General features: G+C 36.7%; 1 protein-coding gene and 1 pseudogene across 10 annotated transcripts; one reads left to right on the top strand and one right to left on the bottom strand.

The window, feature by feature from the left end:
* Positions 1-213505: 213505 nt before the first annotated feature.
* On the bottom strand, positions 213506-550284 carry CNTNAP4 (contactin associated protein family member 4). Of its 10 annotated transcripts, none has more exons than XR_010114325.1 (25): positions 506454-506936; positions 467517-467627; positions 428426-428619; positions 356603-356750; positions 335956-336159; positions 335220-335404; positions 334312-334455; positions 331395-331656; positions 322069-322218; positions 316649-316820; positions 308170-308276; positions 304559-304678; positions 291874-292071; positions 286060-286216; positions 282568-282695; positions 261747-261917; positions 260488-260706; positions 244712-244951; positions 242151-242375; positions 240592-240725; positions 239722-239809; positions 227032-227250; positions 226629-226700; positions 216609-216792; positions 213506-214615 (listed from the first exon to the last, which is right to left on the bottom strand). XR_010114325.1 is itself a non-coding variant. In XM_063612412.1 (25 exons), the coding sequence occupies exons 1-25, from the start codon at positions 506536-506538 to the stop codon at positions 221526-221528; spliced, it is 3840 nt and encodes a 1279-aa protein (XP_063468482.1). In that variant the 5' UTR covers positions 506539-506937; the 3' UTR covers positions 219447-221525. The 10 variants fall into 10 exon arrangements, 9 of the variants coding, with proteins under 9 accessions (XP_063468482.1, XP_055155597.1, XP_063468481.1 ...); XM_063612412.1 differs by lacking the exons at positions 213506-214615; positions 216609-216792 and adding an exon at positions 219447-221719 and having other exon boundaries at positions 227032-227127; positions 227215-227250; positions 506454-506937; XM_055299622.2 differs by lacking the exons at positions 213506-214615; positions 216609-216792; positions 506454-506936 and adding exons at positions 219447-221719; positions 550230-550284.
* Positions 550158-550725, top strand: LOC129493426 (large ribosomal subunit protein eL18-like; annotated as a pseudogene).
* The last annotated feature ends 25991 nt before the right edge of the window (positions 550726-576716 follow it).

Below are 576716 nucleotides of genomic sequence, written 5' to 3'. Positions count from 1 at the left end.
TTCTTATGTATAATGCATATTTCCATGTTTGAAGACCTGAACATTTTTTAGTTTAAACTTAGCATATACTGCCTAAAATTTGGCCTGAGAATTGTTTCCAAAATCTACAATTAACATTTAAAATAAATGTTCTGCAGAACACATGTTGGAAATAACTAGTATAGAGAAGTACACATTCTAATTAAGTCTAGTATCAACAGCCTAACTTGGAAATGTGTAACACACATAGCCCTGGGGTGGTTATTTAAAAATTAAAAATTGCTCACTCATTTTAATGACACCAAAGTCTTTCAATTTTTGTTAGTTACTTCACTCACCTTATGTTTTTATTTTTGCATTTTAAAAATTAGATCTTATAACAGCACGGGTGAAACATTTATTTTTATCTTGGTTCTAAGTCATGAAATTCGTGGTCTACATGACCAACGTGAGTTGTCACACTTTCTTTGAAACCAGTACTATCTGTCCATACTGCTGCTGTTCAGTTCTTTGAACACACTAAGTTCTTCCATGCCTCAAGGCTTGTCTCAGGCTGTTTCCTCCGTTGAAAATGCATTTCCGTCTCTCCTGTATGCAGAACTACCTTTGTATCATCCGTTCAGTCATCATTTAGATGTCACGTCAAATGACATTTGAACATCTAGGACATCACATAGTATTAACTTTAGGGAAGTTCTCTGACATTCAGTGGGGATTTTCATACTGGAGAGGAAAATCTATCCAAAATGTTCCAAGTCTGGATACGTAACCTGTGTCCAATGCATACCCTGTCTATATCCCACTACTACAATGAGCATAGTTTCTTCAGGTCGTCTCAGAGACACGGGTCACAGTGAAGGGAAATTTTATCAGGGGATTCTAATGTGGTCATCTACAGTCCTGTGACTAGGTGTAATGCTCAGACTGAGAAAGTGATCAGTAGAATAATGCTAAAACTGTGGTATCTTTGTATTCAATGTCTACATTGTTATTCCTTCAATCTGTTAGGCTAGAAATGCATGTTGTTCATATTGTTTTTATTTTTTCCCATTTCACACTACAACAACCAGCCTACACTTAAATTTATTGTAAGCTATGTACCTCTTTTACCTATCCTATGCCTACAGTGGTAACCGCCCCCTTCGTATGTTTTCTTTTTCTCATTGAGAATTGAGTTAATTCCACTGCTTTTATTTTATGGAAAGCAACAATGCTGGAGAAGAACAGGTAAGAAAGGGAAAAAGCCAAATTTTTGATAGAGAAATAAAAAGATAATATTTTTGTGATTGAATGAGTTTATTCATTCACCAAACACTTATTAGTAGCTATCTCTGTTGAATGAAGATAGGCTGGGATTTATGCTAGGAACTTTTCGTTCCAAATGTGAATATTTAGCTTTGCTACTCTTTGGTAGAGAACTGTAGTCCCTTTATAAATCAGGTGACTGATTTACCAACCAGTCCCACCTCTTGACCTCTCCACCTGTTTTTCAAGACTCTCAATCAGTAGCTACTACATGGACCATATAATTTTAGACATAAAGATTATAGAGAGTAATACTCTGAATTATGTGATATTTTAAACATTTATTTGTTGACCTTGACATTTTTATGAATATATTTAAAATTAGGTCCTCCTTCTCTTCAACTTCATTTTAAATTTGATTCTAAATAAGTATTGATAGAAAACTAAAGTGTGAGTAAAAATATAAAATGAGGCATGAAAATACAGAAGTATAGAAATACGCTTATTGAAGTAAAAAATATTTAAAAGTTAACTTGAAAATCCATTTTAAAAAGTCCTTAAAATTGCTTGAATCAGTTAAAGTCTTATTCACAGTAATCAAAAAAAATGGCATTTTTATACAATACCAAAGTTATAGTCATAAAAGAGGCAAGTACTTCTCAACATATTAGAAATTGTCCCTTTCAAGTTAGCTGTCTATGCACAACAATTATGTGGTAATCAAATTCACTAGAGATTTTTCTGACTTCATCTCTTCCAATAAACATGGTAAGTCTATTATGTAGAATGTGAAAGACGAACTACAATCAGAAAAAGGAAAGTAAACAAGCATTTTGTGCCATAAAAAATAATTTAGTTTTAAATCAGAATCATTCTGATGAAATCTGGCCTAAAACAGTCAGCCTAGCTGATGTTACAATTCTAGGAGCTTCTGAGAGCAAGAAAAAAAAAAAAAAAGGAAGCCAACTCTTTGGTTATTTGAAGAAGCAACATGTGTTCTAAAATCTTTTACACAGAATGCCAATATTAGGTAAAATAAGTCATATATCATGGATAAACTGATATATTTCAGCAGACTTTTTTTGTGTTAGAAATATTCAAATACACTTTTACAATGAAGAATTGGTAAAGTTTTGATTTTACACAAAATTTATATTAGCTTCTTAAAATACTGAAATATTTTTAACATGGTCTGCTGATAATGAACCTAAATGGAGGCATATTTCCTACCAATAAAATACAATTATTTTCAGAGAGAATAGAAAATCGTATACTTTTCATTTCAATTTAAATGCAATAATTATTTCTTTGATTTTTATACTGCTCTAACAACCAATTATGAGTCAATATGTGGTCACTGTGTTTATTCTTTCATCCACCCATTTTCTCCTAATTCTTTCTGAATAAGTGAAAAAATCATACTATGATTTGGTCTATGTCATACATTATTTTTATAAATAAATTCTCATCACTATATACAACTATGAGGAGGATTAACTACCAACTGTTTACATTTCAGAAAGATGGAGGATGTTTTGCAAATCTTGACATTGTCTTTCAATTTCTCTTCTCTCTTTCTTTCTTTCTCTCTCTCTCTTTCTTTCTTTTCTTTCCTTCTTTCTCTTTTCTTTCTCTCTCTCTCTGTTTTTTTTTTTTTGAGACGGAGTCTCACTCTGCCGCCCAAGCTGGAATGCAGTGGCATGATCTCAGCTCACTGCAACCTCTGCCTCCAGGGTTCAAGCAATTCTCATGCCTCAGCCTCCTGAGTAATGGAGATTACAGGAGTGTGCCACCATGGCCTGCTAATTTTTGTATTTTTAGTAGAGATGGGGTTTCACCATATTGGCCAGGCTGGTCTCAAACTCCTGGCCTCAAGTGATCTGCCCACCTTGGCCTCCTAAAGTACTGGGATTACAAGTGTGAGCCACTGTGCCAGGCCATCAGTTTCTTTACCTAAGACATGTTCAAGCGGATATGAATCTAAAGCGACAATAGTTCTCCAGGAACAGAAAGAAGGGAAATTGCCTTTATTTGGCCAATTGGGGAAGGGGTACAGAAATGGAGAACTGATTGTTATTGGATAAATTTTATCTTTTTTAGATGGCAAGAAACAGATACAATCAGCTCAATAGTTCGGATGAATTGTTAGGAATCAGTGCAAGCCACCCTGGAATCTATACACCCCAAAAGCCACATGGTCATCCTGGCGTTGTGGCCTCCTATCTAGTTGAGTGGGGCCCCCCCAGTAATTTATGTCCAAACCAAGGCTTCGTTTTTACCTTTGCATGCAACTTGTACATTTGTTCCATACCACATAGTTCTATTTCTATTCTACTTATTTTGAATAATTAGTTCCCTCACATATACAGTGTTTGATCCACAATTTTTTTTTTTTTTTTGAGATGGAGTTTTGCTCTTGTTGCCCAGTCTGGAGTGCAATGGTGTGATCTCGGCTCACGGCAACCTCCACCTCCCAGGTTCAAGCAATTCTCCTGCCTCAGCCTCCCCAGTAGCTAGGATTGCAGGCATGTGCAACCACACCCGGCTAATTTTGTATTTTTAGTAGACACAGGGTTTCTCCATGTTGATCGGGCTAGTCTTGAACTCCCGACCTCAGGTGATCTGCCCACCTTGGCCTCCCAAAGAGCTGGGATTACAGGAGTGACCCACCTCAACCAGCCAATGTTAAGTTATTTAAATGCAATGGTGAGCTTTTTTTAAATAACTAAAATCTGTAATTAGCTTATTTTATGGCTTAAACTCTTTTATTGCCATATTCTCTCTTTGTTTTCAATTTTCTTGACTAATGATCACTGTTCTTTGTCTGACACATATATCTGAAGTAGAGCTGGGAAAAGAAAAAATATGAGTGAATTGTGATTGGAACATAATTTTAGGAAGGTAGGATTGAGATGTGGTATTGAGATTTCCTCAGCTGGAAAAGGGGGACAATTTTGGGATGATGTAGGGAGTAAACAAAACATTATGTACCAAGTATGCGTGTGTGTGTGTGTGTGTGTGGCCATGCCAGAAAGGTAAGATTTTACTTGACGCATATTAAATGCTCTTTCACACATAATATTTCCTCTCTATGTGAAGACTTAAATTTTACCTTCACCTACCTGAGTAAAAGATCCTCAACATGTATCTAAAATTTTAAAAGGAGTTAGATATAAAATAATTTTAAGGAGTCTACAAAGACTTATAAAGACTTTAATATCTTTGTGGTGACAACAGAAGCATCCAACTTTCATCAGGGGAGTCAGACATAAAAGAATTTTAAGGAGTCTTCAAAGACATAAAGACTGTGCTATCTTTGTGGTGAGAGCAAAAGGATCCAAACCTCATCAAGACCACTCCTGCCCTCCAGTTCTGCAACTGCACCTGTTGCCTCCAAACCTTCCTATTGTTTCTTGTCTTAGGCCCTGAAAGTTATTTCACCCTAATGCAGTGTCTGAAAGGGAAATGGATAGAGAGAGTGGCTATTTACAGTGACCATTCTTCTTAAAGGCAGGGGGCCCTGCTTTCTTTCACAAAGTGATCATAAAAGTTCTGGGCATGTCTACACCAGTTTGTAACACAGTTTGGCTGTGGTATTTGGGAACGCAAAATGACAGCCCTTAAGACACTGAATAATTTGAAATCCTAAGGGGCAATTCAGAGGTGAGAGGAAGTAAGGGAAGACACGTGAATTGCTAGTAGCCACCCAGATGACTTTAGTTCTTAAAGGCTGAGGAACTAAATAGGGGTGACACAGGGAAAAATCCCTCGTGATAGTTATTGAAGAGTATTTTAAGAATGTAGGTGTCTCAGAAAGACAAACATGCATGTTCTCACCTGTGGGATCTAAAATCAAAACAATTAAACTTAGGGACATAGAGAGGAGAAGGATGGTTGCCAGAACCTGGGAGGAGTAGTGGAGGGTTTCGGGGGAGGTGGAGATGGTTAATGGGTACAAAAAACTAGTTAGAAAGAATGAATAAGACCTACGATTTGATAGCACAACGAGGTCACTGTAGTCAATAAGAATTGTACACTTTAAAATAACTAAGAGCGTAATTGAATTGTGTGTCACACAAAGGATAAATGTTTGAAGGGATGGATACCCTATTCTCCATGATGTGATTATCATGCATGCATGCCTGTATCAAAACATCTCATGTACCCCATAAATATATATACCTACTGTGTACCCATAAATTTTTTAAAAAAAAATTTAAAAAAACCCAAAAGAACAAAAACAAATAAAAAGAATGTAGGCGCCTGATGTTCAATTTGATGTGACATTTGTTGTTCCTATATGCACCCCATTGTCTCTCCGAAATCCTAATTCTTCAAGTGGATGACTGAATACATAACTGCTGTAAGCTAGGCTTTGTTGTGTTTCAGTGATTATGTAGAAGTTGAGGAATTTTTCTGAGTTGATACCATGCGGACCAGAAACCAGTACACCCGCGCCCAAGAGATGATCTGAACCTATAAAGGATGACTGGAGAGGCTGGCCAAGACACTTACTGCTACTCAGGAAGTAGCACATATTTTGGAAAGCATTTTGAACATATGAAAACATAGGGTTTTGTATTTTAAGCCAGTTTTTCTGGCAGGAATGAATCAGCTGACATTTAGATTATAGAGGAAGTGGTTAACAGAAGAGTGGTTTACATGATAAACTGGAGCCATCAAAATTAAAATGAGACTGTCTGTGGTAACTAGCAGCCTGGATTTTAGAACAGAAGGGAGTTGAGTAGAAGCCAGTGCTAGGGGATTGGCAGCCAAGAAGCAGGGAGGAACTCAGTCACCTGCCAGGAGATGACTGGAGGTTGGGGGGAGAGGAAGGGGGTTGACAGGGAAAGATGGGGCTGCTCCATGAGCTGTGTGCCTTGTCACTCACTTCTTGTCTGCTGTCATTTTTAGTGCTTTGCAAGATACCTCGCTCTCCTGCCCACACCTGCTATTGTCATGTTCCCCTCCAGTCCCAAAGCTTGCACAGCTTGACCATCCTTGAAGGTAAAAGATAGTTGAAAGGACAATGAAGTATGCAGCGGGCAACGGAACCAACCTCATGGCATAAGGTCAAGGTCAACCGTGACCCTTGAAAAAAACTCTCTACTTGACCAAACATTAGTTATATTTCTCTGTGCACCCTTTTCGAGAAGCCCTTGACCTTGATCTTCAGTGTCTGTTTTGTTCTTTCTGGACTTACAGGGCCTAGACTTAGCAAGAACCCTGTTAAGTCAGTTTAGCAATAATCTGCCTTCCCCTTGATCAGTGTTGATATTTGATCACTGCTGACATCTAACCAAGTCCTTCATCTCTCAGCTTTCATATGTAGGTCCTTGGACTGTCTTAGCAAGAATCTCCCTGTTCTTGCTGTTTCTTCTTAGTAATCCACTGACTCCCTCCCACTTCTCATTGGCTATAAATCTCCACTTGTTCTTGTTGTATTTGGAGTTAAACATAATCTCTCTTCCCTATTGCAATACCTCTTTTGCAATGACCTTAAATAAAGTCTTTCCTACCATTTTAACAAATGTCAGAATAATTATTCCTTAGCGCCCTACATAAGAGAGCCCTGCAACCAGGTGTGGTGGCTCACACCTGTAATCCCAACACTTGTGGGAGGCTGAGGTAGGAAGAGACTCTATCTCTAGAAAACAAATTTTAAGAATTAGCCAGGTGTGTTAGCATGTGCCTGTGGTCCCAGCTACTAGGGAGGCTGAGGTGAGAGAGTTGCTTGGACCCAAGGGGTAGAGGTGGCAGTCAACTATAATTGTGCCACTGCACTACAGCCTGGGCGACAGAGTGAGACCCTGGATCAAAACAGAGAGAGAAACAGCCTTTTTCTTGCACCAGAGCAGCCCCTGCTCTCTAGGGAGAATAGGAGCTGTTTTTCATCTCTCTTAGATAGGAGGCAAATAAGCAAGAATTGTAGAACATTCCAAGTGGCTCCTGGACCTGTGGACTGATGAAGTCTGTGGTCACACCTCCTCCTGCTAGGACTGTGTTCTATAGGTTGGTGCAAAAGTAATTGCGGTTTTTACCACTAAGCGTAATGGCAAAAACCGCAATTACTTTTGCACCAACCTAATAATTGTTGGACATACAGTAATATGTGCCAGTTCTAGAATTTTCTCCTCTGCTCCTGGCATTGAAAGGCCCGTCCACAACCTGTCTCTCGTTCAAGGAACTGGCATCATAAGTGGTTTGGAGCATGTCCCAGGCCCTGGGATCCACCCAGAGGTCCTTTGAGCACCAGACAGCATCAATGAAGGGTGCAGAGGTTGCTGGCTGGGGAAGCTGGGTCTTCTTGTGCTGCTCCATCCCCTTTTCAAGCCATGCCTCCATCCTGGGCAATACACCTGGTGTCCCTACTCCAGCAATGCTGTGGAGTTCACAAGATTCAAAGGCCTGTTATCAGACATGGTCATCTCTGTTACGAAAGGCAGAGGGGAGAAGCCTGGGTCCAGGACCCAGGCAGCCCTAAAGGACTGTATTGTTTACCATATGCAGTGGACGGAAAAGGGAAGGAGAGTATAAAGAGTTAAAAGTGCAGTTTCTGAAGTGTGTGGATCCTCACTGGGGTTCAGTGAGGAAGCTTCGAGGCATAAACTGGTGAGAGAGTCCACAGGGCAGTGGATGCCACCTGGTTGCAGAGCCTTCTTCCTAGTGAAGAAGTCAGGAAGAAAAAAAAACAAAAACAACTCTCAGGGCACAGTCAGGCAACCTCCAACCTCCGCACCTTTCCAGAGCTATCCTCTGAACCAGAGATCCAGCCTCCACCCAGCTGACACCTGTTCACTCTCCTGGGCTGCACCCTCCTCCCAGACTCTGGTCTCTTCACCCAGTCCCACATCACTCTGAACACTAGGGAAACTGCTTTGAGCAGTGAAATGAGGCCTCTGGAGAGAGCAGGGCCTTGGGATGAGAGGGATGGCCCAGCCTAGGGAGGCACAGCCCTCAGAGCGCGAGTGACAGCAAAGCAGGCTCCGTGATGCACATGACCCGCCCGCCTGCTGTGTGGAACTGGCAGTGAGCCCCTTTCCAAGTGCACAGACAGTTAAAATATGCAGCACTTTGAAAGTCACCGTATTTCTTACAACTTTCAGAGTAGTTAAACATATTGTTACAAATGGAATCCTGCCTCTCCATAATGAATGAGCTTTCGCCAACCTGGCTTCTTGGAAACAGCCATCCTGTCTGTTTAATGTCCAGCATAAAGTCTTCTCACCACAGTTAGTTGAAATAGCTCATAAGAGTAAAGTTATCGTTGTAATTATTCCTGCTGTGAATTGTGGTGCCCACTTAGAAATACAATTTTACTTTGCAGCATTTTCTGAATTGCCAGATCTCAGTCTGTTCCTAGGCACACACCCCTGAGCTATGGGACAGAAGCGTGAGCCTGGTCCTCACCCAACTCCTGGAAATATTTGTCTCCTCCTTTTCTCAGAACACCTACTTCTTGGGAATGAGGAGTCCACCACTGTTGCATTTCACTCTTGCCCAGTAAGTATCTTTGCCTATAGTATCGTGTTGGTACAAAAGTTAATTGCAGTTTTCACAATTTAAAAAAAAAATGCAATTAGAAGTTTTTAATGGCAAAAACCGCAATTACTTTTGCACCAACCTAATGGATACTTGAATATCACTCATTGTAAAAATTGAAAAATAAATGGGTGGAATTGATTATACTCTTAAGAAGAGAACTGTAAATGTCCTTTGGATAAACTTTTAAATAATTCAAATTTGGAAAGAAACCTTCAATAGTGTTTTCATGTGTAACTCACTCATGACAGATTTCTTTATCTGCTGATTAATGTATTCAAGGCTGATCAATCCAAAGGCTAAAATGTCACAGAGTTCTTCAGTTTTTACTCTTTGGTTAATCATATTCATCACATATGAATTTTTTAAAAAATAATATATTTTCAGGACAATTTTTGATACACAGGAAAACTGAAGATAGTACAGAGGGTCTCTATATAGCCTATACTCAATTTCCGTGAATATTAACACAATGTATTACTATGGTACATTTTTTACAGCCAGTGCACCAGTATTGATACATTTTCATTAAGTAAAATCCACACTTTTTAACATTCCCTTAGTTATTACCTAATGTCCTTTTTCTGTTCCAGGAAACTGTCTGTCTGCTTAGGCTACTCTTGGCTGTGATGGTTTCTCGAAGTTTCCTTTTTTTTTTTTTTTTTGATGACACTGACAACGGTTTTTAGGGGTACTCGTCAAGTATTTTGTAGAATGTTCCTCAGCTGGGTTTTATCTAGTGTTTTTCCTATGATTAGACAGGGGTTATATGTTTTGGAGAGGAAAACCATACAGAAGATGCCACTGTCATCACATCATATCAAGGGTGCATCCTATCAATATGGTTATCACTGTTGAGGTTGACCGGGATCAGCTGGCTAAGAAAGTGGTTGACAGGTTTCATCACTTAAAGTGACTCTTCCCCTATCTCCTTTCCATACCGTACTTAGTAGGAAGCCATTATGCACAGGCCACACATTTAAGTTGTTGAGCTATTTATTCTCCACCTCCTGTGGCATGGCATATCTACATACATTATTTGTAATTCTTCTGCACAGAATTTTTGTCTCTTCTCATCTGTTTATTTATTCAAATATGTATTTATATTAGTATGGTATCATGGATGTTTATATTCTGGGTGATTATACAATATTACTTCATTTTTCGTGTTGCTCAAATTGTTCCAGCTTTGGCGATTACAAGCTCTTTCAGGGTAGTTGGTTTCTACATTCACTTGACATACCCCCAACTCTCTCTCTCTCTCTGCGTGTGTGTGTGTGTGTGTGTGTGTGTGTGTGTGTGTGTGTGTGTGTATGTGTGTTTGAGCACTTTATTACTTTCTGGCACTACAAGATGTTACTAGCCTGTCTTATAAATTTGTTTACTCCAAGGCTAGAATCAGGCATTTCTCCAAGGAGCGTTGGTTTCTTTAAGGAAGAATGATATTAGGAAACCAATATCTGTGTGCTTGTGGCTACTAAGTGTTTCTTCTGGATGCTCTGAGCTGACAGGATAAGGAAATAGATAAGTGTACACTAATTCATGTATATACACATATCTATACACATTTCTATATGTAACCATCCATATCTATAAAAAGCTAAGCCTGAGTTCACACCGATGTATCCAATGCTAACCCATTATTACCACATGGATCTTTCTGGCTTCTTCCTTGCTTTTCTATAAACTCCCATTCCAATAATGAGAAACCTGAATTTCACTATTTGCCATCTATTAATTGTTCAATTCCAGTAAACATGGATGTCAGTATCAGAATTCTTCACCTGTGTCCTCATGAGAAACAACTTTATTAAGTAGAGTAAAATTCTTATGCAGAGTTTCTTTTGCATTCAATTTTACAGACTTCTTTCATATCCAAGGTTGCTTACATTGGCAATATTTTCCCACACTCTCTTTGGTGAGATTGTCCTATCATAATATTTGTAATAGACTTAGGTTGTTTTGTTACATTTGAATTCAATCTTAGGATTCTCCTGATGTCCTAAATTATTTATGTACATTAAAGTTCACATTTTGTAGTATAAGGGGTTGAATAGCTTTTGATAAATGCATAGTGTCATTAATTAAAAATTACAGTATTATACAGAAGTGTCACCACATTAAATTTTTCTGTGCTTTACCTATTCAACCTGAGCCGTACGGTATGTAGCCTTTTCAGACCGCCTTCTTTCACTTAGTAATATGCATTTGAAATTCATTGATATTTTTCGTGACTTCATACAGCTCTTTTTTATTGCTGAATAACTTTCTAATATATGGATATATCACAGTTTACCTACTCACTCGGTGAAGAACAGCTTGTTGCTTTCAATTTTGGGAGGTTATAAATAAAGCTGCTACAAACAGTTGTGTGCAGGTTTTGTGTGGGCCTAAGTTCTTAAATCTGTTTTGTAAATACCTATGAGTGTGATCGCTGGATCACATGGTAAGACTACGTTTAGCTTTGTAAGAAGCTGCCCAAACTGTCTCCCAAAATGACTGTGTACTTCGTATTCCCACTAGCAATGAACGAGAGTGCCTGTTCTTCCTTCTTGCCAAAAATTGGTATTGTCAGCGTGTTTTTGTGGGGTTTTTTTGTTCTTTTTGGACTTTAGCCATTTTAATATGTGTGTGATATTAGAACATTTTCTTTTAATTTGCAATTCCCCAAGGGCAAATGATATTGATAATATTTTCTTATGTTTATTTGCCATCTGTGTATCTATTTGGTGAGGTGTCTGTTCAGATCTTTTGCCCACTTATTAACTGGGTTATTTCCTTATTTTTGAGTTTTATTTTTTAGCTTATTTGGATATTTTGGATACAAGCCTTTATTACACATGCATTTTCGAAACGTGTTCTCTCAGTCTGTAGCTTTTCTTTAATTTTTTAAACAATGCTCTTTTGCAGAGTAGAAATTTTTAGTTTTAACAACACATAACTTACCAATATTTTCCTTCATGGTTTTTTTTTTTGGTATTACATCTAAAACTCATCACCAAACACAAGGTCACCTAAATTTTCCATGTTTTCTTTTAGAATTTTCATAGTTTTGCATTTTCCATTTAGGCCCATGATCCATTTTGAGTTAGTTTTTGTGAAAAGTGTAAAGTCTAAGTCTAAGTTCAATTTATTTTAGGATACACACAACCACTTGCTTCAGCAGTATCTGTTGAAAGAATATCCTTTCTCCATAAAATCTCCTTTGGTCTTTTGTTAATGAGTAATTGTTATATGTGTGGGGGTCTTTTCTGGCTTCTGTTCTCTTCCACTGGTCTATGTGTCTCTTCATTGTCACTATGACATTGCCTTGATTACTGTGGCTTTATGTACATCTCAAAGTCAAGTATTGTGAGTACTCCAAGTTTGTTTGTCTTCAGTATTTTGTTGGCTATTCATGGTCTTTTGCCTTTCCATATAAACTTTAGAAAGAGTTTGTTCATGTCTACAAAATATCTTGCCGGGATTTTCATTGGCATTGCATTGAGTCTCTGAATCTAGTAGAGAGCAATTGGCTTCTAACAAATCCTAAACCTTCTAAACCATGAACATAGACTATCCATTTATTTTTATTTGCTATATTTCATCAGAGTTTTGTGATTTGTATAGAGATCCTGTACATATTTTGTAATATTTATGACTAACCATTTTATTTTTTGGTGCTACTGTAAGTTGTATTCTTTTTTCTAATTTCAACTTCGAAGCATTTATTTCTGGTCTATACGTGTATTCGTCTATTTTTTTGCATTTGCATTGTCACAAAGAAGTACCTGAGTCTGGGTAATTTATGAATAAAAGAGGTATAATTGTGTCATGGATCAGCAGGCTGTGTAGGAAGCATGGTGCCAGTATCTGCTTGGCTTCTGGTGAAGCCTCAGGAAGCTTTTACTCATGGCAGAAGATAAAGCAGGAGCAGTCATATCACATAGTAAGAAACGGAACAAGAAAGACAGGGGAGATGCCACATTCTTTTTAAAGAACCAGTTCTCTTGTGAACTACCAGAGTGAAAATTGACTCATTACTATGGGGATGTCACCAAGCCATTAATGAGGGAACCACTTCCATGATTCAATACCTCCCTCTAGGGCCAATCTCAAACATTGGACATCACATTTTCACATAAGATTTGGAGGGGACATACATCTAAAATGTATCAATAAGGACACAATTAATATTATATATTATCACTGTATCCTGCTACCTTGCTATAACTGCTTATTAGTTCTAGGAGTTTTCTAGTTTACGTGTAACATTGATAATCTAGCCAAGTGCGGTGGCTTGATGCCTGTAATCCCAGCACTTTGGGAGGCTGAGGCGGGTGGATCACCTGAGGTCAGCAGTCTGAGACCAGCCTGGTGAACATGTTGAAACCCCATCTCTACTAAAAATACAAAAATTAGCCGGGTGTGGTGATGGGCGCCTGTAATCCCAGCTACTCAGGAGATGGAGGCTGCAGTGAGCCAAGATCGTGCCATTGCACTCCAGCCTAGGAGACAACAGTGAAACTCCATGTCAAAAACAAACAAATAAAAAAACACAGTATTTTATGAAAAAAAGAAAACTGTATTTTTTTCTTCCCAGTCATACATTTTATTTCCTTTTCTTGTATTACTAAACTAGCTGGAATTTCTAGTACAATATTGAACAAGAGTGGAGAGAGAGGATATACTTGCTCTCATTCACAGGAAAAAAAGCACGGATTTTTGTCATGATTAAGTATGATGTTAGCTGTAGGGTGTCTTTTCTTAATGGATTCTTTTCATTAAATTGAGAAAGTTTTCTCTGTCAGTCCATTTTGCATTGCAGTAAAGGAATACCTGAGGCTGGATAATTTATAAAGAAGAAAGGTTTATTTTGCTCATGGTTCTCTAGACTGTATAAAAAGCATACTGCTGGCATTTTCTTCTGATGAAGGTCTCAGGAAGCTTCTACTCTGTTTGGGAAGCTCTGCCCCTTTGGCCTTGCAGGATGCAATCCTTGTTCTGAGGAGTTGGAGTTGAGTGCCTGTGGCTTTTCCAGGCTCAGTATGCAGCTACTGGTAAATCTATCATTCCAGGATCTAGAACATGGTAGCCCCCTTCCCACAGCTCACTAGGCAGTGCCCTGATGGGGCACTCTGTGGGATCTTCAACCCCACATTTCCTGTCAGCATTGCCCTAATAGAGTAGAGTAGGGTTCTGCATGGGCATCCAGGCTTTCCCATGTATCTTCTGAAATCTAGGTGGTAGCCGTCAAACTTCCTTCACTCCTGCATTCTGTGTGCCTACAGGCTTAACACTGTGGAAACCACTAAAGTTTATGGCTTGCACTCTCTGAAGCATGGACCAAGCTGTATGATGCTCTTTGAGTCCTAGCTGAAGCTGGAGTGGCAGGGATGTGGGGAGCACTGTCTCAAGGCTGAACAGGGAGGTGGTGCCCCAGGCCTAGCCTATAAAACTGTTATTTCCTTTTAGGCCTCTGGGACTGTGGTGGGAGGGGCTACCTTGAATATTTCTGAAATAATAATGGGCCTTTTTTCCATTGTCTTGGATGGCCCCTGGCTCCCTTTTAGTCTTGCAAATGTCTCTAGCAAGTGGTTTCTCCACAGGCCTCTTGAATTCCTCTCCTGAAAATGTTTTTTACTTCTGTAGCACATGGATAGATTGCAAATTTTCCAAATTTGTATGCTCTGCTTTCCTTTTAATTATAAATTCCAACTATGTCATTCCTTTGCTCCTGTATCTCATTGTACGCTATTAGAAGCAGTCATACCACTTCTTGTTTTTATACTTAGAAATTTCTTCTGCCAGACACCCTAGGTTGTTTTTAAGTTCAGCCTTCCACAAAGCCCTAGGACATGGACACAATGCAACCTAGTTGTTTGCTAGGGCATAATAAGGGTGACCTTTGTTCCAGTTTCTAATAAATTTCTCATTTTCATATAAGACCTCCTCAGCCTGGCCTTCAACATCCATATTTCTATCAGCATTTGTATCACAAACACTTAACAATCTTTTAAGAAGTTCTGAACTTTCCTACATCTTCCTGTCTTCTGAGCCCTCCAAACTCTTTCAACCTCTTCCATTATCCAATTTCAAAACTGCTTCCACATTTGAGATAATAGCAATGCCCCACCCTTCAGTACCAATTTTTGGTTTTAGTCCATTTTGTGTTGCTATAAAGAGATATCCAAGACTGGGTAACTTATTAAAAAAAAAAGGTTTATTAGGCTCATGGTTCTGCAGGGTTTATGTACAGAAAGCATAGTGCTGGCATTTGCTTCTGGTGAGAACCTTAGAAAACTCAGAAGGTAAAGGGGAAGCTGACATATCACATGGTGAGGGAGAGCAATCCAGAGGAGGAAGAGGTATCAGACTCTTTTAAACAAGCAAATCTCACTTAAACTATCAAAGCAAGAATGTACTCATTACCATGGGGATGGCATCAAACCATTTATGACCTGTCTGCGTCTGTGATCTAAACACTTCCCACTAGGCCCTACCTTGAACATTGGAGATCACATTTTGACATGAGATTCGGAGGGGGGCAAATATCCAAACCATATCATTGCCTTTGCTTCTATTTTACTGAGAATTTTTATTATGAACATATGTTAGGTTTTTTCCAATGGTTTTTTCTTTCTGCATCAATTGATATCAAATAATTTTTCTTTTTTATCCACTTGATGCTATCAGTTACAATGGTTGGATTTTGACTATCAGAAAGTCTTGCTTACCCAAAATAAATCTCACTTGGTTGTGGTGTATAATTATTTTTTATATATTGTTGGATTAGAGTTGCTCATATTTTGCTGAGGATTGTTGCTGTATATTCATGAGGCATACTGATTTGTAGTTTTCCTTTCTTAGAATATTTCTATTTTTTTAATTAAGGTAATGTTGGGTTTATAGAATAAATTAGAAAGTGATGTCTCACTCCTAGTGTGAGAAATAGATCCTTCTGTTTCCTTAAGGAATAGAAAATAGATGCTTCTATTTTCTAAAGAAAATCTTAAAGAATTGGCTTCATTTCTTCCTTAAATGTTTGGAAGAATTCACAATGAAACCATCTGAACCTGGTGCTTTCATTTTTTAATGTATAACTAATTATTGATTCAAGTTCTTTAAGAAATATAGGCCTACTCAGATAATCTTATTTAGTAAATTTTAATAGTTGTTTTCAAGGGATTGGTTTACTTTATCTAAATTATGGCATTTGTGCCATAGAATTCTTCATAGTATTTTTATCCTTTTACTATCCATAAGTTCAGTAATGATCATTTCTCTTTCATGTGTGATGTTGGTAATTCTTGCTTCCTTCCTTCCTTCCTTCCTTCCTTCCTTCCTTCCTTCCTGTTATCATCTCTCCCTCCTTTCCTCCCTCCTTCCCTTTCCAGCTGTTGGCCTCTCTTTCTTTTGCTTGCATTTTTTTCTTTTGATTAGCCTGCCTAGAGGTTTATAAATTTCACTGATACTTTTTAGGGACCATATATACAATCTGGTCCCTATATATATAAAAGCTAGTCCATACATACATATATGTATATATGGCTTGTTTTAGGGTTAAATAGCTTTCCCTGGTGTTCTATGAGAAAATTTGTACTCCTGATTTTAGATCTCTTTCTTTTCTGACATGTGTGTTTAATGCTATGCATTTACCATAGCATAATGCTATGCTTTCGATGCACCACAAATAGTCATAGTTATATTTTTACCATCACTAAATGTTCAAAATAGTTTTAATGTCATTTGAGATTTCTTTGACTCATGAGTTATGTACAGTCATGTTGCTTAACATCCAAATATTTGGAGAATTTATAATTTGATTTTTTCCTTGTTTATACTTATTGTGTTCTAGAATATATAGGATTTCTAAATTTTTAAATTGGTTATTGTGTGTTTTATTATCTAGAATGTAGTCAATGTTGGTGAATGTTTGATGTGGCTGCTATATGAATGTGAATTCTGCTGTTTTGGAATAGTTTATAAATGCCAATTACATCAAAGTGATTGATAGTGCCATCGGGTTAACTATATCCTTAATGACTTTCTGCCTTCTTGATCTATCAATTACTGAAAGAGAGGCATTAAAGTCTCCAACTATTTGTTGGATTTGTCTATTTTTCCTTACAGTTCCCTAAGTTTTTGCTTCATATATTTTGATACTCTGTTGCTAGGTGCGCAATCATGTCTTCTTGGAAAATCAACTCATTTATTCTTGTGTAATATGTCTTTTTGTTCCTCATATTTTTCCTTGTACTGAAGTCTGCTTGGTCTGAAATTAACATAGCTCCTCCACTATTACTCTCCACTATTACTATTAACAACAGAAAAACAATACTAAATATTAAATATTAAAACATAAGAAAATCTTTCAAATTAAATTTATTAGAATCCTACAGCTATGCAGATCTTTTCTTTCCAAAAACATTAATTTAAAAATGACTGTATCTCTAGAATAACTAAAATAACTCTGAAAAAGAAAAATAAGGACTCATATGACCTGATTTTAAGACCTACTATACAGTTAAAATTAACAAAATTGTGTGGCATTAATGGAAAAACAGACATATAGATTATTGGAACAGAATAGAAAACCAAGAAATAGCGCCATACAGTGGGCAACTGGTTTTTGATAAAGAGGCAAAGACAATTTAATGGTGAAGGGTATTTTCAGAAAATTGTGCAGAAATGACTGGGCATCCATATACAATAAAAATGAAATCTAGTCACATGCCTTACACCTTTTGCAAAAATTACTTGGAAAAGGATTATAGATCTAAACGTAAAACATTAACTATAAAACTCCTAGTATAAAATACAGGAGAAAAGTTGGATGACTTGTGTTCGGTGATGAATTTTTAGATACTTTACCAAAATCACAATCTATGAAAGAATAGTGACAAGTTGGACTTTACCAAAATCTTTTTTTTTTTTGAGATGGAGTCGCTCTGTCACCCCAGCTGGAGTGCAGTGGCACGATCTCGGCTCATTGCAAGCTCTGCCTCCCAGTTTCACGCCATTCTCCTGCCTCAGCCTCCCGAGTAGCTGGGACTACAGGTGCCCGCCACCACACCTGGCTAATTTTTTGTTTTTGTGTTTTTAGTAGAGATGGGGTTTCACCGTGTTAGCCAAGATGGTTTCGCTCTCCTGAGCAGATGATCCACCCGCCTCCGCCTCCCAAAGTGCTGGGATTACAGGCATGAGCCACCGTGCCTAGCCCAAAATCTTTTAAGCCTCTAAAAACATTCTTCAGAAAATGAAAATACAAGCCACAGACTGGGAACAAATTTGTGACAGTCATACCTAATAAAATATCTATATCTGATATACGAAAAATTCTTAACCCTCAACACTAAGAAACAACCTAGTTATAACATGGGCAAAAGATCAGAAGAGACACTTTACCAAAGAATATGTGGATGGAAAATAAATACATTTAAAAAAATCCTCAATCTCACATGTCAATAGGGTATTGCAAATTAAAGCCACAGTGTAGTACAACTACCCACTTTTTATAATGACTAATATCCGAAAACATTGACAAATGCTGGCATGAATGCAGAAAAAGCAGTTCCTTCATATACTGATGGTAGGAATGCAAAATGATATAGCATCTTGAGAGTTTGGCTCTTTCTTATGAAGTTAAACATAGATTTATCATCTGAGATAGGAGTCATGCTCCTAGGTATTAACTCAACTAACTGAAAAACTTACTTTCACACAAAAATCTCCCTGGGATTGTATGTAGCAACTTTGTCCATAATTGCCAAAAACTGAAAGTAACTTGGATATCTATCAATAAGTGAATAGTAAATGAATTGTAGTATCAATAGATGAATAGTAAATGAATTGTAGTATCAATAGGTAAATAGTAAATGAATTGCAGCATATCCATACAGTGGAATATTATTTAGCAATGAAAATGAATGAGCTATTAATTCATGCAAAACCATAGATGAATTTCAAATGCATTTTGCTAAGTGAAAGAAGCTAGAATTAAAAGGCTGCAAATTGTATGACTACATTTGTATGACATTCTGGAAAAGGAAAACCTATCAGACAGAAAACTGACCAAGGGTTCTCAGAGGTTTGCATAGGGGACAGTGATTGACTAGAGAAAGCACAAAAGAATTTTTACAGTGGTAGAACTAAACTTTATGACTTTGTAGAGGTGGATACATGATGCTATGTATTTGTCAAGTCCATAAACTGCAAATCATAAAGAGTGACCTTTAATGTAGGCAAACAAAAATAAATCAATCAGGAGATTTGGAACCCCAGAATGGAACGCAGACTGTGGCAAATGACTCTCCTAGTAATAAAAATGTATGAAATAATCTCAGTGAAACTGATGTAAAGAAAATTATGATCTAACATAGAAAAACATAATTTTGAAAAAGAATGTTTTGACTAGAAATTATAAGGCTAAAGACCAAAGGAACTATATACATAAACACTGTATTCCAGCTGGTAAATTTGTTTCCCATAAGGTTGTACTTTAATTTTGAAAATGTTTACATGTACTGGGTTTGGACAAATATGCAAATAGGTAGTGGATGGTAGGGGAGAGGTTTTTCTGCTAGAGAGTGAAATTATAGATTAATAGGTATGAAAAGCTAGACTGAACACCATGATATGGAATAAGAGTCAGAGATATCAATATGGACTTATTTTATTAGGTTGGTGTAAAAGTAATTGCAGTTTTTGCCCTTACTTTCCATGGCTAAAACCATGATTATTTTTGTACCAACCTAGCAGCTTACCATATATGTAGATGAATACTTACCAAAATAATTATAAATATGTGTATGTGCATGGGTTAGTATCCATATATGCCACCAGCCTTCTGTGATGGCCTACAAGCAAAGACTCAAAGTACCAATGAGCATAGCAAGTCCTCCAATATTGGCTTCAAAATACGATTTCCATTACAAGGAAATCAAGTTGCTTAGAGAAATAACTGATTTTAGAGATGGTGCAGAGGAAATACAAGACGAATCTGGAGGATCTTGTAGTAACAGGAAATGAGGGAGTGTTAGAAAAACAAAAACATGGGGGTATGTCAAGCGGATACAGGAGCCAATGTGAAATTGAAATAAAGCCAGAACCAAAATAACTTCAGAAACAAAATAACATTTTATTGGACTGTAACCCCAAGTATAAGTATGCATGGGTCATACTCATACCAATGAATAGTTGAATGGATGAATAAATGTGCAAGAAGAAACTTCCTTACTGAAATATTCTAACTATATATGTAGATAATGCCCCCCCCTTTTTTTTCAGGGAAACTTATCCTTCCCACCCCTAAATCTAATGAATGTAGATTTAGTTCCTTCCTTTCTGCCAAAGAATCCAATAGGGAAAGATAAATGGAATAATTTTAAAGTGGAGAAACCTGCCAAGCCCTACCTTTATCAAATGATGAAGGTTAGTGTCATAGTGAGGTCGTATTGTTAATATGTACTCCCTGATGTGAGGTGATGAGAAATGCACTTTATATCTGTGCTTGTTTTCCCCCAAACCCATGAACTCAATCTAACCATGAGAAAAACTTCAGATGATCCCAGACGGGGAACATTCTACAGGATACCTGATAGTACGCCTAAAGTCCATGAAGGCTGTGAGAAACAGAGAAAGGCTAAGAAACTGCCACAGATCAGAGGACACTGTGAGCTATGATGACTAAATATAATGTGATATCCTAGATTGGATCCTGGAATAGAAAATGGGCAGTAATGGAAAAACTGATGGAATCCGAATGAAGTCAAGACTTCAGTTAATAGTAATGTTCCAATGTCAGCCTCTTAGTTTTGACAAATGTACCATGGCAACATAAGGTGTTAATAACAACGAGGGAAACTGGTAGTATATGAGAATTGTCTATACTATCTTTGCCACTGTTCTGTGCATCTAATAGTATTCCAGTAAAAGAAGTTTATTTTTTAAAAAAGAAATTGGTGTTTCAAAATTTAAAATAAATAGTCTCTTAAGGAGGATATATATTCAGCCAGTGATAATCAAACAAATGTGGACTAACTGGAATGACTATATTTCTATTAATGAACAGTGTAAATCAAAAGTAGAGAAATATTTCTGACCTTCAAACCTGAGGAAACCATAAAAAGATTCAAGATCTCATTATTTTTATGTGAACCAAGATATCAAGCAGAATTTCTTTTATTTAGAGCAGATGGTACTCCATATTTCTTTCCTGAAATTCTAGATTTTGTGAGCAAGGCTGTTTTTGAATTTAACTGAAAGAAAAAAAGAACACAAAAGCTTAAAATGTATTAAGCTTGTTAAATATTGGTGGTTTCCCCAATCATACTGGATAAAATATGAGTTATTTTTGCCATGATTGGTGGCTTACTCTTGAAGACATTAAAGCTTAAAATAAACACAGTCCAAGAAAGCTACAGAATGTGTTTCCAATTTAGAATTACTCATAGAGAGAATACAGCAAGAGTAACAATCACACAATGTCTAATCTCCCACTTTATACTTAGTTCATATTGATATGTTGTATTATGTCTCTAAATATTTAAAAATGTGTATTACATCAATGTAGATGCACAGAAAACATGATACAGTGTACTAAACTATATAAAAGTATGATTTCTATTATAAGAAAAATGCAATTAATTTCTTTGTATTTTTAGCATCTAATAAGTAATAGCTCTGAATGACAGAATACCTAATTTTGATGTTATCAATACTATGTAGTAAAATCTGTGATGAAAATAGACAATCATATCAATTTCTTAAATTTTATAATAATAATCATATTCCATTTGGAAAATAAGAACTTGCATTTTAATTTTCTTTCTCATAACAATTTTCTAGTATTTGGCATGAATTGCATCTCATTAACAGAAGCCTAAAATTGAAAACAGAACAGCTGGAGTATTGAATCAAGAAGCCTCAGTAACAAAAATCAAAGCCTTGTATTTAATTACTTAATATAGTCTGCTAATTATTACAGAAACCACTTGGTTTAGAACAGTATGAATTATATTCTATTTTATCTTATATGCACATAGTATAAAAAAATCTAGAGGAGGATGTGATGCATATTCATTTTTTCCCTTTTTAAATACTTAAACTCCTTTCCAATTCAGTTAAGAGAATGAAGCATAAACCACAGTTCAGGATCAGGATGAGTTTGGCAACAGAGAAAGCGACATTATTCTGCCCTCTTGTAGAACTAATCTACTTCTATTAAAGGGTAAATTTGACATTCTTCGGACTACCACTAAAACTGTCAGAAAATCCTTGAAAACAGCATTTAAAAAAATCAATAGTGCCCCTTCACATCTCTTAAACTGGTCAATTTTGATTGGCCAGTTCCCTGAAATTCTTTGGAATTCACTTGAGTATAGATGGCCTAAGCCAGTCATTATGAAAGTCATTAAAGAGATACCAAATTTAGAGATCAAGATATTGTAGGAACACATTAAAATATGTCTCAGGTGCTGCTTATGAGGGATAGCATGATTTCTTCAATGTAGTCATCTTTCAAATCAGTGCCAATTAATATAATATAATGAAATATAAATGTTTGGCTTAAAAATAGAATGTAGATTTGCAAATGTGTTTCTTTTATAGGATGATATAAAACAAATGGAGAAAACGATCTGTGATTTCTAGTGAAAGATGGTATGTACACATAGGTCTCTCCTGGGTCAGCAGCTCTACTAAGGGCTGCCTCTCTGACGTTGCATGTTTCTAGTCTCAAGACATAGGACTTAGAAGGATCCTGGTGGGGATCTTCGTCTTTGTCTCTCGTATTTGTCAGATAATGGTATCACCCCCTACCCCCACAAATAACATGACTGAATGGTAAGTTTTCTGTTTTGTTTGCACTGGGATGATATCTGTGCCATTTATATTCCAAGTTAAACTGATTCTAATTAATTTCCTCTTAGGGTATGGAGGAGGGCATCATTCCAGTGTCTTGGTCATTCACTTTCTATTGTGAACAGTGATCTATATAGGCAACACCTGATAGAATAAGATAGGGGAATTTTATCCCCAAATATCCCATTTACATATTCTATAACCTTGAGCAAATTCCACTAAGCCAGACTTTTCCATTTGCTAGATGTGGTTGATGATGGAATGTTACTTTGTAAGCCTAAAGAAGGTTTGCATAAGAGATACAAGAGAACTAGTGACGGTAATCTCCTTGCAAGTCTAAAGAGCATAAAGATGCTGAAAGTAGCGTGAGAGAATAGCAGCTGTCCTTGAGAACCCACATAGCAATGATGTTTTCAGCCTGATCCAGGAAGCCGCCATTACTGTATTCCCCTGTTATCCTTTATGTCTTGGTTTGTGGGAGGGTAATATTTTCAACACTCATTGCTGTGAAAAATGATTTTTTTTTTTTTTTACACACAGAGTTGTGTTTTCAAATAGGAAACAAGAAGCAGAAGCAGAAATTCTTTAGAAAACATTTTTTATTCCTAAGCAAGTGTATACACACGTTTGTATAAGACACAAATAATAAATGGAGGAATAAATAGTATATGCTAGATATGTATGTAGTCTAGAAACACACCATTTCAAATTGTTCTAGTTGCCCTTAAAATGTCATTATTCTCCTAGTTGTAGAGACTTATTTGCTATTATGTGCTCTGTATACTATTGCAATCATGTTAAAGGAAGACCAAATGTCACGTGTGTGCAGACTGTGTCTCAACAATGAACTTGGCTTTATTCTGTAAGGTGGCCTATGGGAGAGGCTTGGTAGCCCATAGCTTAAATCTTGCAGTGGAGTTGGGGCTGGGGGACTCTGGTTCTGGAAGGCAAGTTCTGAAATGTTTCTCCTCGTGTAAGACCCTCAAGATAGTGTGTCCGGAATTGGTGGGTTCTTGGTCTCACTGACTTCAAGAATGAAGCCGCGGACCCTCGCGGTGAGTGTTACAGCTCTTAAGGTGACATGTCTGGAGTTGTTCGTTCCTTCTGATGTTCGGATGTGTTCAGAGTTTCTTCCTTCTGGTGGGTTCGTGGTCTTGCTGGCCCAGGAGTGAAGCTGCAGACCTTCGCGGTGAGTGTTACAGCTCTTAAGGCGGTGCGTCTGGAGTTGTTCATTCCTCCCGGCGGGCTCGTTCCTCCCGGTGGGCTTCGCGGTGAGTGTTACAGCTCATAAAAGCAGCATGGACCCAAAGAGTGAGCAGTAGCAAGATTTATTGCAAAGAGTGAAAGAACAAAGCTTCCACAGTGTGGAAGGGGACCCGAGCGGGTTGCCACTGCTGGCTCGGGCAGCCTGCTTTTATTCTCTTATCTGGCCCCACCCACATCCTGCTGATTGGTAGAGCCAAGTGGTCTGTTTTGACAGGGAGCTGATTGGTGCGTTTACCATCCCTGAGCTAGACATAAAGGTTCTCCACGTCCCCATCAGATCAGTTAGATACAGAGTATTGACATAAAGGTTCTCCAAGGCCCCACCAGAGCAGCTAGATACAGAGTGTCGACTGCTGCACTCACAAACCTCGAGCTAGACACAGGATGCTGATTGGTGTGTTTACAAACCTTGAGCTAGATGCAGAGTGCCGATTGGTGTATTTATAATCCCTGAGCTAGACATAAAGGTTCTCCACATCTCCACCAGACGCAGGGGCCCAGCTGGCTTCACCCAGTGGATCCTGCACCGGGGCTGCAGGTGGAGCTGCCTGCCACTCCCGCACCGTGTGCTCGCACCCCTCAGTCCTTGGGTGGTCGATGGGACTGGGCACCATGGAGCAGGGGGCGGCGCTCATTGGGGAGGCTTGGGCTGCACAGGAGCCCACGGAGGGGGTGGGAGGCTCAGGCATGGCGGGCTGCAGGTCCCGAGCCCTTCCCCCCGGGAAGGCAGCTAAGGCCCAGTGAGAAATCGAGTGCAGCGCCGGTGGGCTGGCACTGCTAGGGGACCCAGTACACCCTCCGCAGCCGCTGGCCCAGGTGCTAAGTCCCTCATTGCCCGGGGCGGCAGGGCCGGCCGGCTGCTCCGAGTGCAGGGCCTGCCAAGCCCATGCCCACCCGGAACTCCAGCTGGCCCACAAGCGCCCCCCGCAGCCCCGGTTCCCGCTTGTGCCTCTCCTGCCTCTCCCTCCACACCTCCCTGCAAGCTGAGGGAGCCAGCTCCCGCCTTGGCCAGCCCAGAAAGGGGTTCCCACAGTGCAGCCGTGGGCTGAAGGGCTCCTCAAGTGCCGCCAAAGTGGGAGCCCAGGCAGAGGAGGCGCCGAGAGCAAGCCAGGGCTGTGAGGACTGCCAGCATGCTGTCACCTCTCAATAGCTTGCCCAGAGAGGGATATGCATACACTATGGCATAATTTCACACACTCAGGCATCACAGGGAAAGCTGGGGTCTAGGCGACACTGATCCTAGCCAGCATCCCTTCATTAAATTACCTGTGCATGTGAGATAGGGATAGCAGCGTTGTGCTCTGACCACGCCATGGGGGTTGAATGCTTAAATAAGGGCTCACTGTTGCAGAACATCAGGAACCCTGATGCAGTAGCCTGGATGGATAAGTGAGTAGCTTCCTGTTTGGCAGAATCATCAGTCAAAACTTCTTAGGCATGGAAGCGTGTGAGGCTGCTGTGCTCTGATGGTCTGAGGCTTTGCATCCCTAATTCCACAAAGATTCCTTCAGATCCGAGGAGAGCAGGGCCTGAGAGCCATGACCAACTTCTCTATCCACATGCCTTGGGAGGGTCGTCTATCTCTCACCCTTGGATGCTCCTTCACTTAGCGGTTAGGGAACCCTCCTGCCTCTTCCCCTTCTGCAGTTCACTGGCCACTCCGGACATCTAGGAGGCACTGTCTCCAGGTGACCTCACCTACCACCATCTCAGCAATACTTGGCTGCCTAGATGGAAGAATTTGCACTCCTGCTGCATGGACTTCCTCAGAACAAACTTTCCCTCCTCTTAGGAAGGAAATTTTTTTCATTTGTGATTACTATGAACAAGAACAGTATCACGACAAGGTGCAGGCATCTGCCAGAAATTTCTTGAGTTGCTTTGCAAAGTGATGCTGAAAACAATTTCTAGTGCCCCAACATCTGATTAGCCAATAGATTTTAGGGGATATGTTTTACTTGACTGATTAATAAGAGGCTTTATAAGACAAATAGCTCACTCAGGTGGAATGAGCAGGAAACTGACACAAGCTCAGAATGCCTGGATAGTCAATTGACTTAAGTGTTCAGGGATCTTCTGAAATAAACACTTAAATGATTTAAATAGAGTTGGCTAGTCATTTTTGTGTCTGTTCATGGAGTCTCAGGCCTGCAAGACACATGCAAATCTAAACTGTAGCCCAAACTGCAAGAAATATCACTGAATCAAGAACGTAGCTATCTTATGGGTTATCTCTACTGATAACTCTTTTTTTAAACAACTGTCTTTTTTTTCTATGAGCTTGCTTCAGGGAGCAATATTTGTTTATTTGTTTTAATAAATAAGGTTATTAGCAGCAGTCTAATTGTCAAAAACTGGAAACAATCCAAAATTTGTATCAAGAGTAGAAAGAATAAATAAATAATGGTATGCTTACATAACATATGCTATTCAGCAGTGAGAATAAACAAGCTATAAATAAATGCAAAATGTGGATGAATTTCTCAGACATAATATTGAACAAAAGAAGCCAGATACAAAAGAACATATACTCTATAATCCAATTGTTTTGAGCTGAGAAAAAATGAGATTTCTAATTTATGTTGCAAAAAAACCAGCATCAGTAGTTGGAAACTGGAAGGGAACATGAGAGGAGATTCTGAAATGAAGACAGTTTATTTCCTAATCTAGGTTGAATATCATCAAATTGCATACTTAAAAATTGTTTTCTGAATATGTGCTACAATTCAACAAAAAATTATTATCAACAACAAATGAAAAGCAAGCCTGCTCAGTGCAAAAGTCCAATCCTAACACCCAAATCAACCCCAGCTTTTTCTCCCTTCCCCTGTGCACAAGCCAGCAAACCCATCATTCACTGGTGATTATGAGACTGTTTGTGGTTCATGCAATTTCACGTCATAAACAGCACAACCGCGGAGACAAGAGTTTCATTCCTTTAGCTATGTCATGGGTACTTTATCTCTTTTCATGTCTCATAATTTTTCAACCTACTGGATATTTTGAATAGTACAATGTGGCAATTCTAAAATTCAGTCTTTCCTGTCTAGATGATTTGTAGTGATTGTTTGTAGACATTGTTTTGCGATTTGTTTAGTGACTTTCCTTTACAGTTTGTATTCTTCATCATGTGTGACCACTGAAGTCTCTATTGAGTTGGCTTACTGGTAAGTAAATGATTTCACAGTTTTCTTAAATGCCAAGAACTACTAAGTACCCCAGCCTTTGCTGAGGGGCTCTGTATGCCTTATAAGTTAAGAAATGTTTCAACACTCAGGCAAACACTTTATAACTCTGCTTTAGTCTTTACTTCCTGCTTGCATAGAACCTCAAAGTCATCCAGAGGTGGCTACGTGGTGCCTTCTCAAGCCTCCTCTAGCATACTCACAATCCTAGGCACATGTGTGGCATTCTTGATTCCCAGCAATATGGCAAGGCTTTCCAAAGCCACTTATGTACGTAACTGTTATCACTATCTCAGTCACTTGAAATCTTAAAAAAAATTGCTGCTAGGTTTTGTTTGTTTGTTTGCTTTTGACAAACGTTCTCATGTAAAACGCTGTTCAAACTAAATGAGCCCAGTCAGGTCAAATGAAGAAGAGCCCTGTTAGTGGGGGTTTCTGCAGAACTACTAGGCAGGTCAAACAATGACAGTTCTCTGAGAATGGTGCTTGAGGGCAGTTCTAAACTTATTGTGCCCCCTTTGGTGTCTGCTATGCTGCTGCTTCTCACTGCAATTGCAGGACTGTTGGTTTTCAAGGTTACCGTGGAATCTGGGAGAGGAGGATGGGAATAGGGAAAGTTAAAATGTGACAAAGCTGACTGTTCTTGCTGAGATTCAGCTGTTTTTTCTCGAATAAATATTCCCCGTGTTAGCCTTTTTGGTAAATTTCCAGAGTTCTGAAGAACTTGGTGTTTGTCAATTACGGCCAGTGTTCTTATTGTTTCACTGATGAGGATGTTTGAATGTTCTTACGCCACTGTGCCTGCTGATGTCACCTCAGGTCATATACCGGTATTATTTAAAGCATGATTGCAGCCTTTTTCTTTACTTTTCTTCCTGTTATTTGATGTTCAACCAGAGGTTATAATTACCCACACGATTCCACTTTGTTGAATAAAGTGACAGATGGCTTTGTTTGTTTAAAACAAAAAAAGCTAAAAAAAAATCCATAGTGTTTTGCCTTTAACAGTAGCACACAATAATCTCCAGCTGTTCAACACTGTCACATTTGATGAAAAGATCTATTAACAATAGAGTATAATTTGTCTTCTGTATTTTTTAAATGGACACAGTGTCTCAATTTGTGCAGGTTTTCTCTTTTTTGTAATAAGTGTTCACACAAGGCTTTTGATAAATAAATCTAACTGGTCTATTCTTGCTTTCTTTTTTTTTCCCAAGTGCTAGTGCAAAAATGAACTACATTTCGCAATTAGTTCCATGATTCTCATGGCATTTCTATTATTTCAGGAATGCCTCTTGTCACTGTTACGCTAAAGGGGAAACATCTTTCCCTGAGAATTGAATGACTGCGATTAATCTTTTAGCATCTCAAAATAATGCTGAATGTTCCCTCCAGTCTTTACTTCAAAACATTGATCCAATCTGTGCATGTTTACTTATTTATGTGTAAATCAAATGAACCTAGCTCCTTCTGGTCTGTGAAATCTTCAAGATTTTTGAGTGCTGTCATCATATGCATCCAGTTTTAGAACCCAATTGATGTGAATTATTTCTGTCTTTTTGTAAATAGTTTACCAATAAAACATTATTTAAATCTGTTAGTCATGAAATAGGCTATTTAGAATCTCCTAAGGGTGTAGCTTTTAAAAAATATGCTTCACAAAAGATCTGAAAAATACCTCTTTGATCCATTACATGTTCTCTTTGTTAGTCTATAAATATTACTGGGTATATTATTTTGAAAAAAAGCAGTGGCTTATATACTGACACTTCATCACATCTTCACACACACACATCTATATTTCTTTGTATAGAATGAATAATAAATATAGAGTAAAATATTTACTGGACTGACATCAATGAATTGATAGAGTAGGCAGTTCCAAGTTTCTGTTCCTCAAGAGAAACATTGAAAAACATGCACAACCTCTCAGAAAAACAAAACAAAACAAAACACCTTATAAGAACTCTGGAAAACAGTAAAACATTTGCAACACAGAGATGATTGCTCAATCAGGAAAAAGATAACTTAAAGATGACAGAAAAATTTTCTGCCATTTTTTACTTGCCCTTGCCTCAACATCTCCCCAGCCTGGTGACAGTATAAAAGAAGGCAGGCAGCATTCTCAGTGTGGGGTGATGGTCCCTGCTTCTGGACAGAACAGAGCAGATCCTATTTGCAAATTGTTACTTATGTCTCTTCTAACCTGTCTGGGGATGAAACAAGGTTCCCACCTCTGTCTTTCTGAGCTTGAAACCCACTGAGGTTGGAAAAGTGAAGGGAGTTGCTTGAAAACACTGTAAGGCAAACAAACAACCTACAGATACACGGGACAAAACATTATGGTGAGACAGAACATAAAGTATCTAAAAGTCCACTAGGAAATGCTACGGAGTGGTATTTTGAAAAGCATTCAAAATCACTTATATATATGGGATAATTTAGAAAGGCATACACACACCAGGGAAAGACACATGCTCAGAAAAGCCTTTCGAAGACATAAAATATTCCCCTCAGGCTGAGCCCTAGGCTTAGGGCAAGACTGGCTATGCTGTGAAAGAAAGCCCAGCACAGATCCAAACAGCAGAATGAGGTTTTTTTCTTGGTTTGGTTTTTAACTCCTGGAATTCAAAGAAATCCCTATCAAAATACTTCTTGAATATGAGCTAAAGGGACGGTCAATGCAAAACTAGCTTGAAAAAGGCACTAAGTAAATGTACTACTACAACCTTCAACAATTAAAAAAAGTAAATCCTGAAGTGGAGAATCTGATTTAGAAAACTACCACATTATAATATTCAAATGTGTCCAATTTCAAAAATTAATATCACAAGTTATGCAAAGAAATAGAAAAGTATGGCCCATTCAAAGCAACAAAATAAATGGACAAAAACCATACCTGAGTAAGCACAGGCATTGGAATAACTAGAAAAGACTCTAAAATAACTGTCCTAAATAGGCTCAAAGAGGTAAAGAAAAATAGGCGCAAATAAAGAAAATCAGAAAAATGAGAAAGGAACAAAACAAAAATGCCAATAAAGGATAGAAATTACTAAAAGGAACTATACACAATCTGGAAATGAAAAGTTAAAAACGGAAATAGAAAAATTCATTTGAGAGGGGCTCAGCAGTAGATTTGAATAGGCGGAAGAAAGAATCAGCAAACATGCAGACAGGGAAATTGAAATTATCCAGTCTGAAAAGCAGAAAGAAAAATGAATTAAGTAAACAGAGACTAAGGGACCCATGGAACACCATCCAGTGGACCAACATATACATTATAAGAGTCTCAGAAAGAGAAAATAGACAAAAGAATGTTTGCATAAGTCATAGACATGTACTTCCAAAATTTGGTGAAATACATGAATTTACACATTCAAGAAGAACAACAAGTTCCATTTAGAGCAAACTTAAAGAGCTTCACCTCAAGACACATGACAATCAAACAGCCAAAACACAAAGGGAAAATCTTGAAAGAAGTAAACAAAAATCAACTCATTATGTATAAATGATTCTCAATATGATTAATAATTGATTACTTATCCAAAACTATGGAGGGCAGAAAATGATTGAGTGACATATTTAAAGTACTGAAAGGACAAAGAAAGTCAACAAATAATTCTACACCTGGTAAAACTGTTCTTCAAAAATGATGACAAAATTAAGACATTTTCACATAAACAAAAGTTGAGACAATTTATTACCACTAGAACTATTCTGTAAGAAATACCAAAGTCTGTTTTATCTGATGTAAGAATAGCAACTCTTGCTCTTTTTTGTTTTCCACTTGCATGGTAGATTTTTCTTCATCCCTTTACTTTGAGCCTGTAGGTGTTATTACATGTGAGATTTGTCTCTTGAAGACAGCATACAGTTAGACCTCATTTTTTTTTTTTAATCCAGCTTGCCACTCTATACCTCTTCAATGGGGTACTTTGGATAATTTACATTTAGGGTTAGCATTAACATGTGGGATTTTAATCATATTGTTAGCTGAATGTTTTGTAGACTTTATCATATAGTGGCTTTATAGTGTCTGTGGACCGTGTGCTCACGTGTGTTTTTGTGGTAGCAATTGTCATTCTGTTATTTCCATGTTTAGCACTGCTTTAAGAACATTTTGTCAAGCTGGTCTAGTTGTAACAAATTCCCTTAGCATTTGCTAGCCTGAGAAGAATTTTAATTTCTCCTTTACATATGAAGCTTATTTGGTAGAATATAAAATTTTTGGTTGAAAATTCTTTCTTAATAAAGCTGAAAATAGGCCCCAGTCTCTTCTGGCTTGTAAGGTTTCTGCTGAAATGTCTGCTGCTAGCTTGATGGGGATTCCTTCGTATATTACCTGACCCTTCTCCCTAGCTGTCTTTAACATTTTTCCTTCTGCATTGATCTTGGCAAATCTGATGACTATGTACCTTGGGGATGACCATCTTGGATATTATCTCACAGGAGTTCTCTGTATTTCTTGAATTTGCATGTCAACCTCTATAGTGAAATTGGGGAAATTTTCTTGGACTATGTCCTCAAATATGTTTTCCAAGTTGCTTGCTTTCTCTCCTCTCTCAGGAAAGAAAATGAGTCACAGATTTGGTCTCTTTACATAATCCCATATTTCTTGGAGGTTTTGTTCATTTTTAAAAATTCTTCTTTATTTTTGTCTAAGTGGATTCAAAGAACCAGTCTTCAAGCTCTGAGATTCTTTCCTCAGCTTGGTCTATTTTGCTGTTAATGCTTCTGACTAAATTATAAAATTATTGTAGTAGACTTTACAATTCCAAAAGTTCAGTTTGGTTCTTTCTTAAAATGGCTAGTTGTCTTTCAGCTCTTGTATTGTTTTATTGGATTTCTTGAATTCCTTGGATTGGGTTTCATCTTTCTCCTGAAACTCAATGAACTTTTTTGCCATTCACAATCAGAATTCTGTGTTTGTCATTTTGGTCATTTCACTTACAACCATTGCTGGAGAGCTAGTGGGCTCATACGGAGGTAAAGGGGCCCTCTGGCTTTTTGAGTTGCCAGAATTCTTACTCTTGTTCTTTTTCATTTGTGTAGGCTGAAGTTTCTTTAATCTTTGAAGTTCCTATTCTCTTGATGGTGCTTTTAGCTTTTATTCTCTGTAATGCCCTTGAGGGTTTGACTGTGGTGTAAACTGGGTTTAGTTGATTGGCTTTATTTCTGGATGTTTTCAGAGGGCTAAGACTGAGCTCAGTACTCCTGGGCTGCATGCTCGAACTCTGAGGGGCTGGTACCAGGACATGGTTTTCTTCTCTGGCCCCTCAAGGTCAAACACTATCTGCACTGAGGGAACCAAGGTTCTGCGGACAATAGCACTGTCAGGGGCCACGGGCAAATGAATTCTGGTAAAGCAGGGGGTGGGCCACAAGTGAAAGTGCTCCAAAGGAATGTCAGGGGTCCACAGGTGAATCTCTCTGGCAGGTGGGCAGGGGACATACATGCAAAAGTAAAATCCTTCAGGTGAAAATATAAAGATACTAAATGGTAGTTTTAAGCCATGTAAAGAAATAAAGATCTCCAGTAAAGATAACTATATGGGCAAATATAAAAACCAGTATTATTTATTATATATGTGCAACTCTATATTTTCTACTGTATTTAAAAGACAAATGCATAAAAGTCTATAGATTTACACTATTTAACATACAATGTATAAAAATGCAATTTTTGACAACAATATAAATGGGGAATAGCTATACAGGAGCAGAGTTTTTTATATGCTATAGAAGAGAAGGTACTATAAATTCAAACTAGATTTTTTATTAATTTAAATTATAATTATAATATCCATTATAATCACACACACACACACACACACACACACACACACATTATATACACCAAAAAATGAGAATAGACTCAAAGCAGCTCACATGAAATACTGAATTAAACACATGACAGGGAAGGTAAGAAGGCACAAAAAGGAAAGAAATGGATAAATATACAACAAACAAATAGCAAAAGAGCAGATGTTCTTTCTATCAGCAATTGCTTTAAGTATATATGAACTATACTCTTCAATTAAAATACAGGCATTAGAGAAATGCATAAAATTATCCAACTATATGTTCTCCATTAGAGACTCACCCAAGATCTAAAATGTACAGATAGATTGAAAATGAAAGGATGAAAAAAATATTTAAGACAATCAACCTAAAAGAGATCTGGGGAGGCTACACTAATATCAAGGAAAAAATGACTTTAAATTGATACTGTTCCAAAGACAAAGCAGAACATTTTATCATATCACTGATAAAATGATAAATGTATTGAGAAAATGTAACAATTATAGTCATATATGTGCCAAAAAGCAGAACATCAAAACACATGACAACTCTATTAATGAAGAAAAGGCATTAGACAAAAACCAACACTCTGTTATGATAAAAACACTAAGAAAACTAGAAATATAAGAGAACTTCCTTACCATGATAAAAAGAATTTATCAACCTCATAGCTAATACATACAATGCTGAAAACCTGAAAGTTTTCCTTTAAAGTATAAACAAGACAGGATGCCCATTTTTGCCACTTCTATTCAGCATTGTACTGGAAGTTCTATCTATAGCAATTAGATAAAAAGAAGAAATAAAAGTCACTCAAATTGGAAGTAAAGAAGAAAAGCTGTCTATATTCAGAGATAGCATGATCCCGTGCATACAAAAAACCTTTAAAATTCCACAAGAGAGCGACTAGAGCTAATAAATGATTTCAGCAAAATTGCAGGGTATAAGGTCAATGCACAGAAATCATTTGTGTTTCTATACAAAACGCAATAAAAAATTTGAAAAAGAAATTAAATCAATTTCATACCATCCAAAACAATAAAATACTTAGAAATATGTTTAATCAAGGATGTGAAAAACTTGTAAACTGCAAACTAAAAAAAAAAATTTGAAAGAAGCCAAAGATGAAATGTATGGAAAGGTGTCTTATGTTCATGGGCCTGGAGGATGTAATATTGTTAAGATGTCAATACTACCCAAAGAAATCTACAGATTTGAAACAATCTCTATCAAAATTCTGACACCATTTTTTTTCCAGAATGTAAAATCTGATTGTCACACTCACGTGGAATTTTAAGGGGTCCTGCATAGCCGAATAATCTTAACATAGAAGAACAAAGATGGAGAACTCACACTCTACAATTTTAAAACTTTCTACAGAGCTACAGTGTGGTACTGTCATAAGGACAGACAAATAGAGTGACTGAACACAATTTAGACTCCAGCAATGAATTCCATGTATTTATGGTAAACTGATTTTCAATAAGGGAGCCAACTCCACTCAATGAAGAAATAATAACTTCTCAATAGATAATCCTGTAACTCTTGGATTTCCAAATGCAAAATATAAACTTTTATCTCAACCTCACACCATTTACAAAACTTAAATCAAAATAGACTAACAATCTAAATATAAGAGCTAAAACCACAAAACTCTTCGAAGAAAACATAGGGGTAAATTTTGTATGATCTTGGATTTGGTGATAGATTCTCATACATTACACCGAAAGTATGAGTAACAAAATAAATAAAATAGACAAATTATAATTCATCAGTGTTAAAAGCTTTCATATAAAAAACAATTATCAAGAAAGTGAAAAGAAAGCGTACACATAGGATAAATTATTTACAAGCCATATATCTGACAAAAGTTCAACCTATTTATAATATATAAAGAACTCGTACAACTCTACAATAAAAAGACAAACATACAAATTTAAACACAAAGGACTTGAATAGATATTTCTAAAGAAAATATAAAAATGGCCTATAAGCACATGAATATGATCAGAAATCATTACTCATTATGGAAATGCAAATCAAAGCCACAATGAGATTTCACTTTACACTCACTAGATTGGCTGTAATAATAATAACTGAAAATATTTGTTGGCAAAAATATGGAGAAAGTAGAATACTTTTACATTCCTCGTAGGAATGTAAAATAGTTGAGCCACTGTGACAGTCCCTCAAAAAGTTAAACATAGAGTTACCATATAACCCAGATAATCTACTTCTAGGTATATGCCCTAAATAACTCTAAACAGGGATTCAGATACTTGTACCTGAATGTTTACTGCAGCATTATTCATGATAGCCAAAAGGTGGAATCAACCCAAGTATCCACCAACAAGATGAATGGATAAACAAGATGGAGCATATGCATACAATGGAATATTATTCAGCCATAAAAGGAAATGAAGTTCTGTTGTATGCTACGACCTTGAAAACATTATTTAACTGAAATAAGCCAGACACCAAAGGTCATATATTGTATGATTCCACTCTTATTCAAGATCCAGAATATACAAATTCATAAAAACAAAAAGTAGATTAGAGGTTACCTGGGGTTAGGGAAGGAAGGAATGGAGAATGTTGCTTAATGGAAACAGAGTTTCTTTTGGGCTGATGAAAAATTTGAGAAATAGATAATGGCAATGGCTGTCCACCACTGTGAATATAACTAATGCTACTAAATTGCATACTTAAAAATAGTGAAAATGGCAAGTTTTATGTTGTATGTATTTAACCACAATTTTAAAAATTTAAGAACACCAACGGTCCTTCTGAACCAGTTTCATCTCTTAGAAAAATTGATACTTTTCCCATCCTGGTATTCTTAGATACCCCAATTCCTGCTCAATTGTGACTAAAAGGTTTACTGTTGGTGAAATTTTTTTTAAAGGGACACTCTTCTAGTTCCCTATCAGTGGCATAATACACATTTGATTCTAGCTTAAACAATCATTTGAAACAAATGAAGTACCAAAAATAAATCCTGCAATTAAAACTGGTAACTTCTACTTGTCAAGTTTTGAATCACGAAATTGTAACCACATTTGAACACAACTCTCTAGGATTATTTAATGGACCTTTCATCCGTCAAAAATGTTAAAAGACACTGAAAATTTCCCAAGGCAGTTTCCATATTATGAGCAGCACTCTACCAATCTACCATCATCTCTCATCGGCAAGAGCCTCTCTCCTGGTCTCTTTTCTTCTGCTTTTGACAGTGTTTCATCCTATTCTCTGAAGAGCAGCTGGAGTTATATTTTAAAACACAAGCCCCTGCTGGTCATGTGGTGGTATGCCTGTAATCCCAGAACTTTGGGAGGCCGAGGCAGGAAGACTGCTTGAGCTTGGAGTTCAAGACCAGCCTGGGCAACACAGTGAGACCTTGTCGATACAAAAAAAATTTAAAAACTTAGCCAGGCATTGCGGCATGTGCCTATTGTCCCAGCTACTCCAGAGGCTGAGGCAGGAGGATTTCTTGGGCTCAAGAGGTCGAGGCTGCAGTGAGAACTGATCATGCCACTGCACTCCAGTCTGGGCAACAGAGTGAGACCTTGTCTCAAAAAATATATATAAAAAACTAAAATAAAATTAAACCCACAAATCCAATAATCTCATTACCAATTTTCAAACCTTGCAGAGGTTCCCCATTTTAATTTGAATAAAAGGTCAAATTCTTACCAGCAGGAGCTTGAGGCCCTTCATTAGACAAAGGTCTGTGGCTCTTCACAATTTATCAGAAACATAGCAGACTCTGCTCAGCTATGCAGACCACCACTTGCTTGCATTAACCCCTACCCTCCTGGGAAGGCCCTCTGGAGGCTGGACATTGATGAAGCTAGGCCTGTGAGAAAGGATACCTTCCCTGCAAAAGTGGCCCAGTCACCTCCCCTGACTCAGAAGATACCACTGACCACATACTTCATGAGTTTCAGGAAATCTTCGACTACAAAGTAAAAAGTAACAGTTATCATTAGAGGAGATACGTAACAGACAGTTCTAGAAAAGAGAATTTTTAGTTTTCTCAAGAATGTAATATATATTTCTGACTGCATATGCACAAATACTTTTAAATGCAAACCTTCCAGAACATGGTTGGGTACCCCAGGTTATCTGTCTCAGTATCAGCATTCTCTAGCTGCTTTTGGGCAGGTGGGGGTTGGTGGGGTATGAAGTTGGAAGATTGCTGGATCCATTCAAGGTTGTTTATGCTGTAAATTTCTATGAGATTTCTGTGAGGCAATCTTTGATAATTTCTAGAACCTTAAAATTGTTTATTTCCTTTATTTCCTTTGACCCTAGAGTTGCTTTGCTAGGAGTTCACTTTTTTAATTAATTAGAGATGCAGAAGAAAATGTATTTATCAGAGTACACAAAGAAGCGTTATTTATAGAAATTGGTGAATAGAAATCTCATTTTCTAAATTCAAGTGCACAGGTAATTCCAACTTTATTTTTTTCTGAAATTGAACTTTATTTCTTTTTTGAGCTTCTATTCTTCCAGGCATTGCAAAGTTGATTTGATTTAATCTCATCTCCCCCTAACTCCCACTCCTGTAACTTCCCTAAGCGACTTATCTGAGTTTTAAGCACCACAATGTTGAAAAGAGAAGTTATGTATAAGGGATCACTGCTAGCTATTCCTGCCAGCATCTTCTGAGATGCCCATATTCCATGCCAGTCTATAGTTATTCGTCTAGAGCAGTGTCATTTTCTTAAGTCCCCAAAGGATCATTTCAGTGTGTCCACCTCCCTATCTTTGCCCTCTAGGGCAAAATGGAAATTATTTTTGTATATATCGTGCTGAGCTGTTAGAAAATCTATAAAGCCCTATAACGTACTGACAGTATACACACAACTCAACCCCCATACCATCAAAGAGACTTGATTATTTTTTACCAGGTCCTAACTGGATTCTCGAAGCCAAAATTTCTTGTTTTTTAGTGGGGGGATGGTTCTAATTTTGAGACAGTAAACATAGAAAATTCTGGTGCCTGACTGAATAGGAGCAGAAGGACCACTGGCAGTGGGTCGCTGGCCCCAGTTTTGATTGGCAGATTGAGAGATCATTCCATCTCTTCATTTAGTGGCATGCTGTTGGTAATGTGAAATTGACCATGGTGGAATTATGTACACCAGAGAAACTAACAAATGCTACAAAAGACGACTTTTTTGTTTCCTTTTGGCCACAGGAACTAAAAAGTAAGGGAAAAATATATAGTTGTTAAAAAAGCAAAGTGTTAAACCACAATAAAGGTAAAATAATGTAAAATTGAAATTTCTAGTAACTATGAAAGAATTAAATAATGTGTTTTGTTCATATAGTGAATATTGTACAGCCTTAAAAATCTCATCTTTAAAAATTATTTAACAATGTGAGAAAATATTTATGATATGTTAAACAAAAATAGCACAATGTTCACATGTATAAAATGCATATATATGCGTAGAAAAAAATCATTGAAACACATCTACGAAAGTGTTAAAACATTGCATTATCATGGGAGGTGGGTATATGCATATATTTTTCCCTTGTTATAAAGGGAAAAGTTTCTATGATGGAAACTATAATCTTCAGAGTAGAGACACAAATATCTCTAAGAATAAATATAAGGGCTATAAAGACTTCAAGTAAAATAAGGATTGGACAGAATTCCTTGGCTAAAACATTTAGAAAGTAATTGAAGAAGTTAGCCAGAACATTTCCAGTGAAGCTGGAAGGGGAAGGGGTCTGTTTACTACGGATTAAAATTTTAAACGAGACACTAACTATGTTAGTTAATTTAAGCCATATAGTAAATAGCTTGGCTATAAAATGAAGGAAAAAGATAAAGCAGTAGCTAAAGAGAGACATTAGCTCAGAATAAGGATCTATATTTAATGGGACATACTAGAATATACACACAGGCTGTGTGGGAGTGAGTAGAAAGGCAAACATTTTAATTGTAGGTTAAAAGACCCAATTTTCTCTGTGAAGAAGCAGGAGAAACTATCCATAGAGAAAAGTTACTGCTGGTAGAGTAGATTTTTGTGAGGGGAAAAATAAAGAACTGAAATAGCTGCTACAATGAGCAGCACAGGTGATGGCCAATGGGCATAGCAATATTGCTGAGCTGCATTGGAGCCCAGGTGCCACTGGGTTCCTAGAAAGTGTGATGACACCAATCTGCTCAAATGCATGATTTAATCTAACAGTTTGCAGGAGTCAGAATGTAGAACGAAAAAGATGGATAGCTCGATTGGTTTTGAATTGAGAGATTGGGAGTTTGGTCAGAAAAATGAGACAAAAATTATAGTTCCTGTGCAACTTCAATGACATGGAGGCTGAGGGCGTTGGAGTGAGAATTATTACTCTATATAAAGAAGTCAAGGTGTACCAACCAGATCAGATAATGTATGGTCTGATGAATGTGGGTCATTGGGTAATCTTAGGTCTCTTACTTGCTAATGGATTGAGTTTATCATTATTTGGTTGGTAGGGTTCTATTGCAAACATTACATAACTGGGGAATATTTTTCAGACTTGCTTTCTTGTACTTATCTTTCTTTAATTTCATATGATTTTTTGGATAGTCAGAGACATGACAAAATTTAGTCACACACAGAAAAAATGAGTGGTTGTTGAATACAGAGAATAAAGTATCTCTGATGTGCTGGTGAGTTTGCCTGTGACCTGTGCAAATAACAGGGCTCCCAGAAAGAAAGCAGACCCCAAGACTCTGCATTTTGACAGTTCCCAGAAGTGTGATCTTTCTGTTATTATCTCTTCACAATTATTGGGTTTTGTGTGAACTATGAGCAAACATATGTGTGAAGACTGAAAGTTAATATTTTTCTCTATGATTAGAGAAAACAAGATAGTATCTTAAAAATATGTAAATATATATTTTCTCATTAGTATGATATAATAATTCACATAAATTGCCATCTCATGCTTTCCAATTACATTAGAAATCAGACATGACTTTTTTTCCCTATAATCAAGAAAATTACTTTTAATCATTGCTACCACAGCATTTCTGAGGCTGTCTGGCTCCTAATCACATCATCAGTCTAATCACATAATAATCCTAAGCAGCTACATAGTAGGCTATAATGAGCTAGAAGGTCAGCAACTGTAAAACAGGTCCCAGATATACTACAGGATAAATTATGACCTCAAAGTATGAGAGCATCTCCTATAGTATTTTATAGATAATGATTAGTGTTAGACAGCAATTCTTCTGTGTGTATTTATGGACTCCTTTGCAACTCTATTCAGTAGTATAACTAATAATACACCCCATGGGTTTTAAAAATTAGCTACGTCCTGTGAATACAATTAATAAATGCTGTACAAGCAAGTGGAGGATAAGGAAAATATCGCATAAACTTTACCATATTTAAATCATTATTTGTTCCAAATTTCCACAAATAGCTAGCATGTGTCTTGGAAAGTACCCCTAAAAGTAAGTACTTCTTAATTGAATAATGATGGTGATATTTATTGAACTCAGGCTGTACCTTGCTTGCACTGTTCTAAGTACTGCTTATCTGTTGTCTCATTTAATCCTTTTCTTAGCCCTACCAGAGAAGTATTATTGTTGTCACTATTTTAAAGGAAAGTAAACTTAAAGAAAGAGAGGTCAACTCTCATGCTAGAGAGTAAACTCTCTGCCACCACCTCAACACCACTTCCCTATGCAAGATTTTATATATCATTATTTGTTACAATAAGGTAACAAATTAAAATTAATTTATTGTAAGTTCTACAATAAATTAATTATTTTAAGTTATACAATAACGTACTATACAATGACTTACAATAAGGTCAAATTGTCACATTGCATGATTTCTAAGAATAATCAGAGTTTTTATTGGTGAATTCAATGAGATTTATTATTTTTGCTTTTCCGCATTGTGTTATTACACTGAGCTTCTTTACTATCCAGAGGCATACTGTTTCACACACTGCACTGATACAGGCTGCAAACATCTTTTGGTTAAACTTTTTAATGACTGTGAATCAACATCATCAATTGAGTGGTAACTGGAGCCGGATACATCTCTTAGTACAGAACAAGAGTCTATACCAAAACTTGTCTGTGTTAAATATTAAAACAATGACCATTCATACATTCTAACATTGACCATAAAAATAGTGTGGTATTATGTTTGGTTCTGATTTTATTTAGTTGGATCCATCTTATCTTTGATGTTTCACTAAATTTTAAGGGACATCAATGTAGTACAGTGCACATGTTATTTTCTAAGCATCACTGAACACTGTCATTGGATTTTTAAAAACATATTTGTAAGAAAGTGTGTGTTTTGATTTATTTTTATTAAACCTCTGCATGCCATACCTAAATTACTCTCCTGAGGAGCACATGTCAAATTTACACTTTAAAGCAGTTTTGCAAGTACAAATTAAATGTCATCTCACACAGACTAAAGTCATTTCTATGAACATTCTCCACAGGGGACAATAAAGTTTATATAAAACGGAGCAAAGTAACTGATTAGACCTCAGAAATTAGGACTGGCTCATTATTGGGAAACATCAAATGGTTTCTCTATCAAATATTGTGAACTAAACCTGAATCCTTTCCTGATCCAATCCAATTTGTCTTCTCCCATCACAGGTCACCAGTAGAAGACTCTTACCAGAATTCCCTAATACAGCTGGTCTCTGTGGTTTATTCCAAGAGGAAAGAAACGTCTAAAAAGGAAACTTGGCCATGCTTGGTGGCTCATGTCAGTAATCACAGCACTGTGGGAGGCCAAGGCAGGCTGATCACAAGGTCAAGAAATCGAGACCATCCTGATCAACATGATGAAACCCCGTCTCTACTAAAAATACAAAAATTAGCTGGGCATGGTGGCACACACCTGTAGTCCCAGCTACTCTGGAGGCCGAGGCAGGAGAATCGTTTGAACGTGGGAGGCAGAGGTTGCAACGAGCCGAGATTGCGCCACTACACTCCAGCCTGGCAAGAGAGTGAGACTCCATCTCAAAAAAATAAATAAATAAATAAATAAAAATAATAATAATAAAAAGGAAACTCTTCTCCTAAGAACATTTCAACAGGGTCATGACCTTTGTTTGTGTCCTCATCTGCTCTGCAAGTTCTGCTTGACAAAAAGCAAAGTCATCCTTCAACTCCCTGTAATTAGTAGTTTATCAGTCCAAAGACTTACTCTTAGTTGTGGTTTTCCTTAATACAAATGACTTTAACTGATTTTCCACCGGGCTGTAGTTTTAACATCTCTTCTGCCTCTCAACCCATGCTTCCTGAGCTAATGGTTCCCAACAAAAGTCCTCTCTTCTCCCACTCGGTTGTGTCATTCTGCCTCCTGAATACATCACTAACTTGGTATCCAACTGGCCTGAATTCAGATTCCAGATCTGTCACTACAGCATGTATCATTTGGGGCAAAATACTTAAATTCCATAAACCACAATATCCACATCCAACTGTAGTGCTTACTTCAGAAGGACAATGTTGAGAATTAGAATAGATATTGTGAGTGAAAGTTATTTGTTGACACATTATAAAGACATGTGATTGGAGAGGCTGTAAGATAATTCCAAACTTGAGAAGACAGAGGTGCAAAGTTGTGGAGAAATGTTACATTGAAACAAAATGAAAACAACTAACAGAATAAAAGTGAAAAACAATGGGGTATACCATAGTCTGTCACTCATAATCGTATTCTTAGAGTGTTATTGTTTGCTTTCACCTACAGGATGACAATTAAAAATAATAACATTAAACTATATGAGCTTTAGGAAACTAAAATTGATATGTATCTCACCTCCAAGTCAGTGAGAATTTATTTTTAAGAGCGGTCTGTGATTAACAGAAATAAAATTATAGGCACACCTCAAGCAAAAGCATTAAAAATGTAACAGCCATAATTCTCATGATAATAAATGGAGCCTTGCATGTATGGGCAATAAATGGGCAATAAATACTACCTACTTGTTAAAAAATTACTCTTTGTCAGATATTCTTCGAAATGTTTTACATGCATCACCTTATTTAATCATTACACTAACTTTATGATGTTAGTAATGCCATTAGTACAATTTTACTGGTGACAAAACTTAAGCTCAGTAAATATGCATAACTTGTCCAAAGTTGCAAGGCAAGTAATGAGCAAAGTCAGGATTCAAACCTCACTTTCTAAATTGCAAAATGTGACTCATCAGTCACTAGCAGAGCTCCCTCCCTCTGCCCCTTCTGGCCAGTGCTGTGCGAGAGCTGACTCCAGTGGCTTACAAGATGCAACTGTCAAATTGTCAGGAATTTTATGAGGTGATTGTTAAACACAGTCTAAAATCAGCCACAGCGGGAATATTTACATGGCAGAAATTGGCAAATGTTATAAATCAGAGCCCCACTCCCTGTCACCAGAGCCAGTTGATAAACACGAACCAGCATCCAACTGAATGAAGGTTTTTTGCTTCCCAAAATACATTAGCATCCTTTGTAGGATTACCTTAAGCCTACTAGTGTCTTGGCAAGTATGTTTTCGTTAATCACTCTTCAGCCAATTCTTAATGTGTCACTTTTTTTCCTGCTTAAGACACATTTAACCAATATTTGGACTAAAAGCAGCTTATTTTAGATTTCAATACTTAAGTCATACTTTAAAAAATTGAGTGATGAATGACATTTTTGAGTCATGTGAATCTATAATATGAATCATTAATATATTAATGCCTGCCTTCTGCCTCTGGCTTTCTTTAAAGGAGATTTCCTAGAGGATACTACTTTTTTTAGAAGTTGAGTTACTACCTTCCAGTGAGTCATTTCTAATAGCTTTATCTTAATTGAAAAATTTGGAGTGTCCACTGGGCTTGATAACCATTCTCTGTAATAACCTAGAATGCTGTTAATTTCTAAGTCTGTTCATTGTCAGCTCATCTCCCATTTATACATCTGCACGTTTATCACCTCTAGCATGAGTGAGAAGTCATCGTCATTGTTGATGGGTAGTTTATTAAGGCTGCAAGTGTTTTTTTTTTTAATACTGTTCTGTCATCAATTTCCACTAGCTAAATTTACATATTGTTCAATTTTCTCTATCCAACTTACACAGTGAACAGTATCCAGCTTTTAAATGCATACTTTATGGCCCACAGTATATTAACATGAATTAATCAACCACTGAGAGACAAAAAAGAGACAGACATAAATAAATTAAATTATAAATTTATAATTAATAGATTGATATTCTATTCCATTAAAATTAATCTTTGTATCTGAAGAAAAGTACAGAACAACTTTAGGACATGCTGTCATAAGCAAATGGCAAGAGTAATAGAATCAATTTTTAGTGACCTAACTGCCTTTCCTCTCATTCTCCCCATCCCTTTCTTGAGATGAACTGGCTTTGGGTATCATGTGCAATTGAAATTCCTCCTTGGTAACTGCAGGAAAATGAATTTTTACAGTAAATTTTCATAGAGCTTTTAGCCACAAATATAGGAACAATCTAGGATGAGAGGCTTGTGAGAAGAGGCATAGCAAGGTTTTGTTTTCAAATAAGTTTCAGGAGAACAGTAAATAAATACTTTGCACAAATACTATGTCCCAAGGCTAAAATTAGTCTATCCTAGTATTTAAACTACTGTTGAATGAAGTTCTGAAAAACAAACCTCATTCACGGAAAGCAAACCTGAACCACTACTTTTCAAGAGCATTACTCTCAGAACTTACCTAAAAAGGCTCAAAACAACGTGTTAATTAAACCCCTGTTTAATTTCTTGCAATTTCAATTTTGAGGAAAATGGCTAGAATATTGTTTAGCTTTGCCTTTTTATTCCCATTCTAAATATGCTGATCTTACTCTTAGGGGCAAAAAAGAAATCATCGTAATTTTAATTGATACCAATGCTATCCGCACACATGTCCTTCTAGCTGTTATTGAAAGCTAGAAGCTAATTTTAAATGCTTTTTAAATTCCCTCAGAAGCAAAAGAGAAAATTAAAAGAAGCAAACCATAAAACATAAATAGAGATAACACCTAGTAATGTAGTCAGGTTTCAATTAGGCAAGTTGTTTATTTTGATTTATGCCATCTTAATGTTTGATAATCTCTATAGAAATAGGCCATTTTTAATGATGAAAATTTAATATAAAGTTTATCCTTGGGATTTTTGTTCCAAATAGAAGTGATGACTTTCATTGACTGAAAATATTTATACCTTATTTACAGAAAGAGATGTAATGCTTGACTATTCTAATATTCTAAAGAAAAATACTTCATTGCAATATGAATAGTTATTTTTATGCCATATGAATAGCAAATGCATTAACTTTTCTCTCATGTACAAGAAATGTATGATCCCCTAGATAGTTTTACTTACCCAAAACCATGTACCCAAAACCAATTCAAAGTGACCTCTGCTTTTTCTCTAAGTTTATCTTAAATTTAGAATTGCAAGTAGAATGATAATTTTATCTAGGGATTAGACTCATCAGATACATATGATGATGTATAAATTGTTTAATTAGTCTCATATAAATCACATGAATGATTTGTCTTAATATTTATTAAGATACATACATAATTGTAACTTTATATAATATATGTTATACAAATTAATTATACTGAAAATACAATTTTTTAACTCGTGTATCAAAATATTTAGTATAACAAACTACTCCTATAATTATGGTATTTTAAAATTATTAATATCGATTTGGTTCAGAAACAGGTACTAAAAACTTACAGTATAATTACATATAAGAATTAGCAATTTTTTCAGTCACTTTACTTAGTCTTAACATTGCAACATTCATGATTTTTAAACACGTCAGAGAAAGTCTTGCCAGGCTGAAAAAATATATCGCAAACTGACCATTTCTTGTTTAAGGACACTAACTTTTCATTCCTCACCAATTCATGTCCTCTAGTTCATGAAGATCCCTAGACTTACCATTTTTGTACCTTTCCATAATGTCTAGCCTCTGCCTGAAATAAACGAATTCATTGTTTTATAAATCATGTCCATTTTCCCATTCTAGAAATGTTAAATTAATTTCCTAATTAATTTACACCTTGATCCAAAGTGACAAGAATCCTCTTCTGGCCACGTCTATGTCTTTGCGAGAACTTCACGGACTATTCATATTTCATGTTGGTGAGCCTTTCTATCTCTTCCATTGTATTGACGAGCCCCTGAAGTATATAAAACAAGGCTAGCTATTGTGTAAGGGACCTTCAGCTGTAAGCTGTCCTTAATATTCCAGTTGGTATTTAACAATTACTCTGTCAAAGTTCTACTGAGAAAAAAATTAGTATTTTTATATCTAACATCCAAAGTCATTTAGCTTTACTATCATATCATGATGATATCTAGAGTGTTGTTACTAAATAGAATTTCCAGTGAATATTAAGATAAAGACACTGAAATGTATTTATTCAAATATCTATTCAGCACATACTATATACGCGGTACTGTGCTTTGGGAGTATTGGTGATTTTTTAACCTCACGGTAGCATGTAGCATGTATCATTAAAAAGCAAGATAGATTACAAAAAAAAAACAGCAAATAAATATATCACATAAGAGACTAGACATTGATAAATACTATACGAATAATGAGAACAGCAAAGCAGAGTCAAGTGTTTAAAAAATATGATGTGGGATTCTTGGAGGCGGTGTTAAAATTTTAAATCTTGTGGACATACTAGGATGTACTGCAAACTTGATTCTTTCTGGCAAAAGGAATTCATATCAGATGAAACAGCCAGGTCCAAGAGCCTCAAGTGAGAACATGTTTGGAGTGCCCAAAGAATGGTAGTGACGCAAGTTGTGGCTGGACCAGAGAGAGAAGGTGGGGGAGTCAAGATGAGGTGGGAGATGGTGTTGGGGGTACCCTGAGAGCTTCATGAGCCATGCAAGACCCTGAATGAAATGCGCAGACACAAGAGAGTGTGAAGAGCTAGTTTGTATATTTGCAGAACCACTCTGGTGGTCGCGCTGAGAAGAAAGTGACGGGAGCAAGACAAAAGTCAAAGGCTGGATGTTAGGAGTCTACGACAGTGACTCAGGCAAAGAGAAGGCTACTCAGACACTGCGGGCAGCAGGGAACGCTGGTTTCTGAGAGTGGCTGGTTTCTGGGGTATTATGACACATTGCTGACAGATTATGCAGACAAATTGAATGTAGAGTATGACAGAGAAACAGGCATCAAGGACAACCACAAGGATTTTGACCTGAGCTATTGGAAGGATGGAATTGCCTTAAATCAGGAAAAATTTAAAAAAGGATGTAAATTGTTGCACTGCAGTAACAGGTAGTGAGGAAGTAATAAAAGACACCTTTGCGTTGGACTGTTTCCTTGAAAATTTTAAATATGAAATATAAGTGACCTGCATTTATAAAGATTCGTTTAAATGTCTTCATTGTTAAAACATATAATAGAAAATAATATGTGAAAAAATGAAGACATTCAAAAGCAGCAACTCCTAAAATTTCCACCCTCTGAAAACAATGATATAGTATGTATTTTAAGGTTTCCAAAATATTTTGCAGAAATCTTATTAAATTTCAAATGCCATCAATAAAGCTGTTATTTTACCCCTTCAATAATTAAACAATGCGAGTATTTTCACATGATTACTTGACTCAGGAGCTTGCAAAATCAGTGAGTTGGATACTACATAGAAAGGTGTTCACTATAAATGAGTATAGTTTATTAAAACAACTCCAAGAAGACCATGTCTACCTAAAAATTATTGGCTGTGATTTTTTTTGACTAAAACTTGCTCATTAAAACTCCTGAAATGTAAAATTCTAATCTAGAAATAATTTAATTTAGAAATGACAAAACAGTCAAAGAAATATAAATGAACACACCTACTCTGAAAGTCAGTCAATAAGAGCTCTCACATGTCCTAATTTACTTCCAAGGGTATGTGATATAATTCAGAGAAGTTCAAAGGTTTTATGTAAATCTGCTTTGAGCAACAGTTTAAATGTATATCAAAATTTTAAAGCAAATTAAAAAGCCTTGTTTACAAAATTAATGCAGATCCACATGAAGTGACTTCTAACCATGGGCAATGGGGTATCTCAGAAATTAAAAATTCCCAAGCGTTGTTATAAAATTTCATGTTTTATTGTGTGAACATCAATCTTGCATATAATTACACCAATAAAAATATCTAAGTTAGAGTAATATACATTTATACAAAGAAATTTACAGATGCAATATATGTATGTGTACTAGCTTCTGTGTATGGGTGTGTACACATACACATATTGAACTAGCTAGTAAAAGCCCTCTATTCTTAGAATCACTAATATATTTTTCTAAATATATATAATCTTTAGACATCTCAAGTCTAGTTTTCTGTTCTAAATGCCTTAAACATTTTAAAGCAGTTTCTACGAAAAAACTTTGCATATCATTACATTTTTATGTGAAGTGATTTCTATGTGAAGTCTTTTATACCATAAATCTACTCTTTCCAAACCTACTTATAGTTGTCTCCCTGTTGAATCTGCTGGATCATTCCCAATCCTGATCATTAGCAGGATTTTTAATTTTACATACATCATTATATAATAGAGATTGTGAACACTTTGATACCAAGTGGTATAAAATCATTTTTTGATCTTCTTAGAGAATCTGTTTTGTGTACTATCACATATTTTCATTATGGTATTCTCTTTAACATTTATTTTTCTGGACTCTGCATAAATATGTGTGTATGTATATGGATATGTGTGTATATGTATATTATTTTACTTTGTCATTGTTTTGTGTAAGCTCTTTGCAAATCAAGAAAATAAATCTTTATATGTGTTGCAAATTTTTCCTGTTTATTATTTATCATTTAACTTACATTTTTTAGTCTGTAATTTATATATATTTGTTCTCTGTACACACACACACACATATATACATATATACATATACACGTGTGTGTGTACAGAGGATAAAAGGTATATGTAGATTTAGATTATTAAAAATATTTTGTATGCATTTATTGATTTTCTTCTGTGGCTTTTAATACATTCCTTATGGTTTTAGAATTTCAAATAAGTCTAAATTTATAAACCAACTATGTCATAATAAAGGGTTTTGAAAAACAGTTTGAAATATTTCACTGTGAAATTTTTACTGAAGGTATTGAAGGAGAGAACAAAAGCACCAGGTCCAAAATGATACTAATTTTTAAAAGATAAATGTTCATTTTTGTTTTATATCACAGAGTGTGTTGCATGAAGAATTAAATCCAAATCTTAACATGGCAGTTACGTATTTTTAAACTAAAGGGAAATAAAACTAGTGAAAGGCTTGCTGGCACAAGAATAAAGGTCAAAATAAGTTTCTTCAGCGTGGGAAAGTAGGACCCTGATGCTGGTCTCAGAAGTTCATCTGCCAATTACATAGTATTTGGTAAGTCATTTAACCTCCAGTCTTCCCATTAATAAAACAAGAAACTTAGGACTGTCATACTGATTTCCAACCAATGTTTTGGAAGACTCCCAAGAACTTCGAAAAATACTGGAGAGAATCCATAAGGACAAACATACAAACAAAACCCTTTGTATTCAACCATACCTACCACTGGAACCTCATTTTAACCCTTTGATAAATGAGAAAGAAAACCAAACTTAAAAACAAGTGTTAGCTCTCCCCTTTTCACCCAATGTATGCCAGCTGCAAGTAAATATACTGTGTAATGCGCTTATGAGTATGCATGTACAAACCGACAGATATAATTTTTCCATAATCATCTAAAGACTATACTAAAAGGGTTTAAAATTGCACTCCTGTGTGATAGAAAAGGCCTTTGATATGCCGGTGTGGTGCCTTATGCCTGTAATCCCAGCACTTTGGGAGGCTGAGTCGGGCGGATCACCTGAGGTCAGGAGTTCAAGACTGGCCTGGCCAACATGGCGAAACCCTGTCTCTACAAAAATACAAAAATTAGCCAGGCATGGTGGCGGGTGCCTGTAATCCCACCTACTTGGGAGGCTGAAGCAGGAGAATCGCTTGAACCCGGGAGGTGGAGGTTGCAGTGAGCTGAGATTACACCATTGCACTCCAGCTGGGGTGACAGAGCAAAACTCCATCTCAAAAAAAGAAAAGAAAAGGCATTTGATATTGCCGTAATTTCTTACATAAAGGAACAAATTGGCTTTGCTAAATTCACTGACTTTTAACTCCATCTCCAAGTTTCTATCCTTTCAAGGCTGTCTTGATGAAGATGTGGGAGGGAATTAAGTGTATTCAAGTTGGATTAATGAAACGTCGATTTGAATAGAGTGCTATTTCACAATATTGAGTATTTCCTTTCTTTCCCTTCCCTTTTAAAAAATTCTTTTTCCTTACTCCTTGTGCTTAATACATGATTATTTTACAGAGAGTGCTCATATAGAGTGTTTCAGAATCACACATGTAGCCATTTTATATTGGTTGCAATATTTTGAAATTATGGTTTCATTATCTCTTGGACTGTTATTTTCAGAGAGGAAAAAATATATGTATCAACACCATCATAAGCTTTGGAGGCTTTGAAACACTATTGAGATTGAAGTGCTATGCTTGCAAAAAAAAATTGATTCTAACAAACAGCGTGCTTTGAATTTTCCTTTCTACTGAGTTTTTATTTTTTATTCTCACATGGTGTTCTGAAGCAGTTACAATGAATCATGGTGCTGAATTCGGCTTTGCAAATAAGTTAAAAGAAATTCTCAGGCACTTCACTTCATCTAGAAATATCACCCAAGGAAAAAAAAATAAACCTTTGGTAGCTACTGTTTCACAAAGAGTGAAAAGAATTGAATCAGTATTACTGTTTTCATTTGACAAGCACAAAAATTGTACCATCTCTGAGAGAGGAACTATTTGTAAATTTCTTTGAGCGTAGTTACCTTTGTATTCATTATTTACTGAGACCCAAAATGTTCCTCAGTAATATTGTATTAAATACCACTGTGCTTGAACATACGCTATGTGCTTTGAGACAATGATCATGTTGGTTAAATATTTGCCATGGGAAATGGAGTGGCCTGATGGATTGATTTTCAAAGTTAGTAGAAACTGATACATAAAGTCAGGACCTACTATCACCTTTGGATGAGATGAAATGTGTTGATCCTGTAAATATTCTCCAGTCAATTTTACAGATCACATGAACAGCACCCCAAATGATGATTTCCAATGTCTCCATCCATAGGTGGTGGTTTACAAATCGTTGCCTACATGCTGTTTCAAATTCTAAATGTTATGAATCAACTTATAACTAAGAAAAGTTTTCAATAGGTGGTCTCCCTCTGACAGCGTGTTCTACATTAATTGTGAAAAATACCAAGTTGGCTTCTCCAGACACTTGTATTTTCTGTGTTGTCATTATACAGCATATTTGCTTATCCACAAATTTCCTATAAGCCACTTGAACTTTGTTTTTCCAATCAAAAGGTGATGAGAAGAAAGGAGGGTAGAAGTTACCTGAGACTGTTTAGTGCCTTGGTTTCAGCTCCGGGGAAGTTTATGTGATGGTAGGTAAACCACGACCTATGGTGAGGTTCAGGGATTACTTATCCGTTACGCTAACTATATTTTTGATTACCATGGACAATAACAAACTATGTTTTATTCTATTTTGAGATAATGAAAAACCTTTTAAATGTGAGTTAGCATGGAATCTGACTACATCCTACCTACTAATTCAGATCTCTGCTGTTTAGACTTCCCAGTACATTCTTTTTCTATGTATAATTAATACATTGTGCATATTCAGTGATAATATCAATGTTAAGTCAATTTAAAGGAACTTTCTATACCTTTTGCTGAACACTTCCACTATTTTCTTTTTTTATTTATTGACAATTTATTTTATTATTTTTCCATAAGTTATTGGGGTACAGGTAGTATTTAGTTACATAGTTCTTTAGTGGTGACTTGAGAGATTTCGGTGTACCTATCACTCAAGCAGTATACACTGCACCATATTTGCAGCCTTTTATTCCTCGCCCCCTTCCCACTCTTCCCCCAAAGTCCCCAAAGCCCATTATAACATTTTTATGCCTGTGCGTTCTCAAAGCTTAGCTCCCACATATCAGTGAGAACACACGATGTTTGGTTTTCCATTCCTGAGTTACTTCGCTCAGAATAATAGTCTTCAGTCTTACCCAGGTCCCTGCAAATGCTGTTAATTCATTCCTTTTTATGGCTGCATAGCATTCCATCATATAAAATATATGTATATATTATTATATATTATATATTATGTTATTGTATATTATTTTATTATATATTATAGTATACATATATACATATATGTACATATGCTATATATGATATATGACATATATGTATATATGATATGTGATATATGATATATGTATATGTGATATATATGTATACATTATATATTATATATGATATGTGTATATATGATATATTATATATGATATATGTATATATGATATATATGTATATATGACATATATAATTATATATATTCACAATTGCAAAATCATGGAACCAACCTAAATGCCCATCAATCGAGTGGCTAAAGAAACAGTTGTTTTATGTATATATATAATATATACATATATCATATATAATATGTACATATATTATATATCATATATACATATATCATATATCATATATCATAGATACATATATATCATATATAAATATATAATATATCATATATAATATATAATATATATCATATATACATATATACATATATCATATATACATATATCATATATACATATATCATATATCATACATCATATATTATATATATACATTATATATATACATATACACAACTGTTTCTTTAGCCACTCGTTGACTGATGGGCATTTGGGTTGGTTCCATGATTTTGCAATTGTGAATTGTGCTGCCATAAACATACATGTGAAAGTTTCTTTTTCGAATAATGACTTCTTTTTCTCTAGAACTACCATTTGATCCAGCAATCTCACTACCCAGTAAAAGTAGAATTAAAAGTAGAACTACCATTTGATCCAGCAATCCCACACTACCCAGTAGTGTGGGATTGCTGGATCAAATGGTAGTTCTACTTTTAGTTTAGTTTAGTTTTTGAGACAGAGTCTCTCTCTGTCTCCCAGGCTGGAGTGCAGTGGCATGATCTCAGCTCACTGCAACCTCCACCTCCTGGGTTTAAGCAATTCCCCTGTCTCAGCCTCCTGAGTAGCTGAGACTACAGGAGTCTGCCACCACGACTGGCTAATTTTCATATTTTTAGTAGAGATGGGGTTGCACCATATTGGTCAGGCTGGTCTCGAACTTCTGACCTTAGGTGATCCACCCGCCTCGGCCTCCCAAAGTGCTGGGATTACAGGCGTGAGCCACCATGTCCGGCCCTACTTTTAGCTCTTTAAGGAATCTCCACGCTGTTTTCCATAGTGGCTTTACTAGTTTACATTCCCACCAGCAGTGTAGATGTGTTCCCTGTTCACCGCATCCACACCAACATCTACTGTTTTTTGATTTTATTATTACGGCCATTCTTGCAGGTTTTGATTTACACTTCCCTGATTGTTAGTGATGTTGAGCATTTTTTCATATGTTTGTTGGCCATTTGAGAATTCATGTCCTTAGCCCACTTTTTGATGGGATTGTTTTGTTCTTACCTATTTGAATTCATTGTAGATTCTGGATATCAGTCCTTTGTCAGATGTGTAGAGTGTGAAGATTTTCTCCCACTCTGTGGGTTGTCTGTTTACTCTGCTGAGTGTTTCTTTTGCTGTGCAAAAGCTCTTTAGTTTAGTTAGGTCCCAGCTATTTATCTTTGTTTTTATTGCATTTGTTTTTGGGTTCTTGGTCATGAAATGCTTACCTAAGCCAATGTCTACAAAGGTTTTTCCAATGTTATCTTCTAGAATTTTTATAGTTTCAGGTCTTAGGTTTAAGTCCTTAATTCATCTTGAGTTGATTTTTGTATAAGGTGAGAGATGAGGATCCAGTTTTATTCTCCTACATGTGGCTAGCCAATTATCCCAGCACCATTTGTTGAAAAGGGTGTTCTTTCCCCACTTTATATTTTTGTTTGCTTTGTTGAAGGTCAGTTGGCTGTAAGTATTTGGGTTCATTTCTGGATTCTCTTTCTGTTCCATTGTGCCTATTTTTATACCAGTACCACAGTGTTTTGGTGACTATGGCCTTATTGTATAGTTTGATATTGTAGTGTGATGCCTTTAGATTTGTTCTTTTTGCTTAGTTTGCTTTGGCTATGTGGGCTCTTTTTTGGTTCCATATGAATTTTAGAATTGTTTTTTCTAATTCTGTGAAAAATAATGGCGGTATTCTGATGAAGATTGCACTGAATTTTTAGATTGCTTTTGGCAGTATGGTTATTTTCACAATATTAATTCTATCCATCCATGAGCATGGGATGTGCTTCCATTTGTTTGTGTCATCTATTATTTCTTTCAGCAGTGTTTTGTAGTTTTCCTTGTAAAGGTCTTTCGACTCCTTTGTTAGGTATATTCAAGTTTTTTGTTTTGTTTTTGCTTTGCAGCTATTCTAAAAGGGGTTGAGTTCTTAATTTGATCCTCTGCTTGGTCACTGCTGGTGTACAGAAGAGCTACTAGTGTGTATATCAATCTTGTATCCGGAAGCTTTGCTGAGTTCTTTTATCAGTTCAAGGAGTTTCTAGAGGAGTCCTTAGGGTTTTCAAGGTAAACAATCATATAGTCAGCAAACAATGACAGTTCGACTTCTCTTTATCGATTTGGATGCCGTTTCTTTCTTTCTCTTGTCTGACTGCTCTGGCTAGGACTTCCAGTACTATGTTGAAGAGGAACGGTGAGAGTGGGCATCCTTGTCTTGTTCCTCTCCTCATTCAGTAATATGTTGGCTTTGAGTTTGTCATAGATGGCTTTTATTACGTTAAGGTATGTCCCTTGTATGCCTATTTTGCTGAGAGTTTTAATCATAAAGGGATGCTGGATTTTGTCTAATGCTTTTTCTGCATCTATTGAGATGATCATGTGATTTTTGCTTTTAATTTTGTTTATGTGGTGTATCACATTTATTGACTTGTGTATGTTAAACCATCCCTGCATCCCCGGTATGAAACCTACTTGATCATGGTGGATTATCTTTTTGATATGCTGTTGGATTTGGCTGGCTAGTATTTTGTTAAGGATTTTAGCATCTATGTTCATCAAAAACATTGGTTATGTAGTTTTCTTTTTTGGTTATGTCCTTTCCTTGTTTTGATATTAGGGTGATGCTGGATTCACAGAACGAATTAAGGAGGGTTCCTTCTTTATCTGTCTTGTGGAATAGTGTCAAAAGGATTGATACCAATTCTTCTTTGAATGTCTGGTAGAATTCTGCTGTGAATCATCTGGTCCTGGACTTCTATTGTTGGTAATTTTTAAATTACCATTTCAATTTCGCTGCTTGTTACTGGTCTGTTCAGGGTATCTAATTCTTCCTGATTTAAGCTAGGAGGGTTGTATTTTTTCAGGCATTTATCCATCTCTTCTAGGTTTTCTAGCTTATATGCATACAGGTGTTAACAGTAGCCTTGAATAATCTTTTGTATTTCTGTGGTGTCAGTTGTATTATCTCCTATTTCATTTCTTAGTGAGTTTATTTGGATTTTCTCTCTTCTTTTATTGGTTAATCTTGCTAATGGTCTATCAATTTTATTTATCTTTTCAAAGAACCAGATTTTTGTTGCATTTATCTTTTGTATTTTGTTTCAGTTTCATTTAGTTCTGCTCTGATATTGGTAATTTCCTTTCTTCCGCTGAGTTTGGGTCTCGTTGGTTCTTGTTTCTCCAGTTCCTTCAGGTGTGACCTTAGATTGTCTGTTTGTGCTCTTTCAGACTTTTTGATGTAGACATTTAGAGCTATGAACTTTCCTCGTAGCACTGCCTTTGCTGTATCACAGTGGTTTTGATAGGCTGTGTCATTATTGTCATTTAGTTCAAAGAATTTTTAAATTTCCATCTTGATTTTGTTTTTGACCCAGTCCTCATTCAGGAGCAGGTTATTTAATGTCCATGTATTTGCATGGTTTTGAAGATTCCCTTTGGAGTTGGTTTCCAGTTTTATTCCACTGTGGTCTGAGACAGTGCTTGATATAATTTCAATTTTCTTAAACTTATTGAGACTTGTTGTATGGTCTATCATACGGTCTATCTTGGAGAAAGTTCCATGCACTACTGAATAGAATGTGTATTCTGCAGTTGTTGAATGAAATGTTCTGTATATATCTGTTAAGTCCATTTGTCTCAAAGTATAGTTTAAATCCAATGTTTCTTTGTTGACTTTCTGTCTTGATGACCTGCCTAGTGCTGTCAGTGGAGTATTGAAGTCCTCCACTATTATTGTGTTGCTGTCTATCTCATTTCTTAGGTCCATTAGTAATTGTTCTATAAATTTGGGAGCTCCATTGTTAGGATTGTGATACATGTTTAGGATTGTGATATTTTCCTGTTGAACAAGGCCTTTTACCATTATATAATGCCCCTCTTTGTCTTTTTTTTTTTTTTTGAGACAAAGTCTCGCTCTTGTCCCCCAGGCTGGAGTGCAATGGTGCGATCTCGGCTTACTGCAACCTCTGCCTTCCAGGTTCAAGCGATTCTCCTGCCTCAGCCTCCCGAGTAGTTGGGATTACAGGCACCTGCCACCTGCCTGGCTAATTTTTGTATTTTTAGTAAAGACGGGGTTTCACCATGTTGGCCAGGCTGGTCTCAAACTCCTGACCTCAGGTGATCCACCCACCTTGGCCTCCCAAAGTGCTGAGATTACAGGCCTGAGTCACCACGCCCAGCACCCTCTTTGTCTCTTTTAACCACTGTTGCTTTAAAGTTTGTTTTGTGTGATATAAGAATGGCTACCTCTGCTCACTTTTCTTAACTTTGAATAACCTGATGACAATGTGCACAAGCGAAGATATTTTTGCGATGAATTTGCCAGGTGTTCTTTGTGCTTCTTATATTTCGATGTCCAGGTCTCTTGCAAGGCCAGGGGAGTTTTCCTTGATTATTCCCGCAAAAATGTTTTCCAGGCTTTTAGAAGTCTCTTCTTCCTCAAGAACACAGATTATTCTTAGGTTTGGTCACTTAATATAATCCCAGAATTCTTGGAGGCTTTGTTAATATTTTCTGATTCTTTTTTCTTTGTCTTTGTTGGATTGGGTTAATTTGAAGACCTTGTCTTTGAGCTCTGAATTTCTTTCTTCTACTTGATAATTCTATTGCTGAGACTTTCCAGAGCATTTCACATTTCTAAAAGTGTGTCCAAAGTTTCCTGAATGTTTGATTGTTTTTTCTTTAAGCTATCTATTTCCTTGAATATTTCTCCCTTCACTTCTTGTGTCATCTTTTGGATTTCCTTGCACTGGGCTTCACCCTTCTCTGGTTTCTCCTTGATTAGCTTATTAACTGACCTCCTGAATTCTTTTTCAGGTAAATCAGGGATTTCTTCTTTGTTTGGATCCACTGCTGGTGAGCTAGTGCGATTTTTTCAGGGGTGATGAAGAGCCTTGTTTTGTCATATTACCAGGGTTGGTTTTCTGGTTCCTTCTCATTTGGGTAGGCTCTGTCAGAGGGAAGGTCCAGAGCTGAAGGCTGTTGTTCATATTCTTTGGTCCCATGGGGTGTTCCCTTGATGTTGTATTCTACCCCTTTTCCTATGGATGTGACTTCCTGTGAGCTGAACTGCAGAGATTGTTGTCTCACTTCTGGGTCTAGCCACCCAGCAAGTCTACCTGGCTCTGGGAAGGTACTGGGGGTTGTCTGCACAGAGTCCTGTGATGTCAACCGTCTATGGGTCTCCCACCTGTGGATACCAGTGCCTGTTCTGGTGGAGGTGGTGGAGGGCACAGTGGGCTCAGTGAGTGTCCTTAGCTTTGGTAGTTTAATGGTCTATTTTTGTGCTGGTTGGCCTCCTACTAGGAGGTGGCGCTTTACAGAAAGCATTAGCTATAGTAGTGTGGAGATGGCCTGGCAGTGTGTGGGGCCCTAGAACTCCCAAGATTATATGCCCTTTGTCTTCTGCTACCAGGGTGGATATGGAAGGACCATCAGGTGGGGGTGAGGCTAGGCATGTCTGAGCTCAGACTCTCCTTGGGCGGATCTTGCTGCGACTGCTGTAGGGGATGAGGGTGAGATTCCCAGGTCACTGGAGTTGTGTACTTAGAAGGATTATGGCTGCCTTTACTGAGTCATGCAGGTTATCAGGGAAGTGGGGGAAAGTTGGCAGTCACAGGCCTCACCTAGCTCCTACACAAACCAAGCGGCTACTCATGATCACTACCACTGTGCCCTCCACAGCAGCCCTGAGCCTGTTTCTAGGTGGATGGTCAGCTGGGCTTGAAAACTTGCCCGAGACTATGTACCTCCTAGAGTATTTGGGGGGGTCTCCTGGGTCCTGCAGGAGCAGTCCACTTCCTTCAGAGGGCCTGTGAGTCTTCCTGGGATTGCTGGTTTGTTCTTGCAGTCGATTTGGAGGTAAAATTCACAACGCAAACCTCGCATGCTGCTCTGTCCAGAGCTGCAATCTAGTCCTGCCTCCCATTTGCTATGATCCCCTCACTTCCACTCTTGTAATAAATACTCTTTTTTATTCTATTTTCATTAGGAGACCCAAATTTCAGGTAAAATAACTGCTATAGGAATTAATTTCCTTTTTACTTGGCAAAAACTCCTACTTCCTTAAATAGATATAGACAGACACAGACATAGGTATAGATAGGCATTCGTGTACATACACAATTAAGTTGAGCATTTGAGTCATTGTTTTAGTTAAAACTGTTAAGTTTCTATAGCTGAAAGTTACCTTATCTGTGGTAACTATAATTCCTCTCTCTACTGTCTAAAAAGTCAAGTCACTACAAAAATTCAGGATGTGTTTCTCTATCTCCCTTCAGGATAAATTAATGACTACAATCTGATTACAGATATACCACTTTCTTCAATCTCTTGGAAGAGGTGGGAATACTAGAGGAAACAGACAACTAAAACTAAATTGTCAAATTAAAGGAAAAATGTAGAACTCTTGACTTGCATAAATAGTATTATTTTTTGTAACAGTAAATTTGAACTCTTTTTTAAAAGCTGCTTTTTAAAAACCTGTCCTTAAACTGTATGCTTTTATATCATTAAACATTTATTTTCTTCAAGTACATCAAGAATGTCATTCATACAAGACCTTATATTATCTTTAATCATAAAACACAACTAGGTTTATTGAATATGAATAAATATTGTAGTTTGATGTATTATAAAATGTGCTCTACTTTTTTGAAAAAACTTCTTTTCAGACTAACTTTGGCTTATGAATATTATAACAGTTCTCTTCTGTTCACATTCAGTGAGCTGAGACAACTTTCAATCTAGTATTTGGAGACTTCTTCCATGAATTTGTCTTATGACAATGCATATTCAGTGGCTGAAGGTCTCAGAATAAAAAGCAATATGCAAAGCTCATGACCTTCAATGGGCACTCTGGGTTTTGTTTTTCGTTTTTAATATATCTCATGCCAAAATTTTCATGGGTTCACTTTTCAAAGAAAGGTTATTTAGACTTCATAATCAGAATATATACTGCTACTATTTTTTTCCTCACCAGAAAAGCTTTATTTTAGTATATTAAATACATAATTATCTTCCTCAATTAACAACCCATTCCAAATATTATTGCCAGTTTGTCAATGTAACCATTTGCCTTCTGAATCATTCAGTATTTTACCTAGAAAACATTAGTTCTTCTTTCAAATCACGAAATGAAAATAATGTTATTGTGTTAAATTAAACATCGGAATTTAGACGTTGTAAATCAGAAAATATTCAAATATTAGACAGTGTTTTTAAATCTAGGGTCAAACTACATATGAACTTTTATTATGCTTGGAGAAATACTTTCCGATCTCTGACTGCATTTGATAGTACTGTATATTACTGCTAAGTATAAAGTAAAAAAAAAAAAGTTGCTGATAGCTAATTAGCAAACTTTTATGGGTCAAAATATTGCTAGTATATAAAAACAAGTAAAAAATATAATAAGGATAGAGTTAGTATTAAAACACCATTAAAAAAAAGCTTTCTCTAAAAGCACCCATCCCCAGCATTTTCACTAATCATACACTATTTTTAGAGATCACCTAATTGTAATGCCATTTAGATGTTGTTTATCATTCAAGTGTAACACTGATGCCAAAATCTGATAATTATTGTATGTAAAAGAAAATGACTAATATTTATGAATATTGATAGAAAATTTCTAAAGAAAATTAGCAAAAATAGTATACGTCTCTTTAAAAATTAAAATATCATGACTGATTTGAGTTTAACCAGGATTCAAGAGCTACTCAATACCAGAAGTTTTATTGTTGTAACCTAACATATCTATACAGCCAGAAAGAAAAAAATTCATGTCCACAGGACCAGAAAATATACTGGATAAAATTCAACAGCCATCTGTGGTCTAAATAAATAAATAATGGAAACCCTCAATAAAATAGGAATTAGTGGATACTTCAAAAGTATAACTCTTACTCAATAGGAAAACAATAAACACTTGTTCACCAAAATCAGGATCAGTAAAGTGATCCCCAATATAATTACCACTATTTAACGTTGTATACTGAATGGGATTTTAGCCCAAGATACTAGCCAAGATAAGGCAATTAGTGACATAAAAATTGAAAGGGAGTAAATTATATCTACATGCAATTGATATGTTAATGTATCTGGAAACCCCAGAAGAATAAATAGAAACACTAACATAATTAATGACACAATTTACTAAAAGTAGAGTTAATAAAATTAACCTAAAATTATATATACAAACTAAACCCTTTCTATATGCAAACAAGAATAAGTTTAGAAAATATAGTGGAAGAAATGACTAAATTTACAAAAACCAAAAAACCCAATAAGATCCCTAATTGGAACCTTAACTAAAATGTTCAAAATATAGATGTGGAATATTATTGCTCACTTCCAAAAGACACAAATTAAATATAAAAAATGAAAAACATACTATGTTCTTAGAGAAGATATGAGTTAAAATGGAAATCACAACTTAAATTTACAAAGTTCTCAAATAACAGTAACAACAAAAACCTCAGGCTTTCTCTGGAAACAGATGAGATAATTAAAAAGTTTATTTGTAAACACAAGTGAGTAAGAATAGCTAGACAAAAATACTGAGAAAAACAACTTAATTTCAACAATGATGTAATAGCAGGGAAAAACATATGTCCCCACTGTAAACTATACAAATGTAAAAGAAACATAAAACATTTACAGGCATTATATCAAGCCATGAAAGACTGTAATATCTTAACAAAAAGCAACAAATAAGATGAGTTGTGTAATTATATTAAATTTCTGTTGGAAGTCATTTTCCAAGTCAGAATCCAAATGAGGCTGAGCATCCTCCCTTGGATGAAGTGATCAAGACCAGAGCTTGGGAAGGGGTAGGTTGCTGGATATTATGAGGCAGGGATCCAGGAAAGAGGGAGTAATGGAGAACAAAAGCTCCAAAAATATATAAGGTTGTTCTTGAGTCTTGCTAAGATCCAGGCCTTGCATGTATAAAGGGAAAGTCCATAATGTTGGGCGCATGGGGAACAGGAAGCAGAATAATTTTGAGAGCCCACATAGTGTGGGAAGATATTAATGTCCAACCAGTCAGATTGGAGAGAATGTGGTGACCACCAGAGATATTCAGTAAGCCTAATATAAGAGTGAACTATCTCTGGATTCATGTATAAACTAGAACTGCCCTAGCTTGGCATAAGAATAGGCCTCAGGTGGATCACATGATCCAAAAGTAACTTAAATGCCTGTCAATATTCTTCAGATAAAGATAACAAAACTCAGATAACTCAACAAGATAGCCTTCACAGTGTATGGCATCCATTAAAAATTATTAAACATAGGAAGAAGCAGGCTACTATGCTCCATATCCAAGAGAAAAATCAGCCAATATAAATAGACGCAAAAATGACAGAAACTATGACACTAGCAGATGTATATTTTAAAACGGCTATTATAACAATGTTTAGATATTTAAAGGAAAACATGAATATAAGGCTAAAAAATGAAAGATATTTTTTAAAAACTGGAACCGCTAGAGATTGCAGAAGAAAAGATCAGTGAACTTAGGACTTAACAATGAAATCTAAAGTGAATCACAGAAAGACGAAACATTGAAAACACAGACTCAGAAACTATTTTAAAAGCTCTATTTCTTCAAATATTGTCTTCCAACTGTCACAAAAATAAAGATGATTTTTTTCCAAATTTAATAAAACTATAAACTCAGAATTCTAAGAATGTCAATGAAAATCAAAGAGGACAACTATAATGAAAACCACAGCAAAACACGTAATAAATACATTGCTGAAAAATGTCAAAGAGAACATCTTAAAATTAGAAAGAAAGAATATATTTCATACAGAAAAACAAAAACATAAGAAAACAGAAGATTTTTCAATAGAAACTATTCCCTCTCAGAAAGTTAGAAAAGGAAGCACAAAAAACTAGAACCCAGTGGAAATACACAGACACACACACACACAACTATACACATGCACATACATACACCGATGGATAGATATAGAAATTATTGTAGATATGTGTGAATAGCGTTTCATATAGATATATATAATAAATATATCCTACTCTCTCTCTATATATATATATCCTACTATCATTTATTGAGATATATATAACCTACTATCATTTGTTGAGAGGGCTTAGAATCAATGACATCCCCATAGAAATGAGAGCTCCCACCTGCCAAATCTTGGCTTTTAAATACCATTCACTAATAAAAGGAACCAAGGCTCCTTAGAGAAACAGTTGATTCTAGGGCTGGAGCAGAAAATACGTAAGATGAGACTGGAACATCTTGTACTACTAAAATATAGAGATACACTCAAAAAATAAAAGAATGGGCTGTGTCAAAGGGATATAGAAGCCAACATCAAAGAGTTCCCAGTGGCCAAAGCTGCAATTATGTGAAGAACAAAATAAATAGTATAGTATTAGATTATAACCCAAAACATATCCATGAATGTAAATGGACTTAAGCAAATATTTGAATGAATAAATGAATGAATGAATAAATAAGTAAATAAATAAATAAATAAATAAATAAATAAATAAATAAATAAATTAGGACGAGGAGGCAAGTCTTTCTTTTAGAAGAATTCCAAATAATGTGCAGAGACTATTTTCTCTATTTTCGCATTTGTTTGAAATTTTCAGAATTAAATGTTAGAAATAAACACAATCTTCTTTTTTAATTCATTCTTTTATGTCCTACCAAAATATTTGCTCGCTGAGAGTTTAGAAATTTTCCGACTAAGAAAGGTAGGGCAATACCTACATGAGCACATCTGGAGAAGTTGGTCTACTTTAAAGTATTTAGAATTTTTGAGTTGTTTTATCAGCATTATGATCCTTCATTTGTTGCACGGAGGATCCAGAGAAAAATGGAATTCAAATGATTTATATTTTGATAACAATGTAACCTACAGGGAAGACTCCATCTTATGCAATGGAAAAAGTACATGGTTTGAACCCAAACAGATTTGCGTAGCTTTTCTGGGTAACATTGGTCAAGTTATTTAATCTCACCAAGGTTCAGCTTCCTCATATCTAAAACTGTGATAATTATATATGTAGCATAGGGTTCACTTTACATTTAAATTAGACAATATCACACAACAATGTCTAATACATGTTTGGCACTCACTCATAATAATAATATAGAACATTTATTGAATGGTTATTTTGTGCAAGACACAAAAGTACCATGTTTACTGAGTCATATATGTTACTTTATTAAATTATCATTCTTAACTTTTAAATTTGTATTAAAGATTTTATTGTCTCTAAAATTTTATCACACACCACGATTTGAAAAGAATTTACTTTCCCCAGGAAGATGCATAACATAAATTGTTAGAATTGAATGTCGTTAATTATAATTTTAAAAATATGCTATATTTTAGCTTTATAGCACTTAATTTCCACACCCATAATCATTAAATAGATACCTCTCTATAAGACCATTTAACACTGTATATCATTTAGTGACTTAAAAAAAACTGAGTTGTATTCTCTGTTATTTCAATACTGTGAGCACCTACAAGTCTTTTTTGAAGGAGTCATTATACTTACACAAAAGATCACTAGACTGGAATTAGGAGTTCTGGGTTATGATTCTGTTAAAATTGAAAATGTCATGATGCCTGTCAGGACTTAGATTCTTCTTCAGTAACAAGAAAAACAAATGCTGAATGATTCCACTTATTTGTGGTACCCAAAATAATCAAGTTCATAGAATCAAAGGGTAGAACGGTGGTTGCCAGGGGTTAGAGGGTGGAGGAAATTGGGAGTTACTGATCAAAGGGCATGAAGTTTCAGTTAAGCAAAATGAATAAGCTCTAGAGATCTGCTGTGCAGCACTGTGCCTCTAGTCAACAATGTGATGTGTGCTTAAAATAATGTGATGTGCACTTAAAATTTTGTTAAGAGAGTAGAATTCATGTTAAATGTTTTTACTACAATAAAATAAAATTAAAAGAAAAACAATAAAATTACAGTATAAAATCTCAGCCTGGATTCCCTGGAAACAGACTCCAAAGACAGAGAGTTCCATGCAGGAGGCAAAATTCAGGGTCTTTGTTTCCCCACTTCAGCCAGTCATTGTCCACAGGCAGTGCACTAGGTTCTGAGGAGACAGATTGAGGGGTGCTGCTGTGAACCGCCAACAATTAATATATCCAGCAGCTGAGGGATAACTGCCTGGGCCCTGAAGTGAGCATCTGATTGGAGCAATGCAGTATCCATCATAACCGGGAAACTATGGCAGTCCTTCCATTTCAGAGACTCTGAAGCATGTTATAAACAAGACCAAGTCAACATACCTCTAGAGGCATTTAGATGTTTTCCTTAGACCACAGAAAATAAACTTTTAGATTCCTGCTAAATGAAAACAGGAGTATAAGTGAGATGGTTTGTCTTCATTACAGAACTATGTATCTCTTGCAAGAGGAAACTGTCCCATAAAATCCTGGGCTGGAGGCCATCCTGAAGTATGTCTACCTTGCAGTGACTTGATTTCAGCTTTCATCCACTCCCCTAACTGGATCTGTCATTTTCAGTATGATAGCCTTAATATTTTTAGCTAAAGCCTCCTCTTTTAGCATCACAGCTGATTTATGAGGATAGACTTTTTTTTATACAGACATATTGAAGAGCTGTCAGATTGTGTTGATTAAGTATTCAGGCTTTGGAGGCACACTGCCAAAGTTGAAAACAAGGCGGTAAAGCACACCACCCAGGAGTTTGTTCAATGATTTACCAACTTTTCTGTGCTTCAGTTTAGTTTCCAAAGAATAAAACAGAATGATGATGATGTTGTTGATGATGATAGCAACAATAACAGTACCTATGTAAAATTAGTCTGTATAAGATATGTTCACTACTAGAATTCTCTAGGTAGATATTTTTTCATATATATATATATAAATATATAGGTAGACATTTATATGTATATATAGGTGCATATTTTATATATATACACACACATATATATGCATGTGTGTATTGTTTAATTATATTCTAAAATAACTTTATTTGCACATAACAACCAATAGTCACACTCAATGCGTTTTATAGCACCTCTGAACAAGAAGAGTGATCACAGAGATTCAAAAATTAAAGGTGAAGTCTCAGGCAAGTGCAGATTTCTCCTCTATCTCCTCTCTAACCACTACACAAATCAACACAGGGTAGGGGTGAAGTTCTGAGAGTGAATTTCTGAGAGCTCAAAGGAGAGCCCACAAACCAGTCTGGCAGTCTGGGGTATTCAGAGGAACGCTGAATGAAGAGGCAATTTCTGGGCTATGTTTTCTAGGTTGGAATTTAGTTTTCTAACACTAACGTAAAAAATTTCTACAAACTTACTGGCTTAAAACAGTATGAAACTATTGTCTTAGAGCTGTGGAAGTCAGAAATCTGAAATGGTGTCAATGGACTAAAATCGAGATGTCTGCCAGTTGTGTTCCTTCTGTAGACTCTAGGGAATAATGCATTTCCTTGTCTTTTCCACATTAGAGATACCTACAGTTCTTGGCTCACAGCTCCCTCCTCCATCATCAAAGCCAGCTAGGATAGGTAGATAGAGTTTTCACATCACATTGCATTATTCTGACCGACCTTCAGTCTCTATCTTTCCATTTTATTTTATTCATCTTCCCTTGTTACTACATCGGACTTACCTGAGTAGTCCAAGATAATCTCCATATTATCAAGTCAGTTCATTACCAACATTAATGTTATCTGCAACCTAAATTGGCCTTTTGTCATGAAAGGTAGCATATTCACAGGTTCTGGGGAATAATATATGGCCATATTTGGGGCGGTCTGCATTCTGCCTACCACTGAAGGCTAAATGTTAATCCAAAGAACAAAATGGAACAGAAAGTACAAAATGCAACACTGAGGATTGAAAATGTGTTTTAGTTCACAATGATACAAAACGAGGAGATACCACACACACACACAGGAAATTCTACATAACAAGGATTTACCAGGTCAGTTGCTTCAATTTTCCCAAATAAACTGGTATGACCGAAATGCTTTCCTTTTTATATCTGTGAGAGACTCAGGGTGTAATAAATTCACCTGATCCTATGATTGTTTGCAAAATAAAAGAGGGAAACTGAGGAATAATTTCATCTTTGCTCTGCGTAGATTCTGTTCACATGCTACTGGCATTCATCTGCATGCTTCACATCCTTTTTCACTGCCCATTAATTCTTACCAGAAAAAATAAATTGAGCTTTTACATTACCAATCAAGTCAATCTAAACAGGAATAAAGAGACAGAGAGAACAAGGGGGAGAAGTAGTATTGGTTATATTTATGCTTCTCTACTAATGTCACCTTAATATGGAATTATAAGGTAAAAAAGTACATAATTATGTTTTAAGTCAACCAGGACATAAGATGTGTTAATTAATAGTTCACAAATCCTCTAAGATTCCCAGTTCCAGTCCTAGTTTTTTTAATTTTTGGAATTTTTTATTTTTGTGGGCACATAACGAGTGTATATATTTATGGGGTATATGAGATTTTTTTTTTGAGATGGATATTTGTTCCTTTTGCCCAGGCTGGAGTGCAATGGCACAATCTCGGCTTACTAAAACTTCCACCTCCTGGGTTCAAGTGACTCTCCTGCCCCAGCCTGCCAAGTAGCTCGGATTACAGGTGTGTGCCATCAAGCCTGGTTAATTTTGTATTTTCAGTAGAGACAGGGTTTCACCATGTTAGCCAGGCTGGTCTCGAACTCCTGACCACAGATGATCCACCCGCAGATGGGATGTTTAGATACAGGTATGCAAAGCTCAATAATCATGTCATAGAGAATGGGGTATCTATCCCTTCAAGCATTTATCTTTCAAGGTACAAACAATCCAATTATACTATTTTAGTTAGTTTTAAATGTACAGTTAAGTCATTATTGATGATAGTGACTCTGTTGTGCTATCAAGTCATATGTCTTATGTATTCTTTCTAATAATTTTTGGTATCCATAAACATCTCCACCTCCCCCTCAACCCCTCACTTCCTTTCCTAGTCTCTGGTAACCAGCCTTCTCCTCTCTATGTCCATGAGTTCAATTGTTCTGATTTTTAGATCCCACAAATAAGTGAGAAAATGTGATGTCTGTCTTTCTGTGCCTGGCTTATTTCACTTAGCAAACTCTTTTAAGGATAATTGTGATTAACATTTGGTGTGTATCTTTTCAGATGTTTTTAGATATGCACATGCACACATTAAGAAATCAGGAGATATGTGTGTGTATAAGTTTATGTGTTTATATATACACTTAAACATGTGTTTATATAAATATATAATACATATATACTTATATATATTATTCTGCAGCATGCTATGTGTATTAGCCTTATTGTTAGCTTGATATGACATAGTTTAATTAGGACATGCTTATATCTTTATGATATTAATATACATATCCAGGAAGAAGAGATGTCTTTCCACTATTTTAGGATGTTTTATATACTTTAGTTAACTCACTAAAGAACTTAGAACTCAGAGCTTTCTACAGAAGAACCAGACTTTTTTTGTTAGACTTATTCTTAACGCGTTGTATTTTTGTTTCCTTTTTTTAAAATTAACGATCTCAAAGAAGAGTGAAGCCCCGAACTACAAGCCATGACCTACCAAATTCCTCCCTTTGGGAAGTGTTCCAATGTAACATCCTTGAGTAGGTTGTCCCCTGTTCTGCATTCTGCCTCAGTGACACCCGTCATCTACATCTGGATTCCTTATTATTGTCTTCTACATAGTTTTTTTGTTTTTGTTTTTTTTTTGAGACAGAGTCTTGCTCTGTCATGCAGGCTGGAGTGCAGTGGCGTGATCTCGGCTCACTGCAAGCTCTGCCTCCTGGGTTCATGCCATTCTCTTGCCTCAGCCTCCCAAGTAGCTGGGACTACCGGTGCCTGCCACCACGCCTGGCTAATTTTTTCTATTTTTAGTAGAGATGGGGTTTCACCGTGTTAGCCAGGATGGTCTCGATCTCCTGACCTCGTGATCCGCCCGCCTCGGCCTCCCAAAGTGCTGGGATTACAGGCGTGAGCCACCGCGCCCGGCCGTCTTCTACATAGTTTTAACAACATTGTGATTAAATTTCTCATGCTTTCAGGAAAGTCTATTGATGTTTTATGCTTGGTAATTTGTGTAATTTCTAAGTTTCTTCTCATGTACCACAAGGTCATCCTCATCAGGGACACCACAGGAATTCTGCTGGCTCAGATATTACCTACTTTTACAACCTTTGATAAATAATTAACCTCTGTGGGTTACTGTTTTTGTATCTATAAAGAGGACCAGTGGAAGACATTGGTGGTTCTGAAACCACATAGGATCCCGAACATACTGTGGGGTAGCCCTAGGGTGGAAGCTGGGGCGGCGAAAAGAGACCAAAAGAAGATTGCCTAATTCAGTTTGCTCATATTTTACAGGTGAAAATAACATTTGGTTTTGTTTGTTCTATAATAGAACATTAAACAAAACTTACTGAAAACCACTAGACTAACATCTAGTATGATTCACTCTAATTCTAAACAACTCATCAACATCTTTGAGAAGATGCTATAGAAATCTCATGTTTCATTGACTTGACACAAGGTATCTGTGGAACTTACCTAAAATTGATTCAGCCAAGTCCAAATTTCTGCTCACTTTGATTACAAAAACATGAAAAAAAAATCTATTTGCTTCTCTGCATTTCAGTAGACTCAACTACTTTTAATCTGATATTTGTATTATCACAAAGCAAATCTTTGTGAAAACATTTTAAAACGGGAACACATGTCATCATTGTAAAAATCTGTACCTGGTTTGGGAACTCCATGTTCTCTTTCCTATCAGCGATTTTCTAACCCATTCTACTTTCCCAAATAAGATTAATTTCTCCCAGTCATGGAAATCTACAGGCCCCAAACTACCACAGGTAAATTTCTATACTTACTTTATAATTACTTTTAGTTGTGTTAGACTAGGGATGGTGCAGGGAAAAAATTACAGATAGAATAATTATCAAGAGTACAAGTAGCTGGATTCTCTGACCGTGTGTGTGTGTGTGTGTGTGTGTGCGCGCGTGTGTCTGTTCCTTGCCCTGCTGAAACTGTGGTGCTTTGGGTAAATTAAGTAATCTCTACATATCACTTTTTACTGGAATCTCAAAAAAGGTTTTTATGAGAATTAAATGTTATCGTTTACATGTTATTCACTTGACACAGTGCCTACTATACAGTAAACTGCAATTGGCTGATAATATTGAATTGTGTGGTTGGTTGGTTGGTTGGCTGGTTGTTTTTGAGATGGAGTTTTGCTCTGTTGCTCAGGCTGGAGTGCAGTGGCACGATCTCACCTCACTGCAACCTCTGCCTCCCGGGTTCAAGTGATTCTCCTGACTCAGCCTCCAAAGTAGCTGAGATTACAGGCACCTGCTATGATGCCTAGCTAATTTTTGCATTTTTAGTAGAGATGGGGTTTCACCATGTTGGCCAGGCTGGTCTCAAACCCCTGACCTCAGGTGATCCACCTGCCTCAGCCTCCCAAAGTGCTGGGATCACAGACGTGAGTCACCGTGCCCGGCTGGATAATATTGAATTGTATGCTTTCTGTGTGTCATCTCAAGAAAATAAACACTTACCATACAGTTCAAAATAATATATGTATTTGTGTATATATATCTTATAAATTTTATTATTGTTATTGAAAAAGGATAACTTGGAATAACTACTTAGGTATTCTTACTTTCTATATTGTTTAATGAAATGTTAAAAATTCATGAAAGTGCATGATTGTTCTCATTGTTTAATCATGGAATATATAATCCAAACAAAGTAACAAAACACAGAAAACACCATGGAGTGGATAATACAGTATTTTTAGAACACTAGAGGAGAGGGAGCAAATACAGGCTAGTATAAGTGCGAACACTTCCCTATTCAGCAGCCATAGTAGACATTGAAAATTAATAACACTCCTCATTTCAAATATGCTAAATGTCCTATTATTCCAGCACACACTCCAGGCAGCCGCTACCATACCAACCAGAAATGCATACAGGATGAGTCTTATTTACCACCCTTGCTCTAATATAATATTATGAAGAGATGCTCAAAAATACATAAAGAATGTCAAGAAGTATATTTCCTCTAAGTAAACATAATAAAGCATAAAAGCAACAAGTAACTTGAAAAACTTCATATGACTAAAATGTCTTTACTAGAATATTTCTAAAATGAATAATCAATATAATGAAGGAATAAGGCTATAAATGAGATACTGAAATTATTTAAATTTGTGTTTCAAAAGAATAATTTTGGCAAAACAGAATAATTATGAAGCAGTGAAGACTCAGTAAAATACATATTAATGATATACAGATTTGAATGTGCATATAAATTTATAACCAGTATGGAATAAATATTTAATATTCAAACATGTAAATTCCTAAATATTACGGTTGTGTTTAATTGTTTTCAAGTTCTGTAAACAATTCTTTTAAAATACATTCTGATTTAAATAAATTCAGACAGAATTTTCTTTAAAGATGCATTTTAACAGCATATTTATCTAGCTGCTAGATGTCATACTGGAAAAGCAAGAAAACAGAGCCAGTAAACTCAAATAAAATAGATTGTACACCCATTTCCAACTACACAATCTAAGACAATTGGAGGGAAAAACATTTTTAACAACTCGCTTATACAATCCTTCTCAGCCTTGCCTTTATTTGTTAAATCTCTGTACTATTATTTTCCCTTTATCAATTTAATTTTTTTCTTATTTACAAGAAATACATACTATTTCTCATTATATAACATTACATAACAGAATATGAATATATATTTCTAGAAAATATCTAAGATTCTTTTTAAAACAGGATAGGATATAAATTAATTTGTCTTCTTTCTCTCTATTGCATGTTAAAATGAAGCTCAGAGAGCTCATCTTGCTTAGCCAAGCACTTTAACCAGACAGTCAGAAATTAGAGGTCCCTGAAGATGGGGCTTTTCGTACAGTTTGTCATTTGTTTGTTGGCTATGTCAGTCAACAGGAAACTTCAGCCAATTAACAATGCATAGAAACTTTTCATCTATAAAATAAAGCCATAAATAACACAAAATACTATGTTTTAACACATGGTATGTCATGTTATATATGTATAAGTCTATATACCTAGAAATGATATGAGAAAATTTCACAGGAAAAATACATAAATGAGTATCATATTGAAGTCCATTTTGATTAAATATAGGAAGAAACATCTTATGTCAGGCTGCTGTAAACTAAGGAAAGTCGTGTTAGCACCAGGAGTTATATCGATTAAATTTGAATAAGCACTAAGATGAATGTTACAATCCCACTTGAGAACAAGTGGAGCTTTTCCATGATAGCTTGCCCCCAGTTGTGTTCCTAGGACCATTAGTTTTGAAGTAGGTTGATGAGTGTTTCAATAGAAAGGGGTACTTTGTTCAAATACATTTGTAAACTACTTGGTTAGACAACATTATCCAAGTCCCACTGTCATATATAAGTCCAGGTGTGTTAGTGTGCAGATAGGACCAATGCATCTTCCAAAGGGAACGGAGACAGGTTTTCCCCATTCTATTTGACCATGAGACCGTTCTGTAACAGACAATCTCAAAAGAGTTGTGTTCCTTAGAAAATCTGTTCAAAATGTTGTTTTACATTATATTATACACATCTATCATTGTCATTTATTACATGTCATATGTGATGTGTACATTTACTTTCATAAGAGGGGTGCCCAAAGAACTTTGAAAGATGTGAAATATGCAATATAGAGAATAAAGTTATTGATGGATAGATAGCTACGGCTATATATTTAAAATACGGTTTTTAGACAGAATCTTTATTTTTCTCCATAGTAACAAATCCCTTGAGTCAAGACTTATAGTAAAAGTGTAATTTTGACTTCACCTCTGTACATGATAGACATTTCTTAAGGATGAATCAGATTTTAAAAAATGGTAGTAAAACATTGCAAGTTATTCCAGGGAATCCTGTGTTATCATTGTTCCCTCTACTTACAAGCTGAATATTTATAGACATGTTAAAGTTAAATCAATTAATTACTTGTACTCAGGTCTTGATTTCACACTTCAAGAAAAAGCAGAATATTATTTTCCAACATTGTTTCTTGTGGGAATGTCTATTTGAAAATTAACAATCACTTTTAAGAATACTCTGTACGTCTTTAAACATTGTATAAAATGAGCAAATTTGTGGGGAAAAATTATTAACAAACCAACTTTCAGAAACAAGAAATTTCATGAAATCATGTCCCTTGCAGCAACATGGATGAATCTGGGGGCCATAATCCTAAGTTAATTAACACAGAAACAGCAAACCAAATACCTCATGTTCTCACTTGTAAGTGGAAGCTAAACATTGGGTACTCATGGACATCAAGATGAGAGCAATAAACACTGTGGACTAGAAGCAAGTGGGAGGGAGTGGGGCATGGACTGAAAAACTACCTATTGGGCACTATACTCAGTACCTGAGTAACAAGATCTGTACCCTAAACCTCAGCAACATGTAATATACCCATGTAACAAACCTGTCAATGTACCTGCGTATCTAAAATAAATATTGAAATCACTAAAAAAAGAAAAACTGGCATTAAGCTAAATTAGTGGTGTTCTCCAAATACTAGTTATATTTTGGCTCTGAAAACAATTTAATACCATTGTTCTTATTTACTTGCATTGATCACCATTTAAATTGCATTGAAGTAGTTTTTACTCCTTCACAGAATACACTTGGTAACATTTATCTTACCAGCCAGTTGTATGCATGCTGACACATACCAGTCAGAAATTAAACACATACCCATTAGAACAGCGTATTTCTGGTAAATACATTTGCATTCTATCCCTACCATTGCATTGTGTCTTCTATAATTCACACTGTATCACAGACTGTTAACTCAAGTTGCACATAAAATTTTGAGGTACTTATTTTAGGAGTTGACTTTATTTCTGGGTACAGCTGTAAACTCATAGAATAGAAGATTCAAATGCAAGCAACTGAAGTTCTAGACTGTCCAATATATTAGCCACCAGCTGCATATAGCTATTTAAATTTAAACTAATTCAAAGGAAATAATGTTAAATATAATTTTTCAGTTGTAGTGACCACCTTACAAGGGTACAATTGTCACATGTCCCTTGTGGCTACTGTATTGAACAGTGCAGGTATAGAACATTTACATTTTCATAAAAGGTCCTGTTGGACAGCCCTATAGATCTTGCTGTCCCTAAATGAGATCCCAAGCTATATGGAAATTACATCAATAAAATTCTCCTTTTTCAAATTTAAACTTTTGTCCAAAGACATCAAATGACCTATTCAACCTCATGTCACATAAAAAACTCAATTTAAAGAAATCCAGCTCTGTGTGTAACTGTGTGAGTATATATATCGTTGTGATCCTTGCCAATCAAACTTATACAAGGTCCAGCCTCAGGCAACCACAACTGTGCTCTGCCAAGATGGATTAGATTTCTATTTTCTGGAATTCAAGACTCATATATATTTAATGTACTCTTCCTTGTTTTGTTTAAATCCTATACATTTGTTAAACTCATTTATTTGTTCTGGTAGCTTTTTATTTAGATTTTTTAGGAATTTCTACATAGACGATCATAGCACTTATGATGATAGATATTTTTATATTTCCGTTTCCAATCAGTATTCCTTTTATTTCTTTAGTCTTATTTATTTGCCTAGAATTTCTAGGACGACACTGAATAGAAGTTATAAGAGTAAGCATCTTGTCTTATTCTTGAATTTAGAGGGAAATATCAATCTTTCACCATTAAGCATGAAGTTAGCTGTAAGTTATCTATCTGTATATTTATCATCTATCTATCTCAGGTACCTGACCTTATGCAATTGTGGAAGATGACTAAGCAGTCTCTGTCTTTGTATGTGATGCTCGAGACTGAACTCAAAGGAATAGGCAGTGAAAGAGGAAAGGTGAATAGAGTTATCATGGATAAGGTGTAATCCATAAACATGAGCTGGAATCTATGAGGAAGGAAGAAACCTATGTTGGTTTTCATTTTTCTCAATCTTAATGATGTGGGTGTCTTGCAGGAGAAGCTGATGCCTTTCATTCAATATCTTTCATACAATAGCAAAGCAATAGCAATTGCAAAGCTAAACACACACCTGGCCCAAAAGTCAATGAACATGAAGGAAGAGTCAGCAGAAGGTACTGCCATTGCTGGTCTTGCTGCTGTCCTACTTAGATGATCTGAGTCAATAGAGCAACGAGTTGTATCACCTAGGAGAGTGCCTGCTCCTACCTTCCTAGCACAAGTGCAAGATGATGTCTTATTCACCCCGACCTCCAAACTTTATGCACATTATATCTCTTCTGTGCCCAACGTTACTGGAAACATAGAGGAAAGAGAATGTGGGAAAAAATTATTGGTCTCTAGTCAAGTTGACATATTACAAAGCTACCATACCTTCCATTTCTAATTTGCTCAGACATTTTATTATGTACAGGTGTTGAATTATTTCAAATGAATTTTCTGCATCTGTTGAGATCATGATATGAATCTTTATCTTTGTTCCAGTTGTATAATGAATTACATTAAAATATGTTTGGATGTTAAATCAGCTTTGCATTTATGGAGTATTCTGCACTTAGTCATTCTGTATTCCCTTTTAATATATGGATGAATTCGTTTTGTTCATAGTTTGTTAAGGACTTTTATTCACTTGCCCCTGAAAGACATTGTTCAAGAGTTTTATTTTTCTTTAATGTCTTTATCAGGCATTTCTGGCTTCATAAAATCAGATTGAAATTATTACTGCTTTCTCTACTTTCTGAAGTAGCTGGAGTAAAGAGTTGCTAGTCTTTCTTCCTTAAATGTTTCTTTCTTAAATGAATTCTCTAATAAAGCCTCCTCATCCAGAGTTTTTTTTGTATGTACAGGCTTTTAATTACAAATTTATTTTTTTTACTTGTTGGAGAGCCATTCAGGAGTTTTGTTTACTTCTGAAGACTCTTTATAGGAAGACCCTTTGAAGTGTCTACTTCTTTGCAGGAAATATAAAACAGTCTCTTAAAGTTAGTAAGTTTATCGAGGTAGCAGTCTACAAGATAAAAATTGCTTTTCCATATCATAGTAATGAACATGTAGACACCAAAATTAAAAATACAATACTATTTACATGAGCTCAAAAATCAAACATTTAAGCGCAAATCTAACAAAACATGTACAACACTTGAACGCTGAAAACGAAAACAAATGCTAATGAAAGAAATAAAAAATAAAATCAATAAACGGAGAGACATATTAAGTCCCTGGATTGGAAGATTCAATATAGTAAATATATCAATTCTCCCCTAAATGATACATAGGTTTAATCCAATTTCGATCAAGATTCTAGCAAGATACTTTTGTAGATATAGGCAAGATTATTCTAAAATGTATATATTAATTCAAAAGAATTAGAATAACAGAAACAATTTTTAAAAGTAAAACTAAGGTAGAAGGAATCAGTCTATCCACAATCAAGGATTATCACACAGCTACAGCAATCAAGATAGTGTGGTATTCGTGGGAAGGTAGATACACGGATCAGTGAGACAAAATCCAGAATCCAGAAATAGACCCACACAAAATTTCAAATGATATTTCACATAAGCACAAATGCAATTTGATAAAGGAAAGACAGCCTTTCAACAAATGGTCAACAAATGGTACTAGAACAACTGACGACCATTAGGCAAAAAAATGAACACTGACCTAAGTCTCACACATCACATGAAAAATGGATCACAGACTCAAATGTAAAATGCGAACTGTAATATTTTAGAAATAAACAGGATAAAATCTTCAGTATCTACGGCAAGGCAAAGAGTTGTCATATTTGACTCCAAAAGCCCTATTCATGAATAGAAAAAATACCTCGGACTTTATCAAAATTCAAAACTTTGCTCTAAGAAAGTCTCTGTTAAGCAGATTATGACGCAAATGACAAAGTTGGAGGAAATATTTGTAAACCATATATACAACAGAAGACTATTTTCTAAAATATATAAAGAACTCTCAAAACTCAACAGTAAAAATAAAAAAAACTCTAATTAGAAAATGAGCAAAAAAAAAAATCCCACGAAGAAACATTTAACCAAAGAGAATATACAAAGAGCAATACCTGAAAAGATGTTCGACACCAATTAAATAACAATGAGGTATCATTAAATATCTTTCATAATAACTAAAATGAAAATAGTGACAATGCTAATATATTATGGGGATTTAAAGAAAGCGGCTCACTCATTTATTGTCAGTCGGATGTAAAATGTGACAGCCACTTGGTAAAACAATTTCGAATTTTTTTCAAAAACTAAACATGGGACTACAATATAACCCAGTGAGTTTACTTCTGGGCATTTAACCCACAGAAATGAAACCTTATGTTCACACAAAAATGTGTACAGGAATATTGGTAGTAACTTTATTTGTACTAGCCCAAAACTTGAAACAGCTTACTCAAATATCCTTCAATGGGTGAATGAATGGTTAAATACATGATGATAAATCCATACCATATTATGATGCCATAATAAAAACCTAGTAAAAAGCTACGGTAATTTTGATGTAGCATATAGGCAAGACTAGACAACCGAACATTGAAACAAATCAAATGTCTATAAGCAAAAAGAGGAGGTTTTCAACAAACACCTCTGGGTTAAGTGGACCACTGTGTTGAAAATAAACAATTTATATTTACCTCTATCTTATTGTGTATCTTATACACAAAAATCAACTTCTGGTAGTTTGCAAATCAAAATATGAAAGGTAATCAAATAAAGCTTTTACAGGGATACCTGGAAGAATATTTCTATGACCACAAAGAAGTAAATATTTCTTAACTAAGTTAAAAACAATTTAAGAAAAAATGTATAAATTGGGCAATGTCTAAATTAAGAGCAATTCATATAAAGACACCATTAAGACAATGAAAAGGCAAGTCAAAGAGTGTGATAAAATATTTACTATAAACCCATCTGAGAAAACACGTGTTTAGAATTGCTGAAAAATTATTTGGGTGGCCTTGGACTGACCTGGTTCTCCCCATTTTCTCACTTGCAGATCTCAAAATTAACTGTACAGTTTTGCTGGGAATGCAATATCCTGAGATAAGAGGGAACTGGCTGGAACAACCCAGGCTTTGTTCCAGCTTCCCCCCAGAATAGGATGTTCTTTAACACTTTCGCCCACTGTGCCCTGTTTCTCCTGAGGTGTAAAACCCCGGGCAGGCTGCTTTTCAGGGTCTTTCAGCTGTGGTACAAATGGGGCATGTGCAGTGAGACTCTATCTGCCATGTGCAGCTTTCCAGAGCCTTCAGGGACTGACCTGCAATGAATCCTAGGCTTCTTCTGTTTCTTGCTCTCTGTAAATAATAATCACTTTTTATGTAACTTACGGGTGTGGGTGTTCTCTCTCACCAGCTTCCAACAAGTTGTTAACCGGTGCATAACCTGCTTCATAAGAATATATGCAGAATTCCTAAAAACGATAAAACACAAAAAATAGACAAAAGGACATGGCAGGACAGTTTTAAATGGCCAATAAACATGGAAATCTTCAACTTCATCAGTCATCAGGTAAATGCAAATTAAGATCGCAATATATTACATCTACATGTCTACCAAATTCACTTCGGTAAGGAAAAAAAGTGTTGGCCAGATTATGAAGAAACTTAAACTGCCATACACTGCTTTGAGAGGATAAACTGATGCCATCAACGACTGCTGGTGATACGGACTAATAGTGAACATAAGCAAACCTAAATTACCTATCAAGTCCACCCTTATGTATAATATCACAGAAATGTGTACATTTGTTCACCAGAAGACATGTGCTAGAATATTTGTTATCACTTTTCATAGTACTCCTAAATTATGAACTATCTAAATGCTAATGGATTTGTAAAATGTGCCATTTTATAAGTAAAATACCACAGAGCAATGAAATGAATAATCTACATTAATATAGATGAATATCATAAATGTAATGTTGAGCAAAAGAAGGCAGACACAAAACAACATATACTCTATGTTTCCAGTTATAAAAAGGACAAAAACTGACAAAATGAATCTCTGCTCTCAGAAACTAAATAGTGGTTAGTTATCATTGAGGTTTAGTGCCTGTGAGGAGTCATAGTGGGGCCTTCCAGAATGTTGGTAATGTTTTGTTTCTTGATGGATGCTGGCAATATAAATGGATTTGGTTTGTGACTATACGTCAACCTGCACCTTTATGAAGTGTGCATTTTTTTCTGTACATGATATGCATCAATAAAACATTGTGAAAAGGCAGCTTAAAATTCCATATCATGATTTTAAAAACCATTCATTGAAGGTTAAGTGAAAAATAAAGTTGTTTAAATATATGAAAATCGACACTATTTGATGTTTCTATTCAACCTTCCTTATGCTGTGTATGTGTGATTTTAGCTCCATGTGGTAGGCTCAGTACACTCTTATAATATGAAAGCTTTTTATCTCTAGATCTCTAAAAGCCCAAGATCTAATCTCAATTAGCTGCAAGACAGTCTTATACACCCAGGCTATGGTTAGAGAAACTCATTATCTTCCTAGTTATAGTCTATTTTGTCTTCTATCAAATTATAGTAGAGATTTATCTTTGATTAGATTTTTACCCAAACTCCTGCAACCACTTTTCTTTCTTTGCACCACCTTGCATCTAACATACACATGGATCCTCTGGTTTATTTCCCAAGCACAATAGACATGAGTCCATCTCTTATGAGTTTTCTAACTTTAGTGAAGTTTTTCAAATAATGGAGGGAGTTTAGAACATGGAATGGAAAAAAGCAACCTTAAAGTTATATCAGAAAATGTTTTTTCCTAAAGTGCATTGGTCACTGTTTTGTTTTGTTTTTAGAATTCTAGTAAATTTATTCCACTATTTTTTAAAATTTATTATACTTCAAGTTCTGGGATACATACGCAAAACATGCAGGTTTGTTACACAGGTATACAAGTGCCATGGTGGTTTGCTGCACCCATCAACCCATCATCTATATTGGATATTTCTCCTAATGTTATCCCTTCCTGAGCTCCCTAACCCCTGAAAGGCCCTGGTGTGTGATGTTCCCCTCCCCGTGTCCATGTGTTCTCACTGTTCAACTCCCACCTATGAGTGAGAACATGCAGTGTTTGGTTTTCTACTCTTGTATTAGTTTGCTGAGAATGATGGTTTCCGGCTTCATCCACGTCCTTGCAAAGGACATGAACTCATCCTTTTTATGGCTGCATAGTATTCCATGGCGTATATGTGCTACATTTTCTTTATCCAGTCTATCACTGATGGGCATTTGGGTTGGTTCCAAGTCTTTCCTACTGTAAACAGTGCTGCAATAAACATACATGTGCATGTGTCTTTATAGTAGAATAGTAATAAGATTACTGGGTCAAATGGTATTTCTCATTCTAGATCCTTGAGGAATCGCCACATTGTCTTCCACAATGGTTGAACTGATTTACACTCCCACCAACAATGTAAAAGTGTTTGTATTTCTCCACATCCTCTCCAGCATCTGTTGTTTCCTGACATTTTAATGACTGCCATTCTAACCGGCGTGAGATGGTATCTCATTGTGATTTTGATTTGCATGTCTCTAATTACCAGTGATGATGAGCTTTTTTTTCATTTTGTTGGCTGCATAAATGTCTTCTTTTGAGAAGTGTCTGTTCATGTACTTCGCCCACTTTTTGGTGAGTTTTTTTTTTCTTGTAAATTTGTTTAAGTTCTTTGTAGATTCTGAATATTAGTCCTTTGTCAGATGAATAGATTGCAAAAATTTTCTCCCATTCTGTAGGTTGCCTGTTCACTCTGATGATAGTTTCTTTTGCTGTGCAGAAGCTCTTTAGTTTAATTAGACCCCATTTGTCAATTTTGGCTTTTGTTGCCATTGCTTTTGGTGTGTTGGTCATGAAGTCTTTGCCCATGCCTGTGTCCTGAATGGTATTGCCTAGGTTTTCTCTTAGGGTTTTTATGGTTTTAGGTCTTATGTTTAAGTCTTTAATCCATCTTGAGTTAATTTTTGTATAAAGTGTAAGGAAGGGATCCAGTTTCAGTTTTCTGCATATGGCTAGCCCGTTTTCCTAACACCATTTATTAAATAGGGAATCCTTTCCCCACTGCTTGTTTTTGACAGGTTTGTCAAAGATTAGATGGTTGTATATGTGTGGTGTTACTTCTGAGGCTTCTAAATGCCCACAATAGAAAGTAGGAAAGATCTAAAATTGACACCCTAACATCACAATTAAAAGAACTAGAGAAGCAAGAGCAAACAAATTCAAAAGCTAGCAGAAGACAAGAAATAACTAAGATCAGAGCAGAACTGAAGGAGACAGAGACATGAAAAACCATTCAAAAAATCAATTAATCCAGGAGTCAGTTTTTTGAAAAGATCAACAAAATAGACCACTAGCCAGACTAATAAAGAAGAGAGAAGAATCAAATAGACACAATAAAAAATGATAAAGGGGATCTCCCTACCAATCCCACAGAAATACAAACTACCATCAGAGAATACTATAAAAACCTCTACACAAATAAACTAGAAAATCTAGAAGAAATGGATAAATTCCTGGACACATACACCCTCCAAAATCTAAACCGGGAAGAAGTCAAATCCCTGAATAGACCAATAACAAGTTTTGAAATTGAGGCAGTAATTAATAACCTACCAAACAAAAAAAGCCCAGGACTAGATGGATTCACCACTGAATTCTACCAGAGGTACAAAGAGGAGCTGGTACCATTCCTTCAGAAACTATTTCAAACAACAGAAAAAGAGGGAATCCTCCCGAACTCATTTTATGGGGCCAGCATCATCCTGATACCAAAACCTGGCAGAGACACAACAAAAATGAAAATTTCAAGCCATTAACCCTGATGAACATCAATGCAAAAATCCTCAATAAAATACTGGCAAACCAAATCCAGCAGCACATGAGAAAGCTTATCCACCACAATCAAGTCAGCTTCATCCCTGGGATGCAACGCTGGTTCAACATACGCAAATCAATAAACATAATCTATCACATAAACAGAACCAAGAACGAAAACCACCTGATTATCTCAATAGATGCAGAAAACGCCTTCAATAAAATTCAACACCCCTTCATGCTAAAAACTCTTAATAAACTAGGTATTGATGGAATGTATCTCAAAATAATAACAGCTATTTATGACAAACCCACAGCCAATATCATACTGAATGGACAAAAACTGGAAGCGTTCCCTTTGAAAACCGGCACAAGACAAGGATGTCCTCTCTCACCACTCTTATTCAACATGGTATTGGAAGTTCTGGCCAGGGCAATCAGACAAGAGAAAGAAATAGTATTCAAATAAGAAGAGAGGAACTGAAATTGCCTCTGTTTGCAGATAACATGATTGTATATTTAGAAAACCCCACTGTCTCAGCCCAAAAACTCCTTATGCTGATAAGCAACTTCAGCAAAGTCTCAGGATACAAAATCAACGTGCCAAAATCACAAGCATTCCTACACACCAATAATAGAGAGCCAAATCATGAGTGAACTCTCATTCACTATTGCTAAAAAGAGAATAAAATACCTAGGAATACAACTTACAAGGGATGTGTAGGACCTCTTCAATTAGCACTACAAACCACTGTTCAAGGAAATAAGAGAGGACACAAACAAATGGAAAAACATTCCATGCTCATGTATAGGAAGAATCAATTTATTGAAAATGGCCATACTGCCCAAAGTAATTTATAGATTCAATGCTATCCCCATCAAGCTACCACTGACTTTCTTTACAGAATTAGAAAACACTAAATTTCATATGGAACCAAAAAAGAGCCCATATAGCCAAGACAATCCTAAGCAAAAAGAACAAAGCTGGAGGCATCATGCTACCTGACTTCAAACTATACCACAAGGCTACAGTAACCTAAACAGCATGGTACTGGTACCAAAACAGATATATAGACCAATGGCCAATGTTTTTAAAGAGATCTTTTAAGAGAAGTTTTAGACTCACAACAAAATTAAGTGGAAGATACAGAGATTTCTCATGTGCTGTATGTCATCATACATATAAACAGTCTTACACACTGTCAAAATCCTGCACCAAAATTATACATTTGTCACAATCAAATAACCCCCACTGACATATTATTATCATCCAAAGTTTATAGCTTTCATTAGGGTTTGCTCTTCGTGATATACATTCTGTGGATTTTGGCAAATGCATAATGACATGTGTCCACCATTATAATATCATACAGAGTAATTTCACTGCCTTAAAAATCCTCTGTGCTCTGCCTATTCATCCCTTTCTCCCCCCAAGATCTGGTCTAATATTTTTTCTGTCTCCATAGTTTACCTTTTCCAGAATCTTATATAGTTGGAACCCTAAAGTACTAAGCCTTTTCAGATTGGTTTCTTTCACTTAGTAACGTGCATTTAGGATTCCTCCGTGTATTTTCATGGCTTGATAGCTCATTTCTTTTTGGTGCTGAATAATATTTCATTGTCTGGATGTACTATATTAACTACTGAAGTACATCTTGGTTGCTTTCAAGTTTTGGAAATAATAAATAAAGGGTCTATAAACGTCCATGTAAAGGTTTTGGTGTGGATATAAGTTTTTAGCTCTTAGCTCTTTTGGGTAAATACTAAAGAGCATTACTACTGGATCACATATTAAGAATATGTTTAGATTTGTAAGACACTAGCAAAATGTCTTCCAAAGTGGCTGTACCATTTTGCATTCCTATCAGCAAAGAATGAGAGTTTCTGTTGCCCAACATCCCTAACAGCATTTGATGTTATTCATGTTTTTTTTTATCTTGTCCATTCTAATTGGTGTTTCATGGTATCTTATTGTTGTTTTAATTTGCAATCCTCCAATGACTTATGATGTTGAGCATCTTTTCAAATGCTTATTTGCCATTTGTATATTTTTCCTTGGTGAGATATCTGTTCAGGTCTTTTGCCAATTTTTAATTGGGATGCTCATTTTCTTATTGTTGAGTTTTAATGAGTTCTTTGTAGATTGTTCCTTTCGCTGTGCCAAAGCATTTTAATTTAATATAATTCCACTTGTTTATTTTTTCTTTTGTTGTTTGTGCTTTGGTTTCATATCCAAAAAAATTCATTGCCAAGACCAATGTCAAGGAGTATTTACCTTATGTTTTCTTCTAGGAGTTTTACAGTTTCAGGTCTTACATTTAAATCTTTGATTCATTTCAAGTTGATTTTTGTGTATGGTGTAAGATAAGGGTCCAATTTCATTCTTTTGCAGGTTGACATACAGTTTTGTAAACACCATTTATTGAAGAGACTATTCTTCCCCCAACTGTATGCTTGGTGTCCTTGCTGAAGATGTTAGTTGACTGTATATGTGTGCATTTATTTCTGGGCTCTCTATTCTGTTTAATTGTGTCTGTCTATGTGTCTCTTTTTATGCCTGTACCATACTGCACAGGAAAGGAAAAAGTCAACAAAATGAAATGGCAACCTGCAGAATGGAAAATTTATTTGCAAACCATATATCTCATACAGGGTTAATATCCAAAATACATAAGGAACACATACAATTTAACACTAAAAATACAAATATCCCAATTTAAAAATGGGCAAAGTACCTAAACAGACACTTCTCAAATAAACAAAATTAATATGGCCAACAGGTATATGAAAAGGTGCTCAAGACATCTAATTATCTTACAAATGTAAATTAAAACCATAATGAGCTATCGCCTGACATCTGTTAGAATGGTTATTGTCAACAAGACAAAAGATAACAAGTGTTGGCAAAGACATGGAGAAAGGGGACCTTTATATACTCTTGATAGAAATGTAAATTAGTAACGATACAGGAACCAGCATGGAATTTCTTAAAAAAATTAAAGTGGAAATACCGTAAGACCCAGCAATCCCACTTCTGGGTATATATCCAAAGAAATGGAAATCAGGATCACAAAGAGATATCTTCAGTCCAATGTTCACTGCAGCATTATTCACAATAGCCAAGTTATGAAAAATACCTAAATGTCCTTCAGTGGATGGATAAAGAAAGAAAGTGTGCCATAGGCCAGGTGTGGTGGCTCACGCCTGTAATCCCAGCACTTTGGGAGGCTGAGGCGGGTGGATCACAAGGTCAGGAGTTCAAGACCAGCCTGGTTAAAATGGTGAAACTCCATCTCACTAAAACATACAAAAATTAGCTGGATGTGGTGCCGTGTGCCTGTAGTCCGAGCTACTCAGGAGACTGAGGCAGGAGAATTGCTGGAACCTAGGAGGTGGAGGTTGCAGCGAGCTGAGATCACGCCACTGCACTCCAGCCTGGGCGACAGAGAGAGACTCCATCTCAAAAAAAAAAAAAAAAAAAAAAAAAGAAAAGAAAAGAAGATGTGCCATATACATGCAATGGAATATTATTCTGCCTTAACATACTGCCATTTGTGATAACATAGAGGGAACTAGAGGACATTATGCTAAGCTAAATGAGAAAGATACAAGGCCGGGTACAGTGGCTCACACCTATTATCCCAGCACTTCAGGAGGCTGAGGTAACTTGAGGCCAGGAGTTCAAGACCAGTCTGGCCAACGTGGTGAAACCCTGCCTCCACTAAAAATACAAAAATAAAAATTATGCAGGCATGGTGGTGCATGACTGTAGTCCCAATTACTTGGAAGGCTAGGGCACGAGAATCGTTTGAACCCAGAAGCTGGAAGCTGCGTGAACTGAGATCACACCATTGCACTCTAGCCTGGGCAATAGAGTGAGACCCTGTTTCAAAAAAAAAAAAAAAAACGATAAAGAGAAATACTGCATTAGCTTACTTATATGTGGAATCTAAAACACTCAAATTCACAGAAGCACAGAGTAGAATGATGGCTGCCAGCAGCCAAGGGAAGGGGGAAACCAAGTAATGTTGATTAAAAAATGCAAATTTCAATTATGCAGGATGAATAAGTTCTGGAGACACAATGTACAACATGGCAAGAATAGTTAGCAACACAGTATTGTATACTTCAAATTTGCTAAGAGAATTGATCGTAAATGTTCTTACCATACACACGTAACTATGGAGGTGAGGGATATGTCAATTAGTTTGATTAGAGTGATCATTTCACAATGTATACATATATCAAAACATGACACGCACACCATAAATATATGTATAATTTTTATTTCTCAATTATACCTCAATAAAGCTAGAAAAACAAAATAAAACAAAGAATAAAAAAACTGTATCCTTTCTAAAGCTGCACTCAACCTGACTCCAGATATAGGCTGCTCTGAGCTAGAGGAGCTGGCTTCTACGAAGAGGAAGGAGTGGTCTTCCTAAAGGCAGCCCAGGCCACACCCAGTGGTACCTTGACTTACAAATGGGCCACAGTGACAACTGACTTTTCAGATGCTCTTAAACGTGCAATCAGGAAGCAAATGCTCAGCAAAACACATAAAGAGTTAGACTTGGTTACAATTCCTAGGTGAGTATCCAAAGACTGATCGGAGCCACTAAAGACTGACCTGAAATGGCAAAGGCTTGAGTTTTATTTAGTTTTTTTTTTTTTCCTAAGCTCTGCTCAATTTTTCTGCCTTTGTCTTCTCTGTAACAGCTAAAATTAATGGTTAACAACATAACTCTACACTTTACTGTTTCCTTCAGAAAATGACTGAAACTCTCTAAGCCCCAGTTTTCTTATCTTTGAAGAAAACATAAGGTTGCTGTGAGGACTAAATAAATGCACATTAAGCACTATGCATGCCACAAAGAAACTGCACAATAATTTGGATGCTTTTGTTTCTGCTGTTGCGGTGGTGACAGCAGTGGATCTTAAATCTTCTCATCACTCATACATGCACACATGTGGTAACTATGTAAGAATGGTGGATGTGCTAATTAGCTTAATTGTGGTGATCATTTCATGATGCACATGTATATCAAAACATCCAGTGTTACACCTTAAACACATACAATTTTTATGTCAATGATACCTCAATAAAGCTGTTGAAGTTATTTGTACATTTGGATAACAGTCATTTATCAGGTATGTGTCTTGCAAATCCTTTCTCCCTCTCTCTGGCTTGTCTTCTCATTCTCTTTAACAGTGTCTTCTGTGGAACAGAAATTTTTAATTTTAAAGAAGCTCAGGTTTAATTCTTTCATGGATCGTATCTTGGTGTTGTGATAGATTACATTAATTGATTTCCAAATGTTGAAACAGGCTTGAATACTTGGGCTAAATCCCACTTGGTCTTGATGTAGAGTTCTTTTATACATGGTTGGATTTGATTTGCTAATATTTTGATGAGCATTTTTGAAGCTGTGCTCTTGTGTGATATTGGTCTTTAGTTTTCCTTTATTATAATTCTTTGTCTGGCTGGTATCAGGGAAGCTCTGGCCTCATAGAATGAATTAGGGAGTATTCCCTCTGCTTCTATCTTCTGAAACACATTGTAGGATTTATTTTAACTTTTATTTTAGGTTCAGGAGTAAATGTGCAAGTATGTTGTAACAAGTAAATTGCATGTTACAGGGGTTTGGTGTACAAACTATTTCATCACCCAGGTAACTAACATAGTACCAAAAACGTAGTTTTTTTATCCTCATTTTCCTCCCACCCTGTACCAACAAGTAGGCCCCAGTGTCTTTTGTTCCCTTTTGTGTTTTGATATGTACTCAATGTTTACCTTCCACTTGTAAGTGAGAACATGTGGTATTTGGTTTTCTGTTCCTGCATTAGTTCACTTAGGAAAACGGTCTCCATCTCCATGTTTCTGCAAAGGATTTGAGCTCATTCTTTTTTATGGCTGTGTAGTATTCCAAGGTGCATATGTACCATGGTTTCTTTATCCACTCTACCAGTGAGGGGCATTTAGGTTGATTACATGTCTTTGCTATTATGAACAGTGCTGTGATAAACATACATGTGCATGTCCTTACGGTAGAATGATTTGTATTTCTTTGCGTGTCCAATAGTGAGATTGCTGCGTTGATGCTAATTCTGTTTTAAGTTATTTGAGAAATTGCCAAACTGCTTCCCACACTGGCTGAACCAATTTAAATTCCCACCAGCAGTATATAAGCCTTCCCTTTTCTCCACAGCCTCACCAGCATCTGTTGGTTTTTCACTTTTTAATAGCAGTCATTTTGACAGGTGTGAAATGGTATCTCACTGTGGTTTTGATTTGCATTTCTCTAAAGATTAGTGGTGTTGAGCATTTTTTCATATGCTTGTTGGCCATGTGGATGTCTTCTTTTGCAAAATGCCTGTTCATGTCCTTTGCCTGCTTTTGACAGGATTGCTTTTTCCTTGTTAATTTATTTAAACTCATTATAGATTCCGGATGTTAGACTTTTGTTATATGCATAGTCGGCAAATATTTTCTCCCATTATGTAGGTTGTCTGTTTACTCTATTCATAGTTTCTCTTGCTATACAGAAGCTCTTTAGTTTAAGTCTACTTTGTCAAATTTTGTTTTTGTTGTGATTGCTTTTGGTGTCTGTCACGAAATCATTGCCAGGTCCTATGTCCAGAATGGTATTTCCCAGGTCATCTTTCAGGTCTTTTATTGCTTTAGGTTTCACATTTAAGACTTTCATACATCTTGAGTTGCTTTTGTATATGGTGTAAGGAAGGGCTCTAGTTTTAATCTTTTGCATATGGCTAGCCATTTATTTCTGCACCATTTCTTGAATAGGGAGGGCTTTCCTGATTGCTTGTTTCTGTCCATTTTTCCCCATTGCTTCAACTTTGTTGAAGATCAGATGGTTGTAGGTGTGCAGCATTGTTTCTGGGCTGGCTATTCTGTTCCACTGGTCAATGTATCTGTTTTTGTACCAGTGCCATGCTGTTTTGGTTACTGTAGTCTTGTAGTATAGTTTGAAGTCAGATAATGTGATGCCTCCAGCTTTGTTCTTCTTGCTCAGGATTGCCTTGACTATTCGGGCTCCTTTTATGTTACATATGAATTGATATAAATTATTTCTCAAGTGTTTGATAAAAATCATCATTGTACAAATTTAGGCCTGGTGCTTTCTGTTTTGGAAGTTTATTAATTATTGATTCAATTTCTTTAGTAGATAAAGGCCTATTCAGTTTCTCTACCTCTTCTTGTGTGAGTTTTGGCAGATTGTGTCTTTCAAAGAATTGATTCGTTTCATCTGGGTTATCAAATTTTTGGACATACAGTTAGTTCTTCATAGTTTCCTTTGATTATCATTTTAATGTTCCTAAGATTTGCAGTGATACCTCCTCTTTTATTTCTAGTGTTAGTAATTTGTGTCCTCTCTCTTTTTCTATTAATAAAAGCTTAACAAGACACTAATAAATTACATTAATCTAGGTGTGCACCACCACATCCAGCTATTTTTTTTCTTTTTTTTTTTTGTATATTTAGTAGAGATGGGAATTCACCATGTTGGCCAGGCTGGTCTCGAATTCCTTGGCCTACCAAAGTGTTAGGATTACAGTTGTGAGCCACCGTGCCCAGCCTTCCATCCATTTACTTCTAATTTATATGTGTCTGTTTAAGTTTCAGTGGGTTTCTGGCAGACAACATACATTTAGGTCTTGTTTTTTTATCTGCTCTGATAATCTCTATTTTTTAATTGGTGTTAAATTTAGACCATTGCTGTTTAAAGTGATTACTGATATAGTTGGATTAATATATATTTGTTACTCTCTTCTATTTTTGCCTTTGTTCTTTGTTCCCATTTTTGTCTTCTACTCTCTTACTGCTTTTTGTGGTTTTAATTGAATTTTGTATGATTTGGTTTCTGTCCTTAGCATATCAGTTATATTTCTGGTATTTTAAAAAACTTTTTTTGGTGGTTTCCCTGGAATACACACTTACAATGAATCCATCCCCACATTCAAATAAAACTATAGCGCTTCATAGACAGTGCAAGTACCTCACAATAACAAAATAATTCTTTCTTCCAGCCCTTTGTATCATTGCTGTCATTCAATTCATTTATACATAAACATATATATTTTAAAATTTCATACATCTATTATCTAATACACTGGTTAGGCATAAAATACATTTTTGCTACTGTAATTTTGAAAAACTTCTTATATATTACATCAGTTAAGAATAATAAGAATAAATGTTTTTGTTTTGCTTTCACTTATTCCTTCTCCTATGCTCTTCCTTTCTTTATGTAGATCTGAATTTTTCATCTTATATAATTTTCCTTTCTTCTGAAAAATTTCTTTTAATATTACTTACAATGCAGGTTTACTGGCAACAATTTTTTTCAATTTTTGATTTTTGGATAAAGTATTTCTCCTTCATTTTTGAAGGATAATTACACAGAGTATAAAATTTTACGTTGTTTTTCTCCCAATACTGTAAATATTTTGCTGTGCTCTCTTTTTGCTTATATTATTTCTGAGAAGTCAGATAGAATTTTTATCTTTGCTCCTCTATAGGTAAGCTATTTTTCTCTCTGATTCCTTTCACAATTTTTCTTTGCCCTTGATTTTCTGAAGTTTCAATATGATACGCCTTAGTATACATGTTTTCACATTTATTCTGTTTGGTGTTCTCTAAGCTTCCTGGGGACATGGTTTGTTAGATGACATTAATTTGGGAAAATTAACAGTCAATATTGTTTCAAATATGTCTTTCTTTTGCTCATTTTTCTCCTTCCAATATTCCCATTATGCTTAAATTGTACCTTTTGTAGTTGTCCCACACTTCTTGGATAGTCTATTCTGGGTTTTTTCAGTCTTTTTTTCCCCTCTTTTTTTTAATTTTAGGAGATTTTATTTAGATGTCTTCAAGTTCAAAGATTATTTTCTCAGCCATGTTCGGTCTACTAATGAGCCCATCAAAGGCATTCCTCCATTCCTTTATATTGCCCATCTGTTCTGGCATGCTGTGCACTTCATTTATTAGAACCTTATCCTATTAATTGTAGTTGTATTAAATTCCTGAGCTAATAATTCCAACATCTCTGTCATATCTGAATTTGGTTCTCATGCTTGTTCTGTCTGTTCAAACTGTGGTTTATACCTTTTAGTATGCCTTGTAATTTTTTTCTTGATAGCCGGATGTGATGAACTAGGTAAAAGGAACCTGATTCTTGTTACAATGGAGGTTTCCGCCTGTAAGCCTCTGCTCTAATAAGTTGTGATTCTTAGTGTTAAACAGTCTTTTTCTGACTCTGAGGCAGAAATTTGCCTTGTGACATCACCTCTCTGACAGATCTGAGATGAGCTGCTGGTTTTTCAGATCGCTCGAATTTTACTTGTTGTTAGGATGAAGTGATGACTTTCAAGCTACTTACATGCCATATTGAACACTGGAACTCCATTGACTACTTTATTTTACAGGGCATTAAAAAAATCAAAGTCCATTCATATAGAATAAAAATTACAGGACTCCCACTATAACTAGCAGAGACATGTTTTTAACAATCTGTGAGATTAAATAGGAAAACAAAAATAATTTCTTTTCTCCAAAATTCCACTTTATATTAAATTTAGAGGGCAACTTAGTTCTACATTTTCCTCACCTCTCTCATATAAGTCTTTTCTTTCATAAACAAAAATCCCATTAAGATGTTGATCCCTACAAGGGCACAGAGTTCTGTTAAGGGAAATATTACTGTTGGTATGAGGAAATCATATAGAAAGCCTTTTAAAACGCAAATTTGTCTTCTCACTCTAACCAAAAAGAAAAAAGAAGAAAATCCACGCTGGTCCTAACTACACATATCATAAAAGTCTAACTTTTGAGTAAGTTTTGTTGGGATAAATGTTGTACTTGTCTTCTTGTAAGAGTATTTCTTGACTTGTTACGTTTTTCAATTAAGAAACTATTGAATGAAGTATTTAAAATAGTAGAATTTAAGCAAATTTAAGAGTATGTAATGAAATATAGAACCTTCATTTGCATGAGTATATCGGAATGCCTTTTCTTCCTAGCCCTTGAGGATAATAGGAGATAAAACACAACTCTCAAAATGATATGTAACTCATCCATGAGGGAACCATCAAGAACACAACAAAGTTCACTTATGGAAGAACTGAGAAAGAAGGGAATTTGTCCAGCTAGTCAAGAAAGAAATGTCTAAATATGTCTAAATAAAATGGCTAAATTATGCATAAGACTGACTCTCACAAGTGCAGTAAATTATGTTATCAATATTTGCTGGTTAACCTCCAACTTTAAAGAGCCATAAACTACTTGCACATTTATCAGTTGTGGGTTGTTAGTCAAATCTGCTGTGACCACAAAGTTACACCTCCAAGAGTATTGGATGAGAGTCAAATAGAATTTTTATAAAACGCTCTGACATATATCGAAAGCAATCATTATTTTGTCTCTTTCTAGATGCAGCTCCATAGGTCACCTTGTTTTCCACCTGACTATGTTTTCTGGGTTCAGAGGAGTGAAGTGATAACTCCAATCCTCTGCACATCCTCACTGGAGGTTTATTTACAATATACAACCCAGACACACCAGGTAGAGCATACTAAAAGGTTTTCTTAAGTAAGAAATCGGTATATAGCAACCCCAGAAGGCCCTCGTTTATCTTCCAGCTAGTAAATTCTGTCAGTATGTTTAAAGGAGGTCAAAGCAGCCTGAGATGTCCCTAAGGAGGATAAAACAGAGTTGCAAGGCCCCTACTAACCCTATTCTCCCCCTAAAAATAGTGCTTCCATAAATATTGCAGCATTTATGATGGTGGTAAATGATATATTCTTTAAAAGGCAAAATCATGAATTCCATACAAATATAAAAATAACACATGCCAAAGGCATATATAACTCATTAATGAATTAAAAACCAGCAAAATGTTTGTTTGGTTCAAAGGAGAAATCAAATACACCATATATAGGAAAACAGAAAGGCTGAAACAAATTAATAAGTAAATGTTAAACTGGTCGGCATCAGTAGGACAATAGTAAGTTGCACTCCACAAGATTAAATCCATTAGCCTTTCTAGGAAAAAAATAATAATGCACAGCATTACATTTCCGACACCCTCTAGAGTTATAAAATAGCCCAAAACCAATAAATTAGAAAACCCAGAAGGATGAGCTAGACAGAAAACCCAGTAATCTTTTGTGTGGGTGTATACGCATTTTTAAATGTCACACAGTTTTTCCTGACAGTGGAAAATTTTGTCAGGCATTTACCTACAAGTGGATTGGCTGGATCAAGAATATTCAAATATTCTAATTTAACTGATATTAGCAGATATTTCCCCCAAGTGATTGTGCCAATTTACACATTCATAAACCATGTAAAGTTCTTTTTATACTTGTAAAAATTAGGAAATCCTGAGCCTCAATTTAGATCTACAAAGAGTTAATCTTTGTATCATCCCCTTTACAGTTTTCACACATCTTAAGTCTTTGGAGCTATTATCTGTGATGTAATAAAGAGTATCTCTGGTCTTTTTCTCCGGTTCCAGGCACAGAGCTTCTAAACCCTTATAACTGATTGAGTGACTGGAGTTTCTTTTTTATACAAATGAGGTGACTCATGGGAGACCTGTAAATACCATCAGGATGGGGGCTGGTCTTTGGAATGGCCTGACCTCCAGGGAGGGGATTAGGGCTAGAAGTTGAGTTCTATCACATGGCCGAAGATACAATAAGCAAGCCTCCATAACACAACCCCAGTAAAATCTCTGGACTCAAAGCTCAGTAGAGCTTTCTGATGGGTAAACACACTGATGGGCCAGGAGGGCGGCACACCCTAAATCTATGGGGAAAAAACATGGAAGGTATGTCTTTTTCACTCCCAGCCCATGTTCTGTATGCATCCTTTATAATAAAACTATAATCATAACTATAGCATTTTCTATGAGTTCCCTAAGTCATTCTAGCAAGTTACTGAACTTGAGGGGTGGTAATAGGAACCTATAAATTGGTAGTCAGTTGGTCAGAAGAATGGGTTCTCTGAGGACACCACTTGTGGCTGGTATCTGAAGTAAGAGAAGTCTTACAGAAGACTGGGCCCTTAAACCTGTGGAGTCTGATACTAAGTAGTTAGTGTCAGCCTTAAATTTCAGCACTCCCTGGTGGTGTTTTACCAGTTGAGATTGAAACAAAACACTAACAACATGAAGAGTAAATTCTACTATTAATCTGGAATTTTAATACACAGAAATATGAAGCTGGAAAGCTAAAGATAAGGAAGAGAGATATAAATTAAAACATCTGGGCTTCCATGCAAAGAAGTCAATGTAATCATGGCAAAAGCACTGGGGAGACCAAAGTCAGGAGGGGCCTCCGAGAGTCATAAAGAGGAAGACAAACATCTTTGTGCCTTTTTTTTTGTGAATTTATGGGAGATTTAAATAAGTTTAACTGTTATTCAGAAAAAAAGACACAAAAATAGCTCTCAACTGACAAGCTGAAGGAGTAATGAATTATTAAAACAAAGAGCAACCAAATTAAGCAAAAAGTGTTACATATAGTACAAGTCAGAAATGACTAAATTCGTATTAAATTCTGTTCATTAATCATTGTAGATTACTAGTCTAGAACATTCAATTTTTATCATTTTACAACATAACTATCACCAAAATTAATCTACAGATAATTAATAAAAGTAATTACTAAAAGATAAATAATATAAACAGAAACTCAAGGGCACACACACACAGAGAAAAGAAAATTAAGCAATTGTGGAATATAACATTGTTCAATGGCTCCCAAAACTTTGTAAAAATTAATGTTAAGATGTTTATTGCTAGGAATTAGAGTAAGAGAATGTATCTTATTTATAAGTGTTCTTCTAAGTCACTGAGAGAAATCTCTGAGGTAAATTAAGTTTTCAACTTAGTGTAAATTTTCTTATAAAATATTTTCTACTTTTTTACTAGCAGTCTCTTATTTTGATCTTGGTTTTAATATCAAAATCATATTCAAGTTTCTTATTAGAAAGCCTCTTAGAACCTCCTTGGGTGTTAAGCAGATGTAAATAAACAATGAATGAACAAATTTCAGAATAATGAATAATTTTTATTCATAAAAATATAAAAAGCAAAGTCTTTAAGGGCAGAAACAAATGAAGTAGGAAGAAGGCAAAAAAAATAGCTGAAAAGTTAGCAGCAATGTGTCAAATACACAAAATACGTTTTTAAGATGTGATATGGTCACTGTGTCTTGATTTTTTTCTACAAATTCAGAGCCAAAAGAATGCATCCTGCTCCGTGGCAACTTCTCCTGCCCCTTGGCAATTTCTCCTGCCTTTTTTGGACATGACAAGCATTGTCTGATCTGATCATAAGCCAGTGTCATACTGGCCAAGCAGTAAAGTCTATTTTTTTGTTCCCATTGGAAAATACTGCTATCAAATGAAGCCTTATTATATTCCTAACCATGAAATGCTTGACATATCATATCTTCTTGTAAAACATACATATAGAACTTCAAATGCCTGAAATTAAACAAAGATTTAGCAAAAACTTCGCTTTAAAAAGTACTGTTAACAAAAAATTAACATATAATCTAATGTCTTTTCTCAACTCTTTTAACTTGTTTCAGAGCCCGGAAACTGTCCTCCTGCCTCTCTATCTTCAACACGTAGAATAAAGCTTGCAATTTACCAAGTATGTTAAATTTATTTGATGAACAAGTAAATGCACTCGTTCTAATGCACTCCATCTAGCCCTTGAGTAAATCATCCTGGAAGCATAAATTCTATGAGCATGGGCCAATCATGGTGGGGCTTGACATTTTCTGTTCATCTGGACAGATTCCAGAAAGTCCTGACTAAACAGTGGGAATCTTGTTGTGTATAGTAGGGCTATATATTACCACAGAAAATGACATCCGCTAGCACGGTGATTTTCTGTTTTAAAGTAAGTCAAGGCAAATTGATCATCTAGCTGGTGGGCCACACAGTGGACATTGGCCTCTCCAATAGGATTAATTAATAGGAGTAAAAAGGAGGAGAGTAAGTAGAGCAGCAACTTGAAGTGTGATTTGCATGTCATTATTTCACAGTATGAGGAGGGTTCCAGTCTGTAATTCATAAGGGTTTACTTAAAATGTGAGGCATAAATCCAACAGAGAAAAATATATAAATATTTCATCTCGGGGGAATTAGATTAACTCAAGAAGTAAAAGGAATCTAAAGAAATTGATATTAGACATTCACCAGTAAGTATTCACATACGAAGTAGTATCTTGCAATATCAGAATGACACTTTAGCCTTCATTTCCTAGGTTTATATAATTTTGGAAAACTAGAATTCAGATAGAACTCTGTTGGACTTGGGATATTTGGCTAAAACATGTGGTTTTAATCCTTGTTCACAGAGGAAGAGTTGAGAAGTTTTGACCAATGAAATGCAGAGGAGAAAGTGCTACAGGGAAATTGATTTAACAATAACCAGATGAACTGAGAGATGTAGAACAAAGAGAGACAACTGACATTCATCACATATAGCTACTAAACTTTCCTAGATCATTCATTGTTTTACTGTAAACTTTTAAACTTCTGGAATTACACTATTTACTTCTTCTGTGTACAGTGTGGTTTAACATTGTAATTTTAATAAGCAAATTTAAGTTCATTAGCAGGCAGCTATATTGTTTCTGAACAATCAAAGAAATTTAAATATTCCATATAAATCTCATTGTTTGAAGATTGTGGCCAACTTTTAACAACTTCAATATTAAACTCAAAAAAGAGAAGCCTCTTTGTTTTACTTTTTATTTCCATAGGTTTTTGGGGAACAGGTGGTATTTGGTTGCATGAGGAAGTTCTTTAGTGGTGATTTGTGTGATTTTGGTGCACCCATCACCCAAGCAGTGTACACTGAATCCAATTTGTAGTCTTTTATCCCTCACCCGCTTCCCACCCTCTCCCCCACAAAGTCCCCAAAGTCCATTGTATCATTTTTATGCTTTTGCACAAGAGGAGCCTCTTTATATTGTAATTTGCATCAGGAAAAGCTGAACAGGGAAGAAAGAATTTTTTCAAGTCTGTTGCAATAAAGGAGAGAGGCCAGAATTCGGTCTGAGCTCAACTCCACTGAAACAAAGAGTGAGAGAAATTTTAAGTTCTGGGATGAGACAGAAAGCACAGGTTATATGTGTTTCCTAGCTGACTTTACCTACAGAAACATAAATTTTCCGCTCTCTTTGTGACAAAAGGGTAGTTTTACAACAGGAACAAGGCAGTCACCAAAGTTAGGCTCCTACCCTTCCATTGAAACCAGGAGATAGGGGTGTTATCTCCCTTGATATTTACATTCAAAGAGTTAGGTTGTAAAACTACTAAGAGGTTTTTTTTTTTTTTAGATTTGTAAGATCTCTTTATTCTTTATTATTATTATTATTATTATACTTTAAGTTTTACGGTACATGTGCACAATGTGCAGGTTTGTTACATATGTATCCATGTGCCACGTTGGTATGCTGTACCCATTAACTTGTCATTTAGCATTAGGTATATCTCCTAATGCTGTCCCTCTCCCCTCCCCCTACCCCCACCAGAGGGTTTAAAAAAAAAAAAAAATCACATCTCAAAGGCACAGAGAAAAATTTATAATTATGTTTTCCAAAGTAAATGCTGTACAGAGACCAGGGCCCTAGAGTCAGGAAGAAACCTATGTAAAGTTTAGTCAAGCGGAGGGTAATTGTAATATATTTAAGTCTCTTGGCCAATGTATTTAAGTCTCTTAAAACATACTGAAGCAATCATAAAGAAAGAAGAGTTCTTCAGAAAAACATAATCAATAGGATTCTATATCAATCTTGTTGATATATATCTATATATAGATCTACATATCAATATATGATATCAACATATATAGGTCTAGATACAGATTTATACAGATTTGGGTAAAAATAGAGGGAGAGAGAGATTTGTTTAACGGAATTGGTGCATAAAGGTGTGTGGGGTGGCAAGTCTGAAATTTGCAAGGAAGGCTGGCAGGCTGGAAACCCAGGGAAGAGTTGACATTGCAGCTGGAATCTGAAGGGAGTCTACTGGCACAACTCCCTCTTCCTCAAAGGTCCTCAGTCTTAAGACCCTCAACTAATTTGATAAGGCCCACCCACATATGGCGAGTACACTGCTTTACTCAAAATTACTGAATTTATCTAAAAAATAAATTATCTAAAAAATACCTTCCCAGCAACATCTAGACTGCTGTTTGAATAGATAGCTGCATACCATGGCCTACCCAAGTTGACACATGAAATTGACAATGATAGGCAGTGAGCCTGAGAGACAAAAGAATCCTGTAAAGGATTTTATGAAATTCCAATGATGTATTTCAGGAGAGTGACTATCTCTGAGAAACATTACTATACCACTGTTATTGAATAAACTAGTTACCTAATGGGGGAAAATCAGAAACTTGACATAAATGTTCTTATAAATTTTCATAGTTTCAGAGAAATGGAGACAATCATAACTTTTTCTTCTCTGTATAATAAAATTTGTTTTGAAACATGTGCATATCAGAAGAGAACCCTGAGGCAAACAAGATACTGCTTTTAAAAAAAGGATCCAATTTGGAAGCAGGAAACTGCTTTCCACGGCCATACAGGTAGGCAGATTCTGACCTTCTGATGATAACTGCATTATTTCTATCACTGCAGGGGACCCAGAACACGATCTCAGAAGTAAAGAGATTTGCAATTTACATTTGCACTGAGATATAGCAAAAATGAAAGGTGGAAATATAGCTTTTCTTAGAGTTAGTCTACATAGGAAAACTACAACTCACGATAAAAATTAGATGTAGTTAGCCTTAGAAATGATAACTTTAGATATTGTGTAGTGCTTAGTACTTTGAGAGAGTAGGAGATAGAATAAAATAGAAAGATGCATTCAAGCACTAAATAGAGACGTTAAGAAAGCTTGCAGGAGATGAAGTTATTATTCACCTGATGTGTTGCTATCTCTCAGATCATTTGATATACATCTGAAAATGCAAATTGCTTCTTTCTAGATACTGGCTTTTTTTCTCTCTCTCTATTCAGTAACTGAAGATACTTTCGACTGTACACCCACGGCCCCGTTTGCCAACTTCCTAAGTCCTCTATAGGTAAAGTTATTTTAATCCATTCCCACAGGTTCCTCCTTTTTTGAAGACTTCATTATTCTGTACTATTCAGCTCTAAAGAATCTACTAATATAATGGTAACCTCCAAATTGAGGAAATTAGCTAATGTAGGACACAGATTTATGGAAACATATTTTTTAGCTATTTAATCATTTCTCAAAAATCAACAATCTGCATAATAGCACTGAATAATTACCTTAGTTGTCAGAACCTAAACCATAGTTTTCTTTTTCATATTCCACTCCTTCCTATTTTTTAAGTTGTATTTAATATTAAATCTTGCTTTCACAAATTCTGCATTCCTTTTTCATTCTCTACTAAGAATACTAAATATTTAGTTTTTTGAGTTTATTATATTATTAAAATAATAACAGAGAGGCAAGATTTCCAAAGGGAGAGATTATTCAGGAATAGCACACAATTGCAATCTGGGATGTACATGCTACGGTGAACCACAGGCACATCCAAAGTGGCTGGGATACAGGGAAGCTATTAAAGACAAAAAGGAGAAATCCATGCAAGCTTCTTTGAAACAAAGACCATTCATTCTTACAAGAGTTGACATTAGCTCATTGGCAGAGACAGCCGTTGATAGGCAAGCATCCTCGTGCAAGTGGCTTATCTGGAATACTACATTTTTAAGGAGTTCCTTGCATAATTCCCGTCACAGGCATATAGGCAGAAAGCTCTTATAACTCCAAGTACAGGCATATGAGCATGAAGTTTCCTGCTTCATGATCTCCCAGCTCCATTTCTTTAGGGCTTCACATAAGTGACTCCATTTTGATATTAATAACTTTTACAAAAAATGCCTAGTTTTTCATATTGCTAAGATCTTATCAATGGTATGTCACTTCACAGACTTAATGACAGTCCCGAAAAAATAAACTATCACATAAAAATAAACTATAGGTTTAAACCTGATTTTAAAGTCATAAAACCCAGAGAATTTGTTTTGGAATGTATAGTTTACAGTGAAAATCAGGAAATTGCACATTATCATGAGTGGTAAAAGGTCAGGCATAACCAAGGCCATGAACATTCCTTTCTTTCCACAAGGTCAGACCTGTAACAACGCTATTTCAATCATAAAAGCCATGAACCACATGGAATTCCCAAAGAGGCAATTCTTAGTACTACTCATTCACTTGGTTGCCAGGGCTGCGGGCAAACAGGCTCAAGCCATTGTTCTCTAGCTTGCCTTTCTATAATCGCTTACTGCTCAGAATCATGTAGCTGGGGAGTCACAAGATTTGCAACTTCCTCAGTTGCTCCTACAGACAACATCACTATTGTTAACATCTAAGATTTGTCTTTAAGATATTTTTCAGACTTTTGCATTCTGGTGACCAATTGACTCACCCAGATTCCTAACTCATATGAAGGAACTGGCTTACCAGTTCTGTGACTCTCACCCAGAAGCTGACTCAGTGCACAAAGACAGATTAGGCAGTCCTATAATTTCATCCCCAACTAAGTAGCAGCACCCATTCCCCAGCGCCCTGCCCACCAAATTATCCTTAACAACCCTACCAACCCAGGAGCTTTCAAGGAGGCAGACTTGAGAAATGTCTCCTGTCCTTCCCCTTGACTGGCCCTATGATAATTAAACTCTTTCTTTGCTGCAATACCTGCTATTCTCAGTACATTGCCCTTTTCTGGGCAGTAGCTTTCTGAGAAGATGAACTCATTGGACTGTTATATTCCTAGGTTTGTGCTATTACCTTTATGCTTTGCAAATATCTTTATTATATATACGTAACATTATGTTCTATATATTTATACATATATGTGTATATGCATGTGATGTGTATGTGTGTATATACACGCACATATACATAATTTGTAAATACATCAATTTGTGATGGCTGATTTATACGTAGCATAAGCTATTACAAATCCCTTGAGATTACTTTCTTTAGCTGTTGTTTATGTAACTCTTGGATTGAACTGCTTTTGAAATACACATTCTCCAACTAAATTTTGTTGGGAATAAACACATTTGACAATATTACATGATATTACTTCTGCAAGATCAATCTTCTAGAAATCTTTCTTTAAATTATAATTATATAAAAGGAAAATATTCCCTTACAACAGCATTTGCCCAGGATATATTAAATGAAAGCACTATCATTAACATTATTCTAACCAGCTAGCTTTGTTAAAGAATCAGGCTTTGAGTGACTTCCTGTAAAAGAGTAAGAATATAAATTTAGTCTTCACCCCCATTTCCTGGCACAAAGGCCCCTTGGAATCTCTGCAGTGATATCTTTTTATCTGGAAGTGAGATGACTGAGGCTGCTAGATAGCCTTTGGATGACAGTTGGCTGCCAGGCGAATGTGAATAGAGGGTTGTAACTTTCACTGAAGGTTGAATTGATCATCAATGGTCAGTGATGTAATTTATCATGTCTATGCAATGAAGCCTCCATAAAAATCCAAAGGATGGGGTTGGAGAGTTTCTAGGCTGCTAAACATGACCACTGCAGGAGGGTGGCCCACCCCAACTTCAGGAGGACAGAAGCTCCTGCTCTCAGGATCCTTCTGAACCTCCCCTTGTCAACACCTCTTCAGCTGGATGTTCATTTATATATTTTCAAATATCCTTTGTAATACATTGGCAATAGTAAATAAAATGTTTCCCTGAGTTCAGTCTTTCTAGCAAATGACTGAACCCAAGACGGGGGTTACAAGAACCTCCAATTTATAGCTGGTAGGTCAGATGTACTGGAAGCCTGGACTTGCAACTGGCATCTGAAGTAAAGTCTTGTGGGACTAAAACCTTAGCCTACGGGATCTGGCACAAACTCCAGGTAAGCAGTGTCACAATTGAATTGAATTATAGGACACCAAGCTAGTGTGGGGGACTAACTGGTTAGTGCAGAAGAAATGTACAAACATACATTCAGTCACTGAAGTGTCCTGTGTTGTGTGTTGAGAATATAGCAGGTGAAAAAAGCTGGTTTGTTTTCTCCTACTATACACTCCCCCTTCCCCACCATGCGCTAGACTGCCATTGAACCTAAATGAAGACTGTTTTCTCACCAAGAAAAAATGTCATTTGTTTTAACTAATCAAACACAGAACTACCGCTGCATCCTTCCTATCCTGAGAGCTAGCTTTCAGTCCTGAATCCGAATGCCCACCATGAAATGCCTTTTTTAACAGTTGAAACCCATGACTTTCCCTCTCCTCTAACTACTCAGTGAAATTCTTCACGGGTATATTCTTAAGGGTGGCATAAAAATGAACCCAGACTTGAGAAAAAAAGTTTCTTCTTTTCTATACCAGCTTCATTTGCTTTTGTGGTATCTCCGAAATCTGTGTTTAGGATACTAATTTAAGTCCTTATTCATTTAGACCTGAAAATAAACTAATCAGAATAAAGCTGACATAAACTTAAGCCAAATGTTTTATCAAACATTAACTCCTCTGATTACAAAATTGTTATCATCTTTCTTTTATAATTTCTTAGAATAACTGTCCCATCTTTGATATTTTTATGTCACAACAAATTCAAAAACAGGATTTTTCCCTTTATTTATCTTCCTTTTACTTTTTGTGCTCATGACTATAACATCTGTACTCTTCAGACAAGGCTTGTTTTTATGTTTTGCTGTTGTTGTTTGAGCTTTTAGAAAATCCTTTGACAAAACCTTTGTTTCATCCTCCACTGCATAGTGCACATATCATGAATGTATCCAACCGAGCTTGATTACAGGAAACATAGCCTCTAGAACTTGGGAAGTACTTTCTCTTCTACCTGCCCCACAAAAAAAAAAAAAAAGAAAGAAAGAAAGACAGACAGACAGACAGACAGACAGAAAGAAAGAAAGAAAAGAAAAGAAATTGGAATAACTTTTTTATGACTTACTGTGGCCTTGCTGAGGACTGTGTGAGAATGTGGTAAACAAACCAAGGATTTAACTGAAATTTTCTTTGCTGGTAATCCAGTCTCTATCCAAATTGGTTGAACACTACAACCATCATTGTTTCCATTTCATTTACTGCCCATAAGAATGAATTCACTTGAATTCAAAGGCTACAAGCTCAGAATATTTGCAGGGTAGTTTTGCTGGGCTGTAAGACTGATCTCTCCACATTTTTTGTATTCATATTTTATTAGAGAACATTTACAGAGGAATAAAAAGAAGTAAAGAAAGTTGTTCAGAATTCCATTACAACTTATTTTCACATTTCTTGCCACTCCAACTTCACATGTTAATTTTATACCACTATCATTAATACTTTTTATATGGGTATATTAGCATAAGCATTTCTGCAATTACCATATATATTTTATAATGATATTTTGTGGATATCCAATATTATATAAACCTGATTTAGTCTTCTTAATCAATCTTTTATTGTGGGAAATTAAAATCATTCCTATTTAAATGATTAAAATTACCCTGCAGTTCAATAGTTAGGCAAATAGATTTTTCTCCATTGTCATTTTTTTTAGAACAAATACATTTTATAATATGTAGTGGCATTTCTGGGTCAAATGCTGTATGCTTTTTAAAAGACTTTTGTTAATCGTGTGTGTATGCATATATATGTATATATATATTTTTTCTTTACATAATATACAAATATTATATAAGTCATAGATACCACAGTCCTTTTTCCACAATAAATTCAGTAACTATTTTCTAAGAATTTGTATTTTCTCTTATGTAATTGCAGTATAATTATCAAAATTAGAATACATAACAATACAATAGTATTAACTATTCTATAGCCTATACTCAAATTTTACCCATTGTCTTAACAATGTCTATCATAGTAATTTTTTTAGTCACAGACCAAAACAGAATCACATTTAATTGTCACGTATATTTATTCTCCTTTAATATAAAACAATTTTCAGACCGTGTTTTGTTTTCCATGAACTCAAGACTTTTGAAGAGCACAAGCGAATTATTTTGTAAAATTTCCTTCAACTTATATTTGCCTTGTGTTTCCTCATGGCTAGATGCAGGTTATGCATTTTTACTAGGAAAACTGTATATGTGATGCTGTGCTCACTGGACAGCATTATTTTAGGAGACACAAAATGTCAGTTTGTTTCTTTACTAATGATGTGAAGTTGATCTCTTCATTAGGTATTGTATACCAGGTTTCTTCCCTATGAAGTTACTATTTTTTTGTGTGTGACCAATAAGTATTTGAAGGAGATACTTTGAAATTATGTAAATATTTTGTTCCTCATTAAAATTTTACCCACTATTATAGCAGCTATTAATGATCCTTGCCTGAATCAATCATTATATGATGGTTGCAGGAAGGTGATTTTATAAGAAATCATTAGTTCTGCATTTACTAGTTGGTCTTCTGCCACACATAACAGCTATCTCTTTTCCACCATTAATTTATTTACATCAGTACAGATTCATATTTGTGTATTTTATTCCATAATTATTCTGTAACTCTTATTATTCTGATGCTCAGATTGTCACAGATTTTGCCAGAAGGAGTCCCTTCAGGCTGACATCTGACATGCTCTCATAATATTTTAAGTACTACTGTAGTTTTGGGCACAAGACATTCCAGGCTTAGCTTCCACTTTTCCTACCCCAACACAGAAATCAGCCATTTCTCCAAGAATCTCCGATTCCTTTAATGGGTCATTGTTTATAGAAACCAAGGTCCAGGCACTAGGTATGCTCATCACAGGATGTCAATGCTTCTAGCTCTTACCAGTAGAATCCAAGAACTATAAACATGAATATAAATATCAGTAGCAAATATATTGATCTATCATCCATATATTAAAAGACACGAGTCCATACCAATTTCTCACATTTTAATTTCAACATGACTGGTTATAATGTTTTCTTTCCACTTACTAAGAATTAAACTATAATTTCTATCCATTGTTGGCATATTCTAATTAATTGATTACTTAATCTGTATTTATTTTTCATTATGCAAAATCATTACACACCCAGAAAATACCTGTTTCCAAAACTCCAGGGTACCTTCCTGTCATATTTTATTTAATAAGTTTCTTCACAACTTGTTGCAATATTTATATCTATTTCTGACCATGACAAATTCCTCTTTAATATGACAGTATTTAAAATCACACTTGTTTTTTTAATATATGCCTTTATATTTTTAATGTGTAAAAAGATTTATATGTTTTACTGGCAATTGAATCACAGATTAATAATAGGAAGTTTGCAGCATAAAGGTGAAATTATTATGAACACAAAACATAATAAAAGAAATTTGCTTTCAGAATGGTAGGGCCCAGCAGACTCTATAACAAAACAATCATTTACTGGAGGAAATTATTAAAAACCCCCTAAGGTATCTGGATATTGTCCAAAAGTTATACAGAGAATGGAGAAATATCTATTCAAGAAAAATCTACTAAGCAGTGGTAAGGACAGTGAAAACCTATGGCATTTGAGCCACAACATACTCGCTCCCCTATCCCTAAGCTCAGTGTGATAGAAGTTTTCCTCTGGGTCCTGTAGCTGGAAATACAGTCTCTTCTTTCCTCAGCTCACAAGCTAAGACTGCAGTTCAACCCTAAAGAGGTAGGTAATTAACACTTCTCATTTCCTTCAGGTCTTTGTTGCCCAAGCTCTACTCCTCACGGCTTGGTTGACAAGGCAGTCCCCCTTCTGCATAGAATAGGAGCTCTACTCCAAACACAGGAGACTAAGAATGTTTGGCACTAATTGTCCTAGCCCTGGCTTGCTCTTGAGAGAGACAGAAGTTGTGTGCTGGAGAGGAAAGCCATGAAGCCTAGATGCTGCCAACCTCCCAGCACCTGCTTTCAGAGCAAGGTGTCACACTGGAAGCAGTATTCACACATCCATTCATTCTGTATCCAAGAGGAGCTCTTTCCTGATAGGATGGAATTCACAGAAGAATATGGAATAGTCCATGCCTAAGGACACTGTCAAAACAACAGAGATTCTGGTGGAGAATGATTAAGGGAGAGTGCATAGCTCCATGATAACTTTAATAACAAATAAAAGGGCAGAGCACCTGGATGTTTAGCAGAGAGAACCAAGGAAAGAGAAAGCCAGTAAGAGCCGAGCCATCCTGGGTTCTCAATCATCCCTGGGGGATGGGATCGGGAAAGCTGTATACAGTGCTAGGATGCACCCACTTAGGAGTAATCATAACACAGGGTGATACAGACTTAAAATCATTCAACAAGTCACGTGCAGATCCAGCCACAAAGGGCAGAAGTCTCACTGTCACTACGGGATTAAGCACAAGTTCTAACCCAAACACTGGGCAAACAATGAGCAACTCTGACTCAGATGAAACTCTAAGGAAGCTGGGCTTTAAAATAAAATCACAACAATCTCTGGCAGTCTGAAATACTATGTGCATGCCCAGAGGTATATCCCTGTAGGAGGGATTGCAGGGGGAATGCCAAGCTATGAGTCCCTGGCTGAAGATGGGGGCAAGAAACTAAACTTTTTGAACCGTAATCACAGCCTCCAAGCCATGATCTCATCAAATGGTAAAGGCCAAACTCTAGTGAGCTAAGAGGGCTTAAGCACAACATTTGACCAAAATGTGGCTTATGCTGACCCAGGGTAATGTCTACACAGCACTGGACATGGTGCAGAGACATCTGTCTATCCACATACAAAGTAATGAAGTTGGGCCCTTAACTCATACCTTAAACAAAACTAACTCAAGATAAATTATGAAACAAGCACACGAGTTCTAAGTGTTAAAAACTCAGAAGAAAACATAGGAGTAAATCTTTGTGACCTTGGGTTATGGTACAGTTCCTCAGATATGACAGAAAAACCACAAGTGACAAAAGAGAGATACATAAATGACCACATCAAAATTAAAAACATGTGCTACAAATGATACCAACAAAAAAGTGAAAATATAGTCCATAGAACAGGAAAAAATATTTGCAAATTATATTTCTGATTAAAAAGTGTGTAAATACACATAAATATGCACAAAGACACACATATATGTACTTGTATATATTTAAGTCCCTTATCAGATATATGAATTGCAAATATTTTTAGCACACACATACGAAAGTGTATGAATATAAATCACACTTATAAATGAATAATAAAAAGACAACTCCAGTTTCATCCATGTCCCTACAATGGACATGAACTCATCATTTTTTATGGCTGCACAGTATTCCATGGTGTATATGTGCCACATTTTCTTAATCCAGTCTATCGTTGTTGGACATTGGGTTGGTTCCAAGTCTTTGCTATTGTGAATAGTGCTGCAATAAACATACGTGTGCATGTGTCTTTATAGCAGCATGATTTATAGTCCTTTGGGTATATACCCAGTAATGGGATGGCTGGTCAAATGGTATTTCTAGTTCTAGATCCCTGAGGAATCGCCACACTGACTTCCACAATGGTTGAACTAGTTTACAGTCCCACCAGCAGTGTAAAAGTGTTCCTATTTCTCCACATCCTCACCAGCACCTGTTGTTTCCTGACTTTTTAATGATGGCCATTCTAACTGGTGTGAGATGGTATCTCACTGTGGTTTTGATTTGCATTTCTCTGATGGCCAGTGATGATGAGCATTTTTTCATGTGTTTTTTGGCTGCATAAATGTCTTCTTTGGAGAAGTGTCTGTTCATGTCCTTCGCCCACTTTTTGACGGGGTTATTTTTTTCTTGTAAATTTGTTTGAGTTCATTGTAGATTCTGGATATTAGCCCTTTGTCACATGAGTAGGTTGCAAAAGTTTTCTCCCATTCTGTAGGTTGCCTGTTCACTCTGATGGTAGTTTCTTTTGCTGTGCAGAAGCTCTTTAATTAGATCCATTTGTAGGCACATAGATGAAACTGGAAAACATCATTCTCAGTAAACTATCTCAAGGACAAAACACCAAACACGGCATGTTCTCACTCATAGGTGGGAATTGAACAATGAGAACTCATGGACACAGGAAGGGGAACATCACACTCTGGGGACTGTTGTGGGGTGGGGGGAGGGGTGAGGGACAGCATTAAGAGATATACCTAATGCTAAATGACGAGTTAATGGGTGCAGCAAAACAACATGGCACATGGATACATATGTAACAAACCTGCACATTGTGCACATGTACCCTAAAACCTAAAGTATAATAATAAAAAATAAAAATAAAAAAATATATAAATAAATAAAATAAAATAAAAATAAAAATAAATAAATAAATAAATAAGACAACTCAATTTTAAAAGCAATAAATGATGTACCTAAATAGACGTTTCTCCAAAAGGATATACAAATCCTCAATAAGCATATTAAAATTCTCAACACTCAACATCATCAGACATTAGAGAACTGAAAATCAAAACCAGAATATGACTTCGTACTCACAGGTATGACTATAATAAAAAAGAAAGACAAAAACAATGTTGGACAGGTCATGGAGAAATTAAAATTCTCATTCATTTTTGGTAGGAATACAAAATGGTGCAGCCTCTTTGAAAAACAACTTGACAGTTCCTCAGTGCTAAACACAGGAATATCATATGCCTCAGCAGTTCAACTCCTAGGTATACATTCAAGGGAAATAAAGCATATGTCCTCGCAAAAACGTACATACAAATGTTCATGTAAGCATTACTTATAATATTTAAAAAGTTGCAACAATCCAAATATCCATAAACTGATGAGTGTGTAAATAAAATGTCACAGATCCATGCAAAGAAAATATTTGGTTATAAAATGGTATGAAGTAGTGATACATGTTACAACATGAACGAACCTTCAAAACACAAGAGAAGGAAGCCAGTCACAATAGCCTACATATTAGAAAATTCTATTTACATGAGATGTTCAAAATAGATCTACAGAGTCAGAAGGCAGATTATTGTGTGCTCAGGCTGGGGGTGGGATGGGGAAATGACTGTTAATGGCTAAATGGTTACCTAGGGGTGATTAACATGTTCTAAACTTAGATTTTGGTGATAATAATTCCCTAACTCTGTGAATATACTAATAGTCATTAAGTTGAATACTTCAAAGAGGAAAATTTTATTCTATGTTAAGATCAATAAAGAGGTTTAACATTAAAAATAATAAGAAACTATATTTTTTATATTGCTTAGCAAAATATCACAAATTTATTGGCTTAAAACAACACACATTTGATGTGATGATCTATGTGTACACTGTGGAAAAATTAAGTCGAACTCACATATCCATCACCTCACATACTTATTACTTTATGGTCATAACATTTCATAAATATATACAATTCGTACTTGTCAGTTTAAAATGCAATTAAATTTTTAATAAAATAACATAAGTTTAGTATCTCACAGTTTCCATGGGTCAAGAGTCTGGGCACAACTTAGTGGGTCCTCTGCACAGGGTCTCAGAAGATTGTAATCCAGACATAGACTGGGATGAATGACCTGTTTGGTGGCTGAATTCACTTCCCTGTGCTTGGAAGACTGAGGTCTTCCTTTTTTGGCTGTCAGCCAGGGCTGCACTACCCTCTAGAGGCTGGCCACAGTCCTTTGTAACATAGCCCTTTCACAGCATGACCACAAAATTTTGAAGGCTGCCAGGAGAATCTCTTTTAAGATTTTCCTCTGATTAAGTCTGGCCCACCCAGTGTCATCTTCCTTTTGTTTATTTTTTTTATTTATTTTTTGAGATGGAGTCTCACTCTGTCACCCACGCTGGAGTGCAGTGGCACGATCTCGGATCACTGCAATCTTTGTCTCCTAGGTTCAAATGATTCTCCTGCCTCAGCCTCCTGAGTAGCTAGGATTACAGGCATGTGCTAATTTTTCTATTTTCAGTAGAGACAGGGTTTTACCATGTTAGCCGGGCTGGTCTCAAACTCCTGACCTAAAATGATCCACCTGCCTTGGCCCCCCAAAGTGTTGGGATTACAGGCATGAGCCACTGTCCCGGCCTCATCTTCCTTTTGAATAACTCAAAATCAACTGATGTGGGGCCTTAATTACATGCGAAAAGTCCCTTTATCTTTGCCATATTCCATCGGCTAGAATCAAATCACAGGTCCTGCCTATGCTGAAGGAGTGGGAATTATATAGGTCATGAACACTACGCGGCACAAGCTCCTAAGTCTGAAGGCCCAACTACTACAGAGAATACAGAAAAACAGAAATTGAGTGTCATATCAAATGCACTATTGTTCTTGAGTATTCCTGCTATGAATTTTTGGGCAAAGAAGGTGATAAAATACACTCACCCAGGGGACTATAGGAAATTGCAATATCCAATATGAGTAACCCCTAGGCTTAGGATGTAGCAAAATGTTTAAATATGGATTTTGTTATGAAGACGATGCAAATGTCTGAAAATCAGTGTCTCCAGTGTGAAAAATTGTGGGTAACTACTGAGTGAAATCAATATGTTGCCAGAAGGAATCACAAATATAGAAGAAAAATTAGCAGAATTATTAACAACAATGAACAAAGATGGCTTGTTTAGGAGTAAGGAAACCCAATAAATTAAGCATGCAAAAAACTGTTTGAGGCTTTTTAGAAATCCACTTAATCTGAGAAAATTTGTTAAAGGGATGTGCCATATATAAGCTAAATCAGTTTTGGATCTAAAAGAAATAATTCATCAAAAAAACATGACCTGGGCAGGCATGGTGGCTCATGACTATAATCTCAACACTGGGAGGTTGAGACAGAAGAATCACTTGAGCCCAGGAGTTCAAGACCATCCTGGGCAACATACATAGTGAGACATTATCTTTATTTATTTATTTTTAAATTAGCTGGACGTGGTGCTCGCCTGTAGTCCCAGCTACCCAAGAGGCAGAGGTGGGAGGGTGCCTTGAGCCCAGGAGGATGTGGCCGCAATGAGATATAATTGCGCCATTCCACTCCAGCCTGAGTGACAAAGCAAGACTGTCTCTAAAAAAAATACATAAATAAAAAGCATGGCCTTATGAAAAGAATTTATCCAAGTATGCACTTAGTTGTGCTAATAAACACACACTCACAAACTAGAAAAATTAAAAGCTGGCTTTTTAATCCATTTAGAAGTTGGAACAATGGGTAAAAGTCATACTATTGCAATATGAGTCCGATTTCCTTCATTGAACAAAAGCCTTCTGAATTTTGTCTTTCACTAATTGATGATAAACAGCGGTTGCCTCTTACAACCCTGTGTCCCATACAGCCTCTATGCTCTTTTACTGCTATTACAGGCTATAGTTTGACCAAACATTTTCATCACAGAATAAAATGAATAACCACTCTCAGAGCCTTCAATATCAGTTTACTTTCAGTCTGACAATTAACTATTACACTGTTACATATATTCGTTTTCACTACAGCAGGCCCTTTTTCTAGGTATCATTACTTATAACAGTTAGGATAGGCCAGGTGTGGTAATAAATAACCCCAAGTCTCAGTGCTTAGAACAATAGAGTTATACTTTCCCCTAGCACAGGCAGCAGGTGGCTCTGCACTTTACAGTGACCCAGGGATACAGGCTGATGGGACAACCATCATTTAAAGCATTCACAAAGGGGAAAAGATCTCTGGAGGATCTCAAACCAGCAATTAAATGCTCTGACCAAAGAGTCACTGGTCACTTCTGCTTACAGGTCATCATAAATCACATGACTTCAGTAAACTACGAGCTTCAGGAAATGCAATCATTTTGGCGCCTTGAAAGCAAAAAGCCAGGAATATTTTGTGAACAGTATTAGTGATTATCACAAAAACAGTCACCAGGATTTCAGAAATGATGATGAAAATGGAAAACATTTTTTCTATAAAGGCAAAGCGTATTTGGCAAAAATGTATGCAGATGTCCACGGCATGAGAAAAATGCTATACAAAATATTCCGAAAATAGAGTGCAACCTAAGTGACACAATATGGGGGAACAAATATATTTCTATTTCTATTTCAATGTATTATTTCTGCTAGTCCCTCTGCTGGACAGATCACACTATAACCATACCTTACATCATTTAGCAACATTTTCTTTCAAGTGTCAAGATTAATTATAATATTTTCCTTTCATGTAACTGAAATGCCTGCTACCTCAAGTTTGCTATGCCTGCCACACAGAGAATTAGCAAATAATATACTTAAAAGGATTTTAGAGTCATTTAGCAGTATAACTCTAAACATAATTGATTTTATTAACTGAGCTGCAGACTGCAGAAGGCAAAAATCAGCAGAATTACAAGTCACTACCAGGTGGTAATGCTGGGGTTAAAAATTAGGCAGTGTAGCAGCAACATCAATGCTTCTGGTTATACACTCACTTCCTTTGTACACTACACTCAAAAGCAATGATTAATTACAAAATCTAATTTTAAAAACCACTCTCCTTTTTAATAGCAAAAGAAAAATACTGTGAGGTAACTAGAAACAAAAGTTTAAACTATTACCTACATTTTAATGAAGCATGGTATTAATATGACACAGTCAAAGAGACAAGATGAGAGAATATTGAGCCCAGACACATACTCAGGTGTGCCTGGAAACCTGGCTTGTGAAAAAGGGAGGCATTAGAAATCACTGAGAAATGATGGCTTTTTATTAAATGCTAATGGGAAAATTGAACATCCATAGGAAAAATATATCCCATGCTCACATCACATACCAAAGTCAAGCTCAAATATACTAAACATCCCAATGAGTAAAGCTTATCTAAAATGTCTAGAAAATATATAGGTAATTATTCTTGGGATATTAGGGTAAAGAAGACTTTCGTAAAGCTGCACAATCATACAAGAAATACTGCTACATCTATGCAATAAAATAAATCATAAACAGATTCAAAACACAAGACACAGGCAAGGAGTACCTTTATAGCTTATTCAGGCAGCCAGTATAAAGAAATCCTAAAAATCAATAATGCACAAAATATGTATGAGCAGTCACCTGAAAAGCAATAAACACGTGGAAAGAAAATGTTCAACCTCACTGGTAATCAGGAAAAATGCAAATTAAAGCCAGTATTTCAGTCTTACACAGGAGAAACGGTAGTATATTTTGAGGAAATTGATCCTAAGAAGGGATCAACATATTGTGTTGTTAATGGCTAATATGACAAGAGAGATAAATACATATTCTGCTTTGATATTATTTGCAGGCTCTTTTTTGGGGGCTTCCTTCACGACATCAATTTTTACTATAAATGGTTCAGGGACGGACAGCAAAGGGGATATAATCAAAGCATGCCAAAAAATAATGTGTGCTGCAGCTTAAAGGAATTTAGAGGCTTTTAGTATCACTGAGTTGACAGCCCAGTAGAAAGCACACACCTACACAAGAAATGTAGCCTGAAGTAAAGACACTCCTTGGCATATAATTTATCAGGGTGCTAATTAGATGAACAACGACAAGAAACATGCCAAGAAGATACTTTTGGGGATTATTAAAACGCAGAATGGAGAAGACAAAATGCTAAATATCCCCATTTGAAGTCAAGATGTTTAGTTATATATTGCAGCATGACCTCCCACTCCCAATGTATGGGCTTACACAATAATTTAGTGTTATTAGTCATAGTAACGAGAGTTGGCTGGGCTTAGCTAGGTAGTTTGCGCTTGAGGTCTCTTATACAGTTGCCATTAGATGGTGGCTGGAGCTCAAGACTCACTTCTCAGGTATCTCCACTGGGATGGCTGGAACAGCTATGGGGTGATCAAGAATCTTCTCTCTCCAGGCAGGCTTTCCATAAGGCTAGTGTGTATTTCTTCACAGCATGATGGTCTCATGGTTATCAGACTTCTTACATGACCCAGTTTTCCCCCGAGCAAGACTGTGGAAGACATAGGAAGCTGCCACCTTCCTATGACTTGCTTCCAAAATCCCGGAAGATCAATTCCATTGCATTCTGCTGATCAAGCCAGTCGTTAAGAGCAGCCCAGATTCAAGAGGTCTGGAAGTGGATTAGACTTCATCTCGTGACGGAAGCAGCTGTGTGGAGCTGCGGGGAAGGAGTAAAAGGTGCCTATCTTTGGGTATTATCCACCACACAAGATAATTTCAACATTTCTTCACTCCTTACAGTGTGTTACCAAAATGACTATGAAAGATGCCTTCATGTATTAACATTATATGTGAATGGATCAAGCTTGTATCCCTAGGCACCGCATGGACACAGGCCAGAACCAACTTTAGTCTTCATCATGAGTGCCGGCATGAGAAAGAGGCTGTGCTATCTCCATGTTCCTAAAGTAACATCCTATAGCAGATCTCATCACCTGGCTGTTTCTGGGAACTATTGGAAACACTGATGCCAATCAAACCAGACCTATGGACTCAGATGAATTGTGTGGAATCAGATTGATTAAATCATCTTCTAAAAAACCACATGCCTGAAGAAGCTTTATCCTTAGTATTATTCCACTCATGTAGTCCTTACTTTCCTTAAAGTCAGATAAAATTGGTTTATTTTACAGAAAAGCGATTAATAGGCCAGAATGTGTAAGTATTTCATTCTGATACTTAATATTATTTCTTTCTTTTCCACATTGTCTTACAAGTGAATAACTAAGATTTCCAGCTAATACTATGTAGTGTTAGCTTTTATCATCAATAATTAACTGAAATGATTTTCTTGATCATGGTACTATATAATTTCCTTTTTAAACTTCTCCACATACTACCACAAATTCTTCTTCAAAATCAATTTCAGAGTTTTTTGTTTGAATAAAAACTATCATCATTCGTCAGTCACTAGATGTATTTACTTTTTAAAAGTATTTTCTAAATTCTATAAGTGACCGTTCTTATAGGTATTCATAATTTCAATTCGTTAAAGTCTTTTTGCTCTCAGAACCTTTCATTTTCTCATGAAATTCAAGTATTATACTAGAAGTTTAGCCAAACAATTTAATTTTTATACATCCCCATCTTCTGGCTCCGACTTCTGTCAACGGGAAATTCTGAGTTCAAAATGACTTTTATTGCTTGATTTATTTTTTGCTATTAATCAAGGATCTCTTTTCTACATTATAAAAGGCTATGCTGTAATTCTTTCCTGATAATGGTTGCTATCTAGTTCTATCTTCTAATTCCTTCCTCTTCTGCCTAAAGCTTCATATCTCAAATACTAAAATAATATCCAAAGTGTCAAAGTGCCATTTAATACTTTGCTCTATTCCTGGCATGAATAAAACTAGAATGATCACATCAGTCTCGCCATGTGTCTATATAATTCAAGACAATTTCTCAAAGCAAACTGATGAACTAAAGAAATAATAAATCTCATTGCTCAATCTTTTACCTATAAAGTGTTAGCCAACATTTTTTTCCTAATCTTATGGTGTCCAATTATTTTCTAAAATGGTCATATAAAGTCCCATGAGCAATGAATAAGAATTCCTGTTACTTCACGTCCTCATAAATACTTAATATTGCCCAATTTAAAAAATCCTATTCTGGTATTAACTATGAGGAACAGAAATTCTCATGTATTGTAATTTACTAATTATTACCTTTATTATTTTCATTCTTTATATGTTAAAAGAAATATGTATTTTAATAAAATTTAGGGAAAAATTGATATCTAAAATATCAAGAATTTTGCACTGTTGGTTTTGCAAGTGTCCTTAAATGCTCACACCATCTTAAAGCAATGCCATTTGCATATTACTACTATATTTGGTTAATAACACTATAAGAAGTTGAATATCTAAGGATCGTTCCAAATAACTCGAATCAAGTTAAGGTATTTAGTGCGTCCATTACCTGAGTACAATACATTTTTGTTAACTCTAGTCACCCTACTCCATATATTTTGAAGGTTGCTGGAAATCATTTTTGGAAGAAACTAGGACAAATTATTCAATATTTAAATACCAGGGGAAATATATAAAATATGTTCAATGCTTTCAAAATATCCGCATTTAGGGCAAAGGACATGAACAGACACTTCTCAAAAGAAGACATACAAGTGGCCATGCCATCCATAGATCAATCAATTCATATGAAAACTATTTTGAAAGGTGCAAAGGTAATTCTGCATCACGGAAAAAAAATAATTTACCTTTGCATTACATACAAGTGCTTTTGTTTTGGTTTACTTTGGTTTCTTTCACAAAAAGTACAGTAGTTTACTTTAAAAAATTTGCATTTAGGGACTATCTTGTTCTCAAAAGTGATGGAAGTTGTCATAGAAACAACCATAACTACAACAGATACATTTATCAGAGAGAAAAATATTTACCCTGATCCGCTTTTTCCTTGTTGCAAAAGAAACAAGTCATTCCTCAGGAGTGAGTTTTCTCTTATAGGAATATGCAGAGGATACTGACCTTCTCAGTTTTCCACTCCCAGGAGTCCTTTCTTTCAGGCATCATGAGGCTTAATTTGTCAGAGACCTGCATCCTAAACTTGTTTCTGAAGACTAGATTGTTTCCTCACAAGACTTTGAATCACTTGGGGAAAATGTCAGAATGAGATTTTAGAAATTATGTGACTGAATAGAACAGGCTGTTATTTGTATTTGAGGAGGAAAAAAACACCTATGATATTTCCCAAGGCAAGTAATTATCTTCAATAATATTTATCCTTGGTGTATTCAGAGTTAACAGAAAAATCACAGGAGTAGAAGCCGAAGAGACATTTGTAAATATTTCATTTATTTTTCCCTGCCTGAAACTGTACCTGTTATTTCTCTAGCAAAATAATGCCTCTTCCTTTCCTGGTAATGTTTTATGTTGTTAACCTCTTCATAATCCTAACTCCATAATTTTGTCTTCATGATCCCTTTATAAATATCTTAACAGTTGGGTCCAATGCTTATAAAAATAGATATAAATTTTAAAAACTATATTATAATTTGCGATAAATTAATGTATTATAAGTCATATGCTATAATGCATTCATATATCTTTACTATCTATAAAAATAAATATTTTTATATTTTAAATCCTTTTATTAGTATTTTATTTTTATTTTTTAATTTCAAATTCTATTATTGATTAAAGGGTACATGTGCAGGTTTGTTACATGAGTAAATTGAGTGATGCTGAGGCTAGGGTTCCTAATGATTCTATCACACAGGCAGTAGGCACAGTGCCCAACAAGCAGCTCTTCAGTCCATGTCCCCCACCCTCCATTCCCCATCTACTGATACCCAGTGTCTGTTGTTTGCATCTTTATTTTATGTGTATGCAATGTTTAGCTCCCATTGATATGTGAGAATATGTGGTATTTGGTTTTCTGCTCTTGAGCTAGGTTACTTAGGATAATGACCTCCAGCTCCATTCATGTTGCCACAAAGGACATGATTTCATTCGTTTTTTGGCTGCACAGTATTCAGTGAGATATATGTACCAGATTTTCTTCAATCAATCCATTGATGAGGGGTAGTTAGGTTGATTCCATGCCTTTGTTATTGTGAACAGCACTGCAGTGAACATATGGGTGCATGTGTCTTTCTGACAGAGTAAGTTATTTTCCTTTGGATATATACACCTAGTAGTGGGATGGTTGGGTCGAATGGTAGTTCTGATTTAGGTTATTTGAGAAGTCTCCAACTACTTTACACAGTGGCTGAATTAGTTTGCATTACCACCAACAGTGTATAAGTGTTCTGATTTCTCCACAACCTTGCCAACATTTGTTGTTTCTTGACATTTTAATAATCGCCATTCTGACTGGCGTGAGATGGTATCTCATTGTTGTTTACATTTGCGTTTCTCTAATGATTAGTGTTGTTGAGTTTTTTTTCATATGCTTTTTGGCCACTTGTATGTCTTCTTTTGAGAAGTGTCTGTTCATGTCCTTTGACCTAAATGCGGATACTTTGAAAGTATTGAACATATTTTATATATTTCCCCTGGTATTTAAATATTGAATAATTTGTCCTAGTTTCTTCCAAAAATGATTTCCAGCAACCTTCAAAATATATGGAGTAGGGTGACTAGAGTTAACAAAAACGTACTGTACTCAGGTAATGGACACACTAAATACCTTAACTTCATCAGTACACATTATGTACATGTAACAAAATTTTACATTTACTCCATAAATTTGCATAAATTGAAAAATAATAAAAATATGTTGAGTATGATATTAACTGTATACTAAGAGTATAATGAGAATAAGAACTACTACTTATTAAAATAAAAAAACTTAAGTAGTAAAGATCAGGTAAAAATAAAACAAACATACAGAACACAACACAAAACTTGGTCCATACAAAATTACCAAAAAGGACAGCTGAATTGATTTCATTTTCTCCTTCAGTTTGTGCAGTGAAGGCAGCATATTCTCCCTCCTGCTTGGTAGTGTCCTAACAATGCTAAAATGATGCTCAGAGGCAACAAAATTATCCTTATATCTGCTCAGAAAACCTTCCCTCCCATGGGCATCATCAAACACACCCCAGGTAAAGCAATTAACTTTTTCAACAATACCTTATACTAAATCACACAGTGTTTATCTTGTTGTATGGTAATACACCTCTCAAAATTGCAGTGACAATGACGGAAAATTGTGTTTTGGAGGTAAGGTTATCCCATGGTTGTATCAGAATACTGGGTTCATGACTAATTCCTCCTCTGGATTAATAAATGGATAGAATTTAAGGTAACCAGAAAAACAGACATTAAATCATTTTAAATGTAATGTACTTTTTCACACCACTAGAATCTGGTAAGTTTCCATGAATTAAATTAAATCCACTAGTAATTATGGGAGTGCAGGTGTTCTATTTTAACATTTGTAAGTAGATTCTACCAACCAGGCATAAGCACAATTGCATTATTTGTCACGGGAAAACCCTGAAAAAGCCACAGGCCATGTAGAAAGCCTTCTTCCTGTCCATGGAAGACTAGTAGGCAAACCCTTAGGGTTACACTTACACACATACACACACACACACACACACACACACACACATTTAATCTATTTGTTGAGCACCTACTATGCTCCTGGGACATTCCTGTTTCATTTTTTTTGACATTTAATGACAAACAGAATTCCAAATGAAGTGTTTATTATTTGGCTCAGTTTGCCCTAACCTCCAAGCTATTGATTTCCATTTTTTTCATTAAATATCTTAGAGAACAGTCTCCAATGATATCCAACAGGATGACTTGACATGGTTTCATCAAAAAAGGGAGATTTGCTGGATTATCCTTACAATCTTGGTTCAAAATGATCCAATTTCTGCTAAATATAGCAGAAAATCCTCAAAATTATGTCCTTTTATTTTTTTATTAGCCTCAAGGTAAGTTTACATATATCCTGAACACATTTTGAATTGTTTTGGCAACTTCCACCAGAATACAGGAAGCAATAAAAAGTAGAGAGAAAACTAGTTTTTCCTGCTAACTAGATCACCTTCAAAAAATTCCACAAAAGTATACAGTTAATTAAAGAAAATTATTCAAACTAAAACATGATAATTTCATATTTTAATATCTTTAAAATGTAAAAGCTCAGTGAACTTCAAAGTTTAAATATAAAAATAATCTAATGTTAGAAGGTGAATTTAGTGATCTGAATGTCTTGCTATCTCTATACTTTGCAATGAGAATAGTAATTTAAATAGCATTCTTTTGCTTCTGAGGGATTTGTTTTTCAAGAGATTGCTATTGCATGATTCCTTATAAAACTGCTAAAAGCTAAAATATAGAAACATCCAGTATGCTAAAATATAGTTATATTTTTCCCAGTTATCTTTGTCTCTGGGATGTATGTGCATGTGTGTGTGTATATAAGTATTTATACGTGTATATATATATATATATATATACGTATATACATATATACATATATATGCACACACACATATATATACACACACACACACTTTTTTAAATTTCAACTTTTATTTTAGATACAGGGCATATATAGACAGTTTTTTTACATGGGCATATTGCACCCAGGTAGCGAGCACAGCACCCCATAAGTAGTTTTTCAACCCAAGCTCCCTCCCTCCCTCCCCACTCTAGCATTCCATAGTATCTGTAATTCCCATGTTTATGTCCATGTGTGCTCAGCGTTAAGCTCCCACTTATAAATGACAGCATGCAGTATTTGGTTTTCTCTTCTTGCATTAACTCACTTAGGATAATGGCCTCCAGCTCTAATTCATTTTAGGAATGTTTCTTTGCTCCCTCCCTGAATTTCTTTTCTTTTTGGGGGGTAGAGGTGCTGAACTGATACCCTCCTGCTCACAATGCAACATCTGGTATTTTTAAATTGCCAAGCCTATGGAATCTCTGCTTTTAATTATAAACCTCAAATCTTTCAAAGGAACTTAAGTTTCCTCCAGGATTCAGCCTAAATTGCACTTACACCCAAAGCCACTCCTTCCCCTCAACCTCCTGGTCTCAAGCAATCCTTCTGCCTTGGCCTCCCAAAGTTCTAGGATTACAGGTGTTAACCTACTGCATCTGGCCTATGAGACAGTGTGTATGAGTGTTACCTGGGCTCTCTCCTTTAGAATTTCTCATGAGGCTGTAATCAAGTTGTCAGCCAGGGCTGTGTTCTTGTCTGAAGTTTTGACTGGGAAAGGATCAACTGCCAAGCCCACTTATATGATCATTGGCAGGATCCAGTTCCCATGAGCTGTTGGGTTGAGGGTTCGTTTTCTAGCTGGCTGTTGTTCAGAGGCTGCCCTCAGTTCCTTCCCATGTGGACCTTCTTGATAAAACAACTTGCCCAATCAAAGCCAGCAAAGGAATACATCCACTGGACTATATCATGTAACCTAATCATGGGAGTGATAACGTTGCCATATTCTGCTGGTTTGAAACAAACTACTCAGCCAGGACCCATTCACAGGGAAGGCACAAAGGCCTGGATGTGGAGGCAGGATTGCTAGGGGCCATCTCAGAAGCTGTCCACTGCAGTATTATTATAGGAGAAAAAAATTGAAGACATCTGTGTCCACGACCAGCTTATAAAAAGCTTTGTCCATAGACAAGTGGCTGTTTTCACACAGGAAAACATCTGTTTCCACAGAGGCAGCAAGCGCAGTCTGGGCCTTATTCAAATCTGCAAGCTTTTATCTGCTTGGGCAGCATTACAGAGCTGGCTGCTGCCAGTGCAGTTTTCCTAAATTGACCTGGCTGAGGCAAGAATTAGATTTCAGAGACAATCTTTTCACATAATGGCCTTTTAGATATTATATGAAAGAGTAACCATGGGCCTGTAATTTATTCCTCCCTCCTCAGGGATCTCTGAAGAATTTTGACTCTGACCAGAATTCTTCGCAAGTATCGACTGATGGAATACACTAACATAGAAGACAAACGAGGGTACTGAAAGGGTTGGCTATGCACTGACTACTGATCTACAAATGATTTCAGCATTACGTCCTGGTCTATTTAGATTGCTCATATTAAATTATCCTGCAACTCATGGGAAGCTGAGCCGAAGCATGCAAGTTATAACCAGAGCAAGGCCACGTGTCTAGTGGAACTCCAGAACTCAGCAGCCTCCATGGCTAATGTGCCCCGTGTGCTTGACACACTCCAACACCAAAATATGTCTGGCACAGAAATGGACGCTTAGGAAGCCGTATCTATGGATTAGGAGCCTCCCAGATGCTGTGTATATTGTTTCTTCTGTCTCTTATCCATTGACAATTATGCACAAGCTTGGTGGTTCTGAAACAGTAGAAATGATAAAGGTGGAGGCAACTTTAGATTAGTTAAATAGCAATTGGGGTGATACAGCTACAGTTTTTGACAGCTTTAATTGAGATATAATTGACATATAACAAATTGCATATACTTTAAGTTTTGGAATATGTATATGTCCCTGAAATCATAAATACAATCAATACTTATTTGATACCACTGACCCAAACCATGATAGATGCTATGATTTAGGGGGATCCCTAAATTTGTGCTTTTTATGTTTCATAGTTTTAGTTAGTGGGCAAGAAGTACTCAAGAGACAGTAACCTCAGTTATTATGTATGAGATTAATTGGTAGCAGAAATGTTCATGCTTCCCGAAAGAAAGGTGAGACTAAAGAGGGAAATTAGAAAGAAGAAAACAAAGTAGTGATGCTTGACCTACTCTGCTGGAATTGCTCCACTGCTGTTGAAAAACAGGATGAAAAAGGGGAAATTGAGAGGATTATTGGTAGGGTTTTGGTGGTATAATCTTGAAGCTCAAGAGGTAAAAATCCAACTTCATTGTTGGCTATGACAGGCATACCTTAAAAAGCACCCCCAAAGTCTCCACATATAACTTAGCATGGATAAGTACAAATCCAATCATAAGGATTATGATTTGGAATGGAAAATACTTAACAGGCTGAATGTAATCCCTCAGTTAAAGCCATATTTCCTTTTTATGTAAATTAAATAAGGATTTGGGATCTGCCCACCCACCCCTCAGTGAAGGAATCCAAAGAACTAGAAAGTGATGTGGATGGAATGGCCTGAGGGCAATAACTAAAGTACATGGAATTATTAACTCTTGGCAATCAGTCTACCGAAATCCATATAGGGGCTGGGAGGACAGTCTAAGAGGCCTAAAGGTGAAACTTGGACAAAGTTGAGATGCTGTGGTAGACAATAACAACATAACAGTTAAACTCTAATTTGGAAAATACGACTGGAGATAGTATTCTCTCATTTCATCTCCCTTACCTAAGTGTATAATGGGAATGGGTGTCACATGAGAATGGAGGACTCTGCCCCTACATTATTACACTGCGTGTGTTCCATGTTCCATAGTCACCCTCCACCTGGTGTCACCTGAAATGATAAATTACAATCTTTGCAATTGCCTAAGACCTCCTCTGTAGAAAATACTAAATAATACAGAGTTCCAGGAGTAAAAGAGAAAACTAATGCTTTAATTAGCATTAATGATTCAAATAGTGATATTGATCTCCATTATTTTCCTTGATAAATGAAAATTATTTATATTTATGGTATACAATGTGGAATTTTAATGTATGTTTGAATGTAAGTTAGTATAGCCACTATAGAAAACAATGTAGAGGTTCCTCAGAAAACTCTAATTAGAAGTACCATACGGTAGTTTCAGCAATCCAACTTTTTGGTATATATCCAAAGGAAGTAAAGTCAATACTGCAAAGAGATAGCTGCACTCCCATGTTAATTGCAGTATAATTCACCATAGCCAAGACATGGAATCAACCCAAGTATCGATCAATAGATGAATAAAGAATATGTAGTATGTATACACAACGGAATACTACTCAACCTTTAAAAAATCAGTAAACCCATTAATTCTCTTTTAATAGCCCTTACACACCAAAAAGACAAAGCAGGTTATCTACACATACTGGTAGGGGACCACTGGGAGTTCATCTAGGTAGATCCACCATAGCGTTGGACGTGCTGTAGATATAATTCAGAAAAACAAAAAGCAAAACCAATACAATTGCACCAAGGGGCAATGGATCAAAGGAGACCATTCAGTATAGATCTTAGCTCATGCTTTCTTTCGTACATCTATTTCAGAAGTCAGTCAAGAACACTGCCTCCACATATTAACAGGGCTTGCAAAAAGACATTTCAGCTAAGCAGTATACTATCACAATCTAGTGTAGCTGCACTTGATCTTGATAACCAGTAGGAGTAAGTTGATAACACCAATGATATCTTAATTGCCTCCTCAGAGGAAAAAGCAAAGTATACTTTAGAGACTGTGTCACCCATGTGTCAATAAAGCATGGCAGATAAACCCCAGTACAATTCAAGACCTGCCCTGGTCCCTGGAAATTTAGAAAAGAAAATGAGCCAGATCACAAGAGGCTTTCCTCCTACCGTAAGAAATAATTTAGAATCTGATCTTGACCTTGTTACTAAACAGCCCAGAGACTGGAGAATCTGTTTATGGCATAATCACATCTTCCACTCTGGGATATTGTTAGTCCTTTCCACAAAGTCACTAGAAAGAAATCTGAGATTGAATTGTGCCCTGACAGAAACAAGCAAATAAAAGATTTATAAAGGGCTGTCAATCAGGCAGTGTCTCTTGAGCCTTATGACCCAAATGTACAAATGATTGTAGAAGTGTCAACAACTGGAACACACACAGACTAGAGCTTTTGGCAGAAATCAATATTGCTGCTCAGTGGAGACAGCAGAGATTTTGGACTTCAAAGTGTTCTGATGCAGCTGCTCAATTCAGCCCTTTAGAAACGTAATTGTGAGCTTGTTGCTGGGCATTGGCAGAAATTGCTCCTACATCAACAGACCTGGCAATCCTGAAACCAGAAACACCCATCGTGACTTAGGTGACGTCTGTGAAACATTCAAATTGAGGAAACACCCCAATGGTGCACACTGTTAAATGGAAATGGTGCTCAAGAGTACACTTTAGCTGGGGTTCCAAAGTTCACAGCATTCATGAATAGATCTATCCCTTGCATTTGGAGCCAGTAGTAACCCCGTCTCTATCTTTTCCAGCCCATCCTGACCCACAGCCCAAGGATCTCCCTGCTGTAGCTGCTGAGTTGTTTAAGCCTTTAAATTCTCCCCTGGCCATACAAAATAGCTGCTAAATGTACTGATTGGATTTCATGAAGCTGTTTCAGAAATTCAGCGGTTACCTGTCCTGCATATGGTAAACTTAGTGGGAGAAGGAAAAAGGCTGAAAGGGTATTTACATCATCCTGAAATCGACTCACTAACTCAAGTAGAGACACTAGAGGGAGCCATCTTTCAGGAGACGGGTATGGCTGATGAAGCAACCTGAGAACAGATACTGTGCATTACTAGACTCATCAAACATGAAGCTTGCCAGCACCTCTGGGAAAGAGTATCTGCCTTTACTCAGGGGACGTTTTAATAATAATGAAATCAGATATATTTAACATACATTGGTGCTACTGACAAGATGTCACTAGAAGTGTGCAGTCCAATAAGGTAGCTGCAAGCTACATATGACTATTGAGCATTTGAAGTGTGGCAAGTCCAAATGAGAACTGTCATATGCACAAAACGCATAGGGGATTTCAAAGACAGTACCAAAAAAGTGTAAAATGCCTTGTTAATAATATTATATTGATGACATGCTAAATTAATACTATTTGGATATGTTTAAATTGTACTATTAAAACTGATTAATTAAATTTTATCTACTTTTCTCCTTTTTTAGTATCCTTCCAGAAAATTTAAAATTAATATATGTGGTACACATTATATTTCTCCTGAACAGTATGCTTCTAGATTGCTTATTACAAGTTACCCTATAATTTATGGGCTTTGGCTGGCCTGAATCATGGAAGGTGAATGTGCAGCCAGAACAGATTTATCACACACACACACACACACACACACACACACACACGAGAGAGAGAGAGACAGAGAGAGACAAAGAGATTGATAATTAGGAAACTTTACAAAACCAGTTTAAAAAATTAGGAGATGAAACAAGATTTCAAAACCAAAAGTGAAAAAAGAGAAATCTGACAAATATCCTATCGTGAAAACCAGGTTAATGTTAATTGAATGCAAACCAGAAGAGCTGTATTTTCTTCACAAAGGAAAACACTGTGCAATAATATTGACAGAATCATCAAAAGGGAAGACAAAGGAAAGTAATAATATATTTTCAATGTTAAAACATAATAGAAAATTAAATAATAATAGAAAATTAAAACAAATTATTAATTGACATATCACTCTGATTTTAACTCACATATTGGTAACAAATCTCCTCTCTATATGCATTCATTCATTCTTTTGAATATACTTATGTATTCAATGTATTTATTTAATATATTTATGTATTTATTAAATATATTTATAAAATGCCTACTAGTCCAGGCACTGTTCTTGTCACTTAAGATACACAGTGAACAAATCGGACAAAACTTCTGTTTTTAAGTGTTTATTATACTTACAAAAACGACAAAAAATAAGATTTTGTATATGATGAACATATTTAAAAAAACTAAATAAAATGGGTAATTTTCTTCCCTAATAAAAAAAATCTAAATTGACAGTTGTACTAGTTTCCAAGGAGTGGTGTTACAGAGTATCACAAACTGGGTGACTTTCTACAATATAATTATATATTATATATAATATGTATTATATTGTATATAATATATAATACGTATTATATTGTATATAATATATAATACGTATTATATTGTATATAATATATAATACGTATTATATTGTATATAATATATAATACGTATTATATTGTATATAATATATAATATATAATACGTATTATATAATATATAACATGTATTATATTATATATAATATATAACATGTATTATATTATATATAATATATAACATGTATTATATTATATATAATATACAACATGTATTATATTATATATTATATATAATATGTATTATATTATATATTATATATAATATGTATTATATTATATATAATATATAATATACTATATTGTATTACTTAACATTATTTTATATATAATTATATATAATAATGTTATATAATTATATAATTGTTATATAACATAATTATATGATTATATAACATAATCATATATAATTATATAATAATTGTAGAAGTGTCAACAACTGGAACACACACAGACTACAGCTTTTGGCAGAAATCAATATGAAAAATTATATAATAATTATATATGATATATGTTATATAATTATATATTAAGTAATGCAATATATTATATTAACATTATATATTATATAACACATTATATATTATATATAAGGGATTACATTCAGCCTGTTTAATATATATAACATATAATTATATATAATTACCTAACATATAATTATAATTATCTAACATATAATACATAACATATAATTATATATAAAAAAGCCACCTAGATTATTTATTATATAATTATATAATACATAATTATACATTATATATATCAAATAGGCTGAATGTAATCCCTTATTGTATAATTATATTGTAGAATATCTATATTATATATATAATTATATAATTATATAAAATACACAGAATATAATTTTTCTGTCACTATTCTGGAGACTAGAAGTCCCAAATCAAGGTTTTCAAAGGGTCATGCTCCCTCTGCAGCCTCTAGGGCTCAAGGGATTCTTTCTTTCCTCTTCCAGCTTCTACCTGCCCCAGGTGCTTCTTGATTTATGGCAGTATATCTCCAACTTTTGCTTCCATCTTCATATGGCCTTCTTCCCTCTGTGTCTGTCTCTCTCTCTGTTCTCATGAGGATTCCAGTCACATTAGATTAAGAACCACTTTAATTCAGTATGACCCTATCTTAACTTGATCACATCTGAAAAGACCCAATTTCCAAATAAGGTCACAGTCACGGTTACTGGGGGCTAGGACTTAAACACATCTTCTTGGGGAAACACAATTCAACTCATATCCACACTCTAGTAGGAATCCCAAATAGACTAACTGTGTCAAGGGTCTTCAAGACCAGCGCCCAGTTTAATGATCATTAGAAGAATTCAAAAGACTCATGGCCAAGGTTTATTACATGGAAAGGACACGAAGCATAATCCACAAGGAAAAAAAAGATTATGGGGAGAAGTCGGTAAGAATCAGGTGCAAGATTCCTAGAGTCCTTTTCCAGTAGAGTAATGCAAGGCATGCATAATTCCTATAGCAGTAAGTTGTGACAACACGTGTGAAATATTGCCTACTGGGAGTCTTTTTAGAGACTCAGTGCCCAGGGTTTTTATTTGAGGCTGGTCTTGCCGGCACCCACTGCTTAGCATACACCAAAATTCCAGACTCCCAGAAGGAAAGTAGATGTTTAACACCATCCCATCATTTGCATAGTCTAGTCACAATGAGTCATCCTTATTATTTAAAGAAAGTTTATGTCAGTGGAGAGAACTCTTGATCACCTACATTCCCAGATGACAGTCAAGCTTGTATGCAGGCTTTTCTAAGGATAGTAGTGTCAGGTTGGCTATTTTAGCGTCACACTTTTCTGCACGGTGATAAAATAGAAAAGTCAAAAGTTATTTTTAAAAAAGTGTTCTCCCTCTCAAAAGCCACCTGGATTATTTAGTTAAATCATACAAGGATCTTATAATGTTCACATCATAACTATTCTATGAAATAGAATATGCTAGACAACAACTGGCTAATTTAAGCAAATAGCCATGATATCAAAATTAATCAACATCAAAGGTGGTCTTTTTTATTATTTGATATTATTGCTATTAAAAACTACTATTTGGGATTCCTTTTCATAAATCTCTTCCGTATTAAGTCATATTCAGAATTGTGAAATGCTTACATGTCTTATTGTATAAATTAAAGCTTTAATAACACAATAATCAAAATCACACGTTCTCTGTAGAGGCAATATCTCACCCAAGGAAGAAAAAATGGTTCTTGGAAAAAAAGAGCCTGATTATTTTTATGTATAAAACAATAGATATGCATCAATACACACACAGATAAACAGACTATGTGGTATTAAAATTCCATGGTGGGAGACAATTAGGAATAAAACGAGCTAATAAATTATCTCATATGACTTTTCATTTATTCTATTTATCTATCTTCTAGCACTGTATATCTGGAAGGACTCAAATCAAGTTGTTACTATTATATCTGACTAGTGGGATCAGGGTAAATAGAAGAAAAGACTAAATATTTACACTTTGTGCTTCCTTTTACAATGATCATTTGTATATAATAACGTAATAAACATAAAGCCATTTAATCAACTGAAAGAGTCAGCAAAATATACATCCATTTGTCTTGAAGACACATCCATTTCAGTTATACACATGGTGAAATTTAGAACTTCTTAATCAAATCAATGAATCCATTTGAGGTGAAAAAAAATCAATACGGAGTTTCCTAGTTGAAGGAAGAGATTGACTAAAGAAAAGCTAAAACCCAAAATAGAGTGCAATCAAGTGAGGTTGTATTTTGAAGAAAAGATCTGTCAAATATTGTCTGTTTCAAAAGTGTCATTGGGTCAAGCTTTACGGATGAGACCAGATTTTGTTTGATGCACACACACACACACACACACACACGGACTCAAGAAATTGGCTGCTGCAAACACGAAGTAAAGTTTGAAGACAACTGGCATAAAAGTAAAACTTTCTTGGATCATTTTTGAATTAACTTAGTGATGCAGGAGTGCCAGGAAGGAAAGAACATGGTCCCTTTAAATGATACGGAAGGTGGGGAAGGGAAGTGCTGAGTAAAGAAGGCTGGGTCCTTAGCTAAGGCTCCACCCCCAGGGACCTAGGTGAGGACATGCATTTCCTGCCCAAATGTTGCATTTCCCAAGACCACCCTGGCCTGCCACACTCCCATCCTGGGCCTATAAGAACCCGAGACCAAAGCGGGGAGAAGCGACTGGACATTGCGAGGAACACTTGGGAGAAATAAAACACAACTGGCTGGCTGGGGCAGTTGGAGGAGAGCTCAGCAGCCCGACTCCAGGGGAAAACCATCTCCCTTCTGGCTCCTCCATCTGCTGAAAGCTACTTCTACTCAGTAAAACCTTGCACTCACACTGCAAGCCCATGGATCTGATTCTTCCAGTACACCAAAGCAAGAAACTCCGGGATACAGAAATCCCTTTGTCCTTGTGATAAGAAATGGGTTCTAATTGAGCTGGTTAACACAGCCTGCCTATAGACGCAAATTAAGAGAGCACCCTGTAACATGCATCTATTGGGGCTTCAGGAGCTGTAAACATTCTCCCCTATACACTGCCGTGGGTCTGGAGCCCCACAGCCTGCCCGTCTGTATGCTACCCTGGAGTTGTGAGTAGCGGGGCACTGAAGAAGTGAGCCACACCCCCATCGCATGCCCTGCCACGGGGACAAGGGAACCTTTCCCGTTTCAGTAATATCTGTAACTGTCCATCTTTTGACTGTGAGATTACATATAAAATCTTCTGGAGTATCCCTAAACATTTTTCGAGATAACAACAAAACTCAAGGAATTATTGAAAAGAGAAGCAACTGGAGTTTTGGGGATTGACTATTTTCAAGGGATTTAAAATTTGTAACAAGATTCTCATAGCAAAGAGGTTTTGGGTCTCAATGAGAAAGTAAGACAGATAATAGAAAATGAGACTGCCCACAAAGTAAATCACTGACTGAAAACAAACCTGAGTACAAGTAAGTAATCTTCTTCTTTCAAATTCAGGGAAGGGTGTTGGAAACACTACAATTAGGAGAATTATTACAAACGATTCTCCTGCCTTGGCCTTCCGAGTAGCTGCGACTACAGGTGCGTGCCACCGCACCCAGGTAATTTATGTATTTTTTGTAGAGATGGGGTTGCGCCGTGTTGGCCTGGCTGTCCTCGAACTCCTGACCTTGGGTTATCCACCCTCTTCAGCCTCCCAAAATGCTGGGACTACAGGTGTGAGCCACCATGCCCGGCCTAGACACTCTATTTTCTTTCACTGATCTATTTTTACACTTTTTTTTTTACACCAATGCTACACCATTTTGATTAATGTAGCTATAAAACTACATTTGAAATTAGATAGTGTAAGGCCCCCTCCACTTTGTTCTTATTGTATACAGTGTTTCTGCCTCTTCTGGGTCTTTCAAATGGCCATATAAATGTTAGAATTAGCCCCCCGTGATGGGGAGGCTGCAGTGAGCCGAGACTGCACCACTGCACTCCAGACTGGGCGACAGAGCGAGACCCCATCTCCAAAAAAAAAAGAAGAAGGAGAAGGAGAAGAAGAAGAAGAGGAAGAAGACGAAGAAGAAGAAGAGGAAGAAGAGAAAGAAGAAGGAAAAGAAAGCATCTAGAAATACACCCATGGGTATAATATAAAAATTTTCAACAAAGTTGCCAAGAACATTCAATAGGGAAAAGGTTTTCTTTTCAACAAATCCAGTGAAAACAATTGGATGTCCAAACGAAAAACAGAAGAACTTTGTTTCTTATCTCATACCATACACAAAATTACATAAAAATAGATGCAGTAGGCCAGGCGCGGTGGCTTACGCTTGTAATCCCAGCACTTTGGGAGGCTGAGGCAGGCGGATCACGAGGTCAGGAGATCGAGACCACGGTGAAACCCCGTCTCTACAAAAAAACCAAAAAAAAAAAAAACCATTAGCCGGGTGCAGTGGTGGGTGCCTGTAGTCCCAGCTACTCAGAGAGGCTGAGGCAGGAGAATGGCGTGAACCCGGGAGGCGGAGCTTGCAGTGAGCCGAGATTGCGCCACTGCACTCCAGCCTGGGTGACACAGCGAGACTCCATCTCAAAAAAAAAAAAAAAAAAAAAAAAAAAAAGATGCAGTTGAAACTTTGAAACGTAAATTATAAATACAACTTCTAGAAAAAATTATATAATATCCTCGTAACATTCATGAATGCAATGATTTCTAAATAGAACAACACAAATCATTTTAAAAATCTGATATTTGAAAAGCATAAATAAGTAAATGAATCACAAAATAAAAAATTAGATTTTATCAAAATTTTGTAAGTCTAAACTTCAATAAGACAGTAAAAATTACATAATTGGGCATATCAATAGATTATAAATTACATGATAAAGTAGATTTATATATTATTAGATTTCATATCAAGAATAGATGATGCATTACATAATTTGGCATATCAAGAATAGATTAATAATCCTGACAACTATAACTCAATAACAAAGCAAACTACTCAACTTTAAAATGTGCAACATGTTTGATCAAATAATTTACAAAATAAGATTTATAAATGACCAATAAACATGAATATGATCAATATCTGTAATCATCAAGAAAATGCATAGTAGCATAATGAGATTTCTCTAAGATACCTGAAACTTAGAAGTCTGGCAATATCAAGTGTTCGGAAGCATGCAGAGCAACTGGAAATCTTCTACATGTTTTATGGGGATGCAAAATTGGAGAAATAAGATTTTTTTCAATCTGAAAAACAGATTGGCAGTTTCTTATACATATGTTTCCTGTATGTATAAATGCCTCATCAGTTTTACCTCTAGAAATCTACCCAGGAAAAAATGAAAACTTACGTCCACACAAGAATTTCTACATAATTGTCTACAGCACCTTTATGCATAATAGACCAAATCAGAAATACTCCAAAAGTTGACCAAATGGCAAATAAACAAATACTAGTATATCAAAACAATAGAACACTTTTTTACTTAGCAATAAAGAACGGACTATAGATACATGAGAACATGAACCAATCTCAAAAACAGAGCGAGACTCCATCTCAAAGAAAAAAGAAAAAAAGCCAACACTAAAAGTCATTGTCTTATAGTTCTATTTACGTGAAAGTCTAGAATAAGATAAACTGAGCGACACAGAAGACGGGTGATTTCTGCATTTCTGTTTGAGCCACCGCTGCTGACATCCAGCCAAACAGGGTCTGGAGTGGACCTCTAGTAAACTCCAACAGACCTGCAGCTGAGGGTCCTGTCTGGTAGAAGGAAAACTAACAAACAGAAAGGACATCCACACCAAAAACCCATCTGCACATCACCATCATCAAAGACCAAAAGTAGATAAAACCGCAAAGATGGGGAAAAAACAGAGCAGAAAAACTGGAAACTCTAAAAAGCAGAGCACCTCTCCTCCTCCAAAGGAAGGCAGTTCCTCACCAACAACGGAACAAAGCTGGATGGAGGATGACTTTGATGGATTGAGAGAAGAAGGCTTCAGACGATCAAACTACTCCGAGCTACGGGAGGAAATTCAAAACAATAGCAAAGAAGTTAAAAACTTTGAAAAAAAATTAGACAAATGGATAACTAGAATAACCAATGGAGAGAGGGGCTTAAAGGAGCTGATGGAGCTGAAAGCCAAGTATCGAGAACTACGCGAAGATTGCAGAAGCCTCAGTAGCCGATGCGATCAACTGGAAGAAAGGGTATCACTGATGGAAGATGAAATAAATGAAATGAAGCAAGAAGAGAAGTTTAGAGAAAAAAGAATAAAAAGAAACGAACAAAGCCTCCAAGAAATTTGGGACTATGTGAAAAGACCAAACCTACGTCTGATTGGTGTACCTGAAAATGACAAGGAGAATGGAACCAAGTTGGAAAACACTCTGCAAGATATTATCCAGGAGAACTTCCCCAATCTAGCAAGGCAGGCCAGCATTCAGATTCAGGAAATACAGAGAACGCCACAAAGATACTCCTCGAGAAGAGCAACTCCAAGACACATAATTGTCAGATTCACTAAGGTTGAAATGAAGGAAAAAATGTTAAGGGCAGCCAGAGAGAAAGGTCGGGTTACCCACAAAGGGAAGCCCATCAGACTAACAGCTGATCTCTCAGCAGAAACTCTACAAGCCAGAAGAGAGTGGGGTCCGATACTCAACATTCTTAAAGAAAAGAATTTTCAACCCAGAATTTCATATCCAGCCAAACTAAGCTTCATAAGTGAAGGAGAAATAAAATACTTTACAGACAAGCAAATGCTGAGTGATTTTGTCACCACCAGGCCTGCCCTAAAAGAGCTCCTGAAAGAAGCACTAAACATGGAAAGGAACAACCGGTACCAGCTCCTGCAAAAACATGCCAAATTGTAAAGACCATCGAGGCTAGGAAGAAACTGCAGCAACTAACGAGTAAAATAACCAACTAACATCATAATGACAGGATCAGATTCACACATAACAATATTAACTTTAAATGTAAATGGGCTAAATGCTCCAATTAAAAGACACAGACTGGCAAACTGGATAAGGAGTCAGGACCCATCAGTGTGCTGTATTCAGGAAACCCATCTCATGTGCAGAGACACACATAGACTCAAAATAAAGGGATGGAGGAAGATCTATCAAGCAAATGGAAAACAAAAAAAGGCAGGGGTTGCAATCCTAGTCTCTGATAAAATAGACTTTAAACCAACAACGATCAAAAGAGACAAAGAAGGCTATTACATAATGGTAAAGGGATCAATTCAACAAGAAGAGCTAACTATCCTAAACATATATGCACCCAACACAGGAGCACCCAGATTCATAAAGCAAGTCCTGAGTGACCTACGAAGGGACTTAAACTCCCACACAATAATAATGGGAGATTTTAACACCCCACTGTCAACATTAGACAGATCAACGAGACAGAAAGTTAACAAGGATATCCAGGAATTGAACTCACCTCTGCACAAAGTGGACCTAATAGACCTCTACAGAACTCTCCACCCCAAATCAACAGAATATACATTTTTTTTAGCACCACACCTATTCCAAAATTGACCACATAGTTGGAAGTAAAGCTCTCCTCAACAAATGTAAAAGAACAGAAATTATAACAAACTGTCTCTCAGACCACAGTGCAATCAAAGTAGAACTCAAGATTAAGAAACTCACTCAAAACCGCTCAACTACATGGAAACTGAACAACCTGCTCCTGAATGACTACTGGGTACATAATGAAATGAAGGCAGAAATAAAGATGTTCTTTGTAACCAACGAGAACAAAGACACAACATACCAGAATCTCTGGGACACATTCAAAGCAGTGTGTAGAGGGAAATTTATAGCACTAAATGCCCACAAGAGAAAGCAGGAAAGATCCAAAATTGACACCCTAACATCACAATTAAAAGAACCAGAAAAGCAAGAGCAAACACATTCAAAAGCTAGCAGAAGGCTAGAAATAACTAAAATCAGAGCAGAACTGAAAGAAATAGAGACACAAAAAACCCTTCAAAAAATTAATGAATCCAGGAGCTGGTTTTTTGAAAAGATCAACAAAATTGATAGACCGCTAGCAAGACTAATAAAGAAGAAAAGAGAGAAGAATCAAACAGATGCAATAAAAAATGAAAAACGGGATATCACCACCGATCCCACAGAAATACAATCTACCATCAGAGAATACTACAAACACCTCTATGCAAATAAACTAGAAAATCTAGAAGAAATGGATAAATTCCTCGACAAATACACCCTCCCAAGACTAAACCAGGAAGAAGTTGAATCTCTGAATAGACCAATAACAGGTTCTGAAATTGTGGCAATAATCAATAGCTTACCAACCAAAAACAGTCCAGGACCTGATGGATTCACAGCCGAATTCTACCAGAGGTACAAGGAGGAACTGGTACCATTCCTTCTGAAACTATTCCAATCGATAGAAAAAGAGGGAATCCTCCCTAACACATTTTATGAAGCCAGCATTGTCCTGATATCAAAGCCTGGCAGAGACATAAGCAAAAAAGAGAATTTCAGACCAATATCCTTGATGAACATTGATGCAAAAATCCTCAATAAAATACTGGCAAACCGAATCCAGCAGCACATCAAAAAGCTTATACACCATGATCAAGTGGGCTTCATCCCTGGGATGCAAGGCTGGTTCAACATACGCAAATTAATAAATGTAATCCAGCATATAAACAGAACCAAAGACAAAAACCACGTGATTATCTCAATGGATGCAGAAAAGGCCTTTGACAAAATTCAACAACGCTTCATGCTAAAAACTCTCAATAAATTAGGTATTGATGGGACGTATCTCAAAATAACAAGAGCTATCTATGACAAACCCACAGCCAATATCATACTGAATGGGCAAAAACTGGAAGCATTCCTTTTGTAAACTGGCACAAGACAGGGATGCCCTCTCTCACCACTCCTATTCAACATAGTGCTGGAAGTTCTGGCCAGAGCAATCAGGCAGGAGAAGGAAATAAAGGGTATTCAATTAGGAAAAGAGGAAGTCAAATTGTCCCTGTTTGCACATGACGTGATTGTATATCTAGAAAACCCCATCGTCTCAGCCAAAAATCTCCTTAGCTGATTAGCAACTTCAGCAAAGTCTCAGGATACAAAATCAATGTACAAAAATCACAAGCATTCTTGTACACCAATCATAGACAAACAGAGAGCCAAATTATGAGTGAGCTCCCATTCACAATTGCTTCAAAGAGAATAAAATACCTAGGAATCCAACTTACGAGAGATGTGAAGGACCTCTTCAAGGAGAACTACAAACCACTGCTCAATGAAATAAAAGAGGATACAAACAAACGGAAGAACATTCCATGCTCATGGGTTGGAAGAATCAATATCGTGAAAATGGCCATACTGCCCAAGGTAATTTATAGATTCAATGCCATCCCCATCAAGCTACCAATGACTTTCTTCATAGAATTGGAAAAAACTACTTTAAAGTGCATATGGAACCAAAAAAGAGCCCGCATCGCCAAGTCAATCCTAAGCCAAAAGAACAAAGCTGGAGGCATCACGCTACCTGACTTCAAACTATACTACAAGGCTACAGTAACCAAAACAGCATGGTACTGATACCACAACAGAGACATAGATCTATGGAACAGAACAGAGCCCTCAGAAATGATGCCGCATAGCTACAACTATCTGATCTTTGACAAACCTGACAAAAACAAGAAATGGGGAAAGGATTCCCTATTTAATAAATGGTGCTGGGAAAACTGGCTAGCCATATATAGAAAGCTGAAACTGGATCCCTTCCTTACACCTTATACAAAAATTAATTCAAGATGGATTAAAGACTTAAATGTTAGACCTAAAACCATTAAAATCCTACAAGAAAACCTAGGCAATACCATTCAGGACATAGGCGTGGGCAAGGACTTCATGTCTAAAACACCAAAAGCAATGGCAACAAAAGCCAAAATTGACAAATGGGATCTAATTAAACTAAAGAGCTTCTGCACAGCAAAAGAAACTACTATTAGAGTGAACAGGCAACCTACAGAATGGGAGAAAATTTTTGCAACCTACTCATCTGACAAAGGGCTAATATCCAGAATCTACAATGAACTCAAACAAATTTACAAGAAAAAAATAAACAACCCCATCAAAAAGTGGGCAAAGGACATGAACAGACACTTCTCAAAAGAAGACATTTATTCAGCCAGAAAACACATGAAAAAATGTTCATCATCACTGGCCATCAGAGAAATGCAAATCAAAACCACAGTGAGATACCACCTCACACCAGTTAGAATGGCCATCATTAAAAAATCAGGAAACAACAGGTGCTGGAGAGGATGTGGAGAAATAGGAACACTTTTACACTGTTGGTGGGACTGTAAACTAGTTCAACCATTGTGGAAGTCAGTGTAGCAATTCCTCAGGGATCTAGAACTAGAAATACCATTTGACCCAGCCATCCCATTACTGGGTATATACCCAAAGGATTATAAATCATGCTGCTATAAAGACACATGCACACGTATGTTTATTGCAGCACTATTCACAATAGCAAAGACTTGGAACCAACCCGAATGTCCCACAACGATAGACTGGATTAAGAAAATGTGGCACATATACACCATGGAATACTATGCAGCCATAAAAAATGGTGAGTTCATGTCCTTTGTAGGGACATGGATGAAACTGGAAAACATCATTCTCAGCAAACTATCGCAAGGACAAAAAGCCAAACACCGCATGTTCTCACTCATAGGTGGGAATTGAACAATGAGAACTCATGGACACAGGAAAGGGAACATCACACTCTGGGGACTGTTGTGGGGTGGGGGGAGGGGGGAGGGACAGCATTAGGAGATATACCTAATGCTAAATGACGAGTTAATGGGTGCAGCAAAACAACATGGCACATGGATACATATGTAACAAACCTGCACATTGTGCACATGTACCCTAAAACCTAAAGTATAATAATAAAAAAAAAAGATAAACTAACCTATAGTGAGAGCAAGATCAGTGCTTGCCTGGAGCCGAGGGGGGTAACTTTTAAAAGGCATAATGGAACATGTGGGGATGACAGAGATGTTCTACATTTTGATCATGATAACGGCTTCGTGGGTGTATGTATTTGTCAAAATTCATCTAACAGTATATTTAAAATTAGTGAATTTCATTTTATGTAAATCAATTGATTTGGCTTAAAAATTGCAATAGAAAGTTTAGTGAAACTGTATCTGAGGCATTGAACAGAGTAAACCATTCTTTCTTCCATCCTAGAAACTCCAGGAATAAAAGAGACCCTGCCTTTAGTGCATGAACTTGTCCACACTTTTCAGTTACTGGAAATATTTCAGAAACAGAATCTGAGAAAAACTTTGCCTCTCTGATAGTCAAACAAATGTTTTTGCACTTGGAGATTTGGAAACTTGTTGCAAATCTAATACTAGGTAGGGCAGCTTGACAAAACATAAAGAATGTGTTGCCCGGGCAAGGTGGCTCACGCCTGTAATCCCAACGTTTTGGGAGGCTGAGACAGGAGGGTTGCTTGAGCCCAGCAGTTTAAAACCAGCCTAGGCAAGAGAGTGAGACCCTATGTCTGAAAACAAACAAACAAAAAAGGTTAACATCAGTTATTTTCTTTACTCTCATTGATTAGTAGTAAGTTCATGTGCAGAAAAAAAATTAATTTGTAAACTAGGAAAAAATAATGTTATTATTTCATCCCAAGTTGTACCCAGCAGTTCCCAGGTCAAGTTAAGTGACATTCTCAGGGGAAGCCTCCTGTCTTTGCCTAAATTACACCAAGTTATTTCATGCCTCAGCTCCCTCCACATGTGTTGCTCTCAGGGCCTGAAAGTTTTTTCCCTTGTCTTTGCTTGGTTGGCTTCCACTCATTCTTCCAGACCCAATTTAAAAATTGATTTTTTCAAATCACCATTCTGTTTCAATGAATTGTTCTTTATTAGATTTAGTCATTGCACTACATTTTATGCATTCAGAACACCTACAATATTTGGATATTTGTGTATTTATAAATGAATTTTTTTGGCTTATTGTCTCTCCTTTCTCTATTCTAAGTTCTATGACCTCATTCCTTTCTAGTGCTTACAAATGCTGTTGATTATTGGAATTGTTCAGTACTTTTGAATTCCAGAGATGTGTACAGGAGGGTCAAAGTTTTCATACAATCAGAGAGAAGATCTTATTTTTTATGTGATTTTTCCTAAATAGCTTCAAAAATGTGGCTAAATCTGAATATAGGTTGCAGGGGTTTCAAAGGCATGGACTCTAATTCTGTCCTATTTAATATTTCTGGTTTCCAGAGCACCAGAAATAATAACAACAACACAGTATCAAGCAAACAAATCTAAGAAAAAGAATATTCTGTGGAGGACAATAGGAAAATGAATCATATCACAAAAAATGGTAAATAAAGGGAAAGTATCAAGCATTTATCCTGCCTCGTCTATAGGAAGTACCACTAGGTAATTAATCAAAGAGTAGCCCATAAAAAGTGTCTTCTTATAAAACATCACAGTAAATTAAAAAGAAAAAATCTGACAGAATTTAAATGCTATAATTTTTCCAAAATAACTAATTAATTAATCTAATCATTGAGCATTCTGCTGCTAATATAACAAAGAGTGAGGCAACTAGACATCACGTACCTCCTGATTAAAGAACACAATACCACCTACAGTCTTTCCAATGGAATGGAACATGAGCCTGTTGAAGCCTGAGATCCAGCACCAAGTATTTAAAGAAATAGCGAAGACAAAAAAACACGTTAAACCACACCATTAGTACGTAACAAGTCAAGTCCATATCAAGGAAAACCTTACAGGACAAATGCCCAGCACTGATGAAATTGATGAACGGATAAGTGGCAAGGTAATAAAAAGAAGTGGGGGGAAAGCCTGTCAATGAAAAGATATATCATTTATTTTAAATGGGCGAGAAAAAACTATAAAAATCACTAGCAGAAGTTCTCTACAAGAAATTCTACCGAGATTCTTTCAGGCTGAAATAAAAGGAGGCTAGAGAATAACTTGAATTCAAAGACAGAAATTAAAAGCACGGGAAAAGTAGCTTTATAGGCAAACAGAAAAGAGAATATAAATGTATTTTTTGTTATTAACTAATTTTTTCCTCATAAGGGATTTAAAAGATAACTGTATAAAAGAGTATTTATAAGACTATGTTGATGGACGTACAATATATAAAGGTGCAACTTGTGTGACAAAACAGTACACTGAAAGAGTAGGGAATGAGCTTTATGAGAGCAAAGTTCTCGTATACTATTGAAATTAGCTTGACATTATCTCAACTAGATTTTTATAAGTTAAATGTTAATTGTGATCCTCAGAGCAATCACTAAAAAAACTCAAAATCATATTGAAAGAAATGACAAATAAATTAAATGGTATGCTGTAAGTACCTAACAAAAGAAGACAGTAATTTAATGGAACTAAAAAATACATAAGAAGTACATAAAATAAACATAAATACGGGAGATGTGAGTCCTTATCTTACCAGTAATTGCATTACATAATAATGGAGTAAGCCCTTGAATTAAAAGTAGAGATTGGAAGAATGGATAAAAAACATGAGTCACCCATAACCTGTCCACAAAAGATACACTTTGTATTCAAAGACACAAACAGGTTAAAATTAAAAGGATGGAAAAAGATATACTATGCAAGCAATAGTAAGAGAACTGGTGTGGCTATACTAATATTAGACAATATAGTCTATAAGGCAAAATACTGTTATTAGATACAAAGGTGATTTTATAATAAGAGGTTAATTCAACTAGAAAATATAACTATAATAAACAATAGAGCTCAATATACATAAAGAAAAATTGCAGATTTGAAGGAGAGACATGTCAACCTTAACAGCTGTAAAAATCAACACCTCTTTAAACAATAAATAAAAAAACTAGAAAGAAATTCAAGAAGGAAATACAACATTTGAACAACACTATAAATGAACTAGAACTAACATCTATAAAATACTCCACGCAACAGAACAGACTCCAGATTAGGCCCTATAGTAGTCCTTAAAACAAAGCCCAATAAATTTAAAAATATTCAAATCATACAAAGTATGTTTTCTGGCTATAATGCAACTAAATTAGAAATCAGGAAAAATGAAATATGGAAAACTCACAAAAATGTGGAAATTAACAATACACTATTGAATAACCAATAGGTCAAGAAGAAATCCCAGGTAAATTAGAAAAGACTTGGAAATAAGTGAAGGAAAACACAACATATTAAAATACATGAAATGCACCTAAAACAATACTTATAGGCAAATGTATAGCTCTAAACCTCTCTTAAAAAATAAGACATTTTCAAACTAATAACCTAACTTTGCACCTTCTTAAGTAACTAGAGTAAGAGGAGGAAACTAAAGCCAAAGCAAACAGAAGAACGGAAAAAATAAAAATTACAGTGGTAATAAATGAAAAAGAGTAGGGAAAATAACCAAAACCAAAAGTAGGTTCTTTGAAAAGATCAAATAACCAAAACCAAAAATAAGTTCTTTGAAAAGATCAAACCAAATTGACAACCTATAAGACTGATAAAGAAACAAAGATAGAAGATGCAAGTTACTAAAATCAGAAATAAAAGAGGAGGTATTTTTACTTATATTTTACTTATCTTAGAAATTAAAAGTATTATAAAGGAATACTATAAACAATCATATACCAACAAATTAGATAACCTAAATGAAATGGTCAAATCCTCAAAATGACAGAAACAATAGACTCAAAAAAAGAAACAGGAAAAAAGTTAGAAAATTGGAACAGACCTATAACAAGAAAAAAGACTGAACTAATAGTGAAAATCTTCCTATAAGAAAAAGCACAGGACCAGATGGCTTCACTGGTGAATTCTACCAAATGTTTAAAGAAGAATCAACAACATTCTTCTACAGACTCCTCCAAACAAATAGAAGAGGAAAGAGAGAAGAGACACTTCACAACTCATTCTATGAGGCCAGTATTATCCTGAAAACAAAATCAAAGACCCCCACCCCCCAACACACACACACACGCCACACCAATTTCCCTCATGAACACCGGTGCAAAAATTCTCATCAAAATACTAGTACAGATACAGTAACATATGAAGGATTATATACAATGAAGAGTGGGATTTCTCTGAGGAATGCATGGTTGGTAAATCATATAAAAATTAACAAATACCACAGGATGAAAACCACATGACCATCCCAGTAGACAGAAAATAAACATGACAAAATTCAAACCCTTTCATAATTAAAAAGAAAAACCTATTGGCAATAGGAAGGAGCCTGACCAAGGACATCTATCAAAATCTCAATGCTAACTTCATTCTTAGTGATTAGTGACTGAAAGTTTTCCTCCTAATATCAGGAGCAAGACAAGAATGTCAGCTTTCATCCATTATATTCAACATGGTACTACAGGATCCAGTTATGGCACTTAGGCAAGAAAAAGAAACAAGATAATCATACGTGAAAGGAAGAATGAAACTACCTCTATTTGCAGATGACATGATCTTGCATAGAGAAAATCCTAAGGAATCTATTAAAAATTAGAGGCAGTAACTGAGTTATTAGAAACTCAGTTTCTAATGTTTGAAGCATACAAAATCAATACATAAAAATCAGTTGTATTTCTACAGACTAGCAATAAACAATCTGGACATGAATTTAAGAAATCAATTCCATTTTCACTAGCACAACATGAATGGTACACCTAAGAATAAATACAACCAAAAAGTATAAGATGAGTACACTAAAAACTGCAAAAATTTTTGAAAGAAATTCACAAAAATACAAATAAATGTAGACATCTCACATTTATAGATTGGAAGACAATCTTTTCAAGATGGAAATATTTCCAAAAATGATCTACAGATTCAATGGAATCACTATCAAAATCTCAGTTGCCTTTTATGCAAAATAAGGTGATCTTAAAATTTAAATGGAAATGCAAGGGACCCTGAATAGTCACAATAGTACTGAAAATGAAGAACAAAGTCAGAGGACTCACACTTTCCAATTTCAAAACTTACTACACAGCTACAATAATCAAGACTGTTTTGTACCAACAGGAGGACAGACATACAGATGCATAGAATAGAACTGAGAATCCTGAAATAAAGACATACATTTATGAACAGTTAATTTTCAATAAAGATGTCAAAACTTCAAGTAGAGAAGAATAATCTGCTCTATAAATGGGCTGGGATAATTGGATATCAACATGCAAAAAAAAAAAAAAAAAATTGTGGAACTCTACCTTATACTGAGGTAAGAGACTGGTGCGACTTGTTTTCTGGTCACAACCCTGCTGACCAAAACAGGATCTGGCCCAAACAGGATAAAGTGAAGAAATTAGCAGGAACCAGCAGATGGCGATGAAAGTGATCCCTAGTTGCCCTCATTGCTCATTGGCCTGGGATACTCTCACCAACGCCATGACAGTTTACAAGTACCATGGCAACTACCCAGAAGTTACCACCCCTTTCCTAGAAAGTTATAAATAAACTGCCCCGTCAATTTGCATTGACTCACCCATCCATGTAATTGAAAGTGAATGTAAGGGAGGATAAATACAGTTACCAAGAGCCCATAAGTTGGTGACTCTGGGCCCACTGCCTATGAGTTAAGCCTGCTCTACAAAGAACAGTACCTACTGTTCTGTAAGAGATTGCTCACCCTTGAATTCTTTCCTGTGCAAAGCCAAGAACCCTTCTGGGCTGAACACAAAAGTTGGGGCTTGCTTGTGCTGCCTCATCATCTATAAAAATTAACTCAAGTGAATCAAAAACCCAAATCCTAAATATAAGAGTAAAAACTGTAAAATTCTTAAAAACATAATTGTATATTTTGGTGACCTTGGATTAAACAATGATTTACCTACATTTGACAGCAAAAGCACAAGCAACCAAGGAAAAACAGACAAATTAAACATCATAAACTTAAAAACTTTTGTATTCTAAAGGATATTATCAAAAAAGTGAAAAGATAACACACAAAATGAGATAATTAAAAATGGGCAAAGGACTTTTTCAAGGAAATTTATATCTTCAATGAATCAGGGTTTGACAAGAGAAACTGTAGCAAAGACAAGAGTGTCATCATATCATAGCTCATGCAACTTAACATACACACTGTGGGACAACGATCAATCATTTGCTATATATATTTGTAAAGGCCATATAGATGCTCATCCAGCATGTGCTTAATTTGTTGGCTGACAACTCATTTATTCCCAGTGCAACTCATTCCATTTAAGAACATTTTAAGCCATTCTACAATGTTAAATGTATTTCAAAACATCATATGATACACAATAAATATATGTTTTATTTGTCAATTTAAAAATTAAAAAGAACATTCAAAATGGTACAAAAACAAGAAGCAAAGGCTTTCAGTATACAGTTCTTCAAAGAAGACAATATATGTGACTAATGTTTAAAAATCTTCAAAATCAATAGTCGTTAGTGAAATGCAAGTTAAAACCTCAATGACATACCACTTGACGTTCTCCTAGATGGCTGTAATTTTAAAAGGCAGAAAATAAAAAGTGTTGGCAAGGATGTAGAGAAATCAGATCCCTGATACGTTGCTTGTGAGAATGTAAAATGGTGCAATTCTCCTTTGGAAAGCAGATATTGCTTTAGAAAGTTACATATAGAATTGCCATATCACTCAGCAATTTTACTCCTAGGTATGCCCCCAAGAGAACTGAAAATATTTGTCCATGCAAAAGCTCGTACATGAATATTCCTCACAGCATTGTTCATAATTGCCAAAAAGTGAAAAATTCCATGTCTATCAACTGATGAATAAACAAAATTTGTTACATTCATAAATTAAATATTATTCAGCCATAAAAAAGAATGCACTACTGATTCATGCAAGAACGTGCCCAAACCTTGAACACCTGCTAAGTGAAAGAAGCCAACCACAAAACACTACATATTATGTGATTCAATTTATATGAAATGCCAGAATATAAAATCCCATTGAGACAGAAAGTAGATTAGTGTTTGCCAGTAGCTGGAGGAGGGGAGCAAGGAGTGGCTCTTCTAACAGTAGTTGACAGCTTTATAAATATATTAAAAATAAATTGTATACTTTAAAGGGTGATTTTATAGTATGTAAATTATATATTATATGTCAATTAAAATTTAACTAAAACCTGAACCATAATAATGATATTAACTTAATATTTTCACTTCAAACTCATAAATGTATATATTTATCCCCTAATAGTGTTTGGAAAAATATGTAAGGCCTTTCTGTGACTGTGATCCAATACCGTCTCTCTGTAATTTTCTCAAGATCCCAATAATGCATACCGCATCTTATTAGAGTCCCAGTTCCACATCATTTCAAACCGAGTGAAAAATTAGACATTTTTTGGGTCATTCTGAGGGCTAAATTTGTCCAAATATTTTTCTGGTCTTCTACAGTTATCTCCTCAACACCTAATTTTGTGAGATTTTAAATCTACTCTTTAGAGACTCCCTAAAGCTTCTAATTTCATTTTAAATTGAACCACAAACTTCCTCTAAACTCATTTAATCATACTTTGGGTATTTAATTAAAACACTTAACCACTACAAGTAGCATAGCAGCTTTGAAAGGAACAGAACCAATTCTTGACAAGCATATAATTCAGCTGATGTAAATGGAAGGGCAAAGGCAGGAAAAAGGAAGAGCATCTAAGGCACAAGTCAACAGATAGCAGAAAAAAACACTGAAAGACCAGTTTGTTCAGGACATTTGTATACAGAAGTTAGATTAAATAACTGCTATTATACTTAAACATGACAGTTAAGGTATGAATGAGTCTGAGTATGTGAAAAGGTCATTGCACACATATATTAATATGATAGCATGCACCACAGAACAGATTTTGGGAAACATATAAACAGAGAAATTTGACTAGTGTTTATCCACACATGTATAAACCTGTGCCCTTAGTAGAGGATAAAATATCCTTCAGTCTAGTTTCTAGTACTTTTACTGCAAAAACAAAAAATGGTGATCACTAAACTTCGAAGAATATAAGCATCCCCACCCACATAGAGCCCGACCTCTGTGTCTCTACTCTACTCATTATGGATTCTAATTATTGCCTTGAAACAGATTATACACCCTGGGTCTAAATAATGTCCATTTTAGCTTTGGAAATGACTTTTCTCATCTTTTAAATGGCTACAATGATTGCTGTGTTGGTAGACAGTGGGCACCAAAGATGTCCATACCCTAATTTTCTGTGAATATACTGCCTTATACCACAAAAGGAACTGTGTAGACAAGAGTAAATCTTCCTGAGATGAGAGGATTATCTTTGATTACTAAAGTAGGTACAATCTAATCACATGGGTTTCTAAAAGTAGAAGAACAAGGCAGATGAATATGTCAGATGCAAGACAAAGACTTGACCAACTCTAGGTGGCTTTAAAGATGGAGAGAGAGGCCATGAATCATAGAATGTGGGTAGCTCCTAGAAGTAAGGAAATGAAGACCTCAGTCCTACAACCACATATAACTGAATTCTGACAAAAATCTAAATGAGCAAAGAAAGACAATGTCTCCTAGGGCCTCCAGAGAAAAACACAGCCCTGGCCACACCTCAATTTTAGCCCAGTAAAACCTGTGCTAGACCTGGATCTACAGAACTGTAAAATAATAAATTTGTACTGCTTTAAGTCGCTAAAATTGTGTTAATTTTTAATAGTCACAATTAAAAAAAACTAATAAAATGAACTCATCCTCACAGAATTGTGACTAATTTTAAACTAGATGATTCATGTAAAAAGTATATACTGTTCCTGATACTAAGTTGTTAGTAGTTTTACCATTGCTCTTCTGTTATTGTTAGTCTCACAGCACTTTGAACATGAGGCATTGTTTCATAGATATATTTTTCAAAATAGATGGGATGCCCCTTGATGGCAACAGTCATGCCTAATTTATTTTGGAGCACTCATGCTAGCCATACCATTGTAGGTTTTTTAATTCTTTCGTATATGTGTGATTAAATAAACAACTGGACAGTATTGCAGGATTTTGTATTTTCAGATACTTAGAATTCTGTGCTAAATAATTACAGGAACACTTGGGAGTTGCTGCTCTACCTAACTGATGTGGAACTATGGGAAAAGGAGAAAAAATGAAAGTAAACTATCTTTTGTAATTGGTCTTATATAGGCAAGAACACAGCCAAGTGAATTAAGGAATGAAAAGCATTACAGAAGACTAAATGGGCTGCAACATTGGTAGCTTTGGCATAGCTGCTGTTAGAGACAAATTTTATGAATGACAGTATACGTAGTCTATATGCATTGCTTATGTGATGTGTATTAGGAGTTATTTTCTTCTCATTCTGCTCCATAAGACTTAGTAGAAAAGATGAACCAGCAACAGTAAGAATAGCTCTTTCATCCCTTTTATAAGTTTCTTACCAGTCAGTATTAAAATTGTCCCAAATTTAAGCCTGTTTGTGTTACCATATACACAGAATACTCATCGGGGATTATACCAAAGAATATTAGAATAGAAAGAAGCTTTAAGAATTTGAATTTAATTACAAGATACCCTGATACTTAGGCACATTTTTTTCTAAGCTTTTTTTTTCCCCTCAAAGTAGCATCTCCAGAGCTGCAAAGTACAATTTTCACTGATTTGGAAAATAATGTTGTATTTTCTGTGAGTCAATATATCTGGATAATTACTTAGTTGAAGTTTACAAACACAACTCTTGATATATTGAAAAGCAAACATGTAAGACAGGTTAAAACAAGAAAGGTATGTTTATAATATACTATTGTTTTGGTTTAGGTATAATTTTATCCTTAAATCTTTGAGCATATATAGAAAAAACACAATCTAGAGACTCACAGGATTTGTGTTCATCTTTCTGCGGCAGACAGACTCTAAGATGGCCCCACGGTTTCCATCGCATGCTTTTGCTCTTGCATAATCTTCTCGCTCTGACTGTAGGTCAGACTTGTGACTTTGTTCTAACCTGCAGAATACAGCAAAAGTGACGCGCTATATGTAATTATGACATGGAAGATCGTAACAGCTGTCCTCCTAGGAGACACTATTTCCCTTGCTGGCTTTTAAGAAACCAGGTGCCATTGGTGTTTTTCCAATATGTTTTCTTGCTTTTTGTCAGTTTCAAATAAATAGAACGTGAAAAATAAACAAGTCTGAAACTGACTTCAAGTTTCAAGAGTGATAAAGTATTGTGAAAGTTATAGAGGCACACCCCGCCGCCATTTTGTCCCCTAGTCCCTGCAAGAAATTCTGACGGCTCGCACTCCAGCGGGTCTGCGCGACGCACGCCCCTCGTGGACACTCACCCCCTGGCCGCCCTGCGCAGTTGGGTGTGACCCAGAGCCTCCCGCCAGGAAAGGAGCAGGAGCTGGGCGAGGCAGGGAGGTCTCCGAGAGGCGGGGCGGCTTCCCGGCGCACCACGTGACTCTCAGCGTGGCCGCGCCGCTCCCAGCTGCAAGCTCCTTGTCGCCAGCGCGCAGGCGCACTCCGGTTCGCGCCACTGGGCACCCAGGCGGGAGGTCTGAGCATCTTGTGAGTTAGAATATGGAGAGGGCCACATGACAACCAACTGAGGGTGGCCTCTGTTCAGCAGCTGGTAAAAAAGTCATAACCCTCAGTCCGATAACCTGCAAGAAGACTGAATTTTGCCAACAATCACATGAGCTTAAAGGAAGTTGCTTCTCCAATTGAGACTTAGATGACACTAGTACTCTGGCTAACATGTTGATTGCAGCTTTGTTAAACCCTAAACAGGACCCTAACTGAATTGTTTTTCGACTCATGACACAGAAAACATGAGATAATAAATTGTACTGTTTTAAGCAATAGCTAATATACTAGGTTTCAAAACCTTTTCTGTGCAGGTTGAAAAAAGTTTCATAATACGAGCTATTGCCTCATTTCTTATTTAAAGTATTAAATACTAAATCAACACAATAACATGAGTTGACTCATTATGATACTACATATATGAACTGACTGACAAGTGAAAGCTTCCATCTCTAGAACCTTTCAATACTGTATATAAAAATTGGTTAAATGTTTAACTTGGGTGCCCCATTAATTTGCTATAAAGCTTTTTTTAATCTCTTTTTTCTTATCTCTTATCTCTGCAATATCTACTAACCAAATTAGGCAAGTTCACATCATAAATATTTCTAAAATGCATCTACTTTCCTTAATTCCTAGTCATGAGCCCTGATTTGGGAGCTATCATATCCCACCTTTGACTGTATCAACTTCATTTTTTTTTTCTTTTTGAGACGGAGTCTCACTCTGTCGCCCAGGCTGGAGTGCAGTAGCGCGATCTTGGCTCACTGCAAGCTCCGTCTCCCAAGTTCACACCATTCTCCTGCCTCAGCCTCCCAAGTAGCTGGGACTACAGGCGCCTGCGCCTGCCACCACGCCCAACTAATTTTTTTGTATTTTTAATAGACACAGGGTTTCACTGTGTTAGCCAGAATGGTCTCGATCCCCTGACCTCGTGATCTGCCCGCCTCGGCCTCCCTAAGTTCTGGGATTACAGGAGTGAGCCACCGCGCCCAGCCTGACTGTATCAACTCCATTCTGATCTCCACACTTCATTCTCACTCTTTCCCCTCCCTTCATTTTTACCTAAAACCAGAGTGATATTTCCTATATAAACATGTAATTACATGAACCAGATTCTCTATCTGCTTTCCAGAGTCTTTGGGAAAAGGCTAAACTCTTCATTATAACTCATCTTATGCCCCAGGTTTTATTAATTTCATCTGCCTAGCTAAAAGAAACACATTTTCTTTCCCCAAGGGTAAGGATTATGCATATCTTATCACTTTATTCTCAGCATTCTGCATCTTTGATTCAAGCCTGAAACAAATTTGACAGTTAATATTTGTTGAAGTAATACATGAAGCAATAAATAACATATTTTTAAATGTATGTCATCAGAACATGAATCTCATATACATTTTGTACACTTATTTTCTGTACCTATTCATCATTAAACTTTTTTTTTTTTTTTGAGATGGAGTCTCACTCTGTTGCCCAGGTTGGAGTGCAGTGGTGCGATCTCGGCTCACTGCAAGCTCTGCCTCCCGAGTTGACGCCATTCTCCTGCCTCAGCCTCCCGAGTAGCTGGGATGACAGGCACCTGCCAGCGCGCCCAGCTAATTTTTTGTATTTTTAGTAGAGACAGGGTTTCACCATGGTCTCGATCTCCTGACCTCGTGATCCGCCTGCCTCGGCCTCCCAAAGTGCTGGGATTACAGGCGTGAGCCACTGCGCCCAGCCTAAACTTTTTATAAAACATCTGAAAAGTATCTGTAGAGGTGGTGTCAGTAAGATGGCAGGAAAGGAGTTTTCCACCCCTGAGACAGCATTGCTGAGTGCCAAGAGACACCCTACTGGTTTGCTGTTTCTCCCACAAGGGAAAGTTACAGCACAGTGAGAGAGCATCTGACTCCTTCAGCTATGTGGGGTATTGCTCAAGAGGCCCACATTTTTCTCATCTTACCCAAAATACTGAAGTAATCACCATGTCTGAGTGGTTGAGAGGGGCTGGGAGCACAGAAGTCAAACTCCAGACCCTATTAACCCCTCCACAGACTCCATCAGGAAGCCCACCCATCAGTCACTTAGCAAGCGTCACCTGTGAACTCCTTCTAACTGGCCAGCAGGCTCCTCAAAGGCTTAATGTGTCTCACTCTTTCATCCAGGACAGCTCCTCAGAAACACCCTTGTGAGTGGCAACTGCAAGCAGCTTGTACGGACAGACATCCTGACTCTGTGTGATTGGGAAAAAGTACACAAACTTGAGTATTTTAGGGTGCCACCCCCAAAACAACAGGAGGGTATCAGCACCAACTTTGAAGGTTCAAGAGAAGGCATACGGGCCGGGTGCGGTGGCTCACGCCTGTAATCCCAGCACTTTGGGAGGCCGAGGCAGGCGGATCACAAGGTCAGGAGATCGAGACCATCCTGGCTAACACGGTGAAACCCCGTCTGTACTAAAAATACAAAAAAAAATTAACTGGGTGCGGTGGCAGGCGCCTGTAGTCCCAGCTACTTGGCAGGCTGAGGCAGGAGAATGGCGTGAACCCAGAAGGTGGAGCTTGCAGTGAGCTGAGATTGAGCCACTGCACTCCAGCCTGGGCAAAAGAGCAAGACTCCATCTCAAAAAAAAAAAAAAAAAAAAAAAAGAGAGAGAGAAGACATACGGTATTAAGAATTCTCCCTCATAGAAAACAAGACGTGTAGAGCAGACACATCTATAAAAAAGATCTGAAAGAGCCTTGAAATTCCTGAGATGTTTGGTGTTCTTTCCTGTAGTCAGTCAGTAAAAACTGGAGATGACTTCTTTAAATGTGAATAAAGCAACATAAGACTCAGGGATCAAGAAAATTCAAGAAACAAGACACCACCAAAAGAACACAAAAATATTCCACTAACACTTCCAAAGAAATGGAGTTAGACAAATTGCCTGAGAATTCAAAATAATTGTTCAATGGAAGCTCAGTAAGCTACAAGAGAACACAGATAGGCAAGTCAATAAAAATGGAAAAGCAATATGTAAACAAAATTGGAAGTTCAGTAAAAAGATAGATATCATAAAAAAGACCCAAAGAAAATTCTGTAGCTGAAAAAGACAGTGAATGAAATTTAAAATGCAGTAGAAAACATTAGCAGCAGACTTGATCAAGCAAACAAAAAGAATCTGTGAACTCAAAGGCAGATCATTTTAACCTATCCAGTGAAAGGAGAAAAAAAAAGAATGAAAATGAATGAAGAAAGACTATGAAATTTATGGACACCACCATTAGAGCTAACTTTTGCCTAATGGGTGTATAATAAAGAGAAGAAAAACAGAAAGGGCTAGAAAGCTTATTTAGAAAAATAATGGCTGAAAACTTCCCAAATGTAGGTAGAGATATGAGCATCTAGGTATATGAAGCTCAAAGATTTCCAATATGCTTCAGTCCAAAGAAGACTTTACCAAGACATAGAATCAAACTCCAATAAAAGATTACTAACACACACACACAAATCAAAGATAAAGAGAGAATTTTGAAAGCACCAAGAGAAAAGAGGCTAATGATATATAAGGAAATTCCATCAGGCTATCAGTGGATTTATCAGCAGAAACCTTGCAGGCCAAGGAAAAGTAGGATGATATATGTAAAGTGCTAAAAGAAAAACAAACGGCCAACCAAAAATGGTTTACCCAGCAAAACTGTTGTTCAGAAATGAAAGGGAGATAAAGACTTCTCCAAATGAACACAAGGTGAGGAGGTTTATCATCACTAGAGCTATTGTACACAAAATGATAAAGAGTTGAAAGAAAATGACACTAACTTGTAATATAAGAACATATGAAAGTACAAAACTCACATGAAATGGTAAGTATGTTGTCTTAAAAAACAAATGTATTAAAAATAATTATAGCTATGATAACAATAAGTACATGATCTAAAAGGATATGAATTGTGATCTCAGAAGCATACTATTGGGAGGGAGTGTAGTTTTTATATATGATTAAAGTTATTAGCTTAAAATAGCTTGTTATAAATCTAAAATGTTTTATGTAAGCCTTATGGTAACTACAAAGCAAAAATCTATAGTAGATACACAAAAGATAAGGAGAAAATTAAAGGATAAGATTAAAAAGGAAGAGAGCAAGAGAGGAAGAAAAGAACAAAGAATCTACAAAGCAGCCAGGAAACAATTATCAAAATGGTAGTAATACCTATCAATAATGTAAATAGATTAAAATCTCCAATAAAAACATTGAGTGTCTGAATTGATAAAATAATAAGATCCAAGTATATGACGACCTTAAGAAGACTCACTTCCCCTATAAGGACACACATAGGCTGAAAATGAAGTAATGGGAAAAGATTTTCCAAGCAAATGGAAACCAAGAGAGCAGGAGTAGCTGTACTTATATCAGAAAACAAAATAGACTTTAAGTCAAAAAGTAGAAAAAGAGATAAAGAGGGCTGTTACATAATAATAAAGGGGTCCAGTTCTCAAGAGGATATAACGATTGTAAATATAGATGTACCAAAATAGGAGCAACTGAATAACTGAAGCAAATATTAAGAGATCTGACAGGAAAAATACAGTAATGCAACAATTGTAAAGGATTTCTATACATCACTTTTAACAATGGATGTATCATCCAGACAGAAAAATCAGTAAGAAAACATTGGACTTAAACCATACTTTACACTAAATGGAACCAACAGATATACACAGAACATAACATCCAACAGCAGCAGAATACACATTTATCTCAAGCATACATAAAATATTCTCCAGGATAAATCATAGATTAGGCCACAGAACAACTCTTAACAATTTAAGAAGACTGAAATCATAAAAAGCATCTTTCCCAAACATAATGATATAAAACTAGAAATCAATAACAAGGGAAAAATTAGAAAAAGTATAAATATGTGGAAATTAAGTAACACAATCCTCATCAATGATGGAGTCAAAAAAGAAACCAAAAGGGAAATTTAAAAATATTTTGAGATAAATAAAGTTCAACACTCAAAACTTATGAGATGCAACAAAAGTATTTCTAAGAGGGAATAGTAATAAATGCCTACATTAAAAAGGAAGAAATATCTCAAATAAATAATATTACACCTCATAGAATAGGAAAAAGAACACACTCAGCCCAAAGTTAGTAGAAGGAAGCAAATAACAAAGATCAGAGCAGAAATAAATGAAATACAGACTGAAATACACTATAAAAATATAAACAAAACTGAGGTATTGTTTAGAAACATAAATGACATGGACAAAACTTCATCAAGATTAAGAAAAAAGAAGACTCAAATACACAGAATTTGAAATGAAAGAGAATATATTACATTTGATACCACAGAAATACAAAGGATCATTAGAAATTACTAGGAATAATTATAAGCCAACAAATTGGATAACATAGAAAAATAGCTAAATTCCTAGAAACATATTCCCTACTAAACGTTAATCATAAACAGAAAATCAGAACAGACTAATAATGAGTCAGGAGATTGAATCAGTAATCAAAAGTCTGCCATCAAAGAAAATTCCAGGACTTGATGACTTCACTGGCTAATTCTACCAAACATTTAAATAAAAATTAATACCAATCTTTCTCAAACTCTTCCAAAAAATGAAAGGAATAAAACACTTCGAACATATTTTACAACACCCATATTACCCTGATACCAAAGCCAAACAAGAACACTACACGAAAAGAAAATAACAGGACAATATTTATGATTAACATAGGTGCAAAAAATCCTCAACAAAATCTTAGCAAACCAAATTCAACAGCACAGTAAAAGTATCATTATTCATAATCAAGCAGAGTTTATCCCCAAGAAGCAATGACGGTTCAACACATGCACCAATAAATGCGATACGTCACATTAACAGAATAAAATATAAAAATTATATGATTGTCTCAATAAGTGCAGGAAGAGCATTTGACAAAATTTAACATCCTTACAGGATAGAAACTGTCAACAAATTAGGTATAGAAAAATGTACCTCAACACAATAAAAGTCATAAGCTCAGAGGTAACATGATACTCAACAGTAAAAATTTGAAAGCTTTTTCTCTAAGATTAGGGACAAGGCAAGGATTCCCACTTTTGATACCTCTATTCAACAGGAAGTATAGCCAGATCAGTTAAGCAAGAAAAAGAAATAAAACACACCCAAATCAGAACGTCTTAAGTTAAATTGTTTTTGTTTGCAGATGACACATTCTTATATATAAAAATCCTAAATACTCTATCAAAAACAGAACAAATTCACTGAGTTGCAGGATACAAAAATCAAAACACAAAAATTAGTTGCATTTCTATACACTATCCCTCCAAAATTAAGAAATGTATCCCATTTACAAAAGCATCAAAAAGAATAAAATGCACAGGAGTAAATTAACCAAAGGGGTGAAAGATTTGTACACTGAAAAATGTAAACATTGATAAAACAAATTGAATAAGATAAAAATGAATGAAAAGATATCCCATGTTCATAGACCGGAAGAATCAATATTGTCAAAATGTCTATACTAATCTTTATAATCTACAAAATCAATGCAGTACTTATTAAAATTATGATAGTATTTTCCACAGAAATAGAAAAAATATGTCTTCAAATTAAAATAAAATTATGAAAGATCTCAAAGAGCTAAGATAATCTTGATTAAGAAGAACAAAGACAGAGGCAACAGACTTCTTTGTTTTAAATTATATTACAAAGGTACAGTAAAACAATATGGCACTGGCACAAAAACAGGCATATGGCACCAAGTATACACAATGGGAAACGTATAATCTCTTCAGTAAATAGTGTTGAGAAAACTGAATAGCCCCACAAAACAAAACAAAATAAAATTGAATTCTTATTTTATACCATACACAAAGATCAACACAAAATGGATAAAAGTCTTATCCATAATACCTGAAACCTTAAAACTCTTAGAAAACATAGAGAAAAAGCTCCAAGCATTGGTTTCAGCAGTGAGTCTTTGGATATGATACCAAAAGCACAAGCAATCAAGCCAAAAATAAACAAGTAGGACATCAAACTAAAAAGTAGTTCTTGAACAGCAAAGAAACAGTCAATGAAATGAAAAAGAAACCTACTGAATGGGAGAAAATATTTGTGAACCATTTATGCAATAATGAGTTAATAACAAAAATATGTAAGGAACTTATACAACTCAAGAGCAAAAAATAAACAGCCTCATTAAAAAATGGGCTAAGAATCTGAATAAACATTTTTCTAAACAGGACAGAAATTACCTATATGAAGAAATGCTCAACATCACTCATCAGTAAAATGTAAATCAAAATCACAATGAGGTATCACTTCATGCTTGTTATTATAGCTACTATCAAAAGGTCAAAAGACAACAAGTGTTGGCTAAGATGTGCAGAAAAGTGAGCCCTTTTCATTTTGGTGGTAATGAAAATTTGTGCAGCTGTTATAGAAATTAGTATAGAGGTTCCTTAAAATTTTAAATATAGAACTACCATATGATCCAGCAATCCCACTTCTTGGTATATACCCAAAGGAAATAATATCACTATCTTGAAGATGTATCTGCACTCCCATGTTCTTTACAATATTGTTTACAATAACCAAGATATGAAAACAACCTAAGAGTCTGTTAAAAGATGAATGAATAAAGAAACATGGGATGTGTTCTACAATGCCATTGTACATGTGTGTACATGTGTGTACAATGGAATATTAGTTGGTCTTAAAATAGAAAGAAATCCTGCCATTTGCAACAATAGAGTTGAGCACAGAGGACATTATGCTAAATGAAATAATCTACACACACAAACGTAAATACTACACGATCTTATGTGCAGAATCTTAAAAAGTTGAACTCATAGAAACAGGGTAGAAAAGTGGTTAGCAGGGGCTGGAGTTGGGAAAATGGTAAAATGTTGGTAAAATTGTACAAACTTTCAGTTATAAGAAGAATAAGTTCTGGAGACCTAACGTACAGCATGGTGGTATATTAATAATAATGTATTTTATAGGTAAAATTTGCTAACAGAGTTGATCTCAATTATTCCTACCTAAAAAAGTAATTATATGAGGTGATGGATATGTTCATTTGACTGTGGCAATCCTTCCTCAATGTACACATATATCACAACATCATGTTGTACACTTTAAATATATAAAATTTTTATTTATCAATTATACCTCAATAAAGCTAAAACACACAAAAATACATAAAAGGCATGTGCCTTCACACATGCTCATACCCACACACCCACATACCACATGTTTCCACATATGCACTTAGATCTCATTACCAATTGGAATGTGCCAATAGGAAGGATAAGAGAAGAGAGGAGGCAGAGTAGAGATATATCCAGGGTAATACCTACCATATAGCAACAGAATGATGGTGAATGGCTGTGAATATCTGCTCTCTGTACTCTTAGTTAGAACTAACATTTAGTTCACCAGTGCTCATAGACAATTCAAAATCACATTTTTATACATCTATAACCAAGTAAATTCAAAGCTTTAAGAGTTATTCACATAGCTATTTTCTTAACAGAAAGCCAATGTGACAGGGACAGATTGGTGAACCTGCCATCGGATGTCTCTCCAATCATGATTCTACTTGTCTTCATGGTCTGTATTGTCTTTGGAGCTTTAGCCACTGATAATTTATAGACATTGCACACAAACATGAACACACATGTCTCCTTGGCTATTTACATATTGTGAATGGCTAAACTGGACCACAGAATTTTATACAAACATTCTATTCAGACTTTTCCTCATCTTTCCACCCCTCTGAATGACACATAAAGAAATGAAATGATCAAAAGTCACTTGTTTGCATTATCGTGATAAGAATTTCTAGGAAATGTGAAAATGGAGCCCTTTTGCAGGTCATGGCTGGAATTGAGGCAGAGAGAATGTTGGCAGAGTGGTGAAACCACAGTTCTCATAGCTGTAGGTATTTACTCTAAGTCACAGGCTCTACAACAACTTATTCACTGGTGGTTCGAAGGTATTTAAAAAGCCATTTAGTGATTCTTGGCCAGGCGCAGTGGCTCACACCTGTAATCCTAGCACTTTGGGAGGCCGAGGTGGGCGGATCAGGTCAGGAGATTGAGACCATCCTGGCTAACACGGTGAAACCCCATCTCTACTAAAAACACACAAAAAATTAGCCGGGCGTGGTGGCAGGCGCCTGTAGTCCCAGCTACTTGGGAGGCTGAGGCAGGAGAATGGTGTGAACCCGCGAGGCGGAGCTTGCACTGAGTCGAGATCGTGCCACTGCACTCTGGGCTGGGCGACAAAGAGTGAGAGTCTGTCTCAAAAACGAAAAAAAAAAAAAAGCTATTTAATGATTCTCTTTGTTAGCCAAATATCAGTTTCTTAAAGGAAGAAAGTGAAAAATAGCTGAAAGTAGCGTTGCTATTTTCCCTGGTGGCACTAGGTGTGCCATCCAGTATGGTAGCCCTTAGCAGCATGCGGCTACAGTGGATATGAAATGTGGCTAGGCCGAATTGAAAGGTACAGTAAAAATACCCATTGAATTTTGAACATTTAATATAATTAAGTCATAAAATATTTCTTTAATAAAGTTATACATGTATTACATATTGAAATGATCATTTTGAATACCTTAGTTTAAATACATTATTAAGTCCATATTACCTATTTCTTTTTACTTTAAATGTGGCTACTAGAATTTTTTTGAGTCAGAGTCTTGCTCTGTTGCCCAGGCTGGAGTGCAGTGGCACGATCTCGGCTGACTGCAATTTCCACCTCCCGGATTCAAGCAATTCTCCTGCCTTGGCATCCCAAGTAGCTGGGATTACAGACATGAGCCACCACGCTTGGTTAATTTTTATATTTTTAGTAGACACAGGGGTTTTCCATGTGAGATAGGCTGGTCTCGAACTCCTGGCCTCAAGTGATCTGCCTTCCTCGGCCTCCCAAAATACTGGGGTTACAGGTGTGAGTGACCAAAGTACAGTGGTTCTAGGCCACTGCACCCGGCCAGAAATTTTTTTTTTCTTTATCATACTTTAAGTTTTAGGGTACATGTGCACAACGTGCAGGTTTTTTACATATGTATGCATGTGCCATGTTGGTGTGCTGCACCCATTAACTCACCATTTAACATCAGGTATATCTCCTAATACTATCCCTCCCCCATCCCCTCACCCCACAACAGGCCCTGGTGTGTGATGTTCCCCTTCCTGTGTCCATGAGTTCTCATTGTTAAATTCCCACCTATGAGTGAGAACATGCAGTGTTTGGTTTTTTGTCCTTGCAATAGTTTGCTGAGAATGATGGTTTCCAGCTTCATCCATGTCCCTACAAAGGACATGAACTCATCATTTTTTATGGCTGCATAGTATTCCATGGTGTATATGTGACACATTTCCTTAATCCAGTCTATTATTCTTGGCCATTTGGGTTGGTTCCAAGTCTTTGCTATTGTGAATAGTGCCGCAATAAACATATGTGTGCATGTGTCTTTACAGGAGCGTGATTTATAATCCTTTGGGTATATACCCAGTAATGGGATGGCTGGGTCAAATGGTATTTCTAATTCTAGTGTAATTACCTGTGTGGCTCATATTATAATTCAGTCAGTCAGGGCTGCTCTACGTAGTTAAATTCTTCAGTAGTGAAAAGGAACAAGTGAATTGGGACTTCTCCTTTACATCTTATTCCCATGGGCAGACAATTCATCTCCCCTACACTTGGATGAAGCCCAATCACATTAGGGAGGGCAATCTATTCTGCTGGGTCTACTAATTCAGGTGTTAATCTCAGCCAGAAGCATCCTCAAAGACATACCCACAATAATGTTTAAACAAATGTCTGGGGACTTGTACCACAGTCAAGTTGACACATGAAATCAAACATCACAGTGAGCCCTTAAATATTTCCTAATTCCCTTAAAAAGCAGTTGTGTTCCTTTAAAAATCATTTTTAGTCACTCTGTTTGCCCTGATACCCCTATTACTAGTCCTGCAAAATGCAAGTTGTAGCTAATAATTGTTAAAGTCTTTATACTGATAATTAACTTGCATGCACATAAGTTCATTTCACTCTAGTATGTCATCATTACATTATTTTATCAGTAATGCTTCTTGGTTGTAAGCAACTGAAAATACTCTGGATAACTTAAGCAGAAAACATAAGGCCTAGGAGGGAGATCTGAAAGCCTCCAAAAAATGCCTGGAAGGTTGGAGAATAGGGCTTAGTCAACTGTCAGGAACTGAAAGAGAGGACAGGCAGTAGGAAAAACAACCAAGACCACTCTTTGGATTTGAACACCTGCGTTACTGAATAATTAATGACGTTGATGTTTCCACTCCTCCTGGACTTAGGTCTCTCCCTCAAATCCTACGTGGGTGCATTCAGTTGAAGAACCCAAATCACACACATCTGTGCCTTTGCCACCACAAGAGGATTAAGCTGATTTCTTGCATGTTGAAAGGCAGGACCCTGCCCACCTGACACAATAAGGCTTGCCACTAATTTGAGAAGGGTGTTCAGATTCTGGGTAATATTTTTAGTGACAAATATCCCACAGATTCTTCCAGAAATATTACTTCTGTGGTATATAATAACAGATTAGCAGTAGGGTTTACACAGAAATTAGAAGCATATATTTTCAGTAAAATAAAAGACGCTAGTATATTAACTATAGCATAGTTTTAAATTTAAAATAAACTTCATAAAAATGAACTTTGTGATATCGCAAAAATTTCTTGTGCTTTCCAAAATTTAATTGGCCCTTCCAATGAGTCTCTAATGAGGATTGAATCCTAGTTTCAGAACCTTTCAATTTTTTCAATCTACAGACATTTATTGACCTATTAGTCTTAGTTCTTTTAGAATAAAAGATCAAAGAACAGTAGATAATTACATATGGACATTTCCATTAAAGTGCACCATGTAGGTTTTTTTTGCAACTGTTAATGGTGTATTGACACTATGAGAGTAACTCATTATATTCTTGACTTTCTATATAGCTATGTGTATAATTAGCTATTCATAGCTAAGAGTGCTTATTTAATTGACATTATCAAATTTTAAAATTCCCTTTTTATTTACCTAAAAATATACACCATTGAAGCAGTTGACGCACATGTTAAAAATCAATAGTGACAAAGGACTTATTATGAAAAGTAAAACTCCTCTAACCTATAATTTTATGTCCTCAGTGCCACCTATTTTAACCATTTTTTAGTTTTGATTATCTTGGAGATTACACATAGAAAGCTAAGTGAAATGTTCATATTGCAATCTTTACAATCTATTATCTATACAAAGGCACCATATGACAACATTTCCTGTTTGTATTTCATAGTGTATTGATCCCATATCATCACAAACAACCGTAACTGGTGGAGAAAAAAATGAAGGTAATTAGGAGGATACAGTGGAGGAATAAGATGGACTGAATCAGAGATATTCCAGTGACTATTTTCTCCTCAGAGTTGGCCTTACCCTGTCTCTCAACGAAAGGAAACAATCTGAGGTAAATTGTTGAGATGCCTGGACATGCATTATTTGAGTCTTTATTTGAGAATGGAGAGAAACACACCCTTCATCCCCAGTATGTGATGATAGGCCTTGAGCTCATGTGTGTCCTGGGGCTGTTATGCCATCCCTGTGTAACCACCGGAGCAAGAACTACTCTATTCTCAAACTTGTTACATAGTTTGTTTTCGGTCTGGTGACAGTTCGGCAGTCAGAATGCAGCTGCTGTTTGCAGTTTGGTTTATTTTCCCCTAGAAAACTCAAGCCAAGAGAAAAATGTTAAGGAAGCAGAACACTTATTTTTGGCACTTGTTCATATATTCAGCATTTTGATGTCACAAGTGAGAAGAATGTGAATGACAGTCCATACCAAGCACCATGGTCTAGATGTGAAAAATCAGATCAGGGGAAAAGTCATCTATTCTTTGAAGTGAAAACTAGAACTTCTTCAAGTCTAAATGCTTTTTTGTTATTGTTGTATGTTTTATTTGCAGTAACATGTGTGCATGCACATACACATTATTGGTAGAGATAGTCTTCTACTTAAATAAGTTTTGTATTGATATTTCAAAGCACACATAAATGAATATGACTTCCACATTTTAGGCCACCTATTTAATGTTCTAGGCAATACAGCTTGGAAGCTGGTAAGAATTCTACCCTCTGACACAAAACCTGATTTCTTGTGGTTTCTCCCACCTTAGTAAATAATATTGCCATATTTTCAGCTGCTTTGGCCAAAAACTTGGAATTATCCTGTAGTTCTTTTTGTTGAAATCCATTTTATTTGCCACAAGCCACAACCAATCCACCAATAAAACTACTCAGCTGTCCATTCAAAATATCTTTGGAATCCAACCACTTTTCAGTACTTCCATAATTAACTTCTTGATCCAACATCATCTCACTGGATTTTTGCAGTAGTCGGCTAACTATTCATTCTGTCTCTGCATTCTTCATCCCCTTATGTTTGTTTTCCATAAAGCATCCATTTTTGTATTATAAGTCAGATCATTTCATTAAAGTAAAAGTAAAACCAGAGTACTTATTTGTGGCCCATGGGTCCCATGTAATCTAGCCACCTGCTACTTTATAACATCATTTACCATCACATTTATTCATGCCACTTCATCCAGATCATGCTTCTTGAAGATACATTGATCACACTGTCACCTCTACGCATTTGCATATGCTGTTCCATCTTCCTGGAAGGCCCATTGCTCTGATATCCACATGTTATGTTTCTTCATGTTCTCAGGTCTCAATTCAAATATCACTTTGTAACCATGGCATTTTTCTAATAACTGTAAATAAAATAGTAATCTTGACTCATATCTCTGGCCCTTTCTCCCTCTTACCCTTTTTATTTTTCTTTAAGATTTGCATAACTATCTGCCCTTTCATTTATGTGTTTATTTCTCATATCTTCACCTAGCCTTCGACCTCAGAACATAAGATCTCTCCTCATAGAGATTTTATTTTTTGTTTGTTTACTATGATACTTTAGGCATTTGAATATTGGCTGGCTTGGAGTCAGCATCCAAAACTGTTTGAATCAATGGATTGACAAAAAAAAATAAATAAATGCATAAGAGATGAAAATTTAATGCTTAGAAAGCGGTATGGCTATTTAGGCTTGACAGAAACATTAATTAAATTGAAGCCAGAAGTGCAACCATCAAATTTGGCAATCTTGGGCCACTATTAACTTAAGGAGGGTAGATTTAATGGAGTCAAAGGCTTGCTATGTACTCCTCTGTAATCCCATCTCAGCCCCAGTATATTTGAGAAGAATGGTTCAGATCCAATGTCTTCCGTAAATGTGAGGCTAATACTTGAAAGTCTTCCCAGTCTATGGATAGAACAGAGGAGGGGCAGGGGCAGAAGAAATCCTTCCACCATCATGGATGGTGATTCTGAATCCTACTAGGACGTGGAGGTGAAACCACAATGAGGCACAGGAAAACAATGGCAGGATGGGCAGTGAGTGCAGATGCAACCATAGTAGCATGCCTAATGCTAGATCATCCTCATGAGTCCTGTGCAGGAAAATACTTTTAAATTTCATACATTCTCTCTTAGTTGAACTTATCATGTTCTAAAGAACATGTAGCACTAGGCCTTGGTGATAGTTACCGGTCCTGGGTCATTACTTCACCATTCAAGCTATTGCTCCTGCTTTGATTCTGGAAGATTTTTATACCTTCCTTCCTTCATTCATTCATTTAATAAATATATTATGCTTCTCCTAAAGGCCAGATGCTATTCTAAAATCTGAGTAGAAAACACAAATCGAGCATGGTTTCTGCTTTCAAACCACATACAACTGGAAGCAAAGTTCAGAAAAAAGTAACACTGACATCCATTGGACTCTCAGCCTTTACAGGAGGGAGAGAGGATTGTGTTGTAGTTTTAGTTAAGAACGAAACAAGCTGATGGTGAATAAAGCATAGCTTCAATATATTTATGTGTTAACAAGAAAATGCAAGACTCCAGATATCTACCTTTGGATTTATTTGTCACAAAACATCACCACCCTAATGTCAGAAAATAAAAAATATACTTTCTAGGTGCTTAAGTTGATTATTTTCTAGCCATATTGAATAATGTCTATATATTCAACTATAAATAGCTTTTTGAACAATTCTAGTGAGATCTTTAGTTAAGGCAGTAAGAAAGGGTTTCTTCCTTCTAGCGTATGTTTGAGTGAAGCCCTAGTTGGTCACTGTATTTTCTTTTTGAGTGGATACTACACAATTTAGAATTTCTTACTTATTCTTACAAGCTGCTTTTGTTGGTATGTCACATGAGCTTAGGGAAAAATTAGTTTGTTGCATAAAATAATGTATTTAAATTGTAGGAAGGATTTCTTAATAAATAAAGATGGTGTTTTAAATATTCATACCATTCCACAATGGAGTCAATGTTTTATAAAGGGTGTAATTTTTTGAAAAGTAAGTAAACATATGACAAAACATTGTTCTCAGCACATTAAATGTCAAAGTTCAACAGAATTTTTAAATGTGCTCCAGAGAGATAGTTACCACAAAAAAACAACCTCGATTTCTCCTTCTATTAGGCTTTATTCAGTTATTAATTTCTTTATTTATTTTACAAATTTTCTTGTAGCATCTATTGTGGGTTAGGTATTACAAAGTGCCCTAGGAACTGAATTATGTGTTTCAATAATATTTATTGAATCAACATTAGATAAGTGGGAGAACAAAACACAGTACTTCATGTCTAGGCTTTTCCAGTCCACTGAGAAGTTACCACAATGAGTTGTCTTTCATCTGAGACCTGAAGGATGAGCCACGAAACAAAGTTCATCAGTGCTCTGGCTTATGACGGATGACTGGACTCTTCCCTGAGGTAACGGGTGATGTAAAACACAGGGCAGGGTGTTTATTGCTCTCCTAGCACTGTGATTGCAAATGCTTTGCTTGTTGCTTGAGTGGTCTCTGTGCCATGTGCTATCTCAGGTGACCTGAGGGGGTCTGGGTGATTAAGAAGTTACTTGGGAAGCCTTTAAGCCACTCCTTGGGTAAGTTCAACCTCTTAGCTGAATCTGGCAGCTGGGAAGTTGGTTCTGGAGCTTCGAATGATGACTACGGGAGAGTGAGTTCTCTCTGGCTTGGGTTATTTGTCCATCTGTTCAGTATCTTGTATCTCTTTCAATTAAGTCATTCTTATCAGCATTCCAATGCACTTTATCATTTCTAACTTGAAAAACAATCCACACCCCTCCAGGTACCACTGTATACTCCACTTCCCTCTGTTGGTAACTTTTTCAAGGAGTAGTCTACACATGCTATCTTCAGTTCTTCGTCATTCATGTCTCACTCCAGTCTGGCTGCCAAACTCAGATACCCATTTTGTCACATCCAACAGGCATTTTTCAGTCCTTATCTTACCACACTCCCAACAGCATTTGATTCAGTTGTTACCCTCCTCCTCCTTATACTCTTCTGACTTTTACATCACCACCCTAACCACTGTTGCTCCTAAAACTGAAATTCTTCTGAGTCTGTCTCTCTTTCAAGGTTCTCTTTTCATATGGTCCCTAAAATATTGAATGTTTGTAAGGCTCAGTCTAGGATCTCATCTTTTAACTCTCTATTTTCCTCCTAGATGATAGCATTCATTCTCGTGGCTGTAAATACTACCTTTATATCAATAGCTTCAAACCTTACATTTCCAGCACTAATGAGCTTCAGGTCCATTTAGTCAAATGCCCAGTTAACAGATACGAAGATTTCAGGGTAGCTCAGACTTCACATGCTCAGGAGGGGAACATTGATATTATTGATATTCTGATAGTAATCTTAATAAAAATAATTTCCATCCACCCAGTTGATAAAGAAATGTCCGTCTTTACAGTTGTCCCACTCTCACCTCCCACACACTAGTAATTAGAAAAACCTTGTAGTTTATGTAAAAATATTTTCTAAACTCCCAGTTACCTCTGCCCTAAGGCCACCTTCCAAGCTGTCCCAGTCTTTTACACCTGTTCTTGACAGCTATGCTGTGACCCACTGCAGTCCCTTTTCCACACATCACACAGGTCAAAATTTAATATGTGAACCAGGTGTATCATTTAGTTACTTGAGCCCCATTATGAACATCCTCATCCATCAAGGGCTGTATCTTTTCTGTATATTCACACAAAGCAGTACTACAGAGGAATGAAGCGTGATCAATTAACGTCAGGTGCAAAAACATGGGTATATCTCAGAAATGTAATGTTGAGTGAAACAAGCCAAAAATAAAAGAGCTCTTACCTTATAATTTTATTCATATAATGCTAATGAAAGAAGTCAAACTGATCAATGCTGGTAAGTTAGCATTGGAGGCCGGCTGCAGTGGCTCACGCCTGTAATCCCAGCACTTTGGGAGGCCGAGGTGGGCATATCACAAGGTCAGGAGATCAACACCATCCTGAATAACATGGTGAAACCCCGTCTCTACTAACAAATACAAAAAATTAGCTGGGTGTGGTGGCGAGCACCTGTAGTCTCAGCTACTTGGGAGGCTGAGGCATGAGAATGGTGTGAACCCAAGAGGTGGAGCTTGCAGTGAGCCAAGATTGTGCCACTGCACTCCAGCCTGGGCCACAGAGCAAGACTCCATCTCAAAACAAAAAAAGAAAGATACACAATAACTACAAAGAATTGAACTGGTAATGTTCGGCAGCAGCTCCCTGGATATCTTCACTTTGTGAAAATTCATTGAACTGTATAGTTAAGGTTTGTGCCTTTTCCTTTATATAGGTTATGCCTCAATAGGAAGCTTACTTTAAAACTCAAAGAGTGTTTGGGTCTTTCACTTCTGTTATTGTTACTAACCGCTCTGTTTACATTAAAACTAAGAAATAGAAATGGTACCATTTTCTGCTGGGTAATTATTGTGTATTTAGAAAAATACCTAATTATATATTCAACTAACACACAAGAATGATTTCAGAAAGCTTTGGCTAATATGAAAACTGTGTGTTCCGAATAAATAATATCCTGTAGTCAGAAAAGTAAATAGCCAGGCCTATGATTAAATAATGTTAATGCAACTATGGTAAAGAAAATAAATTAAAAACATAACCAAGGTCTAGAAATACAATATTAAAAGTGCTATCCTGGTTATTACATTGATAGGAACAATAATACTATTCTGTTTCAATGGGAAAAGCAACACAGAGGAGCTCTGAGAATCTATGTTTTACAAATCAAATTCACAATATGAAAGCTGTTCTTGGAACTGTGAGGTTTCTTAGTAATCACTTAAGGTTGAAATTTGTATTTCAGGTATCTAGATATAAAAGAACTATGACACTGAATTCAGTTTTAGGACATTGGAGTTACTTGTATACAAATTTCTTATTTTGTAATTTCCTGGTCATTTTTGAGACATACAATAATATGCATTTGTGGGTCAAAGTTATCAAAGCCAGTAAACAAGACATATTCTGATCGTAAAAACATACAATAATAAATTGGTTTTGAATTTGCAAGACAATATTATTATATTAACCTTCAGAACAAATTCTATCCCTTGAAACTTCTCAATCGATCGTACAATATGAGGTGAAATATAAAATAGAAATAACCCTTAAAACGTGATGTAAATTAGAGCATCAATTATTTTTCTTCGGTTTGAGAGTTATGTTTATCTGGACTGAAGAATGAAGACTAATCTGAACTGAAACACTAAAGACTACCATTTGGAAGTATGATGTGAAAACTATTAATATGATTAAGCAGTTCAATTAAAACATAAATTATTCACTACCCTTGAAAACTCAGCTTTACTAAATCATTAAAAGTTCTATATATTAAAGATAAAATTACAAATATATGCATTATCTGGTTTATGATGGATGACTGGACTCTTCCCTGAGGTAACAGAAAATATATATTTTCTGTTTTATCATCCTTATTATTGGAATGGAAGATGTTAAAGTTATACGCTTATGTGGCTTTCCTCTTGTTTCTCTTCTGTTATTTTTCATAAACTTTTATGACAACTTTAGCAGCAAATCAGAATTTTTACTGATTCTCTACAAACCTAGGCAATCAAGCATATTCCTAAGATATATTTGCATACAATTTTTAGTAGGTAAGATGTTGTAATGTTTTAGTGTTTCCAATGGCGGGAAACTCTCCAAAGTAAATAGGAGTTTCATTACCAGTCTAAAGACAACTTCATTTTCCAATTTTCAAATGATGAAGTCCATTTTACAGCAGCTGATAAACATCAGCCTGAATGAGATCTTTTTTGTGAGCATGGGGGCTTGGGTAGAGAGCCGGGCAGATGGATGTTTCAGTCAGTCATGAGCATGGAGCACGACCCCTTCAAATTCCATTTCACGACTCACTTCATGTTCAGAGCTGAATTTGCATGAAAATCAAATTCATAAATTCAGCCACGGCTTTGATCAGAAATTTTTCGGTTGTTATCATTCTTTTTGAATTGTTGTAAAAGTCATGGCAGATGGTATGTTTCTGAAATGTCTATTGATGCTCATCTTCCTTCTCTCACCACAGCACAGTACTAGAAAATCGTTAGCACCTTCCTAGGACAAGGCCTTCTTAGAACCTGAATGATCCTTAGACATAGTACCTTCATTTCATAAATGAGGAAAGTAAAGTTACAATATGAAACAGGACCTGTTTCTCTTCCTCTCAGCCCAGTCACCTTTCAGATACGCCAGTGTGGTCTCCAAGAAAGTGAGCAGTAAAGCCTGGGAAACATTTTGAGTAATTAGAAACTTTGCTATAGAAATGATCAAGAGAAGATAAAGCAATTTACACACGCACACATACACACTCACACACACAGACACATATCTATGCAACTTATGTGTTATATATTTATATAGTGTATTTATATTTACATCTACGTATACTTTATAAAAATTATAAAAGGAAATAAATCAATTTACATACATTTGCAATTGCTTTATATTTCTTTTATGTATGATTAATGCATATTTATATATAGATTTCCCTATAAATTATATTTACAACAACAATTAGCTAAAATAACATGTTATATGAGAGCACGGAGTTTGGAAAGCAGAAACATTCGAATGCCAGATCTGCCACCTAACACCTCTGTGGCTGTATGACCTTGGACATGGTATTTAAAATTTCAGAGACTCCGTGTTTGCTGTTGCTTTTAATATATATGGGGCTGGAGTGTGGACTAGATAAGTTAATGTTTATAAATGCTTACCATTTATCATGCCTGACGCATGGCAGTTAAGATGCTTATTTTTCCAAGTTTCAAAAAAATTTCTCATGCATGCAAGCAAGTACAATAACCCATACCATTTTCCAGGAAATAGGCTGATTCCTTTTTTTATTTTTGGCATAGGATCATATTTATCATGTAAAGTTGGTATGACTGACATCATGGTTACAGATAAGGGCACAAATCCTTAGAGGGGTGAAATGGCCTACCCAACATATACTGAAAGTGACTGGTATAGCTCTTATCTACGTCACCAAACAGATGGGAAAGTAATTTCAATTTAAGCCACACAAAAAGCTCTAATTCAAGGACTGCAAGTGTGTTTGCCTCAGTAATCCATTTTCCAAAATTAACCTCGTTCTTACAATTTCCACTTTCCTGAAACATTAGAAGACTTTAAGTTTCTACTCTGATATTTATTGCTCAAATGAATATAATATAGTCATGAGATTATACAAAGACCTTCAGATCTGTTTTTGCCTGACATAACCTATAGACAGGTTCTTAAACAATGATCAGCATTGCAATAAAGAGAAATTAGATACCTGTAAGTTGGAATTTTAACCACACACTATGCTGTGATCTGAAATCTCCATAATCATTAATACATTTCTAGGCCAGGACCCAAGACTCTATTTAGCACTATAATTTAAAAAGCATCTCTTCTGCATTCAACATATAGGCAACATGCCAAGAAAGGAAACAAAAATGGTCTTGATTTGTTTGCCAGCTGGCACTTTGGGCTGAATGGCCAACTACCAAAGAAATGCCATTTGTCACATAGGAAAACAAAATGAATTCCTTGCTAAGTGTACATACTTCTTACTGTTGAAAAATTATCCTAAGAATAAACTAATTGCCTCTGTTAAACACAAGTTCATCTCACCCAGCATCCATCTAGAAACTCTGAGAGAGACAAATATAAAATTGCTGGCAGTAGGGATTTTGGATTTAATACAACTATTGATATATGGCTATTAATAACCTTTTTCTGTTGAAATTGTTTCAGTAGAGTTAGTAGCCCATTTTTACTGTAAATAATTTTCTTTTATGAATGCTGTTAATTAAATACGGAAATTATATGGCTGTCTTACATGTATGTATATAACAAAATCATGTGTGTGTGTATACATAATTTAATTGGCATCTAAAGTACATATGTATTGTAAAATTACTTAAAACCCACAATAGCCTCCTTCATGCAATTATAATAAATAATTCCTGGTCATTTTAATTAAATTATTTACAAGCATCAGAGATATTTAGAAACACATGAGGCTTGCTTTTGAAAATAGGATTTGAGATTAAACTCACGCAGGTAAACACTAAAATTTAGTCATATCCATAGGCAAAAGAAAAAATGTAAAATGTTGAGCAGTTATTTTCTGCCTACCACTAGTTAACCAGTTGTCATTTCAAGTATTTAGCACAGGTTTTTCTCTGGAAGATGTGTCAATTTGGAATTTCTTATCTCTTCCTGCTCTTCACATCATTCAACTTGAAGTTTGAAAAGGAGCACTGACAGAGAAGATTCCACACAAGTAGATATTTTAAAATGGGTAAAATCTTATGAGACAGCTTTAATAATTGTCTAGTGCATTAGGAACTATACTAGGATATGGTGCAGCAGCATCCATTACATGGAAACCTTGCATCTTAACGTTCCCAATTGCCTTCTTTAGAATGTTCACTTAACTCTTAAGGAATCACACTTGAGTTGTAAAGAGATCCAGGTCAAAAATTCCACTTCATGATCATTCTATTCGTAAATTATATGGGCCAGAGTGAGGGGAGAAGAGCAATTTGGGCAAATTTTTAATTTATAAAAAAAAAAAAATAGGCCGGGCACAGTGGCTCACACCTGTAATCCCAGCACTTTGGGATGCCGAGGCTGGCAGATCACCTGAGGTCAGGAGTTCAAGACTAGCCTGGACAACATGGTGAAACCATGTTTGTACTAAAAACACAAAAATTAGCCAGGCATGGTGGCACACGCCCGTAGTCCCATCTACTCGGGAGGCTGAGGCAGGAGAATCGCTTGAACCCAGGAGGCAGAGGTTGCGTGAGCCAAGATCGTGTCACTGCACTCCAGCCTGAGCCACAGAGTGAGAATCTATCTCAAGAAAAATAAAAAAAGATAGAATTTTGAAATTTCTAAAGAAAAATACAAACACTTGTATAGTTAGGCAAATTTTTATATTTAAATTTCTTTACGGTTGCTTATTACTTTATTATCTTTACATTGTAAGAACCTGTTTGGAAGGAGGAATCAATCAGTTGTTCATTAAACTTGTATTTTATTCAAGGAATACTTTCCTACTATTAAGCTGTGTCATTTGGGTAAGCATAATGTTAGCGGATATGTTATTAACACTGATTATAACTAAATCTGACAAGCTATGCTGACCTAGAGAAATAAAATCAGAAAACTCCCATTTGATTCATTCCAAAGGAATTGAAACCCTAATTTGAAGAAATGCTCCATTTGCATCTACATGCAGCTTTATGATTTATGACGTGAAAGTTTTCAGCTAAGATAGAAAGTTGACTCTCTAGGAGCTATTATCTGGTGGAAATGAAATTTCCTAACCTATTTAGATGAACCGGGTTGTGCATTATCTTCCACACTGGTATCTTCTCACTGCCTTCATTTCAATAACTGCTGCTGCTATTCTCTGCCTACTGAGGGGAGAAGAAGATTAAAAAATGTTATTCCATGAGAATGTAAAATATCTCATCTTTATTTTATTTAGATAAAATATCTGCTTGAAGAAGAATAATTTTATATATATAATAATTCTATTCCTGAATTATCTTTTATTTCTTGCAATATAGAAAGGTGTGAATAGCACATTTTACTGTGTTCAGTTGTATTAGTGACATTCCTATACATGATAATTCAAAGAAACAAAAAAAATAGGATTTTGAAAGCTGTGTAGTGAGGGCCAAATGTCATAAACATTTATGAATCTTCACAATAATCACTTTTCGTATTGATGAGCTTCCTCAAGTTGCTAAGTGCTAGTACTTTTGAGAATTCTCACGATTAGCAAACTACTACATTATAATTTTGTGAGTTTTTAAAATGTTTTCTGTCTTGCCACTTTGAGAGAATTTATTTGCCTGTTATATTGGGATTGCAACCAAAGGGATTAGTAAACCAGTGTGTTCAACAAGAAAACTTTGGAAATATCCTTTTAAATTACTCTTTATAATAAACATTAAAATGTATTGGTTAATTTTTTTTTATTTCTAAGTTCTTGTTAAGATTGGAAAATGAAAAATCACTTACATTGTGAAACTCTCACCTTAGCTGAAAACTCTCCCTGTCATAAATGATAAAGCTGCTGTAGATGCAAATGGAGCATTTCTTCAAATTAGGATTTCAATTCCCTTCACATTATATCACTTGCAGATGAGTGACCTTCAAAGATAGTTCTTTTCAAGAATTTCCAAATGTGACAGACAGTGCACAATCAAAGAGATGCTATGTGGACATATTCTACAAGAATGTTTCAGCCAGCTGAGGGCTTACCATCATTGAGTCTCAAGGTTAGAAGGGAACTTAAAACTCACTTAGTTCAACCATGCGCTCTGATGCTTGAAGTGTTTCTAGAGGGAAGCTCACTCTGGAGCTTGGCTACATGAATTTTAATCCCAGCTCCTGGCTTTCAGCATGAGGCCAGTTACTTAACCTGCTAGAGCTTCATTTTCCTCATGTATAAAATGGGAATGACAATAATAGGACCTGTTTAAAACATTATTATAAGGATTCAATGATTTATTACATATAAAACATTTAGAATCATGCCAGGTTGGGTGAATCACCAGAGGTCAGGAGTTCAAGACCAGCCTGGCCAACATGGTGAAATCCCATCGTACTAAAAATACAAAAAATTAGCCAGGCATGGTGGCGCATCCCTGTAATCCCAGCTACTCAGGAGGCTGAGGCAGCAGAACCGCTTGAACCTGGGAGGCTGAGGTTGTAGTGAGCCACGATCACACCACTGCACTCCAGCCTGGGCAACAAAAGCGAAACTCCAACTCAAAAAAAAAAAAAAAAAAAATCATGCCTGATACCCACCCATCCCTCCTCCTTTGCCATACTGAGTACCTAGTCTTGTTTGGGTCATCTCAAAGAAATCTATTATATTTGGTCAGCAAATATTATTGATAATGTCTTTCTACTATTCAGTCCACAGCTATCTGCCCACTGTTCTAGTTCCATCCCTTGGAATCAGGCAGAAGAAAAAGGCTTACTCTCAACATTCCTTGAGTTATCTTTCAGCATGGGCTCCAAAATTAGACAGATTGGGTAGTGACTTGGTTATTGACTGAGGCTAGTAACCTAAATCACTTAATACCACGTTTTTCCATGGGCTAGAAAGAGAGAGAGTGAGGAAGGGAGATTTAAAAGAGACAGAGAGAGGTGTTGTAATAGTGCCAACTTGTTAGAGTAGAATGTACATATGTGCTTAGAATTTAATTAATGGTAATAATGGGAATGATGATGGCAAAGAAGATACTAATTCCCATTCTAGGTTAAATGTGCCCCAATCATCTTATACTTGTCAAACTGTTTGCTCAGAGCTTTATTGCATATCCCTGACTACCACAGATTTTACATGACTGCAAAGTTACTCTCATAGCTATACTCTTCAAACAGTTTTGTTGTGCATAAGTTCTGATTCTGTAGTTCTGACAAAAAAAAAATCTTGATAATATGCTTCACCTATTTTATTGGCAAAAGATGTCTTTGAGAGTTTGAGTATCTTGTCAAGATCAATCATTTCCCCTAATATAGAAACACTGCAGTCAATTACCTGCAAATTTTGGACAGACACCTTGATATTATTTTGTTGCAATTGCTTATTAGTATAGTTCTCGTGTTATATTCCTGCACTGCACTTAATTTTCATATTGAAAATAGATATCCTCCCATTCAAACTTCCTTAAATGAAACCATATTGCTCTTCGTTTCAGGCAATATTTTTTTCATGTTTCAGGTACTGTTTTCCCCTGAATTGTTTGTGTTTTCTAAGCAATACCAAGAATGCTGATAAAACAAAAGATCGCATCATCTCTCACTAAAAGAATGGTGATGGCCTTATCACTATGTTTTTGCTTTCACCATTCATTGCTTCTAATCTACAAACAACTGCCAGTCATCTTTCTGCAGCATAAATTCGTCTTTCATTGATTAAAATCTTCTATTGCACAACATCACCTACAGAATGAGGTGCCTTTTCAAGGCATACAAAGCCCTCTATTACCGCATTAATTCTTCACCAAATTCATTTCCTTTATTTATGTTTCTTGCATTGTGTCTCTATCTCATCTAGACCACTACATAGAATTTACCAATTGATTCAGGCTGCTTTGTAGCTTCCCAATATAGTACCTGGTGTTCTGGATGCATAGAAACACTGCCTACCCTCACATTAACCACACAACTTACACACACACACACACACACACATAAACACACACACACACCATGCTTATCTTGAAAATTCTTCCTTGTTCTTTGATTACCATCTCAAATATTTTCTTTGAAATGTTTCCTAGTTTCCCGTTTTTTGGTGTCAGGATGTTAGACTAATTTGTATCATTTTTTGGAGACAGGATGTTAATTTGTATAGCTTTTTATGACTTGTATATATGAGTTTACCATAATTTAATTTAAATTGTAGAATAGACTTTAGTATTTGAATGTACTTTTTTCTATTTATTTTGCTTTTTGTACCTGTGTTTTTTAAAGTGACTAGAATTTGTTTCTCCAAATATAAATAATTATTCATTTTGGATGGTGAGATTTGGGGAAATGCCTTTTTTCTACATGTGCACTTTTCTTTTTTTTTTTTTTTTAACTTTTAAGTTCAGGGTTACATGTGCAGGTTTGTTACATAGGTAAATTTGTGTCATGGGGGTTTGTTGTATAGATTATTTCACTCAGGTATGTATTAAACGTATTACCCATTAGTTATTTTTCCTGACACTCTCCCTCTTCCTACCCTCCAAAAGGCCCCAGTGTGTATTGTTCCCCTGTATGTGTCCATGTATTCTCATCAGTTAGCTCCCACTTATAAGTGAAAATATGAGGTATTTGGTTTTCTGTACTTGGCTAGTTTGCTAAGGATAATGGCCTCCAGCTCCATCCATGTCTCTGCAAAGGATATGACCTTGTTCTTTTTATGGCTGCATAGTATTCCATGATGTATATGTACCACATTTTCTTTATCTAGCTTATCACTGATAGGCATTTAGGTTGATTCCATGTCTTTGCTATTGTGAATAGTGCTGCAATGAACATACATCTACAAGTGTCTTTACATTACATTAATTTATATTCCTTTGGGTATATATTGCTGGGTTGAGGGGTGTTTCTGTCTTTAGATCTTTGAAGAATTGCCACACAGTTTTCCACAATGGCTGAAATAATTTATGCTTCCACCAACGGTGTATGAGAGTTCCTTTTTGTCCACAACTTTGCCAGAATCTGGTATTTTTTTTTTAACTTTTTTCATTGCTTGAATTGTATGCATTTGTCATAAAAATAATAGTGGGAATCTTTTACGTGGAAAGACTTTTTTCCGATTTTTCTCACTGTTTTGAAAATAGATGTTTAAAAATCAACAGTAAGGTGCAATACAATTACTCTAATTACATATCAAATTCTAAAGACTATAAGATTGAAGTTAAGTAAGCAATTTTATGTAATTTTTAGAATCCATATAATCATTTGGCATAGATTATAGAAACCCAGATGGCACTAAAAAGAAGAGGAATTTTCCACATTTTTTTGGTGCCATTATGATCTTTCTACCATAAAATTTTGCCTCAAGAAATAAAAATATTTATTATGTAGTGAAAGAATTTATACAATATATAATTGTGAAGATATCATGGAAATTGCTGGGTAGTCAAATGTAAAAGGAAATGCTGTGTTTGCATGTCTGATAAAATAACTGGACCATACAAGTTTTGGCATTCTTTATGCTTTTACATGGGCAAAAACAATTATGGTAATCCTTTTTAGATGTTCTTACAGTAAAAAATACATTTTTTAAAATAAAATAAATGAACTGAACTATACAGGCAGAGAATGTTTGAGCGATGCTGACTGGCATTGCTGTGACTGTCTTTTAAAACACAGGAAAGAGGTAACATTTCAGCTTTTAATAGCTGGTTAACATTTGGCTCATGTGAGTTTGCAGACAAATAATATCAGCTTCATCTCATCTAACTACATCTGACTTCAGGCAAGGACAAGAGGATCAATTCTCTCTATGATGGTAGAATGCTAAATCAGCTCCTCAGAGCTGGTTTTCCAAGATATTAAACCATAAATATCATCTTGCCTGTAGATGAGCTTCCATTTCAAGCCCCTTCAGTAATGCTTTCCTGTCCTTTCTTCACTTCTTTCCTTGAAGACTAGAAAACTTCCTAAGTATCTGCTCATCCCACATACCACAGAATTTAAAAACTGGGTTTTACTTTTACATTCAATAAATAATCAGCCAAACAAAAAGACATAAGTAAAGCCAAAAACAAACAAAGCTTCAAATATTCAACTATTCATATGAAAACATTTATATGAGTCTGATTTACCTGGGTAATTCCTTCCTTTTTTTTATTTTATCATACATGTGTAAATCCAATTAAGATTTCTCTGATACCACAAGTGATAGATTAAAAGTAAAAATAAAATAGAAACCTAATAAACTTTTAGTTCTCTAAGAAATCTACTAGGAAAATTTAAGTACTTTTCTTAAATGTCTAAAACATATATATTGAGTGCCACAGGTAGTAAATCATTAGTCTCTTAGGAGTCTCAAATCATCGAGTTTAAGTTACTTCCTAACTATAAATCCTTGGGAACAATATATATTAACTCTATAACTGAGTTTTCCCACATTTAATTTGGGCATAATGGCACCTGTCTCATTGTAATGGTGAGTAGTAAATAAGATGATGAATTTTGATTTCTAAGCAAAGCACCTGAAAATAAGAGTGTGATGTAAGTGATAATAATTCTTTCCGAATATGTTATACATAAGCATTCTTTTTTAAAGTGCTGGGTTCTTTCATGTCTAAACCTGAACCCTACAGAAGGCTGAAAGCTCATTAGGGTATTGAAGCACTAATTCCTACAGCTCAGAGTTCAAGTACCTAAGTCAACCGCTTTGATTGCTGATTGAGCTGAGTCTCTACAGTAAGTTTTAGGTAACTTCCAGAATTCATAAGTTTAAATAGATTTTATGTAAGCTTAAGAAAGAGCATGATGGTATTTATATGTGGAATGTAAAAAAGCCAAACTCATAGGAATGGAGAATAGTGGCTACCAGGGGATGGGGAGGGGGTGCTGGGCGGGGGAAAATGGAGAGATGTTGGTCAAAGGGTACAAACTTTCAGTTATAAGATGAGTAAGCTCTGGAGATCTAATGTACAGCATGATGACTACGGTTAATAATGATGTATTTTATACCTGAATGATGTATCTTATACAACTCAAATGTTTTCACTACAAAAACATAAAACGGCAACCATGTGAAGGATGGATACACTCATTAGTGATTGTGGTATTGATTGTGATAATCACTAAAGTATATGTACATCAAAGCATCACATTGTGACCAGGCATAGCGGCTCACACCTGTAATCCCAGCACTTTGGGAACCCAAGGCAGGAAGATTGTTTGAGAACAGGAGTTGCAGGCCAGCGTTGGCAAAAAAGCAAGATCCAATCTCTACAAAACATAAAAAAAAAATTTAGCTGGACATAGTGGTGCGCACCTATAGTCCCAGCTACTCAGGACTCAGGAGGCTGTGGTGGGAGGATCGCTTGAGCACAGAAGGTTGAGGCTGCAGGGAGAAGCAATCATACCACTGCACTCCAACCTAGGCAACAAAGCAAGACCTTGTCTCAAAAAAATGTATACCTTAGATACATACAAATTTTAGTTCTCAATCATAGCTCAATAAAACTGAAGGGAAAAGTGAAATACTGTGATGAAAGAAAAAAACCAGCAATTTCCATGTTCCCTTTGGATGTTAAAGAGTAAACAAGAGTTGATGCCTTTAACATGGAGGAAAACCTCACGATTGTGGCACAAGATACCTGGGCCATGATTAACTCCCTCCCAAGGATTACCTCTGCTTCCAAAGGTGGCTTATGGTGGTTGCCAAGCTCAGCACCAGCTCTGTGCAATTACTTCAAACTGGCCCCTGGTTCAACAGCTCTCAGTGCCTCTAATGGCATAAATTCTCCGGGGAATCCGCTGCGCCTTCCATATTTTTCTAAAAAAGTGTTTGGCTTCTGAAAGAATTGATAACGTTCTTTTAACCTGTCCATACCACCTCTAGAGGGCAGCTAACTAGTATCTCTGTGATGGCAGGCACATTTCTATGCAGGAATGTCTTCAAAAAATGCTTCCTAGTGAGTCTGGCTGAGGCTCTTTAGCACCGTCAGGGAACCAACTTGATGCATCAGGGGAGTAAAGCACCTCGGAATCCCCGCTGTCCATTCTTCGGTGCCTTGTAGCAAAATACAGGCTCACTGATCAAGCTAAGCAGGCCCAGCCATTTACCACTGCCTTGATGATAGATGAAAGGGGTGATTTGTATTTGTCTCATCAGAGCTATGTGCTTGTTATTTCAGTATTCACTTGCAGGACCACCCTCATCACCTCTGCTGGCTTCCACACATCGGAAGGTCCTCCCAAAGATGTGTTTAGAATAGGCATTGAGGAAACTTACAACAGAAAAAAAAAAAAAAAAAAAAAAAACCTGTTAAGTGGCTAAATCAGAAAAACACATATAAATGTCAAGGCCTTGGTTTTCTGATGCTCAAAGCACCACCAAGAGGGAAGAGAAATCTCTTTAAAGTCTATCAAGGGGGAAAAAAATGTTATATGTATGAGAAATAACAGTAACATCTATAGGTTAATGAGATGGAGGCTAAGTCGCAGCTGAATTGGACCTCTATGCTTGTACTCTTTTAAAATTGGCTTAATGTTGATATAAATAATAAGAGTTGATAGTTATATGCTATGTTTTGCTATTTCCAATAAAATTTTTATGATGGAAAAACCATTATTACCTGCCTAATGTGTTAATCTATTCTCTTGATTTCTCCACACACAGAAGTAGCCTTTGCCAAATGATTAATGGTTCTTATGGTCACAATTAACTGTAATTCAAGCCATGCATGGAACTCAGAGGGAAATGAGAAATCCCTAACATGCAGGCTTAGAGCCCATAAAGAGTCCGTAACACAACATGTGCTGGGCTCACTTAGACTCCTTGCATGTGGATTAAGACCCATTCTGTGGTCACCATTACAAATACAATGCTATTGGCATTCGTTTTCTCCTTTTTGACAGGGTTTAAATGCAGCCATAAAAAATGATGAGTTCATGTCCTTTGTAGGGACATGGATGAAACTGGAAACCATCATTCTCAGTAAACTATCTCAAGGACAAAAAACCAAACACCGCATGTTCTCACTCATAGGTGGGAATTGAACAATGAGAACTCATGGACACAGGAAGGGGAACATCACACATCACACTGTGGGGTGGGGGAAGGGGGGAGGGACAGCATTAGGAGATATACCTAATGCTAAATGACCAGTTAATGGGTGCAGCAAACCAACATGACACATGGATACATAAGTAACAAACCTGCACATTGTGCACACGTACCCTAAAACCTAAAATATAATTTAAAAAAAAGCAGAGGTATTCTTGAGCCAGCTTGTACCAGCTCACATGAAAGTCAATTCTCTGAATTTTTTTTTCAATTCTTCATTCAGTGATCGTCAAGTAGTAGCTTGAAATCGACTATGGTGGGAACGTTTACACCATGGATATGAGCAAAAGTTACAGATCAGGAGTGGGTTTTTGTTTTATTCTCTCCTCCTTCTTCTCTCTTTCTCTCTTCTCTCTCTAGAGAGAGAAATCAACATAGGCCTACTTAAAAGAGTAAATTTTAAATGTACTTAAATCAGCGTTTCTCCTAGAAAGATATTTGGGGTTTAAAAGTTGCTTAAATAAATGCAACAATTATCTGAATAAAAAACTGATTTTTGTTCCTTCATTCTTTTCTCACCTTATTCGTTATCCTACACTTACAAGCTTTACTTCCTGACAATTATATTTTCTCTTATCCTGCTTTTTATATTTTCTGTTGTCTACCATTCTTGGTCCAAAAATGTTCATCCACTTTTACTGATACCTACTTTTTGCTTTTAATAACCACTCATAATTTATACATCCATTCAATGTAAGGTTCCCCTAGATGTTGGAAACAGGTTTCTCACTGACAGCCTGATGTGTAGAAAATTAACACATCGTGAATGAGGAAATTAGTAGTTTGGTGGAAGTAAGAATAAGAAAGGACTGGCAGTAGCAACAAAGTAATAATCGGTGTCATATGTTGCCTGGTCTACTCTATGCTGGATGTTAATATTTTAACTTTTTACTTTTTAATAGCAATCCTGTAAAGCACCTTGTGCGGTTGTAATAATTCCCCATTTAAATAGGTTTATGACTTTTGATAATGTCACACAGTGAATGTGTGGCAGAAGAGAAATTTGAACCCAGTTTTTATTTATGATTCCTCTCATGTTTATGATGGCTAGTGATATGATTGAGACAATGTGTTAGTGTCCAAGTTGAATATGGTTGAAGGCCATCTTAGTGAATTGTGGCATTCAAGAAGAAAGGTTAAACACACTTAGGGTGATAGACTGCTGTAAAATTGGGGAAGAAAATGTGGCACATATACACCATGGAATACTATGCAGCCATAACAAATGATGAGTTCATGTCCTTTGTAGGGACATGGATGAAACTGGAAAACATCATTCTCAGTAAACTATCTCAAGGACAAAAAACCAAACACCGCATGTTCTCACTCATAGGTGGGAATTGAATAATGAGAACCCATGGACACAGGAAGGGGAACATCACACTCCGGGGACTGTTGTGGGGTTGGGGGAGGTGGGAGGGACAGCATTAGGAGATATACCTAATGCTAAATGAAGAGTTAATGGGTGCAGGAAATCAACATGGCACATGGATACATATGTAACAAACCTGCAAATTGTGCACATGTACCCTAAAACCTAAAGTATAATAATAAAAATAAAAATAAAAATAAATAAAAAAATAAAATAAAATAAAATAAAATAAAATTGGGGAATGACAAAATATACCCTGAACTACCCAGAGGAGAGGAAAACTAAAAGAGGGCTGCAGGAACTTATATGAAAAGATATACATTCTAATCTGAGACCTGGATGATTTTTTACAGAGTTCAACATGACTTTATTGAACTTTGTAACAAAAATGATTCAATCGCCCGCCTAATTAAAAATTGAGTTTAGTGTTAAGCCCGCTGGCAGGAAAAGGATGCCCTTGAGAGTGAACAGCTAAGGTCTGCCTACTAAAATTTTGATTCCTCATAATAAATAATTTACTTGGAATTTTATTTTACATATCAGATACCTGCATCCCTCTGATTGCTGGTCAGACCCAAGAGAATGATAAACCTACGGAGCAGTTTTAGAATTGTCTGGGACAAGACCACTCTAAGCTAGGACTGAGACAAGCCTAGGTTCATTTTTTATTTCAAGTTAGAATCACATCCTCTATGAGGCTGAGACTCCCCCAAGCCTGCATCATATACTCCAGAGTATATGGACTTCTGAGTCTTACAATTTATCACACTATTGCCTGTCTCATTTAAACTGTAAGACCCGTGAAGTCAAGACAGGTATCTATCTTGCAGACAACTGCATTCCTACTATCTGGTGTCTCAATGAGTAAGTGTTGACTAATTGATTGAATGAATAAATGAGAATCCTGAGTGGCCACAGAGGTACTGTCATCCTGCACAAAACCCAATTTGTTTAGTCAGCTAGACCTCTTTATACCTCTAATTACAATACAACCTATTGTTTTGTTCTGAATGATTGAGCTTCCATCAGATTCATATGTTGGAACCTAATCCTCAATGCAATCTTATTAAGAGGTAAGGCCTTTAGATGGTGACTAAGTCCTGAGGGCTCTGCTCTCATGAAAGAGGCCCAAGGCAATCCCTTTTTCAATATCCACAAAATAAAAATACCTAGGCATAAATTTAACCAAAAAGATGAGAGGTTTCTACAAGGAAAACTAGAAAACACTGATTAAAGAAACTGAAGAGGACACTAACAAATGAAATATATATCCTATGTTCCTGGATCAGAATTAATATTGTTAAAATGACACTACCCAAAGCAATCTACAGATTCAATGCAGTCGCTATCATTTTTCACATAATTCGAAAAAATTCTAAAACTTGTATGGGAACAAAACAGAGCCCCTCCTCCCGCACCCCACCAAAAAAAGAGCAAAGCAATCCCGAGCAAAAGCAACAAAACTGGAGGTACCACATTACTTGACTTCAAAATATATTATAAGGCTATAGTAACCTAAACAGCAAGGTAATTGGTATAAAAACAGACTAATGAAACAAAATGGAGAACCCAGAAATAAAGCAATGCATTTACAGGCAACTGACCTTTGACAGAGCTGCCAAGACCATACACGTGCCAGGTCCGACCCGCAGACCCTGGCCGAAGGATGGATGAACAAATGCACTCAGACACAGGTATCCAGTGAAAGAGCGGGCTAGGGAACCAGGCGGCTCACAGACACTGAGGATGGTGCTGTAAAGAGTCAGCAGCAGCAGCCCTAACAAGCTGCCGCTGTGGGCATGTACTCATTACAGATTTAATGACAAAGGCCTTGAGTCAACTCACTTCTGGGCAATTCACATGGTCCCCACCCCACGCTCACAGATGGTTAAAGGCCAGGTTCAGAGGCCTAAGTAAACTAACTTATCTAGATCAATTCCTTTACACTTCCTTGTTATCTACTCTGAGAGAATTCAGCTGCCTTCAGCCAAACCCTCTTCTGAAGCTATGCAAATCTCTGGCCTTCTGAGAAGGTTTGCATCCTTTTCCTATAATTTCTTCTACCACCCTGACAGATCTCCTACATACATGGGTCAAGGACACCCTCTTCAATAAATGGTCCTGGGAAAACTGGATAGTCACATATGGAAGAATGAAATTGCCCCCGTATCTCTCATGTTATACAAAAATCAACTCAAAATGAAAAAAGACTTTAACATAAGACCCAAAAATATAAAACTGCGAGAAGAAAATATAGATAAAACTCTCTAGAACATTTATCTAGGCAAAGATTTTATGACTAAGACCTCGAAAGTACAGTCAACCAAAACAAAAATACACAAGTGGCAGTATATTAAACTAAAATGTTTCTGCACAGCAAAAGAAACAACAAATTAAAAAAAAACCTACTGAATAGGGAAAAATATTTGTAAACTACTCATCTGTCAGGGGACTAACATCCTGAATGAAAGTAGGGCGTAAAATAATGAATACCAGAGACTGAGGAAGATGTATGGGAAAGGGGAGGTGAAAAGAGATTAGTTAATGGGTACAAGCACACAGTTAGATAAAAGAAAAGGGTTCTAATGTTTGATAGCAGAGTAAGGTGACAATAGGTAACAACAATGTATTGCATTTTCAAACTAACTGGAAGAAAGTACTTGAAATGTACCCAACACATAGAAATGATAAACACTTAGGTTCTGATACCCTAAATACCCTGACTTACCTTTCAGGCCATAGGCATGGGCCAGGACTTCAAGTCTAAAACACCAAAAGCAATGGCAACAAAAGCCAAAATTGACAAATGGGATCTAATTAAACTAAAGAGCTTCTGCACAGCAAAAGAAACTACCATCAGAGTGAACAGGCAACCTACAGAATGGGAGAAAATTTTTGCAACCTACTCATCTGACAAAGGGCTAATATCCAGAATCTACAATGAACTCAAACAAATTTACAAGAAAAAAACAAACAACCCCATCAAAAAGTGGGCAAAGGATATGAACAGACACTTCTCAAAAGAAGACATTTATGCAGCCAAAAAACATATGAAAAAATGCTCATCACCACTGGCCATCAGAGAAATGCAAATCAAAACCACAATGACATACCATCTCACACCAGTTAGAATGGCCATCATTAATAAGTCAGGAAACGACAGGTGCTGGAGAGGATGTGGGGAAATAAGAACACTTTTACACTGTTGGTGGGACTGTAAACTAGTTCAACCATTGTGGAAGTTGGTGTGGCGATTCCTCAGGGATCTAGAACTAGAAATACCACTTGACCCAACCATCCCATTACTGGGTATATACCCAGAGGATTATAAATCATGCTGTTATAAAGACACATGCACACGTATGTTTATTGCGGCACTATTCACAATAGCAAAGACTTGGAACCAACCCAAATGTCCAACAATGATAGACTGGATTAAGAAAATGTGGTACATATACACCATGGAATACTATGCAGCCATAAAAAATGATGAGTTCATGTCCTTTGTAGGGACATGGATGAGCTGGAAACCATCATTCTCAGCAAACTATCACAAGGACAAAAAACCAAACACTGCATGTTCTCACTCATAGGTGGGAACTGAATAATGACAACACATGGACATAGGAAGGGGAACATCACACACCGGGGACTGTTGTGGGGTGGGGGGAGGCGGGAGGGATAGCATTGGGAGATATACCTAATGCTAAATGACGAGTTGATGGGTGCAGCACACTAACATGGCACATGTATACATATGTAACAAACCTGCACGTTGTGCACATGTACCCTAAAACTTAAAGTATAATAATAATAATATTCAACATTCTATGCATGAAACAAAATTTCACATGTACCCCATAAATATGTACAGATGGAGTGTATCAAAAAATACTTTAAAATTTTTTTAAAAACATTGAAAAATGAAACCCAAGGATGCTTGATCATCCTTTCCACCACATGAGGATGTGGCAAGAAGCTGCCATATATGAAAACAGAGAGCAAGCCCTTACCAGACGCAGCTTCTGGCACCTTAATCTGAACTTCGTAGCCTCCTGTACTGTAAGCAGTAAGTGTCTGGTTTTCTTACCCAGTACAAGTATTTTGTTATAGCAGTCCAAATAGATAAGACACCTACTAATGAAAAATATTTTATAAGAGGTAAGTTTAAATAACAAATAGATTGTTTTAAAAATAAGTTAATTTTATCCTGGCCATTTATAACCTATTTTCCCAGAAATAATGGTATAAATTATTGTTAGATCCTCAGTATAATTTCAGCCAGATTAAAAGCAGATCACGTGTTAGAAATGAATTTGAAATTTTAGGAAAAGAACATTCTCTATTTTTATTCTCTTCTTCCTGATCCCAAAACTGACCTCATCAATGGTTTCCTGGCCTCCAATCAAAACATTTCAGGCAGCATCATGGGGTCATATGAATCACTTCCACAGAAGGCAGCATAATTATCAGTGTATAAAAATAATCACTGGTATGTTAAAAATCCTACATAACTGCAAACTTCTACTTGTCCTCAATCAGCACATTTGAAAATAAAGGTGGGAACAGATCGTTGGATCCATGATGCATAGGAATATATGATATAGTGGCCACACAAGGTTGGAAATACAGGAAAATAATAGAACTGCAAAATGTGGCCCTAGATAATTTGAATTGGATTAAGGCCACCACAAAGAAACTTGCAAGGCAAGTAATGATAATCAATAAAACCGATATAAATAAAAATTTCTCCATTAGAAATCAAGTTTGTTGTGTAACTACACAAAAAGAGTAAGTCTTAATGAAAATACTTTCAGTAAAATATAATTAATGTAAATATTGAAATAATTTCACATTAATGTATAGAATGTCAATCACTGAAATGAGTTGCATTAATCTAAATAAATCTAGAATTATTTTTTACAAATCTGTCAACATTGATACACATTTAATTGTGTGTGTATTTGTAAGTATTGATGCAAGATTCAGGAACTAATTGATCACTTCATGCAGAGATGCATATTGACTGTATTTTATTCTTGGAAACAATAAGAACTTCATTTTCCATTTTAGTGGATGACAGTGATATTCTTAAATATTTTAATCTATAGCTGTATAAAGTAGACATACATACTTGGTTAAATAAGTACTGGGCTATCTAAAACTATTAGAGAATACTGGTGCTCTGGTGTATTACATAATTTATGGGATAGTTGGTTAAATTCGAAGTAAATAATTTTATTGAAAGATTATGGTGGGAATTGAACAATGAGAACACTTGGACACAGGAAGGGGAACATCACACACCAGGGCCTGTTGTGGGGTGGTGGAGGGGTAGCATTAGGAAATATACCTAACGTAAATGATGAGTTAATGGGTGTAGCACACCAACATGGCACATGTATACATATGTAACAAACCTGCACATTGTGCACATGTGCCCTAGAACTTACAGTATAATAAAAAAAATATATATATAAAGATTATTTAAGAGCATATGATATCTCTTCTACATTAATGGCAGTAAATTTTGATGGCACCTATTTTTAGTAGATTAACGATAGCAAGAAAGGTAACCAGTTGTTCTTGAGAAATAACTGAGATTTGTTAACAAAAGTCCTCAGTGATTCAATCTACAGATCTAGCATTTAGAAACACATTTTAAAAGTTAGTTTTGTAAATTTACTTACAGAAGTATGTCGTCTTAGCCTGTCAGAGGTCTTAGAGACATTTGGTTTTGTGACATGCTCCTTAAAACCTAATTTACTAGTGACTGTTGGTGACATTTTCAACTTACACAAATAATTTCGACATGAATCACAGTTCACAAACGCTGTATAGAACCTATCAAAAAGTTTACTAAATAGTTTAATCATAACTTATTTAGCAAGTAAGTTGAGTAAATCAATTTGCCTCAAATGACTTTAATTTTTTAATGACAGAACCAACACTTGAATTCAGATATAGACTCTTAATCATAGAACTCACTTTAAGAAAATCAATTACTTACATATTCTAACTTTATAACTTATTTTTTAATTTTCAATACATTTGGCAATAATTTACTATTGACTTACAGGTCTTATTGGTCTTAATCTTATTTCTTTCACAGCTCATCTCTATATGATGTCAGCATCAAATTCAGAATTATCGACCTTTCAAGTGCAAAATAAAAAAGATAAATCAGGCTGGCCGTGGTGATTCATGCCTGTAATCCCAGCACTTTGGTAGGCCAAGGTGGGTGGATCACCTGAGGTCAGAAGTTCAAGACCAGCCTGAACAACATGGAGAACCTCTGTCTCTAAAAATACAAAATTAGGCAGGCGTGGTGGTGCACGCTTGTAATCCCATCTACTCGGGAGGCTGAGGCAGAAAAATCACTTGAACCAGGGAGGCAGAGGTTGCGGTGAGCCAGGATTGTGCCATTGCACTCCAGCCTGGGCAACAAAAGCAAAACTCCGTCTCAAACAAACAAACCAACAAGCAAAAAAGATAAACCATCAAAAGAGTATTTAAAATATCTACTACACCACTACTATGTGCATTTTGGAGGAAACTGGCTGGTCATATTTTGCTTGTTTTAGTTTTCAAATAATTCAAAAGAAGAGAGCTTCTCAGGGTAAACCAGGTCAGTTATACCAAGTTACGGAGTTTCAGACTGTATATCATAAATGAACCTGCCCGCCTCCGTGACTCTTCCTATTTTTTCTTCCCTTATTATACAAAGCCTGTCAGAGGTCTTAGAGACATTTAGTTTTGTGACATGCTCCTTAAAACCTAATTTACTAGTATTTATTTTCACTTCATTTATTTGGTAGACTATTGTATGATCTGCTCCATGGAACCATCAAAAAAAACTATTAGGATCGGTTCCAGGTGTTGTTACTAAAATGTTTACTCTTGAATTATGGCAGAGTGTGCTCATGTCAATGAATCATGCCATATTTGGTTTTATATCTTACACACACACACACACACACACAGCAGCAGCAGTACAAAACCCTCAAAATTCACCCCTACTCGGGCATCCCTAGTTCTTGTTGATATGTATTTGCAAGGTCCTCAATCCATTTTGCTTTGTTGGCTTTTTTTTTTTTTTCCTGAAAGCAAGGCTCTTGCTTCTTTGTTGAGAACTGACCTTGGTTATTGACTTGGAGGCAATGAAGGCCAGTGCAGGCAGAGCAAGTTTTATCCTGCAAGGGACCTGCTTTTTATTTTTCAGTAAGGGCTTCACATGGTCTCCAAGCAAGCAAGAGAAGCCAATATCCTCTGGCAAGGAGGGATACTTTGAAGGGAACTTTGAAAATCAAGGGGTCCTGTGTTTAGCCAACCATATATCCCCAATTAAGTTTGAAGGACCATTCCTTGTTTTTTTTTTTTTTTTTTTGTCAGGACTCTCTTTTGACACAGGAGATCTACTGGGGTTGTACATTTAGATTTTCTGGCAACTTTGTCATCTTTATATTCAGAACCTAAGCCTGATTCTCAACACATTGTTCTTTGGGGGTACAGGAAAGTCTCCCTAAAGGCTGTAATTGAGGCCCACTGGCTTTCAAAACATGTCTTAAATTGGCAGTTGACTGTCCTGAAATTGTCATCTATTTTTGTAAGTTCCATCAGAAGCCATCCTATTCCATTATCCTAGTGTACAGCAAGACTTGCTTGGTCTCTGAGGGCACTGCTGTGAGATAGTACTTCCTTCTAAGTAAACCCAGCCACTGCATCTAGGGATCATTGCCACCCTACTCACCAGTCACAATGACCAACAATGATTACTTTCATTTGAGTGAGCTGTCTGAATCCTAAAACCCGTCTTGAGGATATGCATCTTTAAAATACTTCTATTACAAATTATCTTAGCCCAGGAACTTTAGAAAACAGAGCCTAAGGAAAGGATTTTGTGCTAAAATTTTATTTAGCTGGTACAAGCCTACAGCAGAGAAAGCGAGGGGAAAAGAAAGGGAGGTTAAGGAAGATGCTGTGCAATACGGCAGCTATTGCTTCATGCTGTTCCATAAAGTGGCACAGCCAGTCACAGGAATGCTCACTCAGCACTTGAGGATTCTACAAAAATATTCCAAGAAGGAATCTCATCCTGGAGAGGAGAAACGGGGAATTTACCCACCTGGCTCCCTCCTGTCTCCTATTTCGTGTTGGTTAATTTTCACCTGTTGTCCAGCTAATTCCCTCCAAACCACATGAAAGACACATAGAAAACCAAATTTCATACCCTGAACTGTGAGATTCATCCATTTCCAAAAGTCTATAATAGAAGAGATGAGAACCAAGAAGGAGAGAAAGATGGACATTTGGGGGAATCTGAGAAGGTAGATGAAGATTGTATACCCAAACAACTCCTGGTTTCCACTCATTCACCAATCCGCTTATGCCCTCCCTCATCAACAGGTCCCATCATAAAATGTAGGGCCTCTATTTGTCCATGAGAAAAACATCAATGCATCATAAGGACATAGTTCATGTCCATAGGCTTTCTAATTTGATTGAAGAGCATGCATATGAGAATAAGAGAATCAAGAAGGCTTTCAGTTTTAAGTAATACATAAAATATAGTATAATTACAGAGTAAAGGGGCAATGAGGATTGAGGAATTGGTTAATTGGGGAAAGCTTTCTGAAAAGTTTTCACACGTTTGGTCTACTTTTTTTAAAAGCAAAACTTTCAAACAGAACTTCTGTCTCTTGCATGTCTTGGTCCACTTTCACCATACTATATACGGCCTAACTCCCTCTCATACTATATTGACATGAACATCAAGTTCAGTCGGTTAACCCAGCAGAGTCCAGACACTGCAAAATCATCTTCACATATTCAAGCAGCTTGAGAACTGACATGGCTAGATACATCTAATTTTATTTCTTATTATTGTTTTATTCATTTATTTGAGCCATGGTCTCTCTCTGTCACCCAGGTTGGAGTACGGTGACATGAACACAGCTCACTATAGCCTCAACCTTCTGGGTTCAAGCAATCCTCCCACCTTAGTCTCCTGTGCAGCTGGGACCACAGGTGCATGCCAACATGCCTGGTTTATTTTTATTATTATTATTATTATTTTGTAGAGATGGATTCTCCTTTTGTTGCCCAATCTGATCTTGAACTCCTCGGCTCAAGCAATCCACCTGCCTCAGCCTCTCAAAGTGCTGTGATTACAAATGTGAGCCAGCCTTTATTTTTTAATATAAATAATATATCTATCCCAAACCGTTTATCCATCTCAAAAATAGTCAGAGTTGTCAATTAATGTAGCTAATTCCATAGAAAATTTTAATAAGAATAAAAACTTGAAAAAAAAAGATTGGCGATGAGGAGAAATGATCGTATCAGGGAGACCATTATCTTTACAATGTTTGTAACTGTGAATGTTTAATTCCCATTCGAATCACATATTTAATCTAGTAGCAATTGACATTGAACACAATTTATATAAATTGAATTTATATTAAATTATCATAAGGCCATTAATAGACAAATTGCTTCCCAAATGATTAAGTGCATAAAGATGAATACATTCCAAAAGTAAATGTATAATGGATAATTCAAAGATTCTTTATTACATTGCTTCTTTCAAATTTTCTTTTAAAATGGGCTTTATTAATATTGTGAGTGTAGAACATTTGAAACTTACAACAAACCATACCCAGATGAGCATGACACACTAATGGAATATATTTATTTATTATAGATACAGTTATAACAATTTTAAATCATTTTGAGTAAAAAATATAATGTATTTCAATTTTATATGACTACCACACACAGACACACACACACACACACATACACATATCACCTCTCTATAAATATTCTATAAATCAAGAATCTTGGCTGTGTTTAATTATAATAACTTGATCATAGGACATGTTTTGGGTCAATTAATTGCTTTTGTTTTCTTTTCTTTTTTTGTTTTTGAGAGGGAGTCTTGCTCTGTCATCCAGGCTGGTGTGCAGTGGCGTGATCTCGGCTCACTGCAAGCTCCGCCTCTGGGGTTCACACCATTCTCCTGCCTCAGCCTCCCAAGTAGCTGGGACTACAGGCACCCGCCACCACACCTGGATTTTTTTTTGTATTTTTGGTAGAGACAGGGTTTCACTGTGTTAGCCAGGATGGTCTCGATCTCCTGACCTCATGATCCGCCCACCTCAGCCTCCCTAAGTGCTGGGATTACAGGCGTGAGCCACCATGCCCAGCCCATTGCCTTTGTTTCCTTAAAGCCAATTAACATCAGCAGGAAAAAAAAACAAAGTAATTTAACACTATATGAGTTAAATAATATATTCTCAAAGATTAGATTTCTATATGCTTTCTACATAGTGCCTACATAATTAGGGTAAAATACTTAATCCACATAATACATGATATCGTTTAAGACTCCACTATGATATTTACACTCTTCCCTTTTTTTCAACTAGTTTTTAATCAGTTTGTGGTTCAACATTTGCCATACTTCCATGATGACTTGAATAATTTGGGACAATTTAGTTAATGGAAATTCCTTGGTAATCGCCTAAAAGAGAGATGCTTTCAAGCCTTACTGCTACTTTAATTCACATACATTTTTACTAGTGTTTTACATGTGCTGGTTAATTATTTTATCTCCATGCATTTCTTCTGTTCTCTGTAGCAAAATTTTTTAATTGTGAAGACTGATGCTTCTACATTGGTTTGATAAATATAACTTCTACATTTCTATAAAGTTTTGTTGTTGTTTTCTTAAATTAAAAAACAAAGCCTTCTGGCAAATTCATCTAGAATGTGTGTACCTACACATGTTAAGTCAACAGACCCCTTTGACAGCCTGGTGAAGTTCCATTTAACTTCACCAAACTGATCATACTATTTTAGAATAATATTGGTATATAAATATTAAAATTTTTTTAAATTATGTAATAATATATGTTTATTATATTAAATAACAAGCTCTAGTGGTAGGGTAATAACCACTGTAATATCTAGAGATGGATATTAACTAGACTTGGAAATATCTGCAACAACTATAAGGTGACATAAAAATACTAGATTTTTTTTAATGAAGATAAATCACAAGTTTATTGGCTATTTTTCCAGTTAGAATGTAAACTCCAGAAGGTGGGACCCTTGTCAACCGAGCACCAGGTTGGGAGAGTGTAGATGTAGATACTCAAATAGGAATAGCATACATCTTCTCTGATGAGGAACCCGTGAATCCTTAAAGTCTCTAGTGTGCCTTTTGAGGAAATGGCCCCTTCAGAAGGCACCTGTCTGTCTCTCCTTTGACTAGAAGGGACCTGACTTGCTGGACCAGTCTACGATATTTCTAGTTACTCTGTCTTCTTTCATACCATGAACACTTTGATATTTGCTTTCTTTCTTTTTAAAAAATATTTCTTTCTGACCAGTTGCGGTGGCTCACGACTGTAATCCCAGAACTTTGGGAGGCTGAGGCGGGCAGATCACTTGAGACCAGGAGTTCAAGACCAGCCTGGCCAACGTGGTGAAACCCAGTCTCTACTAAAAATACAAAAATTAGCCAGGCGTGGTGGTGCACGCCTGTAATCCCAACTACTTGGGAGGATGAGGCAGGAGAATCGCTTGAGCTAAGAAGGCAAGAGTTTGCAGTGAGCCGAGATTGCACCATTGCACTCCAGCCTAGGCGACACAGTGAGACTCTGACTCAAAAAATACAATAATAAATAAATAAATAAATTCCTATCTACTCATCTCTACCCACAAAGCTGACCTTAGCTTTTTCCAAAGTATTCCTAATGCTTGCTATGAACACAAGTTGAACCTCAGCTCTGCTGGTGATAATTTTGTCCATGAGAAGTTTAATTCTTCAAATTAAAACAAAGTAAGTCTTTAGGCCTCATTGTCTAGCAGACTTTGCTAACCTAAATTGTTTTTTGCTTTTAAAAAAATACCTAATTTCTATTGGTGGAAATCACAAGCACTATTAATATGACTACGGTTAGTTGCTGATAAACATAACTAAATGGAAAGTTACATTTTAGTTATTAAATCTGGATTTTAAAATAAAGTTGATACCTGATTTACAGTGAGATGAAGTAATTAATATATTTTGTTTAGCATTATAAATAGCTATTATTTCAATTAACTTATCTAAAATCCAGTTTGCTTTTCATCATTCCCATAAATATGTTGTGAGAGTTTAGTAAAACATATCCTGAAATTAAGTGTCTTTCAACATAGCTTTGAATTATAATATTGCACTGGAATTTCCAAAGAACCAAAGGCATTCAATTTCATCTCTTAACATTTTGCATGCCTATGTTCTGCAGAGGAGTTGCTACCATTAAAAAAAATCTCCAATTTTCAAGTGGTAAAGTCTGTAGGAACAGTATATGTGACACAATTCTGCTTCACGCAAATTGCAGTAAACATCATACTGAGAGAACAGGATAACCTCTGTTCATTAAACACTAATATAGATACCATGTTCCTAACACATATTAACATTTCGTGCAAACACAAAATTATAAGTGTATCTAATATTATCGTGTAAGATTTTAGTAAACGCAGTTCACACAGGCAATGTTGTCTTTTAAAATAAACATTATCTTTACAGTCTCAATTTCTTAGTTTTCCTGATGTTGGTCCCTAAGTAATTTCCTCACATCATAAAAATAATTTAATTTATATTTAGAAATCACCACCCAACCAGCTAGTATACCAGTGTTACCCAGCCTTTACATCGAGACATATTTCATTTGAACATACATCCATCAAATTAGCTCCATATGTCAACTCAAGGAGCATTAACTTTAACTTTCACATGGACAAGAGATGCTATAAGACCAATGCTGACTAGGTAGTTTCACAGCTCTTGTTTTTATGTGAAACTGAAAAGTTAATTTAAATGCATACTGGGGAAGCTTGGTTTTATTGAATACGTGGGATCTATGGAACATACTATTTTAGCATAACATCTGCTGTGTTTGGATGTGTGTACGGGTGAGCATCGTGCACACAGGCGTGCCTTAGCTCAGCAGTGATTATTGAATTCCAACGGATTACAGGCAAGAGAAAGCAGTCCCCAGGATAAATGCAAAGGAGATTTGTGAGAGGGAGGTCCAGATGCAGGATGGATACCAGAGGTTCTAACAGCCTCAAAACTTCACTTAAGCCTGGCAGTTAGCACTAGTTGCCACCTTATTTTCCTTGCTGTTTTTTAGCTTCAGCACTAGCAAGCTTTCTTCTGTTTAAAGGATGAAATCTTGAAGGTTCAGAGGATTCTTAAGATAATTTACTTCAAACCCCCATTTTTGTCAGTTAGACAGATGATATTCAGAGGAAGTTGAGTTTATTACTTAAACTTTTCTTTTTCCCTTCAGAACATAGCTGATAGTTATGCTCTAACCATGTGGTCGTGGTAAAAGAACACTGACTACTAGGTATTTGGCAATAAAAATAACTGTATCTCAAATGGGGAAAGAAAGAACTCTGGAAAACAACCTAGCATAGTAGCAAGTGGAAGAAACTGGAACAGAATAGACTTCAGAGATGAGAGGGTCATATTAGAAGGAAGACATGGCCTCAGGTTGCAGACAAGTAGGACTCTGTGGAATTTTCAAGGTGAAAAATTAAATGAAGCGTATCAGCTCCTTTGACTCTAATCCATTTTCCTCCTGCACTGACTTTCCTTTGGAATCTTGATGTTTCACCCTAAATTGTCAGTCTAGATACTCTGCATCTGTAGATTTTGGACATAAACCAAATCCTGGCAAATCACAGTATAATTGCTGTAAATGCAATTTTAAAAATAACACCATTCCATTTCTTTGAGTATTTTATGTTTTTAAACATTTTTATTTTCAAACACCTCATTTTTTATCAAACAATTTTGCAGCTTAGTCACAAATGTCCTTAAACAGAAAAACAAAAAAAGTACCCCCAGGCTCAAACTTTCTACTTCTCTCTCTCTCTCTCTGGCCTGCATTTCTGGGTGATCTTCTCATTAATAAGATCAAATATCATCTCTTGATTCATGACTTCAAATATTACATTCAGTCCAGAGCTCTTTCTGATCTCCAGATTCTTGTATCCTCAAACTCACGCTGATATCTGCAACCAGCATCTCAAACTCAGGCTTTACATGTCCAAAAGGCACAAGAGAAACCTGAATAAGAAGTCATTGCTTCTCACTCTTCTACTGTCACACAAGCAACTATTTTATTTTTTATCCTTCTAGAGATATTACCTGTATGCAATCACACACACACACACACACACACAATTGTGATAGGCAGCTTCTAAGAGGGTCCCAAATGACTCCATCTTCTGTGTGCAAAGCCCTTGGTAATCCCTTGGAAATCCACACTCTTTGGCTATCCTGCTTCACACAAATAGAAAACATCCACTCTGAGTGGATCCCACCTCTGTGATTAGCTTACCAAAGACTGCAACTTGAGTTTGGCTAGCTGATTCTCCCTATTGCTGGCCTTGATGAAGCAAAACAAAAGTCAAGTGGTAAGAAACTGAAGGCAGTCTGCAGCCAACAGACAGTGAGGACCTGGGACCCTCAGCCAAACAACCCTTGAGGAGACAAATTCCACCAAGTATGGAAGTGATCTTGGAGGCAGATCCTTCTCCAGTTAACCTTAGTTGAATCCCCAGCTCTGGCTGGCACTTAGACTTTAGGCTTGTAAGAGGCCCTGAAGCAGAAAATCTGTGCCCATATTTCCAACCCACAAAAATTGAGAGATAACATTCTTTGTTGTTTTAAACTGCTAAGTTTGGGGAAGATTTACTACGCAACAATAAATAATCCACATACATTTGTACTTTTAAAAAATTGGTATTCTATACACTCTTCTATATGCATAGAAATATACACAAAATATGTGTTAACCCTCAGTTTATGTTATCTGTAAGGCTTCCCATCAACAATAGAGAGATAAGAGGTAAGAAATTGAGAACATAGGATGGATTTTCTTAGGTATAAATCTATTTCAAGGATACGCAGATATTTATCTTTTCCTTAACTACTCATTAACAGGCAGTAGATTCAAAAATATCAATTTAAAGCAATTTTTTTATAAACACATAATTAGGCCTAAGGGCAAAACAGTTACAATTAACTTCCTAGCTAAAACTGAAATGAAGTTATGGGATTCCATCATTGATCACAACCTACTTTCAAACAGATATAGAAGGTTGTAATTATCCTGAGACTACAAGTTTCAAACAGCGCTACTGCCAATATCGGCAATTGTGGTGATAGATGGCTTCATGATTCTAAAGAGGTTGAATGCATCAATATTTCTTTTCCCTGAGTCTGCTCTATTTCTCATAAAGCTTCATACTTTACTTCTCAAGATCTTAATTTAGGCATCAACCCTACTGTCTTCAGAGATTTTCATTAACAGGTTCATTATTACAAGGTAATTATTTGCATGTAGATACATCAATAATTCTTGGTGACAATCTTTCCTTAAGCTTACCTCTTGTTTTGTTTATTTTTAAGTTCCTAAGTCATTATACAGAAGTAAATATATGTGACTTTGGTAAATCACAGTCATTTCTCCAAAATAAAAGTTAGATTGGCAGAGGAGTAATTTCTTTAAGAGAAAAGGCAACTATCCACAATACCAAAGACGTGGAGTCAATCTAGGTGCCCATCAATGGTGGACTGGATAAAGAGAATGTGGTATGTATACACTGTGGAATACTATGTAGCTATAAGATGAATAAAATCATGTCCTTTGCAGCTGCATGGATGAAGCTGGAGGCCATTATCCTAAGAAAATTAACGTAGGAACAGAAAACCAAATACTGCATGTTCTAACTTATAAGTAGGAGCTAAGCATTGAGTGCTCATGGACATAAAGATGGCAACAATACAAACTGGTGACTACTGGGGGTAGGGGACAAGGGCTGAAAAACTAAATATTGGGTACTATGTTCATTATATGAGTGAGAGGATCAATTGTACCCCAAACCTCAGCATTACATAATATATACAATAACTATCCTCCACATGTACCCTCTGAATCTAAAAAAAAGTTGAAATTATTTTAAAAAGAGAGAGAGAGAATAGGTAACTAAAACTGAGAGGTAGTGACATGCCTAAGGACCCATTTTAAGTGATGGTGCTCTAGCCGCTTTCTAGTTCTTCCTGAGTCACTGCCGTTAGGACACCACATCGTCCTTTATCCTTGTGTGTGGCCAGAGGAATGTCAGAAAATACAAGTCCAAATAATTACAGCCATCAAGGACATTTGCAAGTGGCTTGAATTTGATGAGGGGGGCTCTAAAATTCAAGTTGCTGGGCAAAAGACTTAAAAAGCTACTGAATAAAATTTCTTGGAATCTCCTTATCTTTCATTTCATTTGTGACCTGAAGGGTAGTACTGAGTTTCATTTAGGGAAAAGAAATGAACATGTTTATTTTCTTGTATTTTTACATTTCAAGTCTTGAAGACCCCCCTGTCAGACACACTCATCCTCTTAAATGTGGCTGCCACTTCTGGGTTATTGTACGTGGTTTCATCTCCCTTGTTTCCACGATAGTAACTGCTAGCACATTGAAATCCTAGTTACATATTGCATGCAGTAATTAGGAGATGCTAGCCTAGACAGTTTTTAGCTCTACCATTGTTGTCTTGGATTATACCATGAATGCCAGACCATCTGTCAGGAAAGTGCTGCCAAGAGTGGATATTTATCTGGCTTCTCTGTCAATTTAAGAGGACTTAGTAAGTTGGCCACCTGCCAGCAGCTACAGAACCAACCTTCAGAGAGATGACTGCTGAGGAAATGACTGAAATTGTACAATTTTAATCTCCCTTTTCATTTATCCAATTTTTCCACATCTGCACGTAATGAAAGGAGAACCGACTCAACCCCCTGTGTACCCCCATGCTGACTTGCGATGATTCTTTTTCTTCCTTTCCATCACTTTCTTTCTGTCAAAATCTCATCCATCCTTCAGGATCCAGCTGAAATTACAGCCACGGGTAGAATCAAAATATTACTTCTACCTTTGGCATTCTTCTTAGCTGTTGGCTTAACACATTTATTAAGCACCCATTACACATTATGCTGTTGTTGCCAGATACCTAATAGATTGTGCATAGCTCCCTAGCCAGGAATGCAAAAGTCTGCGTAACTCATTAATCTTCTAGTGAGTGTCTAAGTAATTATTGCAAAAAAAAAAAAAAAATGGAATGAAGAGGCAAATCTCCAAATTCAGGGGTGGTGGAAATGTTCATGAGAAGTATTTATTAAGTTTTCCCATGGGGTCAAACATTGAAGATATAATGACAAGTCAGCAAAGGAGATTAAAACTCAACACAGTAGACAGACAACTCCCATTCCAGTGTAACAGATATATTTACAATGAGCAATAGAGGAGTGAAACTTCCAAAAAATGATTTGAACTAAGATGCATATATATTTTTTCTTGTTTTTTGAGATGCAGTGTCACTCTGTCATCCAGGGTGGAATGCAACGGTGCGATCTTGGCTCACTGCAACCTCTGCCTCCCAGGTACAAGCAATTCTCCTGACTCAGCCTCCCGAGTAGCTGGGATTACAGGTGCATTCCACCACGCCCAGCTAATTTTTGTATTTTTAGTAGAGATGATGTTTCACCATGTTGGCCAGGCCGGTCTTGAACTCCTGGCCTCAAGTGATCCGCCCACCTCGGCCTCCCAAAGTGCTGGGATTACAGGTGTCAGCCACTGCGCCTGGCCAAAATGCATATATTTAATAACTGAATTACCTAATGTTTGGTCTCTTATAAATACAAATTAAAAAATAAAAAAATTTAAATAGGAGCTTCACAATATGTTCCTATTTTAATTTCTCCTAATGAACAGAGAATGAGTTACAGTGTGTTTGTTTTTCCATTGGAAAAATCTTTGGTTGCAAAATATGGCTATAAGTTTGGCAGATTGTTCTGGCATAAGAAAAAAGTTTTGAAGAAAAATGAAGACCAGAGATGTAAGATTTGGTTTATTATCTTAGAAGAATGGCTTTCCAAATGTCCCTGAACATAATTATTTCAAATGAAAACCTGAAGCTTCTCTCTGGAATTAGGTTATTGGCTTTGAAGAGCAAGGTAGGAGGTAGATCAATCACTAGAGGTCAGGGGTTGTGAGAAACTGTCATGGCAGTGCTGAGTCAAGTCGACTTGCAGGCCTACTGCTTAGAGGGATGCTGGTATTGTCAGTCTTGCCTGGAGTCTAGAGGGTTCTTCAGAGTATAGTGGATATGACTAACAAGAACACAGATGCCACGGGCAGGTAATGAGGAAGTCTCTTAGAACATGGGCTCTGTATTAGTCTGTTCTTGCATTGCTATAAAGAAATACCTGAGACAGGGTAATTTATGAAGACAAGAGGTGTAATTGGCTCATGGTTCTGCATACTGTACAGGAAGTATGGTGGCTACCGCTTCTGGGGAGGCCTCAGGAAACTTACAATTATGGCGAAAGTGCAAGAGGAAGCAGGCATGTCTTGCATGACAGGAACAGGAGGAAGAGAGAGGAAGGGAAGGTGTTACACACTTGTAAACAACCAGCTCTCACAAGAACTCAGTATCACGATGACAACACTAAGGGGGCATGGTGTTAAACCATGAGAAACCACCCCCATGATCCAATCAGCTCCCACCAGGACTATCCCCGCAAGATTGGGGATTACATTTCAACATGAGATTTGGGTTAGGACACAGATCCAAACCATATTACGCTCTCCTACTTGGCTGATGGTGGGCTCTCCAGAAGTTCAAAATACCAGGGCATGGGTCCTTCCTCAGGGATTCTAATTTTATTGGTCTAGAGTATAGCCTAGGCTTGGGGATTTTTAAAAGAATTCAAAAAGCTTGAAAACCACTGTTATAGAAGACAAGGTGATTCAGGAGATAATATTAGGGTAAGTTGACCCTCCTCACCTTAATTCTCAAAATAGATACAGAATATAGCACAAATCAAGAACCCCAAGATATCAAATTGCATAGAAAATTAATACACGTGAATACACAATTGGTAAAGAGGTATTCCTATGGAAGTGGTAGAGGACTTTTGAAAGAGAATGGCAAAATACCATACAGAGTGAAGGGCAAGCATGGAGCAAATGCAGAAGTCGTTCAAGACCCTGTGTCCAGGGGTTAAGGACCAGAATTGGAGGTACCAAGAAAACTACAAAGAGATGAGAAAGGGCAATTTTGAAGAGGCTTTAGTAGAACAGCACCAGGAACTCATCCCCTAATCCTCACTGGTAGTAACACAAGGTCACTGTTTTATTAGACTTGAGAATATAAATGATTTCCCTAGGTTTGCCAGCAAATATGCCCGTCTATCATCTATCACGTATGACTAATGTCATTTAGTATTTCTTAGCTACTTTTTAGCTTGTAAAGTCCTAAGTTAAATAATTATTTTATATACACTAAGCCAGATGTATTTGAATTTATATATGACCAACATTCTGAAGGTCATCAGGTGAGGGGAGAAGGGGTGTATTAGCCCATTTTCACACTGCTATAAAGAACTACCTGAGACCCGGTAATTTATGAAGAAAAGAGGTTTAATTGATTCACAGCTCCACCGGCTGAATAGGAAGCATGGCTAGGAGGCCTCAGGAAACTTATAATCATGGCACCAGGGGAAGGGGAAGCAAGCATGTCTTACCATGGCAGAGCAGCAGAGATAGATAAGGGAGAAGTGTGACACACTTTTTTTACACCAGATCTCATCGGAACTCACTTACTATCATAAGAACAGCAAGGGGAACATCCACCCCCATGATCCAATCACCTCCCACCAAGCCCCTCCTCATATTTGACATGAGATGTGGGCACGGATGCGAATCAAAATCATATCGGGGAAAAGCCCCATTCAATGACTATCACACTTGCCTACCCAGATGGGAAATGTTACACAAATGCAGGGACTTTACCACAGTTTTCGACCACAGGAACAAAGGTCACTTCATGTTAAGACACTGTTTTATTGGATTCATCCTAGAGAAATAACTCGCTTAGAAATCTGCAATAATGCCTATATAGTTTTCACATACTATAAAAGAAAGTATATTTTTGTAAAGATGCCCAGTAACAACCAACATGAACTTATGGCTACAGCTGAGGGAAGTTGGAGCTCTAACAATGAAACCTGGATTTAGTTTTAACAGAAAACGCTTAAACTTTTTTTTTTTTTTTTTACAAAAAGTAGATGTTTAAGTCTTGCAAAATAACAAGACGTTTCACCTGCTTAAATTTTAATGTGAAATTTGCTAATGAAACTCACAGTATGTATCTCTGAAGCAGAGGAAATGTACGACAAAAGCAAACAAATACAAATGTGACAGAAACTTCCCATTATGCAAAATGATGCATGTCCACTCCCACAGTTTTTGCACCCGGAGATTTCTAAAATCTAAAAATCTCAAAGACTTTTTACTCCTTCAAATATTTTAACACATTTAACTTAAATATTTTCCCTCCCAGATTCTACCTAATCAACTCTTACCTCCAAACATCTGCTTCTCTGCTGAGCAGCATCAGCTGGATTTCAGGACTGCGTGATTTCAAGAACTGGCTGTTAATTAGCGACTGTTCTCCTTTATGCAAAGTCTCACCGGAGAAAGAGTCTCACGTTAGAATAAAAACTTTAAATTAAATTTAGCAGAGTTCATTTGGGCAAAGAAGGATTCATGAATTAGGCAGTACTAAGAACCTGTAAAAGTTCACAGAGCTCCACCCAGCAAAGTAGTCAGGCAGTATTTAGAAAGTGAAGAGGGTCATTACCTACAAAATTCATTAGCTGGGGCTTGGCATTTCCTTTATATACGCATGCTGTATCAATTGGCCACCTGTGATTGGCTGAAGCTTGAGTGCTGTGATTGGCTGGCACTCAGTGATTTGTTACTTACTCTGTTAGGCTGTGGTTTGTTTACATATCAAGTTAGGTTGCCCTTCATGAGAGACAGGGAGCTTTAGATCAAATTTAATTTAACATTCACAAAACATTTATTTCTGTAAAACTCTGTATATATCCAAAAAGTAATGACATAATTCTCCGATTTTCCTTTGTGTTCTCTCCCCAACTGGTTGTTCAAAATATAGTTGCTTACGGACGTGTATGCACTCAATTTAAAATATCACTATTCAAAGTGTGGTCCACCAACCATCAGCGTCTGCATCCTTGGAAGTTTGTTAGAAATGCAGACGCTCAGGGCCAACCCCGGACGGTCTAAATCAGAAACAACTTCAACAAGATCCCCAGTGATTTGTGTGTACATTAAAATGGACAATTACGGCTATCCATAGCAACTTGCCCTTCAAATTCCTCGGGACATTTACTATTTCACATATTTAAAGCTTTTGTTTTCATATTTTAAATCATAATTTCACAAATGGCGATTTTTGGAAAAGGTTCTTAGGAAAAGCAAACAAACAAATGAGTAAATGATTTCCTAGCTGTTCTATTTCTATCTTACCATTGAGTTATCTCACACTCCCTGATAACTTTTATAATTCTTTTGCAAATTACTTCCCTTTTTACCTGTCACTATTACTTATTTCGATATCCAGATTCAGATTTAAAACATCCTTATTGGATACGTTCATCATGATAGGCCCATAACAAATTAAAAAAAAAAAAAGGTCTAAATTTTTTTTTTTTTGGTACCCGTTAACCATCCCTGCCTCCACCCCAACCCTCGTTGGCCTTCAGGATGCCTTAGTTTCCCTCTTACAAATGGTTAAAAATAATAATAAAATAATAATAATAATGACCGCAAAAGAGATTTCCATCTGATTCTGATGATTAGACTGGTTTGAAAACTTTAGACCTAAGAGCAAAATAACTATTGCTTCCCTCCTTGAAAGAGGCATCCAACGTTTTGAAATAAGATATCATTATCCCAGTCTATATCTATGTTATATCTCAATATATTTCTTTGTATTCTCAGCATTCTATTTCAAATTCTAAAGTTGGGGTCTGTCCAGGCGCCATGGTTCATGCCTATAATCCCAGCATTTTGGGAAGCCAAGGAAGGCGGATCACCTGAGGTCAGGAGTTTGAAAGCAACCTGGTCAACATGGTGAAACCCCATCTCTACCAAAAATACAAAAATTACCAGGCATGGGGGTGGTCACCTGTAGTCCCAGCTATCAGGGAGGCTGAAGCAGGAGAATCGCTTGAACCCGGGAGGCAGAGGTTGCAGTGAGCTGAGATCACACCACTGCACTCCAGCCCCGGTGACAGAGCTAGACTCCATCTAAAAAAAAACAAAAACAAACAAACAAACATTTAGGGGAAAAGGGCTACCTTCTATCAGCAGTAATATAAGTACATAGGTTTATTATTCAATTATAAGTCAGAAGTCCTATAAATTCCAACATATATTCTTGGGAATTCCAATTTTCCAAATTGCTTTTGAAGAAATAATTAGAACTTGGGTCTTAACTTATTAATTGCAGCAAAAAATAAATATTTTGCTTCTACACAACTTTGAGAGCGTGTTCATATCCCTAGGTAAAAAGCTTCGCTTGCATTCATATTATTGCTACTTTTGTTTAATTCTCAGAGACTAGGGAAACGTGATACATTTTCCAGCTCAGAAGATATTCGACTGGAATGAACATCAGGCTACTTGGCACACTAGGCATTCACTCGTGAACTTCAAAGGCGTTACATTATGCTTGAAGTGAAAGCTGAACGCTACATTATCTCTTGTATTCAAGTTTGAAAATAAATAGAAACAGGAGAGTGAGAAAATGGTGTGCAAAAAAAAATCATTTCAATCATAAAAAAATATGAACCCATGGTGTCTGTTCACATCACAAACCAGGAATGAAGGAGTTCAGTCAGTTACATTTAGAAACATTAAGTTGAAAATTGCCATTGTTTGAAAAAAAAATAGATGTTGATATTTTAGTTTTTTCTTAGACGGTGTGATAGTGCTGTGGGGTGTGTGCACATTTTGAAAACACACGGTTAAAATTTATTCCTTTTCCTGAGATCAATACGGAGATGACTTCCTTGTCAATAAATGCAACACCGAATCACATGAGGTCAAATGTATAGGTTGAGTGGTTTCTGGCTTACTGAGAATTAGAACCCGGACTCTCACCAAGTTTCCCCACAGTGATTCTGCCTCATCGCCTCCAGGAAGTCACCTGCTCCCCTAGGTCTGCTACCCCCACAGGCCGTTGCTTTTTATAAACATGCCCAGTTCCATTTCCTGCAGCTCTCCCCACTTGCCTTCCTCTGTACAAACAAGCAAAACCTAAGAAGAGCTTCCAAGCCACTGACTCCAGTTCTGCCTTCTACCAGCAGGAAGATGTTGGATGAAAAAAATAAAAATAAAAATTCCTGTTACTCACACTTAATCAGAATGTCTTGACATAGGGGCCAAGAATACACGCCTGAGATGACTTCTATTTTCATGAAATTTTGAGAACTATTGCATCTAACACAGAGAGAATGTGGATCAAAGTCACAGAAAACCCTAGCATTTGCCAGTGTCTCTATCCTGTCTTGTGAAGTGATTGATTTGAAGGCCGCTTTGGAAAAAGATAACTTGGAACTTATGCAACACTACTGTTCTCCCATATACCTTGGAAGTTACTCATAGTGTCAGAATTTATAGCATGTACTTGCCAGGAGTCTCTGATGAGAGGGCTTTGGAATATTTGTTGTTAACTAGGTAAAGCTAATTTGGAAGAGAGAGGCACTTTGAAAACTGGGCAGGACAAATGAGTCTACAAAACGATGTTTCCTTTAACAATCTCATTTGAAAAATAGTCTAACAGCTTTTATAAATGTCCAGCAAAGTAGATTTTAAAATGTCCTTTGGCCAGGTGCAGCGGCTCCTAGCAGTTTGGGAGGCTGAGGCAGGTGGATCACCTGAGGCCAGGAGTTCAAGACCAGCCTGGCCAACATGGTGAAACTCCGTCTCTGCTAAAAATACAAAAATTAGCAGGGTGTGGTGGCATGCGCCTGTAATTCCAGCTACTCGGTAGGCTGAGGCAAGAGAATCGCTTGAGTCCGGGAGGCAGAGGTTCTGGTGAGCCGAGATTGTGCCATTGCACTCCAGCCTGGGCGACAGAGGGAGACTCAGTCTCAAAAAAGAAAAAAATAAAAATGCTTTTATTATTCAGACAAATGACTATAAAAGGAAAAGCCAAACATACAGAGGACATAAAACACACATAGGCATTTATGTACACATAGGCACATACATACACGCAGTACACATACATACAAACACAGTACATAAAATACAAGAATATATATATATATGTGTGTGTATGTGTGTATTTGGGGTTTTACATAAATATTTATATAAATGTGTTTTAAAACATCCAAAGGAAAAACTTTGGTCCCTTAAAAAATGTAGGTGCACAAAACACGTTGTACCATCTGAAATACTCTAAAAATATCAGTGGTCTGCAGGTAACTGCAGCAGCAGTCCAGAAAAGTAGACAGGAGGCATGGCTGGAGAGCTCTCTTTATATTGGACACATACTGACAGGATGTAGCCAGACTGCATGAGGAAGGGGTAAAAAGCTGTGTGTCAAAACAAGGTGTTCTTAAAAACAGATTCAGAAACTTTAGAGATCTAGTGTTTTGAGAATAAGATTGTAAGTACCTTTCTGTGTCAATTAGGACACAAAAATGAGCACCATGAAAAGGATGAAGAGTCAGAAGGATACGGCAATGTAGACTCTTTTTAAGACCTAAAACAAAAGGGGAGCCACAAGTTACTTCTCTCCTCGAATGGGAAGGAGAGGATGGGAAATCTGGCTTGAACTGAGCTATGTTTAAAACTGTTGAAGCAAAGCGAGAAACGTTTCACATAGAGAAGAATAGTTACTTATTTTTGCTCCATTAGGTATTTTTCTTCTAAAAATGTACCAACATTAAACATTTGTGGCTAAATACTAGTATCTATACTTCAATTTATTTAACAAAACCCCACCTGACTTGATAAGGTGATACGCTGTGTCCATCCGAAAGCCACAACCGGAGGTTGTCACTAAGGAGGCCAAATGTAGAACAATTTGGGCAACAAAGTAAACGGGCATCGCACTGGCTTACAACTCAGGAATAAAGTAAATATGCACATTTCCTAACTAACATGCATAAATAAATTAATTCATAATTAAATGGTGGAGAGAGGCAGCTCTTCCTTATAGAAAATAAAATTTAATAAATTCAGAAAGAATGAGGAAAATCCAAAATCACTATTAGGGATATACCGCCATAATTATTGTCGTTAGCAAGATCCACTGATGGATGTTAAAACGAGGGAATGAAATTTTGAAGAGAAACAAGCTGTCAGTGTCGGCTCAAAGTAACTTTACAAAGAAATCTGTCAGATACCACATTGACCAAGAGTTCAAGGTCCATCGCACATGTAATAGGACATATTGACTTAAGCACCCCAGGATATCATATACCGAGAAGGCTACATCACCTCTGTGGTATTCCTGCCAAACAATTCACAAGCTTGATTTAATCATGAGAAAACATCAGGCAAACCAAAATTGTGTGACATCCTACAAAAGAGCTGATGAGTTATTTTAAAACCTTTAAAGTGTCAAGGTCGTGAAAGGTGAGGAAACACTAAGGAAGTGTGACAAATTGAAGGATATTAAAAAGCCACAGGGACCAAGTACACCCAAACTGGATGTCAGAACAAAACTGGAGGAATTTGCATTAGATTTGTAGGTTAGTAACTCATGTTAACTTTCTGGCTTTGATGTTGAAGTGAGATCATGTCAGCTGTTAATATTATAGAAGCTGGGTGCAGGGTAGATGTGGGCTCTCTGTAACAGTTTTGCAACTTTTTTGTAAATCTGAAATTATTTTAATAAAAATGTTTTTTAAAAGAGAGAAATGTAGCATTTTCCTGTGGACCCGTCCTTCCTTGTGCTATTTGCAAAGTAAACCAAAAACATTACTGAGGCATTTTATCTCCCTCCTGGTACACATTTGAGTTTACTCTTCTGAAAGTTGCTACCGGTATACAAATGGACACCTCTTTCCATGTAAACTGCCGGGCACATTGATGAGTCAAAGTCCAGCCCAATTACTAATAAAATGCATTCACAATATACGTAGTTATACCTTTTTTTTTTTTTTTTTTGAGACGGCATCTTGCTCTCATTCACGCTGGAGTGCAGTGGCGCGATCTCGGCTCACTGCAAGCTCCGCCTCCCAAGTTCACACCATTCTCGTGCCTCAGAGGTATTTACACTCTGTATACATTTCAATAAATAAAACTACTAATGAATATAGCATGCAAAAATGAACTGTTAATTGCCCTAAGTGTTATTGTGGGTAAATTAGTATTGCACATGGGCAACATTTTTAGCACTAATATGTATAATGTGACTAATGGAAAACACATCTCAGTACCCCAAAAATAAAATTTAATAAATTTAGGGCATTGAGTAATTGGCTTTTGTTAAGGTTTTCTTAATTAGATACTTGCTAAATAGGTGTACTAGTGATCACAAAATGAATCTATAAAGCAACCTGTAAAAATGTAGAATTTACTGTGTAATGGCCAGTGTATTCATGGTTATGACTATCAAGAGAAGCTGGGCATGTGATAGATTGGCTATATTTTGCTTAATGTTTGCTTTGAGGTATTTTATTGTTCTAAATAGGTACTAAATGTCCATTTAAAAAGAAAAACAATAGTCAGCAAGATGCATAAAAAAATAACTGAAGGGCCATCTATATTTCTACCAGTTTTAATCAAGTAAGTGAAAGCAATCACCCTCAATCCTTCTACAGGCGAAAGTCACTTATAAATGGAGTCATACTGACTCTTATGTAAGCCACAGCAGGTGGGGTGCATTCCAGGTCCTCAGAGCTAAATACATTGAAGCAAATTGCAGCATCCAGTGCAATAATAGCTCATTCTCTCTCTCATCCACCCAAGTGGATTTCAAATCAAACAATTAAAAACCAAATAGAAATGGTGACGGCCGATGTGATACGTCGGTTCTTGTCTTCTTGGTTTAAAAGAATTTAAACAAGAGACACACAGCAAAAGAACTTCAGCATAGAATAATTTATTGCAAAAGAAAAAGAATATTTTGAAAGTTAAGTACAGAATAAACAGTACGCTGAGAAAGGAAATTTGGGGTGGGCTGCTCATAAGGATGAGACAGCAGAGACTGGCACTTAGGGAGACTCCCTTTATGGTAGCCTTACATGATTATTCATAAGGAGGTGGAAAGAGGTGTTGCTAGTAAGCATGTTCTGTGTGGTATTCCGGGTGCCCATGCGCAGTAGCTGTACATGCTTGTTCATATATCATATGTCACATTAGCATCTTAAATCTCCACCCAGGGGTGTGTTTTTACTATTATAATGAGCAAAGAGTCAGTTCAAAGACAGGTGAAATCAAAATGCGTATGCTTGGCCGGGCACGGTGGTTCATGCCTGTAATCCCAGCACTTTGGGAGGTCGAGGCGGGCGAATCACCAGGTCAGGAGATTGAGGCCATCCTGGGTAACAGGGTGAAACCCTGTCTCTACTAAAAATACAAAAAAATAGCCAGACATGGTGGCGGGCACCTGTTGTTCCAGCTACTCGGGAGGCTGAGGCAGGAGAATGGCGTGAACCCTGGAGGCAGAGCTTGCAGTGAGCCGAGATCGCGCCACTGCACTCCAGCCTGGGAGACAGAGCAAGACCCCGTCTCAAAAAAACAACAGCAACAACAACGAAAAAAAAGGAATGCACATGCTGTCTAGAACGGAAAGTCCCTACTAAAGACGGCTTTGCTTGTATGAGCACAATTACAATGTGAAGGCTGAGGCTTACTGTGTTGACTGAGTGGTCACCATGGTTGCTGCCTCCCATGAGAACATGATCACTTCCTTGACTACCTATCCTTTCTTATAACTGTATTACAAAATATGATACACCCAATGACTTGTGTAAGACCGTTGCAATATTGAAAACTCCCAATTTTTTTCCAACTCAAATGCATTTATTATTGGAAATATATTAGAAAACATGATATACCCTTTGACTTATCTAAGGCCATTGTGATATTGAAAACTCCCAATTTTTTCCAATTCAAATGCACTGCCTAATTTATTATCCTCAAACTATACCCTTTTTCTTTTAATCCAAATACTTATAAAAGTGTTTGTAATTGTCAACCCACTGTGTGTGTGTGTGTCTCTATATATGTATATGTCTCATGTTTTATATATATAACATGAACATATATATAACATGTTTATATATATATTACATGAACTCAAAAGAAGAAAGTTTTGCATCAAATAATTATTGAGCAACCAGCTATCAATTCTACATGGTGGCATGATTACTGCTGAACAGGCAAAAATAAATGACTGATTATGACAGCACTCTTTCATAAAATGTGAAAAATTGGAATGGAGGCTAGCATATTTTATTAAGAGCAAATAAGAGCTACAAGACCTGGACAATATAAGAATTATAACTGCAGAACAAAGTTTCCTGTGCGTCATACTTCAGGGTGCACCAGAAGTACTTTATGTATATTTCCCATTTTAACACACAGAACACTGAAAAAACTTGCAGTCAAGGGTCAAGCTTTAATTAAATGAATAATGTTTACAACTTCATTAAGGACATTCTTTTTTTTTTTTTTTTTTTTTTTTTTTTTTTGAGACGGAGTCTCACTCTGTCGCCCAGGCTGGAGTGCAGTAGCGCCATCTCGGCTCACTGCAAGCTCCGCCTCCTGGGTTCATGCCATTCTCCTGCCTCAGCCTCCTGAGTAGCTGAGACTACAGGCGCCCGCCACAATGCCCGGCTAATCTTTTGTGTGTTTTTAGTAGAGACGGGGTTTCACCATGTTAGCCAGGATGGTCTCGATCTCCTGACCTCGTGATCTGCCCGCCTCGGCCTCCCAAAGTGCTGGGATTACAGGCGTGAGCCACCGCGCCCCGCCACATTAAGGACATTCTTAAATGAGTTTGGCTATTTTTTTTCTTTCTTTTTTGCTTGTCTGTAAGAGAGGTAAAAGAAGGTTTATCTTAATTATGATATCATATTATATATGTAAGATACTTTGATTAAAGAAACTTTATTAATATATTTGTTGATAAATAGAGTGGTGTGCCGGAGGGGTAAATCTGTTTTGTTAATAGCAGAAGTTGCATTTGCGCATAACCGGGGTGCTGCAAGTTCTGGAGGTGAAAGTAATCAATTATTCCTTATTCTTTGCAGTGGAACTTCCTTCCTTTTTTATGAGGTAGGACACCAGAAACTGACCCTTCAATTATATGTGTAAAGAAAACAACTTATTTTTCATCTTTATTTCATCAATATTTACTCAATTAACCCTGTGCTCAGTGCTGGGGACTAAATGTAAGACACAAAAAGACACATCTCCTGACCTCATGGGGTTTAGTTATGGTCGTGTTACAAAATTGTGCCTTCATCCTAAGAACAAGGAGAAAGTGCTAAAGAGAAATAGTGAGTGAGACATGACATAAAGAGAGGCTTGCAGAATAGAGAATGGCTACTATGTTGGTGTATTTGTTCGTTCTTGCACTGCTATAAAGAAATATCTGAGACTGCATAATTTATAAAGAAAAGAGATGTAAATTGCTTCACAGTTCTGCAGGCTATACAGGAAGCATAAAGGCTTCTGCCTCTGTGGAGACCTCAGGAAACTTCCAATCATCGTGGGAGGAAAAGGCGGAGCAAGGCATCGAACATGGTAGGAGCAGCAAGAGAGAAAGGTGTGTGTGTGGGGTGGGGTGGGGGGTGCTACACATTTTCAAACAACTGGATCTAATGAGAACTCAGTCACTGTGGCAAGGACAGTACCAAGAGGGATGGTGTTAAACCACTCAGGAGAAACAGCCCTGTGATCCAATCATCTCCCCCCAGGCCTCACCTCCAGCATTGGGGATTACAATTTAACATGAGATTTGGTGAGGACGCAGATGCAAATCAGTGCAGAAGTTTACAGCCCTGATATGATAGGCTAATTAGGCAGCCACTTCAGTGAACTATCCAAGAGACGACAATCTTGAATGGGGATTTTTGGAGAAAGAGATATGGGATGCATCTATAATATATTTAAGAAATAAATGGACAGATTGTGGAGATGGATCACAGAGGGAATGTGATGAACGTGGAATCCTGGCTTGTTTTTAACTTTTCGCAGCTAGGTGTACAGCATTGCTCTTCCATGAAATGTGAAATCCTGGAAGACACCAACACTGGGGAGTCGCAGAAAGATGCATTGCTGGAGTAAGCATGCAGCATGAAAAATGAGGTTGATCTTCATGACAACCCAGTGATGGGTCTACAGGATGTAAAAGACAGGGTATGTCAGAATCTTCCAGCTGGTACTCTGCAAGGATGAATATTCTATACTCTGGGGAAAAAATGCACTGTCAAACATTTTGATTTTCCTGTCAGTGTCTTGGAAGCTAGACCGTATCCTGTGTCTGAGTAGAGGTTTCCACCAAGAGTATGATTGTCACTGACACTAGGGCGGAAAGAAATCAGGTGTTGACAAGAAACTGCCCTTTCTTTCGGACTGTGGCCTTTATGCTTGGGGGTGAGAATTGTGCCACCTGGGCAAGGGGACAAAAGTACTGAGGACTAAGTAGGAGAACCCTTGGAATGACACGATTGGTGGATTCTAGGAAATTGATAATGGATTTCCAACTGAATTCACTTTTTCTGCATATATAGTTAGTCTGTTATTTCAAACCCTCCATAATTTTTATCTTAAAAGCTGTGATGTCATCATCACTGTATCTGGTGAATTAAGGGGAAGATCTGAGCTTCAGCCAGAAGCAGCTGGTCATGAAAAACAGGAGTAAGCTAAACTCTAGTTTGGTCACTAAGTAATCTAATGTGGGCCAACTGGCTGAAGTAACTTATGAGTACAAAAATGAGTTAGTTGAATCTCACACCATTCTTTTAGGATCTCTAGAAAAGCATAGGGGAGAGAAGATACGTACCTAGAAGATCTAACTTTCTGAAGTCTCAAGACAGGAGCTCAAACTATTTGTATTTGGGTTTTAAAGAAATGGATGGTATTTGAAAGCTGTGTGAATTAGGCTGAAGTTTGCCTTGGTTTCACTGAACTGCCCGGAAATCAGTAGCAGATTCTACACTTCTCCATAAACCACTCCTTCAATGGGAATGCATTCGTATAGCAATAAATCATTGCATGTGTGTAACTATCATACATTTTGGCAAATTAGTAGCAATTTTTAAAAGAATATTATTAATATCTCAAAAAATATTTCCCTTCAAATTGTGGATTTCAAGAATAAGACTAACTCTAAGTTTATACTGTGTCTTATAGCTTAACTTCTATACCTAAGCTTCAGTTTCATTATAGAAGCCAACAGAAAAAGAGAAATTGCTACAAAGACACTTTTAGGAACATTTCAACACTCTTCTCAGTTTCATACATCATGAAATTTCAACTATGGTAAAATCAAATGGGACTGTATTTCCACCTAGAAAGCTGTCAGGAAAGATGAGAGATTTTCTTTATTTTATACAAATCGTAGGTAGAAAAATGATGTGTGGACAGAAAATGTAACAGCATTCAAAAAGTATTATCAACATTATCACCAACAGTTCTTAATATAAGGATTGTGCCTAATTTGAAATTAGTTGGGTCAGTGTTTTCTTTTCCGTGTGTTTTGTTAGTTAAAATGGAGTACTCTTGCTATATGTGTTTTTTTTTTCATATAACTACAATCTCATTCCAGAAGATGCTATTCTCCAATAATTTATTTGTGCTATAAAAAGTTTGTCAGAGAACTCCAGCAAATGAGAAATTTTGTCAGAGATCTCCACCAAATGAAAAAAATTATTGCAAGAAGTGTTTCAATCCTCATAGTCATTGGTAACCATATTCTTTTAATAGGTATTTTGAAAGAACAGGTCATTTCACTGCTCAATTAAAAAATTATTTTGTTCCTGTGGAAAATATAGAGAAACATGAATCATTTATGACAGCCTATTTTGAATGAAAACATGAATTCATTCAGCAAGAACATACTTTACCTGAAAGTGTATCAAATGAACAGCTTGGAAGCAGATGTGCTGGTTCGATAGGCATAAATTCATGTCCAGTATCAGCACACGAAATAAGGAAATCATTTATCAAGAGCAAGCCCAAGTTAGTCTGGTATGACGCAAAGAATTATGACAAGAACTGGTGTTGATAGTGCCTGCCTTGATAAAATAATGTTCATAATGTAATGATGCCTCAAAAAATTATTATTATTGCTTCTAATTTTCAGAAACAAGATGAAGGCACTAAGCAACTCGAGTTGTGAGAGTTTTCAGTCTTTTCTTAGGAGAAAGAGGGAAAGGTTAGCTGGCAGCCAGGGCCATAGGAGAAATCTAAGTGTCATTCCTGTGAGATTCACTATTTGCATTTTCTTCGTATAATAAAAGTAAGTCAGATTTATAAAAAGAAATGGACTACACATGATATACCCGGCTCAGGAAATACGGGCATAGGCAGTTACTGCTCAAGAATTTTGTGCGTAGAAAAATAGACACCTGAACACCAGTTTCTTTCTGGAAAATTCAAACAAAAAGGTTCTGAAGTGAAGGATCTCAGGCCTAGTTGGATGAAGCAAATTACAGGGAATGGGGGTGTGATAAGCAGAATAATGCCCTGCAAAGCTGTCCACATCCTAGTCTGTGCGACCTGTGAATACATGCCATACATAGCAAAGGGGAACAAGGCTGCAGATGGAATACAGGACACAAATCAATTGGCATTAAATAGGGAGATTATCCTTAACGATTTGATTACCTGGATTGCGGTCTCAATGTAATTACAAGTGTTCCTAAAAGTAGAAAAAGGAGGAAAAAGAAGAGGTCTCAGTGATGCAGTTTGAGAAAGACTTGACCTGCCATTGCTGATTCTGTAAATGAAGAGGCTGGACGCAGTGGGTGATGGCCGGAATCCCAGCACTTTGGGAGGGTGAAGCAGATGGATCACCTGAGGTCAGGAGTTCGAGACCAGCATGGCCAGCATAGTGAAACCCCATCTCTACTAAAAATCCAAAAATTAGCCAGGCATGGGAACTCTGGCCACATCAAATAGTCTACACGAACAATGTGATTTATGGCAAAGAAGCTTTTGGAGAATAACTTCAGCCATGCAGGCAATCAAACATGTCTCCGTGACCATTCCCCAGTAAAAAACTCTGCGCACCAAGACTGAAGTAAGCTTCCCTGGTGGGCAATACTTCATGCATATTGCACACATTGTTGCTGGGAGAATTTGGCACTGTTCACAGGTCCACTGGGAGAGGACAACTGAAAGTTCATGCTTACAACTCTACTGGATGCTGTGTCTTTTTCCTATGGTAACTTTAATCTGTAACCTTTTGCTGTAATAAACTATACCACCAGCATAGTAGCTTTCTGTGTGTTCTGTGAATCATTCTATCAAATTATTGAAGCTGAAAGTCATCCTGAGGATCCTCAAACTCACAAATGGTATCAGAATCGAGGGTTTTCTTGGGGACTCTTGAACTCTTCAACTGTATACCTATTAAAGAGACTTAAAGAAAACCCAAAACATACACACTGACAATATTAAATGTTGAGAATGGAGACCCACACAAACTCTCATTCATTGCTGGTGTAAATGCAAACTAAAATAGCAATTTTGGCAATTTCTTATAAAGTCATTCATGCCCTTACCATGTGATACAGAAATTCCAATTCTAGGCATTTACCTAAGAAAAATAAAAATTTATGTTCACACAAAAAACAAAATGGGAATTTGATAGCACCTTTATTTATAATTGCAAAAACTGGAAACAGCCTTGTTTTCATCAACAGATAAATGAAAAATCTGTGATACTTTCATATAATAATATTATTCAGCAAAAAAAAAAAAACATGGAATGGAGTCTTTTCCTGAAGTGAAAGAAGCAAACCTCAAAAGATGGCATGCTCTATGGTCCCATTTATATGGCATTCTAGAAAATGCAAAAATATAAGTATGGACAACAGGTAAGTGATTACCAGAGTAAGGAAGTGGGGAGAGGGGCTGACCACAAAGAGAAAGCCTGAGGGAATTTTAGGGAGTGATGAAACAGTTCTATATTATGGTTGTATAGGTGCACACATAATACTGTGCACTTTTATAAGCTCAGAGGTATATATCACAAGGGTTAATTTTACAGTATTCAAATGAAGAAAAACATTTTTAAAATAATAAAAAAGGAAGAAATCACAAAGAAAGATCAATAGACTTTACAAACGTAGAAGTTCTATCATTTAAAAATAAAATTCAGTGGTGCAATGCCATAAAAATTCTGAAAGCAAATTAATTGCAAATTACAATTATGTATTTCATAAATCTGTTGATCTAATGTGAAAATAATTATATTTATGAACATAAAAGTTCTCAAAATGCTTTCCTCCTACATATTGTTTCTCTAGAAGGAACTGCAAAATTTATTTCATCAAAATGAGTGAGTCAGTCGAACATGAGAAAGGCATAAGGAGGAAGACACTGGGGATTCAACAGATACATCAGGAATGAGAGGGAGGGAATTCCCAGCATGAGAAGAAAGGAAGCCTTGAGTTGACAGCTGTGAAGCAGTCTTGAGAGAAGCAAGTACAGAATGCATGGAGACAGTGGCAGACTCACTAAAGTGCAGCAGAGAAATGTTGGGACCTGCAGTTGGAGGATAGAGGTGAAGTAACTTACAGCGGAGAAACCTTACAGACCATGTTTATCAGAGTGACCATCATCAGTTATTGGACAAATTGAAACTATGCACTGCACCCCCTGCTAGGATGCAATGAGAAAAACACAGCACCAGTTCAGTGCTATCATTGACTAATATGAATAACCTGAATGCAATCGAGAGGAAACATGAGCCAAACCCAAACTGAGGGCCTTGATACTAAGTGGTCTATAACCTTTACAAAGATATCATGGGTGTGGAAGTCAAAGAAAGTGGGATAAAGTCCTTCAGCAAAAGCAAACTAAAAATAAATGACAACTGAATGCAGTACATGATTCTAAAGAGGAGGCTTTTGTTATAAAATACGTGACTGAGACAGCTAGTGAATCTATGAGGTCTGGAGATTAGATGGTAATAATGTATCATACTTCCAAATATTCTGTAACATGTTTTTTGCCTCAAAGTTTGTTAAAGCAACAATCCTTTGTCTTTAAACATGAGTCAGTTTTCAAACCTAGAAGTCTCTCTATATAGAAGAGCCTGCAGCAACGTTTACAGGGAGTTCTGCAGGGCGAAGGACCCTGCAGTATCCCCGTGAGTGTAGATATTAGTGATTCTCCAGGGTTTTCCAAAGGGAATTGTGACCATTTACTACAATAACTGTACATTATGTGGAGAAAGGAGAATAGACAAATATTTCAAGGACAATTGGATAAAGGATCTGAGTTGACGTTGATAACTAGAGCTTTCTCCTGGTCTATCCCCATCCCTCGTAAGAGTGCAGGTATATGGGCACCAGGAAATGGAGTCCTGGCTCAGGTCGAGCCAATGGACCCAGCAGTAGTCATTTCTCTGCTCTCCAAATATATAATTAGGATGAATTTGCCTAGTGCTGATACCGCCTCCACTTTGGTTCCTCAGACAGTGAGGTGACATAAGAAGAGCAGTGACAGTAAAATAATCCAGTGGCAGAAACTATTCCCTCCCCACCTGCAATGTCCAAAATGGCAAATCTATGCTGGAGGGGTGGAGGGACAAAAATAATGCTATCCTTAAGGATCGAAAACATGCAAAGTCAGTGGCCCCCGTGGTACCTCCAGTTAATTTTCTGATCTAGCCCCCGAAGGAACCAGAGGATGTTGAGAACAACAATGGGCTGCCACAAACTTAAACAGGCAGAACTCCCAATTGCAGCTGCTGTATCAGATGTGTTTCTTTAGCTAGGACTTATTAACATGGTCTCAGGTATATACTAGGTGACTAAACAACCTGAACAATGTATCCTTTTCCAAACCTATCAGAAAAGAAATTTAGAAACAGTTTGCATTTACCTGGAATGGACAAACAGTCTTGCCCCAAGGCTACTCCCTCTCTCTGTCCTGATACAGTCTGAAGAGACATGTGTCATGTGGACAATTCTGCAGAACACACTGGTCTGCTATATTGGCTGCCCAATCAGTTCAATTATTAGACATCCAGTGGTTTAGAGAAGACATCAGAAAACTATGCCAGATCTGACCCACCACCTTTTTAGTGAATAAAGTTATATTGGAACAGAGCAATGGTCAAAATGATGCCATGTAGACTTCACTGGAAGTCACCAACGGGAACATCACATTGAAAAACTCAGGGTACTATAGCAGTGCCAGGTCACCTGGGGTAGAGAAACACAACTTTCTAAAAAGGATCCTGGCTTGCTATTTGGCCCTGCTAGAGGTGAAGTGCCTTACATCACACTGGCACAGCAAATATGGGCAGAGATGCCTCTAATGAGCTGGGTTCTGTCAGGTCCACCAAGTCATAAAGTTACCTGGGCCCAGCATGAAGCCATCATCGACTGGAAATGATGCATCTGGGGCCAAGCATGAGCAGGGGCCAGCAAGCTGCATAACCCAATAGCCCAGACCCCTGTGATCCACCACTGTCCCAATAGTACCTTTCCCTCAGCTCACACCTAGGGCTGCCTGAAGGGTATCTTACCATCAACTGCCGGAGAAGGGAAATATCTGATCTTGGCATGGATGGGTTGACTCGGAATATGGGTGCAAGGTGGACACGGAAGATGGCTCCACTACAGTGCCAATTAGGGTAGCATCACAAGATGGCAATGAAGGAAAGCCCTCCCAATGGCAGAACATTTGCATGGCGCCTGAGCTCATTCACTCTGCATGAAAGGAATAGACCAAGGTTATAATTTATATATACATATGAAGTTATATTATATGCTATATGGACTTATGGGCAGTGGGTTGGTCAGTTTGTCAGAGACCTAGAAAGAGATTGGAAGATTGGAAACAAGGAGGTCTGAAGTAGAAGCATGTGAATGGACCTATGGGAGTGGTCACAAAACATAAAATTCTTTGCCCACCATGGAAAGAATCATGGAAGAATCACTAAACAACAATTAGTAGACAGAATGACCTATGCATGGTTGCCATTAACCAACTTCAATCACTGGCCACCAAAGTGCTGGGGCAATGAGCATTATCAACAGAGTAGCCATGGAGGCAGGAGTAGGAGCTACTCATAGACAAGCAGTGAGCATTCCCGCTCATCAGGACTGATCTAGCTACTACCACTCGTGAATGTCCTAATGATCAACAACAGAGACCAGTGTTCATTCCTCAAAATAATTTCTCTCTACAAGCAGATAAATTTTGTGGCAAGTTGAGTACATCAGATCCCTCTACTCTGAAAGGGACAGAGATTCATTGTAGTAAGAATTATGACTTCCTTCAGGTTTGGGTTGTCTTTACTGCCTGCAAGCCATCAGCCACCACAACCTGTTGAGGGTCTACAGAGCCCCTCTGGTGGTGTGGTATGTGACAGAACCAGCACATCTCATGGCAGTGTGCCCACTCCCACTTATCGTTTGCTGTAATGTGGATCTTTCACCGATTCAAGATTTTCTGAGAGGGTATGTGAGGAGTAACTGCCTGTAACCAACAATACGTGAGGGAGCTGCCATTACACTCTGAGGAAGGGAGAAATGTGCTTTGCATGTTGATACTTCTGTGATCAATTTTAATGGTAATTGCAAAAGTACAGGAGATATACCCTGAGAAGGTCATAGGAGACAAGGGTTCAAACTCCTTGTAGTGTTGTCAGCTGGTGTGGATGGTAGAGGAGGAAAAAGATGAGTACAAGATACAGTTGAGAGACTACCTACAGTGGTAGAGTCTGTCGTTTATTCCATACTACTCCCTCCTGTCCAAGATATGAAGCTCACTAGAATTCTGAAGGAGGTGCTCCCAGAACCCATATGAAGCAGGCGGATCTGGTTAGCACAAGGGGGAACCTCAGAGATGCTGTACTGTGCCACTGAGACTCCTATTTCAGGACTCAGCAATTTATTATTCTCAGCTGCTGGTGATGTTTGTCCTCCCTCTTCAGGAACCACCTAAGCTGAAAAGAGCCATTTGTCCAAGTTCATGCCCACCTCATCAAGCAGTTAACACCCAATGCCTGGTCAATGCAGAATATAAATTCCCATTTCATCCACCCTAACTCTGTACATCACTAAAAGACCATGGCACCAGGGTCGGCTGATCGCTTCTTGTGACCAAACCACAGCTTTACTTCTCCATCTGCCCCATCCCACATCATCCTTTCTTCAACAGGTGTTGATCTCTACAGTAGCCCCTAACAGGTTTCTTCCAGCATAATCTCTGTCTCAAAGTTTACTTCCCAGGGAACCTAAGCTGTAGCTGCAGATTATTTATAAACATAGAGACAGTGAAAGAGACAGTTAAAAGAGTTGTAAGTGTTGGGAAGGGGATCTGGCAATGGAAAGCTATTTTTTGTAAGCTTTCTTGAGCTATTTGATTTTTTAAGTATGTGCATGTATTTTTAATAAATAAACACAATGTTAAAATAGAAAAACAGATTTTTTAAAGATTGTACTGGAAAAGTCATTCTACTTGTAGTCAGATTTATTTTCCATCCCCTTTTATTTTTATTTGCAAATCTTCAAAGCCAAGCTCCAGCTTTCTTCATCACACTGTAAGTACACTATGTTGTTCCCTTATCTTCATTTCTTATTATTTGTTGCACACACAAATGTGCTCACCCACCCACATCCCCAACACAAAGACATTCAGCTTCTGAACTTTTTCCTCCATGTTACCACTCTCTCCCATCCAGACTTTGGAAAAGCGAAAGACAACCAGGATATATTGAAGGTATCTAGTCGATTTGTCATTTAGTTGATACATGAGTTTGAAAATCAAACAATTTTCTTGAACATGCATTGATCTATAATGTGTCTAATTTATCCTTCTATCAGGAGGAAAATATTTGACGATTCCCTCAGTGACATCTAATTCCTATTGCAGATTTCATAAAGCCTATATAAAAGTGCTCCAGTGATAATAATTGTCTCTCCTGCAGTCAAGGGTCATAAACCTACCGAATATTTTTAAAAGAAAGCCAAACCTATCAACAGCAATGACTTATCAAATAAAGGTTGATGTTCATTTAGAAAAGATAATGGATAAGCTATAAAACTATAGATAATTGCGGACAAAGAAAGTATCAAGATCCTTCAGATTTTTCTACACCACTAAATAATTGTCAAAATTCCAGGTCTTGGAAGATCAATATCATGTGGAGTGAAAAAGGACATTGTAGTCACAACTTCAGCACTTACACACAGATACGTGCCCCCTTGGGAATGTCAATTGATATACCTGCATCCTGGACTTTTCATCTGCAAAACTGTTCGCATTAAATCATGTCAGTGCCGTCCAACTCTATGAGTGACTCTGTTATTCTGAAGGACAAAAACATCTACCGAAAGATAATATTGAAATGATTGACTTCTGTTTTGCATTTTAGTTCAAAAATGCATTTTATTAATAATAAAAGAAGAGATTACAAATCAGGAAATCAAAGTCATGGCATAGGATTTGTCAATGCATTTTGATGTCATAATGTTGAGTCTCTAGCAGTGCAGACCACAGGGGACTGTGAGGCTTCACCAATAAACCTCCCTAGAGTCCAGCTACCAATGAGGTTAATACCGCTACTACATAACATGAACATCTGCAAAAGATTCAGAGCTATAATGATGTTTGTGCTCAGCTTTGCATTGAATAAATAATGCCATTTCTATGTTAAATCCTTCCCTTGTCACCATAGATCTTCCAATCAAACAAAGAGTATACCATTTACCAACATAGGTCCTCAGTCCTTCGTAAACTACTGTTAATTCAGGTTCTTAAGATTTAGTCAGACATTTGCAGAAACATCAATATGGATACAGTGCTATGAGAAAAGAGACGCAGCTTTTATAAGAAGAGTTAACAAGGAAAATATAGAAAATAAGATGATAGTAATGCTAAATTTACATATTTCCAGATTCTTCTACTGTAGACAAACTAAGAAATCCAATATTTACTTGGGAGGCACTTGAAGGTGTGAGTATAGATACTAGAGTGCCTTTATTGTGTGATTGGCTTGCAGAATTCAAAGATAGTTCCTTGTATGCATGGTCTCAGGATTAATTATTGTAACAGTTCCATAAGGTTATTGATCATTCTTTGATCTCCTAGTGTATAATACACACTAATCAGAATGTACCATTCAACAAGTTGGATTGATTCTTGGTAATTTTTGAGAAATTCACCCCATTGTTTCAGACAAGAAGTGTCTGGAATGACAAATTCACAGTAGATCATTTAATATGCTATCTCTCCTTAGAGTGTACATTCTTTAATTATTGATTGTGTAGATCACTGATGGTTGCAGCTCATATTTCAAAAAGTATGTACTGGAAGTCTATGCACAGCAAAATGTACACCTGAAAGGGTATATATTTCAGAATGGGAAATGGGGCTCTATACTTCAATTTGTCTCTTTTTTTGTAATATATAAGATGATTCGTGAAGTATAATCATTGAAGATCAAGGCAAAGTTTGTGATAAACTTCAGAAAAACAGAAATGTAAACCAATAAAGAACTGATATAGGTTTGGGGAAAATAGTCTCATAAGTATATTTCATTTGAGGTATTACAGTTGTAAATTAAATAATAATTTTTTGCTGTGTTAAGAATTTTTTTACTATATCAACAGTTTAGTTGAAAACATTTTACATTCTTTGGGAAACTGGCATTACTCAGGGTCTTAAGTACTGTCACCATCAAACGATGGTAGCAAATTAATTGGAAAACTTTTTTTAAAAGGAAAGACATTACATACTAACAACCACTGCACTTTCTGAGTCTTGTTAAATACAACTTGTATGTTCAGAGCTGAAGTCCAATGACACTCAAAACCAAATGTATTCAACATTATTAAGAAGAGACAAATAGAATAATGAGCAATACAGACAAAGCAAAGACAACAAAACATTTTTCAAGACTATTGATGTATTGTATTGAATATAATACAGAGAGAGGCAAACGGGCTTTATTATGCCACTGAATATGCAAACACCGGCCAAACAGGAACTGAGAAGCATTTCCAGGTCTATGAATAACACCAGGGGAAGACAAAAGCAAACACAGCAAATGTTCTCAAATAAAGCAAGGTCATTATAGTCCAAATTTAATTTTTACCTCTAACAAAACTTATGTATTACATGGTTAAGAGACCAAGGCTACAGTTTGCGCATGTAAAAACCGTAGCCATTAAGCAGGTTAAACTTGTTTTAGATCATACCAGAACAGTTGTAAATTAATAGCAATATCTAATTTCTTGTTCCACAGAATGAATGCTATGAGAAATATATCACTGGACGAGGCTTCCTGGAGCCACCCCAAACTTGGACATGGCAAGATGGCAGTTCTGCAAGCCCATTGCCTGTACATTCAGTGTAAGAGCATTCGTTTGTCCATTGAGAGCTCCTGGCTATTAAAACAAACTCTCATAATTTTATGTTAAATCATAGCTGCCAATCAGAAGAAGTACTCTTTCTGATTTTCATTGACTGCATTTTGCATATTAAGCTCACTTTTCAGAACAGCCTCAGCACTGTCTACATTCTCTGACCTTTTTGCCTCACTTCTTTTATATAACCTTTTCTGCTGAAAAATGCGAACAGCTATGGCAGTGATGCAAAGCAAGATAAAAATCACAACAGCTATCAGACCTAGAGAGAGAAAAGAAATATAAAGTCAGAATTTCTGTCCGAATAGAAACTGTGCTGACTTCATCGCTTAATAAGTCATCATAACATTAGTTTCCACTTAAGCATCTACTACATATAAATTGGAAATATAAAAACTTCAGGTATTTCTGGCTCAAGCAGTATGTTGATTTTATTTACTCATACTCATTGTATGTTGAGTTTATTTCTGAGTTCTATCAGCCTTGTGGGTTCACCTACATTTATTCTGAATGCATATTATATCGGATTTACTTAGTGCATTTATATTTAACACAAGGTATTAACTATATGTCTCTAGGACCATGTGGCCACTTCATATTAGTTTTAATTATTTGAAATTATAGAGTAGTAGCAATATCATAAAATGATTAAAGTGTTTTGTGATTAAATATGTAAACATTTTAACAAAATTATTATTCAATTATTTGTTATACTGCTGAACAGCAGAAATGGGTTATGTAAATAAATCATTCTGACCAATAAAACATAGATATATAGATATGCTTAAATTATTTCTATATGAGGAATGTTGTTTTAACACTTCTAGTTGTAAATACAAATTCTAAGTACTGCGATTCTTAACTATGCCAATGGTTAGCAACGCTGGCGTTATATTATGTCAGTAGTCCGCAAAGTGTGATCTGTAAACCTGTAGTGGTCCCTGGGACACTTTGAGAGGACACAGTGGCTCAAAACTAATTTCATGATAATTCCAAGATGTCTTTTTCCCTCTGTTGACATTTCCATTTCCATTTTAATATGGAGCCAAATTTGGTATAAAACAAGGTTAGGTAAAATTCCCGGTACTTAGCACAAATTAAGGCAAGGACACAAAACAATAATAATAATCATTGAATTCATGAAGTAGAAAACAGTACACTGCCAGGCAATTGTAGGAAAAGGAATAAAAAGCCAAATTTATTTAAGAATCTCCTTAATGAAGCTATAAAAGCTATTCATTTAATTAAATCTTGACCGTTGACTGCAAGACTTTCTAACATTTTGTGTGTTAAAATGGGAAACAGAAATAAAGTACTTCTGGTGCACTCTGAAGTCTGATCATTGTCTCCAGGAAAAGCACGTACGTGAACCTTTGAGTTGTGAAGTGAATTAGTTGCTCTTTGCTTCATGTAACACCATTTTTATTTGAAAGAATGACTAACAGACAAACCACGGTTGTTCAGACTTGGGTATTTGGTGGACGTTTTCCTTAAAATGAATGAAGTAAATGTGTCACTTCAAGAAAAACAATTATACAGCATATGTTGTGAATGACAATATTCAAGCTTTCAAACGAAAAATTGAATTTGGAAAACTATTTTCTGCCACCAAGAGTGTGAGAGTTGCCTAATACTTAAAGAATTTTCCGGTAAGATCAGTGGAGGTACAAACTAATGTCATTTTTTAGACAAAAATAGGTACTATGAATATAGCAATGTGAATCAAATCTCATATGGTAAAACTAAGACTCCATTCTAAAGCAAATGTATACAACTGTAACACAGTGAGAGGAAGTCAAAGATTTGAAGGTTTTTATTAATCACAACAGATTCCTGTGCATATAATCTGCTAGGCCGATTCACCCTGGCCAATTATAGCATGTCCAACAGCCAAGCCAATTTTTTGGCTAGGTCAGCCTTACCTGAGAAAGGTAAAAATTCCTTGCTGATTAACATAAATATGGTAACCAAATTCTGTACAGGAAATCTGAAGAATTCATTAATAAATATGATTGCTTTTCTTATTAGTCATATTAATTAATGAATAACTTTAATCAGAATATTTGTTGTTACATATTTTGCTTCTCATTTTAGAAAAAATAAACAATTGAATTGCTATGAATATTTCTACAGGCTAGTTATAGGCCTCTGGCTTGAAGAGAAAGATTCTGAATAATTTCAATGTGAAAAATTCTGAAATATGATATAGACAGCAGACAACTGCAATAATAAAATGAATGTTACATTGGCCTAGACAGAATATCCAGACAGTCAAAATCAGGGATGACCTCTGGAAATGGTTTGTTCCATGTATGTAATTTAGCACTCAATTTGGGGAAAGTGCTACGTCAGGATTTGTTGTGCTCAAGAAAAACTTCGATCACACCTGTTATATCAAAAATATAAAAATAAAAAATAAATTAGTTATTATGAATAAAATGTGGCCAGCTTCTATGATGCTGCACCTAAAGCACTGTGTGAATCTGTTTTTATGAAGATGTGTATATACAGCTTTCTCTCTGGCTAAATCTGTCTATCTGTATCTGGGTAGCCTGGCCAGAAACCCTCTACCACATCTGGGTCACCACTTTTAAATGTATCATTAAATAAATTATCCCATCTTATACCATTCATTTTGCAAGTAAAAAAAAATCATCTAAGATGTAGAACACAGGGGGATTAGCCAATATGGAAAATCCTTGGATGGATTAATTATTATTACATAGTGGGTGCAATTTATGAGTAACTAGACAATGAACAAAGGATTCTACCACAATTCTACCAGATTACCAAATTGCGTAACACACTGGAGGACGATACATTATGATTTAGCAGATAAATTGTGTGTGACCCAGACAAGTCCTTCAGAGGGTACATGGCCATTACCAGATGCTCTGCTTCTGAAGTTCAGTCTCTGCAATGACCAAAACCAGACATCACTTGTTTCAGGGACCCTGAAAAGCCCCTGAACTACAAACCTTCCATATTGTTTCTGTCCTGTGAATTTGAGCTAAGTGAGAATTTCACAGATGAACTGTAACTTGTTTCTATTCTAGAATAACTTCAGGATGACTTATCAACGCACTTCTTGTTTAACTCCGTAAATCTTGCCAATGATGTTAGAGAAAAAGAACAATAGTCTAAAGATTAAATATTTTGTTCTAGCATTGGCTTGATGACTATACACCACTCCATATTTCTATCTATCTGTCTATCTGTATTTACCTGAATCTATCCTGGTTGAATGTCTGGAAAAAGCAATATTATAAGACTGAGACAACTTGCTTGACCAGGAATTCTAGCTTAAACTCTTGGACACGTTGTAAATACTATAGCTTTAAGTGAGTTTTTACTGTATAATGTATTTCTTTTAGACATACAATTATTAACTCCTCTTCAAATAGAATTTTTTTTTGGTTTTTTGTTTTGCATGTTTGATGATTAAATGGGAATCCTATTTTTTATAACTTTAATTTGTACATCATTAATTTGAGAAACAGAAAAGCAAATGAAATAGCATGGGGGAGTTAATATCCACACAAAGATTTGACTGGTATTATTTGCTGTCCAAATAAAATCCTAAATACTTGAAAGCAATATGTGTCTAGATGAATATAAAAAATACATCCAAATGAATTAGGTATAAAGCCACATAAATTGCCCAAATTGAAATGTTAAGTGGTTCACCTTTCTTTACACTCTGAATATGATATGGATATAGAAATAATTATCCTGTTGCATTGCCAGGGAGATACAATTTTTAAGTTTTTGTTCCAGTAATATGATTATTCATATATGATATGAATAAATAAGAAGTTGAGCACCTAGAAAAGAAATGGGAAAGAGAACTAAAAGCTAAACAAACAAAACCAACTTGAAGAAGCCATCTTGAGAAGGTAGCCTGAAAGCCACATGAGAAGTTTTCTAAATTCCATGTACAAGCTGGGTTTGTGACTGAATAGAGAAAGAACTCTAAGTCACCTGCAAATGAAATATTCATATTTCATATACAAATAATCATATTACTAGCACAAAAACTTTAAAATTGTGTCTCCCTGGCAATGCAACAGAATAATTGTTTACTTTCTACATCCATATCATATTCAGAGTGTAAACAAAGGTGAACTACTTAACATTTCAATAATCTGATTAATAACATTCTTAAGAGCATTAATCAAGAGGAAAAAAAGCTTGCTTTTTGAGTTGCTTTTGGAAAAAAAAATATCAGAGAATATGCTGTCACATTTCCAGGGCGATATACTTTAAAAGTTTTTGTGTTAATGCTGCAATTTTTTTTTTTTTTTTTTTTTTTTGAGACGGAGTCTCGCTCTGTCGCCCAGGCTGGAGTGCAGTGGCGCAATCTCGGCTCACTGCAAGCTCCGCCTCCCAGGTTCCCGCCATTCTCCTGCCTCAGCCTCTCCGAGTAGCTGGGACTACAGGCGCCCGCCACCACGCCCGGCTAATTTTTTGTATTTTTAGTAGAGAGGGGGTTTCACCGTGGTCTCGATCTCCTGACCTCGTGATCCGCCCGCCTCAGCCTCCCATAGTGCTGGGATTACAAGCGTGAGCCACCGCGCCCGGCCCAATGCTGCAATTTAAAGTTACTACTAATCACTTTTAGTTCATTAATCCAATATTTGATAAAAGTACAACTGAAAGTGTAATATTTAGTTGATAGGAGCATCTTTAAATAGTTTACTATGCAAATACCCACCTTTATTAAGCCTGGAGGCAATACAAAATATATGCTTCTAGTGTTAATCTCAGGTTTTTTCTACTTTTTGAATGAACCTTTCCAGAAGCAGTGATATGTCCAAGAAGTGAAGAAAAATGAAATTTACTCAAATATATTCACAATTCTCTAGTGGTTATATGTGGCTATATTCAAGCTTGATAATATTCATTATTACCCATGTTAGCAATTAATCTTTGAGTGCCATGCTTCAGTGAAATTGTCAATTATTTATACTGAAAATCTCCAAGGAAGAAGATAATTCAGAAAGATTCTAAAGACAATCCAGTAGAAATAGTAAATCACTCCAATGACCTCAGGATTCGCTGCCTGGCACATGGAGTATGTGCAGATTCTTCACAGTTTCTACAATGCTAAATATTCATCATCATTATTAATAAGAACAACCAAAGAAGAGCTCATTCATGCTTCTTATTACCTCCAATTACTGCAGAGTCACTTTTGATTGCATTAGCAAGGGGCTCTCTGTCATCTATTGTTCCAGAATGATCTACAGTTAAAGCACAACAAAGGGGGAAGGTGATATAGGCAAGCAGAAGAAGAAATTTTGAAAACATAAATATTTTAAACCAGAGAGAATCATGGAGGCGAATGTGGGATCTCTGTTATTTTCAATTTAAGCAATGTCAATGGCATTGACCCCCATAAATAAGAAGTTGAGCACCTAGAAAAGAAATGGGAAGGAGAACTAAAAGCTAAACAAACAAAACCAACTTGAAGAAGCCATCTTGAGAAGGTAGCCTGAAAGCCACACGAGAAGTTTTCTAAATTCCATGGACAAGCCGCGCCTGTGACTGAGTAGAGGAAGAACTCTAAGTCACCTGCAAACGAGTGTGTCCTTTCCCTTGATGTGGCATCAGTGCCAGGCTGGGTCATACAGCTGGACTCGGTCACGTGTCCCGTAACAGTGACAGGGTCTGGGTGGCTGGGGTGCAGAGCTGCCTTCAGAGGGGCCACATGGCTGAGCTGCACTGCAGAGAGGCAGCCTGTGAAGCCCTGCGCACCTGCCAGTGCAGTGTCCTGGTCCATATCACTGTGTTCTAGAAATTCAAAGAAACACCAAAATATTAGTAGTGAAAAGTGAAAATAGGCAATGATGCAGAAACTGAGGATTCTGAGTTAATGCAATAGCAATAAATATAAACTTACTAAATTCCTTTTTAATTTTATCTTTATTAAAAAGATAAAAATCCATTATTCTTTTCACTACTATTGGTAAGATTTCCAATGTTAATGAAGTCAAGTTTTTAAGCTTGGATTATTAAAAATGATATGGTAAGCTCTCTGGAAACAAAGCATAAGAATGGGTCAGGTTAAGAAGTGATGAGGGTGTCATGATATTTTTTATTTAAATATAGATTATTGCAATGCATTTACAATAGGGCTTGTGGTCAATATCAAGAGGCACATCCTGGATTTGAAAACAAGTTCAGTACAGGTTTCAAGACTTATGCCATGAAAGTAACAGAAACTAGAGAGAAAATTGAGCCTCTGGACTTCTGTTATCAGACACCCAACCGACAATTTGTTCTGGCTGAAAGCTTTGTGATACTTTATGGCCCCACCCAAACATACCAGGAGGATGATACTATCATGCAGTGGAGGCCATACCTCGAAGTTATTAGGGTCTCTCCCTAATTACTCATGTACAGCAATGAAACCCTTTCTACCCCTATGCCTTTTCTTCCTGTTTCAATGACAACCTGTCACTGGGACAGAAATATCTGTGCCCTCTAAAAACAGATAATCTCTTCCTCTTATTAATAAGAATTTAGTTAGTATGAGACTCTTGTGGAACAGAGACTGGTTTTAATGCTGGGATATTAATTACAATTTTACCTTAGGAATACATTACACATACTCCTTGCTTAGCAAGCATCAAATCTAAACAAGGGAAATTTATCATAGACTTTGAAGGCTCAAATGTCATCAAAATACAATGCATCCATCCACCCAGTGTGATACAAAAAAATAGCACAACTATTCATATGGTTTGGCTCTGTGACCCCATCCAAATCTCATCTTCAATTGTAATCCCCATAATCCCCACGTGTCAAGGGAGGGATCCTGTGGGAGGTGATTGGATCGTGGGGGCAGTTTCCCCCATGCTGTCATTGTGATAGTAAGTGAGTTCTCATGAGATCCGATACTTTTATAAGTGTTTGGAAGTTCATCCTTCGTTCTTCTCTCTCCTGCTGCCATGTGAAGAAGGCTTTTGCTTCCCCTTTCCCTTTGCTTTCTGCCATGATTCTAAGTTTCCTGAGGACTCCCAGCCATGCGGAACTGCGTTGATTAAACCTCTTTCCTTTATAAATTACCCAGTCTCAAGAAGCTCTTTAAAGCAGTGTGAGAATGGACTAATACAACTTTTCTCCCCTGCACTGTATATAGGTAGGGAAGGACAAAATGTGCACTTTAGTCTTTCTTTTGAAAATATAATAATATGGGAGTGTATATTCAGGGCAACTTGAATCTACCTTCCCAGGAAGTTAAGTTAAATTAAAAGTAAAAACAATGGAATAGATATTAAGTATATGTGAGTGTATATTATGTGCTAGCCAGTGTTCTAAAAGATTTGCATGCTACTCATAAAACTTTACATTAGACACTGGAGTATTTTATCCAAGTCACACAAATGGAAGAGTTAAGTTCAGAATTTTAACTATTCACCTGAGGTTACACAGTTGTTGGCATTACTGGACCTCTGGCCTACTGTATTCCAAATTATGAGCTTCTTTTGTTTATAAACCACTCTCTGGTTGAGATACTCTTTCCTTTAGTCTGCTTTCACCCTCTGTAGTGGCTTTTATTTATTTATTTTTTAAATCATCTTTGCTTGAGAGCTAGACTTTAACTAATCCTGGGCATCTGAGCTCTAATTATTATTTTTTTTTAACAGAGTCTCGCTCTGTCACGCAGGCTGGAGTGCTGTGGCACGATCTCAGCTCCCTGCAGCTTTTGCCTCCCAGGTTCAAGTGATTCTCCTGCCTCAGCCTCCCGAGTAGCTGGGATTGACACCTGGCTAAATTTTTTGTATTTTTAGTAGAGATGGAGTTTTGCCATGTTAGCCAGGCTAGTCTCGAACTCCTGGCCTCAAGTGATCCACCCACTTCGGCCTCCCAAAGTTGCTGAGATTATAGGCATGAACCACTGCACCTGGCCAGTTATATCTAGGTTTTTAAAGAATTTTGAGGGGCTCCATTTTCATTCATGTTTTCTGCATAATAATAAAAATCCTGATTCAATGTTTAGTATTTTGAATATCATCCTCTATAAAAAGAAAATGGAAAATTAGAGAGATTATATCACTCTCCTGTTGTGAGGGATCTGGTATTGAGCCATGTTCTGACCCACCTTGCTCTTCTTCATTACCCAAAGATAGCACTGAGGGAGCATCACTCTGCTGCTTACATACAACACCGTGAGCTCCTCAAACATAAAGCTGACTGTCAACATCCAGCATAACGTCATTACGTAGGAGGCAGTTCATCAATGTGTATGGAACCAAAGAAATCATTTAGTCCACCTTAGCAATCATTCATTTGAATATATGTAGATTTAAACATATATATATGAAAAAGACCGCATTCTTGATTTGGAGTGTTTTTTTTTTTTTCTTTTTAATGAGAAATTAAAAAGAAAATAAAAATTAAAGAGAAAAACTCTCATAGGAGCATAACTGGGAGAGTGCTTTCACATTTCTTCTACAAGGTTAAAATGTTGAATAAAATTTCCATAGGCCTTTAAAAAATCTTCCCTTTTCAGCCTCACCCCGCCAGACGAGATTTAATTCTCTGGTAATAATCTGATATGAGATATATTTTTAAAGCCTCACACTTACAAATTGAAAACATTTTACCTATTTCAAAATTATTGTACAAAAACCATTAACCACTAAAACTCAAAATGGACACATGGTCAGTTAATATTTATCTTTTTATGAGCTAAAGAAACAGAAAACAAATGCCCTGATGTTTGAGTATTTTACATGTTAGCGGGGGAAGGGAGAGAGACAATAAACATAGAAACAAAAACTAAATGAGAATTCTAAAGACTGATAATGCTATGAAGAAAACAAAGTAGACAACGTGATGGTTGTAACTGGAATAGAAAATTACCCTGATGGATTAGGTTATATTTATGTGTTTATTTTAAGGGTGACATTTTTTGCAGCCCTATTCCCTTAGTACACTATGGATATTATTCCAGCATCTTCTGGCTGTATTACTTCTTTTTCAAAATTTGTAAGATACCCTGTGATTTTTGAATTTTCATCAGATCGTCCCTAAGTGCGTATCTTATCTCGGTATTCTGCATAGAACATGATGAGCCCTTTCAATCTGCAGACGCAAAGTTTTTATTTAGCTTGGAATTTTTCATATATTCTGCACACTACTACTGTTTCACCGTCATCCTTTTTATTCTCTTAGAATGCCAGTTTTTCACATTAGGTCTCCTCTATATATTCTCTAAATTCATTTTACTTCCATCCTGATTTCTATTATTTAGGACTTATATCTCTGTGGGTCAAATACTTCATTCACTTGATCTTCCAGATGCAAATTCAAGTAGCAAAAAAGATCATTCTTTCCTTTTATATTTTTTGTTTGGGAAAAAAAATCATATTTTTTAGACCTTCAAGGTATTTTTCTTGCTTTATGAGAATATCCTTAAAATACTCTTACTAAGCCTCATTCATGTTGTTGTCTGTCTCCTTGAATAGCTTTATTTTGATAGAGAATCATTTTGGTTTAGTTTTTTTCTCCTTTTATTGATGTTGAATGGTTTTAAGTCTGGAGTTGGTTTGTTAGTTTACTTTTTAATCTGCTTGCTGGTGCCCAGCCACTGATCACCTTAGGTGGCTCACACCCAGGGCACATAGACAGTGTGGTGGTCTGGGTGGACCAGGAGCAGAGCTGCAGGCCACAGCCCTAAGAGGAAAACTCTCCTCACCCAATCTTGTGACAGAGAGGACATGGCCCAAATTTCAGGTCATCTCAGCATCTTGAGAAGCAGAGAAAATGGGCACATTAATATTTTCTAATGCTTGTCTTTCCCCATGGGGCCCAGGGGCCTCTGTAAGGCAAGCAATCCCCAAGATCCAAACAATTGAAATCCCCCCCTGAGATTCTTCTAGGCTGGCCCCCGGACTTCCTTCCAACCCAGAAGGCAGGAAGCCCCACAAGAGCCTCCTCACTGGTTCCCTCCAGGATCCCCCTGCCTGTCCGCCTGGACCAACAACTCATTTCAGAAGCGTCAGTGGGGTAGAATTCGAATCGGAAGTGGAGAGAAACTACAAGCAACTCAGTAGCCATCCTCCCAGAATTGAGTCCAGACAAAATTAGTAGCTGTATTAAGTTGCTCATAAGCAAAGCTGGCCTTAGAAATATATAGCATCAGATACCTGCTTTGACAATTGTGCTAAGAAGCCAATGGGCAAAAATATAAGTTTTTCTTGTTATCTGACTCCCAAAAAGCCAACACAGTGTAATGAGTTAGAACAGGGTAGGTGGAGGGAGAAACTGATGACAAATGTCTCCTGCTTCACAGAAATCTGGATAAAACAATCATGTTTTAGGTGTTTCTTGTCATAATAATCCTTAAGTGACTCAGATTTCTGGGTGTTTGTGCCTGTTGAAAAGTAACCCTCAATTGCATTTTTCCAACAAAAGGAGTGGCTTCTGCTTGCCTAAAGAAGAAACCTTTTAACAAAAGGCCTGCAAGAAAAATGGAGTACTGAGAAATTAGAATTTGGTGAAGTGCCCTTCTATTACAGAGAAACAACTGTTTCTTTGAAAGATATGACAATACATGTAAGAACAATTACAAGGAGTGTTTTATGAAATTTCCTGTGGCGTAAGCGAAAAAATAAAAACTCAGAAAACGAAGTACTTCATATGTCCTACCTATGAGAAGGAGTCATTTAAAAAGAAAGATCTCAATGTCTGGAATCCATTAAGAAGGCTTGCCAAGAAAAAAATAAAATGGTGCAGTGAATCAAGAGACCCAGGGCTAGAACTGAATGGTGCACTTTTACCATTTTATGCAATTCCACCGGGGACTCAACACAAAAGGAGTTAGTGGGAAAGTAAAATGGCAAAGCAGACAAAAAATACTATGTGGATAAAGAGGCAGTTTATCATAAGAGGTATTTGTTTGCCAACCAAACCTACTGTACTGAGTTATAAACTTGAAAGCCTGATTAATGCACAACTTATGTACAGGCAGCTATCTTACAGTGGCAGGTATTTCCGTTTTGCTTTCAGCATAACCTGTCTCATTTTCAGGGTAATTTTACAAGATGTTTGCAAAAATCACAGTGTACTTAGGTAAGCTAATTAAACTTTCTTTTGTACCCCTTTGGTTTTGAAGCTGGTTTTACTTAAAATATCCTTGAGATGGAAGACTGTCTCTAAAGCTCTTCTGGGGAGATTGAGTAGACATCCTCTTCTCTCAGACCACACATTTTATTTACATCTGGCCTAAATTGCCACTGCAGAAACCTGAGTGTGCTTCCTGAGCTCTGCGGACTCCAAAGAGATAAATGATCCCTATGGGTCATCGCCTCTAAATATACCAAAGCTACTACTCGGAACGAGTGAAAATAATCTCCAGGCTTATAGAAAACTCCTATAACAAAAAAATGAACAGAACTCAGAACTTAATTTTACAATGAGTTTTGGAGATAAAAGCAAATGTAGCACACCCTATTAATGATGGATGAATGTCAACAAAGTTAATTTGATGCAACCTGGTTTTTACTGCTACCATCATGAATTGTCAACACATTATTGTTAGTGTTCTTGTGCCATTATGTATTTGACACAAAAAATAACAAATAGTAATTTAAAATTTCACTCAACTTTTGAGTAGTGATTTTTTCAGTCATTTTTACTGTGTGTTAAATTACATCATTATTCAAAATGTGGGCATATTTTCCCACGAGAGGTTTTATACAACTTTAATAAGATTATGTAAATATCTTAATTGAGATCTTTCTTTTTCCCCATGTGGTGGAATTGTGATCCGGTAATAGCTTAATTAATTGGCAAAACAACTTTATATCTGTATATTTCCTTTAATTAATTACATCTTAGAGAGATTTCTTTTTCTATAATTTTCTAGTAAATATTTATCTTAAGGAAGCTGATGGACAAGTCACTCACTTTGGCATTGGAACTTATGTACATTGTGAACAAAGTACTTAAAGACATGACATCAGACTATCTGCCTTTTCACAGGGAAGACCAGAAAGAAAGGAAATGCTTTTTTTCCCTATCCTCTAGTACTCATTTCTACAAATGAGGATGAACTATAGTGACAATTTTTCACTCCAATCACCATTAGCAAGCATTACAAGCAGATAGCAAGCAAGAGGGATAATTTTTATGTAATAATATTAAATTGTACTATGATGGCATGAGAACCATCTCTAACACCCCATTACATTTAACAGACAATGCTGGTAGAACTCAAATTTCTTTGCTCTGATTCTGATTAGTCCTTTGGAATATCACCAGCCTCAGTGGTCCCCAACCTTTTTGGCACCAGGGACCAGTTTCAAGGAAGACAGTTTTTCCACAGATGGGAGTGGGGGGATGGCTTTGGGATGATTCAAGTGCATTACATTTATTGTACACTTTCTATTATGCATTGTAATGTATAATGGAATAATTATATGATTGGCCATAATGTAGAAGCAGCGGGAGCCCTGAGCTTCCCTTCCTGCAACTAGACGGTCCCATCTGGGGGTGATGGGAGATGGTGACAGGTCATCAGGCATTAGATTCTCATTATGAGCACACAACCCAGATCCCTCACGTGTGCAGTTCACAATAGGTTTCTCACTCCTATGAGAATCTAATGCTGTGGCTGATCTGACAGGAGGCAGCGCTCAGGTGGTAATACAAGCGATGGGGAGCGGCTGTAAATACAGATGAAGCTTCACTTGCTTGCCTGCCTGCCACTCACCTACTGCTGTGCAGCGCAGTACTGGTCCATGGCCCATGGCTTAGGAACCCCTGACTATACTGATCTTGCAGTGTCTCCTTGTTGTGGCTGCCTAGTGCCCTCTCTCCACTTCACACGTTCCATGTTCACACCCCAGCCAATCCCTTCCTTTCTCTTCCTTACATGGATGACTATTCTTTAATAAACTCACTCACATATTAGCATCAGGGCCTAATTGGGGCTTTATTTTTTACTTATTCCTGGTGTGGGCACTTTTTTTTTTTGAAATGGAGTCTTGCTGTGTCACCAGGCTGGAGTGCAATGGCACGATCTCAGCTCACTGCCACCATTGCCTCCCGGGTTCAAGCGACTCCCCTGCCTCAGCCTCCTGAGTAGCTGAGACTACGGTTGCATGCTACCACATCCGACTAATTTTTGTATTTTAGTACAGATGGGGTTTCACCGTGTTAGCCAGGATGATCTCAATCACCTGACGTCATGATCCACCCACCTCGGCCTCCCAAAGTCCTAGGATTACAGGCGTAAGCCACCATGCCTGGCTGGTGTGGGTATCATTTAAGGCATGTTAGTAATTAAAGAAATAAACAATCTCTTTCTCTTTTTTATTTTTGAAATTCTTGTTTTATCATTGTAAGAAGGTTTCTAGATTTGAGGCACCTGACAATATATAATTTTGGATTTGTGACTCTTGCTTTTATCATTTGGTATCTTTTTAAGTGTAAGTAGAGCTCTATGTGTTATTATGCTTGGCTGCCAAATAAAAACCTTTCCAGGTGACATCATTGTCAGAGGAATACACTTGCCCACCCCACGGGGACCACCTGCTTGTGACTATACGTGCTCCTGACAAAATCTCAACTTCCAAGTTATCATTTGTTCTACCATTAAAATCAGGTAATGTGTTTCTTTCAACATCATGAATACTTTCTGGATTTGGAACATGACACCTCTGATCTGTTTTCACGTATCATGATTATGAGAATAAGCTTCTAGGTATGGCCAGCTCAATACAATATGGCTAACCCTCTGGAATTGACTAAAGCCTTCACAAGAAGAAAGTCATGCCATGCACTGAAGACAGTCTATGACATTTTAATTATTAAAAAAATTAAAAATCAATGGACCTGATACGTTTTTTAAAAGATTGTAAGATAGATTTTGTTTTTACTTTTCTTGCTCTAACTTGCACTTTCCTTTTAAAACATGCTTTTAAAATAACCAGGCCATTATTTTGAAAGTTATTTCATGATATATTTATAAAATCACAGTTCCCTTAATTTACCTAGGTCACCTTTTGCCTCACCTCTGAGCACTGAAGCAAGTTTTACATAAAGAATTCCTGATACATTGCAGATTTCTCTTAAAGCTCTTTAGAGGAGATTGAGTAGACTTCCTTTTCCTTGCTGCCTACACACTTTATTTACATCTGGCCTAAATCTCCACTGCAGTAATTTGAGAGTACGTCTTGGCTCTGCAGCCCCAAAAAAGAGAAATGATTATTATGGACCATCATATCTAATATAGAAAAGCTATATGCTGAGAAAGAGTGAAAACAATCTCTCAGTTTTTACATAAATAAATCATAAAACGAATCTAACATATAAAAGTGTCCAGGAATAGAACTCAAGAGCTTAATTTTAGAGTAAAATTTAATATAAAAAACAAATGCAATGTAGTCTGTTGATTATGGGAGGATCTGAACTCAGCTGTTTAACTAAAACCTTGATCTTCCCACCATAGCTCTAAACTATCAATATCTTATTATTGCCAAAGTTATTAAGTACCTCTATATTTTAATTGTAACAGGTAGTTAGAAATGGTTACCATGTCATCATAGTACAGACTGATATTCTTTCTTAAAATTCACCCACCTTTCTCAATATCTGCTAGTAATGTTTTTTAACAGGGTCAGCAATTCAAAATTACCCCTAGAATCCTTTCTACATTTAAGAAAAGAGTACTGGAAAAAGTCAAGAGAGGGAAAATATTTCCTTTATATCTCTTTTTCTACTTGAAAAAGCATGGGATAGTTATATACTTAAGTCTTCTGTTGTAATTGTAGGCAAATTACAACTCCAAAAAAATGGCAATGTTTATATGCTGCTCCCTTAGAAGAAATACCCGGACATTATAAAAGCAGGAGAATTTTAATATATTTTAATTTGGAGGGTAATTTGGGACTACTTTATCTAAAGCAATATTGGGGCACATTATACTCAGGTTGATACAAATGCACATTTTATTATAATGATTATTGAAATCTCCACTGCCATAAGCTCTGTAAGGGCAGATATAATGTCTACCTTGTTGAGTGGCATTCTCCATTTACATGGTAGGTGATCACAAGGTATGTATTTAATATATGAATCAAGGAGTCACCTGGGCTTACAAAAATGCAAAACATATTTGATAAGTGCGGAAACGTGAGAATGTGCCTTAAAGACCACCAACTACAGGGAGATTAATTGACCAAGGGTCCCAACTGCTGGGCTCTGAAATCCATCCTCATGCTTGTACCAAGGCCATGTTTCCCATGGACTGCCTCCAACCAATGGCGGGTCACAGCAGGCATTCCAAGGCAGGCTCATCCCTGGCAAACAAGGGACTCCTCTGGAGGCTGACTTTAACTCAGTGGCTCCCTGAACATTTTGCTAAATCTTTCTTAGACTGAACATTGGTCTGAGACACTTCTGTGCTTCTGTCTAATTTTCCCTCTCTCTCTCTTTCCCTGTAGACAGAGTGTTATGGACATCTAACGGTCCTGTCTGCCTTAGCCAGCTCCTTCCCACTTTCTCTTACATGACTGTTCCCTTAATAAAACCCTCACATGCTTAATCCTGTCTTCACAGCTGTTGTTTGGAGGACCTGGACTAACACAGTAAGTGACTTCAAGACAGAACAATTCTCTTTGAAATATTAATAACTCTTGTTGATCTATTTCACTATAAATATACTGCATTAAAATATAAGGATATACTATATAACATTTTGCTATAAATTCATATACCACACAACATTTGACCATAAGTTATCAGTTTCCTTTGAATTACAAATGATTAGTCCCTAATCAAGATCCATATCTTAGTCATATGCCAAATAAATTATCACTTATACTTTTAGGGGAGTGAGTTGACTGAGACCATAAAGTTCATTGCTCAGTTTGGACTTTTACTTTTCAGCATATATGATAGGCATATTTGGATAATATGCAACTCTTGAGTAAAAACCTTAACATCTTTAATTCTATAGGAATCTCCCTCATTCATTTCAAAAAGGGAAATGAGTATTTATATAGTGAATGTTATTCTACTGTTTGGTTAATACAATCCTCCTTATAGGATGAAAATCAGCTTCCCAATTGTTTTGTAATATATTGAATATATTTCTACTCACAGTGGTATAATATCTTGCACAGAAAACCTACTTAATATTTCTTCTTGACATCTGTGAATGTAGTATCAGCTTATGCTTCCACTCATTAATGGCATCTACTGTACTAATGTAGAGTTCGGGGGACGAGGACTCTTCCAAATCACAGTTGCACATATTTTTAATTCTGTAAATAACAATAGTTATGTGCGAAGGTAGGCTTAAGTGAGGACAGAATAAGGAGCTGAGTCTTCTGTGAGCCTGATGTTCAGCAAAGAGGTTTTTAGACAGATTGCCTCATTGCAGAGGTTGGGGATCCACCCTATGATCCCTACATCTTTGCCTCATCCTGGGTCTCTATGGGGCTCTCATCCCTTTCCCAGCCACCTGCACGCTTACCTCCCCCAAAGCTGAGAGCCATCTGTAGGGAAGTAGATGGGTACCACAGTTAAAACAGTTGAGGCTTTGTTTTTGTTGCTCTTTGTTTGTTTAAACTTTTACAATACTCTTTGGCTTCCTATGCTATGCCATAGCTACACATGGAATAAGACCCTCTAACATTATTAAACCCTCTAACATTATTAAAAAATAATGTTCAGAAATACCTTCATCACATATCCAAAGCTAAATAGGCAGAGCTAGATAGTTACATACCCAGAGCTGAATCGTCTCCTAGACACCAATGTTCTTACCTCCACAGTGGCCTGAAATAGCTATAAATATTTCCCAATGCTAAATACGAAATAACTAAATATATTTTCTTTTGTTTTTAACAAAGGGAGAGCCTAGCCATGTTTTTCTATGCATCTGAAGTTTCAACTAAAGCTAATACTCATGTGCACAGACTTAAGAGTGCACACTGTCTTATCTGTTAATTATACATCAGGGGACAAGATTTGAATCAACTTTAAAGCTACAGAATAAAGTGGAATTGTCATTTCATGCTACATATGTTATTGGCTATATACATACTCTTAGAGCAAATGATAACCGTGTCAGTCTTAAGTAGCTGGATTAATATAATAACACTGTGAGACTCCCTTGGAATTTTTCAGTTAAGCTTCCAAACATCTAAGAAGTACTTTGCACATATTTTTTTGTGTCCACTATAGATAATGGAAGAACATTGCAATTCATGGTATTTCCCCTGTTTGTTTGGAGAATAAGAACACATAATCTTGGTGCTCATCATAGTACCTGAAAGCCTATAAATATTTATTTGCTGAACTATTAACCTTCTCAGGGGCCAATATTTTGATCATTCACCTATGGGTTTAATCAAACATTCTCAAGATTCTGAGATTAGGTACAGGCAACATAAGGAATGATTAATTGAGGTACAAATAACTGCAAAGGTCCAAAAATAAACTTCCATTTACTATCTTGGACAAAATATTTCAGATTAGTGTCAAATACCAGAGTAGGAATAAAAATTAGGCTACAAGAACCCCCCTCTCCTCAAATAAGGTGAAATTCCAATACTCTTAATGATTAATGTATAACTAAAAATGAAATATCTATTAAAATTTACTTTTCAATTTAATCCTTGTTGGCAAGTGTAAAAACATGCAAACATATTCTGATGTTAAAATGGCAACAGTGCATTTCTACTCCAGTGCTGTAATTAAAGGTAACTGATGGAAATAAATAAGAATTATAAGGCATTTAGATTGCATCTGAGCAAGCGTGGCTGCCAAGGGCAACACTGCAACAAGGCAAATAGAATCCAAGTCATAACCTGAAGCATATTAACTAACTAGAAGAAAAAGTAATTGCATTCTTCTTCCATTTTTTAAATCTAATCTTGGTTTCATCATAGAAGAAAGTTTGTATATTTGGCACCTAATTAATACATACTTTGCTATTTTTTATTTTCAATTATTTAATATTTGTGAAATGTGAGAATAATACCATATTTCATTAGACTTTTTTGAGACAGGACTGAGACCAGAGTGACCTTACCATCAAAGGAAGATGCTTGCTCATCACACAGGATGCCCCTAGTCATTCCTGCCTATGCCTCTATCTTGATTATCACTCACTTCACAATCAAAATAGGCAAGGGATTTCCTTTGCCATGATGAAGTGTGTGTGTGTAATATGACTTTTCTGATCCATGTTTATGTATCATGGTTAGCATGGTTAGGGGAAAGGTTGTTTCTTTCACTTACCTAAAATCCTGCCCAATACCAGAGATTTGACTGCACTGAATTCTGTGCCTGATGACAGGTGAACTTGTCTCCTTGTATTATCGTCAATCTACAAAATTATTACACGAGATAAAAAAGACAGGAAGCAAAGGAGGAAAAGAGAAAAAGATACATTAAGCAATTGTTAGCATGGCCCCAAACATTTAGAAAAAAACAAAATTTAAAAACTTAGCCACTTAGAAAGGTTTTTCCATATTATTTCTATACTACCCTCAGATGCCAGTGCACGCCACCTTCCATCCCCTTGTATCATTTTATTTTTCTCCACTGGATAAGGAATCCAAAATCGATGTAGCCAACAAAAAGGTACAAAAGGTTATTTTTTACCTTAACACTTTTACTTGGTATTTTTATTTGAGGTAGGCAGCTAAGAAATTTTCTTCTAGGTAGAGTACCCAAAAATTATTAGTGCTTTTCTTCAAAAACTGGCTCCATGAATAATTCCACTTTCTTTGCTGTGACTCACATCATTAACGAAAATTCTGATATTACAATCATTATTTTCTGATAGATTTATTACTGCATTTATCTAAAGTAAACTGGTTTCATTCGCGTATCAGTGGTCCTACCAGTAGCACACTATGACATCACTTTCCTTCTGAGCAGAAACAAGTTAGAAAAGATTGGCATTTTAAGTATCTGATATTAATAATATAATGAACAAGATCTTATTGCTTAAAAAAATCCTGACTACATTTGGGGTCTGTTATCTACAGAAGAAGACCACTGAAAGTGTGTCTGCTTATTGTGTTCATTATCACATTTCTGCTTGACATCCTTCATGCTGGAGAGTCATTAAAATGATCGCTTCTGCTGAATTTACTACATTACCTCTATAAAGACCACTCCTTCTTCTCTGTTAATCATTATGTGGTGAAGTTGTCCATCAGCCATGTTTTTAAAATCAAAGTTAACAACATCAGGCTCTTGATATTTATTTAGCTTGTACCTGATCTGCAAACTTCCTAGAGTGGGGAAAAATTGTGATTTTTTTAGTAAAAATTGTACTTTCAGAATGGCTTACTTAAAAATCAGTCATTTTTTGTTGCTATTTATTCATTTTGAGGGAAAAATTGGAAGATACCTTTTTATAATCTCCAAGAGTCAGTTCCCAAGTCAAATTGCAATACTGTATTTTCAAAATCAAGACCAAGTATGTTGCACATAAGCACTCTCTTTCCTGCAAATCTTTAATTTAACATCAACGAAGACTAAGCATATGCAAATCTCTGCACTTGCCTCTCACTTAAAAAATAATATTAAGTATTTCTGAAATGCCAACCTATTGCTTAATATTGCAATAATATTCTGTTCCTATAATATTTAAAAAATATATGTCACACTCTGGAAATACAACAATTAATGAAATTCTTAAAGGCAAGTAAAACTAAAGATAAGAAGTATGTCCAAATGGTCATGGCCATAGACTTTGAAATGAAATAATGGTAAGATGAATGATTTTAAGCCAAAATTTTCCATCAGAATTAGTACTACTCATTTAATTGCCTACAGAGATGTCAATTAATTTATTTCACAGGATATCTTTCAATTTGACGAAGAAAATGCCCTAATATATAAATAAGCTTCAAGCTCAAAATGCACAGTAAGAATAAATACACTTATCGAACAATCTTATTTTTATTTTGGTGTTCAATACCCTTGGGATATATTTGAATTAGTTGAAATGACATAGTCACATGTTTGTATGTTTGCTTTTCTTATCCAGAGAAGTTATTTCCAAAATTTTTACCTTTAATCTAGATATGAAAAAGAGAAAAATAGCAGTAAGTGCTTTCCTGTAGGAAACACATTTCCTAATCTACATGCCTTTAACACTGCATGGATATACCATTTTTTTCCCAGGATGATTTTTTTAACTAAAAGTACAGCTAAAAGGTCATCTTGTGGACATATTCTTATTCAAAATGCTGGTTTATTAACACTCCCGTAATGTTTCTTTGATTTGCAGGAAATACTTATGTATTTCCTGTATGTATTTCCTATGTATGTATTTCCTTATGTATTTCCTATATGTAATCATATAAAACAAGACACCTTATTTCAAAATGAACTACAAAACAAATATTGACATTCATATGGAATAGTCAAGGAGCTTCTAACAATAAAATAGTAAGTGTTTTATATAAACAAACTTATACATTGAATATGTAAAATTATCAAAATTATAAAGAGATAAAGGCAACTTAATCATTTTAAATAATGCTTTTAGATTATACTTATAGGATAGTACTAAAAATATGAATAGAAAAAACAGGCACACTCCATTTTTCTGTTTGTAGCTTGAGAAGCCAGAACACAAGAATGATCCATATTATTACAGAGCTAGTGTTCTAATTTAATTTTCTCTCTCTCATCTAAAAAGAACTCACCATTTTTGGCAATGATAACAGAAAGGTATTCTTTGTAAAAGGAGCTCACAAAAAGCAGCAAGCTTGGTGTTCGTGTTGTTCGGAAACCAAATTTGATCATTTCTCTGCTCAGCTTCATATCACCATGAAATGAAGCAGCGTGGGAGCTGGAGTTTTTACTTAAAAGATAATTTTCTTGAAAATTGTATATCACGGATGAGCCAGATCCAAAATACGCAGAAATCTCTGAAATAATATATATATTTTTTGTTAAAAATTTTACGTACAAGGATATTGTTTTAGTTACAATAATTAATATTTTAGTTTCTTTAAGTAATGAATTGCATAGATAGAAGAACCAACCCCAAACTAGAATCAAATAATAAAGTAAGTTAATACAGCTTTCATAATGATCTTTGAAATGGCTTTCTGTTAAAATGACATATAATTAATGCACTAGTATAATTTTACAGTTGAAAGTTAAATGCTTTCTTATCTGAGTTCAAACACAAACCAGGCTTGTCTTCTATCTCCTTGATCATCTACTTTTTTATTTAAATTTTAACTCCCATCTGTTATACTGCAGATAGCACAATCTTAAATGAAGTGTATCTTAAAGGAAGTCTAGGGCATCCTATCTACAAAACAGGAAGGAAGGATGTTTGAGAGACTCTCTTCTTTCCCAGGATCGAGAGGCAGAAATTTTCCTTTATGTCTAAACACTTTCTCATAGTTATTGTGTACTATAAAAAGAAAGCTAAGTCTAGTATTAACATGATACAGGGAAATAGGATCAACAAACAGAACTAAAAAACTTCTTTTAAATCGTTTTACAAAAGTGTAGTATTTTCCTTGTATGAGATTAATATCCCAAATTCTCTCCCTTCTTTCTTCCTCTCTCTCTCTCTCTCACACACACATACACACCAAATATATATATATGAGAATGAAGAAGATGGCGCAAGAGATAACTAGTTTTAAATCCCTGAATCTGCTTCTCTCCATTACTAAAAAAGGGCCAGTTATTGAATACAAGTTGTAGATGATACTTACTGGATCATACAGTAATGTTTAGGCTGCCTTGACATTTTAGAGTTTTTTATTGTTTCATTATTTTATTATCTATAACATAAATTTTATATTCAATATAATATGTGCATACAGAGTAACATTTGTGGTTGCACTTAGCAAGATGAACTGGAAATTATTTATATCCAGAAAACGAAGACATGTTATTTCAATGAAGCGGTCTTAATTATCACTTTAAACATGAAAAGTGTTCTAGAATGGTACCAGCAGTATATGATTATGATCACAAGTTGATTTGTAAATTACAGATTATTTCTGAGAAAAGCAGATGACTTGAAAAGTGCATTTGGCCAACTTTTTATTAACTCATCCCCATGCTTTCTTTGTAAGTCAGGAGTTGTTTTAATTTGGATCCAAGTTTTGTTAGCCTCCTTCAGGAAAAGGTTCAATAGCCAAGAGACACTTTAAATAAAGTAATTGAATTTAAATTGGACATCAGTCTTCTATGAGGAACTATGAAAGAGTAATAAATGTTTGTATATTCATAGAAGTCTGTCCAGAACACTTAACCCTACAATTGTTCTTTTCTTCTTCCATGAGGTATATCAGATAACGAGAAAAGCTGAAAAGTATTCTGCTATTTTATTTCATCAGCAGATATACAACACATCGTACGATAAAATGTATGATTAATGTGTAAGTGTCTATTTTTGCAATGCATCAATATTTAATGGTATATTGTTTATATTTCTAGAAAAAATATGTCTAAAAAACTCAAATAAAAAAACAATGCATTTTAAATATCCTTGCATTGTTGAATATCTTCAACAAATATAATAGTAACAGGGCCGAGCATGGGGACTCATGTCTGTAATCCCAGCACTTTGGGAGGCTCAGGTGGGCGGATCACTTGAGGTAAGGAATTTGAGACCAGCCTGGGCAACATGGTGAAACCTCATCTCTACTAAAAATACAAAAATCAGCTGGGCATAGTGGCGGGCTCCTGTAAGCCCAGCTACTCGGGAGGCTGAGGCAGGAGAATCGCTTGAACCTGGGAGGTGGAGGTTGCAGTGAGCCGAGATTGCGCCACGGCACTCCAGCCTGGGTGACAGAGTGACAGAGTGAGACTCTGTCTCAAATTTAAAAAAAAAGTAATGCTTTAAATGATTTTAAAACAAAGAACAGCCCCATGGGGCAGGTTGTTGACAGCCATATTATTTAAGAGCATCAACACTAGGTGGAAAAAAGCAGATTGAGCAACTAACACTTCGAAATACATAAAAGTGACTATTAATGGATTTATCATCAACAAACACTAGTTTTTCATAAATGAGTCAAATATTTAAGTAATGAAATATGATGGGCTCCATCTTTGAATATATGATGCTGTCTTATCACCAGGATCTTGTACCCATTCTTTACATTCAATAGATACTTTGCCAAAGAAATTCAGAAATTGAATTTTTTTTGTTTCAAATAGCCACAAAGAACTGCCAGACATTTAGTTCACATTGAATACATTTCCCTCTGACAGTCTTCCATGCCACACTTACCATTTGAGCAGAATGGCCCTGTGTATGCAGAGAAAGTGCAGTCACAAAAGAACCCAACGGGTCTTTCTCTGCACTTCCCTCCATTGCGGCATAACTTCCCATAGCTGCTGCAATGTCCCCTACAACCTGGCTGCACTTCTGGAGTCACCTGGGCTCTTTCTTCCAAATCCAGGGTCATCCCATTCAACTGTAGAGACCGAATGCAGCCCAGAAAGCCTCTCTGTCTGGTGGCCGTTCCACCTAAAAGGGAAATACTGCAAATGGAAACATGTTCCTAGGTGTTTTATTCAGGATTTAAAGACCGAACAAAACTGAGGCCTTACAGAGAATGGCAAAAAAATGGATGAGCAAATATAATTTTGGAAACACAATTCACGGTCAAATATAGACTCCAAGAAAGATACAACTTTAATTGAATTTTTTTAAAAGTTGAATATGTTACATATTTTTTTCTAAAAAATATTTATTGATCTTTAAACTGAGGAATAAAATAGAGGTCATACACTACTCTCATTTAAAATAACAGTTACATGTATCGCTCTTTTAATGCAGAAACTACTTTCTGGGAATTTGAGTAAGTATATATTGCTGGGTAAGTGTGGCTTGTCCTTCATATTTAAACCTGATCTTGATTCTGGTACAGTTTTAACTTTGTGAGAATTATGAAGGAGTCCTTGAGATCTTCTGACGGTGCATTGATATGGTCCTTTGGTTGTTATCTATTCATTGAAAAGATGGTAATTGAATGTCAAATTATTTGTTTTTGGCTGACATATTTCCCAGTGATTGTTTTTCTAAAGGTTAGTCCAATGTTGAGTGTTTTATGCTTGGAAAGATTCTTAACAAAATTGCAAAAGGGGATCAATACAGAAATAAGTGACGTAACAGTAACGTTTATTGAATACATAACCATATGTACTTATCAAGTCACCCTTGAAGAGGTCTACAATGTTGGGTTGGAATCAGACCCTATTATTCTAAGGTAGAGGTTCTCAAACTTTAAGAAATATGGGTAACACACAATCACATGGGAGAGCTTCTAATAAATAGACTCGGTAGCTTGCTCCAAGAAATACTGATTCTGTCGTCCAAAAATAGCGTTGTGAATCTCAAGAGTTAACAAGCTTGCAGGAGATTCTAATTCAGATGATCACTAGACCATCATTTTATAAGTACTACCCTGATAGAAGTGTAAGTCCTGGGTAGATTCATACATAAATTTGTGTCCAGGAAAACTCTTAGGTTAATGCTCAGAACTTGAAGCGGGAAAAGAGTACCCTAATCTAAATAACCTGGCAATTCTATTGAGAGGCAATTAGACGGTTGTGAGGCCTCTAAAAAGAAGCTCCATCTTTGGATAAATGATGCTGTCTCATCACCAGGACCTTGTATGTACTCTTTACATATAAATTCTCTTTTCCTAAAACATGTTCACTTCGTTTCTTCCAAATCATTTAGGTAGCTCCTTAACCTAGCCTTCATTCAACAGGGGCTACTTCAATTGCTACTCTATATCCAGCACAAAGAACATTGGTAGACAAATAATTTCTGTGTTATAACTATGAAATCCATCCATTCATTTGTTAAACCACATTATACATAGAAATGGGAGAAATGGGCATAGCGCTTCAAGGGTAAAGAGGGGACCCCTTTTGCCCCACAGAGATGCTTGGGTCTCTAAGACTGAGAATGAGGCCCGAATTTAATGAACGTTTCTAATAAACTATTTATCTATTTGCAAATAATGAAAGACTATGAAAATGAACTTCAAAGAATTCCTGAGAATTTTGGACTTACTGACACTAACACTATTCAGAATTCAGATTCATAGCTATATCCAAATTGCTGTATTTAAATGTCTATTCAAAATGTTTCCACTTACATACTTTGTTTCTCCTCAGTGAAGGATGCCAAGGTCTTAAGGGTGTTGGCGGTTCTATTTATAAATCTATTTATAAATCTAGAGAGTGTCAACATATTGCCATTGTCATAAGTGAGCATGGTAGGCATGGAGTTAATTTCATCACAGAGTTTTGGAATGCCTGGAAATCTTCTTGTTTAATTCCTCCTATATTTACATTTACTTCTGTCATTTTTTTTTAAGATTTTTGAAGGAGGAGAGGCACTCTGCTTTTTAGAGTTTCCAGTTTTTCTGCTCTGTTTTTGAGTTAATGTGTGCAGCACACCAACATGGCACATGTATACATATGTAACATACGTGCGTGCTGTGCACATGTACCCTAAAACTTAAAGTATAATAATAAAATTTTAAAAAAAGACCTAAGATGCCTGTAGCTCCAGCCAACACTTTGTATCCTTGTGTGAGACCAACCTTGAGCCAGAGGACCCCACTAAGCTGTGCCTCGATTCCTAACCTAAAAGAAACTGTGAAGTAATACATGTTTGTTGTTTTAAACTGGTAAGTTTTGGGGTGATTTCTTATGCAGAATAGATAATTACCATATCACACTGTCAGGGGAAATTGACCCTGATCAGCAGGAGGAAGCAGGGCTGATGTTAGACAATGGGGCCACAGAAGAATTCACGTGGAGCACAGGAGATCTACCTGGCTACCTCCTGTGTTGTATCATAACTGAATAGACAGGTGCAGCAACTTCAAACTGAAGAGGGCATGATTACCAAGGGTTCAGAACTTTAGAAATGAAGGTCTGGATCACAATTCCAGGTCAGCAACCGAGACCCTTCAAGATGCTAGATGAGGGTGGGGGAGATTGCAATAGATAACTAAAAGATACGCTTGTGAATTTTCACTCAGAAAGAGAAGTCCATGGATACTATGGGAGATCTGCTTCCCTAACGTGTGGGAAGAAAAATATCTCTGTGGGTCATGGAATGAACTGCAGTGATCAGGAAATTGATGTACTATTCTGCGTCTTACAAGAAATAAATGATACTTTCTGCCACTCTGCATCCTTGCTAGCAGTTGGTATTGTTGAATTTTTAGATTTTAGTCCATTCTAATAAGAATGTAGTGGCATCTCCTTGTTTTTTGATTTGCAATTTCCTAATAAAAATGACATTGACTATCTTTTTTTAAAAAAAAGATTTTTAATATGGGTGTCCAATTGAGTTGTTTATTCCTTTTTGTTGTTCTGTTGTACAATTAATAGACACATAATAATTGTTCATATTTATGGGGTACATAATGTTGTGATATACATAATATGTAGTGATCAGATCAGAGTAGTTAGCAACTCCATCATCTCAAACATTTATCATTTTTTAGTGTTGGGAACATTCAGTATCTTCCTAGTTATTTGAAACTACATATTATTGTACACTATAGTCATTCTACAGTGGCGTACAACACTAGAACTTTTTCCTCCTATCTAGCTGTAATAGTATATCCTTTAACAAATCTCTGTGCCCCTTCCCTGTACCCTCCTCATCTTCTAGTATCCTCTGTTCTACTTTTTACTTCGGAGATCACCCTTTCCTTAGCTTCCTTATATGAGTGATATCATGCTGTGTTTAACTTTCTGTTCCTGGTTTATTTCACTTAACATAATGCCCTTCAGTTCCACCCACGTTGCTGTGAGTGACAGGATTTTATTCTTTTTTATGCCTGAATTGTATTCCATTACATCTATACACCACTTTTTTATCGATCCATTTGTTATTGGACACCTGGGTTGATTCCACATCTTGGCTATTGTCAATAGTGTTGCAATAAACTTAGGGGTGCAGCTGTCTGTTCAATACACTGATTTTCTTTTCTTCGGATAAATGCCCATTAGTGAGATTGCTGGATCACGTGGTAGCTCTATTTGTAGTTTTTTTGAGGACCTGCCATTCTTGAAGTCTCTCTTCTGCCCTTATGCTGAGGATTTTTCTTTTTCTTCCATATCAGAGCTGCTACTTCTTTATCTTCACACCTCCCTATTCTTCCACTCTGTTGACTCAACTCAGTGAGCTTCCAGGGCCCAAAGTCTTTGGCCAGGATTCTTTTGGCATCCTTGTTGGATATTTCTTCCCTGGGTAAGGTCCAGCTCACATCTAGGTTTTCACTTTGACACAGGAACTTTCTGCAGGGGGCCACATTCTGGGAGATCTGAATTAAAGGTGTGTTCTTGGTGTATTTAATTTACTCTGTATTATCCCACATTAAATCATGGTATACAGTCTACAGTATACAGTAACATTCAATCACATTGTTATACACTTGCTGCTCTGAAACATGCACAGTCTCCCTAACTCAGGGGCTTATCTCATTCTGCCAGTAACAACGTAACTAAATAACTTGGGGTCCAACAACTGACTAAAGTCTGTTTCCAGCTGTTCTGATTTTTTCTGTGTTTGTTTAGTTTGTTTTGGATGATGGGAAACCAGGGCCATAGAGAATTTCAAAGATTGGTCCACGGGTCCATTGAGGAAATACTAGAATAAACACGTTTAGTTAGAGGCAGAGGCAGGATTCAAACCCACAGATAGCCTTCCATTCCAAGGAAGTTTCTTTGCACTTCACGCCACTATCTGGTAAAAGAAGACTTATCCATTTTCTTGTATGCATCAGATCATCTTTGGATTGAACAGCACTTCAGCTCTCCAAGCTTTATTTAGCAGCTCTTTCTGGGCACTGAAGGTATGAAACTATAGTAATAAATTTAGATGGGGAAACACAAGATACCACAAGATCATAAAAATAAATACACAGTAAAGAAGAAAGTCAGAGTGTGGGGTGAGTAACAGAAGAAAATAAATGTACATACATGTGAAATACATGCTTAGATAATATTTGTAAGAGTGAGAAGAAAATCAGTACACAACTTTAAAAACATGACATCTTAATTCTGTACTTTTGTTATTTACCTAACCAAATAGTTTTAAGCTACACTTTAAATGACCAGAAAACATAATGTCTAATTAGACACAAACTATTGTGTCATACATGTATTTAGAATTTTCCCTTTTCTATCAGGTTTCAAGTTAATAACTTTATTTTCAGATGTAACTATTCTGAAAAACGTGGCTAATGTAAACAGGATTGGGCTTGAAAACTTAATTAAAGAGTCCAGTGCCTTTTCAGGGTTAGAGTGTGTCCAATTAAAATGAGTTGCAGTTTGGTTAATTGATTCTGGATGTTTCCACTGAGCTATTACGTTTGGAACTGTCTTCCAATTAATTTTCTATCAATTTACCTGCCATGCTATATCAGATATAATGAATTTCGGGACTTCACAAACACTCAGTATCTTGTGAAACAAATGCCCAACCTTTCCATGTTTATTGAGTTTAACTGAACCTGTCCACTTATGTAATGGTATTGAGGTCTTGCAACTAAATAATTTGTCTGGATGCTGAGTAGAGATCCAGCACCAAACCCTTTCCTCATGTTTATTATTCCCAGGAAATTACCATAAGTGACAGATGTTATTGTCATGGAGTAGAAGCTGGTTCTTTCCTATGCCAATTTTCCACTACTTTTGTGGCAGAAAGACCTTTGAGATTACACTTTAAATTTTTAAAGGCAAATTATTCATGTGCAGTGCTTGAATATTATTGAGAATTAATTGGGAACAACTGCATAACTCACCCACTCACCCAGGGGCCTTACGGAAATAAAGAAATCAAGATCCTCAACCTTCTCTTTAAAATTCAAAGCTATAGAAATTTGCCTGGCACAGTACAAGGACACTCCCTGACTTTGACACTATGGCAAAGAAAAACAGGCAAAGCCCCAATCACAAATTAACTTGGGGCAGAAAAGTGACAGGACATGCAGGACCAAGTCAGGAGACTGAAGGGAAAAGTTGTCTTCTATATGTCAAGCATTGGACTGTCAACCCTGTCTGCTTCCTGGCAGAAAACTTTGCCTTGCAGAAATAGTGGTGTTGGTTAATATAGAAGGCAGGGAATCTGGAGGCCCAGCTCTAAGTTTGTCATGCAATGTTCTTCATTAAGCAAAGTCCTGGAAAGGAGGAAAGGAGGAGGACTATTCTTCCTCGTGTTCAAAGAACTATCGTGGTTCAAGGAGGCAGCTGTTGTAAGCAACAGTGTCATGGGCACAAAATTCAGTCACTTTTCCCTGAACCAAAGTCAGTGGTGAAAACGTGCCCCAGTCGTAGTAGCAGCAGAAAGAATGAGTCTATTTAGACTTCTCACACGTTGAAGCCAGAGCAACTCTCTAGTCTGACCATGCTAAAGCCTATTTTAGAAAAATCAACTGTTGTTCATTGATGAATAATCACATTTTCTTGTCCCCAAACATCCCATCTGAATTCTGACCTCAGTCAATGATTTCTAAGATTTACCTACTGGATATAGAAAAGTGCACTAGGGGCATCTTAGGCTAATCATGGAAAAGATGCCTCAAGGATGGGAGAAGTGCGTAATTAAGATAAATGATTTGATTATATTAAAGAGAAATGTGACCTTTATTGTACTGAATTCAAACCTAAGGCTGCTTGATATTCTCTTCCCATAACTACATTTTAGTGTATCAAAAACTGAAATTGAAAACATAAAAATCTGGAATATATTATAATTAATAACTTGTGTCCATTCAAAGACACTATTAACAATATGAAAGCACAATCAACTCACAGAGAGGTCGAAGATCTTGTAATAAATTTATATGAAAAGGACTCATCTGAAATATATAAAGAATTCTTATGAAGTTTTTTTAAAAAAGTAAGACAATCTCATAGAAAATGGGCAACAGATCTGAACAGCCACTTTAGAAAGGAAGCTATCCAATGGTGAATAGAGATATGGCACTATTTCCTGTGCTTAGCCTATGCATATACTGTGACCTAGAAATTTAGCTCCCAGGTGAAATCACAGAAATACACACATGTTTACACACACACACACACACACAACTGAGATTAATCACTACAGTCTCAGAGCTTCAATATGTTTAGAGTTCAACATCAACCTTTGCATGTGGTTTTTAGAAATTGTTCACTCTAAAAAGTCGATAAATATTTATAGATTCGATGCAATTCAAAGGCAAAGCAAGTTACTTCTGACTCTGTCAGGGGTCCTTACCTCTCCTCCAGGTGAGAGTCACAAAGTGCTGAAATAAAGTTAGTCCCGTTTAAAAACCTGTCAGTAAAAGAATTGAGACTGGAAACAAAAATTGCGGAGCTGGTTGAATGAAAATCAATTCAAGGCTAATTTAAGAAGCTTCTACGAAAATGCTGAGTTTACAAACCAAAATAGAAAATGACCACTGTCACATTTCAGCTTTAAAAATGACTGATTCTTTTCTCTCCATCATTTCTGTGGCTGGAGAATGTTTGTGAGTCTACGATAACAGCAGTGGCTGGATGCTAAGTCCCCAGTGTGAGCAAGCCAAGGGCACGTGTTCAATACACTGATTAGCATCAGCTCCTAAAACATTTTTAAAAGACAATAAGAGGCAGTTCTGAATAGGACTATTTAAGATAGGCATAAATCACACACACGCACAAAGGACTAAGTGAAAGAACATGAAAAGGATAGTAAAGACCCAATGACACAACTAAGAACAAAAATGGAGAAAGACAGGCTACAAACAGAAGGCGAATCCATTTTATTATAAAAAGCAATGTGATGTGATGGCTGGAATCATCTGGAGGAGAGGAGGAGATGTTCATTGCGTTGCTGCTCATTGTGTCTAATCTATCACATTACGCTGATGTTAATTCTGATCACTTAGTCATACAAGGGTTTTGTGCATTATTTTATTCTTCCTTTACTTTGCATGACATCCTACAGTTTAGATTAGTTGAAGCTAATTGTTTTAATATTTGAAACGTCAGGGATTGCTCAAAAGCCTTCTGATTTGTATTGCTTGGGTGATGTAGGCGAATGCTAGCTGCATCTCTGAAACTCCATTTATCATTTCCTTATTCCTATTTCAATTGTCATGTATAACTGCTGCCCAACTGGATCACATTTTTTAAAAGTGCTATTTATTTTTACTGATTTTTCTCAGAAATTAAAGCATTAATCTTTCCTCAGAGTTTCACTCTGAGATCTGAACATACTTTATGACTGGCCTTTAGCAGAGAGAGTGAAGAAGCAATGGAGAAAATACACTGGATTCCTTCACATGGTCTCAGTGCAACAGCCGCTTCTGAGAGATTACCAACAATGCCAATCTGCAGGCGAGGCATGGTGGCTCACACCTGTAATCCCAGCATTTTGGGAGACCAAGGTGGGTGAATCTTTCGAACCCAGGAGTTTAAGACCAGCCTGGGCAACATAGGGAGACTGCCTCTCTACAAAAAAATACAAAAAATAGCCTGGTGTGGTGGCATGTGCCTGTGGTCTCAGCTACTCTGGAGGCTGAGGCAGGAGGATCACCTGAGCCTGAGAGGCGTACGTTGCAGTGAGCCAAGATTGCACCACTGTACTCCCGTCTAGGTGACAGAGAGAGAGAGAGACCCATCTCAAATTAAAAAAAAAATGTTAATTTCAAGAAACTTAATGCTAGATGGATTTAAAGACTTACATGTTAGACCTAAAACCATAAAAACCCTAGAAGAAAACCTAGGCATTACCATTCAGGACATAGGCATGGGCAAGGACTCCATGTCTAAAACACCAAAAGCAATGGCAACAAAACCCAAAATTGACAAATGGGATCTAAGTAAACTAAAGAGCTTCTGCACAGGAAAAGAAACTACCATCAGAGTGAACAGGCAACCTACAGAATGGGAGAAAATTTTTGCAACCTACTCATCTGACAAAGGGCTAATATCCAGAATCTGCAATGAACTCAAACAAATTTACAAGAAAAAAACAACCCCATCAAAAAGTGAGCGAAGGACATGAACAGACACTTCTCAAAAGAAGACATTTATGCAGCCAAAACACACATGAAAAAATGCTCATCATCACTGACCATCAGACAAATGCAAATCAAATCCGCAATGAGATACCATCTCACACCAGTTAGAATGGCCATGATTAAAAAGTCAGGAAACAACAGGTGCTGGAGAGGATGTGGAGAAATAAGAACACTTTTACACCGCTGGTGGGACCATAAACTAGTTCAACCATTGTGGAAGTCAATGTGGCGATTCCTCAGGGATCTAGAACTAGAAATACCATTTGACCCAGCCATCCCATTACTGGGTATATACCCAAAGGACTATAAATCATGCTGCTATAAAGACACATGCACACGTATGTTTCTTGCGGCACTATTCACAATACCAAAGACTTGGAACCAACCCAAATGTCCAACAATGATAGACTGGATTAAGAAAATGTGGCACATATACACCATGGAATACTATGCAGCCATAAAAAATGATGAGCCCATGTCTTTTGTAGGGACATGGATGAAACTGGAAAACATCATTCTCAGTAAACTATCGCAAGGACAAAAAACCAAACATCGCATGTTCTCACTCATAAGTGGGAATTGAACAATGAGAACTCATGGACACAGGAAGGGGAACATCACACTCTGGGGACTGTTGTGGGGTGGGGGGAGAGGGGAGGGACAGCATTAGGAGATATACCTAATGCTAAATGATGAGTTAATGGGTGCAGCAAACCAACATGGCACATGGATACATATGTAACAAACCTGCACATTGTGCACATGTACCCTAATACCTAAAGTATAATAATAAAAAAAAATGTGGCACATATACACCATGGAATACTATGCAGCCATAAAAAATGATGAGTTCATGTCCTTTGTAGGGATATGGATGAAACTGGAAATCATCATTCTCAGTAAATTATCACAAGGACAAAAAACTAAACACCGCATGTCCTCATTCATAGGTGGGAATTGAACAATGAGAACACATGGACACAGAAAGGGGAACATCACACTCTGGGGACTGTTGTGGGGTGGGGGGAGGGCGGAGGGATAGCATTAGGAGATACACCTAATGCTAAATGACGAGTTAATGGGTGCAGCACACCAACATGGCACATGGATACATATGTAACAAACCTGCACATTGTGCACATGTACCCTAAAACTTAAAGTACAATAATTTAAAAAAAAACTTAATGCTAATAAATATCATCAACACAGACCCAGTTAGTAAGATGGAGAATATAATTTAAATCAAAATTATATAGCCAAATATCTACACATTTTATTTGCAAGTGTCAAACATAGTATCTCACATTAATATACTTCCATGTTATTGAAATTTCTAACATTTCATATTTATATTTTAAAATAACTTTGTTATTTGAAATATTCCACAATAGGGTTCTACTAAATTTGTTTACCAAGAAGAAGGTGCATTTTTAACAAAACTACTTAATGCTGGAACAATAACATCATCTATCTTAGAATGAGTAACACTAACAGTCTTTCAGTCTTGTCCTATATTATAAAAACAGTGTTTTCATGTAATTTATTCATTTTTAAGATAAATTTTATTGTGTATATTTGAGGTTTACAACATGATGTTACAGGAAACACAGAGGTAGTAAAAGGCTACTGTAATAAAGCAAATGAACAATCTATAATCTGACATAGTTACTTTTTTGTGACGAATCTATTATATTTAACAAAAATCTCAAATACCATACAATTTTATTAACTATAGTCCTCCTGTTGTATGTTTAATCTCCAAACTTGTTTAAACATTATTATTATTACCATCAGTCTCTGTATTTAAAATATTTTTATTAGAAGAATAAAGTCATGCTGAAAACTGTACTTACTTTTCGGAATCAAGTTTACCTCATTCATTTGCCCCATATCCAGATACAAAGGATAGTCGATATGCACACTGAAAATGCTGATTAGCTATAATTATCCTTAAGATGGACAGATGAACCACAAATTAAATTCTTGAACTTGCAAGTAGGGGGAATTAAATTACCCTTTAAAACTGTAACCAGAAAATCAATTATATTGGATTGAAGTAGAGATTACTAGTCACCCATGGAGGCACCAGCTCTGAGAAAAAAGCAAGACTTAACCCTAACGTATTTCAGGGTATTAATATGCGAGGGAATGGGAGAAGGTTCCTTCTACCTATGACATGTGCTGGAACAAAATCTATAAACAAAGAAGCCCAATTTACCGGTGAGAATATGATTACAGAGCAGGTGCGTCTCATCAAAGGAGAGGAAGAAGATGAAATATTTTCCCTGGCCTGTGAAGAAGGACCAGAGACTCTTTGCAGCCTGGCAAGCTTATGGCTTGTGGTATATAATTCGGATTGTGGAGCCAGGAAACAGCTTTAATCACTGCTATAAATTAAGATGAAAGGAGAAAACAAGAAAAGATAACTCCAAGTGAAATTCAAAGCTAGGCTGGTATGGTGCCTCACACCTGTAATCCCAGCACTTTGGGAGGCTGAGGCGGGTGGAACACTTGAGCCCAGGAGTTTGAGACCAGCCTAGGCAACGTATCAAAACCCTGTTTCTACAAAAAATACAAAAATTAGCCAAGCGTGGTGGCATGTACCTGTGGTACCAGCTACTTGGGAGGCTGACGTGGGAGAATCCTTCGAGCCCAGGAGATCAAGGATGCAGTTAGCAGTGAGCACACATCTGCACTCCAGTTTGAGTGACATAGTGAGACTCTGTCTCAAAAATAAATAAACAAAAACAAAAACTGGCAAATAATGTGAGAAAACCAAAGACCTACAAAGAAGCATTTCATCCCCAAGCATATTATCACAGATAAATAGTAACACACGAACATCAATGACCAATTCATTAGCAAGTTGGGTGTATCTAAATTTCAACATGTCTACTTCAGCCTGCAGCACCTTTATCTCTCAGGGGGACCACTGTGATAGCCTGCCTGCCCTCCATTTCCTCCATCCATATCCCTCTGGGTAGTAAGAGAGAGCTTGAAAAATGTAAATTATGTCATTCCTCTGATTCCTTAGATTAAAATCCAGAGTCCTCGCCATGGCCCTACAAGGTCCGATATATACCTCAATCTTGTTTCCCATCATACTTTCCCTAACTCTGATTCTTCCCAGCCACATTGTTTTTTTCCTTGTTCCTTGAGTCCCTAAAGCTTATTCTCACCACTTTGAGCCACGGCCTGGAATTCTCTTCCTTCAGATGTTCACAAGGTTTTCTCTTCTGTTTCATCTGGCCTCTGCTCAAATTAGGAGGACTCTGCTAACGTCGCTAGAGAGGACTCCAGAGAAGACTGCACTGACCACCCTACTTGAAATAGAAGTTCCCATCACAAATCACGGCCTGATTCCATGCTATTCTTTTTACTTTATGGTATTAATCACTGCCTGAAAATGTATATATGTATGTGCACGCACATGCATGCATACATGTATGGATACATACGTATGATGATATATAATTATATATAAACCATATATAAATAAACTATATATTTTATATATGTATAAACTATATACAAAAACTATAGTTACATAGTTTATATATAGTTATATATGTAATTATATATAGTTATATATAAACTATATAGTTTAGCTTAACTATAAACTAACTAGTTTAACTATATAGCTTATACTGTTTATAGATAATATATACTATGTTATATACAATATATAGCTTATATATATTTTATATAATAGGTTATATATATTAGTTTATAATATCTGTTTATATATAAATTATATAACTATAGTTTTATAGTTTATATATAGCTTAGAACTACACAAACTATAAAACTACATATAGTTATATAAAATTTTTTATCTATACAATAGTTCTTTTTTATTGGCTGTCTCTTGTCTCTTCCACTGAAATATGCAACTATGTAACTATAAACTATAAAAACTATATATATTTTTTCTCTATATTATATATATTTTTTCTATATATATATATAGATAGATAGATTTTTTTCCAGATAGATGGATAGACAGACTTTTTTAATTGCTTGTGTCTTCTCTTCCACTGAAATATACTCTCAGGAAGACACAGAACTCTTTGGTCCTAGTAGGTGTTTTATTAAATTGGCTCTAATTACTACTGATTTTTTAAATTAGTTTTTCATTCACCACACTCTAATTCAGTATAACCTTTTCAATTATAATGTGTCTTTCATTGAGTCTGCCTACAGGGAAAAAAAAATATCTCCAGCTACAATTTTTCTTCAATTCTGATTTGGGTGATAGCAATGTTGTAAATTGATAAATGAATATTTTGTCTTGCAAGCATTGTTTTATCAACTTGACTGAAGCCCTTTCCTAACAGACTAGTTCACTCTGGTGGAGGTGAAGATAAAACCAAGCCCCTCATGTGGTGTTTTGACAGCCAGAGATTTTCTCTACCCAAGACTACAAGTGGTTTTTTTTTTTCTTTTTCATGAGCCCTTCCCTTAGCATCACCACACTAAATCATGTCAGCTTGCTCACAGTTGTCTGTGAGCAGGAAGGAGGAAATTGTATAAACAGATTTGTGTTAAGAGTATATGTCACTTTTTTTCACAAATCTTTATGTTGCCTCATCTTTTTTATTGTCAGTGACTTGACTGAAATATAATCAACAGTTATTTTTTATAAAACTTTGGAATAACACCCATCCTTACATTTCAACACATATAGTGAGGTCAAAGGCCTAACCAATTGCCTCCATGAAGACAAAATCTTTCAGATCCTTATTAAAATTATATCACACGATCGATGCTAAAAGACTCAAGTCTGTTTTAAAGCAGTTTTCTGATGACATGCTAGTGCTTCATTACAACTGCCTGAAATCAAGTTAAGGCCAGGATTCCTACACGACACAACACACAGTGACTCCATCTCATGAAGCTGAAATTCATACCAAGAATGAAAGGTCATCCACAGGCAAACTGCAGCATATTTCACTGAAAAATGTGAGGACTATTTCAGCCTCTCAATTTCCAAGAATAGTAAGGCTATTTCCAAGCTACTGACAGATTTTAAATTGCCATACCTTTTGTTGTGGCCATCTCTCATTTTTGTAATTCAAGAAATAGCTTTGTCAATTTCCTGACTGAGTTCGTAGTGCATTATTAAAAGTTACGTATTTCCTCTCATACATTCTTTATTATTTTTATACCCTTAAGTAAGTCAATCAAGTGGTCACAAGATCATGATTAGATTGTCTATTATAGTGCCTTACTCATAGAAGCTATTCATTAAATACTTGAGTAAAGGAAATAATAAATTATCAAAAAAGGAATTACACAAACATATTGGAAATCCCAAAAATGTCTTCCTCAAATATGTTGCAAATATGCTTCATCTTTTCCAGTGAGAGAAGGTTAATAAGATCAGACTCTTAAGAAATAAAAGGTGTAATGGGGATCTGATCAATTTTCTTCAAAAGTGTAACTCTGGAGAATTCTTGAAAAATAACTTCTTTGTTGTTGTTATTGAGACAGGGGCTCCCTCTGTCACCCAGGATGGAGTGCAGTGGCGTGATCATAGTTCACCACAGCCTCCAATTACTGGGTTCAACCATCCCCCCACCTCAGTTTCTCGAACGCTGGGATTACAGGTGAGTGCCACCATGCCTGCCTAATATTTTTAATTTTTTACTTTTTGTAGAGATGGATCTTGCTGTGTTTCCCAGGCTGGTCTCAAACTCCTGGCCCCAAGCAATCTTCCTACCTTGGTCTCCAAAAGTGCTAGGACTACATCATGCCTGGCCTTGAAGTATAATTTCTAATAACTTATCATTTATTCTGCTTTACAGTGTTTTACGTCTTCATTTATGTTAAAATATACGAGAAGTGATCAAGTAAGAGATAATGCATGGTCCATAATTTCTACAAACTAATTAGCAAAGATTCAAAGTAAAACAAACACGTCCAGAAGGATTCCACTATCAAACCTATAAATGCCACATGAATGGATTTAGGAAATAAAGGAACAACATTCTGATATAAATATTAAGAAGGTGACCAGAAAATATCAGAAAAAAAATGGGCAAAAAGAGGGAAAATAGCAGAGGAACAGGTGAAACTGTCAAACATGAATTCTATACACAATGGGTATCTGTTTTGTTTTCCTTTCTTTTCTTTTTGCTATTGGCCTGTTTTTGATGTGGTGGTTGGTGGGGCAGGGGGCGGGGGGACCGGGGAAGTGTCCAATGTTTGGCATCGGCTGGATGATTTCCTCATCAAAGAAGGCTTCCTCAACAATTCTGAGAACAGAGATAAACATTCCTGGTATCATAATAAAACACTAATATAATAATAAGCTGAAACCCATCATGTAACCTGTAATATTAAGAAAGCAGGTAAGGCTGGGTGCAGTGGCTCACACCTGTCTTCCTAGTACTCTGGGAGGCTGAGGCAGGCAGATCACCTGAGGTCAGGAGTTCAAGACCAGCCTGGCCAACATGGCAAAATCCCATTTCTACTAAAAATACAAAAAAATTAGCCAGGCGTAGTGGTCGGCACCTGTAATCCCAGCTACTTGGGAGGCTGAGGTAGGAGAATTGCTAGAACCCTGGCGGCGGAGGTTGCAGTGAGCCGAGATCGCACCATTGCACTCCAGCCTGGGTGACAGAGCGAGATTCTGTCAAAAAAAAAAAAAAAAAAAAAAAAAGGAATGCAGGTATGCAAATAGGAATTAAACACAAATCTGAATCTCATTTATGAGATGAATTTCTGTAGGCAAGTCAACCCTGTAAGCTCAGCTATCTCATCTGTAAAATACGGCTAATACCCATTTCACAAGCTGGTTATGAGGAAGAAATGAAGCACTTGGCCCAGTTTCCACACAGTTTCTGAATCCATGGTGATTTGTTAGTGTTGCTTGTTGTTACTACCCTTGTTTTTACAGTTGGTATTATTTTATCTTGGGCCATTTCTGAACATACATCATACAATTAAATGATTGCTTAAAAAGAGAACTTACCCACAAAGAGCTGACTGTTGAGCTGTAACAGGACATGCCCATCAGCGGGGGCGGGCTGCGTCTTCGGTGTCAGCTGATCCACTTGAAGGGAGGCCTCCTTCACGTTCCTTTCAACCCTCACATGGTGCCACTGGTTGTCGTTGAAGTGGGTGGGTGACTGCACTGCGATTTCAAAAGGCCCATTCCCCACATCAAATGAAAAAGTCACTACTGTTGGAGCTGGAAATATTACACATAAAGATTGTTCTAGTGAGTTCCTATGGTGTAGTGCCGAGTCTCCAATATACTTAGGAACAGCACTACAGCATAACAATCGCTGAATAGAAAGATAATGAACATAGATGGTTTGAATGCTATTGTTTGAAACTCATGACACTGACACAGACCTAGGTCTTCCGATGTGAAATGAGACAGTTAAATACATTCACATTTTTTTTTTTTTTTTTGAGACAGAGTCTCACTGTCGCCCAGGCTGGAGTGCAGTGGCACGATCTCGGCTTACTGCAAGCTCCGCCTCCCGGGTTCACATCATTCTCTTGCCTCAGCCTCCCGAGTAGCTGGGACTACAGGTGCCCGCCACCTCGCCCAGCTAATTTTTTGTATTTTTAGCAGAGACAGGGTTTCACTGTGTTAGCCAGGATGGTCTCGATCTCCTGACCTCCTGATCCGCCCGCCTCGGCCTCCCAAAGTGCTGGGATTACAGGCGTGAGTCACTGCGCCCGGCCAAATACATTCACATTTTTGAAAAAAAAAAAATGGTATTCTAAGATAGTCCTCCTCAGAGCTAATTTCTCCTATTGATAAAAAGTAAAGCTATTTATCCAAGGCAAGGAAACTAAATAGCAACTGGCATTGTATGTAAAAATAATTGTTACAGTGACTCAAAGTTTACATAATTTTTAAGGCATGCTATACACATTTGATATTAAGATAATAGCAGCTTAGAAGTATATCAAAATGAGTGGCTGATTAAGTAATTTGTAATTAGCTAAAAAATTGCGTTTTAGTTTTAATTAACTGAAATTAAAACTGCATTTAAGTTGGTACAAGAAACTACCAGTTATTTTCCCAAATTATCACAATGTTAAGTATCAAATTATTTTCTTACAAACAGGGTAAGTTAATATTATTGAGTTTTTCAAAGGGGTGCAATGAAAAGAATCAGATGATAACGTAGACACGGGTAGTTTAAAAATCAGTTAAAAGATTTACTACTAAATGATAGAATCTCATACACTTCTCTGGAAAAGGAGACTTACAGCGAAGCTCTATCCGTATAAAATCAGTAATCCCCAAGTTCTCTAAAAATACCCCAGATGAAGCTGTTGTCTTAAAAAAGAAAGACACATCCGCGCTAAGTTCTCCATGGAAAGTAGGAAAATGAAGATATGAAGCCTCAGTATCAAAGGAAGCTGAATTCCAAAATGATCCTGTTTTGTGAAAAAAAAAAAAAGAAAAATTTCAAAAAGAAAACAAATTCATGAAATAAAACGAATGACAATTACATTTTCTATTTTTAGCATTTTTGCTATTTAAAAAGTTATTTATACAAATCTGCTCTTTTTTTCTGTCAACTATGTAGTATACAAGATATGAGCATATTATAAGAGATTTTACAGGAATTGAAATCCTGGATTTTTTCCAATAGAGAGTAAGAATGATCATTAAAGAAATGGTCTAAATGTTCTATTTTATATGGAACAAATATCCTCAGCCTCAATAGCACATCCTCCACCAAAGTGATATTATACGATCTGCCAAACATTGATAAATAGGCAATCTTTTATAACTTCAAAATTAAAACACTTACCTGCTTTAAACAAAAACCCCAGAGAAGCTCACAGCATTTTTTGTTCTAACACTTCTAACACACACACTTCACAGAGTTACGTAAACTGTTTTCTTTACTGGGCCTTGTGATTTTCTAAACTCAGACCGGCATTCTAAATAGTCTCATCTAATTACAAACCAACATACAACTTACTCTGTCCAAGCTGACATTCTCATGAAAATGCTCTTTTTATTCAAAATTATCTCTTACTTTGCCAATAAGAATGAAGTAGATGAACAGCAAATTAAAAGTGTTCTCAAAATGTTTCAAATGCTCAAAATAGGCAGAAAATGTTGAAAAGGTTGGGATACAAATTAAGAGATCTGAAAAAAATGTAGACTATAAAGTTAATTATAATTGCTGCCCAAATACCACCTATCTTTACTTTCTCGCTCCTTTTTTCATATCTACAACTTTCCTTTTGAAAAAATATTGTGAACCATATATAGCAAAAACTATGGAAAATCAAATATAAATGCAACAGCATGAGCTGACAGGAGTGAAATCCGACTGGATACATGTGGTTGATGAGGAGTAAAATCAGAGAAACGAACTCTGTATTGTCTGCTGCCAATAGCAAGTTCTCTGCACATCAAATACAAATATACATATTTAGTTTTAAGCAACTGCCTCTACACACATTCCCTACACTGGATAAAATTCTATCTAAATTACCTTCCTGGAAGAAAGATGTATTGATCCTCTGATGTTGGAAAACAGCAATTTCAAAACAACAGTTCGTTATGTTAGCAGAGAACAGATACCAAGTTCCAGAGTTAAAAATCACAAACTTGACTTTGCTTTTACGTGTTTCTTGAATTTTAATTTACTTTGTATAAATTCTAGACCAAATAATGCTTATATCTATTTTTGTTTGTTTTTCTTGTGGATCTGATTCAAAAGTCAATTCTCAGCTTGTGTGTGGACAATTTTAGAGCTGAATTTATTCAACTAATAATCTACTTTGAAGTTTTTCCTCCCAGAGTCAAATGAAACCATATATTATCAGAGTCACATCAAGCCTATTCCTTATGTTCCTTTTACAGCTATTCCTATACTAGACCTTTGGATTTCTAGGAAAAAATAAATGCAAGAAAATGTAAAATATCAAGTCAGGGATAACAACACATTTGCCTTCTTAGAAGTTCTTAGCTGATCTGTTTTCAGAAGGAATTAGATGCCTTTTTGTTTAAATGTTATATATTAACATAAAAATAAACTTCACATTATGGAATGTTATTAAATCTTATTTTGTCTGATTAGAAAGAGGAACACTCATAATTACTTAAAGGTTTAAATTAGGTAATATTATAACATTTTTTTTTTCATATTATATCATAACTAACTCAATAAAGCATCATATAGAAGGCTTCAAGGAACTGCTTGAACCAGATGAACAATTCTTTGAATTGCTGCTATCTGTACATGAATGCTTTCATAGCAATGAAACCAATTTATTACTTTAGGCATATTCAGCACTCTCATATACATAATAATGTCTATTTCATTTAGTTAGGAGACTATTTTATACATTCACAAAAGGTAGAAAATGAGGTAAGGAAGTTTTATTGGGTTAAGAAATTGCTGCTAATTCAAAACAATTATAAAGAAAGCAAAGGCCAATATTTCCATGATCAAATAATGTTAATGGCATGTGGTATCCCAGCCCTTTACACACTGTGCTAAGGGACACCCAACAGAATCTGGGCCACCTCAGAGAAAGGAAGGGCAAAGAGAGGGAGGAAACAGAGCTTAGCAGGCATGGAGCAGCAGGAGCTGCAGGCTTTTGAAGACAGCATTCTATGGATTAGCTGGTTTAAAATTCCCTAATCTCATGGAGGGAGAGAGGAGAACGATAGTAACCGGAGTCAGGAAATGGCGGAGGGGAAAGAGGAAGAGAGATTGGGCAATGAATACAAAATTCCAGTTAGATAGACGGAATAAGCTTCATGTTCAACAGCAGACTGGGGTGATTACAGTTAAGAACACTTTCGTGTGTATTTCAAAATAGCTAGGAGAAAGGACTCAAATGTTCCCAACTCCCAGAAATGATAAATGCTCGAGGTGATGGATATCCTAAGTCCCCTGACTGGATCATTACACATTCTATGCATGTAACAAAATATCACACGAGCCCCATAAATATGCATAAGTATTATGTATCTAGAAAAATTTTAAATAACAATCGTACAAAAGTAAAAATAAAATTCTCTAAACTACATCATTGTCAATTCAATACAGGGTTCTAAGATTTTTTTTTTTTTTTTTTTTATACTTTAGGGTTTTAGGGTACATGTGCACAATGTGCAGGTTTGTTACATATGTATCCATGTGCCATGTTGATTTCCTGCACCCATTAATTCGTCATTTAGCATTAGGTGTATCTCCTAATGCTGTCCCTCCCCCCTCCCCCCACCCCACAACAGTCCCCGGAGAGTGATGTTCCCCTTCCTGTGTCCATTTTAGAATAATTTTTTAGGCCAGGCACAGTGGCTCATGCCTGTAATCCCAGCACTTTGGGGGGCTGAGGTGGGCAGATCACTTGAGGTCAGGAGTTCGAGACCAGTCTGACCAACATGATGAAACCCTGTCTCTACTAAAAACACAAAAATTAGCCAGGCATTGTGGCAGACGCCTGTAACCCCACTACTTAGGAGGCTGAGACAGGAGAATCACTTGAGCCTGGGAGGCTGAGGTTGCAGTCAGCCGAGATTACGCATCTGCACTCCAGCCTGGATGACAGAATGAGACTCTACATCAAAAAATAATAAACAAATAAAATAATAATTTTCTAGAAACCCTACCTTTTATCTTACCAGAATAAAGTAAATTATATAAAAGAATAAATCCATATAGTCATTCACGTAAAAGAGGAAGATGTACTAAGTATTGAATTTCACATAGAAAGTTAAAAATGAAGTCAATTTAGGAAAATTAACTTAGTACTATGCTAGGACTATAAGTACTTTTAAAAATAATTATTTTGCTAAACATTTATAGAATTCCTTTTTGAAAAAAAACAGACTTACGGAGACAAAGTAGATTTGTGGTTTCCCAGGGTTAGGGAGATGGAGCAATTGAGGGAGAGCAGTGGCTCAGAGGGGTAAGGTTTCTTTTCAGGGTAATGACCATGTTCTAAAATTCGTGTAGTCATTGTTACACAATGTGGATATACTAAAAGCCATTGAATAGCACACTTTATATTACTGAATTGTGTAATATATGAATTTGATATCAATAAAGCTGTTTATAAAAGAACAGTATTAAAAAACACATTGTTTTTCAAGGTAATACATTTTACTTTTAAAATCAAAATGCATATAACATGCTAACACTACGTTTCTTAAAAGCAAAATAAAATGAAATATATAAATGCCAAAGCAAGGAATCATTCACTATTCAAATGAGTCTTTCTGAATGCTTAATAAAGAAATAAGCCAGAAATACGGATTTAATTAAAATGTTTATTTCCAAATGTTTGTAGATTCTTACGCAGGTGTAAGAAATAACACAGAAAGATTCCATGCACACTTTATCTAGTTTCCCCCTATAATCATACCTTACAAAACAATAGTAGGATGCCAAAACCAGGATAGTGACATTGACGCTGAGATGCAGGACATTTCTGTTGCCAAGGTATTCTTCATGCTTCCCGCACACAGCTAAACCCGCTTTCCTCCCTCCTTACCCCTTCTTTAACCTCCTGGCACAACTAATCAGTTCCTCATTCCTATAATTTTGTCATTTCAAGAATGCTCTCAAATAAAAGCATAAAATATGCAGTCTTTTGAGACTGGCTTGCTTTTAAAAGAAAATCAGAATTACTCATTTTTGTTTTTGACAGATTCTTGCTCTGTCACCTAGGCTGGAATGCAATGGTGTAATCTTGGCCACTGCAACCTCCGCCTCCCGGGTTCAAGCGATTCTCCTGCCTCAGCCTCCTGAGTAGCTGGGATTACAGGTGCGCACCACTATGCCTGGCTAATTTTTGTATTTTTAGTAGACACGGGATTTCATCATGTTGGCCACGTTGGTCTCGAACTCCTGACATCATGTGATCCACCCACCTTGGCCTCCCAAAGTGCTGGGATTATAGGCGTGAGCCACCACTTCTGGCCCAGAATTACTCTTTGAAGATTTACCCATATTATTTTTGTATCAACAGTTCATCTCTGTCTACTGCTGAGTAGTATTCCATGGTATGGATGTATTAAAATTTATTTAACCATCTACCTGCAGAAGGACACCTACATAGCTTTCAGCTATTACCAGTAAAGCTTTTGTCAACATCTGTGTCCAATTTTTTATGTGAACATAAGCTGCCAGTTCCCTGGGGAAAATGCCCAAGAGTACAATCACTGGATTGTATGAGAGTTGCAAACCACTGTGGAAGACAGTGTGGCAATTCCTCAAGGATCTAGAACCAGAAATACCATTTGACCCAGCAATGCCATTACTGGGCATATACCCAAAGAATTATAAATCATTTGCACATGTATGTTTATTGCAGCACTATTTACAATAGCAAAGACTTGGAACCCACCCAAATGCCCATCAATGATAGACAGGGTGAAGAAAATGTGACGCATCTACACCATGGAATACTATGCAGCCTTGAAAAAGAATGAGTTAATGTCCTTTGCAGGGACATGGATGAATCTGGAAACCATTAGTCTCAGCACACTAACACAGAAACAGAAAACCAAACACCACTTGTTCTCACTTGTAAGTGGGAGTTAAACAATGAGAATACATGGACACAGAGAGGGGAACATCACACACTGAGGCCTGTCGGGGGGTGGGGGGCAAGGGGAGAGAGAGCATTAAGACAAATACCTAACGGATGCGGGGCTTAAAACCTAGATGATGGGTTGATAGGTGCAGCTGACCACTGTGGCACATATACACCTATGTGACAAACCTGCACATTCTGCACATGTAGCCCAGAACTTAAAGTAAAATAGAAAATTAACAAAAAGAAACTACTAAACGGTTTTCTAGTGTGGTTTTGTCATTTGACATTCCTACCAGCAATGTATGAGTGATCCCATTTCTCAATATACTGGCCAGTATTTTGTGTTGGCACTATTTTTTTTTTAATCTTAGTCCTTTTGAAAGGCGTGAAGTGGTGTCTCATTGAGGATGTAATATACATTTGCCTAGCGGTTGATGATGCTGGGTATCATTTCATGTGCTTTCTTGCCATCTGTATACCTTCTTTGGTTGAACCTCCCTCCATGTTTTTTGCCCATTGTGTTAGTCTGCCCAGGCTGCCATAACAAAATCTCACAGGTCAGGTGGCTTAAAAATACATTTATTTCTCACAGTGCTGGAGGCTAAAAGTCCAAGATGAAGGTGCTGGCAGGATTGTTCTGTTGTGAGACCTCTCTTCCTGGCTTGCAGATGACTGCCTTCATCCTGTGACCTTACATGGTCTTTCCTCTGAGTAAGCACAGAGAGCGGGGTCTCTGGAGTCTCTTTCTTATAAGGACACTGGTCCCATTGAATTAGGGCACCACCCTCATTTACCTTAGTGATCTCCTTAAAGGCCCTGTCTTCAGATATAGTCACATTGGGGTTAGGGCTTCAACATAAATTTTGGGAAAACAATTTAGTCCATAACACCCATTTTAATTTTTTTTTAACTGTCAACTTTTGAGGATTCTTCATATATTCTAGATACTAGTCCTTTCTCAGATAGGTGGTTTGCAACTGTTTTTTGACCAGTCTGTAGCCTGACTTTTCTTCCTCTTCATGGAAGCTTTCACAAAGTAAAATTTAATTTTGATAAAGTCTCATTTATCAATTTAGCCTTTTATGGATTGTGCTTTCGATGTCAAGTCTAAAAAATCTTTAGATTTTTAGATTTCCTAGCCCTATAGGAAATTTTATATGCATATAAAATTCCAACAAGCCTTTTCTTAAAAGTAAAAATGTTTTAAATGTTGAAATGCTGATGTGAAGAATATTTTAGTAATCAATGCATCTTCTAAACACTTACAAATTATTTTAAAATAAGCTGAAAAATATAGATTTTAACAGAAATAAAATTCTAAGATTAAATTATATGTTACATTATCAGAACACAATAACCTATGTATTGGTTTCATAATTCACTGGTTCCTCTTTTTAGCACATCTATTATTGTTTTCAACTATTTATGAACCTCAACAGGAATCAATATAAGCAAAATAAAAATGAAGAAAATAAAATCTGGCTGGAGATAATTATAGCTTGTGGTTTGCAGAGCAATATAAAAGAGAACAAAGCTGTTCATAGATGTTTCCATAAACACCCCCTAACCACCCCCACACATGCACATACAATAAGATAGATGGGCAAATGGAAAGTGAAAATTCCTCTTATGAAGGCAGAGCAGAGCTTGTTTTTACAATCAAAAGATCTTACAAACTATCACTGAAGAAGATATTTCTTGTCATTAGTCTTATACTAGTTTTGCACAAAACTGTTTTGACATTAATAGCAAAGAAACAGATTTGTGTATTTAATTATTCAAAGACATACACACATATAATTTTATTTTAGAAGAAACTGGAAGAACAGAATTTTGGAGCAACATCCAATTATTTTTAGTCTAGATGTAAGAGAATATATAAAATAGTAAATGAGATGAGCGACACTTATCTAAGTTTGCCACTGTATTATCCCTCAGTCATTCCTATGAAGCTCAGAGTGACAACAAAGAGGGGTGGAGTTGGGCATCACACGAGAGAGCCTTCCAAGCATGACATCCTTATTCTATTTGAAGTAACCTATTCTGAATTAACAAATGACAATCATTTAATATAAAATGAGAACATATTATAAATTCAAGGTAAATCTCGTCAATCCAAGATTGATGTCCTCCATGAACACACATGACCATGCGATAAAATTTGAGTCCAGTTATTCATCAGAGAAGAGGACCAAATTCATTTATTCAAAAAACATGAGATAGAGTGATTCTGATTTCAGCAAAACAAAATAATTAAGCACCCAATCAGAATTTTGAGCTTCTTATTGGCCATTTACTAACAAAAATGATTCCTTTATTTACAAGGTTAAAGTCAAAAGTCACTTGATATTCAGATTATTGTCTTTTAAAAAATTATTTTAACTCGGCAATTAACGGTAAGTAGAAGGGTTCTTAATATCTTCCTGCATTTGCACACTTACAGCCTTTACAGTATAAACGTTACCGCTTTTAAGTAGGCACATCTATACATTGGTCTCTTACAGCCCATTTGTAATCTGGCATGTTGAATATTTTTCCATGTATAGAAAATACATTTAAATATTAATTAAAGTATTTTATTAGACTAAAAGAATTGAAAATAAAAACTAGTAAATTATTCATAATATACTTATTGCCTGATATCTGCATACAGAACTTAGTTACAAATCCTTATGTGGGACTGTGTATAAACATCGGGTTCTAAAGAACACTGCAGGTAAGTACACACATGCTGTAATATGATGCCAACTGTGCACACTCAATGTTCCTCTGCAATCACACTATAGTTCCCTTATGCCTTCACTGTCGCACGCTCTTAGAGGATTATTTCACACTTCCGCTCCCCAATAATACATCTCATTTCTCATTCTTTAACTTTTCTAATAATCTCTAAGAAAAGAGCAGAAGACAGAAATGACCTCCTCTAAGAACCCACCACCACACCTGTTCACCTTCCTGCAACATCACGTGTGTTCTGCATTTTCTCCTGTTAGAATGAATCAACTGTCCACAATCCAAGGATTTATTTACTGGATCTCTCTTACTAACACAGACATGCTATTAATTCTCTCATCTCAGAAACCCCACTCTCATGATCATACTTTCTCCTCCATTTACCATTACATTTTCCCACCTTTTTTTCCTCCCACTATTCCTTGAATCTGTCTCAGGCTTTTATCCCAAAACACTTGACAAAACAAACCATCACCAAGGTCGCTATAACATCCACATTTCTAAAGCCATTATCAGTTCTCAGTTTTATCTTACTTAAGCTAACAACATTTAACACAGTTGATTGCTCTCTCCTCCTTGAAACACATTCTTCCCTTGGAGTTCAGGATACTCACACTCTTCTTTTGTCACAGGTGATATATTCTCAGTCTTCTTTCTTGCTTCCTCTTCACCTCGTCAATTTATCCATACTCAGTTGCCCCAAAGCCCTGTTATTTCTTCATCCACAATAACTCCTGCTGTTCTGTCCTGTGGCTTTAAATATGCTGAAAACTGACAACTCCACGTCTCTTCCTGAATGTTTAATGACATCTCAACCGTAATATGTCCTAAAACTGGGCTCTTTGTATTTCTCTACAACTCCTTGACCCCAGCAGCAATCTCCCCCATTTCAATTAATGCCAGTTCTTTCCCTCTAATTGATTAGATCAAACACCTTGGTGTTATTTTTGACTCTTCCTTTCGCAAACTACAACAATTCATCAGGAAATTTTATTGGTTTTCCTTTAAACTCTACCCATACCACAACTCTCACCATTGCACCCATGGCTCAAGCTACCATAATTTCTCAGCTGGATTGGTGATATGGTCCCCTAAGTTATTTCCCTGCTTTGAGTTTTCCCTATTTAATCTCACTAAAACCTGAGTTAGATCATACCACTCGCCTTCTCAAAATTCTCTAATGTTCTCCAATTTCATTCAGAATGAAAATGGATTTTCAAAATCTTTCATGATCTGACCACCAGGTTTCTCTCTGACTTCTACCACTCTCTTTCTTGCCCACTCTGCTCCAAACACTTGGACCATCTGGCTGCTCCATGAGTATACTATCTATACCCCATTTCTGTGTGGTTTATCTGGCCTTTCCCTCTGTCTAGACTACTCTTCCAAAGGTAGACACGTGCCTTGCATTCCTGTTTCTTTCAAATCTTTATTCAAATGCCACCTTCTTCCTGAGCTTTAAATGACCATCCTATTTAAAATTACGCCACTCCTGCCTCAACTTTATTTTCTTCATAGCTCTTACCAGCTTCTACTGTACCATATATTTCACTTGATTATTGTCTCTCTCTCTCTCTCTCTCTCCAAGAGAATATAAGCTCCAAGAATACTGATATTTTTATCTGTTTTGTTCACTGCTCTCTTGCTCTTTCCCACAAGTGGAAAGAGGGAAGAAAAGAGGAAAAACAGAGACAAGAGAAGAGGAAGAAGAAGAAAAAGAGGAAGAGAAGGAGGGCATAAAAAAGTGAAATTAAAAAAGGTAAACCCAACAAGATAAAGTAAAATATAAAAATTAAAATAAAAATGTTATAATGGAGAATTATCAGGCATAGTGGAGCTAACAAAGTTACATTATTTTATTATCTGTTGAAATGGAATTGATCCTCACTTTTTTTAATGGTTTATATGTAGTCTTTCAAATGGAAGAGAACTCTGTCAAATGAAAGAGAAATTAACCAAATCACTAGTCAATATCTTTTTCCAGTTGAAGAGTCTCACTTCTGCAAAGTTATTTATTGCCTACATGCACTTTTGATTATTTAATGCACTCTGGGCAGCTGTGATTTCTCAGACAGCTGTACTAGTCGATGCAGACAAAATGAAGAAACTAACTTCAGTGACTCAAGAATTTTTTGGAACGAGAAACTTACAGCAATCTTTTCTAACTATGAAGGCTTCAGAGTGCTTTGATTAAAGATAAAATTTCAATGTAATGAATTACCTGAAAAGAAATACATGTGATAAAATGGGTTGAAAAATTCAAATGCCAGAGTTAAAAATACTGCCTTGCTCAGATAGACAGACTGAGAGCAGAAATTCAGATCACATTTGCAAGGATTTTAACAACTTATAAAATGTGTATATATTTTTATCACATCACTTCTATTTCCAGGAAAAGTAATACTAAATGAACAACATCCAGGTACATTCTTGTTAAATTAGTGACCTTTAAGGATAATTGTTCCTTCGAGTATTCAGACAGAAAAAGCAAGTTACATACAAGGTGAAAAAACTAGTATGGCCTCAGATTCCTTCACAGTATTCAATGGCATAAAATAAAGGAACTCTGTCCATAGATTCTGAGAGAAAGAAAATTTATCCAGGCTAGTTTATTTCTGAAGTGTTAAGGCAACAGGCAGACACTTTCAAGTTTGAAAGAATTCTGAAAATAAAGCACACAAGAGCACTTTTGAGAAAATTTTTAAAAAACAAAACCTATATTCATAATGAAATATAGTCAACTAAAAAGACATTTAGAAAAGCTGTAGAAGACAAGACAACTGCATTCCTCAACACAGACAAGTATGGGATCACATATGCAAACTACTGAAGGTTACAAGCATGACACATAAAAAGTACACCAGGTCCTAAAGAGGTTAAATGTAGGGAAATTCTACTCCTAGGTACATACCGAAGAGAAATAAAGCCTTTGTCCACAAAAAAAAAAAAAAAAAAGCATACATGGAAGTCCACAGAAGCCTTATCATAATATCCAAAAAGTGGATCCAGCCCAAATGTCCATGAACTGATGAGTGATTAAACAAAATGTGGTATATCCACAGAATGGAATATTATTTGGTCATAAAAAACAATGAAGTGTTGATGTATTCTACAACACTGATGAACCTCCTTGACAATATGATGCTAAGTAAAACAAGTCAGTCACAAGAGACCACATATCTTGTATTTTTATCTATATGAAATATTCAGAATATGCAAGTCTGTAGAAAAAAAAGCAGGTTACTGGTTGCTTAGGGCTGGGATGGGGAGTGTGTGAAATGGACAGTGTCTGGAAAATGGGAGCAGGTCTACTTTGGGAGGTGATAAAAATGTTCTCAAAATGATTACGGTGATAGTTGATCAACTCTGTGTGGTACACTAAAATGATCAAATATACTAAAATTGATTGAATTGTACACTTTTAAAAGGGTGAATTATAGGCTGTGAATTATATCTCAATTAAGCTGTTCCCAATAGACAATATAGTTAAAGCATCAGAGTTTTAGAATCCTAAGGCAACAAATATTCTCAAGCACATACAAAATCAAAAAAATGCCACCCTCAAGAATCTTTCTAAAGACAAAACAAAGATAAAATATCCACTACCTGACAAAAAGAAATTAATCAAAATAAAAAGCACTGGAGAACAGAACTAGTGGTTACCCTTAAAAGTAACAATATACAAATAATAGCATAACTAGCAAAAACCGGGAAGGGGGAGATAAAGAAGGTGAAAGAAGAAATGAGTGCTAGCTTTTCCATTTCTCACAGCAGATAAATGCTGTTTATAATTTAAAAATACATTTAATATAAAATGTAGTGACTCTACAATCTTTTAAAATGCTCATAATCTTTTTTTGTAAGTCTAGCGGGATCACTTATGTTGAATATACTTTGTTAGATATATAAATTTCATGAGCCATCTTGGCTTAAATTTGGTGTTTTCTTTCTCAATTTCAATGAATAAAGTTTTATAAATTCATTTCTCAATCTCTTTTAAAAATTATTTTGTCTAGAGTGGTGATTCTCCACCTGGGGCAATTCTTTACCCAGGGGACATTTGGCAATGTTTGGAGACATTTTTGGTTGTCACATTTGGAGGAAGGATGCTACTGGCATCTCTTGGGTAGGAACCAGGGATACTGGTCAGGTCCAACAATGCACAGGACGGTCCTCAACCACCATAAGGAATTATCCAGCCCACATGTCAAGAGTGGTGAGACTGGGAAGCCCTGCACTAGAGATCTCTACCAACATTTGGAATGATATTCAATTGATATTAATCATTATTTCTGAGTTATGTGATTCTTGGTGACTTTTTTTACTTACTTTTTTGGTATTTCTATATAGCTTTAAAAAGTTATGATTTTGGCCGGGCGCGGTGGCTCACGCCTGTAATCCCAGCACTTTGGGAGGCCAAGGCAGGTGGATCACAAGGTCAGGAGATCGAGACAATCCTGGCTAACATGGTGAAACCATGTCTCTACTAAAATTAGAAAAATTAGCCAGGCGTGGTGGCGGTCGCCTGTAGTCCCAGCTACTCAGGAGGCTGAGGCAGGAGAATGGCGTGAACCCGGGAGGCAGAGCTTGCAGTGAGCCAAGATTGCGCCACTGCACTCCAGCCTGGGTGACAGTGTGAGACTCCATCTCAAAAAAAAAAAAAAGTTATGATTTTGTATCAAGTCAGTCATTAATATTTAACACAATTAACTAAAGGTATCCATATGTATAAAATTCCTCCAAAAGGATACCATGGTCCTGACAACTATCAGGGTTCCCAGTTCCAAAGTGAAAACCTTTCGAAAGTACTAAAAACAATTTTTGTTCCCTCACATTTATCAAGTTTCTTGCATACGAATTATTGGTTGGTAATAAATGTTTTTCCAAGTGAACAAAAAAACAAAGCAAAATAGACCATAAAATAATCTATTTTCCAAGAAGTGGCAATCATTTCAGTTTAATAAAGGCACTGTATTGAGTGAAAGATAAAAAAATTAATATTAACTAAAATCATATTCTTATTTGAAAGTACTTTCACTGTTACAACTTCAGGCATATTGACGAGAAACGGCTTAGATGGAACTGGACATTCTTCTACTAAGTGACTTTTTATATCAGAATCAATAATTCAATAGAGTCTAAACTCCTGTTAGTAAAAGTATATATTTACTTATTTAATTGCTTTAAGAACCAAAAATGTATTCACGTCTCTTACTAATAATTCATAAGTTGTAGGCTTCTTTACATGCATATATTAAATCATTCTCATTATTTCATGAATTGTTATTCATTGATTATGTTTTGGGTAATAGGTAATACATTAGTTATTAGGAACACAAGAATAAATGAGGAATGTACCCTGCTCTTGAGGGGCTCAAAAATAATTAAAAGCCAGTAAGAGAAAGATATATTTGTAATATGCTAAACATGTTTTGAGAACGCAGAATGATTATGTCATCTAGAAATCATGCTGGAAGAGTTTTAATCTGAGTGTGAAAGGATTTGGTAAAAGAATTAGGGAGATTTTGCAGATAAGGGAGAGTGAGTGACAAGGACTTGGAGCCAGATGCCATCGTGGTCCAGGAATTCCCTTTGTGTTGCAAGACTCACTGAAGTAGCACAAAGTCTCTGTAGACGTCTTCTTGCTGTGTGTCAAGAAAGCAGGTTTAACCCTGTGTATGAATGCCTGGGCTTCTACTCTGAAACTCTGTTTCTGGTTCTGAACATACTGCAACTACAGTTAGAACACTTGGGTAGGCCCTATGTCAACACCATTGGTCCAATTCATACCCAACCTTTGACCTAGAGCTATGAGTCTTAAACCACCTGTATAGAAAAAAATGTGCTTTTTTTTTTTTCCTCTTATTTCAGTCACAAAAAAATGAGACTCTGTCATTTGCAACAATATGGATAGAACTGGAGGTCATTATGTTAAGTGAAATAAGCCAGGGGCAGAAAGACAAACATTGCATGTTTCAATTTATTTGTGGGGTCTAAAAATCAAAACAATTTAACTCATGGAGACAAAGAATAGAAGGATGATTACCAGAGGCTGGGAAGGAGAGTGGGAGGCCAGTAGGAGGTAGGGATGGTTAATAGGTACAGAAAAATAGAAAGAATAAGACCTTGTATTTGATGGCAAAACATGGTGACTACAGTCAATAATAACGGAATTGTACATTTTAAAATAACAAAAATAGTATAATTAGATTATTTGTAACACAAAGGATAAATGCTTAAGGGGGTGAATACCCAATTTTCCACGATGTGATTATTACACATTGCATGCCTGTGACAAAATATGTCATGTATCCCATAAATATATACATCTATTATGTACCCACAAAAATTTTACATTTTTAAAATTTAAAATCAAAAATGTAAATTGCTAGAAAAGTGAATGGGAAAAGCAAAGGTATACAAAATACTATAAACTCCAGTCCACTTTTTATTACTATTATTTCCAACAGACATAAATTACTCTGCCCAATTGGCATAAGTCATTCTGAAATACTCTATATATTTGTACTAGCCTCCTCACAGAATGGTAGCAAAGAATGTGCCGACCAGTACTAGTCTGTGAACCGCACTGGTTGGGGGCAGCACTACATAGAGTAGTCCATGGACCGGCAGCAGCATGTGGAAGCCCGTTAGCAATTCTCCTACCCAGCCAGGCAGGGTGGCTCATTCCTGTAATCCTAGCACTGTGGGAGGCTGAGGTGGGCAGATCATTTGAGGTCTTGGGTTTGAGACCAGCCTGGCCAACATGGTGAAACCCTGTCTCTACTAAAAACACAAAAATTAACTGGTTATCATGGCACACGCCTGTAATCCCAGCTACTTGGGAGGCTGAGGCAGGAGAATCACTTGAACCCAGAAGGCGGAGTTTCCAGTGAGCCAACTGCACTCCAGCCAGGGTAACAGAGGGAGATTCTGTCAAAAAAAAAAAAAGAAAAGAAAAAAGGAATGGAAGGGGAGGGGAAGGGAGGAGAGGGGAGGGGAGGGAAAGGGAGGGGAGGGGAGGGCAGGGGAAGGGAGGAGAGGGGAGGGGAGGGGAAGGGAGGAGAGGAGAGGGGAGGGGAGGGGAAGAGACAGGAGGGGAGGGGAGAGGAGGGGAGGGGAGAGGAGGGGAGGGGAGGGGAGGAGAGGGGAGGGGAGGGGAAGAGAGGGGAGGGGAGGGGAAGGGAAGGGGAAGGGAGGGAGGTAAAGAGAAAGATTCTCCTACCCACACCCCCTGAATCACAGTCTCTGGGATAAGGAGTGGAAATCTGTGTTACAACAAGCTCTCCAAGTAATTTTTATACATGCTAAAGTGGAGGAACTGTTGGTCTGAAAGACTTTGGATGGTTCCTCAAAAATAAATATGTTCCCACTGCTCTTGGCAGGCTGATTACATAGGAAATACATAGGTGACTCCTCCTACTAAGGACCTTTCTGCTAACTGGTAAACCCAGATGTTCTCCCTTGATTCTTCCAAACTTTTTCTAAAGTTTCTAAAGTCAATATAAGTTAGAAACATATTCAGCACGATCCCAGAAATGTGCTGGAGAATTGGAGAATATCCATGTTACTGAAATCTCTACTGTTCCATGAATTTACTTCTAGTGGTCGGCTGTTTCTCTGTTTGTTTTGATGACCCAATTTTGTTTTGTAAGAGACAAGGTCTCACCCTGTTGCTCAGGCTGTAGTGCAGTGGTGCAATCATAGCTCACTGCAGCTTTGAGCTCCCGGTCTCAAGCAATCCTCCCACCTTGACCTCCTATAGTGCTGGGATTACAGGTTTGAGCCACTGCACTCAGCCTCCAATTCTTAAAATTAAGCAACTATAGCTATACAAACTGTTATTAACTTTTTCGTTTTGTTTTTCAGTCAGATGTGTTGAATAAGACATCATTTATTATTAAAATACATTAATAAATTATGGTAATTTACATAGAGTACAATTCAGCCTTTCTTTCTGTGTAGCTCTAGAAGTTGACTAGGACCTGAAACCATAAAACTACCACCACACTCAAGATATGGAACATTTTTTCACCTGACAAAGTTTTCTTGTACCCCTGTGTAAAATTCCTCTCACCTCAAAGTTCTTGCAGCAGAGATCCTTTTTCTGTTTCTATGGTTTTGACTTTTCCAGAATATCTTAGAAATTGAATCATTCAAAGCATGTAGGCTTTTTAGTCTGGCTTCTTTCACTTAGAGTAATGCAGTTGAGATTCATCTATGTTGTTGCATGTTATCAATAGTCTATTTTTTTTTAATTGTTTAGTAGTATTCCACTGCGTATTGTGGGTACACCACAGTAAAATGGAACGTGTATCCTTTCAATAGTTGATAAACATTTGAGTGGTTTCCATTTTTAGGGGACTATGGAAAAAAGCCAATAATAATAACAAAAAACTGACTATATCCATATAGATTTTCCTTTTTTCTTGGATGAAATCCAAAGACGGGGATTGCTGGGACATATGGTAATTGTGGGTTTAACATTATAAGAAACCAAATTCTTTTCCAAAGCAGTGTGTACCATTTTGCATCTATAGCACAATGTACCAGAGTTCTAGTTGCTCTAAATCCTCACTAGCACTTGTTATATTTTGGGTTTTTTTGTTATTATTATTTGTTAAATGTTAACAGTTATATATTGGTATCACATTGCGGTACTAGTTTGCATTCCCCTAATAACTAATGATGCTAAGGGTCTTTAATGTGCTGATTTAAATCCATATTTTTTCTGTGACATGTATGTGCAAATCTTTTGCCCATTTGTAAATTGATTTTTCAAATATTACTGCACCATGAGAGAGTTACTTTTATATTCTGGGTATTAGCCTCTATAAAACATGTATTTTGCAAATATTTTCACCTAGTCTGTAGCTTTTCTTTTCAATTTCCTGACAGTGTCATTTTAAAGGCAGAAGCTTTTTAGTGAAACCCAATTTATTATTATTTGTATTTTATGAAATGTACTTTTAGTGTTGTATCTAAGAAATCTATGCCCAACCCAAGGCCACTAAGATTTTCCCTTGTATTTTCTTAAGCAGTTTTATAGTTTGTGGTTTTAGATTTAAGTTTATGATTAATCTTGAGTTAATTTTTGTATCTGCTTTGAAGTATGAATTGACACTCTTTTTTTTTCATTCTGTTTTTCTTTTTCAAATGGATTCGAATTGTTCCAGATCTCTTTCTTGAAAAATTCTGTCCTTTCATCGTTGAGTTCCCTTGGCAGCTTTGTGAAAAGTCAAGCAACCATGTATACTTGGGTCTATTTTTGGGCTGTCTATTCTATTCCATTCACGTATTTGTCTGTTGTAATGTCAATATCACACTTCCTTGAGTATCTGTTAGTTTTATAGTAAGTCTTATAATCTGGTAGTGTATCTCAAACGTTGTTTATATTTGTCAAAACATTTTTGCTATTCTACTTTCTTTGCATTTCAACATACATTTAAAGATAAGCTTTCCAATTTCTACTCCCCCTCAAAAAAAAAGATTGCTGGATTTTAATTGGATTTTTTTCAGTCTATATATAAATTTGGGAAAAATTGACATCTTATCAAATCTTTTAATTCATAAATTTTTAAATATAATTTTCTTAATTTTTTTCTTAATAATTTGCTATATTTACACCAAAATATTTTATGTTGTTGGTGCTAGTAAAAAAATGGTACTTTTAAAATCCCATTTATAATTTTTTTATCATTAGCATATAGAAATATAATTTACTTTTGTATATTGACCTCGAATCCTGCGACTTTGCTAAACTCACTTTCTAAAAATATAAATTATTTGAGATTTTCTACCTAGAAAGTCATGTTACCTATAAATAGACATTTTATTTCATTCATTCTGACCTAAGGTTGGTGCAAAAGTAATTGCAGTTTTGCCACTTCTTTTAACGGCAACCTGATTTGCCATTAAAATCAGGTTGATTAACTTTTGCTGCAACCTAATAAACGCCTTGAATTCCTCTCCTTGACTTATTACATGTGCTAGGACCATGAGTAATAGATTGAATAAGAGTAGTGAGAGCAGACGTTCTTGCCTTTATCCTGAACTTAAAGGGGAAGCAGTTATATCCTTGACTATCCAAAGTATGACATTAGCTATCAGATTTTCACAGATGTCCTTTATACCATGGAGGAAGTTCTCTTATTTCCTAATTGGCTAGTTGATTTCTGATATCAACAATAATAGCAGCAGTAAAATGAAATTGAAAACAAAATGAAAAGAAATCTTTGAAAAAATACAACATAAATAAATTAGGGTAACCTCACAACCGGTACTAGCAGGTCTGATAGTCATGTTTTATTTGTCCTGCTTTCCCACAACTTCACCTTCTTTCCTAGAAAACCATGGCTGATCTACATTTTCCAGTATCTCTAGTTTGTGTGAGAAAATGAAAATATTACTTTTTTCATTCTCACTTTTTTACTTTTCTGTTAAAAAAAAAAAGTGTTAATCTCCTGTCTCAATGAATGACACTAATGGTTTTATTCAAATCAGAAAGCTGGAGATCATCCCCAAGGCTTTAACTCTCAATCTTACATCTAAATCATATCGAATTTACCTCGTCGTTGATCCCCCTTTGAAAGCTCCATGCCAATCACTGCCTAGTTCAAGCTCTCATCTTCTCCTTGTCTTACATCAGAGGTCACTTTACTGATCTTTAGGTTTATAACTGATTGTCAGGCTTTCAATTGAATCATGAGAATTAAGTTATGTCTCAGTCTTAAATTACTCAATGTGTAGTCCTGATGCCTTCAAAGTAATGTCCATGCAGCTTTTCTCTGCTTATGAGGCCTACTGTGCATGATCCTATGTCTGTTGGTCCCACATCTGCCCACTGAGCCTCACTAGGAAATGAACAAAAAAAAAGTATGGCATTGTAACTTAAGTGGTACAGATTTCCCATATGGAAAAAAGGAGTATTCGCTGTTCTGAAGCCACTGCTCATCTAACTGAGAATATAAAGAACGCTTCATGCAGAAAATAGTCCTTAGTCCTTCATGCAGAAAATAACCTCACGTGAAGATGAACCTCAACGCTAAAAATAGATATAGGAGGCAAAAAGACCAATCACTTGATTACTGTTTAATTAATAAGTCAGAGATTAAGTAGCGGGTCTCTAAATACTTGAAACTATTTGTAAATTCTTAGTGCTAATGTAGTAGCTCCCCTCTGTATTCCCATGGTCACAGTAGTTCACAGCCCTAGTTTCTCAACCTCAGTACTATTGACATCTGGGGCCAGATAATTCTTCTCTGTGGAGGGCTGTCTCATGCATTGAAGGATGTGTAGTAGCAACCCTGACCTCTCCCACTTACATGCCAGTAGCATCCTGCTCCCCAACAATGTGATAACCAAAAATGTCTCCAAACACTGCCAAATGTCCACTGCAGGGCAAGATTGCCTTGGATGGAGAATCACTGCTCTAAGCGGAATGATGTTGCGTGCTTAAAATGATGACAGAAAGTCTGGGAGAAAGGAAGTCTAAGGGAGAGAGTTGGTAGGGACCTCACTTAAAACATACAAATACACAAAGGTTTTGGCTAATGAAAGAAGGCAGGCAGAGGAAGCCAGCCTGGGTCCCTGCAGGTTTAAGATCAGAGCAAGCAGTGAAAGGTACACGTGATGTACAAAACAACTTCTCTACAGCCATGAAAAATCGTTACACTCTCCTGGATGCATCTGAAGTTTACAACCTCGTCTCTTTGCACATAATTTTTCTTCCCATGAAATATCCTATGTCATCTTCATGGGATTCTGTAAGGCTCACTGGTAGAACAGGAAGTAGAGGTGATACATATCAGAGATGGTGAGTATAATGATAAACAGTATTTACAATGCATATATAATTTTTAAAGGCCGGTATCATCTTTGCTTTTTAACTAAGCAACTTCTGCTCTGTGTCTCCATAAATCTACTGAATTGTCAGATTCCCTCTTACTCTGTTGTGCCCCTAGCATAAAATTTTATTTTAAGGTGTGGTGGTAATGTAAACAAATATTTCATCTATTTCCATTTTAAGTTCTGGAAATACTAAAAGCAAACATATTTAATGCACTAGTCTCTAACCTAACTCTTTTCAGAGAGATTAATAATCTATAAATGAATACATATGCTCATTTCATTCCCTGATCAAAGAAAACATATATATATATATATATATATATATATATAAAACATATATATGTATATATGGAACATAAATATACTGGAACTATATTTGAACTTTAAAATTCTGGTTTAAAGTGTTAACGCACTGCATATGCAAAACAGCATGTACCACTGGTTTAAAGTAAATGCATACAGACACACACACACACACAAGCTGAAAAAAAAAAAAAAAAGAGATTTACAGTTGAAATGTATTTGGGGTTAAGATGACATGATTCCATTGACATTCTAATTTCATCCCAGGCCTAATAGTAGGAAATTCACATGAATTATTAATAACTGCGTTTAGCATTGAGGCTTTCCTATGTGGATAACAGCAATTAGAAATTCAGGAATGCTGGGATGTACTCATGAACTAATCAAGTTGAGATGTCCAGTGGTTTCTTTCTCTTAGAATCTTAACAAGGATTGCCATCATAGCTTTGTACTTCATAGGAGTACTTATTTGTTGACTGACTGAAAGAGTATTTCAGACCGTACCTAAAAATGTTCACAATAGAAGTCTGATTAGTTATTATGTGATAGAAACATGATGCTTAAGTGATGGTACTTTAAGTCATAGTTCTTTTCTCAAATGTGGTTTCAACACATCGTAACCACTTACTGTCTCCCCTGCAGAGTAGAGGCCCCAGTTTATAAGCTGCTTCTGAATGCAGTCGGCCTGTGTCTGTAATCACGATCTTAGTTACTGGAAGATGTTCTTTATAAGCAAGCAATCCAGTGTCATTGGTCCTAAAAAAACAATAGCAACAACAAAATTCTTAAGAACTTTTAATAGTCCTTATTGCATTGCAAAACCAAGATGTTCTGAACTAAATTTGCACCTACAAAAGAGTAAGGATCCAGTCACTCATCGGAGCACATAAAAACAAATGACATTTGATTTATTATTATTATTATTATTATTTTGAGACAGGATCTCACTCCGTCTCCCAGGCTGGAGTGCAGTAGCACTATTTTGGCTCAGTGCAACCTCCTTTTTCTGGGTTAAATCCATTCTTGTGCCTCAGCCTCCCAAGTAGCTGAGATTACAGATGTGTACCACCACACCCAGCTAACTTTTGTATTTTTTGGTAGAGTCAAGGTTTTGCCATGTTGGCCAGGCTGGTCTTGAACTCCTGGCCTCAAGTGATCCACCTGCCTCAGCCTCCCAAAGTGGGGGGATTACAGGTGTAAGCCACTGGGCCTGGCCAAAACATAATCACATTTTAATGCCTCTTGTAGAAAATATGTAATAGAGAATATAAAATATAGCATATGTTAAAAATAGAACACAGCTGGAGATTTTTTAATTCAATGGACAATTTTCTACCTTTTTACTGGAATTGGTTAATACATTAACATTTAGTGTAATGATTGATACTGTAGTTTCAGGTCTACCATTTTGCTATTTCTTTTGTTTCCCCATATGATTTCTTTTTATTTTTTGAAATGTTGTAGTGTTTTATTTTACTGTACTTTAAGTTCTAGGATACATGTGCAGAACATGCAGGTTTGTTACACAGGTATACACATGCCATGGTGGTTTGCTGCACCCATCAACCCATCATCTACATTAGGTATTTTTCCTAATGCTATCCCTCCGCTATCCCCCTACTCCCCAGCAGGCCCCAGTGTGTGATGTTCCCCGCCGTGTCCACATGTTCTCATTGTTCAACTCCCACTTATGAGCGAGAACATGCGGTGTTTGGTTTTCTGTTCCTGTGTTATTTTGCTGAGAATGATGGTTTCCAGCTTCATTCATGGCTGCGCAAAGGACATGAACTCATCCTGGTTTATGGCTGCCCCCCATATGATTTGTTGTATTTCTGTTTTCCTTTGCTGCCTCCTCTTGATTTATTCCATATTTTTTGTATTTCATTTTATTTTCTTTATTCACATTTTAGCTATATTTATTGTATTTCAATGTTTGCTTTACAGATTACAAAGTAAATTCTTAATTTATCACAGTCTATTTAGACATTATGTTTTTTAACAATGTGAAATGTCCGAAGCTTGCTAAGACATAATTCATTTAACACTGCTCCCCTCCACACACATATTCTTTTATCTATGGTTGTAATATATTTTAAATCCATATGTTATAAACTTTATAATAAAAGTAAACAGTGAATTTAATTTTTTAATTAAGAAAATATTTTAAACACTGGCTTTTATAATTACAAACATATTTGCAATCTCCAGTGCTTTTCACTTCTTCCTGAAGATCCGAGTTTTCATCCATTATTTCTCTTTAGCCTGAAGAATTTCTATTAGAATTTGTTATTTCAGATGCTCTTTTCTATTCTAAAATTTACATTTGGTTTCATATTACAGTTCTCACTTATCTGCTTAAAATACCCTTTGTTTATACATTGTGATTATTTTTACCTTTAAGTCTTCAAATATTTTTATAATAGTTGCTGTAAAGTTTCTTTCTGCCAATTCAAACATCAGTACCCCAAGGTTGGTTTGTGATTATTGCTCGTAATTTCTTGACTTTAGATGAAAATTTACTCTTTTTTGAATATTCAGTAAATGTTATAACATGCTGGATATCATGGATACATTGTAAAGATTCCAGAATCTTTTGTTATTCTTTAAAGATTTCATTTTTGTTTTCATAGGCAGTTAAATCACAGCCTTATTACAATAAATTGCCATTGCTTGGTTTGATAGTTCATTAGGTGGAGGCTGTGTGAATTTTGCCTAATTTTCAATCCTATCTCTATATCTGGGATATTGTCTTTGCTGTAAACACATGGGCAGTTTCTGCCAACATTTGGTTACTTCCTGCTTATTTCAAGTAGTTGTTTTTATAACATTGTTTTCCTGGATTTACAACAATTATCTGACAAGAGTTAGCACTATGCAAGTTACTTCACCATTAGCGGAATTTAATACGAGAAGTTTTATAATCTTATTTTTAAAAGTCATTTTTAATTAGCAATCTGTTACGGAGGCATTGGAGAGTTATTGATGATTAGGTAATTTTTATTGTTGTTAAGCATTAGTACTAGCATTTTATTTACGTTTTAAAATACAGTATTACTGTGTAGGTATTTTTTTGTGAAGGTAGTGATAAGAAAAGGGTGCCTTCCAAAGGGAGTAGAAATTTGAAAAATGAGAGTTTAAGTAAGACAGACAATATTCTTCGTACCAAACATGTAACACTAAAAGTGCAATTCTAAAAGAAATACACACACACACACACACACACACACACAACATAATCTTGATGTTTCCCAACTAAATAAATGAAATATTGTCTAATTCAAATTATGACCTCAATTAACAGATTTATCACTGTAATCAATGTGCATTCTGTAATAAAATCACTCATATTACATCCAGATTGACTATGAATATTTGTTAAAAATAAGTCTTCTGTACAGTTCTAGTTGCTTAGCAATGTAACATATACATACGTTATGCTGAAATGTAAATATAAACATTTAAAATATTTTCACTTTACAAATAATAAATAAGAGCAGTATACATGCCAACTCTAGTCTCAAATACTACCAATGTCTTTTTTAAACTTTTCAGATAAAGAACACATGCATAAGCTTCTTTTCTGCTTAGAGGAATATTTTAAATTCGATTTTAAAATTCCTAAAATGTTACAGATCTCTTTTTTCAAAATATAATCCACAGAACATTAGTGCTTTGTGGTATGATTTGTCTTTTTAAAAATATAAAACAATCACTTGTTAAAATAATTGTAGTAAATTCTGAGTTGATAATTTTAAAGCTTTTGTAGGTAGATTATTGAAGAAATGTGCTTTGGCTGTAAATATATTTTTAAGATAATAGAATATCTACTTACATATAGTTTTTAAAGGAATAATAATTAATTCCCCATGTAACAGGTGTCTCTGTTTGATTATAAAATTAAAATGTACATGACTTATGATCCATTACAGAAAATAACTCAAAAAGGCATTGACTTAATACTAAGGATTATATTGACTATACCATGTTTCATTAAAATATACCTTTATTTAATTACTTCATTGCACTAACTTGTTCAGTATCTGGCTAGCTATACATACTTTGAGTGATTAATTTTTTTAAATGAACTTTTTCTTGCATAAAGAAATCAAATGGAAATCACCATTCATTCCGGTCAGCATCACAATTGCAGTAATACTGAGAATCAATGCAGTTTCCCTCTAATCCACAAGCACATTTTTGAAGATCGGGCGAAGAACCTCCCCAGTAGGTTTGTGTTTCATTGGTTCTTCCTACCCACCAACTCAGAGGGGTTCCATCTGAAAGAAAAACGTGAAAAATGTGACATCTGTTTTATGTTCCACCACCTTCTCTCCCAGTATAATTCCTTTTCTTCCAAAATCATTAAAAAGAATAAAAGGAGAAAAGGAGAAAGACTGATTTAAGGATATGCAAAACAGTATAATTGCTGGCATTTCCTTAAGAAAACTTTTTTTATAAAAAAGTTATTATTTAGGCTTAAATGACCAATAAAATTTGTTCTTGGGTAGAAAATAAACCAGCAGTTCCTATTTAATTTAGGCATGATAGAAAAAAATGGATTGAGAGCAGCTCACATATGCAATTTCTTTAAAAATAATTTTACAACAAGTTAGCATCAAAATATAAATCATAGTAATTAACACATCAAAGCAAAATTGATTTAAAATCATGAAATGCCCACTAAAGCATTATGGAATGTTATGTAAAGTCCCTGATTTATCTCAATAAATTTATTCTCTAAAAATATCCTAGCTGTTAAAAAACGTTCGGCATGATTTGGCACTCCCTTGTCATGATTTAAGATTTATTTGGAAGTATATATTTTATCTTCCATTTAATGTCTTGGCTATTTATTTGAAGACTACAGAAATAACACTGAAAAATCTTCATGCTGGAAGCGAATATTACACTCAACAGAAGTTTCCCTTAGCCAAATGCATCTCTTCCTACGATAAATGTTCAGCTACCAGCTCCTTCTCAGAGTTAAGACTAAACATGATGCCAAGGAGCTAGAGCAAGGAACAGACAGAACATCTAGGCAAGGATTTTCAGAGAAGGACGTGAAGCATGCAGCCAATCTATCATGAAAAAAAAAAAGTATGGAGGAAAAATTGTAGTCATCTAAGAATCAGGGCATGAGAAGAATGTAAGCAACATAGAATCAGTCAGTTTCTCAAAGATACTTGATCGTTTTTCTGTTGACTTTCAAACGTTTAAGTTGTCACCATTAGCCCTACTGAGAATCTGGGATTTTTACTAATTTATCCCTTGCTTATAAATGCCAATGCTCATTTTAACTTACTATTAGATAGCCCCTGTGCTAATGCTGACAACCTCTCTCCCAGGGTTACTATACATGCCAGTCTGGCCACGTCAAAAAAACAAAAACAAAAAACCAGCAAAGAGTTATTAGAAGCTGTGTTATGCATAAATGCATTAATATGAAGAATCTTCGTTTTTTAATTACATGATTAGCCCTTCACCAGAAGGTGAAAATTGCTTGAAATACATAATAAATATATTTCAATATACTGTTTAAAACATTATGTTTTCATAGATTAAAAAGAAAAATAGTTATTCTTAAATACTGAACCATATTCCCACATCTAAATTTCGTGTCTTCCCTATAAAATACAAATCACTGAATGTTTTTTAAGGTATCAGACTTTGGTTCAATCCAAGACTTTAAAAAAAAAACATATTAAGGAATTTAAATAAGTAAAGGAATGAATTTTTAAAATCCTGAGAAACAAAAATTAAAGGTAAAAAATACCCATGGATATAGTAGAACATTCCACCTCCCATAATTAATATCCTAAATGACTTGAGCATTCCCATTGATCACCCTTCCTTTGTGCGGAGTCACAGATCCTCAGCAGCAGAAAACATATTTTCACACACATTTCACTTTATTCATTCACATATGGCATCATTATCACTTGACACTAAATCACCAAGATCTGAAACTCTAAATATAGCTTATAGGAAAACGACTTCCTGTTCTACCCCATTATATTTCTTATTGTGACCTCAGAATCCAATTGTTCTGTCGCTTTTAACTCTCTCCACCTCAAACCTATTCCACACGAATCATGAGATCACCAACCTGAGAAAAATTTTTGTATTTAGTCATGTTCCACACCTTTCTGAATCCCCTCTTCCATGCCTTTCTGGAGTTCACTTTCTAAAATTGGTTATTGAGCCTGAAACACCAGGGAAGCATTAAAAACAAAAAAGTGTGCAGGCACAACTGGCCTTAAAGGTGGGGATTCCTTCATTCTGTGTCAACCCCTGTATTAGTCTGTCTTCATGCTGCTAATAAAGACATACCTGAGACTGGATAATTTATAAAGAAAAGAGGTTTAATGGACTCATAGTTCCACACAGCTGGGGAGGTCTCACAATCATGGCAGAAGGTAAGGAAGAGCAAAGTCACGTCTTACATGGGGGCAAGCAAGAGAGCTTGTGCAGGCGAACTCCCATGTATAAAACCATAAGACCTCATGAGACTTATTCACTGCCATGAGAACAGTGTGGGGGAAACTGTCCCCATGATTCAATTATCTCCACTTGGCCCCGCCCTTGATATGTGAGGATTATTACAATTCAACGTGAGATTTGGGTGGGGACACAGCCAAACCACATCAAGCCCCTTTACTCTGTGTCGTGTTTGCTCACCAGTCCCTCAGGCATTTTGCTTTCTGGTTCCCTTACAGCTTGACTTCTTTGTCAACTTTGATAACCATCCTTCTTTTTGTATTTTCTTATGTTTTATTTTTCAGCTTTACAGTAAAATTGACAAAAATTGTACACATTTAAGGTGTGCAATGTTTTGCTATACACTGTGAAATGATTACCACAATCACACTAATTAACGTAGACACCACTTCACATAGCCACTTTATATTTTTATGGTGAGAATATCAAAATCGACTCTCTTAGCAGATTTCAAGTATACAATACATTGCTGTTAACTATAGCAATCATTCTGTATACTACGTCTCCAGAATGTATTCATCTTACAGCTACAAATTTGTACCCTTTGACCAACATTTCCACACCAACTCCCTTCCCTAGAAATCACTCTTTTACTGTTTCTATGAGTTCAACTTTTTTAGAATTCATGTATCAGTGGGATCACGAAGCATTTGTCTTTCTGTGCCTGGCTTATTTCACCCAGCATAACATCCTGCAGTCCCTTGAAGAGATGTTTTCACTCCTGTGTTCATTGTGGCTTTATTCACAATATCCAAGATATAGAAAAACCTAAGTGTCCATTGATGAATTGATAAAGAAAATGTGTCACACACACACACCCCACAATGGGCTATCATTCAGCCTTAAGTAGAGGGAAGTCCTGCCATTTGTGACAACATGGATGAACATGAAAGGCATTATACTAAACAGAATAAGCCAAACACTGAAAGACATATACTGCATGACCTCCTTTTATCTCTCCTTTCCACATAAATGACCTGAGTTCATTTTGTTCCATAGCATTCATTTACTCTTCCATAATTACCATTCTTATTCTTAGAATACCCTTCCAGATTTACTTATCTGTTTTTTTTTTAATTCTAAGATGAATATTCAGCAACAATGAACAATCCATTACAAACTAAACTGTGTATGTTCACTATGGCCACAATGCCCTGGAGAGCTGGAAATGAGGGGGGCTTATGCCATGCACTTTGTACGTGCTATGCCACCCAATCATCACTGCACCCCTGTGAGGCTGTTATCATTGGCCCCATTTCAGAGAAAAGAAAACAAAGACTGAGATTCATTAACCATTCGTCCATTTCATGAATCAAGGTTTCATCTATCTATGTTCTAGATGCACCTAGCCAATGAGAAACACACCCACACCTCCAGCTGCAAATCCTATGCTGTTTGCACTACAATAGTCTGATCCTCATTTGCACACAGAATTGAGGTTTCAGGAGGAGGTAAGTTTTCTGTGGGTTCCAGAAAGATGGGATTGGAGGGGTAGAGGCCAAATTAGAACATTCTGAAAAAGGAAAACGAGGAGGAGAAAGAGGAGAAGAAAGGCAAGGGGGCAGTCAGTCACAGGGGAGAAAATAATCTGATTTTTAGTGGGTGGAGAATAGAGACTTAATTGGAAATGCAGGGTTGAAACGTCAGAACAACAGTTCAGCATTTTTGCATGATCTCTATGACATATGCTATTTCTACATGAGACAAATTTCTTTTTAAATTTTTGTCATTCTATCTGGAACTCCAGCCCTTCTTAGGACAAGCAGGAGTGAACATGAAAGAAGTAGCATTATTGCACAGATGTCTTAGAATTTTATCTAATACATAAAGAAAAATACACCTCAATGCCACTGCTAGAAAATATGTGTTGCAGGATGGCATGAGGGTTGTATAAGCAGGGTGGACACAGAAAACACAATTCCAGGATCCAGCAGAAGAGGCTGTGTCAGACAGACAAACAACAGAAAGGCAGTAGAGCTTCTTAAATAGAACTGTGTTACACTGTTGGTGGGATGGTAAACTAATTCAACCACTGTGAAAGTCGGTGTGGCGATTCCTCAGGGATCTAGAACTAGAAATACCATTTGACCCAGCCATCCCATTACTGGGTATATACCCAAAGGACTATAAATCATGCTGCTATAAAGACACATGCACACGTATGTTTATTGTGGCACTGTTCACAATAGCAAAGACTTGGAACCAACCCAAATGTCCAAAAATGATAGACTGGATTAAGAAAATGTGCACATATACACCATGGAATACTATGCAGCCATAAAAAAGGATGAGTTCATGTCCTTTGTAGGGACATGGATGAAGCTGGAAACCATCATTCTCAGCAAACTATCACAAAGACAAAAAAACAAACACCACATGTTCTCACTGATAGGTGGGAATTGAACACTGAGAACACAGGGACACAGGAAGGGGAACATCACACACCGGGGACTGTTGTGGGGTGGGGGGAGGGGGGAGGGATAGCATTAGGAGATATACCTAATGTTAAATGATGAGTTAATAGGTGCAGCACACCAACATGGCACATGGATACATATGTAACAAACCTACACGTTGTGCACACACACCCTAGAATTTAAAGTATAATAATAATAATAATAAAGAACTGTGTTTCTTAAAAGTGGGAGCAGCATTTCTTAAAGGTTAATTTTCTTCACAGAGAGTAATATTTTGGATTTTGCACTGGATGGTTAGAATATGTGAAGAGATGACAAGCTAGGAGGCCAGTTGGAAAGGTCTTGCAGTGACTTCAAGAATTAGCTCATTAAGGCCTACTCTAAGGCAGATATGATGGAAATAGAGGCTCTCACATAATGAGATACCCTAAAGAAAGAAAACATAAGACCAAAACCAGAACTCAGGAGCAGACTGGTTATTCACAGCAGAATCAAATAAAGAGTTAAAGATGGTTTTCTGATTCCTCCTTAAACTAGTGAATCAACTGTGTCTCTGGCAGCCTTTTCTAATTTTCAATTATACCCAGAGGCTGTCAACAATCCATGAGAAAGAGGCACATAGAATATCACTTTCAGAAAACTAAGTCGTATTTTTATTAGCTGTTTTCCATGATAAAATAAACCTTATGTGTCACTTGCCCTTTATCAGGGATAAACACTGTGCATTCATTGAGTATCAGAAGGAGGCCTTTGCTGTACAGTTATCCAATTAAGGCCAGGAAGAGAGTTTAAAAGCAATCAAGGCTTTGAATAAAGCTCGGTGTAAATTGACCTTGTTCTTTTCTTCAGGCAGAAGCATCTTTGTGACTTCCAGACTGTGACATGTTTACTAAGTATACGAGATCATATACTCTCAGTGGCTAGATGCCACCACTCTGCAGAATTAAAATCCTCAGGAGCTAGTTGAGTAAGTGCATGATGTGATGTGTGCAACAAGACAGACACCATGGTTTACTTACCTTGCTTATTGACCAGCCGTGACTTCTTGCAGTAATAAGTAAACTCCTGTTCACAGTGCTCCGCGCGGTTAATGGTGGCCTGAAGTTGCTCCATGCTGGCCACATACTCGAAAAACCCAGCATATGGGTTCTCTGGATTAGTATTTCTGACTCTTGTTAAGTCAGAGCCGTTGTGCTGTATGATGGTCCATGCAGTTTCTTGTATGCAGAAATGGGGGGAGAAAGAGAGGAGACCATCACTAGTCTGCAAAAGTTAAAATAAATAAAGAAAATCAAAATCACCTTTTATCTGAGTCAAAATTTTCTAGTCATCAAACTTCTCTGAGAGGTAGAATCAACACAAATGGATTCTCGGAATTTTTAAGTTATGGTAAGTGATTATTTTTCCTGAAATATAGACTATTGCCATGCATTTGCAGTAATTTTATTTAACATTTTCATATAATTTAGCCACACCATATTTATGATGAAAGATATTAGGAAATCTGATTATTTTTTGTGATGTATTTTATTTCATTGAAATTGATATTCCATCTTTTTAAAGATGTATCATTATGTTATTTCTCTATGAGAAAGGAAAAAATGCTGCCTATTATAACTACAAAACATTATTCATCAACACACCCAAAATCCAGTGATATCACAATATGAAAAAAAGTGCATATTAGAATTCAAGAAATAATTTATATTACATAAGGTAAGCAGCCCCTTTTCTACTCTTAACAACTATTCATGGTATCAGCAACAATAAAGTCGAAATTTTGTAGCCCTCTATAAACCTCTCTTTAATCAACATTTAATTATGAGTGTGCCCACGCCTATGTCCTGAATGGTATTGCCTAGGCTTTCTTGTAGGATTTTAATGGTTTTAGGTCTAACATTTAAGTCTTTAATCCATCTTGAATTAATTTTTGTATAAGGTGTAAGGAAGGGATACAGTTGCAGCTTTCTACATATGGCTAGCCAGTTTTCCCAGCACCATTTATTAAATAGGGAATCCTTTCCCCATTGCTTGTTTTCATCAGGTTTGTCAAAGATCAGATAGTTGTAGATATGCGGCATCATTTCTGAGGGCTCTGTTCTGTTCCATTGATCTATGTCTCTGTTGTGGTGCCAGTACCATGCTGTTTTGGTTACTGTAACCTTGTAGTATAGTTTGAAGTCAGGTAGGGTGATGCCTCCAGCTTTGTTCTTTTGGCTTAGGATTGACTTGGCGATGCGGGATCTTTTTTGGTTCCATATGAACTTTAAAGTAGTTTTTTCCAATTCTGTGAAGAAAGTCATTGGTAGCTTGATGGGGATGGCATTGAATCTATAAATTACCTTGGGCAGTATGGCCATTTTCACGATATTGATTCTTCCAACCCATGACCATGGAATGTTCTTCCATTTGTTTGTATCCTCTTTTATTTCATTGAGCAGTGGTTTGTAGTTCTCCTTGAAGAGGTCCTTCACATCCCTTGTAAGTTGGATTCCTAGGTATTTTCTTCTCTTTGAAGCAATTGTGAATGGGAGTTCACTCATGATTTGGCTCACTGTTTGTCTGTGATTGGTGTACAAGAATGCTTGTGATTTTTGTACATTGATTTTGTATCCTGAGACTTTGCTGAAGTTGCTAATCAGCTTAAGGAGATTTTGGGCTGAGACAATGGGGTTTTCTAGATATACAATCACGTCATCTGCAAACAGGGACAATTTCACTTCCTCTTTTCCTAATTGAATACCCTTTATTTCCTTCTCCTGCCTGATTGCTCTGGCCAGAACTTCCAACACTATGTTGAATAGGAGTGGTGAGAGAGGGCATCCCTGTCTTGTGCCAGTTTTCAGAGGGAATGCTTCCAGTTTTTGCCCATTCAGTATGATATTGGCTGTGGGTTTGTCATAGATAGCTCTTATTATTTTGAGATACGTCCCATCAATACCTAATTTATTGAGAGTTTTTAGCATGAAGGGGTGTTGAATTTTGTCAAAGGCCTTTTCTGCATCTATTGAGATAATCATGTGGTTTTTGTCTTTGGTTCTGTTTATATGCTGGATTACATTTATTGATTTGCGTATGTTGAACCAGCCTTGCATCCCAAGGATGAAGCCCACTTGATTATGGTGGATAAGCTTTTTGATGTGCTGCTGGATTCAGTTTGCCAGTATTTTATTGAGGATTTTTGCTTCATGTCTAAAACACCAAAAGCAATGGCAACAAAAGCCAAAATTGACAAATGAGATCTAATTAAACTAAAGAGCTTCTGCACAGCAAAAGAAACTACCATCAGAGTGAACAGGCAACCTACAGAATGGGAGAAAATTTTTGCAATCTACTCATCTGACAAAGGGCTAATATTCAGAATCTACAATGAACTCAAACAAATTTACAAGAAAAAAACAAACAACCCCATCAAAAAGTGGGCAAAGGACATGAACAGACACTTCTCAAAAGAAGACATTTATGCAGCCAAAAAACACATGAAGAAATGTTCATCATCACTGGCCATCAGAGAAATGCAAATCAAAACCACAATGAGATACCATCTCACACCAGTTAGAATGGCCATCATTAAAAAAATCAGGAAACAACAGGTGCTGGAGAGGATGTGGAGAAATAGGAACACTTTTACACTGTTGGTGGGACTGTAAACTAGTTCAACCATTGTGGAAGTCAGTGTGGCGATTCCTCAGGGATCTAGAACTAGAAATACCATTTGACCCAGCCATCCCATTACTGGGTATATACCCAAAGGACTATAAATCATGCTGCTATAAAGACACAGGCACACGTATGTTTATTGTGGCACTATTCACAATAGCAAAGAGTCGGAACCAACCCAAATGTCCAACAACGATAGACTGGATTAAGAAAATGTGGCACATATACACCATGGAATACTATGCAGCCATAAAAAATGATGAGTTCATGTCCTTTGTAGGGACATGGATGAAATTGGAAAACATCATTCTCAGTAAACTATCACAAGGACAAAAAACCAAACACCGCATGTTCTCACTCATAGGTGGGAATTGAACAATGAGAACTCATGGACACAGGAAGGGGAACATCACATTCTGGGGACTGTTGTGGGGTTAGGAGAGGGGGGACGGATAGCATTAGGAGATATACCTAATGCTAAATGACGAGTTAATGGGTGCAGGAAATCATCATGGCACATGGATACATATGTAACAAACCTGCACATTGTGCACATGCACCCTAAAACCTAAAGTATAATAATAAAAACAAAAAAAAATTATGAGTGTGCATCTTTTTAAAGTTAAATTTGAAATACTCATTTTGATATCATGTGATCTCGACAGTTAGGCAGTTCAATATGAAGTTACTCTTTTGAATTCAGTGCATCTGACACGGCATCTCAACTAACACAAAAGTAAAATATCTTTGAGTATCTACTAGAGTTATCACTATTGGTGCCTGAATGTCTGTAAACATTTCCATCATATTGATTACCAAAATTTCTTAGATGAAATAAAAATCTAACAATGTTTGTAACCAATGATAGGCATACGATATCTGCCCTTCAACTTTACCGGCAATAGACTTTATACTATATTTTCTGTGATATATGCAGACACAAGAACAGATAAATCAAAAAGCCTCTGATTTAGTAGACAAAAAACAGAGTGAAAGTTGTCAAAACTCTACTACATATGTGCTGTTAAGTCACATAACTCTTCTGTAATACAGAGGAATATCCCAAATCGGAGAAAAATAGTAATAGTAGGCAAAACTTTCTCCTCTCTTTTTAGCTAAGACATTCACATGGATCAACAATCCAAATAAGGAGGTGTACTTTGAAAATTTCATTTCCATTCCTTTCCCAGTCATCGGAGTTTGGATTAGAGAGGCAGGCTAAATGAGGCTGGACTAATGTCACAGAATTATTGCCTTCCACGTGTGGATTATTATTTTTCTGCAAAACAATAGCTGTTATTTTTGTCTTTCCCCCTTGCATTTCAGTTCACCCTTCAACAGTAGAATGCTCTCAAACAGAACTTAATCTACCAGCCAATGAAATTACGGGTGGCCAGCAGTATAATGTCGAAGTCAATTAAGAGATCTGAGTTGCAGATCTGGCATAAATCTTGTGCCCTTAGGAAAGTCAGGTAAAATCTGAGCCTCCATTTCCAAATTTGGAAATTAAATTGGGAGAACCAGGTCTGAAATTCTGTAATTTCAGCCAACTCAGCCTTGGCTATTGGAAGTTTAATGTTATTATTAACTAGACAAATCTGACAGCCTAGCCACTGTTGGACTCTGTTTCTTTTGTTCAAAAAAACTATTCACCTTTTCTTGTGGTAAATCAATGGCATGCAAGAAGCAGCTAGCTACCAAGAGAGGTGGACAATATACCTGCTTGAAGCCTTTGTCTCTTTCCCTTCTGGATCACACTGAGGGAGTCTTCCCTGTAGTTTAGCATCCACTGGGTCACAATTAACACCTGATTCTAAAGGTATTTAAAGGTGCTTCAAGAGATTCAAGGCCATAGCGCATGGCAACCATTAAAGAGTAGCTCATAAAAAAGTTTCCTTTTGAAATTCTAAAATATTTCAATATTATGATAGTCCCTGTAAGTGATTTTATTCTCTAATAAAAAGCACTAGAAGGTATGATGTTAAACAGACGCCACACTTATCAGGCCATCTAGATTTCCAGGGCAGAGCAGACACAATGAAATTGTCACAATAGATTTTGAGCAACGGAGATAGGTGCCTTGAAAGCCAGGTTCCAAACCTCATGTGCTTCATTAATCTGGAAATCTCTGAAAAGTCTCAAATTAGAGCCTCTTTACTGTTCTTTCAGGCATGAATGAGTGATCTGAAGTTTCTACAAACGCCTATTTAGGAATAAGAGTGGTAAAAGACATGGACTTCATCACAATTTGTAATTCAATACTTTATGGTTGACTTTATTGGTCTTTCCTACCAGTCTGCAAGCTCTATGAGAATAGCAATAGTTGCTGATCTGGTAACAATCGTATCTCCAGCACATAGCACAAGGCTTGATACAAAATGCAGAAGACATTTGTTGAAGAAACGAGGGAATAAACAAATGAATGAATAAAAACAATGAGTTGTCTAGATTAGAGCACAACCTCCTAGGTTATCTGATTCAGATGCTGCAGTGGCTCTGACATGTTTGTTGCTTTGAGCTGCTACATAATTCTATAAGTTGTATATAACTAATAGAATTGCTAAATAATGTTAAATCTGAAACTGTGACGGACCCTGAGATGTTACCCTACTTGCAAGTTAAGGAGTTATCTTGCCAATACACAGATTAAATCTATCTGTTTATTGATCTATCTACTACCTACCTACCTGTCTAATGTATACTAACAGACACAGAGGACCTCCGAATCAGGGACCATTCGCTCATAGAGAATCTCATCAGCATCAATCCCTCATACCTCAATTTCCCACCTGCAGATGCAGTGAGTGCTAGATAGAGCTGTGCCTACGGGAGTTGTACCACAAGAGGACGATCACAAAATTATGAGGCTTGGACTTACAGAGGGTGCCTGGCACACTCTCTCCTCCTTCCCTCCATAGAGTGATAGAGAGACTTTGGCTCTGGAATGTCACAAATTTTCTTTAGAGGAGAGAAGGTACAGGTCCTTAGGTTTTTATTACTCTTAGAAAGTAAGCAAATGCATCTGGGTGAGATAAGCCTTTAAATCTCTTCAGAGCAATTCACTATCTCTAACTTCCAAGACACATTTAATCATCCTTTAACGTAGGTTGCCAGACTTTTTTTTTTTTTTTGTCTTTGTCTAGAAGTAAAGGCACTGTTTCCTTACAACAAATAATTCTTGTCTTGTCTGTAGACAAGCAACTTCTACCTGGTTGAGGTTCTAGTGACTTCCCTCCTCCACCATGGATGAATCCAGTGTTGCCTCCATATGCACATTTGTTTCGGTGTTCCTAATGTGTAGATACGTCTTTTCTTTGGATTCTCCTTTGAAATGGTTGTAATATCTTTCCAATTTCTTCATTAATAATGCATTTTAAAAATCTTTAAAACTTTTTAACTTTTATTTTCATATCTGTATGAGAATCATGATTTTACTTTATTACAAATTATCTTTTACTAAATGCAAAAAGAGTGGTAGGGTAAGGAGACAGGGAAATGAATAAGAGATAGCTGAAATAGGCAGAAAATCTACATTGAATGGTAGTTTGGGTCTACTCACGTCTCTCCCTGAAGAGATTTCAATATTTGTAAATAAAGCAACTGAGTAATTAAGAACTTGATTTACCTTAGGCTGGCTGCTGTTTTTTAGCGTGATAACAGTGCAAAGAGAAAACATGCTGTTTAAGCAATACAGTTGCAAAGCTTGTGTTGCTTCATGCTGAATAGCTGAAGGTGATAGATGCGATAAAGACCCTAAGAGCAGGTAGGAAGTGCGGTCTTAAGGAAAGCAGAGGAGACAGGAGGGGAGACAGCCAGCCTTCTGGAGCAAAGCTCAATGTAAATTAGACTGCATTTGAATAATGGACAGTTATGTATTAACCCTCATAGCTGTTAAGAAGGCCTTTATTATTGAAATCTCTAAAGTAAAAATAATTATGCTATTATAAGTCTTATGCTCTCCAGCTTTCTCCTGAAATGGTCTCTGGAGCTCCTATCTCAGAATCACCTGGGGCACTTGTTAATAATGCAGACACCCAGGCCTTGTGTTCTAAACTTACTGAGTCAGGGAAACAAAACCCAGGAATTTCGGTAATGGGGCCATGAGAAGGGGTGAGTTTAACCCATAGAGTTTTCACTTTTAGAAGAACCTGAAAGTCTCTGTTCTGGCACTCATCCATTTCTCCCCTCTGGAACAATCATCCTTACACTGCAATGTTTGATAACGAGAAACTTCGTGAACACAAAACAATTTCATTATAGAAAAAGCAATGAAGGCTGGGCGCAGTGGCTCATGCCTGCAATCCCAGCAATTTGAGAGGCTGAGGCAGGCGGATCACCCGAGGTCAGGAGTTCGAGTCCAGCCTGACCAACAAGGAGAAACCCCATCTCTACGAAAAATACAAAATTAGCTGGGCGTGGTGGTGCATGCCTGTAATCCCAGCTACTCGGGACGCTGAGGCGGGAGAAATGCTTGAACCTGGGAGGAGAAGATTTAGATGAGCCGAGACTGAGCCATTGCACTTCAGCCTGGGCAAGAAGAATGAAACTTGGTCTCAAAGAAAAAAAGAAAAGAAAAGAAAAGAAGCAATAGGGACAGCCCCTGGGATTCACCTTATTCTAACTAATTATTTTTAAATTATGTTTGGAAAACTGTTTACAAAGAAATTTCAGCTTTTAACGTCGTTTAAGAAATTATCCATTCAAAATAGAGATTTTTTTGTGTATTTTAGCTTATAATGCTTGGAGGTATTTTAATACATGTGGAATCATTTGACACTAGTTCTAGACTAATAACTGGGTTTTTTAACAAGACACATATTTGCATGTTGGTGATTCAGCATTTTGTCTTATTTTCAGCAGTCATTATACCTGATCTATGTAACTAGAAGGTATGTTATTGGTTGCCAGCAATGAAACATTGACAGAAGGTAACCCTTCCTAGTGGAAAAACTTTCAGGCGATGAGAAAAGAGACCAGTGCTTGATCTATTCCTACCAATATTTTCACCCTGCTACACTTAACCTTCCTGAGCCTTGGTTTCCTTATTTGCAAAACCAGATCAATAAGGAGAGTTTCAAGCTATACCTCCTACACTTAACCTCCCCCATTCTTGGCTTCCTCATTTGCAAAACCAGAACAAAAAGGAAAGTTTCAAGTACTAACATGTATTTCTAACTGGGTTGCAATACTCTGGGGTTGTCACTTGTGTTTGAATATGTTCCAATATTCCAGAGCTAGTGGAGACATTTAGCTGTCTCTGGGTATCTGTGTTTCTGAACATCTTGCTATCCACGTGGCTTTAAACTTTCTGAATGTCCTCTTTTTCATCAATACTTTTAAATAATCTTGCTGAACGAAGCACCTTCAATCTCTGAACACTTCCAGTGACTCCAGTCTTTTTTTTTTCTTTCATTTCTCTCCTCTTTGGGACCTATGACCCATCTGACCTCATTTCAAAATCTAAGCTCCTAAAACATGGAATTTGTTCTCTCTCTCTCTCTCTCCACACACACACATACACACTCTTCAGGTCTCTGAGAATTGTTTAGTCTTAACTACAGTTTTTCCCCAAATAATTTATCAAAGATATATCTTCTATAATAAGGTACATTAATTTGCTACATAATATAAAAAAGTAAATGTTGATTTAATTTAAACAATACATTCAATAAAATAAAATTGATAATTTCATTATCTTTTAGATAATAAAAATCCATATGGCCTATAAATTACTAAATTATTACCCATAATAAACATAAGATATAGATATATAATAGATACTCACTACACACAGATTCTCGTTATTTGTGAATTTGCCTGCTTGCTAAAATTTATTTGTAACTCCAATGCTTTCACAGTCATTTGTGAACACATACAGAGCTGCAAAAATTTGGCCTGCCTGACATTCACATACCCCGTTAGACCTGAACAAGGAAACATTGTTTTCTTGTTTCAGCTCTCATGCTATAAACAAATGTCTCATTTGTAGTCTATTAAGTGCCACATTTTTTGCATTTTTGTGCTACTGGTTGGTGATTTTGCTGTTTAAAATGACCCCCACTCCCAGAAAGGTTGTCAAGTTTTCCTAAGCACAGAAGGCTGCATGCACTGAGCCTTGGAAAGAAAACACGTATGTTAGATAAGCTTTGCTCAGGCGTGAGCTACAGCCTCTTGGCCATGAGCTCAATGTTAATGAATCAACAGTATGTATTAAATAAGGTGTCTTTAACCTGAAACACACATAAAACAAGATTATGTATTGATTGGTGGATGAGACCGTTGTGACCAGAGGCTTGCAGGAAACTAATCTTACGGTGCTTCCCCCTGGGAGTAATTTGTTCAGTGTTTTCCAATCCAGTGTTCCTGGTTACTTTACGGAACATAATGACTGCAAACAACGACAATGGATGGTGTGTGTGTGTGTGTGTGTGTGTGTGTGTGTGTGTGTGTGTATGCGTGCTTCTTAAAGCTTCAAAGACTAAAGATCTTTATCAACCTACTGCCGTCTAATTTCAGAATGAAACTTCCTATAACACGTGTATGTCTATAGCTCCGGATGCATTTATGGGAACATAGAATTTACAGGTTTGTAGTGGTGGATGGTTACATAAATCTCACTCACAATCCAACCTATCCAAGCTGGAAAAAAAAATAATAAAACATTTTGGCACTGGAATTCGTATCTTACACTTGTAAAGTCTTCTCTTTTTTTTCCTCTGTAAAGACCTCTCACATTTGTTATGTTTAATTCTCACATACCAGAGTTGCCAGTGCATACTAAAGTTTGAGAACCATGAAGTCTAAAACAGTGATTCCCAAACCTAAGTACACATAAGAATCATTTGGAAGATCCATGATGATATTATTTCCGTTGGCCCAACTCAGTGGTTGCACTGGATGAGAACCACCTGCAGTGCTGTCTGGGAATTCGTACTGTACAGGCAGGAGAGCTTCATTGAGAAGACACATATGCAGGAACCACCATTTGTTTTGGGCTGTTTTGGTGTATGGAGCAATGTCCTCAATGGTTGTGAGACAAATGGAAGCTACCAAGTTGTGTTAAATGAAAAACCTTTGAAGATACAAATTTATAGCAATTTCTGCCAAAATGTGTGTTGGCACAGAGTTTGCCACCACCTGCAGTTTTTAGAACTAAACATTCATTAGTATAAAGAAGCGGTTGCTCCCATATTCAAATGCCTCCTCAGAATCTTGTTTGAACGTGGAAAAACAGACATCTCAAACTAAAAAAAAAATGTGTAAAACAGAGCTTATGATCTTTCACCTTAAACCTTTTCTGATCACATCTTAAACAATGACAATTCAAACACTCAATTACCCAGGGCAAAAACTGTGTCGTTATTTTTGGCTTTTTGTTTTCTCACACCTCATAGGTATGCAAAGAGAAAAATCTAACACCTTTCCTCCATCTACAGTGCTATTATCTGGTACAATCAGTCCTGGATTTTCGCATTACTTGAAATGGTCTCCCAACTCTTATAAAATACAATATGCATGGTCTCCTCACTCCTTTCCACCCATGCTCCTGAAGAAGCATTCCCTAACCCAGGAGCACTTGCAATCCAACTAAAGGAAGTCAGATTGCATCCCACTGTTTCTTAAAACTCCTCAGTGTCTTCTCATCTCATTTCAGAGTAAAAAACCAAAGGTCTGACAACATTGTCATGAAGCCCATACTCTTCCCCTCCCTACCCAACTTGCCTCTCTCCTCTCTTCCTACTCCCCACTTACTCACCATACTCCTGCTATCCTAGCTTTGTTGCTGTTTTCTGAACACATGTGGTAAGATCATCTGTCTCAGAACTTGGTACTTTGTTTCCTCTGCCTGAAAGATACGTTCTCCAATTTTAAGCACCAAATGTGTTAAGCAACACCCTCTACCTCAATGTATAATAATATTGCCCTTTTCCTTTGGTTTTGCTCCATAAAATACTGAATTCCAACACTGTTCAATGTAACTTTCAGCAAATGATAAGGTTTTACATCTACAATGATACATTCCACACTAGCCCTGGGAGGCTATTAAGCAGTTACAATGCAGCCAGGGCGACTGACAAAGTAAACTTAAGAATAGAAAAATAGAGATTGGGTCTCACTATGTTGCCCAGCCTGGGCTCGAACTCCTGGGCTCAAATGATGCCCCCGCCTTGGCTTCCCAAAGTGCTGGGATTACAGGTGTGAGCCACTGCACCCGGCTGTAATTTAATCCTATTTTAGTTAAATTTTAAATTTAAGTTTAAATTTTTTAAATGCAGTCATTTTGTTTTGTAATTAATTTTAATTAAATTAGAATTTAAATAGGCACTCGCTAGTGGCTACCATGTTGGACAGCACAGTTCATCTAGAATCTATCTTGTGTGTGTGTTTGATGAGGAATAGATCAATACTCCTTTTACTGACATTTACGTACAAATTTCCATCAGTACTACTGGTTGAAAAGACCAACTTTCCTTCATTACATATCAATGCCACCTTGGCAATAAATCAATTATCCATATATGAGTGAGTCTGTTTATAAATTCTCTATTTTGTTTTTATTGGTTTATTCGTTTCTTTTTGTGACAGCTGTATACAGCTTTACAGAGCCTATCAGTATAATGCCTATATCTAGTAGAGTTGAATCCTTCAAATTTGTTCTTCAAGACTGGCTGACTTGCTTCTTCTTGCCTCTTCATATTTACTCATGAATTTTAGAATATGCTTGTTGATTTTCACCAAAATAATCGCACCAACCTACAAACAAACATCCTGCTTGAATTTTAATTTAGGTTTGCACTGAATCAACATCTAGTTTGGAAGAAGTTATATTATACAATATTGAGTCTTCTAATTAATGAACATTTTTTTTTCTATCACCAGGCTGAAGTGCAGTGGCACAATCTCGGCTCAATGCAACCTCCACCTCCCAGGTTCAAGTAATTTTCTTGCCTCAGCCTCCTGAGTGGCTGGGACTGCAAGCGCGTGCCACCATGCTCAGCTAATTTTTGTATTTTTAGTAGAGACGAGATTTCACCATGTTGGCCAGGATGGTCTCCATCTCTTAACCTCGTGATCTGCCCACCTCAGCCTCCCAAAGTGCTGGGATTACAGGCGTGACCAATGAACATTTTATATTACTCCATTTATTTAGGATATTAGTTCATCTAAAGGGCGTCTTATAATTATCTGTGTAGTAACCTTGTACATCTTTCATTAGATTTACTACCATGTATTTGAGGTTTTTTATGCTATTGCAAATATGATCTCCTAAAAGTTTATTTTCCAATTTTTATTGCTGATATACAAAAATAAAATTAACTTTATGTTTGTTGTTCAATGACAATCCTAATAGTTTATCTGTAAATTGTTTAGAGTATTTTAATACATAACCTCATTATCTATGAATAGTGAGAATCTTAGTCTTTTTTCCCCCAATATTTATATTTCTCTTGCTTTATTGCACTGTCTACGACCTCCAATACAATGGTGACGAGAATGGTATTAATGCTGGTAACGGGAAAAACTTTCAAATTCCACTATAAACTAATATATGGTGTAAAGTTTTCTGGTCTTTATCAAAATAAGGAAACTTCCTTCTATTGGTAATTTGTTCAGTGTTTTAAATTATGGATGAATGTTGAATTTAATCAAACATATTTCCATGTTTATTAATTTCTATGTAAATTTATGTAAGAATACAAGAAGACGTAAACTCTATGCTTATATACATTTAAAAAGTAAATATTCTTCAAAGCTTTTACATGTATCAATCTTCTCCCAGAAATAGTCTATCGTTTTTGTTTGGGGACATAATTGGAAACATTTATTATTAGATGTTTTACACAGATGCCACATGCATTAAAAGACATTTAAAATCATTACCATTTAATTTTTTTTTAAGATTTATGTTCAGTTTTTCTAAGGAACAATACACATTTTAATCAAGTTGCAAATTAGGTCAACATTCTGCTTATTTCATTTTAATTTTGCCTATTTAAAACATGTATGCAAATTTAACTATAAAATAAAAGCTGATTAACTCACCGGTCATATTGCAATATAGAAGAAATGGTTCCAGGGGACCACTTCCATCTGAATCTATATAGTAAAACCCTGAAGTATTTCCTCTGTGCTTATAGGCTTCACATGACTGCTCATAGATAGCTTTAAAAAAAAAATCATCATTAATGGAATAGCATGAAATGAATCTCTTAACTTTAAATTTGGACACGAAATACTGCAAATCTTGAAATTTAACATGTACATTACTGACCAGGAGAAAAGGCAAAACTTACTTTAAAACAAAACTCATTCTTTTTTAAAATTAATATGGATGAAAGTGATGTGATAACAAAAAAATGAGGTTGATTTTATCACTTTTTTAATCACTAAAGGAAAATGAGATTACTTGGTCAAAATCAAAATTCAGCTACTTTGACATTATGAAGAAGAAGGAAAGAGAAGGTAGGTGTTTAAATGTTGGAGGTTTATATGTATAATGTCATAACTTATCTTGTGGCACACATTTTGGAAATTCTAGTAGTACCTTGTAATAACCGAAGGTCTGAAGTACAACAATGTTAGCTTCCTTAAATAATCTGCTCTTAGCCAATAATTATACAATAGAAACATTTTAAATCATGTTATAACTATACTATATTCTCACTGAAAATTAACTATAGATAAAATACTTTTTCATAAAACAAATGGGATTCACAAAGCCCATCAATAACTTTGAGTAATTTACAAAAGAAACTCCCACCAATGCTCTGTAATGAGAACTCAAGATAATTAAAATTCAAAGCAGAAGAAATACTTGTATGAACTATGCCCTCAAGTGGTTTCAATGTGTTTAGATCCATAATCGGATGATTGGATATTTTTAATTATATAATCCTAAATTTGCCATGTACAAGATTTCATATTAATACACTTGTGTATAATGCAACCTCTCATTGAACACTTGGCCAAATATACTGATAACTTCTGTTAAGCATTTTATTCTGTGAAATAAGAAATAAATAATCCCCTGAATATTTGTCCCTGAATCCATTTTAGTTTTGAAAATTATGTTAATGAGTGTTTAGACAACGTGAAATACTGTGGCTAATTTGTTCAATGTTACCAAAATTTCAAGTAATCATTTACTTCTGCACTTCTCCACAGTGTGCCGGTTTTATTTTGTTCCTATTATATATCACGCTGATAGAGATATAAGCATGGTTCATTTTCCAGTCACATTTGCATTTTGTGCACTGAAGTGAGTATGTAAAAATGACTAGTTTATACATTTCTATGTACACATGCATATGTTCATGAAGTCCTTGAAGGAGTTTGGCAGAATATCATAACTTTGTGGTGGAACTGGTTGTGGAAAAGGATTGGATGAGAATACTTGGAAGGACTTCTGATTTATGTGTATGGCTTGACTTTTTATAACATGACTGTTGATTTATGTGTATGGCTTGACTTTTTATAACATGACTGTTGATTTATGTGTATGGCTTGACTTTTATAACATGACTGTTGATTTATGTGTATGGCTTGACATTTTATAACATGACTGTTTAATGATTATTTCCTAATAAGGCTTTTTAACAAACTCCATCTCCTCCCCTCCACTATAACCAAGACTGTCATTCTGGCTTCATTTCTCGGAATAGTTATGGGCAAAAACCCTTCAGCTCTATTAGAGCTGTCTTCTCAAGAACCTAATAAATTAAACTCAATTATTGTATCAAATCATGGGTCACAGATGAAAGTAACTTTATTATCTAATTTTTGTCTTCAGAGTTGTTTGGTTTATATTTAGATTCAGTCATTGATAACAATTAAAATGAACAGTCAGTGAAAACACTGAATAGCTTTCTGTTTTGAGTTAGTTACTACATGGGGATAATGGAGGATGTAAAAAATTAAAATATACTGTCCCTCCACTAGCTAGGTGTCCCGGGTCAAATAACGTGGCATGTGGGTACAGGTGAGGTGTTGGCTTCCATGTACAGGTGAAGTGTGGCTTTATTACCAGCCAATATTCTTCATAAAAATCTTATGAGGCACCTCAGTATACACAATTCATGCCCAGGAATGACTCCAGTAACAGTGGTAGAGCTGAGAGATTCTCTTGGTGATGTCTTCCCCAGCACCGAATCAGGGCTTCTGAGGGTCCTCTGCGCAGGGCCCCAGAGCTGGGAGCCCGGGATTCCAATCTCAACACTGGCAGGAGCACAATGCAGTGTATAGTGTAATAGACCAAGGGTGGTGAGACCGATGGCTTTGTATCTAATACCCATACCTTAAATCAAGGATATAGGAGGTAATACTAGGAGTTCAGTTGCTCAGAAATGTCAATAATAATCGGAAAAAATTGGGGGAAAATGAGCATTTTGGTCTTCCCATTTGTGCACCAGAACAACTGGATGATGAAATAAAATGGGCCTTACAACACATGCAAGCCATTTCATCAGAAACAATAACTCATGATTTGTAACACAGAAGAAAGGGATATTGGTTGTTATCCCAGGCTCTAGAAGATGATGTCACATGTTCACATTCTCACTCTGCCTCAACTATTTTAAGTAGCCTTGAACAAGTAGATTAATATCTATTTCTTTATAAATAAGTTACATATAATAGTATTTACCTACTAGGGTGATCATCAGAATTAAATGAGTTAGGACATATAAAATACTAGATCAGTACCTGACATTTAGAAAGTATTGAATAAAATTAACTATTTATCTACCACCATAATTTAATCATTATCTACCACCCTTTTCCTTATCACCCTCATTAAATAAGGTTGCAAGATAATATAAGGATTATCTAGTGCAATAGACTGAAGGTTTGTGTCTCCTCAAAACGCATATGTTGAAACCTAGACCCCAATATGGTGGTATTTGGAAGTGGGGCATTAGTGAAGTGATCAGGCCATGAGAGTGAAGCCCTCATGAGTGGGATTTAGTGCCCTTGTGAAAGATTTCCCAGAGATTTCTTACCCCTTTCACCATGTGAGGACACAGTGAGAAGGTGGAAGTCTATGAACCAGGAGGCACATCCTCACCTAATCTGCTGGCATCTTGATCTTGAACTTCTCAGCCTCCAGAATGGTGAGAAATACATTTCTGCAGTTTGTAAGTCACCTAGGCTATGGCATTATGTTACAGCTATCCAAATAGACTATGGCATCTAGTAGCTATTGGATATCTGAATCTTCACACCACAAACCACCCCACCCCAGTCCAACCAGGGCTGTTTCTGAGAATCTCTTTGTTTAATTGTATGAATAGTAAGAACTTGGTAACTGAGCATGTTTCCACTTGTACTGCGCCTTCTAGAAAGTTTAGTGTCAAAATGCTGGCCCAATTCAAGTAACAGAACAAGATAACAAAATTCACGTTCTGTATTTTATTAGTTTTCAACCCTTAGCTACCTTTCATCTTCTATATGTATTTTCCCTTTGCCAAGTATCCTACTGTCTTCTCACCTGTTTCATATTATGTAGTTCTATAGGCTATCTTGACTACTTTATGAAATGAGATGTGGATTAACAGCTGGATGCTGAGTTGTTAATATACATACACACAGCAATGAAAAGGGAAATGGGACAAAGAAACCATCACAGGAGCAAGAAAAACCAGACGTGTTCCGCTTACAGTTATGGCAAGTAGCTCCTCTGTAACCAGTGTTCGTACAGTTACAATGAAAGGCGCTCCAGGACTGGGAACACTCCCCACCGTGTTCACAATAGTTGGGCAAACACCTAAAAGAAGGTGCAGATACAATCACCAGTTTCCATTTTTAGATATCTTAAAGTATTGACCATTTATACTTGGTCATGAGAAAGACAGATGTCAACTATAACGTAATGACTAATGATGCTTCAGTCTGTTGTTAATCACTTTAATCACAGAACTAAACCTTAGATCAATAAATTCATCAGATTTCAGCCAATTCTCAGGCAGTTGTGACTGCTTAATTTTCAACATGTCTCACTATATCAGAGCCCTTCATTTTCCCTGAGTAACATAACACGAATTCAATATGTTGGCAGAAATATCAACAGCATAGATGAAATAACATTTTATCACATTGAATTGCTACATTGTTTGAACACTGAAAGAAGGAATACAGATAAAAGAAGAAAATAAAAAAGGAAGACAGAGGAATATCTTTCTTCACTTGAGGTATACTTCTAGGAATGCGGGAGAATACAAAGTATAGGCTCACAAATTTCAAGCAGTGTGTCGGGGTGCTCCAAGGTGCAAAATAGAACTCATAGGGACTCCCAGGATAATTGAAGTCTTCAAGAGAAATATCTGTCATACTCAACATCTGTCAAACACTGTGTGACTAACTAGCTTGAGGTATTTTAGTTTCAACATGAGATCATTATATATTCCCTTTAATCACATCCTATCTTTGAGGAGCAGGGTTTTAGTAACTGATTTTTTAAAAAGCAAGTACCATGTGAAATCAATATTGAACAAAAATATGAGGCTACTGGAGTCTCATTTTTTTTTTGAGACAGCTTCTCACTCTGTTGCCCCGGTTGGGTGCAGTGGCACAATCTCGGCTCACTGCAACCTCTGCCTCCTGGGTTCAAGCAGGGGTTCTGCCTCCTGTATTCTCCTGCCTTAGCCTCTGGAGTAGCTGGGATTACAGGCTTGCGCCACCACGTCCGGCTCTGGAGTGTGATCTGATTTTAAGTCTTGAGAAAAGGTGCCGTGTTCAACAGGTAAACATGTCCAAATACTAAGTAACTGTGTTTAATTAAAAATAATTTTTTCCAAATCACTTATATTACTTTTTTCAAAAGGCTCCTAAGTTGTTATGGCATTGTTAAGTTTTTTGGACCTAAACCACTTTTTAAGGTTAGGGATATACTACTAGTGTTAGGAATGTCTTTTGGCTTAGGGGCACAGTGAAAATTACTGAGACACATAGGGCACCATAGATGAAAAAGTTTGGAAAGTTTTGTTGTTGACTCAAATAGCCCTAATCAGATTTTTGATGCCTTTTAGGATTTAGAATGAAAGATACACTGAGATCAAGACTTTAAATACCCTCAGTCATTACAGATTAACGACCAAATAAACTACAAAACCTGAAAGAACATATTTGTGATGGGGTTTCTACCGTCTCCTTTATTAAAACTAAGGACAAGATCTTCCTGTTTTGCTTATAGAATTTTTCCAATTTTGACTGAAAAAGATATTATGGATTTTTTTTTCTGATTATAAGGACTAAAATGATACTAACATTCCCCTCTGCTTAACCACAGTTCAGATAGGTTTCTTGCGGACTTTAGGCCCTCGACCTGCCCTATCTTAGAGCGTTTACTTTAGAAAACTTTCAGTGATCAATTCTTTCTTTGTCCCTTTCAGATGTAAATCTTCTCCCGGCCACTTGCCACTTTCACAACCCAGGGATGTCTTTCAAGGACCTGGAAGTCACCCCTTTGAAATGTAAGCATTAAGAAAGATAGAGCCCCTGTCTCTCAATCTCTGGGGAGGTAGGAGCCTAACTTCTTTAAGCACCAATAAGCAAACACAGATGGCCTCATCTCACTGACACTGTTAGCCAGTTGTAAGGAAATAAATACTTATTAAGTTATTCGTAGCTAAGCCACTTTTAAAATCAAAGTGTCAGGTCTATCTTTTGGCTTAGAGGTGCGGTAAAAAGTTACTGAGACAGGTAGAGCACCATGCACAAACAGCCTGGGAACTTGATCAAATAGCCCTGATCAAACTATTGATATCTTTTAGGATTCAGAATGAAACATACCAAGAGACAAAGGTTTTAAATGCCCTCGTTCATCCAGATTAAAAAAAAATTACAAAACCTGCCACGAATATATTCATAACAGGGTTTCTGCAATCTCCTTTATTTTTATTTTTTTGAGACAGAGTCTCACTCTGTTGCCCAGGCTGTAGTGCAGTGGCGTGATCTTGGCTCACTGCAAGCTCCGCCTCCCAGGTTCATGCCATTCTCCTGCCTCAGCCTCCCGAGTAGCTGGAACTACAGGTGCCTGCCACCACGCTTGGCTAATTTTTTGTATTTTTTAGTAGAGACGGGCTTTCACCATGTTAGCCAGGATGGTCTCGATGTCCTGACCTCGTGATCCACCCGCCTCGGCCTCCCAAAGTGCTGGGATTACAGGTCTGCCATCTCCTTTATTAAAACAAAGGATGGAAACTTTATATTTTGCTTATAGAATTTTTTCCAATTTTAACTAAAAACAATATTCTGTATTTTTCCTGATTATAAAAAAAGAGATGTTCACTGTACAGAAATTAAACAATCCAGGAAAAAATAAAAAAGAAATGTCACTGGCAATCTCACTGTGTACGAACGACCACTACAAACATATAGATATTTGTGTATATCCATATACAGAAATGCTACTTTACAATCTGCTTTTTAAGAAACCAAAAATTAATAATGGGCATCTCTTCATTTTCATTAAGTTTATACATATTTAGCATTTTTATAGATTCACAGGAATTCATTAAAAAAGTGTCATGATTTATTTAATTTTAAGCATTTCAAATCAATGACAATGTGTAAAAAGAGGGAGATTTTAAAATATTAAAACAATAACAATTCTAGTTGGTAATCAAACCAGAAAGGACATTATTCAGAAAAGGCTTCCCCCCACCCGCCCACAGAGTATATTTATGTCTTTTTATTTTTTTAACTCTTATTTTAAGTTCAGGGGTAACTTCTGAGCAGGTTTGTTACCATGTGTCATGAGGGTTTGTTGTACAGATTGTTTCATCACCCAGGTATAAAGCTTAGTACTCATTCGTTATTTTTCCTGATCCTCTCCCTCCTCCCACCCTCCAACCTCCAATAGGTCCCAGTATGCGTTGTTCCCCTTTTTGTGTCTATTTCTCATCATTTAGCTCCCACTTCTAAGTAAGAACATGTCACATTCATTGATTAGTATTCACAACAGCAAACAGACGGAATCAACCTAAAATGCCCATCAATGATACACCAAATAAAGAAAATGTGGTATCTATACACCATGGAATACTATGCAGCCATAAAAAAGAATGAGATCACATCCTTTGCAGGAACATAGATGGAGCTGGAGGCCACTATCCTTAGCAAACTAATGCAGGAACAGAAAACCAAAGGCTACTCTATAGCAAACCTCAAACCATGTTTTAAAAGGAGTTCAATGTAAGTGGCTTTGCCTAAAATCCAAAAGAATGACTCTTAAATGGTTGTGATACATATGCTATTTCTGTTTGATCTGCTTCAAAAAGACCAACTGAGTCAATTTTTCTTGATTCTTGTTAGACTAGATTTTTCCTACTTCTAATTCAAATGTGAAAGATTAAATGGTGAATTTTATTTAAAGTCATTATATTATCGTAATGTTTACTACTAGTAACCTAAGGCAATTTAGGTTCTATTGTACTCATTCTCACCAAATGTTCTAAACCATTGTATTTTACACTTTTCTCCTCCCTACTCACTCCAATACAAGATAAGACCATTGATTAACCCATTTTCTCTAGCCACTAAAGCTTTTCCTTGGACACTGCCATCATTTCCATTGCTTGTGAACTTGAACAAATGCTTACATCAACATACCCAAACCTAAAGTGATAGTAAGATTTTGATTTCTCCTGATTCCCTGTCCATTACAATGCAAATTTCAAAAACTTTCATACAATGTAAAGATTTGCTGGAATTAATACTGAAGTAAACTCTATACAACATTATCACATTTAGGGAAATAAACTTAAGTGCCAGTGAGCGCTAGGATAATGGTGACCATCACAATTCAAATATTACATTCTTTCTCAAAACTTTGATATTGACAAGAACCAACCTCCTCATATCTGTAGCCCTCGCCTCCAAAAGAGCCATGGCTTCAGTATTACAGGAGGCAGAATAACACCACGATCTTTAAATCAACCGGAATAAACCCTGTATGTGAGCATAAGGAACAAAGGGCAGGCTTGGGGTTCCGTGGAGAAGAGGGAAGGGAAGGTAGGCAGGTAGAAACTCCACCAGAAAGGAGGAGGAAAACAATGGGCCTGGACGGAGGATGGTGCCACGGAGGCTGGAGGCCAGACCCCGAGGACTGGGTAGTAGGGGTGGATTGGAAGGACAGGTGATAGAGGTGCAGAGGCTGGAGGCAAGAAAGCCAGAAGTTGGGTGCTGGGCTTGCTAAGGTCACAAGGTGGACCTTGTCACTCAACAACCTCTTAGCTCCTGTCAGGGGTCTCTGCAGCCCCGGTGTGCTTTGATACCAAATGATATACTAAACAATTTCCTTTAATAAGTGTTTTACGTCCAAGCGACTTTGAAAGAATTGTTGTCTTAGTAGCCATCACTCTTGCCCCAGCCCCACTCACATTTTGGCCCCAGATGTGGGAACTTGGATAGCAGCTGCCTTTTCAGTTCTGTACTCACCCCTCAGCCACCCCTCTCTGAAGTCCTTGGACTAAGGGCCACCCCGCTGCATGTCCACAGAGGACAAAGGGAGGGCTTCTAAGAGAGAGAGAGAGTGTGTGTGTGTGTGTGTGTGTGTGTTTGTGTAGGGAGTGACTCTGTGTAAGGAAGATGTGAATATAAGAAGTCTGGGAAGGACTTATGAATGTAGAAGTGTAAAAGGATGGTTGTGTGCATGTGTGTGAGTGTGCACCAGTAAGGATTAATATGTGAGGAGTTGTGTAAACGTGTGTGAGGATGGTGTGTGAATGCGTAAGGAGCTTTGCACTATGTGAATGAGCACATGAATGTGTCCATGTGAGAGAAACGATGTGCAAAGGCCACACCGGTGCATGTGTGTAGAGTGCGTGTGAATAGCCATGTGGTATGAATGTGAGCATGTGTGTGCATTTGTATTTACACCTTTATCTGTAGGTTTGAGCCAACTTAAAGTATTACAGTTTTTTTTAAAAACCTGCATTGTTTTAAGTTCCTGTCAGATTGTTAATGTTTTTAATGTTACTTCCTGGTTTTTTGTTTGCTTGTTTTTGTTTTTCGAGACGGAGTTTCACTCTTGTTGCCCAGGCTGGAGTGCAATGGCACAATCTTGGCTCACAGCAACCTTCATCTCCCAGGTTCAAGCGATTCTCCTGCCTCAGCCTCCCAAGGAGCTGGGATTATAGGTATGCGCCACCACACCCAAATAAATTTTTTTTTTGTATTATTAGTAGAGATGGGGTTTCACCATATTAGCCAGGCTGGTCTTGAACTCCTGACTTCAGGTGATCCACCCGTCTTGGCCTCCCAAAGTGCTGGCATTACAGGTATGAGCCACCGTGTCTGGCTGGTTGTTACTGCCTGTTTTTAATTATACTTTATTGAACCATCAAATGATACATTTATTATGCATGGATTAAATATTAACTACCCCAAATGTTAACTTGCACCCAGAGGGGCTGCATGGCATGGCAGGCAAACATTTCAGGGAGACTTCCCTGGATCCAGAGTGCTGGGGCTAGAGGCTGGGCTCTGCCTTTTCTTAGCCATGTCATTTTAGCCAACTTATTCTCCCTGTGCATCTGTTTCCACATCTATAGGAAACAAACACCATGAAGAACAGGTTCTAAGAGATTTTGTGAGGCTTGATTTAAATGCTCATTCATGTTAAGTGCTTAGCATAAGGCCTGGTACACAGATTTTTTGTTTTAAAGGCTCCATTTAATTCTTGGGATCCATCCATCTTGGGACACCATGTCAGTAGGTAGAGCATATAAGACCAAGCTAAATATATATCTTCTTCTAAGTATAAGACAACAAGTTTAGAGATACACTTGGAAATTTAAAAAGTATGCAAATGTTACTTTGATTTTTGCTACATTTTTAAGATTGTTACGATTACTATTAGCCTAAAGCATCTTTTAAAAAGAAACATTTATAGTCAAGATCTATCCATAATTTGCTATTTCTGAAAAGCGTTTTTAAGGTATGGCACTAAAGTGATGTATTCTCCAAATGTGCTGATGGTCCTCTATTTTACAGAAAGTATGTATCTTCAGAAAGTAGGCAACCGGGAGTCCTTGTGTGAAATGGCAGCTCCAGAACATGGTCACATAGGACAAAGGATAGATATACTTGTACCAAATGAATGTTCCGCAATCTGAGATAATCAACATGCACTACCATTCAGAGTGTGCACGACTGAGCCTCTCCCTGACAGTTTCCCTGATGGCTGCTCCCCATCAGGGGTCGGGGAGTCCCTGCCTCTGTGAGCAAGCCTCATATTGAGAAGCCAGGCCCAGGAAGTCTCTCTGCGTGCCCTGTCCCAAATCTGGTTTTAGGTTCCAGAGCTGTTAAGGTTGTAACTATGGACAAGTTCACGACAAATGGACCCAGAAGTCATTCAATCCCCATATCAAGCCAGGTGAGGTTTAATATCTAAATTATCTCTTTTCATATCGTCTTTCATTAGAGAAAGAATTGTTTTCTCTGCAAATTGTTTTAAATAAAGAAATGAGTATTTGTGGGGAGGAAATTATGTCCTTCTACTCTTATTGCTGAATATGGTTATCATTACTGTTTTCTAGACATAATGAAGTAGCTATTAGTGTTCAAAATAGGATTGACAAATATTACTAAGTGGCCTGTTGGATACAAATAGAAGAGTCTTTTTGTTGACAAAATGTCTCATAAAAGTAAAAAGTTACTTTTGATGCTCATAATTTATGTATTTATTCAAAATACATATTGAACACTACTACAGGGTAGAGGCTAATTTGGTCACACTGTTTTAAAAATTGTTTAATCTGTAATGGTTACGGCATTCCATTAAACTCGATAATTAAAATTAACAGCCTTGATACTAAAGCCTGACTGGAAGATGACTTAGCTATAGTTGCTCGTGCCTAACCACAGGTTTCAATTATTACTATTAATTATTATTTTTGGCTGGACACAGCGACTCATGCCTGTAATTCCAGCACTCTGGGAGGCTGAAGTGGGCATACAGCCTGAACATGGCAAAACCCTGTCTCTACAAAAAAATACAAAAATTAGCTAGGCCTGGTGTTGTCTGCCTGCAGTCCCAGTGACTCAGGAGGCTGAGATAGGAGGATGGCTTGAGCTAAGGAGGTGGAGGGTGCAGTGAGCTAAGACCACACCACTGCACTCCAGCCTGGGCAACAGAGCCAGACCTTGTCTCAAAAAATATTATTTATTTATTTATTTATTTATTTTGAGACAGAGTCTCGCTCCATCACCCAGGCTGGAGTGCCTGGTGCATGATCTCAGCTCACTGCAACCTCTGCCTCCCTGATTCAAGTGATTCTCCTGCCTCAGCCTCCCGAGTAGCTGGGATTACAAGCATCTGCCACCACGCCCAGCTAATTTTTGTATTTTTAGTAGAGATGGGGTTTCACCAGGTTGGCCAGGCTCGTCTCGAACTCCTGACCTCAGGTGATGCACCCGCCTTGGCCTCCCAAAGTGCTGGGATTACAGGCATGAGCCACTGCGCCCAGCCAAAAATATATATTATTTTTAAGGTTATTTGTCCTCCAAAATTTACTCTCAAGTCCTGCCTTGTCATGTCCTGTACTGATGCTCTTGTTGAAACTCTTTGATCATCCTTATACCTTGATCAATACCACAACCCCAAGCTTCTCTAGAGAAGTTCATTTTCATTTTCCCTCCAGAGAAGATGGTAATTGGTTGTTAAGGAGGCACATTAGGAGAAGTGCAACCACTTGAATTCCCCTGCCTTGGAAAATATTCCGTTGTCAGGATAGCAAATGCCAGTTTGATAACTAACTACATAGTCTCAAATTTATTGGTACCTGATGATCAATCTTACTGTTCAAGTGCCTTAATATATTGAGTTTAATGACATATTTTTAATACATCTATACTTGTCTAAAATTATAGCAGCATCAACATTATCTTTGGCGAACTGGTAGCATGTGTACATACGTGGCCATACATAACATGGCCAAATCTTCCAAATTTTTTTAAAATATGACATTTAAAAAAAGGGTGCATTTTTTCTTATTTCTAATGTAAATATAATCCATTTCCTGTGGAACAGATAAGAATGGGGAAGAGGAAAGAACAATTGTTCATCTTATACATAAATTTTAATCTGATGCCAAAGTTTGAAAATAGGTCGAAATGAAGTGAGATTGCCCTTACCTGTCTGAGATGCCACATGAGTCTATCTGAAGGTCACTGAAGTTCCCAAAGGCCCCCTGCTGAACTGAAATCAGATCTACCACTTTGCCGCTGATAGAAATGAGCCTCATACATCCCTGAAATCCACCAAGTGGACTTTTACATTTGGACCCAAAGCTTTTGTCAGGACAACCTGATAAAAACAAAATAAAACCAGTACGCATCATAATGAATCAGAATTCAGGATCATAGACAACTTCATTTAAAAAATAAAAGAAAGAGGCAAATGATTATTTTCTGTATTAAAGGAGGGAATAATGACTGCAGTCATTATTAGTTTGATCTAAATTACAAACTGAAATTCATACAAAGAATTTTTTATTTACATAGCATTCCCAGGAAGTCACTAGTATTATAATAATGTGCAAGGATATTAGCTTGATCTAGATTTGAAAAATATAAACATTAGCTCCAGAATCCTAAACATGCCAGCCAGCAATATTAAACTATATATAACTTACAGACGGAAACTTAGTATTTTGAATTGCAAAATTAAGAACATAAAAGATGAAAACATGTACCATGTATGAGAAAAGACACATTAATAATGGTGAAAAGCCTTTGTATTTATAAAGCTAACTATTTGGAAAATGGGTTCTCTTGGCTTAGAATAAAATTACCAGCTGTTTATCTAATTAATTATTGTATTTTTCTATACATAAAGGAACCACATACACAAAGATTTTAGTAAGTCTCGATGGCTTAATATCAAAAAGATTTCACAGGTTGATTTTATTCTTTGCCTCATAAAAGAATGTTTCATCTATATTGATTTTTTTCTAACATTTATATAAGGCTTGTTTATCATTATTTAAATAATACATATAATATTAACCATTATTGTCTCCGGTCTAATGACATTCTAAATGTTTCTCTATCCAAGTGGAATAAATAAGTTTATCGAGTACGAATACATATATTACATTTTTTCAATTTTTAATTTGTATGGATACATGGTAGGTGTATATGTGGGTACATGAAATATTTTGAAACAGGCATGCAATGTGAAATAATCACATCATAGAGAATGGGGTATTCATCTTCTCAAGCATTTATCCTTCATTTTACAAACAATCCAACTAAACTATTTTAGTTATTTTAAAATGTACAATTACGAATGACTATAGTTACCCTCTTGTGCTATCAAATAGTAGGTCTTATTCATTCTAACTGTATTTTGTACCCATTAACAGTCCCCTACTTCTCCCCAAACTCCACTACCCTTCCCAGCCTCTCGCAACAACATGGATGGAACTGGATATCATTATGTTAAGTGAAATAAGCCAGGCACAGAAAGACAAACCTTATGTGTTCTCATTTATTTGTGGGACCTAAAAATCAAAGCAATTGAACCCATGGAACAGAGACTAGATGGGTGGTTATTATTTTTTTAATTAATCTTTATTTGCCATGATAGTCATCAACCACTATCACAATTTCAAAGAATAAGAAGTGAGTCAGCAACTTCTTAATTCCTGTATAATCCACACTAATTTTCTACTTGTGAATTTCCACTATACTTAAATTGTTTGACTGATAATATTTTTCCTTAATGCTTTGTTTTGCTGACAAAATACATTTACATGGCAAATAAAGGACAGCATTCAAATTTAAAACTATTATCAGACACATTGAAACATTTTATTTTAACCTAATGGAGACTTTGAAGTTTCAAATTTAATATATCAAGAAAAATTCATCAAAGCTTTTTGAGTGTTAATTTATTGTACATGGTACTACACACATTTCCAGTGCTTAAATTTCTTCTGCAGTGTAAGATATGGTTACCATAATCTCAGTATGTATTCTGAATGACTTATTAGCCAATTAAGAATGTTAGGGTAAAAACTGAAAGGATAATAGTTCAATAATATTTTGAAGCAACTATAATATGCCAGGAATATAAATAACTCTACTAATCTTCTTTTCTCCAGGTGGCGTTTCCTGACACATCTCAAAGTAATTCAGAATAAAATAAATTGTGCAATATGCCTGTAGGGAACAAAGCTAAGCAAACCCAGAGTCACAAGGAAAGATCATGGAATTTTACAGAAGGCATACTATCCTATCATGAGGCAATTCATATTCCTAGCTACGATGTTCAATAAGCAAGAGATTCTATGAACAAAGAGGGGTTCAACCCAGGTTAGCCTCATTAGTCTATGATAAGAGGCAGCAACAAGTTAATACAATGCAATACCAGAGAGAAGTTCAGCACTGAGCCCAATTTGAGATGAAAGTCCTAAAATAGGAAGATTTCTGAAGAATACTTAATGCTGAATTAATGGACGGATCCATTACTGGAGGCAGTCAGCATGTTAAGCACCTCTGAGGATAACAGATAAATTATCACTATCTGTCACTGCAGCAGAAGAGAGATGTCAGGTTAGACTTCACAGTGCTGTAGTCAGTTCATTGGATGGAGAATGTTTGCTTTGCACAAGGGAGGAGGATGTGAGAATTTTGCACACAGTATCCCCAGATTGTGCTGCATGGTGTGTTAGGCATTACAAAAGTTCCCATATGGGAACGTACAGAAATTAGACACTCAACCATTCTCAATCTAGAGAATCTAAATTTAAAATGTATAATTTATAAATGATAAAAGCTGAGCAGAACATACCACCACAAATGGAGTCCGACTTTGTGAAAAGCACCTGTTTGAGGGTGGAAAAAAAAGTACAGAGTAAAAAGTGATGGATGGATAATAGAAGTCTGGTGTGGCATATATACAATGCTGCTAGTTCAGGAGCAGCCCACTCTCCCAATATGACAGCCACTGTCAAGACTGGTAAAGAGTGGAGTTATAACCCGGGCTGTTGGAACAACCCAGATAAAATAACCGGAAACTTGCGGTTAAATTTAGAGAGAAGGAGAACTGATGAGACATGTCTCACAACACGGAATAACTTTTTACTTGAACATAAACTGGATGAAGAATTATCTAAAAAACACTTTCCACCTAGACAACACAGATCCTAGTGATAGAGAGCAGCCTCATCTACACAGAACTTTCCAGGGTGAACGACTGTCACAGTTCACCCAGGACTGGGGGAAGGAGGTTGTTCCCAGGATGAAGGTCTTTCAGCTAAAGTCGGCAAGAGTTGATCACCCCACTGCCTGTACCAGCCAGGTCCCTGTGGCAGTCTTGCATTTTAGGGACCCTACTTTAGCCCTCCTCCAGCCATGCTCTTTCCCATGGTACCAAAAGGCCTCACAGGAAAAGATGATGTGTCCACTTAGAATATTTTCCCCTCTAGTTCACTCCCAAGATCCAGAATTTCCAGCCCAAAACCCCTAAGTGGGCTTCCTGGAAGATGGATCTCCTTAACCTGGTTCTGGAAGCACAAGGCTGGGAAGAGCAGGGCAGAGTTTGGCAGCAGGCCTTCTACTGTCATCTGGCTCCTTGCTTCCAGCCCTGGAACTGTTAGGGTGACCTGGATTTTGCAGGGCTTGTATTTAACGACCAATAGAATCTCATGCCAAGGTCAAGCATATTCTGATGTGAAAGAACATCCACTGAAAAAATGATTGAATAAACAGAGACACCTAAGTAAACTTGAGATTCGTAATTTTTAAAGAAAGCCCTGAGGTTGGAATTTTATTGTGGAACTCTTAAAATATATTATTTAGAAACACCTTAATAGATGTAAAATTATAACAAACATGAAGCAAGAATAAAACCCAGATTCAGGAAAGCATTTACATGGGGGATCAAAAGATATGATACAAGGGACAGACATGCATTGATCATCTTTCTTTAGCAGAGGGACACATGGGTAAGTGTATACTTCAGAAAAATCGTTAGTAATCTTTAAAATGTATATATTATGTAAAGTGTGAACAACAGAGGAAACTGGATGTGGAGCGTGCAGGAACTCTATATTTTTGCAACTTTTCTGTAAACCTAAAACTATTCAAAAATATTTTTTAAAAAGATGATGTATATCATATGTATCATAATAAAAACAAGCAAAATCACAGATTATATGTGTGGTATATTTTACTACAAAATAACATTACAGTATCAATAAAGGCAATCACTAGAGTAAAAATTTATATCAACTAGCTAGGCATTGTTAAACCTGAACATGAAGGACATAAAATACGTGAAGAATGATGATTCTATTTTCATGATTTACAAACAGTTTTATCCAGTCTTTTATTTTGCATCATTTAACAATAGGCCTATTTTTTCCTTATCTTTTTTAGTGCTTCTAAATCTTTTCCTTTGAAGTGAAAGCTCTTGGTTAAGTTGTTCTATATATCTTACTATTTATTAAAAGAATGTGTTACTATGGATTGCCATAAAATCAATCATATATTCCAAAAGGTTTTATAAGCAGCCCGGTTTAAATATCTCAGTAAAGGAAAAAATTATATATATATTTTCAGATTGTTGGCCCTAAGCAGCCTTTCACAGTAATGGATTATGTAGCAGTTTTTTTGTTTGTTTGTTCTTTTGCTTTTAGAATCCTATAAATTGATTCAGAGACTGTGTGCTCACCGTCAATACTTAGAAAATAATTTGTATTTTATTAGTGAATAATAAAGACTCAGCTACCTCTATCAAATTCAAAAATGATTCCAGATACAAGCAATTATTAAAATGTAACATAACAACGACAAAACAACGCTAATATAAGCAACATCTCAACATGACTAGAAGTGAGTCTTACTGCTGGCAGTTTTAAAACATTGCATTTCTAATGGAAAAGAACATTTGTTTTAATTTGCCAGTGATAAAAAATTCATTTCCATTTTTTAGGTTTTCTTTTCCAAGCTTTTAGTTCAAACAAACATCCACTGGGCAGGTGGATGCTTCATTTGCTTTTGTTCTCTAAGGGAGATGAGCTGGTGTCGAAGGCTGACGCCCTGATTTCATCAAATGTATCAGTGCATTGCGCTTAACAAGGAGAAGAGGTTGCTGGGGCTGATTAAGTTAAATTATTTGTCCTTTGGCGTAATATTGTCCTTCTGTACTGGACAGTAGGGAAGCAATAAGGATGCTCTGAAGGAGCTAAGAGGCATAATCAAGACAATACTGCAATTAAATCAGCCCATAAAATCAGAAGAAGACATATAAGGATCATTTAACATTAGGAAAATATAACAAGGTTTGAAGGTAAGAACTGAAGAGGACGGCCTACTTAAAATCAATCTCATTATAGAAACTGTAAACAGAAGTAAGTCCACCTTGCAGAAATGCATTTCAGGTCAGAATTTTTCGACTTGATCCACCCAAAACATCCCTGATCAAAGACAGTGAAAAATTATTACTTAGTATTCATATTGGTTAAAACATGACGACTTCGCCAAGACACGGGGGTACTAATGCAAACATGGTTCAGTTGCTCATAGAGACTGGCACCTATTCTTACCTCCAAAATAATAGGTGCCACCTGAATAAATTTGCTCAGGCCTCAGCGGAGAACCAGCAGAAGCCATCTGGCCGTCCACTGCCACACTCAAGTGATTCTTTTTAGCAGATAAAGAGACAGAATGCCACTGCCCATCATTTAATCCGACACCTAGGGAGATGAAATCAGTTAGAGATCTCTCTCAGTAGTGAACACTACAAGGAGTTGGTTAGAAACAGCAATAGACACATCACTCAATTGTCTATAGTACTTCACTCTATTAATGAAAAACAATGACATCAACAAAGAAAGGGAGACAAATTGGAAATGAGCATCCTCTATGTGGAAAATGGAGCATTCCAAATTCCCAACCCTGGACAATCCGGGATGGTTACAATATTTCAATTATTTGTCATAGATGGATTTTAGCTTCCATCTATGTAATTTCCTTCTTAGGGAGGAAGGGTTTAGGAATTCCCAAAATTCCAAGATATACCCAGTAACATGGTTTATCTGCTACTTTGCACTTTTTTATAACCACCTTTTTATGGTAAGATAATAGAGTATTTAGCAAACTATACCATCAATCATTACAACAATATTGGAATAAACTATTAATAAATAGTGAAAGTTTACAGGTATAATGTAAAGTTAAAAATAAAGCACTGTGAAAAGCCATGTATATGCAATTGATCCTTGTAATTTGTAGATTTGATATTTGAGAATTTGCTTCCTTGCTAGAACTTACTTATAACTCTCAAATCAATATTTGAAGGGGTGTTATCAGTCATTTGAGGACATGTACAGAGCAGTAAAGACCTTCAGCGGCCCTGTCCACATTTCCTGCTGAGGTCAAACAGAGTAATGCTCTCCCTTATTGCTTTAGCTCTCATACTGTAAATAACGTTTTCTTTAAATTTTCGTAAGTTTGTTCGTGATTTCACTGTTTAAAGTGGCCCCCAAACATCATGCTGAACTGTTGTCTAGCATTCCCAAGAGCAAGAAGGCTGTGATGTGTCTTTTGGAGAAAATACGTGTGTTAGATAAGTTTCATTCAGGCATGAGTCAGGGTGCTGTTGGCCGAAAGTCCAATGTTAATGAATCAACATTATACTAAAGAAGACATCCTTAAACAGAAACACACATAAAACAAGATTATGTATTGACTGGTTGAGAAAATGTTGTGACAGAGGCTCCCAGGAACTAACTCTGTATTTCCCCCAGGAGCAAAGGTTCAGTATTCCCTAATTCAGTGTGTTCACAGACTTTTTAGAACATAACTATAGTAAACAACGAGAATAAACTCTATATATATTTATATACAATTCTAACTATATTCTCTTTTTTTTTTGAGATGGAGTCTCACTCTGTCGCCCAGGCTGGAGTGCAGTGGCGCAATCTCGGCTCACTGCAAGCTCCACCTCCCGGGTTCAAGACATTCTCCTGACTCAGCCTCCCAAGTAGCTGGGACTACAGGCCCTCGCCACCATGCCCAGCTAATTTTTTTGTGTATTTTTAGTAGAGACGGGGTTTCAGCGTGTTAGCCAGGATGGTCTCAATCTCCTGACCCCGTGATCCACCTGCCTCAGCTTCCCAAAGTGCTGGGATTACAGGAGTGAGCCACCACACCTGGCCCTAACTATATTCTTATGTAAGTATGGGAAGGGACTTAACAGAAATGTTCTTACCCAGAAATAGTAGTTTTTGGCCAGGTGCTGTGGCTCATGCCTGTAATCCCAGCACTTTGGGAGGCTGAGGCAGGCGGATCGCCTGAGGTCAGGAGTTCGAGCCCAGCCTGACCAACATGGAGAAACCCTGTCTCTACCAAAAATACAAAAAATTAGCCAGGCGTGATGGCACATGCCTGTGATCCCAGCTACTGGGGAGGCTGAAGCAGGAGAATTGTTTGAACCTGGGAGGCAAAGGTTGCAGTGAACCGAGATTGCACCACTGCACTCCAGCCTGGGCAACAAGAGTGAAACTCCAACTCAAAACAAAAAAATAAATAATAAAAAATAAAAATAAAAAAAACAACAGTTTTTTTATAAAGGAAAAATGTGATTGTTTCTATTTACTTACATATTTTCCTTTATTTTCCAAGTTTATATATAGTATATATGTATAAAGTCAAAAGTTGCTAAAATCAAAAATCGAGGTATTCTTATCACCTCTAAAAAGCAATCTCTAGTCCCTCCTAAGGAAGCCCCAGTGTCATGAATCCCTCAGAATGCATAGGCTTTTCCTTTTACAGGCAATCAATTCTACATGGAGCTGTGTAGTTAAATATTGAGCAGAGATGTGAAATCTAAGCGTCTTTGTCGTGGATTTACCAGTCAGGTTTACATCCATTTGAATAGTCAGCTCTGTGTGATTCTGCAGATCAAATTAGTAAACAAAAAATATAATCAATCTATCAAAACCAAACAGCCTCTTTTCTGATATTGCATGTGATTTCTTTCCTGATTTTATGTAAACCTCTTTTCTGATATATGTGATTTATTTCCCCGAGCAATTTCTACCACATGCATTTGGATCAAAAATGCATCAAGGCTCCCTTAGGTGATTATATGTCTTTGCCCTGGACATATTTAGTCTAACACAAATTTTAGCCAGGGCACAGAAGCTCACTTTTACATCGTATCTTCATGAAGCAAAAAAGATTATCGAAGACCCAACTCTGGTTTGGTTTTTGTTAAGATAATAGGAAAGGCCTGAAAACTGGAATAGGAAGAATGTAGGTTAGATCCTTTTAGACACATTTTCTAAGAGTGGACTCTGAAATAGACAGCTGAATAGAGTTATATAATCCTATACCAACATATAGGACTGGATTAAAATAAATCAGATGTCCTAGATTTGTCATCCAGTGCTTCCTTTAAGATAGATTTCACTCATTTAGAGAGAAATTTCTTATATACTCTGTGTCACATGTACAGTCTACCCACCTGCCCCTGGCATTTCTCCTACATCTCATTCTCAAACCCTGTGTGAAAGACTCTACTTCTCTTATTTCATTTTAGACTTTCCATTGGTATCCAACAGTTCTTCTCTAACTATCTTTGGGGATGAACATTTTATTTTCTGATCTATTGCAAATTGATACTTTTATAAAATATGATGAAAATAAATTACTAAAAAATAGATTTTGGCAAGGCTGCAGAAGGAAAAAGGGGGGGGATGCTTGTACATTGTTGGTGGAACTGTAAATTAGTTCACCTTCTATGGAAAGCAGTTTGGAGGTTTCTCAAAGAACTAAAAATAGAATTACTATTCGACCCAGCAATCCCATCACTGGGTCTATACCCAAAGGAAAATAAATCATTCAACCAAAAACAGGCGTCCCCATTCCCCAGGGCCATGGACCAATACCAGGTCTGTGGCCTGTTACGAACTGGATCACACAGCAGAAGGTCAGTGGCTGGCAGGCAAGTGAAGCTTCATCTGTATTTACAGCTGCTCCTATCACTTGCATTACCGCCTGAGCTCTGCCTCCTGTCAGATCAGTGGCAGCATTAGATTCTCCTAGGAGTTCGAACCCTATTGTGAACCCCCACATGTGAGGGATCTAGGTTGTACACTCCTAATGAGAATCTAATGCTTGATGGTCACTGTCTCACATCACCCCCATATAGGTCCATCTAGTTGCAGGAAAACAAGCTCAGGGCTCCCACTGATTGCACATTATGATGAGTTGTATAATTATTTCACTATATATTACAATAATAATAGAAATAAAGTACATAATAAACTTAATGTGCTCGAATCATCCTGAAACCATCCCCCAACGTCACAGTCCATACAAAAATTGTCTTTCATGAAAACAGTCCCTGGTGCCAAAAAGGCTGAGGACCACTGACCAAAAAATATGCCTGCATTCGTGTATTTATTGTAGTATTATTTACATTAGCAAAGACATGGAATCAACCTAGGTGCCCATCAATGATGGGTTGGATAAAGAAAATGTGGCATATGTACATCACAGAATATTATGTAGCAATAAAAAAGAATGAAATAACATTGTTTGCAGCAACATAGATGCAGCTGGAGACTATTATCCTAAGTGAATTAACACAAAACCAGAAAACCAAATACAGCATGTTCTCACTTATAAGTGGGGGCTAACGACTGGGTACACATGGTCATACAGATGGGAACAACAGGCACTGGGAACTTCAAAAGGGGAGAGGGCACGGGGCAAGAATTTAAAAACTACCTATCAGGTACCATGTTCACTATTTGGGTAATGGGTTCAGTTGAAGCCCAAATCTCAGCACCATGCAATATACCCACGTAACAACCTGCACTTGTACCCCCAAATATAAAATTTAAAAAAAATAAAATAACAAATAAATAAGACATAAAATACAAGCCCACTAACCACGTGCTTAGATGTTACAGTGATCTCTTTTTACCAGTTTCTAGGAGTTTAATCTCAATTTTAACATTCATCTCATCATAGATCAGTTGAAAGTATTTCACTGAGCCAGTGCTGGTCCAGGGACCATACTTTGAGTAGCAGGGCTCTGGGCAGTCATTGGTTAGGCATGCAACAGGATTAACTAAAAGGCTTGGGGAGGCCTATTGTCCATATAGAAGCAAAAAATAGATTAAGAACAAAAGATTACCAGAGCAACCCACTGTAATTTGGCACACATTTAAACACATTCATCTAACAAGCTAGCAGGTTACAGGTTGTGAATAGAACGAAGTGGTGCCATGTTTGTGGGGAAACCTTCAGAAAGCTTTTCCCAAGCCTCCTTTGTAACAAACATTATTTACCTATGATGAGGAGAATTAATACCTGTCCATGGAATTTATTACTCAAATCACAAAAAGTCCCTTTAACTCATTTCAACTAATTTTACCTATATTTAAATGAGATTCTAATTTTTTTTGTGAGTATACAACTCCTTTCCATTTCTAGGTCTGAAAATAGGTTGGCCCCTTTCAAGGGCCACACACTGTGAAACAGGAAAGAGAAAGAGAAATCACAGAACTTGAATTTGTTCTCTTGCTTCTGATATTGTGTAACTGAACGAAAATTCTAAGCACCCAGTCCCACCACTCACAACTTTTAAGTCTGGGGAGGAACATGTTGTCATAATAATAAAATAATAATTTTATGGAGGTATTACTTATAACAAATACTGGGAGCTTTCTATGCGTAGCATCATTTAATCTTCACTATAACTTATCATTCTCACCTTAAATAAGGAGAAAATGAGGCTCAGAGAGGAAAAGAAACTACCGAGGTCATATCCAGCTGCTGGATAGCTGAAGGAAAACAGAAAACCAAGACTGACTCCAAAACCTACACTCTTCCCTGTCTGCAAGACAGGTGTGTCCCTTACTTTATTTTATTTTATTTTATTTATTTGTTGCTCATGTTAAACAATTAATTCTAAGAAAAATAGGCCCCAACAGCTAGGACACGGCGTAGTACCATCAGTGAGACCTTGGTGTTGTAAGAATCTGGCTGGCACTGAGGGCTGGGCTTTGGTGTTCTTCTGTTCACCATCAACAATAACACAGAACACCAACATCAGACAAGGCCATTCTGTGACTATAAGGAAATGAAGGTGGGGAAAAATCATGACTACTTTATAATCTTGTCTAAACACAGACAGAAGCAAGGCTACTGTACAAACCACAAAAACACGAACTTCTTTCTCTCCTGATACTTACGAATGACCAATTGTTTTGTTTTGTATTTACCAACTACGACTTTAGCCTTACTTCATTCTTTCATCCTTCTGGATAAGGTTTACAAAGATATTTAATCATAGAACTACCCTCACTTCCTGACAGCATTTAGTCTACAGCAATTTTTCACTTCCTTGAAACCTCCCTCAAGTCAGCTAACACAACCCCAAATCCTATGCCATTCTAACAACTTTGTCTTCAGACAACCGTTGGTTTCCAGGGTGTGTTCTCTCTGTTGCAATAAGCAATAAATTCAACTTGTTTAACTCCAGATATGTTAATTGCAGTCCTTGGATGGAAAACATTGACAATGCCAAATGGAATAACGGAAGGATGGAATAGTAAATGGAAGCGTTTGCAATTGCACATTGGAGACCATGAGATTATGGCCTAGAACGTTCTCTCTCTCTTTCTCTTTCTGTTGCTCTCTTTGTTCTGTCTTCCAGCCTAAACCACATAAACATACAAAACACGAAGGAGAAAAAAGATTTATGTATACTCCCTCTCTATAGATCGTCTTCTACTTCCAGTCCTAAATTGCATCAGAAACATGAGAGCTTAGTTGTCATCTCCCTCTCATAAGACTACAACACATATCTGTAGTGCACGATGTATAAGAAAAAAATCAGCCTGCCATATAGGGTAGGAGTTCAGCAAAGGTGCAAAAGGCAATTACACCTAGGCCATTCCTCAGGGAAAAACCAAAGAGTGTTGCCTCTTTCCAAGTGTATTTCAGCGTTCTAAAGTGCCAGACATTCTTATATCCACTAACTGTAGTCGCTAACCAGAATTAAGGATACAGATTACTAGACAGCTCTTGTCAAGATGAAAATATGGAGGTGGTTGGTACCCATCACTTTGGTGGAGAGCAGGAGTTTAAAGGGTGACAGGTTTATAGCCTGAAAGTTAGGAATATTTCAACAGTGAAAGGGAGGAAGGGGGACTGACAAAAATGGCTCTCCTGCGTGCAGCAAATCAAGGGGGCTGCTCCATTGTAAGAGGCACAAGAATTGAGAAAAATGCAGAAACATCTCAAATACTGCAAGCCTGCCTCTGCCAGGCCCTGCCCATGGGGACAACAGGCATGGTTATAAGCCTGATTTTCACTGTTAGGCAAAAACAGCAGCAGAAATGCTAAAATCATAGCAGAAATCTCAAATTTGATATTAAAAACTTTGTTTTAAATGGGGACATAAAACTGTACTGCTCATTGATTTTTGCTTTGACATCTATAAAGGTGGCAACGACTAAAAATATTTTGTGTCATAAGGGATTTTATAGTGCTGCTAATATGTTTCATGATTTATACTAATATAATGTGTTGAATATTTCAAAAATGACTTAAGCTGACATAATATTTTTGAATAATTCCAAATGACAATTTGCAAAACTGTACATCATATTAAAACTTTAGTCTGATTATTCAAGCATTTGCACAATTCAGTTCTTTCTCAATACAATTTAATCTTAATTTCATTATAAAATATATTAAAATGTTGAGTTTTTCAAACAAATAAGATTTGTAAAATATATCTGCAGTAGCTAAGAAAAATTAATCCATCCTTATATAATGAAAAGATTTAGTACAATGTGATAGCAATCCATCAATAAAGACATGGTTCTCTTGAAAGTCATTATAATACACCCTGACAACTGGTTTAATTATCAAGTGTTGCATACGTGAAACATAAATGGAAAGTCTTCCCCTTAGAAGAACAAACTGACCTCCCACCCAACTACCATTTAAATAGTCTATTTTCAAATGCAGAATGTACTTGCTTCACGGGAACTAGCAAAAAATAATATTGTAAAAGAAACTGAAAGAAAAGAGTACAGAGAGGTTTTAAGTAAAATCCTACTTGTGTTATCTTCAGTGTACTGACATTCATATTTAGTCTAGTACCCTTATGATTAGTATGAAAATAATCATACCAAGTCAGATGATGTCATAACAGATTATATTATATATGAATTTAAACATTCATTTAGAAATTTTTAAATCCCTCGGGGTATTCTATGAGACCTATACCTAGTAATATATTAACTATACATGCTTGTAAAGTGGTTAGAAATGGACTGGCTTCAGCCTGATCAACATGGAGAAACCCCGTCTCTACTAAAAAATACCAAATTAGCTGGGTGTGGTGGCACATGCCTGTAATCCCAGTTACTTGAGAGGCTGAGGCAGGAGAATCACTTGAACCCGGGAGGCGGAGGTTGTGGTGAGCTGCGATTGCACCATAACACTCCAGCCTGGGCAACAAGAGCGAAACTCCATCTCAGAAACAAAAAAAAAAAAAAGAAAAAAATAGGCCGACTTCATGGAGCTCCCCAAAGTAACGTTGCACTGAAGCGGTTTCTTTCAGATGCTGAAAATTAGGGTATGAACAGAACCACTTCAGAAGGTGTCAGATACATCACAATAAATGACACATTAATGGCAAGCTTACATTTTTAGACCTTCAATTTCAGGGCCTATTAATTATTAATATGAGACTGATTAATTTATTTCTTTTTGTCTAGCCAGCAAATCTACCACATTTTGAACACTAAATAAAAAGTCACAGCATAGTATCTCTTTAAAAATTATAACTAATATTGAATTCTCAGTTCCATATTTAAACTACAATAGCAGTACAGCAACAAAAAGACATATAAATAGTAGGCATTTGTATATCCATTTGTATACGTGTTTTCTCATATTTAATTTTCAACTGTGTTTTAACTTTTCATTTTTTTCTCCTCTCCAAGTTACATTCCACTATTTTTTGGTCATAGTTAATATAGAGGAGTGGTACAATGGAATCTTTAAGTTGTTTTTAAAGATCACTTATTAAATTAATGTAGTAATTTACCCCAAGGCAACCTCTAGTTGCTTGGCTTGGATGCTATTGTACATACGTAAAAATGTGATGTAGAGCTTTTGTCAAGAACTTTATAATTTTAATGAAGAGACAAAAACATCCCTCACTCAAAGCACTGGCCTAAATTAGACATTCATTATCCAGACACTCATATAGTCACCTTAACTATATTACTTCTAATTATTAAAATGATACCGTATTGCCTAGAAGTAGAGAGAATGTCATTTGGTGCCAAAATGAGGAATCTTGCATAAATCTTTGCATCCCCTTAAAGTGTATTCAACTCTTTACATAAGACATCAGCAAATAAAGTTACCGTTCACACTGTACACTCATATACAGATATAGATCTAGATCCCAGAAAGACCTCTCCCTTTTTCTTGCAGACCAGATAAGACTAACAGGTGTGTTAGGAAGAGTCTAGTCTTCCATTGAAGGACACTTAGTTAACTTGTTGGCCTATTTCAACGTCTTCACGTTTTCCCCAAAACACATCACCTTAGGATATGTTCTTTGTCTGGAGTGGGAGACAGGGTCATGAAACAAAACTTCAGTTCCCCAAAACTATCATTTTGGCTAATAAGAACTGCTACTGTTGGAACCATATTTAAAAGAAAATCGGAATCAAGTTCCTCCAAGAAAGAGTACTTATAATCTTACTAACCTGAGTATTCATTTATTAAGCAAATATTACATTTTTGGTTATGCATAAAATTTGGCCACAGAGAAAATAAAATCTTTCAAATCCATATGCTTTGCCCCAGGGAATACATTTATTACCTGCTGTGATGTCACTGGGTAGTTTTCCTGGCTGGTAGAGATTCGACTTAAGTTTTCCATCACTCAGAAAGAGGAGGATACCCCCTGAAATCAGCTGAAGTTCACTGAATAGCAGAAGCCCTGCCTTATTCCAAGTTCGAAATTGAAAAGTGGCAGAAACCTCCTCCTCTCCAGAGAAGTCTGGCAGTGCTAAATAACTCCTGGAGCTCAGAAAAGTCACGGGCATAGATTGTGGTTGTGAACAAGAAAATGACACATTTCCCTGAGAATAAAGTAAAAGAAAAAGTTTTCAGAATGTTATTCATATCACATTAGTAACAGAATTTGAAGGCTGCTTTTCAATCTCACATTATCCGCGATTTAAAACAACCGCCTGCTATCAACATGACAATCCAAAACACTGCCATATTTCTTAAAGGTTCTTCAAGCCTTTGCTCTGCTCTTCTCTCCATTTCTCAAGTTTAATATAAATTTAAAAGTCAGTGAAGTCAAGCTTATTTAGAAGAACATGCATTGGAATAAAACATTTGGTCTTGGTCAAATGAAAACATTTGGCTCTATTATGAGTCTGTGAAAAGTGAATTCACTTTTATTATAAACAAATACGCTGATCCAACGAATGAAATAACAAAAGCTGAACAGCAAACTCCCCTAACCCATATATGTAAAAGCAATTTTAAGACTATCAGACCTAGGGAAAAAAAATGGAAACATTTTTACCAGCTGCAGCTTGGTCTTTGTTCTTAGTGATACATAATAGTTGTATATATTGATGAGGCACATGTGATATTCTGATACACACATATAATGTGTAATGAGTAAATCAGGATAATTGGGATGTCCATCACTTCAAACATTTATCTTTTGTGTTGAGAACATTACAAAACTTATCTTGTAGCTATTCTGAAATATACCATAAATCCTTATTAACTATAGTTGCCCTACTGTGCTACTGAAAACTAGAATTTATTGCCCCTCTTCTTTCTAATATTTTTGTACCCATTAACCTGCAGCTTGATCTTATGCATCATTTGGATTGCTGCCTGATAGCTTACCAGCAGCAAATCCTCTTGCCAATGAAGAGTGAATGGCCCTTGCGGTTTCTAGAAACTCATTTTATGGATAAAATACACACATACACACACACACACACACACACACACACACACACACACACACATCTATCTAAAATATTTTTATTTTTATTTTAAATAATTTTGCTTTTGTTAAAAAAACTTTTAAAATCTTGCTGGCAGTTATGGTCATATAAATACCACCAATTCACATAATTAGAAATAAAATGTTGTTTAAACAATAAATACACTTGTGATGTGCTTTGAGATTTGCTGACACGTGAGCTTAAATTTACACACTTTGGATTTTAAGCAATGAAAGAAATTCGTTCAAATCAGTATGTGTCTGCTTTTTATTATCACATTGGTAAAGCTAGAAACCATGTTTCCCAGAATCTCCTTACTTGTCTGCTTCTGAGTAAAAGCCAAAAAAAGAGAGCTTGGGTGATACTTGACAGTTAGAATTAAAACACCAGCAACACATTTTGCCCCTAAGGTTTTTTTTGTAATCATGTGCAATGAGGGGTGGTCACACAGTGGCTGGTTTGTTCCAGTCTGTCTTTGCTGTCCTGCACTATGGCCCATCTCTTCTTCCTGACAGCTGACACGGCCGACCAACAGCAAGCCCAGGCCCATCCCTGGATGCATGGCTGGGGACACACAGGGGTGGTGGCTACCCACAGGCAACAACTGCCAAAGTTCTCTTTAACCCTCCTAGGCTGAAAATGTCTGTAAGTTCCAACATGCCTCCACACACCATTGCTTTGGGCAGAATTAATGACTTCTCTGATCCCCGCACTTCCCCTGCCAGGCCTTTCATTTTTTAGTTCCTCTGAAAATTGTTAAGGTCCAAGTCCTAATATAGATCCACTGTTCACAATACTTAACATTGGTGCTGCTTCCCTAATGGAAACCTAACCGAGACAGCTATATATAAATTCTCCCCATTTCCACAGAATTAAAATGTAATGCAGTCTGACCAACATTGCCACTTGGACAGATTGGCCGATGCAATATTGTAACACACCCTATATTTGCTTGTGGTAGTAAGATCTCTTGGTGTGGATTTCCTACATGTGATGTTTCTTACATGCCGTTGTCTGTTCGTCTCTTTTATATGAATGACTATGGCAAAATACAAGTTTTGCAAATGTCTCCCTAATATACATGGTTGTTATCTGATCCCAGAAACTCTGTATGCTCATCTGGTAAGTTGTAGGGAATATCTTATTTAAAAAATCACAGAGCAGGCTGGGCATAGTGGCTCATGCCTGTGATCCCAGCACTTTGGGAGGCTGAGGCGGGCGGATCACCCGAGGTCAGGAGTTCAAGATCAGCCTGGCCAACACGGCAAAACTTTGTGTCTACAAAATATACAAAAAATTAGCCAGGTGTGTTTGCAAGCGCCTGTAGTCCCTGCTACTCGGGGGGCTGAGGTAGGAGAATCACTTGAACCTGGGAGGCGGAGGCTGCAATGAGCCGAGATTGTGCCACTGCACCCCAGCTTGGCTGACAGAGCGAGACTTCCTCTCAAAAAAGAAAAAAAAAAAAAACAGATCAAAAGAAATTAGGCTCCCGTGAGTAATGACATCACAATAAAATTAAAATATCAACCATAAAAACACTGCTTTACTTCATATAAAAATAAAATAATTATGCCCCCAAAATTATAATTCCTTCAGATAGAACCAATCTTTTATATGCATATTGCCAATCAAAGAAAAATATTTAAATAAGAGTAACCTCTAAAACATCATGTCAAATGGGAACCTAAAATGGAGCAATTTTACTGTATGGAAAAAAGAAATATAGTTTTACTAATGTCTTCGTGTAAAGACTCTTACCATAGCAATGATCTGTGGTTTTTGCTGCTTGGCCAAATCAATGATATCCACTCCATTATAATAGAGATTTTCTAAACATCCATGAAAATTTCTATGTGGGAATGACACTGATTTTCCAGGTGCTGGAATCCCTCCAAAGCTGATCTTAGAAAGAAAAATGGCATCAATAATATTGTTTAGTGATTTTCTAATAATCTGCTTAATTATGATTAGCAAGTATAGCTATAATCATCACACACAGATCAATTTTTCATAACCCTACACACACAAAAATTAAGATTTAGATTTAAAACTAATTTATGTGCACTTAGCTTTTATTTACACTAGAACTTTATTTTTACAACTTGCTGATCACATCTGGCTTTGATATTCATTGGTTGATGAAAAATACATCTTTATAACATCGTAAAACTTGATCTGTTTAATACTATAACCAATTATAATATTTTATTTTAGATACGTTTCTGGCACATATTGATATTTGAGCATTTGAATCCACTGCTAATGAATTAATTAATCAGTTTGTTACTACGTTCTCCTTATAAATCTATACTGCTCACAAATACCCTAGAACACAGAGAAGTCATAGCAAACATCCTATATTTGCTTGTGGCAATAAGATTTTCTGGTGCAGAAGATTTCCTACATATGATGTTCTGTGACTACATATTTTAGGTAAAAAAGATCATCTCCCTCTATAACAATAAATTTACATACTGCGAGAAAGATGAAAGTACAAGTACTATACGCCAAAAGCTGCTACTGTGAGTTAGACTGCCTTGGGAAATGCTTCACGAACTGTTCTATGATTTACTGAAAAGGTGGGTTCTTTACAGTGTATTTTCCTTTGGGAGATTAAACTGCATATACATAATAAAATCGCATTAATTGAAACATAACCATCACACCTCATAATCAAGATTCACGAGATTGAATTCTCCTTGTGCATGGAAATGATGCCTGTGTTCATCCACTGTAAAGTTGACTTGTTTGCCCAAACGCTGGATGAGCACTGAATGCCAATGCTGATCATCTAGCAGGCTGCCCAGGGTGAGATTGACCAGGGTGGAAGTGGAAGGCAGTTTAGCTTCACCTTAGAAGAGGAGAAAAATAACAGCACCATTATTGCCAGTGTAATGAAAAAAAAAATTTCCCTTCTGTGGACCACCATCTTTCATAATAATTGTAATCCCCTTCCGCGCATTCCATTTCAAACACTAGGATGGATTTCCCTGAAGTTTGAATATAATAATCTCTCAACGTTGTTGTAATTTCCTCCACTGTTAATTCTTTTTGTCATTATTACCGATTGCATGCTCATTTTCTATGTAAATTTTACCTTTGCTAAAACCTCATTATTTTTACTACCTCAACAATTTTCAAGGACCCATCCCTTCCTTTATGATGTTAGAAAATAGCTATACGGTTCTATCAGCACTATGTAAAAAACACTGAATGAAGATTTTGTGCAATTTGCAAAATACGAACCATTTTTACATGAAAGAGCAATATTGGCATATGTACAAGCCCTTGAATCTGAAAATAAGGCACTCTGACTGCTAAAAGATAAGCTATAAAAGCATAAAGTTACTTAGGCGATATCTAAATAATCAGATTTTTGAGCACTTCACCAAATAGTTTTACCTGAATTAATAAGTAAAAAGAGTCTTCCTCTTCTTAATTGCAGTGTGATGTGATCTCCATTTGGCCCTTCCCTGTGGAGTAGAATCCCATCGCTCTGCATGGTTTTGAATTTCAAAGAAATAATATCTTTTATTGGGCTCAGGGATTTTTGATCAAATCTGTAGAGAAGGGAACTTTTTCCATCAAGATCAACCACTTCTGATCCTAGAAACAAAGATATTAGAAGGTATTCTAAGGATAAATATCTTTTCCATTAAAGCATTTTAAATGCATTATATATTGAGAAAAGGCAGCATATGTACTCATACACACGCATATACAGACGTCCTCAACTAATGATGGAGTTATATCCTGATAAACCCATCTTAAGTTAAAAATATTGTAAGTTGAAAATGCATCTAATACACGCAACCCACCAAACCTCATAGTTCAGCCTAGCCTACCTTAAACATGCTCAGAACACTTACATTAGCCTATTGTTGAACAAAATCATCTAACACAAAAACCATTTTATAATAAAGTGTTGAATATCTCGTGTAATTTATTGAATACTGGACTGAAAGTGAAAGACAGTATGGCTGGATAGGTACTTGAGGCATGATTTCTACTGAATGCATATTGTCTCTGCACCATTATAAAGTCAAAAAACCGTAAGCTGAATCTCTGTAAGTCAGGGACTGTCTGTGTAGTTCAGCTTCTGACCAGTCAATAGTAAGGGAAAATATGACCACCAAACATCTAATTCCCTACTGACACCTGGGGTTGACTTCATTTTAGTCTTTACTAACCTGTTTACAAAATTCATGATTTAGAAATACATTTTTAAATGTATTCCTAAATTTCTCATATATATATATATAATTTCATACGAAATTTCATATATATATATATAATTTCATATATATAATTTTTGAGGCAGGTTCTTCTCTGTCACCGAATGCAGTGGTACTGACACTATCTCGGCTCACTGCAGCCTTGACCTCTGACGCTCAGACGACCCTCCCACCTCAACCTCCTGAGTAGGTGGGACCACAAGTGTGCACTACCACGCTCGGCTAATTTTGTTTATTTTTTATGGAGATGAAGTCCTCATTATGTTGCCCAGGCTGGTCTCAAACTCCTGGGTTCAGGCGATGTGCCTACCTCAGCCACCCAAAGTGCTGCGATTAAAGGCGTGAGCCACTGTGCCTGGCCTTTTTCTCATATTATTAAAGGCTATTTCTTCTTATTCCATTAAACAAAGTTATAATTAATATACATTAAATCACTTTGCATATTTCACAATCAATGTTTTTAATGGAGTTCTTGGAATTCTAAAGTTAAATTTTTTTGGCTCCAGAAAAAGTGGTTTTGATATCTCAAAATTCTTTCATCTATATAGTATGTTAATGAGGTCTATACACAAATATACACACATAGCATAGACTCATCAAATGCCTCCTTGAGTACATATTAAACTGACCTTTGTGTTTTGTCTTATTTTATGTTTGTGGCTAAGTGGTAGTATTTAAGGGCAATACTATTTTCTGTCTTCTCAAGGACATTGTTGGAAAGACCCTGACTTAATGATATTGTAAGGTCTGTTCTGCAGTATTTGTGGCATAACTGTGACATTGACATGTTTTTTTCAACATTCTGACCGTGTCTTATCTACTTATTGTCAAAATCACTCTTACTCAGTTCATCTGAAAAAAGATGTCATGTTATACCAGTAACCTAACAATACATCTGTCAAAATCAGTTGCACCTAAACAAGAGACATAAAAAAGAACTCATAACACTTGGAAATCCTGGCGGTATTGTCTACACTTCATAAGTCAAAGATTTTTTTAAGGCAATTACCCTTGAGAGTGCACTTATGTAATAAATGAAGAGGCTCAAAAAATACAATAAAATATGAAGCTATTTTTCAACTGGTAAGCTGGCTTCTTCCAGTCAACAAAATGACATTCCAGTTTACTCATCTTGTTTCACTTGACAAAATTATTATAGCTACTTGTAAGCCCAAATATGCATTTGATTCAGATTATTCATCATATTTTATGTGAAATGTCTATATACACCACCCTGCAAATTTTTTTCAACTATTTTATGCAGCCATCTTTTGAAAACTCAGAGGTTTTATTTTTTCACATTTTGCTAATGTGCTTATAGAGAATTCATTCACCAAGTGCACATGAATAAAGATTGCATTGTGTAGAAAGAATAATGCTAGCCTAACAATCCTTCCTTGTTACATAGCTGAATGAATGTGCATGGTAAAAATATAACTGCGTCAAATATAAATAATGCATCCCATGATTATTAGATTACAATAAATTAAGAAAAATTCCAGTAAGACAGACTTTAAATGCTGACACATTTGGAGCAATGCAGTTATCTCCGAGTTAATGTATCACTTAAAGGCAACTATGACAGTAATGATTTCATTTTAGATAAAGACTATTTTTGAAATTAGCTACCAAGAAAATTTTTTCCATTAAAGGTTTAGCTTGTGTTACTTTAGCCTACTAGTACTTTTTTTTTCTTTTTCGCTACTGTTATTATTACATTATAATGATGATATTTATCTTCTGTGGCACCTAAAGTTTTGTGCCTGGAATATTTCAATCAGCAAAATGGCATAGAGAAAAACATACAAAACCATTAATGCCTAAAGCAATTGCATACTCTTAAACCAAGGCCACTTTTCATTTTCTGTCATTCTTACTGTCTGCTTGCTTCACAGGTACATAACGATGCAATTCTATGAATTCTTTCAATAAAACGTTATTTGACCCACCACGTTTGAATCAGTGTGCCAGATTCTGGGATTAAAAAAAATTCAACACAAATATGGCCCCTGTCCTCATGATGTTTCCATTTAGTGAAGACAGACAATATTTAGCAAGTAAACAACTAAGTTCATAAAAGCATTACAGGTTGTAACAGCCGTTCTGATGAAGAGTAACAGAAGGCTGGAGTCACTTAAGGTAGTTGATAAAGGGCTCTCTCAGTTCTCAGGTCTAGAAACAGGAGGCAAAGGGAGATCTTAACCAGTAATCTTGCCACTCTCTACAGTCTTCAAGTCCTATAACTTGTCCCCATAAACTAGGATTACTCTTGGAATATTTAATTTCAAGAGGCCTAGACATTTTCCCAGCACTGTCCCATTCACTGTCATAAAAGAAAGCTCTGAGGATTGCTGAGAAACTACAGTGACAGGAAATAATTTAGTACTCGGAGTAGGAGTGAGGTTGGCTCACCTTGAAAAAGGGGACCTGAAAGGAACAAAGTACACAAAGAGGGAAATCAACAAACTGGCTACAGTTGCATCACAGATTTCCCATGCAGGTAAACAATACCCTTCAGAGAAAAAAAATTAAGTATAATTCACAATGCGAGTATATTATCAGTACAGGAAAACTTCAAAGGATACACACTTAATACATAGAAACAGACTCTCATGAAATGAAAAAAAAATCTGGATGATTTTTAATAGTATTATTTTAGATATAACGCTCATTGTAGGTCACTTTTTATAAGCAATTTTTATAAAAAGTTATTTGCACAAATACATTTGATATACTTTAAAAAATCATCTTAAACAATTATAAAATACTGAGTTATGTGGCATAAACTTAATCATATAAAAACCTGAAAAAATTAATCTTTTGAGAGAGAGAGGGAGCATTTCAATTCTATACATTTTGGACAGTACCCAGCTGTCCAAAAATGCTGGTGACACAGACAGGAATATAGATTCTCTTGAAAGTGATCTTACCACTGTTAAGAAAAATTGGAAAAAAAAGGGGAAATAAAGCAAAGAAATAACTTCACATCTTCTCAATGTCATAGTGGAACATCTTCTAACAGGTAAAGATTATTTAAATCTAGGTGAATTAATAAATTCTGATTTTACTATTTATTACTGAATAATAATTAGGGCCAGATTCTATAAACTTACATGTAATCTGTAGATTTTTGCTCAGTAGAGATGCAAATGGCTTCTGTCTGGTAGAAACTATATCTCCAAAGGTTATGGGTTTATTGTCCTGTTGAATATTAATTTCTTGCATATCTACCTAGTAATATTATTCTAACATGCTTTCCTGGATTCCTATATATACACTCAATCTCTTGAATTTTCTTTGAAACTAGTTTTACCATCCTTCTGATTCCTTCATTAATGAATCAAATACTTCTTTGATATATGTACATTCTGTATTTGAATGAAAGTTATGTTTTTATGTTTTAAAAATTTACTTTAACATTGAGAACTGAAAAAATACATTTGGGCTTCACACCAATGACCAAGAAAGCAACATATCAAATCTTAGCCATCACCAGAATTTATTTTCACTATTCCACAAAGATTCTCAGATATTTGAGCTCTTAAAAAAGCAACAGCAATGCAAACAGATACAAAAATAAAAAATTTCGGGGTGATTCATAGCAATATATCTTTGTATTGTACTAATCTATAAAAGATCTAATATGAATAAACAGAATTACTAAAATTAGTACAAATCAATATTTATTTTAGAAACACTACATTAAGCATCCAAAATAAAATTAATACTTAAATTAACAGTCAATATCATATTTATTCCTATCTTTTGTAAATACCTTTGGGAAAATATTTTTTTTGAACATGGTCTTCTCCCTCTGTCACCTAGGCTGGAGTGCAACGGCATAATCTCAGCTCACTGCAGCCCTGACCTCCCAGGCTCAAGTGAACCTCCAACCTCAGCCTCAGCCTTCCAAGTAGTTGAAACTACAGGAATTTGCCACTATGTCCAGCTAATTTTTTGTATTTTTGGCAGAAATGGGGTTTCTCCATGTTGCCCAGGCTGGGAAAATAATCTTTTGTACACAGTTGAATTGTATAAATAGGAAAAGTAGAGGTATTAGAAAATTGATTATAGGAAACATGTGAAATCTGAAGTTAACAGAATTTGTAACAGTAAAAGGCCTACAGTCTAAAGATGTAAGAGGAGACTTGTTGCTTGATTGAAAGGAAGAATAAGAATTATTTTTCTAACTGTGAATTTGTTCATTAGTATGCTTATTAACTGAGGTTTTATATATTTACATGCATATTATACATATTTTACATTCTATATTTTAAATGATTGGGTTATTATTGAGATTAATAATGTGGCTCTGTCATATACTGGCTCATTGTGGGCAGGGTATGAACTCTAATTCTCTGACCACAGTTGCAAATTGTTGTGACAAATTCCCCTCTTTTTAGTCTAGCCCCCTTTTCAGCCATTTCTAATAATATATATTTCATGTTGGCATAGTAGTCAAGGCAACTAGTCTGTGTTAGTTTGAATACTCACCCAAAATTGAGCAAGTATATTATTTTCTGCCATGGTATGGATGTGGCTTGTCTCCACCAAAACTTATATTGAAATTCGTTCCCCAGTGTGGCAGGGCTGGGACTCGAGGCCCAGTGGAAAGGGTTTGAACCATGAGGCAGATCCCTCATGAATGGTCTGTGGCTGTTCTCAGGGTAGTGAGTGAATCCCTTCTCTCATGAGACTGATAAGTTCTCATGAGAATGGGTTTCTTCTTGCAAGAGTGTGTTGCTATAAAGCAGGACGCCCCTCAGGTTTTGCCTTTTTTGCACTTTTCCACATCCCTTTTGACCTTCTCCACTGTTTTGACCCTACAAAAGCCGTCACCAGAAGCCTAGCAGATGTTAGCACCATGCTTCTTGAACTTCCCAGCCTGCAGAACCATGAGCTAAATAAACCTCTATTTTTAATAAATTACCCAGCCTCAGACATTCTGTTATAGCAACATAAAAGGATTAAGACAGCTTCCTATTGTTGTTGTAAAACAAATAACCACAAACATAATCTCTTAATGTATCACAAATTTATTATCTTACAATTCTAGAATTCAGAAGTCCTAAAATCAAGGTGTTGGCAGGAACTTTTTCCTTCTGAAGTCTCTAAAAAATAATTCATTTCTTTGTCTTTTCTACCTTTTAGAGACCACTTGGCTTGTGGCCTCTTCTTTCATGTGACCAGTGTCACAGCATCTTCAAATCTTCCTTTCTTTCCCTCTCTCCCTCCCTGCCTCCTACTTCCCTTTTATAAGGACCCTTGTGATTACATCAGGTCCGCCTGGATAAACCAAAATAATCTCCCCATTGTAAGATCCCTAAGTTAATGACATCTGCAAAGCACTTTTGCCATGGTAACACAACATATTTACAGGTTTCAGGGACTAAGATATTAGGGAGGTATTATCCTCTCTATCACAGTGAAGATACACAGTGAGTTACTTAACCTCTTTGTCCCTGTTGTCTCATTTATAAAATGAGAATAACAGTACAGTCTTCTTAGGATTGTTGTATGCATGCTTATCTGCCTAGTTTTTAGAAGCTGACACACAATTAGCGATCAGTGAATATTAATGACTACTAATGCTAACACTAGGATTTATTGTTAGAATATTGGGCAGGAAAAGGTGCATAGCAAAATATAGTTTAATAAGTACATTTGGTGTATTGGTGACTCTTTAAATATAATGAATTGCTGAAGTACACAAGAAACCCTTAATTATCAATGTCATTGCCAGGTTATACAGCAAGGATGATTTCAAGCCATCTGTGGGTTCTGTGGCTTTTTCTGTCTGTCAGCTCCTACCCAAGCTGACTTATCACAACAATTGCTGGTCACCTGATTCCCCCTCAGTGAATACCTCCATCTCAAATCTTCACATTTAGAGCAAGAATCGAGGAAAGAAGAGACTCAAAAAGATTGTACGCCCTACTCTCATATCAATTCTCCCTGTGCCCGCAGGTATAGCTTGCTTTATTTAAACAATTCAGAAATACAATCTCCCATGGAATTAAGAGCTTTGTAATAGAAAATATTCAAATATCTTTCAGGGAGTTGTGTCAGATGTAGTATTCTTGAAATGTGTCTTCTGCCTTTTTTTCTGCAGCACGTATTTATGGACAGCTTTCTGTGAATACCATGGAAGACACAGTGATGCATAAAAACAAAGAACACTTTTTGTTTTTTTGAAAGAGCTCATAGTCAATTGGGGAAGACACACAACCCTGAGATGCAATTATTCATGCCTGTCTTCAGAGCTCCGCTTCTGTATCACAGCTGGGTATTGAATGATCTCTAAGACGTGCAGGAGAGGGAGTTGATCTGCTGCAGCCTCTGAGAAGCGTCTCAACTAAATTGTAAAAACGCTTTACCTTCTTGAGCAGCAAACTTTTTCTACCACTGCATATTTCACACACACACACACACACCCCTCATGGCAATATATTCCAGTTGTCCTGGTATCTTCTCCCCACCCCTGCATCCTAGCCCTTCTCCAGAAGTTTGAGGCTTCTCAAATTTTGAGAGGTTGTCATGTGAAAAAGCAATGTCCTCCCCACCCCCAAGTGAATTACTAAGAAAAACATTCAAGACCGTGAACTGAGCTCTATGGTCCAGTTATATTGGAACCAATGGAAAGGAATCCCTTGGGATCTCCATAAACATTCAACATTCTACTTCCTGGGCTTGGCCTAATGTTCACCAAATTAGAATCTCTGGAATTCTAACCTGGAACAGGAATACAGGTCCCTAAATGATTCTGACGCAGATGACAGCATGAGGGTTGTTTGATAGGAAGAACAAGTAGGTTCCATAAACCTATTCTCTGAAAATAAATAACCCCATTGCATATTGAATTGTACCTGGAAATGAATTGTACCATGGAAATGAATGTTTTATTTATTTATACTGTGGGTGGTACTTGCCAATAATTGTGGAGGTGGTAGAGATTTGTCCCTTGAAGATGTTTTCGGGATAAATTGATTCTGTGAGTTAAACTGTGAATCATGAAATTTTTGCTGAGGTCAGATGACTAAAAACTTAAAAGAGAAAAATTGGAATAGAAAATATGTAAACTAGAAAATGAACTTTCACATAATAGAAAATTAACTGTATTTGAAGGTCATGAAAGAGTGATTGAAAAAGACACTAGAGTCTTTTATTAATTCTTTAGGAATCTCCCCAAAATATAAATAGAACTAGAATGTTACTTTCAAAGATCAGAGAAAAAAATATATAGCTATTTCATCAACTGGAAAGGGGTATAGAACAAACTCTTCTTAGTTAAACATGAAGTCAGCCTTAAACACTGATCATACTGTTTATTTATTTGAAAATTATTGCCCATGAATTACTAAACAGAGGTCCAATTTTGACTTCTAAGAAACACAAATCAGACTGAGTCGCTGTTTAACTATTATATAGTGAGATATGAAAGTAGCAGCATGATAGATAGGCACTTGAGACTTGGATTACTGAATTGGTTTTTTAAAGCAATGGAGAAGAGAGACCAAGTACTCAAGAAATCAACAGGAAATAGATTGTACTATTTTTGCATGGTAGCATAACAGAACACAGAATGATTTAAGGGACTCTTAAGTTTAAAACAACTAAAATTAATACACTAAAAAGGAAGAAGGCATAGAGATCAAGTGCTATATATAACCACAGGGAAAAGGTGACCTTATTATATTTTTAAATAGACCAAGTTAAGGTCAGTAATAACACACCAGGAGGTTATAGGAACAAACATGATCATTCTCACTTAATTTTTATCAATGTAAATTAACCTTTTAAACAGATTTGAAATTAGTAATGTCTACTATGTCAAGGACACTTGAATGCATCACCGGAGGATGTAAGTTGTATTTTTGTCTCTAATATTTATTTGCAACTTTTGTAATGTCACAGAAGTCACCTAAATTGTTGATTCTCAGTTTCCTTATATTTGGCTAGGTACGGAAAAATTCCAGCATCTCATACTACACAAAGATGTTAGAGGGATCAAATGGAAATATAAAAATGCCTCAACATTGATTATTTTGCACACTGTTATGATTTTAATAACAACACTTGAAATCACATGTTTATCTCAAAGTTATCTCTCTTTTGATCAATTGCTGCTGTGTGAATGTAATATATTTGTGATTTTTATGTATTTATGATACCATTTGTATCATGGAAAATCAGATTTTTTTTAATTCAACCATTTAACCAAGAGTTATTGAATGCTGTGCCAAGTGCTACAGTGGGAGCTGCTGTTGCTACAGTGAACACATCTGTCCTCAGGGATGCTCTATCCCGAAGGAAGTGAGCAGGCAAATCCTCCTGTGTGTACAGACATATTACACATTATAATGTAAATATGTACATTTACAAGTTGGTAAATATGTACAATTACAATTGATCTATTTAAAAATATAGTAAAGTAGTAAAGATATGAATTGTACATGTTTACAAGTCGTAATTGTACAAATGTACCTATGTACAGACAAATATACAAGTTCCAAAGCATGGAAGGAAAGGACAGCGTTACCGGAGAGTTTTGAACATGGAGATTTAAATTTGGTTGGTGTTCAGAAACAATATCTCTAAGGAAGTGCTATTTAAGCTGAGTAGGTAACCCTATGTCAGCAGAGGCCAGGAAAGAAGGAGGAAGTGGGAAAAGGCAGAGGGTGGGTATGGGAGGGATGAGGACTGTTAGGATTGTAGGAGAGACAGTGGTGGGAAGTAAATGGAAGTGGTCCACAGGGAGGTGAATTACTGGCTGATCACCTAGACCGTGTGAAGGCTTAGTTTCAGGTTTTGTTGGATAAGTCTATTTTGGTTTTGTCCTTAGCTCTAGGATATAACAATACGTCCTCAGGTACAGTCTTTACTCCCAAGGCAATACTCTTGTGGGATTTCTTTCTTCCCTTTTAAAAAAAATCTCTATTCCTGTGACAGATTACCTTGTGGCATTTCAGTGAAACTCCAAGGTGTTTAACAAATTCCTCTAAATTGGCAGGACTTGAACGCCAAAGGTGGTCCCCTTCCAGCCCTAGGTAGACACTGAAATCTTTAGACTGTTAAACTTCTTTCTCCTGCTTTCTCCAGGGCTGCTTGGCATTTCATCTTGAGCACGTGAGTTACAAGAACTGGCCAAGGATCTGAGGGAAATGTGTCTGCAGGAGCATGGACCCTTGCTCTCTGATCTTCTTCTGAATATTCCCTACTCAATTTCTAGCCTCTCTGGCAACCTGGACTCTGACCTCTGTCCCCGCTGCCTAGTAAAATCTGGCTATTTTCTGCTGCTCCTTTGGAAAAAGCAAGATAAATGTGGATTTCCCAAAGTTGACATCCCTTCTTCCAAGAATCAATTCCACTCCAGTTTCTTTCATTGTATTAATAACTTAAACTTCAGAACTCTGAAGCAGGCTTTTAAAATATATTTTATTTAACACTTATAATTTTATGGGCAGCAGCTTAGTCGAATAAAAGCTACAATGCCATGACTGACACTGAAAAACAGATCTTCTCCCTTGTTGTGAACTGTCATAGTTAGCTTGAACCAGTCATTTATTTAGGGCTGCCAAATAGACATTTTCTAATTCTATTATTCCTTTTTATTTATTACCTAAAACATTTAATTAAAGAGATACTCCTCTCTTATAGCTGGTTACCTTGAGGTTCAAGTTATATGGGAAAATTAAGACATGCTTCATGTTTCCTCTCTTCATTTATTAGTTTTCAAAATAAGGAGTTGGGTCTTTATGTCTCTCATAGGTGACCAATGGGGCTTTTTCAATTATTATTATCATGAACCCATTCATTCAAACATATTTAATTTGCTGCAAAACTTGGCAGTTACTATCCTTATTGACACTAAAACATTTTCACTTTTGGTCAGTGAGAGCCTCTTCAACTGATGCTGAATTCTTTTGCCATGACCCTGATAGGTTTTCATAATTTCCTTATTTTCTAGTATCTTAATAGCTAATCCTATTTTAATTTTAGTATAACTCCATGTAATGATTAATACTGAGTGTCAACTTGATTGGATTGAAGTATGCAAAGTATTGATCCTGGGTGTGTCTGTGAGGGTGTTGCCAAAGGAGATTAACATTTGAGTCAGTGGGCTGGGAAAGGCAGACCCACCCTTAATCTGGGTGGGCACCAACTAATCAGCTGCCAGCGAATATAAAGCAGGCAGAAAAACATGAAAAGGCTGGACTGGCTTAGCCTCCCTGCCTACATCTTCCTCCCATGCTGGATGCTTCCTGCCCTCAAACATGAGACTCCAAGTTCTTCAGCTTTGAAACGTGGACTAGCTTCCTTGCTCCTCAGCTTGCAGATGGCCTATTGTGGGACCTTGTGATCATGTGAATTAATACTCTTTAATAAACTCCTAGATATATAGATAGATGATAGATAGATAGATAGATAGATATAGACGGACAGACAGATAGATAGACAGACAGACAGACAGACAGATAGATAGATAGATATTCTGTATTAGTCAGATTAATACAGATTTTGGTACCAGGAGTGGTTCTACAGGAACAGAATATTAAGGATGGAGTTCTTTAGTTGTTTGGGGGTTTCTGGAGTTGGCTGCTTAATATGATTAGTCCCAAAAATGCTAAGGACTCTACTTCTAATAGCATGGCGAACACATGAATTGTTTAGAGAGGCAAAATTAATGCATTTTGCCTGCTTTACCTGATTTACCACTTGTGAGAGGTAAGGAGTTTAGTGACTCTATACATAATACCTTTGAGCATATGTGGAGAACCAAGGAACATAATGAAGCTGGTTGGTTGTTCCTCAGTTCACTGGACAAAGTGATGAAAGAAAATGATGAACTCAGGGATTCTGTCTCCTGGCTTCAGAAGCAGATACTGGGTCTCAAATCTTCTAAGATTGACCTGAGTCAGTCTTATCTCCTTTAGAGAAAGAGCTGAAATTGTGGAAAATCAGACACGAGCTCTTATCATGTGAGTGGCTGACCTGCAAGGAAAGGTGGATGCACAGCCTTGCCAGGTGTCTACTGTTAAAATGAAGCCATTGATTGGAAAAGAATGGAAACTTGCAACTTGGAATGGGGATGTGTGGGAGGACCCTGACGAAGCTGGGGACACTGACCTTATAAACTCCAATGAACGTTTCTTGCCAGAAGAAACAGCTTTCCCATCACCAGTAGTGGCAACATCCCCTCCCCGACGCACGCTGCCATCAGTCTTTCCACCTTTGTCTGAGGAGATAAACCCTGCGCTGCCTGAGACAACAGTGATGGCCTCCCCTGAGGCAGTTGCCAGGCGAGATAATGTTGATTCTTCTCAGGAGCCAACCCCAACACCTCTGTTTGCTTCTATACCTATAACTAAAGTCCTGGCGGGCCCCTAGAGGTGAGATTCAGAGTGTGACCCATGAGGAGGTGCGCTACACTTGAAAAGAACTTCTTAAGTTTTCTAACTTATATGAAGAGAAATCTGGAGAACAGGGATGGGAATGGATATTAAGGGTGTGGGATAATGGTGGAAGAAACAGAATTGGATCAGGCTGAATTTATTGATTTCAGCCCACTAAGTAGGTATTCTGCATTTAATGTTGCAGCTTAGGGAGTTTTAAAAAAGGTTCTAACACTTTATTTGCTTAGCTAGCTGAAATATGGATTAAAAGATGGCCCACTGTGAGCGAGCTGGAAGCCTGATGTCCCTTGGGTTAATGTAGAGAAAGGAATCCAAAGGCTTAGGGAGATGGGGATGGTGGAGTAGATTAGTCCCTTTAGACCTACTCATCCCAGCAGCGAGGGTTCAGAAGATATACCCTTGACCAATCCCTTGCGAAATAGATTTGTGAGGGCAGCATCTGCATCTTTGAAGAGCCCTACAATTGCTCTTCCCTGTATGTCAGATCTAACAGTGGGAACTGCAATCACTCAACTACAAAATTTAAATAAAATGGGAATACTTGGATCCTGAGGTGGCAGGAGCCAAGTGGTGGCACTCAAACATCAAAGGTAAGGTAGGCATAGCTACTGTGATGGACAGCAGAGGCAAAACAGCAATCACAATAGTCTGACTTGTATAGAGCTCTGGCATTGGCTAATTAATCACACTGTTCCTAGAAGTGAAACTGATAGGAAGCCTACTGCATTCCTGCTTAATTTATATAAGTAGAAAACTTCTAGGTTGAATTGACAAAAGACTAATTTGAATTATAAAAACAGAGAATCACAGCCCTTCAATCAATTTCCAGACTTGAGCCAGTTTACAGACCCAGAACCCCTTGAATGAAGGGGAGGCCAGGTCCCTTTGAGGAAGGACCCTACTACCCTACTGACAATTTATGCTGTTAATCTTTCTCCCATCCTTCCCCAAGGAGACATCCAGCCTTTTACCAGGGTAACTGTGCATTGGGGAAAGGAAAATAATCAGGCACTTCAGGGACTACTGGACACTGTCTCTGAGTTGACATTGATTTTAGGGGACCTAAAACATCATTGTGGTGCTCCAGTTAAAGTAGGGGCTTATGCAGGTCAGGTGATTACTGGAGTTTTAGCTCAGGTGTGACTTATAGTAGGTCCAGTGTGTCCCCAGACTCATCCTGTGGTCATTTCCCCAGTGCCAGGATGCGTAATTGGCATAGACATACTTAGCAGCTGGTGGAATCTCCACATTGGCTCCCTGACTGGTAGGTTGAGGGCTATTACGGTGGGAAAGGCCAAATGGAAGCCATTAGAGCTGCTTCTACCAAGAAAAGTAGTAAATCAAAAATAGTATCGCATCCCTGGAGGGGTTGCAGAGATTAGTGCCAACATCAAAGACTTGAAAGATGCAGGGGTGGTGATTCCCACCACATCCCCATTCAACTCTCCCATTTGGCCTGTGCAGAAGACAGATGGATCTTGGAAAATGACAGTGGATTATTGTAAGCTTAACCAAGTGGTTATTTCAATTGCAGCTGCTGTACTAGATGTGGTTTCATTGCCTGGTCAAATTAACACATCTCCTGGTACCTAGTGTGCAGCCACTGACTTGGCAAATGCCTTTTTCTCCATTCCTGTCCATAAGGCTTACCAGAAACAATTTGCTTTCAGCTGGCAATGCCAGCAATATACCTTTACTGTCCTACATCAGGGGTATGTCAAACTCTCTGGCTTTGCGTCATAATCTTATTTGGAGAGACTTTAATAACTACTTAATACTTAATACTCAGTAAACTACTTAATACTTAATAAACTCCCCTTTATATATATATTCAATATTTCAATATTCCTAGTATATATATTATAAATATATATATTTTAACATATAAATATATCTTATTAGAGATATATCCCTTTGTATATATAAATTTCTATATATGCATGTGTGTGTATATATATATATGTATATATACAGAACACACACACACACACACATACACACATACATATATATATTAGTTCTGTCTTTCTAGAGAGCCGCAATAGACTCCACTTGTCATCAAACTTAAGATTATAAACTTTGCAAATAATTAGAGAATTTATACTCTTTGATTTTAGGCCAATCAGAGTCTATCTTCTTTTCAAACTTTGACATAAAACAGTATTTCTCAGCGACTAGATTAGCTGATAGATAATCTGAGTGTAAGAACTATCTAATTCACCTTACTCCAGCTTTTAGCAGTTAGCATGTGGGAGTTGTTCAATAAATAGGTATTGAACTCAATTATAACTATCCTCTTAGCAAATCTAACAAATTTATTGCTTTTCATTCTTCCCCCTAACCAGACATGTGGTATGAGAGATTAGCATCCTGAATAGACAGAGACTATTATCTAGCTGTCTTTCAATGTTTTGTTTTCCTCACCCAGGTAAATGTCTGTGCCTTTTATGGTACTTTTTAAATTGTCCTCTTTATACGTTTTCTAAACTTAAATTTGCTGATGGTTGTAATTCCAACTTTATAGTTTATCATGTAAAAATATTGGAAATTTTTTAAATAATAAAGTGTACATTCCTATTATGTAAAAGTTAATGTTTTAAAATGATTTTTTATTTATTAAATATGATCCATAATTTTCTCTTAAACTGTCTGCATTGAAGCAATTAAACATAATGGTTTAACAGATCTGTACATTTGCTCATCACGTCCAATCTTCTTCCTCAGTTCTCCTGGTACCCTAACCTTTATTCCTGATCTTTAACAAGTTGAACACCAGAATGATGGAGAAAGCATTCCTGAGGCTTACTAAGCTTGCCCCCATTCATTCATTCATTCATTCATTCATTTTTGTTATTAGTCTTTATCCAGAAGACTAATAACAAAAAAAGAATGTCTGGTTGCAACCCAGTATAACGTGGGCATGTTATGTTTGGGAGAAGAAAAGCTGTTGTACAAGTGGGTGGAAACATTCCCAGATTTGAAGAGAAGTTGTCAGAAGCAGAGATTTCTACGCTGCGAAAAGAAGAATGAGTAAGAGAGTTATCCAAATAGAGAAATGAAGGCTGGGTGGGTACGTGGTGATTGCCCTAGGCATCGTGCAGAAACCCTAAGGCTAGAAAAATCTTAAAATCGTGGCTAGCCAAAGAAACAAATTAGTTGAGTATGGCTTGACAGTTGGATGTTCCTATTTTGTGGGGATGACAAAGAGATGATCATAGGCTGCAAAATGAGGATGTTTATACAGTAACTAGAGAAAAGGAATTTAGAATTTACACTAAGGACAACTGCCTCAGCAATTCATCCAAATTAAAGAACATTATCTCCTGTGGTTTAATTGCTGCTTCCTAAGGACATTGCAGATATATTCACTTTCACCCATTTATTTTCCTTTGTTCACCATTGTTTACTTCTCTTTGAGACATGTAGTATTGTTTCTGTAGCATCAAACATTTTCTTTTCTTTTTCTTTCTTTCTCCCACCAGTAATTTATTTCTATACATTTCTTCTCTAGATCTATAAACATGATCACTACTGCTATGGCCAAGATATTTGAAATTTATAGTTTCTCTTTGATCTCATAAAATTTAGCCTCTACTTCTCTCATCACTCAGGAAACAACTTCAAGTTTACTGACATAAAAGTAGAACATGCTCTTTGATATGGATTTTCCATTCACTTGATGTTCCTTCATAACAAGTTATTGCCCTAACTTGTTGGGGTAAAGGGCAATTTATGTGTGGTTTTCACAATAGCCATTTTCCTATAATAATCACAGGATAGGCTTGCATCTATGACTTCAGCAAACGTGTATTAGGCAAAAGGGGAGCCTGGTATAAAAATATTTATTCCACCTGAAAAATAGTACAAAGGAGCTGCTTTTTTATGGCAGAAATGCATTTCCATTTTTTAAGACATCAGTAGTCGTTCAAACATAGCACTTCACACGTTTGTTATTAACAGTAGTACAATAAGCAGAATACTTTATGATTTACTAACAATAATGATATTTATATAGGTTTTAATTCTACATCTTCAACTCAGAGGGCTTGGAGTTCCAATCTTCCATACATCATAGGCACTTGAACTCAATGTGTCAACAACAGGATTAATTATCTCTTGTATCCTTCCACAATCTGTTTATTGCCTCATTTCCCATCTTAGTAAATGACACTCCCTTCCAGACAGTTGTTCAAATTTGAAGGGAAAAAAAAGGATCAAGGGAGGAAAGAAAAAAAGCAAATTCGATAATGCAGTGTTCCCTCACATACAATGACCAAGATCTCTTGATTCAGTATCCTCAGAATATTTTGAATCTGCTTACCTCCCCCTTTACTTTTGAGACAGTCTCACTCTGTTGCCCAGGCTGAAGTGCAGTGGCATGATTTTGGCTTACTGCAACCTCCACTTCCTGGGTTCAAGTGATTCTTCTGTCTCAGCCTCCCAAGTAGCTGGGATTACAGGCGTGGGCCGCCACGCCTGGCTAATTTCTGTATTTGAAGTAGAGACAGGGTTTCGCCATGTTGGCCAGGCTGGTCTCGAACTCCTGACCTCAGGTGATCCACCCACCTCGACCTTCCAAAGTCCTGGAATTACAGGCATGAGCCACCACACCTCATTCTTCCTCCCCCTTTACTGATTGCTGTTCCTCTAGCTTGGGGTTCTACCATCACTTGCCCAAACGAGTGAAAGCCTTCTAATGAGCTGCTGCCTCCAGATTTCACCCTCTAACCTGTAGCCCTAATTTCAGTCTGAATGACTGTACTCAAATAATCATTCCAGCATCCTCTTTCCTGTGCTTGACTGGGGTACAGCACTTTTCCTATTTGGACCATCCTCTCAGTCTCCCATGTGAAAATATCTGCAACTTTGTTTCAAAATCTACTGTTATAATCTTTCTTATACTAACCAGAATTTATCAATCACTTTATCCCTCACGCCCTATACTCATGCTACAATATTTTATACTTAGTTCATATAATTTTTCCAACATTGCACATGCCTATCCTTATTAAGAAAATATTTATGACTTTAGAATATCTCCCTATACCCAATACCTAGCAGAGTTCTTTTTAGCAAGTACCAATAAATGGTTAAAGGCTCAATACATGTATGATTCACATAGTTATCAAGGGCACTGGCTTAGGAAAATGAGACAGCTGATTTTAAATCCTAGATCTAACATGGGTTGTGTAGTTCTGCAGAAGTTACTAATTTCTCTTAAGTTCACCTTCTTCTAGGTCAGGAGAGATGAAGCATTCTGCGAGGTGTGCTACACTTGAGTGAATGGCTCAGGCAAAGCGCACCTGAGTCACATTAATTTGGGGCAGATGAGTAGGCACAGACGGGGAGGGTGGTTGGTGGCATGCAATCCTTCAAGTCTTCCTCAAGCTCAGGGGAAACCTACTTTGTTGGGCACGGATGAATGTCCTGTGGCTGTGATTCAGTAAAGAAACCCTACCCACTCCCCAACACCACTTCCCTTTTAATAGAGATTTTGGGAGAACGGTCTTTTGTGTCTGGGGAAAATCCAATCTGATATTGGGTCTGTGCTACTTAAGGGACTTGCGGACAAAATCTTGCAACAGGATAATTGTGATGATAGCAACTACAGCCCTTCCTTCTGAGGGTGGGGAAAGCCAGTAGTCCTAGCTATTTCTTTGCCATGCCACCCAGAGCAAGCTGTACGTCTTATTCAGTAGATAATTCTGCTTGCCTCCTCTGACTCCTGCATGAAATGGCAATATTCATGTGCCTGCTTCCCTACATTACTAGGAACAAATCAGAAGATGCTTATTCTTTACAGTCTCTGACACATATTAACTTTAATAAATGATGGCTATATAATATCATGTTTTAATAAATATGTTGTAATGTCAATGCTATGAATAGGTGGAAAATGTGAGCATGACTATGGTGTAACTGAGATATGAAAGTCAATGTGATCAAATACATTCCCATAAGGTACTCATGCCCAACCCATTCTTTGGTTATTTTCTGATTATCTACAAGAATGTTTATCCATTAAGTTTATTACTTTTTCTCCTTTAATAATGGTTTAAAATTACACAAGCATCATTTGTCATTAACTCCTGCCACACTATTTCACTATATGTGTTTAAGTTTGAGTTTAAAATCCTGTTGGCTTCCAGTACTACTACTTCAACCATGGGTCAATGTGAAAAGAATATTGATCAAATACATGGACAGTATGCTCACCCCAAAGATAGCAAATGAAGTTGCAACAAAAAGAACATTCCAGAGAGCTGCAGATCAAGACAGGTGAGGGGGAGGTTTGAGTTATCATTAGCCACAGAGCAGCAGATAACTCAAAAGAACCTGTACCTTAGCTGTCACCACCATGTGGACATTATACCTGGTGCTTTAGAGCCAGCAAAACAGCATAAACAGTCCCACTAAACTGTTGTTCTTAATGTTAAATTTGTTAATATTGAGTTTATATCCTAGGTTTAACGCATACTAAGGGTGTGGTATTGAACAAATTGCCTAATGTTTCTAAGACCCAGTTTTCTTTCTAATAAATGGGTGGTTTTGAGGATTAAATTATTAGTAGGATGTCTACAAAAAATACACGCACAATAACTGTTAGCTATTTTTATACTGTGATAGACAAGTATTTTGCAAGGTGGATGTTCTAAATAAGTGGAGAATATAACTAAATAGGAAGCACTTTGAAATTTGTTTTACTAGTTGTCCATCATGCGGCATGAGCTTTGCTAAGCTCTACGATGCAAAGACAAATAAGACGACTGTCCAAGTTCTAGTTTGTAGGACCATAATTGGGGGTGGGATTTTTTTAATGCATGATTTTATTCAGGTGTACTAATTGTGACATGAGGAAGTAACATGGTGTAGCTAAGCTGGATTGTTGAAGCCACGAAAGCCTGCAATTAAGGTGGACAGATAGTGAGAGGTCAGTTGGCCACTGACTCATCTCTGTTATTCAACAGCTAGAGAAAATGTCAATATAAGCTTGCTTTCTGTAGTTTGGCAAACTTGGCTGCAAACCCAGCTCTGCCACTTCCTCTCTTTGAGGCTTGGGCAAGTCAACCTCTCTAAGCTTTAGCTTTCTCATTTTCAAAAGAGGTAAATGGAGTAGTTACCCAGTAATATTTATCTGGGCTATTTTGAGGAATCGTCAACTGCTTAGAATAGTGCATATAATAAGCACTAAGGAAACGGTGTTATTTCTAGAGTTATAGAAAAGAATGCTATTAATATTACTATTAGTGTTACTGCTATTATTGCTATTAATATTACATTAATACTTTTATTAGTATTATTCTGTAGGCCCTGGAGGAATCGGATCTGTCAAATATGTTTGATGGTAGAGATGGACACTGAGAACATCACGAAATACAGGAGAGTACCCACACAAACCACGCAATGTGATCTCTCTGTCGGATAGTTTAGGCAACTTCAACAAGTCACTTGATCTCTTTATCACGTGCTTTTCTTGTGTAAAGAAAGTGAATCAGAACTTAACTTGGCTTATATCACAAAGTGACAGTGTATGCACGAAAAAAGCTTTAGTAGCTAAAAATACATGTTTACTAGAGAAAAAAAACTATGTCATGAAGTTGAGCAGTACTGGGTTATTTTCCAGATTATTTCATATGTGAGGCTCTGAGCAAATTACTGAACCTCTTCAAACCTCACACTGTTAGTCTGCTAATTGTAAATCATATTAACTAACCCACTGTTCCATAATAAAGTGTATCTACCAGGATAATGTGGCTTGAGGTACACTATCAATAACTCTTAGGTCCCTTCCTCAAAAAAAATGTACATAACAAATGCTTCATTAAGAGGAGACTGAAATCTGTGGTTTCTATCTTTTTTATGTGAAAGTATTTTAAACACATATTATATTCAGGCAGAAGTCTTCTTTTTCTATTAATTTATACTGAGAGCATTGCATATTTAAAGGTGAATTGCATGATACTGTTTTTAGGCTAAAGAGAAAAATATTTTTTGGTTTCATAACATGACTGGTTAAACTAAATGGAACACCGTCCCTTTTATTAGACTCAGGATACCTAAATGAAATATCATCAAATATAACTCATGAAGGAAACTTCTAATATTTGAAAGTTACAACCTAGTCAATAATATTCTATCTGAAGAAATGCATTCACATGTATCAATAAATATGTATCTATCCGTCTATCAAGTGCTTCCATCTCTGAATTAAAATGTTAAAGTTGAACATGAAAGTCAGTATTGGCATGTACGGACACCCACACAAAAGCTTTCCACAAAAATTATTCCTATTTTTTATATCTCTTTACATAGCTAAAAAGTCCATTTCAGTTTGCAGTTTGGCTTTTAAAACATCTCTTTTGATATCTATGCCAGTGTATTGGATAAACAAACACTTACTGTATGCACATCCAAACACTTCGATTCGCATTCCAATTCTGCCCTTGGGGTTCCATTCCAAAGGGATGAAGCGCAGAAATCTGGCTTTGATAGAAGGCTGGAGTCTATAGTACACAACACTGTCTGCATTTGCATTTCCTGAAAAACCCTACAAGAAAAGGGAAAGAGGAAATCAATGTATCTGGAGAACATCCATTTCAGCTTGTCACCTATAACGTCCATGAGCAATGTGTGATCTGCATTTTACTATGAATGGTGCTACCTTCTATAAGAAAATCACATTAACAGTTATGTCATGATGTCTCTCCATCCAGAGAAATTACTGTTGCTTCAACTTTTCTTTTTATTAAGAGAGTCTAAATTCTACCACCCCATTAAACCAGTTTTCAACCATGATACCTGTAATAAAAATTGCTTTTGTAAAATGTAGATTAAACGTAAAAATGTGCCATGTCTGTAGCACTTAACATTGTGAATAGCACCAAAAAAAATGAGAAAATACTCTTCAAGGTTGAAAAACTATCATCTGAGTCAACAAAGAAGTTGCTTACATCATTGATGAATGAATTAAGCTATGACATGTTTTCATTCCTTCACTTTCTCATCTTACTCATTAACATAAAGAAAAGTACCACCCAACATTCAAGTTGGAGCTACACTCAGATAACAGGTTGTTAAATCTCAGCAGCACAATGCCAGATACGCATTCAAATTGTTAAGGGAAATTGGAAGCAATAATAATTTGGAAAGACCTGTAATTAAACTTACGGACTTTAGAATTTGAAAGCTACAGAAATCTTGGGAACTGATGCTAAGCTAGCACAGTCAAACTGCAGATAAGGAAATTAAAGGTCAGAAAGGAAAGAAAAAATATCCCTCCAGTGTTTGCAACCATTGCAACTATTATATGGTAGGACCAGGAGCTATGTTTCTTCCATAAAATCAGGATGCATCGACATAATAGGTAGCTCACCTGTAAAACCCACATACTGCAGCACCCAACATCTAAGCAACTTTTGTTTTCTTCCACACAACACACCGTTAAGACTACAGATGGAGAAGTCAGCATGAAGCAGAAGTTGTTCTACATAATTTACATTTCATTTTTATTTCTCACCTTCCTTGTCATGGTCCTCCTTCTCCTCTGCTCCATCTCTTTCTTTCATAATAAGGGGACATGCAACTACATTTGCAGGTTCAACATAAGTCCCTTGCCCATGATGGGTCAACAAATAAGATCAACCTCATGTAGACTGCATAAGGCAAAGATAAATACACTAGAAACACAAATACCCAGGGTTTCTGATCATTTGCCTGTTTTTCTTTCTACTTCACAAATATCCCTTTACTATCATTTACCAAAACATTTTCTAATACATTTTTGAAAGATTGGGTGTTTTATAGTTAAATTAATTTGATTCTCCTCATCAATCAATCCCCTACCTCCTGCCCCCACTCCACCAGTACCCCATACACTAAATGTTCAAGCTCACATAACACAGGCACAGCTGTGATGGCATCTCCAAATTATATCCAAAATCGGGGCATTTCTTTATTTCAATATGACCACTCAGTTCAACAAAGCATCACCTAACCAGAACTACCCTGACAGCCTCTTCCTGGTCTTTACTATTATTTTGTTCTTTGCCATCACCCCCAATATCTTCCTCTCTGAGCACATAGTAACACTTGTAGAGGTAAATTAAACTATGCCATCCTCAACACTTTCTTTACCACTTAGAACAAAATCTAAACTCCTTATCCAAACACAGTCTTTAGCAACCACCTCCACTATGCTCTAACCACACTGGACCTCCTTGAACAACCCAAGTTCATTCCTCTCAGGGGTTCACACCAGCAGTCCATTCTGCTCTGAAAGTTCTTTCCCCAGATCTTTGCATGCCCAGCTTCTCTTGTCATTTTAAGCTTTGACTAACATATTACCCCAAGACAGGCCCTTTTTGATCACAGTCTCTAAAGTACCTGCGTACCTGACACCCCTCATAAATATCTTGCTATTTTCTCTATATTTCTCGTTATTTTAAGTCGAGTTTCTCTTATTTGATCATTATCTGCCTGTTTATCTAATCCTAGAAAACAAACTCTACTAAAGCAGGGAGGTTTCTTGTATTCCATCCATAATACCTAGAACATTGCTCAGCTCAAAGTGGTTCTCAATAAAATATTTGTTGAATGTGTATGTTAGAGAAAGGCTGAGCTTAAAAACAAAAGTTCAACGGATATCTCAATTACAGGGCCTCTCAGAGCATGCCACGTGCTAATGTGCAAATTGCAATGCATCAACCCATGGCAGGGACACTCACCTAGCGCATCTCAAACATGTAAGGCCAGAGAACTGCTCCCCTCTGTTTTTGCTGTTGCTGCTGCTGTTGTTTTGCAGAGCAAATTTCTAGACTAGTGTTTCCCAGAACATAAATAGAAGAACACCGTTTAATTCCATGGATATTTGGACTCTGATAACCAGACCCCTGAGAAGGTTCCATTCTGTTCCACTGGTCAAAATTTTTTACTGAGGTTTGGTAAGAAAGGTTAGCTATTTTCTATATTGCACTAACAAAACCTTATTCCCACCCAACCTCTAGAGCACTGCAGTCTCAATTTCTATGGAAATCCCGATGATTCGCCTAAAAATTAGATTATTTCAATTTCCTTTAGGATGGCTGATATAGGGCAATGTTTCCTGAACTTAGACTGCACATTTAAACTCTCAGCACTCAGAGCCTGAGCATTGTTTTCGTTCTTTCTCTTTGTGTGTGAATGTGTAAGCTTATGTCTCTTTTTTTTTTCTTTTTTTTTTTTGAGACGGAGTCTCACTCTGTCACCCAGGCTGGAGTGCAGTGGCTCCATCTCAGCTCACTGCAACCTCCACCTCCTGGGCTCAAACAATTCTCCTGCCTCAGCCTCCCAAGTAGCTCGGATTACGGGCCCCAGACACCATGGCTGGCTAATTTTTTTTTGAATTTTTACTAGAGATGGGGTTTCACCATGTTGGCCACGCTGGTCTCAAACTCCTGACCTCAAATGATCTGCCCGCCTCAGCCTCCCAAGGTGTTAGGATTACAGGTGTGAGCCACCACACTCAGCCTGTACACTTATGTCTTTACAAGCTTTCCAAATTAGAGTAATGTGCAGCTTTGGTTGAGGACCTTAGATCTTCTTATACGTTTGATTCTATTTCCTAGGCACCAATGGCAGACTAACACAATCCCTAATTATAATTTATTGCAGAATGAACAGCTGGATGATTAATTACATTACCCTCCAAAAGATCCCACATTTGTTTCAAAATTAATGTAAGTTCAATGATTTTGGCGTCTTAAGGGACTGGGAGAAAAGATGCACAGCAGCAGTGACAGCCGACAGGTAAGTGGAATAAGACATCTGCAAATGACAGCCTTTCACTTTTCACTTGATCAATTTATGAGCTATTTAAATTTTGAAAACATTAAGAATAAATATAAGATACAGTTTATATTAATAATAAAAATATTCTCATATTCAAAACTTTTAGCAATTATCTCTTATGGCGGGTAAGCAAAATTGTGAGGCTGGGGACATGGGACTTAAGCACGTTCCAGTCAAATCTAGATTTTTTAATGGGCATGTATTAATTTTATAATAATAAAATAATGGAGACACACATAGGAAGAGTGCACAGCAATACAGCAGGTAAAAGCACTACTTAGTAGCACTCTGGATACCTTAAATAACTTTCTAATGCCAGTGTCACTTCGAAAAATATGCAGTTACTATTTATTATATTTATTAACTAATCAATAATATTTGCAACTTTTGCTCCACTTGTTGAAATTTTTTCATACATGACCAAGATTCTGCTTTGGATTTTAATATTTAATGGAAATTTTCGGAATGTTTGTGAATGATGCATAGGATTGATGCTACATTACTTTATAAATGAAAAGTCCAGTGCATGCTATTGAGTTTCAAATGTATTCCTTTGCCTAGGAAACTTTCCTCAATTTGCTATGAAGAATTGTTACCATAACAATTCATAAAGGAATGCATGGATTTAAATATCTCTTTATCTTTTTAAAAAAATAATAATTTTATTACAGGGACATTTATGTCTTCCTTTAAAGATTCAGAACTTTAGTATATGTCAGGATTACTTGAGGTGTTTTTTTAGAAACAAATCTTGCACCTGTGTACTAAATTTGTGGGGAGGGTCCTGAAATTTGCATTTCGAATGCATGCCAAGCTAATTTTGTGCTTTGAATCTTTGCCTCACTCTTAAAGTACTCTTCTGGTTTGTGCATAAATCCTGTTCTTCTATGTTCCCTATATTATCTCAAAACTTTCCAGAGAGAAAAAAAATTTTAGAAGGTCTCACTTCTTGTTGAGGGTTAAGATTTCAATATATGAAGTTTGGGGAGACACAAATATTTGGACCATAACAACTAGTGATTGTGTTCTATGTTACCAATTTAAATGTTTTCCACATGAAATTTAGGGGCTCAGCATCAGACATAGCAGAGATGTGTTAGCTAGCTTTAATATTTGCATCAACTCTGTGAAGTAGTTATTTTTGTACCCACTTTACAACTGAGGAAAATGAAAATTATAGAGGTTATGTGCCTAAAGTCACACAGCTAGAAAGTGGCAGAGCAAGGATTTAATTCCAGGCTTTTCTGACTCTAAAGCCCATAATTTAGCTAAGCCATCAAAAGGCATCACTTCAACAGAACATGAAAGCAAACAACTTACCCTAGAGGAAATTTAATATTTTATCTGAAGCTTTTTTCATTTTTCCTCATAATTTATATTTAAAACCTTTTACACATTTTAGAATAATGCAACTTAGGTTACTGTTGAACTGGGACTCAGCTTTACCAGTTGACTTTTATAGACAAAGAGATTTCTATTAAACTTTATATCTTCCCAAAATTATTGGAGTCAAATAAAAATAAATGATAAGCATTCAATAACCAATAAGACTCTTGCATATAAATAGTAACCTCCTAATAGACATAGAATATAAATATGTTATATTATTAAGTACATAAAATATCTAGAAGTAAAATGAACTTTATATGTCTTACGTGATAAAAACCAAAAAGCCTTCATTGTATTTTTCTTTTCTTTTAGACTTGGTGATTCCCAAACTCAATGAGGTATTCATAGATGGTTTAGGAGTGTATTTTAACCAAGAAAATTTATGGAGTTAATGAATTAAAGTTTCTCACAGGATTTGAAGTATTTCCAAAGTGATTCTAAAGTTTATGAAGAGGCATGATAGCACTAATTTCTTTTTCAAATATTAATTGAGCAACTCATGTATAAAAGCCAAGAAGTCCAAAGAGAGATGCCGATATGGCAATTTGTAAGATGCTCTAAAACGTCACTGTTATAAATCAGAAACATGGGACCCATTACACATAGTTGCATAGCAGATTCTGCAATTATATAGAAATCAGGCCAGCTCCATCCAAATAAACAGCAGCACCAGTACAAGTTCAACAAAGAAACAGGGAAGCATGAAAATCCCCTGTCATTAATAACCTCCCTTATTGTGAGAATTCTTGTGACCTACATGTGCCCTACACATGACCTATTTTCAAGTACAATTCATTTTGACATAGTCAGCTGACATTCAGACGCTAAACAAATCACAGCAACATGCTGTCAAATAGAAATCGCTTTTTAATTTTATGATATCAGGTATAAATCTTTACTAAATGTGCCTCCCAAAAGGTTATCTAGTCTAGAAAAGTATATAATAAAAGCAAAGAGAAATAAGTACAATGGAAAAGTGGAAAATTTGCTAACATAAACCCAGATAAGAGTAACTTTTAAACAAATGCTGAACAAGACATCAGGACTGTATCTTACCAAGTTGATTCAGTCTTGATTATGAATGTATAATTCATTTAATATAATAAAGAAATAGCAATGAGAATCCACTAATCAAATGAGAATGTTAAGTTTTGAGCTGCACATATAATAAATCTCAATTTTCAAAATTAAAGGGAATGGAATTTTATTTAATAAACTCAGTCTCTACCACCTTCCAAAACTACTGAATATTATTAAAATATTTATTTGAAGGAACACAAAATTATTAACGATAACTTGATGAGACCCCTTGTGCGAATCATTATATTAGAATCTATGGAGATACAAGTTATAAAATATACTATTTAGTGCCTTTTGCATAAAAGGGTTTAAATTCCCAAGACAGATCAAATAGCCAGAAGAGAAAAAGCACATGAAAGATGCAAACTTGGCTGTAATCTGTAACTATTGTTGAAACACAGCAATAAATTGTTTTATGAGAGATATGTGGACAAGTCATAAAGCTTACATTTACATTAGGGTATTATATGTACAATCTTGTGGAAGACTAAATTTTTATTGAGATGGAAAATAACTAAAAATTCACATTATGGTACTGCTGGACTGGAAATTCTGAACCCTCCTTTTGGAATAAAAAAAAAAAGAGTTGAAGAGATAAAACTATAATAAAATATTAAATGTCCAAGATCTAGAAGAAGAAAACCCAAAGAGGTGAGCCCGGCATTTGAGGCTTTCTCTTTAGGGATAACTAAAGGATTTCTGAAGAGGAGAAACAGAAGCTGGGTAGTTTTTTTTTTTTGTTGTTGTTGTTGTTGTTGTTTTGGTCATCGTTTTATGAGTAGCTTTCATGGGGTTAGGGACAAAATTTTAGTTCTAGAGCCCTCAAAGAAGAGAATATTTTACAGGCTTGCACAGGCTTTTTGTAAGAATTTAGAGGATCTACTTTTTAGGATAAAGGGAAAGCCGGAGATGGGACAGCCCTGCACGGAGATTAAAGGTAAACTTCCCATCTTTCCAATCTGTGGAGAATTATAGTGAGGTTGTCAGAGAGGTTCAGTGCTTCTGGTTGCCTGTAAAAGTGAATGAAAGTACACTATGCAGAAAGATAGCCTTCTAGGCCTAAAATTATCTATTCATTTTTTTCTGATGTGTCCTATGTACATTAAAAAATACTAAAATAGCAGCAAAAACTGTTCTTAAAGGGAAATTAATATTTATCTCCTATAGAATATACATTATTCTAATACATATTCTACAGAATATACATATTATTCTAATGTTAGAATATATTAGAATATTTATACACACACACACAGTACTCATCTCAGAGTGAAACACTGCTCTACACTGCACCACAAGAAAAAAGACAAACAAATTAGAAATCAGCGACTTTTCTTAGACTCATCAGAGAACTGAGCTTTCGTGGTGCTATAGAATAAATTGCACCCTCTCAAAATTCATATGTTGAAGCCCTAACCCACAATGTGACTGTATTTGGAAACGAGGTCTTTGGGAGGTATTCAAATTTTGATAAGGTCATGAGGTGGGCCCTTCATGAGGAAATTAGTGCCCTTATAAGAATAGGAAGAGAGCTCAGACTTCTTTTTCTTCACCAGGTGCAGATACAGTAGAGAGATAGCCATCTGCAAACCACAAATAGGACGCTAATCAAGAAGTGAATTGGGTAGCACCTTGTTCTCGGACTTCTCAACCTCAAGAACTATGAGTAATAAATGTCTGTTGTTTAAGTCACCCAGTCTATGGTATTGCTTATAGCAGCACAAGCTAGTACACATGACACAACACCATGTTGAAGTCTAGAGGGACAGGACCATCCAAAGAGTCAGAGCTGAGATCCATCCACCTGGAACAAAAGCCACTGGCACCAGAAACTGACAGGAAAACTTCTATGATAATTTTGATGAATCTCTGGAAACTGAGTGTAGACTAGCATGAGAGTGAGAAGCTCCTGACCACAGTTTTAGAGGGCTCCACATTTCTGTGGGCTTTACCTCCAAGAACCCATCCATGCATTCTATGAAGATTAGAAAAAGATTCCCTCTGGCTCTGTCAGGAAGCGGGAAAGGGAATGACTGTGAAGTATGCTGAGGGTTTTCTTCATAACAAAGGGCTATTCTCCTGAAGAAAAGACTTTGCCAGAACCTCTCCCAACTGGGGGGCAGTACTTCTCCCATTCCAGCCTCGGTACCCTTCCTGTCTTACCTAAGGACAAAAAAAGCAACAGGAGTCAGAGCTTCACAGAAATAGATTGGAAACCTAGTAGCCAGGAAAGAAAGTAGCTGGCAGGAGGGAAAAAAGCTATACCACCAGAGATATGCTTGTGAAGGTCACAGTTCTGAGACAACAACCCAATGAAACACTTAAATTGAGTTGGAATATTACAGAACACTGCTCCTCTTACACATCGACCCACCACACAACGGCAGTCCAGTGCAATAATACTGGATAACAGTTGAAAGACTTAAAAAACAAAGGCTGCCTCTGAAGAGAATTTAAGTCAAAAGGAGGAATAGAAACAAGTGCATTAGATGAACTGGGAACATCTGGTACCTACAGTACCTATAGCAAATCTAAACTGTAACCCATTTCTTGCCAGAGTAATATAAATCTTCATACTAACAACTTATTTGTCTTAGTTTCTATTGTCATCAGATACAGCACATTTTGGTTTCAACAAAAAATTACAAGCAATGCCAAAAAGTAAGAAAAAAAAAAAACCCCACACTCTGCAGAGACAAAACAATTATCAGAACAAGACTCATATATGCCACAGATGTTGAAAATCAGACAAGGGCTTAAAACAACTATGATTAATATGCTAAGGGGTCTAATGGAAAAAGCGCACAACATGCAAAAACAGATGGGTAATGTAAGCAGAGAGATGAAAACTCTGTGAAAGAATCAAAGAGAAATGCTACAAATTAAAAATGCTGGAACAGAAGTGAAGAATGCCTTTGATGGGCCCATCAACAGATTCAATACAACCAACAAAAGATCAGAAGATTGTGCACATGTACCCTAGAATTTAAAGTATAATAAATATATATATATAAAAGAAAAGAAGATACAAATTTCTCAAGCTGTAATAGAAAAAGAAAAAAAGCTGTAATAGAAAAAGAAAAAGAAAAAAAGCAGAAGATAGTATCAAGAATTGTGGGCAATTATAAACGTTGTAACATATGCGTAAGTGGAATACCAGAAGGAAAAGATAATAGATCAAAGAAATATTTGAAGTAATAATGGCCAATAACTTTTCAATATTAATGACAGACACTGAACTGTACATCCAGGAAGCTCAGAGAATAAACATGAAGATTAAAAACCGAAACAAAAACTATTCTGAGTCATATCAGATTCAAATTATAGTAAACCAAAGACAAAAACAAAATTTTGGAAGAAGCAGAGGGCATCGAAAGGTAGCTATATTACTGACAGAGAAAGAAAGATAAAAATTACATTGGACTTTTCATCAGAAAACAAACAAGCAAGCAAAGAGCGGAGTCAAATATGTAAAGCATTGAAAAAAGTAAAAATAAAACTAGAACTCTACATCCAGAGAAACTTCCCTTCCAAAGTGAAGGAGAAGTGAAGACTCTCAGGCAAACAAAACCTGAGGGAATGTGCATTGAGAGCATCCCTTCCCTACAAGAAATGTTTGAAGAAGTTATTCAGACAAAAGGAAAGTTATATAGCTCAGAAATCTGGATCTACATTGAGAAAGGAAGAACATTAAAGAAGAAATAAAAGAAGTAAGATGATTTCTTTTTCTTATTCTTAATTTAATCATTAGTTAAAAGATAAATGTTTTAAAATAATAATCATGTATTGGGTGCTTATAGCACATGGATAAATTAAATGAATTTATTTTTATTGCATATTAATATTACATTCACCTAAATTACAAATGAATGATGTCAGGTACATAAGGCAGAAGTTAGGAATACTCTGTTATAAGGGACCTGCACTATATAATAAGTAGAATAGTACTCTTAATATTTGAAAATGGACTTTGGTTTAGTTTAAGGCAGTCACTGACAATTTTTTAAAGTATAATTGATACAGTAAAAGAGGAGATAAAATAGAATCATAGAAAATTTTCAATTAAAATCAGATAAGGAACTTAAAATGGGGCAAAAAATTAAAAACAAATGCAACAAATAGAAAACAGTTAAAAGTATGATAGATATTAATTCAAATATATCACTAATCACTTGAAAAGTGAGCAATCTAAATATATCAATTAAAGAGATTGTCAGAATATACAGAAAGAGTAGACCGAGCTATGTTGTCTACAAGAAATCCACATTAAATATAGACTAACATACATTAAAAATAAATGGATGAAGAAAGATATATCACACGATAACACTAATAAAAAATAAAAGCTGGAGGAGATACATTAATTTCAGACAAAGAAACCTGCAGAACAAGGGAGATTATTCGGGATAGCAAGAAACATTTCCTAAAGACAAAGTGATCAATTTTCCAAGATGGTGGAATAATCCTAACTGTGTAGGCAACTAACAGAGTTGTTACATGAGGCAAATACTGATAGAATGGCAAGTTAAAAACAGAGAAGCCCATTATTATAGTTGGAATAATTGACGTATCAAGGAAGCAGGAAAACAGTAAGAATATAGAAGACCTGAACATCACTATTATTCACCTACATTTAAATAATATTTTAAGAACATTTCACCCAACAACAGCAGACACACTCATCTTAAGCTCACATGGAACATTCACCATGTATTATAGGTCATAAAACATACACTTGCAAATTTATAAAAATAGAAATCACACAATGTATGCTCTCAGGCCATAAAGGAATTAAACTATAAATCAATAACAGAAAAATAACTAGAAAGTTCCTAAACATCTGAAAAAAATTCAAGTTAAAAATAGAAGTTTCATGTGAAATTATCCAGAATTTTTAAATCTATATGAAAATGAAAATATAACATCAAAATACGCAGTATAGAGCAAAACCAGTGTTTGAGGAAAATTTGTAGCATTAAATGCATATATTAGAAAACAAACAAAGTTCTAAATAAATAACCCAAGTTTTCACCTTAGGTTATTAGAGAATTTAGAATTGAAGTCTAAAGAACGCAGAAGGAAAGAAATTTGAAAAATTAGAGCACAAATTGATAAAATTGGAAACAGGAAAATATTCGAGAAAATCAACAAACTTAAAGGTGGTTCTTTCAAAAGTTTGCTAAGATTGATAAACCTCTAGTTTGCTATCTATGGGGAAAAAAGGGAAAGAAAAGACCCAAATTATCAATATCACAAATGAAAGCGAAGTCACCAATATTGAGCCCACGGATATCAGAAGAAGAAAGGCAGACGATAAATGAGTTAAGGATAGAAGTTAAGACATTAGTGGGAAAAATACAGCAAATTAAAGCCAAAAATTAAGAAGCAGTTTAGAAAAGAATGAATAATTGACAAAAATAAGGCAGAGTTAAAAAAACAGTATATCTCTACAATGGGAAATTAATAAAAAAAGACATAAACTGATGATGTACTCAACAACGTAAAACAATTTAAAAAGTATTTTGTAGAATGAAAAATGCCAGAAATAAAAGTGAACACTAGATGATTTCATTTATATAAAATTCTAGAATAGTAAAAATACTCTATAGTGACAGAAAGCTGATTATTTCCAGGGTCAAGGTTTTATGAGGATTGTCTACAAAGGAGCATGAAGGAACTGTTGGGTGAGGGATACATTCTGATTCCTCTTTGTGGGGTTAATTAAACAGGTGTTTACACTTATCAGAACTCATCAATTTCTGCACTTTATTTGGGTGCATTTTATGGCAACTAAATACTTTCTCAATAAAATTGATTTTAAAGGTAATAAATAGTATTATACCATAAAACATGTATTAATTCAACTATTATTAGACTTTGAATTCTAATTTAAATAATAAATTCTAAAAAGATATTTTTACACTACAAGCAAAACTCAGATAGCCCATGATTATTTTATGATATTACAGAACTTATAAACTATGTTAGATATGCTCATTTTATTTAAGTTCGATTTAAAAACAAACTCCTTATTGATTATAAATATATTTTGTAGAATCTTTGAAGAAGGTCATGCAATATTAAATATGTTTTAAAATAATCTAAGCAGGGAAGTAGTAAGAAGATGTACAAATGAGGAAACAGTGGTCATATGTATCAAATAGCATTCAGTATAATTGCATATTTCATCTGTGTGTGTTTAGAAAACATACTTCATAAATACATTTGTTTTATAAATCTGAAAGAATATACACAAAATTTGGGGGAATTGTGTTTATCCCGAATTTTGGAAATTCAGACTATTGTAATTCTTTTTCATTTTGATGTCTGTATATTCTTCTTTCTACAAGAGGTATTATCCCTCATGATTAAAATACATATCAATAATTACCAAAATTGGGGAAAAAAAAACATAAGTTGGTTTTTGAAAAGAACGTTTAAGTTAACAAAACCCTAGTTAGGATTGATCCAGGAAAGAAAAAAATGGGAGACATGAATAAACAATATCAGTAATGCAAAACAGCACCTTACGATGATCCTGTACACATCAGAGTAATAATGATATTTCAAATTATGCCACTAATTTTACAAACTTAAATGAAATAAATTCCAAACCAATCGCCACTTACCAAAACAGATGAGAAGAGGAAAACCTGAACTGCCTACATCTGTTAGATTAAATGCATAATTGTAAACATATTCACACAGAAAATTGCAGGCTTCGATGTCTTTCCTAGTGAATTCTTCTAAACATTTAAGGACAAAATCAGACCAATATTAAACAGGTACCTTCAAAGAGCAGAAAAACTGAGAGTGCTTCCCAGCTTGTTTTGTGAGGCCAGCACAACCCTGGTATTAAAATCTGACAAGGAACTTGCAAAAAGGAAAATAAAAGTCAATCTTACTCATGAATGCAAATCCAAAACTCCTTAAAAATAGTTTAAAAATGATTCTACAATATACAAATATAGAAAAAATAATAAATCATATCTCAATAGAGTTAATTCCAGGAATGCAAGAATTGCTTAATATTTAAAAGTCAATGTAATTTATCACATTAAATAACATATGGTTTTCTCAACAAATACAGAAAAAGCATTTAATAAAATGTAATATTCACACATGATTAAAATTTTTAGCCCAGCAGGCAATTTCTAACTCTGCAAAGAGTATCTGTAAAAATCATACAGCAAGTATCATACGTTATAGGAAATGCTGAGAGCTGCTTTGTGTTTGAGAATGTGACAAGTATGTTCTGTACAGACCCTTTCATTAAACATGTAATGAACTTCTAGTCAGAGTCATAAGGCAAGAAAAATATTTAACAGGTAGTAGGATTGGAAAGGAAGAAATAAAACTGCCTTTATTTATAGGTGTATGAGTGCATATGCAGGAAATTTGAAAAATCTAGAGAGTTAGTTTAGCAAGTCTGCTAGATAAAAGTCTATATATAAAAATGAATTAAACATTTATACAAAAGCAACAGAAAGTGAAATTTTTGAATGACATTTACATTAGTATCAAACTATATTATTTAACTGTAAAAAGCTAATAAAACATATTTAATGCCTTTACATGAAAATTATAAAATATGGAGAAAAATTTAAAAGGCTTATATTAGAAAATACAATATTGAGGCCAGGCGCGGTGGCTCACGCTTGTAATCCCAGCACTTTGGGAGGCCGAGGCAGGCGGATCACGAGGTCAGGAGATCGAGACCACAATGAAACCCTGTCTCTACTAAAAATACAAAAAAAAAATTAGCCGGGTATGGTGGCGGGCGCCTGTAGTCCCAGCTACTCGGAGAGGCTGAGGCGGGAGGATGGCGTGAACCCGGGAGGCGGAGCTTGCAGTGAGCTGAGATTGCACCACTGCACTTCAGCCTGGGCGACAGAGCGAGACTCCGTCTCAAAAAAAAAAAAAAAAAAACATACAATATTGAAAAGATGTCAATACTCCTAAATTACTCCTAAATTAATATATAGATTCTATCAAGTTCAAACCAATGTTTGTCTGTGTGTGCACAAATTACAAGATAGTTACAAATTTTATGTGGAAATGTAACAAAATGGAAATCACCAAGATACTCCTGAAGAAAAACAAAGTTGGAGGGTTTTTTGTACTGGATATTAAATCTTATAATGTTATAAAAAATAAGAAAATGTCATATTGGCAGGTTCTTCAAACAGATCATTGGAACAGAACAGAGAATCCAGAAACAGATTCAGCATGTATGGAGAGTGGATTATTAACAATGTTTGCCATGCAGAGCAGTGGGGAGAAAAATAATTCTTTTAAATACATGGTGCTGTATAAATTGGATATCCACATTGGAAAACAATTTAAAAAGAAAAATCTAAAAATCAAAAAAGTTGAGTTTATGGACATAGAGAGTAGACAGATGGTTACTAGAGGCTGAGAAGTGTAGTGGGGGGCTTGTGGGGAGGTGGGGATGGTTAACGGGTACAAACAAATAGAATGACTAAGACCTATTATTTGATAGCACAACAGGGCGACTATAGTCAACAATAACTGTATATTTTAAAGTAACTTAAAACTATAATTGGATTGTTTGTAACTGTAAGGATAAACACTTGAGGGAATGGATACCTCCATTCCCCATGATGTGCTTAGTTCACACTGCATGCCTGTATCAAAACATTTCATGTACCCATAAAAAATTAAAAAGAAAGAAATTTTTAAAGAAGGATTGATCGCTACCTCAAACCATATGCAGAAGTGAATTCCAGGAAGACTGTAGATATAAACGTGAAAGGCAAAACAGTAATGTTATAGGAAGATAACATAGCTGAATATTTTCATGATTTGAAGAAGTTCAACAATTTTCTTAACCATGACAGGAAACTGATGTCAGAATACATTAAGAACTTTGTTCATCTAAAAATGTTGTAACAGAAAGAAACCACAGAATGGTAAAACCTATTTTTCAGTATATTAGTATCCAGAATACATACCAAACTACAAAGCAGTGAGGAAAAAAAGAGAAAAAAAATATTTAAATGCCTAACAAATCTATGAAATAGTTGCTAATCTTATTAGACATTGGACAATGCCAATTAGAACCAAAGTGTGAGAGTTATGCACCTCAACTAGAATGGCTAAAAATGAGGGTAACAATAAAAACCTAAAACAAAAGAAAATTAATACCAAGTGTTTTCAAGAATGTGGAACAAATGGAATTTTAATACACTGCTGTTGAAAATATAAATTGGTATAATTTCCATTAAAATTATTTTGCATTTTCTACTAAAATTAAATATATATACATTTTTTATGAGTTGGCAATTCCACTCTGAAGAATGATGTACCCAACGCAAAATCAGGCAGTTTTCCAGCTAGCAAAAGACATGTATGTACATGAATTTTTTGAAGCATTATTCATAATTGCCCCAAAGTATAATTCACATGTCCAATTATAGAATGGATTTTTAAATACTGGTATATTTTTAAATTATATTTTTTAATTTTATTGTTTATACTTTTATTTATTTTCATTACTGTAGGACATTTCATTATATAAAAATAAATCAGTTATACCTACGTAGACACAGCATGGGTGTTTTTCATAAGCATGATGTTAACCCAAGGGGCCAGATATTTAAAAGTTCATATAGTATGATTCCTTCTGTATATAATTCAAAATAAGCAAAACTAATCTATGGCAATAGAATTCATGATCATGATTATTTGGTGGGAAGAGGGAGGTAAGAGTCAACAGTAAGGGCATGAAAGTTACAATAATATGCTTGGCCTATGTAATATTTACATAGCATGTTCACTTTTTGATAGTCCAATGAGTTCTATATACATTTATCCTTTTTGTCTTTTTCTGAATGTGTATTGTCTTTCATTATAAAAAGTTACATGAAAATAAACATGCTAACTATGAAAAAGAAATAGGTCCTTGGCACTTTAAAAAATAGTTCAGTGAAGACAATCAAGATTTAAATTTTGCATGTATTTATCCAAAAGCAAAAATAGAAGATTTTTTTAAGAATACCTCATTAAAATTCTATTTTTCGCTTTTGTGCTTTTCTATAGATCATTAAGAACACTATGAGAAATACCTTTCAACTTCAGATTTTAGATATCACATAATTTATCATGCATTATACCATAAAGAGCTCGATTAGCATCTGTCATTTTACCATTAATATTACTAAGAATAATGGCATTCTTATGACCATTACCATCAAAATCACTATTGTTCAGTGCTGAAAGAAAACTACTGAATTCCCCACTAGAGACATTATAAAATTTAAAGTAAATTACTCCTCATTTACCTGTATATTCTATTAATGCTTTTATACAGTCATTCTAATATATTGATTAGCCTTCAGACTACTTCAAAATGTCATATATTTATTAAATAAATTGCTAATTGTTTTCCCAAATGGAAACTTAAACACGTGCTTTAGAAAGAGACTCGCAATCAAGCAACATTTCTAAGCAGATTAAAATAAATATCCAGTTTATTATACTTAATTTGAAAAATAAGAATGTTTAAAAAGTTTGAATAGAGTTCAACCAGCCCTTACTGTTTCTTAGAGTTCAGAGCTAACGACCCTCATTACGGCCTCTGAAGCCATATATTATTTAATTTATATTAATAATGATATTACTGTATGTATGGATGTACATTAATGTATACTTCATATTGTAATGTATATTGTGATGTACATTAGAAACTATATACCTTATTTAGCTGAGTACCACTGTATCTTTATGTAGATCTTAACCTATACTTTCATAGACGCTAGACACTGGGAGAAACTCAGCAACCTCTGAGACATGCCCAATTGTAATATTAAGATTTAGCGAATACAAAAATTGATGATCTCTATAGTATTATTTTTTAAGTTGCCGCCAACTTTTACCAAATGTTTTTTAGGACACACAGAGAAATGTACGATGGTGTGTTATTTTGGGTTGTTTGACTTTCAAATTCTGTACAATTTAGTCACATAATTAAAGTTTCATTATACAGAAAGTCAAAAGAGAGAGTATTTTATTTAGTAATAATGTAATCACAGCTTAACCTATTCTTCACAAAGACAAACTCATCTGTCATTTGGGAGCACAGGGTGAATAAATGCATGCGGGAGACACTGTTTTAGACTGGTATAAACTGTCAGTAATACCTGCCCATTTGCATTACCTTTTGAAACATTGCCAGATGTAACAAAACTACAAAACAAATCAGTAAATGGCTCACGTACCCATGGGTATCTTGATATAGATAAATGGAACAAGAAAAGGGAAAGCTTGAAGGCTTTAATACATGTTCTCCATTTTTAATGCTAGGATGTCTGAAATTTGGGAAATATTTCTTCTACTCAACACAGATGACAAATTCTCATTTATTTCGTGTTCAAAAAAAATCTTCTTAGTCTTTGTAGACAACTTTTTTCAAGCATCGACAACCATTATTCCAGCAACAAGTGAAATATTAATACTGCCTTCAAGCCCTTTCCATAAAGATAAATTAAGTATGCTCATCCAAACCTTTGTACTGGAGACCTTAGTACGACCTGGGAAAAAAAAAAAAAAAAAAAACCCAAATAAACAAGACAATCCTGGCTCTTAAAAGATGGGGATCCATCACTTAACAGCTGGAAAATCTTGAATCAGATTCCTAAACCTCAGTTTCTTTATCTATAAATTGGAGATAAGAATACTTACTTCCAAAGTCTGATATCCAAATTAAGTACGATGAAGAGATTAACATCTGCCTCCTTCATAACAAGCCTCAATAACATGCAGTTGTGATTGTTGTGCTGTATAGTGATTAAGTCTTCACAGATGGCACAGTGTTACAGACAGTTTATTAGTCTCTGAATCTCATTACTTGAGTTTAACATCCAAGTGACCCCACTAGAGAGTAAAAGGAGAAATAGCAATGCCTCTCTATATAGTTTGATCAAAGTGACAATTCCATTTGGGAAATAAAGCCAAATAATTATTTAAATGTAGTAGACAACATTTTTAACCTCAAGACAAAAGATACCAATAAAATACTTCCTAGGAAAGTTACTTCAACAAAAATAGTTTTAATTTCTTTAATGTAGAGTTTTATTTTCTTCTTAACTAGTTTGCCTTTGCATATAATTTTTGGAAATTATACTTCAGCCAGTGTAATTATAGCACCATGCAGCAACCAGAAGTTCCTAAATATCCATATTGTTTCTATTTCAATGCAATTTAGATTAGTTGATTAACATTTTCAAATTATTTTAAAGGTGCATACATAACTTTTTTTTTTTTGGAGACGGAGTCTCGCTCTGTCACCCGGGCTGGAGTGCAGTGGCGCAATCTCGGCTCAGTGCAATCTCTGCCTCCCGGGTTCACGCCATTCTCCTGCCTCAGCCTCCTGAGTAGCTGGGACTACAGGCACTCGCCACCGGGCCCGGCTAACTTTTTTTTTTTTTTTTTTTGTATTTTTTAGTAGAGATGGGGTTTCACCGTGGTCTCGATCTCCTGACCTCATGATCCGCCCGCCTTGGCCTCCCAAAGTGCTGGGATTACAGGCTTAAGCCACCGCACCTGGCCAGGTGCATATATAACTTTTATACATATTTGTATGCATCCTCTGAAGTCACTTCATATAACATATTGCATGTGATTTTAATGATGCTGTATAAATACTTTAAACTCTGCTTATTTTAATTTTAAGAAACTACATTATTCATAATATATAAAATAACCATAAGTGTTTCTGTAAGGAACCAGATAAAATGCCTGGCTGCTCCCTAAAGATTAAAAAAATTAAAATAAATGTATCTGAGGGGGAATTCTTTAGTATTCCAATGACACCGTATTAGGGCTTATTTTACACTTAAGTGATATTTATTAATGCCACATGTAGTGTAAAGCCTATTGTGCCATACATTCGAATTTTCCTTTGAATTCTTCCAGGACAGTCACAAAATCTTAGGCCACAAATGTATAGTAATGAAAAAAAGAATAACAGACATAATGACTCATTCTGGCTTTGTTCCCGCGGGTTTGAAAACCATAGCTCTGTAAGAATAGGAATAAGCATCTTCACTGAATATATGTACCTTCAGCAATTCCTCAGGGACTCAAATCTTAATTGAGTGGCAGATAGTGGATGAGGTAAAACTACACAGAGAACATGTTCAGAGAATGGACTCTGAAATCAATAGTCCTCACGAAGAAATTCTCTTTTGTATCATATTGAGGTCTTTGGAAAGTTGTTGTCTTAAAAAAAATAGTAATAATAAAATGCCGTTTTCCAGTTAACTATTGAGAATTTGAAAAACAACTGAGTACTTGATGGTGCAAATAAATTATTGTTCATTTCTTTAGATTCTATTTTAAGAAAAGCTCTTACCTTTCAGGAATTTGCAAACAAATATTTAAGGATATAAAGCTAGGAAGTTTGAAATTTGCTTCAAAATAATACAGAGCATGGGCAACATATGAAAGAGTTGCAGGGGGGAGAAATGGCTACGGGGTTGATGGTTGGGACCTTGGAATGGGTACAAGAGGGTTGGTTTTGCTACTGTGTTCACTTGTGTGTATCTAGTGAATGTGGGTGGTGGTTAATTATTAATAGATTAACAACTGTTAATTGTTAATTAGTAGATTAACTTAATTGTTAAGCAATAGCTTAATTAAATTAGTTCTATGTAAGAAGCTTAGTAATTTACAAGCTAATATATTCCTTTATAACATTTCTTTACTCATCATAGGTACAGACACCTCAGAGGTACTGTGGATTCGGTTCCAGACTATCACAATAAAGTGAATATTTTGCAATAAATTTCATCACATCAAGTTTTTTGTTTCCTAGTGCATATAAATTGTATCTTCATATTTTAGTAAGTGTATAATAACTATACGCCTTAAAAATGTATATGCCTTAATTTTAAAATACTTGATTGCTAAAAAAAATACTAATGATAATCTCAGTCTTCAGTAAATTTTAATCTTTTTCCTGGTGGAGGTTCTTGCCTGGATATTGACGGCTGCTGACTGATCAGGGTGGTGGTTGCTGAAGGTTGGGGTGACTGTGGGGTGAATTTTTAAAAATAAGATAACAATGAAGTTTGCCACATTGATTAACTCTTCCTTTCATGAAAGATTTCTCCTTAGCATGTGATGCCATTTGATATTCCACCCGTAGCCAAACTTCAAGATTAAAGTCAGTCCTCTCAAACCCTGCCACTGCTTTATCAACTAAGTTCATGTAATATTCTAAATCCTTTGTTGTCATTTCAACTATGTTCATAGCATCTTCACCAGGAGTAGATTCCATCTCAAGAAACCACTTTCTTCTCTCATTCATAAGAAGCAACTCCTCATCCATTAATGTTTTATTATAAGATTGCAGCAATTCAGTCACATCTTCAGGCTCCAATTCTAATTCTAGTTCTCTTGCTATTTTCACCACATCTGCAGTTCCTTCCTCCACTGAAGTCTCGAACTCCTCAAAGTCATCCCTAGGGGTTGGAATCAACTTCTTCCAAATGCCCATTAATGCTGATATTTTTACCTTCTGAGTTACAAATGTTCTTAATAGCATCTAGGATGGTGACTGCTTTCCAGAAGGTTTTAAATTTACTTTGCCCAGATTAATTGGAGGAATCAGTAACAATAAGAGCTACAGCCTTACAAAATGTATTTCTTAAAAAATAAGGGCTAGACACAGTGGCTCTTGCCTGTAATCCCAGCACTTTGGGAGGCCAAGGTGGGCAGACTATTTGAGCCCAGTAGGCTTCAATAGTGGGTTTCAAATATTCAGTAAACCATGCTGCAAACAGATGTTCTGTCATCTGCATGTACATTACAGAGAAGAATTTAGCATAATTCTTACGTGTCCTAGCATTTTCAAAATGGTAAATGAGCATTGTCTTCAACTTAAAGTCACCAACTGCATTAGTCTCTGACAAGCGAGTCAGCCTGTCCTTTGAAGTCAGACATTGACTTCTCCTCTCTAGCTATGAAAGTTCTAGATGGCATCTTCCAATAGAAGGCTGTTTCATCTATGTTGAAAATCTGTTGTTTAGTAAAACCACCTTCACCTATGATCTTAAATACATCTTCTGGATAACTCACTGCAGCTTCTTCCTAAGGATTTGCTGCTTCACCTTGTACTTCTATGTTATGGAGACAGCCTCTTTCCTTGAACCTCATGAACAAACCTCTACTAGCTTCCAGCTTTCTGCTACAGCTTCCTCACCTCTCTCAACCTTCGTAGAATTGAAGAGAGCTTAAGGCCTTGATCAGGCTTTGGCTTAAGGGAATGTAGTGGCTGATTTGATCTTCTATTGAGACCACTAAAACTGTCTTCGTATCAGCAATAGGGTCATTTCACTTTCTTAACATTCATGTGTTCACTGAAGTAGCACTTTTTATTCTCTTCACAAACTTTTTCTTTGCATTCACAACTTGGCTTAATGTTTGCTGCAAGAAGCCTAGCTTTCTGCTTATCTTGGTGGACAATGTCTTCCTAAGCTTAGTCATTTCTAGTTTTTGACTTAAAATGAAAGACACATGACTCTTCCTTTCACTTGAATACTTAGAGGCCATTGTAAGGTTATTAATTGGTCTAATTTCAATATTGTTGTCTCTCAGGAAATAGGGAGGTCCAAGGAGAGAGAGAGAGATGTGGGAACAGCCAGTTGGTGGGGGAGTCAGAACACACACATTTATCCATTAAGTTTGCTGCTGAATATGAACATGGTTTGTGGCGTGATACTACAATAGTAACATCAAACATCACTGATCACAGATCACCATAACATATAATAATAATTTAAAAGCTTGAAATATTGCAAGAATTACCAAAATGTGACAGAGACACAAAGTGAGCACATGCTGTTGTAAAATAGCACTAACAGTAGCTAGGACTACAGGCATAAGCCACCACACCCAGCTAATTTATTTTTTTATTTTGTTTATTTTTTGTAGAGACAGAGTTTCACCATGTTGCTCAGGATGGTCTCAACCTCCTGAGCTCAAGCGATCTGCCTGCTTCTGCCTCCCAACGTGGTGGATTATAGGCGTGAGCCACTGCACACGGCCCAACTTAATGGCTCCTAATGCAGCACAAAAACATATTTCATTTCGTAATTGAGACTGATTATGTTTCATAAAATTATCAGTTTCTATAACTCATATACTTTAGCTATGTAAAAAAAAAATGGAGACAATTTACATGCTATGCATATGTTTCCAAAATACAGTTGACCCCTGAACCTCATGGTTTTGAACACTGAGGGTCCTCTTATATGCAGGTTTTCTTCTGCCTCTGCCACCTGTGAACAGCAAGCCCAACCCCTCCTCCTCTCCCTCCTCCTCCTCAGACTACTCAACACGAAGACAATGAGGATGAAGATTCTATGATGATTCACTTCTAGTTAATGAAGAGTAAATATTTTTTCTCTTCCGTATGATTTTCTTACAATTTTCTTTTCTCTTACTTTGTTGTAAGAATACAGTATATAACTCATATAATATACAAAATACGTGTTAATAGACTGTTTATGTTATCAGTAAGGCTTCCAGTCAATAGTAAGCTATTAGCAGTTACCTTTTTGGGGTGTCAAAAGTTATACATGAATTTTCCATTGCATGGGTTTCCCCACCTCCCTACGTTATCCAAGAGTCAATTAAAATTTATTTAGAAATTGATGATTTGCAAAGTTGCAATTCCCTGTTGAATTTTACTTAGCAATTACAGTGATCGGATCTAAATAGCTACTGGGAAAGAACAATTACAACACTTGCATGGTTTTAAGATGGTCTCTAGAATAATGTAACCTAATGTTACGTTTCAAAGCAAGGGTTAAGTGTTTATAGTGTCATAGTGAAAACAAGTCTATCAATGAGAAACTCTTCAACAACTACATTACAGCAATCTTAATTCTGTGTCATTTTCTATTCAGAGTTCAAGAAATTAAATGATTTTCCTCATTTGAAATACATGCATTTATCATACATTTGTCATAAGTTCTTTTTTGAATTTATCTATTTTAAGTTTGCAACAAACAACTGTGCATATTTATGGGGTACAATGTGATGTTTTGATTTTTGCATACATTGTAGAAAGAGTTAATCAAGCTAATGAATATGTCCATCACCTCATTAGTTACCATTTTTATGTTATGAAAATATTAAAAATGTATTATTTTAGCAATTTTGAAATATACAGTATATTATTATTAACTGTGGTCACTACTAAATTCATTAGCAGAAAGCCATTATCATAAATTTTGAAGATCTCAAAATGTGAGTGCTTAAAGTAATTCACAATTTTTGTATTAAATCTTTACTTTCTATGTCTATTAATTTTATAAGCAATTTCATTGCCTGCGCACAAAGTTGTTTACAGAATCTAATATAAAGACTCTATATGTATTAAAAAACTTAAGAGCAATTTATCAAATTTTCAAAACACTCGCAGATGCTGAGAGATTCTAATTCAGACCGTTGGTTGGCCCTATTTTAAGTTGTTTAACTTAAGAAGTAGAATGATGTTGTATTAAGAAAGTTCAGAGGAGAAAGAAGTCCCAGTATTGGCCTCTTTGTGTGTGTGTGTGTGTGTCTGTGTGTGTGAGATAGCATTGCTTTATTGTTCTCTTTAAGAGGTCACCAAACTAGAGTAGACTGGGATTTATTATTTATATTCATCTTCAGGGAAGTGTATATTCTGAAACTACTCTTGGTGATCCTGATTGCTTTTTTGTTATTGTTATGTCTTTTGTTTTATTTTTTAATTTTTTTGACTTTAGTTTTTTCTTTGTGCATTTACATTTACCTGTTTAATTTCATGTCAAATTATTATACAAAATTTACTTTACTGGAATTTTTTTAACTTTTAAGTTCAAGGGTGCATGTGTAGGTTTGTTATATAAACTCATCTTGTACAGATTATTTTGTCACCCACATGTTAAGCCTGGTACCCAATAGATAATTTTTCTGCTCGTCTCCGTCCTCCCACCCTCCACTCTCAAGTAAGCCCCAGTGTCTGTTGTTCCCTTCCTTGTATTTATGAGTTCTCATCATTTAGCTTCCACTTATAAGAACATATGGTATTTGGTTTTATGTTCCTGCATTAGTTTGCTAATGATAATGGGCTCCAGCTCCATCCATGTTCCCAAAAAAGACATGATCTCATTCTTTTCTTATGGCTGCATAGTATTCTGTGATGTATATGTACCATATTTTCTTTATCCAGTCTGTCATTGATGGGCATTTATGTTGATTCCATGTCTTTGCTATTGTGACTAGTGCTGCAATAAACATTTGTGTGCATGTGTCTTTGTGGTAGAATGATTTATATTCTTCTGGGTATATACGCAGTATAGGATTGCTAGGCCAAATGGTGGTTCCGTTCTTAGCTCTTTGAGGAATTGCCATACTGTTTTCCACAATGGTTGAATTAATTTAGACTCCTACCAACAGTGTATAAGTGTTCCCTTTTCTCTGCAACCTCATCAGCATCTGTTATTTTTTAACTTTTTAATAATAGCCATTCTGACTTCAGTGAGATGGTATCTCATGGTGGTTTTGACTTGTACTTCTCTAATGATCAGTGATATTGGGATTTTCTTCATATGCTTGTTAGCCATATATACGACTTCTTTAGAAAAGTGTTCACGGCTGGGTGTAGTGGCCCATGCCTGTAATCCCAGCACTTTGGGAAGCCAAGGTGGGTGGATCACAAATTCAGGAGATTGAGACTATCCTGGCTAACACGGTGAAACCCCGTCTCTAATAAAAATACAAAAAAATTAGCCGGGTGTGGTGGCAGGTGCCTGTAGTCCCAGCTACTCGGGAGGCTGAGGCAGGAGAATGGCGTGAACCCGGGAGGTGGAGCTTGCAGTGAGCCAAGATCGTGCCACTGCACTCCAGCCTGGGCGACAGAGCGAGACTCCATCTCAATAAAAAAGAAAAAAAAAAGGGTTCATGCCCTTTGCCTGCTTTTTAATGGAGTTGTTTTTTTCTTCACCTGAAAACAACAGAATATATGTTGTTATCATTGCTACATGGTACATACTCTAAAATTGATTGCTTAATTGCACATAAAACACTCTTCAGCAAATGCAAAAGAACCTAACTTATACAAAACACACTCTCACACCACACACAATAAAAATAGAAGACTGACAAAAATTGCTCAAAACCATGCAATTACATGGAAATTAAACAGCATTCTCCTGGATGATTTTTGCATAAATAATGAAATTAAGGCTGAAATCAAGAAGTTCTCTGAAACTAATGAGAACAAAGATACAATCTACCAGAATCTCTGGGACACGGCTAAGGCAAAAATTCATGGCACTCAATGCCCCATCAAGAAGTTAGAAAGATCTCAAATTAACAACCTAACATCACAACTGAAATAATTAGAGAAGCAAGAGTAAATCAACCCCAAAGCTAACAGAAGACAAGAAATACCCAAAATCAAAGCTAAACTGAAGGAAATCAAGACACGAAAAGCCATTCAAAAGTTTAACAATTCAGGAGTTTTTTAATTAACAAGATAATAAAAATTGATAAGATAGGCTGCTAGCTAGATTAATAAAGAAGAAAAAAGAGAAGATCCAAATAAACACAATTAGAAAAGACAAAGGAGATATTTCCACTGACCTCACAGAAAAAAAAATAACCATCAGAAACTACTATGAACACCTCTATGAACACAAACTAGAAAACCTGAGATAGCTAAATTCCTGGACATATACAGCCTCACAAGACTAAACCAGGAAGAAATTGATTCCCTGAACAGACCAATAATGAGCTCCAAAATTGAATCAGTAATAAATAGCCTACTGACCAAAAGGGGCAAGATGGATTCACAGGTGAATTCTACCAGATGTACAAAGAAGAGCTGGTAACATTCCCACTGAAATGATTTCCAAAAAAACTGAGGAGGAAGGACTTCTCTCCAACCCATTCTATGAGGTCAATATCATCCTGATACCAAAACCTGGCAGAGATACAACAAAAATAGAAAACTTCAGGACAATATTTTTGATGAACATTGATGCAAAAATCCTCAACAAAATACTTGCAAGCTGAATCCAGAAGCACTTCGAAAAGCAAATCCACTACAATCAAGTAGGCTTCATCTCTAGGATGCAAGGTTGGTTCAACATATGCAAATCAATAAATGTGATTCATCACATGAACAGAACTAAAGACAAAAATCACATGATTATCTCAATAGATGCGGAAAAGGCTTTTAATAAAACTCAACATCCTTTCAAGTTAAAAAATCCTCAATAAACTAGGTATTGAAGGAACATACTTCAAAATAAGAGCCATCTATGGCAAACCCACAGACAACATTACAGTGAATGGGCCAAAGCTGGAAGCATTCCCCTTGAAAACCAGCACAAGACAAGGATGCCGTCTCTCACCACTCTTGTTCAACATAGTATCAGAAGTTTGCCAGAGCAATCAGGCAAGAGAAAGATATAAAAGGCATCCAAACAGGAAGAGAGGAAGTCAAACTATCCCTGTTTGCAGATGAAATGATTCTATATCTAGAAACCCTCATCATTTCAGCCCAAAAGCTCCTTCAGCTGGTAAACAACTTCAGCGAAGTCTTAGGATACAAAATCAAAGTCCAAAAATCACTAGCATTCCTATACACCAATAACTGCCAAGAACCAAGCCAAGAGCCAAATCAGAAATGCAATCCCATTTGCAATTACCTCAAAAAGAATAAAATACCTAGGAATACAGCTAACCAGGGAGGCAAAAGATCTCTACAATGAGAGTAACAAAACACTGCTCAAAGAAATCAGAAATGACATCCACAAATGGAAAAACATTCCATGCTCGTAGATAGGAAGACTCACTATCATTAAAATGGCCATACTGCCCAAAGCAATGTACAGATTCAATACTATTGTTATCAAACTACCAATGACATTCTTCACAGAAGTAGAAAAAACTGTTTTAAGATTCATATGGAACGAAAAAAGAGCCCAAACAGCCGAGGCAATCCTAATCCAAAGGAACAAAGCTGGAGACGTCACGTTACCTGACTTCAAACTATACTACGGTGCTACGGTAACCAAAACAGCATGGTACTGGTATCAAACAGACACAAAGACCAGCAGAACAGAATAGAGTACCCAGAAATAAGGCTGCATACCTACAACCACCTGATCTTTGACAAAGCTTACAAAAACAAGCAATGTGGAAAGGACTCCTTACTCAATAGATGGTGCTGAGATAGCCGGCTAGCCATAAGTAGAAAACTGAAACTGGACCCCCTCCTTACACCATATACAAAAGTTAACTCAATATGCATTAAATATTTAAATGTAAAAACCAAACTACGAAACCCCTTGAAGACAACCTAGGTAACACCATCATGGACATAGAATGGGCAAAGATTTCATGACAAAGACATTGAAAGCAATCATGACAAAATCAAATATTGACAAATGGGATCTAGTTAAACTTAAGAGCTTTTGCACAGCAAAAGAAATCATCAATAGAGTAAACAGACAACTTACAGAATGGAAGAAAATATGGGCAAACTGTGCATCAGACAGAAGTCTAATATCCAGCATCAGTGAGGAATTTAAATTTACAAGAATTTTTATTTTTAATTGACAAATAATTGTATATATTTATGGAATGCAATGTATTATATATTTCAAATTTGCTAAATGAGTGGATTTTAAATGTTCTCACCACAAAAAATACGTGAGGTAATGGATATGTTTGATCATTCCACAATGTATATAAGTATCAAAACATCACATTGCACCCCCGTATTGACTCTTGCAAAGGTCAGATCTAAAGGCAAATTCTTAAACACATAGCCTTGATTGGTTTCTTCATCTGTAACATAACAGTAATACCCAGACGGTCCAGATCACAAGGCTGCTTGAAAGTGTTTACTCTCTATGGGGCTGTAGAAATACAAGGTATTATTAAGCACGTTGGTATACACTAAGTTATGTTAACCTGTCTAAACCCATTTGATTAAAATAATTTGTATTAATAATTAATATTTTACATTTTTATAGATACTGAATTACTTTCTAGTCCAGAGCACTAAAATATAATTACCCCAGCAACATGTACTTGATGGAATATTATGAAGCAATTAAAACGACTTATGCAGAGACTATTGAAAAATTAGCATGCTCTTTTCATTAGTTAAGTGTGATACATGACTAATGTGATCAGCATACTTATAAATTACTCAAAGTTAAGCATAACAAAAGATGCATCAAAGTTTTAATACAGTAGTGCTTTTAAGTGATAAGATTATAGATTTCTTTTTAACTTCTATTATCAGTTTTTAATGATATAATACATATACACAAAAAACGGTAAATGAAAAAGGAAAGGCAAAAGATACTCTTTTTAAATCTACTATTAGTCTCTTTCCTTTACCAAAATTCCCTTGACCTGGACATCATCAACTGTGCAGTTATTCTTGATCTCTCCCTGTGGGTTCCAAAAATCTCATAAGAATATCCCCAAACTGAATTCTGATGATTGACAATTTTCTTATAATTCACTTCACTAATAAGTACTTTAGAAAAATTTGCCTTTTGAGAAATGGTATTTTTAATCAAATCCCAGAATAAAAACAAATAAATAACTATTTTGGTAGCTTATTGCTTTGCAGAGCTCATGTGAATTACTTTTCACACATCATCTCATTTCATGGTTTTCCTATCAGAGGTGCTTAATTTTTCCTCATTTTACTGATGACAGAACTGAAACTCAGAAAGGAAAAGTGAATTATCCAAGACTACACAGTTAGCAAAGTGTATTAGTCTATTTTCATGCTGCTAATAGAGCCATACTAGAGAATGGGTAATTTATAAAGGAAAGCAGTTTAATAGACTCACAGTTCCACATGGCTGAGGAGGTCTCACAATCATGGCAGAAGGCAAAGGAGAAGCAAAGCTACACCTTACATGGTGGCAGCAAGAAAGCTTGTGCAGGAGAATTCCCATTTATAAAACTATCAGATCTGGTGAGACTTATTCACTACCACAAGAACAGTATGGGGGAAACTGCTCCATGATTCAATTATCTCCACCTGGCCCCGCCCTTGACACAGGGGGATTATTACAATTCAAGGTGAGATTTGGGTAAGGACACAGTCAAACCATATCACAAGGTGAGATAAATATGTAAGTATATATATGTACAAATATATGTGTGCATGTATATATACAAGTATATATGCACCCAATATTTATAAAGACAAAAAAAATCACTTTGTGCTTCAAAAGCTGGCAAAATCAGAAAGTTGGATAGTATCACGTGTTGGCATGAATGTGGGGATACAGGAACTCATGTATTGCTGGTGGGAGTGTACACTGTTATAACTGACAGCACCCCTTGCGTTATGTAGTAAAATTTTTGGTATTTGTATACCCTACTACCTAACGCATGTGTCTCCAGTTACATATCTCAAAGTAGTTCTGATACAAGTGTATAAGGGACGTGCACGTAGTTGCTCTTTGCAGTGCAGTGGCCGAGAATTGAAGGCAACCTGAGCGTCCATGGCTGGAAAAGTGTGTGGGGAAGACAAGGTAGGTGCACAGAATGCAGTATCATGCAACACTTAACAAGCCTTTGGATGATTCTGATGTACTGTAACGGTTAATACTGAGTGTCAACTTGATTGGGTTGAAGGATGCAAAGTATTTTCTCTGGGTGTGTCTGAGAGGGTGTTGCCAAAGGAGACTAACATTTGAGTCAGTGGACTGGGAAAGACAAAACCATCCTCAACCAGGGTGGGCACCATCTAATCAGCTGCCAGCATGGCCAGAATAAAAGCAGGCAGAAGAACATGGAAAGACTAGACTGGTTTAGTCTCTGGCCTATCTCTATCTCCCACACTGGATGCTTCCTACCCTCAAACATTGGACTCCAAGTTCTTCAGCTTTGGGACTCAGGACTGGCTTCCTTGCTCCTCAGCTTGCAGATCTCACCTTGTGATTGTGTGAGTCAATACTCCTCAATAAACTCCATATGTATATATCCTATTTGTTCTGTCCCTCTAGAGAACCCTAACATATGTACGGTAAACAAAGTTAGAGAACCTCGGCAGTCCATGAACTCTAAGGTTCCCTTTAGCATGAAATCTCTTTCCTTCGCTCTACACAGACACACGCACACATAAAGCTTATAATGCTGCAGTGACAACCAGGAAATTTTATTCATGAAATGACAGATTTATGAACTGACTATAACACTAGTACTTTATGGTCCAGGCCTTATTATTTCTAGCATACAGGGGTTCTCTAACTTTGTTTAGTATGCATCAGAATCATCCAGAGGCTTGTTAAATGTTAATTGTTAAATATTTACGGCCACCATTAGGTATGTCACAGCTGCTATATATTCTGTTCCTAGAAATGCATAATAATGAAAACAAACCCACCCACTCCATATCTGATGTGTGCTGTATCCACACTCCAAAGCTTCTTTCCCTCCTTTTGCATGCCTTCAGCCCTCTAACTCCTTGAAAAGGGGAAAATGGTCACTGTTTCTGCTTGTCCCATTCTCAATGAAATTTAACCCTCTATGATTTAATCCCTTTCCTCATACGTCTCCTGATATTGGTAGCTCAGAGATCACTAGCATTCTTCTGACTGTCATACCCAACAACTTTTCTCAGTTCTCATTGTTCATTTTTTATCTTCTACCAACCAACCCCCACCCCAACATAATCCATGGATTCTTTGCTTGGAAACTGTTCTCTGCCCTTTGGACTCTTGGCTCAGCTATCACCTATGACATAAAGCCTTCCCTTATGTCCGTGAAAGGTTTGTTGTTCTTTCTCTTGTAGGCCCCTGGGTCTTTGTTCACATGTTTACCCAAACAGAAGCTGGAATGCTTCCCTGATGCCACCCACCCATGAGACCTCTTTATGAATTCCTCTCCATTGCTTAAGTCCCAAGTGATCGAGTTCCATAAGTCTCTCTGGTTCCCCTCAACCATTTATGTCTCTGCTTCCTTTAAAGCTTCTTGTTTCTTGTGTATTTACTTATTTACCTAATTATTCTTGTGATAAATAGCTTTAGTTCTTTTCTGTGTGGCCACAGGCAAGCTAACAGACTTCTGAGAGATGTGGATGTTTTATGTGCACATTGGGAAGAAGGATCCCTCCTATCTTTGCAGGGAAGTGTTGAACAGTCAGCGATGTGTGTGCAGGCCTGGTAGCACTGGCTGATACACAGTAGACATGAGGTGAAGGATGGTGACAAAGATGGGAGCAGCTCCTGACCACTGTCAGCTGTGAGCTAGGATGATGTTTTACTATTGAATATAAGCAATTTCACAGGACACCAGCATCACACAAGGTCATTCTGCCACTGCAATGGAACAAGACAAAAACAAAACCACTCTGTAATCAGGTCTGAGTGAAGATCAAAACTAAAGTAGCATCTAAACCAGCAAAGTGAATGGACATCCACCTCTTTGGTTAGCATGAGTAACAGCTCTCTTTTTGCCACTTACAGCGTTAGTTTTGCCCCATTCTTCCTACCTCCTTGATAAAAATTAGGATACTCACATAGGGTGCATCCTGTCCCTTGCACCAGGTAGTATGGCCAACTTAGTGTGCCTATAGGTGTTTCTGGTGGTGTCTGGCTGGTGAGCAGCAGCAGTAACTGTTATTGCAATCAGTATGTTTGCTGTTCTTTATTGAATTAAATGGCAAACAAATATGCATAATTCAAGTGAAGTCATCCCCTTGACTTTTTCAGCTACATAAACGCCTAAGGTTTAACAAAGCAAAATTTGGAAATGAATTCCACATCCCAAAGTCATTTATAAATATCTGTGTTTTAGTTGATGTTGAGATCTTTCCTTATTTATGGTCAAGATTATTTTATTTTTCACCATTGTTCAGGTTAATAAAAACCATCCAGGCTAGACACAGTGGCTCATGCCTGTAATCCTCGCATTTTAGGAAGCTGAGGCCAGCAGATCACCTGAGGTCAGGAGTTTGAGACCAGCCTGCCAAACATGGTGAAACCCCATCTCTACTAAAAATACAAAAATTAGCTGGCTGTGGTGGGACACACCTGTAGTCTTAGCTACTAGGGAGGCTGAGGGGGGAGGATCACTTGAACTCGGGAAGTCGAGGTTACAGTGAGCTGAGACCATGTCACCACACTGCAGCCTGAGCGATAGAGCAAGACCTTGTGAAAACAAACAAACAAACAAAGAAACAAACAAAACCCATCCAGAGATCTTTTCAGGGGCCACAGTGATGCTGCTGACTGTTACCGATTTGTGTGACCAAAATAGAACTGCCAAATGGTGTTTATATACATTGATTTTTATTGAAGATACTTATATGATTTTTTCCAATAAAATAATTACACCCTATTTTAAGAATCTTTGGCCAGGCACGGTGGCTCACGCGTGTAATCCCAGCACTTTGGGAGGCCGAGGTGGGCAGATCACAAGGTCAGGAGTTCAAGACCAGCCTGCCAACATGGTGAAACCCCGTCTCTACTAAAAATACAAAAATTAGCCCAGTGTGGTGGCATGTGCCTGTAATCCCAGCTACTCAGGAGGCTGAGGCAGGAGAATTGCTTGAACCCTGGAGGCAGAGGTTGCAATCAGCCAAGACGGCGCCATTGCATTCCAGCCTGGGCAACAGACAGAGACTCCATCTCAAAAAAAAAAAAGAATCTTTGGCCTGATAACTAGCAAAGATAAAAAAAATTAATAATATCAAATCCGCTGATGCCCTCTAAGCAACTTCAAGTCTGATTTAAGCAGCTTCAAATGGTCATGATCTCTCTGAAGCCTGGCTGCAGTGCCTCTCAGCTGGCTTCCATTGATTGTCATGATGGTCATTGGGAGAGTCACGTTTTGCTATCAGAAGTAAACCATTTCAAACATACAACTTTCTTTGAAAAAGAAGAATGTTTAAGGGCTCTGGTCCCACTGAATTGCCTAGTTGTTCTATTAAATCTCCGTCAGGAGAAAGGTATTCATCCTGGTATCACCTTGGTAAAAGAGGAGTCACATAGACCTAAGTAAACAGGACCTATGACCTGTTAGTTTAGACTGGGGGAGAAGACATAAAAGGCTGATTTCAACTTGAGCACTTTTCACAAAAGGAAGATGGGAATGATGTATCACTCATCACAGAAATCAGAGTCCTTCTAAGTTCTGCACGTTCATTTATTGACATTGCTTAGAGCTTCTTTGGGAATGATCAACGTTTTAATTGAATTAAATAAACATTTAAGTAGGTATCAAAATACTGAAGTTGAATTTCAATAAATCTATTTTCTTTCAAATTGTAATTTATGTTTAAATAAGTGAAAACTTTCATTATAAATCTCACTTAAATATCCTATAGAATTTGGGGGGAAAGGAGAAAGGGGAAAAAAGCCTACTCATAATCCCATCACTCTAGGAATTAGTGAAAATTAGGAAATTATTTCCTTTCTCATGTATTTAAAGTTATATTCCCATCTATTAAATCATTTTGTAATTATAATTCAATACCAGTAAATGCAAGATTTTCCATTTTTATCACAGTTAATTAGCATTTAGAGGACATATTTGCTTTTTTTAGACTTTTCACACTATTAAGTGTGTATGTGTGAGTGTACTTCCAAATCCAACCTTTCCAATATCAATCAAAGTAAAGGACAGAGCATCTGTGATTTACAGAATAAATCCCATTTAAACACAGTATTTAAGTAACTTGCTTTAGGTCAACTTGCAAAATAAATAAACATTCCTGACCAACTCTATTCTGCTACCCAGATCAGAGTCCCTCATGATGAATGCCAAATGATAAGTTGAATTTTTAAAGACACACATTTCCTCATGAATTTTCAGATGTTGTAGAAGCCAGAGCTTGCCATAATAAATAGGCATAACTTTTCTCCCTGCTTCATTTGATTTTCTTAGGCATGCTTGTTCATCCCCATGAAGACATATATCCAAAGGAAACACCAGCAGGGAAAATATTGGACACACAAAAGTGTTCACAGTCTAATAGAGTTTGTTTCTGTTGGCGAAAATGAAATAGAGCACTTTTGTTGACTATATTTTTCCATGAATTCATTGAAGCCCCTAATGTTTAAGCTATTTTATAGCTTTACTTGGTAGATCCAATAGTTCTCTGAAGAGGCATCGAGGACCTCTAGACTTTAGTGCATGTTCTCATAGCACCGCAGGGTGAAGTCTCTTCTTAAGAAAGTGGGGAACACAGCCCAGGGTGCCCTCTGCCCCAAAATGGGAGTCTTTCAACCATTTTTTTTTTCCTGCCAGGAATGTCTTCATCCTCCTCCTCTCACCCACCCCCCAATGAAGCCCTTGCTGAAGCCTGCTTCATCCCACAGGCAGTTAGGGCACTCTCTGTGCTGGGTCACAAGGATCTCCATTCATTTGCAGGCCTCTAAGCCCCAAGAGGCTCTGAGCACTTTGGGGCCCAGGATTGTGTCTCATTCATCTCTGTACACTCAGCAACACATCATAAATACCCAGTGTTCAGTACAGACTGACCGAATTACTACATAAATTCCAAAATGATAGTCTTAAGCAATGTGGGTTACTATCATTGTCACTGGGGTACATACAAGTGTAAAGTAAATGACAGCATATAAAGTAGGGAGGATTTGTTGATCTCCACCATTCCCATTTTGGGATATGATTAATGCCACATCTGAATTTCATTAATCAATTCATCACATTTCCTATATAGGACATAGGCTGGAGCTTTTCAGTGGGTATTAAAATCATCATGAATGGCTGAGAATAACCATAGCAACCATAAGGTAAGGCTGGATAGGGGTTTTGTTGGTTTTCTAATGGAAAAAGTTGTAATGCAGTTGGTGAATTTGGTGGAGAATCTATAAGAGTCATGTTCAGAAAAATAGAGGAAAGAATAGCTCGATGTCAGAATACAATTTAGACAATTGAGCTTGTTGAAGTCATTAAAATACTTATGATAAAAATGGTAAGCCCATTATGCTAAGAACCTACCTCTCAGGTGAGGCAAGATGCAAAGGCGTAAAGCATGGCAAGATATAAAGCAGGGACTCTGGCGTAAGCACTTTGACTTCCCTCCTGTCAGCCCTGCACCTGCAGCGACCTTTCCTTCTTTGACAGACATCTTCAAGCTGTGAGACTCGGGACATCTTTGCACAAGAAATGAATCTGTGCCCAGGTAATGAGGACATGTACAAGCTTTAAAAATCCAAATTCCATGTCCCTTTGTTATTTCAAAAAAAGAGCTCCTCCCTAAAGACTCAACACTCCAAGAAAAAATTATGTTTTCTTTGTGTTTGACTGAGGCACATTTCCCGAATGACAATATGTACTTGAGCAGACCTGCTAGAGTTCGCTGGAAAATAAATCTCTGCACTACGTGTGGTGAGGGGACATATTTCCCCCCATTTCCTCAAGGATGTGTTCTAATCATTCGGAGTAGTCTTATATTGTCTTCTTGAAAAAAATGTATATAATGAAGTAAGAAGTAGATTTGCCGAGAGTACATTTCTGTATCCTTATTTCTCTAGTAGCTATTTTTCTTTCTTAGGACTCATGCTAGATAATATCCAGGTTTGTGGCTTTCCAATGATTTGGGAGTTCATACTGGTTTTTCTTTTGGGTGAGTTATGTTTAGGAACATTTTCCTAACATAACTCTCCATTTAAAACACATTAGGAAGACCCAGGCACAGTGGCTCACACGTGCAATCCCAGCATTTTGGGAGGCCAAGGCAGGCAGATCACTTGAGGTCAGGAGTTCAAGACAAGCCTGGCCAACAAGGTGAAACCCCATCTCTACTAAAAAATACAAAAATTAGCTGGGTGTGGTGGCACAAGCCTATAATCCCAGCTACTTGGGAGGCTGAGGCAGGAGAATCCTTTGAACCCGGGAGGCAGAACTCGTTGCAGTGAGCCCAGATTGTGCCACTTCACTCCAGCCTGGGCAACAGAGGGAGACTCTGTCTCGAAAACAAACAAACAAAAAAACACATTAGGATACTTGTCTAATGCTAATTATATTGAATAATTTGATACATCTTATTATTTATTGACACTGAAAATACAAGCTAAGTCCTCTGGAACAGAGCAATTCAAACTTGGATGTGCACGTGAATTACCCAGGGATCTTGTTAAAATGCAGATTCTGACTCAAGACGTCTGAAGCAGTGACTGAGACTCTGTATTTCTAACAAGTTTTGTCTCTCTGATGATGCTGATGCTAGAACCACACATTGAGCAGCAAACCTGTAGAACTGTGTTACTCAAGCTTCATGTGAACATCAAACATCACATGGAGGGCTCCTTACAACACTGTTCCTGGACCCCATACCCAGAGGTTCTGATTGGGTAGATCCGAGGTGGGATCTTAGAGTCTGCACTTCAAACAAGCTCTTAAGTGAGTCTGATACTGCATGTGAGTAGATTAGATGTTGAACAGCATACAAGACAACCTGGTTGAGCATAAAATGCCACCCAGATCTTTATTTACTAGGCCTAGCACACAGTTTTGCATAACAGGACATTTTAGATAAATAAATGTTAGCATGCTTTGGAACATTCCAAAAAAAGAAACATTAGCAATTTCTACAAGTCAGTTACAAATTGGAAAGACTGTGGCTGGTGGGAAAGAACATTGGAGGTGGGTTGACTTTTCCAGCAGAAAATAATAAGAGATATGAAATGTCAAATGTGAACATTTGAGTTCATATGGAGGAAGTGTTTACCACATTTGGCTCCGCATCATATGCAAAGGAGCGGGAGAAATCTTTACACTTTGACCAACAGTCAGTGTGATTTGCTGTTGACATCAATAGATAAAAGATTGGGAAGGGTAGTGGGAGGCTAGGTAGGGATAGTTAATGGGTACAAAACCATAGTTAGAAAGAATAAGACCTACTATTTAATAGCACAATAGGGTGAATATAGTCAATAATAACTGTATATATTAAAGCAACCTAAAGATTGTAATGGGCTGGTTTGCCACTCAAAGGATAAGTGCTTGGGCGAATGGATATCCCATTCTCTATGATGTGCTTATTTCCCATTGCATGCCTATATCAAAACATCTCACGTACCCCATAAATATATACACCAATTATGTACCCATGAAAAATTTTTAAAAAAGAAAAAAAAACAGTTAATGAGAATTAAAAGAAATTCAAGACTTGAGGAGGGTGAAGTCCTATAGTTCAAACGCAGAAGTGCTTGAAAGATTCAAGTTAGCTAACAGAGCCAAAGAGGACTAAGGATGAAATAAAAATCCTAGAATTGCTTCATAACAATAAGGGACAACCTTGGTGAGGAAGCTACCTGTGAAGCCACATTCCAGGCTTTCAATTTGAATCGGTAATGCAATGATGAGAAGGAATAATGCCTGCTTAAAACAAGAAGGGCTTTTTTTTTTTTTTTTTTTTTTACCTGTTATTTACGGGGCCAGAAGAGAAAGCATTAAGTTGCAGTTCATGAATAGATTCCCTGGCTGTGAATGCCTGATGAGACAAGAAACACCAGATTTTCTCAGAGGAAACAATTACATGTGTGGTTTTTAGAAGGAGACAAGTGTCCTGGCAAAAGGATGTATCTTCAATGTATAGTCCTGCTCACACAGGCCTCTAAGGCAAGGATAAAGAAAAGAACTGAAGACTTCACCAGATTAACTACAATAGATAAGTTACAATTAGTTACAACAGATAAGTTACTGTAGTAAGAGATGCCCACTCTTCACCATATACCTGAAGGTTTTGCCATTTTCAGAAACATCTTACTGGAGTCCAGCATCCAGTAGTGCACAAGTTTACCTGAGGGCTTTGTCCATCTCCCACGGAGGAAGGCTAAGTCCTCATCCAATGACTGCCTGGAGATGGTGGATAAATACCCCAGCTCCCTTGCTCTTCTGATGGATACATTGAGACATGGTGAAGTATACTGGCTCCTAGAATTCCCCAGTGGGGCTAAGCTCCAATTGCTCACATTGCAAACCTTATTAGTTACTTTCCCTTCTCTGTCTCACTTCCCTCCCCTCCTACTGTTATTTCTTGAAATTGCCTTCCAAATAAATAACTTGCACTCAAACTCTTGTCTCAGGTTCTGCTTCTAGAGGAACCCAAACTAAAACATGTGGGTTTGGGTAGCATATTAGAAAGAAGAATCAGAATATCTGAGGACAGAATAGGCCACTATTCTGAGATCATTGGGTTCCCATAAATAGCACTGTTGGCTGGATGCAGTGGCTCACGCCCGTAATCCCAGCACTTTGGGAGGCTGAGTCAGGCAGATCAGGAATTCAAGACCGGGAGTTCAAGACCAGCCTGGACAACACGGCGAAACCCTGTTTCTACTAAAAAGAAAAAAATAGCTGGGCATGGTGGCACATTCCTGTAATCCCCGCTACTCTAGGGGCCGAGGCATGAGAATTGCTTGAGCTTGGGATGAGGATGTTGCACTGAGGTGAGATCACATCACTGCACTCCAGCCTAGGCAAAAGAGGGAGACCCTGTCTCAAACAAAAACAAAACAAAACAAAAAACGCAAAAACAAAAAAAAACTGAACAGCACTGTCAAAGCGCTGGGTGGAAGAAGAGCCACAAGCAATGCTGCCAGAAATGCTGCCAGAAAGAATTCCATGACATTGATTCGACGTTAGTTTCAGACGTAGATACGAAACACAAAACAGACTAAGATGCCTTAGTTGATACGTGTATATATGCAAGTGTATGAGTCAGGACATGTACTTACATCTATATGAGACAAATGGAACCATCTGTAATGCCTGAGCACACACACAGAAAACTTGTTCTGCTCATGATAACTGGGTACTAATTTCCTAACATTTGAGTTTCTCTAACATATAGCAATATCCATTTTCCTTATTTCCTACAGTGACAATATATTTACACATACTTATACTTTATTATCTACTAGACAGTGTTCTTTATATTACAATGACATAATGTTTTGGCTTATATAGTCATATATAACGTTGATTATAAATGTACATGTAAGTTTTTCTCCTTTTTTAAAGAATTATTTTCCTTTTCTCTACAATTACTATAAGGACATAGAACTCCTTGTTAAATATTATAATTTGAAGCACACAACGGAACAATTCTACAATGGAAGCAGAGCATGTTGGGACAGACTTGTACTTTGGAGTCAGGTACTGCCTTAATTATATGACCTACAAAAGTCTCTGATTTCCATTTCCTTGTAGGTAAAATATCAATAAATAACATTTCCACCATTTAGATTTACATAAGAAATATCTAGATGTATCTAAAATGTCTAGAACATTTCCTAGCATAGACAGGCAATAAATCAATAGATGTATATGTGTTTATAACAGGAAGTACTATTATATATGAGACATTATGCATAAAATATTATTACAAATCACAGTATTACATGAGATGACTTTTAGATAGCTTAAGTTTTGTCTTTTTGTGTTCATTTTACCTTGTGTGAATTGACTGATACATTAATGAAAACACTAGAAATCCATATCAATGTTTCCTTCATTTGTTTCAAATCCATTTACTCAATATTCTACACACTGCTTATTTTCAAAGGTTTCAAAACCACTTCATTACTGCCTCAAGTAAGAAAGAATAGTATTTTGCTGTGTGGAGAAAAGTTGTTTTTTGTTTGTTTTTCATTTTGATTATGGTACCAATGTTTGAAAAACATTGACTTCCTCTGAGAGTGAATTCCTGGCACTCCGCGATGCTGCTGCCTTTCTGAGGATGGATGAAATGAACAGCAGTGCTGTAATGAACTCTTTTGGTAAATGTCCCAGTAATGTCTCTGACACCACAAGATGCTGATCTGGCTAAATCCACAAAGTAGGAACTTGTACAGTAATCACAACCCACCCACACGTAAGGGTGATTTTCATGTATTCTCTCAAGTCAGTGACTGATGGTAAAATACAAAACCCTTGAGTATGGGGCAAAATAGACTGGCAAGCACCTGTTAATGACAAATATTTACATAGTATTGGTTTCAGCAGACATTAATACTTTTTAAAAAATAAAATATTTTCACCAGTCTAGAAAACAGAAGAGGGGAATAGATCCCTTCTGTGTTTGCATTATAATAACAATGGCAACCTCAAAAATAACAGCAATCACTTTACATTTATTGAGCACAGCCTATATACTAGGAAGTAAAATAAGTATTCTATATCATCTTATTTCTTATGACAACATAACCACCCTTATCTAAACCACTATTAAATCATGTTGACTGACAATATGCAATTAATGTTTGTCCATGTTCAATGGCTTTTAAAACAACATTAATTTTCATTTCTTCTTTGCCGATTATTTCATGAGCATTAATTCTGAAGTTTCAGAGGGCAATTGCTTCATTGGAGTACTGTAATATCGATCTTACCATATTTTATCACAAAACCTGATTATAAACATTTTATAAATACCAAGCTATTACTTAGTACATGATTTAAAATATATAAAGCACTAATTTATCTTGCACTCAAAAATGACAAAATAGTGAGAGAAAATCAATTATTTTAGCCCTAAAGCAAGAGAGACTATTGGTTGCAAAGGATTTATAAAATCAATCAATCAATTTTATGAATAGCTGCCAAATTATACAATGAGATTTGAGAACTGAGAATGAGCTTCTCTCAAAATATCAGTTCCAGTCCTCACCATAATGTTTGACATTAACATATAAATATTCATTGCTGTGTGTCCTAATGGATTTTCAAATTTGTGGTATCACTTATCGGACTATAAATGTCATGTGGTAGGTGTATCAATTTTCTCAGGCATGGAAGTGTACCAAATTGCCAAAAATTTGTGGGTAAAAACAACACAAACTTTTTATCTTACAGTTCTGTGGTCCAAAAATCTGACACAGATCTCACTGGGCTGAAATCAAGATGTCAGTAGGATGTGTGCTTTTTTGGAGGCTTTATGAGACAATTCATTTCCTTGTCCTTTCCAGCCTGCAGAGGCTGCACAAATTCCTTGGCTTATGGCTCCCTTCCTCTATCTTCAAAGCCAACAAAAGCAGGTTGACTCATTCACAGATTGCATAACTCTATTCTCCTTCTACAGCCTCCTCTCTCTCTGAATCTCCTTTTAGGCCTCCTTTGACTTTTAAGGCCCTTGGTGATTACACTGGGCCCACCTGTATCATCCAGGGTAATCTTACTATGATCATCTGATTAACAACCTAAAATCCATGTACAATCCCAATTCACCTTTATTACAGAGATGCCATACCTATAGGTCCCAAGGTTAAGGATGTGCACATCTTTGGAAGGCCATTCTACTCACCACAGTGGGACATAATATTACTGATGACATGAATTCACTTATTGTGCCTAAATATCTCCTGAGCACCTACTATGTTTCTAGCACAAGGTTAGGCTCTGGAAAATTAATGTAAATCAGACAGTAATCAGCTGTACTTATCACATAGCTCTCACTGCTCAAATAAATCTAGAAAGTCTGGAGTAAGCATCAAGGCAAATCAACAAAATGCATGATTCTTATCCTTGGAAGCTTGCATTTTAAATTTTAGTCTTATTAACCCCAAACTGAGAGCAAGCAAATCAAATTTAAAAAAAAAAGATGTGTACCACTGAGAACGCAAAGGGCAGTTTCCAATTTTAAAAAATTGCTCATTTTACTATTTTGCCCGAGGCTAGTTTCTATAAACAGATTATAAAAGTCGTGGCAAGAATGTAATAGAGCAATACTATACGCATATGCTATTTTTTAGGCAAATAGTAAAGTACGGTTCATTCTCATTATTCATAGATACTGTATTGTGAATTTGCCTACTAGCTAAGATTTATTTTTAACCCCAAATCAAAACTTTCTGTGCTTTGGTGGTCATTTGTGAATGTACCCACAACAGTCTGCCCAAGGGTACCTGCTTCCAACTGAGTTCAAACAAAGTGGCACTCTGCCTTCCTGTTTCAGCTGCTGTAAACAAGTGTTTTTTTCATTATCTATTCATTTTTCACATTTTTGTGCATTTTTTGGTGATTTCCCTGTTTAAAACGGGCCCCAAACGTAGAGCTGAAATACTGCCTCGTGTTCCTAAGTACAAGAAAGCTGCCATGCACCTTACAGAGAAAATACGTGTTAGGGAAGCTTCACTCAGTCATGAGTTACAGTGCTGTTGGCCATAAGCTCAATATTAATAAATCAGCACTACAGACTAAATAAGGTGTCTTTAAACAGAAACATACGTAAAACAAGGTTACATATTGATTGGTGGACAAAAATACTGCAATCAGAGGCTCATGGGACTCTAATTGTGTATTTACCCACTACTCTCTAATTCAGTGTTCACAGGAACTTTACAGAACATAATTTCCATGCATAGAGAATCAACTCACTCTCCACACACACACATACACACACACACACTTCTAATTAAAGCCTTAATTTTTGTATAAATATGAGAAAAGACTGAAAGGAAACATTCCTATATATAAATAATTTTTGCATGAAGAAAAATTACAGTTGTTTCTATTTTTATATTTTCTCTGTATTTTTCAAGTTTGAATTTATAATCAAAATTGCTAAAATAAAAAAACAAGGTATTTTTATCCTATCTTAAAAACAATCTCTAGTCCCTCCTAAGGTACTCCCTGTGAGATGACATAGCATAGCAATGGTTCAGTATTTATAATTCATTGTTCATGGAAACTTTATAAAACATAACAATCAGGGAAAGTGAGAATCAGCTGTACTTATCACTCTAAATAAATCTGGAAAAATCTGGAGTAAGCATCAAGGCAAATCAACAAAATGCGTTATATTGTTAAAAAAAGGATCTTTAAATATTTATAATTATGCTCCTGTCATGTAAACTGTTTCATACTTTATAAGTTGCACCTGTCAGGTGTCAGAATAATTCATATGCATATCTTCATTATATTTATACCTTAAGCTATTTTCCTTCAAAAAATATTGCAACTGGTTGAATGCTGACTATAAATTAACTCATTGATTTTTAAAAAATTTTTAAATACTTCACATTTGGCTCATGTATTGAAAAATATGATTTCCCTGTTGTGCTTACTTTCTAATTTTACCTTATATTAGGTATTTTGGGGGAATAAAACAACAGAGCTATAAATATAGATAATTAACTGTAGTAAAATAAAAACTTACTTGAAAATGTGTTATGTATGCTTGTAAAATTAATTCTTAAACCCTGGCTATATGACAACTGGTGATTTCGAGGTCATGATGAAGCATGACTAATAACAAGGCCACTTCCAATCGCCTACCATGACTGTTCCTGTGAGAGCGGAATCTCCTAAGGTAGGTACCAAGGAGATTAATCAACTCATCAGTGCCTCTCCATCCCACACTCTCCAAGTGTGGGAGAACGAAAAGCAAGTCAGCCACAACCAAAGCTACATGGCACTTTATCAGAGCTGGCTGAATCCTCGCTTGAGTGTGGGTGGCCTCCTTTCATCCCTTACTGAGGCAACCAACTTCGCATTTTTCTTAATCCTTTATTCAGCTTGGTTCTCATGGTGCTCATTACTGCCAGCCTTAACTTATTGCAAGTAAAGTTGTATCGTGTAAGACTGGGAACTTGGCTGGGTGCGGTGGCTCATGCCTGTAATCCCAGCACTTTGGGAGGCTGAGGTGGGTGGATCACAAGGTCAGGAGTTCAAGACCAACCTGACCAACATGGTGAAACCTCGTCTCCACCAAAAATACAAAAATTAGCCAGACGTGGTGGTGCGTGCCTGTAATCCCAGCTACTCAGGAGGCTGAGGCAGGAGAATCACTTGAACCTGGGAGGCGGAGGTTGCAGTGAGCCAAGATAGTGCCACTGCACTCCAGCCTGGGCAACAGGGTGAGACTCTGACTCAAACAAAAACAAAAACAAAAACAAACTGGGAACTTCACTAAAAATTTAAAGAGGAGAAAACATGTATCTGCCATTAACATTTTTATTATGGACATTTTCAAACATAGACCCAAGGAGAGAGAACAGAATTTAAAACTCACACACATCTACCTTCAGAGATGAATTCAGGACCAATTTTATTTCACCTACACCCACGTCCCCTCCAAGTTTATCACCGTTACAACTCAATTATTTTAAATTCAGTCCCAGACATCATATTATTTCATGCATAAATATCTTAAAATGTATCTTTGAAGAATGAGAATTCCTTATAAAACAAAAACACAATTATCACATGTAAAATTTCACAATAGTTCTGTAATATCATCAGCATCCTGTGTGGACTGCTTATCTCTTAAAAGTATATGTGCATACAAGTGTATGCAATACTGTTTAAATCAGGATATCAAAATTTTACATGTGTTGCATTTGATTGTTGTTTCTCTTAAATCTCTCTTTATTTATGGATCACTCTTCCTTTTCCTTTCAATCATATATTTAAAAAAATTGGCCATTTGTTCTATAATGTTTCCCAGCTTGCTCATTGTTCCCCTCTGTTGTTACATGATATGTTTTTTTTTTTTTTTCTGTTCCTGTATTTATTATAAACTGGTAGAACTTTGGCTTGACTCTGGCAAGAATCCTTCGAAGCATACGTTGTCTACTTCCAGGTACCTCCTACCTGGTTGTCTCTGTTTTAATGTGAGCCATCACTGATGTTCTGTAGGTACATTATTTCATTAGAGTTTACAAAATGGAGTTATTCTAACATTCTTAAGTTTGTGTGCTGACCTGGAATGCTTCCAAAATGGGAAAGTTTCTTTCATGAAATATTTGGTTCCCCTGAGATGCAGTTTAGTAATTAAAAAAAAAGTAGAATAAATGCTTGATTTTTCCTTTTACAAACCAATGTTCAGACTAATGAGCTGATTCTCTGGCATCTTCCAATAAAGATGGATAAGAAACGTTTTGTTCTATAACGCATTCATTAATGTTTAAACTTGATGTTTCAGTCCATTTCTGGTATTATTGATGTTTCAATTACTTCATTTGGCCAGTGAAATTCTTTTCAAGTTAACCACTGAGTCCTTTTGACATCACTCCAGTAGTCTTTGACAGCATACTTGTTTTCTGGTATAAAATAATCCCCATTTATTTGCATATTTGATGCCTCAGTTTGGATCCAGTCTTTCACTGCAAGGAATTCTAGATCGTTTTAGAGGAAAGTGGTATTTGGTGTCCTCATTCTAGGTGCTAGGAGATATCATTTTTCCTTGATAATTTCTTGATAAACATAGTCATGGTTTTTGATAAACCAAACTAGGAAATCGTTCTATTTTTCTTAACAGAAAATATATTCAGAGTTCATACTGATGTATCTAATTCAAACATAGGGTTATAGGATATCTACTTAATCTTTCTGATTTTAGTTTTGCTTCTTTTTTCTCTGAAATTGAAAATTATTATTTCCAATAATATCAATATAATCACATAACTGCTTTATCAAGATAAGTTTCAGAGTCACAACACAATATTTTAAGTAAAAAATGGCTGTCATTAGCAAAATGTGATCACTGAAAGGAGCTTAAGATTTTTCTGGCAATGGAATCTAAAACAATAAAATACACAGATTACTGTTTTAAAGTCACTTTAAATAATTCCTTTCTATGTATATATGGCTTCAACTTAATAGCTGAAATAAACAAGAAATAGTTTATTTGTTCCATTTTACTTTTGCTTTTTAGAAATGGCTTCATATTTAATTTTGTATACAATTATTAAATTGTGTGTATTACTCTATAGTAAAATCTGAAAAACAAGGTATGTTCAAAAAAGTCTAGCTTCTGTCTCTATTCTATCTCTCCCCTATGGTTTATCATAAAGGTAACTTTCTTTTTTTTTTCTTTTTTTTTGAGTCGGAGTCTCCTCTGTTCCCCAGGCTGGAGTGCAGTGGCGCGATCTTGGCTCACTGCAAGCTCCGCCTCCTGAGTTCACCTGCCATTCTCCTGCCTCAGCCTCCCGAGTAGCTGGGACTACAGGCGCCCACCACCATGCCCGGCTAATTTTTGTATTTTTAGCAGAGACAGGGTTTCACCATGTTAGCCAGGATGGTCTCAATCTCCTGATCTCGTGATCCACCCACCTCGGCCTCCCAAAGTGCTGGGATTACACGCCTGAGCCACCGCGCCCGGCCAGTAACCTTCTTTTAAAAAATTATTATCCTCCCATTTATTTAAAAAGTATAAGAAAATATGTAAATATATCTGCATATCTCCATTCCCTTTATTTAAATAAATAACATACCCCACACAGCTTCTTCACTTTGTCTTTGTGATGGTGATTAAACAAATGAAAGGAGTGGAGGTAAACCACATGTTAATTCTCTTAAATAGATTTTACCCTTGAAGGGTTATCTAGATGAAACTGACGATCTCCTGAAGGAAGTAGAAGCTGAGTCTTAGACATGCTACCGTAAATTTTGGAGGCCTTCCCAACTTAATTCCTCAGGTATTCCTGCTCATCTGCATTCTCCTTCCACTAGCACAGTATCAGAATTATCACTGTGACTTCTCCTAGATAGAGCCGTGGATCTCTCAGAGTCTCTTCTCGGAAAACACTTGGGTGGGATGGGGCACTGGGAGGCTACTGTGTGATGGTTCAATGTCAGGTTTGGGGACTCACTCCAAAGACATGTCAATAACCTCTGTGTTAATGTCTCCAAGGGCTGCAAGAGCTGCTGAGGTTTGGAGAATGGCAACTCACACACACACACACACACACACACAGAGAAAGATTCTCATCTTTAAAGTTACTAGATTCTAAAATTCAGTCCATCTGATTCAATCTATCTAGAGGAAGATAGTGTGAAAGTAGAAATAACTTCCTTTAAAAGTTTTATGCAGAAGTAATTGTGTGTAAATGGTGATGGGAAATAGAGGAAAGAGCTTCAAAGGTATGGAGAAAAAACTTGGGCAAGTTGCAGAGCCTGGCGACAAAGGAGAATACTGAAGAGTAAGATGCAGGGAAGTTCAATAATCCTAAGATGACAGACAACTACCTTAAAAGAAAGTAAATGAGTTCATGATAGGCCCTAATTTTTTCTTGGCATTCTAAGGTACATGTATTGATGCTTGTGGTGTGGAAGAGGCATCCTATATATATGACTTCCTGAGCACACAGTGGTTCCACCCTCGGTAACTGCTGACATAATCACAACCTTTAAATATTTATGGGTGGTTCAAGTATGTGGTGTTCTGTTCCAAGCACCGTCTAATGGTAAGAACACAGCCCTTCAGCTATATAAAGGTAGTATCGCTATTTACAAATAAAACAATTGGTGAATGTTTTCAAGAAAAAGAAAACCACTCCCCCTATCACATTTAGTTTCAAACCATGTCTTAGTCATCTCACTGTTACACTTTGCTTGAATCTATTCAAGTAATCATAAGCATTTTTAAAATGGGGAAAAATGCAGAAAAAAATACAGAATACAAAAATGTTCTAATAATTTCCCTTTAAAGTATAGCAATACTGATTTCAAAGTAATCTTGGAATCTGAAGGAAAGCATTGGGAACTTAATCCCCAATTTCTTTTTATTAATGAGACTGAGAGACTGATTATGTGATACGGAGAGATCTGGAGTTTACCAGCACATACAAACCCTGGACCTGTACGCCTATGCCAGAAACAGTATACTTCCCTTGACAATCACAGATGTCTGTCACCTTCTTCAACTCCACCTGATTCCCATATTAGCTACTACAAAGGCTCTAGTTATTATATATTATTCAAAATGAAAGAACTTTAGTGTATGCCACTAATTCTAAATGCATAGGGCCTTTTTGAACACATTTTCCAGCATAATGTAATAGAACTCTAATATCTTGAAATACTGCAACAGACCTGTCATTTATCTGAAAAAATTAACTTCTCAAAAAAATTCAGAACATTCACCACATAATTCTGACATCCTACATCAAGATTTGTGCAAATGTCTTTAAAGTAGATAGACAAAAATACTCATAGTCAAGGACTTCACACCCTGAGGTCATGAAGACCCACACTATTATCTAGAAGTTAAGCATATCTTTTAAAATCTGAACTTAAGAGTAGAGAAATCCTTCACATATCATTAACCCAAAAACACAACAGGAAGCAAGAATATTACGGATCCATGAACCAACTTAAAGAAAAGATAAGGACCACTGTCCTGGTCAGAACCAGCTAAGATCAGTCAGTAGTGATTGAAACTGACGTGTACACCTAACTACTAAATCAGAAGCAGAATATAGAAAGTCACTCAAAAGATAGTGTCACAGCTTGGTTAATCACCAGTCTCAACGGGAGGAAAAACTTGATTAATTGGTGCTTCTCAGATTAATGATAAAACAGCATTTGATTAATTAGGACATGACCTCCGGCTGCAATGTACAAAGTAGAATGATAATATTAAAATCAGTTAGAGCAAGAGTAGTATATTTTGGAATTGACTCAGTTAAAGGAGGAAAAAGAACATAAAACTAACATCAACTCTAAACCCCAAAGTTTAAACGAGAAAATATATTTTACAAATTACAATTGTAATGAAATGAAAAATTATAAATAGAATGAGAATTAGTAGAGGAAAACTACCTAACTTCTAGATTGTAGGGAGGTGGGGTAAGATAGAAGAGTTCCTGTGAATCTCATTATCCCTCAGGATGAACTTCCCTGACATGCCTCTATAGCCACAGCCAAAAACCATGATTCTCTCGTATTCTTTCCTCCCATTTCTCATGTAGCACGGTGAATTGGAGTCATTTTTAAGTACCAGAAAGTAGGACTCGGATTCAGTTAGACCCTATGACACCCAAGGAACGGTGCAGAGCAAAAGGCATCCCATGAGCATGGATCTTTCAGTCCAGGGTAACCCTAAAGGTCACATGAACCCAGAGGCCCAAAGTTTACAGATGAGGAAACTGAGGCTCAATCACATTTTGAGTTTGAAGTCACAAACTTTGGGTCAAAGTCACAAATCAAGTGAGTTGTAGAACTGGGCATAGAACTGAAGCCCTCCCTCTGATACATAAAACTTCTTCATCACACAAAGATGGCTCAGGTTCCTCCTGTTCCACAAACCCGAACTTGATGCACAGGCCTCCTCTTGGCCAACCCTAGGTGACAACAGCTGGGCTGGGTTGTCTGCCTCACTCTGACATGGAGGACAGACTTTGTAGGAGCACAACATCCCTCAAAAGCTGTGTTCTATAGGAATCTTAAGGAAAGTACGTGAGATGCACCTAGAAAATTGGGGCGTGGTCAGGGCTGAGACTGCAAGAATACACTGGACATAGACCATTCACAACATTGAGGCCAGGGATACCCCAAGCCTTACACCAAGGTCTACTCAAAAAGGTCCCCTTGTCTGTCCTTTTCTAAACCCAGAACTTCATGTCATGACCTGTGATACAGACAAACCTGGAGTTTACCAGCACATACAAACCCTGGTCTTATACGCCTATGCCAGAAACAGTATACTTCCCTTGACAATCACAGATGTCTGTCACCTTCTTCAACTCCACCTGACTTCCATATTAGCTAACACAAATGCTACTACAAAGAACACGTGGAGGCCTGGTTTTCCACTGCTGTCTTCTCTTTCTTCCAACGATCTTTTTTGTGCCATCCAGGGTCCTCATTATGTTTTTTTATTTTTTAATTTGATAGATTTAGGGAGTATAATTGAAATTTGTTACATGGATATATTGTGTAACAGTGAGTTCTGGGCTTTTAGTGTCCCCATCACCTGAGTACTGTACACTGTATCCCATAGGTAATTTTTCATCCCTCACCCTCTCCCATCCTCTCTCTTTTTGGAATCTCCAGTAAACAAAAGAAACTCTCTTAATATTGTTATAAAATGAGAATTGAGAGTGATCTCTGGATTTGAGCAGCCTGAGTTTCTAATCCAGACTCCAGCAGGTACTGGTTGGTAGTTGTGAGAGGTGTGTAACTCCTCAAAACTTTAATTTCTTCTTCTAGAAAAATGAAATGTGAGACAATGCACAGACAAAGCTTTGCATAATGCCACTAGCATGGTGAATCCATCCCACCTGAAATCCAAATGAACATTCTGGGACCTAAGGTGCAGTGTGTTAACTTTTCCCACATGCTATATTTCCATGGAGTCAGTAAGCATTTTTATAGTTCTTCTGTCAATTACAGATAATTTTTACTTCTCCCTTGTAAAAATGAGATGCCAAAAGAAAAAAATGAGGGAGATAAAACACATTTATTCTCCTTTTTTATGAGTGTCAGCTGGTGATAGCAAACTTTGCCCCTCCAGGCTGGGGTCCTCTCCCAAACCACAGGTCATTTCTTCATACCCCTTGCAACTCTCTGCTTCAAAAGCCTTGTGGTTGACCCATAAAACACCCTAAATGACTTTCACAGACTCCTCTCCAACACTTCCCTACCCACACCTTCATTCTTAATCATTTCCTAGCATTGCACCATCTGTGAAATTATAAACATGTGTATTCTACTCTTCCATCATAGACCACTGAATCTTCCCAACTCTCTCCCATCATTCCATTTTTATTTGCTTTTCAGTCGCAGTAACTCCATGCTTCCTTTGACACTTTCCATCTTTGTGATGGTTAATGTTATGTGTCACCTTGACTAGGCTACCATACCCACACATTTGGCCAAACATTATTCTAGATGTTTCTTTAAAGGTTTTTTTAAATGAGATTAATATTTAAATCCATAGACACTGGGTAAAGCAAATTATTTTCATAGTGTGGGTGGGCCTCATCTAATCAGTTGAAGGTCTCAATATATGAAAAAAAAAAAAAAAAGACTGACCTCCCTGGAATAAGAGGGAATTCTGCCAGCACACTGCCTTTGGACTTAAACTGCAACTCTGCCCTGAGTCCTAAGCCTACCAGCCTACCCTGCAGATTTTGGACTTGCCAAGCCTATCAATTGCATGAGCCAATTCCTTAAAATAAATCTCCCATCTCTCCCAACCTCCATATATGTATGTATATGTGTATACACACACACACACACAAACACACACAAACCTTGTTAGTTTTGTTTCTCTGGAGAATGCTAACTAATACAGTCTCCTATCAACCTCACCCTCCTTAACTTCACTTCCTTTTCTACATGGTTCTGACTCCATGGTACTTCCCTTCCTCCATGCTCTTGCCAGCCCCTATGTGTACTTGTCCTAGTGTCCTACCATCATAGTATCCCTGTGGATTCCAACTCTGGGTCCTAAATGTCTATGCCCTCAGTTCCTGTGTATGCACAGTTACACATAGCTGCAGAAGGCCATATCACAGTCTGCACAGGTGACCTGTTCATGCCCTTTGGCCAAAGCTGCGCTCTCTGCACTGTGTGGGGATTCTTTTCCAAGGAGGTATCATTCTCCCTCTTTGCTCTCAGTAATACTATCTGTTTGCACATGAAAGGTCCTTTCTACAGACTGAAGTCTAAACCTGTCTTCACTTTTTTCTTCCTCTATAATAAGAAGACATGTCTCTTCCAAGCCAACTGTGATTTGGATCCTCTCGCTCCATCACGTACACTCTTGAATGACCTTTATGTTAGGCAGTCCTTTCCCTTTCTCTTGGGGTAGTATTTACTGTTTTCTCTTTTCCATTCCACATCAAATTTCCTTTCTGAAAACCACTGCACTCAGTGAGACATCTACACTCACCTTTTAGTAGAATTGCTGATAACCTCAGACCTATTGTTAATTTTGCATGAGTTGTATTTTTTTTTGCATTTAATTGTGTAAAGGTTTTCTTCCTTGCTTGCTTTTCTTTATTTCCCTCTTTTTTTCCCCTTCCCCCCTTTATCCCTCCCTCACCCCTCACTCTTTCTCTCCCTCCCCCTAACTCTCTCCTCCTCCAACTCCTCCTCTTTCTCCTGTTCCTTCTTCCTTTTGTATTTAACTTTCACACAAAATCTTTTATGTGTATAGTATTGCTATGCTTATCTTACAGAGGAGGTAAAAGCAACTTGCTCAAGATCACACAGCTTGTATGAGACGAAGCCTGCATCTGATTGCATGCAATCTGATAACAGAGATGACATCCTTAACTGCTATTCATCGCCTTCCATCTCACTTTCTTTTTAGTGCTGTGGCTCCAGCACTGACCTTGAACTGACAATCCGACTATTCAAGTCACTCTTGGCTCACACAACAGAAGGAAGCTCACTATTGCCATATAGCCAATGTAAACTTCCCTACAGAAAATGAGACAACGTGCTGATGGTGTTTGCTACCCTTGCCCCAGATTATTAGATCTACTCACATTTACTACCCTTCTGATGCAGGAGCCTGGGGGTGGGGAGTTCAACGGAGGAGAGAAGAGGATGATTCACAAGGACTTTTCCTGGAGCAAAGCCAAGAGCCAACCTTGTTCTACTGAGTGGTAGAACGTGAAAAGTTGCACAGCTTTCTCACATGACAAAAGACCCCAGTGAAAAGCCCTATGCAATGTTCAAAGTAGGACGAGACAGAATAAATATATTTCATAAATTTATGCCTTTTTCTCTTTTGAGACAGTCTTGCTCTGTCACCTAGGCTGGAGTGCAGTGGCATGATCTTGGCTCACTGCAACCTCTTCCTCCCAAGTTCAAGTGATTCTCTTGCCTCAGCCTCCCCAGTAGCTGGGACTACAGGCATATGCCACCACACCTGGCTGATTTTTGTAATTTTAGTGGAGATGGGGTTTCACCATGTCGGCCAGGCTGGTCTCGAACTTCTGACGTCAAGTGATCCACCCACCTCAACCTCCAAAAGTGCTGGGATTACAGGCATGAGCCACTGCGCCTAGTAAATACGTGCCTTTAAATCACACAAATAGTAGCTTCTTCTTGGTGAAGAAAAAGTTGTGCTGGCGGGGCCTGATGGCTGATGCCTATAATCCCAGCATTTTGGGAGGCTAAGGTGGGCAGATCACCGGAGGTCAGGAGTTCAAGACCAGGCTGGCCAACGTGGTGAAACCCCATCTCCATCCCAGCTACTTGAGAGGCAGAGGCATGGGAATCATTTGAACCCGGGAGGGGGAGGTTGCCGTGAGCCGAGATTGAGCCATTGCACTCAAGCCTGGGGGACAAGAGTGAGACTTCTGTCAAAAAAAAATAATAATAATAATTGTGTCATAGTCAAGTATATACTTTATTCAACTTAGATGGATTAAATGTTCAAAGACTAAAAATTTTGAAAAATGCACACTAAGAAAGTGAGAGTAATGTACATGGAAATTCAATGTTTGTGTGTACATAAATACAAAGAATTTGATTTTATGAGAACAAGGCTGGACAGACCAATTTATTTCCAACCTAGATAAATTTCATTATTTACCTATCATCGTTCACATAAAGATTTTTAAGGTGAGCACAGTTCCCTGAGAGTTTAATTAATTCATGTATTTATTCTGATTTAAAACTCAGAAATCTATTTTCAAAGCGATATATTAATTTTTTTACATTTTATTATTTCAGGGTAGAGTATAAAGATGGAACTAGTACCATAATCGCTTTGTAGCTCTTGGGATAATTTTCTGCAACTTTCCACAAACTCGCTAAAATAAACAGAAGATTTTTTTCTCTGAAACTGATATTCTCTAGCCCACCCTAAATTCATGATGATTCTGAACATAATGTAATAAAGCGATTGCCCCTGAGGATGTCTTTTCACTGCTCCAGCAACTTTTCTCTTCTCTCTTACTGAAAAAGAACTCTATTATTAGGTACTTAAAATGGTCATGGCTTCAATAGGGAGACAACATTTCAGTATGAGAAATTAACATGAAGAAACACAAAATGAAAGAGGGGTATTCAAAGCCAATTACAAATTTTATTTGCTGGACACAAGTCAAATGATTCATTTTGGACTGTATCTCTTATCTCTCTGATTTATAGACACAATTCTGTAGGCTACGTCTTAGTATTTTGGCTTCCTGTTTCCTTTTCTTTTTTTTCTTTCTTTTTTTTTGAGATGGAGTTTCACTCTCGTCACCCAGGCTGGAGTGCAATGGTGTGATCTTGGCTCATTGCAACCTCCACCTCCCGAGTTCAAGTGACTCTTTCACCTCAGCCTCCCAAATAGCTGGGATTACAGGCACCCAACACCATGCCTGGCTAATTTTTGTATTTTTAGTAGAGATATGGTTTCACCATGTTGGCCAGGCTGGTCTTGAACTCCTGATCTCAGGGGATCCACCTGCCTTGGCCTCCCAAAGTGCTGGGATTACAGGCGTGAGATCAGCCACTGCACCTGTCCAGTTTCCTCCTTTCATACTCATAGCTACTTCTGGACAAATGTCCTAACATTTGAATCTTTTCCTAAAACCATAGCTCTTCTAAGTCACCCAAAGTATTATTTTTTGTGAACATATTTCTGGAAGGAGTAAATTTAGTGCAGATAATAATAAAAAGAGAAAATCGTAGACAAGGCCAATTTAGAGGTATGACTTATAAAGGCAATTGGGAATATGGATAGATAAAGCTATGTAGTTCAAATCCTGGTTTTTATGACTAAGAATGTTTCTTTTACATATTTATGTGAAATACCAGATGTACACCCTCATAGTCTCAGTTTGTACACTGATCCCTGTGCTGTAAACCAGCAGACACATCAGATTATTGTATTTCAGATTTGAAGTAAGTAATCACAAGAACTATTTCTTTATACTAAAATAATATTATCAATATCTCTTCAAAACCACATTAGCAACAAGCATGGAGTTTCTATCTTCTGGGAATTCACAGCCTTAAGAAATAGGTATACTTTTCAATAAAGATAATATACATAGTATGCATTTTAGCCAGTAGCATTTGGGTATTTATTTATGTCAAAGGTATAATTCAAAACCAGGCCAATGTATTAGTCCATTTTCATGCTGCTGATAAAGACATACCCAAGACTGGGTAATTTATAAAGAAAAAGAGGCTTAATGGACTTAGTTCCATGTGGCTGGGGAGGCCTCACAATCATGGCAGAAGGAATGTCTTACATGGTGGCAGACGAGAGAAGGAGAGCCAAACAAAAGGGGAAACCCTTTACAAAACCATCACATCTCGTGAGACTTACTCAGTACCACGAGAACAGTATGGGGGAAACTGCCCTCGTGATCCAATTATCTCCCATTGGGTCCCTCCCACAACATGTGGAAATTATGGAAGCTACAACTCAATGTAAGATTTGGGTGGGAACAGCAGTGTGCGGTGGCTCACACTTGTAATACCAGCACTTTGGGAGGCCGAGGTGGGCGGATCACAAGGTCAGGAAATCGAGACCATCCTGGCTAACATGGTGAAACCCTGTCTCTACTAAAAATACAAAAAAAAAAAAAAAATTAGCTGGGCGTGGTGGCGGGTGCCTGTAGTCCCAGCTACTTGGGAGGCTGCGGCAGGAGAGCAGCGTGGACCTGGGAGGCGGAGCTTGCAGTGAGCCGAGATCGCGCCACTACACTCAAGCCTGGGCAACAAAGCGAGACTCTGTCTCAAAAATAAAAAAAAAATTGGGGTGGGAACACAACCATATCAGCCAACATATAAGTAGAATTAAATAGAATGAAAAATAGATGAGTGAATTGGAAATTCGGTTGATTAAAGTTATACAAACCCTGAAAAGCAATGCAGAGACTCCCTGGAAATAACACTATCACAGATGTCATTGGAAGTAAGAATTTAGAGATGATTAAGTGAATATTGGAAAAGTGAGAGGCAAAAGTGGACCTGAGAGGTAAGTGACTTGGTTGTGTTTGGAAAGCCCTGATTGAAAGGGATGAACTGAAGCGTGTTTGGCAGACATGCCTTAGATAACTGAAGAATATGACCCAGAAGAGAAATAGGAAAGTACAAGAAACTTTGGAGAATGTCTTCAGAGCAACAATTAAACCCCTGAGCTTGGAGCTGTGTTGCACAAGGAAACCATCAGTGAAATATGCCAAGGTTAGGGCTGGACCGAGCCATAAGATCTTCCAGCTAAGCAAAACATTTCAATAAAATTTAGTAATGTGCTTTCCTTTGTATACCAAGTGTGTGTTGCAACCTTGTCCCAGAAGTGACAACAGGCCAGGTGTGGTGGCTCACGCCTGTAATCCCAGCATTTTGGGAGGCTGACGTGGGCGGATCACCTGTGGTCAGGAGTTCGAGACCAGACTGGATAATATGGTGAAACCCTGTTTCTACTAAATTTACAAAAATTAGCCAGGCTAGAGACACGTGCCTGTAATCCCAGCTACTCAGGAGGCTGAGGCAGGAGAGTTGCTTGAATCCAGGAGGTGGAGGTTGCAGTGAAGCAAGATCGCACCACTGCACTCCAGCCCAGGTGACAGAGCAAGATCCATTTCAAAACTAGACAAAAATAGATGTGTATTAAGGCACATATATACCCTGGTCCTCTTCAGTGAACCTTGGAACTCATCTGTAAGATGTTTGATGAAAAACAGAATACTGCTATTTTTTCCCACATAGAAAGCAAATCTATGTTTTGAACTCTAACACTTATTTTGAAAAATAAAGAATTGAATCAATCATTGATTAAGGAGAGCATCACTCTACTTACTCAGTGTAGATTATGTGGCAAAAATGCCCCTAAACCAATGGTTCAGCATTTTTCATGGATTCCCTTCTTTCAGGACATTGAAAGACTGTTCTTGCTAGCTTTGCATACTCATAAATGTCACCAGGAAAGAAGAGAGCTAAACGTAACATTTTATACATGTGGCACAAGTTAACATAAATTTAGGGGGAAACTTATCTTAAATCTCAATCTCCTCAATATCAAAATATTGATCTACTTTCTTTATGGGTTGATAGGGAAGCATGCAATTTCAAAACTGAAAGGGAATGAGAAATCACTCAGTAAGTACTTGGATTCTACCTGCATCCTCTTCTATAAACAAAGAAAAAGCAGCTCATAGAGACAATTTGTCTTTAGCAACATACCTTCTTCAGGCTGTCCTCCTCGTTCTGTTTCACTTAGAACCACGTATCACCCTTTCCCTGCTCTCACCTAAAACATTAGAGGGCGGAGTGATGTGGACTGTGTCCCAGGCTCCTGTATTAAGGAAGATCCGCAAGTGAAAGGAAGGGAGGAACGAGGGTATTTCTTCCCACTTTTGCTCTGCCTCAGGCTGCTACTTGGTAGTGGCTGAGCCTTTTACAAGGCTCTAGCCCCGAAAAGATACCCACTGCTTCCATTATTCTATAGGGCAGTCCTTGCAAAAGTTCTAGCATTCTGAGGTAACTTGTTTCTCTGATGGGGCACTGGCGCAGAGGACAATTTAGGACCAGAACTAAGGATTATTTTTCTGTCAGAATATGCTCAAAGATTAGATGACATGCTGCACATATGAAACCCACACAGCTATATATATATGGATTTAAACTGCTACTAAAATATTGAACAATAATCTGTTGTGATGCTTTGTATTGACACCCAAGATATGCTTTATTCTATCAGTAAACGCTACCAGATATTATCGTATAACAAGCAGGAGATAGCTATTATTTATGTGAGGGTTCGTTTGATATATCCACATGACTGGGTAAAGGTGTGCCCAGTCAAAATATCATTTCTGAGTATGTCTGTGAGGGTGTTTCCAGAAGAGATTAGCGTTTGAATTGGTAGACTGGGTAAAGAGACCTGCCCTCACCATTGTAGGCAGATATAATCCAATCCATTGAAGGCTAAAATAGAACAAAAAGCAGGAGAAAGGACAAATTCTCTGTCTCTGTCTGTCTGCCTCTCTCTCTCTCTCTGTCTCTCTCCCTCTCTTTGAAACAGGGTCTCACTGTGTTGCCCAGACTGGAGTACAGTGGCACAATCTCGGCTCATTGCAACATCTGCCTCCCAGGCTGAAGTGATTCTCCTGCCTCAGCCTCCTGAGTAGCTGGGACTACAGGCATGCACCACCACACCCGGTTAATTTTTGTATTTTCTGTAGAGATGGGTTTTCACTATGTTGCTTAGGTTGCTCTTGAACTGCTGGGCTCAAGCAATCCTCCCACCTTGGCTTCCCAAAGGGCAGGGTTTACAGGCATGAGCCACTGCGCCTGGCTCTCTCTTTTTGAGCTGAAGCATTCATGTTTTTCTGCCTTTGGATATCTGAGCTTCTGGTCCTTGGGTCTTCAGACTTAGACTAAATTAGACCACCAGCTTTCCTGGTTATCCTGCTAACCGACAGCAGATGGTAGAACTTCTTGGTCTCCATAATTGCATAAGCCAGTTCCCATTTCATGTATATGCTTGGTTCCATTTCTCTGGAAAACCCTGTATATCCTGTGTTAAACAGCAGTAACCATAATACAATGGGTGTGATGCAGTAGCTTGAAATTTTTAAAGAAAAATTACATGAAATGAAAAACTTAAAATGAAAGAACGTATTATTTTGTTATATTGCACACTTTGGAAAATAATGTCTAAAATATTGCAGTTTCAAATGTTTTCATTCCAATCTTTTAGGATGTGTTATTTCTATTTTGAATGAGGTTGAAGATACTTTTATATATTTATAAATCATTCTTTCCTTTCTATGAACTGCCTGTTTATATAACGGCTCTTTTTTTTTACCCAAAAAAAAAAAAAAAAAGAAAAAACCTAAGGCTTTATTTTGTACTGTTTTTTAGAAAGTTTCATACTCATACTATGTTGAGAATTTTTGTGATGATGGAAGTGTTCCGTGACTGCTCTGTCTAATCCAGTAACCACTGGTCTAACGTAGCCATTAAGCTCTTCAAATGGGGCGAGTGTAAACTGAAGAGCTTTATTTTTAATTTAATTAATGTAATTTTATTTTTTTTATTATACTTAAGTTCTGGGATACATGTGCAGGACGTGCATGTTTGTTACATAGTTATACATGTGCCATGCTGGTTTGCTGCACCCATCAACCCATCATCTACATTAGGTATTTCCCCTAATGCTATCCCTCCCCTTGCCCCCTACCCCGCAACAGGCCCCAGTATGTGATGTTCCCTTCCCTGTGCCCATATGTTCTCATTGTTCAACTCCCACTTAAGAGGGGAACATGCGGTATTTGGTCTTCTGTTCCTGTGCTGGTTTGCTGAGAATGATGGTTTCCAGCTTCATCCATGTCCCTGCAAAGGACATAAACTCACTCTTTTCTATGGCTGCACAGTATTCCACGGTGTATATGTGCCACATTTTCTTTATCCAGTCTATGATTGATGGGCGTTTTGGTTGGTTCCAACTCTTTGCTATTGTGAATAGTGCTGCAATAAACATATGTGTGCATGTATCTTTATAGTAGAATAACTTATAATCCTTTTCAGTGACCCTGTGTGGCTAGTAGCTACCATATGTAAAAGCGGAGATTTGGATATTAAGAAAATTGTGTCGTTATTATTGGGAATACAGAGTTAATCTCTAATCTGTAGCTTTTTTTCCTACTCTTTATCTTTAGCCAAATCCTTCTTGCAACATTAACTCAAAGAATGTGCAGGAGAATCTAAGATGAATGGATATCCTGCTGCTATGTTTTGTACTGAACTAAAAACCCATACCTGGTTGTCAAGATTACTGAACAACCCAACGTTTCTCATACTTTGCAGCTAATTGAAATCACTTCGGAATATTTTTAAAATTCTGATTTAAAAATCTGGGCTCCCACCTCTAGACAGTCTCCCTAGGTACCAGAATTAGAATGCACAGTGAAATTTAGTTATCACAGACATAACCTGGAAATCAGTGAATAGCCTAGGATTGATAAGATACAGCTACATTGGGGAAGAGTTGGCAAGGATCCCTGAGAAGTTACATCACTATTGTAATGTAAGAGCTGAAGGACCCCTGGAGCTGATGGCTTTCCTGATGTGTGGTGGCCACACCCACTAAGCCAGTGACAGTTACTGGGATATTTAAAAGTTGTTCAATATAGCTGAACATCTATTATGCTGTTGCTGTGCATGCTGTGTGGTTGGCTGCCCTTTATTATTTTTAAATCTAAGTAAATATGTAGCTGAATGAAGCCTATTCAATCAGTCGGAATGTCAGTCTTAACCAAAGACCACTGCTGCTGATGAATAAATGTGGGCATTGCTATCATACGGGCTAAAAATATTTTCCAATGTATAGGCTTTCTTTTATCTTATATATGTTATATTTTTATGCAGCCTTCCATATATTATCTAATTTGTCATCTTTTCCTCTATGGCATTTGGGTTTGGTGCTCTTTCCCTAGAAAGACAGGCCCCTTCCAACATTACATGTTTATCTTTACATTGTCCTATATTTTCTTTTAATACTTTTTTCTACATCTGTATTATTTTTAAATATTTGATTTATCTTAAATCTATTTTGGTATAAACAAGTTATCTACTTTTCTAGAAGGCTATGGTTTCCATATTGACTAATACATATTTCCTTAAATATGTATTAAGGTTTTCAATGCTGTATCTATTGTATGCAAATCCCTAAATTTATTTGGACATAGTAACAGATGTTCTATGTGTTCTTATACTATATTTTAATGTGCCAGTATCAATAAGTTTTAATATATATTTATAATTTTTTTAACATGTAAATTCTCCTTACCATTATTCTTTTTGCTAATTAACTGAGTTATTTCTCATATACACTTTTCTATATGACATTCAGAATGATCTCATTTATATGGATGATTTTACAGAGAATGAATAGCTTTATAATATTATCTTTTACTCAAAAGCAGATATATCCTTGCATTTAATCAAGTGTTCTTCTATGTCCTTTAGTAATATTCTAAATAGTTCTTTTTTGTTTCTTGTACATATTCTATTACATTTTTTTCCTTGATATCTATTCATTTTTTGGATTACTTATACACTGTTGGTGGGAGTCTAAATTAGTTCATCCATTGCGGAAAGCAGTATGGCAATTCCTCAGAGAGCTAAGAACCATTTGACCCAGCAATCCCACTACTGAGTACATACCCAGAATAGTATAAATCATTCTACCACAAAGACACATGCACGCAAATGTTTACTGCAGCACTAGTCACAACAGCAAACACATGGAATCAACATAAATGCCCATCAATGAAAGACTGGATAAAGAAAATGTGATACATATACATCATGTAATACTATGCAGTCATAAGAAAAGAATGAGATAATGCCTTTTTTGGGAACATGGACGGAACTGGAGGCCATTATCATTAGCAAACTAATGCAGGAACAGAAAACCAAATGCTGTATGTTCCTACTTATAAGTGAGAGCTAAATGATGAGAACTCATAAACACAAGGAAGGGAGCAACAGACACTGGGGCTTACTTGAGAGTGGAGGGTGGGAAGACAGAGAGGAGCAGAAAAATTAACTATTGGGTACCAGCCTTAGTACCTGGCTGACAAAATAATCTGTACAACATGAGTTTAACTATACGACAAACCTGCACATGTGTCCCTGAACCTAAAAGTTTAAAAAAATTTCAGCAAATTTTTTATAATTTGACACGAAATTAAAAAGGTAAATGTAAATGCACAAAGAAAAAAAAACTTAAAGTCAAAAAATCAAAAAATAAAAGACAACAACAACAAAAAAGCATATCAGGATCAACAAGAGTAGCTTCAGAATATATATTTCCCTGAAGATAAATTATGCAAATCAATAAATAATAAACCCGACTTCCAATCTAATCTAGTTTGGATTCTATTATAAATGGGGTTTGTATTTCTTTTACATTGTCCATCTAGTTATTTATATCTAGGAAGAGAACTTAAGAATTTAAAAATTAATTTTGTTGTTAGAAGCATTACTGAATCACCTTTATAAAAAGTAATTATCCATATGATTGTCTTAGATTTTTTTTTTTTTTTTTTGAGACAGAGCCTCACTCTGTCCCCCAGGCAGGAGTGCAGTGGTGCGATCTCAGCTCACTGCAACCTCAGTCTCCCAGGTTCAAGCAATTCTCCAGCCTCAGCCTGGCAAGTGCTGGGATTACAGGTGTCCGCCACCATACTCGGCTAATTTTTTGTATTTTTAGTAGAGACAGGATTTCACCATGTTGGCCAGGCTAGTTTTGAGCTCCCGATCTCAGGTGATCCACCCGCCTTGGCTTCCCAAAGTGCTGGGATTACAGGTGTGAGCCACAACGCCTGGCCAGAGTTTTTAAGAAATATAATTGTGTCCACTTCAAATCTTAGTTTCTCCATTGACTTTCTTCACAGAATTAGAAAAAACTACTTTAAATTTCATATGGAACCAAAAAAGAACCCACATAGCCAAGACAATTCTAAGCAAAAAGAACAAAGCTGGAACCATCACACTACCTGACTTCAAACTATACTACAAGGCTACAATAACAAAAACAGCATGGTACTGATATCAAAACAGATATATAGACCAATGGAAGAGGACAGAGGCCTCAGAAATAATGCCACACATCTGCAACCATATGATCTTTCACAAACTTGACAGAAACAAGCAATGGGGAAAGGATTCCCTATTTAATAAATGGTGTTGGGAAAACTGACTAGCCGTATGCAGAAAGCTGAAACTGAATCCCTTCCTCACATCTTATGCAAAAATTAACTCAAGATGGATTAAAGACTGAAACGTAAGACCTATAACCATAAAAACCCTAGAAGAAAACCTAGGCAATACCATTCAGGACATAGGCATGGGCAAAGACTTCATGACTAAAACGCCAAAAGCAATGACAACAAAAACCAAAATAGACAAATAGGATCTAATTAAACTAGAGAGCTTCTGCACAGCAAAAGAAACTATCATCAGACTGAACAGGCAACCTACAGAATAGTTGTTAATATTTTTTAAACTCATCTCTATTTAAAATATACTTAATAAATATATAATTAAAGATGGAAAATTAGCAAAGTGTATGGGAAGTATTAGTTTTGTCTAGGTCCTAAGGAACAACGAAGAAATACTTCAAAAGGACAGAATTGCTTCCAAGATTGAAAAATGCAAAATGTAGCCTCCTGGGGAATGAAGCAGCCAAAAAGCAGATGTCTAAGACACAATATCACAGCTGTGATAAGAGGGAGTAGAGAAAAGGGAGTGATGTTGTCATTGAATTGTCGCATGGTAGAATGTGAGATACAAGTTGTCAAGTGTTTTAAAAATGTTGTTCTCAGGTTGATTATTTGAAAATGAACTGGAATGGGGGTGTACACTCTGAAAAGGCACCAAATTAAATTCCCTGCTAACTCTAGTCCCTCTCTTCAAATAAATTTTTTGCTTGCTTACAAACAGATCCATTTAAAGACTGTGAAGCAATATCACAATTTATCTCACACTGCTCTGTGTATCTACAGCTCATAAGAGTGTATCTACAGCTCATAAGAGTTCATATATTTTTCTTTTCTGGTTTTTTTTCCAGTCGCCCAGACTGGAATGCAGTGGCATGATATCAGCTCACTGCAACCTCCACCTCCCAGCTTCAAGTGATTCTCATGCCTCAGCCTCCAGAGTAGCTGGGATTACAGGTGTGCACCACCGTGCCCAGCTGATTTTTGTATTCTTAATAGATACAGGATTTTACCATACTGGCCAGGCTGGTCTCAAACTCCTGGGCTCAAGTGATGCACCCACCCCAGCCTCCCAAAGTGCTGGGATTACAGGCCATATATATTTTCTTGTATATTATATATTGAAGTAAAGCTCCAACATACATGCACCTCACAGAAGTTTATGAGAAGGGATTGACGTAACATGCTATAGAATGTGCACAGATGCAAAGAGATGAAACAGACCCACCAATACTACTTAAGAAGATGCCTAGCAAACTAACTGTGTTGACTTGTGATTGAGGTCATATTTAAAACCCAAATGCTTTTTTAATATTAACTCAGATATATGGTTTCCAAATATTTCTCTCATTCTTTAGGATGCCTGTTCACTTTGTTGTTTGCTATACAGAAGGTTTTTGTTGACGTAGTTCCACTTGTTTATTTTTCATTTTGTTGTCTGCGCTTTTGGTATCATATCTAAAAATACTATGCATTACCAAGACCAGTGTCGTCAAGTTGTTTCTATACGTTTTTCTCTAGCAGTTTTACAGTTTCGGGTTTTCCACGTAAGTCTTTAACCCATTTTGAGTTACTTTTTGTATATGGTATAAGGGTCCAGGCCGGGCACAGTGGCTCACGCCTGTAATCTCAGCACTTTGGGAGGCCAAGGTGGGTGGATTGCCTAAGGTAGGGAGTTTGAGATCAGCCTGGCTAACATGGTGAAACCCAGTCTCTACTTAAAATAAAAAATTAGCTGGGTGTGGTGGCACACACCTGTAATCCCTGCCACTCATGAGGCTGAGGCAGGAGAATCACTTGAACCCAGGAGGCAGAGGTTGCAATGAGCCGGGATCCACTGCCACTGCACTCCAGCCTGGGTGCAAGAGTGAGACTCTGTAGCCCAAAAAAAAAAAAAAAAAAAAAAGATAAGGGTTTAATTTCATTGTTCTCCATGTGGATATCCAGTTTTCCCAGCAGCATTTGTTGAAGAGACTATACATTCCCCATTGTCTATTTTTTTTTTAATAGAGCATGGGTCTTGCTATATTGCCCAGGCTGGTCTTGAACTCCTGGCCTCAAATGATACTTCCTCCTCCTCCCAAAATGCTGGGATTACAGGTATAAGCTGCCATGCCTGGCCCTCATTGTGTATTCTTTTTTCCTTATTTTATTAACTTCTCTTTTAGGTTCAGGTATACATGTGCAGGTTTGTTATATAGGTAAATTTTGTGTCACAGTGGTTTTATGTACAGATTATTTTGTGACCCAGGTAATAAGCATAGTACCTCATAGGTAGTTTTTTGATCCTCACCCTCCTCCCAACCTCCACCCTCAATTAGGTTCTGGTGTGTGCTGTTCCCTTCTTTAACTCCATATGCACTCTATATTCCCACTTATAAGTGAGAACATGTGGTATTTCTGTTCCTGTGTTTGTTCTTGACACCTTTGTAGAAGATCAGTTGACCACAGATGTGTGGGTTTATTTCTGGACTTTATGCTGTTTTATTGGTCTATATGTCTGTCTTTATGCCAGCACCATACTGTAGCTTTGTAATATATTTTGAAATCAGATGTGTGATGCCTCTAGCTTTGTTCTTTCTCAAGATTGTTTTGCATATTCAAAACTATGTTTGTGGTTCTACCTAAATTTCTGCTTTTATACAAATTTTAGGATATTTTTTCTATTTCTGTAACAAAATGCCATTGGGATTTTGATAGGGATTACACTGAATCTATAGGTTGCTTTGAGTAGTATAGACATTTTAACAATATTAAGTCTTCTAATTCATGAACACAGAAATTTTTTCATTTATTTGGTTCTTCTTTCACTTCTTTCAGCAACGTTTTGTAGTTTTCAGTGTACAGCTCTTTTGTTCCCATGGTAAAGTTTATTCCTAAGTATGTTATTCTTTTTGATACTATTGTAAATGAGACTATGTTTTAAATTTCCTTCTTGGATCATTTATCGTTAGTATGTGTAAACTAAATATATAATAATAGTATAGTAAAAATATATCAGTAACTTCCCCAACTCAATAGCATAAAAAGGGGAAAAAACCTGATTTTATTATGAGCAAAAGCCTTGAGCAGATAGTTCTCCAAAGAAGACACACACATAACCAGCAGGTAGGTAAAAAGATACTCACCCTTTGCCAGTCATCAGGGAAATGCAAATCAAAACCACAGTGAGCTATCACCTCACACCTGTTAGGAGATCTATCATTTAAACAATGAAAACAAAAGATAACAAGCATTGACAAGAAACTGGAGAAATCAGAACCCTAGTACATAGTTGGTAGGAATGTAAAATGCTACAACCATCATGGAAAACAGCATGCAGTATGGAACTTCTGCAAAAATTAAAAACAGAAATTCCATGTGATTCAGCAATCCTCATCCCACGTATTTATCCAAAAGAACTGAAATCAGGATCTCAAACAGACATCTGCACCCTCATACTCATTACATCATTATTTACAATAGCGAAGAAGTGGCAACAACCTAAATGTCCATAGGCAAACGAATAGATTTTAAAATTGTGGTATTTACGTGAAATGGAATGTTCCTCGGCCTTAAAAATAAGAAAGCACATTCTGCCTCAAAATTCCTTCAGCACAAACAAACTTTGAGGACATTATGCTAAGTGAAATAAGCCAGTCACAGAAGGACAAATAATGCATGTGGCCACTTTCATATGAGGTCCATGGATCTAAAATAGTCAAATCTATAAAAGCAGAAAGTTTAATGATGGCTGCCAGGGGATAGGAAAAGGGTGAAGTGAGGAGTTGTCATTCAACAGATGAAATGTTCCAGTTCAGCAAGATGATTGAGTCCTGAAGATCTGCTTATAGTGAACAATATTGTACTGTGCACTTAAAAATTTGTCAACAGGTTAGATTTCATGTTAAGTTTTTTTTACCACTATTAAAAAAAAATGGGCCAGGCATGGTGGCTCACGCCTGTAATCCCAGCACTTTGGGAGGTCGAGGCAGGTGGACCACGAGTTCAGGAGATCAAGACCACCCTGGCTAACACGGTGAAACCCCATCTCTACTAAAAATACAAAAAAAAAAAATTAGCCGGGTGTGGTGGCGGGCGCCCGTAGTCCCAGCTACTAGGGAGGCTAAGGCAGGAGAATGGCATGAACCCGGGAGGCGGAGCTTGCAGTAAGCTGACATCGCACCACTGCACTCCAGCCTGGGCAACAAAGCAAGACTCCGTCTCAAAAAAAAAAAAAAAAATGCAGCCACTTTTTAACCATGCATTAGCGGCTTAATCATTTTCAAAAGCTAGAGAATGTGGAACTAAATAGAAATATAAACAGGAAGCTTCCTGAAGATTTAGACTAATAAAGTAGACTTTCATTAAAATATGTTTTGGATCAGTGTCTTGAAAGATAAAAGCAGCTTCAGGCACTCTCTAGGCACTTGTCAAGTACTAAGCAAGTATTGCAGTGCACTAAGTTTGACAGTTTGACATGTTGACACACGTGGCATTAGTATTGCCACAACTTCTATCACCACAAATGCTGCTTGTAGGCTTAGGTCAAAAGAATAAGGGCTCAACATAAGGAAGGAAAAATGCCATTCACAAGGAGAAGAGTCACCTACCCTACAGCGTATGTCTCTTTTGCACTTGTGCCTCCTCAGATTTTCTATTAAATTATCCCTAGGCCCTTATTTGACTTAAAACAAATGCATGTGGAAATCTTTGCAGGTAGTGTTTCTACCCTGTCTGGCTTACAGAGTTGACAACTCTATCATTCACAGTGATAATAATGGCCTGAGTATTTTGTGACAGGTAATACTTCTGCCTAACTGACTATACCATGCCCCAGAGTCTCTGTGTCTTTCACCAGCCAGACCCAGAACCATGACACTAGACACTTCTAGTTAAAAAATAAAAACAAAGAGATACTAATTTCATATAGGCAATAAAGGTTTTTGGTTGAAAAATCAAGTACAACTGAAGTCTATTTTAAAATAAAGCAAACTATTATTGTGTTTAACAATCATATTTACTGAGTTTATAAGGTGGGTACCAACCCATTCATTGCCCTTGTAGTCTGCAGCATAAAAGAATCTTAGGCATTTACCAGAAAGGATTTGGAAAATTTCCCTGTAAACTTCCTGCACATGTTATTTACTTAAAATAATTTCTAAGATGCTGATTTCATGGTATCTCAGCAATTGTTCTTAAGTCAGTGAAAATTATACCTTATGTTTACCTTTTCAATCACGTACAATAAACTGAAGAGAATCTTTTTTATTATAGATGTTGAGGAATTTTGTGTTAAATCTGAGAGGAGAAAGTTTAGCTTGCATTTTCTGAATTTTCATAAAATATTTGTTTACCATTCAGCAGAATACTTTGTATAAATTATATTTTATGAACATTGCACTATAAATTTTTCACTGAAGAAATATTTCAATGTGTAATATTTTAAAATATCACATATCTATCAAGTTTGCATTTCTATTAAATGATCTGTATAGACTAAAATATTCTGTCTTTCCTCTTAGGGATTATTTGTAAGAAGTGGCAGAGCATTTTATTAATTATTTCAGGTATGTAGAAGTCATTGTACTGCCCAGCATTCGAAGTGAGATCAAATGAGGAGAGAATGAAGAATTTTCCCTGCAGCATTTCAATCCGTGTTGATTGTTTTTATTGCGTTTGTTCCTAAACCAATAACACTTGTCTTTTCTTTTTCCATCACATACTTAGATAATGCCTTATGTGTTTCCTAACTCTCTTTCGCAGACTTATTTGTATCATCTGGAGCAGATTGTGAAGCTCTTAAAGGAAACTGGCGTATTTTGTATAATTGGTATACATCCTATAATATCTACAAAAACTGGGCCAGAAAACAAAAAGTTGGGGAATACATATTTGTAAAATATAACAAAGGGTGAAGTTTTTTTATGATGCACATCAATTTGAAATTGTTCTTCCGCTTAAAAAATGCAAATTGAAGTGGTCTGTGTTATTCCAGGCAGAAAAGTCAAGAGACAGGGCACAATTCACCATATTTCAATTTTCCGGCTTCAGCAATTAGCGATTCACAGAGAGCTTCCTTTAGAGTGGGACCAGAGTAACTATAGAGTAGAATAAGATTTTGAAGCCACCTAGAATTAACAGGAAATACATACACATGCATACATATATACATATATATACACACACATACATATACACATACATACATACATATATATATACACACATACGCATACTTTCAGAGACTTGGGGTTGTTTTATCTACACTACAACTTAGCTTTGTTATGTGTGGTAATGGTGTCTATTGTACTAAGTCTAACATTTAAAGTTATCTGTCAACTTTCTTTGCCATATCCAAAGTTATCTTCCAGTCTTTCCAAAACTTGATAGTCCAATGTGACCAGTAATCTCACTAGTTATTACACACGAAACCGTAACTCTGGATATCCCCAATGTCCATGCTTTTTTCACACCTTTCCAGCTTCATAAAATAGCCTCCTTAATCCTTCCATAATCTAAACTGTAATGCTTTCTTCAAGACCTACGTAAGCCTTACTTCTTTGACAAATTCAGCTTATAATGATCTCCATATTCTGTCCATTTCCAAATGCTTAGGAATCTGTACCTAATATTTGCATGTTCTGCTTAATCTTTCTTTGGTTTGCTCTGATATGCCTTATCTCTTCAGTGATTTTGTTGTTGCTGTTTGTTTTGTTTTTGAAATGGAGTCTTGTTCTGTCACCCAGGCTGGAGTGCAGTGGCGCAACCTCAGCTCACTGCAACCTCTGCCTCCCAGGTTCCAGTAATCCTCCCATCTCAGCCTCCCAAGTAGCTGGGATTACAGGCACATGTCACCAGCCTCAGCTAACTTTTTTGTATTTTTAGTAGCGACACGGTTTCACCATGTTGGCCAGGCTGGTCTCGAACTCCTGGCCTCAAGTGATCCTCCCACCTTGGCCTCCCAAAGTGCTGGGATTACAGGCATGAGCCAAAACGCACAGCCTTCTTCAGTGAGTTAACATAAACTTTTGATACCTTCCAGAAATTTGGACAAAGATAAGCACAGATTAGCAGACTGACATACTCAAATCTCAAATCCATTCATTTATTGGTCCTTTCACCTATTTACTCAACAAAAGTCATGCGCCACACTGGATGTTGGATACCAGAAATGCTAAGATTAGAAAAAGAAAATCTTGCCCATAAAAAAGTTCAATATCTATAGGGAAAAGAAAAATGTGCCATTCTAACTGGTATATTAAATTGGTACAGCATAAATGTACTAAAAAGAAGAGCTGATGGGGGTAAGACAGAGTCACTTTTAGAGTGATGAGAAGAGTATTCTACAAGAAAGTGCATTTTATTCACTCATTCCTTCAATAAGCATTTAATATTTGACTGTGACATGCCAGGTGCTCTTACCCTTTGGGGATATTGAGACGAAAGATCGCAAGGCACAGTATTTACAGAGCTCACACTCAAGAGGGGAAGACACTCAGTAAATCAACAAATTACAGCAGAGTCTAGAAAGCAATGTTACCTTAACGGGATTATGATAGATGCCATGTTTTTACTTTTACTGGTTTGGATTAGTAAGGATATCATTCATGCCACCATTTCACCATGAGTGCCTCAACTTTAGTAAGAGTAAGCAAATAAGGTAAACGGCAGTGCCTGGGTTTGGCTTTCCCCAAGCTTGCTTAACAGAAGTACAACAATTTTCCTGATTGATCACTTTAAAAAAAAAATACATTGTAATTAACATACCTAAATATTAGCATGCATTAGCCACTACTTATCTAGCTTAAATTTCAATGCTTAATGCAAAAAAGAGCAGAAGATAATCCAAACATCTAGTTAAATAAATACCTCATTGAGTTTTTATTGTTATTGGTTCATAATTACTGTTTATTTTATCCCTAGTTTGAATGGCTTTCATGGAATTAGTTGAACCGTAATACCCAGTGTTTGGAGTTTTGGGGTGTGTGTGTATGTGTGTGTTTTGTTTTGCTTTGTTTTGTTTTTTCCTCTCACAGCTTCAAGTTGCTTTGGATTTTAAACAGCTTTTCTTACAACTGCTTATAGGCAACTTCTTCTAGTCCCACTGTTGTTCCCTCTAGAGAAAGAGCAAGGCCACTTCTCTCAATTCAATTTACATCAATAAGCATGGATTGAATGGCCACCAAGAGGTTTAAAGATACAAAGGTGAGTAAATCACAGTCCATTTCTTCAATGAGTTTATAATGTATAACAGAGTTCTATGAAGTTTCAAAAAAGAGGCAATTGACTGGTCAAAAAAAATTATCATTATGTGCCCAAATAGGCTTCCAAATTATCTATGTGCTAAGAAAGACGCTTCATTAAGTAACCCATTTTCTCTGGTTCCAGCAGCTCAGCCAGAGGGGGGAAAATAGTTCTTTGATTGCAGTACATTGTTCTTAGCCCATGTAAGATCCAAACAAATATTTTTCTGCACTAAGAAAGAAGTCTTTTCTTTGTTATCAAACAAACCTCCTTTAGGTTCTTCTTCCCTCAGGTGTTTATATGCCATATCCAGGTTTATTTATCAATCAACTACAAATATCACTCACTTTATCACAAAATGCCTCTTTCCCAGTCTCCCTCCTATAGGAGCTGCACCACTGTTCACAACACACAGCAATTTACATATTTATACACTTTACAGAGACTAGAGAAGGGTTTATAGATAAATCATATATATGCATACATGTGTATGCATATATATACATATACAACTCCACATATTATATATATAAATCCCCATATACCAGAGAAACAAACAGGGTTTCAAAAATCTCAGTTATCAGAAGAAATAAAAGGAACAAATTATTTTGACTAATTTTAAATAAAGACAATGCAGGCTGGGCTCAGTGGCTCATGCCTATAATCCCAGCACTTTGGGACACCAAGACATGTGGACTGCTTGAGGCCAGGAGTTCGAGTCCAGCCTGGCCAACATGGTGAAAGCCCGTCTCTACTAAAAACACAAAAATTAGCCGGGTGTGGTGGTGGGCGCCTATAATCCAAGCTACTCGGGAGGCTGAGGTAGGAGAATCGCTTGAACCCAGGAGGCAGAGGTTTCAGTGAGCCAAGATCACGCCACTGCACTCCAGCCTGGGTGACAGAGTGAGACTCTGTTTCAAAAATAAATAAATAAATAAAAAACAATGCAAGACTATTATGTTTTTGAACAAAAAAAATTTTTATACAAGTCTTACTTATTTCTTAGACTGCCACACTATTTAATGGACTAATAGGGTTTTTTATTTTTCAATTTTTGAGAACCCTGTAAAATAAATTTACCCTTAGTATTCTCATAAATTTACCACAAAATGTATTGGAAAATGATTATTTACCATATTTTCTCTTGGAAAATGTTTTCAATATAAGTCTGAAGATTCTGTATTTCTACTTAATTTAAGAGATCAGTAAACAAGATGCAGTACTGACTATACTTCTTTCCCCAAGAGACTATGTCTTTTGTTAAAGAACATACCCAGATGCTGTCCTCTTGGCGATATTGTTTCCAGTTCCAGCCACTATCACTGAACATCAGGAGGTAGCTGGTCACCCAGTTGGAGCTACCATATCCCCCTTGAGTGGCCACAGCGGTGACCTCCATTCTCTCTCCAAGGTCAATCTGCAACCACTGGTATTTGTTAGACACAAGTGGAGACCAGCCACCAGCTCCTTTTATTAAAAATAGAAACAGGAGAAAATTGAGAAAGGAAAGTTAGTTAAAAATCTATGTTTGTAAAGTAGAAATGCCAGTAAGACTGTATTCCTCTTTGGAACTTAAATTTCCAAAATATGAAAATTCTTATAATTGTTGAAAAATACAGAGGTAAGAATTTAGTATAATTGTATGATGTCTATGTTAATTATTTGTGTTCATTTCTAGGTTTTATAGCCTTCTAAAACTGGGAGAACTAGGGGTCTTGCTGAATATTTAAAATGTTTAATATGATAGGTGAACATTCCTGCCAACACTGGGAACTAGCATGTCTACTGCACACATGCATGACTGGGTAATGGTCTGCTCTCCTACCCCTTTGCCCAGGACTGGATGTAAGGAAGTAACTTCAAGCTATGAAGGAACTAAAGCTACGGTGGAACTAAAAATCTACTTTTGATCATGTTTAGACTTAGAGAAGGGAGTACATTGTTAAGTCTGGGAAAACAAAAATCAAGAAATAGTTCCTGCCCTCAAGATGTTTACAGTCTTTTGGGAGGGTCAGTTGTTGAAAACCACGGGTGAAACACACGTTAATGATGGGGTGTGTGCAGGAGAAAATAACAACTCTATTCAGTGGTGGGTTGGAGCTCGTTCCCAACAGTTTGTGAGAGACAATCATTAAATTTTCAGTTCTGCTTAAACATAACCATCTTTGCAATTGGCCATGATGAGAGTATTTAAACCACGGAAATCGCAAATTCTGCAAATAAGCACCAGCCCCCACCCCAGCCAGTTTACCAACACACCACTGATTCTATCCTGTATGGGAGGAGGGTGCTGGGTAAGAGGTTGGGGGAAAAGAGAACCAAGGAAATCATAGAGCAAGCTGTGCTTGATCACTCAGCAGTAAAGAATACAAGTTGTATTGTATGTTCAAGGAAGTAATGTGTGGAGCATAATTTATTGTGTTATATTTTATCCAACACACACCAAAATACTGTAGATGTCATTCTTATGTATCTTGTTAAGATGCTTCATTCTTCCAGTTTAATATAATAATTTGGGGAATTATTTTGAGAATTATTTAACATTGCTGATTATATAAGTAACATATAATCATTGTAAAAGTTATGAAATGGGTTTGACCCACTCTTGAATCCATATTTATCTAACACTTAATGTTTATTAGAGTGCCACATCAATTATATAGCACCCCAAATAAGAATGTCAGCACATTTTCTTCCCCCAATCTTTTGCTGCTCACTTTGAGGCTCTGATAATAAGTCTGGATTTTTAGATACAGATTACCATTAATTTATATACTTCTGATTCAAGCATTATTCTTGGCATACATGACCCATTTTATGAAACCTCAAGCACAAGACCTAATTCAAAGAAATGCTCAATAAATGTTTGCTCTTATGGTAGGGCGCATGCCATTGTAGGATCTGAAGGCACACACCAGTGTTGACAACTGCTTTATAAGACTTCAAGATTATTTTGATGGTGGAACACAGCATAATGTCACTCTGAGAGATGAAGGGCAGAACTCTGCTACTTACAACTACAAGCAAGAGAAGACGCCAGGCAGGACCACACATGGGGACGCACCAGAGGACAGGATAAGGGCAAACTGGAGCTGTAGGAGGCAGCTTCTGTATGACAAGCGGGGTAGGGCTAGCTAGCTAGGCTTGTGGGCTTCCTGTGAATTGGCTAATTTGAACAATTTATCTAGGAGGCACTAGGATACCCCTAGTTGTCTGGTACCTGTCCCAGCAATGATGCTTAGCGACCCCAAAGGGTGAGAACCTAATAAAGGAAGTGGTTGGAGTATGAACATAATCAGCTGCTAAGAAAGGAAAGTGACCAGTCCTGGCCGGGGTCAAAGCTGTGTCAAAGCAGCATTTTAAAAAATTGTATTACAACGAACTGCACATGTACTCCTTAATCTAAAATAAATAAGTTGAAATTCTTTTTAAACATTATGTTACAAGAAGGTCCTCTCTTGATGATATCACACTAATGACTGCTTGCATTCAGGTATAATCCCTGTTTCTTACTATACTGTCTTTAGAATTAGATACATCATTAAATTTCCATCTTTCTTAAAGTGAATCATTGTTCAAAAGTGTATTCCACTCCGTGTGTCAAAAGCACAATGCTCTTCCTCTTTTGTGGATCCAGAAATTTTTTTCATACAATTTTTGTTTATGCGTTTTGACTTTTAATTTTCTCTGTATTTGTTCTTAAATAACCTGTGATTTTTGGGTGCAGTTTCATTGTACACCAATATTATCTACCTTTATGCTTATAAAGCAGAATATGCTCATCTTTTAAGCAAGAGGGCTTGTTGCATAGACATGGTCCCTGGGTGTCTTGGGGTCGTTTGTTTAGCATGGCCCTGCTGTCCGTGAAGGGTACTTCCTACCCTCGCAGACTGTTATTTATACGGAATGTGTTCTTGAATGATCTGAAGCACACTTTAAACAGCACCCTGCCACAGATAGCTTGGGGAGTTCTTGAACTCTGTGGGAACTGCTCCTGGGGCGTTATTTTAAAATCTGAATCAATGTGGCCCGGCGCGGTGGCTCACGCTTGTAATCCCAGCACTTTGGGAGGCCGAGGCGGGCAGATCACGAGGTCAGGAGATCGAGACCACGGTGAAACCCCGTCTCTACTAAAAATACAAAAAAATTAGCCGGGCGTGGTGGCGGGCGCCTGTAGTCCCAGCTACTCGGAGAGGCTGAGGCAGGAGAATGCCATGAACCCAGGAGGCGGAGCTTGCAGTGAGCCGAGATTGCGCCACTGCACTCCAGCCTGGGCGACAGAGCAAGACTCTGTCTCAAAAAAAAAAAAAAAAAAAAAAAAATCTGAATCAATGCTTCCTCCATCCTTCATTTTTCAGGATGTGATGAAACACCATCCATCCTCCTCTACTTATTCTAATACTGTATTACTTCACATTTGCTGAGCAAGGGAGTCCTTTGTGTCAGGCACTTTGCGAAGGCCTTGTTAATTAATTCTCAGTGCCATCTACATAGTAGACGGTGCATCAGACACAAAGAGTTTGAACACTTTGCCCTCATCCATGGAGCAGGCAAGAGGCACCATGTCCCTAACTAGGACACAACAGTGTCTCTCATAGGTCAGGACGCAATGGTGGGAATCAGTGCTTCCCAGTGGATGCAGAAAAGATTCACTGATGCTGATGGAGATCAGGGAACCTCAGGATTAAGCTACCAGGCAGTAGGGTCAACTTCGCTCCTTGTAGTTAACAATGGACCGTGTCTTTGAAGTATAGGCACATGATGGACACGGCACGTGGATGAATATTTCTCTCCACTGTCCTATCTAATTTTATTGTTTCCCTCCAGACCCTGTCAAAACTTTAGAAATTGAAAGTCTTCTAGGGTCTAGTGCTAATCAAGCAACTTTAATTCTCTTATTGCTACAACTGCATATCTCTCTGTATTTTTGTCATTTTTCTTTTTTGTTTACAAGGAAAAGTTAGGAAGGGGTGAATGAAGTACCCCTAGAATGTCACCATCTCAGCCTGGAAATTCCACACTTGGAATTGCATCTGTATCAGCTAATACCTTTGAGAAAACACTGATTAGTTTCCTTCTTGCCCTTTCTAGTTAATTGTGACGGTCTAAAGCCGGAATTGAGAATATGTTTTCCTAAAATCCAGAATTTCATAGTATTTCTCTTGCATTTCCATGCCTCTACAGGCCAGTATTTTAAAAAGTGAACACATGACAGAAACGCAGCAAGGAAAAAAGAATCAGTGTGATTCTAGTGAGTTAAAATCGGATCATCAATTCTCATCAGGAGAAAGAGGAACCCCTCACTGACCGCTCCCTCTTCCCAGTGCTGCTCACAGTTACAGCTGCACCAGCCAACTTGAAACATTCACAGTTAATTGACCTTGAACATTTCAATTCCTTACCTGTGCTGAAAAGGTACTACTGGTATGCAAATTAAGCTATATCATTAACGAGGTACACTGATAAAGTAATGGAAATTCAGATGCTTCTAGGCTATACCAAGTAATTTCAGCCAGATAAGTTGGCCACAGGGAATCCAAATATCCCTACCAGGTTTTAAGCTGTGCAGCTCTGCAGATGCACGTGGTATTAGTGTGTGATAGAGTGTTAGGCTTGTTCTAATTTTAAGACAAATGCTAAATAGTAAAATGGAAGACATAAGCTAGACAGATAGACTGAGCGATAGAGATAAATTGATTATTCTTTGCAGATCTTTTTTTTTGCCAGCCTATGATGACAGCTAGTGACATGAAATGCAAATGTAACTGCAGCTGAAGTTAGACCACCAGCCGTATGGCCACCGCCAAACCACATAGCCCTCGGAAACACACTATTGTCATATTTACTTTTTTAATGGAGAAAGTGATGACTAACTGCAGCAAATTATAAACTCTGTATTACTATCAAATAAAATGTATTTATTTTGTTTATTAACAAAACCTTTTAGCTGCTAGTTAAGTGTTATTTGACCTCATGATTTTAGTATGCCAATATATTTAATATCCTAAGAAACCAATTCTTATGAAACTAAAGACCATCTTTTCTCAACCCCATCTCTTCCATGGTTAATGATAATTTAGGCACAAAACAAAAACAAGAGTCTTGCCCCCAACAGTTCATATTTGTCCCCATACTGCAGGTTTCCTTTCCCTGTTCCACTGTCCTTTCTCCTACCTTAACCTTGTTACTGAGACTTGGCATAATAGTGTCCTAAATCTATTCAAATGGGAAAATGTCTTAACTTTTCATATGACAGCCTGAAAACTCACATTTAAAAATAAAAGTTCTCCCCATTCACAAGACTCTTAAATGCTGTAGTGTTGTCATGAGAATTTTTTTTTTTTTTTTTTGAGATGGAGTCTCGCTCTGTGGCCCAGGCTGGAATGCAGTGGCGCAATCTCGGCTCACTACAAGCTCCGCCTCCCTGGTTCACGCCATTCTCCTGCCTCAGCCTCCCGAGTAGCTGGGACTACAGGCGCCCGCCACCACGCCCAGCTAATTTTTTGTATTTTTAGTAGAGACGGGGTTTCACTGTGGTCTCGATCTCCTGACCTCGTGATCTGCCCACCTCAGCCTCCCAAAGTGCTGGGATTACAAGCGTGAGCCACCACACCTGGCCGAGAATTAAATTTTAAAAGCATATGAAGTGCCTATTGATTTCTCCCACATTCAGCAAACATCAGAGTATATGGCAGTTAGTACTTTCTGAATTACAAAAATTATTATTGCTATTAGCTCCAAAGAGAGTTATGATCACAGCAAAGTTGAGCTTTGAAAAAATTTAATAACTGATTGACCACAAAACACAGCATCTCTTTTATTTGTTGCCTACCACTTTTCAACATCAGATTTCTGAGGGACTTGCTTCTGTAACATGTGTTGCTATGAATTGTAAGAAAAGCAAACTAAAAATTATCCAGTGCCTATTGTATGCTAAGCACACTACTAGAAATTGTATACATTGTATTAACTTAATTATTAAAATTATCTACTGAGATGAAGTATGCTTTAACATCTCTTTTAAAAAGAAAAAAAACAAAAATATTTACAGAGGCTAAGTAAATTTTCCCAATACTATGCAAATATTTTAGTGCAGGTGAGAAATTACTTATTTTTAATACTATTTTAATCTGTGGGAGGATGTCACTTTACAAATCACCCCATTTTTCATTCTTTACCCCTGGAGTAATTACAACTATCTTTGCCTCATACTAGTATATTTTATCCTAAGAATATGGTCAAATAATTTATTCCATGTGATTTAATTATAAATTACCTGGCTGGCTGAATTATGTTTAAGACTCATATATCCCATCTACTAAATATCACCAATATTTAGTGCTGGTCAGGGAGACACATATTAAAATTTCAGGGAAGTAAAAGGAAAAAGTGAAGAAAAAATGCTCTTAGTTGGAGCTTTAAAATATAGATAAGAATCACCTTTATCCCGTAGTAATATTAACAATGGCATGACAGACATTCCTGGTGGTCATCAGTAAAGGCGACGTGTCAACTTTATTCAAGCAGAGACTGCAGAGACAGAAGGAATTACATTTCTTCCTCGAGATTTTAAAGTGTAAAAGGACACAGATGTTCAAGGACACAAAACACAAGTGAACATAATTGAATGATGGTTCTAGCCACCATTAGGACATCTAAATTCCTAGAAAATAATTGGCTTAATTAAAATTGTCATAGGAAAGTTTCCCTCCAAGATAATTACTTTTTTTCAAATGTGATTTCATTTAGATTTCCCCAAGAGTCCAAGTTTGCCCAGATCATTTTCATCTTGACATAAAATTATAATAATGTAAGGAAATGGACAGAACGTGGTACCAATATTTGTTTGGCTCCCTTGAATGGTGTGCCGTGTCCCCAGGCCACCATTTAGAGCCTTTTAATAGCTTTGTATTTTTACCAGTGTCATTTGTTTCAGCTGGAAGAGAATATGACTCTACTGATGCTGTGTATGTTGCTGTTGGTCTGTTCTTATGTTCACATCTTGACCTTGTCTACTTTGATCACAGCGATTATTTCAGGGATGGGCGGGTGACCTTGAGCCATGACCACGAAGCAATTTCAGGATTTTGTGAGGACTACTGGAGAACAGACTCTTTTCTGCTATTAATGCTGAGAAGATAAGATACAGGCATCAAGCTGTAGGAGGTATTGTTGTGGAAAGCCTGTCTGAGTGAGGCCAAGAGAGAGAGAAGGAGAGTTGAGAAATGAAGTGAGACCAAGTTCTGAAAACAAGATCAGGACCGCTAGGTCCTGCTGTGCCTGCAGTGTTTGCCGTGCTTTCTAGTTACATAAGCCATTCGTTGGGTCCCTTACTTGTGCTGATCCTTCTCACAGTCACCGCTCTAGTAATTCTCCTCTCTCTCCTGCTTCATTATTTTTATTTTCTCTTTAATGGATAATTCCCATCAGTACACTGTTACATTAGCATGCTCTTATTTTTCTCATTTTAAAAGGAAAAAAAACTTGAGCCCATTCTATTTTTTTTTTTTTGGCTTCTTTTAATGTTAACAATGTTCAAATAATATAGGTCCACATCACTCTCCAATTTTTCTCACCCCATTCTTTCTTGGGCCAACTCCAATCAGATTTTCACACTCTGCAACTCAACTTCAACTGCTCTTGTCAAAGTCACCAAGAACTCCATGTTGCTAAATTCAGGGTTCAGCCTTCAGTCTCCTGTTCACATGGACAATATGTGGCATTTGGTACTAGTGATCACTCTCGATGCCCAAATAGACTTTGCTCACTTAGCTTCCACAAAAGCACCTTCTCTTCATTTTCTTGCTACCTAATTGTTCCTTCTCGCTCTCATTGCTGGTTTCTTCTTTTATCTCACATTTATCTTTTAAAGTTGAGACTCTCCCGGTCTCAGACCTTTGCTCTGCTTCTTTTCTCTCTGCATTCACTCCCTGTTGATCTCTCTTAGCCTGATGAATTTAAGCATTACCCACGTGTCAAAAATTCCTTCATTCATAAATCTGCCTACACCCCTTCTCTGAACCCAAGACTGGAGTATTCTATTCTACTTGATCTCTTTAACATTTCCAAAACTGATTTTCCATTCTCCCTCTGAATCCTGCTCTATTCACATCCTTTGCCAGCCCCATATAATGGTAATCTTACCCTTCCAGTTTCTCAGTACAAAAAAATAATGGAGTCACGCTTGACCCCTTTCTTTCTCTCATACCATACTACCAAACCACCAGATGATGCTGTTGGTGCTACTATATTATTAAGAATCCTGCTGTTTTTCTGCCTTCATGGATGCTCCTTTGATTCAGGCCACATTATTCAAGCCTGGATTCTTGCAACAGTCACCTAGTAAGTCTCTCTTTCTTCCTGTGCCCACTGAGACTCTATTCTCTACACAACAGGTGGGAAATATTATACCTGTGCACAAAATACTGTAATACTGGAAGAACTCTCAACTCTACAGAGTGAAAGACGAAGTTCTCACTATGCCACCTGCAATGTCCTCAATGATCTGCCCCCTTAAACCACCCCCATATCATCTCTACCTTCTCTCTTTTTCTTCTTCCCAGTTCACTGCCCTCCATTTACAATGACCTCCTTGCTGTTCTTTGAATAAACTGAACATCAGTTATTTTCCATCTCAGGAGCTTTATTAAGCTCTTGTTTCTGCCAGGAATTGCTCTTCTGTGAGACACTCTGGGCTAATACCTGTGCTGCCTAGAAGTCTTTTGCTCGAATATTACCCTCTCTCAGAGGCTTGTATCTCCTGACCTCCCCTATTTAAAATGCCTTCTGCTCCCCAATCGTACTCCCATTTGTCTTCCCCTGAACCACTTTTTCATTTTTGACAGAAATCTCCATCTTTTCATATAGCATATGATTTTTATGTAGTTTATTTAGTGTTTATGTATTATATTTATTAGAATAGAAGCTCTATGAGACCAGGGGTCTTCACCTGTTTTATTCATTGATAGACCCCAAGTGTCTAGCACATTGCTGGACACATAGTAGGTGCTTAAAAAGGTATTTACTGCATATAAGATTGAAATAAATTTGTAGTCACGTGGGTATAACGTGGTCTAAATTTATACAACCTACTGAAAAAGCTGGTACTGTACCCAAACTGAAGGCACAGAATACTTTTCTTTGATGCACAGTATTTTTTATGAAGTTTTCAAACAGAAGTTTAAGCACTCAACTGAGACACACACACACACAAGCAACCAATTGCATCACACCTACACAGCTTAATCACTTGTAAACTACATTTCAAAGATGTATGTATTGCTTTGTTTTGGAATTTTTGATACGATGAAAAACAGATGCTTTTTCACTTCAACTCCCCAACAAGGTTCTTAATTAATAATACCTCACTAAATTGTCTTCTGTTTTAGTTCTTTGCTGTCAATCAATTTTCCCTCGTGGCAAACTGGCAGACTGACTTTCAGTCTTACTTCTTATATTGCCAGACTGGACATTTCTGAAATCTTTAATAATGCAGTGCTTTGAAAAGTAAATATTTACAAGCTTTCTCTATGCAGGCATTTTAATTTGTATATTTGATTTGCAAATTTTATGACAGCCAAATTTCCCCTGGAAGGCAAGAATCAAGTTACAAATATGCCAAATTCTGTGCCTTAATTTTGTTTTTACCACAAAAAGGTTTATTTCATTCAAACTAGTATTTTTGGAAAAATGATTTTTAGCACATAATATCTGGAAATTCAGATGATAATCAGGATCTGCCCATGTTTCGCTTTCTAAGTCCATTATAATACCTTTCTGAAAGTTTTGATTTAGATCTTTTAGAGGGAGGCAGGTCATTTCAGTAAATGGCATCATGCATCGGAGAGAGCCTACTGGCAATATCCCAGAGATTTAAAAACCATTTTTCACTTCTCTATCTTCTTTTTTTTTTTTTTATCTTCCCTAGCCAGACTGAGATGATAAGCTGTCATGAGCCAAATAGTCTCATATCACTCCTTCTGGGTCAACAAACTGAAGTCACTCTCCTGTACCCAACAGACATCATTTCCACTTAATGGTAGAAAAGCCAGCATTACTAGGGCATAGTATATCAAAAAGGTAAAGCGCAAACCCAATTTCAGACATTCAATTGATTAAATCATTTACTATTTCCCCAATTAGTAAAATGCTAAAACACATTAATATAGCATTATGTTCCCAATTCATGAGATTTGTTTACCTCTGGGCTTAAGTATTTGTTGAATTCGGTCTTGAATACACGTATCTTATTGAATTACATGATTTATTTATTTATTTTAAACAACATACATTTATTTTTCACACTTCTAGAGGCTGAGAAGTCCAAGATCAAGGGGCTGGCAGATTCAGTTCCTGGTAAGGGCTTGCCCCCTGGCTTGTAGACAACTTTAATAATTTTTATTTCACAGGCAAGAAGGGACATTATTAGTGATGCATGTGATCAAGACAGCCTTAACATTGCCTTCAGCTCAACTATAGACAAGTTTCTTTCTGACTTTAAGCTCCTGACCTCCCTTTTTTTACAGCATTTACTTTATAAAACTTATGATTGTAAATTCTGTCTCTGCCCCTTGAGGTGTAAATCTTCATCCAGCCTCTTGCCAGTTTTACAATCCAGGGATATCTTTCTCAAGGACCTGGGAGCCACCCCTTTGAAATGTAATCATCAAGAAAGATAGGACTTCCATCTTCCAGGCTCTGTGGGAGGGTAGGAGCCTAACTTACATAAGATCCAATTAGCAAACACAGATGGCCTCATCACGTTGGCCAAATCCCCCCCTCCAATGTCCTCCAGTATATTTCCACCAGCTCAGCCCAGTGCTTCAACCGAATTGTTTCAATGGAATTGAGTTCAATCTCTCTCCCAATACTCTTGACCTCTGTTGCAATACTTTTGAATAGTCTTCCCTGACTGCTTCACTCAATCCAGTGCAATTTTTCTTTGACAGGAAATCACTGTTTTTTTTTTTTTATTAAAACAATGTGTTTTCCATGATTCTGCCTAACGAATCATATTCCCCAGTAACCTAACCATTCAACAGTCAGAGCCTAAGAGAAGAAGCTGAAGAGCAATGCCTAGAAGTGAATGTGGGTCTGGCTGGGAGCTAGCCAGAGGAATTCTTCCTGATAAGTGGCAATACTCAAAGACTGCTACACAACTGCTGCATCCATCAGCCAAAAGAAAGTCACAGCCAGCTTCAGGAACTCTGAATAGCCAACAAGAAGTATCATGGGGCCCAGCCAGTAAAAGGTGTCTTTGCCAAGAGACCATTCAAAGGAACAGATCGGTCACTAAATGTCACAGTGTATTATCGATAAATATCCAGCGTTAGGATCAACTCAATCAGACTCAGCAGATGTCACTGTCCTAGGTACAGAGATCCAACCAACAATCTTGTGGTAGTCACCAGCAAAATAACCAACATTAGCCAGGGGAGCCCCCATCTAATCGTGCCACGACATCATGTGAGTTCATTATATACCCACTGCAATTTTGGAAAAGAGTAGAAGCTTAGGAAATCAGAAAATCTGAGTATTTACCTAGAAGGAACTGACACAACCAAAAGAGGTGACTTTATCTAGCAGAGGCTAGGGATTTTGAGATGATCTCATATATGGTCATACATGGAAAATGTCTCTGGACTAAACAACAAATAGAATCTCTCTCATTTTGACAATACTCATAACTGTTAAAGTTTTGACAACACTGAAAAATATGGGGTATTTTGTGTTATTCCTCAACTATTAATCTAATCTTCAGAATCAGGGGTTTAGAACTGGCCCGAGAAAATAGTATCAACCAATATTTCAGATCTGAATGATTAATACACTGTAGTAGTACTATAAGATATCTCACTGTATGTGCATGAGTATTTTGTTTGGGTGCTTAACATCCCCAAATCTGCTGATACATTTACATGTCATGACTTTATAAAATGGTATGTGGATTATCAACAATAATGCTGTTTGCCTGTATATATAGGTGGTCAGAAGAATTAATGCATATATCCAATTCAAAAAGCATTTTGCCATATGTATAGCATGGGTACAGTCACATTCACATTTGAAGCAGAATCACTCCACATTCATTGGGTATCACAATGATTTTTACTATAAACTAGACAGACATAAGCAAATATATATATATATAGTATGTATTTTCACAGTTCCCAGTGTACATATACATACATACATGTTGGCTTTAACAGATACGTTCTACAATAGACTGATGGGGTGGTATGCAAAGAGAATTCAGAGTTTGAAGCTAGCAGGTACAATATTCCCCTGTGCATGCATTCAATTCTGGAAATGCTTTCAACTGCAGACCCTTTTACTACACAATGAATTGCTTCCTGTAACATCCGTGCACCCCAGCTAGTTCCATCTGGCTCCTGGCCTACAAACAAATGAGAGGAGTGAGCAAGGGTTATGATTTTATGAAAAATGTAGAGAAAAGATTTGCTATTATGAGGTTTATGTCAAAATCACGATACATTACCATTACTTTTGCGGGGGACTAACACACATTTAGATTTGTTGGCCTTATTTTTGATTATTACATGTGTTTTAAATGATTTCTTCACCTTGTCAAACAAACAAAAATGAAGTTTCAACATATTTGATTTTTTAGTATTACATTGTGTTAAAATGGGGAAGAGAAAAAATGCAAGCAAATGTAACAAACCATTGGTGGGTGATTTTTCCAATCTAGGCACTTTTATTTATTAATCTGATTTTAACCTGTGGTTATAAACTTGTAATTGTCCTTGTTGTTGTATCTCCTAACCCGAGATTTAAAACCGTTCTCAGATTACATGCTACTAGTTATTCTATATTAGAAAAAGCAGGTTTCCCTGGTTTTGCCAAGAAAGAGATCAGCCAGGGTTTTGAGGGAGCGTGACCAAGTCTATCAGGATGTGAAAGATGCACAAGTGCAGGCAGAAGAGGGAAAAAACACATCATTTTGCTCTGTTTATCTCCATCTTCTTTCTATTTGTAATGTACAATGGAAAGTTCTAAATTGTCGTTTTTGATAAGAAGAAAGTCTCACAATGCAACCTCATTTCCACTCAAACCAATGAGGACTTTCATCGGATTGTCAGGCCACCTATCATAGTTCATGGTTCCCAGTGTATATTGATCCACTGAGTCATAATAAAACAGTGCTTCCAGCTGGGAATGAGAGTTAATGCCAACATTTTCTGGATCAGAAAAGGTGGACCAAAAAAAAAAAATAGGTTGTGCTTCTGCCTAGCCAATTTCAAATTGCTTCTGGCAATACTATGAATCCTATCCACACCCTTGCGTTTTCCTGCACGCTGTTACCACAGAGAATGTGGCAGCTGAAACACGGCATCCCAGCAGAAGCAGCTCAATGCACATTTGTGATGAGAGCTACAATAATTGTGAAAAGCAAATACTTTTGATAAGCAAAATGGAGTATCTATTACTAGCATGAATTATGTTGCAGTTGTTATTGCTTTTATTATATCTGTTTTCTGAAAATTTGTAACCCACAGACAAGAATATAAAACAGGTCAGTTTGTCATTGTTTGAAACGTATGTTCAGAGTTCAGAATTTTACTTAAGAAATTAGCGATTTATGCCGAGGCGGGCAGATCACGAAGTCAGGAGATCTAGACCATCCTGGCTAACACGGTGAAACCCCGTCACTACTAAAAATACAAAAAATTAGCCAGGCATGGTTGTGGGTGCCTGTAGTCCCAGCTACTCAGGAAGCTGAGACAGGAGAATGGCGTGAACCCGGGAGGTGGAGCTTGCAGTGAGCCGAGATTGTGCCACTGCACTCCAACCTGGGCGACAGAGCAAGACTGCATCTCAAAAAAAAAAAGAAAGAAAAGAAAAGAGATTAGCAATTTATAATTTTAGGAAATATAATATTTGTAGAGTCAGCCAAACTCAATAGACAACCATAAATGTCAAAAACTTTATGTTTTCATTTAATGATGCCAGGTTTTCAACAGATGCATAACTGAGAAGAAGAATATTGTGTTGTATAATTGCCCTTTGTGAAATTTTTAAAATCCATCACTTTTGCAAAATTACATGCAAGCCTGGATGCAATATTTCTAGCATTTTATGCTCCTTTATATAAAAATGGGAGGGACAATATGACAGCCAGGGGCATTATATTTAGGGGAATTCCCAGATGATCTACACGTACAGTTTCCATAATGAATTTCTGATTTGCATGATTCTTGAGGGATGATGCTTTCAAAACAAAGGAACAGCAGCTTTTTGCTTCTGCTATGCTGACATACTGCATCTGTAGAATATCCTTCTATGTCAATAAATGAACTGAGAGAAAGCCCATCAGGAAAAACGTCTAGATCAGAAGTCATGACCAAAATTCTGTCACTTAGGGCAAGCTCCTCCTTCTGTGACTTGATAGGACATGGCAACTTTCTGGGTTTTTTCCTAAACTTCACTGACCAGCCTTTTTCGGTATCTTTCTTGGAGCTATTTTTCTTTACTTTCGCTAAAAAGCTAAAACAACTCTCATTTCCTCTTGCTTTCCATTCTCACGGAACAACATATCTCATGCTTGTGGCTACAATGATGTTTTTTTTGGCTGGTGAAGACTAAATGTATTTTTCTAGTTCTGATCTTTCCTTTGAAAGCCATATTCCAAATCCTGAATGCCTCCCATATATCTATTCAGGGACACCCTATAGATTTTTTAAACTTAACATTTCAAAAATGGATGCTTTACCTCCTGTCAAAACCAGATGGCCACATAATTCTAGCCTTCCATTCATTCGGACTGAAAATGTTAAAAATCATTTCTAATTACTCCTTTTCAGTAATACTGTATAGAAATTGCCAAATCTGGTCAGTTTTACCTTCAAAGTCATTTTCATTACAGCCTTTTCCTTGGCTTTGTCCCTACCTTAGTTTGAGTCCTTATTAGTTCAACAACTCAATTAAAAAATAATTTCACTGTTTATCAGCCTGTCACTGGGTGGGGGGCAGAATTTGTACATTTCAATGGAACACCATCTAGACATAAAATAGATTGTATTTGTCTGAGAAAAATGCATTTGCACTAGGTGAAAGGACAGGTTTAAGATCCTAAGTTAAGAGGCACAAAAAGAGGTAAAGACTCACAAAGAAAAAGTTGAGGAAGATGTCAGGGAGAGCTGGCATCTACACTTAGTACTGAAGGACTAACAGGAGTGACCTAAGAGGTGAAGAAGGAATAATGGCTTTCCCATAAAAAGAGCAGAGGCAAACTCCGGAAGTGTGAGAGGCTGTAGCACATTAAGGAGCTTCAATTTGTCCGAAGTAGTTGGAGCAAAAAAATATCAAGTGTCAGAAATTGGACTGACCGTGGAAAGATGGGACTGAAATGGCGAGCAGGAGCCAATCTTAGGTGCCATAAAGGATATACTGAACAGTGGAGAAGGGAAAATTAGCACCACTGGAGGATTCTAATGAGTACATTGCTGATTGGCAATGCAGACATATCTCCTTGATCAAATTTTAGCAGAGAGAAAAACAGTAATCTTGGGGTTGTTGTATTAATCAGAGTTAGGAGTTCTCAGGCTTGAATAAATATAATGTTCTACTAGCAGGCAAACGTCACGAAAGTGAGAAAAACAGAAGTAAGTCTCTGCCTTCCTGATGTTTGCATGCTAGAATAGGTCTTGGCACATAGGAAACTCCCTATAAATATGTATTGAATGAAGACACGAAAGCATCAGAGAAAGTTTAGTGAGGTAGAATTGACAGGACTTGGTGATAACCCATATTGGTGGGTAACCCATGAACAGTAGGCATTGGGAGCACAATCAGATGTTGGAGAGGGGTAGGGCAAAGTCCAGGGTGGTCATTTGAAAACATTCTGGGTGGTGGTGCTGAGAGTCAAGAGTCATTAGTACAAGGGAAATTTGAAAAATGTAAATTGAAGCAACAGGAAACCTGAGCCACTACAAAAGATTTAGGATAACCTGGAGTGATTTAATTTAGATTACAGGGACAGCTCTCCTTGGGTGATGAGAATGAAGGCAGCGAGGCCTGCGGGATTTGGGTAAGCATATAGGATTTGGAGGGGAACTTGGGCAACTATGTTCCTGCTTGATGGCCTTTCTTCCTAGAGATCTTTAACACATGCCTCTTAAATAACCATTCTCTTCTCACTGTTGTTTCCAGAGTTGTTTTGGTAAAAGCAGGTTGGATCGTATTTTTCCTGGTAGCAGAAGGCATCCTCTTGATGCAGCACTTAACGCAAGCCCAACCTGACAGTGGAGCCTAAGAAAACTGTACATTTTTCTATGAAACCTGTTCTCGTTCTCCACAATTTTATTTGAATTATACATGTTCCTATGCCTCTCACTAAGCCAGGACTTCCTTCCCTCAACCTCCCAGCTGCAGTTAAAATATCAACTTTCCCATGATTTAGCTTGTTACATATAAGAGCTTTGTAATATAAAAGAATACAATTTGCTTTTGTTTGTTAAATTAATAGCTAATAATCAAATCTCGTATTAGAAAGCCATGGCCATATTTGAATGGAACTTTTACCAAAACTTGTGAACTGCTCAAATGTAAAACTGAGGCTTCTCATTAGTTGAGCTGTTATTGTTCTAATATGGCCAAATTCAGAGAAATAGAAATAAATTAGATAGATTCTGAGATAACTTCAGAAGGTCAAAGGGCTGTAAGAGGTTTGTCTTTCCCATAACAAAAGTAAAATGACAGACCTTTGTAATGAGCAAAGGCGACATTTCAAAGGATCTTAAATTCTCTTTGTGTCATTTCTTTTCTAAGAAATAGTTTTGATTAATTCCCATCAATCTTTTCTGGAGTGTCTGAAATGTGTTTTGAATTCCAATGAATAAATGAGTATTTGCTGAATATTAATGTAATCTAGTATCTTAACATAAATATCTTAAAATCTAAATTAATGTGTTGTTTAGATTAAGTGTTTAAAGTTTATATTTTTCGACAATCTAAACACTATGTATAACCTATCCTAGTAGCTTTTTAAACTAGGAAGGAGGCAGAAATGAGATGTTATATGTTGAATACAGAGGGGGTGACTGCACTTTAAGACATTTCCAATTGTTAATAAACATTATAGAAGCTCAATGATCTCTGGCAGCACAAGACACTAGACAGTTATAAAATACCACCCTTTTAAAACTCTCTAAATGCCACCTTTCATAGCAAAGCATATAGAATATATCTCCCTAATTGCATATTCTGATTATAGCTTTTAGGACTAGATCACACGCAAAATTTCAAACAGAGAAACTACAGTGTACAAGGGCTTATTAATATCATTGTAATCACTACTACTACCCTCAGTTTTCATCCTAGAAGCCAAACCAAAATGTGATCAATATATTTACCAGCACATAATCAAAAGAAATGCTGGGAATGACTATGGATCTGCTGGCTATAAACAGAGATCACTTCTGTATTCTACAGTGTACTAAGGGCTTCACTGTCCTAATTTGTTTGATTTTCACAATACTCTTACACAATGGAAATTTTTGTTCCCCACCTTAAACATGAAGAGACTGAGCCAAAGGGTTGTAAAGTCACTTATGAAAGATCTGGTAAAGTCAGGCAAACCCTGAAAACAGTCTGTCTCCAGAGTCTGTTCTTCATCTCAGATCATGTCATTTCTTCCTGGAGTTCATCTTTTATGAAAGAATAAGACAGCACATCAGCAGGTGATGCAGATGACAAGAGGGACTGAAATGGAATGAGCACTTGAGAAGTTCAGGGTGTGGGCAGCACCACTGGCTGAATGGTTGGGGAAGCAGAAACATTTCACTTGGGTTCCAGGGTGGGACAATGAAAGGCCACAGTGAAGGGCTGGAGCCTTCCAAGCAGAGGAATGACATGAGGGGAAACCAATGTGAGGCACATCTTTCAGCATGGCAATAACTGGACTGAAGGGAGTGAAGGGAGTAAAAGGAATAGAGGGGGCAGGAGGAAGACAGTTGTCATCAAGGCAAGAAAGGAGAATGGAGCCAGATTGTTATGGGAAGTCAGGGACCCCAAACAGAGGGACCGGCTGAAGCCACGGCAGAAGAAATAAATTGCGAAGATTTCATGGACATTTATCAGTTCCCAGAATTAATACTTTTATAATTTCTTATGTCTGTCCTTACTGCAATCTCTGAACATCAATTGTGAAGATTTCATGGACATTTATCACTTCCCCAATCAATACTCTTATAATTTCCTATGCCAGTCTTTAATCTCTTAATCCTGTCATCTTCGTAAGCTGAGGATGTATGTCACCTCAGCATCCTGTGATGATTAACTGTACAAATTGTTTGTAAAACATGTGTGTTTGAACAATATGAAATCAGAGCACTCTGAAAAAGAATAGAACAACAGCTATCTTCAGGGAACAAGGGAAGATAAACTTAAGGTCTGACTGCCTATGGGGTCAGGCATAATAGAGCCATATTTTTCTTCTTGCAGAAAGCAAGTAGGAGAAATATCACTGAATTCTTTTCCCAGCAAGGAAGAACCCTGGGGAAGGAATGCATTCCCAGGGGAAGGTCTATGGATGGCTGCTCTGGGAGTGTCTGTCTCATGTGGTTGAAGATAAGGGATGAAATATGCCGTGGTCTCCTGCAGTACCCTCAGGCTTACCAGGATTGGGAAATTCCAGCCTGGTGAACTGTAGTCAGATCAGTCGTCTGCTCTCGAACCCTGTTTCCTGTTAACATGTTTATCAATACAATGTGTGCCCAGCGGGACATGGAACCTCATCAATAATTCTAATTTCGCCCTCTGCCTTGTGATCTTCTATTGCCCTCTGAAGCATGTGATCCCTGTGACCTACTCCCTATTAGTACACCCCTCCTCTTTTGAAATCCCTAATAAAAACTGGCTGGTTTTGCGGCTCAGGTGGGCATCACGGAAACTGCCGATATGTGATGTCACCCCTGGAGGCCCAGCTGTAAAATTTCTCTATTTGTACTCTTTCTCTTTATTTCTCAGACCGGCTGACACTTAGGAAAAGTAGAAAAGGACCTACACTGAAATACTGGGGGCTGGTTTTCCCAATACCAGATGGTAGAAAGTCTCTCATCCAAGGCTAAGGAAACCTAACTCTCAGACTTTCAGCATCCAAAAACCACTTAGGGTGTATTTGGTACACATGTTGATCACCAACTTTAGATAAATAGAAAGAATCCATCCAACATTTAAAGTGTACATAATAAATAATATTTTAAGATCACTACTAATATTCATGAATATTTCAGGTTGTTTTATGAGAAGATAGTATAGTATTTGCAATCTCGTACCAAGCTATACCCAGCTTGATAGTGGTTAGTTTTACCTGCATCGGTGGTTTCCAAAGCAAGTTGATTTAACTTCTTATTCTTGATATTAATTAAATAAAAAAATTTAATTCATGAGTACAGGTCACTGAGAAAAACAGAAGATTCTGTGGCCCTAACAGAGATTTCTGGATATTTTGATCAAAGATAGACATTGAATGAAGAAATGTCCTCCTTTAAGCAAAAAAGCAAACAACACATCAACCAACATGTCAACTCAAAAGCTGCAGGTTTAAATGTGGCAACTTGGAATATATATTCTTACCACACCTAGTTACTGTACATCATCTGGAAACAAGTTATTTAAGCTATGCTAAAGAACTTATATGTGCATTGTGAATATACACAGTAACAAATTCCTAAGTTTACTTTTTAAAGCAACAAATAATGAAGTCCTGGGAACCTGGTTCAGGTCTTTTACATCACAGTTCAATTTTTAAAATAAAGCCTAATATCTTTTATCCGACATCATTACATTTTAGCTCATGAGTGATAAGTTCCGATCAGTGGTATGCTGGTAAGTGTTTAATAACTTTTTCTTTTCGGGGAAAAGTCTTGCTTTGTAGTATTTGTCAATTCCCGTGGTGTAAATGCTCCCTCCATGGAAGATTTCAAGCTAACAACTTGAAAATGCTGCGCTGGGAAGAGATGTTCACAGTAGGCTCCCACAAGCCAGCAGATTACTGTACATATCTCTGAGATAAGCTACTTAAGCAAAGCAGTTAGAATAATATTGCAGTTATGAATTTCTCAGTTACAGCCTCAAGTGTGAAAATCTGCATCTTTTTCCCAGCCCAATCTAATTTTCTATTTTTAGTTCCTATTCTTTCTCATGTAGAAAATCAACCTAATTATCCCAGAGGAAGTCAGTCCAGTTCACAGATTACTCAGTCAATTCAGGATTATATTTATGCCACCTTCAAATTTAACATGCCTACAGGGATTTGTGTACCTTTCCATCAACCCTGGAGTTAGTCCTAGGAACAGTTGTGGTGGGGGAAGGATCACAATTCTTGGTCTTCTGCCTGGACAGTGAACAATCCTATGATAATCAAGCAGCTTCCACTCTGCTCTGTGTTGGTCTGTTTCAGGTTAAGGATGTACTTGGTCATGACATTCTGATATCTCACACCCATCCCAGGTGGGAGACCTTGCCAACAGCACTGCCTCCACCTCCTGTGCTTCTTGGTACCCCCAGCAGCTTTTAGTTCTCCTCACATGCCCTCTGGGGCTGATATGGGGTTTTTGTCACATGGCAATCTCTACATGGCAGCAAAAGAATGACTTCATGACTTCTCTTTGTTCAGGCAGTCTCTTCTCCAAGCACCTACTCTAAGCACATCTTTCACATTCAGATAACTGAATGTGACGGGAGGATTCCACACAGCCTCTCACTCTGGACTTAGTTTGAGGACAGGGCTTCGGAGAAAGTGATTCTTTACACTTGCTTGCTCATGTCTTACCCTCATCCTTCCTTTCCAAACTCTCCTTCCTCTCAGTAGGAAAGGGATAAAAGGGATGGCTTCTGCCTGTTCATTTTCCCTTTCAAATCCTTTATGTTTTAAGCCTTAAGGGTATGCAACAAGCTTTGTTCCCAAGCTGTGCAGTGATCTGCTTTCTCTTAAGCATTGAGTGACTCATGCCTGTCTGAGCTAGGTGGGAGATGAAGGGTTTGCAGGGATGTCATGTCTATTTCTACATCATCTCACACACAGAAATAGCCTCTGAGGGAATTATTATTGTCACTTAAGATGTTTTTATCTCATCCTTCCTTGCAGAAATTTATGTGCTCACCTTTCACAACATCAACCAGCATACCGTCATGCAGAAAAGCAGAATCTACTGATCACTTCACACATTACAATGAAAATAACCCACCTCACTCCACCCCATTCCCCTGTGACCTCAGTTTGATAACCATCTGCCAACTCTCTTCTGTGAATAAAGCTTCTGGTGAGTGCTTGCCTCATTCCAATCCACAGCATTTTCCAATCTACAACACAATACACCAAATGATCACGAATACTAGAAAAACTCAACCTTTCCATCTGGTTAGCCTTGATGGCTCTTACAGTATGAGCTATCAAGGTTAACCAGATTGAAAGGTTGAGTGTTTTGCTCTTATCTAGGCAGGAGCAGAATTAAAACTCAGAAAATAAGTAGCTCTCATATTGAATAAAGCAGGAGTCGACTAACATTTACTCAGAATATTGTCTCCTGCACGTCCAAAGCCACTAAAAAATATATGGGTTTTGACAGTGTCTTTTGATAGATGGATTTTGCAAATAGCATACTGCACTTTTTCCCAAAGGATAACATTAATAACGAGATGTGTTTTCGCTATTAGAAGTACAACTTTGTACATATGTAGTTCTACTCCCATTATAGAAAAAAATGTATAAAATCCTTATTAAAAAGCACTATTTTGTGTTTTATCTAGAAAAGTTTAACTGTAGTATTAGAGTTTTGTTTGAAGGATAATTAAAAGTCTTGTACGGGTCATTCTACTTTTTCATCAGAGACATAGTTTGGGGATTAAGAGTGAATGTAACTTACAGGATTATGTCTGTGAGCAGCAAGTCGAAGATAAGGCAGAGTTTTATATGGCCTGGCTACATGGTGCCCCAACACACAGCCAATTTGCAAAAACTGGGAGGGGCTTTTGTTCCATTTTGGCTTTTTTTCCACTAGTTTCTGAGAAAATCTTTCTCAAAACACTACCTGCCCATAAGCTGAAAAAAAAAAAAATAAACCTCAGAGACTATAGATGACAAAGAATAGGCTTTTTATCATTATTATTATTAATGTTATACTTTAAGTTTTACGGTGCATGTGCACAATGTGCAGGTTTGTTACATATGTATACATGTGCCATGTTAGCGTGCTGCACCCATTACCTCATCATTTAGCATTAGGTATATCTCCTAATGCTATCCCTCCTCCCACCCCCCACCACACAAGAGTCCCCGGTGTGTGATGTTCCCCTTCCTGTGTCCATGTGTTCTCATTGTTCAATTCCCACCTATGAGTGAGAACATGCAGTGTTTGGTTTTCTGTCCTTGCGATAGTTTGCTGAGAATGATGGCTTCCAGCTTCATCCACATCCCTACAAAGGACATGAACTCATCATTTTTTTGGCTGCATGAAAAAATGCTCATCATCACTGGCCATCAGAGAAATGCAAATCAAAACCACAATGAGATACCATCTCACACCAGTTAGAATGGCGATCATCAAAAGTGAGGAAACAACAGGTGCTGGAGAGGATGTGGAGAAATAGGAACACTTTTACACTGTTGGTGGGACTGTAAACTAGTTCAACCATTGTGGAAGAATAGGCTTTTTTAAAGTAGTAGAAAAGTCACCAAAAAAAAAAAAAACCTATAACCCACACAAGCAACAAAAACAAACCCTTTATGGAGGAAGAGATCATCTGATTTTTGAGTTAGTACATCGTATTATTCAAAATGTCTAGTTTTCAACAACAACCAAAAAAATATGATGCATGCAAAAAAAGGAACGTATAGCCCATTCACAGGAGAAATTAATAGAAACTGCCCCTGAGGAAGCAATGATACTGGATCTACTAAACATGGATTTTACATCAGTTATCTTTAACATGCTCAAAGAGCTAAAGGAAACAATGTACAAAGAGTTAATGAAAAAACAGGAGAACGATGTCTCAACAAATAGAGAACATCAATAAAGAGATATAAATTATGAAAAGGAATGAAATAAACATTCTGGAGTTGCAAAGTACAACAACTGAAATGAATTCACTAGAGGGTTTCAACAACAGATTTGGCAGAGAGAAGAAATAATCAGTGAATGTGGAGATAGATTGAGAATATTTATTCAAGGAACAGAAAGCATAGTACACACAAGAGACATATCATGGCTATAAGATTAATGACAGCTCTAAGGCCCACTCAAGCATCTCATGGGGCCTACATCATGTGTCACTTAGTGGTATGACACGACCTGACCTGGGGACTTCTAACCCTAGCCCAGAGATTTCTCGGTGACAAGACCACCCCAGCACCGATGTAATCCTCATAAACCTTAAAGCTTACCCTTACAAGAATAGTTTAACTTCCTTTATGAAAGAAACATCTGTTAATGAGTGTAAAGTGAATACAGGTGTAAGAAAGGGGAGTATTCCCAAAACTCTGGGAATGGTCTCCAGACACAGACCTTCCGGGTCAGTTGGTCATCTGACCCCTTGACTGTATCTGGCCTGTGCCACCAACCTGCTCCCACTTTCCATCATGTACGAGTGCTGCCAGAATAAACTGCTCAAACATCAGACAGTATCTAAGACTCACCTTTGACCCAAACTGAACTGAAGTGGAAAATTCATCCCTGGGAAAGCTGGTTGGCTAGGATCACCCAAGATCCCTGAATATGATAAAAAGGAAAAAATACGATAAAAAGAAAAAAATGAACAGAATCTAAGAGACCTATGGAAAACCATCAAGTTTATCAATGTATGCATAATGGAAATCTCAGAAGGATAGGAGACAGAGAATGGCTGAAAGAATATTTAAATAAATAACATTATGTCCATCCATTATGTATCAATAAAAGTAGTTTAAAAAGTGAATTATAAAAAAAAATAATAATGGCACTTTGGGAGGCTGAGGTGGCCAGATTGCTTGAGCCCAGGGGTTCAAAACCAGCCTAGGCAACATGGCAAAATCCCATCTCTACAAAAAAAGACAAAAATTAGCCTGGCGTGGTGGTGTGTGCCTGTGTGGTCCCAGCTACTCAGAAGGCTAAGGCAGGAGGATCACTTGAGCCTAGGAGGTGGAGGCTGCAGTGAGTTGTAACTGCACCACTGCACTCCAGCCTAGGAGACAGAATGACATCCTGTCTCACAAAATAATAACATTGGACCCAAACTTTCCAAATTTGATAAAAGACATGAATAACCACATCCAATACGGTTAAACACAAAGCCAGATAAACCCAAAGAGTTCTACACTGAGACACATTACAATCAAACTGTTCAAAGTCAAAAACAAAGAAAAAATCTTAAAAGCATCAAGTCAGAAGATGTCACCTATAAAGGGTCCTCAACAGCAATTTCTCGGCAGAAACCAGGGTGGCCAAAAGGGAGTGGGATGATATATTTAAAGTGCTGAAAGAAAAATAAAACTATCTGCCAAAAATTCTAAATCTAGTAAAACTACTTTTTTAAATGAAGAAGTGACATTCCCAAATAAGCAAAGCTGAAGGAGTTTATTGCTTGTAGGCCTGTCCAACAGGAAATGCCAAAGGGAGTCCTTTGGACAGAAAGAAAAGGGCGCTAGGCAGTATGCAAAGTCCCATAAAGAACACTGTATGGAAACTACATAAACACAAAAGAAAGTTTTATTTTACTGGAGGTTTGTAATTCCCCTTTTCTTCCTATACGATTTAAAAGACAAATGCATAAAACAATAATTACAACTATGTTTCTATGTTAGGGCATACAATGCTTAAGGATATAATTTGTGAAAATCATACAAAAGAGGAAAGAAAAAGCGATACAAAAGCAGAGGTTTTTGTATACCATTAAAGCTAAGGAATATTAATTCAAAATAGATCATTACAAATTTGAGAAATTATTTCTAATTCCCAGAGTAATCGCTAAGAAAAAAGAAAAAACTAAAAAGAAAAAACAGGCCGGGCGTGGTAGCTCACGCCTGTAATCTCAGCACTTTGGGAGGCTGAGGCGGGTGGATCATGAGGTCAGGAGATCGAGACCATCCTGGCTAACACTGTGAAACCCTGTCTATATTATAAAATACAAAAAATTAGCCGAGCATGGTGGTGGGCGCCTGTAGTCCCAGCTACTTGGGAGGCTGAGGCAGGAGAATGGTATGAACCCGGGAGGCAGACCTTACAGTGAGCCAAGATCGTGCCACTGCACTCCAGCCTGGGCGACAGAGTGAGACTTCGTCAAAAAAAAAAAAAAAAAAAAAAAAAAAAAAAAAAGAATAGAAAAAACAAAAAACAGAAAAATAAATGAGAATGGAATCAAAATGGCATACCACAAAAAAAAAAAAATCAACTAAACCTATTATGAACATATTTTGGAACCTGATGAATATAGTGATTTCACAAAATTGTGAAATGGCACCAAATTTTATACTTTACAATGGTTAATTGTATGTTATGTGAATTTCACAATTTTTAAAAACTTGATTAAAATAATCACTCATCAAATAAAGTCCAATTTTTACAGATCCATCTAGCACTATTGAGATGCCTTTAAAAATTACCACATTCAAATATTCAAATATCCCAGTTCATATATGTTTTATTTGCCCTAAAATTATGGTCATTCCTTATATTTATGACATTTTTCTGAATTTCTATTTCTTACTGTTTTTCACTTATGCTTTTCTACATCAGTAAGCTCTTTATGTATTTTTACTAATCATAGAATTGATGTCATGCAGTGCTAAGAGCAAAAGAGCAAATCTAATAAGTATAAGAAATAGCACACAAATTAAGCAAAGACGGGCTAGCTAAGAGAAACTACACTGTTAGTAAATGGTAGCCAATTCATAAATTATCTTCCAGTTTAATTTGTAAAATGTTTATGAATTTTTATACCTTTTTCTTTGAAACTACCACATTATCTGTTCAACCACTGCAGAATATTAGCTGGATATTGGCAAGCGCATTCATAAACACCAGTATAGGCAATGGAGATGGGGTTGAAAGTCACAAGCAGGCAAACAACAAGGCCACAATGATGCTTTAAATTTTATTTATTGAAGAAAGCCTCAAAACTGCATGGCCCATTATGGTCCTAAATAACCTTGCATAGAAATCAAAGACTGCATTACAGTAGTAGCAATGGAAATATAAAAGGAGTTTAAGAGAGAGATTACAAGCCATGGATACATAGAATTTACCACCTTTTTCAGAAGGAGGGATCAAGGGAGAAATAAAAGGTGATTCTAAGAATTTGAAACTATGGTGATTTAAAAAACCACCAGGAACCAGAAAGAAAAATAATTACAAGCAGCAGCTGGTTTGGAGGTGATGTATTTAACTTAAGTTGATAAAGTGAGAAAAAACACCTTGCAGGCAGCTGGAAAATTCTAGCAGGCAATTAAAAATTCCAGAAAGAAGATTGTTGAGATGTGTTTTTGTGTTTTTCCTTTAGCTCAAGTGTGGGAAGTGTCTGCACAGGACTTCTCCTGAGGCTCTGGCGAAGGACAGGCACATTTAAGGAGGACATGCACAAAGTCAAGGTCAATGGTGACACTTTGGAAAAACCCACATAAACGTTCTCTTTCTGGCACATAGACTGACCTTATTTTTCATTTTAATAAGTCAGATATTTTTATAGCCTATTATAAAAGTCAGTTATATTTTATACAGCCAATTATATAATCTATTTTATATGTGTTCCTTTTATTTTATATTGTTACTATTAATTATCAATCTTCTGAAAAGAGATCAAAGAAAAAGGTAGCAGAAAATAACAAATAATCCTTACATCACTTAAATGTGGTTTTAAGCTAGCTTTCTATTTAAATTATTACATATTTAAGGCTAATAACTCAATTCTCACTGAGGAAGAAAATCTTTGATAAAATGTCTTACTTGAGAATCAAAAGAAAGACTTTATAAAAATCACACAATTTTTTCTATGCCTTTTCTCCTGGAACTACATCTATAGAGCAGCCTTTGAAAGGGTTGCAGTTAAAAATCAAAGGCGATAGTGCATGGGAAGAGATTTTAAATTATAAAACTATAAATAGTAAAGTTATAAACAAATAGAAAGTATTACTACTGCCAGAGCAAACAACTCTTTCCAATGTCATCATACTCAGAATCTAATTAATTGAGAGAACCAGAGAGACAAAGCAAGCTCCACTGAGGCTTTGATGTTTATTTCACAAGCCTCCTGACATTTTGGATAATTATGGATGCCTTCACACCCATCACGCTAACTGTTAAGTGACATTCAGTCCATATTAATTTTTGCATTGCATTTTTTCATTCCTTTCCCTCCTTCTCAAATGAGTTTTTACCATATTATACAGGCACACACAAATATTCTTTTTGTATTGCCATTTTGCAATTCATATTAAAAAGGCTGAAGTACTTACATGTGGTTTTAACAAACTTTTTATTTTAAAATAGTTTTAGAGTTACAGAAAAGTTGCAAGAATATTACAGAGAGTTCCCAAAGTGCCCTATGCCCAGTCCCCTGTCCTATTAATACCTTACAGGTGCCAGGCATAGTGGCTCACGCCCAGCACTTTGGGCGGCTGAGGCAGGTGGATCACCTGAGGTCAAGAGTTCGAGACCAGCCTGACCAAAATGGAGAAACCCCATCTCTACTAAAAATACAAAATTAGCCAGGTGCGGTGGTAGGCACCTGTAATCCCAGCTACTCAAGAGGCTGAGGCAGGAGAATCACTTGAACCTGGAAGGTGGAGGGTGCAGTGAGCCCAGATTGCGCTAATGCACTCCAGCATGGGAAACAAGAGCGAAGCTCCATCTCAAAAAAAAAACAAAAAAAAACACCTTACAGGCATATGGTACATTTCTCACAACTAATGAATCACTATTGATACATTATTATTGTTATTATTATTATTAATTAAGGTCCATGCTTTATTTGGATGTCCTTATTTTTTTTTTTTTTTTGAGACGGAGTCTCGCTCTGTCGCCCAGGCTGGAGTGCAGTGGCGCAATCTCGACTCACTGCAAGCTCCGCCTCCCGGGTTCACACCATTCTCCTGCCTCAGCCTCTCCGAGTAGCTGGGACTACAGGCACCCGCCACCACGCCCAGCTAATTTTTTGTATTTTTAGTAGAGACGGGGTTTCACCGTGGTCTCGATCTCCTGACCTCGTGATCCGCCCGCCTCGGCCTCCCAAAGTGCTGGGATTACAAGCGTGAGCCACCATGCCCGGCCCGGATGTCCTTAGTTTTCACTAAATGTCCTTTCTGTGTTCCACGATCCCATAAAGGTTACATCACGTTCATTTCATGTTGTTGTGTTTAGTCATGTGATTCATGGTACATTTAGTCATCATGTCTCAGACTCCTTTTGGTTATGACTGTTTCAGGCTTTCCTTGTTTTTTGACAACCTTAACATTTCTGAGAATGGCTGGTCAGGTATTGTGTAGAAGGTTCTATACTTCCGGTAGGTCTAATGTTTTCCACAGAGGTTGTTGAGAGCAGGACCACAGAGGTAAGATGCCATTTTCATTGCATCAAATCAAGGGTACATACTATCAATATAATTTATCACTGATTAGTTTTGATCACCTAGATGAGGTGGTGTTTCTCAGATTTCTCCACTGTAAAATCCCATAATGTACAGTGTTGAAGCTGTTATACACATCTTACACTTCAGAGGTAGAGAATTACGATTTACTTCCTTGAACGGAGAAAATCTACATAAATTATTTGGAATTCTTCTGAACAGGAATCAGTAAGCATTTCATTCCACTTCACTGGGTGATGAGGAGCATGAGTTTGAGGCAAAAGTTTGAGTGCTCACATTGAAGAAGTAACCCTACAGGACAGATGTGGCATGCAGGAAGGGGTGAAACAATAATGAGGGAAGCCCAAAGCAAATGTGTTATTGACTTGTACAGAACTACAGGCTACTGGTATCCAATGCCACACACACACTTCTGGAGCAGCCTTATTAGATGCATCTCAGAACTTTCCATTCTGAGAACAAAAGCAGAAAGCTTCTATCCATCAGCTCTCATCCTCTTTGGCACGGTTAGCCTCACAGGCAGGCACTGCTCCTCATCCCTCACCACCAGAATGAGTCCACTGGACTCCCAGGGGAAGACTATCCATCAGCATCAGGGGAACCATAGGGAAAGAAGCTACAGGGAAGTGAAACAGCCCCAGATGAGACCCTATCACACCTGTAGAAAGCTGGACTTGGTCACTGCAATTCTGGCTGAGAGAGAGACAGGGTTTAGAGGATGTAAGTGTCATACAAAAATTGTCCATATCACAGCGCTGGTCACAACAGCAAAGACATAGTATCAACCCAAGTACCCATCAATGATGGACTGAATAAAGAAAATGTGGTATATACACACCATGGAATTCTACACAGCCATGAAAAAAACAACAAAACCATTTCCTTTGCAGCAACATGGACACAGCTAGAAACTGTTATCCTAAGACAACTAATACAGAAATAGAAAACCTAATACCACATGTTATCTTGTAAGTGGGAGATAAAATATTGGGAGCATATGGACCTAAAGTTGGGAACAAAAGACACTGAGGAATACAAGATGGGGAGGCAGTGATGGGGCAGGGGTTGAAAACTACCTGTGGATACTATGCTCACTACCCGGGTGACGAATTCAGTCATACCCAAAACCTCAACATTATGCAATATACCTTTGTAACAAATCTGCACATGTACCTCTGATTTTAAAAGTTGGAAAAGAAGACATGTCCAATCCACAATGACACATCTTAATTTTAACCATCTCTCATATGAGTGAATAAGCTTTTTTGTTTTTTTTTTTATTTTTTAAATTTTATTATTATTATACTTTAAGTTTTAGGGTACATGTGCACAATGTGCAGGTTTGTTACATATGTATACATGTGCCATGTTGGTGTGCTGCACCCATTAACTCGTCATTTAGCATTAGGTATATCGCCTAATGCTATCCCTCCCCCCTCCCCCTACCCCACAATAGTCCCCAGTGTGTGATGTTCCCCTTCCTGTGTCCATGTGTTCTCATTGTTCAATTCCCACCCATAAGTGAGAACATGCGGTGTTTGTTTTTTTGTCCTTGCCATAGTTTGCTGAGAATGATGGTTTCCAGCTTTATCCATGTGCCTACAAAGGACATGAACTCAACATTTTTTATGGCTGCATAGTATTCCATGGTGTATATGTGCCACATTTCTTAATCCAGTCTATCATTGTTGGACATTTGGGTCGGATCCAAGTCTTTGCTCTTGTGAATAGTGCTGCAATAAACATACGTGTGCATGTGTCTTTATAGCAGCATTATTTATAATCCTTTTGCTAGCTTTTCCCATCTCTTAGCAAGATCCATCCATCCCCTGTTGGGGAAGATGCTCAGGACACACATGAATTGGCATCAGGCAAGAAAGCTAGGAGTCCTGGCTTTTGATATTTCTGTGGTTGTGCCACCCACCACACTCTCAGAGCACATGTACATTCCAGCCGAGGGGAGGCATTCTCATTCTGAGGCCCTTCACACATGTACGCTAATATTTTGTTTGGAGCATTTTGCATTTATATTCATGAGATAGAGTGGCTTTTAATTCTCCTTTCTTGTTTGTCCTTGGCAGTGTTTGGTATCGAGGTTATACTGGCCTCCTTGAACGAGTTAGGGAGTATTTTGACTTTTTTTCTGTTCTCTGGGAGAGAATGTGTAAGATTACAGTCATATCTTCCTTAAATGTGTTTGGAAGAAGTCATATTTGAAGGCATGTTAACTTGCAGTTTTCTTTGTTGAAACATTTTTAATTATAAATTTCTCTCTTATAGGTAGAGAAATATTTTAATTTTTTCTATTCCTTGAGTGCAGTTCTGTAGGTTTTTGAAATATTTTTTCAATTCATTTAAATTCTCAAAATTAGCAGAAAGTTTGTTAAAGTATCCTTATATTTTTGTCTTATTGATTGTATTATATGCTTGTTTTCCATTTTATTAATTAATTCACTTTGGGTTTTTTCCTTCCTTTTGCTTGCTTTTGGCTTAATTTGTTGTTCTCTTTGTAGTTTTTTGGGATGAATGCATGGATAAATCATTCATATTTAACCTTTTTCCTTTGTAATATTTGTAACTAAGGCCATCAATTATGATCTAATCTGCAACTCACAATTCTGATTTGCAGTATTTTCTTATCATTGAGTTAAAATATTTTCTAATTTCTACTGAGATTTCTTTTGGAGGAATGTATTAAATTCCACACCTTTCTGGCGTTTTAAGTATTCTCTAATTAATGATTTCTAGCTCAATTCCACTATAGCTAGGGTACTTACTCTGTATGATTTCAATCCTTTGAGATATATTGAAACAATTTATGGTCCAGCATAAATTTAGGTAAATGTTCTAAGTATACTTAATAAGAATGTGTATTCTGCAGTTGGAGATATACTACGCAGAGTATATAAATAACTACACAGAGTATATAAATATATATTACACACAGTATATAAATATACATTACATATTTTAATTTTTTGTTCAAATATTTCGTATTTTCATTTTTTTGCCTACTTGTTCAATAAGCTACAGAATGATATACATTAACAATAATTTTGTATTTCTATACATACTGTCTACTTCTATTATTTCTGTCCATTTTCCTTTATATATTTTTAAAGCTTTGTTATTTGGTGCAGAAAATGTCAGGCTCACTACATGATATTTCCTTTTTGCGGAGGTCTTTGTCCCTGAGGGCTGGCTGTCTTGGTTTCTCTCAAGTATGTCAAGTAGTTAGTTTACTAGTTTCTGGAAATGTAGCTAACTACTATGGGCTGAATGTTTGTGTCCCAACAAAATTCATAGGCTGAAGCCCTAATCCCCAGTGTGATGGCATTTTGAGAGGAGGCCTTTGGGAGGTAGTTAGGTTTACATTGTCACGAGGGTGGGACACTCATGATATGATTAACGCTCTTTTAAGAAGAGGAAACAGAGAGAGAGAGATCTCTTTCCATGAGTATGTACCAGGCAAGGTCACGTAAGCATAAATTGAGGAGACAGCTGTCAGTAAGCCAGCAAAAGGGCCCTGACAAGACATCAAATCTGCTGCCAGTTGTATGACATAGCAGCTAACATTTCTAAATTAATTATTCATATAGCCAGACACCATGCTAGTCTCTACCTTCACCTTGAGGTAAGGCAAAGTCCAAGGTAAAATTTATCCCTCAGAGTTTCCTGAGAGATTATGCTGTGCCTGAGATTTCTGAAATTATTTGGTTTCTTCTTCCTTAACCTGCTTCCCCCATGCTCTGTTTTCTCCTAGCAGCTATGCCCTCATAAATCACTTGTACCTCAGACATTGCTCCAGGCGTGCTTCCAGGAGAGCCCAACCAAAGGCACCCTTGATTACTTAACTCATTGTTTATTCATCGCACCTACATGTAAAATTTTCCTACTCAGCACTCTGAAAATATCAGGTGGATACTAAAAGAAATGTTTATGTATTAGTGATAATGTTTAATTTTGTAAATATATTTTAATTGACCAAATTTGAGCCACTGTATCAATTTCAGTTGGGCCACATTTATATTTTGAATTCCTGTATCTTAAGAAAGCTGCAGACATCTCCTAAGGCGGGAGCATCCCGTGTCATCTTGTTTGAGGAAAACTTAGAAGGATAATCTGCCTTAAGGTACTCCCCTCACCTTCTTATTGAGGGGCCACCAATTTCTCTTACTCACACACTTTAAAGATTTCTAAGAGTTAAAAAGAGAAGATAGCTACATTGCCAGTAGAATATTACACATAAGAAGAGTATATTGTCATAAAATTTAGAGACCCTCAAATTCAATCCTCTACCCAGGAGTGGAAAAAAAAGAGAGGTAATGTCATTTCCTTAAGGCCATTCACAATTGAGTATTATAGCTTTGTTTTCCTGATTTCAGAACTACACATTACTTAGGATTAGCTACTTGGCGCATTCCCATGGATGACACCATCAGATTGATTTAGATCTGAAGACTCCGGGCCATAGAGCAGACAAGGACGATAAAGGGTAAGATGGAAAAAGCACCAAGACTCTGGCAGGGAGATCAGAGAAGCTGGAGCATGTTCTAAGGAAGGGGCCAAGGAGGGAGGGCAATATCTAAAGCCAAGAGGGAACCAGCCAGGCAGGTGGACAGTCATCTATGGTGTTAAATCAAACAAATCAACACAAAAATAGAAGGGATTCTATATTAATCTCAGAAATGGCAGCAAACTCTCCACTGCTTTAAAAATCAGAAGATATCAGCATATTTAGAATAAATGTGTAACCCTTCATTTATTTTTACTCCATCTTCTCAAGGCTAGTATACAAAATATAATTTATTAGTGCAAGTGATACATCACTGATCATAAAATTAATCTGGAACTTTATTTTCCAACCTTTATAAAAATGTTAATGTTTTAGTAAGTTTTTTTTTTTTAAACTTCACAAACTAAATCCAGACTGCTAAGGAAAAAGAAAAAAAAAGGTAAAAATATTTTTTTTGGAATTTATAAATTCTTTATATATATATTTTTTTATTATACTTTAAGTTCTAGCGTACATGTGCACAACATGCAGGTTTGTTACATATGCATACATGTGCCATGTTGGTGTGCTGCACCCATTAACTCGTCATTTACATTAGGTATATCTCCTAATGCTATCCCTCCCCGCTCCCCCCACCCCATAGCAGGCCCAGGTGTGTGATGTTCCCCTTCCTGTGTCCATGTGTTCTCATTGTTCAATTCCCACCTATGAGTGAGAACATGCAGTGTTTGGTTTTCTGTCCTTGCAATAGTTTGCTGAGAATGATGGTTTCCAGCTTCATCCATGTCCCTAAAAAGGACATGAACTCATCAATTTTTATGGCTGCATGAAAAAATGCTCATCAGGTTCCCCTTTCTCTAGGCTTGAGATTTTTCAGTCATGTACAAAAGTTATCTCTTACTCTTTTTTCATACAGAAAGTATTGGTTATTAAATATATTAATACTAACATTTTAAAATTTTAATTATTACAAAGGTTTTTTTTTTCTTTTTATTTATTTATTTTTTTTCCTTGAGACGGAGTCTCGCTCTGTCACCCAGGCTGGAGTGCAGTGGCATGATCTCGGCTCACTACAACCTCCGCCTCCCGGGTTCACGCCATTCTCCTGCCTCAGCCTCTTGAGTAGCTGGGGTTACAGGCACCCGCCACCACGCCGGGCTAATTTTTTGTATTTTTAGTAGAGACGGGGTTTCACCATGTTAGCCAGGATAGTCTTGATCTCCTGACCTCATGATCCTCCTGCTTCGGCCTCCCAAAGTGCTAGGATTACAGGCGTGAGCCACTATAGCACCCGGCCTATACAGGTTTTTTAAAATATAATACATTTAACACCAGGAAATATCCACCTCAAAAAAAAGCACCTACTATTTTTTATCTTTAGGGATATATCCTCTTAAGCATTGACATGCAACATGCATATCTTGGAAGATTTGTCGAAACATAATAGTTGTTTGCAAAGAAGCACAACAATTTAGGGCAGTCAAAATTGCCAAACAATGCTATATAGATTGTTATAATTATTGTTACAGAGATCCATCCAAGAATGGGAGTTATCTCTGTCAATTAACCAAGTAAGCTAATTCCTCTACAGATAAGTGCTTGATTTTAATATCAAATTCTATAGGTATCGGGAAAACATTGCTTAACAAGCATTTAGAATAGAAGTGTGCAGTTGTGGTTTAAAAAAGAGAAAATGGAAAAATATAGACAAATATCCAATTTTGAACATCTGGAAATATTACGATAGACAAATAGCTAATTTTTTAACATCAGAAAACATTCTTATCTTACAGATTATGTGAGTGGAAACTCACAGCATTTGTCAACTATGGAAACCATCTTTTATATACTTAAAGAGGTGTACATATGTATGTTTCTACTCACACATGCAAATATGTTATTTTTGTTTTGGACAATCATTTTATTTACTATTGTATTAGTTTTCCTGTACACAAATATATCAATTTTCAATCACTCATTTCCAAGGTTGTCCAAGTACATTAAAATAAAGACTTACATTCGGACTATAACACTACTGAAAGATGTGGTTTCTTCATATTCCGGATTCTAAATGTACTAAGGACACATTTAGACTATCAAATGGGACACTAGAACCTGTCTGAACTCCACGTTGACAACACTAAGAATCAGTGTATACTTAACTTTAAATTGCCCATTAAAATTTAAGCTATACTGAAACTCCAACAATGAAAGTACTATACAGCTATCTTTCCTGGATAACCTTATCTCTATTCCTGGATTCCTGTTGGATGGTTGATTGGATTCAAGAGTCACATGCCTAATCTCTTTAGCAAAATCTGTCTAACCTATCCTTGATGTTCTCTTCAGAGCATGCAAAATTTCCCATCTTCTGCAATATGAATAGGCCGAGAATGTTCCAAACCATCAAGTCCGATTGCCTTTTTTGCTTGTCTGTTTCTTTCTCAATGTATTTCTTCCCTCATACATTTTGCTATAAGCTTCAAGGAGAGATAAAGGTATACCTTTTCTATTTTGCCTGGAAGTCTCCTCAGGTAATTATCTAAATTCATTGCTTACAAGTTCTAATCTCTACCCAGCATTAGAACACAATTCAACCAAATTTTCTACCACTTTTTACCAAGGATTGCTTTCCCTCCTATGTCCAGTAACATGACCCTCTTTTCTTTCTGAACCCTTGCCAGATACACTTTAAATCTTTGTATTTACACCAACAGTCTTTTGAAGGCAATCTAACTTTTCCTATCATGTGCCTCAAAATTCTTCCAACCTTTGCTCATTACTCAACTCCAAAGCCACTTCCATATTTTAAGGTATTTAGTCCAGTGGCACTAAACTTCTAGTACCAAAATCTGTATTTGTTTTCAAGGGCTGCAGTAACAAAGTACTACAAACAGGGCATCTTAAAAGAATGCAAGTTTATTCTCTCACAGTTCTGGAAACTAGAAGTCTGAAATCAAGATGTCCACAGGCAGGGCCATACTCCCTCTGTAGGCTTAGAGAAGAATCCCTCTTTGTCTCTCTGTAACTTCTGATGGTTGCTGGCAATCCCTCGCATTTCTTGGTTTGCAGCTGTATCACTCCAAACTCTGCAGGCTTAGAGAAGAATCCCTCTTTGTCTCTCTCTAACTTCTGATGGTTGCTGGCAATCCCTCGCATTTCTTGGTTTGCAGCTGTATCACTCCAAACTCTGCAGGCCTAGAGAAGAATCCCTCTTTGTCTCTCTCTAACTTCTGATGGTTGCTGGCAATCCCTCGCATTTCTTGGTTTGCAGCTGTATCACTCCAACCTCTGCTTCCATCTTCACCTGGTCTACTCTGTCTTTCCTGTCTCTGTATATCTCCAAATCTCACACTCCTTATAAGGACACGGGTCATTGGATTTAGCTCCCCACCCCTTAATCCAGTATGGCCTCATCTTAACTTGATGATATCTGATAAGACCCTATGTCCAAATAAGGTCACCTTCATCGGTATTTGGGTTAGGATTTCAATCTTTTGGGAGGACACAATTCAACCTATAACAGCACATATGTGGCAAAATTAAATCAGCATACTTCAAATGGAAAATATGTTTAATGGTAATCCTCCCCTCTCCTCCCCTCCCTCTCTCTCTTTTGAGACAGAGTCTCACCCTGTCACCCTTGAGTGCAATAGCACAATCTTGGCTCACACTACCCCCAACCCCTGGGTTCAAGCGATTCTCATGCCTCAGCATTTTGGATAGCTAGGGCCGAGGGTGTACACCACCATGCCTGGCTAACTTTTTTGTATTTGTAGTAGAGACAGAGTTCTGCCATGTTGCCCAGGCTGATCTCAAACTCCTGAGCTCAAGTAATCCTCCTGCCTCAGACTTTCAAAGTGCTAGGATTACAGATGTGAGCCACTTTTAGTAGCAATGGTAGCCTTTTTTTGATCCCCTTCCCTCATTACTAAGGCCCTACTCATTTTCACAGTATTACCCTTGACACTTCTTATCCCACAGATGGAAAATAAGTGGGTAACTTTCTCATTTTTTTGGTCTATTCTTTGGCTCTAAGTTTTCATAATTCTGTAGGAAAGAGGTCATTCTGTGTATCTAAGATACTAGGACCTTTATTTGCTGGTTTAGTTTATTTACATATGACTGCAGACTTGGCTGAACACTTTTTCCTAGCCTGACTGAAATATTATGAGAAATGTTTCAATACTAGAAATAAAATAGAGCCTTTAATAAATCACTAAAAATCTGATGTTCCTTTGTGAAAACTTCATGTAATTAATAGGGGAAAAAAAGAAAAACTAAATCAGAAAGAAAAATGTAATCAAGTAGGTTTACAACCAGCAAAAGATAATTAAAATGATCCTGTTTTGTGTCTCGGTTTCATTAACATGTAAATGAGATTCGTGAAGTTTGATATTGTGTTTTACCAAGAGCCATAGAAATGAATTAAGAATGAAAATGAGTCCCACTGATGGAGACTCCTGATGAGTATATAAATTAATGAAAAATATGATTTGATCTAATTAATAACATATATTTTTGTGATGTATTGAACCTCAACAAAGGAAATCTAGATAAATAGGTAAATTAAAATGTTGTGTTCCTTTCACAGGCCCACATTCTGTGAAAGTTTTTATGACTCAAATGAAGTGGTGGTAAATGTCAAACTCTGCTTTTCTTTATAAAGAAGCACAGAATGGAGACCTTATTCTAGGATTAGCATTGCAATAACAGCATTCCTCCTGGTGGGTCCATAGGTACAGGGTCTGCAATGGCCATCAGAGTGGCTAGGCAAGTCCCCTGATGGGTCAGGGACTCAGAATTGCAAAGAGGAAGAGACAGTCCTGTGTGACCAATAACTCTCACTGCAAGTCACTCAAAAGGAAAAGGCTAGCATTATCTACACAAATATATTCAAGCACCCCCCAATTTCCCATCTGACAGAAGGATCTCAGTTCTCACTCTCCATTGATACCTTCACATTCAGAAGAACACAAAAGTAGGTATCTCCAATAATACGAAATGAAATTTTAAAATAAACTTAAGCTTAAAATCGTGTTAAAGTGTTATATCTATATTGTAATTAGAACTATGTGTGATATATATTATGTATACCAGATGGCAAAATACACACACACACACACACACACACACATTGGTCATGTTCAATGTTCAGTGTACTCATGCATTAAGCACATATTAAGGATAACATCCAAGAGTAAAATTAGAAGTGACTGACTGATGTTGCCATGAGAGGAGGAGAATAAATGAGAGAAACAACATCATGCATTAAAACTTTTTATGATTGTTAAAATGTTTTCTGTATTAGTATTGCCAAGTGTGTTTTCCTCCAATGCATGTGCGGATGAATTTTACCTTAGCATGTTATGAAAAGAGATCACAGTGATACTCTGTCTCTAAGTACACAGTGTTTTTGAAATTCTGTCTTACTTCTACAGCAAGGTGCCATTTAATTATCTTCAGTTTCCTTCTAACATATTCAAGTGATCAAACACAAACTAAGATGAACTGAGTTTGTTTTGTTTTTTTTTTTTTTTTTGAGACAGGGTCTCACTGTCGCCCAGGCTCTAGTTCAGTGGCACAATCATAGCTCACTGTAGTCTCCAACTTCTGAGTTCAGTGATACTCCTGCTTCAGCCATAGCTGAGACTACAGGCATGGACCACACGCAAATTTATTTTTTATTATTTTGTAGAGACAAACTCTTGTGGTGTTGCCCAGGCTGCTCTCAAACTCCTCCTCAAGTGATCTTCCCACCTCAGCCTCCTAAAGTGTTGGCATTACAGGCATGAACCACCACACCTGGCTGAGTACTCCTAAAGGACCATGAAAATCTTATTATGTTCCTATTCTTCAGCTGATAAGAAAATCATGTCAACCACATTGAGAATTCAAAACACTGAGGGATTGTTATTTTTAAATAATTAGCGTTTTTGAAAATTACTTCTTTAACTTGAAACTGAAGGCCAATTAAGGTTTCATCACTAATGTGTCCATAAGGATTGCATATTATTGAAGAAGATATTTAGTAAGATATATAAAAAGCTTGTCAGATGGAAGGAACTCAATTCTTTGTAATATATGATGTATCCCTTCCACATTCCAGAACAAAAGCTAGATGTCACATACATCTCATGAGTTTTAACCATTTGCTTATTTAGAAATTTACTTTCTTTTACAATGTATCATTCATAATGACTGTATGCAAAGATAATGAAAAACTAGTGAGATTTTCTATGGGCCAGTCAGAGGAGAAAAGCAGCCTTACCATCTCTTCTATTCAGCCTTGCAAATCCAGGACCATGACTGCTGGAGAGCTCAGAAGAACTGCTGAAGGATGCCTGAGGCAAGGCAGACACAAGAGGATCGTCACAGTCATCTGCCAGGAGGAACAATGCCACGGTAGGGTTAGTTAGTGCTGATGGCTTTCGTGGAATCAATAGACAAGACAACAAACAAGTAAAACAACAACATCAAAAACTAGGATCAAAGATCTCTAAAAATATGCCTACTACTTATAGGGGCTATTCTACTGGAAGTCTATTAAGTTCAATGAGAAAAGAAAAAACTTAAAGACAGGAGAATATGAAAATATTTTAAAAATCATAAAATTATATAATAAAACAATATCTTAAGGTAGAAAAGGTTATACTTCATTATAAAAGATTCACAAATTTAACTGTATGAAAATTAAATACTTAAGGTTTTCAAGACACTGCAAAGAAATTAAAAAGAAAAATCACAAAATGGAGAAAGTACTTGAAAAACCTATAACCTAGTATACAATTAGTATTCCAAATAAAGGAAAATAAAATACAGAATAAAGTAAAACAAAAACCACTGTTAAATCATGACACACATTAACAAAAATAATACAAGGCATGATCAGACTTCACAGCACAGCCTGGCGTGGTGGCTCACACCTGTAGTCCCAGCACTTTGGGAGGCTGAGGCAGGCGGATTACTTGAGGTCAGGAGTTCAAGACAAGTCTGGCCAACATGGTGAAACCCCATCTCTACTAGAAATAAATTAACAGGGCATGGTGGCACATGCCTGTTGTATTAGCTGCTAGGGAGGCTGAGGCAGGAGAATCGCTTCAACCCGAGAGGCAGAGGTTGCAGTGAGCCGAGATCACACCACTGCACTGCACTCCAGCCTGGGTGACAGAGTAAGACTCTGTCTCAAAAAACAGACTTCACAGCACAGACCCTATATAAATTGATCCTCAAACTTATCAGCAAAAAGAGATGTAAACTGGGACTACAAAAGGATACTAGTTTACAGACATTAGACTAGCAAAATGTAGGCAAAAAGAAGCTCTGACACATTGCTCGTGGGAGTATAAACTTGAGCAACTACTTTTATAAAAACAGCTTGTCATTAGATGTATATTTGAACTTTCCCATACCCTATGTTCCACCAGTCCCTTTGATATACGTAGGTCCTTTATGATGAACCCCCAGTCTCAAGGAGTTTTGTCTTTTTACCCAAAGGTAATATACAAATACTAGTAATTTTGTGTCCCATGAAAATAAAAAAAGTACTCAGAGGAGCTTGCATTTATGCACCAGCAGACATGTATGATTTCTAGCAACATTGCTCATCATAGCAAAAAAAAAAAAAAAAAAATTAACAACCAGCTGTCCAATGGCCAAAGAACAAATAAAACATAGTGCTTTTCACAATAGAATAATACACACCAGTGAAAGAAACAACACCACAAAACAAAATAGTTGAATCTTAGAAGCAACATTTTTAAAGAAAACAAAATCGTTATAAAATAATACACAGTATGTTGATCGTTTTGAGAATCTTAAAAAGCCAAGCTAAGTAATACTGTATGTTGTTTAGGGACATATATGAGTTTAAAAAACTGCTTTTACAAAAAGAAATAAAAATTATAAAATTCAGGATCTTGGTTACCTTGAGAGAAAAGCAGAATCAACATAAATTTACACGGTTTTAATGTGATGGAATGCTCTAATTGGGGGTAGGTGGTGTCAGAGGTGTTAGAACCAGAGTGACTCCATCTTGAGTGAGGGCCCGGAAAATGAGGCTGAGACTTGGTGGGCTGCATTCCCAGAAAGTTACGTATTCCTAGCCTCTAGATGCTTACGGTTAAGGGAACAGATTGATAACGTTTACTAAACAGACACAGACTTAGGCGTGTCCTGATACCCCAATAACTTGAGAATAAAAGCATTCCTAATTTTGCTTTAAAGATATTAATTGATTCTTGCAAAATATGGTAATTAAGAAAAGTAATCCTTTATCACAAACCCTTGTAGCAGAGCTCATCTCCCCATGATCTTTTCTAATCATATATATACATACACACACACATATATATACACATGTGTGTGTATATATATATATATATATATATACACACATGTGTGTATGTGTATGTATATATATATATATACACACACAAGTATTTGTACCAAGGGTGGATGCATTATTCCTCTTACTTTCAGGAATGCCCTACTCTGTCTATGGAATCACTGAACTTTCACCACTTTACTTTTTTAATAAGCTTGCTTTTGCTTTGCACTGCGGACTCACCCTGAATTCTTTCTTGTGCAAGATCCAAGAACCCTTTCTTGGGCTCTGGATTGGGACCCCTTTGTGGTAATAGTGGCATAGTCACAGGCTTATAATTATGATGTTTCATATAAAATATATTACACATGCACATACATTTACATATGTATCAATATGTACATATACATATTAATGTATATACATATTTATCGTCTATCTACCCTTTCATGTGAATCACATAATTGCTTTTAATATTAAAATATAAAGCACAAAGAGCGAGGGAAAGTATAATAATCTCATGTGTATCATGAAATCCATACATGTTTAATTTATTCAGCCAATTCTTCATTCGATGTCATCTTTAAAGCATTTGCCTTTTATTTTATACTTTTAAGTTGTTCCCATTTTTGCACTAATCAGAAAAATATTTCTCTCCTATTTAGTTTTTAACATATACATTCCATAATTTAAAATTATACAGGGTTATTGTCACAAATGTTTTCATTAATGGTAAGCAATTATTGAAATAAATGTAAGAATTATCTAGATTCACCTGAAATTTTATTAAACTTATTATACCTGAACCTAATTTGTTCTTGAATGCCTTTCCCAAGAGCTTACCTGAGGTAGTATTTTACTTTTCAAGATTGTCTCATTTTCATTCAAAGTCTAGCTTTTCTTACTCTTACCTTAAATTCTTTCACCATTACAACAGACAGTTCCTGCATGTCAATCAACTAGCTTACGTACTAACGCCAGCCAATCCAGTTGTAATTCAAGAATAAGGAATGTAGACATAAAAAGATATACAACCCATGGACTTACAGGCAACAACAAAAATGTTTTAGTATGCTGTGGAAACTGTGGCATGTATGTTTACACACACAAGAGAGTGTATTACATATATGGGAGGAGGGTGCATATGTGGGTGTGTGATTACTAGAACTAGGGATTTTTAAAATCATTTTCAGCATGCAGGTGTAAGTGTGGTGAAAAGGGTGTTTAATTGCAATTCACAATCAATTATGTAGATTGAGATCGATGTTTTGGATGTAATGCCTCTCTGGTACAACCACTCTAGCGAACATATAATTATTGTTCATTTGTTTTTGCCAACTATAAATTAAGAATCAATATTGTTCTACCTCTAGCTTTAAAAGAGTGGAATTAAAACAAAAGAAGGCGTATTTTTTTCCATTTTTGGGGAGAAAAACATGTAACATGGAAAACGGAAGGGCACACAGGGGGCTTGTGATATTTGGTCAAGTTTTGGTTGTTGGCCTTGGTGGTTACACGGCATTTTTATTCTTTACCATGAGCATATACCTGCCCCTACAATCTGTTGTATGTTTATTTAACAATGATATATTGTAGTTATTCTTACAGAATTAATAATAACTAAGACACGTTTAGAGAACACTCTGTGCTAGGAAGTTATAATCCTGCCACACATAGTAACTAATCTTGACCCCCCCTTCTTGATATATTAATGTTACTCTCTTACAGATGAGATCATTGAACACAGTTTGATTAATTTGCTCTTCTCATTGTGGTAGAACCGCATCTATAACGCGAGTTGGGGTCCAGAATCCACTATGTAAGAATACCATGACTATAATTATTATTTCTTTAGGTTTGATGTGTAGGAATTCCATCACACACCATAATAACATGAATAAATTCTCTCAGGGAGTGTGTACTCCAGTTCCAGGTTTGTCATGCTATTTTTTTTATTTCCCGTTTGGTCTTCAATAGTCTTGACAACAGAGGAAGGGAATCTCAAACAGTAATAATCAGTCTGGAGTAAATATGATATTTTTCTCTACATAATAAATTAAATTGGAATTCTGGATTAAGCATAAGTCTCCTGAGTTTAATTCCAGAAAACCAGTTTTCTCTGACTGCACCAATAAAACACAGCATCTAGACTTGCAAAGCTAAGGACCACATTCCAATTTAGAGGCTCTCAACCAGAGGTAATTTCACCCTACTGCTCCCCACTTCCAAGAAGTATGAGCAATATCTGAAGACACTTTTGTCATCACAACTAAGAGAGGATACTTCTGGCATCTACTGGGTTGAATCCAGGAGTGCTGTTAAACATTCGACAAAACACAGGGTAGCCTTCCACCACAAAGAATGGTCTGGTCTCAAACGTCAATAGTGCCAAGGTTGAGAAACAATATTCTAGAATCTGGTAAAGCAACTCAGCAAACTGGTCTGCTCCTGGAGTCATCTCACAGCTAGAACTTTCAATGATTATTAGCTCTAATTTACAGCTAATTTTCAGATGCAAATAAAGATTATTCAGTGCACGTGAGTATACAGGCATTTAAGTAGGGGGCTTTTCAAATTGGAAATAACATTTTAGCTATTTCAGCCTAAAACATAATTGCATTTTTAAAAAATTAAGTGCTATATCAGATTGGCATATCATCCTGCTCCTTCTACTGCTGAGCCACAGGCAAGATTCTTGGTAAAAAGGGGCACAGGAGACCATGGACGTCTCCATTCACTAGTGAAATTTAGTAATGGAGTAACCAAACATTTCATGGAAGTTTGTACAATTAAAAATGCAGCTGGGTATGCTGAGTTCATCATTGTTTCCTTCAATTAGAGAAGAAATGAACATCACTCTCATTACTCCATGCTTATTCAAAATTGTATTACATTTTATTTGACTTTTCTCAGTCATATTAGAATTTCCATATTAACCTTGGTATCAGTTGGAAATAGTAAAACAATAGCTTTAGTCTTTTCATTAAAAATGTATGTATACTAGTTACATCTACAATATGTTTTAATGAATTCTGTTAGAATATCCACACTAGAAAAACATATGCTGAGTCATTTTCATACACATACACCATATACATACAAATCTATGGGTTTCCATTCAATATCTCAGAGAAGTCACCATTTACTCTTTACATGAAAGAAAAACTTACCATTGTCATTAAAAAGTAAATGGCAAATTAGATCTCTGGCAGATTGTATATACAGAAAATCTCAATAGCCTCCTTCACTATAGCTTGCATCTTTATTGATGCAAGGTATACTGAAAATATTTTAATATAGCTCAATTAATGAAAATTTTATTTTACAAATAGCTTTAATGCATAATTCTCATAAGCAAATAAAAGTTGTTCAGTTTTTAATAAAAGTAATTCAATTTTCTTAATCTGTGTGTAATACTACCTGTACTAAGATAATAGGTATATATTATTAGGTGCTACATTCTCAGTGCTTTACATGAATTAACTCATTTGATCCTGATAAACACCCAATATATTTGATAATATTAACTCTAGGGACACTTGAGGAAAAAAGATCACAAGAATTAAATAATTATTAAATAATTAAATTAGGAAAATTAAACAATTTACCTAAGGACCCATGACTAATAGGTGGTAGAAAGTGTATTTAAACTCAGGCAATACGGTGCCAGATCTTCTATTCTGAGCCAGTACTTTGTTGAAACAAGTACTGGTGACCTAAAATATACTTGTCAAAAAAAAAAAAAAATAGGGCTGATTTTCAGTGGTATTCAGCTTAGTTGCTACTGAGTAGTCATCTTCTCAGTTATTTGGAAGACATGTCAAAATTAGTTACATGCCTGCTAAAGAATCATATGTCCCATAAAAATATGCATTGGAGAATAGACTAGAATAGATACAATAGGTAGCAAACATAGTTTACGTCATCAAAAATCATCATACACCAGAGGCAGGGTGAGACCTTTGACAGGAAGCTTTGGAAAGATCGGAGTCTCGTTCCCATCAGAAAACAGTTTATTTAGACCTATTCCAAATAGTCCATTGACAAATTCAGGATTAAGGAACGGCCTTCCCTTCAAGAAGTCTATTTTCTTGAACAAAACATTTTACTCCAATCTATATTACAATTTCCATCCAGTTAAAATTGGAAATCATCAACATATTTAAGAAAGTATGGAATTATGTTTGCATATATCAAAAATTATTATTTGTAAGTCAAGATTTCATTCAGAAATTTTTGACAATGACATTGTTATCTAACCATAAACCCAGTCTGGGCTACTGCTACAAATTTCAGGTTCACTTCGGGATCCCAGGTGAAGTCTTGTCTCCTCGCCCTAGCATGACACACAACCCAGTACCTGATGTACCTCTGTTTCCTGCCCAGTGAGAGACTGAATACACAAATGGGAAATGGCCAGTCTACATGCAAAAAACAGAACCTGTAGTAACTAGCTCAGGGAGCCAACCTACTATCTACAGGAGCCAGTCCAGGAAGCCAGACTTCTGTCTGCAGCAACCAGTGCAAGAAGCCAAATAATAACTCCTGTAGCAACTGGCCCCTGTTTTAGTCCGTTTCCATGCTGCTGATAAAGACATACCCGAGACTGGGAAGAAAAAGAGATTTAATTGGACTCACAGTTTCACATAGCTGGGGAGGCCTCAGAATCACGGCGGCTGCAAGAGAAAATGAGGAAGCAGCAAAAGCGGAAAACCCTGACCAACCCATCAGATCTCACGACACTTACTCACTATCACGAGAATAGCACGGGAAAGCCCGGACCCCCTAATTCAATTACCTCCACCTGGGTCCCTCCCACAACACGTGGGAATTCTGGGAGATACAATTCAAGTTGAGATTTGAATGGGGACACAGCCAAATCATATCAGCCCAAATAGCCAGGACTTAATAACTTACAGCTTCCCTCATTTTTGCCCGTGTTTCCAATTTAGAACTGGCTGAATATGTTTATGAGATATTTAGAAATTTTACTAAGTATAGAGAAAGCCAAATGTATACCTCTAACTAATCCCATAGGATGCCCCACTTCTGGTCAGCCTGCCTACAGCCTCCCCTAGCCAAGGCCTCCAACCAGGGCATACCTGAGCCTGCCCCTTTACTCCAATGTAAAGTTTCCTCTCCTCTGCCTGCCTTTGAGTCTCTGCCAAACTCAAATGGTGGTGGCCAACCACCTTGCTGCAGCAAACTCTAAATAAACAGCCTCTGCTTGATTTCCTTTGGGTGGGCATCATTTATCTCCATACCATGGAGCTTTCCCCCAGCTCTGCCATCTCATCCTCACAGCTGCAGCTGTACAGTCTACACTCAGCACCAAAAAAGAGCCACCAAAGTCCATTTTAAGCACTCAGAAGACACAAGTATGTTTAAAAAGCAGCATCAGCCAGCTGGTAAAAGGTATTATAGGCCAGGTGTGCTCGCTCATGCTTGTAGTCCCAGCACTTTCAAGGCCAAGGCTTGGAAGATCTCTTGAGGCCAGGAGTTCAAGATCAGCCTAAGCAAGATGTCGAGACCCACCTCTTAAAAAAAAAAAAAAATAGCCTGGAATCCTAGCCACTCGGGCGGCTGAGGCAGGAGGATCTCTTGAGCCCAGGAGTTTGAAGCTGCCCTGAGCTATGATCACACCAGTGCACGCCAGCCTGGACAACAGAGCAACACCCCATCTCTAAACTAAAATTAAAAATAAAAATAAAAATAAAATTCTATGGATCAGCTCCACGTTGCAGGGTTGTCGCATCTCTGTGGTGTGCATCCTCAGTGATTCATCCTAACTGCCTGGTAGCATCACCTCGGGTAGATGTAAAACTTCCCACGATTGTGTCCCACAGCCAGAACCATGCTAGTCTGGGAACTACTAAAATAGAGCTGCAAATTAATTTCTGTCCAGTGATGAGCGTTGTTCCTTTCATAATGTCCTTATGCTTTCCATACTGTTTCATGGGACTGTGAAGGAACACAGCCCGAAGGACTGAAGGAACTTCTGTGGTGTCACACCCCACCCCTCTCTCCCTATATAGTAGCCATGGCACCTGACGGTGTGTGGAGGAAGCTGCTACACTGTCACATTCTGATGAGAAAAAGAATAAGTTTAGGGAAAATTGACAATACACCTAGGATTGAATAAAATATAATTTTTCTAAGCATAGGTGACGAAATATGAGCCAATCCTGGCATCATCTCTCATCCTTTCATCACTACCTAAAATGATATTTCAACTCGATTAAATGCCATGAGGGTAGACTACTACACAATTTTTTAGCTTCTTCAAGTATTAATTTGACATCGACATGAAAATTAAGATTTACTTGAGAATCTTGGTTTTAGATATTTGAAATAACAAACATGAGCTTCTAATTCTGTCAGTCGTTGGCTTAAATCTAAAAAAAAAAAAAAAATGTTGCTGCAATTTAAAACAAGTAACTATTTATCAGCATGTTTTCCTAGAGCTAAACTAAAGACAGGGATAATTTTCTAGTTGTCAAGTAATTCATTTAGACAGCAGCCTATAAATTTCTATGCATTTTCTCCTATAGGAGCCATGAGTAGATTTTATATATATATATAATTGTTAATTCTCTGTGACGTTATTGAGCTAAGCTTTCATTTGGACGCAAACACTGGCTTACATGCTCCAACTTATAGCCTGAGTTTGAATAGCTCTTCCAATTAATCTTCACAATTAATGGATTAATGGGAAGGCAGTTAACTTCTAATGACAGAACAGCCAGAGGCTGATTGATTTTAGAGGTTTAATAGCAACTATTTGAAGTCCAGATATTAGGACAAAGAGACCAACGAAAGGTGAAGGGGTAGAAGAAAAAACAATTTTTTAGAAAGTAAAGAGAGCATCAGAGATCTAGAAATCTGCACACATTACAGACTTTTATTGACAGATAATTTGGCCATATGTGACACCGTGTCACCTAATTTGATATCAGGAATAGTGAAAAGAATATCTTTATCGGGTAAGCATTTCTGGAGTTTGGTGTATATATATATGTATATATATATGTATGTGTATATATATATATATATATATATATATATATATATGCATTGAAAATAGATTATCAGGAGAATTAGAGGATCAAAAGTTAATTTAAAAAAATATATCCAGGCCGGGCGCGGTGGCTCACGCTTGTAATCCCAGCACTTTGGGAGGCCGAAGCGGGCGGATCGCAAGGTCAGGAGATCGAGACCACGGTGAAATCCCGTCTCTACTAAAAATACAAAAAATTAGCCGGGCGTGGTGGCGGGCGCCTGTAGTCCCAGCTACTCGGAGAGCCTGAGGCAGGAGAATGGCGTGAACCCGGGAGGCGGAGCTTGCAGTGAGCCGAGATCGCGCCACTGCACTCCAGCCTGGGTGACAGAGCGAGACTCCATCTCAAAAAAAAAAAAAAAAAAAAAAAAAAAAATATCCAAAGATGCTGAAACATATTTCCATTTTTTCCACAATGATAATATCAGTTTAGTCTCCATTTCATCACACACACCTCAGCTAGGTTTGCTGATTTACTAAGTGAACAAATTGTAGTAGTTGTGTATTTATATCGTTGCTTTGATTAATGCAGTCAAACAATGTTTTCCATATGTTGTTATCCATTCTCAGTACCTGCAAATTGTCTGTCATTATCTTCTGTTTTTCCACTTAGAAACATAATTTAAATTAATTACAATATTATATACATTGTTGGCCAACCATATTTGTTTCCGTTGCTTTTTCTGTTTTTATGTTCATCTTTAATTTTGCTCATGCTTTTCGTGTTATTCAATGAAGTACTTTTGTTATTGTTAGGCTATGGCTGTGTGCTTAACTATCTATTGTAATCAAACATTTGTCTCTTTGTTAGTGATCTATTTAAGCATTGTGAAAACGTGGGATCTGGATTCAGAGAGGCCAGTCCTCAAATTCTTGCTCTGGTACCTCCCGAGGTCTGATACATACTGCTTCAACTTGATGCACCTCTGCCTATAAAGTGCAGATAAAAATATCCCCTTCACAACAGAACTGCAAGAACTTCATGTTACACCATTCATAATATTTAAAAAGTACAGAGTAGGTACGCAAAATAATCCATCCCTTTCTTCTTTTACTTCCCAATACCATAAGCAAAGAAGAGTGTGTTCTCATCAAGGATTTTTCATATGCCTGCCTTTAATGCACCACCTCAGTAATTACTCAGTGTGATAAATTGATTTGGAATTGTGGAAACAAAATCTTCGTATCAAGTACTGTACCTGTCACTGGAGGTATGCGAATCATCTTGACTCCTGCCTGTGACATCTCACGTTCAAATCCTCTGACTTGAGCACCACTTAGATTTTTCACTTTACGCTTTCAACATTTTGCTTTCTATAACCAGTCCAACTAAATATTCACAGTTCCAGAGAGTAGGAGCCCATCATGTTTTACTGCATTCACTTGGGATTTTGTTTGTTTTTGTAGAGATTGGGGAGTCAGGAAAGGGCATATTTGCCATTGGATGTTAAGGGCCCACTGTTGATATGCAGTGAAAAAAATGAGAAAAGACAGATCTTCAGAAAAATATCAAAACCAACTACCTGCTTCAAAGTGAAAGTCTATAACCTTATTAAGAAGGATGGGTTCAGCCACTGTGGAAAGCAGTTTAGATATTTCTCACGGAACTTAAAACGGAGCTATTTGATCCAGCAATCTCATTACTGGGTATACATGCAAAGGACAACTAGACCTTTATATACCAAAAAGACGCATACATTCACATGTTCATCACCATAGTGTTCAGAATAGCAAAGATGTGGAATCAATCGAGGTGCCCACCAATGGTGGACTGGATGAAGAAACTGTGATACATATATACCATGGAGTACTATGCAGCCAAAAAAAAGAATAAAATCATCTCCTACACAGCAACACAGATGAAGCTGGAAGCCATAACCTTAAGCAAATTAATGCAGGAAGATAAAACCAATTATCACATATTTTCACTTATAAGTGGGAGCTAAACATTGAGCACACATGGACATAAACATGGAAACAGTTGACACTGCAGACTACCTGAGTGGGGAGAAAGGGAGGGGACCATGTGTTGAAAAACTACCTGTTGGGTGCTAGTCTCACTACCTGGGTGCAATATACCTATGTAGCAAATCTACACATGTATCCCCTGTATCTAAATAAAAGCTGAATTAAAACAAACAAACAAAAAAGAATGGTGGGTCTTGCCAGACTGCAGGCTCTGGACACCCTCAGTTCCTTCCCCACTGCTAAGCCAAGTAAACCCACTTCCCATGGTCAGGTCGGCCCCAGTTCTCAGTAATAGCTAAATTAAGGATGGGGAATTTAGAGGCTTAAATTCAAAAGCCTTAGGTAGTTTCTTTATTAAAAATGGGCAATGAAAATAAATTACGTAGCACTCAACTTAGAAAAAACAATGAAATAAACATCAGGAAAGCACAACGAAGGAATTCGTAAAAAGTGCCAGCTAATCAGTTAAAAAATGCAATAACAACAAAATCAATGAATCTACGATCTAGTTCTTCAAAACAAAAAATACAATAAATTATAACCAAAAAAATCCTACTACGTATTCTTATGGAGAAAGTATAAGTATCAAAATGAGAATTAAACCAGGAAATTGTCACAGACATAGAGAAAATTGAAATAACTATATGATCACTTTTCTCAAATACATGAAAATCAATTCACAAATTTAGAGGAAAGCAATTTAGCAATTTCTTGTAAGACTAAATGTGCAATTTTCATATGTCCCAGCAATTTCATTTAGGCATTTATTCCAGAAAAATAAAAACTTATGTTTGCACAAAAACCTGTAAACAAATGTTCATAGCAGTCCATCCTCACTTCAACAGGTGAGTGATTAAACAAACTGTTCTACACAGATATCACTAAATACTACTCTGCAATAAAAATGAACGGACTACTGATATACAATTTAGATGAATTCCCAAGAAGTGAGATTGAGTAAAAAAGTCTATCTTAAAGGTTACAAACTGAATGATTTTAGGGATTAAGATATGGACATCCTTGGGGGACCACATTTCTGCCTACCACTGTTGCCAAACTGTAATTGCAGAACCAAACAATTTTTTCAGATTTTGTGTCTCAAAATATCGCCCACTGATTGGTCAAAAGCAGTTGTGAAGGCAGATGTAGCGACACACATATATTGCTTTAGTGATGAGACCTCATACTTTGAGAGAGCCTTTTAACAATGGAGTCCACATGTATAATTTTATTTTGAGTTAGACAAAACTAGATCCCTCCCAAAGTCACTTGGAAGATTATCCCAATCCTCCCTTCAATGCACAAAGCTGAGAAATGTTCTTCCCTCCTTTTTGAGCCCTTGGGGATGCTCCAGGCTCACCCATAGCGCCCCCTTTTCTCTGACACCTCTTGAGAGCCCTGAATCCTCCCATTCTACCGGGAAATTCTTCCTTAACTTGAACAGCTTCTATTACAACACTTCTGTGGTGGTCTGGGTCTCTGCTTGCTGAGACGAAAGTGACTGGAAGATCAATATCAGGTTACCTGTCACCTTGCACTGAAGCCAGAATATTGTGTAGCATAGTGACAAGTGTAGCTCTTGAAACCTCCTCTGTGGGTTCAAGTTCTGCCTCTGCTAAGTACTACATGATCTTAGGCATTTTATTTAAATTTCCTTCCCTATCTCGAAATGGGGATAATGATAGTACATACTAAACAAAACAGGGATTTCTGAGAATTAAATGAGTCAGCAGATAAAGAGTACTCGGTACCTGGTGTATAAAAAGTACTATGTAAGTGTTTATGATTGCTGCTTTAAGTGTTTATTATATATTCCAAAGTTGGAACTGAATAAAAGTTAACTAGATATGTCTTAGAAAATCTTATAAGAATTACTCCTTAAGGAGGAAGAGAGAAATTAGCATTCAATATTCCTAACCACATGGCTATCCTTCCCTCTAAAAAAAGGGGATTTTACTGAATTACTTAAAAAGAAAGTAAAACTGTCCTTATGATGCATTGTTTTCTCATTATGAAATTATTTTTGATGTTCCAAAAGACCATCGTTCTCTTCACATCTCTTGAGCTTCAGAGCTGTTTGTTTCATTTTCTACAGAAAAGCAGAATTTTAAACTGCACATGATGCAGAAATCAAACAGCCACAATTTATTAAGAAAGAGAGAAAGGAATTCAGAGAACATGGGCATCTCTTTATTTGGACACCTTTGATGATATAGTTAGAAATTCACACTGTGCCAACTAAAACACATGTCCATGAAGTCACAGCAACAATGTCCCCCTAAGTGTGTGCTACTTCCATTACTGATATTTTCAACCTGAAATTGCCATGGTTTCGACTTTGATTCCTGGAGGGAAAATTGAGTAAGTCTCAATTCAATTCTTATTCTAGTCAGATGATATTTCAACATCACTGAACAAACGCTCCATTTTATTACTAAATTATTTTAAGAGTTGTTATTTGTATCTCAAAGTATCACACTTAAAGATGAAGGCTGAAATGTTTCCTAGTGATAAGGAATTTTCCTGCAGATAAATGCATTTTAATAGGGGAGTCCATAAAGCTAGTTTAATAAATAGCTATTTCTCACTAAGGGAAAAAAAAATCAAGCCAACTAGAAACAATAAGCTTCTCTGAGCAATAACATGAGATTAGATGGAGAATATTTCCATTTCATTAGCTAAGATTATTGTGTTTGATTTCATAATCAAGCAAAGAACAAGCTTAGCTGGTCTCAGAGGTTCATTTCCACTGTTTTAGAAGCTTGGCTAAAAGCTGGCAGCGTAGGTGTGCATCAGCTCAATGCAGAAGAACTGATATCTGTTCTGAGCTCTGGACTCTTTCCCTTCCCAACAAGACTACACCCCCTAACAGGGACCCATCACTATTACAAGGACACTCAAATGTTTCCAGCTCCTGATCTCCCTAAACACATGTAGCATCGTGGCACAGAGCCCTCCCTTCTAGAGAGAGAGTCACGTGTATGAGCCCCTCAGTGGACAGAATTCTAAGATGGTCTCCAAGATTTCAGCCCCTTGTATAGGCGTAGTATAATCCCCTCCCCTCAAGTGCAGGCAGAATCTGTGAATATGATGGGATATCAGTCCTGTGCTTATGTTATGTTATATAGCAAAACTAATCTTGCAGATGTAATTAATTAATTGAGGTCCTTCATTTAGTTACCTAAAAAGGGTATTATCCTGAGTGAGTTGACCTAATCAGGGGAGACCTTCAAAAGGTCTAAAGGTCAGAGACACAAAAAGTCAAAGAGATAAGGAGCATGGGTGAAATTTATCTTACAGGCCTGGAAGGAGAAAATCACCGTGTTATAGAAAATGTCACCTGTCAAGAAACGGTGGACAGCCTCTAGGACCCGAGAATGGCCCTGGATTGACAGCAAGCCCATAAATGGAGGTTCAGCTCCAAGGAAATTCTGCTAATTAACGTGGGCTTGGAGAGAATCCCAAGCCTTAGATGAGATCATAAGATTGATCCTTCATATTTCTGGGTCCTTCAACTCTTTTCAAAACTATTGTGAAGTGAAGGGTTAATTTTATCAGATCTGCTAGCCCTGCTTGCTTTTTTGTCACTTTTTGTTTTTTGTTTTTCATTTTTCTATGAAGCTGAAGGCCATGGTAGCTGAAGACCTCGCCACTGAAGCTGAAATTGTACCTTCCCTGGCTACTTTATAGACGGATATCATTCCTAGGTCACCATGGTAATGGTCGCTTTGGTTGTTTCTTAGAAACTTGGGCCAGCTGCTGTTCAGTTCAAACCAGTAGAGACCACTGGCCTTTCAACTGGGCCTGTGCAAGTGCCCGAGAGGTGGCTTTTTGAGGTCAGAGGGCCAAAACTCCACCCTCAGATCATGCTAACTCCACCGTTTTCTGTGCATATGTCCTATGAAATGCCATGAACTCTGACTATTCCTGCGCAAAACCAACCTGTCACTTCATTTTTCCCCACTGCCAATCACCTTCCCCATGCCTTAGATCATGCCACTTCCTTAACCCGTAAAATCCCTAAGCCTCATCTTCAGGGAGGCGGATTTGAGAGCTGTTTTCCCACCTCCTCACTTGGAGACCTTGCCAATATATCTTTTCTCTTTTGCAAAACCTTTGTTACAGTGATTGATTTACCGTGTGCAAGCACAACAGATTTGGACCAGGCCAGTAACAACTGTAACCCTCCCGAAGTCCTGATAACACTTCTTCATTACTAAACCAAGTACTGGTAACTCATGTACTTCCAGGTCTTTCAGTATACATGAGTTCACATACTGTTTGCAAATACCACTATATTAATTGTTAATATTATCTTAAGTGTTATCTACCATGCCTTGAATTAGATCATAAATTATTTTAAAATAGAAAACACCTGTTTCAATTCAATTCGTTTGCATATCCCACCATGAACCACTTTTGGCTTCAAACACAATTTTTAAAAAAAAAATGTTTGAATTGTCGTTTTTGGATTTTAGAACTTAAAATCATCAGTTGAAAACAACCCTTGGAGCTATTAATATGATGATGGTATTACAAGTAGCCATCATTTGTCATTTTGTTTTTCAAGACACCTGTTTAAAAATTGATCATTCCCATAGTAAAAGACAAAGATCAACAGTCTCATTCAAAAATGCTCCTTTTGTGCGTGTTAATTTTTTATACACTACTCTTACCCACAATTTCCTGGAATTATGAAGACTATGGTATAGTTTTTCTTTGTTTTCATGTCTGTAAGTTATAATTTCCATGTTAGTTCCTATAAAATACTGTTGATCTGACGAAGTATGTACTTGTTCATCACCTAGGCACTCTTTTATAAAAGATACCCGTTCCTTGACATCCAGGTACTTCCCTGACATATGTCATAGTGTCTAATGTACTGCAAAGTGATTTCATGTTTATCAATGAAGACATGAATAAAATAAACTGATGCTTGTCAATGTGCCAATGTTTTAACTGCAGCCCTCTAGAGAAAAATGTTAATAATAGTTATGTGTATCGCATGCTATATCTCAACCACGTTAAATCTTTACTACAACCTTGTGAGAAAGATATTATATTTATTTTCTATATGAAAAATTGAAGGTCAGAGAATTTTAATTTCTTGCTGATGACTTTGGGCTCATTTATTTGCCATTCAACATCTTTGTTTTTAATTTATAATTTTTATTATGCTTTAAGTTCCGGGATACATGTGCAAAACGTGCAGGTTTGTTGCATAGGTATACACGTGCCATGGTGGTTTGCGCACTTATCAACCCATCATCTACATTAGGTATTTCTCCTAATGCTATCCCTCCCCTAGCCCCCCAACCGCCGACAGGCCCTGGTGTGTGATGTTCCCCTCCCTGTGTCCAACAGCACAGCTCTCCCATTTTATTGCTTGAACTAGTTATTTCAGCAAGTATTTGAGGACATTGTCCTATGTGGACATGATGCGGGATAGGCAAGATACCTGCTTATAAGCAACAATGGAACATGTTCTCTTTAAAAGTGAGATTCCTTTAAAAGTGCATCCGTGATATTCCAGATGTCACCTGCAAAAAGTTGCCTTAACTTTTTTTTTATTATTACACTTTAAGTTTTAGGGTACATGTGCACAATGTGCAGGTTTGTTACATATGTATACACACGCCATGTTGGTGTGCTGCACCCATTAACTCGTCATTTAACATTAGGTGTATCTCCTAATGCTATTCCTCCCCCCTCCCCCCACCCCACAACAGGCCCCGGTGTGTGATCTTCCCCGTCCTCTGTCCTGTGTTCTCGTTGTTCAATTTCCACCTGTGAGTGAGAACATGAGGTGTTTGGTTTTTTGTCCTTGCGATAGTTTACTGAGAATGATGGTTTCCAGCTTCATCCATGTCCCTACAAAGGACATGAACTCACCATTTTTTATGGCTGCATAGTATTCCATGGTGTATATGTGCCACATTTTCTTAATCCAGTCTATCGTTGTTGGACATTTGGCTTGGTTCCAAGTCTTTGCTATTGTGAATAGTGCTGCAATAAACACACGTGTGCATGTGTCTTTATAGCAGCACGATTTATAATCCTTTGGGTATATACCCAGTAATGGGATGGCTGGGTCAAATGGTATTTCTAGTTCTAGATCCCTGAGGAATCGCCACACTGACTTCCACAATGGTTGAACTAGTTTACAGTCCCACCAACAGTGTAAAAGTGTTCCTATTTCTCTACATCCTTTCCAGCACCTGTTGTTTCCTGACTTTTTAATGATGGCCATTCTAAATGGTGTGAGATGGTATCTCATTGTGGTTTTCATTTGCATTTCTCTGATGGCCAGTGATGATGAGCATTTTTTCATGTGTCTTTTGGCTGCATAAATGTCTTCTTTTGAGAAGTATCTGTTCATATCCTTCATCCACTTGTTGATGGGGTTGTTTTTTTCTTGTAAATTCATTTGAGTTCATTGTAGATTCTGGATATTAGCCCTTTGTCAGATGAGTAGATTGCAAAAATTTTCTCCCATTCTGTAGGTTATCTGTTCACTGTGATGGTAGTTTCTTTTGCTGTGCAGAAGCTCTTTAGTTTCATTAGATACCATTTGTCAGTGTTGGCTTTTGTTGCCATTGCTTTTGGGGTTTTAGACATGAAGTCCTTGCCCATGCCTATGTCCTGAATGGTACTGCCTAGGTTTTCTTCTAGGGTTTTTATGGTTTTAGGTCTAACATTTAAGTCTTTAATCCATCTTGAATTAATAAGACGTTGTAGCTAACGAAGTTAGAAGTCCCTACCAGGTTCTAGAGAACATCAAGTCACAATCATTAAAGAGGAACTGATTTAATACAAACCACACTTGAATCATTTCTGCCCTACCTGCCCCCACCCAAATCACTATTGGTATTAAACGTCCACCACCCACATATTGTTTTGCTCCACTCCATGGCTTAAAAAGAAAGAGACTGAATGTCTCAGGAAATGTGCCCGTTGATAAGAATGTGGTCTGGGAGAGGATCAGCAGTCCAGGTGGCCAGCATCCCTGCAGGCAACTGAGCCCTTGGAGAGCTCTAAATGGCTGCAGCCACCCCATTACTTTAAGGGTGTGTTTACTCCACTTGTTGGCTTTCTGCTTTCATTTCAGATTCTAATGAATTCTTCCACTTGGGTGGACCCTAGAACTGAGACTCTGGCTGCTTCTCAGCACAGCCCCCTTACCTCACACACACACACACACACACACACGTACACATATGTGCACACACAGTGAATGGGGTAATCCAAAGAATCTAATTGCCATTCGTAAAACCTAGACTGTTAATTCTAAACTCATTTTCAGTTCTACTTTCTCCCACCCAATCAACCCTTCATATGGCTGCTCCAAGAAAATTACATTTTGCTTATTGCATTTTAGTTAAACTTGACTGTTACATTTTGATTAAACACACAGTTCTATTCGGGTTCACTGAGATTATTAGCTTGGAATGGCCTCCAGAGGAAGACCTACTGGCTAACCTCCTTGGGCTTAAGTGTCCTCTTTGTCTTTATGGCACCCTGTGTAAGATTCTTGCACAGTAATTAAAAAAACATTAAAAATGTGTGCTCAGCTGTGTAGTTTGAAAGACTGTGGCAGTAGAACAAAAGGGATGGGGAAGATGTAGGGACACTAAAGAGGCAGCCACAGTAATTTGTGACTATGTGAAGAGATGGGTGAAGACAGCAGGAAAACAGAAGTGTCTCTTCGAGTTTCTGATTACGGGTGATCAGAAAAAAAAGAATATGTTTGACATAAAGAGTAGATGATGAAAAGGAGAAGCAGAGACTATTTCTGATTCTAATTTAGTATCTGGTTTATCAGGTCTTATTTTATGAATAATGAAAAAATAAAAGTTTTTAACAGACATTTTTTAATGTTGCCGATGCCAAACAAAATTAAAGAGAGCAAGTTATCTGAAGTTCTTGGATAAAGTATTCTGAAACAGCATGCTGAAGGATTTGCATATAACCAGTAGCGAAGTGAAAGATTGTGTATCTATCTATCATAAACTTCTGGGCTTCTTTTTGTATAGTAAATGTTGATAAATTTAAAAGATAACAGATTATGTCATAGCCTGAGAACATATATTTCAATGAGCCCAGTGGAAATTTCAGAGATAGATTATAATCAAGTAAAGTCAAGTAAATCAAATAAAATTATCTTATTCTTCAGTACTAAGAATTTAATTTTTCGCTGTAACACAACTCAGAGTATGGACATTTGAAAAAACAGTTCCTTTTAATTCTTTAGGGCTGCAACATAATAAATTAAATACATTATTATGATTGAACAAAAATAAATATAAATAGTTATCTTTTATTTTAGTTCATTCAGCACCTCAAGTACTTTGTGATGTGGGGAATTTATACTGCTAGGATCCAAATTCCCAGCCAATATGATTTTGAATATATGTTTGTTGGTTTTAAGCAAAATTAAACTGAATAATAGTGTTTTATAAATGATGAAACCTAAATGCCCAAGAAAATTTAGCTACACAGTGTCATCAATTAAAATAGCTTTCTAAAGACCAGTTGTTTGTTTTGTTGTACTTGCAATTCTGATGTCCAAAATGCTAAAACACTTTTTGAAAAAGAGATTTCCCTCTTATGTTTAAGTCTTTTGAGTTCACTTATAAATTACTAAAGGTTATTTCTTTACAACTTTGTTGAGTGAAAATCTTCTGGGTTTTTCTTCATGGCTGGATATGTCCAGGGGCGTATTTTAAAAATGTAACAGTTGCCAATGGAGAGCAACTGGAAGCCTCAAATATTTCCTGCCATGGATTTTTAAATCTCATAAGATTTAATGCTAAAGAACACACTGGAGAATTAAAGCTCTCTGGAGGGGCAATTATTTCAGCTCTTCTCAATGCTTGGGGTATCAAATATGGTCAATAATTCAACAGCATTCATCTTTGGCTGCTGAATCCTTAGATACAGCAAATAAAAAATCGATTCAAATTGATGTGGAATTTCCAAAAGTAGTACCATTTGTACCATCATGATTAGCTATAACGTTTCTCTTTCTTCTCTCTCTCTCTCTCTCTCTGCCTCTTTCATCCATTTTGAAATCACAATCTATATATCTTTATATGCCTGTTTTCTAGAACATACTTCAATATGGCAGGCACTTGGTAAATGCTTAATTAAATTGAATATAACTTGAAGAACACATTATAAAATTTTAAACTTGCTTTTCCATTTTATCATTTTACCAAATTCTCTTTTTACGCATCCAATGATAAATACATAAGCCCTAAATGTATCTTTCCCAATGCATTGAAATAACTCAGCTACAGGAATTCAGTCTTCTGTCATAAGGCAGCTGTATTTAATCTTTACTATTTAAGCCAAATGGGTGGAGTGGAGGTAGGTATTTGAATGGAGGGCAGGAAGACATTACAATGCTCTGTGCTGCAGAAGAATCACCTATGAAACCTTCAATTCAGGATAAATTCTTATTCTTGCCAAAAGCAAAATATTTCATTAAAATGCAACAATACATAATGTTAGAAAACATTCTGTATCAGCCTTATTTCAGAAAGATTTTACTCAATACATTACCATGGCATATTCCTCAAATATTGCATTGTACAAATCACACACAGTCTCAAAAAAGTTTTTAAATATGATCCTTTGTAGAGAAGTTTAGGAAGAGAGTTTCAAAAAATGAACACACTTAAAATTTCTTATTCAGTAGCTGGGCGTGGTGGCGTGTGTCCATAATCTCAGCTAGTCTACTTGGGAGGCTGAGGCGGGAGAATCGCTGGAACCCCGGAGGCAGAGGCTGCAGTGAGCTGAGATCGCACCACTGAACTCCAGCCTGAGTGACAGAGCAAGACTCTGTCTCAAAAAATAAACAAATAAATAAATAAATAAATAAATTCTTTTTCAGAAGAAAAGCAGCTACATACAAAAACCATAGTACATCCTTTGGAAGATATAAGCACATTTATTATAATACAATAAAAAGCAAAAGCAACCTACTTGAATTGGCCACTCCTTGCTCTCACGTGTCACTGCTTTCCGACAGCCATGACGTGCTGTCAGTCCTACACGCTCATGTGGAACAAGTCTGTTGTTGCCTGTTCTTTATTAGCATTGTCACTGTCTCTGTTTTTCTGTAGCTCTTATTACTTTTTACAGGAGTTAATTCACCAGCTTAATATCTAGTCTCTGTGGACTCAAGTTAGACTCCATTTCCTGTTTTTTATCATTCCCATCCTTCATCCTCCTGAGAGTTTTAAGTTTATAAAAAGCAAATCTAATGAGTGTCACACACATGTGCATGCATAACATTTATAGTAATAAAATGACCCCTCAAGATTCTGGATCAGATCCTTAGTCCTTAGCTTTATCTACAGGATTCCTCCCGACCTAGCCACTTCCGATCATTTTTGTCCTTCTGCACTACTGTGGTGCATTCAAAGGCTCCATGCTTTTGTGGACCTCGCTATGATGGGCATGTGTTTCCGCCTTCTTTCCTCATCTGGCTGTCCTATTCATCCTTCAGTAAATACCTTTCACTAACTCCCACTGCTCACACCTAATGTTCTGCCTGTGACCACTCCAAATATTGTGTATGCCTCTCACTCTTTGCACTTATCACACTGTGCTGTTTTTATACAGGACCAGGAAGGGGCAAAACTGATCTTTAAGCCAGGGTGAGCTGTAAGAGTACAGCCTCTGAGCACATTGCCTGTAATAACACCGGCCCCCCTTTAAGCACCTTAAACAATACAATACACTTTGTTTTAAGGAAAAAGCAAAACCTTCAGCATAAAATGTGGTCACAAAAGCATTGTGTGTCTGAGAGTCAAAACTTGTGTTCTCAATTGCATGCAAGAATTTGCTGATTCAGACCATAATAATATTTCAAGACAACTGATGCTGAAGACATGTGTAATGACAGGTACCACACTGTGGAGGCTTACTAAATATTTGTTGAGTGAATAAATGAATGAAATGAGCAGAGTTAAGGTGAAACCCCAAGAAGTCGCAGAAATTACTATGGTTCGGAACACTTTAATAAACTGAATGAACAATAGCCTAACCCAGAGAAGAGTGAGTGTATGAAACCAAAACCATCCACGGAATGTAAAAAATATTTTACTAAGAAATTTTTTAACAAATTTAGTTCCTTTCTTTCTTAGACATAATTCACTGAATCATCAGTGTCAAAAGAAAAATAACCAGAGTCCCAAAACGTGCTATTACAGAGTACATTTAGCATGAAACATATTCAGCCAGTGTAATTCTTGGGGATAAATTTTTAAACTATCACTTCATAGGTAGGTGAAAAATATAAAAACTCATCTGATGTCAACTCTAGTGATATTACTGGTTATTTATTGATTTTTAAGAGAAATGAGAGGAAACACACAGGTTACCAAATAAGTCAGAATTGTATTAGATCAGGAATCCGTATTGAAGTGTAGTATGGATCACAGTCTGCCTTTTATTAGAGTTACTTTTTATCTTCTCCATTTGCTTGTGGGTCCCTGAATAGCAGGGATGGTGACACATTTATCATCGTACCCACCACTCTGACTAGAAGAAGAAACTCACATGTAGCTGTTTCAGAAGTTGAATGAGTGGATGGTTTCTTACTCACTCTCCAAAATCTCTGATAATTTATGTTCTGTATATCACACTGGGAGTCCACTTAGAAATAAGAAGTGCCCCTGAAATAGCAACTAGATAGACAGACAGGGACTTCATCTGTTTGCATCTCTTGCTCTGAGTAGAATGGACGGCTTAGGAAATGACTGTAGAACATAAAGAGAAAGGCTAAATACAATTCTCACTTCAAACCACACTACTAAAAATGCTATATTCAGTCATGGGCATCAATTATATCCTTTATTTTTTTTTAAAAAAAAGCAGTTTGTTCTTAGATGCAATGATTTGCAACTCTAAGATCAGCCATTTGCTTGTACTATTTCACCTGATATTTTGTCTACCATATGAAATGTGATTAAATTCTTTTATTTTCAACAATATCCAGTCAGTTCCAAGCAAAGAGCAATAAAACTATGAAGAGATGCTTTGTCAAGTGATCCCTTAAGTGCAGTCACTCAAATCCACCTAAAAATTGATTATACAAATTAAGAAGAAATTCATTTCAGAACAAATTAATTAATTCTCTCTGAAATCACTTTCCCTTAATATTTTGTTACTTGTGTAAAACATACACAAGTAAAGAGACAGGTAGACAGGAAGAAAACTGGAAAACAGCTCATAGATATTGTTATATCAAAGAAAATATTATTAAAATTGCGATCACATTGCTTTGTTTGATAGAATAAATGCTTAAAGGTGCTTGTGAGTAGTGAAAAAGCAGATCAGGAGGTCATCAAGACCATCCTGGCCAACATAGTGAAACCCCATCTCTATTAAACATACAAAAATTAGCTGGGCATGGTGGCGCACACCTGTAGTCCCAGCTACTCAGGAGGCTGAGGCAGGAGAATCGCTCGAACCCGAGAGGTGGAGGTTGCAGTTAGCCAAGATTGCACCACTGCACTCCAGCCTGGCAACAGAGTGAGGCTCCGTTAAAAAAAAAAAAAAAAAAAAGAAATATTAAGAGCTTCAGGCATAAGTATAAAGAGAGCTGGGCTATACAGTTGTATAGGGGTTAACAATTTAAGAAATAGTGAGGTAAAACGTGGCCTGAAAGTCTCTGATATTTTTCTTTTTTGAAAGTGGCTGGAATTAATAAGTAGCACTACTCAAAAGCATATTTGATATTATACAGAATCATATTCACTCTGCAGGAGCCTGGCTTAAGTAGTATTGGTTCTGGTTTAGCAATGGAAACAGACCTCTCATTCAAAATTCTAAATCTGAAGCGTTTTCTTTTTCATTATGATGTTCATTAAATACAGGTTGCTGTCCCTGATAAGAAGAAAGTAGAAGTATTGAGAAACACTAGTCTGTTTTCTTAAGATGCCTTTTTTTTCCTCAAAAAGACAGAAAAAAATATTTTTGATAAGGAAGAGAGAAAACTCTATGATGCCAGAAGGAAATCAAAATCAGTACCAAGAGAGGAATGACACAGCAGTTAGGAGGTCCTACCCAAAAATAGTAAATCATGCCTCTGGAGAAGACACTAGGCTGATGGTTACAACCGAAAACCTGCATTTGCAGCAGCCCATCAGAGGCCACAGGCACCGAGCTCCAGAGAGGAACACATGTAGGGAAGATTGGTAATGACGCTGAGGGCTGGAGAGACAGCTGTGCCTATAACTGACAAGACCAATTGATGAGTGAAGGGGTTTCCTGGAGGGTGACAGATGCACTTCTGAGATCCGTCATACGTGACAGTCTGTACCCACCACTGCAGTTTCTTCTTTGAACAAATGATAGTGCTCGAAGGGACACTGAATTATCTTTAAGTGCCATAAATTCTTGAGCAGGAAGGGGAGGGGTGCAAGGAGACAGTGGTAACCTTAAATTTCTCCTTCCAAAAGAAATGTGGACTTTTGCGAGACAAAGTAGGATGACATTGAACAGTTCATGACATTGACATTTGCAAATGGCTTAAGATACTGTTATATTAGAGAAATACAAGAATCTTCAGGGAGCCATATACTACTACAAGCAGATGCTGATACACTGAGAATTCAAAAAATAAGTCAGTGGACAACCAATGAGTTCAAAATAGAGGAATCTTTAAATAAAAGTATATCCACTTGATGGGCTACTAGGAAACCTTTGAAAAGATAAATCCAAAGGCTACTTAGCCACAAGAGAAATGCACTGGAGAGGATGGGAAAACATGCGTATGAGAAAACACTGGGCATGAACAGATGCCGTGCTAAGATTGACTGAGATAATGTATGGCAAGCATCTGTCCCAGCTCCCAATTCGTGGAGGGCATTCTACAAATTTAAAATTAGATGATAAATTTTAGGCTGACTTTTCAAAACTTACTAGAAAGATTATTGTTTGTTTGTTTTATTTATGTTTTATTTGTTTGTTTTTGACTAAGCATAGAATGTATCACAGGAAGAAGGAGGAGGAGCTGTGTGTACTGAGATTTACTGATTAGGAAGTGGGAAAGTGTCAGATAAAACAAACTGCACAATCAACTTTTGAGGAGGGGATATGAGAAACACACAGAGCAAATCACAGCACAACTGGAGCTGGGTAACATACAGAAGAAAGTACTTTGGAAGGGGATAAAATAGTACTTGTGATAACGGCTATGGAAATGTTGGGATATCAGAAACTCTTGGGTACTAGAGGCACCTAGAGAGCACGAGGTGCAGATAAAAGCAAAGAGAAAAAGAAGGGATAGGCAGTGGTACCCCTGTGGCCACCAGGCAGTGGTGGCTGATGGATGAGCATGACATGCCATTGATCTCAGCAATGCATTGACCAGGATTCAACTTCAGGATGACTCCACTCAGCTGTTAAGTTTTAATCTGTAAAAGCAATGTATCTACTGTTGAACTTTCAAAAATAGTTCCCCAATACTGAAAAAAAGCATGTAATTTAGACAGTTGCAACAGTGAGACCACCTGTTACGGACTGAATTATGTCCCCCCCTCCACAATTAATATGTCAAAGCCCTAATCCCCAGTGTGACTTTATTTAGAGAGAGGGCCATAACTGGAGGCAATTATGTTTAAATGAGGGGTAAGGGTGAGGCCTTAATCCAATAAGATTGGCCTCTTTATAAGAAGAGGAAGAGACACCAGAGATATATATATATATATATATCTCCTATGTGCACAAAGGAAAGGCCACATAAGACACAGCAAGAAGGTGGTCATCTGCAAGTCAGGAGGAGAGGCCACACCAAAAACCAACCTATATGGCACTTTGATGGACTTTTGGCCTCCAGAACTGTGACAAAATTAATGTACATTGTTTAAGCCACTCATTCTGTGGTATTTGGTTATGGCAGCCATAGAAGACTAATATGGCACCAAAGGGAATATGTCTCTGAACATGGGGAAGGAGTGAGACTTTTATGGAGGAAAGGAACAAAACTGGTAGAATGCCTTGGTCAGGCAGTGCTGCAATCTTGCAGAAAGGAGTTGGATTTTCTTTGTGATTTAGGCTGTTTCAACCACTTACCCTGTTCTTGAAATTGTTGACTCAAAGAAGGAATTCAGAGGAAGTGAATAGGTCTTTGGGTACCAAGAAGCAAGCAGGACAGTGTACACTCAGAGAAGACAACGTTAGTTATCTACATGAGCGAGTGCCTGCCACTTCACTCTGACTAATCAAAAGGGGCTTGTTGTTAAGATGAAAGTGACAGATCCTTGGAAGAAAGAGGAAGGAACGAGCATATGTGGGTTCTTAGAATTTACAATCATGCCAGAGCGAGAACCTTGAGAATGAGCATGTGTGGTTTTGATACTCAGGGGAGGAGATTTCACAGATGCAGGGACAAGATGGGCACATTCCTTTTCAAAGAACAATGGATTTTGCAGTCGTTGGGTCTAAGGCTCAGCTTTATTCTTCCTTACTCAGTAGCTTTGGAAGCACCTTCTAAATTTGTATCCTAGTTTGTAAAATAATCATAGTAACACTTGTCTCACAGGCCTGTGTGAGAATAAAATAAGAAAGGGCACACTTCACCACCTTGGAGTCCACAGAGCACACTGCAAAAGGAATATTTGTCATTATTAATGATAACATATGTCAACATGCATGAAAAGTTATGAACTATAAACTTCTGGCAATAAAAATCACAAATGTGTACCATGAGGAGGCTGAAACGTGAGCAGAATCTAAAAACAAGTGATGGGTTTTACAGAAAATAATAAAAGGAACATATGTGCAATTAAGAGAGGAAAATAAGGACTGGCACGGTGGTTCATGCCTGTAATCCCAGCACTTTGGAAGGGCGAGGCGGTGGATCACTTGAGTCCAGGAGTTCAAGACCAGCCTGGCCAACATGGCGAAACCCCGTCTCTACTAAATGTATAAAAATTAGCCAGGCATGGTGGCAGGTTCCTGTAGTCACTACATGTGAGACTAAGTCAAGGAGAACTGCTTGAACCCGGGAAGCAGAGGTTGCAGTGAGCCGAGATTGTGCCACTGCACTCTAGCCTGGGAGACAGAGCAAGACTCTGTCTCAAAAAAAAAAGGCGGAAAATAAAAGTTTGGAATTCATTAATGCTGGTAAAAAAAAAATGCTAAAGGCAATGAAAAGAAACATCTTGCATATGTTTGTAGGCAAAAGAAGGGCAAGGAGGCTGTGGTCACACTCCTTTGTAAAAGTTAATAATGAAAAGAAAAAATAGAGAATGAGTGTTATTTTTCTTCTACCCTATGTGAATGAGAAAAATCTTTAAAGAGAAAATGGGAAATAAAAACCAATACAAAAGACTTGAAGTCCAAACTCGATGGAGTTGAAAATTTCTTCTCATAATGTGGAGAGTAATTTTCAGTACTACCTTCAAATGGCTAGAGATGATCGGGCACGTGCTACAGGCATAGGCAGACATGAGGATGGACTGGAAGTAGCTGATGCTGTTCCAATTTTATTTTATACTCATGATGTATTTTTTGTTTGCCTATCTATTGAGAGTCCTCAATCCAAAATAATTTGATGTAGTGCCCTATCAAATTACATTTGCTATTAATTTTTTTAAAAAAGGTGAGAGGGAAAGGAAAAGAGAGATAGTGAGAAATAATAAGAATAGGTTGACCAGGAGAATATGCACCACAATAGATTATGACAGACTAGAATAAGTATGCAACCTACTGAAATGAAATGGAATAGAGTTAAATATAAAGTCAAAGTTTTAAAATGATAGCAAAAATGAATGGGATCCTAAATAAAAAGGACTTTTTAAATCACCAAAATAACACAATTTTCCAATTTGTCTAGCCTGATTCTGTTCATCTTCTCTGTTTTTGGTGTTTCAACTGAAAAAAAAATACAAAGTATCATCCATCAACGTAGTTTTCCCATTTACTGAATATGCTCTTTATTCCAGGCACTGTGCTAGATGTTGCAGACACTGAAGTGATTAACATAATACTTCAGTCTTTCGAAAATTTCAGTTTTGCAAAGGAAGCTTTTAAAAAATCCATTTTGATAGTCTATGATCAGGGCAGGAACAAGCAAACATTCGAAGTGCTACGAAATTTCTGCTAGAGAATGATTAAAGTTGAGGCGGTGAGACTCCATAGACAAAGGAGATGAGGCTTGTTTTGGGTAGACATTTTCCAAGAGGCTTTACAGTGAAGTATTTGAGGGTAATTTACACGAAGGGAACAACAGATGCAAAGGCCAAGAAATGAAGAGCAGAGGACACTGGGGACACCAGGATTGAACAAGAAAAAGCAGTGTAATGGTTTGCTCTCACGTGCTATGAAGACATACCTGAGACTGAGTAATTTACAAAGAAAAGAGGTTTAATTGACTCACTGTTCTGCATGGCTAGAGAGGCCTCAGGAAACTTACAATCACGGCAGAAGGCAAAACAGGCACGTCTTACATGGCGGCAGGCAAGAGAAGAATGAGAGCCAAGTGAAGGGGAAAGCCTCTTATAAAACCACCACATCTCAGGAGAACTCATTCACTACAACAAGAACAGTATGGGGGCAACTGCCCCCATGGTTCAATTATCTCCACCTGGTCCTGTCCTTGACACGTGGGAGTTATTACAATTCAAGATGAGATTTGGGTGGGGGACACAGAGCCAAACTATATCAAGCAGTAAAGACAGACAAAAGTGGAAAGATCAGCAAATACCGAGTAGGAAGACATTTGTTCGCCATGTTCATAAGCCTCAACTTAATGTTGGATGTGCCTAACAATGAAATATAGCTGCAAGGCAAAATTTGCTTTTTCTTAAACTCTGTACCTTTGGTGAAATATAACAGTACATTATGTCAAGCTTACCTAAAACTACAATAATATGTGTAGTAGGTAAAATATTGTATGATATGAAATGGAGGGAATCAGGGTCACAGGGAGCAGTGAAGAAGGAAGAGGGAACAGCTGCCTCACTAGCCATCTCAGCCAAATCAACCCTGGCCATCGCTAACGTGACAGATGTCACAGCCAGATCATCCTCATATCCAGGAAAATGAAAGAGGAAAATGATCACAGGAGGCTCGATTTTGCTAACTCAGAAAAACAGAGAACTTCCTGGCATCTTCTCCAGAGAATGTTTCAGTGATTAATGGTACTACCTACATACTTTCATGCTAATCTGGTTCATGTTGCAATTATACATAAATATAAAGAAACTATTCCATAGGCAAGCACATAGCAAGGCTTCCAAGAAACCAATGTGGTCATTTACAAAGAGAACAGGTTAAAAAAATGAATCAGGCTGTTTTGCGTGTTAAGCATAGCAAATTATGGTGATCACAATTTTATTTTTAGTAGCTAAAATTCTACATTAGCCTTCTTTTTCCATTCCTCTAGTATGTATTTGACCATGAAATGTTCTGTTTTATCATGTTTCATTTTGTGACAAAGGATGCTAGGAGTTTAAGAAACTAAATGTTATCTACAGTGTTTGCTCTTTGCTTTCTTAAATGTACTCTAGTTCTTTCCCCAAATTATTTCTATTTTTTGTAAATTTGTTTTAGAAAAGGTTACATCTTTTGATACTTAAGAGGTAGTGTTATGAAGCTGTGTGTGAGCATGAAGTTTTCTTAACAGGATTGTGACACAGTTGTCATGCTAAAGTACAACAGTTCAAATAAGCACAAAAATCATACACACTATGAAACAAAAGAGCCTAATTGAGCAGCTTTATAACCTTGCATAGAATTCCCTCATCACCAATTTAGATAGAATTGCTTTTATTTTAGCAATGTTCTTTTAATTAAGTCCTAAACATGGCAAATGTAAATACATATTACAAATCCTTAATTATGAGGATCACTAAGCATTCTTGCAGCTTTCTGCCTTGGACATAAATTCTTTTTGTTTAAAATCAGCCAAAATTGAGAGATAAAAGTGAATGATGTGAAAAAATGTTCAACTTTGATTATCATGCCCTTCTCTTGACACCCATATCACTTTACTGTATTGTCTTCGGGAGTTAAATTGTGCTTCAATTTATATAGTGGTTTTTAAGCCAAAATCTCTCCCAACATATTCTGCTTCATTGCTAGGTTCAGAAAGACTAGCACCCAGGGTGGGAGGAGAAGTTGAGTTAACTACTGGGGATCCTGAGGTCTTTACACCATGTCCTAGAAAATAAAGATCTTTGGGATCACAAAAGGGTAATATCACTTCTCTGTTTGGGTGAATGTAAACTAGAGCCAAGAAGACCTCTTGCTAATTTTTAATCCCACATACTGGTTAAAAAGCATACTGGAGACTACTCTGGTATGGATAGCAGATAAGAAAGAATCTTATTCTATATCCCATCATTATTTAATTCAAAATGTGCCACCTAGGGGCAATGCTTTCTATTTCCCCTACCAAAATGGTCTGTCTTCCAATTCCCACCTACAGTTATCTTCACACACACACACACACACACACGCACACACACACACACACTGATAATTCTATCTCAGCAACTCATTTCTCTTAAAGACCACTTTCAATCTAGTTCCTTTTTTGTGCTTGGTCAGTCATCTGCTGACCAGCAGATTTTAAAATATGAATACATAGTATCTTTGAAAACTGAAGAAAATTTTTAAAGATATAAATATACATGCACTCTTTTAGAGCAAAGCTATTAGCCTAGAAATTTGACTTTCTCAGATTTTCCAAGAAATCCCTCTATTGAGCCTGGTATAGCACAGGCAATTGCTTTATACTGATGGGAAAATGTAGGGATCTCTGTGGTGGGCCAAGGGAATCAAATGTCTGTTCAAGGTCATCCAAGCAACTATCAACCCTAAGGCTTACAACCAATTGCTAGGAGAGTTTATCCGTGTCCTTATTCAAAGGACATTGAAAAAAATACTTCCATAAGTCATAATTGCAAAGTAAGTCCATTAATGAAATTACAGGTTATAATTTTTCTGAAAAATATACAATAAACGTAATTTAGGAAGGCAGGTGAATTTATATATTTACATGGTGCTTTTAAAGTAATATCAACCTATGGCCCCATTAATAAGTATCATAATTGCCAGTGGGAACAAAATGGTTACAGAAACAAATATGTCTTTTACGATTTAGAAGCCCATAATATCTTACCCTAGAGCACTGCCAAGTAATGAGAGGTACTTAATAAAAAAAGTAATTAGAGCTATAGGCCAACTGATAATATCACACCATTTTTTTTCCTTTGTGATTTAAAAACCTTAGAGATAAATTTCATCATTGCTCTATTAAATACTTATGACATTAAAAAATTTTATAGTTACTAATTTGAACTACTTAAAATGTCAAATGTTTTCAGGCTTCACTCACTTTTCCAATTATTACATTGGAATGACTCATTAACTGTAACATAAACAGGCTCATTTTTACCTCCTGTTATGCTATTTTCCCAATTTTATTACTAGAGTACCACTTTTCCATGAACCATAATGAAAATTCATTGGAAGGAGGGGAAAAAAAATCCAAGCATATCCACTTCCTCTTCCAAATACCAATGTTCCATGGGCAAACTGAAGCAATAATGATAACTTGTAATGCGTTTGGCATGTACATTCTTTATCATTACACAGTTCTGTAGTTTTTCACTAACTACAGAACTATGTAACTATAGTTAGTAACTATGAACTAACTATGAAGATCCTAACAAAAGACATTTTGGAAAAAAACTTTGTCCTCCAAAAGTCAATTAAGAAACAAAAGTATCTTTGTTTGTGCAATTATATATCAGATTGGTCTTTACCAACACAGAGCCATCAGCCCCCTGAAGTAATCAGCACTTTGGAGAGCCTAAAAATCATAGATTAAAAACAAGGAAAGCCAGTTTCAAAAGTCAAATAAATGCATACATACACATACAGGCATGCATATCTAATTGAAACACACAGACCAACACAGCTTAAGAGCTCATGGAAGAAATTTAAATGTTAAACTCTTAGACATCAAAATTTTCCCCAAAAATATCAGAAGACAATTGAACAGTCAACGACATTTTTGTTATTCAGAGATACAATTTGTTGTAACTTAAAATTATGGGTAAACTATTATTTCTAAAGATTGTAAACCCTGTTTTTAAAACCCTGACTCCTTCCAATTCCAATGTTAATCTTCTGGGGAAATTACTTCATTTCAGGGTTTTCAGTTAATCACAGGGTCTCCAAAACTCTATAATTTTTGTCTGCATGAGGTTTGGGGCATTTCTTTCACTTTCTGAGATTTTGCTTTTTAAAGTAATCAAAATCAAACTGATATTAGCATTTGATGCTACAACTCATTCCTAAATATTCCTAACTGAAATACCCGTGAAAACAATCATCCATACGTTTGATAAGAATTTGCATGTCATCACCACCCGCAACATAGGAACATCATGCAACAATATAGGAAACATCTCCTATTTAAGCACATTCACTGTGATGGGTCAACCCTTCCCTATCATACTAGTTAATTTGAAAAATATAATTTCAATGATTATAGATCAATACTAAAGTTGAGGTCAAAATTATTGAATCAATAAAAATGAAAAATAAGCTATAAATAATAATTGAAACACTAGAGCGTGGAAGACTATCAGGTCAAAATCTGCATGATTTAATATTTCATCAGAAATATTCAAGTAACAATCTGAACATGCACGTAACAATGTTGGATACATTTTTCTTACTCTTCCTACTGTTTTCGGGAGCTAGATCATTCTGTAAACTTTCAGTCGGTGAAAACAAAATGAAAATATTTTTAAAAGGATAGTGAAGGACTTCTTTTGTTTGTTTAACTTTTATTTTTTAAGTTCAGGGGTACAAGTGCAGGTTTGTTACATAAGTAAACTTGTGTCATGGGAGTTTGTTGTACAGATTATTTCAACACTCAGGTATTAAGCCTAGTACCCAGTAGTTATTGTTCCTGATTCTCTCTCTCCTCCCACTCTCCATCCTCCAAAAGACCTCAGTGTGTGTTGCTCCCCTCTATGTGTCCATGTGTCTCATCATTTAGCTCCCACTTGTAGTGAGAACATGCCGTATTTGGTTTTCTGTTCCCTTGTTAGTTTGCTGAGAATAATGGTCTCCAGCACCATCCATGGCACTACAAAGGATGTGATCTCATTCTATTTTATGACTACATAGTATTCCATGGTGTATATGTACTAATTTTCTTTATCCAGTCTATCACTAATGGGCATTTAGGTTGATTCCATGTCTTTGCTATTGTAAAGAGTGCTGCATTGAACATACATGTGCATGTGTCTTTATAACAGAATGATTTCTTAAACAACCTAGGACTAATTGGCAACCTAAAGGTCATATGATTCATTAGTGAGCAATATTAAGGACTCAATATTGATTAATCTGAAGTAGAAGAGATTTAAATTTTAAACATAGTATTTAATCAAGAAAAATGGGTATTTGTAGAGCAGAGCTGACATTCTATTTTTAAAAACTCAAAGCCATGTAATGCCAATGTCATTATCCCTGATCGTTGTCTACTTACAGTGTATGATCACGAATCTCATCACAATTCCTTTGACACTCAAAGAAAGTCATATTTCAGTTAAGTTCTTTGAGACTATGCTAGTTTTTTTTGGGGAGGGGGATTTATTTTCTTTTTGGGAATGGGCCTTTTGATGAAACTTAGAAATCTTCATTTAAAGCTGAACCACTAAAAACAATATAATGGAAAAATAAACTATTTTAACAAGTGACCATTTGTTTTGAAAAAAAACTGCTACATAGAAATAGGAATGTCAATGAAAATGGGTTTTTAAATGCTATTACATCATATTTTTAACTTAATTTTTCAAAAAACTGTAGGAAAAAGGATAGTGTAAATAAAATGGGGCCAAAGATCAGTTCCAACAGTTCCTGGATTTCTAAAGTAAATACAATTTCAAGTACACAAGTCATTTACACAGAAATTATTATTGACACGGGTAAGTGAAAATCACTTGCTTAAATATAATGAGCTCTTAGTGGGCAGTGCTTAAATGAAAATCTATTTTTCAGTTTATTCTAGAAAGTTGGCCAATTTCAAAATTTTTAGAAAGCTGCTGCTTTAAAAGTCACAGGAGCAAAAATACTCTTCTATCAAAAACATTTTCCTCATATGATCTTTGATTCCAAATGTAAGTTTCTGATTAAGATAGAGTGGAATATTTTATACTCACGAAAATGTAAAATAACAGCAGAATTTTTGTTCAAAATATCTAAGTTGCAATTACTTGTACAGTTTATTGAACTTACACTACTTATATAGTTCATTGAACTTATATTACTTATATATTTCATCGAATATCTTATCCTAACAAGATTACTTGAGATTAAAACTGTAGGAATTTTACAAATAATTTATACCCATGGAAATATCAAGATTTTTGAACAATAAAGGCTTTAAGAAAAAACATATAAGGAAGACATTAACTTGAAGATATCTTCTGTTATAGTTCCTGGCAACAATAGCATTGCATTCAGTACCACAAGTCTACAAGTATATATTTGTGTGCTAAATAATTAAGACTAAATTTTACATAGAAGTATAATTTATACACTTTTCATGTCTTATCATTTTATTGCATATTATTTAAATCAGGGTCAATTAACTTTTTATATAAAATGCCAGAGAGTAAAGAATCTTATGTAAGTAGTTACATAGTAAGAGGGTGAACAACCTTAATAAAATTTAATTGATAAAATTCAAAATATAATACTAATATTTGAGTAGAAGTTTCTCTCATGCAGGTTTACTAATAAGTGGAAGAATAAAATTTGAATTTCACATAATTATTTTTTACCATGAAGAATTCTTCTTTTAATTTTTTTCAGCTAAAAATGGAAGAACCATTCTTAGCCCATGGATCATACAAAAACAGTCACTAGCAGGTCAGATTCAGCCCATGGGCCATAGTTTACCAACCTGAGTTAAATATTTTATTATCTTACAATAGATGTTATACAATCCTATTAATCTATTTTCTTTAACAAAAGTCAATTTAATCTTGATAGACTCATTAGCTCCCATACAGAAATTGCTTATATATGACATAAATTCTAAAATTAATTTAGGAAGACAATAATCTTCACTGCCTAGAGTAAGCACCAGGTATTATGTGAAAGTTATGTTTGATCCCCATGTTGGCCCATGAGTCACGTTATCTCCAGAGCTAGAGTCTGCCTTTATCAGAGATTATTGAGATGCATGTAATAAGAAGTGGAGAAAATGGACTGAACAGATGAAAATAAATCACCATTGCTATTAGAAAAGTGAGTCAAAGTACGTGCTGATCTTTATAGGGGCTAGCCATTTATGCATTGCCTCATAAAATTGTATTTTATCAGTACTTTACTATTGCATTCTAGTTATCTTCTGCTATAGGAATAAATATGGCAGGGGGAAGAAAAGAAAGTAGCTTCTAGAAAGAATGACAAGGTTGAGTTTTAACAATGTGAGAATCTATCCAGCTGTCTCCCAGGGCCCACAAGAGTGATCATCTACACAGGCAATTTGCCTTCATCTATCCTTCAGTCCTTCTTTTAGGGTAGGTATCAGATACGGCTTTTATTTCCATCAGAGAAAATAAAGAACACAGTGAGATGTTAACTTCTAATTAAGTCATTGGTGAGCATTAATCATTCTCAAGAGTAGGGCTCAGTATACCAGTGACTAGAGGGCCTCCCTCACATGATCTGCCAGAGTAAAAACAAAAGCAAACTCTTATCAGCCTTACTACTGTACCCATTCCTTCTTTTGGGGTAAGTTGACCCCATCTTCAACCATGTCTTAATGTTCAAAAACTGGATTTATAAGAGCAATTAAAAAACAGAGAAATGTCTCTGTTCTTCATGAATGTCTCTTAGTAGCAAGCAAAGAAACCAAGAACGGCCAGTGCAGCTTCTCAAAGAGCACGCCCTTCTACAAGGATCCGTCTCTAAACTTTGATGAAAGGAACCCTTCAATATAATTGTAAAAACTCATCTTGATGAGAACAAAGAGAAAAAAATTATGTTTAGTCCACTGCTTTTGAAATGTCAGACAGGATGCTAGTAGGCAGAGAATGTGGTTCATTCAACATATTTCATCTTTAGACAGATAAGTACTTAACAGGGCCACCGAAAATATACAAGCACATGAGTCTAGTAGTTTACAGATATTTACGTACACATATACCTATATACAAATGAGCACATATACATATATGTGAACATATATGTTTGTCTTTGAACAGAATCCTTCTAATGTAAAGTTTCCGTGTTGTTTAATTGGATCAATTAACATTCAAATTAAAGTGCACCTAATCCCTGAGCTGTACTGGTTTTGCAGAGTTCTGTCCCATGAAAGCTTTCAAACTGGCAACCTTGGGCTGACTCTGTAGATGACAGATTTGCTCCTGGCTCATCAGCTGTAAATAAAGGGGAAAAGTCTTTCTAGTCCTTTAATTTTATTTATTTATATTCAGTTATTTCTGATATTACTATTGGTAGTCAAGACTGACTCACTTTTTCTTAATATAAAGTCTTGTCCAGAAGAATTACTGGGGTCATTATGACACTTTAGAAATGCATATGCTGGGTGATAGTTGCTTGTCCTTACACTAAATTCCAATGTTGCTCAGAAACATATATATACTTGTTCTTCCAAAAAGGATGAAACATATGAAGTACTTTCCACCATGGCTTGGTACAAGTAGACCTTACTTCTTCCAAAAAGAAAATACTTCTTAAGTATTGAAAAATGAAATAGAAATTGAGAAATGAAATATTTTCTTTTACACATACTGCTGCAAATCATATTGTCAAAATATTCAAAATAAATTACTAAGTGCAACTTTAATTATATAAGGTCATTTCATTTTATTTTTGACACTTGAAGAACAGTCAACTCCACATGTATGGTAAGCAAGAATTCCAACTTTAAATTTTTTTTATAATGAAAAATCCTATAGGTTTTACAAGTTCATCAGATGTTTAAAAGAGCATTAGATTACTTCCTTAACAAACCAAGGCTGAAAGAATATAGAACCAGCACTGAAATTTTAAGAATCAGTGAGGGATCAAACCAGAGCCAAGCACACATAAATACTACACTCTCCTCAGATCTTTTTCAGCACCTTTTCTTTTCTAAGAAGATATATTGCAAAAGAAAGCTATTTAATGTTGATGTACACCCTACACTTTTTATTGAGCTTCAAGAAAACAAACAAACATAAACAACTAGCAGCCCGATTAATTAGATTAATGTATTTTAAACCCAACTACAGGCAGTCTAGTGGAAAGACTGAACTGAGTACAGGCCAGATTTAAGCTCTGCTTTTCTTGAGGGAAGGATGCTTGGGGTGATGTGCTTTACATTGTAAGAGTGACCTCTAGTGCTTTTCTTTTTGGTTGAACTTTAGTGGTTGGCAGATGAATTACTTTTGCCTTTCCTACAGAACTTCCATTTGTGTGTGGGTGTTGTTGTTATTGTTTGCTTGTATGATGCAATGCTTGTCAAATGCTACCATTATAAGATTCCAAGGTTTTGACTAGGTGAAATTATACATTTTATTGACTTATGAGATTATCACAACACTCAAACTAAAGTTGAATCTGATGTGCAGCACCTGGAGTGAGGTTCCTTCTTTCAGAGTGATGGATACCCTGTGACATTAAATGAGTCCATTCTGAACTGAAACACGAAATCATGGGAGCCAGGCACTGTGAATGGATTTTTAACTTGTGCCCATGAGTTTGTCATGTTTTTCCCACATCAGAGCTCTTTAGGATAGTCAAGTGATATACCATGGCAAATGCCTGATTACTGCTTCTGTTCCCCAAATCTAAGCCTGATGATACAACAGCAACATAAATTCCTGGACAGGCCTCATAGCCATTTCTTGAAAAGCAAATGAGCTTTTCCTTTAAAATCCAAGAAAAAATAAAAAGTTGTATCTGCCAAGCTTCTTTGTCATTAATCAGGAGGGGAAAATTCTCCCATTTAGAGAATTTAAGCCAAAAATAACTTTTAAAACTTTTTCTATCTCTAACAAAGAGTGGATGAAGGGAGTCTGCCAAATTATTCTGGATGATATCTAAATTATAAATAAGATTTCAATCTTCCCTAAATAGGTTGTATTTCATCAGAACATTCAATTACAAATTTATGCAGTTAAGCATTCAACCACAAAGGAATCCTACTTCTGAAAGATCACCTGACTGGTTTTCCTTTAAGCAAAATGTAGGAAGAGGCTCCTCTTTCGGGAAAGCGCTAAGTCTCATTCTCTTAGCAGCGAGGGCACAGCTCTTAATACTGAGTCTCGCCTCAGCCAGTGCTGGTGCCCCTGAAGTCTGCAGTACATTTCAGTTATTAGCCTGCATCATTTTAAAATGCAGGCAGCTACTGGTCTGCCCAATTGCAAACTTCAGAAATCTAAGCCAATGCAGTATAATGTAAAGTCTGCCAGCTGTTTTCCTCTTAGACATAATTCCAGTAAAATTCAGTAGTTCTTTAAAAAAGAAGAAATGAAGATATTCACAGGCTATTCCCCAGATAAGATGCTAATTTCATGTTTTACTAGAACTTGGGCATTCTCAATGAATATTCAAAGACCAGAGGGTAAGATTCTGCGAGTAGACAAAAAGAGAAATGACACTTTGCCTATTTTGACCAGACCAAGAGGAAAGACAAGTGTTAACCGGTCACATTGGCAAGATTTTTAAGTGGTCCTTCGTTTACAGCAATACGCTTTGCAGCAATCCCAGCTGCAAATAATCATCATCAAAACAACAGAATCAAAGTTTTGCAGAGAGCCCCCCAGCAAGTTTTAAATCATTTGCTGTATACTTACAGGAATTCCCAGCTTCGACTCTGTTCCAATTTTGAGTAGATAACAGAAACAGCGTCTTGAGGACAGCTCCCGTGACAGATCCCATGTTCACATTTATTGGGATCCCCCAAAAGATCTTGAGAGGCTCTCGGAGCGCTCCAGTCCTGTTCTCAGTAGCTCTGCCAGCTCTGTCTGGGTCTTCAGCCCCTCTAGGTCTCTGTCTCTCCCCCTCCCTTCCTCCTCACCTCCCTCCGTCTTTTCTCCTTCCCTCCTCCCTCTCTCTCCCCGTCTCTCTCTCTCTCTTTTCTCTCTCTCTCTCACACACACCGCCCTGACTTCTCACTGAAAAGCACTCAGCATCTTTCCTAACAAGCATCCACACCGCCGAGGCCACGCCCACTCCTCGCAGCAGCGGTCCCACAAATTGGCAGCAGCATCCTTCCTTCCAAACACACAACAGCGCTCGGAGCTCCGCTGCACCCAAAGGCGCGGCCTCCCGTTCGTGGGCCTCCTTAGGGTTCCCTCCCTTCTCCTCTATTTTCCAATAATCCTTAACCCTTTTCTCCCAGCTGGAGGTGTGGGTGGGGGAAGGGACAAGGCGGTGGAGCCTTCTGATTTTCTGGAGGTCTTGCATTTGGCAGAGCCAGAAAACACACTAAGCCATTCCTGACTATCCGGGAGTGCATCCAGGGAAAATTGCATTATGTTTCAAAACAAAAGCATAAAATAAGACAGAAATAACTAAGCAGCATTGGGAAATTGTAGCTAAAACCGTCCTCAGGGAAAACACTTGCTGTTGTTTTTCTCTGTTTCTATAAAACTGTACTCTTCAGCGAGGGTGCCAGGATTTTATTATGGAAATTCCCCACATGGGAACAGACATTCCTGCTTAGCAGATATTTAAAATCATCTGGTAGTAGTCTGCAAGAAATTAACATTTCTTATTTTAATGCTTCAGGTGTACAAATCCACAAATGAAATGCTTTGGCTAGATTTATTTTGATGAATGCATCATGCTGTGAATATGCAGTACCATTCTATAATCAAAAATTTTAATAACATTTCCAAAAAGGCCCAAAGTAGGAAATGAGGGAATACTGAAGAAAGGGACCTCCACCACCACCACATACACACATGCATACACATTCACACCAACACTGAACAATGTGACGATGTAATTCAAGTGACTTAAAGGAGAGAGGAGTAAAGTTGAATTTGGAAGATCAATGATTAAAGAAAAATTACTCTTTGAATGGCTGGTCCATGGATACAACTGTTTCTTGAATGGAATTTTAAAATGTCTAAATAATGGAGTTACTATTACATAACAAGAAGCATGTCACATGGTTCGTAGCAGATAAATAATCTATTTAAAATAAATGTCAAGATGTTTTACTGACAATGTGCTAGATTTTTTAGAAATGGAAATCCTGGGGTTCTCAAGTGCCTCTTGGTAATCACAAATTGGAAGAAACATAAGTCTTTAACACCACTTTCTTATGGAATAATGAAAGAGTGGGTTTGTCAAAGATCAGATAGGTTTGTCAAAGAGTGGGAAAATGACAGAAATACCCGTAAGAACTAAACATACTTGTTTAGCTCACGCCTGCAAACAAAGCAGAATGGATCTTTTTTCTTTTCCTGTTTTACAAGAGAAAACAAGAACAGGGAATTTAAATGATTCGAAGAGGTCATAGAGTTAGTGATAAATGCTGAGGACCGGACTTGGCTTTTCTGACTCCAGTTTCACTGCTCTCACCCTAGGACTTATTGCCCCAAATCAGAGTATACCTCCTTCCTGACCCTTGTCAGTGGCAGCAAAAACCTTAGGCCCTAGGAAAACACAGCAAACACTTTGGGAGGCCAAGGTGGGCGAGTCACTTGAGGTCAGGACTTCGAGACCAGCCTGCCCAACATGGTGAGATCCCATCTCTACTAAAAATAAAAAAATTAGCAGGGTGTGGTCGCAGGCACCTGTAATCCCAACTACCTGGGAGGCTGAGGCAGGAATTCGCTTGAACCCGGGAGGCAGAGTTTGCAGTGAACCAAGATTACACCACTGCACTCCAGCCTGGGCAACAGGGCGAGACTCTGTCTCAAAAAAAAAAAAAGAATAAATACAATAAAATAAAGGTCATGGGTTGAGTGTTTATTCTGTGTTCCTAGACTTGCATTCCTGATTTTATTTTTTCAATCATATGCTAAGTAAAAGCAAATATAAATTGACAGTTTATGTTAACTAATTATTGAAGGGGATTAAATTTTATTGAACGCATACTGTATGCCATTTGTTATCTAATTGAATAATTATATCAGTCCTTTGAAGAAAATATCATTATGTCTGTGGGACAGTTGTGAGCTCTCCAGAAGAAAAAAGTTGTCTCCTTGTTAAAATATTGTATTTAATTGTTCTTATAAAACAAATTAGAGAATGCGTCTTAAATGGATAAGTACATATAGCAAAAATAAACATCTTATAACAATAATAACTTCTTTGGGACAACGTATAAATTATTACAGTGACCAATACTGGCGGATTTTTCCATATCAATGGGCTACAGTAATAGAAGGAATTGGGGGCTGGCCCTCAATAGAAGACCTGAGCATTTCAAGTCACTGCAAAACCTGTCTCTGCCTGATGGCTGCAGAGGGGTAGAGAGTTGCATAGACAAATGAAACAGTGAGTGCTTGAGATATGGTAAACAGAGAGGCCTCAGCCGGGCGCGGTGGTTCACGCCTATTATCCCAGCACTTTCAGAGGCCAAAGCGGGCAGATAATGACGTCATGAGACCGAGACCATCCTGGCTAACACGGTGAAACCCCGTCTCTACTAAAAATACAAAAAATTAGCTGGGCATGGCGGCAGGCGCCTGTAGTCCTAGCTACTCGGGAGGCTGAGGCAGGAGAATGGCGTGAACCCAGGAGGCAGAGCTTGCAATGAGCTGAGATCATGCCACTGCACTCCAGCCTGGGTGACTGAACCAGACTCTGTCTCAAAAAAAAATAAAAAAGGCCGGGCGCGGTGGCTCACGCTTGTCATCCCAGCACTTTGGGAGGCCGAGGCGGGCGGATCACGAGGTCAGGAGATTGAGACCACGGTGAAACCCCATCTCTACTAAAAATACAAAAAATTAGCCGGGCGTGGTGGCGGGCGCCTGTAGTCCCAGCTACTCGGGAGGCTGAGGCAGGAGAATGGCGTGAACCCAGGAGGCGGAGCTTGCAATGAGCTGAGATCATGCCACTGCACTCCAGCCTGGGCGACAGAGCGAGACTCCATCTCAAAAAAAAGAAAAAAACCAGAGCAGCCTCGATACAAATTGAGCTTCCACTGTTGTTTTGATTAAATGACTCAATGAAGCTGACCTTTGGTTTACTTATTTTATAACCAAATAGGAGAATCATAACCAAAGAGTTCTTGTGATATAACGTATGACAACTATTGAATGCCGCGTGCTTAGTGGGCCCTCACTTACTTCCCAGCTTTAGATCTCTGCATTAAAACTGTACAGAGAATTGGTCTATTTGGCAATGTCAGAGCTTCGCCGCCCAGGTTCAGTGTCTGTACAGGTTCCACCACCCACCAGCTGCATGGCCTTGGGCAAGCTGCATCAGGATAATAACCCTTGATCCTTAATTTCTTCCTCATCTGTGCACCAACGATGAGTACAGTGTCAACCTCGTGGTTAAGACAATGTCCTGTAAAATGAGCATGCCTAGAAGGCACATGATCAATGCTCCTTTTGTAATTATTATATTAGTACAACTCACATGGCACAGATAAGAAATCTGATGAGCAGAGGGATTACAGCTTGTGGGATATGACCCACTGGTGGCAGAAAAGGGTTGGTCTCCAAGACTTACTAAGTTATGCATCATTTCTCCATTCCCACCAGGATGGTGTTTAACATCAGAAAATCGAAGGAAAAGTCAAAAAAGTGTGGAGATCTACTTTTGCACACCTGTACTGCTGATTCAGATTCCTTTAATCACTTCTCCCTGTGTCTGTATTTTGGTTATGTTTTCCACCAATTAAGAAAAGACCCTGGTGTTTAAGGTCTCCCGCGTCCATACTATAGGTCACACCCTGCCTGGAAAAAGCCATGTAAATCAGATCAAAATGTTGAAATTCACAAAATCAGGCTTTGAATTATTTTCTTGTTACATCTTGCCAGAGAACTGTATGTCCCACCACAGTGGTCCATGGAGGATCCTAAACTATAGTTTAGACTAGAAAACGACCAGAAGGCAATAGTGGAACTATATTTCATTGCAACAGTAGAAAGAAATTTACATGCAATGTTTTTGTTTCATTTATTCATCTAACAGTTATTTAACCCTACATTGCTATTATAGGAATCTTTTCATTTCAAATCTGGGTAATCATTTCATTTCTTTTACATTGTTTGATTTGTCTTTATATCTTCAAAATGAAATGGATACTTTTTAGACATTGTGCTTTTACCTTCATTTTTATTGTAGTTAAAAAAAACATATAACATTAAATTCACCATCATAATCATTTTTAAGTATAGTTCAGTAGTGATGAGTACATTCACATTGTGGTCCAACAAATCTCTAGAACTGAAACTCTATACATTAAACATTAATTCCCTCTCTTCCCTCCCCTCCTGCAGCCATTGGCAACCACCTTTCCACTTTGTGTTTCTGACTTCGACTACTTCAGATGCTTCATATGAGTGGAATTATATGGTATTTGTCATTTTGTGACTGACTTCGCTTAGCGTGGTGTCCTCAATGTTCATCCATATTGTAGGATGTGACCAGGTTTCCCTCTTTGTAAGGCTGCACAGTATTCCATTGTATGTATATACTGTATTTTCTTTATTCATTCATCTGTCAGTGGACATTTGGAATTCTTCCACCTTTTGACCATAGTGAGTAATGCTACAAAGAACATTAGTGTGCAAGTATTCCTTTAAGATAATGCTTTGAATTATTTTGGATACATATCCAGAAGTGGGATTGCTGGATCATATAATCATTCATTGTTAATGTTTGAGGAATCTTTATACTATTTTTTATAACAGCTGAATCATTTTACATTTCTTCAATTTCTCTGTATTCTTATTCGAACTTGTTTTCTGTTCTTTTGATAGTGGCCACACCAATGGGTATAAGATGATATCTCATTGAAGTTTTGATTTGCATTTATCTTGATTAGTGATGTTAAGCCTCTTTCCACATGCTTGTTGTCCATTCTTACATCTTCTTTTGAGAATTGTCTATTAAGTTATTTGGTCATCTTTAAATCAGCGGTTATTTGTTTCTGTAATTGTGGAATTGTGGAAATTTCTTGTATAGTCTAGATATTAACCCCTTGTAAGATATATAACTTGCAAATATCTTTTTCTATTTTGTAGGTTGATTTTTCACCTTTTGTTTCCTTTTGTGAACAGAAGCTTGGTGCAGTCCCATTTGCCTGTTTTTGTTTAGTTACCTGTGCTTTTGATGTCATATCCAACGAATCATTGCCAAATTCAATGTCGTTTATGCTTTCCTCCAGGGGTTTTATAGTTCTAGGTATTATGTCTATGTCTTTATTCATTTTGAGTTAATTTTTGTCTGTGAGGTAAGATCAAGCTCAAACTTCATTCTTTTGCATAGGACTATCCATTTTTCCTACATCTTTTGTTGAAGAGACTGTCCTTTTCCTCCATTGTGTGGATTGGCATCCTTGTGAAGATCATTTGGTAGTATACACCAGAGTTCATTTCTGGGATATACATTCTGTTCCATTGTTTTATGTATCTGTTTTTATGCCAGTACCACAGTAAACTTGACTATTGCTGCTTCATCATATGTTTTGAAAGGAGGATTGAGGCCTCCAATTTAGTTTATTTGTTTTCAAGATTGTTTTGATTATTCAGAGTCCCTTGAGATTCCATATGAATTTCAAGCTTTCTTAATTTCTGAAAAAAATTTCACTTGCATTTTGATAAGAATTGCATTTAATCTGTAGATCACTTTGGGTAGTAAGGATATTCTAACATTAAGTTTCCAGTCCACAAACACAGGATGTCTTTCTCCTTATTTGTGTATTCTTTTATTTCTTTTAGCAATGTTTGATGGTTTTTTAGTGTGTAACTCTTTCACTTCCTTGCTTAATTGTATCACTGGTTATTTTATCTTCTTTGATGTTATAGTAACATCTTAATTTCTTTTTTGAACTGGTTATTGTTAATGTATAGAAATGTTGCTTATTTCATGTGTTGATTTTACATTCTGCAACTTTGTTAAAATCATTTATTTTGGATGCATTTTATTTCTTTTTCTTGTCTAATTGCTCTAGCTAGGACTTCCAGTACCACGGTGCAGAGCAGTGGTGAAAGCAGACCTCTTTGATGTGTTCATGATCTTAGAAGAAAAACTTTCAGTCTTTCTCCATTGATTATGATGTTAGCTGTGAACTTTTTATATACGTATTTTATTATGTTGAGGTAGTTTCCTTCAATTTCTAGTTTGTTGAGTATATTTATCATGAAAGGATATTGAATTTTGTCAAGTAGTTTTTCTACATCAGTTGAGATAATCATGTGTCTTTTCCCCTTCATTCTGTTACTATGATGTACTACAGTAATTGATTTTCATATTTTGAAACATCCTTTCATTCCATGCATAAATCCTACTTGGTTATGGTGTATAATTTTTTAATGTGCTATTCAATCAGTTTACTAGTATTCTGCTGAGGATTTTTGCATCAGTATTCATCAGAGATATTAGTCTACAGTTTTCTTGGTGTGTCTTTGTCTGGTATGGATATCAGGATAATGCTGGCCCCATAAAATAAATTTGGAAGTTTTCTTCCTCTTCAGTTCTTAGAACAGCTTGAGGAAGATTGCTGTTAACTCTTCTTTAAATGTTTGGTAGCGTTCTCCAGTGAAGCCATCTGGTCCTGGGCTTTTCTAGGTTGGGAGGTGTTTGCTTACTGCTTCAATCTCCTTACTAGGTAAAGGCCTGTTCAGATATTTTGTTTCTCCATGATTCAATCTTGACAGGTTGTATGTTTAGAAAAATTTACCCGTTTCTTCTTGGTTTTCCAATTTGTTGGCACATAATTGTTCAAGTAGTTCTCATAAAACCTTTCCCTTCTCACTTTAATTGTAATACCACTTCTTTCATTTCTAATTTTAGTTGTTTGAGTCTTCTCTCTTTCTTCATTGTTAGTCTAGGTAAGGCTTTGTCGATTTTGATGAAATAAACTCGGTTTTATTGATTTATTTTCATTCTTTTATTCACAATTTCATTTTTCTCTTTTCTAATTTTTATAATTTTCTTCCTTCTGCTAACTTTTGGTTTAATTTGTTCTTTTTCTAGTTCCTTCAGGTGTAAAGCTGTTTATTTGAGATTTTTCCTTTTTTAATTTTTTAATTTTTATGGGTATATTTAGGTGTATATATTTATGACACACATGAGATATGTTGATGCAGATATACAATGTGTAATAATCACATCAGGGTAAATGGGGTATCCATTATCTCAAGCACTTATCCTTTCTTTGTGTTATAAAAAATCCAATTGTACTATTTTAGTTATTTTTAAATGTACAATAAAATTTTTTTACGATAGTCCCTCTGTTGTACTATCAAATACTAGAATTTATTCATTCTTTATAACTATATTTTTGTACCCATTAATCATCCCCACTTTCCCCAGCCCCTCCCCCACCCTTCCCAGCCTCTGGTAATCATCATTCCATTTTTTTACCTCCATGTGTTCAATTGTTTTAATTTTTAGCTCTGACAAATCAGAGGGGGCATGTTAAGAGTGTCATTGGGTGCCTGGCTTATTTCACTTATCATAGTGACCTCCAGTTTCATCTATGTTGTTGCAAATGACAGGATCTTGTTCCTTTTTATAGCTGAATAATACTTCATTGTGTATATGTACCACGTTTTCTTTATCTATTCATCTGTTAATAGACGCTTGGATTAAATCCAAATCTTGGCTATTGTGAATAGTACTGCAATAAACAGATATCTCTTTGATATGCTGATTTTCTTTCTTTGGGGTATACACCTAGCAATGGGATTGCTGGATCATATGGTAGTTGTAGTTTTAGTTTTTTAGAAACCTCCATACTGTTATCCATAATGGCTGTACTAATTTACATTCCTACCAACAGCATATGAGGGTTCCCCTTTCTCCATATTCTTGCCAGTATTCATTATTACCTATCTTTTGGATAAAAGCCATGTTAACTGGGGTGAAATCATATTTCATTGCAGTTTTGATTTGCATTTCTCTGACAATCAGTGATGTTGAGCACCTTTTCATAAATCTGTTTGCCATTTGTACGTCTTCTTTTGTGAAACGTCTATTCAGATATTTTGCCCGTTTTTAATTAGATTATTAGACTTTTCCTATAGAGTTGTTTAAGTTCCTTATATATTCTTTTTATTAATCCCCTATCAGATGGATACTTTGCAAATATTTTCTCCTATTCTGTGGGTTGTCTCCTCACTTTGTTAGTTGTTTCCTTTGCCATGCAGAAGTTTTTTAACTTGATGTGATCCCATTTGTCCATTTTGGCTTTGGTAGCCGGTGCTTAAGGGATATTACTCAAAAAATCTTTGCCCAGACCAATGTCCTTGAGTGTTTCCCCAATGTTTTCTTTTAGTGGTTTCATATAATTTTTCCTATTTTTTTAATGTGTTTGCCACTGTAAACTTTCTTAGTACTTATTTTACTGTATTCCACAAGTTTTGGTATGTTGTGTTTTCATTTTCATTTTCTGCAGATATTTTCCAAATTCCCTTGTGATTTCTTCTTTAACCCATTGGTTGTTTAAAAGTGAGTTGTTTAATTTTTACATATTTGTGGATTTTGTTTTCTTTCTGTTATTGACTTCTAGTTTCATTCCATAGTGGTCAGAAACTTACTTTGCATGATTTCAGTCTCCTTAAATTTGTTAAGACTTGCTTTGTGGCCTAACATGTGGTCTGTCTTGGAGAACGTTCCATGTGCAGTTGAGAAAAACATGTGTTCCACTGCTATTGGGTAGAGTGTTCTGTATACGTCTATTAGGTCTGATTGGTATATAGTATTATTCAAGTCCTCCGGTTTATTTTTTTTACTTGACAGATGAAATTATATAAATATATATTTATCAGGTACAACATAGTGTTTTGAAATATATGTACGTTGTGAAATGGCTAGATCAAACTCATTAACATGTATATATCTTATCTTAGCCCATTTTTTGCTGCTGTGAGAGAATACCTGAGACTGGGTAATTTACAAGGAACAGAAATTTACTTGGCTCACAGTTCTGGAGGCTAGAAAGTCCAAGAGCATGGTTCTGGACTCTGGTGAGGGCCTTCTTGCTGCATCATCCCCTGGCAGAAACAGGAAGACTAAGACAGCAAGAGAGGGCCAAACTCACTTTTATAATAAGCCCACTCTCATGATAACTAACCACTTTTCTGATAAAAAATATTAACCCATTCATGAAGGCAGAGTCATCTTGACCTAACCACATCTTAATAGGCCCTACTTCCCAACACTGTTGCATTGAAGAGTAAGTTTCCAATATATGAACTTTGGGGGACACATTCAAACCACAACATGCATTACTCCATATAGTTGTCATTTTTTGTGGTGAGAACCCTTAAAATGTACTTTCTTAGCACTTTTCAAGAAAATAGTACTTTGTTGTTAACTACAGTCCTCATGATGTATGTAATACATATCTTGAACTTACTCCTCTTATCTAATTGAAATTTTGTAACCTTTGACCAACATTTTCCCAACCCTCTTCCCCACTGCTTCCCCATCTTCTGATGAGCACCATTTTACTCTCTATTTCTATGAGATCAACCTTTTTAGATTCCATATAGGAGTGAGATCATGCAGTATTTATCTTTTGGTGCCTGGCTTATTTCACTTAACATCATGCCCTTCAGGTTCATCCATGTTGTTAGAAATCACAGGATTGCCTTCTTTTTTAAGGCTGAATAGTATTCTAATGTGTATATATACACCATATTTTCTTTATCTACTCATCTGTTGATGGGCACTTAGGTTGATTTTATATCCTCACTATTCTGAATAATGCTGCAATAAATATGAGCGCAGATATCACTTTGACATAGTAATTTACGTTTTTCTTTTATATATACATCCAATAGTGCTAGATACAAATTATATTTTTAACTTAAGAAACTTCATACATTTTCAATTAATGGCTGTACTAATTTGCATTCCCACTGTTTTTTAATTGTGCTTTTATTTCGTTGTTTTATCCACATCTAAAAGTACAGTATTGAAACCTCCTACTACTATTAACTTGCTTTCTGTTTTTTCCTTTATTCCTATCCATGTTTGCTTCATATATTTGGGAGCTCTAATGTTAATTGCATGAATATTTCTAAGTGTTCTATCTTTCTGGTGAATCTGGATTTTTATAATTACATAATGTACTCCTTCGTCTCTTGAGACAGTTTTTGTCTTAAAGTTTACTTTGCATGAGTTAACTATGGCCACCCCTGCTCTCTTTAGGTTTTTATGCATGGAATACCATTTTCTATCCTTTCACTTTTAACCTATGTGCATCCTTAGATTGAAGGTGAGTTTCTTGTAGACAGCATATGGTTGAATCTTGTTTTATATCAATTTACCCAATCTATGTCTTCAAATTTGGGGGCTAAATTTATTTACATTTAAAGTAATTACTGTTAGGAAAGGATTTACTATTTCCATCCTGTTCATAGTTTTCAGTATATGATACAGCTTTTTTATCTCTTCTCTTCTCTCTTGCTGCCTCATTCTGTGTTTTATTAATTTTTATAATGACATGTTTTGATACACTTCTCATTTCTCTTTGTGTATATTCTACAGATATTTTATTTGTGGTTACCATTATAATTACATAAAACATTTTAAAATTGTAACAATATATTTTAAACTGATTATAACTTAATTACATATAAAAACTCTATTCCTTTACATCTCTGTTACTCCTGTGCTATATTAATGACACAAATTAGCTTTTTATATTGTGAGTCTGTTAATATGAAGTTATAATTACTATTTATGCCTTTGTTTTTTTAATTCTACAACACATTAAAAATTATTTTTGCAAATGCATTATAATACTATAGGATTCTATATTTTTCTATATATTTACTCTTACCAGAGAGTTTTATATTTTCATATGGTTTCCTGTTGCTATTTATTATTCTTTCACTTCAACTTGAAAGACTACCTTTAGTGTTTCTTGTAAAGTAGCTCTAGTTGTAATTAACTCCTTCCATTTTTATCTGGGGAAGTCTTTATTTATTCTTTAGCTCTGAAATGCAGTTTTGCTGGATATAGTTTCTTAGTTGGTAGTTTTTCTTCTAGCACTTTGAATATATCATCCCACTTCCATCTAGCCTGCAAAGTTTCTGCGATAAATCTGCTGATAATCTAATAGAAGTTCCCATGTATATGGTGAGTCACTTTTCTCCTGCTGCCTTCAAAATTCTCTTTGTGACTTTTGATGGTTTGATTATGATGTGTTTCGGTGATATCTCTTTAGAGTTATCCTAGTCAGAGCGCTTTCAGATTTTGAATTTGTACGTCCATTTCTCACTTCAGATTTGGGAAGTTTTTGGTCAATATTTCTTCAAGTAAGCTATCTGTCCTTTTCTCTCTTTCTTCTCCTTCTCAGATTTAATAAATGCTTTTGTTGTTTCACTTGATGGTGTCTCATAAGTCCCTTAGTCTGCTGTTTATTTTTTTTTCTTTTTGGCCTTCTGCTTCAATAATTTTGAATTTTCTATTTTTGAGTTCACTGATTCTTTTTTCATCTGGTCAAGTCTGCTGTTGAGTCTCTCTAGTGAATTTTTCAACTCAGTTGTCATGTTCTTTAGCTGCAGAATCTCTGTTCACTTCTTCACAGTTTCTCTCTGTATTGATATTCTCATTTGGTTTATGCCTTGTTTTCCTTATTTTATTGTTTACACTCTTTTAATTCATTGAGCATCTTCTGGAAGATTATTTTGAAATCTTTGGCTAGTAATCCATATATCTGTTTCTTTAGTGGTGATTTCTGGAGAATTAGTATGGTTCTTTGGGCCTTATTTCTATTGTTTCTTTATATGTCTCCTTATCTTCTGTTGGGACTTGGGCACTTGAAAATCAGCCACCTCTCTCAGTCTTTGTGATCCAGTTTTGTGCAGGGAAAACTTTCAACAACCAGATGGGCTATAGATTCTGGAGATCTCTCAAGACTTTCCTGAGGCTATGTCATCTGTGGGTTTGTGTGTAATCTAATTACAGAGGTTTGCCAATTCCTACTCAGGAGCTCCCCTGGTGACTTTCTGTGGTACTGCAGACTGGTACTAAACTAAGCCATGTTAATTGCCTTTGTTCTCAGCAGCCCCAGCCAGGCTCCCTACTTCTGTCAGTACTTAGAAAAGATAGAAACCAGTTCCTCAGGAAGCCCTATAAAAATTCAAGATAGTTAACATACTTTTTATTCCAATATATTTTTTCCTCTCCTATTTATCTTCCAGAGAGAAGTTGAAAATTTTCTCTTAACTGCATTGCACTGTACTAGGAGAAGGGTTCTGAGAAGTATCATAAATTTTCCTGCGAGAATTCCATTCAGTTGGCATTGTGCTTGCCTGGGGTGCATAAATCTCCTACCTGGTTTTTTGATTTTGCACAAAGGCAATTGGATATATACTGTTGTTAAACTGACATCTCTGGGGGAGCAAGAAAATCTGAGTCTTCCTATTCTGCCATTTTGCTGATGTCATTGCTCAAAATTGATGTTTTTTAAACTAAAATATAGTAGAACTAATAAAAATTTTGCCAAAACCCTGTTTCAAATATATTCTGAATAACATGAACAATGCTTCCTATATTACCAGTAAACATACAAAAATAATCATTGTTGGGTTTGAACCTTTATGCATTAATATATTATTAATGATATTTACTTTATTTTATGTTGCACATTTAGTTAAGAGACTAGACTTTCAATAGCATAAATGCATTTTATTAGCAATTTTTATATTTCCCTAAGCACTACTATTTTGTTTTCTCTTTTAATCTGTATATTACAGATAGTGTAAGTGATGACTTTGATAATAACACATACACTAAGCTTTGCAATTTTACAAACACCCGAAACTCTAGCAGCACACTTTTTCTACTAACATCTCACCTGACACAACCCTTCCATTATAAAGATTTACTCAGTAAATTAAGATAAAAAATTATAGCCAACACTGGATGTCCTCTTTAAAAATATAGTAATAATAAAAGATATTTATGTTTCTTATGTTGAATGGCAACTTTACTTCCTTTTCTTTAACATTATTAAAGAAACTTTGGAATTTTTGCTTACCCAAACAAATTATACACATATATGTATATATGTGTGTATGTATGTATAATATAAAAATATATGTATATATATTACACACAAGTTCACTAATCTCTTAGTCTGCCATATTTAATACGTTATTACATTCAGATAATTTTTTATATCAGGTATTGTATCTTTTAGTTCTAAAACTTCAACTCACATCCTTTTTATTTCTTCCTTGGAACTACTTAATCTTTTGAGCATATAAAAAATAATTAAGTCTCTTAACATCCTTATCTGCTCATTCAATCTGTTAGATTATAATAATAATATTAGATTATTATTGATTATTTTCCTCATTATAAGTTGTATTTCTTGCTTTTTTGCATGCCTGGCAATCTATAATTGGATGCCAGACGTTGTGTAAAATTTACATTATTGGTTGCTAGATTTTTGTATCCCTACAAATATTCTTGAGTTTTGTTCTAGGCTGCAGTTAAGTTACTTAAAAATAACTTGTTTCATTTAAGCCTTGATTTTATAATTTTTTCAGGTGAGTATGAAGTAGTTCTTAACCCACAGCTACTGAGACAAGACTTTCCTGAGTATTCTATCCAATGCCCTATGAATTATGAGTTTTTCTCGTCTGGCTAATAGAAATAAGCACTATTCTCAGCCCTATGAGAGTAATAAAACCTCTTCCTTCTAATTGTTTGTTTGTTTGTTCATTTGTTTTAGAAACAGTGTCTTGCTCTATCACTCAGGCTAGAGTGCAGTGATGCAATCATCCCTCTAATAGTTCTTAATGTTTGTTCCTGGTCTCAGATAGTTTCTTCATACACATGTGCTGATTAGTATTCAGCTGAGTACTCAAGAGGAAACTTCCACAGATGTAAAAGTTTCTCTCTCTATGCAATTCTCTTCTCTCTTGTACTCTCTCCTGTGAATTACAGCAGCCTTCATCTTCCAAACTCACAGATCCATCTCCTCAACTCAGGGAACCCATCAGACTCAATCTAGGTTTCCCTTCCCTATGCCATGGCTTGGAAACTTTCTACAGGCAGTAAGCTAAGGCAATTAGAGAGATCACGTTGTTTCTCATCTTTCAGAGATGATTGTACTTTGTCACTTGAAACCTAATATCCTAGAAGTCATTATTTCATACAATTTTGTCTATTTTCAATTAAAAGAATAAATCTGATCCCTGTTCTTCTATATTGGGCGGAAGTATTTTTTAAATGATGGTTTTATATACTTCTATTTTCCATGGGATGAAAAAGGTGTGACATGAAGAGTATTCTATCTAAATTATTTTCCTCCAACAAAAGTTAGTTAACCATCTCTGGGAAGTTGAAAGAGGAGAACACAGAGTTTAAATTTTTTTCTAAAATAATTAGAAAATAATTTTTCTTTTTAAAAATGATTTGCTTTAATATTTCTGTAAAATAAGTACTACATGAATGATCTCATCTTTAATTTAATATCATGAGGCATCATAACACCAATATTCACTGGTAACTATGTTTCTCTATATGATTATTCTTGATTTAGGTGTCTTCTTTGGTATAGAAAAATAAGTCTGACACCAAATCAAGGTTTAACTTAACACATAAAAAGAATGCATACATAAAATTGGAGTAACATTTCAGGAATGAGAAAATAAATCATTGATTTCACCAAAAGGTTTTAAATACATTTAGTATAAGACAAAACACTTAACCCCTTAAACAGAGATAACAATATGCTTAAAATTCAAAAATACTAAAAAGGGGAGATTAGATCACCCATATCTGAAACTCAAGATTTTCAGCCATTTTTCTAGGAATCAGCCATGATTTATGGGAGGGCAAAGATGATCTGATGCAAGAAGGTTGAACAGAAAAGAACATTTAAAAAAGCAGAATGGGTAGAGTGTGGTGAGGGGCAATGGGACTATAAAGAAAGGGATAATTAAGGTGTCAAAGATGGGTTTGCCTCCCGTGCAGTTTTGTCTCCATGAAACCCGGTGACTACAGCATTCAGAATTTCTCCTCCCTGATAGAAAAAGCTTATCCCAGTAGGAATGAATAGTGTTAGAAAATATCATGCTTAGATTTGTGATGTCTTTATAGTGAAGTGATTTAAGCTTAAGGGAACACAGTTACTATACAAAACAAAGAATTCAGTAGATGAGGACTTTGAAAATTTTATATATCTAGCAGCATTTACGTTTTAGAACTTTAGACTGCCTCATGGAATGTTTCCATTTCTCAGAATAATGAAGCAGAAACAATTTTGGCCTCAGGCAGGTCCAGGGAAATCAAATCCACCTACCACCTAGATCTTCAGATCCACAACACACAGCAAGTTTCATGCCTGTCAACTGATGTGCCTTAAGGGAGCAATTCTTCAACTCCCAGGTAGAAAACTACTATTATAGAAGAGTGAGGATAGCTGGGGTTAATCTCCTACAAGTAAAATGGGTTGTTACTTTCGCAAACATGGCAATGGTGCCATCTTTACAGTAGCAGGAGACGGAAGAAAGCAGTTACAGAGTTCACTTGTCTTTTGAAGAGGTTAGCTCACTTTATGTGTACTATCTGAGCACTTCCCAGTTAGAGACTGGGGAGTAAGCCCCATAGGGTAGATACATGCATGAAATCATTTCATCTTGACCTGCTTTTCAATATGGTAGACACTAGCCATATTAGAACTAGAGCCAACTGCTCACTCACACTGGCCATATTTCAAGGGCTTAATAATAATACATGTGGCCAGCAGCTACCATATTAAATAAAGCAGATACAGAACATTTTCATCAAAGCAGAAAGTGGTACAATAGATGCCTTTAAAGCTGGGTAACATTATTACAAATTGCCAATGTTTCAGTAACTAATTTCTCCGTGAAAAACATTTAACAGCAAGTTTCCTTCCAATCTTACTGAAATAATGTACATTACATCTTTAGGCCGTACAGTCTCAAAAGAGAAAAAATGTATTTTGCTCTTTGTGGATAAACATTGAACTCAGTGAGATAAACCACCTAGATTGCTCACAGATAATGTTTTCCATACATCATGGTGGTAAATAAAAGTGAAAGATTACATGCAGGGGAAGTTACTAAGAGTATACACTCAATAGTCCTTTGAAACAAATTAGTGTGCATGCTTCCATGTTCACTGCAGCATAATTCACAGTAGCCAAGATATGGAATCAAAGTGGTCAGTCACCAAAGTGACGATCAACAAATGAATGGATTTTTAAAATATGATCTATATACACAATAGAATACTATTTAGCCTTTTAAAAGAAGGAAATAGTGGCTCATGCCTGTAATTCCAGCACTTTGGGAGGCCGAGGCAGGTGGATCACAAGCTCAGGAGCTCGAGACCAGCCTGGCCAAGATGGTGAAACCCCGTCTCTACTAAAAATACAAAAATTAGCTGGGCGTGGTGGTGGGTGCCTGTAATCCCAGCTACCTGGGAGGCTGAGGCAGAGAATTGCTTGAACCTGGGAGGCAGAGGTTGCAGTGACCTGAGATCACACCACTGCACTCCAGCCCAGACAATAGAACAAGACTCCAAAAAAAAAAGAAAGAAGGAAAAGCTATCATTTGTGACAAGCTGAATAAATCTGAAGGACATTATATTAAGTGAAATAAGTCAAACACAAAAAGGCAAATACTACATGATCTCACCTATTTACAGACTAAAAACGTTGAACTCAAAAGCAGACAGTAGAATGATGGTTACCAGAGGCTGGAGAAAGGAAGGTTAAGGACATTTTGTTCAAAGGACACACAATCGTAGTTACACAGGAGAAATAAGTTCAAGAGATTAATTATACAACATGGTGACTACGGTTAGAAAAAAAATGTTTTTTTTTTTTTCTTAAAAGATACTCAGAGAGTAGTTTCTAAATATTCTCACCACAAAAACGTGGTACATATGTGAGGTAGGGCATCTGTTAATTAGCTTGATTTAGCCATTCCAAAAACATACACAAATTTTAGAACATCATGTTGTACATAAGCATATACAACTTTTATTTGTCCATTTAAAGTAAAAATAAATAAATAAAAAAATAGTATGCATACTCTGGTCAAAATTTCAAATAATGTGGCATGGATATGAAAAATAAAAGGAAAAAAAATTCTAGCAAAACAAGGCCTAAATGTGGAACAAAAATCATTACAGTAAAGATTTAGAGAGCACAGTGGCCTAGGTGAATAAAATTGTGAAAAGAATGAGACTGGGAGCAAAAGCTTTGAATTTCAGCTCCTCTCACCCACTAGAGTAAATCATCAAATCTTTCTAAACCTTGGTATTTGCACTTCCCTTCCGGGTTGGTTGTGATTATTATGTGAGAATAATTAATGCTAAGTGTCTCACCCAATTTCTGTAACACAGTGAGGGTGTAATAAATGAGTGCCATTATTATTAATATAAAATAAACTCAAGAAACTGTTTTTAAAGATTTTCAAATACATTACATACATAATTATCATTATAAACTTATTTGATGTCACTAAGCGTTTATCCCAAACCACAGGTTTAATATACTCGGCCTTAGATTGTAAAACATATATCATACGTATGATATTTGCCAGAGAGCAGTGTGGTAGAATATTTTATTCAGTCCTTCCAAATTTCTATAGTATATTGCTATATTTTTGGATGATGTTATCCCAGATCAATTTTTACACTAAAAAATTATATTATTGAAATCCATTATATTCATGCTCTCTTTATTAAAAAGCTACCCACAAAGGGTACTGGGAGGGTGGGGAAGAGGTGAGGATAGTTAAAGAATAGTTTCAAAGAATGTACAAAAAATAGTTCAAAAGAATGAACAAGACCTAGTATTTGATGTGAACCTTTTTCAACTACAAAGTTCTTGCAAAATTATTTACTCCATTGAATGTCCAGGTTAAATTAAGTAAGTTGAAATTTTCCTGCAGAAGAACTTCATTTAAATACCATTGAATACAGATCCTCTATCAGGTTAAGATTATTACTTGTTCTATTTCATGCGATCGTGCTTTTTTCTTAACTTCTTGTTTCTTTTTTTTTTTTTTTTTTTTTTTTTTTTTTTTTTTTTTTTGGAGACGGAGTCTCGCTCTGTCACCCAGGCTGGAGTGCAGTGGCGCAGTCTCGGCTCACTGCAAGCTCCGCCTCCCGGGTTCACGCCATTCTCCTGCCTCAGCCTCTCCGAGTAGCTGGGACTACAGGCGCCCGCCACCACGCCCGGCTAATTTTTTGTATTTTTAGTAGAGACGGGGTTTCACCATGGTCTCGATCTCCTGACCTTGTGATCCGCCCGCCTCGGCCTCCCAGAGTGCTGGGATTACAAGCGTGAGCCACCGCACCCGGCCAACTTCTTGTTTCTTATAAGTCATGAGACATTATGACATATGTGTGAGACATTATTTATGATATACATGTTATAGATAGATAGATACAGAATATGTATATCTGTATGGTTATATATAGTTACACTTTGGCAATTTTTCAAGGACTTTAGATCTTGAGTATATCGTTTTATAGGTACCTTCTCTTCAATTGACTCATTTGCAAGAAAATCAGTGATGTGGAGTCTCCCCAAGAGGATGCATACGTAAATCATAAAGCTTCACATTCTTGAACAAATTGCACTTTTACACAATGATTCTCTTAACTTTATTTAACACATAAAGGAAAATTTTATAAAACTCATGGATTATCTTGAAAATATCTCATGACATTATATGTTGTGAAGATTATTGGCCTCCTTATTAAATAAGCTATTTTTCTAGCCAACATGAATCTAGTTTAGGGTTCACAAAAAACTCATAAAAACTTGCACATTCCTCTTGCCTTTCAGAAAGTGAGATTTATGACCATGGCAAAGATTTGTTCATTTATAGAATATTGTCCAAAGGAAATATAAAATTGGTTATAAAATTATTTGGGATGGGTAAAATATCTCATTATTAATTATTTTATAAGGCAAAGAGCATCATCTTTAAAAAAAACAAAAGTAATGATTACAAAAATGTTGCAACTCTTTGCTAGTTATTAAAATAATCTAAAACTGAAGCAAATACTGTATTTCGATCAAACTTTACTGTATAAAAATGACCCCAAAACTTAGTACCTGAAGACAATAGTTTATTATTTCTGATATTTTGATGATTAGTAAGGCTAGAAAATCAAAGATGGCCTCTCTCATATGTTGTTAGGGACCAGATGTAGCACTTTAGTTCTCCTTCACATGACTAGACTGTCTCCTTGACATGGAGGTCTTTGAGCAGTGGTCAAAGAGGATTAAAGGTGTCAGCTACAAGATCTCTTGAGGCCTAATCTCTAATGCTCACACCATGTCACTCCCACCTCGTTCTATTCAACAAAGCAAATCACGAGCACAAATGGAACAGAACAGAGAAATAGATTTTAGTTCAGTGTGAGAAAAGTGGCAATGTCACATTGCAAAAAGAGGTATATACTGGAATAGGAAGAATTTGTAGCCATTAAACAATCTATCTCATGCCAAGTTTTTTTTTTTTCATCTTTGCATTATTTTTCTGACAAATTTGTATGACAGCAGAAGACACTGCTTGCGTCTGTCTGACTTTAACAACATAAATACAAAAGATAAATTTTGCAAAAATATGTTTGGTCTTCATCAATTTTTCCAAAGGCTTTTCTTAATCTCTTGATATTCAAATCATTATCTTTTGAGGTTTGAAATAAATTTGCATTTAATTTGCTGTATACAGATAATGTTGACAGCATCTTATACTCAACAATGAACTAACCTAGAAATGACCTAACACAGGAGTAAGGGGGGGTCTATCCTAGTGTAAGCAAGAATGACAGTAGAGAAGGGCCTGATTTTATAAATAATCAATTTATTAATAGCTGTTTTGCTATAAGAATTTTGTGACTACAGAGTCTCAAAATTGCAGATCTGGGATTATATTTAGTTAGTAAGGACCTTCTCTCATCCAAATTATTTTTAACTCCTTATTTTGTATTCAACATTGTACTATTGCCCTAGTTTCAACTATGAATAAACGGAACCATTCTATGAATTTCAAATACAAGGAGGTTAATATGGAATTTTCTTAGATGGGTATTGAAAGGGCCATGCGAACAGAAGGTAAGATTATCCAAAGATTAATAACTGCAAGAAAGCATTACTATGTTTGGATTGGAGAAGGAAAGGAGGCAATAATGTTACCTGGAGCCCACAGCACAGTGCTCCTGGGGATCCACAGTTGGTGCTGAGCTGCCTGAGCAGATACGCAGAATACTGCCCTCCCAGCAATTTCACAGTTGCTCCAGCCTCCATCATTCCTGGCAATGTCCCATGTGGCTCTTACCAAAAAGTACAAGAAAGGAGTAATGTCTCCACTCTATCTATCCGCATTAGCTGAACCCGGCAGAAGCTACAAGTTACAGGACTCAAAGGAATGTAATTCACGGGTTCGTAGACTCCCACAACACAGGGCAGAATACTGAGAGGCAAGAATGGGGCTCAGACCAAATTGGCTAACCATCTGCACAGTGAATAAGACAGAGTACCTGCCTTCCTGAGGGCCACAAAGCCATGGTAAACATGCATATTAGCAACCCTCAAGCAAGTTCTAACGTCACGAGTATTGTGATAAGGTAATAATGTGGTGGACTAATTCCTGAAAAGAAGCATAATGAGTTGGGAGATCAGAGAAGGTAAAATATTAACTGCAATTTAAATGTTAGGCAGGAGTCTGAAAAGTTGCTATCTGGGCAGGAGAAGGGATTCCCAAAGAGAGGAAATGATGTTGTTTTGTTTATAGGCAAGTCTACAATGTAAATTTGAAAGCCTGATGTTTCTTGGATGGGATAGCATTCAAAGGGCTTACTGTTTATTAATAAAAATAAGACATTTTTTACAAGTTGGAGTTAGATTTAACTTGAGTTTCCTAAAAAGCGGTATCTCTTTCCAAATATATCAACGAAGCATTTTAAACCTTTCCCCACTTAAAAATAGGCAAGAACTAAGCATATTCCCAATTACATCCCATTATACTTTAAGTGGTTGCTAATTTACTTCCCTCCCCTCCTTAACTTTATGAAAGTCTACCTGAAGCATTAGGGGGATTGGCTCCATGGGGTAGCTGCTAAATTCCACTGAGATTACACTTTGTAGAAGCATAGCAAATTGTGGTAAAGCTATCTGCCCTGTGAGGAATACAGTAGAATATTTGGCATTCACTTTCTCTTTCTCAAATTGCTTCTAAAAGCATTATTCTGTGTGGAATGACGGAAATCCCTCGGGTCACTGGGTCAGGGCTAGAAACCACCATGGGATTTAGATACCAGGAGAAGTGACCTTGAGTCTTGGCTTGGCTTTGAACACTGTCACCTTGGGAATTTTATCTGTAAAATAAGATTTGAATAGATGATCTCGAATGCTCCTTTCACCTCTGATAAAGTAAAAATATTATGAAAAACGTTGAAAAGACGCTTGAGTCAAAGTGAATGGTAGAACGCACTACAAAATTTGCTTTCAGTTTATTCTAAATATGTAAACTGTCAGTTCTTTTCTCTGCATTTTGGTATATCTGTTTTCTTATTTCATTATTTTCAAGCGGATGCTATAAAACTGTGAGGAGATATAATATTTTATAAATTAGACATAAGGGTCTTAGAGAACCATGCTACTAAGGAATAAACACCTGTAATTTTGGCAGGAATAAACACCTTCTGTAATTTTAGAACCTGTGTGCAGAGTGATCTTAAGCAGCTACTCTATTCTATTCTGCTGTTCTTTGTGGTACATTGATATGAAGAAGAGATATTGGAATTAAACCTCACTGACTAACTTCAGGCTGTATGCCTTTGTATTTATATGATGTTAGACACAGAAACTGACTTTCTGATCTTTAATTTCTTTTTTCTGATCAGATACATAAAATGATATGTCATTATCTTTGGTTCACAATTCTCTAACACCAAGAGTTTACATATGACTCTCTTTATTTTTATTTTCAGTCTATTTCATAATTTTGAAAAAAGTAATGAATATAAGATAGTGAATACAAGGAATACCCATATACTTTTTTTTTGCTTATTTTCGAAGTTATATAACAAGCCATATTGAATAAAGTCTGGCTTTCTTTTTCACTCAACAAGATATTACTAAGAATAATCTATGTTGTTCCGCTGCCCTTGGTAGTTGTATTAGGCCATTCATGAACTGCTATAAAGAAATACCTGAGCCTGTGTAATTTATAAAGAAAAGAGCCTTAATTGGCTCATGGTTCTGAAGGCTGTAGGAAGCATAGCGGCTTCTGCTTCTGGGGAGTACTCAGGAAGCTTACAATCATGGCAGAAGGAAAAGAGAGAGCAGGTACTACAGGTGGCAAAAGCTGGAACGAGAGAGAGAGAGCTGGGTGGTGGGGAGGTGCCACACACTTTTAAATGAACAGCTCAAGGGGCGGTTCTAAGATGGCCAAATAGGAACACATCCAGTTTACAGCCCCCAGCGTGAGCAACGCAGAAGACGGGTGATTTCTGCATTTCCAACTGAGACACCAGGTTCATCTCACTGGGGCTTGTCAGACAGTGGATGCAGGACAATGGGTGCAACCCACCGAGCGTGAGCCAAAGCAGGGCGAGGCATCACCTCACCTGGGAAACACAAGGATTGAGGGAATTCCTTTTCCTAGCCAAGGGAAGCTGTGACAGACGGCACCTGGAAAATCGGGTCACTTCCACCTTAATACTATGCTTTGCCAATGGTCTTAGCAAATGGAACACCAGGAGATTATATCCCACACCTGGCTCGGAGGGTCCCACACCCATGGAGCCTGGCTCATTGCTAGCACAGCAGTCTGAGATCAAACTGCAAGGCAGCAGCGAAGCTGGGGGAGGGGTGCCTGCCATTGCTGAGGCTTGAGTAGGTAAACAAAGCAGCCAGGGAAGCTTGAACTGGCTGGAGACCACCGCAGCTCAAGGAGGCCTGCCTGCCTCTGTAGACTCCACCTCTGGGGGCAGGGCATAGCCAAACACAAGGCAGCAGAATCCTCTGCAGACTTAAATGTCCCTGTCTGACAGCTTTAAAGAGAGTAGTGGTTCTCCCAGCACACAGCTAGCGATCTGAGAAGGGACAGACTGCCTCCTCAAGTGGGTCCCTGATCCCCGAGTAGCCTAACTGGGAGGCATCCCCCAGTAGGGACAGACTGACACCCCACACAGCCGGGTACCCCTCAGAGATGAAGCTTCCAGAGTAATGATCAGGCGGCAACATTTGCTGTTCAGCAATATTCACTGTCTGCAACTTGCGCTGCTAATACCCAGCCAAACAGGGTCTGGAGTGGACCTCGAGCAAACTCCAACAGACCTGCAGCTGAGGGTCCTGACTGGTGGAAGGAAAACTAACAAACAGAAAGGACATCCACACCAAAACCCCATCTGTATGTCACCATCATCAAAGACCAAAGGTAGATAAAACTACAAAGATGAGGAGAAAACAGAGCAGAAAAGTTGAAAATTACAAAATCAGAGTGCCTCACCCCCTCCAAATGAACACAGCTCCTTGCCAGCAATGGAACAAAGCTGGATGGAGAATGACTTTGACGAGTTGAGAGAAGAAGGCTTCAGATGATCAAACTTCTCCGAGCTAAAGGAGGAAGTTTGAACCCATCGCAAAGAAGCTAAAAACCTTGGAAAAAGATTAGACGAATGGCTAACTAGAATACCCAGTGTAGAGAAGTCCTTAAATGAACTGATGGAGCTGAAAACCATGGCACAAGAACTACAAAAAGAGTAAAAAGAAATGAACAAAGCCTCCAAGAAATATGGGACTATGTGAAAAGACCAAATCTGCATCTGATTGGTGTACCTGAAAGTGACGGGGAGAATGGAACCAAGTTGGAAAACACTCTGCAGGACGTTATCCAGGAGAATTTTCCCAACCTAGCAAGGCAGGCCAACATTCAAATTCAGGAAATACAGGGAACACCACAAAGATACTCCTCAAGAACAGCAACTCCAAGAAACATAATTTTCAGATGCACCAAAGTTGGAATGAAGGAAAAAATGTTAAGGGTGGCCAGAGAGAAACGGCGGGTTACCCACAAAGGGAAGCCCATCAGACTAACAGCTGATCCCTCAGCAGAAACTCTACAAGCCAGAAGAGAGTGGGGGCCAATATTCAACATTCTTAAAGAAAAGAATTTTCAACTCAGAATTTCATATCCAGCCAAACTAAGCTTCATAAGTGAAGAAGAAATAAAATCCTTTACAGACAAGCAAATGCTGAGAGGTTTTGTCACCACCAGGCCTGCCCTAAAAGAGCTCCTGAAGGAAGCACTAAACATGGAAAGGAACAACTGGTACCAGCCACTGCAAAAACATGCCAAATTGTAAAGACCATCGAGGCTAGGAAGAAACTGCATCAACTAACGAGCAAAATAACCAGCTAACATCATAATGACAGGATCAAATTCACACATAACAATATTAACCTTAAATGTAAATGGGCTAAATGCTCCAATTAAAAGACACACACTGGCAAATTGGATAAAGAGTCAAGACCCATCAGTGTGCTGTATTCAGGAAACCCATCTCACGTGCAGAGACACACATAGGCTCAAAATAAAGAGATGGAGGAAGATCTACCAAGCAAATGGAAAACAAAAAAAGGCAGAGGTTGCAATCCTAGTCTCTGATAAAACAGACTTTAAACCATCAAAGATCAAAAGAGACAAAGAAGGCCATTACATAATGGAAAAGGGATCAATTCAACAAGAAGAGCTAACTATCCTAAATATATATGCACCCAATACAAGAGCACCCAGATTCATAAAGCAAGTCTTTAGAGACCTACAAAGAGATTTAGACTCCCAAATAATAATAATGGGAGACTTTAACACCCCACTGTCAACATTAGACAGATCCACGAGACAGAAAGTTAACAAGGATATCCAGGAATTGAACTCAGCTCCGCACCATGCGGACCTAATAGACATTTACAGAACTCTCCACCCTAAATCAACAGAACATACATTCTTATCAGCAGCACACCTATTCCAAAATTGACCACAGTTGGAAGTAAAGCAATCCTTAGCAAATGTAAAAGAACAGAAATTATAACAAACTATCTCTCAGACCACAGTGCAATCAAACTAGAACTCAGGATTAAGAAACTCACTCAAAACCACTCAACTACATGGAAACTGAACAACCTGCTCCTGAATGACTACTGGGTACAAAACAAAATGAAGGCAGAAATAAAGATGTTCTTTGAAACCAATGAGAACAAAGACACAACATACCAGAATCTCTGGGACACATTTAAAGGAGTGTGTAGAGGGAAATTTATAGCACTAAATGCCCACAAGAGAAAGCAGGAAAGATCTAAAATTAACACCCTAACATCACAATTAAAAGCACTAGAGAAACAAGAGCAAACACATTCAAAAGCTAGCAGAAGGCAAGAAATAACTAAGATCAGAGCAGAACTGAAGGAAATAGAGACACAAAAAAACCCTTCAAGAAATCAGTGAATCCAGGAGCTGGTTTTTTGAAAAGATCAACAAAATTGATAGATCGCTAGCAAGACTAATAAAGAAGAAAAGACACAATAAAATCAAATAGACACAATACAAAATGATAAAGGGGATATCACCACCAATCCCACAGAAATACAAACTACCATCAGAGAATATTATAAACACCTCTACACAAATAAACTAGAAAATCTAGAAGAAATGGATAAATTCCTGGACACATACACCCTCCCAAGACTAAACCAGGAAGAACTTGAATCCTGTAATAGACCAATAACAGGCTCTGAAATTGAGGCAATAATTAATAGCCCACCCACCAAAAAAAGTCCAGGACCAGATGGATTCACAGCCAAATTCTACCAGAGGTACAAGGAGGAGCTGGTACCATTCCTCCTGAAACTATTCCAATCAATAGAAAAAGAGGGAATCCTCCCTAACTCATTTTATGAGGCCAGCATCATCCTGATGCCAAAGCCTGGCAGAGACACAGCAAAAAAAGAGAATTTTAGACCAATATCCCTGATGAACATCGACACAAAAATCTTCAATAAAATACTGGCAAACCGAATCCAGCAGCACATCAAAAAGCTTATCCACCAATGATCAAGTGGGCTTCATCCCTGGGATGCAAGGCTGGTTCAACATATACAAATCAATAAACGTAATCCAGCATATAAACAGAACCAAAGACAAAAATCACATGATTATCTCAATAGATGCAGAAAAGGCCTTTGAAAAAATTCAACAACCCTTCATGTTAAAAACTCTCAATAAATTAGGTATTGATGGGACGTATCTCAAAATGATAAGAGCTATTTATGACAAACCCACAGCCAATATCATACTGAATGAGCAAAAACTGGAAGCATTCCTTTTGGAAACTGGCACAAGACAGGAAATGTCCTCTCTCACCACTCCTATTCAACATAGTGCTGGAAGTTCTGGCCAGGGCAATCAGATAGGAGAAAGAAATAAAAGGTATTCAATTAGGAAAAGAGGAAGTCAAACTGTCCCTGTTTGCAGATGACATGATTGTATATTTAGAAAGCCCCATTGTCTCAGCCCAAAATCTCCTTAAGCTGATAAGCAACTTCAGCAAACTCTCAGCATACGAGATCAATGCTGAAAAATCACAAGCATTCTTATATATCAATAACATAGAGCCAAACATTGAGTGAACTCCCATGCACAATTGCTTCAAAGAGAATAAAATACCTAGGAATCCAACTTACAAGGGATGGGAAGGACCTCTTCAAGGAGAACTACAAACCACTGCTCGATAAAATAAAAGAGGACACAAACAAATGGAAGAACATTCCATGCTCATGGATAGCAAAAATCAATTTCATGAAAATGGCCATACTGCCCAAGGTAATTGATAGATTCAATGCCATCCCCAACAAGCTACCAATGACTTTCTTCACAGAATTGGAAAAAAACCACCTTAAAGTTCATATGAAACCAAAAAAGAGCCCACATTGCCAATACAATCCTAAGCCAAAAGAACAAAGCTGGAGGCATCACGCTACCTGACTTCAAACTATACTACAAGGCTACAGTAACCCAAACAGCATGGTACTGGTACCAAAACAGAGATATAGACCAATGGAACAGAACAGAGCCCTCAGAAATTATACCACACATCTACAACTATCTGATCTCTGACAAGCCTGACAAAAACAAGAAATGGAGAAAGGATTCCCTATTTAATAAATGGTGCTGGGAAAACTGGCTAGCCATATGTAGAAAGCTGAAACTGGATCCCTTCCTTACACCTTATACAAAAACTAATTCAAGATGGATTAAAGACTTAAATGTTAGACCTAAAACCATCAAAACCCTAGAAGAAAACCTAGGCAATACCATTCAGGACATAGGCATGGATAAGGACTTCATGTCTAAAACACCAAAAGCAATGGCAACAAAAGCCAAAATTGACAAATGGGATCTAATTAAACTAAAGAGCTTCTGCACAGCAAAAGAAACTACCATCACAGTGAACAGACAACCTACAGAATGGGAGAAAATTTTTGCAATCTACTCATCTGACAAAGGGCTAATATCCAGAATCTATAAAGAACTCAAACAAACTTACAAGAAAAAAACAAACACCCCCATCAAAAAGTGGGCAAAGGATATGAACAGACACTTCTCAAAAGAAGACATTTATGCAGCCAACAGACACATGAAAAAATGCTCATTGCCACTGGCCATCAGAGAAATGCAAATCAAAACCACAATGAGATACCATCTCACACCAGTTAGAATGGCCATCATTCAAAAGCCAGGAAACAACAGGTGCTGGAGAGGATGTGGAGAAATAGGAACACTTTTACACTGTTGGTGGGACTGTAAACTAGTTCAACCATTGTGGAAGACAGTGTGGCAATTCCTCAAGGATCTAGAACTAGAAATACCATTTGACCCAGCCATCCCATTAATGGGTATATACCCAAAGGATTATAAATCATGCTGCTATAAAGACACATGCACACGTATGTTTATTGCGGCACTATTCACAATAGCAAAGACTTGGAATCAGGCCAAATGTCCAACAACGATAGACTGGATTAAGAAAATGTGGCACATATACACCATGGAATACTATGCAGCCATAAAAAATGATGAGTTCATGTCCTTTGTAGGGACATGGATGAAGCTGGAAACCGTCATTCTGAGCAAACTGTTGCAAGGACAAAAAACCAAACACTGCATGTTCTCACTCATAGGTGGGAATTGAACAATGAAAACACTTGGACACAGGAAGGGGAACATCACACACCGGAGCCTGTTGTGGGGTGGGTTTGGGAGGGAATAGCATTAGGAGATATACCTAATGTAAGTGATGAGTTAATGGGTGCAGCACACCAACATGGCATATGTATACATATGTAACAAACCTACACGTTGTGCACATGTACCCTAGAACTTAAAGTATATGAAAAAAAAAAAAAGAACAGCTCTTGCGAGAATTCACTATCACAACAACAGCACCAAGCCATGAAGGATCCACCCCCATGATCCAAACACCTCCCACCAGGCCCCACCCCCAGCACTGGGGATTACAATTCAACATGAGATTTGGTTGAGGACGAATATCCAAACCGTATCAGTAGTGTAATTCATTCATTTTCATGGCCATCTATTTTGTGAACATAACTACAATTTGTTTAAAGTTAATTAGGCCATCTCTGGATTTTTTATAAATACAAACATTGCTGCTATAAATTGCCTTCTTTTTTATGTATTTATTTTACTTTTAAATTGACATATAATAATGGCATACATTTATGAGGTACACAATGATGTTTTTATGTGTATACTATATAAAGATCAGATCAGATCAGTATAATTAATACTTATCTCAAACATTTCTCATTTCTTCGTGTTGAGTACATTCAATATCCTCCTTCCAGCTATTTGAAACAATACATTACTATTAACTATAGTCATCCTACAGAGGTATAGAACACTATAACTTATTCCTCCTATTTAGCTGTAATTTTATGTCCTTTAACAAATCTCTTTCCTAGTGTACCCTTCCTCCTCATACCCTTCCCAGCCTCTAGTGTCCTCTGTTCTACTTTTTACTTTTATGAGATCAACTTTTTTTAGCTTCCACATATGAGTGACAACATGTGGTGCTTAACTTTCTGTTCTTGGCTTATTTCATTTAACGTAACACTCTCCAGTTCCATCCATTTTGCTATGGCAGGATTTCATTCATTTTTATGACTGAATAGTACTCCATTGTTCATATATGCCACATTTCTATTATCTGTTCATCTTCTGTTGGACAGTATCATAGTCCATTTGTGTTGTTATAAAGGAATACTTGAATCCAGGTAATTTATTAAGAAAAGAGGCTTATTTGGTTCATGATTCTGTTGGCTATACATGAAGCATGCTGCCAGCAACTGCTTCTGGTGAGGGCTTCGGGCTGCTGCCACTCATGGCAGAAGGGGAAGGGGACCTTGCATGTGCAGAGATCACATGGCAAGAGAAGAAGCAAGACAGGGAGGGGGAAGGCACCAGGCTCTTTTTAACAATCAGCTCTTGCAGGACCTACTAGAGTGAGAACTTGAGAACTCACTCATTACTGTGAGGTGGCACCAAAGTAATTTAAGAGGAATCCACACCCATGACCCAAATACCTCCCATTAGGCCCTATCTCCAATACTGAGGATCAATTTTCAACATGAGGTTTGGGGGAATAAATATCTAAACTATAGCAGACACCTGAGTTGATTCCATATCTTGGTATTATGATCAGTGGTGCAATAAACATGGGGTACAGATGTCTGTTCAATATACTGATCTTCTTTCCTTTGGATAAATGCCCAGTAGTGGAATTGCTGGATCACAGGTTAGTTCTATTTGCAGTTTTTTGAAGAACCTCCATACTATTCTTTATAGTAGATATACTACTTTACATTCCTACCAACAGTGTATATAAGAGTTTTCTTTTCTCCACATCCTCACCAGCATATGAATTTTTTTTTGGTTTGGTTGTTTTGTTTTGTTTTGTTTTGTTTTCGAGATAGAGTCTCGCTCTGTTGACCAGGCTGGAGTGCAGTGGCGCAATCTCAGTTCACTGAAACCTCCACCTCCCTAGTTCAAACGATTCTCCTGCCTCAGCCTCCTGATTAGCTGGGATTACAGGCGCCTGCCACCATGCCTGGCTAATGTTTTGTATTTTTAGTAGAGAAAGGGTTTCACCATATTGGTCAGGCTGGTCTCGAACTCCTGAACTCAGGTGATCCAACCGCCTTGGCCTCCCAAAGTGCTAGGATTACAGGCATGAGCCACCCTTCCTGGCCTGGTCTTTTTTATAATAGCCATCCTAACTGGGGTGAGATGATACCTCATTGTGGTTTTGATTTGCATTTCCCTGATAATTAGTGATGTTGAGCTTTATTAATTAATTTATTTATTTTCATTTGTATGTCTTCTTTTGAGAAATGTCTGTTCAGATCATTTGCTCATTTTTTTATCAGATTATTTTTTGCTGTTGAGGTGTTTGAGTTCCTTGTATATTCTGAATATTAATCCGCTTTCAAACTAATAGTTGGCAAATGTTTTCTCCCATTCGAGAAATGGTCTCTTTACTCTGTTGAATGTTTTCTTTGCTGCACAGAAGCTTTTTAGTTTGATATAATCCCATTTTCTTTTGGGGTTTTTCTGCTTTTGTTGTCTATCCTTTTGAGGTATTATTCATAAAATATTTCTCCTGGTGCAAGGTATAACATTTTTAATACATATATAACTAAAGATGGAATCACTGGGTGTGTAAGTGTTCAAATTTATAAGCTAACGTAAAACTAGCTTTCAACATGGCTATGCCAATATAAATTGTTTCCAGTAATGAATAATAAATTTAATTGATCCATAACCTCTCAAACACTGTATATTTTCCCTAGTTTTACTTTCTACTAATTGAATGATCACAACATACTAGGTCATTCTACATGTTTCTGATGACTAGTGACTTTTTCTTCAAATGTTTACTTATTAAACATATATGCTATCTCTTAGGAAAAATGCCAGTTGATATTTCTATTGATAATTTTATATCACCACCTTTGGACTTTGTTATTCTGTTGGTCAATTTAAAAACCCCTGTACTGACAGCACATGATATTCATTATAATCATTTTTAAAATCTTGGTCTCTAAATAAGACAAGTTTCCCATCATTATCCATCCTCTTGATCAGATATGCCTTACCTTCTAGGGCCATTAAACTTCCACATAAATTTTAGAATCAGTTTGTAAAGTTTTAGGGAAAACTGTCAGATTGGTACTGGAGAAGTCTTGAGTCTATAAATAAATTTAGGGAGAATAGACATCCTCAGAAAATAAGTGTCTCCACTTATTAAAATTGTGTTTAATGTGTCTCAGCAAAGTTTTTAAAATTTTCATGTACAGGGCTTGAACATTTTTGCAAGATCTATTTTTAGGTCCATTATTATTTTAATTGTAAATGATATATTTAAAAGATGCATATACACATATACATCTTTCTATCTTCTAATTGTTTGTGATGGCATATAGAAAAACAATTCACTTTTGCATACTGATCATGTATCTACTCTCATTAAGGACCTTATATGAACCATTGTTTCACTATCTATAAAATTCCTATCGCACATAGTTACTGTAGAAATAAAATGAGGAAAAACTACTGACAACGCACACCATTTTACACACATGTACTATTACTTCTTATTGCCTTACTTTGTTAGGAAAACAGTAAATGAAAGAAATGGATACAGAGAGAAAGAAGGTGATAGGGAATGAACTCTACTGCTATTTTAGCTTACCAGTACTTTATTTTTTTGTTATATTTTTGTATATTTGGTTGCATAATAATTGTACTGTATTGGGTTAGTAAAATGCCAAGTAGATAACTGCATAACATTATTTTAAAGCCAGGGAAAACAGATGATCTATTCAACATGAGCTATTCAAGCCACAGTCACAATGGAATGGCTTAAACATTGTTAAACAGGTTATATATAAAAATAAAACATACTAAGATTCTTTAGGTTTACTTCATTTGAAAAAAAACGACAATGGGCCAGGCGTGGTGGCTCACGCCTGTAATCCCAACACTTTGGGAGGCCAATGTGGGTAGATCACCTGAGGTCAGGAGTTTGAGACCAGACTGACCAATATGGTGAAACCCCATCTCTACTAATAATACAAAAATTAACCAGGCATGGTGGCATACGCCTGTAGACCCAGCTACCTGGGAGGCTGAGAAAGGCGAATTGCTTAAAACCAGGAGGTGGAGGTTGCAGTGAGCCGAGATTGTGCCACTGCACTCCAGTCTGGGTGACAGAGAGAGACTCCATCACAAAAACAAAAAACAAAAACAAAAACAAGATATATTATTTTATACTTTTGACTATACCTGTATTATATATAGTAAAAACTAAATTTTTGATACATGTTGGGCTCATATTATTTTTTTCCTGCCTTTCTGCCTTCTTTTCTTCTTTCCCTCCCTCCCACTTCCTTCTGTTTTTCTTTTCTTTCTTCCTTTCTTGTTTTCTCCTTTCATCCCTCCTTTTTCTTCCTTCCTCTCATTCTCTCATCCATGGTAAATTTAAGATGCTTTGAGTCCTGAACTAAACTTGAGGGATAATGTATGCATGGTTGTAGACACAGACTTGAAGCATTAACCCATCATTCACCTTGACCTTGGGGGTTAGAACAGCAATTCATGATGTTGTCACCTTGAATGAGCATGCTTATTTTTCAATATTTCATATGTTCACATAAATGTAATATATTCAAATATTTAATATTAGTTTGTGAAGGACGTATTTCAAACCCTAATATTAAAGAAAGAGATTTTGAGATTTTAAATGTTCACACTATTAAAATCCCATATCCTGAAATACTGATTAAGATCCACTGTGTTTGTAAGCCAAACATTTAGGAAGTTTTCTCAATAGATATGCATGAAGACTACATTTAATACCCTCTAAACTGTGGAAGAACACCTATAATAAAGTACATAAATGACCTCTAATTAGGAAAGCTTTGCTTCAATAAGCTTGGAATGACTCCTTTTTTTGAAACTGTTGATACATATGCATGAAAAGTAAATCTCCACACCAGAGTAGCTGAAGATTTTTGCTTACTTCATCTTTTATAAAGTTATAAATAGTCGAAAGAGGTAACTTAAAAGTCATCCACTGAAAATTCTAACGAAATGTATTTTTTACATATTGACTCATTTTTATCATTATCCATTTTAATCTGTCTAAATAAGAGCTATTTCTGGAAGAAAATAAACATAATTCTTGTTCAATAAAGCCCCACATGCACATATATTTGTATGTACTGAGTCATTTAACAAGAGTCATATACAATACATATAACAAGAGTTATATATATTATTTACAGTAGTAAAATGCCATTGGAATACATTTGACAAGAATAATTCTACTGTTAAATAAATGTGAATCTAGAAAATCTTTTTTATAGTCAGTGTTGTCTTTCCTTCTACTCTTAAATTTTCATTCCAACCATCAGACATAATGACTTTTAAAAATCTATGTTCATGTAAAATGGATGACTCTTTCCTGTGCAAAAATATCTCTTTTGAGAAGTCTAATATATGGTTTTTGTACTATGTATAACTTTTAAAATTCGTCTCCTCTCCCCTGTTTTGCCTTCTCTTGGATTGGCAAAATGTAAAGTAAATAATCACATTGCATATATTCAGGGAAAGCAAGGAACATATTCAAGAATGAAAGTCACGACATGATAGCTTCATCATTTTAAAAAATATTTTATATTTTTTAAAAACCTACCATGAATTATGCAGTACATTACACAGGAAGTAGGGGTAAAAAGTGCTCCTGAGTTGGAAGATACTAATACTTATAGAGGATGCTTACTCGTCAAAATTTTCAAATGGTTGAAGGTGAAGTTTGTCACCGTAGACAAAACAAACTGTGGAGATTTAGATTCCCATAACAGCAGAATTAAATTATGTATTTTATTCTCCTAATAACAGAAACAAAAATAGAGTATTTGGTGCCCTTTCTCCATCTCCCCAAGAGAGAAGTTTTTTGTGTGTAACTAACTGTACGAAGAAGCCACTTTGATTTATGATAAACTCTAATGTGAAAGAGCAAAGCCGGCCGGGCGAGGTGGCTCACGCTTGTAATCCCAGCACTTTGGGAGGCCGAGGCGGGCGGATCACGAGGTCAGGAGATCGAGACCACGGTGAAACCCCTTCTCTACTAAAAACACAAAAAATTAGCCGGGCGTGGTGGCGGGCGCCTGTAGTCCCAGCTACTCGGAGAGGCTGAGGCAGGAAAATGGCATGAACCCGGGAGGCGGAGTTTGCAGTGAGCCAAGATCGTGCCACTGCACTCCAGCCTGGGTGACAGAGAGAGACTCTGTCTCAAAAAAAAAGAAATAGCAAAGCCATGTTGCTTTTCATATAATTATATATTAGTTCAATAAATATTTGTCATTTCAAACTCTATTAATCAAGATTCTTAATTCTCAAAGGTAATTCCAATATAAGTAAGAGTCTCTAACACATAATTGGATAGCCTGCAAATGACCTCAGAGGTTTGATTTCTTTATTATTAGATATAACAGGTATTTTTTATTTATTTGGGGGAAGTTTGTAGAGATATTTGTAGACCTCATCTAACTTACACTACACAATCCTTAAGCCTCATTCAAACCCAAGGTTCTATGAGATGAATAAAAGTTTATGAGTGTATAATGTTTTTGATTACTTTTGAAGAAAATTATGAAAAAATGATCTTTTAGGAAATAATATTAGTTTCTCTGGGGTAAAAGTTAACATGAAGTTAATTTATTTTACATTGTTCCCAGTTTTATCTGATCAGACTTTAATTTAAAATTAATTCAGTCTATTGGATAGGTGGTGCACAATTAAATGGAAACAATTACCTAAGTCATGTGTAAATGCAAGATTTGCCAAAACCCCCACCTGTGTTTCTCTTTCAAGGTGCCTCACATTTCTGGATAATGTTTACAAAAAGGAGTTCCAGCCAACACAAAGTCCACTTCCAGAAATGTTACCTGGTATCAAAAGTCAACTTAAAGCATTATTAGTCTCTTCAAACTCAACGTTCTCACTATTAAATTTCAAGAACATAATATTGCAACATAACAATTCAGGGATATTAATTCAAGAACACTTAATTTCTTCAAAAAATAAAAGTTAATAAATCTTTAGTAGCTGGAACATTTTACATAATTTTAATATTCATTACATTAATAAAGGTACTTATTTTAAAAGTGAAATTTCATCAAAAAGTTTACAATGCACAATGGCACTCTCCCACATCCCCCATCCCTCTATTTATTAATTGGAAAACTGAGGTCAAGTCATTTGATATATTTTTATGCCATTTTCTTCATCTCTAAAGTAGAAATAACTACTTTCTTCATCTGTAGGTTGGAGATAACCCTACCTCTTAGGGTTGTTGTGAAAATCAAATTAATAAATATGTATAAAATAATGTGCACAATGCCTGGAATATGGTAAGTGCAAAATAAATGTTAGCTATTCCTATTATCACCCCTACCTCTCCTGTTTTGATTCTCTCAGCTGTCACTCTCAATCTGTCCCCTGGCCTTTACTTCTGTATTTTTTTAAATGATGTATCACTTTTATACATTATTTATTTGCTTTTGACTCTGACAGACATTAACTTTGTGTGCCCACACCATTCCCCAGTGTCTCTCAAACTACTCATATAAACTTGCTATTTCATATTTCCGATTAAGTCAAGAATCGTCAGTGTTTACATTTTTTTTTACTTTAATTAGAATTTTCACAGACACATAGTAATAAAGCCCAACAACAGTGATTTAAACAAGCAGAGGCTCTATTTTTATCTCACAAGGATTCTGGAGGTAGATGGTTACTGTTCTTCCCTGCTGTCCTCAGTATTTTGCCTTTTATTCTTACAGTTGTCAAATAGCATCGCCTGATGGCTAACTCAGCTCCAGGCAACAGGACCACCTTCAAAAGCACGAAGCAGGGGCTGGCCAGGGTGGCAAAATCCTTTCATCTCCTCTGGACTGTTCTTATTAGGAAGAAAAATAACTTTCTAAGAAGTTATCCAATACAATTTCTCCTGCATCTCATTGACCAACACTGAATCCTGCAGTGGTTCCCAACTCCAAGGCAGGCCGTGGCAGTGAGGATATTACACAAAAGAATGGCATCGCCTTAATTGGCTTAGACGAGAGAGGCTCCAACTTTCTCAGTTCACAGCTTCATTGGTATCCATGTGATTATTTTCATTGTGCCCAAGGCAAAAGAAATATCAAACAATCCCTTTTTATAAGTAAGTTGGTACCAAAGAATGTAATATGTGTTTATATCCCCAACAACTTAGTAGCCATTTGAGTAAATACCAAACATAATTGTGAAAACAAACAAAACAACCAAGTTCATATTTAAATGACTGCGATTACTTACTAAAGGGAAATGTGTGCCTTCTGGGCACTGCACAACTTCTCACATTTTAAAATCTGATTAGACACCAACACCCTCGTTTCCTATTCCACATTGATTTCCATTTAGCACTTTTTTTTTTCCCCATTTAAATCACGTCAACCACTGAAAATCCTGCTTCACAAAGATAGGACATCCTGGAAAGCAAGGTAGATGGAACTCAGGAAGTGCCTTTAGCTAGCTTCACAGACTAAACCTCCCATCCCCTGCATACCTGTATGTGTGAAATGGAGGAGAATTTCCTTTGGTATCAGTGGTCAGTCAACAGAATTTCAGCCAATTTTTCTCTTTTCAGCTCAATGTTTGACCCCTACCTCCAGGAGTACTGGAAATCCCTAAGCACTGATATTCTCAGGGTTCCTCTGAGATTAATGATTTGACTACTCACCCACATAAGGTTCTGGGTTTAGTTACTCTGTTTTTTTTTTGGTTTTGGTTTTGTTTTGTTTTGTTTTTTGAGAGGGAGTTTCGCTCTTGTTGCCCCAGGCTGGAGTGCAACGGTGTGATCTTGGCTCACTGCAACCTCTGCCTCCCAGGTTCAAGCGATTCTCCTGCCTCAGCCTCCCAAGTAGCTAGGATTACAGGCATGCACCACCATGCCCAGCTAATTTTTTTGTATTTTTAGTAGAGACGGGGTTTCACCATGGCCAGGCTGGTCTTGAACTCCTGACCTCAGGTGATCCGCCCACCTCGGCCTCCCACAGTGCTAGGATTATAGGCGTGAGCCACTGCACCCAGCCTAGTTACTGTTTTTAAATTAGTAACCATTCCTCAGTCACCTTCTGATTCCCAGTAAAGCTGTCAATATCTTTATTCAGTGATGGACTCTCAGAACTTTTTTCTTTTTCCATGTTAGTTGATGGTTTGATTTGGTTGTGTTTTTATTTTAAATTAGTAGACTTTATTTCTTAGAGAGGTTTTAGTTTACACAAAAATTGAACAGGAAGTACCGAGTTCCCATATACTCTCTATCCCCAATACCCCTCCCCAACACCAGTTTCCACTATTTTTTTTTCCACTGTATCTCTTTTTTTAATTTAACTTAAGTTCAGGGGTACATGTGAAAGTTTGTTACATAGGTAAACTTTGTCATGGGGGTTTGTTGTACAGATTATTTCGTCACCCAGGTATTAAGCCTAGCACCCAATAGTTATTTTTCCTGATCCTCTCCCTCCTCCCACCCTCCACCCTCCCAAAGGCCCCAGTGTGTGTTGTTCTCTGTATGTGTCCATGAGTTCTCATCATTTAGCTCCCACTTGTAAGTGAGAACATGCAGTATTTGGTTTTCTTTTCCTAAGTTAGTTTGCTAAGGATAATGGCCTCCAGCTCCATCCATATCCATGCAAAGGACATGATCTCATTCTTGTTTTATGGCTGCATAGTATTCCATGGTGTATATGTACCATATTTTCTTTATCCAGTCTATCATTGATGGTCATTTAGGTTGACTCCATGCTTTTGCTACTGTGAATAGTGTTGCAGGGAACATACATGCTCATGTGTCTTTATAATGATAAAATTCCATTTTTATTATTGCAGTGGGGTTTTGAAAAGAGATAAATCAGGTTGATCAATGCAACATTTTTAACTGGAAATTCAGACTGGATTCTGAACATGACTCAATCTTGGCAAGGTTAGGGATAAAAGCAGAGAATCTCTGGTATTGCCCATATGAAGGATATGCTGTTATTAGATAATTCATGGTCATCCATTGTCTATGCCAAATACTGAGAGATTGCGTATTTTGGACCTCACAAAACTTCCTTTGCTGACCAGGTACCTAATATTTCAGGATGTTCTAAGGTTCACCTCAGTGCCACTTCTTTCCACAGCAAGGCTGCCCTAATCAATGGGGAGATACTTTTTTTTAAGTCGCCCATCTCCTGTTCAAAACACCCATTCATTTCTTCACAGCGACTTAGTCTCTACATTGGTGGGGAATGCAAACAAGTTTCACCCAGGTAGTAATTCCAGATGATTTGCAGGGGCCAATAGCTTTGCATTTGAGTTTTCTCAACCTCCAATTCTGCGAATTTTTACATTATGAAAAAATAGTACTTTTAAAATACCTGAACACTTCTGTATCCACTTTATCTATTCCTAGATATCATTTTCAAAATCAAAAATGTTTTCTTATTCCTATTAGGAATAAGATATGTTATTTTGGAGAAGACATGACATAGTTCCAAACTTAGTTATAGATTAAACATTACCAAATCCAAAAAGTTCCTATATTACTCCTTCTACTCAGCTCCCTAAAAGACTATGAAATTATTGTTTCTTTGAAAGTTTTAAATGCCAGAAATCTTAATATTTGCTTAATCCATGTTTCACTATTGAACCTGGATTCAAAGTTGGCAGTTAAAACTTCTACTTCAGATGAAATTTGCAGAAACAAACAATTGTTTTTATTTTATATTCACACAGGGTATGTGTTAAGTTCAGATTTTATAAAGGAAAAAAATGCCTTAAAAATGCCTGTTTCATTGTATTAAGTAGAAAGTTATGCTTCTGCCAGCAGGAACATAGATTATGTAAACTAATCTTTGCAATTGCTCTTCAGCACATTTGGAAAATTAACTTTCCAGTCTTTTAGAAGCTTGAAAAGACTTGAATAGTTAGTATTTAAAATGAAAAATTGTTATCAGATATTAAAATGCAGTAGAAAAGATGGATGGATTTCATTTTTATTGCAGAAATTAGTCATTGAATCCTAATCTTAAAGTTTCTTTTCAAGTTATATTTGTTACCTGGAGACAGAAGTTCATGTTTTTTTTTGTTTTGTTTTGTTTTGTTTTTAATTCTGGATTGGGTAGCTTCAAGAAAGTTATATATACCTTTATTTAAAAAATAAAAAGTACACACAAATGCACATACACCATTGTTTTGCAAATTTTCCCAGTAAAAGCAGGGCCACCATATGTGAAAAACTCTTTGGTACTTTGTTGAGATGCCCTGAAATTCTGTATTATCTTTTGGTTTCTTAATATACGTATTAACACTCATTATTTTATTATGATATATGTAGCACTTTCCATACTGATTCACCTCCATCTGGAGATTGTAAATTTTTGGAGGCATAAGCCTTGATTTTTCTTAGTAAATAAAATGGCAACATCTGCACATTACTAAAACTATAGTAAACCCTGAAGAAATATGTGCAAAATATTTTTCTAAATAAGAGGTCTTCATTATAAGCAAAAGAAACTGATGCTTGTGACCATAAGCAATACGGAAATATAGTAGAAAGATAATGTCAACTCCAAGGGATTCCCAAGGACTTAAGTTAGAAAATGCACAGAATTCAAGGCAGCTCTGAGGAGCCAAGAATGTGGACCTAGGTGTCCCCGTCTTTGCTCAGTAGCACCAGGGCTGACAGTGGAGTAAGCAGTCAGCCAAATATTAGATGCATGCCGACATGCTGACTTCCAGAGTCAAGGAAGGAGGTGTGGGCCTCTGGCAGCCATATTGGTAGGCAGCCCTCTGCTTCTCACCAGTTAACTCACTGGGGAATGCCCCAAAGCCACGATTGGGGTAAATTTTGAGTAGGCAAAAATTTACAAATTGAACTGCCCCTTAACTTCACACATGCTTTATCTCACATGACATTTCTAAAGAATTTCATTTTATAAGTAATACTTCTCTGAATGTAATGGAATATATTCCTTACGAACAAAACTGTACATATTGATTCTGCAAGGAAGGTCAGGTCTCAACAGTCTAGAATCATGGGATCATGTCCATTTATTCTGTGGAATCATTATGTTATATCTCCTTTTTTGTCATTAGAGTGCTACTACATACACAAATTGATGAAATTACTCATAAAAGATGATATCATATTGTGTCCGGAATTGGTGAGCTCTTGGTCTCACTGACTTTAAGAATGAAGCCGTGGACCGCCCCGGTGAGTGTTACAGTTCTTAAAGGCCGCGTGTCCAGACTTTGTTCCTTCTGATGTTCGGATGTGTTCGGAGTTTCTTCCTTCTGGTGGGTTTGTGGTCTCGCTGGCTCAGAAGTGAAGCTGCAGACCTTCATGGTGAGTGTTACAACTCATAAAGGCAATGTGGACCCAAAGAGTGAGCAGTAGCAAGATTTATTGCAAAGACCTAAAAAACAAGGCTTCCACAGTGCAGAAGGAAACCTAAGCGGGTTGCCACTGCTGGTTGGGGCAGACTGCTTTTCTTTTCTTATCTGGCCCCACCCACATCTTGCTGATTGGTCCATTTTACAGAGAGCTGATTGGTCTGTTTTACAGAGAGCTCATTGGTCCATTTTGACAGGGTGCCGATTGGTGCATTTACAATCCCTGAACTAGACACAAAAGTTCTCCATGTCCCCACTAGATTAGCTAGATACAGAGTGTCAATTGGTGCATTTACAAACCTTGAGCTAGATACAGAGTGCCAACTGGTGCATTCACAGTCTCTTAGCTAGACATAAAGATTCTCCAAGTCCCCACCAGATTAACTAGATAGAGAGTGCTGACTGGTGTATATACAACCCCTTAGGTAGACATAAAGGTTCTCCAAGTCCCCACCAGACTCAGGAGCCCAGCTGGCTTACCCAGTGGATCCCGCACTGGGGCGTAGGTGGAGCTGCCTGCCAGTCCTGTGCCATGCGCCTGCACTCCTCAGTCCTTGGGCGGTGGATGGGACCGGGCGCTGTGGAGCGGGGGCAGTGCTCGTTGGGGAGGCTCAGGCCACACAGGAGCCCACCGGCGGGGGCAGGGGGAGGGGGGAGGCTCAGGCATGGCAGGCTGCAGGTCCCAAGCCTTGCCCCACCGGGAGGCAGCTAAGGCCCAGCGAGAAATCAAGCGCAGCAGCTGCTGGCCCAGGTGCTAAGCCCCTCACTGCCCGGGGCTTGCAGGCTGGCCGGCCCCTCCGAATGCGGGGCCCACCAAGCCCACGCCCACCCAGAACTCGCGCTGGTCCACCAGCGCCACACGCAGCCCCGGTTCCGCCCACGCCTCTCCCTCCACACCTCCCTGCAAGCTGAGGGAGCTGGCTCCAGCCTTGGCCAGCCCAGAAAGGGGCTTCCACAGTGCAGTGGTGGGTTGAAGGGCTCCTCAAGCATGGCCAGAGTGGGCGCCAAGGCCGAGGAGGTGCCAAGAGTGAGCGAGGACTGCAAGGGCTGCCAGCACACTGTCACCTCTCAATATGTCTTAGGTTTTCTCTCTATTCTGTAACCCTTCTCTCTATTCAAGGGTTATAGAAACCTTGATGTCTTAGTTTATTTGTGTTCAAACCATCTCAATTTTTTAATTCCAAAAAATCCAGTTTGTGTGGGAAGTATCACCTCTCATTTGTTTTTACTAAATGTGTATTTATACTAAAGATCCCATGTAGTTACTTTTTTGCAAATGAGAAAATGAGTGATTTCAATTTTTTTAACATTGCTTTTTGAATAGCTGAGACTCTACAGCAAAAGTAAATATAGTTCCTTCTACTTCTAAAAGAGTAGTTCAGGACAGGTGCAGTGGTTCACACCTGTAATTCCAGTACTTTGGGAGCCTGAGGCAAGTGGATCACTTAAACCTAGAAGGCAGAAGTTGCAGTGAGCTGAGATTCTGCCACTGTACTCAGCCCAGATGACAGAGTAAGACTATCTCAAAAAAGAAAAAAAAAAAAAAAAAAAAAAAAAAGTAGTTCCTAAAGTAACACTTAAGTAGGCAGTATGTTCTTGCATGATTCTTGAGTTCTGATCACCTTTAATAGAACCACAGTGAATTAATTTTGGGGAGAATGGGCTTCATTTTTTTATTTATTGTACTTTAAGTATGGTACCATTCTTTGAAGTCATGAATTTATAACCTCCTCAATATTGAAAAAATGATGAGCTGGACTGGATGCAGTAAAAAGAGAGAACTTTTATGAGTTGTTAAAAAACTCCCTAGCCTAGAAGATACCTAAATTCACAACACCATAGTTACAATTTTTTAGGACATAAATTACCTTTCCAAATAATTATTGAAATAGAAAAAAAAAGTTAAAACCTTTTAAAATAAAAATCCTATTAAAAATTTTATATACTACAATGTTAGATTACATAGGTATTTTATAAAATTGAAATATGAAAATTGTTTAATAATATTTTACTTCACTAGAAGCCGTTAGGTTTATCTAATGTCTATTTGGAATCTGTTGTGATGAGTAGAATTTAATTAAACAGTTAACAATTCAATAAATTTTAAATTTGAGTGGTTTTTTTTTCAGTCCTATTTGTAGTATATATTTCAGCAGACCTACAAATATTTCAGCAAAACAAAATAACAGTGGGTCCCACCTCATAGAATTATTATGATAATTGAATGAGATAAGGCATATGAAGATATTAACATGAACAATTTTAATCATAAAAATATTAATAGTGCTCTTATTCCTCTTACTGCGTTTAGGAACAAATATGCTTTACTTTCAGATTTTAACCTAAAAATCTTGATATACACTGTAACTACCACAATGACATGTAGTGTGCAAGATTTTAGAATTTAATAAAGCATGTTCAAAAGTCGGTGCTAATGCAGGACCAGAGAAGTATTCCTAAAATTATGCCAAATTGAGTAATATGTTTCGTTTGTATCATAGCAATCAGAACAAGTACTTTATGAGTTTGAACATATGGGGAGAATTTAGCAAATGAACTTTTTATCTTAAAAGTTAATAGATTCTCCACATGTAGCAATGCATTACTGAAGCTATTATCTCGGAAAGATTAAAAAATAAAGACACAAATGGATGGAATTTCTGCAAGAGAGAGGGGAAAAGAAAGGGAGAGAGAAGGAGAGAAAGAAGTCTTAATAGAAAATGTGCACATTGGCCGTTCTCTCTTTCCGTACCTGGCCGAGCAGGAGATGCCATCATGGGAATTGACATCCGCCACAACAAGGACCGAAAGGTTTGGCGCAAGGAGCCCGAGAGCCCGGATATGTACCTGAGGCTGTTGGTCAAGCTGTACAGGTTTCTGGCCAGACGAACCAACTCCACATTCAACCAGGTTGTGCTGAAGAGGTTGTTTATGAGTCGCACCAACCGGCCACCTCTGTCCCTTTCCCAGATGATCCGGAAGATGAAGCTTCCTGGCCGGGAAAACAAAACGGTCGTGATTGTGGGGACCATAACAGATGACGTGCGGGTTCAGGAGGTGCCCAAACTGAAGATGTGTGTGCTAAGTGTGACCAACCTGGCCTGCAGCCGCGTCCTCAGGGCAGGGGGCAAGATCCTCACTTTTCGACCAGCTGACCTTGGACTCCCCCAAGGGCTGCATCACCGTCCTGCTCTGCAGTCCTCGCAAGGGCCGAAAGGTGTACGGGCATTTTGACAAGGCCCTGGGAACCCCACACAGCCACACCAAACCCTACGTCCACTCCAAGGGCCGGAAGTTCGAGCGCGCCAGAGGCCGATGGGCCAGCTGAGGCTACAAAAACTAACACTGGATCCTACTCTCTTATTAAAATGATTTTGGATGCAAAAAAAAAAAAAAAAAAGGAAAGAAAGAAAATGTGCGCATTGACATACAGTGGGGGGTGAGAAAAACTCTCAAGTAGCGTTTCACATGAGGTTCCTCATTGTTGGTTTACTCCAAATGTTGTCAAACTTCATGGTACATCCGAATTGGCTGGAGGGCTTAATAAAACACAGATTTCTGGGTCTCACCCCCAGATAATGATTTGTAGTTGGGTAGGACCCCAGAATTCAAATTTTAAGTTCCCAGCTGATCTCATCCTGCTGGTCTGGCGAACCTCACTTGGAGAACCACTGGTCTAGTTTCTAACAGATTGACAGACTACTGCTTCACTCTACATCTCGGTAAGGAAATCCAAAAATGTTTTCATGAATGATACATAGGAATGATACAATTCGTTTTCTCAGATTTTACCCATTATTGTTAAGAATAAGCTGTTAAAGTTTGTTACACATATAAACAATTATCCCATATCCTGAGGGTTGCATGTAAATATAGCTATCCCACAAACATATTTAAAAGCACAAATTAGACACAATAAGCATTTTTAGCCATGGCCAATAAATAAGAATAGAGAACATCAATTAAATTGATAGAAATTAACGCCAGGCGCAGTGGCTCACACCTGTAATCCCAGCAATTTGGGAGGCCGAGGTGGGAAGATGGCCTGTGCCCAGGAGTTCTAGACCAGCCTGGGCAACAAAGTGAGACCCTGTCTCTACAAAAAATTAACCCGCATGGTGGCATGTGCCTGCAGTCTCAGCTACTTGGGAGGCTGAGCTGGAAGGATCGCTTGAACCCTGGGAGGCTGAGGCTGCAGTGAGTCATGATCACGCCACTGTACTCCAGCCTGGGTGACAAAGGGAGACCCTGACCCCTCCACCAAAAAAACTGTACAAATTGAAACAACAATGAAACACCATTTTTCCCATTTCAGAAAGGGCTTCTGAAAATGTTTTATAATATCCTTTACCTCGTTGGTGGAAGTCTAAAGTCATGCCACCTAGAAAAAGGAAGATTCCTGAGTTTATCTAGGTGGTGAGATTCGGAGTCATTGTTTATACTTATTATGGTTTGTTATGTTAAAATAAAACTATAAAATATAAGTAATGAAAAATGCATTATAATGTTTTAAAAACCAGTCTTGCTTCACTATGAATCACGAATATGAGTAAGACATATTTTAAAATAAAATTGTTTGTCTTCTTCATAAACACCCTCTATTCCATAATTACATTTGGTCACTTTGTAAACAATATATTTAGTGAGTTGATGGTGAATGGTAGTGAACTGGCACAGGAGGAGAAAAGGTAGATGCAGACAGGCAGCAAGGTAACACAGAAAAAGGGATTTTTGTTCTGGAGTGGAGGAGTCATGACGCTAACCACTTGTGTTGTACAACTCATATGTCCTCACTAGATAGTTTCTCTCTACAGAAATATCCATTAGTTGATTAACTGCTCCCAAGTCTGCAACTGCTCTGACCATTCAGGTTAATAGCATTGCGCCTGGACTAGCTGATGTTGCTATATTCTCATATTCTTAAAGAACCATATACCGAGAAAGCACAGCCCAAATAAAGCACCCATATTGCTTAATAGGATACTCCAGCTGAATGCCCCTGCCACATTTGTAGTGTTTTTTATTTCCTTAAACAAATATCCTTTATTCACAGGAGAAACTCTTCCATAGCAACATGAAATAATCTTTCCTACATGTCATCAGCAATTATACAAATATGTACATGTATATATACCTATATATGTATGTGTGTTTATATATTTGTGTATATATATATGTGTATACATATACACACACATATCAAAGTAGATTTGTAGGTAAAAACAGAAAAATGGCAAATGTCAATATCAAAACCTCTATTGCTGTAGCTCCTAAAATATATGAAATACATTAGCATTTTCTGAAAGTTAATTTTCTTGATATTTAAATCATATAAAAATATTAGGTGAACTAATCATGTTATACACTAAAAAGGCTAAATGCGGCTGGGAAACATAAAGAAATTAATCCACATTCAGGATTAAGTTAACCTGTTTTGTAAGCCTCTGGGAACCACTTAACAGAAATTGCATAATCTTGCATAATAGCAAATCGACAGAATACTCTAGAAGTTTGCTGATCTAGCATTTAATTCTTGCAGAGCAATTATTGGGAAAGGATGTTCTGTCTGATAATAAAATTAACATTGCTACAGTATTTAGATTTTTTAAATCCAGTGGAAAGATGAATTTGATGGAGATGTGATCTCTGTCACACACACACGTGCACGTGCACACACACACACACACATCCTCCAGTGGTATAAGAAAGCCTCATACTTTAACTATACTAATTTCTTTTCATGATACCGGTTGACCCAACTGTGCAGTTCGCTGTTGACTAATGGATGAATTGCATGGCTCTTCCTTACACACCAACCCAAAGTTTGTACAGATTGTTTTTCTATTTTTCTGTTTTGTAACATCGTAAACAGGTATCCTTTGGTAAAATCTAGATACGTGAGAGATACACCTCCCCAACTCGGGTAGCTTATCTAAGTTGATAATTTTTAAATTTTTCTTTTAGTAATTAAAAACAACCAACCTATAACAACAGGACATAGGAAATAACAATCTCCCTTTTTTAGACAGCAGCTTTTCTTACTCTTATATTTTAATGACTTCAGCACTGGACTTGCCCTCCCTACATACTGATTTTTGAATCATCTTTCTGAACGTCGACTGATTAGAATTTACAGCTGTTCAGAAACAACAGATGCAACTTTGGTTGCAAAATGAAATTCAAACTCTTTACTAAGGACACAGCCTGATCAGAACTTTTCAGTGCAGCCTCTTTCTCACCATATAATTCCACATATCCTTTTAAAAATCCCTTTTGGCCGAGCATGGAATCTCACGCCTGTAATTCCAACACTTTGGGAGGCTGAGGCGGGTGGATCACCTGAGGTCAGGAGTTCGAGACCAGCCTGGCTAACATGGTAAAATCCTGTCTCTACTGAAAATACAAAAACTAGCTGGGCGTGGTGGTGGGTGCCTGTAATCCTAGCTACTCGGGAGGCTGAGACAGGAGAATCGCTTGAACCCAGGAGGCGGAGGTTGCGGTGAGCTGAGAGTGTGCCATTGCACTGCAGCCTGAGCAACAAGAGCAAAACTGTCTCAAAAAAAGAAAAAAAAAAATGGCCGGGTGCGGTGTCTCATGCCTGTATCCCAGCACTTTCGGAGGCTGAGGCAGGTGGATCACCTAAGGTCGGGAGTTCAAGACCAGCCTGACCAACGCGGAGAAACCCTGTATCTACTACGAATGCCAAAAATTATCCAGGTGTGGTGCTGCATGCCTGTAATCCCAGCTACTCGGGAGGCTGAGGCAGGAGAATCGCTTGAACCCAGGAAGCGGTGGTTGCAGTCAGCCGAGATCGCGCCACTGCACTCTGGCCTGGGCAACAAGAGCGAAACTCCATCTCAAAAATAAATAAATAAAATAAAATCCCACTCATTGCTGTAAATCTGGGTGCCACCCGTTAACTAACTTTCTCTTGTCATCCCCAAGGATTAACCTCTACCGTCTCCACCATCTCCACCATCATCAGGACTCAGGTCATGTGTTTACAACTCTCTCTGTGTCTGATAACTTTGACCCATGTTAGCCTGGAGCTCCAGGATCAGGGATCTTTCTGAGGTCAGCACAGTGCCATCACTTTGCAGCCTTGTCCCCAGTTCCTCAGTCCACCACTGGGAGAAAGACTGACTATGAGAGATAGACTTTATTGGTGGTTAAGGGAAATCTAAAGGAAATTACAGTATAAATGAAACTTAAAACCCTATCTTAGTGTAATTGTTTACAGAGTTCAGGAGAAGAAAAAAGACGAAGTTCTTCCCATGATGTCTTCAAAAATGGCCCCCACTGCTATTTCTCATTATCTTTGTTATTTACTAGTCACATACCCCTTGATAAAAACCATGATTTTGAAGCCCAGCAGTCTAAACCCTCATTCCTCTTTAGAAAAATTCAACTCCTACTGTCAGGGGTTAAGGTAATCCTACTATCTTTCTCCATCTTCTCCCCCAACCAGGACAGCTTAGTGGACACGATAGCTCAGTAGCAGCATGTTTTCCAGAGTCTGAGATATTATTTCAAAAATTGCACCACAGCTGGACTTGGGCAAGTGCTTCAGGATGGTTCAGAACAGGCCCCGACAGACTACATCGTTATCTTTGAGTTCTTTGCACATGAGAAGGGAAGACATGACTCTTCTTCCTATAGCAGTCCAGCCTCTCTTTGTAGGTTACTCTGGAGGGGATGCATCTGAGTGCACACGTGCGCACACACAGACAGAGGTGCATTGTCCTACATTCATGCATTCAACGGCTATCATCTTTTGAGACCTCCCACATTTCAGCCACTGTGATAAGAAATGTGTTTATAATAATAAGCAAAGTAGACTTGGAGCTTACAGTCATGTGAGAAAGGCAAGTCAGGTCAAACACAAATCTTAACTCGTCAGTGTGATAAGCACAGCAAAGGAAAATTGTAAAGCATGCTGAAATTGCTCAGTCGAGGGTCCTGATCCGGTGTTGGGGTCAGAGAAGGTGTTACTGACAAAGTGACTCTGAATTTCTATCTAAAGTCTAAGCATCGATTACGCGAAAACGGAAAACTTGTGACCAGAAGAAGCATCTCTTAAGGCTTAGAATTGCTCCAAATTGTACCAGACAGTGTAAGACTAACTCAAGACAAACCCATCACTCCTACAAAACATAATTCCAATAATACACTCCTGTGATGGTGCATCAATGAAATTCTATTTAAACACGAAGGGTTATATTTTTTAGGTCCTGATGTGGCTAGATTTAAAAGTAAAAATATACATTTATATCTGAAAAGCTCATTCTCTCGACATTTTAATATCAGCCAGTGCCAAAGTTATCTTTGGAACCATTTTCCTTTGATCACAGAAGCCTCAATGGCACTTTATCTTCTGGCAAATAATAGAATGATTACATACATTTGCTTTAACCTTATGAAATTGCTGGGAAAGAGCATATCTATAAATATACAGTGATAATTGATGGTCAAAATGCCAGTCTGGGTTTGAGCTCGTTGAACAATTTTAGGCTCAAGAAAGAGAACAAGTTAAAATTTCTCTGAGCTTGTATTGCTTCTAAAGATTCTTTATGCACTGTGATTTCTTAATGGGCCCTAGTTACACTGTTACACATTTATAATGTCTCTCTTCTGAGTAGTCAAAATGCAACCATTGTGTTTTCTTAACCTATTAATGCAGTAATACTTGATTACATGCATAGAGAAAATGAAAAATTCAAAAAGCAAGTACTCCAAACAGTACAGAAGGCTATTAAGTAAAAGTAAAATAAGATAAAGTCTCCCTTTCACCCTCAATCCTTAATCTCACTAGCAGAGTTTTCATACTATCAACTATAGTATATCTTATTTTTTTGTCCTTAACAATACTTCTTTTAACTGTTTCTATATTAGCACACAAGAATCTTCCCCATAGTATTCCACCCTCTGCTTGCATTTAACCTGTTCATATCGGTGATCATTTGGGTCTTTGTCTTTTGTTCCTGTGACAGATCCTGCAGTACTAGATACAAACAGTGCCATAAACAATACAAACACTTCTGCAAATATATGTGTATAATTGCATTAGTCCATTTTCACATGGCTGATGAAGACATACCTGAGACTGGGTAAGTTATAAAGAAAAAAGGTTTAATGGACTCACAGCTCCACATGGCTGAGGAGGCCTCCCAATCATGGCAGAAGGCGAAAGGCACATCTTACATGGTGGCAGACAAGAGAGAATGAGAGCCAAGGGAAAGGGGTTTCCTCTTATAAAACCATCAGATCTTGTGAGACTTACTCACTACCAGGAGAACAGTATGGGGGAAACCACCCCTATGACTGAATTATCTCCTACCATGTGCCTCCCACAACACATGGGAATTATGGGAGCTACAATTCAAGATGAGATTTGAGTGGGGACACAGCCAAACCATATCAATAATATTATATTAATATTATTTTAATTAGATAATTAACTTAGATATTAAATTAGATCATTAAGAGTATTAATTGCCTAATATTCTCCAGTTATTTAATTTTCTCCCTTACACAGCTAGGCAGAACCATGCGACCTTTGTGTCCAGTGACATGGCCAGTGAAGCTCTACAGTTTGATCTTCCTTGCTTTTCCTGCTCTGCCAAGATGACTCAGGAGTCTCAGTATTCCCGAATGTTCAGCTACAAGATTGTGGGGTTTCCATCTGACTGGTTATGTGAACCAGGACCTTCCACCAACTACTTAATTCAAACCTGCACTGGACCTCCAGCAGGAGTGAGAAATAACTTACCAGCTATCAAGAAAAGTTTTAATCTTTGTCATGATATTTCTTCCACTCAGTTAGCCTCAATGGGGTTCAAGCACTCACTCAATAGACAGCCTATACTGTAAATATAATTCTGCCCCTATAGCTCATGCTTATGTATGTAAATTGTTTCTCCTTATCTGGAAGACCAGGAAAATTTATGCTCAGAGCTTAAAAGTCTCCCAAGTAAAATAAAATTGGTATTTAAAACCTTGTATAAATCTTGTATGTGTATGTATAATATGCATTTCAACCATAGTTTTTATTATAAGGCAGTAGGTTTTGTGTGTGTGTGTGGTTTTCTTGTTTGTTTGTCTAGATGGAGTTTTGCTCTTGTCGCCCAGGCTGGAGTGCAATGGCGTGATCTCAGCTCACCACAGCCTCCGCCTCCCAGGTTCAAGCGATTCTCCCGTCTCAGCCTCCTGAGTAGCTGGGATTACAGGGATGTACCACCATGCCCGGGTAATTTTGTATTTTTAGTAGAGATGAGATTTCTCCATGTTGGTAAGGCTGGTCTCGAACTCCCTACCTCAGGTGATCCACTGGCCTCGGCCTCCCAAAGCGCTGGGATTACAGGCGTGAGTGACCGTGCCTGGCTGTTTTGTTTTGTTTTTTGCTGTATTCACCTTGCTTGTGATAGCCTGTGGATTGATATCTTAACCTGACCCCCAGTCTTTCCCTCTTGGCATCTTACCTGAAGCCAAGAGACTGTCTGCTTCCATGCATAACTGAGAAACCTGTCCCTTGATTTCAACCACCTATTCCAATACTCTGTTGAAATTTCATGAACACTCCTCTGATTTATATGATAATATGAGCATCATTGACATAAGATACATGTGTGGTTATACTAGCATACATATTAGAACCTGCTTCTTTGGTGGGGGTGTCTGTACCATAAAACTTGTCTTCAGAGGCTGGGTGCGGTGGCTCACGCCTGTAATCCCCACACTTTGGGAGGCTGAAGCAGGCGAATTACGAGGTCAGGAGATCGAGACCATCCTGGCTAACACGGTGAAACCCCATCATTAGTAAAAATACAAAAAATTAGCCGGGCGTGGTTGCAGGCACATATAGTCTCAGCTGCTGAGGAGGCTGAGGCAGGAGAATGGTGTGAACCCAGGAGGCGGAGCTGGCAGTGAGCCGAGATCGCGCTACTGCACTCCAGCCTGGGTGACAGAGTGAGACTCCGTCTCAAAACAAACAAACAAACAAACAAACAAAAAAAAGTCTTCAGAACTCATGTCACAGTGGTTAATTTCATATTTGTTTGCATGATTACGTAAGTATTCTATGACTCCCCTCCACTTCATGCGGGGCAGGGATCCATTTGTTTCATTTCTCTGCCCCCAGGCCAAACCCATGGAATAGCATCTGGCTCATTTTATTTGTTCAAAAAACATTTTTAGAATACTGTTTTTTGTTTAATTATAATGAGTGCTTTTATATTCACATAGTAATATTTGAAGCAATTTATCTTCAAAAAACGAAAACTTGGAGCATGAATACATTATTTGAGAATATGATTATTGTCCCTCTTAACTTTCCCTGATAGGGATTGCACCAAAATTTTGTTTCATATATTTAATATTTATGTTATGTTTTGTATGTGATTTTATGTGCCTGTATACCCTGATAAAAATTGAATATACAGATGTGTAAACATACACACAAACACGAATGTGTAAGTGAACTTTGTAAATTATTAAGTCAATGGTTCTCACCAGGGACAATTTTTCCCCCTCCCCAGAAGACATTTTGGCAATTTCTGGAGACATTTTTGGCTGTCACAACCCATGGGGGGAAAGCTACTAGTTTCTAGTGAGTAAAGATCAAGAATGCTCCAAACATCCTACCACACACAGGACAGCACCCTTCCCATCCACTTCAAAAGAATTATTCATCCCAAAGTGTTACTAGTGCCAAATTGAGAAATCCTGACTTAAACGATGACCTTAAAATTTTAAATACAGAAATTGTGTAACGCATGTTTTTTCTGAGTTGACATGGGCGATATATGCCATTATTCAGGGCACATTATGCACTGATTTCTTTTGTTGGAACTGAAATGTTTAGCTTCATCAAACTGTGGCAGTCCTTACAGGCTAGATGTCATCCTTGAAGTTGGGGGAAAGTGAAGTCAACCTGTCTTGATCACATATGTCTCTGGGCAAGGCCTCTCACGCTGCCGCCTTACTACGATCCACGCAGCTCTACATGATGCACCAAATGTGGAAGACCCAGTATCCAGATCTGTAGCGTCTGCTGTTGGAAGACAGTGAATGTGAACTAATGCGTAATCCCAAAACCCACTATAAACTCTGCCTTTATAAATCCTCGTTCACAGTGTGTTTATGTAAGGGCTTACTCATCTCCAGTATTAGCAGCAAGCGTAATTCCCTTGTGTGCCCAGAATGGATAATGTGAAAGGTTAAACAGTATTTTCTATTCCCCAGGGGAGGTGATCATCTTTATGATGCCCTAAGCTCCTCGATTAGCCTTTTAAAAGGGAACAAAGTAAGCTGTTCTACGTGTGCCTCAAGCGGCAACTCTTTCAAAACAGATTTACCCAAAACACTTTGAAAACAGTTTTACCATTCCTTCACAACCTTGGAGAATTTAATAATTTAGAGGTCTGCACATTGACCATTGAAATATTTTGTCATTGATGTTTCCATTAAATTATAGTTGCTTGAAGTCAGCATGAGATTGAAATTCTTTCCAGTGAATACTCCGATTTCTTTCACTCATTTATCAAGGCTGTTAATTGACAGTTTGCATGAATAGAATCCTGCCTTTGGACATCATTTTTACGAGAAAGGAACAATCATAACATTGACTAAGATTCTTTGCGAAGGAAAAAGAAAGTTGCACACCAATAAAAAAATATATTTCTCATCAGCATTTCTTTTATGCACTAGAAAATTTTTTTTTTTTCTACTCAACTTATCTGTGAATTCAATGGAAACACTATTAGAGAAGCAAGATTTCAGATCCCATTGGTTAACTTGCTCCCGTCCTTTGATTGAGGCCTAATGACCAGGTTAGGAGGTTAGGGGAAGGGGAAGGCTGGGTTTTCTCAAAGTCAGAACAGCACTTTATTTAAAGGTCTCATTTACCTCTTCCTCCCTCGAGTAGAACAATAGAAAGGCGATGATAAATTGAAGACTGTGGGTTTTCAGCTAGATGTTTGATCAGAATTTAGAACATTTAATAGATATTGATTGAGCTTTACTATGTGTTTAATAATAAACTCCCTATTAGGTGGCTACAAGAAGAAACATGTTTTTAGTGTGAAGAGTAAAATGCTACATATTATAATTATAAATCTAAATGATTATTATATTATTATTACCATTGTAAATGATAAATTAGTGTTAAGTAACCCTATGCTATAGGGAGGAGTTGGCATTTCAGCTGACAGTAGAAAAGAGAGGCAGGAAGAAATGGAAGAGAAGAAAGAGACCAACAGAGACCAAAATGCAGAAGAGCAATAGCCCAGGCACTGGGAATAGGTGAAATTCGGGCCTCTAGAGCCTTGCCAACCAACAGAAATATAACACGTACCATATGCAATTGTAAAATCTCTAGTAGCCAAATTATGAAAAATAAAACAGATGAAATAATTTTAATATTTAACCCAAAAGATTCAAAATACTATCATTTTTTTAAATTATTTTGTCTGTTTGTTTTTTAAGTTCCGGGGTACATGTGCAGGATATGCAGGTTTGTTACATAGGCAAACATGTGCCATGGTGGTTTGCCGTACCTGTCAACACATCACCTAGGTATTAAGCCCAGCATGCATTAGCTCTTTTCACTAATGCTTTCTGCACATCCCCCCACCCTCCGCTGACAGGCCCCAGTGTGTGTTGTTCCCCAACCTGTGTCCATGTGTTCTCATTGTTCAGCGACCACTTATAAGTGAGAACATGGAGTATTTGGTTTTCTGTTCCTGAGTTAATTTGCTGAGGATAATGGCTTCCAGCTTCATCCACGTCCCTGCAAAGGACATGATCTTGTTCCTCTTAATACTATCGTTTTAAAAAACAATCAATATAAAAATTACTGGAGATATCTTTACATTATTTTTATCACATTAAGCTTCTGAAATTTAATGTGTATTTTGCAATTACAGCACTTCTCATTTTGGACTGGTCACATTTCAACAATCAATAGTCACATGTGTCTACTACTGTATTGAACAGTGCAGCTCTAGAGTTTTGAACAAAAATGCCCAGGCTATGAAAAACTGGAAACAAACTGAACAATATGAACATGCATATCTCCACTCTGGGCTCTGTCTGCAATGGAATATATCCAATAGGCAAAGGGATGCGTGGCTGCATTTTGTATTCTTTGTACTATCTGTGCACCTGTCTGACTTGCAGTAAGGTTGCTGGATAATACGTTGCACCACTGCTGTCTTCTGTGGGTGGTGTGGGGCCAAAGCTCTTGGTCCCCTAAAGGTTCACTAAAAATCACTGACATGAGGCAGATTGATTCACAGGAGAAAAGACATCCAAATTTACTTAATGCATATACTTGGGAGCCTTTAGAATGAAGACCCAACTTGCCAGTAAGTTACAGAAATTTATATACCATCCTGAGGCCACAGTAAAGAATACAGATTCAGACCATGACCAGAAACACGTAAAGACAGGTTAAGAGAGTCAAGAAAGGAAGAAGCTTGGCTAGCAAACATGTCCTTGATATGTAGATGATGCCTCCCTCAGAGATGATCGGTGGTAAACGTTTCTTTTCAGACTTTAAAAAGGTATCAAACTCTTCATCTCTCCTGGCTCCTGGGAAAAGCATAGAAAGGGGAAGGACTCTGGCTGAATTAATGCAAATTCTCAACACATGCAAATTTTCCCCACCAAAGGCAGCTTTACAAGGCCAAGTGTCAGGATGGCCAAGTGGCAACATTTCAAAATATGTCAAAGAAATATATTTTGGAGTAAAATATTTCAATTTCCTTCACTGGAGTTACCTTCAGGGGATAAATGCCTAAACACCTTTAGAGCCTGGGGAGAGAGGCCCTGGGAGGAGGGACTGTGTCTTAGCTATTTCAGTGTTTGTTATAAGGGGCAGGCTAATGAATTTTGGTTCAGTAAATGATGATGGAATTCTACAAGCAGAAAAGAAATTAAGAACACAGATAGAAGATTACAGACTGGTGTGAAATATTTACATTCACTCATGTTTGTGTGCTGCAGAATTTATATTCAAATATAAAATATGCAATGGATACATAATAGATGTAAACATTAATATTTGAAAATTAATACACACTTAACCAAGATAGCCTTAGAGTTCCCCCCCGCCCCCCCACCCCCCAGCTTGACTTAACTTTAGACAGACTTCTTCCTGACCACAGACCTCCCTGTTCTTAGAGCAGTTACTTTAGAAAATGTCTAATTGTAAATTCTTTTTCTGCCCCTTTGAAATGTATGTAAATCTTCTCCCAGCCTCCAGACAGTTTTGCAATCTAGGCAATGTCTTTCTCAAGGACCTGGGAACCATCACTTTGAAATGTAAACACTGAAGGAGATAGCACTCCTATCTCCCAATCTCTGTGGGAGGGAAGGAGCCTAACTTTCATGGGTGTCAATTAGCAAACACAGGTGGTCTAATCACAGAGAAAAACATTTGCAAACTCAGGAATAATTTATGTGCTCAACACATCCCATTGATCAACTTCTCCCTTAACATCCCTGGCTACTTTTCTACTAGCTCACCTTAGCCTTCAAAAACCCTCTCACCTTTGTTTCAGTGGAGTCACGTTCAGTCTGTCTCCCCTACTTCAATAGACTGAATAAAGTCTTCCTTCCTTTCCTGTTTTGCTTTGTTTGGCACACTTGGTTACAGTATAATTTTCCTTGTTCCAAAAATAATGCAGGAAATAAAATAGAGCTAAGTAATAAGTATGAAGTATAGCATTTAAAGAAAAAAGAGAAAAATAAAGATTAAGACATATAATGGTGCCAGCCAAACTGCCTTGGAAAGTCTGAAAGAGGTGACTAAGAAAAAAAAAAGTCAGCTAGAACATGAGCTAGGATGTTATGAGCTAATCTAAGGCAACAGTATTTTTGTGGGAAAAATGAGTTAACAAATATTCCCCTGAAGTATGTAACCTTATCTCTAAATTGAGAAGGTCCAGGCATCTCTCTCCTTTTTAATCTGCCTAGGATGTCTTTCAATTTCTCAAGAATGTCCTAATTATATAAATACCCTGTCATCTTGTGACTTCCTCACTATGTCCCTTTCACTCCGATTGTACCATGTGCTATTTGCTTTCCTGGCTGTCTGTGAGCATTGTGACCTGGACTTCGAGGGTTGACCTCTAGCCTTCAATTAAGTGCTGATTCATAGGTCAGCGTTCTTCATCATCTTTATCCTCTGTAGTGTCCTAACTGTTCAGGGAAGTTATTCTTTTTCTGGATATTTCCTCAAACATGAAGATATAGAAGCTATCTCTAAAAGATCTAAAATGTGTAACATTTATAGGAGTCGGAATACTATTTCAGATGGATAGATCATTAGCCTGTGGAGTGTGGCATTCAGAAATGCTTTATAGTCAAACATCTGATCAGAACATTTATGAGTAGTGCTCACATAAATCCTTTAGCAAACTATATCTATAAATGCAAATAAAAACACCTTGGAAGCATATTTTCCATCATTAATCATAAATATGTTGCTTCTCATAGTTATGAATTCAGCAAAGCAAGCAGAGTTTTATATAACAACAGATCTTAAAACACTGTTAGGTAAAATACAAGACATGTAAATTAAGATATTTAGCCTAGCCAAAAAATAAAATCATTGGAAATACCAACAGTATAAACAGACATCATTAGAAACTAATAATCTTTTCCAAGTCACCACAGAAGAAACAGAAGATTATATGAACCAACAATCACGAGATTTATATCTCAAAAAAAATCAGCATACATAAGGAAATATGTGTAATCGGGTGTCCATTTCAGTTTCTGAAATGTCAGCCTATTACCTGTCATACATACTATAATATTAAAATAGACACTGAAGTTTATAAAGAATATTCACATCAGTAGTTACTGGATTCTAACAATTATAGATGGGTTGGAATTTTTTAAACTTTTCACAGTGCTTTTTTGCTTCCTTCCTCAAGTAAGCTCAGAACTTTTCAGTTTGGGCAAATATACTTTAGAATTCTGTGAGTCACAAGAATAATGGACACAATCTGGCATTTTATGAAAAAAGAGATGCATTCTCCAGTTTTTCAAAAATATAAATGCTGCTTCTCTGGAACTTATCATTAGATTTTTATTTAGAAAAAAGAAGGAGAGACAAATGAGAAAAGAGCATGAGATTTTTTTCCTTTAATATGCACCTGCATCAACTCTGAGTACACCTATATTTTAAATAAACATTATGTATTATTAAAATAAATTTCATATCTGTATTTTACTGCCCCTATGAAATATTTTCCATGTGTCTGTGATCATTGTTCCTAGTGCAAATAGGTCCTATGTCAATTAAACTATTGGATTTAAATGTAAATGTATTACACAGTTAAGAGTATTCACTAAGTGAACTATTATACTCTTGACAAATTATTATTTCTAAAATACACCATCAAATTATGCAAACTAATCAAAAAATGTTAGAAAGATAAGTGCTTGCCAGTAGTTACAAGTGCAAAACAACTTAAAGGATAAGTTCCTTTGAGTTTTGAGTCACACCATTTTAAACGCAGAGAATGAATCTATTTAAAAAAATCAATTATGAAGAGAAGCATAAATCAGAGTAGAAAAATACACTTCAACTATATCTATAAATCGTACTGGTGCTCTGAGACAAACACATTTCCTGAATTGACCTCGTGTTCCAAGTGGAGTGTTTTATTTGTTTGTTTTTGCTTAGTTTTGTCCTTTTATTTCTTCAAATATTTAATATCTCAGTGCTTCAGCATCTTTGCAAAGTGAGAATTACCCGAAGAGAGAGGTGAGAGCATGTGGCAGGGTGCATCGACTCTTCATTATCTGTTCATTTGCTGCTGTGCTGTATTGGTTTGTAGGAAAAGATTAGTTAAATTATTGCAAAGCAGAGATTTGTTTATGAAAGCCTGGAGACCCAAACAAATGCCCAGAGCCACTGTGTTATTGACTTAATGGTCTGTCTTAATGAGCTGTATAACCACCCTCTGTTGGGAATGTTGCTAGTTTACCTAATATCACATGGTTTTCTCCTTTAAATGTTTCAAACACTGAAGTCATGTAGTAATTTGAATCCTTATTGACTGCAATCTCCTTGAGCTCTCTCCCAAGCTTTCCCCTGAAGCTAGTTTAAAACCTTTTTATTTTATTATGTTTAAGTAACAAAATAAAGGTGACCACTGCAGGCGAGATGTGCTTTATACTTCCTGGGGTCAAAAAAAAAATCATACTATTTGTTTCACAAAAATGTCAGATGCATTTTTCATTTCCAACCCAGAATTAAAAACACAACATGTTGTATTTGTTAAAGCCCTGCTTGAGACCCATACTTTGCCCTAGTTTCCCCATGATCAGAGTATTTTTCACAGAGATGAACTCTAACCAGACCCAACATTCACCGCTCTTTTTGAAAAGTTTGAATCACTCTTCTCAATGTTAGTCATGCCTGTATCCTTTTAAAGAATTATAATCCAGTGTGCCTTTGAAGTAAAACTTCTAAAATCTGTCTAGAATAAAACGCTGGATGATACTCTGGATTTATAAACGACAAAGACAACCTAGATTGATTCTAACTCAAATATCCACTCAAAGCCAATTTTCAGCAATTTTTGTTCATCCCGCAATATGTTGGTTCCAGTTCTTTTCTGGGCTCAGGATAGAGCTAACACGTCTGCCCTCATGAGTGTCTATTATATCACACAACAATTTTAAATACACACATGCTTTCTAGACTTGTTTAAGTGTGGGAACAGTGAAGCTATTGTATGAAAGTGTTAAATATATAGATGTTGCCACTGTGTGCTTGAACACTAGACTACTTCATCAACTACTAGGTGAAATGTTTTGTTTTCACAGGATGAGGCATGATAATATATTTACAATCATTGACACATAGTAAACATTTAACATATGGCAGCTATTACTACTTTTGCTAAATTTTTCAATTAAGACATTTCAATTGAAATTTTCATTTCAATTAAAATGAAAAAATTTTGCTAAATTTTCATTAAAAATGTTAAATTTTGTATAAATCATACTCTACGTACAGAAAAGTTCACATATAAATACTTTACAGCTCAATGAATTTTTGAGGCTAAAATTTGAACACCACAGTTCAACATCTGAAGAAAACTCTTATTTTACATTACATTAATTTTGTTTTCTTTTGTTTTTGTTTGTTTTTATAGATTCAGAGGATACAGGTGCAATTTTCTGTTTTATCCTCATGTAATCTAAAACCTGAGAAATGTTGTCAATACCAGAGAATTCACACATATAACAATATGAGCTTAAGGGTATAGTTTAATTACCTATACATTGACCTGAGCTTTTGTTCACAAAGCAATATAAATATAATCATTTTTCTTAACTGGACATTACCTATCAAACAGATTTTTTTCTTTATGTGTGTGTATAAGAGGTGCATAGGATATAAAGATAAAATAAAGGCCAGGCATAGTGGTTCACATCTATAATCCCAGCACTTTGCAGAACTGAAGCGGGATCACTTAAGGCCAGGCATTTGAGACCAGCCTGCGTAACATAGCAAGATCCTGTCTCTACAAAAAAAAAAAAATTTAGCCAGGTGTGGTGGTGCATGCCTGTTCTCCAGAGGCTGAGGCAGGAGGATCACTGGAGCCCAGGAGTTTGAGGCTGCAGTGAGCTATGAGCATGACACTGCACTCCAGACTGGACAATAGAGCAAACACCCTGTTTCAAAAAAAATAATAATGAAATTAACTTGTGTTGAGTATCTGTAAATTACAGGCACTGTGATAGACATTGTAATTTTGTTTTTCCACACAGCAGGAATACTGGATCCTCACAACATGGCTATCAACAGAAATGTTCAAGTTTATTTTAATCTCAAATTTGTTGCATTGAAAAATTTTAAATATATCTATTTATGGCGCACAACATGATGTTTGGTATACATTGTGGATTGGACAAAATTTCAGTTAGGAGGAATAACTTCAAGAGATCTACCATACATCATCAATGACTTCAGTTATTGAGATATTATATATTTGAAAATCGTGAAGACAGTAGATTTTAAGTCTTCTCACCACAAAAAGAATATTTATTTTTATAGATAAGGAAAATAAGATACAGAGGGATTGAGCATCTTGCCCAACACCACACCTGGTAAATGAATTACTGGGATTCCAATGCAACCCATGATCTTTCCACCATCCCAGTTTAGAGGTGGAAATGGGGTGGCCCTGTTCCTGCCCATCATAAAGGGTCACAGCCAACACATCTATAACAAAAGACAGGTGGACAAAAGGAAAGCATAGCAAATTTATTAACATAAGTCCTTCATACAAAAAATTATGGAAACTCAAAGAATGGTCAGATGGTTGAAGCTTAAATAGCCTCTTCATTGGAAAGAAGGAAGTGGTGAACCGTAGACAATTTAGAGGGGTAGTCAGTGATTATAGGAGCAATGAATGGATCCAAGAAATAGAAATTAGCTTGTCAGTTATTCTCTTTGTAAATTGAATGGGATCGGAGAACAAACATGTCTGGGGTCTAGGTGTGGTGCTTAATTTTCAGGATCTTCCTCTGTGATATGAGTTTCAATCTTCTCTGGTTGATGGAATTTCAGGAAAGGGACCAAAAGCAGTCGTGTTCCTCTTTGGAAGGTCCAGTTTCTAGGTAGATAAGGAACTCTCAGAGAATGACCTCATCCTGTGTTTTAGGAGAGACAGAGGGTTGACAGACAGGAGTGGGGGTGGGGGTAGTAGGTCAGTGAGAACTTCAGGCTGCTTCCTTAGTTCAGTATGTCTCAGTGTGCATTTTGGGGTAACATTTTCTGCGCCCCAACACCAGGTTGCCACTGACATTGAAATTGCATCTCCAAGATCAAATTACTTGAATGCAGTGGTCCCTCAGTTCCTTTTCAGACACTACTACTAATGAGTTTTACCTTTACAAACGTTATTCTTCACATCAATCACAGACTTTGGAAAAAAAATTTCAGGCTCTACTTGATAGAATTTTATCTTATCCATAGGCTAATAGAACACTTCATTAAAACCACATACTGTCTGGTTTTTGTGCTTAGTCTTGTATGTCCATCTCTCGCACTACTAGTCAGTTTCAGAGAAAGTGAGCCAGAGAGGAATTCAAACACATCAGCTGAAGCAAATCAGAACATAAAATTGATCGACCGCCCTTGGTGCATTTCTATCGGGAAAATCTGAATTCCACCTTCTTATTTTATTCCACTTCTGCATGATTAATCTCGCACTGAATATTTCTCTTTGGAAATTCACATTGATTATTTATTTTTTACCCTACCACATCTCACCTTCATAATTGTTCTTTCTCATTTGTGTTTCTCCCCACCCATCACCTACTTTTAAAATCCTGGATAAATGTTTGACTATGTTTCTTCATTCCCCTTTATCCAAAAGACTAATACATTCTGCGGATTCTGTAATTGAACTGTCCTGCCTCTCTTTCTCTTTCTGTCCCTCTCCGTGTTTCTCACTGGACAAAACACTCTGAGTGCTTATAGACCAATTCTTCATTAACCTTACATCTTCTGGTCTACTATTTCTATTTGTCCTCTGCCTTAAGCTATTTCAGTTAATGATCCTGTTGCCATGGTCTTCCTCTGCTTAACTTCTAAAGATTCCTTCTAAAAAAATAAGGACGTAAAAATAAAGTTCCTTCTGTTTTCCAACTATTAAGATCTCACCTTGGTCATCCAAGCTCTCCCTAATCTGGTTCATCTTAAGGCACAGGGATTCTAATTCTTACCTTTGTTGATCATGTGTCTCCCCACAAATACCTTACATCCTCTTTCCCCTTTGTATGTAAAGAGAGGCCATGACATGATACTCAAAGCACCTTTATTCACCATTTCAGCACTGTGCTGAACTAGGAACAACATAATAGGTATGCAAAAATTAGAGAGACTAGTGAGCTATATTAATATTTATTTAATAGCATTCAAGATTTTTCCTTAAAGCACCAAAATTATATAATTAACTAGTATAAGTTATTTGTGTACCCTCTTTTAAAACAACTATACTTTTATGAAAATCCATTTATTCTTCACCCCCTAGAGGTTATTAAGTTTTCAATCTGAATGACAAGGTAGTTGCTTTAATATTAGGCCTGATTTCCCACTTTAAAAAACTCTCCAAGTACATCTTGTTACATGCATAAAGTTCATCATTTTATTATCAAAAGCCTCGGGTTTTTCATTTTTTTTAGTATTTTTTATTCTCATTAATTTCAGTTTTTTCTTTTTTTAGTATTTTTTATTCTCATTATTAATTTCTTATTTTAAGCACCATGTACTACTTTTATTTCTACTTAATTTCTATCTGGCATTATATTAGTTTCCTGTGCCTGCTGTAACAAATTACAAGATGATTTTTTCTTTTTTTATTCTTTTTCTTTTTTTGTGTGGGACCCTAGTGTCTTCAAGAGTTGCCTAGTACATTGCAGATGCTCAATTAATATTTGCGAAATGAATGAATAGGTGTTGTCTCTATTTTTACCATGATGTACGCAGTTTTTTCAAGGAATTATGGCTGGCCAACCACTGCATGTACTGCCTTAGAGGCAGCGAGCTCACTGTCTCTAAAGGGACTCAGATCCTTGATGATCAGTTAAAAGGGAGGTTATTGTACTGGAAGGGTTCCTACAGTAGGAATGGAAGTGAACAAATGAGTTTTTAACTCACCTCCAAACCTGATTCCACACTTCTATATATGATAGGGAATTGGCCTCATTCACATTCCTACACAAACCAATTAATGGAGTATTCCTTTTGTTGTCTTTATTCCCCTCTATTTCTTAAGATATGTTTTCATGCCATGTGGTAAATTTATGCTGGTTTCCTGCAGTTACTGTAACAAATTATCACACATTTGGGACTTAATAGAAGTTTGTTATCTCATTCTTCTGGAGGGCTGAAATCTGAAATCAATATCACTGGACCAAAATCAGATGTTAACAGGGGCTGGGTGTGATGTCTCACACCCGTAATCCCAGCACTTTGAGAGGCTGAAGCAGGAGGATGGCTCGAGCCCAGGAGTTTGAAATCAGCCTGCGCAACATGGCGAAATCCTGTCTCTACACAAAATACAAAAATATTAGCCAGACTTGGGGACACATGCCTGTGGTACCAGCTACTCATGAGGCTGAGGTGGGAGAATCACCTGAGCCGTGGAGTTCAAGGTTGCAGTGAGCTGTGATCATATGAGATCCTGTCTCAAAAAAAAAAAAAAAAAAAAATGTTAAGTCAGTAGAGCCACATTCCTTACTGGGGCTCTGAAAGAGAACCTGTTCTTTCAGCTTTTGGTGGCTGCTGGCATTCCTTAGCTTGTGGTGGCATCATTCCACTCTCCTTCCAGGGTTACACTGCCTTCTCCTTACGTGCATGTGGCTTTTCCTCTTCTGTGTGTATCACATCTCCCTCTATCTTATAAGAACAAGTCTGATTGCACACTGATAATACAGGATAATCTCAAGATCCTTAACTTAATCACATCTGCAAAAACCCTTTTTCCTTATGGGTTCCAGAGATTAAACTTGCTATCTTTGGGTAGCCATTAATCATCCTACTATGGGCATATATAAAATTACTGTAAGCCACTGTATCTTAACTGTTACTCCACATATGTACCTTTAAGTACACAAATTTTTATATAGCTGAAATTAAATTATAACCAAAAGGTTTTATTAAAAGTCAGAGTCTCTCAAGAAAGAAGAAAGAGTTTAGAAAATATGTTGCTTACAGAATGTAAGTACAGATGAAAATGGGGATTAAAATTATTTTAGAAATTATTTAAAATTTTAAAAGTACAAACGTTGTAAGCAACCTCTATATAGAGCATTTCATTGGTGAATAATTTTAGTTAAGTTCCTTATAAAGGAAAAAATATAAAAAGTAAAGACTACTCATAGGTAAAAAGCCACAATTATTTTTTAAGTTAAAAAAGTTAAAAAATAATGTGGGAGAAAAGGTACATTACAGGAATCTGGAAAGTGGAGGGGAAAAATGCCCTTCAATTCTAGAATGTAATGTCCTGGAAATATGTTAGGTTAATGAGTTTTCCTATTTAACCATGAGCAGGCATAGGGAATTCTCATTGCACTTTTAGTTAACCATTTTTAGAAAAATGTGCTATTATTTAAAAAGTTAAGTGTCAGTGATTTCCAATTACAGAGTTTGAGGTCCAGGATTCTCAGATTTCTGATGGCTTTTTAACATGATTTTTCTACCATGAGATTTGCAGGCTTTTCTGTTTGGGGAGTTTTTCCTACAAAACTTGGAAGTATTTTAAGAACAGCTTTTGGTAGTAATTCAATGCTTTCCTGGCTGATATTGATTGAAATAATACACTTCAGAAAGGCATGAAAATTTAAAGAACTATTTTAAACTGCAAAACTCTTTCCATTTGATTTCAAGTTGACAGTTTAAAGTAGATCTCTCTTTTTGTCTTTTTTTTTTTTTTCAACTTTTATTTTAGATACAGGAGGTACATGGGCAGGTTTGTTACATGGGTATATTCTACCCAGGTAGTGAGCATAGGGCACATTAGGTAGTTTATTGACCCACATCTCCCTCCCTTCCTCTCCCCTCATATATTATGTACTGTCTATTGTTCCTATGCTTATGTCCATGTGTGTTCAATGTTTAGCTGCCACTTACAAGTGAGAACATGCAGTATTTGGTTTTCTGTTTCTGTGTTAACTCACTTAGGATTATGACTTCCAACTCCATCCATGTTGCTGCAAAGGAGATGTTTTCAATTTTTATGGCTGTGTAGTATTCCGTGGTGTATATGTACCACATTTTCCTTATCCAGTTCACCATTGATGGGCATCTAGGTTAATTCCATGTTTTTATTGTTGTGACTAGCACAGTGATGAACATACAAGTATGTGTGTGTTTTTTATATGGTGATCTATTTTCCTTTGTGTATATACCCAGTAATGGGATTGCTGGGTCAAATGGTAGCTCTGTTTTAAGCTCTCTAAATTGCTTTCCACAGCAGCTGAACTAATTTACAATCCCACCAGCAGTATATAAGCATTCCTTTTTCTCTGCAGCCTTGCCAGCTTCTGTTGTTTTTGACTTTTTAATAATAGCCATGCTGACCGGCATGAAATGGTATCTCACTGTGGTTTTATTTTGCATTTCTCTGATGATTAGTGATGTTGAGTATTTTTTCATCTTTGTCGGTCGCTTGTATGTCTTCTTTTGAGAAGTGTCTGTTCATGTCTTTTGCCCATTTTTTTAATGGGGTTGTTTTTTCTTGTTGACGTAAATTTCTTATAGGTTCTGGATATTAGGCCTCTGTTGGATGCATAGTTTGCAAATGTTTTCTCCATTCTGTAGGTTGTCTGCTTATTGATAGTTTCTTTTGCTGTGCAGACACTCTTTTGTTTAATTAGGTCCCACTGCTCAATTTTTTTTTTTGTGACAATTGCTTTTGGGACTTAAGACAAAAACTATTTGTCAATGTCAATATCAAGAGAGTATTTCCTAGTTTTTCTTCTAGGATTTTTTATAGTTTGAGGTCTTGTGTTTAAATCTTTAATTCATCTTGAGTTAATTTTTGTATATGATAAATGGTAAGGGTCTAATTTCATTCTTCCACATATGGCTAGCCAGTAATCCCACCACCATTTCTTGAATAGGGATTCCTTTTCCCCATTGTTTGTTTTTGTTGGCCTTATCAGAAATCACATGGCCTTAAGAGTGCAGGCTTGCTTCTGAGTTTTCTATTCTGTTCCATTGTCCTATGTGTTTTTTTTTGTACTATTACCATGCTATTTTGATTACTATAGCCTTACAGTATAGTTTGAAGTCAGGGAGAGTGATGCCTCTGGCTTCGCTCTTTTTGCTTATGATTGCTTTGGTTATTCAGGCTCTTTTTTTTGTTCCATATGAATTTTAGAATAGTTTTTTTAAATTCTGTGAAAAATGACATTGGTAGTTTGATAGGAATAATGTAGAATCTGTAAATTGCTTTGAGCAGTATAGCCATTTAATGATATTCATTCTTCCAATCCATGAGCATGGAATGTTTTTCCATTTACTTGTGTCATCTCTGATTTCTTTCAGCAGCGTCTTCTTATAGTTCTCCTTATAGGGAGATCTTTCATCTCCTTGGTTAGTTGTCTTCCTAGGTTTCATTTCCTTCGTGGCTACTGTAAATGGCATTGTGTTCTTGATTTTAACCTAAGCCTGGACATTATTTGTGTATAGAAATGCTACTGATTTTCGCACACTTATTTTGTATCCTGAAACCTTACTAAAATCGTGTATCAGTGCTAGTAGCCTTTTGGTGGAGTCTTTAGAGTTTTCTAGATATATAATCATATCATCAGCAAAGAGAGATAGTTTGGCTTTTGCCTACTTAAAGTAGATATTATTTTATAAAAATATTTTGCATACCACAAACTAATATCATAAGAAGGAAGTATTTGCTTACATAGAATTTTATACCTGGAATAAAGAGGGAGAAAAACTGAGACAGCACGTCTTAAATAATCAACAAGGCAACTTCAGGTTATAAAATGTAACAAAATCATGTAGGATTCATAAATATGCAATTTACATGAATTCCAATTTCAATACGAAAAAATTGTTTACTGAAATGATGCACATCATTAATCTTGACTGACTGCAATAAGAAACATCATGCAAACATTTTCATAATGTATTAAAAGGTTTGGTTTTGTTTTATAAAAGATAGCATCTCACTCTGTTGCCCAGGCTGGAGTGCAGTGTCACCATCATAGCTTACTCAGTCTCCTGAGTAGCTAGGACTACAGGCATGTCCCACCACATCTGGCTAATTTTTAATGTTTTTTTTTTTTTTTTTTTTTCTGCAGAGGGGAAGTCTTCTACATTTCCTAGGTTGGTCTTAAACTCCTGGCCTCAAGTGATTCTCCTGCTTCATCCTCCCAAAGTGTTGGTATTATAGGCATGAGCCACCACACCCAGTTTAAGAACTGTTGAAAAGGCCACTGACGATATGAGACTCTGATATTTTCTCTTAATTTTCCTTTTTTGTTTTTAGCACTTTAATCCCAAATTCCTGTGATTTCTCTGTCCCCTATCCCCATTCCCTTCACCATTTCCCGTCCAACTCAAAAATTTTATCTCCCCATTGGGAAGTACTGCAATTGGTATAAGTGCAGTCCTTGTCTTTATTATTGAAAAAATGCTGTCTAATTATTTATATAATCATGCATTCTTTACTCCTTTCCTACTTTTATTTATTCAGAAAAATATCAGTTCACCATGTTTCTAGCTTTGGACTTGACGCTGAAGACATAAAGGCAAATAAGACGGAGCCTCTGGACAATGGAAGCTCATAACCTAACGGCTGAGACCAACTCATCCGCATGAGATTTTCTAGCCCCAGCACTACTGATATGTGAAACCATATAATTCTTTGTTTGGAAAGGCTCTGTGTACATTGTATGGTTAGCAGCACCCCTGGCCTATACCCCCCACGAAGCCAGTAGCATCACCTCGATTATTAACAACCAAAATGTTTCCAGACATTTTGTCTCCTTTGGAGTAAAATCACTCCTGGATTAAAATCACTGTTATAAGCCAATGTACCAGATTCAATAATAACACACAGCCTAGGGTCAGAAGATGAGAAAAAAGTCCGAGAAGCTGATCTAGAAAGGGTGGGATTTGCACTGAATCTTAAAGGACCATGCAGCAATTAGCCAGTTTTATGTTGTTTCTGGAGAATTTCAAATAGGGAAATTCACACACAAAGGCACAGAGATGAGATTCTGCATCGTTCATTTGCAGGTAGAACAACGGACTTATAAGGCATGGGTGCTTTGAAAGCTAAAATGTGAAAGCAGCAAATAGGGATATGTGAGGCTGAAGTTGTAGGGAAATGTCAGATCACAGAAGACCTTGTGTGACACGTCAGAGCAATTGGACTGTATCCTGTGAAAAATGAGCAGCTGCCACAGCATGACGGGGAGAATTGGATTTGGAATAGATGGTTTTTGTAACCCTGTTAGAGTACTGTGTAAGATCTATACAGACAGAAATCACGCCTGTGTGTTTTATGTTTTCCTCCTTTTAAAATCTAACACACAGCAGGGTGATCATAGGTGTTCAACACATACTTGTTGACTGAGGAATAATACTAATAACGAAAAAATTAATAGCAAGTATTTATTACATTTTCACTGTATGTGTGGTACTTTTCCAAATGTTTACATGAGTGACAGAGCTGGAGAGGATTTGTGTGATGGCAAGAATCCTGGAGTCGAAGACGTGGTTAGGGAGAATTGCATTATTACAGATTTTAGAAGTAATTGGCAGGTAACAGCAACACTAGCAAATGCTAAGGTCCAAGTATACCAAGTGACATCATCTTTCTAGTTAGTGTCAAAAAACATGCAAGATCCCATCCAAGTTTATTACCTAGAGCTCTTTTAAATAATATCCTGTCTCTCTCATAAGCTTAACTGTTTACCTTTGTTAAGCTCCAAATTTATTTTTAAGTGAACATCAAAATTTACCATGTCTTCCTTACTTAAGTTCTATAGAAAGCAGATGACATAATGTCTTTTTTGCTTATTTTCCTAGGCAACATAAATAATCATTAAGACCCATGCTTATAATGTACATGGAAATTTATGTTCTGCCCTAACATGGCATATATTTATATTCTATCAATTCCTTCTTAAGAATATTTCCAATCTTCCTGCATAAATTAATTGACTGAGTTTCAATATAAATCAATGGAATTGGGATATTATCAAAGTACAAAGAATGCACTGAATTTAGTACATGAAAAAGCAGGTGTTTCCTATCAAATAAATACTTTAGACATTTAGATTATCTTTTCTTTTGCTCTCCAAAATGAAAGCACAGATCTAAAAGTAAGAAATGCTAACTGCTTTAAATCCTTTGTAAAGTTGTTGAAAATACGGTGATCTGTATCCTCAACAAAAATTAGATAGTTAAAACTTTATGGAATTTTAAAAGAATTTGATACACATGGCACTTAGAAGTGAGTTGAGCATGTATAGATTTTATATCAACAATTTCCATGCTACTAGTAACTCCGTTGTGGGCAGAGGTTTGTCCGTTGTTTACCGAGACCTTATGTCTATTTCTTAGATGAGAAACTAATGGTAGAAATGCACAATGAGCCAATAGTGTCCTTCTTCGATTTCATTCTACTTTGATGGTTCCTTTCATCTCTCCAATTTATAAAGGAAATTTTGAATCTTACTTCTGTGTTGCAGACTGTATGCCCTCACACCCAACATGGTGCCATTTGTGATTTTAATGAGAAACATTTCCAATGCCTTCCTTTAAGTCAC

The sequence above is a fragment of the Symphalangus syndactylus genome, chromosome 11, assembly GCF_028878055.3.
Source record: "Symphalangus syndactylus isolate Jambi chromosome 11, NHGRI_mSymSyn1-v2.1_pri, whole genome shotgun sequence".
NCBI classification, from domain to species: domain Eukaryota; kingdom Metazoa; phylum Chordata; class Mammalia; order Primates; family Hylobatidae; genus Symphalangus; species Symphalangus syndactylus.
The sequence above is the reverse complement of the archived record's forward strand: the minus strand, read 5'-3'. Positions and strand labels throughout refer to the sequence as shown.

Excerpts from the sequence above, each read along its gene's own strand:
- CNTNAP4 (XM_063612411.1), bottom strand. The coding sequence starts at position 506,538 with ATGGGATCTGTCACGGGAGCTGTCCTCAAGACGCTGTTTCTGTTATCT. Across the intron at positions 467,628-506,453 it reads AGTCGAAGCTGGGAATTCCT|ATGACTGTGACGATCCTCTT; the intron begins GTAAGTATACAG and ends TCCTCCTGGCAG. Across the intron at positions 304,679-308,169 it reads AGGAGCTACTTGCCATAACT|CTATCTATGAGCAGTCATGT; the intron begins GTAAGCGGAACA and ends TTTTTTTTAAAG.